This window comes from Pleurodeles waltl, chromosome 12, assembly GCF_031143425.1.
Source record: "Pleurodeles waltl isolate 20211129_DDA chromosome 12, aPleWal1.hap1.20221129, whole genome shotgun sequence".
NCBI classification, from domain to species: Eukaryota; Metazoa; Chordata; class Amphibia; order Caudata; family Salamandridae; genus Pleurodeles; species Pleurodeles waltl.
The window spans coordinates 472,799,547-473,376,262 of record NC_090451.1 but is presented as its reverse complement, the minus strand read 5'-3'; the positions used below and the strand labels follow the sequence as shown (position 1 = coordinate 473,376,262).

The 576,716-nt window shown below is 42.2% G+C and overlaps 1 protein-coding gene across 6 annotated transcripts; it reads left to right on the top strand.

Annotated features, from left to right (window-relative positions):
• Positions 1-104,635: 104,635 nt before the first annotated feature.
• CDH11 (cadherin 11) lies at positions 104,636-350,891 on the top strand. Of its 6 annotated transcripts, XM_069217108.1 has the most exons (14): positions 104,944-105,081; positions 181,569-181,785; positions 271,774-271,850; positions 296,721-297,111; positions 301,463-301,757; positions 303,611-303,730; positions 303,928-304,095; positions 311,442-311,629; positions 322,457-322,710; positions 326,792-326,928; positions 330,975-331,096; positions 339,957-340,074; positions 348,723-348,974; positions 349,603-350,891. In XM_069217108.1, the coding sequence occupies exons 4-14, from the start codon at positions 296,872-296,874 to the stop codon at positions 350,100-350,102; spliced, it is 2,394 nt and encodes a 797-aa protein (XP_069073209.1). In that variant the 5' UTR covers positions 104,944-105,081; positions 181,569-181,785; positions 271,774-271,850; positions 296,721-296,871; the 3' UTR covers positions 350,103-350,891. The 6 variants fall into 6 exon arrangements, with proteins under 6 accessions (XP_069073207.1, XP_069073208.1, XP_069073209.1 ...); XM_069217106.1 differs by lacking the exon at positions 181,569-181,785 and having other exon boundaries at positions 104,636-105,081; XM_069217107.1 differs by lacking the exon at positions 181,569-181,785 and having other exon boundaries at positions 104,639-105,455.
• Positions 350,892-576,716: the final 225,825 nt, after the last annotated feature.

Genomic DNA, 576,716 nt, shown 5'->3' with positions numbered 1-576,716 from the left:
TTAAAGGGTTACTTAATTGGATGGCACAATCAATGCCGCAGGCCCACTATTAGAATTTAATTTACAGGCCCTGGGCATATCTACTGCATTTTATTAGGGATTTATAAGTAATTTAAATATGCCAATTGTGGATAAACCAATGGTAACATGTTTTAGGGAACGATCACTTGCACTTTAGCACTGCTCAGCAGTGGTAGAGGGCCCAAAGTCCTAAAGCCGACAAAAACAAATTCAGCAAAAAGTGGAGGGAAAAGGCAAAAAGTTTGGGGATGACCCTTCGGAAAGTGCCAGGTCCAACAGTACTAATATTACATAATTGACCGCGGAAATAACACCCTTTAAAAAGTGTAGCATACAATTGATATTGCTTTCCTGAGGACATCCAAAACAACATGTCTGTGATACATCATTTTAGATTTGCATTGTTAGCAATTGTAATAACAAATGCAAAAACATCTCATTCAGGGCTCAGTGCAGTACTGACTTGGGTGTTGCACCATTGATTAGCCCTGAATTTTCCAAAAAAGATGTGTTGTCTTTATCAAAGCAAGCTAAATCAGTGCAAGTGCTTGAATAAATTGATTTACATTGTTGAAGAAAGCTTTAGCACTGGGGGCTGAAAAAAGCCCAACAATAAAGGAGATTCAATATTTCCTCCCCCCGTAATATCCAATTCCTGTGCCACTGCACACCAACAAAGCAGCTCACCCTTCCCTATCCCTCTCTGACCCATACTATATGTAATTCTTGTGAAATATTCAGGGGCATATTTATGAGCCCCTTGAGCCACCAGAGCATTACTTTTCTATGCTGTGTGCCCTACTTACAAGGTGGCGTAAAGCCACTTTTTGTGGCTTAACAGCGCCTTGTAAATACGTCCCCTTCACACCAGCACTTTGCATGGAAGGGGCATGCAATGGGTGTTGCTGTGGGCATGCCACAGCAACACCCATTACATTTTGACGCTGCTCCAGATTTATGGTGGTCATTACGACCGCCAGGGGTAATGTAGCGTCCGTACCGCCAACAGGCTGGCGGTACGGAGGCCCTCATTACGACCGCGGCGATAGCGCCGCGGTCGCACCGCCGGGGCCGGCGGTTTCCCGCCATTTTAGCCCCGGCAGTGATAATCCGCCAGGGCAGCACTGCAAGCAGCGCTGCCCTGGGGATTATGACATCCCTACCGCCAGCCTGTTTCTGGCGGTTTGCACCGCCAGGAAGAGGCTGGCGGTAAGGGGTGTCCTGGGGCACCCTAACAGGGCCCTGGCCTGCTTTTCACTGTCTGCATAGCAGACAGTGAAAAGCGCGACGGGTGCAACTGCACCCGTCGCACGCCGCAACACCGCCGGCTCCATTAGGAGCCGGCTCCTATGTTGCGGCCTCATCCCCGCTGGGCCGGCGGGCACAAACTTGGTCGGGAATGTCATAATGGGGGCCGCGCGAGTGCAGCCGCCCGCCAAGGTCGTAATGACCACCTATGTGTTTTCGTAAACCTGAGGCAGCACCAAAATCTAACACCACCCCAGGGGACGCGTTAGCAAGGCGCAATGAGGAGGAATACTTTTATTCTTCCTAATTTTTTGCTTTTTCTATGTGTGCTGCAGACGTGCAGGAAAAGTTATAGGTTTGTGGAGATGCTCCCATGAAAGAAATTATTGACATAGTAAAGAGAACAGAATTGTCGAAGCATTGCACCAAAGCTGTGTCGAGTAATGGGAAAGAAGTCAAATTGCTATGTAAAGTTATGAACGAGGAGAAGAAATTCATCTATACAAGGAGTGTTGCACACAAATCTGGACTGAGGAAAAATGGGCAGGAGAAAGGTGTTGCATGTTACAGATGTGGGAACAAATGACATTTTGCGAGAGACAAGTTTTGCCCTGCAATTAAATCTAAATGTATCTATTGTGGTATGATGGGGCATTTTGCGAACGTGTTTAGGAAAAAGTTAATAATTCAATGGTTAAGTGTGTTGCGGATAGGCAAGAATGTCCTCATGAGGGTTCTGAATCAGAGGGTGAGGATTGTATTTTAAGTATTGAAAACACTGTGTTGGGAATTAATGGGATGAAAAAGAAGCCCTTGTGTGATATGAGAATTGGAGATGTGCAGATACTTATGGTAGCTGATTCCGTATCCCCTTATACTATCATTTGTAAAGACGTCTGGCAGGAAAAATTTGCAAAATTACTTGGAAGTGAATTATCACCTTCTAGTGTTCACCCAGTTGCATTTACTGGTGAGAAGATTCCTATGGTATGATGTAAGAGTTTAACTTTTTAATTTAAAAGCAGGGAGGCACAAAGCACTCTGTTTGTGGCAGAATAAGGACCTTCGATCTTAGGGTGGATAGATCAGGGAGCATTAGGAGTCATAATAAATCCTAGTAGTGATACACAAGTGTTATCTCTAGAGGAACCTGGTAAACTATTAGAAGAGGAGTTATTAAAGAAATTCCCCCAGGTATTTTGAGGTAGTGTGGGAAAACTATCCACATTTAAATTTAAAGAAAAAAAATGTAGTTAGGGAAGGAGTTATCCCTGTGTGCCACAAAGTAAGGATCATTCCCTTGAGGGTGAAGGAAGCCGTGAGGCATGAATTAGACGGATAACAGAATAGTGGCATGATAGAACCCATTGAAAGTGCTGAATGGTTAGCACCGTTGTAGTAGCCTGTAAATCTAATGGGTAAATTAGGCTCTGTGTTGATTTAAGAGAGCTGAACAAGAACATAGTGGTGATTAAATTCCCACTTTCCACGATAGACAAGTTATTGACTAAATCTATAGGTAGTCAGTGGTTTTCTACAATTGATCTAGTAAGAAATTGGCATCCTTTAAAACACCTTTTGGGTGTTACAGATTTGTTTGTATACCATTTGGACTTGCTTCTGCTGCTGCTGTTTTTCAATGGTTAATGTACAAATTATTGGGGGACGTTGAAGGGGTTAATTATTCCCAGATGATATACTTATTATGGGGAAAGACAAGGAGGAACATGGTGCAAGATTAATCCTAGTTATGGAAAGGCTTGCTACTAATAGGTTGGCTACTGAACTCAAAAAATTCAAATTTGCAAGGAAATCTGTTACGTATTTGGGGCATGAAGTTGGTAGGCATGGCATCCTTCCAAAGGAAAGCATTTTGTCTGCTATCAGGGATACTCCAGCTCCTGTATCTAAGGATGAAGTGAGCTCCTTTTTAGGGCTAGTAAAGTTTTATGCAAAATTTGTAAAACACTTTTCTACTAAAACGTATAAATTAAGGCAACTGCTTAAGGAGAAACAAGAGTTTAAGTGGAACGCAGAATTGAATGAAGAATTTGAACAGATTAAACAGGAAATTTGCACTGCTATTGTTTTACAAGGTTTTCACAGCCTGGAACATAGCATCCTAACTGTTGATGCTAGTGGCAAATGTCTAGGTGTTGTCCTGACACAAATGAGGGAATAGGACGAACAATAACGTTTGCTTCACGTCCCTTGTCTCCCACGGAAGATACATTTTCTGTCATTGAAAAGGAGATGCTAGCAGCAGTTTGGGAAATGGAAAAATGTAGACATTACCTATGGGGTTCTAAGTTTGTGTTGCAGACTGACCATAAGCCTTTGGTTAAGGTTTTAACATCTCAGAGTGCGGTGAAGGCTACTTCCCGCATTGCTAGGATGTCATTAGGATTATTGGACTACATCAATGAGGTTGTGTATCTGTCAGGTCTTAGAAATAAGGTGGCGGATTATTTAAGCCGATCACCATTACCTATAAAGGAGTGTAGTACAGGTGAGTGGGATGAATATAGTGTAGCCATGGCAGATGTTGTGGAAGTAAACCCTACTGATTCAGAGAACAATGTTACAAGTAAGGAGGAGTGGTTAACAGCTTATAAAAATGATGAAGTTTTACGTGCAGTAATTGAATATGTTAGGTTATGCTGGCCAAGCAAAAACAAATTATCCAAGGAATATCTTAAGTGGTGGGAATTTAAAATGAGTTGACTATAAATGACTGTGATTTCCTCATGAAAGGTGAAAAGATTGTCCCTCCTAGAGTACACAGGTATAACATTTTTAATGTGAGACATGAAGGCCATCTTTGCATTGTAACATGGAAAAAAGAGTGAAAGTGTCGTATTGGTGGCCTGGGTTGGATGGTGACATTGAAAGAACTGTGTGTGTTTGTTAGTTTTGTGCCAATGCAGACAATTCCTTAAAAGTTTTTAAACCTGCTTTAGTTGAAGGTATTTGTCCTGAAGGTTCTTGGGAAGAGTTAGTTATTGATATTTTGGGTCCAGTATTAACTTTGTAGGTGACTCCAAGTATGTAACTGTCCTGTTGGATTGTTATTCAAAGTGGCCTGAATATAAAGTGTGTGAGAAAATTGACACGTCGGTGATAATTTCATTTGTCTCTGCTGTGTTTTTAAGGAAATGCATTTCAAGATCGATCCTGAGGGATAATGGACCTCAATTTGTTTCGGAGAAGTGGAAGAACTTCATGTTAAGGAAAGAAAAACATACCCCAGTATACCATCCTGCAGGTAACAGTGCTGTGGAACGGTTCACCCGAGTCATTATGGGTTCCATACAGGCACCCATTAGCACAAGTGTTGATTGGGAAAAGGAGTTAGCTAGTATGGTGTGGGCCTATAGAATAACCCCTACTCTTACTGGATATAGTCCTTTGAAAATGCTAAGAGGAATAGAACCGTTTACCAAAGATAATAAAGCTTGGATGAATTTAAGGATTCAGAGTAAGTGGTCCCCTGCAATGGTCAAAAGCAATATTTTAAAGGCGCAAAAAGTTTATAAGGAACATTATGATGAAGGCCACAGTGTGAGAGATGTTAAGTTGTCGCCTGGTGATTGGGTCAAGGTAAAGTTGGGTTTTAAAACACAAAAAGGGTTCAGCAAGTATTTCGATCTTCTTCAAGTTGGAAAAGTTTTTAGTAGTTCGGCTTTGTTGAGTGATGGGAAAATGTGGCACTTGTGCAGATTGGCTAAATGCAATAAAATTTTAAAGCGAAAATCTGAGAAGGAAGTGCATGGAGAGTTGGAAACTGGTTTTGATTGGTTATGGCCAGACGTTGTGGGTAATGAAGGGGTACGCAATGAAGGTGAAAATAACCAAGTTGTGTTAGAAGAGGTGGGTCGCCTTAATAAACATCTTGAATCTCCATCGGTGGCTACTCATGTTGGCATACAAAATGAGCTCCCACCGGTGGCTACTCGAAGCAGTAGACTTATTGCACAACCAAAGAAATATCAAGATTTTGTATTGAATAATTAGAGTCTATTTTGTACCTTCCTAATCGCTTGTGTAGGCTTATGTATATTTGCTTTGAAAGGAGTATTAATGTTAAGTAACCTGTAAACATGTTTAAGGATGGTTGAATTCATTAGCCATTATTGGTAAGTTGTAATTGTAACACTGTTAAAGGAGTTGGATGTGTGGTATCGGATTAGAGCGTGGTGTGCAGCCCGTGGTGCGGTGATGACAAGGGTGATTCTGTTATGGAACGAGTGGGGAGAGAATGGCTGTTTGGTGGTGGATGTAATGATCTGTGTACCACCTGCTCTCCAATAAAGTATTGTACAACCTACCTTGGATTACGGATCTTTCTTCCACAGTCTTCAACCACCTAATGCTACTTTAACCCACTAGCAGACACTCCCCCCCCCTTTATCTCACTCTTTCAGCTCCCTGCTTTCTCTCTTTGTGACGGTTTGCCAGTCCTCTTCCTTCGACTTTCCAATTTATGTTTGTTTCCACTCTTGCTCGAACAATAAGTGCCAGTTCCCAAAAATAAGTGCTGGAGGTACCCAGCAGCAACTACCAGCTCAAACTTGGCACTGGAACTGGGTGACGAGATTCGTGTCGGGAGTTGTCTCAACATCCTGTGATTCTGAGCAAATCACTAAGGGCCAGATGTAGCAAGATCAGAATTTGCGATTCTGAAATTGCCAGTCGGTGCGACCCACAATTTCAGAATCGCAAATCCTGATGCAGAACGGTGTCTCAGACACCGTCTGCAACTCGCTATGGGGTCGCAAAGACCCACCTCATAAATAATAATGAGATGGGTTGCATTTGGCGACCCCATAGCGAGTCCCTGCACTCACAGGGATGGTGGCCTGCTGAAGTCAGCAGACCTCCATGTCTGTGACTGCTTTTTCAATAAAGCATTTTTTTTTTTTTTGCAGCCCGTTGTCCTTAAAGGAAAACGAGTTGCAAAATAAAAAAAATAACGAAACCATTTGGTTTTGTTTTTTCAGTGTAGGCATGGTCCTCTGAAAAAACCTTTTTGGCAACATTCACAAAGGGGAAGGGTTCCCATGGGGACCCCTTCTCTTTTGCGAATGAGTTACCACCAGTGTGACACTGGTGGTAACTGCGAATTGCTTTGCGACCGCATTCGCGGTCACAAAGCAATTCTGCATTGCGTTGCGAGTCACAAATAGGAAGGGAACACCCCTTCCTATTTGCAAGTCGCATTCACAATTTGCGAGTCGGTACCGACTCGCAAATTGTGAATGTGCATCGCAGAAGGCTGTTTGCATTGCTCAAACTGCGATTTTCGCAGTTTGCACCATGCACACGGCTTCCTACATCTGTCCCTAAATCTCCTTGTGCCTAGCAAAAAAAATAATGTTATGTTGTGTATCATAAGCTTGTGCTCATGTAAAGGGTTCCAATGCTCTTGGGGTTCTTGCTATATAAAACTGCAAAAAAAGCTAATGATGCAGAGAAATTGAGGACTGGAGAAGGAAACGTTTGTTTACCATCAATCACGTCATGGATTGCTACAAGAAGTTTCAGAACATATGTAGACTAAATTAGAAATACGTATGAGTGTGCCATGATACCAACAGTAGCTTATGTCCTTCCTTCAGCCCTGATGCAAGATGTACAGTCTGCTGAAAATGTCCACTATTAGAATTATTCTATATTTTGCAGGTTCGTACTTTAAAGTGCTCTTGGCACCCTGAAATGTCAAGAATGCAGGCCAAGTGTAGCGAAGGGGAGCACACTCTCCTATTTGGGGCTTTTATGAAGTGAATACGGAAGAGGACTTGGCGAAATGAAGGGTGAGCCAGTGGCCAGCACATCAGCATATCATGACTTAGATGTGCATGTTGAAGGGAGCTCTCATTCCATTGTGATGAATGTATATGGCCCACAACCGTCCCTGTGGGCAGGATAGTCTGGAGACTGGTAGGTCTTACAAAGTTATAGTAGGGAGGGCCAAACATAAATGGAATGATATGCCCAGAGGAGACAGGTAAGTCCCTAAAATTAAAGTTCAGTTGTAAAACAATAGTTGGTGAAGTTAGAGGAAATAAAGTAGGAAGGGGTCATTGTTATCACTGAGGGAGAGCAGTGCTTAATGTGTGCTTGTTGTTTCCGGTGCTGAGCACCGGCACTTATTTTTGAGGGCTATGGTTTATTCTTCTGCCTCAATCATTTGCTGCTAGCAAAAGACACATATGGCAAAGACGGAGGAAGGGAAAAACGAAAAAGCGTTACAAAGGGAGAAATTTGAAAGCTGCAAGAGTGAGCTGAAGGGGCAAGGAGTGGTTTCATGTGGATTGAAGAGGCCCGAGATGGTTTCAGGATTAGGCCTCCTCAGTATTCCGTGTTCACCAATTTAATTGTAGCAGCCACGTGTTTAAGAGGAGGGCTTTGGACACCTACACTTTTTTATTTACACATTAAGCACTGGGGGAGAGTTAATTGTTTAGAGAATGGGAGAAAGGTTTAAGTTAAAATATGTTAGTAAACCGAAAGGGTTTGTACAATGTGCAGCTTTTGACGAGGCAGTTTGTTGTGGTACTGGCCGTCTTCAAATTAACCCATCTTTTACAAATGCAAAACTATTCTGTTATGTGTTCAACTCCGGAAGTAGGCTGAACTATGATTAATGACAAAAATAAAGAGTACGATTTTTTTTGTTTAAAGTGTTCTTCCTTTTTGAGGATGTTTTCACGATATACTGAATTTATTTGCTACTGTAAAATCTCTACTCTTTCAGAACTTGTAAAACAAACAAAAACTAAGTAACACTTCACATCGCTGTCTTCTTTCACAGTGGAAATATCATATTAGTTCGTTCTCAATCAGACCATAATTTACCAAACCCTGATGATATTTTTCTGCATTTCTTTTGTTGGTAGAATCCACATTAGATATGGTTGTATGATGGATTCGGAGGGAAGCATATTCCAAAATATTAGCACAATCACGACCTTAACAATTATTCTAGAAAGATGCAGAGGCAGAGAAACTCACCTTGTCAGAGAATGTTCTCAGGAGAGGTAATTAATGCAAGCATCACTTGGTTCTAAGGAATTTCACATGCTTGTCAGTGTCGCGTTCTTTCAGTGTCGCGCTCTCCCCCAGTGGTTTATTCACTGCTTTTGGGACACATATATTTCAGTTTTAAGAGTAAGCTCACAATCGCATTTGTTTCCGTGCTTTTGTTATTATTTATTTTGAATAAAAAGAAGAAAAAAATCTGTAGATTTAAACAAAACTAGTAATTATTGTTCGCTGACATCCCAGTATTTTCAATATCATTGACAAACGCAATGCGCTTATTATTTTTCAATGTATATGTAGTTGCCGACCGTGTGGGTCGAGGGCCGAAATGAGAACCCAAGGCACCCCTGGCAATTTTGTGGGACCAGCCCCCTGACTTCCAGCCTCCCGGGAAAATGCCTGATGCACGCTACCGCCAGTCCGGCCCTATGTGGGTCTCTTTGTCTTAACTGAACAACATGTATTTCCTCAAAAAGATCTCTATTTATGACCCAGACAGGATTTTATTTTTGTAGAGTTTTATTTCATCTTTTAGGTTCTTGAGAAATATGGAAAAAAATCCATAACTGTTTTTCTTGGTGTTGTTTATGAGCAAATGTTAGTATAAAAACGGTGCTGTATGCTGTACATGCTCTACTTGCAGGATGCATAAAAGATAAAATAAAGAAGTTTTACATTTACTTCGAAAGATCCACTAACGTTTGGAGCAAGCTGGGAACGTTTAAACAGTTTTCAAAAAATGCCTGGAACACTTAACGAAAGAGTGGTATGTGTACTTTTCCACTAGAGTTAATTTGCATATAATTTACATGTGTTCCTTTAACTGGGTATACAATGATGCCTGGAGAAATCTGACACAATGGGTCATTTATACAAGCCCTTAGCGCCACCTTGCACTGCTCTAGTGTAATGGCCTTTCTCCTGCACCACATTTACAAAGTCATGCAATGCTTGCATAACACCACTTTGTAAACCTTTTGCCAGATTATGCCTGCACCAGGCATAATGTATGCAAGGGGCATTCCGACACGGAGAAGCCAAAAAAAATGGCACAGTGAAATTTACAACATTTCACTGCACCATTTTTCTGTCACCTTTAACGCCTTTTCAGAGCAGGCATTAAAATGACTCACCCATTTTAATCCATGGGCCTCCCTGTGCTTTGCTGCACTAGCATCGAAATCTTTTACGGTAGTGCAGCAAAGTGCCACAATAGTGTCAATGTTTTGATGCTATTTTCCTAACAACTGCCAAGGTGCGCCGTATGGTGAATACGGCACAACCATGATGTCTTTAAGTGGGGCAGAGGCGATGCAAGAAAAGTGGTGCATCGGGACTGATGCACCGCTTTCTTCTCAATATGCCCCAAAGTGTATTTGCCCCTTAACTTTTTTCTCCATTGGAAAAACAGTTTCCCCTTTGAGAAACCACTTCCTTTACACTACCATTAATGTTGTAGTTGTTTGTCCCCCATTCCTAAGCAAGCAACACTCTTAGGGCCTGACTCAGCAAGAGTTGGTCACAAAGTACTGACTTCAATTTTCAGCCAGTATTTTGAGAACAGTGTGGTAACTTTGTGTGGTTCAATCTAGGTAATTATGTCTGTTTGCACATTAACAATTCCTAGAGTTTCACAACTCAACCTACCTCATGAATATTAATGAGGTAGGCCACAAATTCCACCCCACTAGAAATGACAGCCATCTCAGGGATGTTGGCCAGCAGACCACAATGTCTGTGATTGCTTTTAAAGAAATACTTTTTTTCTTAAATGCAACCAGTTTTCCTTAAAGGAGAACAGGATGTGTTTAAAAACATGAAGAGTAAGTTAAATTTTTTTAAGAGTAGGCAGTGTTCCCTATATTGGCAACACAGAACGCAGCAAGCTCAGAGAAAACACACTAAATCCCCAAGAATACCCTGTTAGTTACAATACATCATAGAAGAGTATTTTGTCACAAGATCAAATAGCGTGCAAAAAACACCAAGGCCCCTGCTGCATACCGAGCCTGTGAGGCAAAAGGCCCCAAAACAAAGAAACCACAATGGTGATGCACCGCTAGGAAAACAATTGTTCAGAAAAGGTAAGTAAAGAGTCCAATACTCCAGTGATGAAGAGAATGCAAATCTTCCATTTAATACTGTTCAATCCTTGGTATTCATGCAGAAGACTGTGTTACATCACAATGTGTACAGGTTAGACAGCCAACGCGTTTCGCCCATCAACAAAGGGCTTCTTCAGGGCAAAGTGATGTCTAGCCAGTCATAGTAATTAATGAAGTAGTCATGAATAAAAGTACCAGGAAAAGTAATTCCCAACATGAAGTAGCCAATCCACTGTCACGGGATCCGAGTGACCGGTAGTGCCATTCACTTCGGGACCGGCATCTTCACTTTACCGGCCCCGCAATGGCACTACCAGTATTTTAGGTACCTTTGATTATGGAATAAAAGTGCAAGATAATCAACAACTACTGAATTTTAATGAGGGGACATTGGAAATATATGTTTGCCACAGATAAACAAAGAGAGGACACGGGGACAAGTCCAATTACATTATTTATGCCTGAAACACATAGCACTTTTGAATGGAGAAATTACATGTCCTTGGCGCTAAGTTTAGAATGTGCGTGGTGCAATCACCTTTTGCTGCCATTTTATAAAAGTCGTTTTCTAGAGGTGGCATTTTGTGACAGGAATGTTTTGCATATTTGTTGTGGGACATTGTGTTGTGGTGGTGATGTGTTCTATTTTTTTTTTTTTACCGAGATCTTAATATGATGTTGCATCATACTGTGGTTGTTGAGTTGGGTTCTGTTTTGACTGTTTTGTGGTAATGTGCCCTGTTATGTTTTAATTGTGTAGCTGTGTTCCTTTGTTGTATTATGTTTGTTTTACTTTTGATATGTAACCAAGGTACTTTTTTAGAGCCGCATTTGTGCCGCTTTTTATGCAAAAGTGGCGCAAACTTACAAAATACAATTGTATTTTGTAAATTTGCACTGCTTTAGCATAAAAAAATGACGCAAATGCAGCGCTAAAAAAGAATAAATATGGGCCCAAGTGCTGCTACATTTCCAGCCAAAAGCAAACACATGTTTTAAATGTTCCAGTGACAAATAACTTTTTACCATTGTTTAAGGTGACAAAATAATACTTCCCAGCTCTTCAGCTGTCAATGCAAGAGTCTACCAAAACTGCCATGAATTAGCATGTGCAGAGTTCATCATAACTGACTCAGACCACTGTGTTCCTCTAGCTATAAACTTCCCCAACATGTCTGTCCCCATGAGATCCTTTTCATGTCCCACTCCACCAACTTTCAGTGGTGCTGAAATAATTTTCAGAGAGGGGGCAATGCCATCATGGGATGGTAGAAAACTGTAATTTTCAGTCAGTTTTTTTCCCATTGAAATGGGAAATATGCTGCTTTTGCACACACATGTAGTTGTACTGATAAAACTATATAGCACACAAAAGATATGTGTCAGCTGTGTTTCAGTTAATATTTATCATTTTCATTTCATCAAGTAATTAATTTGTTTTGATCATATTAAAAGATGTGTTTCCATTGCATTTCAGAATAACAATAAAATGGGTTTTGTTTGTACTTTTGAAACTGCTGATATATTTTGAAATATGTGTACAGTTCATTTGCTGATATTGACATCCAACAGCCTATTCTTTCACACTCCTTCCACCCCAGCAAATTTGGTACATAGTTCAGTTTAAAAAAGCTTCTCATTTAGCAGTCAGATAAATAAAAGTAAGCAACCAATCTCTATTTCAAAATAAGCAGCAAAATGTCAGAATACATAGCCGACATTTGAACTCTATCTTTGAGCATTCAACCCTCAGTGGATGTAATGTTCTGATAGCCTTATAGCCCTTTGGCTACACAGTTGTTAAAGGCCCTCACCTGAAGCTGTGGCCTGTAACTCAGGTTCAGGGTTTTAACAATTGGTGTAACCCTATGCAGTGAGCTGTAAAGCTGTAATATAGCCCTGTAGTTTGATGGCTATGCTAGTTGTTAAAGGAAGCATCAGGTGAGGCCCTAGAATAATGGTGTGGGCCTTTAACAACCGAAATAGCCCAAGGTAGAAGGGCTGAGACTGATAGAACATTCCGTCCACTGACGATAGAATGTGCTAAAGTAAACAGGACAAAGAAAGGCACAAATTGCAATGTTGCATCAGAAAGCTTATACCAGCAAATTTTGGCTCTGAGATACTCCTTGTTTAGGTTTTGCCTGCATGGGCGCGTGTGAGCTGTTCTTGCAAAATCTTTTGCTGATAAAAAAAAATCTTAAAAGGGGCTTAGAACCCTGCCACTTACTTACCTGAGCTTAACATTGGATTAGTCCTATATCGCTCCAAGTTACGTGCTTCTGATTGGCCAGCACAGCTCCTGCTTTCACTTCCTACTCTCTGCTGTTTTCCTGTCCTGCTGTCCATGCCATTGGGTGAATTCTAGACCAAGTACTCATACGGTCACTGCCACTGGCTACAGGTCAGTGTCCTTCCACTTCACAGCTACTTCTCCTCCATGTGTTTTTTCAGCCTCTTCCCGGTTCACAGCTCGCTGCTCTCCCACTTGTGCTCCTTCACCATCCCCCTCCTTCAATCCAGCATCACACTCTGCATTCCAGTTTGTGGTTTGCCACAGCTACTCATCATTTCTTTTCCCAACCCCTCCTCCTGTTCTCTGGTATTTCTTTACCTTCCGCTATCTGCCATTTTGTAAAAAAGCCCAGGGGCTGCCAATGAAGGCAGGCCACTACAAGCAGCAGCATGGGAAGACCATGGAGAACCAGATAGTCTACTGCAAGATCGTGGTGGTGGGAGACAATCAGTGCGAGAAAACAGCCTTGCTGCATGTCTTTGCCAGGCACTGCTACCCCGGGGTCAGTGCCAGGATGGTGGTGGCCGGCCTATATCTTGTTGTGGGAGTTTATACAGTGCGCACTGCAAACAGAGTCACTTATAGGCACTGGCCCCTGCCGGGGCACTAGAATCTTGAAACTCAGCAGGGTGCAAAATGTGGGAGAGCAGTCAACGCCCTTCCCACCTGAACATGCACACAGGTGCCATGAGATCTGATGTAGTGCCTAACTTCCCCAGTGTGAAACCACAAGAAGTTCATCCCATTCCCAGATCACCCACTTATTTAAAATTGTATATTCCTGGGCAGTTTTAAGCACCGGCCTGCACATCATAAATAATTAATACCAATAGCAAAAGCGCATGCCACAGTCATTGGGCACTCTCTGGAAGCTGTGCAGTCATCAGTTGTAATAATTGACACACTCATGGCCACTTCGGACATGCGGGGAAGACAAAAATCCAACCGCTAGAAACAGACTGTCCTGGAGGTAACTGGTAGCTGTCTTTCTTTGACATTTTGTACATGCAGCTAGCAGCTGTTTCCGAGCCCGGTGGGCGAAACATTAGAAAAATAGATCCTGTATAGTCTGCATTGAAGGTCTGTATTCACTAAAATATAAATGCTTACATCAGTGACTAGCTATCTTAAAAAGTTGCATGCCTTTTTTCTGCATGCGCGTACACCAGAGGACAAGTCAAACATTTCTCCCTATCACCACACCTGAAGATGGACACAGGATTTATTGGGCCCACACAGATGGCGCAGCGTCGTAACTTTCCTTTCAGACTGTAATGTGTCAACGACAGCCCTCTCTCTTTGTGTGGTCTATTGATGTCTAGGGTTACATCCGAACGTTGCATAACAATGCGGACAAAGCAACAAAGCATTGCTCTAACATGAGCCTGGTGCCCTAGTTTAGTAGGTTAATTAACCTGCTGCCGTGACTGTGCGGAACATGTAGTTCACAGTCTCGAATCCAGCTTGGTGTTTACAGTACTCTTTATCCTTCTGAGGTTGATAACCCAAGTACCACAAAAGTGGGATTATAATGGCACTTGGATAATCTGAGTGCCGCTAACGTTGGATTTAAACGACCCTTGGATAAACAGAGTGCCGATAAAATGGGATTTTAATGGTACTTGGATAAACGGAGTGCTGCAAAAGTGGGCTTACATTGGCAATTATTATTCATAGCGCTTCAAAGTTGCACGCCTGCCACGGTAAACGCTATGATTTGAAAAAAAGAGAAAAGTAAATCCGCCTATTTGATTGGAAACATCTCAGATATTAATTCTTTGGTACCTAATGTTAATACTACCCCTGTGTTGCCGGATTTCCCAAACTTGGGATCAGCCATCATCCTCGTCCAACCATCATGCATCTGCTGGTGTAATACCTTACAACAAGCACTGGCAATGCCAATCGGTCACACCCATGCAAGCTATTGTGTTTTAGTGCTTGTTTGTTAAAATGCGGGCAGAAGACATCTACAGACTCGGTGTTGCATTCCCTCTGTCCTTCTGAAATTGCTCCCCGCCAGCACTTTTAAACCTTTTGAAAAGTTTCAGCCATGCTGCACAGCAGTCACGCTGTTGTGCAACATGGCTAAAACAATGAAAATGGCAATAGCTAGTCATAAGCGAAACCTATTGGCTTTGCAGGTACTTGTTTTCCAAGTAGTTCTCGACATTCTAAAGATCTTATGCAGTATTAAATACACTGGCAATTGACTTATATGGCACGCTTTGAATTGTCTCATTGGCTCAAAAAATGTATTCGTTTATAAGTGCTGAACACGTGGCATACCTGTGCGTCTGAAAACAGTGTTGTGGTTATCAGGAAGATTTTTAATAGCAGGGTCGTGCACTGCATTGGGTGAGACTGTCAATGCAAACCCGCAGATGAAGGGGTGTGTTGCTATCAAGAGTGACAAGAAGGGCTATGGTGCTATAAATATAAATGCAGGCAGGAGCGAGTGCTGGACTGTGGAAGCAGAGACAGGGAACAATGGTAGAACTTCTGCTAGAAAAGAAATCCACAATGAACTTCGTATTGTGGAAGGCCTCAACCATTGTGATGTAGGCATTGTGAAGGGGCTTGCAGGGCAATGGAAGAGACAGTAAGGTGAAGATCAAAAGATGTGCAGCATTCATGATTGGGTCTAGTCTATTGACCATACCACACAAAATTGATACCAATTGACATAGAACACCATATTGAGATTTACATTTTCAAACAAAAGGAAAATAAACAAAAATGTGTACAAAAATGAAATAAAAATATTTTTTCATTCAGTTTGTGATTTTATGAAATTTACTTTATTAAACAAAATAGATTTAATATTCACTGTAGCTAAAACCATACCTAAAACCATTATAAATCAGGGAACTGAAAGTATGTTGTAAAAATATATTATACCATTTAACACAGTGTTCAAACTCAATGCTCCAGGCTACCCTTTTGGACGTCTTAATATCAGCACACACCTTAAGAGGTTTCATCTTAAAATATAAAAAAACTTTCAGTTCATAGGGAGAGTGTAATGTTAATGTTTCACACCCACATTCTGTTTACAAATGCTCTCAGGGTTTTTTTTTACTCTTACTTGCTATGATTTAGAGTGTGATCATGTTGCATTTCTCACAAAATCACTAAAAAAGCACTGTAGTAATTTAAGATTTAAATTTTTTACCTTTAACCCCTTCGCTGCCAGGCCTTTTTCCCTCAGGTGCCAGGCCTTTTTTTGGCTGTTTGGGGCAGTTCGTGCTTCGGCCCTCATAACGTTTTGTCCACATAAGCTACCGAGGCCAAATTTGCGTCCTTTTTTCCCAACATCCTAGGGATTCTAGAACTACCCAGACTTTGTGGGTTCCCCTGAAGGAGACCAAAAAATTAGCGAAAATACAGTGAAAACTTTGTTATTTAAAAAAAAAAAACTGGGAACAAAAGCGCTGCAGAAGGAGGCTTGTGATTTTTCCCCTGAAAATGGCATCAACAAAGGGTTTGTGGTGCTAAACTCACCATCTTCCCAGCTTTCAGGAACAGGCAGACTTGAATCAGAAAATCCAATTTTTCAACACAATTTTGGCATTTTACTGGGACATACTCCATTTTTACTATTTTTGTGCTTTCAGCCTCCTTCCAGTTAGTGACAGAAATTGGTGTAAAACCAATGCTGGATCCCAGAAAGCTAAACATTTTTGAAAAGTAGACAAAATTCTAAATTCAGCAAGGGGTGATTTCTGTAGATCCTGCAGGGTTTTCCTAAAACAGTAACACCTGACATAAAAAAATATTGAAATTAAGATGATAAAAACAGCCATTTTCCTTAACGTTTTATTCTGTAACATTTTCCTGCAATGTCAGATTTTTTTAATCAATATATCGTTATGTCTGCTGGACTCTTCTGGTTGCGGGGATTTATAGGGCTTGTAGGTTCATCAGGAACCCTAGGTACCCAGAGACAATAAATGAGCTGCACCTTGCAATAAGTTTTCATTCGATACCGTGTATACAGCAATTCATTTGCTGAAATATAGAGTAAAAAATAGGTATCAAGAAAACCTTTCTATTTCCAAAATGGGCACAAGAAAAGGTGTTGAGAAGCAGTGGTTATTTGCACATCTCTGAATTCCGGGCTGCCCATACTAGCATGTGAATTACAGGGTATTTCTCAAATAGACTTCTTTTTTACACAATGTCTTACATTTGGAAGGAAAACATGTAGAGAAAGGCAAGGGGCAATAACACTTGATTTGGTATTCTGTGTTCCCCCAAGTCTCCCAATAAAAATGGTACCTCACTTGCATGGGTAGGCCTAATGCTCGCGACAGAAAACACAACATGGACACATCATATTTTTACATTGAAATCTGACGTGTTTTTTGCAAAGTGCATAGCTGTAGATTTTAGCCTGTAGCTCAGCCAGCAACTAAGGAAACCTATCACACCTGGCATTTTTGAAAACTACACACCTAGGGGAATCCAAGATGGGGTGACTTGTGGGGCTCTCACTAGGTTCTGTTACCCAGAATCCTTTGTAAACCTCAAAATGTGGCCAAAAAAAACACTTTTTCCTCAAATTTTGGTGACAGAAAGTTCTGGAATCTGAGAGGAGCCACAAATTTCTTTCCCCCCAGCATTACACCAAGTCTCCTGATAAAAATAACACCTCACTTCTGTGGGTAGGCCTAGTGCCCGCGACAGGAAATGCCCCAAAACACAACATGGACACATCACATTTTCCCCAAAAAAACAGAATTGTTTTTTGGAAAGTGCCTAGCTGTGGATTTTGGCCTCTATCTTAGCCGGCACCAAAGGAAACCTACCAAACCTGTGTATTTTTTAAAACTAGACACCTAGGGGAATCCAAGATGGGGTGATTTGTAGGGCTCTGACCAGGTTCTGTTACCCAGAAACCGTTGCAAACCTCAAAATGTGTGGCACTTTCTCCTCATATTTCGGTGACAGAAAGTTCTGGAATCTGAGAGGAGCCACAAATTTCCTTCCACCCAGCAGTCCCCCAAGTCCCCCAATAAAAAATTGTACCTCACTTATGAGGGTAGGCCTGGTGCCCGCAAAAGGAAATGCCCCAAAACACTATCTGGACACATCAAAATTATCAAATACAGAACTACCTGTTTTTGAGCGGGGCACCTATGTTTTTGGTTCTGTGGTTCCGGGTTCAGCAACCATCTAGGGAAACCTACCAAATCCTGACATTTCTGATGACTAGACACCCGAGAGAGTCCAGGCAGGTGTGACTTGCTTGGATCCCCCAATGTTTTCTTACCCATAATCCTCAACAAATGTTTTCCAAATTTCAGTGTGCGATCACCACACCGGGACAAAGTTCCTACCAGCCAACGTTCCCCTTAGTCTCCCAGTAAAAATGATACCTCACTTGTGTAGGTGGGCCAAGTGCCACTGACAGGGAAGAGCCAAAAACATGTCTAAATTAAGGGGGGAACCAAAGCGGGTCCAAAAGGACAGTTTGGAAAAAATCATTTTTAGGCTGACAAGTGCAGCAGAATTTGTATCGGTATAGATGAGACAATGCTGGGTGGTAGGAATTTTCTGGATTCCTGCAGATTCCAGAAGGTTCCATCACAAAAATGTGGAAAAAATGTGTGATTTCCAGCAAATTTGGAGGTTTGCAGGGCATTGTGGATAAGAAAATGGTGCGGGGTGCATGTGAAGCACACTACCCTGGACTCACCCAGATGTTTAGTTTTCAGATGTGTCTAGGTCTTGTGGATTTTTTTACATGCCAGCGTCCCAAAGTCCAAAAGGTGCAGCCCTCACCATTCCATGTGGGACTATATTGAGAGTTAGCCACGCTCTCATGGCCCAAATTTGAAACCAAAACCCCAAATAATCAAATGCCCTCTTACTTGCTGTAGGATAAGATGTTATAGTGTGTGGGAGGAGAGCTGAAAGACTGTTACACCCTTCAGTTGGGGTGGGGGCATAACCAGGCCCATACTGGTTGGTAGCCACCACCCCACTATTTTTTTTTAAATTCCCTGGCATCTAGTATGCTTTATGCCCCCCTGGGTAGTGGATCCGGGGTAATTGTTCCATCTGCCCACCAGTGGGCAGAACAACTTTGGCCCCATTTATTTGGGGTGGTGGTATGGCCATACCCCCACCCTCTTATTTTGGAGAAAAAAAAACATCTTCCCTGGTCTCTGGTGGGCTTTCCAAGGGGGGCAGATGGGCCTTCCAAAAATAGGCTGATCTGCCCACAGGGGGGGAGAAATATGGCCAACAGTAATGTGCCCCCCATGGGGAGTGACCCTTGCCCAAGGGGCTGCCGCCCCAAACAAAACACTCACATACGCACACAGCAATCCCTGGTGCCTAAGTGGTTTATGATCCCCCAGGAGCAGATCGGCCTAATAGAAATAGGCCGACCTGCCTCCAAGGGGAGCAGAAATGGCGATTGCGCACTGACGTCATCAGACACCAAGAGGGGTTCAGGAGGGGCAGGGGTGGAAGGGGAAGCGATTCACTGCTGGCCGATGAAAGCCCCAAATCCTTAAAATCCAGTTTAAAAGAAGGGTAGCTGCTCTTAAGCTTGGCACTATCTGTCTCTCTCCACATTATCATCCACGTAAATCCTAAAATATTGCATGGCATATGCAGGATTTTGTTCCATGCAGTGGTGGGTGGTAATCTTACAAGGTAGGGGAAGGGGCACACATGCACATACACACCTCACTCACATCCATTCATTCACACACGCATGCACACGCATTCACAATACTCACTAACAAATACACATACATTCATACAGGCACACACAAATCAAACATGAAAAAACACATAAATCTTACCTCAACAGCAGCTCTCTGACAGCGAAGCCCCAGAGGTCCCAGGAGAATTGGGACTGCTGCCTTCCCCCCTTGGCTGACCTTCGAAGGTAGCAGTGCCTCAAACACCACAGAATGGGATGGGGACTGCTGACCCCACCCTCCTCTGTGACAAGGTGTCACTGATTGACACTTGACCCTGGACACTTCAGGGCCTGAAACTGAATTGCCCAGGTCTTGGACAATCAGTGATGCTTCCTTTCATCACAAAGAGGATAGTTTTGCCAGGCTGAGGAGGTCATGTTCCCAGGGCTGTGAAATCTTCAGTCTGGCAAAATTCAGCTCAGGTAGCCAGTAGCCTGTGCATTTAGCGCATGTCTAGCTTCTGGCTGTCTGACCTGAACCAGAAGAGTGCCTGTTAGGCTGACCTTTGTTCAGTCAGACAGTCACTTTTCTTGCCTGGAAAAAAAGGTGGTGGGTGTTGCCACCTAGCTTGCACGGGTGGGTAGCTGCTGATTCCATGCCACCAGAAAGAACATACACAGCCAAAAATAAAATTCTACTGTTTTGAAATTACTACCAGGGACCTAAAAAGTTTCATTTCACAAGCTTTGACCTGTTCTCAATATCAACCCTCTAAGATAGTTATTCAGAGGTTGAGGCCAATATCGTATCTGAGATATGGATATCGTCCTATTCCACATGCATCAATGGCACAAGGGATGTACAGAGGCTAATCTATTGCCATATAAGTATTCACTAATTAATAGGCAAATATAAACGGTGCCTAGGAATGTTAAATCTTAAATCATCTTGGAGGTCCTCATTGTGAACTAACCAGCACTAACCTACTCTTCACATTCTCATCTCTTGCTCCTATGAACATTTCTCCCCAAGTAGAGTGATGTGACATATTTATTCATGTAGATCTGTACTTCATGCCCCACATCAAAATGTTCATGGACTCTTAATTGGTGAACAAATACATAAAAACAAATTCAAACGCTTGTGTCCAGTGACAGTTGCTCAGTCCACCAAAACTGCATACATCTGCCTGCTAAACTAGTATAACAAAACAGGGTGGTTGATGGTGCAAATCTCTCGGTTAAGGGCTAAGAAGTGGAATGTACACTTTCAGTGGTAAGAGGGTCAAGGCAAACAATCTGCAGTGCTATTTGTTCACAGAGGATGGGAGTCCTAGTGTTGCAGTTAAAATGAAGCATTGTGAGGTGAGAGAAGTTACATAGCTTCTAGTACACCATAATATGACAGTTTGAAATTCAAGGGCCTTCAGCAAGAGGTAGTGCTTCTCTCTGCCATTTTCAGTATTTAACATAGGATAATAGGACAAACCCAATAGACTCTTGGGGTTACAATCCAGAAAGCAACCACAAAACACAGAACTTGGGCATTCATGGCTGAGGGAACATTCCTGATTGGTCAAACTCCTTGAGATCAGCAGAGATTATAAAAGGTGCAAACAAAGCACCAAGATGCTTTTTAGAATGATAAACGAGGAGCACATTTGGGCAAGCTAAATTAGTTAACAGTGAAACACTGGATAAGGGAGCTTGGCGTAGCTCATTAAGCCAAGAAATATATTACAATATCTTATTTATGTACTCATGTTGTGGTTTGGAGCAATCAAGCACTAAGAAGAACCTTTCATCACTTTGAGCATTAATGCAGTGAACATAGTTATCCAACTGTATTCTCCCTATACAATACTTTTGTTATTCATATTCCATGAAGCAAGGTCTTAAAAGTGTGTGGAGTAAGACTGATGCCTATAATACTAGTTGCTGTATCTGGGGTCCCAGGGCCTAATCAATAGACAGTCTGAAAGGTTAATTTTTACAGTTCCCATAGATTGTGTAGATTTGTACTACCTTTGTGCAGAGATCTTACATGCCTGTACGTCCTGAGATTTGCACCATGCATTAATCTTTCCAGTCATATCTAACCCATTTCTTGTTCAACACCTGGACACTATTTTCCCTGTTGGTGGTTTTGAATGTGGGTCAGGTGGATCTTTTTCCATTAGTTAAAAAAGTTGCTTTAGTGTTATTTTAAATAATTGGGTGTTGATAGCTAGTGGGGGCTGAGGGCATTTTAAAGTGAATTGGTCTTTAGAAATATTTCGTATTTACTTACTTTTTGTGTGCCTTTTTGCAGTATGCGATTGCTATATTTTTTCAGTAGACTAATAGTTTCTCAATGGTGTAGTAATTTATCAGTATTGTCTACAGTTTAGGTGATAAAAGAAGTAGAGTGTTTTGCTGTTTATTAGTTTACATTATTTAATTTATAGGTTATCTTATCCTGTTGTGTGCGGAGGGCAGCTTTGAGCCGTGCTCCACCAGAGTACTCGTGTGTCAAGCACAGCTTCAAGTTATTCTGACACACAAGGCAGGAAATCTCTCTGCTGTTTAAAGCTGAGGGATTTCCTTTTTTTAGCCTCAGGAGCTAGGGAAGAGCTTCCCCAGCAGCCCAAGGCATTTTTTTTTATATAATGATGACCGATGTGTATGACGAGCTGACATAATTACATTGAAAATAAAAAATGAAATGGGCTGATTGGCTCATTTTATTTTCACTGGTTCAGAACTTGGGGGCATAACTCAGCCCCCTGAACACCAAAGCACACGGGAGAGGTATCATTGGAAAGGAGAGAATCCCACCTTTTCAATAGTACCTTTCCTTGCTGGATCCCTGCTGGAGGATCACCATTGGAGGGTGATCCCCAAGCAGGAATCCACTCCACTGGACAGCAGGGAGTTTTCTTCAGTTGCGGAGAGTGGCCCCTATAGCAAGGGTCGCTCCCCATTATTGGAGGACTGCTTAGACAGATTTCTGCACCCTGGGGGCAGATCAGCCATATATTTCGGCCAATCTGTCCCCAAGAGGGTCAGAAAACCACTAGCCACCAGGGGATTTTTTTTTAGTTGCCAGGGAGGAGCCCCTTGAGCAAAGGTCACTCCCATTATTGGGGCAACATTTTGGATCTTTTGCCCCTCCCCTCCCAGGGCAGATTGGCCACATTTGTAGGTCAGTCTGTCCCAACAAACTAATTGCAACCAGGGATTTTTATTTTAGATGTTAGGGAGCGGTCCCTTGGGCAAGGGTCACTCTTCATTATTAGGGGGCAGTATTTTGCCTGTTTAGTGCCACCGTGGAGGCAGAATGGTCATATTTTTAGACGAATCTGCCTCCAAGAGGGCAGAAAACCACTAGCTACTAGGGATTTGTATTTTAGATGTCTGGGTGCATCCCCCTGAGTCAAAGGTCGCTCCCCATTATTCGGGGCAGTATTTTGGCCATTTTCTGACCCCCATCAGCAGATCAGCCATATTTATAGGACAATCTGCCCCGAGAGGGGTAGAAAACAACTTGCCACTGGGGATAATTATTGTAGATTTTAGGAACCAGCTTCTTGGGCAGGGGTTGCTCGACATTAGTGGGGTAGTATTTTGGCTGTTTTCTCTACCCCGGGGGCAGATTAGCCATATATTTAGGGGCAGAAAACCGCTAAACACCAGAGAATATGTTTCTGTGGTGTGAACTGGAGTTTGTCTGACATTCAGCGTGTACTGACATTTGGCTGCTGGTGTGTGTAGGCGGGCACTTAGCCGGTGGGCAATCAATCAGTCAGTGGATTTGTTGGAAGCATTTATCACCCATAAGGATATCCACGCACCATGTCAGCTGACGGGTTCAGCATGAGGACTTAGTTGGATAAGCAGGTCTTGAGCTGTCTTCTGAATTCCAGGATGAAGTGGGAGGGCCACAGGTGAAGCAGGAGCTTGTTCCATTCTTTAGCTGCCAGGTGAGAGAAGGCATGTCCTCTCTGGTTGCTCCTGGGGGTGTGTGGTGTATGGGTGAGGTAGAGGGTGGCTGATCGGAGCTGTCTAGTGGAGTGGTGAAAGTTCAGGCAGTGGTTGAGGTAGGCAGGTACCAGGTTGTGCAGGGAGTTGTAGGCGAAGGTCAGGAGCTTAAACTGGCATTGTTTATGTGTGTAGACTGGCGCTTAGCTGGTAAGTGTGGACTGGTGTTTAGCTGGTGATGTGTGTGGACTGGCGCTTCGCTGGTAGTGTGTGTAGACTGGTGCTTGACTGGTGGTGTATGTAGACTGGTGTTGTGCTGATGGTGTGTATAGATTGGTGCTTGGCTGGTGTGTGCGGACTAGTGTTTGGCTGGTGATGTGTGTGTATGTTGTGACTATCAGCAAGTCACTACACACACATACCACTACAGAAACTCCAGCCCACACATTCCATCAGTATCCAGGTGGTGTGATTCTTGTGTCTGAACTGGAACCTGGCTGGTGATGTATGTGTGTGGGCTGGAGGTGTGTTACTGGTTGGTAGCCAGTATTTATATTGACTTGCTTGAGTTGTGTAAGTAAGTTGTCTGAAGTTTGGGTGTTTGATAATGTGATTTGTGTGTGTTAGTCCTGTTGGATTATCAGGGTGATGGGCTCTTAAATAGTACTGTTTGTGAATATAAGTTGTGTATTGTGTTGGGCCCACATATGACAGTGTGAATGGTTTTCTGTGCCTGACGCATGAAAGGCTGGTACCTTCATGTGGCGTTACAGCTCATGAGCTGTAAGTCAGTGGTTCTCTATTCTGATGTTAAACATATTAACAATGACTTTTGTGGATTTTATTTCATAAAGTCATTGGTAAATAAAGATTTTTTATGAACCATTTACTCACCCTCATGCCAAACCCAACTAGTATGCCCATGAGTGACTAGTGGATGGGTGTGTAGTAATGTTTTGGTGTTTTGTTTTTTTTGCTTTTTACTGTCAGTGCATACTCTCTCTGTAGTGGACACCTTCTGCCTTCACATCTTTTTGGAAACTGGTCACTACGGGAATAATATGTGGTATGTTATATGTGGATCTCACAAGGCTTACTTACCCAAAAGTCTTTGTAAATTTGATTCATTGACAAAAAACATTTTCTTCAAATTTCTGTTTGGAATGTGAACAATGGGCTATCTCCTAGTAAGATGCCAACATTATGTTAAACAAATCTGTTTTCTGAATCAATTCTGTTTGTTCCTGAAAGCTGGGAAGATGGTGATTCTAGAACTACAAACCTTTCTTTGGTGTCATTTACAGGAAAAAAACACACTTTCTTCTGCAGCACTTTTTTTTCTCATTTTTCACAAAACACAATATAGCTATAATGGAGCTAATTTATTGGTCCCATCCAGGGGAATCCAGGGACTCTGGGCGCCTTTAGAATTTCCAGGCTATTAGGAAAGATGGATGCAAATTTGGTGTGGCTAGCTTTTGTGAACAGAAATTTATGGAGACCTAAGCACAACTACCCCAAATAGCCAAAAAAAGGCTTAGCACAGGGGTGGCGGCAAGGCCTTGCAGCGAAAGGGTTATAAAAATGGTTTCCTTACTTTGAAAGGTAGTTATACGCATTATTCCATTTCTGTTTTCAGTTTATCCTCAGCAAATCCAGCTGGGTATCGTTGCCTTGCAGTTTTCTTAATTTTTTGATGTAGTAAATAATGACATTTTATGTGCCTTCGTTATTGCTAGTTCAATTGGCAATATAATGTTATTGCATGCTTTGTTTTACAATTTGTTTTTATTGGATAGTGTTCATTTAGTTAATTTTTTTTTCAATTATTGCTTTTTATGGTGAATGCTAATTAGTGTTCATTTTATAATGTTGAATACATGTTTTGCATTTTTTTCTGAGTACAATATTTAAGCATATATTTAAAATATTTTTTGTTAAATATCGATATGTTAGTACTTGCAAATATTTTCACATTTATAAGTTCTCTTTATTTTTTGATTAACATAAAATGCTGTTATTTTGGTTAGTAATTCAATATTGATATAATTAGTGATATTGATGCAGTTGATACAGTGTGTTGCTAAACTTGTGATCATTTATATGTTTATTTAAAGGTTACAATATTTTTGTTCTGGTATTTTTTTTTACCAATATCAGTAAAAATAGTTATTTTAAACTGTGATATTTTGGTTATCAATATTTTTGTTTTAATTAGTTAAGTATAGGAAGACAATATTTTTGTGAATGATATATTTTGTTCCACTCTTTTTGGGAATTGATATAGTTTCTATTGATTTTATGCCATTTACCCAGAAAAGACTAGTCTGTACTATGTTGGGCATTGTGGGGCATCGGAGATATTTTGCAGTGGAAGCATCTTTCATCTTGCTAATGTTTTAAACATATTTAATTAGATTTTTGACATTTATCAAATTACATTTATCAAATCGACTTTTGATCCCTACCAAATACAACAAATTCCGTACTCAGAACTATTCCACTTGTGTCAAGAGCAGGTGTTAAAAGGGGGCTTCCATTCTTTAGAATGGGGCCCTATGTGCTCTGCCTGAGTAGCGCCAATATGTTGTGACATGAGAAATTACGCTATTGCCCCTACCTTGCGCCATGGTGCACCACATTTTAAATATGGCGCACACATGGTGACGGTAGAGGGTGCTAAGGGGTGCAGGGAAAGTGGTGCTGCACTCTGTGCAGCACCACTTTCCATAAATCTACCCCTAAGGGCTTAATTTAGAGCTTGGTGAATGGGGTTGCTCCGTCACAAAAGTGACTGATATCGTGTTTGCTGTATTACTGTCCCATTATATCCTATGGGAATCATAATATGGTGGATGGGATATTCATCACCTTTGTGATGGAGTAACCCATCCACCAAACTCTAAATCAGGCCCTTAGAATTCGATGGCCTCTGATACTTCAATGAACAGTTAGTTATATTTGAAGGTGTTTCCATGAGCGAATCTCTTTCTTCACAATCCATTTGAATGAGAAGACCTGATTGTTCCTTATTATTACTGTAACTTACCACCCTTACATGCTTCATGAACGCACCATCAGGTCAATTAGACATAACAAGAGATCATCCACAAATAGCGAAAGCCTGATAATGCTGTTTTTACACTGACACATATATGTGCATCTACTGAGTTAACTAAATGAGTTATACCTGTCCAGATGGGTTCTCTGTCTCTCACTGACATATTGTGAGCCCATCATTATGTGAACGATTCTTTTTCTGCATAACAATTTGAGTTAGGTTGTTTAATTTCACATTAGGCAATTTATTTTCTTATTTATGCCCCTGACATCAGTGTTGCCACTAGCACCTTTGTGTCAATGTGTTGTGATACTGAAGCTATTAAAGAAGACAACCCTATAAGTTAACATGCCATATATGTCAGTTCCTGTGGGGTATTGCATATTATATATAGATAGTTTTTCAGCTTTTCATTACATTCGTGTGCCCCCCAATGCTTGTCAGAATTTGCCATTTCTGAACATGCAAATGATTACTTTTATGCATTGCAGATTTCATACATTTGAGAATTGGGCCTTTAGTAGTAATAAATGTACAAAACGTCAGTTTTATCACTGGCCGTATGAGGGATAAGGAGAATGCATTCTAGAGAATGCAATAATGCTTAGTCAAATAACAGTTTCCCTTGTTTTCTTTCACTGCTCACGTTCCATACAGTAAGGATGCATGTGTGTTATCAATAGATTGCAAGAACCGCAGACAGATATGGAGTTAGGCTGGACAGATATTTTTGGTAAATTATATTCTTGTTTTTGAGCAGTCCTATACAAGTGTCACCAGGAAGGTCACTAATCATTTAATGTTGCTATAATACACTTAGGCCAGGTGACAGAGTTTTTGTGGTTTGAAACTGAACTTATTGCAACTCTATTGTATTGTCTTATATTGCTTAAACTTTAGTACAGTCCATCACTCTGCTTTCTTTCTTGCTCCTCTTTCCGGCTGCTCTCGGGTCCTCCAAGCGTCTCCGCACTCGGGTATATTGGAACAAGAAAAGAGAGGACCAACCTCAGGTAAGTGTACTGTTTGCTATTTCTTTTTTTTCTTTCTTTAAATACATGCAAAAGGTAAGGTGTGAATCCCAGGTGAAGAAGCGTGGTAGCAGTGCACAGGGAGCGGGGTGGAGAAAATGGTGATTGCACACCCTTGCTGTACATTTTTTATAAACCACGCCAGCCAGCATGCATCCCCAACGTTACTTGGGAATCTAGCGTTGGCCCTGTGACTTCACCTTGTTTCCGTCTCGAGTGTGTGTGTTTTTTCTTTCTCTTTGTGATTCCTCCCCTCCTCCAGAATGGTTATACCGGTCTCCACAATCAGGCACATATCTGGGAAAGCCTCATCCCTCCAGGTACGTGGTGGACTTATGGGTCTTGTCTCCACAAATCTCTTCGCTTCTCCGATTCTCCGATTCTGCTCGTCTGCTTCCTTGCCTCTCCATTTTCCTCTGTCTCCTCGCCTCTCTGTTTTACTCCATCTGTCTCCTTGCCTCTCCGCTTTCCTCCATCTGCTACTCCGCTTCTCCGCTTTCCTCCACCTGCCTCCTCGTCTCTCCATTGTCCTCAGCCTGTCTCCTCACCTCTTCGTTGTCCTCCGTCTGCTTCCTCGCCTCTCCGTCTTCCTCCATCTGCTTTCCACTTTCTTCTGTCTTCCTTCTCGCTTGCTCATCTCTCTTTCATCATCCTTTCTTCTTCGTCGGCACGCCTTTTTAGGTGTGCCGACGCCTCTATATTTCCAGTCCCCCTGGGGTACTGCTCTGACGGCACAGGGTCTTCCCCTTCTTCTACGATGGGTGCCCTGTTACAAATCCACAAATTGATTTTGAGATTCTCAGCTGCACTGGATGCATAATTGCAAGCATTTTGCAGGCACAACACAGGTCTCCCCACACTATGATCTACTGATAGTCCTGTTGTCAGAACTAAATGGTGCTAATGAAATTTCCTGGGAACAGGGCTTGCTAAGATGAGCCATGTGAGAAAGAAGTTGCAAGTTATTTTCCAACTAATAATTGATATGGATGAATGTCCCTGTGCAGTACCTATGTACACTCATTCAGATTGAATGCCATTGTGGTAGACAAACGTGTACTGTAGCGTATGTACTTGTGTTTATTTCATGCTGACAATCAAAAATGCTACTGACTTTGAAATATGGGCAAGCTGATGTTCATTACAATGAATTCCCTGAAGGCACTCAAGGTAGCACGTTAATGAAAGGCAATCCAGTGTTAAACCACCATTAATTGTATACCAGGAATTAGATCATTCTTACACATAGCATGCTAAAATGGGTTATCCATTGATGTAAACTCTTGTATAAGGATTGCTTGTCCCTTTGTAGGGGAATTCCACTTCAGTCAATACATGAGAAATGGTGTCCTACTGGAACTGAGAAATTATTGTTTGGTTGGTTCACTACATTGTGAGGAAATTATATTTACTAAAAAAAACTGTTGAATATTATACCTGACTAGGCAAAGAATAATAACTTATCCCCCTAAATTGGGCTTATTTAAAGAAAAAACTGCCTCTCATTGATAATTTGCTAGCCATTGCTGTGATGCCAATTAATGTACAACAGTAAAGGCTACTCTTGGTTTCATGACTTTTATGTTGACTATTTGGAGGTGTTGAACAGTATGAGAAGGAGCTTGCTGTGAATAAGCTGGCTAAATGGGTTTAGATTTCCTACTGGCTACATCACCAAACAAATTTATACTAATGCCTTGGTCTTAAAAAAGATTGGAGTTTTCACCTCTCTTTCTGCAAGGATATCTACCCCCAACACACGGAAACTGAGTAGATTTTGACACCTCTGCTTTTTTGGAAAAATCTGTAAAACTTGCCATTTTAATGTGTCCAAAGATATGGAAACATTAGCTGGTGTTGAGCTTCCTCTCAGGCACAAATGAGATCTTAGATCATCTTTAGGTTTAAAGAGTGTATGCGCTTGCTGAGCAAAATCTGATTTTATTTTAGTTTTTTTTTTTTTTATCAGAAAGTCCTTGGATGACAGGCTGAGTAATTTAATGTGCTAAAAGGTTGTGGAGAAATGACAGTAGATATCAGGATTGACTAACACATGTATTAAATAAGTACAATGTAATGCAAATGTTGACTCATTCTTTAGGAGCGTAGTAGTTTTTCAAATATTATATAGTAAGTACCCTGGGAGATGTATAGTAAGTAATTCAAGACCATCAATAACACATCAACTCATGGGTTATATTCTTGTGCCGGAAGGGGAGGCATCTTGGTAAGCACTGCCGCAGATTGATAAGACTACAAGCAGTCCTACATTTGTTCATGTGGTTGTAGGTGCTGGGCACTGGTACTCATTTGTGAGGACTAAGGCTGATTTTTCACCATCAGGTCTTGACCAAGAGCGAAAGAAATAAACAGAAAAACATTCAAGAGGGAGAAAATAAATATAGTAAAACCTTGACAAGAGAAGAAAGAAGGAATTCAAATTGAATTATAGGAGTGACATAAAAAATGTTTCATGGTGAAAAGTGAAAGAGACATGAGGTGGAACCAAGACTGTGGAGCTTCCATCCTTGTGAATCTCAGCAGCCAACAGTGCCTGCTGATCCTGAAAAAAGCTTTGAGTCCCTGCACTTATTTTTTTATTCATTCATGCGTTTAAAAGAAATAAGCATTTACCTGCAGATTTTATTGGGTAATGGAAATATTTTACACACCTTATTGTTTTTCCTGACCCCGGTAGTATGTGAAATACTTGCATGAGTAGGTGCTCATATGTACAAGGCAAGAAAAACAGTGGAAATCCTTAATTTATGGTTTGGGAATTATAGTAACAGATTATTTGCACAAAGAATAGCATTTTTAAGAATAACTTGGACTTTATTAATCCAAGGAAATGTCTTGGTAGTATAGGTGGGCAAGTCAAGCAGGACTCTAGCCTGGCTTGAGTCTAATGTCTAGCTCAGCCCTTCCCCTACCAAGCTAAATTAGAACCAAGCACAACTTCTGAGCAACTGCCCTTTCCGTCCTTTAAACTGCTACTAAATGTGGGACAGCTGAGCGCATAAAACCTAAAATGGTACTGCTTTCAGCTGTGTGTGTCTGCAGCTGAGCTGAGCGTAGCTGTAATTTGCATGTGTACCACTGAGTTCCTGTAAAAGAAGTCAGTTTACTGACATGGTTGAGGTGTTAGCCCTGTCCCTCTTTGCAGTATGTTGAGTCAGAAAAAGTTAGCAGTATCAAAATGGATTCTTCCATTCATGATTTTTTTTTTTAAAGGCATTTTTACATTTTATATCACTTTAAATATATGTATGTTATGACTGATTACATTAACATATCATAACTATATATGTATGGAACATAGTGTACTTAATTAGGTCATGAAATAATTGCAACAAAACTTTAGGCTCTGTCAATTGTTGGTATAAGTGAGCAGGAAGGAGATATTTAACCAGTTCTGAATAGCTCAATTTGTAACAAGGAAACCATGATCCAAATCCTAGTTACATTACTGATCAAATTGTGTGCCTATGCACATCACTTTAATTCATTGTGCCTCATTTTAACTGAGGGTCACAGCCGAGGCAAATTGAAGGAATTATCTCTGTGAGGTACATAAAAACTGTTCTATGGGTAGTTTAATACAAAACAATGTCGCTCCTCTTAAAATTATAATAGTGTGCAAAAATGATGGCGGTGTATGTACAGAGTACATGACAAACTAACATTGTTAATTCACTGAGTACATGACAAACTAACATTGTTCCTTAGGAAAATTGTAGTGGGGAAAGGTTCATTTTTTAAAACTATTACTTTTAACAAAATTCTAGAAAGTCATACAGTCCATTGCACCGCCGGGAAACAAAAGCTTTCAAACTAAAATCTATTTTTAAAAAGAGTATTTTAAAATCTATTTTAAAAAAAATGAAAAAATGAGTTTTTATATTTTTCATATTTTTTACATTACAATTACTGTGTTTTGTTTATGTGGCAAAACGTTTTATGACTCGTCTCATGGGCTGATTTTTGGAGCCAAGTGAGGCTCCTGGTAGAGATTTGCTGACTTACCTTCCTCTGGCTGGGCGAAGAATGTTTGCAAAACTATAGAGATTCAGGGAGTGGGTAAAAACAATGATCATTTTAATTATCATTGCATGACTGACCTATTTCCTTTTTTATATATTGAATGCATGGATGCCATTAACGGGTCACCAGGGGTCGCACCTGCAACCTCTGGCATGCCCCTTGTGACCTCTGGCACTGCCTTTGCAACCCGTGGCCTCAGAGGTGGCAAAATCAGTGCCAGGAACACATAGGCAGCTCTTGCTAAGAATGGAGTTCAGTTAGCTGGAATATAATCATCCCTGGCAGCTCAGCAGCGGCGGCCACCACAAATAAGGGGAGGGGTGTGGGGAAATGAAATCAAATTTTTTTTTTAAAACCTTACCTGTGCTACTGCCACGCTGCCGGCCACCTTGCTCCTCTTCCCTCTTAATGGTGTTCCAGCAGTTCTGGGGCACCAGCACAGGCTTCTCACGCAATCCTGGTGATGCTCTCATGCTATGCCCAGCAGGAGAGCAGTGCCAGGACTGGTCCAAGCAGCTTGGTCTGCTGCTTTGACAGTGCATTGGCATCTGTGCAGTTTCTCCAACCCAGTTGGCAAACTGACATGCATACTTAAGTGCACTCCACCCTCCCACGGCCCAGCCCGCCCCTCCGTGCACATGCTGGCTGAGCCAGCAGCAGTAAAATACAACAATAGTAAAATATTGTTTTATTTTTCAGCTTCTGGCTCTTAACTGGTGGCGCGATGCTCCTTCACCATTGCAGAGGAGCCGCCCCTGCAGCTGAGGTGAGTAAAAAATGCTTTTAAAAGTATGTTGTGTGCATGCTTGTGGGTAAAGGTGTGTTTAAATGAGCAACTGTGTTTATTTTTGGACGTGTGTGTATATGTAAGCGTGAGTGAAAGTAAAGGTCAAATGGCAGGTAATGTCACTTTTGCAACCCCTGGCATTTCGGTGCATTGACGTTCATATTTAAATGGCCAGTTTATGAAGTGTGGATTTACTTAGAATGTGTTAGATTAAGTGTCAATTGGAAGTTGCATAGCTACATAGAGCGTGGAAGATGTTTATTTTCATACTGTATATATAAATGTTTACAAGCGAAACGAGAGAAAACAAATAGACAAACTGACATTAAAATATTTGTAATTTATCTAAATGTTACTGACAATAATTGAGTGTTCATGTGTGCTATGTAAATATTTTTAATAATTGTTAATACTTTAATCAAATGTGTTTAAACGTTGGTTTGCTTTTTTCACATTCAAGGGGATCCTGTTACCCAAAAAAGCATCTTGACACTTGAGATCAGAAAAGAGTGAGTGGTCAGTGTGGGGGATGCCTAGCACCATCCCTTTTTAGTTCAAATTTTCAGAAAGCTATGACATTGTTACATTTTCCGGAATGCTTATGTAAGTCAAACATAAAAGGATTTCTCGTGCAACGTTGAATAAAATTGCGTATCAAAAACTGCAAGAAGCGTTGCTGTGGGTTATCAAATTGTACAAACGAAATATAGCCACATAATGTATTGTTAGCAGTATGGATATATAGGCCTGTATGACGATCGCCATATTGAATTTCATTTGTGAATCTCAATAGGGATTCAGATGCAAATGTGAGTAAAACCGAGTTTTCCCAAGAATTCCCAGACAATCACTTGTAGGGGAATCTTGCATGTTAATCACAAGTTAACATTCGATGGATTCTAAAGAAGTGTAGTTTTTGAAACTCATTATTATATTGCTTTATTGCACTTTGAAGCCCGACTACTCAAATTGTGCAGACATACCATTTGAAAAATAAGAGTAAAAATCAATGGCATTTCGTAGGCATTTTTTTTTTATGAAGGGAGTGTTTTAGGGGAATAAGAACTAGTTCAGTATTTGCAACGAAGCGTGGCATTCTGTAGCTTTTCATGGACCCCTTCCCTTTTGCGAATGAGTTACCACAAGTGTGACACTGGTGGTAACTGCGAGTTGCTTTGCGACCGCATTCGCGGTCACAAAGCAATTCTGAATTGCGATGTGAGTCGCAAATAGGAAGGGAACACCCCTTCCTATTTGCGAGTCGCATTCACAAATTGCGAGTCAGCACCGACTCGCAATTTGTGAATGTGCATCGCGGGAGGCCGTTTGCATGGCGCAAACTGCGATTTTCGCAGTTTGCGACATGCAAACGGCTTGCTACATCTGGCCCTAACTTCTATGTGTATTTAGTTGAATGTTTTGTAAAGTTCTGTGTGTTGCATTGTGATTTCATGAGACCACTGATTTGAATTTACCTATATAACGTAGAAATAAGGATGCTCACAAAGAAAATGAATATCCAACTACAGAGGCACATGAATGGCACAGTCTTTATATTTATTAACCCAAGTTTCACACACTCTGACAAGCCCAATAAAAGACCTACGGACAACCAGTAGTAGTTGAAGAGGAGGTATAACATAAAGTATGAAGATGTCACACGCTGCTGTGACTGACTAACAGGGTAGTACTACAGAGGAAACCACTAATCACAACATATTCAATAGCTATAAGTTACAGTCATCTAATCTTGGGATTCCTGGTAGAACTAGCAGGGTGCACAGATGTAGATTCCCAATGCCACACAGTTTACAAAACTCAGTGTTTCAATGAGGTTCTGTTCTTTTCTTTTGGCAATGTGCAGGGGCATGTGGACATCCAGAAGGCCACATGCAGACACATTTGTGTTCATGTTTATGGTGCCCTTTCTGGATATCAAATACTGCCAGATGAGACTGGCAGCCAAGAGGAATCTAGTACTAAGATGGATGTAGATTTCAGCATCTGGGATTGTTCCCCTAACTTAAGTGACATGCCAGAATGGTAAAAAGTGATAGCTCTAAAACTGTGAGGGAGCACATGCGAGGTTTTGCAAGAATTCACCAAAATGAAAAAACTGAGTGCAGGCACATGGGGATAAATGACGTGTTTCTTATAACACCCAGGGGAGGAAGCAACATGGTTTGTGTTTAGTGAGAAAGACATATCCAAATTAGTCTAGAAAGAAATGGCAGTTTAACCAAAGTGGGACCTTTTTAGACAAAAAGGGATTTCAGGACACCATACAATGTAGTACATTACCTTGACAGCAGTTGAAGAGTTTATGTTGAAGGAAGAGTAGTTAATTGCATTAGATGGCTTAAAATGTGATCCATATCTCTTTGAAAATGACGTCATGATGAAGGCAAGCAGTGTAAACTTTGGAGGCTAATTAGAAGTCGTTCTGTGTATGAAGATTGAATAGTTGTTTAGGGTTGCTTTCTGGATCCCTGTAGACTATAAGCGTGGGTTAAATGTACATGATTCTGTCAGGAAAGCACTATGGTAATGGTGGCCTGTACTCTTGGAGGAAACATAGGCTTAAACAGATTTAGCACAGTATTGTATGATGAAGGAATGTTCCACTGGCAACTTGGCTTACTTGGACCATAAGACACAGTTTGATTTTCACAAGTACTCCCAATTATTAACTTGGGTTGGGAGGATTGGCGGTGGCCCACATCATTGTTAACAGATGATAGAGTGGTGATTGTTGGCCCATTTCCCAAGGCATGTAACTTAGTTTTCAACAGTTTTAGCACAATGTAGCTATATCGCATCAAGTGATCAAACATGTGGAAGTTTGATGATCACAAAAAGTTAAAATCTTAGGGGGTTATTCTAACTTTGGAGGAGGTGTTAATCCGTCCCAAAAGTGACGGAAAAGTGACGGATTTACCACCAGCCGTATTACGAGTCCATTATATCCTATGGAACTCGTAATACGGCTGGTGGTATATCCGTCACTTTACCGTCACTTTTGGGACGGATTAACACTCCTCCAAAGTTAGAATAACCCCCTTAGTCTACAAATTGTAGAATGATTTGGGGATGGTCAGCATAGATTTTGCAATTTTAGTTTGAAGGACTATTTAATGAAAGAGGGAACACTCAGGGACACTTCAAAGCAGATTGGAGTAATGGTGAGTCTTTTAGGCCCACTGAACTTGGAGTGGCACAGCATTCATAAGAATGAAGAGAGTGACATAATGGAAGATGCATCACAGAGATATAAGGCAATGCAGTGCCACATTGCATCAGGTGTATGGTGATTGTTAGTAGCTAACTTTTGCTTTGCTGCCTTTTTTTTTTTGGAACAGTTTCGATATACAAAGTCTTGAATTCATTCAGTAACAAGCCAGACACTACAGTGTGGTTTATTATAGTTTTAGCATCGATGTTCTTGACTATTTTTGCTAGATATGGACCTTCTGATGACTTAGGTTGTTTGCATATGTGAAAAGTCATATCTGAATCTGCCTTGATTTATTTATCATTATAAATTTCACTTTAAGTTATTTTTCCACTGCTTCAGATTTAGAGATGAAGGTCCAGATTTACTAAATTCTCACACAATCCAGCACAGCAGCAAAAATGCGGCACTGCATTGCTTGAGAATGAGGGAGCAAGAGAGAGCCATATCTGTAGAAATATGGCTTTTTCCTTCCCTCTCCCTAGTGCCAGCCCAGAATTTTGCTGGCAAGCACCACATACCTTTGTGCTGCAGTGCAAGGGTATTTGCGTAAGTCTAGCATTGGTTTTGTACTAGAAGGGATCCCTTCCAGTGCAAAATGCTATGCCTGGACAACTTCACAAACATTTACTACTTGAAGAGCCGAGATCACCGGGAGAACATGGCGGGCGGCAGTGCGGTCGCCCACTGAAACGCCTACCTGAGTTTCCTGGGCGAGATTTTTGTGTTTGTTTTTCTTTTTCCCCCCTTCTGGATCCCGTATAGTGGCTCTGGGGAAGAGTATGAGCGCAGGGAGCTGCTCTTTGTTGGAAGAGGAGTCTGGGGCGGCAAATTGGATTCGTGCCGCACTGGAGCTCCGAAGGAGCCATCGCGCAGAATCACACGTTCCCCTTTGGGGGAATGTTGGTAGAGGCAGCACTGGCAGCCCTGTAACTATACAAGCAGGAGGTGTGTCCCAGGGGCTTCCAACTTTACAGAAGCCGGTGCGAGGGGTAAGGAAGCCAGTTTTGGAGGCTGTAACAGTTGCCTCGACACCCCCAGCGGTAAGAATCTCCTTTACTATTACGGCTAGACCCAATGGAGGTTCTAAAAAGGGTAAAGCATTATGTATGGACCAAGACAGTGGAGGGGGGAGCAGAGAAACTGGTGGATAAACGACGAAGTCTTCAGAGAAAGGGAGAGGATTCTAACATTAAAAAGACAAAATTGAAACAGAGATCTGGTATGACTACTACTAAGATCACCCCATCTCTACGGGCATATTTTAGAGCTCTTCCAATAGTAGTATCTAGTTCTCCCGGCTTACCGATGAGTCAAGATAGGACTGAGGGCCTTTTGTCTATATCTGGTTTGGAGGACGAGAAGGGGGCATACATGCCTATTTCTATAGCATAATTACCCCCTAAATTACCTTCTGATTTGCCTCCTACGCTCCAAGAGGAAAGTGGGGGCAGGGGGAATGCTTTTATGGCACAGAAAATTTGGGACCACCTGGCAGAGGCAGAAATTGTAGAGCCTTTACACTTGTCTGATAACCAAGCTCAGACTATGGCACCAGAGCCTAGTGCGTTGGAAAATATGCTTCTTTCACTTACAGATAGTATAAAAAAGGGCTTTTCAATCGTGGAGGCAAATCAAGCTGAAATAAGGTTAGCCTGTGAATCATTGGAGAATTTTTTTTATCTCTTGGCACTTAGAACCCAGGCCCTTGAGGAGTCTGTGGAGAATATGAGAGATGATTTGAGAAAGAACAAGGAATAGATCCAATTGTTAAAAGGGACCGAACGGGATTTGCAGGAGAAATTGGAACACTTAGAAAACAACTCCAGGAGGAATAACTTAAGAATTTTAAACGTCCCAGAAGGAGCGGAATGGACAGACTTAAAAAAGTATATAGTTTCTCTTTTTAAAAAGACAATCCCTTTGGATGAAACTGAGGCTGAGATTATCAATGATATTCAGAGCATTCACCGAGATCCTTTTAGGAGGAATCCAAATATTAAGAAACCGCTGAGGATTTTGGTGAACTTTCAAACTTACTTTCTGAAAGAGAAAATTCTCGCAAAGGCTTTGGCTGTGGGATCTCTTGACAATGGTGAAATTAAATTTGAGATTAGATCCGACCTCTCTAGATTAACACTGAATAGGCAATGGGAGCTAGGAAAACGTTTGGAGGAATTTAAAAACCTGGGTGCGGTAGCTCGACTTAAATTTCCAGCAAATCTGCGCGTGATGTTTAATAACAAAATATATAACATCAGGGATCCAGCTGCAGCGGATGATCTTATAGAAACCATAAAGAAGGGGAACATTGTTTGAGGAAGCGGGGGAGCTCATGAAATTCTAAATTGGGCCAATGGGTCTATCAATAGTGGTGGGGGTTATCCCAGGGAGGGTGGGGAGGGGGTTAGGGTTTAGGAGGGGCACTGTAGGGGGTTCTTGGGGTGCACTAAGTGGGAGGCATGTGGGAAGAAAAGCGAAAATAACCTCACACACCTCAGCTTCATTTTTAGCTTGATAATGACCAGGGGCCCCAGGGAGACAGGAAAGGATTAGTACAATTGATGTCTTGGAATGTTAATGGGTTGCGTGTAAGAGCTAGTGAGAGAAGAGTCTTGCAGTTTCTTAGGGATTCCCCAGCCCACATTATAGTTTTACAGGAAACGCACTTAACTAAAGAAGAAAGTGTAACTTTGTTTAGAACTCAACAATGTGAGAGAGTGTAGTTTAAATATTACATATTAGATGTGAAATGCTTATACCTAACAATGCTGCATACAAAAACGATCACAAAATATTATTCGCTTGGATGTATTCTTAATGCAATTATAAATGTGAAGCTGATATTGTATACATATACTAATATCAACTATAAGAAATAATTGCTTGCATTATGATTAATTAAATATGTTAACACCTACGAAGATTACGTTTATTAGAAGCCATAAGTCTTAAGTTAGCGTGAGTTGAAAAACTTAGTTGTGTAGCTCTCATATTAAAGCTTATTTTTCTGTTTCTTCAGTGTGCTGACTTGCAAAAGGCCATGACCCAGTATGTGTTCTTTTCTTTGTTTTATGTTGCAAGTAATGCTCCGTTCCCATCCGCATGCTAGCTGTTTTAGTATAAGTTTTATACGCTTTGCAACAAATATGGAAACTTCCAAGGACAATCGACCATGGAAAAGAGAACTTTTGACCTGAAGAACGTGCCAGAGAATGAAGTAACCCCGGATGTGCCACCTACGAAAAATGTCAATTATGAAGACCAATCAAAGTGTTATAAATTATCGTGAGATGACAATTGTATTACCTAATGTATAATTTGATAGGCTAAAGATAGTGGGGTACAGCGATTATCCAAAAGAATTTTGGGGGAAGGTATTGCGAAAAAGGGATAAAAACCCATGACACAGAAGACTCACAAAAAACCAGGTAGGGAATGATATCGATTGCATCCAGAAACTCTGTCACTCTGTTTGGTGATTTGAGACTTAGACAAAACCATCCTCATCCATAGACTGCCCCATTACACTTTCCCTCTTTATGAGGGAAGTGTCCCCTGTCCTTAGATGAAATAGACTGTCGGCGCTCTAACTGATGTCCTGAAGACGAAGACTGATCCTGTATGCTGACTCATTCCGAGGAGGGTAATTATGACAATTGCTATTGTAATTTGTCTATCTGCTTTTCCTTTCTAGGTACCAACTGCTGTATTTTTGGATAGAGACCTTAGCTAGATGTTTTTCCAAATTGGTGTTCAAAATTATTTTGCATGAAGCCCAACATGCTGATGCTAATTAGTGGTTAGGTTAGGTAATCACTTTGACTGGTGGAAATAGATGTGACTGACATTGTACCATGCTGAACTAAGACACATATGATGTTCTATGCACTCTGATCTGTGTATATCTCACAGTGGTGTTTTTATGTTTATGATCTTTGCATTATCAAAATCTCGTCACAGTTGCCATATCGTGACTATGCTCATTTGCTTCTTGGTTTTGAGATTGATATTCTTATTATTAGATTGTAATCAATAGGGAATAAAATTCACAAAACTTCAAATAAAGGTGTGGTTATTCATGACTGAAAGGTCATGATTGCGTCGACAGTTTAATCAATGTCTAAAGCAAAGTATATTGTGGTGATATATGTTGATAACATCATTGGCATATTGCTTGACATATTGATCAGTTATCTCGTTCTAAGGTGTCTCACCACTGGGTCAAAAGATTCATCGGCCTAAAACGAGTCCTGATGTGTGTAAAATTGACATAAAGGGACCCGTTAACAAATGGATAGGGGACTTTGTCACCACTGAGCATAATTTTAACACGAAGGGAGTGGCAATCTTAGTTAAGCGTCAGTGGAACGTAATTTTATCTAAGGTGATAACAGATAAATTAGGGAGATGGATTATACTTAGATTGCAGCTCGGCGGTAGGGCATTCACAGTGGTAGGATATTACGGTCCTAATCGTGATGATTTAGAACCTCTTAGAGTGTTTTTTTCTCATCTTTTGAATTTTTAAGATCCAGTTATTATGGTGGGTGATTTTAATGTGATTCTAGATAATAGGCTCGATAGGTCAGCGAAATCTAGGTCAATCGGCACTCCAAAGTCCCAGCAATATTTAAAGTTAATGATGAACGACTTTAGGTTATGTGATTTGTGGAGGCAGAGAGTAGGGGAAAGGCAGGAATTCTCATTTCATAATCGAAAGTATGACCATGCATCTCGGATTGAATATTTTTTACTTGATTATACTATTTGTGATTTGGTGGAGACTATTGCTTACTCACCTGCCCATTTATCAGATCATGCAGCAGTGATGTTAAGACTGAGTTGTCCCCATGAGGTACGCGGGGTGAGATGGACCTTGGATCGGACCCTTTTAATGGAGGATGAGGTCATTTGTATTCTCCGTAAGGAGACTGAGGTTTTGTTTAGAGTAAACCAAGGATCTGCATCAAAAACTGTATTTTGGGACACTTTTAAGGCAGTAATAAGGGGTAAAATCATAAGCCCTGTGAGCTATAGGAATAAGAAGTATAGGGAGGAAGTGAAACATTCAGAGCAGCAAATTTTGTTATGTAATACTTATTATGATCAGGGTGGAGATGAGGTGTATTTGAGTAATAGGATTTCCCAGCTAAAATTACAGATGGAATCTATATTACAAGCTAGGATTGCGAAGCGGTGGGAGGCAAGAGAGCAAATTCACTTTGAATATGGAGAAAGCATGGAAAATGATTAGCTTGGAAGAGCAAAAAAGATCAGGCATGCAATAGGGTCAAGGAATTGGTGGATATTCAGTCAGGGGCGAGTGTTACGTCCCCTGATGCTATAGGAGAGGCTTTCTATAAGTTCTTTTCGGAACTTAATATGGAGGAGAGGGAAGTAAGCGAGGGGATGATTGGTGAAAGGTTGGATAAGGATATGCTTCCCCGCTTGTTGCAGAGTAAACAGAATCATTTGTCTAGGCCTATTACTGAGGGGGAAATAAGAGCAGTTTTAAGAGAAAGCAAAAATGGTAAGGCCCCAGGGCCGGATGGAATTCCGGTTGAGCTTTACAAGGCTTTGGGTGATTAGTTCCATTATTTTTGCAATTGTTTTCAGAGATATTTGAGGCTGGAGTCTCTTTGCCGGCTTCCTGGCAGGATGCTACTATCTCGCTGATTTTAAAACCTAGGAAATCCCCATTGAAGTGTGAGTCTTATAGACCAATTACCTTGTTAAATTACAATTATAAGCTGTTTTCTAAGATACTGGCGAATAGGTTAAGTATTGTGGTGAACGATTTGGTTCACCCTGACCAGAGAGGATTCATTCAGAATCGATTTTTATATGAGAAGACATTTAACTTAATTGGGGCTATTGATTTAGCTACTACATACCAAGACCCCTTGGCTGTTATAGCTGTAGATGTGATGAAAGCCTTCAATAGAGTGAATTGGAAATATCTGTATATGGTTCTCAATCGTAGTAATTTGGGTCAGAAATGTTGTCGTGTTATTCGATCCATTTAGAGGGGCATCCGCGGCTAGGTTGTTGGTAAATGGTAGGCTAACTGACTCGTTTAAGATTACTAGGGGTACCAGACAGGGTTGTCCTCTCTCTCCTCTGTTGTTCAATCTGTACATAGAACCTTTGGCCAGGAGAATTAGGCAGGATTTGAGAATTCTTCCCTTTAGTAGTAAGGGTTGGGTGAAGAAAGTAGCCTTGTTTGCTGATGACCTTTTGGTCAATACCTCTGACTTATTGAGGACGATTCCTATCCTGTCAGATATTACAGAGAAGTTTGGGAAGGTTTCAGGTTATTATATTAACCCTGACAAGATGGAAATAATGGTCTGGAAATTTCAAGAGTACAAATTGGCATACTACGAGTTGTATGAGGTACTTAGGATTATCAATCGTTCATGATTTGAAACAAATACCCATGGTAAATATTAGGTCTGTCATAACAGAGTGCAGTAAGTTAATGTTAGGCTGGTTACATTTGCCGCTCATAGTTATCGGGAGGGTTAATTTGGTTAAAATGATAATATTGCCTAAGTTGAATTTTCTTTGTAATTCTATTCCTTTATATATGGATAAAAAAGTATTGGTTATGTTTCAACAGAAAATAAATTCCTTTATTTGGACGCACAAGGCTCCTAGGATAGCTTGGAAGAAATTGCATAGAAGAAGAGAGAAAGGTGGTCTGAGCTCCCCGATATTCAATATTATGATTCGGCGTTTCATCTCAAGAATATTAGAATGCTGTTTTCCTCTCCAGATCTGTCGGCAGTAGGCACAATGTTAAATTCTATGGTAGCCACTGAAAAAGGTGCAACAAAATATTTCTTATATAAGTTTGGTGATCCCAAGTTTAAGAAGGTGAAATTGAAAATATTACAGGATGCTGCTAAGGTGTGGTTTGAGTTGCGCTGAGCCGCAAAAATAGAATATTATAGTTTGAGGGCTCCGGTGTGGGATTCTCCAGGTACCCCTGAATGTTTAACAGATGTACTGGTGTCAGCCTCCTAAGAGGGCAGGAATTGAAGTTTGGGGGGATCTGATTAGTGGAGGGACCTTGCTATCCTGGGACGAGCTTATGGAAATAACAGAGGGATCCCTCTGAAGATTAAAGTATATTCAGCTAAGGAATTGGACATATGAGCCTATAATTACTTTTGGGTCTGTAAATCAGTTAGTGGACAATCTGATTAGGAATCATGCACAATTACAGAAAGTTTCAAAATGGTATTGGGGGATGTTGGATGTCCTAGATGGTGATTTCAGATTGCCGGTTGCCCTTTGGGGGGAAGAGATCCCTTTAGGGCAGGTGCAGATATGGTGGGAACTATCAATGTGAAGGGTGTTCAAGATAGTAAAACCTGTTTCATTGAGGAGGAATCACCTTTATACTTTGCATAGGGCTTTCTTCTCCCCTGAGAGGCTTTCCAAGATGAGAGGAGAAGAGGAAGTGATTTGTGCAAAATGTGGCTTGTCAGGGGCCTCCGACAGCCATATGTTTTTAGACTGCCCAAGGGTGCTCTGCTTCTGACAAAAAGTATGTAAATCTCTTCCGGGTATTATTTGGCAACATATTCATCCAACCCTTTCTTTAGTTATCTTTATGGTACTGGAAGAGGACGAAATAACTAGCAGAGAAATGAGAACAATACTCCTCTATGCAATACTTTTGGCTAGGAGAGAAATCTGTAGGAAATGGATGTCTGCCTCTTCCCCTTCTTATACAGACTGTCTTAATGCCTTGATGGCAACTTCAAAATTGGATGTGGGAGCGAGTAAATTGAATAAGGAAAAGAAAATTAAAATATGGTCACGTCTATGGGAATGGAAGGGCTCTTTAGTATAATTTACTATTTAGGTGTGTTAATTATCCTTGTCCTATGATTACAAACTTAGTTACTCTTGTGCTATCGAGAATGACTATGGTCGAAGCCTTTATGAGAGAGCTCTGTTTTCCCTGGCGTCAGTTATCTCCATGCAGGGTAAGCACTACTTGGGCAATATGGAGTGGATTGAAGGTCAGAGATGTATGAGGGCAAAAAAAAAAAATCCTACTTTGTATGTGTGCTGTACAGTGCAGGAAAAAAGGAGAAAACAACACATTTCTCCTTTTAAAACCTGCTTTTAAAAGGCAATAATTTTTTATGCAAAACCCCATCTAAATGTTTTGGTAGATATGGTTTTGCCTCAAAAATAATGGGTGGTTGCATGGGAATGCCTATGTAACATCCATGTAAGCTCCCATGATGCTTAGTACCGCAAGCAGCACTTTACACTGCTTTGTGTTACTTTTAGGCACCTTTCCAGTGCAAAGAAGTTCTGCACTGGAAAGTAAATAACAAACAAAAAAACATGTTGTGCTGGTTTAAGTCACTTTTGTGATACAAACACAGTGTGAAATGTTTGTAAGTCTGGCAGGTAGTGTTTAGGCAGTGATTCACATATTTTTGAGAATGAGTAACTCCAAAGGCAGTGCATTCTGATTTATGGAATTAAGTGAAAATGTTGTAAAGTTTCTTAGTTGAGCAGATAGCTTCTATCATTTGGCAGGAGAAACTGAGGGCCTCATTATGAATTTGGCGGTCGGACCGCCATAACGCCATGTTGGCGGTCCTGAAAAGACCGCCATGTTGGCGGTCCTCAAAAGACCGCCATGTAGGCAGTCTTTCAGACCACCCTATTACGAGTTGCACAGGAAGGACTGCTGACTGCCAGTGAAATTGGCAGACCATCAGTGGCGGGCAGCCTGGAATAGGCAATGCGACCTCTAGCAACGACAGCACCGTGACCAACCACTGAGCATATTGCAAGCACACAGTCGTTGTGGCGCTGTGGCAGTCTCTTCATGGTGGTCACCCAATGGTGATCCGAACAATGGTGGTTCATTGTCAGCAAACAAATACACAACTGCACATTGGATGAATTTGAAAACAAGACAGCTGACACACATTGCTACAGTGGACACACCTGCAAAGGACACTATAAAACACGCCTCTTCACAGACACAGGGGCATATTTATACTCCGTTTGCGCCGGAATTGCGCAGTTTTTTTTGACGCAATTCCGACGCAAAACTAACTCCATATTTATACTTTGGCGTTAGACGCGTCTAGCGCCAAAGTCCATGGAGTTTGCGTCATTTTTAAGTGTGGACACCTACTTTGCGTTAATGATATGCAAGGTAGGCGTTCCCATCTAAAAAATTGACTCCGAGGCATGTGCGCCGTATTTACACTCCTGGGCAAAATTCACGCCCGGGAGTGGGCGGGTCAAAAAAAATGACGTACGCCCGCTTTTGCGCCGTTTTTTAGCGCCTGGAAAAGGCAGGCGTTAAGGGACCTGTGGGCTCTGAAGGAGCCCAGAGGTGCCCTCCCATGCCCCCAGGGACACCCCCTGTCACCCTTGCCCACCCCAGGAGGACACCCAAGGCTGGAGGGACCCATCCCAGGGACATTAAGGTAAGTTCCGGTAAGTATTATTATTATTTTTTTGTGGCATAGGGGGGCCTGATGTGTGCCCCCCTACATGCCACTATGCCCAATGACCATGCCCAGGGGACAGAAGTCCCCTGGGCATGGCCATTGGGCAAGGGGGCATGACTCCTGTCTTTGCTAAGACAGGAGTCATTTCTATGGGGGTTGTGAGTCGGAAAAAATGGCGCAAATTGGGTTGAGGCGAAAAATTTGCCTCAGCCTGACTTGCCCCATTTTTTTACGCCCAAGCTCCATATCCCCCTACGCCGGCACTGCCTGGTGTACGTCGTTTTTTTCCACGCACACCAGGCAGCGCCGGCGGCTAACGCCGGCTAACGTCATTGATTAAATACGGCACCCGCATGGCGCTTCAGAATGGCGTTAGCCGGCGCTAATTTTTTGATGCAAAACTTCGTTAGCGCAGTTTTGCATCAAAAAGTATAAATATGGCCCACAATCCTTTGCATTTCCAAAGCAAAACACAGAGGCCAGAGTGCCCTTTTTTTCCACAGATCACATATATTAGGCACCCCTTTTTTCATCATCCCATTTAATACCCTGCACACACTTTTGTCCATTCACACCCTTTTGCACTTCCACTGTTTAGTAAGTCACTGTCACCTGTTTTCTTTTTGTTCCAACCTGTCACGTTCTAAAAATCCCTATTTTTCAGAAGATGAGTTAAGAGTCAAGGTAAATGAAGTCATAAGAGTAGAGACACAATTGCTTGGGGCATAAGTCCAGCATACACCTCTCAGTAGGAAAATGGTAATAGGGGACAGGATTCCAACAGAATGACTGCTGTAGGCCCTGCGCACAAAGGAGGACATTAGGAAGAGGTGGAATGAACTCAGGGGAAAGGCCCGTTCCCTGGTCTCCAGGCACCAGCTGCAGGCCAAGAAGACTGGTGTTGGCCCTCCCAGTGCCCCATTATATCTCTTTCCTTTTGGAGGAGAAGGTCTTGGCCATTTTGCACCCGGAGGGCTTGACTGGAATAAGAGGGGGAGTGGAGTCTGGTAAGTTGCAACACTAAAACTGTCACCAAAATGCAATGTCATGCATGCTCATAGCTCACCTTTTGCCACTGTCTTGTTCATGTACCCCACCAACATTCAAAACCCATAGTATCTGAGTGTAAACATTGTCAATCAGTCTTGTTGGAACCAACATCACATCTACTAAGGTCCATCATATTCCACTGGTCCAAATGGGGCCTGTAAGTCTTTCAATATACAGTAATAATCCCAGGACTTCTGGTATGTGTCATTGGGTAAATGTATGGCCAAACCTAAATGCAATCTGCATACAGATAGGTAATATCTAACATTTGTATAATGTGTGTATTATACAGAGTCATCTGACTGCAACTCCCAGGAGGGCCTGTTGCTCTAACTCCAATCACTAGCACAATGGCCATTTGCCCAAATACCCTTATTTGTCCAGCTCTCAAATGAAGTATAATCACCTAGGAGTGATCAAGCACAGATCATGCCCCACTCAGAAATGCATTTGTCAACATAGCTCCATCTTGACTTGCTAACCCAAGAGGAAATATTTGAGGACATGAATGACACCTTACCCAGTGTGTATAATAAGAATTAATAAGGCCTCAAGATGCCTCACCATATTGGTATTGCTGGCAGAAACATTCACACCGCACTGTGCACATGATGACTCAGATCACATATACAACAAAGTCCTGGGTTTTCTTGCATCACACTCAACTAGACCACCAAATGGCCAAAGCCATATCTTGCCTTACCACTGTGTTGCCTGCACTGGTGGCAAGATGTCATTTTCAGGCCATCCTCCCAAGTGCTAATGATATGCACATTTCAGCAGCGGCTTGAGTCAAAATAAATTGGAATGCTTCACACATGTCATGGCAATACACTCTATACCATGGTTACTTGCCACAATAGGATTAACTGCTATTTAACTTTGTACAAGGTCTCTTCTTACTGTAACTCTAAACCATTGGAGGTAGATGTCACAATACAACCAGTAACATTGTATGTTTTACATCAACAGGTCGAGCTGCCACTGGCACACAGAGGCCACAGAACAGACTGGCACTACTTCATGGATGAAGCCCTCAATGAAGGACACACTCCTGGACTTCTGAATGTAGAGGATGGTTCAGACCCACATGGACAACCTGGTCAGATGGCAACAGTTAGTCTCATTATGGTCACATCAACACCTCCTAGCCCAGTTGCCTCAAGAACACAGGCAATCATTTGCCCCCCAACCCGAGTACCGAGCACAGTGTCTACCATCTCGTACCCCCAATCCTGGATCCTGAGTTGCAGCGCAATATTTAGGACAATGAAGGTCCATGAACAAGTTGGAGAGGGCACTCTGTGACAAGGGCACAGGCCGATGGGGGCAGGGAGCATGGAAGGGATGCTGTGGGCCAGCGGAGTGAGGCCACTGGGGCTACTGTTGGCCAGGACACCATAAGCCACGTCTTGGAGGTCTGTCAGGAGTACCAAGGAATGATGGGAGAAGTGTTGATCGAACTTCAAGAAATCAAGCAGCTACAGAGAGACATGCACAGAGATATGCTGGAACAGATGGAGGCCCACAATAACAACATGGTCTCCCTAACAGGGGTGCTGAGGAACATTCAGACCACCCTGAGCAGGACTTTTCAACAACAGTCTACCCCTTCCTTTGTCTCATCAACATCAGTGCCAGCCACTGGAAGGAAGGCCCAGCCAGAGGAATAACCATCCCCAGACACTCTTGCCTCTGTAGCAGCACCCCCCCCCACGCAAGCAGGGACATCCAGCAAAGAATCCAGGAGGTACAGATGGCAAGACACCCACCACTGCCAGTAAGTGACCACTTCTTAAAGGAACTCCTTTGTGTGCCACACATTCGCTTTCTTGACTGATCCTCAACCACCTACCAGTTCCAATGGAAGGACGACTAAGGGCTTTGGACTCCCAATAGTGTGGCATCTACTCCAATAATATAATCCACGAGAAGACACTCCTTCAACCTCCAAATCCCCAATCTTTTCTGATAACTGTCCCTGTGCTCCAAAGGACAGTTTCCTTTTTGAACTTGCCCTTCCCCTGTCCCAAACCCTAGAGGCCCCGATCCACATCCCATCCGATCCCTTTCATATCCAAGTCCTCCTCTGTCACACCTGCCCCCCAAGCAAGCACCCATACCCCTCTCCCTAAGAAGAAGCTTACCCCTACTAAGAAAGAGTCCCACCCCTCCCAAACCCAAATCAAAACCCACCTCTCCCAAATCTCCCCCCCGCCCAAGGTGATCCCTGAGGTGCCTACCTTCCCACTTGATGCTCCTTCCTCTGTAGGTTCCCTGGCAGTATTAGGAGTAAAGTGTGGGCATAGTACTGTGCAATGACTTTATGATGGACTGGTCAATTGCATTTGCTCATAATCATTTAAAAAAAAAAAAGAAAAAAAAAAAAGTTGTTTTGGGGGGTTCACATTGGCTCTGCAATCAATGTTCTACCTTTATATTGTTCAAGAGTAATTTGTGTTGTCTGCCTACAGTAGTATGCATTTCAGCCTGATTTCTGATCCATTTGCTGTTGTTATGAAAATCTGATTTTGTGGGCAGTGCTGGTGTCACCCAGGACAAAAGAAGATGTTGACTGTATGGATCTGTGTTTGTTAATGCAATTGGTGTGTCATTGCATTGGGTTCTGTTTGGTATGGTAAGTACTTCATCTTGTGTGGTCCAATATCAGCATGTATGGTGTTAGACTTGTTCTCCTGATGTGGATTGTAGATTTGTTTCATGTGTGGTAACTTGAGCTTTCTTTGTGCAGAAATGGAGGGTGTTCAATTGTGCTACCCTTGTTTGCATCTGACTGTGCATTTGTTCATTTTGCTGTGTGTAGCTTGTAGTTACTTTATCTAGATGTATGTCCCGTGCAATTGCGGATGTATTTGCTTTCTTGACTTGCATTTCCACATTCTGCAGATAGGCATGTCACTTGGCTCTCGTTTGTTTGTTGTCCCTGAGACACATGTAGGGCCAGTTCCTGTGCAAATGTTGTTTCAGGGGTATGTGCAAAGTGATATGTGTCAGAGTGCAGCATCCTTCCCTGAGATCTCCTGATGCCTCATCCCTATTGTTCAGGTATTGTTTGCATAGTGAGCGCTGGGTATTTGTCTCTCTGACTATTGTGCATCCTTTTGTCCTTCCATTGTATTGAAATATGGATTATGTGTGGGTCCACATCAGGGATGTGTAATGGGAGTGGTGTTTGTGTTCCATGACATATCCATACATATGTGTGTTGAAGCTGATGACTGTCCATAGCATGTGTGTAATGTGAGAGTGTTAGTTTGATTTGTAGATGTGATGTGGCTGTGTTGTTGGTGTTGTGTGACACAATGTTGTTTACACTTCACTGTCCCTCTGCCTAAGATGTGAAGAAGTGTGTTTTTCTGTAGTGTTACAGTGCAGTGTGAGTGACCTGTTTAAAGTTTACTTGCTTTGAATGTGTCCTTCTGTGTGAATGACTCCAACTATATACACAATAACAAGTGTACTTGGTGCTCATAGTGTGATCCCCTACATCATGTGGATGATGAGGCGATGAGGCGATGAACTGTTGTTGAGTGTAATGACACAGGTAGGTGTGTGTACTTACCATCGGTTGCATCCACGTTGCATAAATTTTGTGCACCTTCGATGAGCAACAACAGCGACAGGACATGTGTGATGGACTCCATGGCGGTACAGGATGTGTAAATTTGTCTGCAGGAGAGTTGCTCCCTTTATACTCTCCGTTTCCGCTTGCCGGGACATGTTGGTTGTACTGCCACCATCACATTGGTGGTGTGCAATCTCATAATGTGTCAGGTGGAAAAACTGTCTCTGCTGCTCTGTTTGTGCTGCCTCGTCACAGTGGAGGTCTGCGCTGCCTGGCAGTGATGGCGGGTCCACTGCGGTCTTTGTTCCATCGGTCTGCCTGACTCGTAATACAGTGGTCCAATCGACAAGACGATGGTGGTTGGACCACCACTGCTTCCAAGGCAGTGCACGACCACAAAACTCACAATGAGGCCCTGAGTCTTTTTGCTTTTTAATTTTATACTTTAGAAATGTAGTCAAAATGTTGTTATGGTTGTAAGTTTTATTCCAAAGTCGTTTCAACAGGCTGCTGTTGTTTCTTATGACTTTAATTTCAGTGTCAAAAGCATCTTTAAGATAAAGGAGCAGTTCATTGGGAGAAAAGTGTTAAGGGTGAGTGGCCATCTAAATTGGAATTACAGGAGTTTTATCACTGGATTCATTGGTAGGGGAGTGGTAAATTGGGATTAAAAGCTGGGTAGGTCACATTTCCTCTATGGATTAACACATATCATGGAGTTTGTGTAAGCTACATCCCTGATGGAAGTTTTAGGTTAAGTGAATAATGTAATGGTCAGTGCACCTTTTCTTACATTCCTCTACAGTTATGCATGTTGGTGCTACAACATTGACTTTGTCAAGGATTCCTGCCCAGTAAGCAGGTGACAAACACATGTTTCTTACATTGCTCCACAGTCCTGAATGTTGGTGCTACAACATTGACTTGATCAGGAACTCCACTCCAGAAAGCAGGTGACAAACAGGTATTTTTGTTGCCCTGTATCCTCACTAATCAAATGTCACCTGCTTCCTTGGCAATCTTACGTTTTTTTCTCTAGTATTCTCTTGAGTTTTCCATTCCATTTGCTGTGTGACCTCCTGGCTACTCCCATCGTCCTTTTTGGAAGAATCCAGAAATCTCACACTGCTAGTTACACCACTTTTTAAAGTGCGGCACAACCCAATGCCACTTTGTGCCACACAATGACGACTTGTGTCATTCAAGAATGATATGTACCATGTAACGTTGTGCCACGATGTATGAGTAAATTTGACACTGCCCACACAGAAAAGAAAGTAGAGCAATACGCACTGCGTAGATTTTGAACAATATAGGTCTTTATGTTACTGCTGCTCTACTTCACCAAGTCAATATATACAAGTCAGTGTGGGCGACAACAGGGAATGCCCAGAGGTGTATTTTGCAAAAGGTGTTCCATTCCACACTATTGTCACTACACCATATGGAAATAACTAAACAATGCTTTAGTGTCCTAATGGAGGCATGTACATGAAAGTGCAACTTCTATCTGCATGTGGTAGCTCATTAAAGCAATTCTTGTGGGACGTGTGCAATTGCATTTTTGTTAGAGCAATCTCAGTCTACCTATTCAATGTCTGTTGAAAAGAGTTGAAGGTCTGCATTTAAAAAAAAATCTATGTGTTTAGTGGTGTTGGTTTTCTAACATATATTTTATCATGGTGGCTGCAAAATGAAGTATAGTGATGAGTAGGGATACACTGGAATCTGAAACCAGAGGCAGCACCAAGGAACCTGTTTCCTCCCATCCTGGACAGCTAAAGCACTGGCAAGCACTTGTCACATCTGGTACGTGGTGAGACCGGGAGAGAGAAGCCAGAGGCACTTCTCCCTGTGCCGCTGCTTTTTGCCTTGTGTGCATTCTAATGAGAGATAATTGGGAATACTTTTTGTGTGTGAAGCACTTCACTTGCTGACTGCTGCAACTGCGCTGTATGCAGCATCTTTCCCAGCCCAGACTCAGGATGTGGTGTTGACGGCAGTAAAGGATTAAGAGATTGCATGCAAACATTGGGCCAGATTTAAGAAGCCCCTCGCGCCACGTTGCGCCACATTTGCATCAATGTTTTTATGCAAATGTGATGTAAAGGTGGCATTTCCCCCATGCCATATTTACAAAAGTGGCCCAGTGCATGCATTGCAACACTTTGTAACCCTTTGCACCACATTATGCCTGTGCCTGGCATAATGTATGGAAGGGGAGCATTCTGGCACCACGAGCCCCGAAAAAATGGTGCAGTGAAATTTAACAGATTTCACTGCGCCATTTTTTCTGTAATTTTTAATGCCTGCTCAGAGGAGGCTTTAAAATGACGCACCTATAATCAACGGGCCTGCTTGCACTTTGCTGCACTAGAATCAACATTTTTTATGCTAATGTAACAAAGATCCACAATAGCATAAAAAATGTTGACACCATAGTTCTAACTACTGCCATGGTGCTCTGTATGTTAAATCATTGTGTCGTTAGGTGCCGGTATGGGGGTGCAGAAAAAGTGGCCCATCACAGTTGATGCGCCACTTTTTCATAAATCTTGGCCACAGTCTCTACCAGGAAGGAGCCAGTGGCCATGACGTCTTCGTCTATGCTCTGACATAGCACACAACATTTATAAAGATTGCATACCCTAGAGACATATTCATGGCAATAGTAGAATCATCATCGCTTCTACTTCATTTGCGTCTCAGACACTGTTTCACATCAATTAAGCATGTTTTCACTGGAATCGATTGAAAGGTGATGCTCACATGCAATCATTTTCTTCTATTGAAGCAACATGCACACGTAAAACATTTTTAGACATTCAAATTTACTAAACCTATACAATTAAGGCAACATGTTGAAACGATGATGATGATACTGGTGTTTGCAGACAATACACATTTATTGAAAATGTTATTACGTTACATACACAAAAAGAAACGATTTCACGAGGAGTAGACTATTTGCATTGACCACATTGACCATTGCTCAGCAGATGGAGACTAGGGGTGCTTCCTAGAGTGCAGCAGTCAGCCCCTTTGTCAGAGGTATCCAGTCTCTTCCTCCATGCCCTGGTTCGACGCCAGTCAGCTCACCTATGACATATCGATCAGTTGCACCCAGGCTTGAAAGTGGCCATCAAGCATGTGACAGTGATCAGTGGGGGTCTAATGGGCACAGGCTTCGTACAGGGGGCACTGGGGAAGGTAGTGCTCTGCAACAGAGGTCAGGATTCACTTGCTTATGGCTGCTTTGGAAAACACTGTGCAGGTGCAGCCTCACCACCATATGGTAAGCTGTATAAGGTGGACGCTCATCGGGAATATATATAGCCAGAGCTACCTACTGGAATATGCTTTCTTTCTCAACAGAACTCAATGGAGGATAAGCTGGGACATAGAATGAAGGGGCCAACATTTTCTGATGTGATTCGTTTAATAGTTTCGGCCAAGCTCTCGGCAAGAATGTCCAATGCAAAGTACTCCACTGATGCAATCTTGCCTGATGTAATATTGCCCTAGTGGGATGTGTAACCTGGTGCAGCTTCAGCTCTCTTGTAATGCATCACGTGCACACAGTCTGAGCTCTTTATGGGTGAATGGGCCTGGCTCAGCCTTTACCCTTATATACTGTACTCTAAAGCTTTGGCATTTGTATAGCTTGAAATGAAGGGCGCTAGATCCACCTGAGCTCTATCTGGAAATGGACCTGGGTCAGTCTTCAATTTTCAGATGAATTGTGCAGGTTCAGCATGAGCTTTCTTGAGATGAATGGAGCTGCTTCGGCCTGGGTTCTCTTCGTGTTATTGGATGGCTCTTTAGGGATGAATGGAACTAGTTCAGCCTGAGCTGTGTTGCAAGACTGCAAACCTAATTTGGGATGAATGGAGCTAGTTTAGTCTGAGAACAGTTTCTACCTTTTGTCAACAATTCACTGGGATGGGCTTAAGGACTGAACCCTTCAGACACTGGCATATGGTCCTCTACTCCCTGCAGACATTGCTTGTAAAAGTGACCTTCACATTTTGGACCAGCCCGCAGCATTTTGCAGACTTACATTTTTCTTTTACTGGTGATTGACACTGTAAAGAAGTCTGTTTCTAAATGGCTCTTCATAACTATTTCTTTCATGCCCCTCTTCTTGCATGTGAGTAGATGCCACTCCTATCTTTCCGGTCCTGCTCAGTTTCCACCTCCACATATTGGACTCTGTTATCACCTCATCTATCTTGCCTTATGGCAGAGCTGGCTGTTCTGCAAAGAGAGAGAGAGGCACTGGGAAAAAATGTATCATTCATCAATGGAAAGGACCAGCCAGCAAACTGGGTTAGACTAATAGAAAATGCTTATATCTCATGCTAACTCGAATAAACGGTGACAAAGTCTGGAAAGAGGAAGCCTGGCAAAGGAGTGAAACAATCCCTAGCAAAACGAATAGGGCTCTGCAGTTAAAAGGCGAGCTATTGACTTTGCCACTGCTTGTTTGCATTGACTTTAGCTCAGTGAGTCATGATACATGCACACACATGCAGATACATGTGCGTCCATCCAAGAAAGGGTCTGTATTGAAGAAAACTGATTCCAAAATTGACACCAATGCCTATGCATTTGTGAGCTCACATTGTTTAGCAGCAGCCGGCAGTTTGTCATTTTAGCATACCATTTCAACATGGCTGATGGCATATTTAAAGCAATAAATTAAAAGGAAACAGAAAAGTGTGCAGGAGAGTGAGAAGAATAGCAAGACACCTGAAATGTCTTTAAAGCTGCAAGCAAAAATAAAGGAACATTTAAGGCTGGAAGGGGAGCCAGGAGAAGCTTGGAGCAACGAATGAATGGAAGAGGGATGAAAATAAAGAGTGCTCTGTGAATCTGAATAATAAAACCAGGAGCGAGGCAGCACCACGCATGTAGGGGTTTAAAAGTGCAGAGTGGGGAGTCAGAATGCATAAGGGTAAACATTTAGCATTTCCATGTAGTGAAGAAAAGAAAAGAAAAGAAAAAAATAACCCCCTCAAGTCATCAGAGGAAGGAGACAGCGCATCCAATCAAAACAGTATGAGTCTAAATTCTCATGGAAAAGGACAAACACAAGAATAAAGAGGAAAGTTACTGAATGAGGAGCAAAGACCAGAGATTGACACAAAATCCAATCATTAGCAAGCTGCTGGCTCAAACCCCACTCTCATTAAATTCACTGTTTTGGAAATAAAAGATCTCTCTAACCGAGGCCTAAAAATGATCAAACGGAGAATCACTGTCAACTTAGTGGAAAATAAAAGTGCAGAAGAAGTGGTGTGCACAAGCATTTGGAATCACAAGAAAGATGTGTCTTCCTGAGGCCAAAAGTCTGAATATAGTCTCCAGGTCACAGTTACTATATTGTTACTGGTGGTGCCCTGATAGTGTGCCAGATGCTTTAATAAAGTTGGGCTGCACACTCTCTCTGGTGACAGGCAGCCATTTCAGTCTCTATATTCACTCTTCCCAAGACCACACAAGACTGTACCCAACACCGGCAGAAATCGGCTGCTACTGCGCAGTGCCACTTAGAGGAGCGTCTGCACCTCTGTTATAATGCTGTACCATACACAGTTTTGCATTTGTTTAAATATAATGGCCACCTTCTTCGACTCCTACTCAACAAGCCATCCACTCTCGTGAACATACCTATTCATTTGAACATGTTGTCACTCATTCATCCATCCAAACATTCATTTATGCAGAATTCTATTTACTCTTTTACCCTTGCAGCTCACTGTCCAAGCACTGATCTGTTTTCTCGTGCATGCATTCATGCATTCATGTTGTCAATTAATCCCCCCCTTTCATTCATGCGCTCACAAATCCATCTATTTATCCAAATATTGACTCATTGACTTGCAGACTCATGTACACAAACAGACACAAACTCGCCCACAGATCAAGAAGCCAGTCACTTATAAACAACTAGACAAATGGCTGTCTCTATGCCTTCATGTATGTGCTGTGAGAGTGCACTTAGGTTCTTTCGTTATTTTTATACACTGTTTTACTCAGACTACCCAGTGCTTTCCTGAACTCACATGTTATTATACAGATTTGTTAACACGCCATTCGAAAAGAATTAATGAGCACATTTATTAAATATCAATATTTGCCAGTATCAGGGGTATTAAGGAAAAGCTTCAAAATTACTTCCATTATACTGGAATTGCTTTTACACGGTGGTCAATAAAATAACCATCCCCCGAAGGCCACACATGAAACCAGAACATAAGGAGTGCTCCCACATATTACACCAAACTAAAAATATAATTTGCTATAAAATAATATCCTGAGAGCACGTCACTCAATATGTTGGTTACTTTCCTCAGAGTCACAGCAGACCATATAACTATCCTCCCAGTCAATTGATATGGATTAAACAGTAAAAAATAAAATAAGCCTTTCTCTTTATCTGTTTTTTTTGTATTACACAGAAGTGTACTCAAAGACTCACGTTAACATTTTCTGAAAAATAATCTAGGTAATTAAAACAAATTTAGGGGGAAAAAATCACGAGATTCCAGAGTGTTCAGGCTTCTGTTGATTATGTAATAAAATCCATAAGGCGTTATATCACTGTGCGTGTGATTTGTTAATGTATTCTGCTGACCCGAGGTGCTCGTCCAACTGGTATAGCAATACAGACAAACTTGGAACCAGACACACAATCCACTTCTTATTCAAATTAATTGAATGTAGGGGAGGGGTCAACCTTTGCGGCACAACCTCTACGCAAAATCCTTTTTGGCATTCACTAAACCACGCAAAACCACTTTGCAAGTCTCATCTAACAATTCTTTAACTTCACTTATTTGCTTATCACGTTATTTGACAGTACTCTTACTGATATGTTGATATTAGCATTGATTTGGAGGAGAAAACTAGCACGATCTGCATTGACTAGATATTTTGTAATTGAATTCTTCCCCAGAGGAAATAGGTATTGTTTAGAATGTTTCTAAATTGATTTTATACCGAAAGATAAAGTCCCTCAAGTCCAAGTTTAAGAAACAAGAAAAAGAAATTGCAGCAAAGCCTGAGGCATTAGAGAATAAAAATGAAAAAGCAGTTCTAAGAACATACTTTATCTCATTTTGAAGCTTAAGCTAGTCAGTGCTAAAACTAATATGCAATGAAGGTAAATTTGTACAACTTGGAAAATGTCATGAAGAAGGAAGGAGCCCACAATGAAAGTTGAAAAACAACCAAAGAGACTTCTAGATTTTTTTTTGAGTAGATTAAAGTTTCATCTTGATTTGTGATTTTTTTGTGTGATAGGATTTTTTAGACTACACAGGTGCAACTACAGCCAGGGGTTGAAAAATGTGCATAACGGATTGAGGAAGAGTATTGGATTATATCTTGAGATTAATGGTGAAGATTTCGTTGAGGATACAAATACTGAGAACAAATGCATTTTAGTTGATTATTTCAGACTCTCAGTCCATGTTTATATTGTATATCCGAAGATCGAATTTGGCCTTGAACAAACTGTGACCATCTCCTGAAAACCAATAAAAAGCATTACAGAAATATAAATATGCCTATTCATTCTGGATCTCTGTTGATGAAAGGCATATCATTTTGAATAATGTGGAGTCTAAAAAAAGATCACATAGTGAGTCACATAGTGAGTTCTATGTCATGTTCAGTGACTCTCAATAGTTAAAATGTGCTTCCTCTATGGAAAAAGAAGCCCATGCAAAATTTAAATTATGCTGGTGTAATTTCCACAAATTCCTTAATTATGCACTATGCTTGTTATGCAAAAGTCAACCAATTGTGTCTTTACCCCACTCATGTAATTACGTGCCTGTCATGTCCACATTTTACAGCGAGCAAATAACGTGAACAACCAGAATGTGAATGGCTGTTATTCATGTCTCTTGTATATTTTCACACATTTTGTTTACTGCAAAATGGGTTATTGTGTGATAAATTGATGTGACAATGCATTTCACAATAGAATATAATGCTAAATGACGTCTTTTCATTACATGTCATTAGTCATATTTTTCATATTATTTGTCAGAAAATCTAATGTAATGATGGAAAAGCAAGTTAAAAAATGGTGATCTGAAGCTACTGTGGGAAACCTATAAGTGGGTAGATGCATCAAAAGCCTTACATGGTGTTAAGAGCACAACTCATTGTTTGTTTTACTTGGGAGATCATAGAAATATTGGAGGCAATAATTATTCTGAGGTTACTTTGTTCAGTTGATGGTGGTGAGCCATTTTCTTTGGCTAGGTGGACTTAGGCTTGTAGTTATTCCTGTTTTGGATTTTGGAAGAGTTAGGGTTAAGCTGTTACTCAGCACCCACTGCTTGACAGTATAGTTACAGCAGTCTATCCTGAGGGTTCAAGGTCATTTCAGTTTTCTAGATTTTGGATGATCTAAGGGTTCTCCCCATAGCTGTGGAAAGTTAGAATGAAGGGCTTGATTAAGTTCATTTGTGGGCTGTGCTAGGTGTTAAAGAGATGAGGGGCAAGGATTGCATTATACCAGTTCTGGTACTGAAAAGAGGTGATGGAAATGGTGGAAGTAAGATGATGCTAAAACTGTCACAGGGTGGGAGGATATTCAGTCACTGATGGTTTTTGATGCCATTCTCCTCTAGTGTCAGGAAGAGGCAGTAGTGGTGGACTGTGTCGAAGGTGGCTGACCGGTCCGACAACAGAATTGTAGCAAGTCCATTTTGTTCCAGTGTACTTTTTCTGTTATCCCGGTAGAGTTTTGGTGTTCCTTCTGGATTCAAACCTAGTTTGTTTGTCTGCAAGTAAGTTACTCACTTCCAGGAAGTTTCTGATGGGTAAAAGCTTCTTGTTCGATCAGCGCTCCTAACAACAGTGATTGCAAATTGGTCTACAGCTGATGCTGACTAGTTCTACTGAATTCAGAAGCTTCCTCTTCTTGAGTGGCGTCATGTTGAAGAGTTGAATGCTTGATGTTAAAATTTTGTTGATGAGGGTAAAACAGTTCTAATCCCAATGACATTTATGTTGGTTGTAAATGTTGTTTGGACTATGGTGTGCTTGAAGCTTTTAATGGGATAGAGGCCTCTTGTTGAGGAGGGTGGGCTGCTTGTGACAAATGCCCTTACCTTCATATCCAGATCCAGCAACAGTGATGCATATTTGTCCTCAACTGCAGGATGCAACAGTCTCAGGAGATGATACTGGTGTTGAACAGTATCACAGGGGAACATGTTAAAAGAAGAAAGAGAACACACTTGGGCATTGGGACAAGCCATCTGCTTTGCATACTCAACATTGTTGTCTTCTTTCTTACAATCTGGATAACCTCACTGAAGACTAATCTCACTTATGTTCTTTTTTCACTTCTGAATTATTTTTCAGAGAATTGCACATATTTCCTTGTGAACACAATGACAGGGTTATTTGATCTGATTAAAGTTAGTGTTCACTTTCTTTCTTTTTAGGATTCTCTTTCATAACAGACCCCTACAATTCTAATGCGTTTTCACATTCTTTTATCAAAACAAGTTCAATGGTTGACTGATTTTTTTCCTGTTTTATGAAATTGTATTACTAATCTTTTTCAGCTGTTACTAACCTCTTGATTTGTCGGAGGAACTTCTTAGCATTCACCATGAAAAAAGCTAGGACCCAGCTGAAAAGTTGATTCAGGAAAGCACATGATGGATTTGGTGCAGACTTAAGTAAATGCTGATTGGAATGCAGTCCTTTCACCACAATCAGTCATAATTGTCTAGCAAGGCAATGAATAAAGGACACGTTTAAATAACATGCCATCATAATATTCGCTGAGGCTGCAGTACTTTCATAAAATTTGAGAATATCCTGATTCCCTCAAGACCAATGAATCTTGCACCCAATGCAATGTCACAGATCTTCCTGTACAAATGACCACAGTTTCTCACCAAGCACACACCCTAGGATTTAGGGACGTACCCTGTTTATCTGGTAATGTGTAAAACACATGTGAGGTAGTCATGCAAGTGTTTGAGGTAACCCGCTGGGAGCACACATAGCACAACTGGTTAGAGCATGTCGAGGGCTTGAAGTCCAAGGCCATGACAGCTTTCCATGATCAGTTGATTTGTGAGAGATTTGACAAAAGGAATTGCATGGTTGCAATTGGGTGAAGTTCTCTTCATATCAGCATATTTGCTATTGAAACAGATTTTGTTTGTTTTTTTGTTAAAGAAAACTTAGTAGTGGTGGGGATAACTTATCTGTTAATGGCATGATGGGTGGCAGATTTCTGTGAGGATCACATCACAGTTCTTGGTAAGGAATTTGGCATTGGAGATCCATTGGGAATGATGGTATCCTTTTGCCTGATGAATTTATGATACTTTGAGTCATTTTGTTATGTTGGTATTTAAATATCTTCCTCTGGGGTAGGAGAACAGTAATACATTTTTTGTTTATTGAGGCACAGTGTCCTGAGCCAATGTGGACATCATGTAGGGCATGAGTATATTGATGCCTTCAAAAAGCAGCTCTAGAGATACTCCTTTGTTGTCATTTGATGAGAATGTGAAACTTCAGATGCTTTTTAGTAGAGGGATGAGGTCTTGTGTTTGATCCACTGAGGGTGATTGACTTTTGTCACTGATCCTTAAGTGAGTTTTCAAGATGTGGGGGATTGCGGAGATTGACAATAAATGAGATCAATTGGTGGTTGTAAAAGATGATGGGTATGTTTCCTGTTACCATGGTGCATCCAGGCACAGGGAAAATAGCATTCAGGTTGTGACCAGCTGTATGTGTAGGACCAGAGATGAGTTGGGGTAAGTTGAGAGCTTCTACATTTCCAGTGAAAAATGATCAGAGGTGGAGAGCAGCTTTGTCAAAGCAGAAAATCAGACTACTAGGTGGCATCCGTTGTTGCGGTTTAGGGCGATTTTCTAGATGGCATCTACGAAAGTAATTGCAATGCCTTGTTATGGTATGCAATAAAATGCATGTGAGTGTGACCAGGGTCTATGGAGAACCCATAGTTCTTGATGAAATTTTGAAACATTTATTTATGTAAGAAGTCTTTAACTATGACTCCTCCTATGGTCTTTGGTAGATGTTTTCGTTTTGAATCCAGGGTGTATTGCATCATGCAGGTGCTCAAATCAGATTGTAAATGTTTATTTGGTTCTTGTTCAACGATCCTACTTTGTTACTGAAAAAAACATGAACACAGTGTGGCACAGCCACCTTAGTTTTGTAGATAGGTAAAGAGGGATGTGTTTTTTATGCTGAACTGCTCAGAAAGAAGTGTGAGAGAGGCTATAGCGGCTTAGATCAAAGGGAATAAAAGGTGATTGAAAAATGAGAATAGGGTGGTATAGTGTTTCCCCTTCACCAAGGCGGATTGCAATATAGCACTAGAGTTGCAACTCCTATAGTGTGGTAAGAAAGAGGATGGATTTAGGTTTGGGAGGGTACTAATATAGGAGAGACTTTAGAGGAGGGAAAGAGGCTACGGGATCCAATAAAGGAAAGGGAAGTTACTTTATGTCAGAAGATAGTGTCAAAAATTAGGAAGGGTCAAGGGGGGAAGGGTGATTAACGGAAACATATAGCTGAGTGAAGAGAAGTGATGGGGAACTCTAAATGTAAAAAAAAGTTTCAGGTAGAGAGGTTACTAGAGAGGATGCTTCAGGGTAGATTGGGGCTGAGCAATTGAAGGACCAAACAGAAAGGGCAAGGGTGAGAATGAGACTAGAGTAAAGTGTATGCTTATGTAAGGAGTAGAGGGGAAAAGGTGGAGTACAGAAAAACATGATAAGTGACGCAAGTGCGGTGCTAAAAAAGTATAAATATGGGCCCAAGTATTTAAGAGTTTTTGTAGTCCATCTATAAGTATCATAAAAGCAACTCACTGTTAGACACATCTTCTAAGAAAACACTTAGGCCCTCATTACAAGTTTGCCGGGGGCGGAGGTCACCCACCAAACTCATACTGCCACCTGACCGCCAGTGCTGCCAGAACACTGCTGGCCCTATACAAGTTCACAGCAGGGCCGGCGGGCGGGAACAGGGCATTAACATTAACGGTTACAAGCCGGTGGCAATATGGCGAAGAACGACAGGGCTGTTCGTAGGGGCCCCTGCACTGCCCATGCCAATTGCATGAGCAGGGCTGGGGCCCCATGGGGCCCCCCAGCATGCCCTTTCCACCAGCCTTTGCATGTCTGGGCTACAGTAATGCAAAGGCTGGTGGAAAGGGGGCTCGTAATCCCCAGGGCAGTACTGCAAGCAGCGCTGCCCTCGCGGTTTGAGACTGCCAGGCTGTTGGCTGGTGGCAACCTGGTGATGTCAGTGGTCTGACTGTAAAGGCTTCGCCACAGTCATAATGTGGCGGTCATACCACTACGACCGCATCGGTCGGACTGCCACTGCTAATCTAGCGGTCTTAAGACCACCAAATTCGTAATGAAGGCCTTAGTGATGAAGAGTCTAGAAGATCACCTAGATGTTGTGGCGTGGCAAAACCCGAGATAATTTAGAGTTTCTGGTATTTCAGCAAAGGGTGGTATATGTACAACCCACTGGAAGATGCAGCTTTTAAAACCACAAAATAACCTTGCTATTTGGGTTCCGACTAGAGGCATTATAAGTGTCAGACCTGTCAGCCTTTGGGTGGTTGTCCCCCCAACTTTTGTTCTCCCGTATCCACATGTTCTGTCATTTTTGTTGCTGGTATTAGGACTCTGCACAATTTACCACTGCTAACCAGTGCTAAAGTGCAAAGAATCTTTTACTGGGCAACAATTGAAGGATTTCTGCAAAGAATTTTAAGTGTTTACAAAGGGATTCATAAGGAAGGTAGAACTACAGAAGGCTTTGTGGGCCTAGGCAGAGGCCCAGGTTGCAGGGGAAGACATCCCAGGGGAGAAGCAGGATATTCTTGAGAGGAGGATGCCCTGATTCTGGATTTTCATGAGGAAGGGGAACCAATTGCGGAAAGGGCCAATAGTTTTCCAGAAGCAAGACTGGTTTCTAGACCAGAGAGAAGTGTCTCTTCCAGGAACTTGTCACCAGAGGAGATGGCAGACAGAAGGGAGGAAGGAAAACTCAGGCTGGAGCTTGCTAGATTGGAGCATACTCACAAAGAGAGAAAATTTGCTCTTTAGGAGAAGAAATTGGCCACTGAGCTCAGTTTGTGAGAACTGGACATAACAGCCCTGGAAGTAGGGTCCAGCAATCGAAATGGCAGCAGCATACCTGCAGTGTCTTTAAGTGAGTCTAAAATACACATCCCAAAAGATGTGGTACCCAGTTACAGTGTGGGAGATGACATTGGTAAGTGGTTGGCAGCCTATGAAGTGGCTTTAAGAGTGCACAAGGTCCCAGAGGAGTTCTTAGGATGGAGTCCTTGGTGGTACATGCCCCAGGTAGAAGGACCACCTTTCTTACTTTAGAAGTAGAGGATCAGACCAACTACCCTGCTGTGAAAGCAGAAAAAAGTATAGGCAAAAGTTCAGGGCCAGTCACAAACTAAACACACAAACATGGATAGATTTCCTGGATTGTTCTGGGAAGAAATGGAGGTGCTGGGTGAAGGGCAGTAATGTTAATGGAAGGAAGGGAAAAAAGAAGCATGCGGAGGAGGTGGACATCTGGGTCAATACCTGAGTGTCCACAAAGGTATCTGTGGAGGATGGAGGGTGGGTCTCCCAAAACATTGGTCAGGGTTACCACTAAAAGAAAGAGAGAGGAGATCAAAAGAAGGAGTTTTTAAAGGCTCCCAAAGAAGCTCACAAGAGAAAGGATCTGGTTCACATTCGCAAACTGGCCAATAGAAGCAAGACTACCCTGACAAGACTCAGCAACCCAGAAAGTCCAACTGCTGTTTGTGTGGTGATAATGGACACTATGAGGGAAACCCCAAGTTTTCAAAAAGAGCACACCCTCCCACTGGAGGTAAGATCCCAGGGGTGGCTAGCATAATTCTGGTGGAGGAGTTTGTCCCAGTTAATGGGGCACAGTTTAGTGAGGTTACTCTAGTGTCCCTGGGTGACTGTGAGATGGTTCCTAAGATCCATGTGCCCTCAAATACTACCAAGTATAGACAATGGTTCTCCATCAATGGCCAAGGTGTTGAGGCTCTGAGGGACACAGGTGCCAGTATGACTATGGTAATAAGTCGACTGGTGATTCCCAATGTATTCCACCAAGTTGTAGTGACTGATAACAAAGAGGGTCACTTTCCAGTGGCCCTTGTTCCATTTGAGTGGGGGTTCAGGACTTCTGGAAATTGTTGTAAGCCCTGCCATACCTGTAAATTGTTTGTTAGGTAATGATCTAGAGTCTTCTGCCCAGAAGGGGGTGGATCTCAAGGGTCATGTGGAGATATTGGGATTACTTGATTGGATCTGTCCTACCACAAGATCTTTGGGTGCCCAGGAGGGGAGGGGAATCAAGAGGGACTGGAACCTGGAACAGTGGCCCAGCTAGCCACTAAAAAGGGGAAAGGCAGAGTGTGTGGAAAGCCAGCCCCTGAGTGTTCACCTGATGAGATGGATAGAGCCCCTGCAATGACATCATTAGGCCTATGGATCTCCAGATTACTTCTGGACACAGGTTCATCCTGGTTGTGGTAGATTAAGCTACATGGTACCCAGAGGCATTACCTCTGAGGGCCACCATTTCACTTGTAGTGGCAACAGCCCTATTGGGATTTTTACCTGGGGGGGTTTCCCCAAGTAAGTGGTGTCTGACAGGGGCACCAACTTCATGTATGCTTATATGCAGACCTTGCGGAAAGAGTGTGGATTAATTTACAAGTTCTCCACACCTTACCAACCCAAACCAACTGACTTGTTGAACGGTTCAACAAGACCCTGAAGGGCATGATCAGAATTCTGCCTGAGAGACTGAGGAAAAAGTTGGATATCCTCTTGCCATGCCTGTTGTTTGCTTACAGGGAGGTACCGCAGAGTGGAGTAAGCTTCAGCCCCCTTGAGCTTCTGTATGGGCACCCTGTCATGGGAGCTCTTGGTTTGGTGAAGGAGCAGTGGGAGCAAGCTCTGAAGAAAGTCCCCCAGGATGTAGTAAGCTATATGCTGGCCTTCTGTAGCTAAATGGCTAAGTTGTGGAAGCAAGATTCTGACAACGTAAAAGCCAGCCAAGCTGTAATGAAGTAGTGGTGCGACCAAAGATTTACCACTGTGGAATTCCAGCCTAGGCAAAAAAAGAGGTTGATAGTTTCCCTGGGACCCTCCAGGATACCTGGGTGGGGCCCTAAGAAGTGATTGAGAAAAAGGGTAAGGTCACCTATGTAGTGGATCTTAAGACCCCCAGGCAACCCCACAGGGTGCTTCATATCAATGGCTTCAAACCCCACTTTGAGAGGTCTAAGGTCACCATGTTGTTGGTGACTGATGGAGCTGATGAGGAGGAGAGTAAAACTCTGCCTGACCTTTTAGCCTCCAAATAGAAAGATGGGTCTGTGGAAGGAGTGGTCCTTTCTCCAGTCTGTTTCCTGAACAGCAGAGGGACTGTCACCAAGTCTTGTAACAGTTCTTGTCCCCTTTCTCCCTTACTTCTGAGATTATACCCATGATGTAGAAAAAGGGACAACCTCCCTGTCAGGAACAAGTCGATAGGTTGTCGGATAATGTGAGGGTCTGTCACAATTTGCTTTTCCCTTACCGCCGCTGTCGGATGTAGGTGGAATACAGCATCAGATCTTGTATGTCCTGGTCTGGCCATCATAAGGAGGACCTCAGTGCTTTTGGCAAGATGAAAGCCCAAGCAGTCTGTGCCCTTCAGAAGGAGCTCCAGTAGAAAAACCACCAGGGAAAAAACCTCCAGAAAGGAGCTCCAGAAAATCAGAAAAGGCACAGTAGAACTCAGGACTCCAAGAATTGGAACACCAGGAAGCTGCAAGGAAAACCTAGCAGAAAACAATCCACAGCAGGAACAAACAGGAGCGAGGACCACCAAACCAGAGTGTTGCAACACAAAGAAGATAGAAACTCAAGCCCCTTATATACCATTAAAACAGGAAGTGAACAAACAGGAAAAGGAAAAATGCCATATTAAGTTGGCAAAGTATCATAGGACAAAATAGGAGAAACACCATCTTGGAAAGGTACTAGTAAAAGGAAAGAGCAGTGCATGCTAGAATAGACAAGCATTCTGGGACCAAGAAAGCATGGCCCCTGTGACCAAAAGGGTGGACAGCAAAAAGCCAAGAAAACAGATAAGTATTATATATGCATTGCGGGGGTCACCTGCGACGCAAAGGCAGAGCACCCTGCGACCACGGCAAGATCAGCTGCCCGACCCCAAGCCATTCGACCCCGCTGCCATGCAAACACTGGACACTGCGGGCAAACAAACATGCCGCCACTGGCCCAATGCACCAAAAAGTGGACCGCATGCGCCGTGGGTGGATTGCCAACCTGTGGCATAACATGGTCAGCCTTAGGAGCGAGGTTGCTAAAATGCTGGATTTGTGGGTGATAGAACCCTCCAATAGCCCATGACACAGGCACACCTGAACTGAGATTCTGTGTGGATTACAGGCGGCTCAATTCTGTAACCAAAACTAATGCTCAGCTCATCCCCCGGTGCAGATAAACAGGTTAGGGGCTGCCAAGTACTTACGTATCTTTGATATTACATCAGGGTACTGGCAGATCACCCAAACCAAAGGAGCCAAGGAGAGGTGAGCCTTCTCCACTTCACAGGGCCACTACCAATGCAGAGTGATGCCCTTTGGTTTAAAAAATGCTCCTGCCACCTTTCAGAGGGTGGTAAACCAGGTACTCGGAGGGTTGGAGGCCTCCTCTGCTGCCTACTTGAATGACATAGCTATCTTCAGTAGCAGCTGAGAGGACCACCTCTACCCCCTCAAGGAAGTGCTCTAGGCCCTGCAACAGGCAGACCTGACTATCAAGGCCAGTAAGTGCCAGATAGGATAGGGGTCAGTAGTGTACTTGGGACACCTGGTGGTCGGGGGTAAGATGCAGCCCCTCCAGCTCAAGATTAAAACTATCATGGCCTGTAAGGTCCCTAAATCACAGATGAAGATCAGAGGATTCTTGGGTGTTATTGGGGACTATAGGAGGTTTGTCAAGGGATATTCACCTTTGTTGCGCCTTTGACTGAGATGACTTCTGTTAGAAATGGGGTTTTTGGTTGACAGTCACGTTACCCCCTGTCCAAGCAAAAGCCCTCACTCTAGTCAGGGTAAGTCACACACAATCCAAGATTATCCTGTGCCCACCCTCTGGTAGCTTGGCATGAGCAGTCAGGCTTAACTTAGAAGTCAATGTGTAAAGTATTTGTGCAATAATTCATACAATACCACCATATAGCACCACAAAAATACACCACACAGTGTTTAGAAAAATATATAATATTTATCAGGATAATTGTAGGTCAAAAAGAATAAGGTTGCAATGGAAAATTGTAGAAATATCACGGAAAAGTGATATAAAGTGTCTTAAGTCTTTAGAATATAAACAAAGTCTCTTTCAAGCACAAGTACCTGGTTGGGAGTGGAAAAATCTCCTCAGAGGGCCACAAGAGAAGAGGTGCGTGGAAAAAGGGTGTGTGCGTCGATTTCTCCCCAGCACACACGGACTTGCGTAGTTATTTTCCACGCGGGGAAGTCGGCGTCGTTTTCCGGCGCGCGGACAGTCTCTTTCTGTGGATCGTGGGGATTACTAGATGTCCCGGGTCTGTGCGTGGATTTTCCTGCTTGTTCTCCGGCTGCGCGTCGGTCTGCGGGGCTGCGCGTCGAAATTACGATCTCACGGCAGGCGTCGCGTCGATTTCTCCTCTAGACTTCGATCTGCGGGGCTGCGCGTTGAAATTACGATCTCACAGCAGGCGTCGTGTCGATTTCTCCTCTAGAGGTCGGGCGGCGGTGTCCTTGCGAGGCCATGAGTCGGATCTTCGATCGTCCCAAGAGCGTCGCGTCGATCAGCGTCGGAGTGCAGCGTTTTTCTCACCGCGAAACAAGCTGTGCGTCGAAATTTTCGGCGCACGGAGCGTCCAAGTAAAAGAGGGAAGTCTTTTTGGTCCTGAGACTTCAAGGAACAGGAGGCAAGCTCTATCCAAACCCTTGGAGAGCACTTTCACAGCCAGACAAGAGTTCAGCAAGGCAGCAGGGCAACAGCAAGGCAGCAGTCCTTTGTAGAAAGCAGACAGGTGAGTCCTTTGAGCAGTCAGGCAGTTCTTCTTGGCAGGATGTAGTTTCTGGTTCAGGTTTCTTCTCCAGCAAGTGTCTGATGAGGTAGGGCAGAGGCCCTGTTTTATACCCAAATGTGCCTTTGAAGTGGGGGAGACTTCAAAGAGTGGCTAAGAAGTGCACCAGGTCCCCTTTCAGATCAATCCTGTCTGCCAGGGTCCCAGTAGGGGGTGTGGCAGTCCTTTGTGTGAGAGCAGGCCCTCCACCCTCCCAGCCCAGGAAGACCCATTCAAAATGCAGATGTATGCAAGTGAGGCTGAGTACCCTGTGTTTGGGGTGTGTCTGAGTGAATGCACAAGGAGCTGTCAACCAAGCCCAGCCAGACGTGGATTGTAAGGCACAGAAAGATTTAAGTGCAAAGAAATGCTCACTTTCTAAAAGTGGCATTTCGAGAATAGTAATATTAAATCCGACTTCACCAGTCAGCAGGATTTTGTATTACCATTCTGGCCATACTAAATATGACCTTCCTGCTCCTTTCTGATCAGCAGCTGCCACTTCAACAGTGTATGAGGGTAGCCCCAATGTTAGCCTATGAAGGGAGCAGGCCTCACAGTAGTGTAAAAACGAATTTAGGAGTTTTACACTACCAGGACATATAACTACACAAGTACATGTCCTGCCTTTTACCTACACAGCACCCTGCCCTAGGGGTTACCTAGGGCCCACATTAAGGGCGACCTATATGTAGAAAAAGGGGAGTTCTAGGCTTGGCAAGTACTTTTAAATGCCAAGTCGAGGTGGCAGTGAAACTGCACACACAGGCCTTGCAATGGCAAGCCTGAGACAAGGTTAAGGGGGCTACTTAAGTGGGTGGCACAACCAGTGCTGCAGGTCCACTAGTAGCATTTAATCTACAGGCCCTAGGCACATGTAGTGCACATTACTAGGGATTTATAAGTAGATTAAATAGTCCAATCAGGTATGAGCCAGAGTTACCATGTTTAAAAAGGAAGAGCGCATATGCACTTTAACACTGGTTAGCAGTGGTAAAGTGCGCAGAGTCTAAAAGCCAGCAAAACAGGGTCCAAAAAGTGGAGGGAGGCAGGCAAAAAGTTAGGGGTGACCACCCTAAGGCATGTTAGGTCTAACAACTTCTAAGAAGAAGCCCAGAAATGTGATCTGGAACGAGGCATGCCGAAAATCATTTGACTCCCTAAAGCAAGCCATGAGCACAGCTCCTGTGCTAAACGCCCCTGACTTCTCCAAATAGTTAATTGTACAAACTGATGCCTCAGAGCATGGCGTAGGGGCAGTACTGTCACAGTCAATGAAGCAGTCCTGGATCAACCTAAATCCTTCATCTCTAGGCAGTTACTTCACCCGGGAACAGAGGTGGAGTTCTATAGAAAGGAAGCTTTTGCTGTGGTTTGGGCCCTGAAGAAGTTAAGGCCATACCTGTTTGGCACTCACTTCCTGATTCAGACTGACCATAGGACCCTCAAGTGGCTAATGCAAATGAGGTGCAAGAATCCAAAACTGTTGAGGTGGTCCATTCTCCTACAGGGGATGGACTTCAGGGTGGAACACAGACTTAGGGTAGACCACGCCAATGCGGACAGTCAATCTAGGTTTTTCCACCTTAGTGATGAGAAGTCCCTGGAGGTTGGGTAGTTCTCCGCACTTTCAGCTGGGGAGGACACGTGTTAGATCTGGCATTCTAGTGGTGGTCTTATTCCTGACTTTTTGGCTTTACTGCCTGCTTTGTTAATTGTCCTCAGTGCTCTGAGCACTTTACCATTGCTAACCAGTGCTAAAGTGCATGTGCTCCTCCTCTAAAACATGGTAATATTGGTGCATCCACAATTTCCATATTTAATTTCCATGTAAGGCCCTTGTAAAATTGGTATACCACACGCCAAGCCTTGTAATTTAAATGTTATGAGTGAGCCTGTAGCACTGATTGTGACTCCCGATTCAAGTAGACCAGTAAATATGTCTCAGGCCTGCCCTGCAGAGCCTGTGTGTGCAGTCTCACTGCCACTCCGACTTGGCATTTAAACCTCATGTTAACCCTTAAACTCCCCTTATCTTACATATGTCACCCCTAGAGTAGGCTCTTGGTAGCCCATAGGGCAGGGTGCCTTGTAAGTTAAAGGCAGGACATGTACTTCTAAGTTTTTCATATCCTGATAAAGAAAAACTTCCAGTCATGTTTCATTACTGTGAGGCCCGCCCCTCTCATAGGCAAGCATTTAGAATTTCTTGTAATACTTTAAAGATGTAATTCCTGATCTGAGAGGAGTAGCGTTTAGTACTATTGGAATGGTAATAATAAATCATCTTTATAAGTGAAGTCAGATTTATCATTACTATTTTAGAAATGACACTTTTAGTGGGCATTTCTCTGCAGTCACTGTTCAGTATCTCCACAGCCTATCTCCAGTACACATCTAGCTTGGGCTAGGTGACAGCTACACTTGTGCATCCCTTTGAGACACCCACAGCACAAGATACTCAGCTGCATCCACTTTCATCTGCATACTGATAGGACTTCCTGGGGAGGAGGTTGGGAAGGGCTCCCACTTACATCTCAAAGGGCAGCAGCCAGATCCTTCACGAAGGGGCTGATTACCCCCCTCTGATAATCTGGAGCTAGGGCTGAGCTGAAAGGGTGACCTGTGCACTTCACAGAAATCTTTTGAAGTCATCCCCCACATCAAAGACACTTTTTGGTAAAAGTATTGGGTCTCTGACCCCATCAAAAACAGATCACTCCTGGACCTGGAAGAACCTCTGCTGGAGTAAAGGCTGAAAGGAATTGCTCCACTGCTGTGACTGACTTCTCCTAGGAACTGCTGCCCTGCTTTGCTGCACTGCTGACCTCTGTCCTGCGAAGTGGGACTACTGACTGTACCCAGAGTGACTCAAAGGCCATTCTAGCTAGCACCCAGTTCTCCCCCGAAGGTCTCTTGGACATAAAAGACCATGTAAAAGAATCCGTGGAACTACCACACCATTTGCAACAATCCCGGGAGTGGCTTCATCTGGAGCTGCTGCCACCGTTCAACCACAACTCCGAGAGCAGTTTTGTTCCTCCCTGCTGCCTCGATCAATAAAGATCCAAGATGCAGCTTCACCTTAACCTGCTGCACTGCTTTTCAAAAACTCTGCAAGTGGCCCCCACTGACACTCACCTTATCAGCCAGGACCACCTCTTGATCGAAGGAAAAGCTTCATTTGCTCCCAGCCGGAGCACGTCTGACTTTCGCACCCCACACCGAGGATTTCTCCAAGCGTGTGGTGCCCTTATTTCTCTCTCTGGCATTGCGATCCGTGGTGCCTCGACTGGTTGTCTAAGCAACAGGGATGCACTGTATGTGTTGGCAACCCTCACTTCTGCATCACTCTGCTCCCTGCTGCATGCTGGGCCCAGGTATTCTCTTGTTCATGACCCACAGCTGCAGCAGTGTAGTTACAGACCGATTAGACCAAATAATTTTGACTGAATTACAAGCACAATTGTACTTTTTCTTATTTCCAGGCTAGATCCGAACATTGCCGACCAACCTTCACAGTGCTTCTCACAAGAGAACTGCATGGTTCTAAAAGTACTGTAAATAGCCTAAAATGAGCACTGTACAAGTGCTTTTGTTTTGACCAACTCTAAACTCAAATTGCTGTTGGTTTTTATAGAATTTGTATTCATTTTGATTTTGCTCTACACAGATAAATGACCTCTATTTTTCATAAATCTGTGTGGAGTCTTTTTGTGGTGTTTTTATTGGTATTGCTGTTTGTGGGTGTGTTGCACAATTTACACATTGTCTTCCAAGTTAAGCCTGTCTGCTCTGTGGCAACCTACCAGAGGATGAGCACAGGTTGATTTAAGTTTATGTACTTGCCTTGCCCGGTCAAGGATTGTGGTCCCTAATTGGACAGGGTGCATACCTCTGCCAGCTAGAGACCCAATTTCTATCACTCCCTAAACCCTCCCCCCATTTAGTTATTGATATTTTCTATTTCCCCTCCATTCCCCATAGTCACGTTTGCTACTAAGTAGTACACCTGCATGTGCAGAGATTTACCCTTAGAAAATATAGGCGAGGTGGAGGCAGAGATTTCCACCTGAAGGTTTGCTATATAATCTCAAGGAAAGGATTGTCTCGGCAGGATTATTCTAAATTAAGATGACTATGGCAGTGTGTAACCATAGTACGGAGTTTATTTGCAGCCAACAGTCATCTTCCTCCCCAGTCGGGATGTGGATGCGTAAGCATCAGACGGTGTTTTAGGACTGTTGTTAAACCATGGACTCAGAGATCCATTTATTGAAACTCATCACGCCAAACCATGAGAATGGTGTTCCATTCTGGAAATACATTTTTGAACATCTGAGGCCGGACAGGCATACATTTTTTAAGGGATCAGTGTGTGTTATGGGTTCTGAGGAGGCCAAACTGTCATCTGTTTGTACCAGTTAGCATGTCCAAGATGTCTAGATTCATGCCTGGGTCTATGACCAGCAATCTCCCCTGGATTCAAAAGCTGACTGTTCTCTGCAGTTTGCGCTAGGGTGTACAAAAGTACTGCAGAACACACTCTGAATTTCATATAACAATGACATTGCTCATTAGGACTCTCTCCCTACGTCCTGCATAGCAAATGGAGCAAGGCATGGTGCCCACTAACCCCTACTGTCACTGACTTTCTCTGCATGTAATACAGACCTGTAGCAGTATTCCAGAATACCTATCAGAATATCGACAGACATAAACATAATTTGCTAAATACCATTTACTCCGAACACAGTTAAAAATAAGAGCTCTACATCGAATATTCCGATATTTTGTAACACTATATAGGACGCAATATTTATGTCAGAGGATATTCGTGATAACAGTATTGTGACATACTATAGCTTCGGCGTACACTTCCATACTAAATGATTGCCCACCCTGCACATAATAAAGATCACCATCTCTGTGTACACTAGGCCCAATATGCACTCCTCGTCTCCCTCTGGTACACACTTTTCGTTGTGAACTAGGCAACTGTGTTTATATACCTCAATCTGAAGGTGCATTTACCAACATTGCACACCAACATCGCATGCACAGTGTTTCTGCATGACACATAGCCTGTGGATTCCAGGTAACACACAGGACCTGCTAGTATCTGTGGTGGCGTCCGTTGCTTTCCATGTAGTGCAAAGCGCATCATAGTACTGGATGCATGACTCTGCATCACTTGTAGCATCAAGGGCTGGTAAAGCAAAGCTGATAGGTTTGCCTTTAATATGTTAAAGCATGCACACAGAATTTGTTCATACCTGTATTTAGTACGCCAATCTTTGCAAATGCAAGTGTGCACAAAACATTATCTACCGTCTACCAGAATGCCTGATTTCATCTGTACCACTTTAGCAATTGTTTCTGAGTCATGTTGACTGCAAGTCTAACATATGGGTTTCTGTTTTTGTAGAGAAATCTTCTTGGGGCTCACCTGGCCATGAACTGCTATTTTTGATTCGCACACTCTCAGAAATCCAGTAACCCTGCAGAGGCTGCCTTGCTTAAAAGCAGGTAAAATTATAGTTCCGAGATTGACGCGTGGATGGATTTTAGCGACAGTCTTTTTGTCACCTGCTAATAACACATGCCAGCAAAGAAACCTTTCATTTTTATGTACTGAGAGGTGCAACATAACCTGTAACTTCCACTTCATCGGAAGTCAATCTACACCGCCATCCACATTTCTGTGCTACCATTCAAAGCAGCGCCCCAAGTATTTGACCTCGTTTGCCTTTTTAGGGGTCCGTGACACACTCTGTGACAGTAAAATCAGCAGACATGGATTTATAAAGAACTTTTTAGAAGTGCTTTCAAATCTAGCTTCCAAGTTAGAGTTCAATGATAATAGCAGAGAGTCTGTTTACCATCGAAAATATAAATAACTTTGTAAAGTCGTCATATGTTAACAAGCCGAAACAATAACTAAATAACGAATTAAATTAATACAAGTAAATACTTGCAAAAGGAGTATGCTAGATTGACAGAGTGGATTGAAAAGCATCAAGCGACGTAATTAAAATAGACCTTAACCATGTAATAGCTTTATTTATTTATAAAGTACATTTCGATTGGATATTGACACCTTATAGTAATACATTCTTCACACCATACCCACTGCACCAGCGTGAGAGAGAGTAAATAATGGACATCGATCATCAAGTCATCCATTTATAACAGGGAGTGGGGGTGAGAGAGAGGCCATCATGAAAGGTCTTTCGAGCCATAAGGAGAGCCTAGAAGCAAGTGGAAGGTAGTTGTAATACTCCACCCATTTCCCTCCATCTTGCCATAAGTGAATCATGTGGGTGGTACAGGCCACGCAATCCCCTAAAATCAAAACAGTGCCAATAGTGACAATGTAAGTGGTCCTTGTTCACCTTTCTATCCAGTAAGAGATCAATCCGTTTCATTAGGTCATTGTGTGACCTGGTTTTAGGCTCTGTTTAAAAGGGGGTGGGCATTGTGCATAGGCAGAGGGGCTCAAACGAATAATAAGAGGCAGAAGTAAGGGTGTTTTCTCTCCGAATTGTGTACTGAAAGTAACCTTTGGGGTGAAGTCTTTGGAGGTTAGTAAAAGCGTTAGTGCTGTTTGCAGTTATTTGAAACTTCTGTATATTCACGTACATTCATACCAAGATTTGTCGATATGAAAGTGCAAATTAGTTTGAAAGTTGCTACTTAATGAGTGGCTTCTTTGGTCTTGATTAGCAAAGGCAAATATAGATGTGTACATTTACTCATATTGATATCTACCCTCACAACTAGGTGTAATTTCACTTCTTTTGCTACCTGTTCTCATGTCCCTCCCAAATAACTCCACAAATTTCCCTAAATTCCTCTTATTTATTTACAATGAATCCCTATTTTCCCACAACTCTCTGATTCCCTTCCATAAATACAAATAATGTATATACTTATGTGCATGTCGATCTATAGCTCTGCAACGTGGCTGAGATTTTTGCACAGAAATGATACGATAGGCAAAGACAGAGGTCTTTGGTCATAGGTTTGTGAATTGCATTTTGTAGTACGTGAGTAATACCACTATAGTGGGACTTTATGTACTGCAAAATGCAGTTTGTAAAAGAGGCCTTTTGTATCAGTCATAGTAATGAATTAGGAGAATAATTATGTGTTTTGTACATACCGTTTATCCCACAGGTTTGTGAACTTGGTGAGCTGTAAATATCAGCATTTGGCATCCAGCTACCTCAATGTTTGCTGTTTTCTTATTGACCCTCTGTAGTTAGAGCATAAAGAGTACAGGTTGCCCACATATCCCTGCGGAGAAAATCTTAACCAAGTGAGGTATTTTATTGGGGTCACATACAACAGAAGTGTCTCTTTTGGAATAAGAACCGTATTACTTCTTTGCTCATATTTAATGAAATTAGGTATGATAATTTCAATTGGTTGCTCACTTGCTCTTTCTTATAACTTCTGAATTTTTAAAAAGGAATTCTTTAAGTCTCAGGTAGGATTTCTTTGGCCCATATGCACTCTGGGTGGTTAGTCATGCCAAACCCTAAGTGGCAATAAATCATTTTCTGTCTGTATGTTAAAATTTGTAACAGAAGATAACTATTATGGGCAAGCAATAGAGAGAGAAGGCAATGTAGGCTGATCAGGGGATACTACCGGTGTGTATTTCAATACTAAACATGCATTATAGAAAGGAAACCTGAAAATATAATGAAAACAAATATAGTGAACGAAAAATATACATAAACTCGTCCATGTCGGTCGATAGTGGGATGCGCAATACTTCTGATTTCAGGACAAAGTGGATGTCAGATGCCATTCAGAGAGTCACACATCAGGCAGCCTACGGAGCCTCAATAATGGAGGTTTGTTCATTTGCGTATGTTGTCTTGGTGTCCATTCTACTTTGGCTCTGCAAAGTTGGCCAAGTACACCGCTCCCGCACTTAGCATTAGGGTAGTGATGGTAAGGAGTCTACTAAGGGAGTTAGTGTAGGGGGCAGAGACTCAGAACTCAAAAATCAACTGACATAATAAATCACTGTGCAGTCCACTGCCAGCCTTTATAAACATAGAAGTAATTTAATACCATAGCATGATGGACTGCTACGCAGGTTAATGGAAATTCAGCTATGGAGTTCTACAATCCCACCTGCGGGGTCTTGCTAAGAGTCACACAATATATATGATGCACTCTACTACTTTCTATAATCCTGCTAGTATCTACAGTTTCTAGCACAGATTAATGGTCTTAGGCAATCAAGCACAGGTTTGAGCTTACTAGGCAACCATCGCATCCTAACCTTACTAATGACTGGCTTATCTTTATGAGCTTACGATACAGTCTCTCAGTCTCTTTGTTCTCAGGTCTCTTCTTGTGTATTCACAGGTAATCTGCTGTTTAGAGCTGTCATTGAGTTTGCATCATCGGTGTCAATGGTGAGGGATGTGGGGAGTAGCCTTGCAGCTCATTTTTTCAAGTGGGGTAAACAACACTGCATGCTTGACCAGAGGGTGTTTGTCATTGTCAGTTGAGAGACAGGTCTTCCACTTCGGCAACATTAAAGGTTCTCACAGCATATGCTACACATCTGACAGCGGTGACACAAATCCATGTGATCACTGTGTAGGGCTGCTGGTATTTCTCGCTTGCACTGTCTTAATGTAGTTCCCTGCAAGAACTGTGTGACGGTGATTCATCATGACTGGAGTGGTCATCTGCTTTATTCCTGATATCAGAAAGCTCTTTTAAGTGAACACAGCTGGATCTTCCTTCTGTACAATCTCGAATTCTGTATGAGGAGACACTCTCCTTTCCTCTCAGAGCATTAAGACATGCTGGCTTTTAGGTGTTGGGCAGATCCATAGCTTCTCCAGCAATCTATGCACACTTCAGGTGATACCTTTTCTCCTCTGGGATACTGGCTGTCATGCCGGTACCAGCTATGTTCTAACACCAGCACTTGTAGTACTGTAGCACTACCTTCTTTGGGCGAGAAGAGCTTGGAACTGGAACAAAGTAGAATGGTTTTGATACCACCTTTAAACCCAGTTTCTCAACAAGAAATGCTAATCTACAGTTTAAAGTCCAGGAAACAGTTTGTTTTTTATTCCCTTTCAAATGTAAATTTCAGACTCTTATGCAAGCACAGTCTTTGTGCAAGATGATGGCATGCAAAGAAGACAGTGATGATGCTGCCTAGTAGCAAGGGTTTCCAAGACATGGCAAAAATGAAGTGAAAAGAGTCTGTCCCTGGATGTCATCAGCCTTCTTGAAGTACTAATCAGGCAAAGTCAAAATGACAAGCCAAGCCTTTAAACTTTCTTAGCTTTAACAACAGAATCTGCTGACTCCCCCCTCCCCACCCACAAGATGGCTGTGCGAGGGTAGGACTAAGTGGCAATACCTTGCTTAAATATTCTCATGGAATTACAAAGGGTACCCCTGTCTTCAACATCCCTCTTCAGTGTTGGCTCTTCGCTGTGCAGTTCTAGGAATGTAGGCAATACACTTTCACTTGCTACCATACATACACCATGCACATGTGCACTTGTCATACACACTAAGGGCCTCATTTATACTTTTAGCGCTGCATTTGCATCATTTTGTGACGTAAAAATGATGCAAACTTACAAAATGCAATTATATATTGTAAGTTTGCACCGCTTTTGTGTCAAAAAATTACGCAAATGCGGCACTAAAAAAGTGTAAATCAGGCCCTGAATGTCTATAAACAGACCTTTACAAGAGTGTGGCCAGAAGGCCTCACTGATCCTCAAACAGAAAACAGAAAAAGGTCTACTCAGGACTATTAATCCACAAAAATCGATACACTACCACCACTGTTTTATGTTAACAACCTAAAACATGGATATTAGTCCCATGTCAAGTGAACAAGGCACACTTGGGGGCATATTTATACTCTGTTTGCACCGAATTAGAGCCATTTTTTTTTTTACTCTAATTAAGTGCAAAATAACTCCATATTTATACTTTGGTGCTAGACCCGTCTAGTACCAAATTTATGGAGTTAAAGTCATTTTTTGGAAGTGGAAACCTACCTTTCCTTAATGAGATGCAAGGTAGGTGTTCCCATGCAAAAAATTACTCTATGGCCTTAACGCCATATTTATACTCCCGTGCAAAAATGGTGCACAGGAGGGAGGAGGGGTCAAAAAATGGTGCAAAGATTGCTTTGCCCCATTTTTGAACTCCTGGGTCAGGGCAGGCGTTAGGTGACCTGTGGGCATATTTCCATGGTAGAACACCATGGAATACGCAGCAGGTGTCCTCCCCAGGGGCACCCCTACCCACACAAGAGGAACTGCGGAGGATGGGGGACCTCATCCCAGGTAAGTACAGGTAAGTACAGGTAAGTATTGCATTTTATTTTTTAAAGTGCCATGGGGGCCCTGGAATGGGCCCCCATACATGGCACTGGGTGCAATGGTCATGCCCAGGGGACCCTTGTCCTCTGTGCTGGCTATTGGGGCGGTAGGCATGACTCCTGCCTTTTTTAAGGCAGGAGTCATGTGGCATGGTAGGTTTAGCACCATAAAATGACGCTAATCTGAATAGGGTAATTTTTTTTTTTACTGGAACCGGACTAAGGTCATTTTTTGGTGCTAAACCCCCTTCTTTTATACCGCCAGCCCCACCCGACTAAAGTAATTTTTTTTTACTCTAGCCTACCCTTTGCACCGGCTTGCACCATTCCATAAATATGGTGCCCGGCTGGTGCACAGAAATTGTGCAAGCCGCGCTTAACTTTTTGGTGCAAAACTGCTTTAATGCAGTATTGCACCAAAAAGTATAAATAAGGACCCTGGTGTGCTCCTCCTAGTCACAGAACAGGTTCTAGATCTAGGCTTTACCTTGAACAGATAAGACTTCAACACTCACTATATTAACTTATCAGTTTGACCAACAGAAAGCCTAGATACCAGATTGACGAGCATTCCTATCATTCAGGGCTGGGTACACAGCCATGATTCATGCAGTGGACATTCAAATTCCAACAATGGTGGGAAATATCTATTATGTAATATGTGTGATGTCACACTTTTGGGCATGTGAGATAATTTAGGGACAATATTTCACCAAAGTATGTTTTCAAAAATATCGTGAGACACAAATATCATGTCAAAAATATAGTGATGTCAAAAATATTGTGGGACAGAATGTAGAAGGTAAGAATATATTTTTAAGTCTTTCATATTATCTTTGAAATGGTTTTGTACACATTGTTTTCACTATTTTATTGAGTGGTATTCGTTTTTGTGTTTTGCGTTATATGATTATTTTAAGGTTAAGTATGTTTAAATCATTTTAGTGTGGTTTTGCTTTTTTCATTTCCAAATAAGTTTTGCTTTTTGTTTTCTTGTGTCAATTATTTTCGGTTGTTGTTGGGTTTGTAAGGGATTAGGGTTGGAGGCTTTTTTTTTTTTTTTTTAAATTAATTATAACTTTTCTATAAATTGTAATTGTTAAATGGATAATTAATAATGGCAATCCTTTTTAAGCTATTTAATAGAAAGTCTTAACTACATGTTAATATGTTTTTATGTGTTAATTGCATAGTTAGATGATTGTGTCATTCTTTGTTTTTAAAAATGTGGATAATTATTAATTACATTACGTTTAAGTGTTATCCTTCAACATTTAATTTAATAGTCTTCATTTTATTTATAAATACTGCCTATTGGTATTTACTTTGGGTTAATCGTTTGATTTGATTTTTGTTGTTGTTGGAATTTTAGAGTAGTAGGTTGGGAAGTATTTAGTTTTAAAACTATACTCAAGTAGATTTTTTTCTTGCTGTAACAGTATTGGTCAATATGACAGTCTGTGATAAAAATGCCCTAAAGGAATTAATGTGGGCAAAGGTTAGTGAGGGTAAACTTTCAGTTGTTTTTAGATTGTATAAATACATATATCTTTGAATAATAAAATGCCTTATGACACTTCTTGTTACATAGACACAGGAGGAGTAGGAGGACTACACTGTAAGAGCCTACATTGATTTTACAAGATAGGCAGTCAACGTCTCTCCCAACGGTACAGATATTGGGATTGTTTTCCTAACTAGAACGTCACCTACCTCCACACAACAGCCTCTCCATGGACTGATGAAGGACATTATACCTGTCTTTTATTGAATAGGGTAAAGATTGGGTGCCCATAGTGCAGCAGAGGCTTCTACTCTTCTGATGACACAACAACAAAACATGGATGATCTTTACCAATGTTGAGTCCACTGGAGGGAGAGATACACTCTGCATCAGCCATTCGGTTGAGCAGCATGGTATGGGGCAGAGTTGTCCAGACATTGTGAAGATTTTCAGCAATAAAGATACCAACATGTAAGCATTTGAAGAGGTTTATTCAGGATATAATCGTGTAAATCTTTTTAGACGAGCAATGTAAGCTTTCGTCAACTAAATCTGGTGAGTAGGGATTAGATGTATTGCAGAAGCTGATAATTATTTCTTACTCTGCTGGACTGCCCAGCACTGCAGTTTTCTGTCCTCCATCAAACACAACAGAGATGTTTTTTGCTGAGGATGTGTCATGTCTGAAGTGTAAAATTACATTGGGGGACAGGGTGGGGCTGGGGCAGGGTCTGGGCTGCGGCGGAGCTAGATGTTAATGTATAGGGGTTTGGCTTAGTCGATGCACATGTACCTTTTTGGGGAGGGTGGTATTGTAGCAGGCGGCAGTGACTGGGCATTGAGGGTATGAAATGGAATGGGTGGATGAGTGTGGCCTCTGAATTGGAACTGCCACTGAGCAGCAGTTAACTCATGGCCACTCCTGGCCCATCTTGGAAGAAAGAGCGATATCCCACTGAATGAAGGTACTGCTTGGGCCGCCATTGTTCTTTCCTTCAACTTATTCAGAACTTATTTGCAAGTTTTCAATCTGACATACTTCACAACGTTGCACCTCTTTTGTCCTGGCTCATGACTGTCATATTAAGAACATTAACAGCATTCCCACAAACGTACAATTAGTACTTTGGACTCTCCCCGCATTCGGCTAAATCATCTCGTGAAGGCGAAATTAAATTTCATCGTTCAACCTGTCACTTTCCAGGAAGAAGAAATCCCACGTTGCAAGCAAAAAATGTATTTTGGTTTTGCTGGAGTGGATGTCATCAAGATAGTGCTGCCGCCTAATTCCCTTGAGTGGGTTCATAATCTTAGAAGGACTCCTGTACCCTTTCTCTCATCAAAACTTGACCTTTGTAAAGCAGGCTGCCATGCAGCATCAATATATCAAAGAGCTGTAAACATGATAGCGATTGCCCCCGCCCTGTGTTCCTGTGATGTTCTTGTCTTTGTAACAGCCTCATTTAGAAACCATGGTTCCTGGCTCCTTCAACACCTCCCAATTAGTTCCCTTTGAAATACAATCCTTATGACAATTTATCATGCTTTTTCCGTTTTTTCTTGCATTGACAGTTTCCCCAGCTCCTCAGGGGAAGGAATAAGGCCGCCTTCCCCATGCTCCGCTCTGACTGACTAGAGTCTCCTGGGCCCAGCTTAAAGTTATTGTGACTATTCATGAGACACACCGCTCTGAATGAAAGATGAGAACCAGCTTTTGCTGGCGTATGCCTGATGCTGCCCTCCTTAACATCGGCATGTATTTTAAATAAAGACAAGGCTTTCGGTTCAGCTTAAACAATTCTGCAAAAGACACTTATGACATTTATTTAGAAAAAAAATACAGTATTCTAGACCGTTTACAGGAAAATGCATTCCTGTTGCAGATTATTCTAAAAGAATGTCATTTGAATTAACCAAATGGAGCAGAACAATGAAACTTTTTTTAAAGTAAATAGTCTCAACCTTTCAGCACTACATTCTCTCAAAACACCGAAGTTCATTCATATTTTTTATTGCATCACAGAAACCGTGAACTTGGCTAAATAAGGCTTGAATACCGTGAAATGGGATTTTAGTACCGTTAATTACAAGTATGTTAGTGAAGAAGTGGGAGTAAGCGTTGCTTGTAGTTCTCTTTGAAGGAAAGAAAACTTTTAATTCACTCTAAGTAAAAATGCATGCTTGAAGGGAATCTTTCTATGGGAAGCTGATGTTGGAGATTATGGGCCAGGTTCACAAAGGTACCTTTACACTTTTGTGTAAATTTTGTATTTTTGGTTATTCATAAATTACCAGTTTACTTGTACTAATATGAACTTTATGACTGTGGAGACTTCACACTCTTGGCAGAGACTCTGCATATGAAAAGATAGACCTGTACTATATATTTATGTGAAGAGTTCCCTGCTCTGACGTTGTGAATCAGGCCCTATGATAGCCAAATACAACTTATCGGGTCAAAGCCAAATCATACATAGCTAGTAAATGGCACATAAGTGTAGGGCTGATTTCAGTATGGCTCACTGTGCCTCAAGCGGCACTCTTGCCTTTATTATTTCCTTTTACCCATAGAATGGTCACCTGAGGCTGGTTCTCCTCCTCAGAAGTGTTGATATAAAGAAAAACTTAGCTATTCATCTGTTCACTTCACTCTTTACGACAGGAGGCAGGCAGTTTGCCAATATGGGATGAAAAATGTGAGAGGGGCTTACATTAAAAAAAGCCAATTCTTAGTGCCATGGATGCCATGAGCATGAGCGCAAGAGGTATAGGTTCAACGCATGAATGTCTAGATGAAAGGCAACCCAAAACCAGAGGAGGGGCCATCACACGCTGTAACAGGAGGAAGCACGACATAGTGTGATGGCTAACAAAAATGTTCACTTAGTGAAATCGCCTGGGTGGGAACTCAGCACACAAGGGAGGGACATTTCACAAAATGCACCAATAAAAGTGAAGCATTTAAAACAAGTACACCAAAGAATGAATAGCAAGAGTGGACATGATTAAAAGCCCACAGAGAGATTACGACAGGCCAGAGCGCTTGTGCTCTCAACCCTAAAAATTAGGAGCATGCACTAAGATCTGTAACTAAGGAGGTATGGCTCATTTAAGCAGAGAGACGGGATAACGAATATGTGCAGAAAAAACGTTTTTGACACATTTTTAGCATAAACTTTACTTCAAAAAGAAACCAATAAGGAGCCAGTAATTATTGAGCACTGGGTATATCACACATTTGTAAGTATAAAACATTTGATAAGGTTTTATTGTTATGTCATGTCATGCTATGTGTTGTGTTTTGAGGTATAGTTTGTGAGGTGTTTTTTTTTAATATGTTGCGCACTTCTGTGCAGGGGCCTGGGTTTCACTGCTGCATCAGATGCAGTGGAACCGGATCCAAGAGGCCTAAGGAGCCCACTGAACCCTGATTATAGCTGTAATTTGATATTTCAAACCGGAGCTGAGGGCACACTTTCTCCATGCACTACAGTCCATGACATACTGTCAACACTACCGATGTTGTGTTGTCTTTTGTTATTTTTCACAATGTAGTTTTCACACAGCTTAAGGCCCGCCATTTCCAATTATCGCTGGAGCTATTGGAATGTTAGTAGTATTTAGATAATTTGGCCTCAACCCAAGTAGTTAAACATAAGTGAAAATTGGAATGTGACCAGTATTTCAATGGGACTGTGAACGCTGAATTTACCACAAATGATTTACATGTATTTTGGACTTTGAACTTACATAGAATTTGACTATCTTAGAAAATAATGTGCGACTTGGAAAATGTGCCCACTTAAGTGGCTGCCATTAAATACGAAGTGTTTTTATAAAATGCTTATTAATATTAATTGAAGTACCTGCATTAAGAAAATGTTGCACTGGAATATAATAATGATTACATGCTATGTATTGCTTTAAGCTGCACTGTTTAGTAAAATCGTGGAAATGTATGTCTAGGGAAAATCAATCCAGGTATTGTTTTCACTGTGTTGACCAAATTTTAGCAGATGTCTTTAACTTTCTCATGAGAACTGCTTGCTAGAAAATCTTGTAGTAGAAACTTATTTTGGAAAAAATTTGATGCGTGAGACAGCGATGTTCCCAGGAGGTAACAATGGATGGACTGACTGGAGTATGGATGGATTCAAAAATTTTACCTGACGATGGGAAGAGGAGAAGAGGAGCTAATTATCGAAATGTGAAAGACAGTTTAGTTATATCGTGGATTTGAGCTTTCATTTCTAATGGACTAATTGTAAACGTATGATCCTTTGACCAATGGTAATGTGGGAAGTTCTTTAAGCGATTGTGACTTAGTCTGACTGCACAGAGGAGAGGTGTGCTCATTCTTTTCTGCCTGAGGAGCTGAACAGTTCCTGACGATTTGTTCCTATCTTTAATTTATTGCTTAAACCTTAATACAAAATGCGGATTCCTTAGACATTGCTTCTTAAATGGTTCAGAGTTTGCTTAGAGGCCCCTAGGTCTGAACAATCCCCCTTTCACTGCCCGTTGTTGATGCTGACAGAACCGATGTCCAACTGACGAAGATAATCGCAGCTTGCTTACCCATATGAGGAGAGGCATAACAAAATGCTATTGTGCTTGTTATAGATTATGCCTTTCATTTATAGGTACCAACCGCTATTTTGAAGGAGCCATAGTTAGATGTATTTCCAAATTTATGTTGACTAAATTGTTTTGCATGAAGTCCAAACCCTGACGTGTTAACAGGTTGCTTTTACCAGATGATTGATGTTGCTCAGTTGCTGAACCTAGATGTATGCTATTTCTATTGCACAGTTATTCTTGCTATTGATTAGTACTGTAACTCGCAAATGTTTAGTGATCAATGCGCTAGTTAAATTGAGATTCCTTAGAAGATTTGGTCAACCAATGTTGGTCTTAAATGTTTATCAGTTGGTTTTGAGATTAATTTACATGATATTAGCATTGTTAATATAGGGAAATAGACATTCTAACTTTTATATAAAGGTGTGATTATACGTGGCCAATTGGGTAATGGTGTGTAAGGATTATTGACTCCGAAGGTATATGTCGACGTATATTGATTATGTTGAAGTAATTGCAATGCATTTGAGACTTATGGTAGAATCACTCTAAGCGTAGTCAAAAGGTCCATCGAACCGCTAACGCGTCCTCTTATAAATTAAACCTCAAAAGACCAAAAAAGGACAGACGCACTCACAGGACCATTACTACAGATTCAACGTGTGTGGCTAAACATAGATTTTGCAAAATGGGTGTGTCTGCAGTGTGCCATTCCTAAGTAGTCACATCTAAACAGGACATGAAGGATGTTCCACAAAGGAGTTATGTCCTCATCTCGAGGACAAATACCAAATATACCCTTAACTTTGGATTAAAAGACAACCCATACATGTCACAGGAAAATGACTGGACATAGTGATGTGAAGCGGCTGGTATAATCAGCTGGTATATTATTCCATTAAGACAATGTTCTGTCTTAAACATGGGGAAATGTGATCTAAAGTAGATAAAGCAGCAACAATAAACATCTTGTTTGCAATTCCCTTTGACTTTTTAAAAAAATTAAAAAAGCTCTTATCGGCAAGTGATATATTTATAAACGAGTAGTGGTTGATTCATATAAGTTATAGCTTTGCTAGAAAATTTCATTCCATGACTTTAAATAGTATGCACGTATTAATTAAAAACGTAAATAATGCTGGGACACGTTAGTAAGAAAGTTCCAAACGTGGAGGGGTTAATGAAGCTGGAATGGCCATGGAATGTAAAGCAAAGAACAGGCTTTATTTTCTGCATTCAGTCCGTGGCAGCGATAGTTTTGCCCCTGCGTGAGGGCAAGGAATGATAACGCTGTGTATTTCAAGAAATAGAATACCGGATCCTTTCAACTTTCAGCTGTCCAGGCTGGACTGCTCAGCCCTGCGGCCTTTATTTTTAGTGTGTCTTTGATACCATTTCCAGAGTACCGCAGCCAGACCATGAACAGATTTTACAATGAAGTACCACTGCAGCAGGGATGCGATGAGTGTGGACGGGTCAGCACAGTGCAGTATTTCATATGAACTTCAGGGCGACATTTCAGTTGTCTGTGTCGTGCACCAATGTCTGTCTCTCGTTCCCCATTTCCTCCTAATCTTGAGAATGATTGGGGCCATATTCCATAAAGTGAGCACTGCGAGCGCTAAATTAAGAACCAGTCTCACATTTTTGGGCTGACTGGGAGTGCTGACTAGTGTCTGAAGTAGATGAAGAGCTGGAGTGGTTCTATTGTAACACCCTAGACAGTGGTAAATGGTCACTAAGCTCAGAAACTACCAATGCAAGTGACACTTTTGGCTGGAAAAATAGTAACTTTTATTGACGTAAACAACAGAACAACTAAGGGTAGGAATAACTTGCGTAATTCCATGTAGCGCAATCATGTGGCATTACCTAAGAATTCGGTGAGATTACACAGAATTATGTGAGAGCAATAATTCTGTGTTTAGCGCAATTTCTTAGTATAAAGCAATATAACAATACAATTAAAATATAACACTGTATATCACAACAAAATAGTCAAAACGTAACTCAAAACAACACTAACAATAATGTAGCCCAAAACAAGAACACTATTTAGTTCTAATCCCCACTCAACACAAAAAGAGGTGGGACATGGTTTTAGGGGGAGGGTGGACATTCACAAACTCTGCATTCTGGTTTGTAGTATCAAGCACGTCCAAGAGAAAGGGGGATTGGGAGGGATAAAGGTCCAGTGTATATCCTCCAATGTAAGCTAAATAATAACGTGATACACTGTTCCTAAGAAAGGCCAGGGGACTATAGGATGAGAGCTCTAGAGTCCCATAACTCAGGAGCACGAGTCCTCACACACCCAAATGGGTGTCATGCTTCATCATCGGACAAGCTCCTCGTCAGACTGGCGCTGCAATGTCTGACGGGCACCACCCAGTGGGGGGCTCTTTGCCGGAGATCTTCTTGATGATGCCGCTCTCGCCCTCAGATAGATAAAGGGGGAAGACACCGCGGAGGGTTAGAAAAAGAAAGAATCTAAAATTGGCTCTGAACCCTGACTCGTTTTGACTTTATTCTATTAATGTCGGGTAGAGGCCAAGATTAAAAAACTCAACAAAAGAGTGAAACAGAGGTAATGCTCAACCACTCTCTAACTGTATATGTCATGGTGGTGGGTCAAGAAACTACAGGACCCCATCTCTGTATTGGGTCGACATGTTTCGCGTCTTAGTGGTCCATATGGATCCAGTGACGCTTCCTCAGGACCTAGTATGAATCAAACTCCTCCAACTATAAGCTGAATTGGCTAATTATAAATCAGAACTGACAGTCAAGACAGTAGATAACGTCAGTCACTTACAATCATTCATTGTGGCCATAGGTTCAGTTCCTATTCGTCGCCCTGGAAAATATCAATATATTAATTGAAGTGTTCATGAGAGCTGAGTGAGTGCTAAACTGTGTGGCAAACGGTGATAGTGTGGTGATAACATATTCATGCCAGAAAGAAGTGAGACAATGTATATATGCTTACCCTCCCATTTAGAGTAGGGGCATCCTGGGATCACGCGGACCTACAACCAGATGTATATACCAAACTACTCGTTGCAAAGGAAACAAAAAAACATATGGGTGAATCACATTGATTATAATAAGAACAATGTACATACCCCTATAGCAGTAATGAGCAAGTCACAACATAATATCCCATATAGATATTCCAGTGAATATCAAGTTAAACATTCAGGATTACAAATTGCTTGAAAATGGCATTATAATCGGGATAGTACCTCTTGATGTCCCGTTATCAATCTCTATTCATCAATCAAGAGCCGCAACAGTGTATAAAAATGCTTATGGTTATAAAGGTAAAAGATGGAACAGTGCATGATTTAAAGCACCACTGTGTTAGGCAAGGTTGTCACATTATGCAACACAAAGTTAGGGAGCCAGCGTACTCTAATAATAGAGAGCCCGGACAGATAGAAAACAAGTTGGCTATCGAGCGTACTACTTCTGACACTCGAGAAGGGTTAATAAACAACACACACACACGTAGCGTGGGCTGCAGTTACTCGAAGGTACCTATTTGTGAGTGGACACACCTACCCTCGTCGCGCTCCCGGAGATGACTGGGAGACGCGACGAGGGCATGAGACACTCGAGAATGGTTAATAAACATCACACACACACGTAGCGTCGGCTACACTTACTTGAAGGTGTCTAGTTGTGGGTGGACAGACCTACCCTCGTCGCGCTCCCGAAGATGACTGGGAGACGCGGTGGGGGCCGAATATGAGCCCGTGCTCAATTGAAAAATTGGAAGCCGGTGCGCGCGTTGCTGGGAGACGCAGACGTGTCCCCGGTGGCGCGACCGGTCGTAAAAATGAAAGAGGGACTAAGATTAGTCCTGCAATTTGAAGCCGAAAATGGCGGCCATTATTGAAGGGAGGATAACCCAGACGATAATATATGGGTGGTTGGTAGTTCAAGGCACATAGCTTACATCACACAATTTTATTAAGGGGAGAAATATTAATGAAGTCTAGGTTCACGTGTGTGAACTACTACTCATCTAAATATTAACACAATATGTGTGTGGATCTAGAAAAGGTAGTCAATCGATATATTAATCAAGGGTGTGTAATGGACTAAGTATCTCTCTAGTGTGCGGAGATAACACATCCTAAGGTAATAGGTGTAGACTAATCCTAGTCTTGTCAGAGAAATTATTTATATTCTTCCTGTCACATGGTCATAAGAGGTATCATATCTCTCATGTGCCCCTAGTAATAAATGAAGTCAGGAAATCAGCGAGAGAAGTTCGTCCAAGGGATATCGTCATTTAATCCCTTCCGATGCGTCCCCAATTTATACACCCAGCGCTGTTCTAGTTCAAAAAGGGATTCGTGCTTTTTTTGGGGCATGTTTGTAATACATCCCACCACATGTCATCTGGGCTGTGTTGTACATCGATGAAATGGATACTAAGTTTCGTCGAAGTTCGTCCACAGCGGATGTTGCTGTGGACGGGTCAGCACAGTGCAGTATTTCATATGAACTTCAGGGCGACATTTCAGTTGTCTGTGTCTTGCTCCAATGTCTGTCTCTCGTTCCCCATTTCCTCCTAATCTTGAGAATGATTGGGGCCATATTCCATAAAGTGAGCACTGCGAGCGCTAAATTAAGAACCAGTCTCACATTTTTGGGCTGACTGGGAGTGCTGACTAGTGTCTGAAGTAGATGAAGAGCTGGAGTGGTTCTATTGTAACACCCTAGACAGTGGTAAATGGTCACTAAGCTCAGAAACTACCAATGCAAGTGACACTTTTGGCTGGAAAAATAGTAACTTTTATTGACGTAAACAACAGAACAACTAAGGGTAGGAATAACTTGCGTAATTCCATGTAGCGCAATCATGTGGCATTACCTAAGAATTCGGTGAGATTACACAGAATTATGGGAGAGCAATAATTCTGTGTTTAGCGCAATTTCTTAGTATAAAGCAATATAACAATACAATTAAAATATAACACTGTATATCACAACAAAATAGTCAAAACGTAACTCAAAACAACACTAACAATAATGTAGCCCAAAACAAGAACACTATTTAGTTCTAATCCCCACTCAACACAAAAAGAGGTGGGGCATGGTTTTAGGGGGAGGGTGGACATTCACAAACTCTGCATTCTGGTTTGTAGTATCAAGCAGACACAGCTCATAGGGGAACACCCATTGGGCCTAGGGCCATTGGTATTTAGATTTTTTGTTTTCCTCCTTGTTTCAGAATAAAGACTTGTTAACAAGAAAGGTTCAGGAACTTGATTGAACCAACTTTTATCAGTATGTCTGACTACCCTATTTTCCTGGTTAACCAAATTTAGTCAAGGATGAGACTCATTTGACCCACCACTGAAATCCACCCAACTTGAGCAATATCACCTGAGTGCCTACTGCCTCCAGATCCTGGAGCCCTATATTTTATCAGGATGTGGGAATTAGCAAGTGGGATGGCTCTAGCATCAACGGTCATAAGAACATTGACTGTATACCTCTGGGAGAACTGGACCTTCAAGTTATCATGATCTTCCCCAGAGCTAGACAGCCTTTCAGCGCTCACAATATCACTCCTGATGATGGAATGGCAGTGGCGGACTTTACTGATGAGTGATTCTCGATCATCAAGTCTTCCCTCCGGTAACGTTGGGATAGGGTAAGATAAATTGTGTCCCACTGATACCCTAACTACCTAGGTATATAACACTATTTCTCACCATCCCGCTAGATTGAACCATATGGGGACTCTTTGGAGGGGGGCCACACAACCTCAAGACTCTCGGTCTCAATCCTGGCCTCACTCTTCCTTAGGGGTTCCAACCCAGGGGAGCGTGACGGGTCCCACATGAAGGAGGCTGGCACTAGGGTGGGGGAGTAGGGAAGGAGCATTGAGGGAAGGTTGGACAATGGTTCTCCTTGGTGGTTGATGAATGGTGTCAGTGTGCAACAATGAATAAGAATCCCCATTACTCGCGTTCTCATGAGTTTCCGGCATTTCTTGGCCAACCAATGTAGTACAAATGAAGGTTTCTTTCCTATTATCCATCTCTTCAAAACTCTCTACTGCCCTCTTCAGGTTTGCTCCCTGGTCCCTCAAGTCCCCTATTACACCCCTCAGTCAACAGCACATTAAAGAACACTCCTGGCTGTGGGCACTTGATAGATCAGTACGGAGCCACTCATTAGGATCAACATTGGGGCAAAGAAACTAAAACTGATTCCAGCACACAATTGCATCTTAATTACATACTGCCAGAGACTTCACAGTGCCACAAAACACAGAAGACTCAGCATGATTACCCAATGATCAGAACCCCGAACATCTGGGGTATACGCTTAGTAGCCACTCCAGGGACATTGTCGTTATCATTTCTGCTATGTGGTCGAATTGCTTTTGCAATTTCCACACATTCAGAAATAAGATTGTTAATTTGGTCCTATACACAATTTCCAGCTGCTGAAGGTAGAGACTTCTTTTTGGCTTTTGAGGACAGCAGGCCCCTTTTCCTGCCTTCCAATTGCCAATTTTAGGATCCAAGAAAATAAAGTATCAACGTTTCACTGTCACCCCACAAGGATGTCCTCAACATAAAGTGGTTCAGCCCAAATTCTCCTCATACAAGGTCACAAAATTGCATTCTGCAGCACACATAGAAAGAGGGAAATGTCTCTTGTGACTGTTTTTGTGCAGGAAGGCGTCCATTACCGCTCAAAAAACAATCATCCCTGCAATGCAGACTTCCTTGCACCATGGTGCAAGGTTGCCTGCATTGGGGCATGGCAGCCCATTGTGCATCAGCACAGGGGAAAAGGACAGGAATACACTGTATCTTGAATATAGTGCACAGTCCTTCCCTTTTTTGTTATGCAGGGCCGTGCAGCAAGAAGGCTTGTGGCGCTCTCTGTGCCAAAAAGTAGTAAAAATGTCCCTCAATTTTTAACTTTGATTTTTATCACTGAATTTCATTTTTTTTTTTTTTTTAGATTAACTTAATTTTCATCCACCAATGTGCACAGTCAAAGGAGTTTGGACATATGGCCTGGCCAGCGCCAGGACCTGTGCCCAACCTGCTGTAGGTGTCTAACACCCCTGTGTGCAGCCTTCATTCTTGTGCTGTAGGGACTGGGCACGTAACATGCTCTGTGTTTCCCAACCAGCAGCAGGTGCTGGCAGTGGGGGTTGTGCATAAGGTCTTCCCGTCCACCGAACCAGGCGCCCTACCGCTTTCCTTTCAAGTCAAGTCAGACACTCATGTTAGCATTTGTCTTCGCCTGTGGAACAAGAGGTTTCAGCACTACACTGTATATTGTTGTAATTTGATGGCCGGTTTATCTCCTAAAACAGCATGCATGATGTGCGTTTTTTTCCCTTAGCACATAAGTTATGTGATATGTGTACAGTGACATAGTTCTACGGAGTGTTCTGATCACATACGTGGTGCACAAATGATTCTGCTACACCACTGGGTGTTAGGCACAAAAAAACATGTTTCGTACTCAGAAGAAAATATATTTACTCGTATCTTTCTTCTACGGAAGAATGATGTTCTAGATGCAGTGCCAGATATAAAACTGTTGATTTATTTATAACTTCAGCATTTAGCAGGCATATTTTTCACATATTTTCATATGTACCAATTGCCTTCATTTTTAAAAGGTTTCTCAAAGTGTATGTTCACAGCTCACATGACTGATGCTAACTAGTATTGTAGTGTATAAGGGTACTTGTGTGTAGGGAGTTCAGTGCATCTAAGCGGACGCGTTATTTAGACCTTTAAAGTCCTCAATCTGCATTTCCCTGTGATATCCATGTTGCCGGTAGCAGGAGGAATTCTGAGATCCATGGTGTCGGTCGCAGGAAGTACCGGTCCCATTGGAATTCTGGTGCATGACATGACTCTTTCGAGTAAAATGAGGAATTACCAGGGAATAAGGTGTGAAATTCCCAGTCTCAGTAGTTCTCCAGTACTCAGGGGACCCCCACAGATAAACTCATGATAAACTCTCGATCCTATGGCATTCTCTCACTCATAGTAATTACTCACTCAGAGTTACTCCATAGGGAGAATTACCTCAGTACTCATTACCCAATCACCCAAAAGTAAGTCTTAAGAATGACTTCTGGAGATAATCTATATCCTTTTGCTAGGAACACTACAGTATAAGGTACGTTTGCTTGTCATTTATATCAGAGTGTTTGATGGTTACCACATACCTGCAGGATGCAGCCTTGAATTCTGATAGGGCTACCACAGAGTATCTTTAGTCTGAGGGTCAATATTGTAAGTGTCATTGAATTGGGCAATAGAACTATCAATTAATAAATGCCAAGTCACATCACTGTGTGAGGTGGTTGTGATGTGAACGTATGGTCAATGTTACAAAAAATGTAATTAAATAAATTCAAAGCATACTTTTTTCTAAAACAATAAATCTCCAAGGTGTGCAGTACTGGTATTCATTTATTTATTTGTGTATATATGTTTTCGTGCATTCGTTTGTAAATTATAACTATCACCCCGGAGCATCTTGGCACTAAGACCATACAAAACAGAAGACACAAGAATAACAGAAGCAGATGGGCAAAGAGCCAATGGTCAAGGACTTCACAAGCCCCGTGCCCTTGGCTTGGGGTGTTAATATTGCAATTCTGGTGGACGGGGTAACGGGAACGTAACAGAGCAGATATGTTTTTAGAGTGTATTACAGAGGATACCTTGCTAAATGCTGTATTACAGAAGAAAAACCTGCTGATGGATAAACAGATGAAGCCCCTGCATTAGAGCTATGTTTGTAACCTGTAACATCACTAGTTTGAATAAACGTTGGGCTAACTATGTCTTTAATCATTCTGTGGTTGGTGAAAGGAGAAACTTTCACTAAAGTAATGCTATCACTTATTGTTTAAGCACTGACAGACAATTCAATATGCGATATGGTACTTTTCTAAATAACCTATATGCTATCAATCGCCATAGCCATACAATAAATAGTATCAATTCTACTACACACATGTCCTAGAGAAACTCATTGCCATAACATAAGTGACACAACATGACCAATAACCTCTACTGATGATGTCTGTACGCGAATGAAATAGAATATAATCTAAGTACAGCGTTACGTTTATACTATAATGCAATCCCCTGGTCGTCATTCCATATCAAATGCTAGTCCCTAATTGGGTGCATGCTATAGTTTGCACCTGAGTTGAAATTGCAATGATTTGCACCTGACAACCACTCATGGAAATTGTGGGGGCAAACAATGCAAAATTTGAGCTTACAGACTATGGGATGGTCACTAAGTGCATTTTCCACTATTCTGGGGTATAAACCCGTGCAGAAATTCTGCACCCGTTAAACTTTGTACCATACATTTCATGTGTTCAGTTTCTGCATCAAACATAAAGAGTATAGAATGTGTGCCTGAGTAGACATTGTACACTCTTATAAGAAGCTAAATACTGCACTGTAAATCCATCATGAGTAAAAGTTAGTGTCAGACACTCAACACTGATGGCAACCCAGTACACTGGTTTAAATATCAACCAGTTAAAGACGGATCTCATTTTAAGACCCAAGCATCTTTCCAAGGTCATGGTAGAACAAACAAATATGTAACACAACTCTTCCAGCCCTAGCACTTTGTAGGCATATGAGATCATTAACAGCAACTCTTCTGATCTGACTAATAATCCACTTGAGTTAAACTGGTTTGGTGATAGGCTTTGTCCATGGATCTTACCTTTGAAATGCCATTCCAGGCTCCCCTAGAGAGGGACTGACTTCCTATCTTGCAGCCGTTCACTGAAAGCCAAACCATGCAGCCACTAACTCAAAAATGCTGATTCTACTTATTTAGGCAGGGTCTATATAAACCCTGTTCGTATGGTACACAATTAAGAGAATTCTACTCTTGTTGGTGGTAAGCATTGAATTGCTATAGGTTTTCCTGCTTTACAATCACAGAGATGTTTCCATCGTCAGGGCCATGTAAATGACCAAAGAAACCGATTAATGTCTCCCGACACTTCTTCCTCCTATTATAAAGCCCTATGAAGTCACAACTTGTAGTTTGTGATCTTTATAGAAGCTACAAATGAATTACCTACCAGCGGAAAAGGGAAAACATTGACACAATTTCCAACGCTTCTTTCATTTGTTCTCTCAATTGACACCCACTATTTCTGAAATCAATTGTCAGAAAAGTACCATTCTCAACTGCTGTCTACTCTCCTTAGCAGAGTTTAAACATAACTGATTTTCCCATCATGTTATATAATTGATGAAGTAGGAGAGAGCATGCATTGCAAGGATTCTTGTCCGTACTGCTGTACCCCATGTCGTTGTATAGTTAGTAGTGCACTTCTTAACCAGGGCCAGACCCATGGAATTATTTGACGAATGAGTATGGGATTAGATTGTAAAGTGGAAAAGTATTTTGGTGTCTTCTCATTCACTTATCTCTCTTCAGTCTCTAATATATAATGCTGAAGCAGGCAGTGTAGACCAAAAAACTGCAAAACATTTGCAACTTTGCAATCATTTTAGTAAAGTCTAAAGCGATGAACCCAACGTTTCCTTTCAGATGTTTCCCAACTACTGCCTTACCTGCCATTTTACGGATACACAGGTCAATGCACAACGCACAGGCGATTACATGAAACTTTAGTGGCAATCTCTGGGGCAATATAATCCCAGTGCTCACATCAAACTTTAGCTCCCCGCCTGATAAGAAATATATGAAACTAGAATTTCAAGGCATGTACATAGAATATTGTCATATCATTGTAGCCTAACCCTAACAGTGCAAAACCCCTTTTGGCAGGTAAAAACCTATGTTTTAAATATTAATGTCACCTATATTTAGGCCTTGTAGCCCACAAGGCAGAGTGAATGGTTTTTAATGGAGCGGCATGTAGAAATTTAAAATTAACATGACCTCACAGTGACTGGGCTTCAAAAACTATTTTCACCATTGGAAGGTTGTGTGGCCCATAGGGAAATGCTGGGAAGGAACATCAAAATACCAAGACTATCTCGGGAAAGGGGACAGCTAGGAAAATATTTAAACAACAAATTTAATAGTTAATAAAAATCCAATTCCATGGTGAAGTTAGATTTTTAATAAATATTAAGGAAAAGTAATGTTTACAAATTTACCTTTTACCTGCCTGAACTGTCATATGTTTAATTCGCATAATTCTCTGCCAGCTTTCAGCCTGTGCTCAGCCTTGAATGAGGGTGAAAAAGCTGTGAAATGCCTCCCAGGTGCAAACAATCAGCTTGCCTGAATTAGCAGAGATGACTCCTCTAAACTCCACAGAATGTACAGAGTGGGCATTGATGACCTCCTTTTGAAAGCACAGGGACAAATCCTGCCTGACAGGTTTGACGAGCCACATGTAACACTTGTAGCAGACTTGAAAGGGAGAGATTTGTTGTGGGTACTGTGCTTGTCCAAAACAGGATTTTAGTGTTAGATGTGGAAAGATATTAGGATTACCATAATACACTGATCAGACCCACAACCAGACTCTGAAGCCTAAGTTTAGTATGGGCGAACACTTTTGCCATCTTCAAAAAGCCTGGGCACATGGCATTTTAGGTCTCTTTTCAGTAAAGCAAACATCAAGAACTGGAAAAGTGGGTAGGGTTGTCCCCCCAAACCTTTACCTCATTTGTTAGGGCATGCCAAGGTGTCACTCCAAACCCAGTTGGTTCCAGGCATAAATGTGGCACCTCCAGACACCCACTTCAGAACACTTTCTGGATCCGTGGAAGATCAGAAGACAACTGGAGCTGCTGTCTTTGTCTTTGGTATTCAGAGATCCTCTGCTCTCTGGCAGGGTGGGCACAGGACATTGGATGCCAGGTTTAGTCTTTGGAGGCCATGGATGTAATCATAATCTCTTGCTTTCGCCTCATCCTTAATTGGTACAACACACCAGTTATCACTTTTGCAATAACTCAGAAGCAGAAGTCCCACTCCAGCACTGACGTCATCCCACCACTGCTCCTGCTACTTCATCTTGGGTGCAAGGGGCCAATAGTGATTCAAAAGCTATTGGGGAGACAGGGAGACTCACTCTAGTACTTGGGTCTGCTCCTGCAACCTTTTCAGACCGTGAGAAATCTGAAACTAAATGGGCAAGTGACAGTCCTACTTTTATAGCGATGGTACAGGAGAGAAATGTTGATACCACTGTCAGGGTCATGTAACGAGTCCAAAGTGAGTCTATCTTTTTGTGAATCTCTCCTCTGCAGAGCAGAGTCTTTGTTTCAGGAGATGATTTCCACAGCAGGTAGTGATAAAGAGTGTCTCAAACTGGAACACTCAAAACATGAGCACAAACATGCAGAAAAACCTTGAACCTGGTTGCCATTGGCCCTTGAGATTTGAACCTCTTGGAGGGTCAAAGGGACAGGCCTTGGCTGGGTGGTTACCTCCATACAACAAAGGAGACCACTGTATCCACCTCTCCACTCACATTAGACAAATGATGGTGCTCAGTAAGTGATTCTCAGTAAGCCTTTGCTAAAATGGTCACTGAAGCTTAACTAAAGCAGCCCTTTCTCCATCTTCAAACAGCGTATTTTTTTAGATTGAACCCGAAGCTCAGGAATGTTGGCAATACCCTCTGCCAGTTTGGAGAGGCAGTGTCTCAACTTCCATTTTGTGTCTTGGTTTACCAGAGACGATCTAAAATGGATCCCACTGACCTAACATGAACTAGCATTCAGGATGGAGTGACACTACCATTCACCTTAGCCATGTTGTGCAGTAGTGAGGCTGCTGTGCAGCACCACACCTTCATAAAAAAGTGATATAACTACATAGACAGGCAAACAGATGAGAGACAGCGACTGGAGAGACAAAGATCAGAGACTGCAGCGACTGTTAAGAGACGGGAACGTGATGAAAAGGATCAGAGACATGTAGTGATATGACTAAAAGGCATAAATATTGCCTATCGAGACTGGAAACAGAGGCAAAAATCAGTGATATGGTATAAGAGAGAGACAGAGGACATCAGACACTGATACAAAGATGAAAGCCAGGTGAGTGTAGACACGAAATTCAGAGGTGACAGACTGCAAGCCGGGAGACAGGACACAGCAGACACATTGAAAGGAAAGAGAAAAGACTGCAGAGATATATGACAGCTGGGACGTGGATCAAGGACGGGACATCAGAGAAACAGCAGATATAATAAACATGCTTAAGACTACAGGCCACGGGTAAAGAGATATGTAAGAGACCGCTCTCAAAGGCAGGACTCTGCAGAGAAGAGAAGCTGGGATAGACACAGCACAGTAGAAACAAGAGAGGGGCAACAATACACAGCTAAGAAGAAACATTTGTAGGTCAGCAGACTGTCAAAGGAAATAAAAGGCACAGTGTGAATCTGTGAGAGAGCCTTACCTGTAGCTTTTAAGCGCTGAAGCACTGTGAGGTTAGCTGGCTGAGGAAGTGCCATCACACCAGGGTAAGGGGCGATCTGGGCAGACGTGGGAGTGGGCGGGAAACTCACCTACACGCCACAGATGTGTTTTATCATCTTCCACACATGACGCACATTCTTGTAAAAAATAAGAACGTATACACTCATTATGCTGAAGTCCATCTAGTTTACAGGGCAGCAACGAATTGTAACCAAATGAACAATAATCAGATGCAAAGGTCCTAAGAAAACAACCCTGACTCTTGACATTCGACCGCACTTCCGGCGGGTCTGGGCCACCCCCTGGGAAGTCTCAAATACGAAGTTAGCTCGGAGGGTTGAGCAGTCACTGCAGAGATCGGTGTGTAGCCTCAAATCACTTGTTCCTTTCTTTTCTAATGGGGATTATGGTTCATCTTTTGAACTGTTTCTCCATTTGCCACGCAGCATGCGTGCAATTGTTTTATTTACAGGGGACACGCAAGAGACAGCACATGCGACGTCTCGGGCTTGTTTTCTATGAAGGAACACGTTATACACCCCTCCAGGACACAGAGGCCCATATTTATATTTTTTAGCGCAGCCTTTTGACGCAAAACGGCGCAAGCTTACAAAATACAATTGTATTTTGCAAATTTGCGCCGCTTTTGCGTCAAAAGATAATGCACATGCGGCGCTTAAAAAAGTATAAATATGGGAAAGAGCCTCTCCCTGGGTTTCAGTACCCTTAACACAGCCTAGCCCGCAATATGTGTGCCTGATTGTCATACACCCTGTACACAAAAACTTTTGGATATCAGTAACAACTACAACTGAGTTACTCAGAGCAGATCTGCAGCCTGTACAGCCATGGGAGGCACAGTTCTGCCCATACAATAACTCTTCATATGTATTTATCACATATTGATTCGCAGTTATGCCGTTTTTTGTCTCTCTCTCCCTGCTTTCTGACCTGTTTTTGGTCGCCAATATTCAGTGATTCACTCATATAATTCGTTAATATAAATAAACCGTACTGTCGACATTCCTTTAGTCATTGTGTATATTTGCACACCTGGTTCCGAGTAGGTAATAAGATTTATACCTTTCCATGAAAATAAAAAAATATATCCCATGTATTGTAGAATGTCGCCATGTTATTATAGTACCATGTTATTTAACTACATTCTGCAGCTGTAGAGGTCGGATTGATATCGGGAAAGCAACAAGTTCTAAACATGAAACAGACAGGCTTGCTCTGATGTTCAATCGCCGTAAAAACAGAGGGACGCCCAATTTCCCAATTTCCAGCATTTATTTTGGGAATTATTCTGTCTTCGGCTGGATAATTAGCTCGAGATTTATCTTCGATGGTACAAAAAAAAGTTTCCGTGCTCCTAGCCGTTTCTGGGCTAAAACCCTTCAAAATGATATCACTGAACTTATTTACTCTGGGAATAGAGATAACTGTATTTCCTGTTGACTGCAATAATTGGTGTCAGTTACAAAACACAAAACATTTATTTTATGGTCTCTGGAAGAGCTGGCCTTTGCTCAGAGGGCGCCCTGGGCAAAACTAAATAAAGCACCCTCTCCCACTCGCTCTCTTTAATTGTATATGTGTGAAAATTTGGGAGGAGTAGGAGGATGATGCGGGGTTAAGATTAAGGCGTGCCCTGAAAAGAAAACCACAAAAGACAGAGAAGGGCGCCAGCAGCCTTCAGGAAAAGTGTTCAAACACACTTTTCCTTGGATCTGAGTTGTAGGGAGACTACTACGCCCTGGTGGTGGGCCCAGCTTGCACATGCTCTGATGCCTGGAAGGACAGGTTTGCGAACAGGTCTCTGTGCTGTTATTAATCATTGCCTAAAATGCATTAAAACATTGAACTCAGCAATGGCTGGACCGCACCGCAGAGAGAATGGGTATTTCTGGATTATGACGTGTGAGATTCACTAGTACCTCACAGTCACAGCTCTCAATTATGAGTGCAAATAATTAGTATTATAATTCCAACATACCGATTAGCATGACATGATGGCGATCGTCATCGTCCTTGCTTTATTCACAATGCATCAGATGCTCCTGACGATGGGTACTCTCAAACATTTTCCAGAGGGCCAAAAAGTTTGATGTGTGGTGTGATTGAGGGCCGCATAGATGTCAGCAGGGTGCCAGGTGCTTTCCATTCATAATATAGCAAATCAGGCCACTCAGACGGTGAACATAGCAACTGACTTGTCCCTTAGTTCACTGTTTGCATTGTTGCCAGGTTTGGGGAAAGCATGAATGTCTCTAAATTCATGTTTGCAAACTATCACTAAGATTCAACGTTTCTACATGTTAAGTAAATCCACTTTTTTGATTTTTGTAGAAACTCACATTTCTTCACGTTTGTTGTAAGATTCTTTAAAAAAGACTGTGTTTCTAAAGTTAAGTGGTGCAGGACACCTTTATTTCATTTTTTCTGATTTAATTTAATAAGTTAGTTCAGTTGCAAATAATGGCTTCCTCTTTTAGTTAACATAGTTTGGAATACTAGTGCTCCCTCGAGGAAACAGCACCCCAGTGTTGCTGTTTACCAGGGTCTGCATTTGAAGGCCTGGAAGGCCGCATCGGATCCCGGGCCATACTTTAAGATCACTGCTCTTGACCAATCTGCAGAAAGGGCCAGACTAGACACTGTGCCATTCTGGTATTTTCCCAGTGGACTGCGTTCTTGTGGGGTGCTTTTAGAGCAGGGTGGGATACAATGGCTTAACCATGCCCTCATGGCCCTATCCTAGTCACAGACTCCAGCAGTGTGAGGCAGATTTGAATCTTTTTTTCAGGGTTGATTTCAGTCTCCAGTCAGGCCCTCTCAGCAGATAAAAACAGTTGTTCTGTTGAACAGCCAGGCCCCTGTGCAGTCTTAGGTGTGCACATTGCAGCCCATTTCAGTAGAGCCTAGTTGTTGCATGCTGCAGTTGTGCCTTCTGCACAGATGTGTAATGAAACTGGAAGGGACCTGCTGCACAGGACATGGAGAGGGGCCCCCCTCCGGACTCAATCAGCCTAGGTGCTGTGCTGAGGGGGGCCCTGGAGCTCGTAGGCCCCGCACCATGGGGGCTGCTGGGGCCTTTGTTATACCCATGCATCTGCATGGCCTCAATTTACATCAACAAATAGAGGTAGGAGATGAGAAAGGACCAATTCCACAAGTGTAGCTATTAAACCAGCCAATGCTGGATGAGGCCATACCCGCCCTTCACAACAGTCAATCAATCAATCAGGGTGCTTGTCGAGCATGGCTAATCACCATTCGGGTCTCAAGACGCTGGGGGGGTGGGGACGTTCTGCGGCTTAGTCGAAACGCTGGATGGCCAGTTCAGTACAACAGCCAGGTCTTGAGGCCCTTTCTGAATTGAGACATAGACACCGTCATGGAGTGTGCACAGGTCTCTTCCGGCAGTATGGTGGCATATGCAACATTCACCGGCAGAATTCACCTTGGCGTCAGAGGTGTTTCATGGCATGAGCTAAATGGACAGGGGCCTAGGGCCCTACCGTCTAAAGGTCCCTGGCAAAGTGAAATGTATCTCTCTTTCTTGCGTGTCTATTTCTCCATCTCAACCTTTAACATATTATTCAACATTATTTGGTTTCACAGGTGTTGAACTAAAGGAGATGGGTAATATAAATCAAAGTTGATTCAAACAGGGCACCCTAAAACGTCTTGCCCAAGACCCCCAAAATCTTTAAGATGATATTGCTTAAGGTGATTGGCCCCTTCACGTGATTACCTTCCCACTGTGCTGTCTGGCATCCACTGGTTGCTACGCTGCACACAAAATGTTGTAAACAGGAAACAAAGATGAAGTAAAAAAATAAAAAATGGATAAAGCCCATAGACTAAAGTGACTAAGGATTGACAAACAGGAATGTAGAATGTACCTTCAGCCCTCCTAACCTGCTCTGCTGCTATTTTGTCAACATAGAAAAGAGAAAAGCATATCTATCCTCAGTGAATGCAGTTGCCTTTCACGCAGAGGTGCACTTTTATTTGTGAATCTCTTGTAGAAATGGTTCATCTGCCTTCCTACTGTCTGGGATGCTGCTGGACTTCCTCATTGCTAGTATTTCTGCAGCAATTATTGGATACAGAACTGCTGGCGGGGCTATCTTGACTGTCTGTGATGAGTTGTGTGTCGTAGCTTTCGGACCCTTGGAGGGAACATTGTATTGCCTGTTCCTGATGATAATCTGCGATCTGCCCGAGATACCAACATGCTTCACTGTGAAGGCTGAAAGAAGAAGAAAGAGGGTACGGGGTAAAGGGCTGGGAAGAACCAACTGTGTATCAGACTAGTAGGCCTGAAGTAGTACCATGGGACTGCTCTTCAATGGCCTGCATGTGGCTGGTTTTGCACCAATCTCACTAACCTGGGATGCAACCGCACCTGTCCCTTCCCTACATGCCTGCCATGCGACCACTTCTGCCAACTACTTACTGCCTTGGCATTCATTTGGCTCTGACCCAGACTCACAGACCTACTAGCTGAATAGTCTACATCAGCCATACTAGCCTACCATACGACTGCTTCTCCGAACGCAAAAATTGTGTCGCCACCCTCTAGAATGTAATGAGGCGCCCCTGAGTGTCTCATAATATACAGATATTCCTTGGACTTGGGTTGAATGGGCCCCTTGAAGAGTTGAAGGCCCCCTGGAGGGCTGCCCACCCCGCGCCACAAGGTCTGCACGAGCCTTTATTACACCCTTGTGTCTCACTGACCTGTCTTTAATCAGGGTATTTTCCCCTTTCCTACCCTGCTGTTCTGATTTTGAAATGTTTGTTCCCAAGTTCAGAAGACTTGATACGTTACTGTTTCATCTCCCACAATAATGCCCTGCCAATTGCTCTCCTTGGTGACAGAATGTGGTATTATGGCCGGAGCTACTGGCTTTAGTTTGAATCCCAGAGTCGGTCCATAATCCTATGATTTTGGACAAATCACTTAGTCTCCCTGTGCCTAAAGGAAAAAAAATGAATCTGACCATGTGTAATATAACAGGTGCTCATGTAAAGTGCTTCATTGTCCTTCAGCCAAGTTTGCGCTATATAAAAATCTGCCAAAAGCCTTACTGAACTGCTACGTGCCATATTCTTCCTCGACCCCTTCAGCCTGCCTCGTGACTGTGCATGCATACACATCAATGATAAATGGTGTGGCTCCGCCTGCCTTCCTTCTGAGTGACTCTCTCTCTCTACCATCCCGACTGACTTGTGATTAGCTCTTCCTTGGTCACCTTCAGTGAGAGTAATCAACACCAGTCCCCTGAGCTTGGCATTTTACTGGACTACACATACATTGTGTTTTGTCCTAGTCTTACTAGCTTTCCTAGTGACTTTCCCTGACAAGCCCAGTAGGCCCGACTAGAGATGGTCTGTGCCACAGACCCAATAACCTGGAATACTGCTTCTTTTACTCAAGGCCCATTAATTCTCGAAGCAAATTATTAGGCCTTAGTCCAACTGGTCGAACTATTGGACTGATTCTGCTCCTTACTACTGTCATGAGATGCAACTGGCAGTCCCCCAGGTCTACATCCACTAGCCTCTCATGCCACTTGTTCTTCCCCAGCCATACTGTCTTATCACGTGCCGGGCTCTACTCAGATGTACTGCCCAGTCTGCAATGTGACTCTCTCTCCCACTGTCCAGCAGACCTGGCATGTCACAGGCTCGACACATGGTCTACCGGCTCGCTGCGCGTCTGGCTCTAACCAGCCCTATTTGTCTGCCCTGAAAACAGAATTACCCAAGTCCTCTCTTATTCGGCTTGTGACTGACTCTGGCTGAGCTCTGCCAGTCTGCATGCTACTGTCTCTGTCCCAGCCCAACTGGCATGCCATGCATTTGTCTTAACTTAGCCACCACTGACCTGGGATGGGACTGGGTCTACTAATACCACCTCATGTGACTGGCTTGACCCCCATCCATACCAGCCTGCTACAAGACTGCCTCTTGCCCCTGCATTCTTCCTGCCACGAGACTGACTCTCCCCCTCGCCCCACTGATCAATTAGCTAACGGGAATCTTCCCAGCCCTGAGTGCTGCCATCCACCTCGCTCTGACCCCAGCCTTACTATCCTGCTCTGCCTCACCCCTGTCACCTGGAGTGTGACCACTAGCTCTGCCAGTGCTCGCTGGCCTCACCCCACTGACGGCCCTCCCAGCCTGCCAGTTAACCGGCTGCCCCACCCCGACTGTTCTGCTAAGCGACCGGTTCTCCCTGTCCCCAGTGACCAGGCATGAGACTGGATCTGTCAATGCTCGCTGACCTGGCGTACAACTGGCTCTATCCCAGCCTCTGCTGTCTTTCACGTGTTTGTATCTGCCTCAGCCCTGCTGTCCCCATTAACAACTTGATGACTCTACGACATTGCATCTGTGGCCATTCAATGCCATAAACCCATCCTGCTGGTAACTTGACCTGGCCCGTTTTGACCTGCTAGGGAACCTTTTGTCAAAAAAATGCTCCAAAAACATGGTTTCCTCTGCTTGGCAGCAATTATAAAATTAAAAAATCGTGTTTAAATAAATATTCAGAGTTGTCAACTGAACTAAAAAGTTAGTGCGAAATTTCCAAATCTCCTGAAAAATGATGGTTCTGTTAACGATGGTTAGGCTGTTGTTCGGACGGTTTTAAATGTACCCTGTTTGCAAATTAAGAAAGTAAGTATTAGACAACAATTTGAAAAATTAAAAAAGTCAATCGAATGTGCGCACGAGACAGGATTTCTTTGTTTATTAAATAATGCGAGGCGTTAATGTAAGAAATAATGCAACCAGGCCAATTCGTATCTGTGAGTAAATCACCAAGTGAGAAGCATTGTCCTGGAATCCAGGGAGCAGGCGGAGGTTAGGGCGCTGGCATCCTATCTCGCGCAGCTACAAAATAACTGCGTAGCTATCTCTGAGAAGAGAGCCTGAGGAGACACCTGAAATGTCCCCTTCCCCTCTTTAGTCTCATATTAATTCTTATCCCAGCGTCCTCACCTTGCTGCCTCGCTCTCCTCCTCGGTCTGGCACTCCTCCCCCCCTCTGCTCACATGCATGCAGACACACTTACAGACGCTCTCTCCTCCCGCCCTCCCTCGCTCTCTCCCCCTTTCTGCGCTTCCCACTCCTGCCACAGCTCCCAGCCTCACTGAGCCCTCCTCTGCTGACTGGAGTGTACCGGGCGGAGATGCTGGCGTGTCTGTTCAACGTCTACTTCTGAATGGGACTCGCATCTTTTCTCTCTGAGGTGGCAGGAGCCGGGATGGTCAAGTGAGGTAAGGGCTCCACATTCTGTCCTCTCAGCCCGTGTCTGTAGCCCCCCTCGCCCGCCGGAGTTGTGTTTTGTCCGTGTTTATCTTTCTGTACTCTGGTGTGGATGAAGAGAGGGCACTTGTGGGCTTTTTTGTCTTGTTGATGCGACGGCACCGGGAGGCAGGAGCTGAGAGATCGCTCTCCCGAGGCGAGAAGAGCTCGAGGAGGCTGCTTCTCTCCAGGAATCCTCGCTAGGACCTTGACAGCGGAACGCGGGCTGGAGGAGCTTCATTCTAGGCGCTGTTAGTTTGTCTCCCGCATCGGGCGCTGTGTGACCTCTGCATAGGAGCAGGAGAGGCGGAAGGGGATATAGTCCGGCTTTGAGGCGCATCACCGTGTAAGTCTCAATTCATCGTTTTTTCTCAGTTTGTCTTCTCAGTTTGACATCACAGGGTCTCTCTGGTTTTAAACCTGTGCCCGTTTTGGTACTGCGGGTTGCACTTTGTGTTCAGCTAGATTTGCAGAGACTGGTGTGTATGTGGGGGGGAGGTGGTCTTCTTACTTTTGGCTGTAATTGCGGGTTCCCAGCGAGCAGAAAAGACGACATCGAACCTTTGAGCACCAGCGGCGTGGCAAAGCTGGCAATGAAACCTAGTACAAACAAGGAAAATGCCATCCAGCCTCTGTCTGTGAGGTAAAGAGAATTATAACTGACTGCAGTTGACCCCTCAAACATCGGGCGCCCGGTGACGCTGCACCCGCTGGACGGTTCGCAGCTACGCCCCTCCTTTGAGAACAAAAGCACTGAAAAGATGTAATCTCCGATGCCCCTGCCAACCCCCGTCTGCTTTTGTTCTCTCCCTCACAGCCCCTGGCAGTGCTAGCGTGGCAGAGGTGGTTGGCACTACAGCATCTAGCAGTGGTTTCTAAAAAAAAAAAAAAAATGGAAATGGACCTAAATATTTTCTTATGAGTTTTTTTTTCTTTATAGGGTGAAGCCATTTGTTATTCGAAATAGATGAGTGCACTGAAACATCTTTAACTTTTAGACCGAAGGGCTTACGGGGGCCAAACCTCGAGCAGCGGATATTGCAGCCTGACGCTGTTATATAAACAGTTTTGCTTTTTGCGGGTATGGTCATTTGTTATCCGGGGAGTCAAATGTTTATAGTCCGAGTGCAGAGTAGAAATGATCCGGTTTGAACACTGGGCTGCTCGGGGCACCGCTGCTAAATAAGGCTCTGTTGTGAGGGGAGAGCGCGCCTTACATGCTAAGTATCTGCAGATTTGAGGTCCATTTCCCGGCTACCCCCTAAGGAAAAGCTGCAGTCACCAATTTCTTTCTTTTATATTTATTGTTCGCATTTCACGCGAGTCTCTGGCTGCTGATCGCTCCTGACAATGCAATAGGAATTTCACGGACCATTGAACGGCTATTAAGAAATTGATTTTTTTAATCATATTTTAATGGAACAGTTGAACTAAGGGGGGGGGGTAAACATTGCTCTGGGCAGATCTATGTCTTGGAAGAAAAGTGAGCACCTGGTCAAGAAGTGGGTGAAAAAAACGGTGTGTGTTCGCGTTTTCCAAGTGCGTCGGGCCTTTTTAGTTTGCATCCAAGAGTTGTTTTTTGTGCCGGGTAATAAATCGTGTTTACTTGTAATTGCCTAGACTTCGGGGAGGCGAGGCTGACTGAAGTAAAATAATTAATAAGGGTCGAGCCCGGAGCAGGGCTTTTCAGCAGGGTTTGCCGCCCCAGTAGTATCTGCGTCTCAGGAGCTGCAGAAAACCAGATGCCTCCTTATAAACAGCACGCATCGCTCAATTAGCGAAAGGTCTGTTGTTTATAGGAAAGCGCTGGCAGCCCAGGCGAGCAAGTGAGGGGGTGCATGTGCAGTTGTTTTTCAATGCACTGCCTGCTCGGAGTTGGGGGTGACAGGAAAGAAGGAAACAGTGGCGTAACTTGACCTCCCCCCCCCCCCCAGATTGTGATGAGGGGCCCTGAGTGTCCCATATCTCTCAGATCTTTATTGGTCTCGGGCGGAATGTGGGACCGTAAAGTCTCGGGGCGTCGCATGGCGGTAGGGACCTGCGCTATGCCCCTGTAAGGAAAATTACTGGTGCCATTTTGCTTGCTTGTGCTTATATCTAACGTGAAATTGATCGAGGCGCAAGGCCTATGACGTCATGTCGAGTGTGAGTGGGCAGAAGGTAGACTCACAGACACAGACCTATACGTGCCCTCTTACCAACTGGCTAAAATTTATTTTGACCCGTGAAATAAAAAAAGAAACGATTCTTGGTGTGTTATTCACAAGTTTTCGATTTTTCTTGTCATTTTTTGTTTTTTTCGTTACTAATGCATTGTAAATAACTGTGCATGATCTGCGTCCTAGATTGATCAATTACAAACAGTTATATGTCTTGCTTTCAGTTTGCTGGCTCTGATGTCCATCCATTCATCCACATAACACAGAATGATGCCGCTTCTGTAATAATCGGCGAGTGTCCCCTAGCATCCATTTGAGCTGGCTGCCTAACACGTATGCACAGTCCTTGGGCCAAGCAGGGGCTCCTGAGGTGTCGCCACACCTATTTCTTCCGAAGATGCTGGGGCAAAAGTTAAGCAAACTGGTGCTTTTCTGTCGGCCTGTTCGTCGGTCTGTCTAGGCCCAAATTTATTAATGGGGTCTGACATTAATTATAAGAATTGATTACCATCCTTTCTCTTTCCCTTTCTCTTTCCATTCCCTTCCCGCCTCCCTCCACCCACTAACCCTTCTACATGTCTGCATATATATTACTCTGCGTACCCACCGCCCTATACGTCCGCTCTCTGTACGCGTCTACCTGTTTGTTCGCTCCTCGTGTACGGCACACAGTATATACTCTTTAAAGTAGAGATGTGTATTGGAAAGTTAGCTGTTCTTCTGACCAAAACCCAAAACTGAGCCTGTACAATAGTCCTCCAATGTTTGTCTGGTTCCTAAATATAACATGCAAAGTAAAAGAGAGCAACATATTTCAATTGATCACGTCGGTAGTAGAGACTTATTAAGGGAGCCGATAAATAAGCTACCATCGTCGGCAAAATATGTCTTTCCCCAGTAAACAGTGTTTTTTCTTCCCTTAACACCGATTATTGGACGAAAAACTCAGGAGAAGCTGTAGTATTACTGTCTGATCTGATGGACTCGACTCCCCGGGTGCTTTGTTTGCGCTGATGTGTTCAATATGTGGGCCTCGGTGACTAGTTCATCTGGAAACAGCCGGCCTGCATTCCTGCAAGGCGCATTGTAGACTCGTGGCAGAGTCAAATATGCTGGCAGTCGCAGTTACAGCTCGGCCTGCATTTGTTTTTAGTTTCTGTAATCCCAAACGCAGTGCAACATCTGGAAGTGATTTACCGTCCAAGTCGTGTTTTTCTTTCATTTGCCAGTTTAACCTTTCGCTTTATTTGGATAACTCCGCTGGGGATAGAGTTACTTGTGATAATTACAGAGTAAGCATTCTGCTATGTGTTGTGGGTAACATTTTTTGTAAGTATGAGTATTGAAGGCTGGAGATTGACCTGTGTGTGACACCGAAATCTTATTTACTTGATGGCCTTAGATTCAGATACATATATTAAATTATGGCCCATATTTATACTTTTTTAGCGCGAAAGCGCTACAATTGTAAACAACAATTGTATTTTATAAATTTGCGCCGCTTTTGCGTCAAAAAGTGACGCAAATGCGGTGCTAAAAAGTATAAATATACGCCTATGTTCGTAGAAATCTGCAAGAGTTGGGGTTCTTTTGAGAAGGACCGTTTCCATTAAAAAAAAAGGCATTATGGTGAGTAGGCAAAAGGCTTTACAGTAATGCAGCCATACATTTAGACAAAAATGAACGTAAAATGACATGGTTGTGTTTTTTTTTATTAGTTAGTTTTGGTGTGATTTCTTGGTACAGATCGTATTCATAAACACCGAATAATTAACGCAACCTTCACAAGTATTTTTTCCTTACAACTTTCAAACAGGAACATTACTACACATGAACCTATAATTTAGTATACATTCAGGCGCCGTTGCTGGCGAGTAAATATTAGATTCAGGGTATCGGTGACTACCCCCATAAGTTAATACCACAAATTGACTTTGTTTATGTTAAGAAAAACAGTACAAAATGAGCTTTGCAGTTTTAACTCCCCATGAATCTACGCGATAAGAGCATTTTAAGCAATGCATTGTAAACGGTAGCATGCGATTTTAGGAAAATATGGAATGTGGTCACTAGGGGGCGCTCGCGCTCTTTCATAAATGTATACCGGCGGACCTTCCGCTGTGCGGGACACTACGAAAAGACTCGCTGCTACCACCAGCATTGCTGGACGTCTCAGGGGAGACAGAATTCAATCTAGCTGCGGTTCAGCGTAATGCTCAGGCTGTTTGTCAGGATTAACATCTTTCTAGTCACTGGTTCGCGTTACCTTCAGCATCGTGTTACCACCTTGAGCTCTCTCCCAAGTTTGGAAATGGCGTAACTTTAGACTGGCTGAGAAGTAGTCCATCTGGAGGAGAGGTGTAAAATAAACAGTATCAGGTCTCAAGGCAGCAGCGATAATTAAAGACAGCGTCGTGTCCTCCGAGTTTCAAGTGGAGCATCCGTTTGGAGAGACGGGGGGCGGGGCTTCAGAAAGAAAGGAAAAACAAGTAGACACACTTAATAAATCATGCTCAGCTTGGAAAGCAAGACATCCGGTGCCAAGTGGCAAATCACATCGAAAACCAACGGAAAAAAAAGCTTGAGGTTTTTTTTCTCCCTCCACTTTGACGTGAACAGCAAACTGAAGTATACCGCGACGCGCAATATTTCGAGATTTAGCGGTGTTTTGAATCGTAACGGGCATGTTTCTATGTCTCCAATTTTTTTTAAAAAAATTCGGTTTATATTATGTCTCACTGCGACAGTAATACATTTTTCCCAGTGCACTGGCTACTGTACAAACCTGGCTCAATGATGTAAACCACGATGGCGTCGAGCTATATTTTCATAAAAGTTAAGTAACTTGCCCTCAATGAATATGGTGCCCAAAAAACCCCAAAAAACAAAGATGACTTGACATCACATCATTCTGCCAAAGAAAGCCAAACCATTTCTACTAGAAGGAAGCTTCAGAGCATCTGTTCAAACCCTCGTACTCTCTCATCTATATGTGGTAATGCTCTACTGCATGACCTGCCGGTCTCACAACAGCGCCCCCTAGGAGCATCCCACACATATCATTCAGGGCCTGAAGAAATATGATCACAGCCCCCTATCGCGATGGAACTCTATTGGCTCCCTTTGCTGGCCTGCACCATATTGAAAACCTGCTGCATTATTTCAAAGCTATCGCGATCCATCAGGGCCCGCCCAACTGTGGTCCAGTGTAGGAAACAGTCAAGGACTCACCTCCTTAAAGGACATTACATAACGGTCATTAGCCCAGCTTCCTCTCCTCTGACTTGTTGCTTCTGTTAAACCAATAAGCCCTCAACTACCTTTTGGCTAGATTTGTGGTATAGAAATATATACATGCATATATACATAAATAGTTACATACATACATACATACATTCATTTTGTAGTACATGTTTATTTTTTGCAGTTAAGATGGAAAATTTCGCTTTTTTCGGGAGAGAAATAATTATAGAGCAGTAAGTGAACTACTGGGTCTATTGTTAAGGTGTTTGCAGTAAAACAAAGAAGGGAAGCACCATTAATTTCAAGGTGAGAGTTGGGTTCTAGAAAAATATGTATTTTGATTTACTGAAAGACACATTCTGTCAGTTCAGGTCAGATACTTTTTAAAGCTTCTGTATGCAAGTTAAGAATGGGTCTCCCTGTAAGTAGAATCTTTATGTTTTTCTTAGCCTTTAGGTAAAGTGCTATTAAAACAAATGGTCATAGTAAAAAGCTCTGCTGAAGGTTTTGTTTCTGCCTTTATATGAATTCACTCTCATGCTAGAAACCCACTAATGGAAGCAAGGAAATCAGACAAGGACTAGGCCACCCATTAGATGACAATAATATTTCACAGAAATGATGTCCCATCCGAGAGATAATATCTTTCCCTGTCAAATACAAAATTTACAGACCTTGAATCCACTCTATTTGTGCAATAAAAATCAATCTATCTATCTATCTATCTATCTATCTATCTATCTATCTATACATATACCTTTAAAAACATACATACACACACCGCACACAAAGACACACACACGCACACGTTTATATTATATATACACGTGTATATGAATACTTATATCTACATACAAACACACAGTCACACAGACACACATATATATATATACACACACGTATACTTACACCTACATACAAACACGCACATGGCAGAGGGTTATTTACAGCTTCTAATGTTTCCAACAGAACTCATTCAAGTTTGTGTTCGCAGCCTATTCCGTGCTCATGTCTGCGTTGCTGTTCTCAGCTTCTTTCCTGAAAACACACTGCTCTGCGTCAGCAGAAGAGTTCATCAGAGTTGTTAATTGTATTGGAACGAATACCGAGTTGAAGTAGGGCAAAAATCAATGCAAATGGATTAGAGAAGCCAGTGTCGAGTAAATGAATAGTCTGGCCTGTCACAGATACAGTATGCCAGTTCTCTCCACACAGCCCTCATTTTGCCATAATTGTATTCAAGGCATCTTCAGAAACAGAGGCAGCGCTCTACAAGGAATGGTGGCAGAACAAAGCAGTAATCTGCAGATCAAGAGACGAATGCTCGCTCCGAGCAGCACTAATGCTGCAAAAATCAAAGACAATAAAGAAGAAAGGAAGAATGCTAGGTAGCATTAAAGGAGACAACACACAAGGAATAATTATAATTAATTGGGAATAGAGGAAGCAAAAAAAGCAGAAAGTTGGAGAAATTGTGAATTCTTGGAATATGCCATCACTAATCCTCTCCATGGCAACAGTGAAAGATAAAAGGTGTTATGACTTGCGTCTGTTACCTTGTCAAGTGTGTGGCGTGCATCCATCACGTTCAATGGGTCGTACATTTAATGATTAAAAAACACGCAGAACTCTAGCGTGCACAGAGAAAGTGTCAGTCTTAAAGCAACATTTTGTAGCCAATTGGTGCAAAATAGGAAATGCCACTAATCAAGGGCGGTAGGCACACTGACAGGCCACTGAACTAATGCATTTCGATTGGCAGAGTGAGTTTCATGAGGGTTGCAGCATTCGAAATATGCAAATTTAATATCCTTAGGATAATGTATTTTAAAGATTAGCACTCAACCTACATAGACATCCTACGCACACCTCTGGAGGATGTGCGGTACAGAGTAGGCCCAGGTGACTTTTTCATACAGGTAACATTTTCATATTGTGCTTTTCTTGACATTTTACTGGCCCAGAATTTAATTTTATTTTTTCCCACGAAAGATTACAATGTCTTGCAGCTGAAAAACATTTCTCTTCAAAGCAGTCTCCCCTTGGTATCTCGTGTGACTTCTGAATGCACATTTTTCCACGTCTTCAATTTCCAAGCCAGATACTGCTAATTACACTTCTCTGAGTTTATGAAAAGTTGCCAAAAATATGATTTCACTCTCCCACAGCACAAGAAGCCCACGCACAGGCACCTTCTACTGAGTTCACCAAACTCTATCTATTGATATGATCATCGACACACCTTGGTTATTAAAGATTATTTCATGGTACACAATGTATGACCATGGCTGAACTCTCTTTTTGACTGTTCATTTGAAAGGGGTGAAGACAATCAGAAACATATCCTCCTTTAGACTGAGCCCCTATATCCAAATACTGGCTGCAGAACAGAGCTACGCTTATTAAAATTGGAAGGGTTCAAGGGGGCGCCCTTAGAGGCGGCAATTCTATTGGAACCTAGGAGTGCGTTTTGATGGCGGTCTCATCATATCATGTGATGCCACTGGCTTGACAAGTGGCAGGATAACAGATACAAATACATCCATTGCTGCTTTTAGCATTATTTCCACGATCATCATTTCAGACATCCTAAGCGTATGAGTTGTTTCAGAAGCGCTTTAGCTATGGTTATCATTTCCAGATATTAGGAAAGAGTTAAGTGTCTGTAGATGGATCCCAGTGGCATAGTGGCAAACTCTCTTGTTTTACTGTTATGTTCATTGTTAACAAAGGGACAGATAAAGCTGCCTCGACTTTGCCTGGGGCTTGTTTGAGAAGCTCACGCATAAGGATATTCCCTAAGAAAGGAAATTTTGGAGTAAAATAATCTCCGGCTTTCTGCCATCAGCTTGTATTTCTCCTCAGCACTAGCTCTGAGCAAGAGGCACATGGCTGTCTGTTGGATTCTTACAGTGTGTGCGTGTGAGGTCATTTGGACAAGCAGAGGCAGCTATTTAATTCTGTCATTGAAGCCATTATGATCATGTTTGAAAGATGTATAATTTTGTAAATTGGGGCCTTTGAGCCTTTTGTGTCAGCCTTATGCTTTTGTGCTTCATGGTGTTCAGACTAACTATGGGCTCCTTAGAACCCCATTCTTCATGGCCTGTATTCAGCCTTTGTAACTCTCTGCTTTTTTGCCTTTAGACTATCTAGGTGATTGTTACATAGATCTCTCTTATAACTTTGGATGATGTGTGACAGCCTTAAAATTCTGCGCTTCCGAGTCTTTATGCCTTCTTCGTGATCCTTATATTTTTCATCTTGGTGTCCTTTGTAGATCTGTTGAAGTTTTATAATTCTTTCTTTTACGTTAGACCATCTATGGGATCATTATCTATCTCTTATTCATGGCCTTTCTGTGGGCCGTGGCTATCTTAGAATTCTATGCTTCGTATTTGTTAGACATTCATGGGATCATTCTACATCTCTTATTAGAACATTGGAATGTTGAGCATTCCATTGGAGACAATGGAGTAGCTCCGGGCTTCTAATGGCTCATAGGAGACTGGAGCTCCAACATTGCAATGTGTGTCTTTCACAGCGTTTGGTATGAACAATGGCCTCATGGAGCCCAAGGGGATTTTATTGTCTTCGGGCTTTGTGAGGTCATTGTTTTACTAATTAGAACATTCTGCTCTAATAGCCTTATAGCCCACTGTTCTAATAGCCTTATAGCCCGGTGTAACTTGGCAATACCAGCCATTAAAGACCTTCCCCCTTGTTAAAGCACCTCACCTTCAGCACGGGCCTTTAACGCTGGAGTAGGCCTTTAATGATCAATATAGCTTGTATGGCGGGCTATGAGGTTATAGTAACATTGGCTTGTAAAAATGTGGCATAGCAATTCACCTCTTATCAACACATTGTTGTGTGTCCTAAGCACCCAGTTGTGATACAAACCTTTTGTTAGAGGTGTTCATTAGGGAGCAGACAACTGTAATAGATGTCTTTGGGTGTTATACACATTGCTAACTCCCCCAAACTGCACATTTATTGATCTCTTTGATAGGAATTGCAAACTATGATGAGATGCATGGCTGCTGTCTGTTCGACCTAGAATAAATTGGACATAGCAGAGTAGATTACTTCTTCAGTGTGTGACTGATGTATATATAACATGCCTTAGAGACATGCATATATGACATGTATCTTAGAGAAAATGGATTTGATCTGTAAGATGGCCTCTCCGAAGGTATCAGTTTCACATACACAGTATCTAATGGGCATGTTGCCACGAGTGGGAATATACATATACCTAGCCTGAAGTTTTGAGCTGAAGGATCAGTTTCTGAGAATAGAACAGCTATGATGTGGACAAAAGTATTTTGGTAGAGCAAGACTCAATGGTGAAATGAAATATTTTAACAATGATACCAGTATTTAAAAAAAAGAGTAAGGTTTTGTATTTCTGATACTATTGTTCCAATATGGAAAGATTATATGGACTTGGTGTTTCTAAACAATGTTTCATAACCAAAACAAAAGTGATAACAATATTAATTAATAAAAATATGTCTACTACTATTTTCTTTTATTATTATTATTATTATTATTATTATTACTATTATTGTCGCTGTTGTTGCTGTTGATATTATTATTATTAGGCACATTTCAAGGTTGGGTGTATTTGAAGCATAAGGCCAGGCCTCTAACTTGGAAAATAATATTTTAAAGTATCAAAAACACTCAAGGTTTAGCAAATTTCTAAATCTAAAAGGCCAATGTTTTTCATCGGAATGCCATTAGAATAAGTAATTCTCTATGAAACAAAAATACTTGCTATTGTGCAGTTGAGTGAGCCCCAGTTCAAGGATCATTGAAGCCCAAGGTAAAATTACTTTTGCATTTTTGACAACCGTTTACCTTAGCAACAGGGCCATAGTTGAAGATTATAGATGCATTCTATTGCCCCCTGTATGTGGCACCAGATGCCTAAACTCACCTTAATGTAGTATCAAATCTGAAGAGGCTTAAATCTGGTGAAGAGCCACCAATGGCTATGTTTACAAAAGATAATCTTGATCTACTCTGAGTTACCTGGTTGTGAGGCCTTTTCGGTCCAATATTGGAAAATCTCACGATGGGAATATCACAAAGATGAAAGTCAAAAGGCAGAATAATAAAGTATGAAATAAAATCCAGGATTACCCACTCCCAGGCGCATATTTATCAATATTTCACACAACACAACAAAGCAAGCCACATTCCTGCACTGTGCTGCATGAAAGGGAGAGGGGAAGAATGCACCATATTTAACATGATACAGTGAATTCCTGCTCTCTGCCTGCATTGGTGCACAAACTGCTGCCTAGGCCAATGCAGGGACCCTTGTACCAGGGTGCAGAATGCATGGGTGAATGTGTGGGAACACCAACACTCTGCCAATGGTATACCTCCCTGCTTCAGGATAAGGTAAGGCAACGATTTGTGATGTTTGACATCACTCTAGATTTATCAAGCCATGCAGGGTGCCCTTGTGTGGGATGATGAATCACATTTAGATTTTATGTCAACCTTGCAGAGCAAGGGCAATGCAAAACCTTGAACAATATGGCCCCTAGTGCTTAAGAACCGAACACTAGTCTCACTCTCTTCTCTAGAGATAAACGGTTTAACATAAGGGTGCTATGCTAATTGGTTATTGAAAATCCTTTCCTTACTGCTTGATTCAGTATTGTTCTTTGAAGACCATTCCAAGTTTATAAAAAAGCATGACACAAGACTTATACTAATTGCCTTATCATCTGTATTCTTTAAGGACAAATGACTGAATGCATTTTTCCGACAAATTTTCCAATTTTCTATGGTCTTTTTACTTTATTATTATATGAACTCATCTTTCACCAGGGTATGGAAATACCACACCAAAGAGGGATTTAGATACTGATCAAAAATCCATGCTTAAATGCTCTTCAAACCACTGACTCCTCATGGCAGAACTTTGCAAAGACTTTGAATTCCCTTCAAGTGCACTAAACATCTCCAGAATTCCTCACAACTTACAATATAAATGTAATCTCCGATCCAGTCATTAATGCCTTCTTCTGAAAATGCCACTTTTGAAATGTCAGTATTATGTTTGGCTTTCTGTATCTGACTACAGGTTATGAGAAAATGATATTCCAAAAATATTAGGCATTGTGGTTGCAGTATGTGTGGTGGCCGACTTAAATTATGATCAGAAGGATTGATTGCCTGAAAGGGTTTGGAAGACCAGATAAATCTGACCATAGTCAAATGTGAGTTTGTATCTCTCTATGAGACATAATAAACTGGTATAACAAATGGGCAGAACCAGTTCTTTACTTACAATTTACTCAAAGCACCAGTCACAAGCGTTTCAACTCTATTTAATCAGCATCTTCGCTCAATGCGTACAGGTATGTGGTGGGCATAGGTGCTCATTTTTTGGGCAAGACTTGTTTTTCCTCATCAGATTTTGACCCAAAGCAACAAAAAGAAAAACAGAAAAAAGGCAAAAGGGTAAAAATAGTAGGAAAAAGCTGAAAAATAGTAAGAAAGGGAGGCAGTGGGGATTAAAGTACCATGTGGTGGATTCAAGATGAGGCAGGATATACTACCATAATATCAAGTCCGGAATATTGTGCTGAAATACTGCAGCAAGCATATCAACAAAAATATTGTGGCAGTAATTAAAAATATGTAAGCATAGGTGTTCTATACTTAATGTATTCAACAACTCAGGCATTTGGCACAACCGGCTGCAGGCGCCTAAGAAGAAACTCTGGGCCCCTCCACCTATTTCTTTGCAAATTAGGCACTGATCAGCATCCATTCTACAGGCATACCTTCTGTGTTATTTGCACACTCACATACAAATATATCCTACTTTGAGTACACCTTGCTGGAGGATGTTGTAAATGGATGAGATCATAAAAGTGGAGAGAAGATGAAGATAGATATGTAGGCTGGCAAGGTGGCCTCTGATGCTTGGAGGGGGAAGGGAAAAGGTGAAAGATATTGGACTCGATACATAAATGTTTCCTATGTAAATGTTGTCAGTGAAACTCAAGCTAGCTCATTGAAAAGCCAAAGATTTGATAATGGACAAGATCCTTCAGGTTTTGAAATCTGAAGTTTCATGTGTTGCTTACCATGTAAACGCTGATCATTAAATTGTCTTAGCTCCGTGAATGGGGTCAAAATATTTGCATATTTATGAAACATGTCTAAGAATGTACTAACTTTTAAGCAATTTTAAATATGTCATGTCTAATTATTACAAGTTACGTGTATGTTTTTATTAAGCATTAAGTGAGGAAACAAGGGCCAGGGTATATAAGTAAAATAGTATTTTGTATTAATAATGTTTTTAGTTTTATTTTGGTTGTATCTTTTAAAGCATGCACTTGACTCAAATGGGCTTCAGAACACTGTGCAAAAAATATGCAGCAAACCATGAACGTGCAACATGCAACATACATGTAAACAAACTATGTGGATTCTATGTGGATACAACAAACTTTATCTATGAAGGAAGAGACAATGTTCATAAAAGGGTTTAAATAAACATAGGAATTGGGAAAAATATGCATATGATAAATTAACATAGCAGTGATTGGTTTTAGAGGATGGGAATTAACATATTATGACAAAGATTATTCATGCTGGAGAAAGGGGGTGTGTGTTACATGAAGCAGGTAGATGTGAAAAGTTTGGGGAAGAATATGTAGAGCAGGAGGATGTAGCATAAGCACACAATACCAGTTTGAAGCTAATCATGATACACTTGGGTGCAAGCAATGGACAGCGGGGCTGATTGGGGTATACAAAGGCGGAAAGTAATGTACATATGGAAGACAAAAAACAGAATACATAATGAATGCATAGGGTCCAAGTAAAATACAGTACAAGTGGCTATGCATTCTAATTTAAGTTTTGGACCGCTTGGTTACAATACAGTTTTCAATTTCTCAAGTGTGAGATTAGCTAGATAAGGTGCGCTAAACTTTCGGTCCAGGTATTAATTTGGATCACTGAATGTTTTCAAGGGGAAGTTCTTTAGGGATTGTTTTTGAAACAGTGAACAAATGAGCATTTCTGATGTGTGCAGGTAGGATGACCCAGATCTTTGGTGCACTGCCAGGATATGGTCTAGCAAATTTTGAAGAGAGGATGTGAAGTGACAGCTTGTTTTTTGATCTGGGGTTTCGGGAACCTCCTGCACTTCTGCATTTTTGCATTTTTGTGCCAGGAATACTAATAGTTTTTAGCTTTAGGGATTTGTTGGTGGTGCATGTAGTTTTGGGCAAGGAACACATTGGCATTTGTTTGACGAAAGGAAGGGTAGAGTAGTATGGCCACATTTTCTGTTCACTTTAGAGACTGTGCTGTTGCTGGTGGGACAGTTTGTAGAGGAGCAGGATGGTATTTAGGAACATTAGTCAAGATATCACTTTTATAGTCAATATGGAGAACTGTGGGCGCTCAACAGCAGTTTTAAGGTCTTGGTTGAATAAAAAATGTATCAGATTTGTGATATTTATGTAGGTGCATTGTGTTTCACACAACTGTAGTAGGCATATGGGCCCACATTTATACTTTTTTAGCGCCGCATTTGCGTCATTTTTTGACGCAAAATCGGTGAAAACTTGCAAAATACAATTGTATTTTATAATTTAGCACCGTTTTTGCATCAAAACGTGGCACAAATGAGGCGCAAAAAAGTATAAATATGGGCCATGGTCTTTATTAATGCTATGAAAATGTTTTCAAGGTCAACACTGCAGAGTCTGTGATTTTCTGTATCTGGCTTCTAGTGTTAAACCAATAGGCAAAGGTAGTGTTAAAATGGGGGTAGTTAGAAACCGGAAGTTAGGAGGATCTTCTACAGTTAATGTAAGATCAGAAGGCAGCAATCAAAAAGGACTCATAACTGGGCATTTCTAATTTTCTAGGCTAACAATTGCCAACTAAGCTAAATGGGTCAGTGGATTTAACAATTGCTGGTCCCATTCAGTGTGAACCTCAGGGCACACTGAAATTGTTGCAAGGCCAAACTCATCTTTTGTAACACAAGGTTGATAAATGAGGTAATAGTAAAGTCTGTTATTTATGGGAAATAAAACAGCAGGCGTGTGGTGATGTCAAGAACTGTAAGAAAACAAGTCACTATTTGATGTGATGTGCTGAAACCTCTAATGTTTAGATCGCCACCAGTGCTTGGGACCAGAACTGGAAGACCTGCCAGTGGCACAAAGCAGGTCTATATCTTAGACATCACAGTGCTGTAGGACCAGAACTGGAAGACCTGCCAGTGGCACAAAGCAGGTCTATATCTTAGACATCACAGTGCTGTAGGACCAGAACTGGAAGACCTGCCAGTGGCACAAAGCAGGTCTATATCTTAGACATCACAGTGCTGTAGGACCAGAACTGGAAGACCTGCCAGTGGCACGAAGCAGGTCTATATCTTAGACATCACAGTGCTTGGGACCAGAACTGGAAGACCTGCCAGTGGCACGAAGCAGGTCTATATCTTAGACATCACAGTGCTGTAGGACCAGAACTGGAAGACCTGCCAGTGGCACAAAGCAGGTCTATATCTTAGACATCACAGTGCTTGGGACCAGAACTGGAAGACCTGCCAGTGGCACGAAGCAGGTCTATATCTTAGACATCACAGTGCTGTAGGACCAGAACTGGAAGACCTGCCAGTGGCACGAAGCAGGTCTATATCTTAGACATCACAGTGCTGTAGGATTGTACAGCAGAATATTAAGCATTGGAATATTGTGGTATCATCTTATTGTGGCCAGGGTATCGGCATGGTAAATACACGCTCATTTAGGTATAGACAATCTCTACTATTGACCAGACTACAAGCATAAGTGCTTTTTACTGCAACTTGTAAATAACAATTGTACATGACAATACCACGCGGTCTTTTTTTATCTGGTGCTAAAAACAGCCCCTATTGCGAGTTTCTGGGGAATAACGTGGATTTTAGTGTTTAGGCACCAAAATCTACACGACAGGGTAATTACTTCATCGTTTTCCCTTGTTAAATTTCAGCAGGTTTGACGGGCCGAAATGTAACAAAATTTAAACACGAGTTTATATAGGGTCGGAACTCACCGAGCCACTCGTATTCGAGCCCTTAGCTACCTTTCAATATTTTTCTCTCGTTATTTTGGTCTCAAAGTTTCGTGTCAACGAGATTCCCATTTCGATATTCCGGGAGCACGCTGTGCTGTAGATTTAATTGTTTTAAACATGCCTTAGTTGCACTTGGGTGGAAAGACGAGGCTTACTGAGCAGGTAAGCAGGTGGTCCGGTTTATATCCAGATCACGCAGAGTTGTTGTCTTGGCAAAGGCTCACGCTACCCCTGTCGTTATATGCATTTATGAGAAAGGAAGATTGGAACAGGTATTTTTTCGACATAATTACTTTCCAGAAGAGAGTCACAGCACAGGAAAAAGATGGTACAATGTGCAGAAAAGTAAACTTTAGAAACCTCTGCTATCCACGACATCTGTTTAAGAATATACACAAACAAAATGATTACATGTAATTAAATAGGCACCATGGTGTTTACAAATAATGCATTGAGGTCAAATGTAATGCACGTGCAAAAGGGACATGTTGTCAACTTTCACTTAAAATAAGAGCTGTAAATATATCCATTCAAGCACCTGCTTGAGGTGCCCGAGCCCCCTCTGTTGTGAAACAGCCTAAATCTGTGAGGAGAAAAGCAGCTTCTTAACTCTGCCTTAAGTGGGGTAACATAATTAGTCCATCTCAATGGCACCTGTGCCTGGTCACTCAGCGGTGATTGGTCGTTCAAGCAACCCTCCTGTGTCTGGCAGAACCTCCCCTTTGTGCATAAACACTGGGATCCCTGCACGAGTGATAATGTGCCTGGCATCTGTTCATGGCAAGTCATTAGAGTCACAGAGTGAGTCCCCATCTTCTGCCTGAACCGTGACAATGTCATTACTGTAGAAAAACGTGCAGACCAAACCAGCAGTGACACTGCCCGGCCCTCTCTGCAGTACCACGTGCCCTTCATGCAAATGCACCCTCTTCCTACACAATGAAAAAAAACAGCTTCTGTCAATAAGATGGAAACTACTTATCTTGCGAAATTATTGAATAAACATCACAAATATTATTTCAATCATTGGGTGTCTGCACTAGGAAGAAAGAAATCCATGTCATTGAAAATACCGTGTCAGACGAGGTTGCTTTGGACCACTATTTAAGCAAGATTTAGGTCCTGATTTATATCTTTTTTGTGACGCATTAACGACATTTTTTGACGCAAAAGCGGCGCAAAACTACAAAATAAAGGCCCATATTTATACTTTTATAGTGCCAAATTTCCTCCACTTTTTAACGCAAAAGCAGCACAAACTTACAAAATACAGTTGTATTTTGTAAGGTTGCACCGCTTTTGTGTCAAAAAATGACGCAAATGCGGCGCTAATTTTTTTTAAAATATGGGCAAAAGTTGTATTTAGTAAGTTTTCGCCACTTTTGCGTCAAAAAATTACGCTAATTGGGCGCAAAAAAAGTATAAATCAGGGTATTAGTGCCAACATGCATTGGACAGGAAAGGTTTCTGAGAGAAATATTAAGGATTCCACATGTATGTTCGATGTACGTTCTTAGAGAGCACTTTTAGACTGTATCTCTTCACCGCGCCATGAAGCCTGTCTACTCTATTTTAGGTGTTATTAATGGATGCAAGCGTCCAGGTTTTCATCTTCATTATGATATTTATATGTATACAGTAGAATATTATTCAGTACTTTAAATATCACTGATGCTTCCCTCACTCTATATCTTTTTCTTTTCTCTAACTATCTCACAATCTCTCCCTTTTCCTTTTCCTCTTTCTTTCTGCCCCCTCCCTTTTTCTCTGGGTCCAGTGAATCATTCATTTGCACATCCATCCGTAAAAACTATCCATTCATTTATCTAGTCATCCAAGCATGTTTTGGTCCATTTATCGGTATGTTCATCAATCTGTCTGCCCATTAAAATTTCAGTCTGCCCGTCCGTCTATTTGCCCATCCATCCATCTACCCATCCATCCATCCGAGTATATGCATCAAAAATGTCCAGGGATTCCAACATACCTTAAATAGTTTAAAAATAACAGGGGATATAACAAGGGGAGAGTTGAGGTACAGAAATGATTGTCTTCTCAAAACTTTGTTCTTCTTAAGTTTACCAACAGTTTAAAGAATAGGTATCAATGCTTGATATAGCAGGATAGCTTTGAAAATGAATCTAAATCCGTTCGTTAGCTTACAAATTACAACCAAAATCATGTTGAAATTTCATTGTCGAAAATGTGATACACAGCCAGCCACATGTTAAGAAACAGATCTGAAACATATCACTACCCTTTCCTGAATTAAGGATCCATTTCCCGCACTGGAAAATGAAGGTCTCTGCACCAAAATACCTTTCATTTTCAAATCAAATTGAACAAAGAATGAGTTCTGGTGAAGTTATCAGGCCTATAGTGGAAATGCCAGCTGTAATAAAGCGAGATGAGACCCTCTGGTTTTGCCCTGATCTCTCGTGTGTTCGAAGTTTCAATAGAGGTCACAGAGGGCCCTGGATGCAATTCCACTAGCCATATCGTTCTGTTAGCAATGCTTTATGTCAGAGATGTGAAACTAGCTATCCCCATACAATTCGTCAATGCATATCCTGCAATCAATCTATACTTTCTTCGCATAGGCACTTGATAGCTTCATACTGATAGAGCTTGCAAAGGTACGATGATTGAACGAACACCCTGAATGTTAAAACAGCTCATACATAGCCTGATAAATTTTAATTTTAGATTTTCTAATTTTAAGATGGCAGATATATTTGAAAGCTGCAAAGTGGCAGGGTGAGGTTTGTCGATGGTAGAGAATTGGGCAGTAGGTTCAAATTAAATGTTTTCTCTAAAAGGACAAAGGTAAACATTCTTACATTTATTTAGGATTAAAAAAAAAACACTATCGTCACAGACTTCATCACCTTCAGAAAATAATTCTAAGTTTATACAACAAAGAACAAAGTCCATACACTGAAAAAAAAAAAAATAATGTAAATAAATAAATCCTCAAAGCAAACAGAAGTGTGCCAAAATTGATTAGTGTGAATTCTAATAAAATTTCTGATGAAAATTATTTGCGGAATTCTTTGTGGAATCGCCATGTTTAGATAACAGAAAATTTGTGGTTCAAAGTGCAATATGGAGACATTTAGGATTATGCGATGCAAATTCCAGTCAGTTTTCTAAAGAATATAAAGCTTGGCGACTATCTTATTATCATAAAAATTTGTTTCGATACACCAAAATCCTACATTTATGAAGCAGTTTTAATTTCTTTCTAGAAGCTTTAATGCCAACTTAATAAACGTTGCTGTTTTGTGCTATATGCCGAGGTCATGTGAGCACAATATGTTCCTAAGAGCCTTCTAACAGGTCTTGCAGCCCACATTTTCTCTAGACTGAAATTAGAAATGTATTGTGTCCTCTGCAGTACCAAGGACATGCAATCATAAAATGAACGAAATCCACCTCTGCTAAAAGGCAAAGCAAGCCCTTAAATAGGATGTACTAAGTCTTTACTATGTCATGTTACTTGCATGGCTCTAAGTGGTTTAGTAAAATCGAGGTAACACAAGGCAGCAAATTCTGCTGCCTTGTGTTACCTTGCAGCAAGGAGGAATTTCATAGGTGGAGGGTGGGTGTTCCTACACATGCACCCATGAGTATTAGCACATTCCCAGATTTACAAACAGTTGCACACCTGGGAATGCTATAAAATGGTATGCCTCCCCTATCCAAGAATAGCGAGAAGAAATACCTTAATTTCTCCTTGTTACTTTCTTTATCTATGTGTAGAAAAAGAAAAACATGCATTTAAGGATTGTTTTTGTGCGGGAAGGAGTCCATTCCAGCACAAAAACAATACTGCCTGAAATGCAGGCACCCTTGCACCGTAGCGGCCTAGGCAGCCATTAGTGCACCAGTACTAGGAGACAGAAGAAATGCACCATATCTTAGTAGATATGCACTAAGTTCTGCAACCCATTCTTGTGAAAAAGGTGGGAAGCAACCCCTTCTCAGGATTCCACAAGGTGTCCTTCTACAGAGGCTTCAAGCCCCTGCTAAAATAAAGCTGGCAGAAGAATTGCACTTATTTTTCTGCACTATGTTAGAACATTGTTACACATTTCACTGACCAAGTATATTGGTATATAAGGGGAACTATGATTTTATGTGTGGAACAGTGATGTAGACAGACTGATGAAGAAATACATTATTCTGTAAGCACTGATAGTCTATTTCTCAGTTCCTGAAAAAAGTTAATATCTCTTATTAATCCACTGAAGCCATAATTGATGCAGCACTCAAACATGTATGAACATAATCATCCACAAGAGTTGCAGATAAAGACAATCGTATGCATGGCCGTTATCAATATTATGATATATTGAACTTTTTCCTGTATATTGTATCATTGTTAGCGTTAAAGTATTGCACGCTATTGTATTTCATTTTGATTCCTAATAACGGAACTGGGAACATAGATAAGAGAAATTTAGAGTTTTTATAAAAACTTGTAATCGCTAAAGGGCTTTTTTTAAACAGCTTTATGTAGAAATATTTTTATATGTAATTACTGGAACTCAACTTTTGTGCTAATGTAATTCACCATAGAATGATTTCTTCATTCAGGGGTTGTATATTGATTTGCCCACGGTGGAAAGTTTGCTTCACATCACTTTAGAGAATGTCTTATATGTCCAGTGGTAAGGGGTGTAAGAGACCAACCTGTCCTATTCCTCACTCACTTCCACCTAATATTTACTTTAATAAAAGACCGGTCTGAACAGTATAGTGATTAAAGAGTTTCTTGTAGTAGAGGTAGTTAGGTTGCACCGGAAAGATTAGTTTCATTGAATTCTACAGCTTTGTGTCCACTCACCATCTCATTATTTTACGTCTTGGGAAGATTTATTTAAATTTAGCAAGATATAAATGGCAGGATGTTCCTGTGGGGCTATAAGAAGGGCAAATGTTTGCATGTGTACCAGACTTTTTTCCAGTATACTGTTATGTGCAATACAGCCCATTTTGTATTTAATTATTTGTTTCTCCAACAACCAGTGCATTGATTTCAAAGCTGGTTTTACGTGATTGCTTTTCCAGAGATTCGAGCACAGTGCAGATGCATAATCCAGCAACTGGTGCGTTCTTTCAGTGAAAAAGAATATTCATTTGGGTGTCATCAACAGACATTTAAATTGTGCCCCACATTGTCCATGGCCTGGCCAAGGGGGAAATGTATAGGTACAAAAGTAGTGGCGAGGGTGCTGATCCTTGTGGTTCTACATAGGACACTTTCTGGTTATATGATGTGGACATATTTTATACCTTCTGTCTCTGATTGAGGTTGAGGGGGCGGATCTGGTATAGTAGTATTCTGTGTTTGCTGCTCTCTCCCGGTGTTAGCTCACTAACGTTGCATTATCTATTTTAACATAAGCAGGCAAGTCCTAGCAAAACAGATTGCTGATCTTCATCAATTTAGGTAAAGATTTCCTCTCTGACACTGACCAGTTTAGTTGTGGTGTTTCTTGTGAGCCTGGACCCTAATTTGTCAAGGACAAGCTAGTTTTGTAGAATTATAAGCTGAAAAAACCCCATACTAACACCTGAATTTGGAGATCAGAAACAGATCTTAGCATGGCACTCGTGTCTTACTCAGCTATTCTGATGCAGCACTATGTGCTTGTTTGTTTGCAAATTATGTATAATATTATCGGTCTATCAGTGAATAATAGAATGCTCTTCAAAACGAAATAATCGTGTGTGTTGTGAAATTCTTTTAGATACATGACATCATTCCGCTTCCTGTCTCTCATTATAAAATAGTGCGACCTCCCAGATCTCCCTTGTAGAAGCATGGGTCGCCCTATTGAGCAGTATCCTCAGCACAGGCACTCTAGCCATGAATGGGGCTTCCGACTTCCGTTCCAAGCATGACCCTTTAAAAAACAACAAATGAGAACACATTGGATGCAGAGAGTGGCAGCAACAGGTGACTGCCCCTGTTAATTGTGTAAGTGTTTTGCCCAAGGCAGTAGCAGTTTATGTCTCCTCAATACAAATTTAAGAGTTTTCTGATAGGTTTCTAGTAGCGGTTGAAATGCTGAACCTCTCACACTATCGGACTAGGCATGAAGAGCGCTACTCTACAGTCCATTTACACATCAGATGCCAATAAGGAAGAGCTTGACTATTCCTACACTAAAAGTGTCAACTTATGACTAACTATTATTACTGAAAATATTTAATTTGTTACCTGAAGCATGAATTTCCTGTGAAGTATTAGATTTATTCACCCATTGCTATGTCTTCTATGCCCTTTTATCAGTCATTTGCTGTGATTCAGACTGCCTTCTACACATTCTGAACATATCCAAACCTGAGCCTCCGAATGCTCCGCTTGTCAGCTTCTGAACCCTGTCCTCCTTGAAAAGCTGTCCCACTGTGGCGTCTCCTTCAGCCTTTGCAACTTACGATGCCCATTTCTGGTGGTAGTATGCGTCACAATCAGAAAACGAGGGCCGTGTGATGCTGTTCAGGGGAGGTAGTGGTGTTGAAACCATCAGGGTGTTGGGTTTTAAGATCACCTTACTTTGTCTGAGCTTGACTTTTTGTGCACCGCTGACTGCGGGAAAGTGTGGCATTGGTTATGTTTATTTTGCTAAGTAGTCTCATCAATTGACTGAAACACTGATCAGAAACACAACCACACAGACTTAGGGCATTCAGAGTATGGCAACTGTCTGTCAGTCCGCAGGTAAATCGACCACCATATTTAAGGATCTCAGCTATTCAGGTGACACTCTCTGTGCCTTCACAGAGCTGGCATAATTCTAGCTGTGTTAAAGGCACTGGAAGTTAGGTGAGCAGCTGCCATTTTTGAAGCAGCTGTTCAGAGAGGGAGTTTCTATCATCATGGGCAGTCATTTCTTTGGGTTCCGACTTAGGTCTGCAAGGCTTAAAGAGGCCTGGTGGTCGTAGATACGTTGGCTGACTGCCACCTGTCAGGTAAGTAGATTCAGCCAAGATAGGCAATGCCTCTGGAAACATGGCAATTGCACTGACTCTAAACTCAGCAGGAAATTGATTTGATTGAGTATCCTGTCCACCAAACTAAATGGCGGCCCTAAGTCTTAGACACTCGTGCCACTTGATGCCTACACTGCAGTTTATAAAATCATCAAGTGGAATAAACTAGTCAAGACAGAGTTATGGATTGAATGTCTGTTGCTGAGAACCACAGTGGGTCAACAAGTTACAGGTTCTAAACTCACCAGAGATTAATCCCCTATTATCTTATTGATGCCAAAACAACTTTAATGATGGTGATTAATTAAAATTAGCAAGCACCAATAGAAAATCCAGTTTGTGACATGTTGCGATTTGTTATAAGCACGTGGGCACTAAAATTAGAGTTACTTTATGAAATGTGCATGCTACATACGATAAAATGACCTTTCTAGCATATATGTCTGGTCTTGGCTCATTTATGCACATATACCTGGGTTCTGAGCATAATGCTAGAATTTATTTTTGCAGGCTAAAGTGGTAGCTATTATTTTTAATTTACACCTAGCCACTCACCTAAAAAAAGAAAGGAAATCTGTACTTGATTACTAGTGAGGGCAAATCTTTATCTTGGCTAAATTAAAATCATGATCAATTTTAAGGGTGAACCACAGAATTAAATATATTTAGCATTTGTGTGTTTCTTTTGCAACGTGTTCCAATTTTTGCCCTTTTCATTAAATGCCAAGATGCCTATATAAATAATACGTACGAATTAAACAGATTTACATAACATTTAATATACATTTCTATGTTTTCAGGCTTGGCCTCCAGAAACATACATGTTAGAAGAGCACACAGAATAACTCGGTAACATGGACTTGCTTCTCCACTCTTCTAATATGTGCATGTTTAAAATGACATGCCAGATTTGATGAGCAGCGACATGTCAAAGGGTTCCAGGCCAACTAATTTATGCCTTGTGATAAATAAAAGAGTCAGTGTAAAATTTACTTTACATATAAAAGGGAACGGTTAAAGATTTTACTGTTTGAAGTGAGGGATGCGTAGTATGTGCCTTAATGGGATGCTGCATGATGTAATGTATGGATATGATAATACGAGCTTGAAACACATTTAGAAACGAATTAATTTATAAGTCATGGAGGTGACAGTTGGGGAAAGCGTGTGCTTTGATGATTTATACCAAATCGATGAAAGATCAGTTCACAATGAATACAATATGTATTATCATTATCATCATCATTATTATTGTTACTATGAATAATAGTGCGATTACTATTATTAGTGGTGGTTTTGTTAGTAATACCAGTAGTGGTATTGTTAGTATGAGATATTATTATTATTACATTTTATTTCATGGTGCATTTCTGTGAAAGATGCATTTTATGTTGAACTATTTGCACAGCTGCTGTGACATCTATCACATGACACTGTAGGCTGAATGGGCAACTACTGAATTGTAAAGAGGTGGGCAAATGCGATGCAGCCTTTGGTGGTGATGGGAAATACACCTTGTGCTGCACACATGCTCCTGCCTAGAAACAAGGTTTTGATCATACCAAAGTTCAGAGGCATTTAAAAACACTCACAACAAGACTTCATATGTCGTGAATTCTACATGCCCGGAACCTACCTGAGGTGTGTAATTTAATCAAAATCCTGGAGAAAGAGCAAACCCCTGAATGCTACAGAAGATTAAAAAAAAAAAAAAACGGAATATTGGTCAAACTATGGCATTGCGAGTGAAGAGTTTCACGTGTATCTTACGTCTGTAATGCATTATTGTAACTCACCGCTCTCAAGAAATCAAATTCCACCACTGATTTAAGAATTAGTAACTGTATATATTGCTATAATCTTTAGGTTATTTTTTATCAAACATCTGGACATCGACATTTATTAAAGAGGTAGGTGCTACGTTTTCACTTTAAGTAGGGTAATGTCTGTGTTTTGAGATCACAGGTAATTACATCCAATGTGACCCCCATGACACGCCTTGCCTTTCTGCCTCTTGGGGACCCATGTGTTCCTCTGTATTCCTATAGAATTTGATGAGGACGCCATCAGCAGCACTCTTAATATATGATGTCGGGGAGAGCTTATTAGTGTAACTAACGTGTGGGTGTGCTGTAGACTGAGAGGTTAACTGCAGTCTAGTCTCCTTACCCTCAAAATAACCCCACATGCTTTCTAGGCTAAGAGTTGAGACCTTCATTATCATGCGCAGCCCAAAAATAGAGTGTAGAACCTGCTCTTCAGCCCCCCCACCCTCCAGTATTAAAGGGGACCAGAAGGAAGCAGCTGATGCATGCAATGGCTCTTGCAGTCCCAGCCTTTTTAGGTTGGTGTAAGAAATGTCCATAACCCTATTGTAAATTCTCATATGATGGCACTGGGTGCACAGCAAGGTTTCAATTTACCCAGGTACGCACTTCGGAATCTTCATTTCTTTCAAATTGAGAAGGAGTCCTGCCATTTCTGATAGTAGTGGTCAGGCGATCCACCCTATTCTTCATTACTGGTTTTCAAAAGGGGCCTCAATGTTTTATTTTTTCACGTGTATGGTGGGTGCAGGTGACTCTAATTATATTTTGTGGGAAGGGGTGAAATACAGGAAATATGAATTTTTGATTTAAGGGTCTACAAGCATGGGTGTTCTGCCAAATGTTTTGTTCGATGTTGCTGGCAATGCAGAAATATGTAATCACAAGAATTGTTGTGATTACTTTGACTACAAGTTTACTGGGGGGAAGTGGTATGTCTTTCTCACTGTCATGGAGTGCTCTTTCTAGCATTAGATTGTTCGAAATGGAGCTTTGTGAAGTCTGGGGTGTTCATTAGGTGTCTTGCAGTTGTAAGGCCAGGGCTGCTTGGCCGCAATGCAGGCCACTTGAGCCTAATGGCGCAGAGTGGCCCATCCTTTCAGGGGCCCCCAGTGCATCAGGAGGCCCACATTCAGGCCTAGGTCAAGACACATGTGCAATATGGGAGACTCACACATTCTGCAGTGGGGCTCCATCATTGCATGGGTGATTGATTTGTTGGGGGTAAGGTTGGAGCCTAGCACGGGGGAGTAACTAAAGAAAATCCTTTAGTGATGTATTCTGGAATTTACATTAAATTACTAATGACTAGAAGCATATTTTGGTAGGTGAGAAATCTTTATTTCATCAGGAAATACGGGTAAGCATGAAGAAAAAGGACCGAGAATTAGGTATTGTATGTTTCGAGGACGTTAAGAGTATCTGTGAGATAAACAATAGCTTGGTGAGTTACATCAGTGGGGTAAGGAGCTCTATTGAAGGCCGCCCTTGCGTATATGAGTGCATTGTGTGCAAGATGAGTATTGGATAAGGAGGAGGTTAGTGGTATAGTGGAGTGAGAGCCTGGCTATACAGAGTGTTTTCAGTGGGTATGTACTCAACACGGGCCTGTTCTGAAATACAGATATGATTCTGTTGCTGTAACTCCTTTAAATAGCATACACCACCTCCCATAAATAGTCATTCGGAACAGATGAGGACATATATTTATAACATGTTTATAGTTAGTTGAGTGCCCATTTAAGTGTAATAGTTAACTGTTCCTCATTATTTTGGCAAACAAAATGGTTTGCTAATTACCTCCAAGCGATTTAATGAAATATCTTTTGTTGAAAACCAAGCTAGCATTCTAGACTCAAGATGCACAGAAAGTGTCTAGTTTTCAACAAATAGCCTATAGCCATGGTCACAGGAATTATGTGATTCTGCTGCCCCAACGTATTTTGCATGATTATGGGTTTGAACATAACCCATTATCTGCCTGCTGCATAATCTGCAGAATGTAACAAAAAAACTGTTCTAGTTCAAACAGATCAAAAGTTACTCAAAAAGCAGCAACATGTGTTTTTGTGCAGTGGAAGGACTTTAGCAAATGTTGACCTATCATCCTTCTTTTGATTTTTCCCAGTTATTTAGTTGTAAAACTGACACCAATGAGGTAAAATCTTTGCCCTGACAGTATTTACAATGTGCCAAAATGACAAAATAATAAACTAGCACTATAAAAAAGTGCTGCATTTTGCCACCTAATTTGGCCTTTCTTGCTGCATAATTTAGTCAAACCTGCGCATAATTTGGTCCTCCCATATGCATAGTTCCTGAAACGTGATTCCAGTAGCCCTGCCTATATCTGTATTATTGAATAGATATTTTGAACTCATATGATATTGGACTGATCACAGCTAATGTATTGTAGACATTTCCATGCCACTTAAATGGAGACTAAGGGCCTGATAACGACCGTGGCAGATGGGATACTCAGTCACAAATGTGACGGATATACCGCCAAATGTATTATAAGTTCCAATATATCCTATGGAACTTGTAAAAAGTCGGGCGGCTAGCCATCACGTTTGTGACAGAGTATCCCATCCACCAAGGTCGTAATCAGGCCCTAAGTCAAGTCATCTGTCTTTTGATTGACATGCTGTAGTTTCTCCAAACTTGGTAGCATAAACGCTGTTTTAAAATACCACAGTTTCCTTGCTTTGTAGAAAAATGTACTGCACCTGAAGCTGTGATTGTGTGGGTGCTACTCGTATATAAGGTTTCACTTAGAATTGAAATGTAAGCAAATGTGTGCAACTGACAAAGGTCTGTCTATGAACACAGGAAAACAGTGTTTTAGATTCACTCAGAACTAAATGTTTTAGTGTTACCATTAATAAACGTTACCCTGTTATAATACCTGTAATTGTGGTGTTGAGGGGAAGGGGTAATTAGGATGAGAGAGGTTAACATTCATTGTTTTGACTGTTGCTGCTGATCCACTTGGTTAATCAGCATTCATGGCTGCAAAGTACTCAATTCTGCCACATACAGTGAATTCCAGAGACGTTTAAGAGCATTTCAGTTTTGTTCAGTGCCTTGGGCCTTCTGATCCCCCACTTGACTCAATGGCAATTTAGTAGCAATGGCCGAGTCCTCAAGCCACCTCATCATTTTAAGCCATTTTGAAGTCAGCCAATCACTTCGGGTTGTTCCCTTGAAAGCAATCATGTCCAAAGCTCCATTCTGAATGGCTAGATAATCTCCTGGAGCCTCAGAGTTATATGTTGTGTCTGTTACACCAAAGGCCATCGATAAAAAGTGTTCGCCCTCCCAGCGAAAGCTTAAGTTTGGGAGCCAACAACATTATTCAGCAGTTTGGAGTAATCTATCTGAAGAGCTACACACATCTGGAGTCGAAATCAGATTCCTTAACTGAGTCTGAAGGAGTATTTAGAGGATTTCTCTACCCCGGCAAGCACATTTGTCTGGAATACAGAAAGATGGAGAGTGACCGAATGACTTGACACACCACAAGTATCCAGTAGAATATGTTGTTGCCTATATCTGATGCCAGCAGCAGCTCTGTCTAATTAAACACAAGTGGCCTTCACACAAGGACATGCCGTCAGTAATGCATGTACACCTCAGTATCTACAAAACCAACTGGCACATTCCTCAATCAGCACTTGCGCTCGGTGAGGACCGAATCTGATTTTGAGGCTTTTTTACCATTAATTTCCACCTGTCTCACTTAATTATTTATTTATTTATTTATTTATTTTTTGTTCAGTTAATTTTTTGATTGGTTTGGCTTTCTTCCATACAATAATGAATAAGACTATCAATGAAATACACACACTCACATAAAACAACAATCTCCTATCAATCAAGTGCAAACAGTAGCGCCAATATGACTAGCAGCTACCGGTTGACATCCCCACAAAGTGCAAGAGCATCAACAATAATAAGGAGCATAAGCACCATGATGTCTACAGCACACCTGTCTCACCAAATTAATTAAGATACGTAAGAGGCATATTCTGCAAATGACTAGCATGCAATCTCTCAGCAACTGAAAGCTGCTGGGCCCAGGATACATACATACACGGCCCACTGACTATGTTTCTGCTCCTGTGCACCTTTAACTGGGTGTGCACATTGCAGACAAAGACAGTGCACCTCATTATGCTGAATGCAGTGCAGACTTGCACCTGCCCTGGCAGCAGTGCATTATTTAAAGGCGGACCGGCTGTTTGGCGCCAGTGCTCCAGCTTTCACTGTGGAGGCAAAAATCTAGCTTGCATTCCAAAGCTAGTCACCTGCAGGAGGGAGCAGCGAGTGATTGTCCCTGCTTGTGCGAGGATTCCTAGGTGGTGCCTGTAACCGCCTTTCCCCACTTTCAATGGGTATCAATCAATCAAAAAAAATTGTAGAGCGCGCTACTCATCCGTGAGGGTCTCAAGGCGCTGGGGGTGGGGGGGAAATCAAGGCGGGGCAGGGAGGGTCACTGATAAAACAACCATGTCTTGAGGTTCTTTCTGAAGACCAGGAGGTCTTTGGTTTTGCGAAGGTCGGTGGGGAGGAAGTTCCAGGTTTTGGGGGCGAGGTAGGAGAAGGACCTGCCTCCTGTGGTGGTGCGTTGGACGTGGGGGACTGTGGCTAGGGCGAGGTCGGCTGATCGGAGGTTGCGTGTGGGAGTGTGGACTTTTCTGTGGTATCTTCTCTTCCTTTGTGCCCAGATTTGTAACATGGTGGGGGCACAAAGGCAAAGAGTTTCCTCATTTACATGGGACACATCCCAGTTCAAATGAGGGAAGCCCCCTCATGATCATGCTGGTCCACAATGTGCACCAATGCAATCCATATTAAAGAAAGGCCAAGGATCTGTGGCTTTTTCTCTAATACCAAAGTGCACCTGGGGAGCAAGAAATGGGCACGTCTTCCCATTGCACCTCTAGGGCACTTACCAGAATGTAGCAGCAGATGACACTAGTACAAAGGTGGCCTCAAAGGGCATCTTCCAGTGCTCTTAATGATAGAGAATGATGGTTAAAAATGACCTCAGTATGGAGTCACTTGGTGTTCTTGTGGGAATAAGTAACAATTTGTGGCTAGCACTTAATGATGCAAAACCAACAAAAAATGAATGTCTAGCATTTTGATTGGATCGATAATTGGAAAGCCATGTGGCAGTTACTAATGATAAGATAAAAAAGTGCTCATTTTAATAGAGTTTTGGCATTTACATAGAAAGGTAACCACTGTTGCATTATGAGTGTCTAGTAAACAGTTTTAACCTATTGTTGTCTTCTTTAGTTTCCTCTGACAGCAACACAGGGGGTCTGGTGGCTCAGTGGATTAATGCATTCACTCCAAGGATCTGTGTTTACCTGTCTGGTCACATGTTTGAATGCTGTCAGCTTCACTCAGCCTTTCACCCTTCAGATGTTGATGAAATCAGTTCAAATGAATAGAGCAAGAATAATTACGCGGAAATAATGAAAAATAGACCTTTTGGGGGTGATGTCTGGACTCCTCACAGACACTTGTTGTTTACACAGATGCAGCATTGCCAATCATGTTTGAAATATTAGTGTGGGCCAACTGATTACCAGGGAAGTTGCCTGAGAATATTGGTCAAATGCCATAATACTTAGCAGAGTAGTGCCTCGGTTCTGATGTAGAGTGACAGATCTATATCACTGACAGAATTCAGATGGGGCCCTAAGTCAGTGTCTACCTCGTTCAAGTTGCCCATCATTTGGAATTGTAGAATGCACAAGGAATCGGCGATCAGGGCATTGCAGTGAAAAAATCCAGTTGATGAGATCACACTTTACAAGTTAAGGAGTTGGTGTGAGAATCATATCCTTATTTATTTTTCACATTACAAAAGTAAAGACGCATACGGATGGTTGTCATTAAAAGATATGCATTCATCCCACTTGACAAATGGCTGACATTTTAGGGTTTGTGCAATAAACTTCAATCAGACCGATTTGGGGTTTACTCAACGAAATAAGGATTTAAAAAAAGATTAGTTTTTAATGGAGCCACTGCTAATATTTCAGCCAGGAGCCATATACGAGGTCTAGGTGGTTCCTAGTTTGTGCTGTGGTTGCTGGTGCTAGTATCCGGCACTCATTTATGGGGCAGGGACTTAATTTTCATTATCTGATTTTGACAAAGAGGGAGGGAGTCAAAATGCGAGAAAGAAGGAGGAAGAGAAAAACAGGAACATAGTGACACAGAGAGACAAGACGGACGAGAAAGAACGTGAAAGAGTGAGATGAAGGCAGGAACAGTAGGATGTTGGGTTGAAGAAGGGGATGAGGTGGAATTAAGAATAGGCCATCTTGGTATTTGAAAACCTGGGCATTCCGCAGCAGTGGAAGGGGCTCCTAAGAAAAACTTTTGGTCCTTGCCTGCACTTATGTTTTCACAAAGTAAGCACTGGCTTCCAACTAGCTTGATCTACAATTAAAAATCATATTCTTTGTAGTGTGTTTGACATGTAGTACCCGGATAGAACAAAGCACACTGTAAAAGACAGGCACTTGGATTAAAAGGAAACCATACATTTTTATATTTAGACTGATATAAGTAACTAGAAAATGTTCTTGCTCAAACATTAAAACATATATCTATATCTATAATAAAAACACATATTTATCTCTCTCTCTCTCTCGTAATATGTACATATATATATATATGTATATATATATATATATATATATATATATATATATCCAGCACAAGGTAGCTCCTACCGGGACCAGTGACCCGAAAGGGATGGTGTGTCAGGCGGCAGAGTGACCCAGTCCAAATATTCACCAAAGTCACATGATCAAGACTGCTTGTCAGTCAAAACGTGCTGTGAGATTTGGCAATAAACTACACTTCTGCACCGGAGACTATGTCCTGAGTATGCCTTGACTTTGGGGAATATATATTGTATGTGTGTCTATCTATCTATCTATCTATCTATCTATCTATCTATCTATCTATCTATCTATCTACCTACCTACATATACACACACATACAAATGTGTGCCTTTGTGCTGCTTATACTGCTTATGAATAAAACCAACATTTTAATACATTTTACAAATTTTGAAAAACAACTAAATCGAAAGAATTATTTCAGAGTACTAAAGAGTCTTTTCTCAGGATAACAGTCATATTGCCAATTAGGCCTTATAAATCAGTCCTTCCCGGGCTTGCTGAATCAAATTGCATTCCCTCTATTCGAGAGTGATTAATCTTTCACTCATGTTTAATTTTTCAAGTTCTCTTAGAAGTCTATTTCTAATAAATCAAATGTCCCCTTTATGTCTTCAGAGCGGGCATACAGCACTTTTCATTTAATAGTTTCATATATTTTGATAAGTCATTCCAGATTAATGTGAAACATTGATTCATTGTGATGTGGTTCAGTCGTGTGGAGTGTGGAAAGCACAGCCATCTCCTCTGAACAATCTATTGCAATCAAGGACACAGATGGGATTCGGCTTCGCTGCCGCATCTATTAGTCTGTCAGCTGATAAGATGCAGAATTGCTTTTTTTTCAAAATTAGAAGTACAATGTTTTCCTGCCAAGATAACAGGGTGTGATCTCTTCAAATGTCCTCCTGAGAGTGCTTTGCAGTGCAGAGATCTGCTCCCCTGCACTTAGAAAGCTCCTTTGCCATCGAAATCCCCGCTTGTATCCTGTTACTAAATAGGTTGTCCTTGCACTGTTAAGAGCTTGGGGCCATCCGGTTCCCTCCATGTTAATGAGACACATGTATTGCTTTACTGCAAATAAAGTGTGCATTGTGCTGATACTGGCATTGGGAAAGTAAGAAAGTGACTTTAGGAAACACTCTCAGCAAGGTTTGTCGGAACAGATGTGTCTGTTGGTAAAAGTAGGTAGGACTAGCCATACAAACAGAGTAACAGTGCACAATAAGGCTCAGATTTAGGGGGGGCCCAGAGCCATCTAACAACACATTACCATATTTTTTTTATGCGAATGTTTTGTTAGATGGCCAAAACGCTGAGCCAGATTTACAAAGTGGGGCAATGCACGCATTGTGCCACTTTGTAACCCTTTGCACCACATTATGCCTGCGCCAGGCATAATGTATGCAAGGGAGGAGTTCCCCAATTAGGGGGGGCTGAAAAAATGGTGCAAAGAAATCTGAAAGAGTGCTTTGCATCATTTTCATCAGCATTTGTAAAACCTGCTCGGAGCAGGCGTTGAAGGGACCACTCCATTATTCATAATGGGCCTCTATGTACTGTTCAGGGTTAGCACCAAAGTTTTGGCACTAACCCTGAACAGTTCATCAATAGAGTCCGAAATTCTGATGCTATTTCCCCCTACCCTGCGCCATGGTGCGCTGTATTTTAAATACGTACACATGGTGGCAGTATTGGAGCGATAAGGGGTGCAAGGAAAGTGGTGCTGGGTGACACTGGGTGTAGCGCCACTTTTCTTAAATCTGCCCCTAAATCTTTATGTTCATGGCGTTATAAGAACTTAATGGTTGAAAAGAAGTTCTTAAAGTTATGCCTGGAACTTAGACGATGGGTGCTCAAAGATGTATCATTTTGAGTGCTAATATGTTATATGTTTTGTCTACGGTCCAATATTATAGCTGCTGTCACTAGTACTACAAGAACAATAATAGCAACAATAATATTAATAATAGTAACAGTAATAATAATAATAATGATAATAACAATTATATAATAACAATTGTTGTTGTTATTATTGGTGTTAGTTGTTGTAGTAGTAGTAGAGTAGAGTAACAGTTCCTGTAGTTCTTGTAGTATATAGTCGGCTGGTATTTTTCATTTAATTTTGAACATCATTTCATCTTAAAATCATGAACATGAAATTCAGCCTTTAATTCCAATAGACCTGGCCATAACCTAACTTTCAGTGCAGGGCATAATGTATGATCTGAAGATTTATTTCATATCGTATATTCGTCAGTATTTTGTCAGATCAGTCTGTAATGTCAGGGGTTCGTAAAGAATCTGCGGGATTTGAAGCATAAACTCATTCTCTCAGTGTTCTGCACAACTTCTTAAACGTAGGAGATCTCTTCTGAAAGGTTCTTATAATCCATATTTCTGAGTGAGGTTTGTGACTAACATCAGTTAGGTGAACAAATAAACCCTGTCTTCACATGGCCCGAACCGGGCATTTATCAATATTGCTCTTTGCATGAATGCAGAGACGGTTCATACTGTTCTTAAACGTTATAATTTGGACCTGTGATTTGTCTGGACTCAACATGAACTTTGGAAAGCATCATCAAGGTAACCGTGAAAACACAATCCAAAATAGCATAAAAACACGTCCATTATGGGCCACCATGAGATTGTTTCTTTTCAATAAAATGAAGTAATGGAGAGGTCTTATGCTGGAAGAAACAGATTCTAATACTCTGATAGCATTTGAAAATGTGAATTCTATATTTTCTATAGCGTCTTTTACAGAAGTGATTTTTTTAGCTCAAACAGTCCTTTATCCGTTTCTATAGAAAGCAGCCAGAAACTACTTCTGCAATTGTTTTCAACTGCCTTGCTCAGCTTTGAGTTTACATGCCCCGGATTGCAAGCTATGGAAAGTGATTTATGCTGTTGATATGTGTTCAGTGCCATTGCTCACTGAGCCCTCGAGGGCCCCCCTCCTCATCCTGTAATGGCTGCTGCGAAGGCAGTAATAGGTAAACCCATGAGACCTCGGTGATGTGGCTTAGGAGACGGAGCTACCGGAGGGACTGTGAGTGATCTTCCTGTAAAAAAGTCTGTATAACTAGTTGTTGACTGTAGGTAATGTGTGGGGAAATTCAATGAGGCAATACTTCTGCTTCAAAGGTGTCTTATGCAAAAAAAGGTGCAGCAAAATGGCGGCACCCTGCAGTATTTTGAACGTTACTGGATGGTCTGAGCTTTTGCGGGCTCTTTACATTGTTTATGGGAATAAAGTTGCATGCAGCATTAGCATATAGACAGGGGAAGTCTGGCCATTATGCAACCAAAAGCTTGTATTGACTTGCTTTCTACCGAATCCATTTGTCACTACTCTCTGGGCGCTGCAAATGCATTATTTAACTTTGGGAAGGCCGCACACGACTACTAAACTTTTCTAGCTGAATTGTTAAGTTGTCATTTCAGTATACAGTTCGCAATATTCTGGAAAATACATAGTAAAGTTGGGGGGGATATGTGAAGCTTATACTAGGCTCTTCCTTTCACTTTTTTGCTTACATTTGTTTTATTGCTCGGACTGCGCCAGAATTTCCAGAATTCATAGAATTAACACCTTTATAATGAAACAGTGTCAAGGAGTATCGGGTAACCATGCCATATGTTCAAGTTACCCTTATCCTATGTGAATACGTTTTTTGAAATTCATTTTGAATGAATTTATTTGCATGATTATCCTGCGAATGTGGCATGGACACATCCTCCTATACCAAGGTTGGACACTTCTGCTGTAAGGAAACTTGACAACATTCATGGAATTAGGCTTTTTGTTGGCGATCCCTCACACAGTAAAATTTAGGCTGGGTTCTAGGTTATCCATAATGAACACTATGAGAACTATTTACATATAATTAATTTTTTTGTGCTGATTATGTGCAATTGTATTGGTTTTTCTGAAAGCCCTGCTGGAGTTTGCCATTTGGTGACTAGCACTGTTTGAAATACCCCATCAATAAATCTACACTCATTTCAAAGGGGGTTACATTGAAACAGTAGCAAGAACCAAACTTCACAAACCCATTGACGAAATGTAATCGGACAAGAATATTACATCCTATTTATTAATTACTACATTATTGTCAGACATGGTGTAGATTTACTATTAATAACTCTAAAGGCACAATATTTTTGTAAATGATATTTAAAACTCTATGGCCCGAATTTAAGAAAAGTGGTGCTGCACCCAGTGCAGCGTCAATTTTTCTTGCAACCCTTAGCACCCCCCTACCTCCACCATGTTTGCACCATATTTAATATATGGCGCACCATAGCGCAGGGTAAGGACAATAGTGTAAACATTTTTTACTCTATTGATGTACTGTGCAGGATTAGTGCCAAAAATGTGGCGTTAATCCTGCAGAGTACATTGGGGCCCATTAAAAACAATGATATGCCCCCTCTTAACACCTGCTCTGTGCAGGCATTAAAAATAGCCGCTAGAAATGGCACAGTAGATTCCACTGCACAAATTTTACGGTCCAACTAACTGGGGAACGCCCCACCCCTAGCACACATTATGCCTGGCACAGGCACAAGGGGTTACAAAGTGGCACAATGCATCCATTGCCCCACTTTGTAAATAAGGCGCAGCAAATCTGGCCTTGTTGGGCCACATTAGTGCCATAAAAAATAACGCTAATGCGGGGCAAGGAGGCGCTACGCCTTCTTAAATCTGGGCCTATTTTTGACAGCTGTTATCATACCCCACAGATTATGGGGAATGCAGGCGAGTGCAAACCATAAATTGAAACTACACTTGAAGAAACAATATTCCATTGGCATTTCATTGGACAAATATATAATTTATTAACCGTGTTTTTTTTTTTTGTAGGAGTCTGAGTGACATCATAGACAACTTGCGGCTCGTTTTCATTTTCTGTTACTATGTTTGGGGGCAAACTGTTTAGCATTCACGTGACCCTGACATCAACAAACCAAGTCCAATGCCACACACAATTAGTGACAAGCAGATTTTGAATTAGAATAAGAAAGTCTCGAGTTAAAATTACATCAATATAATTTGGTTCATTTTCCACTTTTTCATAACTTGTTGTTGTTAGCACGATCATTTCCACCCCCTTATAAAGAAATGCTAATAATGAACAACTGGATAGATCTGCAAGAAAAACGTGTGCATCAGTAATATATCTGACGATACAGTAGCTACATTGCTGTGTGGGGTAAGTGGGCACACTTTAACTGTAAGGTAATCTTTGTCTATCAGTCTGTATTCATATCTGTGTTCTTTTATGCAAACACTGTTATTCAAACCTACAGCACTCAGAAAACCTACCTAAAATGGAATGTAAAATATGAAGCTAAATAATGGTGCTACAAGAATTCTTCAGCCCTCTCCTAAACATTCCAGTAGAATTGAGCCTTTTACACTGTGTCTCTAGTCTTTTACACTGTGTCTCTATCTATCACTCAATTCTACTGGAATGTTTAGGGAGCAGAGGGGTGCAAAGTCTAGCACAACAATGATTGCAATATTTTCTGTTTGACAGACCTCAGGCTGTCCAGCTTCCTTCCTTTATTTCAGCTTTTAATTCTCTGAGGCAAGATGAACTGCAAGGCTTGGCTCTGAGTTCTAACCTATTTACTGTTAATCTTCTGAGACAAAGTGAACCGCAGAGATTGGCTCTGAGCTCTAACCTGTTTAACATATATATGGCACTCTTGGTTAAGATTGTCAAGCACTTGGGCCTCAAAGTAGTGTTGGATCCGGGTGATACCCAATTGAATCTCTCCTTCCTTCAGATCAATGGAAGAATAATAGAGATGTTCAAAGAGTCCTTAGACTATATGTAAATGAGCTGCCTAAACCTCAGTTCAGTTAAATCTGAAATATTGTTCTTTGGCAATAACCCATCCCCTCGGGCACACAGCTGGTGGCCAGCAGAACTGGGTGAGCCTGCTGCCCCATCCACCTACGTCAGAAATGTAGGGATCAAATTCAACAAGAATCTTTTCTTCTGCTCTTAAATTCAAACACCTGGACCTGCTTTGCCTTACTGAGAAGACAATTGCAAAGCTGGTCCAGGATCAAACCCAGAAAATGATAGTGCATTCACAAATCTCTTCCAGATTGGACTGTGTCAACACTGTATATTTGGGTCTGCCTGCTGCCCTGATTCGAAAGTTGCAGCTGGTTCAAAATGTAGCAGCAAGATTAATTCTGAATACTGCTGATGGCAATCCATCTCTCCCAACCTGACAAAATTGCATTGGTTGCCAGTGAAAAAGCATATTCATTTAATGTCCTTGGTGATTAGTCACAGAGCCTTCTATAAAAAGGGCCCATTTATCTCAGAGGCAGGTTTATTTCCTTTCAACCAACCAGTACCCTCTGCTCCGCAATTCTTGCTTTAATGGAGATTCCAAAGGTATGTGAAGAAAGAAGTGGTGGTTGCTTCTTTTCGTTTCTGGCTGCCAAGCTCAGGAATAGGTTGCCCATTGAGTTAAGAAAAATGTTTTCCAAACTGAATTTGAAAAAAAAAAATTAAACGTTTTTTATTAGAATAGTTTACCAGCTGTTAAAGTCTGTTGATCATACAACAGAATGGAGACATCTGTCCGGAGGCAGCAATTTCATTTAATTTAATTAATTTATTTATTCACTCACTCATTCAGGCTTTCATATACAGCCAAAAAGGCTTACAGTAACTCCTAGCAATTTTTTTCCACGTTATTCCTGTTTTCCTCATGAACCTAAATTAATAGGGAATACTTATTAGTTCACATAGGAGAAACGGGAATGAAGTGGAATAAAGATTAAGGACTCTTGCTGTGGGGTAACCCTGGCATGAGGTATCACGAGCAATGGGCTCCTAAGAAAAAGGTTTGGCTCCTGAACATCTATATTTTACAAACTCGGGGGCATATTTATGAGGCCCATTACATCACTTTAGCACCACACAACACAAAAGGGGTGAAAGGCCCAAGTCAGGTTTATGAAACGACGCAAGGTCACTTTGTGTGGCCCGGCCAGAATTCTGGAGTAACACAACAAAGCACAAATCGCTGTGTTGTGTTACTTCCTTGAGAAGGCATTCCATGGGCATTGTGTGGGTGTTTCTGTGCAGCTCCCATGGCTTTTGATGCAGTCCCAGATTTATCAAACCTGGTAAACATGGGAATGAGGCAAAATCCTACTCTGCAGCACACATAGGACCAGGAAAAGGTCTCAAAGGATAGTTTTTATGCAGGAAGGTGCCCCTTCCTGCACACAAAACAACCCTGCATGCAACGCAGGCACCCTTGCACCATGGTGCATGGGTGCCTGCATTGGCTCTAAGCAGCCCATCATTGGCATGTAAATACAGTGCCTTCCTGCCCTTTCTCCGTGACGCAGGGCAGTCCTTGATGCGCTGTCCTGTCCCACATTTCTCACAAATCAGCCCAAAAGCACTCCCAATATATCACTCATGTCTGCTCGAGAGATTGCCCAAAAAATCAAGGACACTAGATACCTTGATTTAAATAAATAAAGAAACTATCAATCTGTAAGAAATAATCATATGTGAACGTATAAGGTCAAGGCTAATGAACATTACATGCCTCATACATTGATTAAGAATGTCCTTCGAGTTAGAGAAGGAAAGAACGCAAGTTGCATTTTTATTTAGAAGCCTATGATGCGAGCAATTGCCTAGCTACACGACAGCCTGATGAGCCACTTCGGAGAGGTGGAAACAAATTAGCTTTCAGACTTTCCCAGCAGATACTTTCCCCTCAGACCCGAATGCCGGGAAGGTTAAATGTGTCCAAGCAGCGCCGCTGATGACTCCTCGCAACAGAAAGGGGTCAGCAGAAAAATAAAAGCTTTTACAGTGGCTACTACAACAGATTACGTTTTCTTAATATATTCCTTGTAAATATATAAATACATTTTTATGAAAGAAGATTGCATTTTATTTACGTGGGAAAGAATTACAGCTTTATGGGAAATGTGTAAATGTCAAGCTGCCCTAGAGGCAGTATAAACAATAGCTTCCTGTCTTATATCTTTATTATTATACGTTTATTTTTTCACTATACAATTTACACCACGCACATTGTAAAACTGTTTAGTAAGGTCAGCTATTGGTTTCACTACTTGTGAATATTCCAGGACAATCATTACAACACTAATTTAAAACATTGTTTTATTGTTGTAGAATGATGTTAAGATACCTATGGACATATATGTGAGTCCTTGGCTTTATGCTCCTGTGTTTTCTGTTACCCTGGGTCACTCGTATCTAGCATCGGTGTGCCTCTCTAGGGTAATTGTGCCCTTTGCAGATCAAACACCAACAAAACCAGATTGTCGGTAGTCAGTGGCCACTAACACCGTGGTCAATGTTGGGCTCCAGCAGCCCTTGTAGCCAATACATTCCCTTCTGAACCAATTAAGCGGAAAAGACCATGGATGCCAATGGTGGTGAGTGCAAAGAAATAGTGTATTTAATGAACAAGCTTCACTAATGCGTTTGAGCTTTAACCTTCATCGCGGTCAGCAGTCGAAGTGTATTGCAACAATTCAACTGTTATTGTGTGAAAACATCAAAAAAGGACCCAAACGGAAACAGAAAACAAACTGGTATAAACATTTAGGTTATCCATATCTGCCCGAGTCAATCGCCATACTTTAGATTGTTAAAGTGTCTGGAAACATTAGTAAAGTGTTATATAACACAAAAAACGTTTCTTTTGTAAAATCTAGCATAGACAATATGAAGATGTCAGTCAAGTTGGAAAAATAAAAAGGAAACGAATTGGAAAAAAATGGTCAAATGGCAATACATAGGTTTTTTTCCTCAAAAAGTGGGCACTTCTGGGTTATTTCAACAAATGGCAAGTCGAACAGGAGAAGTCATAGGCCTGTATATACAGTATAGAAAGGCAATCTTGCCCACGTGAGCATGCTTTAACACTTATATCTCATTTGAGAAGATTGCACATATCAAAGTATATTAAATTCATAGGTGACATGCATAAGAAATCATAAGAGATTATATATCCTATATAAGCAAGCAATCCTTCCCATTTGGTCATTATTTTTTACACTTATATCCCACTCTAAATCTAGGATATCAAACAGCATCAGACTATATAACATTAACGAATTACATGCATGAGAGTTGTCATAAATAGTCCCCCATATAAAGTTTCCAATTCCAATCTTCACTGCAGGATAGATTCAACATTCAATATATTTCATTCCTAGTTATAACCATCCCTATAAAAAAAAGTAATATCAACAAGCCATACTTAATTTGTGCTGAACTATCTCAAAGTTGTCACTCAACTATCTCAGATGGTGATATAAGAAGGAATGGTCCCTGAGAGAAAAATAAATAAAGTAAAATTAAAACTAGAGCTTCAAACTCTAAACACATTTCCATTACGTACTCTTATACAGAAGCAAGAAAAGCAAGACAGGAAAATATATAATGGTGATTTTCACTTAGAGATTAACTCAAATGTACTGATAATTCTTCAATTGAATTGAGACCCAAGTGATCAGTGTCAAATTCAATGATATATCTTGATTCCAAAATACAAAGTTTGTGTTCACTGTACCCACCTCTAATATCTGAATTTATGGCATCCATCACCACAAATCTTAGAAGTTTGGCATTGCGCTGAATGTCTAGCTCCTGGGTACTGGGTGTTTTTGTATTTGATTATCCTCATGTGTTTAAGGATTCTCTTTTTCGCCTTGTGTATAGTACTCCCCACGTATGTTTTTTCACATGGGCATATTAGGCTGTAAATGCAATATTCAGTGTTGCATGTGTACATCTTGGAGATATAATGATGTTTTTGTCTAGTGGAGCTCCATAGTTTGTTGCAACTCATAATATATATGCAGGCTTTTCAATTCATACAACAAAATTATTCTACTGAGGATTTTTCCTTAGCTATTGTAGTCTGTGTTGTAATTTTATTGTTGCTAAGAGTGTCCCATAAAGATGAACTCTTACAATACGTAATTTGTGGTGTGGTATAGAGAAATCTACTGATTGTGTCGTCAGTTTTGAAGCACATCCCAGTATTTATTAAGTATTCTGCATATCTGAGGTGACTGTTGGGAAAATGTAGTAATGGATCTGATTGTAGATTGTTCTTCTACGGACCTCACTTTGGGGTGTGAGTTGAGTTTTATCAATGCTTTCAACAAATTCTATTGCCTGGTCAATGACTTTGTCAGTGTATGCTCTTTGCTTAAGTCTCTGACACATAACCAGTTTTTTTCTTGTACGAAATCTGTGGGACTACCTCAGAATCTTTTAGCTCACAGTAACTCCACATGTGGTATACTGCAGAATAGGTGGAGGGGATAGGCACTTGTGAAAAATAATAGGCTAATGCCTGTAGTTTGTTTGTGATGTAGCTTGGTAATTTAAAGTGTTATTTACTACAAATACCTCAACATCTATAAATTCTATCTTTTCATTACTGTTGTGACCTGTGAACCTCAAGTTAATTTGATTTGAATTAAGGTCTCTGATAAAAGTTACAGCTGAATTGACATCTCCCTTCCAAATGATGAAAATATCATCATGTCCACAGTATGGTTTTAAAAAAAGGCAGGTAGGGTGCTGGATACGTGTTCCTCCAACCAGCCCACAAAAGGATTTGGGTAACTGGAGGCCAAACAGGTGCCCATCGCAGTTCATTGTACCTGCCTACATAAGGTGTCATCAAAGACAAAATAATTATTGGTAAGGCAGAAGTAAACCATACAAATGAGCATCTCTGAGTGTAGGAGAAGCAAAAGAGATCTGACTCTGGGGAGGTATCTGATGGCTTTAATGCCTTCATCATGTTGTATGCTGGTGTAAAAACTAGCCATGTCAAGCATAATCAATAACAAGTCTTTCTTCCAATGGATACCAATGATTATAGTAAGGACGTGTGTAGTGTCTTTTAAGTATGTGGGCAAAGGTCTAAGGTAGTGATCTGTAAATTTGAAGGTGTTTTCAGTCAAAGAGCCTGTGGAAGAGGTTATACCTTGCCCGGGAAGGTCATTAGGATCTTTGTGCAATTTAGGTAGCAGATACATTGCAGGCATTCTTGGGTGGTCGCATTTCAAAAACAAATACTCCTCCCATTCTAAAATACCTTAGTATTTTCATTCCAAGAGCATTTCCCCATATCGGTTGTATGATACAACCATGCATGCCAGAACCACGCATGCCTTAACAACGAGGTTGAAACCACAACTGCATCTTTTCCACTCATGCTTTTACCACATATACCTTTACAATGAATTTCATGGTAAAAGCATGGTTAGTAGGGGCATATGTGGAAACGGCATAGGCAGTTGTGCCATACAACCCCCCTCTCAACCTAAAAAACGACCCCAACCCTCCAACCTGCCCTGAGGTCCAAAACTACCACCACCCCTAATAAGTAAACTACCCATGCACCCCTCACAGTCCTAAAACATGATCCACCCCTAATAACTCAAGTACCCCGATCCCCATCCCCCCTAAGCCCTTAAAAAGAACCTCCCCATATCTGCCCCTAAAAACTAAAGTATACTGACAACACCCACCCGCCCTGAGCTCTAAAAACCTTTCTCCACCCTTAATAACTAAACTACCCTGACCCCCTCACCCACCCTAAGCTCTTAAAAAAACCTGACCCCAATGTCCAACCCTTGCCCCTAAAAAATAAATTACCCCAACACCCCTTCCTGCCCTGAGCTCTAAAACCTTCCCCCAACCCTAATAAGTAAACTACCCCAACCCATAGCCCTAAATAATAAGCTACCCCAATCCCTCACCCACCCTAAGCCCTAAATACACTCCACTGCTAAAACCTACCCAAACCTTGCCACAGCACCACTTACCTTACCACATCCTCTCCCAATCCTTCCTCCTTTCCTCTCCTCACTTCTCCCCTTTCTTAAACCTTCCACGGCCATAAAAAATAAACTACCCCTCCCCATCCCTGCTACTACAAAATAAACTACCCAAACTTCCCACCCAAAGCCCTACAAAATAAACTTTCCCAACCCCCTCACCTCTGCCCCTAAAAACAAAACTACAACCCTAAGACCTTAATCCACTCCCACACCTAAAAACTATCTCCAACACTGTGCAAGCCCCACTTACCTCACTGCCTCCTCTCTGGATCCACAAGAATACTCTCTGCCCTTTTCTCTGCCTTAATCACACATATGCATGGTTTGGAACATGCGTGGTTAAGGCAGAGAAAAGGGTAGTCATTGTTCAGGCAATCATTGTTTTGCATGCATGCTAACGGCCTGTGTGGTTCTGGCTATGTTGTAAAGGCTGTTTTCCCACCCATATCTTTTGTTTGCACATCTTATGTCTGAAAATAAGACACCTCATAGCAGATTGGGTCACTAAGCTGTTTTAGACCTTCTGCTAAATATTTGTCCTTAGCTCACACAACTACATTACCGTTCTTGTCCGATTCTTTGATAACAATATTAGGATCTGCTTTCAGATTCACTAACGCATTGCGTTGTTCCAGTGTAAAATTTTGGGTGCCTCTGATATAATTCCTTCATCTCAACTTTTTGATTTAATTCAATACACCTTTTTCGAAGACCTCAAAAGCATCAGAATGTATTTGAGGCATGAAAATGGATTAAGGTTTGATGTGGTTGGCAAAATTAACACCCACATCAATTCCACAATCCACTTGGTTTATCAATGGATCTTAAAGACCAATATCATTTTCATCCAGCATGTACAAAAAGTGTGATGTTTCTATGTCTCTAATGCACAATGTGCTAAGGGTTTGGATAGTAATAGTCCTATTGGTAGTTTAGGTCTGCGTAGAGAACCGTTTTTTAGTTTCAATGTTCTCATGAACAAGAATAAGTCTATTCTGGTCTGTGCATAGGACATAGTGGTAATACGGCAAATGGTAGGCCCAATGATAACACTTCTATTTCCTTTTTAGAAAGTGATTGTCCTAAAAGATTTGCCTCATTCATTATATTAGTTGTTTGCCTCTTGATCTTGTTCCCACAGACGAGTTTACAGTTTTTTCCCCTTGGCTTGGCTTACTTGTTCCTCTAGCTCCTGCTCATGCGCCTCTGCATTGATATAATTCTGCATGTTTCTCTTTCCTTCCCTATTCAAAAACTGGTATTGCTTTAAAAAAATCATTCTTAGATTTATTTTCATTTTGGTTTTCTGTGTTAGGGAATTTTTGGAAGCATCACTTTCTCCTTGTATTGAAATTGAAGTTACTTCCTTGTTGTTTGGAGTCTGGCTATTCGCTGTTTTCCATACAGATGATCGTATTTTCATTGAAAAGTTTAAATTCTACCAGATTCATTATCTTTGCAGTCCCTCATAAAGTTTCTTATTTTTTGTGTGTAATTTAACCCTCAGTTTTAGCCAAGCGGCCCTGCATGCCTCCAAGTCTTCCTTAGATATCAATTTTGCTATATCATGTGTCACTTTCTCTATTTCCTGAAGTAATCTAGCTCAATCCTTAATTACATACTTCACAAGGATACGCATCATGGTCACTAAACAATTTTTTTGAATTGTCAGCACATTCTTGTAACATGTCCTGTTTCTCTTGGCACCCTTTCAGGCTCAATATATTAGTGCAAAAATTCATCCTCCCACCGTTTCACCATTTCTTTTTATGCAATTTCTCCAATTTATCCATTAGGGCAGGTAGGTGTGTTGATTCATCAAGTCTCCATGATGGGCCCTGATTTTTATTACAATTGCTGAAAAACTCTTTCCTTGCGGTTTCTTTTCTTTTTGCTTCCATACCCGAAGCCATCATTAATGATTTAAACTGTCCATTTTGATCAATTTAGCACTCCACACCATGATTGCATAAAATGAAATGCCTTCTTTAATATTTAGAATATTAATCCAATTCCACTTGCCTCCACAACCAGACCTGTTGGTACGCTGCTGCCTAGATAAAGATGGATACCTCACTGAGAACAACCCTTGCATGTGTTTAACAGTGAGGCTTCGATATACAATTGTGCTCTTTCCGTAGAAGGTGGATCCGATCTAAAGACACTGTAGTGCTGTGTAATCACCCAGGTAGTCAATTAATCTCTGGGCGGTGTGTTTCTACATGTCTCCCTCTGTTTGTCAACTGCTAAGGAAAGTTCCACCGATACAAAGGATTGCAGTTTATCAGAGATGGTAAGTTTGAACAAATAGCATGGCAGCACCTGTATCCAGATCCCAGATGGTGCATAACCTAGTGTTATACTGAGCAACAAAGTATATCAGTCTTCTCACCAAAATGGATACAATGTTTCCGTAACTAGTATACAATGCTAATACCACAGCTTTCAATAGTGCAGGCCTGGTTATGAAATAGACCTACCAAGTCAGAGCAAATACTACTCCGCTCCCAGCAATCGAGAGCTGTCAAACAGCTCCTACTTGTTGGGAGCAGAGGTTCCCTCTGTTTCCCTGTGTGTAGACAGGCAGGCAGGGAAACAGAGGAAACAGTTGCTCTCGTAGATAGGGAACTGCATGTTTAGAAGCTCCCTGTCTGTGACTGCAGTGCCAGCTCCCTCAGGAGGCAGGGAGCATGCTGGTACCAAGGGGCCTGGAGGCTGACACTGGGTCAAGAGAGATGTCTGGGCCCATGGGGATGGGGTGCCAGGGGTCATAATCAGCCCGGGGAGAGGGGCCATTCGGTTCCCCTCCTCTCCCAATAAAGAAATATTATAAGGCTGGACTCTAGGAGATGGTGTCACCAGGGCCAAATTGGCCATGGGGCAGGGGGCTGAGGTAGGCCTAAGGAGGCAGCCGCCCACCCCCCCAAAAAAGTATATGTTGAAACTGAGCCCCGTGGAATTGGGGCCCCAGGGCCAAAACTAGGCAGGGAAGGGAGCACGTGGCCCTGCTCCCCCCAAAAAAAATATTTTATAAGGCTGAGCCTCAGGAGATGAGGTCCCTGGAGATGCAATCAGCCGAGAAAGGAGTCGTGTGACCCCCCTCCATTTACTGAAGGCCATGCTCCAGGGGATAGGGTCCCGGGTGTCAAGATCGGCCTGAAAGGCGGGGGCCTGCGGCCCCCCCACACTGGACAGTCACCCAACATGGTAGCACTTACTAATTAATCAGTAGTAAGTGCTCCAGTTGGATAGACATTTTGTTCAAAACTTTGGACTTGTGTTAGACAAACAAGCAGGTGAGCTTCCGTTCTGGTCAAAATGCTCAACAGGAAGCACTTACAAATATAAATGTAGCAGGTGCGCGAGTTGAAGCTCCACTTCTGGAAAGGACAAATTATTCTAACTCCTGAGCTTGGCAAAGGCCAAGAAAGTGTGATTACTCCTCAATTCCATATTGAAAAACTATCTTAAATCCTTCTTGGAGGTGAGTGCATCCTTCATCTAAAGGAGCAAAATCAAATACTCTCACACCCACTCTCAGACACTCTCACACCCACTCTTACACCCAGACAGACTCTCTCATAGCCACTCCCACACCCAGATACACCCTCTTACACCAATTCTCACACCCAAAGAGACCGGAACTGCTGCCAACTCCTGCTGACCATGGCCAAAGGCTGTGTACTACATGCGGCTGGGTGGTTGGGAGGGGGTTGGCTGCAGGGTCTGGCCACAGGATGAAGTCCATGCACAATGGTGGTTGGATTAACTTATAGTAATGAAAAGTACTTTACGTTAAACAAACATAGAAATTCTCTGAAACAAATAAAGGTTACAGGTACGTTACAGTTAGGAAACAGAATTAAAAAACCCTTAGAAATTCACTTAAAAAAACAAGGGTTACAGGGATGTTATAGTTAGGTTCTGAATTTACTCGCACAAAACCAGAGAAATTCAGCAGTTATTGTTAAGAGTTATTTCAAATGACTATAGCTTGCAGCCTAAGGTAACTATAACTCGCACTGTTGCTGTTGTAGAATGTTCAACAATTCTTCTAAAGCACAGTGGTACCCATACCACTTTAGGAGCCTTTGATATGTTCTTTACCATGTCACAATAGTTGCCATCTATATAGCACATGTATTTAAAACTCAGTATTGAATATATTGATTATTTGTTTATGGGTGCATGTTAGTGGTGTATATCTAATCTGTTGGTATATCGTCAGTATTGCTTTCAAAAGATATATGTTAAAATATCATTGTCCAAATTTGCTTGTGAAATTCATTTCACAACAGGAGTTGGGTGTCTGCAGTAAATACTGATAAGGCAGGCAAGTGCATTGGTGGCTATATGTAGAGGCATTTTGAGTGTTGCTACATCTAATTGCTAAAGATTTAAGAAGTTTAAAAGAAAACAGATTACCCTGAAACCTGGTGAAACATGCATTTATAATGCAGGGCTATGCTTTCACATAAAATGTTGCAATAATGAGGATATTTAAGAACATATACAACATTATTTTTGTGTTAATAGTCAAGGTAAAATGTGACCTCTGCATTATAAACTGTACAACCCTAGCATACCAATACTAACTGTTCAACATTAGAGTGCTGTAAAAATAGAACATTGAAAACATGTGCCAAATAAGTGAATGGAATGCTTTATACAACATAACAGTAATGCTGGTGATATATATTTGGTGTGGCTTCACATGCTTGATAAGTAAACTCTTACTGAAAAACAGTCACTTCATTTGGGCAGTATACAGATGTTCTGGCTTCCCTACACATAGCACGCAAACTCATTTTGCATGAACAGGTAAGATTACTTGTTCAGTTATGCTCTCTGCGTGATAAACGACTAGATGATAATCACATTTTAATTTTCATTTGAAATATTACTTTATTACTTTATGAAGACTGAATCCCAAGAAAGGCAATGTTCTCAGTAATATGCATCCCTCCAATTTAAAGACATCATCAACACTTCTAATATATAGATTTTAGAAGTGGTGATGACGTCTTTAATTTGGAGGGATTCACATGCTTTAAATATATATATTCAGACTAAACTTCCTTGAGGTGTAATGGGGATATGCATTTGTTTTCCTAGGGTGGCATGACATCTTCTATCAATTAATCATGGTCTTGCACTTGTAACTCTTCACAAAATGGATTATAATTCATAAAAAGAATCTTGGCAAGGATTGTTGTTAATTTTAGACATGTGGAAAAGTATCCAAGTAAGACCAAACATAAAGATACATCAATAAGATGTTCCTTAGTTTTCTATTCTTTTGTCCTTCCTTACTATTTTAAAATGCCATGCTGTTGGACGACTTGAATAAAGAATGTGAGCAATGATCAATCAACAAATAGAAAAAAGCTGACATGTCTAGAATCAGCTATGGTATCAACATCCACTGTCATTGGCTATCATAACCTCCACAATACAATGGGTGTCCACACAAGAAAGGTTAATCTGTTGACAAATGGGGCCATACATATTGAGGAATGTGATGTAAGGGAGCGTGGTCAAGAATAGGCATGGCTAGCAAAGGCTTTGGCCATTAAGGGCAGAGGCTGAGCCCAAAATGTGTTGGATTGAGCAACTCTGAACTACTGCTGGCTAAGTAAAGATATGCTAGTGCCTCTAGCACAGCGACTGACAAAGAAGAGCTATAATAAAGCGGGCCCCAAAAGCATTCTATCTTGGAACATATCTGGTTTGATTAGTAAATTGCAGCAGCAATATGAATGGCTACAGTCTTAACAAAAGTGTTCATCATCAAATCTTTGAAGACAGAATTCTATTTGGTGTTTGAAATTAAATGTATTTTTTTTGCTGAGTCTTTGACAACTGTAATTCTACGACAAGATTTATTTTGAATAGTCATAGACAAAGGGCAAAATGCCAAGCTTAATAGTGTTGCCTTAAAATGGTTACAGTCCTTTTTATTGGGCTAAGCACAATCTGTTAGATTAGATCCTGGTAAGGCCTACACCGTACATGTTACTGCTGGTATATGTACCTTTTCAATATCAATGTCATTCCTTTAGCTAAGGCTCTGGTGGCAAATGATATATGGTTCTTTAGGTATGCAGATGATTCTCAATTTTTGGTGTACTTACACAATAACCTCTCTTTGTAGTCTCCTTTCCAGCAAGGTATGAGGTTTACATAAGAGCAAACGGACAGCAATAATTTGAAAATGATAAAACAATTCAATGCTGATAAAACAGAGATATATATTTATAACATTACTGTACACATGATGGCTGGTCGAAATGGGCCCACCAACCTCTCCCTGCTGTGTAGTTAAGTGCATCAGAGTAACGATTGACTGTTTTTGGCAGCTCAGCTTTCACCAGGAGTGTCCTTGTGAACCTTTCCCCTCAACGTCTTATGGAGGATCCATCCCTTGTTGTCCTCCGACTGTCAATATATAATAGTGGGAGCTTTTGTATTGCCTAGCTTTGATTAAGCTAAGTCATTATATTTGGATTTACCTCAACAGCTGTTACAAAAGCTGCTGGGCATTCATAACAACACAGCTTCTCTAATGTTTTGTGCCAGGTTACTGCTCCAGAAACTTCATTGGCTCCTGATAAAGTAGGGTTCTCAGCATTAGCCAGAAGAGTTTGTGGCATGAGACATTGGCATTAATCAACAGCTCCTTGGCGAGGTTTATGCCATGAAGGACTCTACATTTAACTAGTTCTAATCTGCAGATATTCCCCAGATATGATAGACAAAGAAGTCGAGGCAAATGTTTTTCTTTTTACTCTCTACCATCGCCTCACGATACAAAGTGTGTCATGTAGCATCCAAACAAAATAAATCTAATATTCAGATATTTGCATAGGCCACCCTTTTATTTATAATACAGAAGGCTTTCTTTAATATGCATTTTTGGTGTAATCAGGATGTTAAGAGTGTTAGCACGCCTGGTCCTTAGTAAGTAAACTTACAAGGGGACGCGTATAGGTCGATGAACCTTTTGAATCGCATGGAGTATCCTAGTCATGCAGTGACTACTGAGATCAACAACCAACATCAATATTTAAGGAAACACTCTATGAAACCATAATACTAAACTATATTAATCAAAAATAACCACTACTCAAGAAAGGGTTAAAAGTTTTATTCCCCATTGCTTACAATTCTAATTCATATGTTTATTCAAACTTTATTCAGATCAACTCTTTATTAATTAATTAGTTAAACAACGTTATCTCTTAAAGAAAACATATGTAACAATGCAACACCAAAGCTATGAACATCAGCATTAATAATGTAATTCAGCAATTAAGATTGTCAGTGATTTGTCACCATCAATGTCACCCCCAACAGCCTACCTAACCAAGATTAGCATTAGCATGTGGTTCTTCATGCGAAAACAATTTCCAGAAAAGATTAATTCAGAAAATTCTACCTAGGAGGGAATTTCTATAAAAGCAGTGCATTTGGTACCTAGAAGTAAAGGCACAAAATGAGTCAGTCACATTTTCATAGCTACCTATCCAGGATGGATCAGCAACAATTTAGTCTTCGTCCCCAGGTCATCAGTGGTCAGTCTACGGATCAGGCTCACAAAGTATAAGCCCAATTATCAGCACTTCAAACAGTGTCTCCTAACGCCATCAACTTTCTCTTCACAGCTCTGATTCCACTCCCCTTGTCATGACTTTTTATTAGGGTCTCCCAGTCCATCCCACTAATTGCTAATTGGTCCGTCTCGTTGGAAGTTATGACTCTAACATATAGTATTTATTTACCAAATCTCTATTTCTGCATGGGTTTCATGCCCCCTAAATTTGATTTGTCCTTCTTGTGATGAGAACATCATCCGGCTCTTCAGGTAACGGAAATGTTGCATACATAGGGCCTGATTACAACTTTGGAGGAGGTGTTAATCCGTCCCAAATGGGACGGATATACCACCAGCCGTTTTATGAGTTCCATAGGATATAATGGAATCGTAATACGGCTGGTGGTATATCCGTCACATTTGGGACGGATTAACACCTTCCTCCAAAGTTGTAATCAGGCCCATAGTCTTTAGTCAGTGCTTCTATTGTTCAAGTCCTGGGAAAGTACATTTAGCCTACACTACACATAATTGTATCAATTTGATTTCATAATCTCCTGTCTGCTGGTACATTGCAGAATGTCTAACAGAGTCTTCTGAACTCTGCACAGTCCTAGGTCCTTTCTCCTGTTACCAGTCCTCTCAAACCTTATTGAGTCTTCATGTTGTAAGCAGGCAAGGCCCAGTGAAACCAGGCCTTTAGTCCAGCTAAGTTAAGAATGTGAATTAACACAAAACATAGGTTATACATCCAGTTATGATACATTAATACATTTTACATAGATTTTTCTCATTAATTAGTATCTGTTAATACAAGAGGTGACCACTCACCGTGGGCACATTTTTGATTACACACGTTATTTTCTAATATTAATTTCTCTACACGTTTTTCTCACTGATAATCACACATTAATCATTAGTAAATGTCCTTAATTAACATATACGCTCCTTCAAGGGTATAGGCAGAGTTGTCACGATTGGCATCTCAGGAACATTTTGCATGCTGGATTGGCTCCTGCTAGAACACTTCCTCTCCGGCTGTCTACACTCCTACAATAGTGAGGGAATGTGTTTCTGTAAATATTTTGCTTCTTTTCTCAAATTTCACTTGTTAAAGGTGTGCATAGTACAGGGTAATTCTTAACACATGTGTTTGTTAAATGGGTCATAAATAAATGAGAACATACATAATAGCCGAAGTGATAACATTTTGCATTACCTGATATGTGTGTTGCCTAAAGATGCACTAAACCAAATAAGTTAGTTGTACTTAACTGCATGATTGTCAGAGTCTAAATCAAATTTGAAAGACAAAATCTGAGTTCAGGCAAATGGTAACAGCCTATACCAAATAGATGTATACAATTGTGACTGTATTAGCAATCATACCACTATCAGAGACTGGAGCCCAGTCCTACGTCAACCGGCCAACTTTCACTGAACTCAGTTAAATCATGAAGGCGATGAATTGTCCTTACTAAATTTTATAATTTTATTAATCTCCCTAAACAAGGTATTGCCATAAAATACTTACTATAAGTATAAGATATTACATGTCAGCATTCAGGGGAGGCTCAAAGGCGACATATCAGCACTATAAAAAGCTCTACAAATAAAAGTAAATAATTTACACAGTTTGTGTGAAATAGAGAGATTTAGTTTCAGTATTCATTGATGCTACTAAGATTAGCTGACTTCACAATTATTTCCATGGATTGAGGATAGCGTTTATGCACTTATTGATATTTTATCTCTTCTCTATCCTTTGCAAACCCTGCAAATGCCTTTAATATTTAATACGTTTTGGATGTTCTTGTTTTTTAAATCGGAAAGGGGTCAGAGGCATGACATTGCTGTTCCCACCTGAGGAAAAATGATTAATGCCACACACTGCAGCTGAAAGAAACCCAATGAATCTCTTCTAAACTCCACGTGCATCATACTGTAAATTAGTTATTCCTTCCTGTGTGTGCAATTTGCAATTTCAACTCATTCAATTTTAAGAATCGTAGTTTCTTCGTTATTAATACATGCATTTCTCACTAAGTTACAAAGAATCTAAAAGTTCATTCACCTTTTTTGTTAATAAACGATATCACCTAAATGTCACTGTATCTGCTTTAATTTATTTTTACCTAGGACGACTGTACATAAACCAATAAAACAATCCTAGTCTAATAACATTTGATTAATTATCACTCTCACATCTAATGCATTAAATATTTTAAAACATCTTCCCAGAAGTGTTTCCAACTAACAGCAGTTGTCATTCTGTAGAAAGTGCTTCATAATTCACTACAACGTAAATCATTCCTTTGCTTTTACTTACCCACAACATTTTAGAACATGAAAATGAAGGTTCTAAATCATAGGGAAATATATTGATGTGTACCTTACAAATTAACTACAAAACAAGACATAAATTATATTTGGATGTCTTTCTATAGGCAGAGATTTATTGTAGCATACGGGTCAGAAGTCCATAGACAGGGTGGACATCAGAGAGAGTTACACCAGTTTTTCTCCTTCATAGGGTAATTAAAGGAAAACCTTTATTTGAAAAGGACCAACTCAGGTTATATACAGGAGTTCAAAGGTCTGTGGTAAGAAGAGCAATGTCAACAATATTACCGTCATCTTCTGAAGCAGTGACAGATGAAGGCAAGCACATTTTTTTAAAACACTTGGCTGAACAGATGAAGCTCATATTTGAAACAAAAGTTCTGCATCTCGAGTAAAAGAAGGGTAAATTGCAGTGCATAGGACTAGGGTATATCAATGTTGTATATAAACATAAAATTGGTACCATTGGTATGTTTCATGAGTGCATTAGTTATGACACAATCACGAGTCACATTTTAATTGACAAGTTTCAACTTCAAGATCACTGCTATGGCTATTATCCACCATAAGCTAAAAACACAATTTGAAGGTGTTGGAGAATTTTGGAATGCTAACATATTGTAGGTGATTTGGAGGAGGACACGGCACAGAATATAGAAGGAACCACATGTATTTCAAGGAATAGCGAGTGATACCTGCATATGCCGATACATATAGAGTAGCTACTCACTCAACTGTCAAGAAAGTACTATACAATACCAGTAAAACACAAAACAATAATAGATGTTTGTAAGCATATTGACGCAATGTCGACAATGAAAATGGTTATGACTGGCCATGATTTTAGCCCCCCACCTTGCACTTTTGTTTGAACATTTCTCCACATATTTAGCATCTGTCTGCGTAGTTGACATAAGTTATCTTCTTTATAGAGCTACCTGCTTATAATCCAACTTCAATGGAGGAGACTACATTGGGACATATGTACATTATAGTCAACCAATACAATAAATAAGCTTTCTATTGTTAATTTGACTGAATTTGTAGCTTGGCAAGTTCTTTTCCTGGTCCAGCATTCTGAAGATTCAAGAATGAGTTCAGATCTCACCAATGTCCTTCACAGACAGAATGCCTTTGACTGAAAAATTATATCAATATCATAAACAGATGCTGCCATTAGCATTTGCCTATTTAAAAGATAAGCTATAGGGATGAGCCTTCCGCCCTGTGATGGAGAATTGTGGGAAGCATTCATATCTGCTACCCTATTACACACAGTTTACAGATCAATATTAAATATACTTTTCACTCAAAAACATCAAGAGCTTGGGGTGATCTAATGATTTGAAATACATTAGCATTTTCTTAAACAAAGCTTTAGCTGCCTGTTTCAACTGCTCATATGATCCATGGCAAGGCCACAAAATGTTGTGGATATATACTGTGTGAAGTACACTGTGTTATTACCTTTCCATTAAGGCTTTGGTGGTTCTTAAAGTAGATCCTTAAACACACACAGCCCCTGTCGATTTGTCAGCAAGTAAAGCCACTACCATCATTACCACAATTGAAGGTTTTCCTTTCGACCCTGCTTGTGATATTTTAGAGTCTATGGTCCTTGAATGCCTTTACACAAATATCCCCAAAACAAAAACATTATTGTTGCTGCATGATCTGCTTGAAAGCAGGAGTCCTCCACATCAAGTTCCACCTCCTTCCATAGTTGATTGTGCAGCGCTTGCCTCATGCAAAAATGACTTCTTTTTTGATGGAGAGTTTTATGGACAACTGAAAATGAGTTGTGATGGTGGCTTTTTTTACACCTACCATAGCAAACATTTATGTGGCTGATTTTGAAAGTAAATGTATTTGTTCTTCAACAAATCCTTTTTTATCAAACATTATGGGCCTGATTACGACTTCGGTGGAGGGGATTACTCCGTCCCAAATGTGACGGATATCCCACCCGCCGTATTACAAGTTCCATAGGATATAATGGACTCGTAATTTGGCAGGTGGGATATCCGTCACATTTGGGATGAACTAATCCCCTCCGCTGAAGTCGTCATCAGGCCCTATGTCTTCTTGATTTGGCTTGGTGAAATTCCACATTAATAATATCTCATTGCTGGGTAAAGCCTTTGAACCTGCAACCTTAAGATTACCCATGAATGTAATGCTACCAGTTTGAATTTGTTATCCATAACAATCAAAATTGAGAATAACAAATTATACACTACACTCTATAACAAACCAACTGCTAGAAATACCTTGTTGAAATGTTGAAATCTGACAGTCACCATCCTCAAGCAAAACACTTTGGCCCGTATTTATACTCCGTTTGCGCCGAATTTGCGTCGTTTTTTTCGACGCAAATTCGGCGCAAAACTAACGCCATATTTATACTTTGGCGTTAGACGCGTCTAGCGCCAAAGTATGGGCAAATAGCGTCATTTTTTGGCGTGAACGCCTTCCTTGCGTTAATGAGATGCAAGGAAGGCGTTCCCGTCTAAAAACAGACCCACATAGCGGTGCGTGGTATTTATGCTCCAGGGCAAAAATCACTCCCGCGCGGCAGGCGGCGCAAAAAAATGGCGCAAAGCATGAATAGCGTGAAATTTTAACGCCTGGGTCAGGGCAGGCGTTAAAATGGGGCAAACACACCTGTACTTAATCAGAACACACAGAACAAACAACAGAGCAGCAGAGCAGCAACAGGGAGACATGGAGGTGCTTTTTCTTCAACGTGCACGTAGACGCAGAGCCCTGCAGCAACAACAGCAGCCACAACAACAACAGCAGGGACCCCAAAGACAGCGCAGAAGGCAGGAGAGGATATTCCGCCCAAGAACAACCCTGCATGGCCTCAGGGAACGAGACATCATCCAGAGGTACCGGTTGAACTGGCAGGCCATTCAGCAGCTGCTGACAAATATTGAACAGCAATTGGCCCCCACTTTAGTGACTCCACGCACTATCCCAACAGAAACAAAGCTGCTTGCCGTACTTCACCTGCTGGCAAGTGGCTCCTTTCAGACAACTGGTGCCCTGGTTGGTGGAATCTCACAACCATCTTTCTCCGCATTCCTGCCTAAAGTACTGGATGCCATCATTGGACTGACACCCCGCCACATCTGCTTCCCTAACACACTGCAGAAGCAGCAGGAAACAAAACAGGGGTTCTACGCCATCAGTGGCTTTCCTCACGTCCTTGGTGCAATCGACTGCACACACGTACGCCTTGTGCCACCTGCTGCGAGTGAACACCTCTACCGCAACAGGAAGCACACACATTCCATCAACGTGCAGGCCATAGTCGATCACCAAGGACTGATCAGCAACATCGTGGCTAAATATCCTGGGAGTGTACATGATGCATTCATCTTCCGTCACTGCACCATCAACCAACACTTCCAGGATGGACGGTATGGCAATGGACTACTTGTTGGTAAGGACAAAAATCTACTTATATACTCACTGCACAGAAACCCTCTAGGATAAACAACACATACACCACAATAGCAACACCTAGACAGGAACACACTGAGGTACTCACATCACTAGCCATGTGTCACAAGTCACCATTGAACCTCTCACACATTTGAATTTACTCCACAGCTTAGTGTGAAGACATTCATGACTGTGGTTGCCTAAATGTCACCTTGCAAATTGGAAGTCTCACAATAACCTGTACACTAATACAATGCATAACTTTTAAGGGATGGGATGGCCTGGCTATGTTCATATGGACGTTTCTAATACCCTTTCATGTTTCAACTCTGCATGGAACTATCATCACACCCCCAGTGAGGACACACGGACACCTGTGTCACAAGTCACAATGCAAGGGAGGGCACACTGTACTTGAGAAACCAATACATCCTGCTGACAAACAGTTAGACAACAAACACTTGCTCAGCCAAGGAAAAAAAACAATGCCAAAGTTTCCACCAACAACCATAGGTTGTCACATTAGTACACAAAATAGTCACAGACAACACAACACAACTACTGCCATCAAAGATACGTACAACAGTGCCTCCTACATCTAATTGATACCATTCTGTGTTTCTCTTTCAGCTGATCAGGGGTATGGCATCCAGCCTTGGATAATGACACCATATGGGAACCCAAATACTGCTGCTGAGCGGGCATACAATGACGCCCACAAGAGGACACGCAGCATTGTGGAGAGGACCTTTGGGATCCTAAAGTCAAGGTTCCGCTGCCTTGACATCACTGGCGGAAGCCTACTATACTCCCCAGAGATGGTATGCAAAATTATACTCACTTGTGCCATATTACACAATATTTGTGTACAAAGGAACATTCCCCTCCTTGAACCGGACCCAGACATGCCTGAGGATGATGATGAGGAGGATGCTGGCCTGCAACAGGAGGGGGAACAACCTAACACCGCAGCAGGAGTGCGTAGGCGCCAACAGCTTGTGAACAATTTTTTTACTTAAGTCATTATAATCACTTGTATTCCACACTTGTAAATAAACACAGATCACAAACACCACATCATGCTTTGGCCTATTCATTTCTGACCACCTTTAGTTTGAAATAGCTGAAGATGAATGTCGTCTCATTGATCAAGAATGCCATTAAAAATCATCACACCAAAAATAAACATCACAACTGTATGCACAGAGGGTAGGATGTGACATGTTACATTACCATACACAGAGCCCAACAAGAGTACAAATGTGACAATTAGACATGCCGGATCCAAACAACTGAAACAGTCTCTCATCCAGCCCAAAATTGGAGATCATTTGAAAGTCACATCACACGGGTTCAGAGACAGGGTGGGACCATCCATGTGTACGTGAACATGTCATCAATGGCTTCTCTCAAGTGTATGATGTGAGCAATACACAATTGCAACAACATCAGCTGCCACTAACTCAGGAGGAGACCTTGAAGTTACAGTGACAACATACACACAGACAGGTCATACTGGATCCACATTCCCACACACATGTACACATATGTCATACAACCAACCTAATATTTGAAAGTAGACCATCACAGTTGTGTCCCAGTTTGAACCTAGCAGGAAGATTGTAACATGACACTAAACCAGTTTATGCAGAAAGGGACACAGACAAGCAAAACAATCTTCGCATTATCACATCGTGAACGCTGAGAGTCTTGCAAACTTAGGGGGTCATTCTGACCCTGGCGGTAATTACCGCCCTGGCGGAGGTCGGCGGTAGCACCGCCAACAGGCTGGCGGTGCACCGATGGGCATTCTGACCGCGGCGGTTCAGCTGCGGCCAGAAACGGACTTCCCGCTGCCCTTGAGAATCCACCATGGCGGCGGAGCGCGCTCCGCCGCCATGGGGATTCTGACACCCCCTACCGCCATCCTGTTCCTGGCCATTTTCTCTTTGGTCCTACGTTTACAGTCATGCCAGCGTTTCTTACACTCAGTGACTGTCCGGCGTTCTTCAGCCACACTGTTTATCTTGTCCACAATTTCTTTCCAGATGGCCTCTCTCCTACTGAGTGGCAATTTTGAGGATATGAAAAGTTGGTGCTGGTGTTCCGTCACCTCTTTCACCAGGATTTCCTGCTCCTCTGCACTGAAGCGACACTTTCTTTTTTTCTTTAACATGTCCTGGTTCCTGTATGCTTCCTCCTGGCTGGGTCCTGGTCTGCTCTCATCCTCCTGGGGTCTGTTGGGGCATCTGGGATCCATTTTGGGTCTCCTCTCCTGTAAGTGCAGTTTTCGCGCTAAAATGTCACGCAATAGCGTGAAAAAAAACGGCGTATTCACGATTGCGCTGTCGTAAATCGACCCACAGTGATTTGCGTCACTTTTACATTGGTTTCCCTTACGACAGACCGACGCTGTTTGCGTCACGAAATAATGACTCCCACCTGTTGGTTGCGCCGCCGTACGTCAAAGTATAAATTTGACGCCCGAATGGCGCATCCAAATGGCGTTAGACGGCGCAAATTTTTTTGACGCAAAACTGCGATAGCGCAGTTTTGCGTCAAAAAGTATAAATATGGGCCTTTATGTCATAATTGCACTAAAAAGTGGACTACTTTTTAGAGGCCAAGAAATTACTGATAAAAAACTCAAAGCCTATAGTTAGTTTGGTGCATGTGTCCACCTTTTGGACACTGTTAAATAAATTGATTTTTCGGCAGAGGTAAGGCTTTTGATCCAGCTTTGTTGTCTAATTTGTCCTTTACGCGTTTTTCTAGTTTTATCTTGTTTAATATTGCTTATTGTTTATGTTTTAATGGCAGTATCACTGAGTTTCCAAGTAATTTTTCATATAACAAGGCCTTAACATTCATTTTGTTGAGGTAAAATAACATGATCATTCCTTATATATCCAGGATGATTTTGACTACTTTCCCAAATTGTATTTACTTATGCTTTCAGTCTATTTCTAAACTCATGATTTAAGTTGGCTTATAACCACTACATATAAGTGCACATTCTGGATTTGTATCAGCCTATGTTTCGATTAATATAATGTTTTACTGTGTTTCTGAAAGTTGTTATGTTATTTTTGATCACTTATTCGCTAGCACAAGTGGCACACCTCACTGTTTGGTTTACAGAATAGCATGTGTGTATCTTGCTTTAATACACAGGCACCTACAAATAAGACAGTCATAGCTTTAGGCATACTTTTAGTAACAATAATTTTCTCTTATAAATATTTTAAATAGCATTTTATTGCATTGGGTCATTGTAGAATACAATTTATATCTATGGTCCTGAGAATGGACCCGCATACTTACAGCTTATGAGACCGAACAAAATATCAACGCTGTTCCACCTCTTACTTGTTTCAGATTGGACACTTCAACTTTTTGATTAAACCTGAGGACTGTTCTCAGTTATCAGGAGGGTGAACATCACATGCACTAGTCTATGAACTTTGAACAAGAACTATTTTGCTTTGAGTAACATTATTAATGTAGGTAGGGTTATGCTTGTACTTTTAAATGCCCTTGATATCATTTCTTTGAATACTCCCCAAATGTATGACTTGCTCATAGGATCTTCTGTACGCCTGCTTTCCTGTCTTTTCGTGTTTTTTCTTTAATTGACCTTATGAATTTTTGCTTACGTCCTCTTGATAACCTTGGGTTTCAACATCCTTTTTAAGTAATCCCCTTTTCTTAGCGTTGTTTCCTCATATATTTCAGATACCCAAACTTCAAAAGGGTTATTGGGTTGCCCATCTTTTCTTAAATGGCGCTATCAAACACCAGCATGGAATTTGGTTCCGTAAATGTATTATCTGCATTCCATGCCAAATGACTGCTAAACTATTTATGAGGGCTTTTGATTTTTTATATATTTGCTTTATTGAGAGGGACTTTTCCCTTCAAAATATTCCTCAGATTTATAAACAAAGTTTCAAATACGGATATTGTATCTTTTTCTTTGTGAAAAGTTCAGCATAAAGTACACATTTCATGTCACTTCTCTCTTTCCTGTCATTCCGTGTGGTCCACATGCCTATGTATCTGGCCCACGGCAGGGTGGTCCACAATAAGATGAAGACGAGGCCAGACAGGCCAATGAGAGACTAGTTTCTCAAGAGGCTCCTTGCAGCAAGATGCTGTGCGTTTCACTGAGAGCAGCATTAGCCTTTGTGTACTAGAGTACTCAGTGGGACTCTTTACCATGCAGCATCATCGTTAATATGGCATAAATCAACTGCATTCCTCATAATGCACACATGTGGAGAGGCGTGCATGGGCCTTCTGTCCAATTTCTCAATATGCTGGCATAAGAACCCCTGAATTTAACAGGGGGGTGTGGTGTGATGTGATGCCCAAAGTAACTGGCAGATTCTACTTTTCAAATGGTTCAGTGACATAGATGCTCAATAATTGTTATATCTATTCCTGAAGCTGTAATGTAAGTTAAGAGTGTGTTAAGGACTCTTCTTTCGGAGGCAGCTGTTGTGACACTGACATGCACCCCTTCTGCTCCTTTGGAATCTGAAGGGAGACTTGGACTATATTGCATAAATTAAGATGCAAGCACCTATTTGCTGATCCTTATCACCATTACTCTACTCCGCGCAGGGTATTTCATACTGAAAAGCTGCAGATTCTGCCCTCACCGTGGCCTTTTTAAGACGCCTAAGGTATTGCAGCCGCTGAGCAACCTAGAGATGTATGATCCTCTTAAAGGCACACTACATCTGAATGTGTTCATCTTCTAATCCCTAGCTGCTGGGTATCGTATTTTGCAAGCCCATATCATCAATGACTAACAGCTGCCGCACTGCAGATTATGAGCTCAGCCAAGCACCCCATTCCACAGCCTGGGGTATTTCAGCTGCTGGGAAAGTGACACAAGTAAACCCTCTGCTGGGGGAGACACACATCAATGATCTTGCTCACTAAAATAATTTTCCATGGCACAGATTTTGCCTATTCTGCAAACAATGAATTTGGCAAAAGTATATTTAAAAAATTAGATGTAGTTTAGCAATTATTAATGCAGTGACACAAAATACACTGCAGAGAGCTATTAAGTAAACTTGTGATTCCCTGTGACAGTTTATACAACAGCGATTAGTTTTAAATGCATATTTCTGATGTGAAATTTTGCAGTCCTACATTATGCCAAAGCAACTTACAGATGAAGAATGTTTACATCGTTTTGTCTACTTGCAGCATCATAAAATGTCAGACAAACCGGGCTGTACATGGGTATACCTTGAAGACTAGTAGTAAATGTCGGCCCTATCAGCTAGAGCCATCTATGTTCAAACTAACTTTTCGGTAGTGAATGTATCATTTCAATGTGATGTTCTTTTCTTTGAGTCTGTGATTCTGTATGAAAGAACGTGGTTATTTAAACAGTACTGCTGACTGCAATGATATTTTAATTATCTTAATTAACATATGTCATCCAAACATGGCATTGAATGATACAAAATAAGTCAAGGGTCATCTCATCATATGTGCTAAGGCACAAACTTATTCTATACAAATATTTAATTTAAATTGTATAATAATGGAACAAAGAATTACCATGTGATGTAAAATGTGGAGAGAAGAACTAATGTTTTTTCACTTACAAAATGATCTTAGTAATAATTATTTTCTTCTTTTCTTCGAGTACCTTTTCCCCAGCTATCATGTCAAAATATGACTTCTCCTCAAAATGTCCCCCTGGCTGAAGTATTACGTCTTGGTAGTATGCGTAAAAGAGAAACAAATCCAGTAGTTGTGTGTTTTTGTAAAAATAACCTATAGAAAACTCTTTCAGGGACGTAGGGATATCATCGGGAGGCTAAAATTTGCTTTTCATTACTGAGGGCCTCAGACAAACATTAAGCAGAATGTAGTCTTCATAAATTCACGAGAATCCTTCAACCATCCTGTTACCCACTTGCAATACCTTTAAAGTGCTGAATTACATATGTAATTTTACCTGAAATTGTGTTTTTTGCATAAATAGATTGAAGAAAAATGAATGTGTATACATGTTTGTGGGGAAATAAGAAAACTAGGCATCACTAACTGTAGCACTTCTCTGCATCAATAAAAGTTTTGGTTCTGATACAATAAATGTGAATCTGCATTAGTTCTGTGATATTGGTCACTCAGACTCACTGGATATGAATGGTCCTACATGTGTACAAGTGTAACACAATTATCCTATTCCAACTATTAAAGGTGCATTTCTGTGTGATTAAGGTAGACAATGAAGCATACTTAACACAGAAGGGTTGCATTTTGACGCATCCCACCGTGGTTGTTATTTGATGGTTCCAATGTACGTCATATATAACTTTGAGTGAGATCCCTGATCTTTAGGCCACATTTAACATTATTTCAATAATAATTAGAAAAACCGACCTTTTTTTGATGTCTAAATATTTTTAGACAATGAGGTCCAAATTATAGATTAGTCACTTAAGAGTGTCATTAATTTACCATGTTAGGAATAATCATACCGCTAATGAATTAGTAGTGTCTGAATTGTATGTAAAATACCGGTAGCGTTACTGATATTGTCGCAATTGTTATTAGTACTACTACAACCACAGATAGGACAGGTGCCATCAAACCTCAAAGGAAAATATATCATGATTGGCTCATTCCACATGCTCCATTGATGCATCTGGTTTCCAAATCCAGAGGGTCAACAGATTAAAGGCAAACCCCAGTTCTTCCTACATCAGGAATGTATAAAATTATTGAATATTTATAGTGGTATTAACATCTAACAATAACGCTGCTGGTCTAATGTTAATCATGTGTGAACTAACTCTGTAGAGTGGGAACCATCTATGTTCCTGTTTATTCCAAGTGTATATGGATTTGTACTTCCACATTGGTGTTGCAGCTTCTAAGGGTATGCTGTTCCTTTTATAGAAAAGATGAAGAATAAAAGAATAGGTACGGCTCATGTCTGAGGTACCAGGAAAGCCTGGTCCCTCAGGAGCAAGAGCCCTCACACATCCAGAAGGGTGTCATGCTTCATCATAGGACATGTTCCTCATTGGGTGAGCACTGCACTGCCCAATGGGCACCCACAAGGGGGGTCTTTGCCAGAGACCTTTTTGTAAAAGACCATTTGTGAAGTGTTGGTGCTGGGCTAATAGTGTAGATTGGAATAAAAATTGTGAGTGCGATGCAATCTGTAGGATAAAATTGTCTAAGTGCTCCTCCATTTCTTTGTATTGGAATTGTCTGAACATCCTTGCCCTTCCTCGTTTTCCTTGAGGGACTGCCTTCTTTGAGACATTAGGTTTTGTTCAACCTTTCCAGTAATACGATATGGTGATTATTGAGCACCCCCTGCCCTTGTTTAAAATCTTTTTCGGGCTGCCATGTACTTCCAACATGGCACCCCTGATTTCTTGAGCCTCTATTTACAGACACACTCTAGCCTGCAGCATTAGGCGGCTGCAGCAGGTGCAGTCAATTGGCTGTGCTCAGCCCTACACTTAAACATCAGCCTGCCTACCTGCTCCTTCACTTCTGAGGAAGCAGAGCTGGGATAGGCTGACCGCTGGAGGCCACTCCATGTTTTTTGTGAGTATTGCTGTTTTCAGGACTGGTTTGGCTGTTCCCACTGTGAGGAGCCCCCATTTTCATTATTAATGGCCAATTATTTGTCTTTCATAGCACACTAAGTAGCATTTGGTCTGCCTTCATTCCAGGGGACACTATTGATACCCAAGTGGGGTGAATTAACCCTGCTTGACACAGTGTGTGCAATCTGTGAAATATGGTTTTCCGTTGTTATGTCAGGTGTGCATTATATGGTGGGTTTTACTATACTTTTAAGGATTCACATTGTTTTATGGAAGTACACCTACAGTACATGTGAGTAAAAAACTAGGGATGTTATACCCCTTGTCAGAGGAATAACTCTGAGTTGTGATATATGCAAGCAGCGTGATTGATGGTGTTTTTGCTCTACTTTAAGTAGGTTCCATAATAATAATAAGGTACTAACCTTTCACCAAGTGTTGGTGATTTGTGATGGGTAATCGTTGGAAATGCATAAGGTTAGATGTAAACCACTTTGTAGATTAGAAAACTTGGTCCCTGAAGAATTGCCATAAGATCGGTGTTGACTTAGGAATGGCATGAAATATGTTGACCCACTGAGCTATCAAAAATCATTGCCTCTCCAAATAGTGACCATCCTTTTAATTAGGCAGATGGACTCACTTATAAAAGTTTCTCTGAGGACCACTTTGTCTATTTTATCCTGCACATTCCTTCATACTCACAATTTGTATTCCAATCTACACTATTAGACCCACACTTCACATACAACGGTTTACATAAAAGATCTCTGGCAAAGAGCCCCCTTGTGGGTGCACCTAGGGCATTGGAGCACTGGCACAACAAGGAGCATGCCACATGATGAAGCATGACACCCTTCTTGGTGTGTGGGAACTCTACCTCCTGAGGGACCAGACCCTTCCTGGAACCTCAAACTTGAACCATACCTATTCTTTCATTCTTAATCTTTTCTATAAAGGGAATGGCATACCCTTGTTGCGATATTTAGCCTAGTTTAGTATATTAGTAGAGGATCGTGTGTGCTCCTGTTCTCTTCTCTTTGCAGACCATTTCAGCTTTTAAGACATGTTGAGAAACCTAATTTATTAAAGGGAGAAAATTGTTTAACAGTTATAAATTAAAATGTATTTAGGAATGCTTTTAGTATGCATGAGGGGCTTTAAAGCTGGAATGTTTAAATTGCAAGTGTTTTGCATAACAGAACAAGAAGATACCTTAATTATGTACTGGTGTAACGTGGTATGATACCAAAATTTCCTAAAGTTTTGGCACATTGTGGCAATATTTCAAATTTGAATGAAACATGCTCACTCATGTTGGACAATAGCAAATGTCTACAACATCATTTGTCTTGATTAAGTATTACTAGATTGCCATCATAGAATCTAGTATAAACCACATTCTTTATAAATTATGCGGTGCGGCCTTGGAAGGCAGGCAGGGGACAAGTGGTTTATAAAATGTATAAGCAAGGATATTTTAAATGTGACAATCAAAAATGGTCACAGATATCTATAAGATGGTGTGCAATCAACAATATATGTTTGCTGAGCAGTTTATTGAGCTTCTTATGTAGTCTCCTGAACTGGACTGTAAGCAATCTTAAATTGCGCCTCCAAAATTACCTAAGCATATGTATGTGATATATTATTGGATGTATCTTATTCACCACCTATCATGGTTCCTCATCACTTTCATTGTATAAACCCACTCTGATTTTGTCCTTGTTTAAAGGATTTACTGATTTGTAGAATGTGTATTATGCAATTAGGAAGTAAGTGAGTAATAAAGACTTCAGTACTTCAGTATTATCCAAGTAGAAAGAAATCACTGTTATGTGAAATAGAAGTTTCACTTTTTGTTTGTTAATCTATGCACCACCCATCCCCACTGCTTATGCTCATGCTAATTAACATCTATCTTTTTACTTCAGTTAGAAAACAAAAACCACTAAGTAATGTTGAAATCTAGAGATGACCTCTCTTGACACAAACACCACACATACGTGCACACAGACACATAGACACACACACACTCACTCCCACACACACATTTATGAGGGCTGGCCATTGACTGTAATGGAGCGTGTAGTTACTATTCAAATTCAAAGCGTGCTGTATTACTGGGTCAGGTCATAAAGTAGGCTAAAGCAAACATAACAGCGCTTTTAGGCCCAGATTTGTACTTTTTGAGGCTAAACTGCTTAAACGCAGTTTAGCCTCAAAAAGTATACCGCCGGCTAACGCCATTCCAAGACGCCGGCCGGGCATCATATTTATGGAATGGCACAATCTGATGCAAAGGGAGGGCTTACGTCATGGAAAATGACATTAGCCAGCTAGACATGTCTAGCGCCAAAATATAAATATGGAGTTAAGTTTTCACTGAATTAGCATAATAAATTGATGTTAATTCAGCGCAGAGTATACATATGCCCCTTTGTGTTTTGATACTCTCACTCTAAAGTAACTGAGCACACTACAGGGACCAATCCTCATAGGGTGCTGGTCTTCATAGAGATTACATTTATCTGATTTTGTCAGGTTTACCAACAACACCCTTGTAGTGTGGGTTAAATATACTGTCAAGCACACATGCCCGCGCTCACACACATGTTCAGGTTTTTAAGGTTTGCCATTCTGTATTATTTCCATATCTGCACACAACAGCATTAATAAAAAAAAAAAAACGGCTGAATAGGTGCAAGAAAGATTTTGCTTGCCTTGAAAGGTAATCAATGGAATGTGAGTTTTATCTTTAGAATACTTGCCTTGCAGGGGCTTTGAGTGAGACACATCACACTTTTTCTTTCTTTCTTGAAGATATTTGGAGAGACGAAATGGCTTTTACCTCTGTTTATAGCTCGGGCAATCCATAATGTGCATCAAAGCGTGATTTATTTGCTGCCCGGTGATGAACTGCAATTCAATGACTATGTTACAATGAATATAAAACATATATTCTAGTTTCAAGCTTAGACATATTGATTTTTTTCTCTTTTTTCGTTCAATAGTAGCAACTAAATTGGGATTTGCCTGTGATATAAAAGACTTTCATTATGCTTCAGTACCACAATATATTGTAATGCGTTTATCTTACCATAAACCTGAAAACAATAATATAGTGTATCATAGTTAAAGCTAAAAAAAATGCATTGGACTATCAGAATACATATTTGGTAAAACCATTCTGTTTGTTTACTACCTGATTAATGTATTGGTAAATATATGTGTTAGAGGAGCGCAGCATTTTAAAACTCTCAGGACAGATTTTTTTGTTTATATGGGATTCATGGATTTTATCATGTGGAACTGACTTGATGGGAGGTTGAAGCTGACGTGAGGGTGGAATAAAAGATGTGGGGTTGTGGCATGAATGGGGTGGAATAGAGTTAGGCAAAGGTTAAGGTAAGCGCACGTTGAGGTGGTGTATGGTTGTAGTGATGTTAAACTGACGTTGATGTTGGAGTGATATCTCAGCCAGCATGGGGGATCTCAAAATATGCTGGGCTGTCATCTGCCAGAGAGAAGGAGTCCAGAGCCTCCACTTCCTCACAGGCTTGCTGGCAACACATTAAGGTCCAAATGAGACCCTAGCTCCCTTTTAGAGTTCTACTTCACTATAACTGTAGTTCTTTTACTCACACGTTTTCAGATGGGAATATACTGAGATAGGTGGTTATTGAAGGAAGTCATCATGGTGCAATGTTGAACCTCAAATGTACCTTTACGTGTATGAAATTTAAGATAGAACAGTATTTTGTAATTGATATATTTATATTTACTTTATGACACCTCATCTTATTTCCAAAACAATATTCACAATCCTTTGCTGGTTTTAATCTGGGAAAGCAAATTATTTAATAGAAATGTGCAAAAGGCTAACTGTTCAGCAAAGCAAAAGTGAGGAAAAGGAGACTATGAAAGTGGGGGTAGCTCCTTCATATCAACTGTGAATATCTTATCTGGTCTTCGTTTTTTTTTTTTTTTAAATGTTCATCTGGTGCTTGAGGTTCAGCATTTGCTGTTAAATGTACTGACTTCAAGTTCCATCATGCACAGTAAGGATGAACAAAATAAGGTTTTCACACCCAAAATAATGCAATTTGTCATATGGGGTGGTATCTAACAGTCACGCTAATCTGATCATACTTTTTCCAGCCATGCAAATTTTAGTGAACTCTGAAACGTCACACATTGACAATAATATGTAAAATGTATGCATGTACCATGGCGGTTTTTAGGCCAATTGCGTCAACATTTGCAGGCATTAAAAATTAGGGAAAAAAGGTGCAGTGAAATCCCTTAAATTTCACTGCACCATTTTTGCGGGCCTTCTAACAGGGGAATGCCCCTCTTGCATACATTATGCCTGGAGCTGGCATAATGTGGCGCAAGGGGTTACCAAGTGGCGCAATGAATGCATTGCGCCACTTTGTAAATATGCTGTGGGGAAAAGGCCACCTTATCATCAAAAAATGGTGCTAATGTGGCAAGTGGCTTGTTAATATGCCCCTTAGTTTGACTGAAAGCCACATCCATGTCTTGCTGCTACAGTTACTGTTTCCTCTACTGTTACATTTAGCAATGACGATACTAATTACAGAAACATTGAAAAAGTGTATTGAATTTTAGCAGCATTTATGTAGTGCTTTCCTACCACTTGTTGCGGCTCCAAGGGGTATTCCATATGGTCAGGTGAATAGTTACTACACCTATAGTGCATCAATGAAAGCCGGGGCTGGTTGGAGCGGCTTATAGTAATAGTGAGTTTTTGTGCCCTGCAGAAGGCCCAGAGAGTTTGCTCCAGACATGGCACAGCAACATGTATAGGATTCTTACATGTGGGGCAGTAAGTCAAAAGAGTGTGAGAATATGATTGTGAATATGACTATACCACTACCTGTGTAATAAAGCATATGTAAACTAGACATTGCATCTGGACTCTAAATGCCAAAAATCCACTTGCATAACAGTTATCTCTATGCCCTTCTCTCTGTAAGGTGTAAGTGGACAAGATGCAGTGATGCAAGCATTATTTAGTCCTTCCTCTAGGAAGGCAGACATGCGCACAGACATCAGGCTTCCTTGTACAGTTGTAAAACCGTTCATTATTTTGTTAAAAGTGCCTAATACAGAAAACAACTGGTCATTCAAAAAATGTCCCAATCTTCCATCTCAGCCACGTGCCTCAGAGTGGTGATCCCAAGGGTCTGATGAAGGCCCCATCCCTTGCCATTAGCAGAAGCATAGCTGACAATTTGCTTTTAAATATTTATGAACCTGCCATGCTGCCAATTCTTTTATTTTAATCAGCGAGGACCTTTAAGTATGTGTGACCAGACCTCACCTTCTTCCACCGCTAGTTAGTGAAAAGCAGAACTGTACATACATTGGTGACTACCCGTATTTAGAGATTCCGAAATATTTATTTTTGTTAGGAACTCTAACTATTACCTTCCGAGCCACGTCCTCAGTGGCTCATTATGGGGCATATTTATACTCTGTTTGCACCAAATTAGTGTCATTTTTTTTTACTCTAATTCGGTGCAAAACTAACTCCATATTTATACTTTGGTGCTAGACCCCTCTAGCACCAAATTTATGGAGTTAAAGTCATATTTTGAAAGTGGAGACCTACTTTGCCTTAATGAGATGCAAGGTAGGCGTTCCCGTGCAAAAAATGACTCTATGGCCTTAACGCCATATTTAGGGGCATATTTATACTCTGCAGCATATTTATACTCTGTTTGCACTGAATTAGTGTCTTTTTTTTTAACTCTAATTCGGTGCAAAACTAACTCCATATTTATACTTTGGTGCTAGACCCATCTAGCACCAAGGCCCTGATTTAAACTTTTTTTGCACCTCATTAACGTCATTTTATGACGCAAAAGTGGGGCAAACTTACAAAATATTGGCCCTTATTTATACTTTTTGCTGCAAAACTGCACCGGCTTGCACCATTTCTGTGCACCAGCCGGGCACCATATTTATGGAATGGTGCAAGCCGGTGCAAAGGGTAGGCTAGAGTTTTAAAAAATGACTTTAGTCGGGTGGGGCTAGCAGTATAGAAGAAGAGGGTTTAGCACCCAAAAATGGCTTTAGGCAGGTTAGAGTAAAAAAAAATGACTCTAACCAGATTAGCGTCATTTTATGGTGCTAAACCTACCATGCCACATTACTCCTGCCTTAGAAAAGGCAGGAGTCATGCCCACCACCCCAGTGGCCAGCACAGAGGACAGGGGTCCCCTGGACATGGCCATTGCACCATGTGCCATGTATGGGGGCCCATTTCAGGGCCCCCTATGGCACTTTCAAAAATAAAATGCACTTACCTGTACTTACCTGGGATGGGGTCCCCCATCCTCGCAGTCCCTCTAGTGTGGGTGGTGGTGCCCCTAGGGCCTAGGGAGGGCACCTCTGGGCTTATTCCATGGTGTTCCACCATGGAAATAGGGCCACAGGTCCCCTAACACCTGCCCTGACCCTGGTCTTAAAAAATGGGGCAAAGCAAGCTTTGCCCCATTTTTTGACCCCTCCTCCCTCCCGGTGCAAAACCTTTTGGGGCAAAACTGCCTTAGTGCAGTTTTGCACCAAAAAGTATAAATAAGGCCCTATGTCTTCAAAAGCTGATTCAGCATATAGCCCAGTACATTAACTTAGGCCTTTTGGGACAGTTTCCCAATTATCCCTCAAATCTATCATTCCAGGAATAGCAGCCAGACTTTAGCTTAGTAATGGAATTCCCTTCCTATAGTTTTATCGCTGACCACTTAAAAAATCTTACTCTGTAATAAGCTGGAATCCTGGCTTTTTAGTTCTGTTTAAATATTGACCATTCTTGAAGCCTGTTGTTTCAATGCTTGCACACCCATTTTTGGGCACCTGTTGTTTTCTATATATCACATTTGTCAATCAGTTATTTGGAAGTGTCTCAAATGCCATCATCAAGTCTAATCTATCCCTAGCAGGCATCAGCACGCAGATGTCCTTTTGGCAATCCCTCGAGCATGCCCCTGTTGGTAAAATCGCTCTCTTTTTTATGGTCAAACCTGCGAGTGCATGTGCTAGTGCATGTGTCTAACATGAGAGACACTGTTGTGTTCAGTAAAGGGCTTGAAGCCCGCTTGTCGCTCACCATTTATATTTGTGCGTGGAACTCTTCTTTATAGCCTCGTAATTCGTCAAGGCATGTCTGGCATCATTTCCGTTCCTCTGTGTGGAGAAGGGATCAAGCACTAATTGATCTCAACTTAATTAGTGCCTATCCACTGCTCCCAATGTGATTGAGGTACTATTTTGTTCTAACTTACAGTGCCCCGCAAACAAAAGGCTTGTGACTGGCAAAACATGTCCAGCAGGACAAACCAAATTGCAAAGTTTTATTTTTTAATGCTAACTTTATTTTATTTTGTTAAGTCAACTTTTCTCAGTTTCCACTCATCTTTTTTTTTTTGCTCATGGGCACTGTTGTCGACGGTGACAATTAACTTGCTCGAAATATGTGAGACCCATTGCATTGCAAATGCTTGTTTTAATTTTAATGTTTTTGAAGCACACAAGAGAATACATAAAGAAACTAAAAATATCATTACAATATTCCATGCTTATATTCTTTTCAATCAATCTTTTCAATTATTGCTTCATTCCTAACCATTTACTTACCATCTAAATTCCCTGCTATGTAATTTATCTGTAATTGATTAATAATACTCCCTCCCAAAAATCATAGTCTAAACAGCATTACCTAACTCTTCAACCATTTCAAAATTGGAGCCCAGATTTTCTCTGCCCTTTTTTGGCAGCCCTGCCCTAACAGGCATACAAATTAATCTCCATTGAGATTATTCGAGCCAACCATTGATGATACGTTGGGAGATTGGGTTTTAACCAATCAGCCGCAATGAAACTCCCACCACTGTCATGGCAAGAAATACAAAGTATTGATGTTGGCCAATATCCTCACAGTCATCAATTCCCAATAATACAGGTTGGGGTGTTAAACATATTTTCTGCGCCAAAATGGCTTCCAGAAAATGAATGATTTCTTTTTTAAGCTCATCAATTTTAAAACAGCCCCAAGTCTGCATTTGAACTATTACATGGAAGGCAGGTGATACCAACATTACGTCCCCATTTGGCAATTTTGGCAGGGGTTTAATATAAATTAAATAGCATCTTATAATGCTGTGCCTGGGGTCCAGCAGATAGCAGTACCAGCTGGCCCAATTCTAAACATTCTAAAAACATAGCTTCATTCAAACCCAACCATTGGCTCCAATTCTCTGCTTGTTTCCCCAGATCGTCCTTCATATATTCCATAAGCAACTGATAAATGTTGCTGATACCGCAGTCCTTTGAGCCCCCAAGCAGCTCCATCACTGGGACTTTCTCCCCACAAGAGCACTCCCTACAGGCTTTCATTAAAAAATCTCTAAACTGAAGAAACTTAAAGAAATCCCCTTTATCAAGACAAAAAATATCTTTCAATTCTTCAAAAGATTTCATTTGCTTGTCTGTAAAAAAATCCCTCATCTTCTGACTTCCCCTTGGTGCCCATTTGCTACAATATTGCTACAATATTGATCTAAAATTATATCTGGAAGGATTGAAGCATTCCATAGTGGTATGTAGTAATGATAGCTCCCAATTCATATTTTCTGCTTCACTTGCATCCATAGCTTAAATGCAGCACTGATTGTTTTAAATGTAACTTTTTTTAAAGTAACTTGGTTTGACTATTTACATTTCCTCAAATCAAGCTGTAAATTGGTGGGAGTACTTCCCCTAGTACTTATCCAGAATTATCTGTTATCATTAGCGTTCCAATGAATTGTAGGATGGCAGCCCAATAATAGTGTTTAAAATTAGGCACAGCCCGCCCACTCCTCTCTCTAGGCAGCACTATATACTTAAAAGCCCTTCGAGCCATAGCAAATGACCATATAAAGCTACTGGCTATCTCTTCCATAAGTTTAAACCAAATATGCTCAAATTCCAATGGAATAGTCCTAAAGAGGTCCAGTACTCTAGGAAGGAAGAGCATTTTCTTAACATTTTAATAAAATTGCATCACCCTACTATTGAAAGTTGTAGATTGTTTGTGTGTTGCAGTTCTCCCTTAGTGTTATCTAACAACAGAGTTTCTTTTAACTATATAGTCCACATTACTTGTTAGCTTAACTCCTAGATATTTCACTTCATCAGTCCTCAGTTCGTCCTCAATGTATATCATTTCATTGGCCAATATCTGACATTTATTCCTATTTAGAAGATATCCCAACACATTACCAAATCCCTTAGCTTCCTTCTCAACTTCTATTAGGGCAGTCTCAGATTTTGGTGTTACTAAGGCAATATTGTTCACATAGCCTAGTATTTTAGTGCTAAACCGATATGTTTCTATCAGCACAATCAGTTTATTATTTAATAACATTCATATTAGTGGAACTATATATAAGGCAAAGAGCAGGGGCTAACAAGGGCACCCTTGTCTTGTGACACTTAAAATTGAAAAAGCTTCTGATTCTAGACACGCTATTTGAAGTCTTGCAGTAGGATTGTTATATAAAGCATGAATAGCTCCAATAAAGCCCGGTCTATATTGCTCCACCTCAACACAGCCCATCGGTAGTCCCATGTCACCTGATCGAAGGCTTTTTCACATGGGACCCCTAGAAACCGCCATCCTATCAAATAAAATTATTACACTTCTAACATGGTCAGGAGTCCCCTCTTCCTGGGATGAATCTTTTCTGCCAAGGGGAAACCAGTTTGCTGATCACCATGTTTAGTCAGAAAGCAAGAACCTTTACACAAAGCTTAGCATCCCCAATGATTAGAGAGGTAGGCCTGTATGACCCTAGTTCAGTTTGATCATTCTCTTTTTTCATAAAAACAATAATATTCGCAGGTAACAAGGATGCTGGGTCTTGAGTCCATCCTGAATGCCTTTAAATAAATCAAAAGGATTATCCCTTAATTCCTGAAAAAACACCTTATGCTGCTTATCCAGTCCAGCAGCCTTCCCAGAGGCCAATGAACCTAAAGCTACTTCAATTACCTCTAAAGTTTTTGGGGCCACAAACCTCTCCCTTTCATCATTGTCCAACCGTCCTCCTGCGACATAGCCCAAATATTGGCTTATCCCATTATCGATAGAGTTATCCTCCTGGTGATACAGATTCTTGTAAAAGTCACTGATCACCCCAAGTATAGCTATTGTTCCTTTTACTAATTGCCCATGTACATCCCTTATTTCTTTAATATTACTTTAAGCCATCTTCTGCCTTGTTTTCGGAGCCAGTAATTGATCAACCTTTTTGCTAAATTCATTACTCGCCTAGCAAAGTGCCTGGAACTTACCGCACCCTTCTCCAAATAAAATCGCGCTCATTAAAAATATCTTATTATTCAGACTGTTGCATTATTTTTAAAAAGTCTGCTCATTCCCTAATACCCCTTCTTGAAAGAGCTGCATGTGCTCCTCTGTTCACTAATTTGGGGTGCAAAACACCACTGCATAGCCTTTAGGACACTGCAACTCCAGGTGGAGCAGGTGTGCTGGGAGCTCTGTCCTTTGAGGTGTACTTCTTAGCTGCCCAGTTGCAGTGGCTGTCACGTTGGACAGTGGGTCAATATATAAGTGAGGCTAGTGACTCAGGTGGAACTTTTACACCCACAATATTGCATACCATGCTCTCCCCCAGGATGCTGCCCTCCTCCCTTTGGCCTCTACAAGTGGCAACAGCACGGACATGTGTGCTTCACATACATTGACTTTCCCACAACAAACCGTTCTGTGCTCCAAAGATTCCTCGCTTTCTAGGCTTCTTCACCACAAAACTATGGTGAGTTGAACACCATGCTCCCACAGTGGGTGATCAATACACCGAGGGTCATCTTCTTCCTTTTGCCCAATTATTTACATATTGTGCGCTGCTGGCTGGGTGATTCCTTACCTAACGGCAATTGTGAAATAGGGCTCAAACACTGTAAAATGCTGCAGACATTGAACCGCCTACACATCCAGTTTTACACACAATACTTACAATAGGCACAGGTCATCTCATTACCTGGCTCTATAGGGCCATCCACAAACTCTTTGACACCACTTTTAATACCGTCCGCCAACAGTGGGAAGAAGACATAAGGAGGGCAAAAAATGACAACAAAAGGGATGTGGCACTTATACACCCACAAGTCTCCAGAAATTTTCAGTTTATGAACATTCAGTTTTACATCCTATACAGTATAGAGTGTATCTCACCCCATCCGAACTGAATCGCTGCTACCCACAAGCGCTAATCACTTGCCCACATTCCCCCCATCTGGGTGTGGTTTTCTGACACATATTATGCTCCTGCCCCTCGTTACAGCATTTTTGGTGCCCAGTACAAACAACACTCCGCAAGGTTACAGATCTGAACACATGGGAGGCCAGTGCATTAGGTATTTTAAGGTGAAGAAAAAGTAACAAAGTCCACGACTGCTTTATGGCCTTGGCATTCCTTTTAGCCATCTGCTCTTTCACACTACATTAGCATTCAGCATCTCCGCCACCACTGGAGAATTGGTGAGGGGCCCTGAGTGGATGGGGCATGGTCGAGGAAGAGGCACTCTGCGATGAAAAGGTGTAAGGCCTCCTTAGACGTCCCATTTCCAATCATTGGGCTACAATACTCTGGTACTTCCACCAACGCACATGAGATGACACCATGCGCCTCTGATTGGCTAATATTTTCTTGTGACATAACTTTTTTTACCCAATTTGCTATTTACTAATATGCTGCTACAGAGCACCATCTTTGCCCTGATTTCGGGGTGTCTCATACCGTTTCACACCCTTCCTTCACCCCTAGAGCCCATCACCCTCATTGCCGCCACCCTACAAGTTTCAACTTGATATCATATGACAACAACACCCACTACCCGCTACCTTTTATGTCCAGTTACAAGCTCGCACCCTGCAACCGCTACCGATCAAATGCAAGACACTAGCAAAACTCTCCCTCCTCCCTTTGATTTTTCCTATCCCTGTTTTCCGTGGTGAATATTAATCATAGGCAGAATGAATACCTAATTAGCATCTCTTTTATATACATACTTCTCTCTTTTCAAATTTAAAAATGGTTTGATACATGAGAGGAAATGACTGTTTATTTTATCTGTTATATATATTGCCACATGCTCAGTGATACCGTTTTGTATGTTAACTGCTGCCTTGATTGCACTGTATGCACTGACTTTACCAATAAACATAGATTTTAAAAAATCACACTCATCTATATTCTGTTAGCAGCTATCACACTTTGACTCAATGGTCACTTTAAAAAAACTTGCAGACTGTAATGGGTCTTTTGTGTTGCAATTCCTTTTGTTCTATGATAGCAATTCTAAACATCTAAACATTTTAACCTCGGCAATTGCATTGAATTTGAAGCAGAAGAATCAAATTGTGTAACTTCAGTCTCTCAGAAAAGCTTTTTCAAATCTCGAGCTAGGGCAGGACGCTGGCAGCACTCCATGGGCCACACAGAACCAAAGCGAGCAGAAAGTGAGCATGCTGCAATTAACAGAAACATCGACTGGACCCACCATCCTTCCATTGCCGAGAAGCCATTTTTACACTCTGCAAGGAAGACACATCTGTTATAAAAGTGACAACACCTAAGATCAACCAGGAACACCTTCCTGATAATGATGCGAATATTTGCCTGGGTAAGCGAATGTAGCAGAGAGGAAGAAAATGAATTAAAGCTATTTTGAGGCCATGGCGATTTCAGTGTAACCAAGTTTATGGTGAGAGAACAATGTGCAGGAAATGTAAACTGAAATCAGAAGTGGATTGTTTACATTAGAGAAAATTACTTGTATATGTATAATGTAAAATATAGCAACACTGGCTGTTACTGAGTGCTTCAGAACATAATTGTTTAACATGCACAATGGGACAGGCAAGAGGTTAAATTGTGACAAAACTGCTGCAGTTTGCTTTCTGTGTCTCCCATGTAGAAGGTGGCAGAGGACCTTGCACCAGTATTTGCAGAGACTGTCCAGGCGTCCACTCTGGGGGTACTGAAGAGGACTACCATCTACTCATGGTGCACCTGCCCTGGCTGTTACAATGTACCACTCCGCTCCTCTTCAGTGCGCAATGAGCATGAATGACAAAATATTTTCAATATATCAAATTTGCGTTGTCATTTAAGAAGAAGAATGTTCAGCTAGTACAAATGGCATGAAATAAACATGTGTATAAATGTTCATTATATATTAAATTATCAAAATACATTTGGTTGTCCTCATCACTAGAGATTTGTGGTCAGGCTGCAATGAGTTTGCTCCCAATTTTCCATGCTTTCCCTCAGGGCTGCCCTTAGCCATGACTGGAAGTTGAGAACTATTGCAGTATCCTCCATACACTGCCCTGCGGAAGTCCTCCGCGGTAGGAGGTACTGCAGGCAAGAAATGATGCCCTATCTTCTTCGTAGCACAGCCTAAAAAGGTGAACACTAGCATGGGATTCTATGGAGGGCTAGTGGCGCAGAACACAAGGGGCTCACGTTCTGTCTATACCACAGGGTTCCTTTGCATTGCCATGTTTTGTTCTTAAACCTCACCAGCTCAACATTTCATAATACAGGTAATTTTGTTTTTGAAAACTCAACATGAAGTTACAAAGCATCGATATTTGCGACCTTAAAACACACTTACTATTCACAAAAATAGGGTGTGAAATGTGTCCTAATAATCAGATAGGGACACAAGACTAGAATCGAGTGTTGAAGACTGACAACCAGGTTAAATGCAGAGCATTGTGTTGAATGAATGAGTCATTCACTCAATAATCTCAGCAGATGTTTGTGGAGTTCAAATTGACAGACCAAATAAGATTGGTTTAAATCCAACTTTATTCATCTAAAAGATGGTTGGAAAAAACTCATATATAAAGTGGAATAGACAATGTTTACCAGGGATGAGGTGTTAACTGTATGTGGCAGTTACTTCCTAACCCAAGCTACCACAAAAAGAATGAGGTACAGCTGAAAATGGTATTAATCATCAAAAAAATCATGTTTTGCCTTTTGTTGTGCATTTGATCCCAATATAGTTTGCCAGGGTTTTCCTGGTGAAATATGTCAGGAACAAACAGAAGAAGTCTGTTAATTAATGCACAAGTGCTGTTTATGCAGAGATCATATTCACCCACTAGTTATAATCAGGCCTGTTGTGTCCTTATTTCACAATAGCAATCTAACAACTTAAGAACAAGGTGAGGAAAGGAATGCATGAGTTAATCTCATTCACTAATGATCTCCACATTCTAGTACATTGCTTTCACATTGAGCACCATAAAAGTGTTTATGCACTAACACCAACAGTATGGCATGGTGATCCCACTGAATACCTTCCACCTCACACCGACAGTTCTCAAACATAACATGCAGTACTATACATGAGTAACAGTGAATTATGGGTATGTTTTTCATAGAGGGATTCTGAGTGACGTCTAATAGAAAATGAGAGTGAAGCTGGTGTTGCCTATGATGTCACTCAGAACCCTGAGGTAATTCAATTTATACTCATCTACATTTGTATGTTATTTACAGCCCCAAAATCACATGTCCCTACCATCAAATACTGCACAGGGGCAAGGGATAATGAGAGAGCTATATGTAACATATTCTCTCCTCCCTGATGCAAATGTGAAAAATAAATATCTTACCTGCTATACTTAATCAAACCTACTACCACTCCTGCCGTTCTTCCCACTGCTGCAGCTGTGCTTTCTGCTTTCAGTCAATGCAGACAAGCAGAGCTGCTCTGATAGGCTCTCAGAGAGACCTGTCACCTGGCCTGGAAGGCCTTCATAACATCACATCAGAACAGTTGATAACCAATTTTGTTATCGCCTGTTGTGATATCATAGTAAGGAGTTACGACTTTTAGAAACTAAAATAAATGATAGAGGCTCTCTATGAAAGTCATTTATGAGTATGAGAAGTAGCATTACAGTTCTCTTCTATTTCTCTTTACTTGCCTTATGAATCAGACTCCAAACTTCCAGTTCCCTAATGGCAAAATAGCAAAGAGGATACAGTCCTTCATGTTTGTACTAAACGATTATTCATATTTTATTTCTATTTTAGTTGTTTAAGGATTATTCACAAAGGAGTACTAATTTACATGCACCTAAAAGTGTTTGTTAATAGTACAACCAGGTCTCTATGTATTCTGTCTTGTATGGATAACTTATCATTCACTTTTTACTGTCCTCGTCCTCACAATGTATTGATTTTACAATTTTCCAATTCATAACTTACTGGCCTAGCCTTCTACAGAAAAAAGCTTTCAGAGCATTAGCACTTTGATGTTTGAATGCTTTTATGATAGCAGTAGGCTCTTGGGGGCACTACTACTTATATGGGCTGCTCTTGCTGCTGTAATGGCAACTCCTCCTCCTCTGCTAGAGAAACATTGATCTACTTGGCATCCCCAGATGTCTTGTCAATTACCCATACATCATTTCTATCATCTGTGTGCGAGCGTATTGATATGGGCCTTCTTCAACATATTAATTAACTGAAATTAAAAATGGCGCCTTCACAGGAGTTGTATTTTTAAAGGATTAAACTCTTTGTGTGGCTCGAATCTGAGAAACAAGCATAAATGACAATGTTGTCTACACTAGTTTTCTTAAGAGCAAGAGACTTCCTCTCGAACACTGTTTCAGGGCATGAGTATGCAATTCAATTTGATAGTAGTGCTAAAGTGCAAAGTGTGCCAAATCTTAAAAAATCACGAACAGATTTTTGGGTGTAAAATACTAAAAGCTCATAACTTGATATCGCCCTGCTCCGGTAATGCAGAAGAAAAAGGCTTCCAGTTCAAATATTCAAAGCAAGCGTGAATGATAACAAAATAATAATAATAAAAAAAGATTTATGTGAACGTAGAGTGATTTCAATGGATCTCGGTTCAGGTAGCTATTTCTGAGCTTGATCAAGGATCCTGCCAGCCAAGTAAAGTATGCTGAATATGTCCTGGTGTCAATTTCTCACACTGGGGCATAACTTAGAAGCCTCAACATGCAGGCTCAGAGGGAGTTTCTTTTTTGAACATCCAGCTGGGTCCACACCAAACACCTGATTTAAAGGCCTTCAGCCCTTCTTTTGCTTAAATATCATCCGATTTGGGAGCTACTTGGAGCATAACACTTAGACACCAATGCACTTTGTAATCCCATATGCTCAATATGACTGTGCCAGGCATAATGTATGCAAGGGGAGCGATCACCTGCATGGAGACCCGTAAAAATGGTGCAGTGAAATTTACATCATTTCGCAGTGCCATTTTTAACGTCATTCTTAATGCCTGATCAGAGCAGGCATTAAAATGATGCGCCCATTACCTTGAATGGACCTCCCTTTACTTTGCAGGATTATCACCACAATTTATGGCTCTAATCCTGCAAAGTCCCACAATAGCCTCATAAATTCTGATGCTATTGTCCTACTGTGCGTCATAGTGTTCCGTATTATAAAGACGGCACACACATGGTGTTGTTAGGGGGGCGCATGAAAAGTGGTGCATCACAGCTGATGCGCCACTTTCATGTAAATCTGGCCCTACATTTTAAGAGTTAATGGTCAAGAGAAACACAAACTCAGGATATTAAACACAGGGCAGTGGTTGCCTGTACTAACAAGACTTTATTACTTCTATAAAGAACCCTTGCTTGCAATCTTAGAATTTCAACAGATTGAGAAACAAAAATAAGGATCAATTCTAAATCCATGATTTACAGTTTGCATGCAGCTCATGGATGCCAGTAAATAGATCACTGTATTACATTAGAAGGTTTGCAGCTCGTTTGCCTACTTTTCTGTCTAAATTAAATTCAAATCTGTCATCTGCATGTTACATGATGTGCTTTGCAGAAGGCTCATTAGCCCTCAATACAACTTTAAGAGTCACAAATGTGACTGGACAAAACACAGAAGACTCTCAAAACTATGTTAACCACTAGAGTTATCTTACCACTATTACCACTATTGTAATTCCCCCAAAGTTGTTGTGCACACAACGATATCTGCAGCAGGTGTTCAACCTTTTAAAGTATTTAAAAAATCAACCACTTTACAATCAATTAGGCACATAAAACAGATCTAAAACAGATTTACTGTCACCTTTGTCCTTGTTTCCAATTTGTTTGCAATAGATTTCTTTTTAAAAATAAATGTTTGAGTTGACTATAAAAAACGGTTATTCACGCTCTGCCCTTATGACGCCACCCTCTTTCCTTTGCCCCAACTTGAACATAAATGTATGGGTTCCCGTAGTATTTTTTTTCCAATTCCAGAACTGTCTCAAAATGTGCTTATTGCAAAACATTCACCTTCCCTGGGTGGTTAAAAACAAATTATCAATAATAGCAAAATTGCTTATTAATATCTGAAAGCTGTTTGGATAATGCATAAAATTATTTTTAACTCCTCCCTGCTTACTGTTGCCTTGGAAAGGTCATCCTTGATGCACAAATGTGAGGAAAGCTACTTTGATGCCCTGAGTTTATCAGCTTCCCTATCGTTTTGGTTTTCACTCACATCATTGCTTTGGAAATATGTTGTTTAGACAGAGCTAATGTTTTGTAACTATCAGCTCCCTGTCTACACTGTTGGTTTTAGTGATAGGGCACCGTTTTACGCGTTGATCGTTTAAAAATAAATGCTTATCCTGCTTTCGACAAGATAGGAGATATGATTTATGCTACTTCTTAACTATCACATGTTTAATAGTGAAGTTTGCTAAGTACATTCAGTGGTCTGATTAATTTATTGATTAAATAACATGTATGTAGTATAGTACGACAAAATAGTAGAATTAAAAAAACTGAACATTACAGTAAATTTTAAAAAAACTTAAAAAACAGCGACTAAACAGTGATAGCATTTGTGAGAGATAGGGACAGAATCAGACGGGCATGGCTTCAGTAATGGTAATAATATTTCGTTTTAAGAATATATTAACAATAGCTTCCTATTCTTGACCAAAACAGATGGATTCATCATAATTTATATCCCGCAGTTAATTAAATTATACCAGAATATTTCCTCTACAATATTCAAACTCTATTAAGTTAAACCTAAGGTTGTCACCTCCACTGCTAAATCCACCTTTGGCACAGCAAACCCAAGACTTCTGTCTTCCCCACTTAACTTGAAGAGGAGCCCTGTATAGTCCAAAAGATCAATACAGTTTCAAGCCTCCGGTGCACTGGATCCTTCATCTGTGACTTAGGGTGTGTCTGAGGGTTGTCTGGTATTTGAGAGGGAGGTTTGGGCGGGGGGGGTATCAGAATTTATGAGGCTATTGTGGGACTTTGCAGGATTAGCAGCATAAATTGTGGTGCTAACCCTGCAAAGTAAAGGGAGGCCCATGGAAGGTAATGGGTGCATCATTTTAACACTGGCTCTGATCAGGCATTAAGAATGATGCTAAAAATAGCGCTGCGAAATACTGTCATTTCACTGCACCATTTGTACGGTCCTCCCTGCAGTTGAATGCCCTCCTTGCATACATTATGCTTGGTGCAGGCATATTGAGCATAACGGATTACAAAGTGCATTGGTGTCTAAGTGTTTTTACATGCTGGCCAGGTCATAGTGTTTTTGTTTCTGAAAGCTAAGTTGCACAGCAGCTCAACACTTACTAAAACATTGACAACGTCAATATTTTTTGCATAGGCGAAAACTACTGGCTTTGCCAATGTTTGGTTATTACTTTCTACGACCTATCAATAGAAGAGAGGCACCAAATTCTGAATGATAGGTCCTCCTTGAAACAAAGGCCATCTGAAGCAGTAGTCACTGCCATTGGAACCTCCAAAGGATCTTCTGAAGGCTGCACTGCCCCAGAAAACACACTCAAGCAAACTTAATGGCATTAGTTGGTTATAATTTTATGGTATTGTATTGTGTACCTCACCCCATCAACATTCAAGGATTGGTTGCTGCTCAGAGAAGGTTAATAAAAAAACCTACGTTATCATATCATGTTAACACTTTCCAGTATTCTGTTTTCAATTTCACAAATATTGAATGAATACACATAACTGTTGTTAGTTACTTTAATTTAAAAAAAAAAGCCAATAATGTAGCAGCTAACTTTATTGTGCATTTCACAAATCTTCAAATGTAAAAGAAGTATTCGTCAGATTACTGCAGCACAATTGACATTGTTAAAGACCTCCCTTGACATATTCTTCCATGTTGCTGCACTTTTGCTTAAACTGTGGGACTAGCCACCGATAAACTATTCTGAAAAGAGTTTTGTTATACACAGTTAAAGTTTTTTTTTTTTTTTTTCATTCAAGCTGCTTGGTAGTCTCTCAATCAAAACATTTATGACACTGCCCCGAGTGTGCCATCACAGTGATCTCGAAGACAAAAGCATGATGAGAACAAAGGCATATATATGCAAATCCTTATTTTCAATGGTCAGAAAGGTCTCTCAAGCCATCGTCTCTTCTTCTCACACCTCAGGTAAATTACCTTACCATCACATGCCATAGGTCTTACAGCTCTGGATACCCCATCCCACTCACACAAACACAACTGACCCACACTCAGTAGGCATAAACCTTCAAACTCAGCAACTTCGAAAACATCTCATTGATCCTCACCCACCGAGCAAACACTTCACCTCATGCTCCTCAGGGCAAATTCTTCAGTGAATCATACGTAAACATGGCTGAAACAATCACTACATCAAGGAAAAAGCTATCTTTATTACTTAGCTCTATTTCCAACCCTGACAGTAATCCACTGGAACAACTAGTTGAGAGCATAACAATAGAAACGACCCTTTCGTCATCCGATATAACCAAGTAGACAACCTTTACAATGCACTCAGTCAAATACATTGCCACCAACCTGACTGCCATCAGGACTAATCATACTGATAGACCTGCACTTAGTGTACTCCAGAGGCCTATATTCATTAAAAGGCATTAGCAATTTGCACAACATGCATCCTGAGAAAATTAACCATTTCAGGAGGACTTCACAACATAAGATGATATTGCTAGATATTAAATCATGACAGATATGAAATCAAGAAAAGCATAGCAAACAAAGTTATAAAAATCAGTCTTTCACAGCTACACCCTTAAAATGTGGTACAGCACACCTCTCCGTAATTGTCCCTTTATGCATGCCTTTTAGAAAGAAACATATATTTTCTATTAACACCTGTTTCTTAAAGGATTCTAGTAGCTGTTCTTCGATCTAGATCAAACACATGTACCTTTTCTTTCCTCCCCACTTCTCATTGTGTATACAACCATGTATCGATTTTGATCCCCTGATATGCCCAGCTCTGCTTTTCTCTTTAGGTATGTGTCCGCTGTGTAAGTAGCAGCGTTATGTGTACAAAAACACTATTCACTCTGCTTTAATTCGTTTTTACTTATTTGCCCTTCAAAGTGTCATTTTTATGAGTCCACGTTTCAGGTCTGATGCTTTTAACAATATATATGAAGTTTGCTTTAAAATCACGCTTAAAATAATAATCATATGATACATATTATTTTGAGCAGAGGGAAAGGATTGCAAACATTAAACTTCGTTCTCGGCACCTTTGTGTTTCTGAAAGTGTCATGAAAATAACTTCAACAATATTCTAGATGTGACTCACCACTATGTGTTTAAAGATTGCAGTTGTAGGCACCTTTCTGCAGTTTGATCTAGCGTATATTTCATTAACATATCTGTCTTGAATGAATAATGACTTCGGAGAGGCTGAGTTCACTAAAGAAATTAAGCAATCTTCTTGAACTCATTCTTTTTGCTTGGTAATAAGAACAGTAAATTGTATTCCATTTCCCTGGACACCTTGAAAGTGGGTCTTTATGTCTCCCAGGGTTACCCCGGTGTGAAGAAATATCTAAATAAAATAAATATATAAACGAAAATAGAAATTCTACTTAGCCACAAAATGTATCCCTACATGAAGTGCATAGCTCCAAAAAAGCAAGAAGGAATCTATCAAGGGCAACTTAATCTGATACCTCTATTCTTGATTAGTTATGCATATTTCACACAAGACTAATGACTTTCCCTCCCACTGAGAGAAAATAACACTGTGCAAACACACCGATCCTCTAGTTATTCAACAAGAATCTCTGCTGAAACCTACTTTCTTCTGAGCAGCAAAGATAAATGCTGATGCAGCATTGACCTTAATTTTTAGGTGAGATCGACTGTCATTGTAAATGGTGTACAAAATTACAAAACTAGAAAACATAATAACACACACACAAATAACTGAAAAAAACAAAGGTTAAAGTGAGATTAAAGTTAGGTTAAAATTTCAGTGACAACATGGTGTTTTAAAGTAAAAATAAACACTGAAATTCACCAGTTAAAGTTATCTCCAGTAACTGTAGCTCCTGGCCTAAGGTAACTACAACTCACGCCTCTGCCATGTACAGTGTTATCATGAATAGTGTTATTCCAAATGTTGCTGTGATGTTATCAATGATCGTATATAACGTTATAAGTGATTTAATATGTGGGATAATTAGCTGTGCATGGCAAGGGCACAAGTTATAGTAATCTTTGGGCTTGAGATTCGTAAAACAGCACCAAATTTATTAGCAAAACAAACAAGATTTACAATGCATTAGGTCTCACATTTACATGAGTTAGAGCTATTGGTGTTGTAATTTGATAACTGGACTTTTCTTGCTTTATAATTTGGTCTTTTCCTGCCACATAATTCCAGTGGCAATGCATATAACTAAAGGGCTTCCATTTACCTTCGAAGCGGGCTCCGCAAGAGCCTCAGAGGTAGCAGCTGCCGTTTTGCAGGCAAACCAGCTGTAATTAAATCATAAAAAAAGCACGGCGCTCCTGAAACAGACGAGCATTTAGTGAAATGAAGGTGAGGAAAAGAGCCATGTGAGGTTTTTTTTGGGAGGGAAGGGCAAGGATTGGGATGCTTGTGTGGCCGTCTAGGAGATCTCAAGCTGTCCCACATGGGACGTACAGTCTTGGTATGAACTCTGCATTCTGGGGTACTTGTAGTCTTGTTGAGTAACTCTTCTAAGTGTGCTGAAATCCATACAGGCACACAGTGTCAGAGATCTGAGCATCACAGATCCGGTGTGAGCAGGAAATCCCAACTGTGTCCTTCGTCTCCTGATAATCGTAGTCATGTGGATGTTTGAATTAAGTGAGGAAGGGTCATTCTGGAATACTTAGTCCCTGAGATCTCACCAGTGTAAAAAAGTATTTAGTTTCCCTACATTGTGTTAATTATGCCCCAGTAGGGCTATCTGTGTTTAGGAAAGCAGTGTTTTTCTCTGTGAATTGTAATATCAGAGTCCATAAGCATTGCCAGGCAAGTGAGTAGGTTACCCAGACCTTATTTGATTTTGCATTCAGGTACAAGTAGTCCTACATTGGAGGAAATGACAGGCTGCAAAAAGTTGACCGTAGAATAAAATGCTGTATAACATTCATGCCCTGCTTTTAGGTCTTGTGCTTCATTTTCCACCATACATAAACCTCCTGAGACTACTTATCGCAATGTGTTTTGTGAAATGCTCAATAGTTTATTGTGCCCCTTCGGGTCTTGAGAGGCAGCCTCTACAAAGCATGCAAAGCTGAGATGGCCTCTGAGGTCGCAATGTCAGTGGGTGCTTTTTAAAGTAATGAGCCAGAAGCGGTAAAGCTGGAGGCCTGAATTTTAAGGCCAGAGAGTTCTAACATATGACTGTGAGAGATACGTCATTAAAAAACACAAGGGGTTCTGTTTTAAACACAGAGACACACACAGACTGCAAACAAAGCAAGTTCAGGTTCTATGAAACTTCAAAGAGCCATGGCCGCCATGGAGCACGAAGGAGAGACAAAAAAACAATGTGTTAACTGGTAGTCATGCAAAGCGCTCCAATACCGCTGATTGATTTCTCGCTGTATGATACTTCAAAGCACCATGGCTATCATGAGGGTGAAGGAGAGAGACAAAAGAAAAAAGTAGTTCACTCACAGTGAAACCTATCTGCAATAATCTATGTAACAGGATCAGTCTGCAAGGCAGTAACAAAACTGCCCCACTGCAGGATAAACTTTAAACAATTACCAATGACATTGAGGGATTTCTTTAAGGCAGGCCCACGAATCGGTGAAAGTGATAGGCATGAGATGGGTGTGGTTAAAAGCCCTCAGAATACTTACAACAGGTCAAAAAGCATTAGGGTGCTTGACCTAAAAAGGAATTTTCTATTGAAACACTGACCTAACTATAACAAACTAGTGGGGACCAACCCAGGGTGATTCATATATTCTAGTCTGTAATTTTGTGCATAGGTGACAAAGAACTGCAGGGGAATTGGGGAAGAAGCTCATGGGTGAGAGGGGGACATGGAGTGCGGCAGAAAGAGAAAGAGAAGAACATGAGGGGCACAGTGGGAAAATATAAACTTTCTTCTAGAGTGCTTAAACAAAAAGAAAAATTAAGTCAAATGACATCATATCAATATATTTCTAATTTGAGGTATGAGTCGATAATGTGATTTGGCCAGAATAGTTTTGATTTGTGGGTAAGTACTGAAATCAAAATGTATGTCACTAGGATGTAAGGTAAATAAGGCCATGTGTAATACAGACTAATGTTAGTGTATTGCCATAGCCACTGGCCCACACAAGTTAAGCTTTTGCATTGAAGATGTAACAAATACCAGTATACAAACATCACTTCTGTACATGATAAGAATAATCCCAAATCTGTGGCACAGACCTTTTTAAAATAGAATATCTTATCCTTAGCTGACCATAAGGGAATCCTGACCAATATGCATAGTACATATAGAGAAGTGAAATATTGAAAAAGAGTATATTAAAACAATGCAATTCATAGGAAGACCTTTATCAGAGCAAATTATTCCATAATGTTGCAAAATGTCGGTATCAATAATAGTTGTTATTGTCAACATATTTGGACCTGTTGACAGATAATTAGGCAATTTTTTATTTGTTGAGAAATACTCATTAACTTTTCATCACTTTAGAGAACACACAATAGTCATCTTAAATTAAGATAGCTTTTTCTGCCAGAATCTCCTGCAGACTCTGACAACAATTTCAGATTTGCTTTAGAAGGTCCCTTAACATGTGAATATTAATGTTGTATCCCCATAAAGGCAAGATTAGTAATTATGTGCTGTAGCTAGGGGGCATTCCACTAATGTGTTTTTTTATGGTTGAAATATATTGCAGCATGGCAGACAGGGACTAAAGTGGAGAACACCTAATCTCAGAAGTCCATAAATGGCAGTTTCATCCCTTCATTGTAGCCAATAATGTGATTTTGTTCTAAATATGACAATTGTATAGCTATTAAATGAATTTTAGGTTTCCATGTGTATTGAGACACTGTTGACATTTGTTTTTTGTCCATAGACTCGGGTAATGTAGTAGGGGATGTAGAAGATGATTGTATAGATAGTCATATTCTCCACACATGATAAAATGAAACAGGTGCTCACGAGCAATGTGTCAAGAGAAGGTTGTGTACTGACAGCAAACAGCAAGAAGGAGCCTAGAGAAGGTACAAGGCTGCAGGTCTTTCTTAAAATGGCACAGTCCTTTGAGTCCTCCTTAGGAAGGCACAGGACTTCAGGTTCTCCTTAAAAAAGGCATAGACCTTCAGATCTTCTTGAAAAAGACACATAACTTCATGTCTTGGGTCCTCTTCCCCTTTGTGAATGTTATAAGGTTTCTTCTGGATTAGGCAGTGATCTATGATCTCTCTGTAAACTCTAAAACAAACAAAAAAGTAAACACTTCTTTTTAAATGCAGCCTGGTTCCTTTTAAGGAAAAATGGGCTGCAACGTTTAGAAAGTTCTCTTTATTACAATGGTTCCATAGACATGGTGGCCTGCTTAATCCAGTAGTCACAGTTTCTGTGATGGGATCTAGGTATAGTGAATCACAATTTGCGACCTACCTCACTGATATTCATGAGTTAACTCTGATTCTGTCCCACTATGATTCGGATTTTTAAGAAATTGACTATTTGTACATAGGTCAGTTCTTTTACAGGTCGCAAAAATACTGGTTGTAGTTTGGGACCAGTATTTTCTTACCAGATATTCATACATCTGGCCCCTAGACATTAAATTAGATTTCTGCTCCTCTCATTAGCAATGTCCAAAGAGTTTATTGTGATTATACCTGCGAAGATACCAGGCAAATTAGATTGCAGGGACGGCTCCTCTGCAAAGGCGGAGGAGCTGCACCCCCAAGGCTAAGAGCCAGCAGCTGTAAAATAAAACAATATTTCATTATCATTTTATTTTATAGCTGCTGGCTCAGCCAGCAGCATGTGCAAGGAGGGGCAGGGCTGAGCCACAGGCGGGGCGAGAGTGGAGTATGTGCACTAAGTGTGCATGAGTGTTTAGCTAACCATCTTATGCTGCCCAAACACACATGCGGACTTAGGTTTCTCTAACCCGGCTGTGTTACACAGCCGGGTTGGAAAAACTGCACAGGCTCCAGTGCGCTGTCTTAGTAGCAGCCCAAGCAGCCCAGACCAATCCTGATGATACTCTCATGCTAAGTTTAGCAGTAGAGCAGTGCCAGGATTGCTGGCGAGCCTGTGCTGGTGTCCCAGGTAATGCTGAGACACCAGAAGAGAAGAGGAGCGAGGAGGCGTCAGGAAGGTAAGTCTTTTTTTATTATTGATTTCCCCCATCCACATCGTCCCCCCTCTTGATATTTGCAGCAGTTGCCACTGTTGGATTGTAAGAAGATGCTGGTCTTCTGAGTGCTAACAAGATGTAAAGCCACAATAGAACACTAACGTGCACACATCTCACATGTTTGGTCATTTTGACACTACTTTTCTCAGGAAAAATATTGATGATGTGGAACCCTTAAGGGGATTTCTGGCAGCCTCACATTTGGTCATAATGCACGCTATAGCTCACTATGTTCTGACCTTAATAAAATGCTACGTGTTGACAGGCATTTTCTTTGAAACATAGTCTTGTATAGGCCCCTGCTCTTTCCTAAGCTTCTCCCCTAGACTTCCTAGCCTGATTTTTGTCCTTCGTGAACTCTTGAGAATCAGTTTTGATACCTAGCCCATTCTCCCTGAATTATTGTAATTTATGTCTATAACTCCTCCCCCCCCCCCACTAGCACAATTAAAACCATTGGTGGGCTTAGAGGCAGACTTGTCTACATAACGTAATGTTGCCCTTGCCTCCTAAGAACAGATCCAGGCAGTTTATCTAGTGCGTTTTGGACATGTGCTAGACAAAGGCTTATGGCATTTTGGGCTTTAAATGATCCTACGCTTGATGAGCATCTGTATCAAGGTGTTATAAAATACCTCTTTTTGCATCTTCACACCCACGTTTGGTTTGATGCTCTAAGAGTGCACTAAGGCCTGCTAATTTGACCTCAGTGCCAGTGCTCTGACCCTATACAAATTGCATCTTGAATTGGCTAAACCCAATAGGCAAGGGCTGTCTTACTTATAGGTCCCTAGTTTTAGTACCAAGGTCATGGAAAACAGTCAGGGCTGCAGCACTGTTTGTGCCACCCTGTGTGTGACAAAGAACAAAATGATTCCCAGTCTGCCACTGCATACTAGACGGGCAGTGTCTACACTGCCAGCTTGACTTTGCCATTCAAATCTATTGCAAAGCCACCCTTTCCCTTAACAATATATGTATGTCTTCCGGAGGAAGGCCTATTTCAGGGATCTATGTATTGTTAAGTAGGACATATAAGTTTCATATGTCTTAGCCCTATTGCAAGGACCTGTGTATTGTTAAGTAGGATATATAACTTTCATATGTCCTACCAGCAACACTTATAAATTGTTTTTTTGTTGTGGATATGTTAGTAGTTCCATTGGCTAACACAAGGTTACCGGTTGGCACCCCAGCCTGGCTAACTTCTGAATGGCACTAACTAACTGGGTCATATAAGCTATAAAATTAATTGTGGCATTAAATCCGACCAAATGCCCAGGCCGGATTTCATACCACAATCAAAGTTTTGCAACTTTTAGAAAGTTGCCCCTCTGTACTCCAGCTACCCCGGTGGCTTCACGAAGGCCTTGTCACACAGACAACTTACTGCCCCCCCCCCCCCTCCCGGTAAGACATATGAATGGCTCCCTGGCCCAGGAACAAAGATGGTTGCTGCAGAATGAAGTGTCAGCTCCTCTCCCAGGATGGCCACTCAGGGTGTTAGCCCAATTGGTGAGCTTCAAATGTGAAGCTGCGTTAGTGAAAAACGTAGTGCAACAACCCTGACAAGTATGTCTTTTATTCCTGCAGACAAAGTGGAGACAAGGTCAAGAAGGGAAAACTCACCCCCAAAATAGTTCTACCATGGGAATGTAGCCCTCTGGTAGCCACACCTTTTGCGTGGGCTACTAAGCTCTTGATGGCCAAGGAAGGGTTGTGCCATCTTGTAAGGGGCACAAATATGGCGCTCTGGGATAGCCAGACTTAACAGATCACAGGAAATTTGTCACTAGGTAGGAGGCGGCCTGGTAGTCTATTGGCTAGTGACCGTGTGGTCTCCTCTGGGTTCTTTCCTGAGATAAATATACCACCCCTGGCACCCTGCCCCTCAGATCATGTTGGATGTGGTGAGAGGACTGAAAAAAGACTGCCAAGCTGCCCTTGGAATTGCACAAAGAGAGGCTTTACCAGTGAAAGGACTGCACCTGCTGCACTTTGGGATAGAGAACACTGAACTGCGCCTGCGGTTCCTGGCTCAGGAAAAAGTTGATGCCTGGCCACCAATCAAAGCAATGACTACAAGGATCAGAGAGCTGAACTCCTGGAACCAGCTACAGGGTCACAATAACTGAAGAATCCCAAACCGATAAGTTTGTAACCACCCCTGACGTTTTGCCCCTACCAGCTGCCAGGCACCCAAAAGAACAAATCTGAGATAGTCAAATGTTGCACCCAAGTCCGCCTGACACAAAACTGCTATCCAAGTCTGGATTTGTTGTACTCAAGTGACACTAGCCCCACCGAAGGATTTATTCCTAACCGCAGTGCAAAGAGACCAGTAGTCCAGCATCAGCTGGCCTGGAATTGCAATGTAAAGGACTTTGAGAGACCCCGATCTCCGTGACCAGAGTCACCTCACTTCGCCAGTGGACTGAGGAGCAACCACAAAGACACCTCCATCAACTGCACCCCAATCAGAGTGTCCTTAGACCATCTTTTTGCCTGCATCCTCAGCATCAGGACCACTCCATTGATGTCTATGGCCGTTGTCCTGTAAAGTTTGAAACTTGCTTTAAAAATGCTCTCTTGTGGACCGGGTAACTGTCCACACTGTCCACTATGGCTTCCTAGACCTCTGTCCAGTCAGAGATGGTTGTTCAACCCAGGCTGGAATAATCAAACAAACTTTTCCAAACTTTTCAACAGTTTACAAGATTTTGTTGACTTGTGCTTGTTTACAATTGCATTTAAAAGTGACAATATCTTCTAAAATCTGTATCTCTGGAGCCCTCTGGTGAATTTTGTTTTTCAAGGTCTCTAAAAATTCGCAAACATATAATCTTGTTTTATAAATTTATGTCAGATTTCTTTAGTTAATTGCTTTACACTGTGTTCCTTTGCCAAGCCTTACTGCTCACAGCCACAGTTACCCAGGGTTGTTCTTAAGGTTTAGTTTAGTAAACAAGCTTGACTGGACCTAAGACAGTATTTGGGAGTGTACTGCATGATAAAGCCCCACAGCCATATCATATAGTACACCTAAATCCTAACAAAAGGGCACACACCACATGAAAGACAATGGGACAAATTTACTTACAAAAGTTAAGCAAACTGGAGCAAATTTTTTGAATTTGCTTTCCAGCTGGAAAGTTGCTTAAAAGTAACTCAAAGCAGTGCCGTGGTACATGAATGTTTCATGCTACCCCCCATGGGTTTTGACGCTTACCCCCATGGGTTTTAACGCTAAGTCTACAGGGCACATCCAAAGCGTGAAAAGTTTTTGGAAATTTGTGTAGGCCTTGTATTTTTTGATCTAGAATGGTACCCTTCCAAATCAAAACCTATGCTAGACATCTCAGACACACCCTTCTACTATGGGTAAAAGTGTGTGTTTCTAGACAACCTGTATGTGCTCAAACCCTCAGGGTGAGCTAGACAGTTTCTATTATCTTAGTAGATATGGATCTTTCCTGCTCTCTCTTTCTCTCATCTAACCCAGCAAAGCAACTTTGGTACCTGGGCTGCAAGGGTGTTTAGTAAAGATAGTCTATGATGTGCAGTAGGGCTTTGTCTGTTAATTGTTGTGTGATGTAAGAAGATAAAGTTTCTGGGGGCTCACACCTCAAATTACAAAACTCAGTGTAACGTTTGAAAGAAATACACAGTTAAGTGCTAAAATTAGTCTCTGTTAATTATTCAGAAACGCTATGTTGTCAATGGTAAAACCTATGGACTCTGAAAAAATGGCTTTTGACATATGGAAGCACAGCAAATTCAATAATGCCCTTGATCAAATTAAATCAGTAGTCAGCAACAAAACTGTACACTGTGCTTGTGATAAAATCTTCTAAAATAATAATTTTCAAAGATATATATTTTGTATCATACCCAGAACAGGAATCGGGTTGCGATCATTGTACAAGTAATTCAAGACGCGGTTTATTTTACGAAGATGAAATGTAGTCAAAATAGTTATCTACTTACATCTTCTGTTTCTAATAGTACTTCACTGCTCAAATATATGTGTGCACACCCATCTCCCAATGCCCCAAATATTTATTTCTGTTTGTGTCCTTTTGTAAAAGACACCGTGAGGGATTGTGGCATGGGTTCATTGAATGTATTGTTCATTACCTTTGCGACTCATATGGTGAGGTAGAGAGAGCCAAGATTGTCGCAGGATAGGGTATGTGGCCATGGGGTTCAATTCACCAAAATTCCAGAGGTAGCAGAAGTGACATAACGTGCTCTTTGACCTCCACTTTCACTCACAGACACGTACTTACACAAACACACAAATTCACACTTACAAACTCCCTCTCTCACATAAACACACCCTCACCTGCAAACACACACACAACATGCATTTAAAAGCATTTTTACTTACCGCAGCTGCTATAGAAGGGCATACTCACATTTGTATTTTACTAACAGTAAATAACATTGTATTATTCACAATTAGTGTAATAAAACTTGACTATATACAAAGAGAGTGGAGCCCTAACTGACCTTCATAAGGACCAGCTTTCACTGTGTTCCTGGCACTGAATTTGCCACCTCTGAAGCCAGGGGTGAAATGGCAGTCCAAGGGGTCACAAAGGGCAAGCCAGGGGTGCAGCTGCAACCCCTGGCGACCCCTAAATTATGTCCATGGGGCACTAAAAGCACACGTGCAGGATATTTGCACACCCACCTCTTTTTCCATGGGAGAAAAATATTTTGATCAATTAATCTCCACTGTGGGAGCAATGAAGTCAATGTTTCAACATGACAAATACCCATAATCCAAGCGGGTAACGCATTGTTTCAAATCCCGCTGGCATGTTTGCTGCAGACTTCTCAAAAGCACCTTTGCTTTTATAATTTTATCACGGAAAAAACATTGTAACTATGCAAATATCCTGCTCACGCCCAAGTTCACAAATATCACACAGAGAATTCCATTCCTAGACTGTAATAAGTTTGAAATGTGCTTTTCCAATAAACGTTGAAAACAATCTGGAATAAAGATTTTACATACCATGCACATGTTCCGAAACTTGAGCCCAGATTCTGGTAGGTGACAGGCAACGCAGTACAGCAGCCAAAGTTGGTGCGTTGCATGACTGGGAGGGAGCAGGAGAGCGCCATATTCGCATAGAAATGGCACTCCTCTCCCCTCTCCCTAGTGCCGGCGCTGATTTCAGCTGCTGTGCACCAGACACACACACCTTAGTGCTAGGGTGTGCATGAGTCTAGCATAGGTTTTGTACAGGAAGGATATTCTTCCTGAAATAAAACACTATGCCTAGACAAGTGAAAATGTTTTTCTAATTTGTATGTGTGCTGTACAGTGTAGCACTCATGCAAATCCAGAAAAGCACGGAGAAATGAAAACATTCCTCATTTAACGCCTGCTTTTCAGTGGTGTTAATTTTTGATGCTAACCCCTTTCTACTGATGTTTAAGAATAAGGTTTAGCATCAAAAAGCATGGGGGGTGCACAGGTACGCCCATGTACCACACATGTAACACCCCCCCCCTTGACGCAAAGTAATGCAAAGAAGCATTTTGCTTTCCTTTGCACTTTTTTGCCACACAAACCAATGTAAATACCAATTTGCTTTGGTTTGTGAATCTCAATTTTTTTTTAGCATCGGTTTAGCATTCTTGTATCACTAAAACCACTAAAACGACAAAACCTCTAAGAATCAGGGCCTTGTTTTTTTTTTTTTTTTTTCTTACAATTTTATATAAAGAGAACTCAGGCCAAAACATTAAAGCGCTTTTGATGAGGCCCTCTTCACATTACACAGGGTCGGATCCATTTTTTAAACAAGTTGTAGATTAAGGGCCAGATGTAGGAACCGTTTTGCATGGCGCAAACTGCGAAAATCGCAGTGTGCGCCATGCAAAACGGCCATCGCGATGCTCATTCACATTTTGCAAGTCGGTACCGACTCGCAAAATGTGAATGCGACTCGCAAATAGGAAGGGGTGTTCCCTTCCTATTTGCGACTCGCACCGCGATGCAGAATTGCTTTGTGACCGCAAAAGTGGTCGCAAAGCAATTCGCAGTGAACACCCACTTGAAGTGGGTGGTAACTCATTTGCAAAAGGGAAGGGGTCCCCATGGGACCCCTTCCCCTTTGTGAATGTCGCTTAGAATATTTTTTCAGAGCAGGCAGTGGTCCAATGGACCACTGCCTACTCTGAAAAAATGAAACCAAATGGTTTCATTATTTTTTTTATTTTGCAACTCGTTTTCCTTTAAGGAAAATGGGCTGCAAAATAAATAAATAAAACTGCTTTATTTAAAAAAGCAGTCACAGACATGGAGGTCTGCTGTCTTCAGCAGGCCACCATCCCTGTGAGTGCAGGGATTCGCTGTGGGGTCGCAAAATGCAACCCACCTCATGAATATTGATGAGGTGGGTCTTTGCGACCCCATAGCGAGTCGCAGACGATGTCTGAGACAACGTTCTGCATCCGAGATTGCGACTCGGAAATTGCGAGTCACACCGATTCGCAATCTCGGACCTTGCTACATCTGGCCCTGAGTTGCTCAGAATCACAGGACGATGAGCCAACATCGGGACTTCTCAGTTACATAGCTCAATTTTGGCGCCAACATCCTCCTCCTTGTTTGAAATGCTCTTGTCGACCTACTGCTTAGACATTTAAAGGACGTTGATAATATCCCTAAAACAAATTCATTTTTTTTTTTAATTATCATGCACTGTGAGGCATTCATGTTGCTAGGAGCTTCTTGAGAGGGTCCATGCGAGAAAGCGCCCCACTCACTCTTGTAGCAACCAGGCTGCTGACGAGGCAGCAGGCCTGGGGTTTCTTGTACTCTACCTCTCCCCTTACACTGCCTGCTTGACCCTGCCACTGCAAGCTGCTCCAGCATCAACCTGCCCTTGACCTCCCCGTAGGGTGCCTGATTGGTCCATAAATACAAGAACAGCCTTTTAAGGATCATACTTTCCAGTGCAATGTCCCAAGAGCTACCAGAAGGAGTGGATTTACCACCTCTTACTAACAAACTGCTATCACCAGCCCTCGGTGAGTATTTTCTTTCATTCACTCTTTCTTCCTCTGTATCCCTCTCACACACATGTATTACTAAAATGTAAAAGTCAAATTATATGTTATTACCACAGTACAGAAAAACTGGCATTACAGTGACTTTACAGAGGAAAACACATGCGTTAACATCATGAGTTGGATTAATGTGATATCTCACTGCTGTAATTTAACAATTCGCATCCGTATTTTGTTTAAATACAATTTTTGTATAATTAATTAAATGAAATCTTCATGGAATAATCCAGCATGCATATCTATCTATCTATCTATCTATCTATCTATCTATCTATCTATCTATCTATCTATCTATCTATCTATCTGTCTATTTATCAAGTTTTCGAAAACTGTCAAGAATGACACTCCGGCGTATAATTCGTTCTGTTATCTTACATGATAATTAAATTTGTCATGTTTTCATGTCACCAAACATAGCAGAAAAACTGAGGCTGTTTATTTAGACCTGCTGACAATAGTTTTTCTAACAGGGAATTATTTTCGCACAATGACAGACATTTGTAAATGAAGCCGATAAGCCTTTTGGCACACAAGAACTGTTTTGTTCAACACAAAAATTCCATTGTGCGCTGCCTAAATTGTCAAGTGCCTGCGGAGCCCCGATTTGTGGAGCTGGCACAATGGCTCTTTCAAGGAGACGTCTAAGAAGCTGTGAGATTCCATCCCTCTGCTTTTCAGGCCCTGTAATCTTTTTAGCATGCAGGGACAATGCAGGCTTCAGCTGCTTCTTGGTCAGCGGGACTGTCCTTTTAATATGAGATATTGTGAAGTAATCACCATGGCGACAGCATGATTTTACATCTCAGTAGCAACACTTAAGAAACGGCTTAGGATGTCGCTTCAGATCTGAAATCCTCAAGTCATGGCTTACTTTAAGCATAAAACCGAACTTCTTTGGAGTTCAGTTTAATGTGTTCCTGTTGTGTAGATGCCAAGCACTTTCAAAAACATTCTTCAAGCTTGTTGATTGGTTCTTTGTTAAAATCACAAAACTTTAGTCCCCACAGTCTCGTAAACATCACACAGAGCAATGCAGGAGGAATACAACCCACTTGAGTGAAAGTTCTTTTTGTCTGCCGGTAGTAGTGAAACAGGACAAATAGTGTGTTTGCAACTCTTGTTCGTTTAGTGAGGCCTTGTTTACTGTAGGGCAACACTGTTGTGAATATTTCTTGCTAACTGAAAAGGCAGCAAGTTATTCTTTCCCCTTTGAAAAATTTATTGGTTGCTGCTTCTAGCATATAGCGAGGATGCAATGTGCTGTTCTAATGCAGGCCTTTCTCCTAAATTGGACCAGTGCGATGTTGTTTTTTTTCGCAGTTATATAAAGCAGAAAATTGACAAAAGACATTAGAGTGCTTTACAGGAGAACCGGACTAGTTACACTATTGTAATAAAACCTATGGATATATTTGCAGAGAGGGCACAAGTGATGCTAAGTAGTCATCATTTTGCGTGCCAATTGACGTCAAGTGCAATTGTGTATCTTGTATTGGTCACGTCTGTAAACTAGAGAATTACACAACGTTTTCTGGTGTAATAGCTGCCGTGGTTTCTGGTAATATATGGTATATTGCTTAGTTATTGGGGCAGACCACTGAAGGTTTTCGCCTTCAACCTTTGTAGTTTAACAGTGTATATGTGTAAAATAACCTAAAGTATTACCTGTAGGAAGGTGCATCATTTATTCGCACAGAGATGTGATTTTGGGGATAAAATGCGACTCACCTCTCCTATAAAAACAAGAAGAAAGCTAGTGAAGGGTATTGCGGGGATAGGCTAATGCCAAAAGTAGATCACTGATAGGTTGCACTAGTGATACAGATACATCCTAAATAAACAAAACAAAAAAAAACGACAAGGCCCCATTAAAGCAAACATCATTAAAATCCTAAAAAATCACGAAAGGCACAAGGTGATCTACATCACGAAAATGGGCTGCTTTACCAATCATTCCTTGCGGATCACAGCCTCCCTCACTCTAACATCCATTTTCTCTGTTTAAGTCAGGAAAGAAAGACTGGTAACCTGAGACATATAATAAAGACATCAGGAGCGGCTTGCGGTGCTTTGAGGGGGCGGAGCGGTGCATGGGGGGTGTAGGTGGGATGGACGTGTGAGAAATAAACATTAAAATAAATGTAAAAAAATAAAACACTTACCTCTTTCCTTGCCCCACCCGCGCTACTCCTCTCCTGTCTTGCTGCTGCAGGCACAGGCTCCCAGCCTGCCCTGCGGCTAATCCTGACGCTACTCAAATCAGCGTCGGGTTTGGCTGGGAGCACCCAGTCTGGGCGCTCCCAGGAAGACAGGGAGCCTGTGCAGGCTCTCTTCAGCCTGGCAACTATGTTGCCGGGCTGAAGACAGCCTTCTGCGCATGTATGTTTGGCCAGACAAACATACATGTGCTGTGAGGGGGAGTGCTGAGTACTCACCCTAGCTGCTAGTCACCCCTGTGGCCCCACACCTTCAAAAGAAAAGGCAGGGCAACGCTCCTCCACCCTAAAGGAGGAGCCGCTCCTGAAAGACATGCAAGGAGTGCGGGACAGAAACTAAAGAACTTCCATGATAGGTGTTTTTAACTTTCAGCCATGCAACAGAGCATCTGTGCTGCTATGCAACATGGCTAAACCATTGACAAAGCCAATGGGTTGTGTAGGGAAGACCTATTGCCTTTTCCATTTTTTCTTTTATCTGGTGGGACATTAGGGTGGGATGTAGAAGTAATGATTAGAGCGGTGGAAGGAAAATAGGAGGCGGAGTAGTGGAAGCAACACTGGGACAGAGTAAGCAATGAAAGGAGGGTGCAAGCAATGATGGGAGGGCACGAGCATTGATGGAAGAGTGGAAGGGAAATGCAACACAACCTGGACAAGCAGAAATGTGGTGTGGGAGGGCAAGCAACCACAAAAGCAGCAACAGGGGCAAGCATCACAACTTGTGATGGAAGGGTGCAAGTAACAATGCAGTGGGCAAGTGGCAAGTGGCGGAGGAAATGGCCTGCAAACACCTGCACTCTTATGGAGTGTTGCAACTACTAGAAAAGGGTAGCTCTAAAAGTTCAGGAGTGGAAGGACTCTGAGCAAGCAAACAGTATTGGGCCATGTTCCAGGGGAGGGACAAACACACAAAGAAGCAGTAAAGCTGGAATCCACTGCTCAAAGAGAAGCAAGGAAATTTAAGTGACCATCAAGCTAACCAATGATAAGCAATAGGTGGGCTCTAAGTACTCTGTAAGTAAACAAAATGTCTTGAAAGCAACAGTGCATGCCTCGCCTCAGGAGAGACCCGGGAGCATATGATTCACTGAGCCATTGCGCTGGTCTTATTTGTCATTTCCCCTCTGCAGCCTAATGTAATTGACAAACAGTAATAGAGCTGCCAAAATTAGAGTTTACGATATATACATACATTGAAAGAGATATGAGGAAGAGAGGCGGGGGGGATCAGACACTCACATAATATCTCATTTCCGTCGGAATTATGTGATGCAATTTCAGGACCATATGTCACGCGCTGATTACTTAGGGAGACAGATGTCAGTTAAGTGAACTGCGGATAAAATACTTAATAGAATTCATAACTCTCTTTTCAGGCTGTGGAGCTGAAGTAATCTCAAAACTGATATCTTCAAGATTAGGTAATGCACACACATTTATTTTAGAAGAGGATATGAAAAGCTGGGAGAGATAGATGAAAGATAATATAGCAGTTCTATTTTTACTGTTTTCAGATGAACAATTCTGCTCCAAAGAGCAGAAGCAGACACTGCAATTTAGAAAGGATTACATGAGGCTTAATTTCCATGTAGTCAGGAAAGAGAGTGTTTTTAGTAGAAGGGGCTGGCCAAAACCTACTGTTCCGGGAAATAAAAGCTATAAATAGAGCCAACATAATGATAGAAATTGAAAACATTAGTTTACTCTGCTGAAAAGACAACACAACATTATGAATTCTTGAATAATACTGATAGCTACACTTATAGAGGACTAGGGTGGGCTATTTACTGCACCTTTTATATACCGATATCGTGAAGTGCAGTACAGAGGATGGATATCAAATACCTCACCTATGAATGAGGCAGAACATGCACATTTTCTGTTTACTGCACTGAAATCTGAAAACTTTGCCCTTTATCTGAAGTATACAAAAAAGTAATAGATGGAATGCTTGAATTAATCTCAGCCACTGGTAAATACTCAGGATGAATCCTAGTCTATTGTTATTTTGCACACCATGCCACCTCAGCTTGAACCCACCCATATGCAAACCAGTCTTAAACCTGCTCCAATGGGAACAGTCCAGCCTGAACTGTAAGGCTATGTCCTCACTGAACTGTAACACCTGCAACCTTTTAACTGGGCATTTTCTTCACATAAACTTCGCCATATTTTATCTGGTGACCTATTTCAAGAAAAAATAAAAGGAGGAACAATCATGACCCCAAATGTGGAAATCTAATCCCCGCACAAACCTCAATTTGAGCAGTTATCAAACTTTAACCCACAAATGGGAATCAGGGCCCTCAATGGCTGGCCCCTTTGCCTTCCCCCGCCATTTATAGGGACACAGTGCCCTATGGGCAACATTTAAGAAAATGCTCAGCCTCCTATTGCCCGGCCTTTTGCTCCACTTTTTGTTTTGGTACCTCACTGGCTTTCCCCACCTCCCCTTCCAGAACCAAGGTGGTTTGGGGGGAGTGCGCCCCTTCCACCCCAGCCATTTTGTCCCTCTGACCCGCGGGACACCGTTGCTGGGCCTTGGCCACATTTACAGCGCTGGCCCCTTAAGCCCCCTCCGGGTGTGGGCCTCTGCAATGAATTTTGCACTCAAAATGCAATGCACAGTCTACACTTACAGTATTACTTGTGGAAGTTATTGACTGCAGCTTATATTTCAGTTATTACAATTCCATTCTTTCTCTGTGCCCAATTGAAGGCATACCGTACTGACATAGGTCATAAATCATGCTAAAGGCCATAAATCAAGTTGCAACATTGACACATGTTCATAAATCATACCATAAATAATTCCCACATGTCATTTAAGCATTTAAGCAACTGGCTATAAATTTTTATGATGATTAATAGTCAACTTAGCGCCTGTATCAGTCCGGTGTTTTATTGGTGACGATTGGGTCCTCGGGGTGGAGCTTCACTGTTTGTACCATGAGGAGGGGTAGTGAATTAACTCATTACTTTAGGTTCAACTCGCTAACTTTTATTATCTGTCATGCTCTGTCGACCGGCGGGCCAGGCTGCGGGTGCCGTGTCATGCCCCTTTTTTTCTCTCTTATCGCCTTACCCTGCCGTGAGGCATTCCAAGGTAAATGCCCAGTCTGCCATCCTGGCCTTTCACAACTCCCCAGGCTCGCTTAACTTTCTTGCAATTAGCAGATGAGCAATAGCACACATAGTAATAATACCATTAATATGGATAACAGCATTAACAATACAAACGTAGTGAGGGTTTCACCCAACAGGCATGTTATTAGAACATATATTGTATGCTAGAACATATATGTCATATGTGTTCCATGAAGTGTTTCTGCTGTGGGTGATAATCATATTGTAACTGCTTAACAAACTTTAAGAAATTGGTTTCAGTCCATTTCCTAGTGGGCATATATGTGCTGCTCCCACCTCTTTTAAGAGTCAAAAACTACGTTTGTTCAGGGTGTACTTTTGAGTGTCATTGGAAACTACAGGGTGAGCCTCACAGAAGCACTACATTAAAGTATACAATTGTATATACAATAATGTAACCTCAACACTATTTCATAAGGAATATAGCAAGTCACTGAGGAGTTCCATGACCGAAGAGACACATGAGATGCAAGGCTCAATTCCCTTTAAAGAGCTCAGATCTCTGAGATGCCTTGTAATATCCTTCATCATTGGCAGATCAGTATATGTATTTCCAATTTAGCTAGTTTTAGAAAGCATCTTAAAACTTGGTTGTTTTGTAACTCTATTTAAGGCTGGCTAGTTCACTGCTATCTACCTGTCCTTGATGTCAGTGCCAAGGCGCCTCGGGTCATTTGTTGCGCTTTATAAAATTATATCAATATTTAAATGGGCCCTAAAAGAAAAAATCAACTGTGATTTCACTTCTTTGCATACCTAATGTGTCAATGAAGAAGCAAAAAGTGTTGTTTCCGATCCCATACCCCTGGACATTAAGCTTACCTCTGACCATATGACCTGCTTGTTCTCTCTCCTGTCATCGAGGGAGACAGTGGAGGCAGCCTGCTGCAAAATGCTTGTGGGTCCCAAGCCTAAAGCTCTCCAGATATCATTTTGGCCTCTCTTATAAATACTTACAGGACATTGTCAGCAGTGACGTGCCCTGCCTTCAGCTTGAATCACTCGCAGGCACTGGCCCAACTGGGGCTCACAGGCGACAAACTAATAACATGTTTTTTCTACTGCAATCCTACCCCACTTTTGCCATGTGCAAGATATTTAAATAGAGTGCTATTGTTCCTCAAATCATTGTGCTCATTTTAGAGGCCTCAGATGGTTGTACCACTGAGTCAGCCGTATCAAGGCTTGAACTTATGTCCTTCAGCTCATCTCATAGTTCAGATACAAACATTATCCTCACTGATCCATCTTACTGGCAAACATCTATAGACAGAGGTCTACCACAACTGACCACACTCCCTGCCTGCACTCTCCATGGCTCAAGAGGTGAAGCTGGAAATCCTAAGCACAGGCTGTTAGCTTTGTGAAGAGATGGAAGACAGTGTGAGGTAGAACGGCTGAGGGCCTACTATGCACAGTCATCACACTGAAGAAAATGTGGCTTCTGTGCGTGAAATGACTGAGATCAGCAATCCCTTGCCCTCCTGCATTACACTGCCTCTCCTAACTCTTCATGTACTGCGCACTGATACACGGCAGCCCCTCCTCAAACTGCATTTCCACGTGGATTTGGTTAAGTTGAAGATTGGTATAGAAGCGAGAGCCCTGGTGTAACTACTCGCTTGTTTTAAGTTGTTGCAAGTGAGCACTGGTATAATTTTCATAATAAAGGAACAGTGTGACATCAGAATAGGCTTTGAATAGAAACAAATTAAGAAATGACATTTACAAAGCCATAAGCTCCTCCACTTACAAAATGAGTTTGTGCATTAAAAATAGCATGTTATTTCAAAGTTCTTCTTTTCCTTTCTCCCTCACGCTCTCTCGTTCTCTATCGCTCTTTCTTGCTCTCTAACTCTCTTGTTTCACTGTTAATATCTCGTTCTGCCTCTACCATTATTACTTCTTTCAAGTTACTATTCTCTTAAAACTATTTTACATGCTTTTCAACAGCAACTCATTTTGGATTTAGTTGCTTACTGTTTCATTGTCTTATTATCTTCTTCATGTTTCTAGTTCTTGCACTATTCTGTCCCATGTTTAATCTTGGCACACATTGGCATGCACAGCCCAGCAGCGGGATACTGCAAGCATAGGAAGGGTGTTATGGTTCCCATACTTGTACATCAGACATCTTATTCATTGCTTATCCGAAAAGTCCATGGGACCTACAAGTAAATTACCTCAAAACAAGTGAAATAAAAGCAATAAGCAAAGCAAGCGGAGCATCACTACCGCAAACACCCCAGACTGGAAACTGTAGTACCCTCAAAAATACATGTCCTGTTGATGCGCCTTTAGGTGCCATTACAAAACCGTTATTCAATAAGAACGGATATGAGGGTCTCAGTGACACAAGCCAAAACAACGACACTGTAATTGTCCCACATGGGGATTTATGCATGTTGTTTGTCTTCATCCATTTAAGGTGGGAAGGCCACCCACCTAGATTGTGGTACATTGTTTCTCGATTTTTTGCAGTCTACGCTTTCGCCACCAAGGCATTCATGAAGTAATAGAAACAGGACTAGTTTCACCAAATAGGCGTGATTAGAAGCTTCAAGGACCGTATAGTTTCTGCATAGTCACTGACAGGAAGTGTGACTAGACACAATGAATTGCTTCGTCTGGTGGCATGCAAGTGTCTCTAAAAAAGAATCTCCTCAAACAACCCTTCATTTCCTACCTTGAAAAGCCTTCTCAGCCAGGCCATCATGATGAATAGGCAACCACAGATTTTAACTGGAATGTAAACGTGGACGACCACATGGCTTGTAAAGAGCTTCTTCGCTTTATAACTTTGTCCAGAGTGTAGAACATTTGTCAAAGAAAGAAGACATACTGAAATATTTTGGCCGGCTTTGGCAGCTTAATTGCACGCTCTAAATCGTCCTTGGCATTTAAAGTGTAAACATGACGAGAAGAAAAATATGTCGCTGACGAGGGAGCTAGACGTGTTAGCCTGGATTGGCGGCCTTTTTTGGCATGGTTGGATATTATAGCCACTAAAATATTTCTTACTGCTTCAGCAAGAGAAATGAAAGCTTATAACACCTGCCAACGCAAGGGTAGAAGAGTGTGCATACGAAAACTGAAAATGAAAACTGAAAATGCACGTGTCTTCTAGGCGCTAACACTGGCCCACGAACAAAATTCCTGTCAAAGGTCGCAGAGCGAAGAGATCTGTCATTCATTCCGTGTTCAGAGACACTTAGATAATAGAGCTAAAAGTTTAGGTAAATAAACTGCCTTGGCCACCCTGAAAGCCCTGCGTTTCGTTCCCAATATGGCTAAATAGGGGAACATAAAGCATCTGCTCGTTAAAGCAAGAAATGGTCCCACAGAGCAGACATTCCACGTGATAGTTTTTAAATCGCTCAGCCTTTGCGGCACTTATTGTCTGCAACTTTTCACTTCAGCATTAAACCAAGAAATACGTACTCTGCGTTGTCGTTTTTTTCAGATCTAAAAATGGGGCAGGGATAATTTAAGTTTCATTAACAATAATAACGAGTTTGGTGGGTAATTTATTTTTATCTAAACGATCTCAGTATTGTAGTGCACATGTCAGATTATGTAAATTGTACGTACGAGGTGCATTTTATTTAAATCTTGTACACAATTTCACAGCAGTGCAGAGTAAATTTGCGCCGGAACAAAGGACCAGGGCAAGAATTACTCGACTGGTCCAAGCAGCAGTCAAAAATTAAATGGTGTCACTGATGTAGTAGTTTGGACCATAGAGTAGTAAAAATCCATTTACTAGGATTATGTGTAACACAACCTTCCGGTCCTCGTTCCTTCCCAAGACCTCAAATCACATAAATATAAAACATGGTTGTCGGTTATTACAGGATTGAATAAAATGATAACTTAATTTGCAAATAATTACTCATTCACATAAAAAGTGATGTTGGTAATAACTATGTTAATGTTGAATTAAAAAAAAAAAAACAGTAAAAGCAACAACATGAAAAAGAAGCAAACACACTTTTTTTGAGTTCTGTATATTGGTGGAAATCTTGCAGCAAATCAGCAGTAAAAAAATCAGAAAAAGGATTCACCTGTCCAAATATAGGGTAAGAGACAAGGTGGGATGAAGCGTACTGAATGCAAACAATTAGGAAGATGTTGCCACAGAAACAGAATGTACCTGTCAACGAACCCTGCTGGGCATATCTAGTATGGCACCTCGTCTGTGTCTACACTAAAACATAGGGAAAGGATTGCCACCTTGCTAGATATTATTACGGACCTTGTGCCCACTTCTAGGGTTTTGTGTGATGGTCTATTTCATTCTGGGCATTGCAGTCTTGGTTTGCTTCCATTGAACTCATGAAACCAACAATCTAATGTCATTTATTTCTAGGTTAAATATCAAGGTCTGGAAGCAGTGTCCAGGATGACATGGAGTGAGGTGGTCACCCTCGAATGAATGTCAAATGGTCTTATTGCCAGAGGTGGCGTAAGTGAGATCAAACCAAATTTGATCCTGTGTTATTAATTTCGTGACCAGTAGCCTTTCACTGGCCTAATATTCGTGGCTGATGGGTCAGGACAAGGTCGAGGACTGGACAAGACGTAAAATAATCATGGCCTGTAATGTCCTACTCTCCGTTTCTGATATTGCCTGCATAGTTCCTGAGGTCTGAGCTACAAAGGCAGTGCAGGGGTGTCAAAAGATAAGCCTGGATGAGCAGCTGCTACCTGTGACTGCCCCTAAGTGATGGTCATGCACTAAGTCCACAAACACAATGTATTTCTAGTCTTGTGCTTTATTTGTAGTTCTTAATCTTACCTGTTGGTTGTGGTGTCTGACCGGCTGATCTTTTAATTACCCATTTGATTGCTGGTCCACTTCAAGCATCAGCAAGTGGTGTAATTTGGCAAGGTTTGTGGGCTCTTGTCTGACTCGCATCTATACAGTTATGTAACCTGTTAGTGTTCTATAAAACACATTACACTTGTATTGAGCATAATGTCTATCACTCTCTCTCAATTGGGCTTCTGTGAACATCATAACTTAACCAAAAACCATCCTCTAATGGAATGTTCAGTGTGTGATATACAAAAGCAACCGCTGATGAACTAATGTACAGATGCTTCCCACTTCTTGAAAAGGAGGGGTCCCAGCTCACGCCAGGAGGTGCAAAATGCTGATCCCACACAACACCAGTATTAGTGGCACCAGAGCCCATGATGGAGAATCCCCCCCTTCGTAGACACAATTAACCTTGTAGAAGATCGTTATAAGCCCAGCAAGCACGAGGTCGCCTGAGCAAGTCAGGTGAACTTGAATCAATAGAGTAAAAGGAAAAACAAAGATATGAAGGAGAACTCAGCAGCAAAAAGGAGAGACATCAGTCAAACGAGAAATTGGGTTGTAATGAAGAACCGAACAATATTAAAAAGACAAATGAATTAACATACTAAGGAGCCAGCAGATACGTTGCAGGAATAATGTTATCAAAACATCATAAGGTTCTAATATAGGTCTTGAAGAGTTCAGTATGTTTTCCTTAGGTCCTTTTATAGGTTCACTTCCTTAAACTATCAACTGCTGAGGTGCGGCAGTGTATATCCTTTATGTTACATGTTCTAATCCCAAAGAGAAAACTCCTTGAGCTAATGTGTCTACTGCAGAGATAAGTGTATGCAATATTATCCATGATATCCAAATACATTCTCTATGCAACATTGTGCAATGAAAGTGCAATAACTATCTTTGATCAGTGTGCTGGCAGTATAAGCTTAACAAAGAATCCATTTGATAGTCCTGGTTATGAAGCCCTCTGCCACTGGTACTCTAACACTGCTACATAAGTGGAGCAGTACTAGTACTATTTAGACATAGTTGATACATTACTCTGCCCTGCCATTCTGCTTTCTGGGTGGATGGAAGCCCAATGTTCAGCCAGGATCTAGAGAGCTGGCTTTAAAGGCCATGTGTCCGGGTTGGAAGCCTGCACTGGCCGTTTCAACTCAAACAGGAGACTGGATTAGGCATCTGTGGCCCTAGGGTAGGATGCACTGCATTTTTCAGGCCTCGGGAGAGGATGTAATGGCCCTTTGATTGCAGGGGGAGGGTACCTTTGGCAATTGAGGTCATAAGGCAGGCTGGTCCCAGCATTTGGAGTTCTAGGGAAAGATTCCATGTGGATTAGAAGCCACAAGTGTGGCTGCACTGGAAACATGAGGCCTCACCAGAGACTGCACTGTTAACTTGGCCATAAGGGAGGTTGCACTGTGCACTGATCATATGAGGCATACAATGCCACAGGGAACTTTGTACTCATCATTTGATGTCATAGGGAATCTGCAGTGGGAATTTGAGGTCATACTTGTCTGCGTGTAGAGTGCACTGGGCGTTTGAGCCTACATATGTGTACAGATAGGCTGAACTGGGCAGGTTGCGCTTAACATGCAGATGAACAAAAGTTGTGTACCCTTTTTTTGTTTTTTGTTTTCTGTTCATATGATTTACGCTGCACTGGTCACTTGCGATTGTGCCTGCACATGATGATGCCACACATTGCATTTTGGGCTAAACTTAGGCACAAGGACTCTGCACTGTGCATTAAAGGTTGGGAACTTTAGGCCCTACTTATCAAGTGGGAGAATTCTCTGAGAAGATAATACTAAACATCAACTTTAGAAGGCTACACTGGGTGATTAATTTCAAATCTTCTCACATGGAACCCACATAGGGCATTCGTACTTAAAAGTAGGCATAAGAAGGAAGTAATGTTGATTGAGTCTAAACCCCTAAACTGAGAAGCTTGAGGATTACGAGGATGGGCCTTTGCTTATGATGGATGATGGGTGTGACTTGACATTTGACAGTCTGCATTGATATGTAATTGCTGTAGCTTGATATTTCAGGATGTGTATAGACACCTGAGACTGTACTTAGGAATTTTATGTCTTTGTCTAGTATATTCTAGCATCAACTACGCAGGTGATGGCTGTGGGACTGACAGATCATGGTAACACCCTAATTGATTCATGATTGGATACTAAAATAGAATTTCATCAGCTTTAATAACGTTGTTGTTATGCTATTCTTGCACATACATTAGGCTTTATTTATCTTCATCAATGCTGCCTGTCTAAACCATATAGGAGGAAAAAAGGTATTGTGATGGCATTTCCTATGATGTCATAGGTGTCAAAGATGGTGTGATGTCACTTCCTGTGAGTCAAGTAATGTCAAAATTGAGTCAATTCAATTTATGTCCTCCCCCCTGTCACATTGTTACTGGTAAAAAGGTGAACAAATGTTGTGGTTAAATTGGGCTTAAGGTTGCAAGAGCTGTAGAGTTATGACATGCATACAAATTGAGCGGAGTCACTCACAAAATATTTCAGGTCATCTTACTCAGGCGGGCAGGACCTTCTACCACAAATCCATTGTAATACTGAATGCGTGGTTTGCAATTCATATTGTTATCGGCTCCTATTGTCTCTCAGATTCCATAGCACAGTATTTTGTAGATCCCATATACCTGCCATGTTCTTCTCCACTAAGTAAAAGAAGAGATGGTGAGCCAGAAAATAAACTTTTTGGAAGCAAAGAACATAGTGGGAAGAGGTAGGTTACCACATTAGCGGTGCAAGTTTAAACTCTATGGCCCACTTTACGATTCAGGAAGAGTGGAATTATCTAATGGAATTCCACTCTGCCTTCCTCCTGGTGGAACAGCTTTCACACATCTGTTTTATGGTGTGAGAAATCAAGGTGCAGTTATACCGTGTGGCAATTATGCTTGGTAAAATCACATAATACTCTGGATGCAGTAGAAGCCAAATCTCCCACCCCACTTGTTTTCTGAATATAATGCTCCTCCTTGCCACAAATAACCTTCCTCTTCCCTCCCCTACCTCCTCCACCCCCTTCCGTCACTATTGACCACATCCAGGGGCCCCTGCATTCATTTACTGCCTTCTCAGAGCAGGTGATAAACACATGCATTAGACCCATAGAATCGGGCATTCAGTGTGATGCTATTGGCTGGACAAATTGGTTCTACATGGTAATTCACCTTTCTATGTGGTTTAACTTGTAAATGGGATGATACTATGTCTGTAACATGAATTGTTCATGCAAATTTACTGAGATGTAAATTCTCCCCAGTACCATCCAAATCGTATTTAAAGCCTATGCGGGCAAGTAGAGGGAATGACTGCAATCAGACGCTAATGTTCAGATTTGTGTTCAATAACATGGCAAACTAAACAATGTGAAAAAATATTGGTTACATTAGCATCATGCTATAGGAATTCCACTAACAAAAGAAAAGTGATTACCTCAAAATGTACAGATTCAGAAGATGCAAATTGCCACGAATTGTATAAAAGTTTGTATTCTGGTTAAGGTCATAATCATGAGAAAAGGACTTGTATCTACAAGTCGATAGATCCCGTGTTTATAGATAGTTCCCAAAAATGAACTAGATTTTTGAGGGACAGCAAGTGACTTGTTTTCTAAAGCTATTACAACGGTGATTGATGGAAGGAAGCCATTTCCTTTAAAAACATTATTATATCCCGGGTTAGCCTTTTCCAACCCACCTTTTTTGAAAAATGCAAGGTCTTGTTGTCATAGTAATATGTTGCCTATTACACGTTAGTGTATTGTGAGGGCAGCTTTTCAAATGATGCTTTATATATTTTTGCTATTATGAAATATTAGGTTTTCTGTTGATATTCTTTGTCAAAACATACACTAAATATTTAAACGGCTTTGCTTTCCAATATGCTTAGAGAACCCGGCATTTTGCTAACTCACTGGACTTTAGCAGGCTTGAGTGATGTTATTAGTTACAGAGCTATCAGGATAATCCCATAAATTGTTTTCAATCGGTAAACAAGCTGGACACCTAGATTTTTAGTAAGAGCTAGAGGTGTATAGAATTCGCTGTGTCAAAATTTAATTGATTTCTGTGCTACATTAATCTAAATCAAACGGAGCATGGTGAAATAAATGAAAAAAGTTATGCATGCATATCTGTGACTTTGAATCCATCAGAAGCAATGAAAGGAAAAGGGCTGATAAGGGGTGTGTGTGTGGGTTGTGTGCGCATGTGTGTGTGTGTGTCTGTACCTTTTTTTCCTTAAAATATGGCTGGGAGGAAAGAAAATCAGAGACGAAGAGAGGGGACATGATGGTAGAAGTAATGGAGGAGAGGAGATGAGGGGAAAGGAGAGTGGGATGGGGGAAAGCAGAAAGAAGGAAGTTGTAGGGGAGGAGGAAGGGAAAGAGAAGGGGAGATGGAATATGCAAACGAAGAAGGGAAGAAGTGGAGTCAAGAAGAGGGGATGGGAGGGTAGAAGGCGGGGTAGGAGAAAGTAAAGCGGAAGAGAGAAGGGGAAGAGAAGGGAAGGTGGAATATGCGAAGGGAGGGGGAGGGAAATGGAAGGTAAGGGAACAATAATCCTCTAATGATGCAGGTAAAGGAAGGTGATGGCAGGTGTCCATTTGCAAGGCTTCTGAATTAAAAGACTTTCGAGTTCATAACATGCACATTATGAATTTATGCGGCTCACTGAAAGAGACACGGGAAAAGGTGTGCAAAGATGAAATATCCTTTCTACAGAAAGAAGGTTTCCAGGAATGTCTCCCTATTGCGAACAGCACCTATATTCATAAATAATAATATTTTACATAAATCTCTGGGTCTTCATATAGTTTCCATTTTCAGTTCTTTTCTAAATCCTAACCTTTTATTAATACCATTCCATATTTTTGGAAAGAAATGCCCACGTTGTAGACTGGCCGAGTCACGGTATTTAAACACGGTCTTTGACTTTGCCATTTTTCAAGCCGCAGTCATTTGGTGGAAAATTCAGTTTGCTCCAAGCAATTTCCTTCTCAGAAGATATTGGAATGGAGCCCAAGGTTACAGCTATATCATGTATAGTGTAAAGCCAAAATTAAGGGCTTTTGAGAAACAGCAAGTGCTCGAAGCCTATCTTATTTTAGAAATGCAATGTAGCCCTAGCTGCAGACGACACATATGAATATTATGTCAAGTTTCTTGGTTCATGAAGAGTTTTTAGAACATAGGGGTACGTATTTATTTATTTACGGAGTATCATATATCACCAGATGCTCCTATAAAGTGGTGTTGATTGTTTTAAGTCACTCCTGTTATATTTTCTGTGGTGGAGAGAGGGGGTGGGGTAAAGTATAGGTGTTAAAAGTTTCCTTATTTTCTACTGACTGCTGCATATTTTACTAAGAAACTACGAAAAGTTGTTAACAGATTACGCTTCGGAAGTGGGTTTTAGGAGAATATCAGCAGTTCCTAGCAAGCTTTTAATGTTACATATTCACCCTATAGACCAATTATTTTTCCAGTGTAATTTAGCATACCATTAAATCGCGAGCATTAAGGTGCTTTCAAGGAAGTGCTACACAATGCACACACTCACATGCAAAACACTTGTATGGTGCCAGAACACAACTCTTATCCATGAGGCTCAACAGACTTCGAAACAAAGATATCATTTCACCCTAAAATGAATACACAGAAATTGTTCAAAGCGGTGCTTGTACTAGACTTGTGAGAGGAGGAGCTTTCCTCTTATGAGGAGGTGAAGTAAGAGTCTTCATTACTTCTTGTCGGGGCTCTAGACCCACCAAGGAAGCCATGTGGATGTTTGGTTGCATACAACTAGAGCTGCAGCCTCAGATATCTCTCTATGGTCCTCATTACAAGTAGCCCAGGAAATGGACCAGTGTTTCCCCACCACTCTATGTGTTACTGATACCAGGTATGTTGTTAACTTTGGAGGCAAGAGCAACCTGGCCTGTTAAAAGTTAGACCCCTATGGTCCACTTAAAAATGAGGGATTAGTGGGTGAATCAGGATTTCTTGGTCAAATCACTTTGGTAATTCCTCATTCTGCCTCAGACTTTTACCCTTTCAACACTCAAAATCTCTGGATCAAAGGTAATAGTTTTTCAGTATTCTCGTGGCCCTAATAATTCAGGGCAGTAAATGTTGTTACCGGCCACTTCCGAATTAAGTGAACACTTGGAAAGAAGGACTGCGTATAGGCACTGGGCATCCAATGGGTATCATGTCATTGGGTTGGTATGTTGCTGACTACATCCAGGGAGGTCTTCACAGAACTTTTCTGGGGGGTCAAAAGTCACTGAAGCTTGGATTTTAATCACAACTGCCACATGGGTCCGTATTATGTATCAGGTGCACTGTTCATGATTGCGCCATGCTCTGATGCATTAAAGGGATTGCATTCTCTTAATAGCGCTACCACCAGGAGCGGCTCACAGGGCTTTGTTGGGGTGGGGCAGCGCAGTGTGGGGGAGGGGGGAAGAGGGATGTGTGAGGGGCACCCAAATTCATTTTCAAAACAACAAAAAATAAATCACTTACCTGCTTCTCTACCGCCACAGCCACCACGCCGCTCCCGTCCTGCACTGCAGGTAGAGGATCCCAGTCTGCCCTGCAGCCAAACCTGATGCTGCTCAAAGTAGCATCAGGATTGAGTGGGAGGGCCCAGCCAGGGCGCACTCAGGCTGACCATAAGCCTATGCAGACTCTCTCCAGCCCGGCATCTGTGTTGCTGGGCTGGAGAGAGCCTACTGTGCATGTATGTTTGGCCGGCCAGAGACGGCCGGCCAAAAACATACATGTGCACTGAGGGGAGTGTTCTGTGCCCTACCTCCCCTGAGTGCTCGTCACCCCTAATGCCCCACCCCTTTTACTGCAAAACGATAATAAACCAAGCTTATTATCGTTTTCTAGTAAATGTTTGCATCTGCTGTTGCTGGCCGGGGAGCCGCGCCTGACTACCACTACACATGCGCCAGCGATATCAGTGTTACAGAAGTGGCTGCACAAGCATCTGCAGCACCTTTTGTAATATCAAAGTGCACTGTGGCATACAACGTGGGTACACACACCTGCTGCGCCCCCAGGGTAGTTTGTGTAATACAGCCCCTGGTGTTCCCATATTTGTTTCATATTGCATCCTGTATATGGGTGCTCTTGTGCTCCTGGTGCCTCACTATATTCAGAATTACGAGAGCTTTAATGACTATGCACATGGATGATGCATAGCACTTGTGCAAAACCGTCAAAAAAGCAAGATTCACGCTGTTTTGTGCCCAAAATTTCAGTGGTGTGTTGGATAAATTAGATCTTTTGCTAAAAATATACATTTTCATGACACGTTGATCACTCAAAACAGAAAAGGAAAACAGAATATCTACGTCGATGGCAGGAAATCCAATTCTAGTTCATGACCTACCTTTTGTGCCTAGTAACCTTAAATATGTAATTAAAAAAAATCGGTGAATACTATTTAGTGTGCCCGCGTTTTATGCTTGACACATCTGTTTCTGACCCGAACGACTTGGCATCGATTCACATTATCTTGCACCATTTCCACATTGGGACATTTTGGAGCATCTGAGAACGTCTTTGTTGCAGACGAGCACGCATTACAAGGCATTTCACTGAACTATGCGTTAGTAAGCATCCGCTGCCCAAATGCATTGAATCGCAGCGAGTCTCAGTTGGGTACGCGCGTGAGGAATGTTCCACTGTGAATTGTCTAAGCGGCGCTGCCGCTGAGTCTCAGCAACTGGTGTCGTTTCACACTCTTTTGAGACAGGTCAAGCGTACACATTTGGTATTTTCACGCTGACTAAAAAAGAAAATCAATGTTTATGCTCAACAGATGGAAGTAGTTTTACCCAAGGTCACTGTGAATAGTGAAGCTGTTTTATGTCTTTGACCTTCTCGAGAATGTTAAAAAACACTGATGTGCACGAGCAAGGCCTTGTAACTAGAATGATGCTCCGCATTTGGACTGGGAAGGATAGTGCACGCAAAACAACGAGGAGTATTGTTCCTCAAAAGAGGCCTTCAATCAGTCTAAGAGAGAAGACCGTTGTGGAGAAATCCAAAATGGCTCTGGAACAGAAAGGATATTTGATAGATGCCGCATGTGAGGCAATGTTCTTTGCCAAATCAAACAAGTTTACCGTTTTTACAGTTTTAAGCAAATATCATAAACCTGAAAAGGTTCATGGACAATAGTGTGATTTGTTAGGCACTCTGTTTCTTTTATTTTGTTTTAAATATATTTCTCTGCATCTTAAAGATCAATATTCTTGGTCGATATAATAAATCAAAGAGCTCTGACATTTGTCTCTGTGGTCATATTGCCAACACTGAACTGTAAAAATCACCGAAAATGTGTGCACTGGAATTTTCCAATATATTGTTTGAAATGCGTCGGACATTGATAAAGCATGTAGAGATCATTGAGAGGGTTTGTGACGAAATGTGCAGTGACGGGATGGTTTTATACTGTAGTATTTATTATGAGGTAAACAGGAACAGTAGAAATAAAGATAGTTTCAGCTTCTATTTTCCTTTGGTTATGTTTTAAAATGTAATCACCCTTTATCCAGCGCATCTCCACGTAAAATGCTCTGTATCTTTAATAAATATTATCCCTCACAGAATCTTACATCAGAGTTCCGTAAATTGTTGAAGTCCTTACCTATTGGATGCAGTGGTCTTGCTATGATGTTAGGTGGTACAAGGACTGTCTCTCCCCTTAATAATTATTTCATTGCCTGCTTCGGTTTATGTTCGGATGAGTGCCAAGAAGTCAACATGGTGATATAAGGCTCCTCTGTATACATTAACATAACAGAAGATATAACATTGCTTAGCAAAGCTTAACATGACAGAGCACAGCATAACATACTATAGCATTACTTAATGCAAAATAATGTGTAGACTAAAATGATAGGATCTTATTCTCAAAGGTAAATTTACACGTGAAGATTTACTCATTAGTAAATCTACTCTTGCACTTAGATATAAATGTACACTTTTTGCTATTCGCCGTTATCAAGTGTAGGTTTTAAAAGCAGGCTGACATATCTCCACCATCTCAATTCAGGATTGGAGACATCTAAGAATGATTTTACAAGTGTAAAGTCACTACTAGAACTTTTGCTAGTGGAGATCTGTGCAACTTAGTCAGAGATCTCTCCACAGAAAGGATAGAGATAAATAATAAACTTCATTAATTCTTTAAAAAGTATAAAGTAAACATTTAATACAAATGTTAATTAAAATTAAATAATCACTAATCATCTCTATCAAATAAAAGAATGTTTCAGCATATTAACTTATCAAATTAAATGCTCTTTTAAACTTAGTAATCAAAATGTATTAATTTTTATTTATAAATATTGTTTTTAAACACTATTTAAATAAAATACCATCCTCACTACCATTTGCATATTTAATTATTATTCAGTACATTTAAATAAAAGCTGTTTTTAATTCTTTGAAAGCAACTTGGAAATTTTGTTAGTTAAAATAAGTGATTTTTACATTATAAAATATGTCAATGTAAATGCAATATAACTTATTAACTCTAATACTTGATAAATAAAGTCTATTTCCACATTTTAAGAACTGCCCCTTTTCCTTGCTTAGCCTGTCTCTGTGGGTGCAATAATAGATGTGTCTGGGTTTGAGAATGGCTGTGAGAGTATCTCTCTGGGTGTGAGAGTGTCTAATTGCGCTCCAATAGATGAAAGACCTATTCGCCTCCCCAAAGGATTACAGATCATTTTTTAATATAGAATCTCAGAGTAAACACACTTGCTTTGCCTTCGTCAAGCCCAGGAGTAAGGATCATTTGTCCGTTCCAGAAATGGAGCTCTAACTAGGGCACCTCCTACGTTTATATTTGTAAGTGCTTCCTGTTTATGTTCCATTTTTGTGAAATCGGCATCATTGCCAGAATGCCCCAGTCTCATTTTTATTTTGTTGGTAGCGGGGGCCAGGATGCCCCCTTTCATGGCCATTTTTGCTCCCAGGGACCAATCCTCTGGCCTTTTAATATTCTTTTTCTTTTTTTAGTATGGGCTGTGCGGCCTCTATGCCAGCTGACTTTGGCCCTGGGGACCCCATCCCCTAGGGCCCAGCCTAACCAATTACCTTTTTTTAGGGGGGTGCCAAGCGGCTCCCCTCCCATTGCCAAATTTGGCCCCAGTGATCCCATCCCCTATGCCCAGCCATCAATCATGGGTGCCACGAAGGGCACCCATTGTGTGTTGGGGACTGCAGGGGATGCCTTAAGGACCCCATGGTCTCAACTAGCACCCGCCTCCTGCGGGAGGCGGCATTACTTTTGCACATAGGGAGCTGGAAAAGATGTAGCTCTCTGTCATCAAAACAATTGTTTCCTCTGTTTCCCTGATCCTGGGAATGGAAACAGACTGAACCTCCGCTCCCAACAAGTGAGAGCTGTTTGACAGCTCTCACTTGCCGTGAGCAGAGTGTTTGCTGTGACTTGGCAGAAACTGTCAAAGTTCCTGACAAGTCAGAGCAAACAGCAGTGCCACCCGGTGGGCACCCCAGGACATAGCAGGAGCTGGCCCTGGGATGTGGGAGTCTCCATGGTCCTTAATGGCTCCTTGAGGGGGACCGCAACCCCCCCCCCAGCATGTAAATAGTAGTGGTCCCGAGTGCTGAAGGTGGGCTGGATGTCCCACCACATAATTTAGGTAAATTGCCCTTGGGAGGTCCCTGTAAACTTTTTTTTTCAAGTGAATTTCTATGTTTTGAAAAAAAAAATTCTATTTCCCAACTATAACGTCCCTGTACCCTTTGTTTTTTTCAGTGAATTTCTATGGTTAATTTAACGTAAAGTAATTTTCATTGCAATACATTAATCCAATCATGGCCATGTGGTTCTGTGAGTGGATGCATGAGTGCCTGAGTGGGTCTGTGAGTGAGTGCATCAGTGTCTGAGTGAGTCTGAGTGTGTGTGTCGGTGTCTCAGTGGGTCTGTGAGTGAGTGCATGAGGGTCTGAGTGGGTCTATGAGTGGTTGTGTGAGTATCTGAGTAGATCTATGAGTGGGTACATGAGGGTCTGAGTGGGTTTGTGAGTGGGTGGATCAGTGTCTGGATGGGTCTGTGAGTGGGTGCCTGAATGTCTGAGTGGGTCTGTGAGTGGGTCCATGAGAGTCTGAGTGGGTGGGTGAGTGGGTGCATGAGGGTCTGAGTGGGTCTATGAGTGGGTGCATGAGGGTCTGAGTGGGTCTGTGAGTGGGTGCATCAGTGTCCGAGTGGGTCTGTGAGATGGTGTGTAGTGTCTGAGTTGGTCTGTGAGTGGGTGCATGAGAGTCTGAGTAGGTTTGAAAGTGGGTGTGGGAGAGATTATGAGTGGGTCTGAGTCGGTGCTCAAGTATGTGAGTAGGTGTGTGAGTGGGCGCATGAGTCTCAAAATGCATGTATAAGTTAAGTAATTAGTGTATGAATGAGACTGTGATTAATCTCAATTATTTCCAAATATTGTGCGTGCTGAAGAAAAATCATTTCAAACCCATAATTTAACCCTCAGCCACCCCATATCACACTCCTGGGGTCAGGGTATACCCACCCTGACCACTAATGCTACTTTTCATTTTGTTTTTCAGCCCCGGGGACCATGTCTCAGGACCTTAAAATGGCAGCTGCAACTTTCTGTTCAGGTTGTGGCCAGCATTTACAGTGCTTCTATTCACATGCTCATTCAAAAAAATTCTCCAATATTTGTAACCTCAAATATACAAATTTGTATTTTCTTTAATTTCTCATAAACTACTGAACAGATTTACACCAAATATGCCAAAGTGTAATCTGCATACAGAAACCTACATTTCTGCCAAATTTTGTGCCATTTGGTTCAGCAGTTCGGGCTGTTGCCGTATCTAAAGGTCCTATGGGAATTAACATGGTGAACACAACTTTTTCGACCCCCCTTTTTCTTGGCCCCCGCTACAGAGCCCCAAAACGTCCCATGCGCAACAAGAATTACAGCACACCTTTTTGGGAATATTTCATGAGGATTCATCAAAGGGTGCCAAAGATACAGGCAAGTCAAGTCAAAACACTTTTTCTTTGGAATCATGGTCCTCACTATAACTACCAACTGGCAAGGCTGCCAGTAGTTATATATATATATATATATATTCATATGTGGTGTTATTTTAAGTCACAATATTTTTTATGGGAGCATTTTACAGTATCTGTAAGTGACCACATGTGGTCCTAAACTTACTCAACGAGTGTGCTAGAGTACATTCATGGCTGTTTTGTTGCCGTTGGGCTGCAGTAAATTTAGAAATGTAGTTTCTGAGTAGGAATGTACTTACTCTTTTGTGGGTGAATGTTTGGAATTGCATGTCCATCCCTAAGCCGCTTCTTACCCCTCCCTAACCCCTTCCATTTTATAATAAGTATTCCACATTTTGCAGCCATTTCCCTGGTTCCTTCAATGTTTACTTCAAAATGTATGTTTACATGTGCAGAGATCTCTGCCACTTTAGGGAGATCTCAATGCTGAAACGGTAGGAGAGCCGGAGGCTGTATGTAGTACTATGCCACATAATATACAATGCAGTTTGAAAATAGGCCTCATAGTGCAAAATAACATGATTTAATGTAACATGGTATTGTATGACATGAGATAAATATTGTCATTATTTTGGAACAGAAAACTTCTTTATATCAAATTAATTGCTTTCATGAACGAGTGAATAGTTTTAGGTCCATCAGTCAACATGGAGGACAACTCTCCTTGCTGTTCACTTGAAAATGAATTCAGCTACATCACCTATAACCTTATATTTTTCAAGGATCTCATATTACTATACATTTTTATGGGTTTTACTAAAGTCCCAGATTCTCAGTTGTCAACTAACAGCTCCGAAAAGTGGTTTTACAGCAGTGCATTTAATGTCAACATCTGTATTCCATACATTCAGAGAAATATTGTAAATATGTCCTTGCCAAAGTTTTCTTCCAGGTATCATTTTGATTTACTCTGTATTTAGGTCTAAACTACGGATAGCTTTAGCTGTCTTTTGCTTAAGAACTATTGTTACTAATGTGTTAATATATATATATATATATATATATATATATATATATATATATATATATATATATATATATATATATATATGAGCTTTCGATCAGCCCCAACCTCTGGATTATGTTTTCTTTTTCTGTGTCCTGATTGGATGATGTGTCCTTCCACTACTTTCTGAAAACTGTTTTTCATTTTCTTTCAATTTTGTATGGATTTGCGTTTTGTTTACTTGCTCTTCCCCATGTGTGCCACCCTCTCCTCAAATCACTACCCCAGTACATGCTCTGTGACGGTCTCTCCTCCACAGCACATCTATTGCTCTGTCCCTTTCTGCCTGGCTTTTTAGGTCACAGTCTAACAGACAGTGCAGCTGTCTTGTTTTTGAAAGACATCTTGAGAACATTCAGAAAGTTTACCTAGAAATGCATTCTCACCTTTGCTTGCTACTGGGTTTGTAACACACATTTTCTTGCTTTCCATTTGCATGCTTTATTTGTTCTAGGCTATCCAGCCTGAGCTCGTACCTTCCCTTGCCCAAATCTTACTTACAGTGTACTTCTGAGTGCTCCCTTTCTGTAAACAAGCCTGTAAATCTTGCTCTTATCTCATCATATTTGCTGTGCATTCAATACCGAGGTCAAATGTCAGGTGGTGTCTTCCCGAAGTCACTAGTTTACTTTTCTTTCTCTGACTTCAATGTGTGAGGATTTACGTGACAATCTTGCAAGATACTGGGGGTAGGAAAGGTTTTTTTTCTAGAACATGACAACATGAAAATATTTCAGAATATATCAGAAGAGGGAACACAAATGAAGCACATTTTTTGTTATTTCTGAAGTGTATTGGAAACAAATACTTTAAAACGATATTTATGTCAGTGTATAGTTTTATTAGAAAAACTGTATGTCTGTGCAAATTTAATGTCCTTTTTAATTGCAAATGTGTTGTCTGTAATGGCAGTGTGCTACCACACCATGAATATTCCACTCTCTGTCACTCCACTCTACTCTGTACCATTCAACACCACTGCACCACTCCACTCTATGCCACTGCACTCCACGAAACTTTATGGTGTGCCTCTCTGCTCTACCCTGTACCACTCTACTCTATGCCACTGCACTCTACACCATTCCAGTCTAGACCACACCAATCTACTCTGCACAACTTCACTCTATGCCACTCTGCAACACTACACTCTATGTCACTGCACTCTATGCCAGTACACTCTAAGCAAGAGGTCTTCAAACTGGGGGGCGGGCCCCCCTAGCGGGGCCTCAAGTGATCCCAGGGGGGGCGCCAGACTCTTGCTAAAAGAAGCATTATACAGATAACAGGCCTTTTTTTTAAGCAGAAGCATATTATTGCATATTTAAAAAGGTAACAGTACTTAACTGCAATGTTTAAATAGGTCTAGACATATTTAAACATTGCCATCTTTATGAAATAATTGTGAAAAATTCTGAGGGGGGCCCAATGATTTTTACTTTTCAACTGGGGGGCGCGGCATTAAAACGTTTGGAGACCACTGCTAAACCAATGCACTTTACTCTGTAACACTCAACTCTATGCCCCTGAACTTTATGCCAGTCCACTATTCGCCACTCCAATCTACTCTGCAGCACTTCACTCTACACCACTTTACTTTACACCATTAAATTCTATGCCTTTCTTCGCAACTGCACTCTACCTTGCACCACTCCACTCTTCTCTGAAACAATATACTCTATGGGATTGCACTGTACTCCACTCTACTCCTCTGTGTGCCACGCCATTGTTTGCCACTGAACTCTCTGCCACTCTGATCTTAAAAAATGCATTCTACACAATTGCACTTTATGTCACTGCATTCTACACCACTGCACTCAACCCTGCATCACTGTACTCTACGCCACTGGTCTCTATGCTGCTGTACTGCATTCTATACCACTGCAATCTGACACTCTACACTGCAACACTGCACTCTCCACCACTGAACTCTCTGCCACTCCACTCTTCCACTCTACACCACTGCACCCTTTGTCACTGCATTCTTTGACACTGTACTCTACTCTACACCACTCTGTGCTACTGTGCTCTGCTATGCCACTGCACTCTATACCGCTCTACACCACTACACTCTATGCCACTCGACTCTACTCTGTGCCGCTGCCCCCTGCATCACTCAACTCTACGCCACTCTACTCTGCACCATCTATGCCACTCTACTCTACACCACTCTGTTCTGCACCACTCTACTGTACGCCACTGCTTTTGTAGTCAAAATCTTCTTTCAAACAAAATACCTGTTGAATTCAAGAGAATACAGTTACTTCTGGGTTTTGAAGGTCAAATCATGTACCTAAATATTTTAGAAATAATTTTAAACTAAAGCAGCCAATGGATTGTGACTGCAGATTTTTTTTTAGAGGAAGCCATGATATTCAGGGGCAGCTTCTCCGTTATGACGAGGGAGCATTGCCTCACTGCTGAAAGGCAGCAGAAAAATAAAATGAAAATAAAACTATTTTATTATCATTTTATTTTTTGCTTACTCAGCCACTCTGTGGAGTCTAGGGTGGGGTGGGGCCATCCTCTGCATCAGCAGCAGCCAGGGAGGAGTGGTAGGAGAACTGTAAGTGTGCATACCGGTTTGTCCGGCCATCTTAGGACAGCCAAACTGACATGCACACTTGGAACTCACCACCTGAGATGTGTTGTGCAACCAGGTGGAGAACTAGCGCAGGCTCGCAGTCCCCCAACTGAGTGGCATTCCAGTCTGCTCAAATCAATCCCAGCGCTTCTCTCATGCTGGGTAACAGTATGTGAGCAGCGTCTGGATTTGGCAGGGAGTGGACAACAGAAGCACCTAGGTGGCTGGAGCACAGGAGCACTGAGACGGCATCCGGCAGCGGCAGGTACGTCGTTTTATTTTTCTTATTACGACCCCCCGTGCTGCACCACCAAGTGTTATTGGCAGCAGTCACCACTGATATTTGCTCTGCAAAAGAAGTATGATTGTGAAAAAATGGTATGGCCGTAAATGAGCAATAGCAATTGCAAACGTCAATTTAAGAGCTGTCCAGAAATACGCGGTGAAAGTATAATATATTCAGCACTGTTTGTTCAATGTATTCATAAATGCCTGTCAACTTGCCACTAAGAAATCACTGCTTCCACAAATAAAAAAAAAAACTCTTTGTAGAGGCTCTGATGATTTAATAAACCTCACACGAATTGAGTAAGGTGTAAATTATATTTATCATTTGTCAAATAATAACGATGCATGCTGTAGATATCATGTGTAATTCCCTGTTTAAGAACCTCCTACATAGAGTGTCATACCCGCAAATCATGAATCTCCTGCCAAAATGTGAAATATTTCACATCTCACTTATGTTTTTTCTTTCCCTGTGATAGTTGCTGCTAAGTTATTCAAACACGACAGGAATCACAGTATAGTGACTTTTGAATCTGTGGGCGGTGTTGCTTTAATTGGCGTGCAACGCTGGTTAGCGAAGGCACCTTTGTAGCACACCAACGTCCAGTGGCACTAGGTGCTTCAATTCAGAAAGAAAGAACCACCATGTCTGTTTGTGCACCTGTGTGGGAGAGTGTGCAGCCCTCAGTAACAGAGAGAAGACTCACATGATACTCCAGCTGTGTGCATTTTGCTTCTCCCTGAGTCTTCAGTGAGCACCAGCAGGCCAACAGATCAATCTGTTCTGTTCCCGACAGCATTGATTTCAGGGGCATAACACCTGGCCATCAGGGGCCCCCTCGACCCTTCAGGGGGCCCACACTCAGAGCACGGTCAATGAATATCCATGAGGTATTGGAGACTCAAGGGACTTTCCTTAGATTCTGCAGGGAGAGTCCCATCATTTTGCATTACACTACTGATTGATTTCTGTGGTGGCTCTCTCTACCCCCTCAAAGAATGAGGTGCAGGCACCTAAGGGAAACTATATCAGTTCAATCTGGATAAATAACCTTCACCTGCGTACCACTGGTCACAGTGTTGTACTTTCGCAGAGGTTGAAGTCCCTTTCTATCTGTGCATTCTCTCAGGAGGGAACTGGAGGGTTATTTGTCCCCTTAATGCCAAGTCGAAAAGACCCTTCAATAGGGAGCATTAAAGGTGTGCCACCTTGTTTACCCATGTGCACACCTCTTTAATGAGAACATCCGAATGGGAAAAGATAGTGCTATCAGTTACAAAGACTAGAGAACCAATATAAGAGGAGAGACACACAGTAGAATGTGTGATTCAGTATGGTAAATACATAGAAAAAGATACACCATTGTCTTTAAAAACTGTGAGTTAATATCACTATGAAATTCATTATGTTTGCAAAATTGTATGCTCAGCATGGTTTGTTGCTCTAATTTCTCAGATTTAGACTTGCCTGAAATGTAAATGCCAAATGGGGGAAGAGCTGACTCCTTACAGATGATAAAACAAAAAGGTTTTATGAAGACTCCTTGAATTAATCAGGACCATTTGTAATTATTTGGGCTGTAAAACAATCAATCAATTTTGCCCACTTTTCTGTTCAAGAGAGAGACCAGCAATATGGAATCCTGCAGAGCCCAACTGCCAAGCCAGACTTTAAACACTTACCACTCCCTGATAGTGCCATTTTCACCAATTTCTTAGCTTCAGACTTTTTTCAGATGTACATGCTGCCTGTGTTAAAAGTTCATCCCCTGCCAGTGAGAAAAACAAACAAGCATCGACCAATGTAAATAGGTGTGATTTTAAAGGGGAAACACATTCAAACATATTTTGTTCTTGTCTTTATTAGCTTCTGTTAGTTTATTAAAGGCCTAGTAAGTTTGGTGGCAATGTGGTTGTGGTCGTGGGAGTAACATAATAGTGCTGCTGAGAGTAATATTTGTAGTAACGGTGGTAACAAGACTAAGGGTGCTAATGATGAACATGGTAATAGTGGCTGTTGTAATGGTGACAATAATGTTAGTAATGTTGTACTGAGGTAAAAGTGGTTGTGGTATTAGTTGTAATGATGTCACTGGCCATTGCGGTGTGAATCCTGGCATTAATGGTGACAGTAATGTTGGTGGTGGTAATGGCCATAGTAACAATGGTGGTAGTAGTAATGATGGTTCTTGTAGTGGTGGCAGTGGTGCTGCTGGCCATGATAACAGTGGTTTTAGCACTGGTGGTGTTCGTAATGTGCTTATGGTGGTAACGGTGTCAATTGTGATGATTGTGGAAATGGTAATTTTAATGTTGATTGTCATACTGGTGTTGCGAATCGTGGTCATAATGGGATTTGTGGTGGTAATGAAGGTGGTAGCAATGGGAATGTTGGTAAACATGATGTTAATAGTTTTGGAGATGGTAATGTGGAGGTAGTGGTAAAGATGGTGTTGATAAAGGTGGTAGCATTTGTTGTGGTACTGGGAGCCACGTTGGTGGTGGTGGTAATAATAGTACTGCTGGTGCTGGTAATGGGGTGGTGGTAGTGGTAGTAATGCTGCTGGTGCAGGTGTATTTGTTCTGCCCCACTCCTCTTGCTTCAAAAGTTTTCCAAAAGTGACAGTTACACAATTGCTCCCACCTGAAAGTTAACGCATGCACTGTCGTTCTCTAATATTCTGCTGGTAAGACCGGTCTTCTCTCAAAGTGTGCTGAGTGCTTTTTAGCACAGATTCATACACAAATATTGTATATATTCTCCATCATCGTATGTGTCTGCTTCAAATACAGATGCATTTCATTGGTACCCGCCCAGACTCCCTCGGGTATATTTTTATAGTGTTATAGCATTCTCCTTCCAAATGTATCTTTCGCAATCAGACAAATGACAATTAAAATGTGTATTAAGGTATCTCAATGCTAAGAAACTGTTAACATTTTATATTTTAGAGAATGCAATTATTTTATTTTGTTTCATAAATTCTATGATATTCGACTGCCATGGCAATTTGTTGTTGTCAGAAGTACCACAGGCTCGTCTATATTACAGTGCCATCGACATTCCCGAAGCTAAAGTAGACCAGACAGATCATTATAGGGAAGAATTAATAGCACAAGGCTGCAGAAAAACAGTAATGGATTACCACTGGCCTGTGGCCGCTCACTACATTGACACAGGAGAATTGAAATTGACACCGTTGTCTCCTGAAATAAAATGTGTTCCAAGGTTTTAGGCGAAGTCATTTCAGCACTGCCCCAAGACATTATTTGTGTATTACCTAGTTCATCTTTCAAGGTTCTTCTTTATTTTGGTGCTTACTGTTTGGCTGGCAGCAGGACAACAAATATATGTGTCACTTTGTCATAGGACATGATATTAATAACGCAAAATGTCAACAGGTAACGGCAGATTTTGTGCTTTTTTATTATTGAAAAAAAAAGACCAATCTAATATTATGCTGAAGGAATGAATAAATATGTTGTGAAATCTGATTTCAAAGGTGCAATATCACCTTAATGATAACTGGTAAAACGGACTGCTCTTCTGTGCAGACTTTCCACCCGCTGAAAGCAGGTGTAAAATGTGCCTGTAAGGGCCCCTAAATCAGGATGGTAAAAGACCCTGTTAATTTCAGGACCTGCATGTTGTTCCCCATTCCTGGCCCAAACACTCATGATAGGGGGTGGTTATGCTGTTCGGAATGGGTAAATCTGTGCCAGGTATTGACTCTTACAGTTACGAGCTAACTTGTGGGTGTGCGTGGGGGGAGTGGGGGTTTGAGAGGGGTTTTGGGGAGGTGGGGTTCTGTAATTTGAGATACAGCCAACTTCTGTGTTTACAAAATCTTTCATTGAAGATACAAATAGAAGATGATTTGTTTGCTAATAGTGGTACGGCTGACCGTGGCCGATGAAAAAATGAAGTATGTTAAGAGATAGGAATGCTACAGTATGTGTTTTATTCCCTGTACCACTTTCATAGCCTTTGATCCCATATAACAGTCATTCAGGGTGGGACTGACATATAGAGTAATCTGGCAGTGCCCCATTGGCTGGTCTGAAATATCAGTTTGCGGGCCTGTTTTATGACAAGGTGGACTGGTTTTCACTGCCTATTCACCTGATGTTACCACAAATGCATGCAGTCTCACATATCTTGCAAAATACCCCAAAACACGTGGCTTTAGAGTTTCAAAATTGAAATGATTTGCAAATATGGGCCACTTTTTTAACTCTCTGGTTCGCTAATGGGGGCCACTTTTATTTTGGTTCCTGGGCTATTTTTCCTCCCAGTCTGACCCTGCAGGCATTCTCTGTCTTATATGGTCCCAAGCACACTTGATCACAGCAATATTGAATTGTGAACCGGAAATGGCTTCTGTTGCTAAAATGGTCAGCTTTTTTCACCCCAAAACATGCCGAGCTCGATTTAAATTTTAGTTCACGAACGAAAACTAAGAAGGAACATTTGAAAATGAGTGTTTCAAAGAATGTGCAAAAAAGACAATTTATAAAATACCTGCAACACTGGGACTGGAGCAACACAACTGAGAACACAAGGGTATCGCAGGAGGAAGTCATGTAGGTCTTTATGTCCAGAATAATCAACTAACATTTAAAGCAGGGCCTTGGTGGGGTCAATCGTCCTGTAAATTCAACATCTAGTACGCCATAGGGAAATATTAGTGTATTATATTATGCTATATTCTGCTAATGTACATTCTGTTATGTTACATCATTGTATGCTAGTTTCTGATATGTTACAACGCACCACAACCAAGAATCAATGGTGTAATACACAATGATGAGGGCTACAGCAGAAAGTGGTGAGTGGCCCTGTGAACTCCCACATTTCACAGAAATTCATAATCTTTAGGATGAATGAGACCTCCATGGATGTTAAGGGCCCCACTATGGTGCAGGGGCTGGAGGGGCCTGCACTGTGTCCCAGCCAGTACAGCATAGCAGGAGGTACACAACAACATTTTAATTTATAGTAAAAGTGCACCCACATCACATCAAGGGTGTTCTCTGAGTAGGAAGAGGTTCTATTTAGTATTTTGTAATTTATTTGTTACATTAAAGCCTGCACATCTCCTCCCAAAGGTATCTTGGTGCTAAAACCTAATAAACAAAATACAACAATCAGACATCCTGAATGAAACAAAGTCAGGCAAAGATTACCACTTATTTTTGTAAAGAGACAGTTTTTCGGTAATTCTAGAAAACTGATGCATCTTAATTCTTGATTCCTACCTAAAGCAGTTTCCTTCTATTCCAATAGTGTAACATAAAAATTGAAAGTATTTAATTGAACTTTCATTTTTATGACTCGGTTGAATGATTGGATTCTCTCTATATGATTTATATTTCAAGCCAGTTTGGCAGGTTAGCCCAGCTCTTGTCATTAGTAAGTGGGCTGACTGGGACTAATATTCATTCTGAATTCAGTCAAATTATGCATAAATCTTACTTGATTATTCTTCAAACATAATGTCTCCTAGTATAATTATAATTAATCTTGGTAATACTGACTGATTGCCGTGCCATGATTTAACTATTAAATTACCCCAGGAGAAAATCGTTTATATTGCAATATGTCACTTGAAAATGGTCTACGGATTATTAATCTGAGCTGGGTGGCATCATGTAATTATTGTTAACAGAAGTAGCATAGACACAATTTATATGAAAGAGTATACAAATATGTGCACATGTTTGGCATGCAACAAACACTGCCAAAAGAGTAATAATGTAGATGTAGAAATAATTTGTGCTTGGAATTAATGTGAAAAGCACATCGAAGGCAGATATTTTTGTGTCTGAGAAGTTATGTGTGAGAGCATTTAAAAGAGCACTTTATCATATACATTTGGAGACGAGGTGTAAAAATACATGTACGTAATATATGTTTCCTTTAGTTCATAAAGGTAGGTAGGAATAAAGTACAATGTACACAGAATATCATATTCTTTTTATGATTTGAAGAAATGTGCATGAAAGATAAATCTGTTTTCCGATTTGCGATAGAGCAACGATGTGCTCACGTTCAAAGTTTGACCATGGAAATCAAAATGTACGTGGATCAATTATACGGTACTGACCGAAATTCCGGCATGCCGACACAACCAGTGAGCACAAAAGTTGGCAGAGTTTGAGCACATCGGAGTATTTATTAGGAGAAGAACAGGGTGGCTGCTACAGTCCCTGCAGAGCTAACATCTGAAGATGAGAACTTGATTACACGTTGCCCTGTTGTTAAGCCATTCTGGAGTTGTAGCTGGCTTCTTGTCATGGCTGGGTTGGTAAGGAAAGACGTGTGTTGTCTAATGTAGTCTTTGATTTCTTTCATGTATTTATGCGTTATGTCTAATATGATATTCCCTTTTCAAAATATGCTTGTTGTATTGTGGTGAGTGCTGTCTGGACGTAGCATAAGCATGCATCTCGTGTTATGTGTTTTTGTGAGAGTTAGTGCAGTTATGTGACATGGAGCCAGGCAACATGCAATTTCTGTGGTATGTTGCACAAATGTGAGATATTGCATACTTTAGTCACAAGCGTGAGAGCTATGTGTCATGACAGTATAGTTCTGAATGTATACAAAACTTTCAATCCTGTGTGTTCTGTGGGATGTCTTTCTAGCTTAGCCTTGTATCATGTAATATTGTGAGCAATGAGTTAAACATCTTTAGGCATGTTTGTGCAGTGTTTAATGTCAGTGAAGAACTGTGTATAATGTGTTATGTGGAATGACTCGGTAAAGTGTATTTTGGTGGGATGAACTGCTGAGAACACTGTCCTAGCAAAATACAGTATATCTCTATTGGGCTGCATATGTTAGCAGTGACCTGTCCAATGTGTTCTGTTTGGTGTGCTTGTGTTTATGTGGTGCATGTTACTGACGAGTGCTGTCGGAGGGCTTGGAAAGCGACTATGAGGAAGATTGATATTGCGATGGATGTGTGACATGGGTTGATGCTTCTAGGTAACGATGCCTGGTTAGTAGAGTTGGGTGGGATGGCTGACTTTTAGTCATGCTGGTGTTGTTTTGAATGTCTGAGTTTTGTTGTGCCTTGGGTGGTCTTTTTGATGTGTTACTCTACCCTGGGCCCAATGCAAGCAATACAAATGTGACATTCCTTAAATGAGACAGCTATTATTTTGCTTTTATAAGAATGGAGAATGAAGCTGTCGCACATCTGTTTGCCAAATATATTTGCTTTGGTGCCATACTACCTGTGTGAGGGTATGAGATGTTTAAACCTGCATGATTCTGATTCTGGGCTAAATGAGTTTGATAAATGGAATTGGATTGCTGTATTATGTGAATGGCAATACAACAGACTACATGATATGTAGATTTTGATGTAGGTGAGAGTTTCTGTCCAATGCGATTTATCTGTGATCATTTTGATGTAGCTGAGGTTTTTGCTACAAAGCTTTCTGTTGAGTATGTGACTGCTCTGCACATGTAATGTGCCTTTAACAATACTTAGGTGGAACAGCACTTATTTAGTTAAAACAAGCAAAGGACGAAACCAGGTAATGCATTCCAAGCATCTTCACATGCTAAAACAGAAGATAAAGCAGCGACTGAGACCCTGGCGCTTGAACGTTCACTGTACTGAAGCAGGCATAGATTTCTGGGTGTCAGGCTTTCGGTGGTGTTGCATATGCACTTATTTGGCAATGCTGCCTTGGGCTGTGATTAGGCAGGCGCGATACTCAAATTTTGCACACACAAAACAATTCATCAACGCGCACGAAATTAAGCAAATAAATTGGTATTTATGTCGAAGCCTGTGTGCTGTGTCTAATGCACTTATGTTAAGTGCACACACACAAAGACGTGATCAGTATACAAATACAGACGATGTAAACTTGCATCAAGGACACTAATGCATGTTTAACATTGTAAACACATATTAAAGTGTGGTAGATATGGGACTCACTAGTAGGAATTGTTTGAGCCTCCCTGCGAGGATTTGGAGGAATAAGTATTGTCTACAAAATCAATTGAGAATGTTATATTCACCCTGCTGCGGTATACTGTTGAGGTACACTAAAATATACAGAGGAATTGAACAGATATTCAGAAATGAAATCCCTTCTGTCCTTCAACCAGGCGAAGGACGCATGTGGAGAATCTTAGGATGACTCGAAACACAATCTTCCTTGAGGTCCTACTCAATGAGGTATTCTCATGAGCCTCACCTGTAAGGAATAAAAACTAATACTGTGGTAGATGAAAGTTCCGCACACACCTCTTGCGTGATGCACCCAAGTCAGGAGTACAGAGATATGAAACAGAAGCTTTGAAAAGCTAAAAAAACACCCTTCTTTGGAACACAGGTATATCTAGAAACTCCAAATTCACACATTGAAGCTGTCCACCTCAATAGCAATATCCATTATACCTTCCCATATTAAGCATCACCTGCATATTCAGAGGTAACTCTTTAGGGTCTATCCAGAAAATAAATGCAGGGATATTGAATGGAAGCTGAAAAGCGACAGAACTGAGAAGAGAAAAAAATCATTGTTTTAGTTTTTTCTATGGTCACGATTAAGTCACTGCAGTTGCAATATTTAGCAAATTCAGAAATTTGTCACAGAAGTCCCACCATAGTCAGATCTAGGAGCCCTGTGTCGTCCAGGTAAAAACGTTCAGTAAATACAAGATCTGTGCGAAAAAGGATTTTTACATTGAAATACCCTTAAAAAATCAATGTTTTTTCTTTCCTTAAAATTTTAGGTAGTTAGGCCCATATTTATACTTTTTAGCGTCGCATTTACGTCATTTTCTGACGCAAAAACGGCGCAAACTGTCAAAATATAATTGTATTTTGTAAGTTTGCGCCGCTTTTGAGTAAAAAAACGACGCAAATGCGGCGCTTAAACAGTATAAATATGTGCCTTAATCCAGTGTAAACTAGTTACCTAATATAGAGAGAATATTGTTATTGTAGTAGGAAATATTAAAACGGGAGGTACTGTACACACAATAATGTTATGTATGGGAATCTAGCTGAGACCAGATTACAGAACCTGGATATAAAAGAGAGCTAACATACAGGGTGATATTACCGCGTGATTTCCCTAGCATTTCTTATTAATTGTGGGTGTTCACTATTTGAGTCACAAGGAGATTAAACTATTTTAACAGAATCACACGTTTAAGGTCATGTCACAACCAGGCACTAAAGACATTAACTTTGACAGCAGACCACCTTTTGTAATTCTGAAGCGTTTCTTCAAGAGCAGATATATTGTGCCACACAGTTGTACTTGTATGGAATATACTAAAATCACATTGGGCCATATGTAAGAACACTTTTTCCCATAGACACAGAATGGGTAAAAACCTTTTCTACATCTGGCCCATTGTCATTGAGTTCCTTCAACCACGTGTTGTATAATGTCCAGTGATGAAGACGAACATGGGATTTTGGCGCTGGATATGTGGCAACCATATTTTTAATGTACTCTATTTTAATGTACGATTTGCTATGGGCTATTAGCATCTGAGACACATAAAATATGCTCGGAGTGCATTTTGATGCTGACCATTAACAAACAGCAAGACAAGAATTCCATCTAGTGAAAGACATATAGTTCAATGATCCCCCGGAAGCCTTCGTTAGGAAACAGTTGAAAGCTAATGGATTCTCGAATCTTCTGTCACTTTTATATGGATGATTGATCACTCGTGGGTTGTTCAAATAGTGAAGTAAGAGCAGAACATTAAAATAGGCAGAGATTTAGAGTAGCTATTTAGCCTTTCCTGAAAGTATCAGGTGTCGAAATATACTCGTTAAAGTTTGTCTTGTAAAGTGTGATTCAAATGAGCTACACGGTATGCATGATATTTTTTTCGCAGTTTTTATGAAGCGCCAGCTCGGCCCAAGGGCATTAGGACGCTTTAGAGGAGCACTTCGTTAAATTAAACAAGGTCAGATTATTTTTTCTATATTTTCAGGCATTGGGAGATGACTTGATTTTCTTCCAACCATAGAACACTGAGCAAACGCCGTTACTCGAACCTGGTTTCCCAGTTTTAAAACGGGCAGCTCTTTGACAGTTCGGCCACATTTCCCAGGTTGTAAGTTGAAACAACAGATTTCTTTCCAGGTCCGTTCTTTCTATTGAACTGTCAAAACCTGTTTGTGTGTTGATACGCAGCAGAAGAATTCACTCCAGTGATATTCTTTCTGTTTCATCTTGGCTTCCTCAATCCATTATTTATAAAAGGGATGCTCCATAACGCTGCGCATAAAGCACCTTTCTTAATTAATGTGAATTAAATGGTATGCTTAGTGCCATGAAATGAATGAACTACAGAGGGCCTCCTCCTTAGCCTAATGCCTTTAAAAGCTATCATTATACTTCCCTCTTGGATAGAGTCAAAGAAACCTTTGTATCAGTGCTTAATTTGTAAAAGAATGAGTGCAGGTGCCCAATGGAGGTTCTTCTGAGAAGTACAGGCGCAGCATAGTCTCCCCACAGGATTCTTCATGGTGATATGCATGGAAAGACAGGATAGGGGGGTTCTGGGTGAGGTGTATGTTAGCGCGTCTGACCTTAATAAGTAAATTTACAAGGGGACGCGAATAGGTCGATGAATCTTTTGAGTCACATTTAAGATGTTTCCACCATAAGTCCAGTACATGTGAATCAATAATCAATAATCAATCAAGAACGATAATAATCAATGATAATCAATAGCACTAGTAATCAATTGGAGTCAGTAATTGTCAGACACCATGACCTCTCAGTCATGAATAACCACACCTTTTAGTAAAAGTTAGAATATTTATTTCCCTATATTAACAACGCTAATGTCACGTAAAATAATCTAAAAATCAAATGATAAACATACAGAAACATCACTGGCTGTCCAAAGCGACGAAAGAAACGTAACCTAATCAAAGCTTGAACCACTACATACTCTAGAGTTACAGTGCAAATTAATAACAAGAACAATTGTCCAAACAATATCACATACATTTAGATTCAGCAAAGAAAAGACATCAAACGTTATTCCCTATTGCAGACTTTCATCAGTAAGGAATCCTTAACTAACACCAGATTTGAATTGGCACGTTGGGCTTCATGTAAAACAATTTAGTAAACACACAAATATGGAAAACATCCAACTATGGCTCTATCAAATAGTGCGGTTGGTACCTAAAAAGAAAAAGAAAAGTCTTAAGAAACACTTCAGTAATAATATACCTCTCCTCAAATGGATCGGCGAGATAAGATAGTCTTCGTCATCAGGACATCAGTTCGGTCAGCAAGGCATCAGGATTCAGTATCAAAGTTCAGAAAACCAAAGGCCCATATTTATACTTTTCAAAGCGATGCATGTGCATCATTTTTTACAATTGTACTTTGTAAGTTAGAGCCGTCTTTGTAAGTTAGAGCCGTCAAAAAGCGGCACAAATGCAGTGTTAGAAAGGTATAAATATGGGCCAGGGTCTTTAAGCAGTAAAGTTAAGCACATCTCTTGTCAAGACGCTCAGTAAAGTAATGACCTTTCGGCGAGAAAGAAAATGGGCAAATGGCTTGTCTTGCCTCGGTGCAGTCCGGCTAAGTTAGATTCCCTAAAACTAATTGCCAAGTCCCTATTGGTCAAGGGATCACATGTTCATACCTTGTCCAATAAAACTAAAACATCAAATCTATACTTTCTACTAGTACTCGGTTCACATGTCGCTGATTGGCTTCCCTTGTAATGTCCTCATCATCCGGCTCGTCAGGTAACAATATTGTTGCAGCTTATACTCCAGTCAGTGACTCCATTGTTCTCCTCCTGAGAAAGTCAGTCTTACACACATTACATTTATATTGTCACATTTAGCAAGAACAGCATCTTCTAGCAAGCGGTCTCATGAGAAAAGACTTATAGCTACAACCACATGGGAAATACAGTGGAAAATCACAATTTAATTCTCTAAGCAAACATTTTATTAATTGGTTTAAAAATACAGCTTGACATGAGGCCGTGCAACTAGGCGAAGACCTCCGCTAAATTAAGGCCTACAATTAATATAGCTAATACATAATGCATAACGCTCAATATGATGTATTACTACCTTAATCAAACAAAAGCTCCATATTTCACATTAATAAGCCATTAATAAGTGCACTTTGTGAACATTAGCGGCCACCCACGTGGACACATTTTCAAATGCGTTTATTATTTTTGTCTATATTATTACTACATTTTCTACGCAAATCCATTACCCTGACACCCGTGTAAATTCAAACATATGTGTTCCAAGTATGAAGGGTGCTACACAGTGCTTCACTCTGGCAAGTCCATCAGAGCAATGAAGGGTGACCAAGGGGGTGGGGATCTCAAGGGGCCTCTGGCCAAAATGGCTCCTACGCCTATTAGGTTGGACAGAATATTGCCATGGCTAAAACTACATCCTGACAGAGAAATGGTTTTGAGGCTGGAATGGTGTTTCAAGTTTGGTTACCAAGGGCCAAGTGGAAGGTGATGGGCTGACAATTTGCCAAGGAGGCACCATGTGTGGTGGCTGACAAGTTGCGGAAGACGATTGATAAGAGGAGGATAGTAGGCCCCTTTCATAATTAACCACTGTCTGACCTAATGATTTGTCCTTTAGGTATTGTCCCCAAAAAGAGAGAGGGTGAGTTTTGTCTGATCCATCATTTGTCTTGCCAAGTAGGGGCTACAGTGATTGACTTCATTGCATCAGAGGACACAAAAATGGTATATGTTTTGGTGTAAGATGCCAGTCGGTTGATCGATGTGTGCGGTCAAGGTGAGGAATTGGCAAAGTGTTGCATCAAATCGGCTTTTCAGCTGTTGCCTAATCACTCCTGTGATTTCCCTTTACTAGGCATGCAGCTTGATGGTGTGATTTATGTGGACAGGGTGCTGCCTATGGGACATGCCATTTTTTGTGCCTTGTTTGAAGCGTTCAGGACCTTTCTGCAGTGGGTTTTTATGAAGTTGACTGGGCATCAAGCAGTGTCTCACTATTTGGATGACTTCCTTTTTATGTCAGTATGGTGAGGTCAGGTGAATGCACCAGGTCTCACAAGCATTTTGAAGCCATGGAGAAGAGGTTTGGGGTTCTGTTGGCCGCAGGGTAAACAGAGGGTCCAAGCACACTTTTTACTTTTTTGGGGATTGAACGTGACACACATAAGCGCTTGGCACGGCTACCAAGGGACAAGTTCAAGAAATCCACTTTTTTTGGATGAAGTTGTGGTGAGACGAACTCAAGGCAGTGCAGCCATTGCTTGGTTTTCTAAACGTTGCATGCAGTGTGGTTCGGTGGGGCAGGACCTTTTGCAGGAGGTTGGGAATGACCTTGTCTGGTCCTGTGTTGCCTCATCACAGGATTCAGGGCTCTATGGGTGTGAGAGCCAACCTCAGAGTTTGGAAGATATTCCTGGAGGATTTCAAAGGGATTTCTACGGCTTTTCAAGAGGATGACACAGTATGACAGGTTCAGATATTCTCTGACACAGAGGTGGCACTGGGATTTAGTCTCTTCTTGTGCGGAAAGTGGTGTGTTGGGGACAGGCCTCAGTTAGACTTTTTGAGAAGCCATTAGCAGAGTCCACAAACAGGAGCTATAGACTGGCATTGACTGAATTTGAGTCCTTTGAGGGACGTTATGGGGGGTTGAGACAGGATCAAGTTGACTTGGAGAATAAGGTGATACATTTTGTTACTTTCTTACTTGACTAAGGGTTGTCACCTGCAACCATACAATACAATACAATAGCTTTATTGTTTGATTAATAAAAATCATTAGAATATATATGAACAGAACAGTTGCGGACACATTTACATTAAAGAAATACAATTTCTAAAATATTGTTCACTGTTCAAATATCAGAAAAAATCAAAAAACAACATTTATTGTCAGAGCTATAACATGATGTGAAGTACAAACATTTGTTCCTATAATAAAAATGTCACTGTAAAGTCAAAGCTCGAGTCAGAAGATGTTAATGCTAAGGTGACTAATTCTCAATATATTCAGATTCCTGACAACCTTTACTCTCATAATCATCATAAAAAGCTTGAATTTATATTCCTATCATGATCGTCAAAGTGCATAGAGTTCACAGCCTACTCCCTATGGCCACTAGGAAGAACGTAAAGACGAATTGGAGACTCCTGAATGTATTTGAGTAATATCAATAAACTCCTAATGGTCTATTCACTACTCAGATTTGATGTACATGTTGCATTAATGCAAAATATTTGCAAAATAACACTGTTAATAAGTGAACTACTTAGATGATCCCCTTCTATGCTTTTTTTCTGTAGATATACCTTTGTTACATAATTGATAAAATCAATGCAGCCAGAAATATACATAAATGATGCAATTAGTAGGCCATACATCTTGCAGGATCTCTAAATTACAGTGAGTAAAAACAACGGTCCCTCGCCTAGTTGTGGGGTGTCTACTTACAAGGATGCTTGTTTCATCAGAGGTGATGATCGCCCTCTGTGCTGTCCATAAACTTCTGCGTCTGGGCTGAGCGAGAGAGTAATTAAAGGATGATTATTTAGTCATGGGCTGAATATCTTCCTCAGCTTTCAGCGATTGTTAGTGCTTGTTTTAGCAGGAATTCTGCTTTTAATATGAATTTTGCTACACATGCCATGTGCTGAGGTGTTAGTCCTTTGAGGCAAAAAAGGATGGATTGTCGGCATGATTGAATGCTGTTTGCGCTGAACATGTTTTTAAGGTACAGTTTGCGCCAGGATGCCAGTGCGGGCCATATGCATAGAAGGTGCAGACAATCTTCCTGATGATATGCACATAATCTGCATTTCCCTTTTGTGAGGGGTTGAGCCATTTTGGGACCATGTCCAGTGAGGGGAAGATACCCAGCCTGGTGTGCAGCACCTTTACTTTTAGGAATTGGTTGAGTGTTTCTCCCATGTATGCCTGTGCTGTTGGTGCCTTATATGTGTTTATAGTCATCCATAGTGGGAACTTGACCTGAATTTGCCTTTGTCTTTGCTCCACGATAGTTGTTTGATTTGATTATTTATTAGCTTCTTAAAGGTATAATGCGGTAAGGACTTTTGCCACAGCTCTTCTGCCTGAAGTTGCTTGATTGCTAAGGTGATTTTGTCAGACCAAGAATTTGAGTCTACCTGCAAGTTCAGGCCTGATTCCTCCCTGATTAGTTCTTTCAATGTGTTTGGTGGCACTTGTCTTAATCGGGAGACATATTTAAGGATGGCTCCGTTCTGTGCCAGGGCTTGGTCTTTTAGCCCGAATTCTAGTTGATTTGCACTGGTGAGGAGCTGTGTAGTAGGCAGAAGAGAAGTCGGAAAGCTTTACTCTGAGCGATGTTCAGGAAGTCATTAAACTTGCCAGCATAACTTTTGAAGCAGTATATCAGGGAAGGCAGGAACTTTGTTCTAATCACATTGAGGAGCGGCCTCAAGGTAGGACTTTGCAGATTTGAGGATAGTTTTTGAAGGGTTGCTAGTTGTGCTGCCACTCTGGCTTTCAAGGTGTTTAAATGCAACCAGACTCCCAAATACTTGTAACTATTACTTCTTTCCAAAAGCTGGTTTCCACATAGCCACAGCTTTTTCTTTACTATGCACTTGCCGAAGATGACGACCTTGGTTTTCTCTGGGTTAACCAGCAACATGTTGGATTTGCAATACTAATCCAGGCTGCTTAGCAGTTTTTGCAGTCCCATGTCTGATAGGTTCCCGAAGGACAATGTTGTCTGCATAGCGGGTAAATTGGCAGGTTGTTCCTTTTTTTGGGAAGTTGTATTGGGGTTTTGACCCGGCTCCGGATGACAAACTGGGGAAGATTTTGAAAGGGTGGGGAAAAGAAAGGGTGAGGCAGGGTAGAGACTTCTGGGAGGTCATTATCTTTGAGCTGTTATTGGAAATATTGAGTGTTTTGCTTCAGTATTCTAGTGATGGTTTTGAGGTTGCTATTTTCCGGTTTGTATCATTTGGATGTTTTTTGGGGCATTCAGTGTGTCTGAGCTTGTGCGGTCATGCCGTGAGGTGGGGTGTTTCCTGGGAAAATGCAGATGGATAAAAGTCAGTGGGGAATATGGCTCTGAAAATCCAAGACATATCAGCTGGGAAGTGTGAAATAAATATGGTTGCAACAAGGTAGAAATGAGGGTGCATGTCCTGTGAAAGAATGGTGCAATTTTATGGAATGGCCAGTGTGTAGTTCAGAGGAAATTTCTTGTCATGCCAGTGGGGACAAGGTTACCGATTTTTAGCTGTTGTCTGTATTACACATACCTTTAAAGAAACTGAGCCATAATGCAGCTAAATTTGGGACTCATTCTTTCAGGACTGGGGCGTCAACTGTGGCTGCTCAGTTAGATTGGAACTGGGATCAGATATGAAGAATTGGCAGGAGGAAGTCACGCTGTTGTGAGAAATATGTGCACAAATGAACCATGGGCTGGGGTGTCACAGGAGACATGTGGGAGACTAGATATAGCATAACTGTTTTTCTTTACTTGTAGGGTGTGTGAGTGGCCCTGAGTGGTGTAAGATGGTCAAGTGGCTAGTGGGACAGTCATTCATCCACTGGGAAGCCAAATGCGTGCTTTGCCAGATCTATCGGCATAACCTGGGTTTGCAAACCAGTTGGCATCAGGCTTTCTGATGGGGGAAGAGTGGGATAAGATGGGGGAATTCAGTGCCTTTCTTAGCTACATTGATATCAAAATGGAGTTGTCCAGATAAGTTGGACCTTCATCTGGATTAGAACAATCTGGTGTACTTATCGGGGCTCACCCTACTGCAAAACATGCAGCAGGATTTATTGCTCATTCAACAAAACTTAGCTGGCACAACTGTCATATCAACTGAGTTTGTGCCCTGTAGGCAATGTGGGGGGGGGGAGCAATGGATCATGGGGTGATTGACGGAGACAGGAGGAAGCTAAATCGGGTGACACAGGCTTTCTATGGCGCTCATAACATAAAAGTCTTGCCGAATAAGGGTCATAAAGCAGAGAGCATGGGTCTGTTTTGCTCAGAAGGAGTAAAGTTATCAGATATGGGCAATGCTTATTACATGCTGGAGTTGAGGGATATGTTAGAGTCACTGTGGGATGAGAAGGTCTGGTGCAGAAGTACGGATTGAGGCTGTGTTGCAGTGGGTTCACTAGTGGGGCAGTAAAATGCCCTCTAAGGATTTTACTGGGTGGCATTAGTTGTGGAGCGAAGAGTCAGATACAGGTCACCCACCCTTCAGGGGTGTGGGGAAGGAAAGAAGGAAGCAAAGTTAGAGCGCTGGATTGTAAACACAATTATAGGGTTGGAATGTAAATATTAAGTCAATTGCATTCCTGTCCTAATAAATGGCCTTTTACACTCTACTGGACTATGTTTGTATCGCAATGGAGGGTTCGAGGGGAAGCACATGCGCAGTCTAGTCTTCCCAAATGATTCTTAGTTGAGAAGTGCGTAGAAGGAAAGGATAAGTGGGGACTGGGTGGAGGTGGGGTGTTTTAGGAAGTAAGAGGAAGCCACAGGGAAGGTTGTCCTCTTCCTGGGCTTGTACCTCGCACTAGCCGAGTCTAGGAATTTTCAGCCACCCACCTACCCCACAAATATTTAAGATGTGTTTTTTTTTCTCTTTCCCTGTTTTGGGTGAGGGCTGTTTATTCCTTGTTGGCAGTTTAGGGCAGGTTGGAATGTAAACATAAAGTCATAGTGTTGGAATGTAAATGTTAATTCAATTGTGATCCTGTCCTAATAAACAGCCTTTTGCGCTCTACTGGACTGGACTGCTGTGTACATTTTGCATCACAAAGCTCTTCTTAGAAGCTGCGGACAGTGCAATTAAATGTTCATGTGACAAATACTTAACCTATACTATCCTAAATGCATCTCAAGCCTCTTTAATTCACTTCCAGGCACTTCCTGCCCCTTTGTCTCCCTCTGGCAGGTTCCTGCATGCTCTCTTATGCTAATTTTTCTGTTTTTTTTCTCCCTTTGTCTTTTCATTTTATACAGGTTTGCCTCTCTTGCACTTGGTTTATGTCTAATGCAAAAAATAAATGCGGGTCCCCAAAAATAAGTGCTGGTTGCCCCCACTGGCAACCACTACCTCAAATTAAGCACTGTTTTGTACACAAACAGCATGTTTTATACTGACAACTCAAGTGCAAAGTGGATTTTATTGCAGAGAAAATGGTTCACAAAAGATAAACTCAGATAGAAAGAAAATCACTACCTATCCACTAGCCTAGGCAGCTTTAAACAAGTGAACTATTTTAAGCTGCAGTTAGTTGAATTCTGTAATGAAAATATAGCAATTTAACTTGATAAAGCAGATATATGCTATGGATTCCTAGGTCCTTACTCTCCCGGGGTGGAAAATACTGAATCATATTCATCTTCTGGAATAACCAATTACGTGAATGCAGAAATACCAAAGATTCCAAGGCGACTCTGAGCGGCTTATGAGAAATGGAGAATTACAACAGATGTCAGTGTTAACATGCACAATTCCAGCTGTTAGTCCCCATTTACGGCTGGATCCCTACTCAAGAATTTTACCAGCTTTCAGCTGGTGAAATGTTTGGGTCTGAAACATCATGGCCCTTATTGTGAGTGGCCAGTTCTTCTCCAATCCCTTTGCAAATTACTGTTTGCAAAGGGCATACGTTTTTTGGAAGTTACACATACCTCACAATTTCTCCAACTAATTTCACCAGATGAAACCCATAACATTTTATCAGGGGAAACGCATAGTAAATACTGGTACATATGAAGTTTGGTGCACATAGCACCAACAACAGATATTATGCAACATTTTTAAGGGCACAACATCTAATAGGTGATAGTCATCTCATAAAGGTATAAAAAGTGTGATAATAATCAATATCCCAGTCGAGGCACTTGTAATGAGGGCTCATAAGGGTATTATTCCCACAACTCTTGCAATTCTCACTTCTCCTGTTAATACCATTGTGTTCTCCCAGCTTTTTTTAATTCACCACATTATAAGCAGTGTCTGAGTGCTGGGAGGTCACAGATGGTTAGCTTGGCGTATTTTCTGAGTAGGTTTCCTCCGAGAAGATGTTAAATATTTATTTCCTTTGATTACCTCATTGAATTGATATATCTAGCACAGTACAACCACTTCACTGGTCTCTGATAATCTTTAATGGATCTCTGGCATCCGTTTTTTATATGTGTCTTTTTAGAAACATAGCCATATTACTTTCAAGTTCTTTCTCATCACCTTTATGTTGGCAGGCTCATCTCTTTTCATTTGATAGAGTACTAGCACATTTGTTTTGTGGTTTAAATTATTTTTGAGCGAGGCAACATTGCCTGATCTCCTAGATATATTTCTAAATGAAACTACCCGACAGTCCTCAGTGTCATTTTTGTCTTGCTTCCTTTTGGAGGTAGTTTTGTACATTATCTCGAATTAGAACCTGTGTACTCTAATCGGTTGTCTGATTCCAGTAAGTGGGATAGTAAATTGCTGCATGTGCTTGAGTTATGAGACATATTAAAAAAAAAGTAATGTGTTAGTGGATTGGCTATATTGGTGATTTGATGGCCTTTTTCGATCTGATGTGTGAAAATGAAGTCCATGTCCATGTTAAGCCTTGTCATTTCACAGCATCACCTAACACACTGGTTGAATACCATGGATTTCTAGTAATCCACAAGGTCAAATCCATAGGTTTCAACCTCTCTTCAGTATCATGTACCTAACTAGTGTCTTCATTTGTAGCATCAGCTGATCCATTTTGCCAAGAATGGACTTGTTATAGCCTGTTGAACTGGAATGAAGCAAATATATTTCTTATCCACGATCAATCCTGTGGCTTCACACTTGGTAGATTGTTTTGATATTATCCAGATCTTATCATACTGCAGTTTCTTGCTAAAATCTACACCCACCTTCCCCCTTTTCTTGTTTGTGTCCCTGATTTCAATTGTGTTTTTTCATAATCAGAAAAATCAACTCACCCTTAATGGTGTCTTGGTTGTCATCATTCACACTTGCCTTGGAATCTATGATAAGGCTTATGCCCAACTGATTAAATTGTGGGCATCAAATGGATGTGAATGTGCCCAGTGCTATTCATCATAAAGGTCAGACTGGTTTTAAATGTGATGGGGTAAACTGTGACCTGACCTCATTCGGCAGTTGCCCAACTCCCTTTCACTATTTGTGAGGTCTGTCAATTGACGTTCCCTCCTCTGATGTTTACTTCTTAGCTTCTTCGTAAACTATATTAAGATGCTCTTTGCTTAAAAATTGAATTTCATGCAACATGAATTGTCACTTCCAATCATAACGGCTGAGAAAATATCACAAACACATTCCAAATCACAAACAGTCTCAGGAGAATTTTTAAATACAGTAAAATGCCAGGGCTGCAAAAATGCCCCAAACTCTAGGAATAGATGACTCGGGACCTGCAGCTCCAGTGTTCAAGAGATGAAGATAAACACGCATTCATAGAAGTGCATAGCGCAAATGAATTTTATGAAGATAGTTGCATTTCACAGGGCGGATACCACTGAAATATTCATATTCTGTTCACTTGGACATATTTTGAGTACATTTCAGAGACACTGTAAGGGCTTAGAAACTTTGTCTTAAGGAAAAATGAACACCACAAAATAATTCTAGATGATAATTAAATGTATATTAACATAATAATGAAATGTCGGCCAAAAAGATAAATACAAGTTTTCGCAACTGTAGTTCGCATAAGCCCACATACATTTTACTAACAGTGGCAGCAGGGTAATTGCATTAGTCAAAGATTGCCCTGTGAATTGCTCATCAATTCAATTGAAATGACATTGGTGTGTTGGCAAGCAGATCTGTCGGAGAATAAAATCAGCTTGATAGAGCATTGATGACTGGGAGGCAGAACAGAAGAGGCATGCAATGTAGGAAAAGGCGCACACACACATCAGGCCCATACTGACCATACAGGCATCTGGCATTTTCCTGGGAGGCTGGAAGGGTGGGGCCGATTTTGCAGCAATGAGGGGCAGTTTTTCTGCGAAGCGGGCTGGTTTTATTATTGGAGGCTGGTTTTGCAGGGGTGCTTCAATCAAGAGCCGCAGTACTAAAACGGGGCGGGGAGGTGCTTGTGGAGGGGTGGGGAATTATTTTTAAAAAAATTACCTGTGCCGCCATTACCACTGCATGTCTCCTCTCCTCTGCAGACAGGCTGCAGGCACAGGTTGCCAGCCTGCCTTGCGGCCAATCAGAGCAGCTTTAGGATTGTCTGTGAGCCAGCCACGGCGCTCCCAGCAGACTGGTAGCCTGTGAAAGCTTTCTCCAGCCCAGCATCTGTGTTGCTGGGCCGGAGAGAGCCCTGTGCGCATGTGTGTTTGGCCAGCCCGAGACAGCCGGCCAACCATGCATGCGCACTGAGGGGCAGTGCTGAGCACTCCCCCTCAGTGCTCATCATAGCCTGTGGCCCCGCCCCTTTTACCAAAAACCGATAATAAACTTAGTTTATTATCATTTTTTGGTAAAAGGTTTACAGCTGCAGCTGCTGCTGCTGGTGGGGGGGGGGGCACAGGGGGCGACGCTCCTCCACCCTAGTAGAGGAGCTGCGCCTGGCTGCAATATCTCCCTCCAGTCACAAAACCAGTGCTTCACTCTAGAGCAACCCCTCTCCGAGCTGGTCTGACAAAACTGCCTGGGTTGCTTTGAGTTCCCAGTCCAGCCTGACAGACACACACATAGGCACAGACACACATACACATGTGTGCTTGTATATAGTAGCAGTTTCATTATTAAGAGAACATCTAAAAAAATATTAAAATGGCTTGTTGGGGGCTTGGTAGAAACTTCTCCCAACACTGCAAAAATCCTGATGAGTTATTTCTGAATATAGAGAGCTTTGTTTACTACTTCTTCAATATCTGAAAGATGCATTTGTCTAACTAGTTACTGCTAAGTTTTGGGAAAAATATTACACTTTCTCAATATTATGTGGCCAGCCAAAGTTTATTCCCTACCTACATATGTTGTATGTTTAAGATGTTCCTTGATTTTATATCATATGCAAATCTTTAGTCAGAGTTGTAAATGTAATGTAGTGTTTTAATCCTTACTTCTTTTGGCAACACTTCTTTTTGTCCTCTTCTGCCTAATTTGCATACGATAAGGGTGATTTAGAGAGAGCTGGAAGCCACTGTGTGGGATTACTACAGCAAACGCTGAGTGCTGTCTCGCAGTTATTGCATCTACATCACTGATCAATTAAAATGCAGAGAACAATATATTTCAGAGAGTAGGAAATTGATGAGATAAGGCAATGTAAACTTTAAGGATTTCACACTGACCAAAGGTATGTTTGCAAAATGTATGTTATGTTGCTGGATTTTGCACAGTGTGTTACTACTATTAGTATAATCTTGCAACACTCCTTCTTTGCTGCTTGCTTGGAGCCAGAGTCTGCATGCTTTGACTGAATGAATTGTACACGGAGGATCTGTATCAAATCTCTGGGGGCCATTCTATTATTTAATGAGGTTAAGTGATAATCTTCAGTCTAGACTTCGAAATACAATACCAGACAGCAAAGCAAGAACAAATAGATCACTGGCCACTACAAATCACAGTAGTAATGCTTCTCTCATTGTGATTTCCACTTTCTGCCTTGAGTAACCTTATTAAATCTTTTATCAATAGGTTACTTCATTTTCCCTTTCTCACAAAGACATCACTTAATTAAAACCATTTTCGCTCATTGCCTCGTTTATAACTTAGAGTATTTGAAGTGGATTAACATTCTGTAGTAAAGATTGAGTGGATTGCTTTAGTCACATTCTTTTCCAGCTATTACACTGAATACCAAGGTGGCCCAAGTCTACAACAACTTATAAGTGAAGGCGGATGTTGGCATGCAATACTAGATACACTCACGTTATTATGTAGTGGTCTTTTTAAAATCTCTATTTTACTGAGGGAGATTGAATTAATTATCTTTATTGTAAGAACACTGAATACATATCTCCTTTGAATCAGCCACATACAGTAGCTATTTACTAGTTAATTGTTCATGCCAATCACAGTAGTCAATGCATAAAACATACACATTTTGTAAGCATCAAGGATGGTCCACTCTTACATTTTCAGCTAAATCGAATGCCAAGACAGTCATTAAAGTAATATATTTGTTTGCATCTATACAAACACACTTAAAGGTATGGGTGGATGGACGTAGCTTGAAACATTAACTATCTCAGAATGGTCTTACTGACAAACTTTGACATACATATTAGGTCCAGATTGTGCATAGAAAATCTTGCATGTATCTCAATTGACTAAATGTCCATATTTTGCATAGTTTTCGCTATTTTCACTTTTTCATACAATTTCCACAAGAGAATAGTGGTTTGATCAGAACATTTCTTGCTAGAATTGTTAAATGAACTCATGTTAGGGCCACAATTCATTTTCTGTACAAAGAGTCTACAACTGGAATGTCATGCCATTTTTAAATGTAAGCTAGGTCTTCCCATAGAAATTTCAAAAAACGAATTTTATGAAATGCACTAACTTTTGTAAACAAATGTGTGTATTACATAAGTAAAAATGTTTTCAGTTTTCCTTACCCCAATGCATTTTTTTTTTCTGAAACAAAAAATTGATTGTGAATACAGAAGGCAAATACTTTTGAAGCTTATGTTCTGCAGTGAGAACGGTGCTGACCCCACCTGAACTATTTAAAGGATAGAGCTACAAACATGTAAAACAATATGAGGTTTAAACAATGTTTACACAGAATATCTGCATAAAAAATATTGTGAGACTAAAAATTAAGGACAAAAATATTGTGAAGGTACGTTTCTATAGGTAAGTAAAGTTTTGCTACCTATAGCTCCACTTATATGTACCTTGACGATACATTTATCTGAAAATCTACATAGATGTGGAGTTCAGAATAATAAATCTATACAGTTGTCAAAGCTCCCCCGAAGCACAAGCGAACAGCTGTTACCCACAGGTTGGTACCCCAGGACATAGGAGGAGCCAGCCCTGGGGGTGGAAGTTCCCAGGGCCATCAGTGGCTCCACAAGGGGGGCCGTGTGGCCCATCTTCAATATACATAGCCCTGGGTAGGTACTGGCCCCCGGGGCCTTGGGGGTCTGAAATGGACACCCTTAACTCTTTTGGTATAGCCCCAGGAAGGTGATGGTCACCAGGGCTGCGGGGTGGCTGGGTGGCCCCGTGTTAAATTACTTTTCTGCCCCAGGGAGGTGGCAGTCCCCAGAGCTTTGGTGGGCTGGGTGTACTCCCACACCAAATTACTCTTGTGCCCCGGGGATTTGAAAGTCCCCAGGGCTGTGGGGGGGGCTATTCAGCCCCCATGCACACAATGTGCTAAATGCCCGGGGGAGGTGGTGCACAATGGAGTTGTAAGGGGTGCATGGCCCCTGCATTGTTTTTCTTCAGTGATCCGGGTAGGTGGTGGTCCCCAGGGCAGCGGGGGACATGTATTACCACTGCATGATATTAGTTATAAGTCCCGGGAAGGTGGTGGTCTCTGGGACTGTGGGGGGGGGCAAGAGGCCCTCCCACATAACACATATCAATGCCCCTGGAATATGGCTTAGTTATTAAGCAGTGCGGGAGCCTGTGCTCTGTTTTTCTTTTTTTAAAGTTGCCATGGGTTCGTGACCCTGTCACAATTCCATGGAAATCTTTTGTTAAAAAAGTGCTTTTTAGCCCTGAAGGTTATGTCTAGGACCCCAGCACCAGCACTAAGGGATCAGGGTGTCCCTACCCTGGCCCCTTTTGTTTTTTATAAAGTTTTTTTTCTGAGACTTAGTTGAGTCCCAACATGACTGCCAACACTTCCTTGTTGAAGTGTTGGCAGCCAATCAGATCCGGACAAAGAGCTACCTTTCTGCCAAATTTGGTGTAATTCTGTCTAGTGGTTTCGATGCTATCACTGTTCAAAATCTCTATTGAAAAATTTATGGGGAAAACATGTTTTGGAACACCTCCTTTTTCTCAGCCCCACTTGATGGATTACCTCAAAACTTTCCAGACAGCAGCTGATGTGACAGGCAATTTTTTGGGGAACATTTTCTGAAAATTCGCCAACCAGCACCAAAGATATAGGCATGACAAAAACCACCTTTTCTATAGAAGCTTGGTCCTAAGTTTAACTACCTAGTTTGCGACCGCCACTATGTAATATACATATAAATATATATATATATATATATATATATATATATATACAGCATTTACACCATGAGGATTGACATTTATCAGAGAATAAAATTATTGACAATTATGTGAAATATAAGCATTGAATATGCACAAACTATTTAAGGAATTATAGGTTTCTCCCCAGAACTAGTCATTTTTTTAAATATTGCATCACATTGTTTTAACATGTTTTGTTTATTTAAGACTAGTACTTTCATAAAAAAAAAAAAACTACAACTCCCATGCTAACAGGAAGTAACATGAGGGATTGATTAAAAGCAAATAAAATAGAAGAAGGGCTGTGGAATTTCTATCCCATGAGCAAGGTCCCTGGAGAAATTAAATGTGTCGGGCATTGTCCAAGACATTTGTGACATTTTGAATAAATTCAGTTTGTGACTACTCATGATTATGCTGGAAACAGTGTAACAAAGGATATATATATAAATAAATAAATAACGAGTGCATCAGGACATGAGGAAATATTGTGTTTCCAGCATGATGAACAGGAGGACAAACAAGATCAAGTTTTTTAAGGCTTACCCCTCCACCAAACTTTAAAATCAGTCGCTAAGTAACAAAGAAATGGGCCATGTTTTGTACATAAAGTACTGTTTATGAGTTTGTTCTGTTCCGGGAATCCATCATCTATTTCAAAACAAACATTATTCCTGTTAAGCAACAGGATTTCCGATCAGTATTTAGCGTTTTTTGTTTCGTTGTATATTCAGTACTTGCGAGCATATTTTTCTGAAAACCTTGAAGTCTCCAGTTAGCATAATTAAATGACATATTTTGTAAAGGTTAGAAATGTGATCTGATCTTCTCCAGCTGATAGCAAGAAACAGCGCAGATCATAAATTAATCAGTCGTTTCAAGATGTTTTCCACATGGTTCTGAAGTGATGCTCTTCCATCTGAATGCACCCCCACAGAGAAGTGCTTCAATTGTCCTCGGGGGATGTACTTGCAATGTCAAAGCAATCCTTATATATACAAGGCAACACGGAACACAATGAAAGGAAAGGGCTTCCATGCTTGAAAAAGTTTTGTGTATGAACAGAAGCCAGATTATGTTTTGCTCTCTTCAATAAAAATGTCATCCTTTTATGTGTGATTATAACAGGTCAATATGGGTACTGTCAGATGAAAGGGCTACAGCTGAATTCAGCAGGAGATTGCTAGGAAGCATGATTATTATTACTAGACAGCATCAAAGCTGTACAAATGTGTCAGAGGCATATCTTTTATTCAAGGAACTTCGATGGGTTTCAGTTCATTTAATAAAACAGGCTTGGAGTCACACGTCAACTTTTTTCCTTTAGCCTCCCTTTCCCTTCATTCATATAAAACCTTTGTGTGCTGTGCTTATTTAAAATTAAATAAATATATTTTTTAAATGTTTGCAGCAAAAAAACGTTAACCTGTGTAATTCCTACTCGTCAATTCACAGAATAGTAGCCTATTGCTAATGTCCCTCGGTTCTGCCAAAATTAATAAAAGAGAATTTTCAGCTTGAACTTCTAAGAATAGAACATTCCATTACAAGTCTTTTCTGAAGAGCTGAACAGTGCTGACAAATGTGCTAGTTTCTAGAGGCTTGTCTTATGCTGCAAGATTCTGATTAACAAAATTTGAGCTTCGGCAAAAATATTACTCATTACTGAGACTCCGCTCAGCACTATGGTACAAGCAGTCCCCATTTTAGATTGCACATTTTAGCTTGGCATCATTTCTGATGGTAACTTTTTACATGGTTTTACACTTCAGCCATAATGGACAGAGAAGGCACTGTACATGCAGCCTATTTCTTGTAATTGTTGCTTTTATGCAGTCTGTACAGTCTGTCCAAGACTAGGCACAAAGAACATGATGCCCTTGTATCATGATTGTTCATTGGAGACAGATGCAAAGTTACAGACAAATTATTGCATCAGCTCCGCACCTCTGACACTGTGAGATATGAACAGTACTTTCACTATATAAACTGCTGCTGTGCTACATTCATCAGAAGAGCACTTCTACTGGGATTATCCTGAACGCAGGTCACTGTGGCCGAGATGCAGTCCTGCTGACTTTGACATCCATCCTGTTAAGGATGATAGCCTGCACTACACCAGACTGGCTTCCCGCTACATATTAACAAAGTATGGAGGGGGGGGGTTAGGCTATCCCAATTGATTTGGCAGAGGGTACTACTACTATACTCTTAATAGTACAGTATAAGAAGTAACAGATAGGTGCATAACCATGCAGTAACATTATCATGTTTGAATTTTTTATCTTTCCCATTCTCATAGTGATGGTTACCATGCTTTGTTTGATCTGCCTAATAAGGATAGATTGTGCTTTCTATACAGAAATAAGATTGTGTCAATCAAAGTGTGAAAAGCCATTTTTGTATTTTTCTTGTTTCTTATCTTGGGTGAGCTAAGTACCAATGAAAGGGTATATCTGGTTCCATGACTTCCTTCGGAGGCAGAGTGGTCATGTTCGAGACAGCCAATACCATTTGGTACTCTGGTAAGATTAGGGGTTTAGATGGGGCACAGTGAGCTAGCTAGGCATTGTGTCCACATTTCCAGATGGTATAGGTGGGCTGAGTCCGTATATTCTGAAGTTTATATTGACCCGATACACACTCCTACTTAATTCATCAAAACCATATAACAGGTTGCTTCCTAGATCGAGATCAGGGACAGATTATTTCCACCTGAGAATGGGTGAACTCATCCAAAGTCCAAGGAGGGATTTGGATGATTGGTGATTGATTAATAGAGGCTGCAATGTATGTGCACACATGTGTGAAAGGGAGAGAGACCAAGAGAGCAACTTTTAGAATTTTAATGATGAAAGAAAAGGAAAATCAATTCTCATGATTAGAACTAGGGAAAGTAAGGAAACAGCAACTGATAGGATCTAAAACAGGAATCAATTTGCATAGATCTCAAGTCATGTCACCGAGCTTTTTGGAAAATGAAAACAAACATCTGTTGTAGTAGGATTGCTACTAATGTGTTCTTTTTGTCCCCCTGGGAAAGGATGTATGCATTGTGGAATTTTCTAACATTAAGAAGCAGACCACATCCAGACCACTAGAGAGGCATCTCATAAGGGGAAGCTATCATTTTGGGAGAGATATCAAACAAAGAAAGACGTGGCTGTGTGTAGAAGGTGCGCACTTCCAAAGGCTTTTTGTTGTTAGAAATACAAAGTTCATAACAGCAAAGTCTCTTCTTGGAGAAAAGGAGTGCTCAAGTGGTTAAACACCCAGCCACAGGGTGTATAAAGCTGTTGCCCAAGAGGGGTCCCAGTCCATGTAAATGATGAGAAAACCACGGCACATCACAGGATCATAGTATAAAACATTTTCTATTTAATAGTGTTTCAGGAAAAACAGATATCCTGATTCAATAGAATACATTCATAAGGTTGCTTGTAGATTGGTTTCATAGTGGTAAGAAAACAGCCGACACGTGTTTCGTCATCCTTGACTTTTTCAAGGCTCATTCAAATTTGGAAGAGTTGAGTAATTGGTAGGAGTATATATTCTAAACAGGTTTGCAAATTAAATCAGTCTGGCAGAATGATAGAAGGAGTCACAAGACCATGGTAAGTCTGCAGCCGATCTGTGGATTGTTTAGGCCGGGTGCCGTGTTGTAACAGTTACAACACGGCACCCGGCCTAAACAATCCACAGATCGACTGCAGACTTACCATGGTCTTGTGACTCCTTCTAACATTCTGCCAGACTGATTTAATAGAAAATGTTTTATACTATGATCCTGTGATGTGCCGTTGTTTTCTCATCATTTTGGGAGAGATGTTAAAGTGGTCTCTGCCATCATTACATCATTTTTAGAATTCACATCACATAGGACAAATCAAAGTGTCTCCATAAAAAAAATACTGACCGGCAGGTGAGGGGGCCCAAGCCACATGTGTGAGCCCACAGTATAAGGAGATGCCATGTGGTCCAGAAGAAGCCCATTACAACCACATGCAGCGGGGCTAGGTGAAGAGGGCTTTGTGGCTGAAGATATCTCAGACTGCAGAGAGCTCTTCCCAGTAAATTGGCTAAACGAGTTCCTCAGTGATCTAGAAATAAGTGTATCAGATTGTAAAAGCAACAATAGAGTTGAAGGTATGTCAGAGACACATTTAGGGCCAGATGTAGGTAGGTAACATTTTGCGACTTGCAATTTGCGGGTCATACCGTCTCGCAAATTGCAACTCGCAAAAGTGCATGCAGAAAGGTGTCTCAGACACCTTCTGCGACTCGCTATGGGGTCGCAAAGACCCACCTCATGAATATTTTGCGAATGAGTTACCACCCACTTCAAGAGGGTGGTAACTGCGAGTTGGTTGCTGCAATTTGCGACCGCATCGCCATGCTGAGTTGCTTTGAGACCGCGAATGCGGTCGCAAATAGGAAGGGAACACCCCTTCCTATTTGCGAGTTGCAGCCTCAAATTGCGAGTCGGTACCGACTCGCAATTTGAGGTTGTGCATCGCGTTAGGTGCATCGCGTTAGGCCTTTGGCACGTCGCAAACTGCGTTTTTCGCAGTTTGTGACGTGCAAAAGGCTTTCTACATCTGGCCCTAAGTCCTTTCTTGTTCAAATTGATGGATTTCAGTGTGCATGTTAATTGGGGAACCAACTGTATTTCCCTGCATACTTGTACTTTGTCTGCAGGGGCTCTTATTGAAGGGCAGCATTCACAGTTCACCATATCATTGCCGATGGGTATTGTTTTACCATAGACACAACCACTGCACTTGTAGTCAGGTTTGGCAGGCCCACTTAAGAACCCTAATTTATTCTCCCAGAGTAATGCATCTGGCACAGGAGTATCATGATCATTATCAGTGACACCGACCCGTTTCATAAATGGCAGGGTGGAGGACACAAAATGTAAGCATAACATTAATATGAAAACGTTTTTATAGTTTTAATAGTGGTTTTAAATTAAAGCTCTTATAACAGCTTATACTATTTCAAATCCTACTTGCTTATTTTGTTTTTAATACTTAGAAGGTTATGGACAGTTTTTCAGTTTGTTTAATTTTAAACCATTAAAAAAAAAGAGAATAAAGGTGCTACATGATGGTTATCATATATCTCTATTCTGAACTGTAAAAAAACCTTTTTTCCTTTGGTAAAGCACTTCATGAGAGTGTATGAGTATTCCAGCTGTCTTTATAATGCTGTTCTATCCCCATGAGCTCCATGCACTTGCTGCCCATGTTCTTCACCCTGCCCCCTCTGCATTGTTCTCTCTCTCTTCTCCTCCCACATTACTTTCTCACCCATATGCTTCTCCCCTACCTCCTTTATGTTGCTTTCTTACCCATTACTTTTCCTCACCACTTGTGGTTTCGGTGCTATTTCTGTCCCCCAGCCCTCTGCATTGCTTCCCCAACCAGCACGCTCCTTTGCTATCACCCACTGCTTACCTCTCCGCCATTCCATTGCTTTTTTTTACATTTCCTTTCCAACTCGGCTCTTCAAATAAAAAGAAAAATGTGACTGGGACATTTTGTACGGCTCTCGGATATGTGGTGTGGGAATGCTGTAGAGCATGACTAAACACACTTAAAAAGTTAATAGGTCTTAAAGTCAGACTTATTGGCTTTGCTGGCATGAAGGCACAATGAGTCAGGGCTCTCAGTTTGCATCCCTACTTGCAAGCTCTGGTCTCCGCATCCTGAACAGAAGGTTCATAGAGGACAAGCCTCAATCCTGGACACACATTTAGCAAAAGTCAACACCCATAATAGACTACTCAGCCACCTCCTTACCTCTTTTGAAATTTATTGGTGGCTTCCATATAGGGGGACATGAAGATAGCGACCATACCACCCATATAATAACTCTAAATCTCTGCCCATGTCTACACCCATCCACCAACACCTTTATTGCTAATACTACCACAGATAATCTGAAGAGAGTAAGGAGGCACAGGAAGGTCCAGGAACAAGTTGGGCAAGTCTGTATAGGGCTATTAGAAGAGCAGAAGATTACAACACACAAGGTGATCAGTAAGTGGGAACGATACTGCAAAAATGCTGTTAAGACAGTACTGTAAGAATGAGATCTTATTGCACGAGGTAACTATCAAAAGGAAAAACTGCCCCTGGATAACTAAGCAGCTGATCTTAGCAAAGAAATCATTAAAAAAAAAATATTGCAAATTGAACAAGCATTGACAAAGCCAAAAGGTTTTGCCTGCGCCAGACCTATTGGCTTTGTCAATGCAAGGTGCAGTGCAACATGACTTAAAGTAAAACATGGTGCTGTGCCACATGTGTCAAAAATAAACCAAATGAAAAACTATTAATAAAAGAAAACAACAAATTTGGAAAGGAAAACAGTGCAACTTTGAGGTGCCCCGAAGGCAGTTTCATGTAGCTCTAACATTATCTGATGGTATGGTATCTCTTTACTTGAGCTCCAGTTACATTATGTAAGGACACAATCATTTTAAGTTTCTTTTTAAGGCAAAGAGTAATTAAGTGATTTGCCCAAAATCACAGAATATTGAGCCGATACCAAGACTCAAACCCAGTTTTCCAGTTCCAAATTCGGCCGCTCCAGGCATTGTAGGAAAAACCTAAAAAAAGGAAGGGAAACGTCTGAAATAAATCACAAAAAGGAACGTTTCTGCAAGGCTATGTTGCAATACATTGAGACATAGACCTCTGAAGAGATGTACTCAGTGAGCTATTACATTAAAATGCCATTATTTGCTCCTAATTCTTTCTGTCCCTGACATGAACTAACAACCTGCGCAATAAACTCACAAATGTTGAAAAAAGACTTCAAAAGACTTCAAGTGCAGGCGTGTAAAACAGAGGGTTCCTTTGACAATGAACTTCGGGCCAGATGTACGTAGTTGGGTTAGTGATTTCCTAACAGCAAATCTTTGCAATTCGCTATTAGGAAATCGCAAACAGGAAATGTACAACACTGTGTTTTACACTGTTTGAGATTCCCAATAGGTCACAATTGACCTACCTCATTAAAGTTCATGAGGTAGGTCACAATTAATCACCATTTTGGAATCACTAAAAATACAGGGATGGTGAGCTGCTGGGGTCAGCAGACCACCATGTCTGTGTTTGCTTTCAAATAAAGCAACTTTTTTTTAAAAGCAGCACATTTTTCTTAAAGGAAAACGGGATGTGTACCAAAAACAAACATAAAAAGTTTTATTTTTATTTTTTAAGAGTAGGCAGTGGTCCATGGACCACTGTTTGCTCTTAAAAAACGTTTTTACGACCATTCATAAAGGGGAAGGGTTCATTTGGGGACCCTTTCCCATCTGTGAATGGGTTACCATGAAATTGTATTTGGTGGTAAAAAGTGAATGTTTTGCGACCACATTTCCATTGCAAAACATTCAGACATACCACTGTGGGTTACTATTAGGAAGGGAAGCCCTTAATACGTCTCTTCTTAATAACAAATTGCAAATCCATTTTGCGATTGGCTAATAGGTTACCCAATGGCAAAGTAGGGTTTGGTACATAGGAAATGTTTTTTTCTGGTCGCAAATGCCTCAGTTCTGTGAGTAGGGCCATTTGTGAGCTGAAAAGAGCTGTGTACATCTGCCCATTCACTCGGGACACACACACATGTACATGGTTTTGACTCACAAACAGACAAGGTTTATGGTGTCAAAAGCTGAGCAAAACGATAACCATGATGATAAAACCACTGTAAATAAGTGGTAAAATGCAAACAAGAAGGAAACGCAACAAAATAACTTTAAAGTTCACTTCTGTTCTGATCTGAAACCATGTATACTGTTCTGACTTTCTGACCCATGTCAAGCACAACTGTTCACTCAAACCTCGAACAGGGCATTTATATGCAAACCTTTAAGACCTAGGGGCCTCCTTGCACCACATTAGTGTCATTTTTTGTACGTTAATCTGGCCCAATGAGGCCCCAATCTCTGTGCCAAATTTACAAAGTGGCACAATGCATGTGCCAGGCATAATATATGCAAAGGGGGCGCTTCCCTGTTAGGGGGGAACAAAAATGGCGCAAGAAAATAGAATACATTTCTTTGTGCCATTTGTTTCGACACTTTCAGTGCCTGCTCAGAACAGGCATTAATAAGAGGCACACCATTGTTTAAAATGGGTCTCATTGGCCTTTGCAGGATTAGCGTAAAAAATGTTGATGCTAATCCTTCAAAGCTCTGAACTATAATCAAAAATGTTGCTGCTAGTTCCCTAATTGTACGCCGCTTTTTTAGATACAGCACACACATGGTGGTGTTAAAGGGGCGCTAAGGGATGAAAGAAAATTGGCGCTGCACTGGGCCAGCCCCATTTTTAAAAAAATCAGGCCTCAAGTATTTCTGTGTTTCAATTTCAGCTTTTGTCTTATATCCATACCGTGAAGTGGATGGGAATGGGTTTTCCTTGACCATGTTTTTTTATACTTAGAGTCATCTTTTTAGTTTTCAATATATGAATAGCCTGTTAGTTTCTTGTAAAGAGACCACCGAATATAGATCACTCGAATACACATGTAAAATAAACGCAGTCCCTTATTATTTATATGCAATGCAGAATGAGCTGCTGAGTAAGCAATACAGCATGGACCAAACCAAAAAGTAGCTCGTCTACCAAAAACAATGGAAAATAATTCACGTTCAGTAAAAGAATATGCACGAATATTTACATCTCCCAGTGAAAAACAAGGTAAAAATAATCCCTATGGATACAGTCGCTTTAATTGCTGCACACATCCGTTGCACTAAAATCAACAGTAGCGTATATGCATCAGGATTTTGGCAGCTCGCAAAAATGTTGCACCGTCCCATTCTGGCTCCCTTACAAAAAGTTATTGCAGCTAAATTCTTACTCATCATAGCTTATGGAAAATTGCAGCAGGCTAGATGGTAAAACTCTTAGGGCATCCTGGGACCGGTTTTAGGGTATCACCATTAATCAGCCAGGCTGGCTTGAATCCAGTGGTGCAGTGAGCAGGGAACCCATGTCTGGGCATACCCTTCCCACTTAGGGCGACAAAAGCAAAAAGGACAGATGATGGGTGGAATGCTGAACAATGCAAACATTCACCCCCTGTCACAAAGACCTGGGTTTAATCCATTGTTTTTTTGCCCACCGTGCTACCCCAGTTTGGACCCAGTCATATGTATCTGTTGGTTTTGCATTTGTTGCCCTAGGTGCGAAGGGTATGCCCAGACGTGGGTCCCGTGCACACTGCACCACTGGATTCAAGCTAGCCTTGCTGATAAAGAGTGATACCCTCAAACCAGTCCCACGATGCTTGTTTTCTGTCCAAGGAGGTCCTGGCTCGGCAGTTCTGGCTCGGCTGTTTCCATGGGGAACAGGCTCAAGACTGATTTGCATATGGCTGGGTCCAAACTGGGTGGTGTACTGGGCAAAAAAATAATGCCACTGTTGCCTGGGCCATGCAGCCATTATCCAGTGGTGTAAGGTCAAGGGCAAGTATTCATCTGCTTTGGGCCGCACAGTGCTACATTATGGCCTCAAAGCCCAGAGACTGAAACCCCCTCCTCTGGGACTTACAGTTCATGGAGAAGCTTAATATATTAGACCGTCATTGTTGAGATGTCAATCAGTTTTTTACCCTGTAAAGGATGTCAATCAAATCAAATAAGCACAACTATTGACCTGTAAGGGGCTCAGGGTGCTAAGGGGGTTTGTCCTCTGAGCTTCAGTTGAAGAGCCAGGTTTTAAGGTCATTCCTGAATTGAGGTAGTGATGGTGACTGCCTGAGGTGCAAGGACAGGGTGTTGCAGCTCTTTGCCATGAGGTAGGTGAAGGATCTTTCACCAGCCGAGGCCTTCAGTATACTGGGTATGGTGGCTAGTGCTGGTTGAGCTGAGCGGAGAGGTCTGGTGGGGAGTGGAATTGATGCAGTGGTTGAGGTATGCGGGTCCTAGGTCGTGGAGGGCCTTGTAAGGGTGGACGTGGAACTTGAAGTTAATTATTTTCTCAATGGGAAGCCGTTGGAGGTCTCTTAGGGGATTGGACATATGTGTGCCGTGGGGAATGTCCAGGATGAGTGTGGCAGAGGCATTTTTGATGTGCTGTAATTTCTTCAGGTTTTTCTGGGTGGTACCGGCATAGAGGGCGTTACCATAGTCGAGTCTGCTGGTAACCAGTGCATGAGTTACGGTTTTGCCGCAGTCCTTTGGGATCCATTTATAGATCTTCAATACAGAACCAATCCAAATTACTGCAGAGTTTGAGACCCAGAAAACCTGCCTCACTGAAAGTCATATTCATGGGTTTATGCTGCCCACCATGCTTTAGCTCAGCTTTGCCTTTTAATGAATGTTTTCCCTACCCTGGGCTTCGAGTCTACCGCATAATGCTATGAGCCCCAGGAGAGGGGCCACCTGGCCTAGGCCACACAGTACTGGATCATGAGCTTTGTAGCACTGCATTATGCAGCAAGTTCCAGGGCAGGTAAATGTATTCATTAAAAGGCAGGACTTTGAAAGGAGTCTATGGTGTGCTCTATTATGCCTGGCACAGTCATAATGTAGCGCAATGGGTTACAAAGTGGCACAATGTATGCATTGCATCTCTGTAAATTTGGCATGGTGATTTTGGCCTCGTTGGGCCACATAAGTGTAAAAAATGGCGCTAATGTGGTGCAAGGAGGTGCTTAAAGCAGCCCCTTAGTTTTTTCCTGGATTTTCTTTTTATGTAATTGTGCACGCAATATATCAACCTATTATTCTGCATACTGAGTATTGACTTGCCTGTAGTTGTTTGTATGACTTCAGTTTGTAAGTGGGAGAGTAAACTGGGCCATAATTGAGAGCGCTGGAGTTGAGTCTAAAATTAGTGAGAGGTTCTCACAGTGGCTGTCAGTGGGTCGCAAATGAGTGTAGAATACCTGCTCAACCAATCTTGCTTGGGCCCTCAGTGGAGGGCAGAGAGCAATGGTGCCATGTGCTAATTCCACTTGTAATTATGTGCAGAAGCGTGTGAAGGCGGTACAAAGCTCCTGCTGAAATATAGACAAGGCATATGGAAATACTATGTTCATAGGTGAATGGTTGTGTTGTGAATTGTGGAAAATGGTAAATTGAAGCAGATAGAAGAAAATATGTGCAGGAGGACACAGCGTAAAGAGGGTTCGGATAGGAAATAAATGAGGTCTGAAAGGTGTGGATTTCAGAAAGACATGGGTAGAAAAGATTGAATGTGTCTCACAGAGAGGCAACTGAGGAAAGTGGTGTGCAGAGGCCAATGGGAATTATTACGGAACTCACAAATACCACTACCCTTTCACAGGCTTCATTGATGTTTAGCTCAGACTCATATTTTCTAAATTGAAATTATTTAATTTCTAATTATTCAAAACAATGTCAATCTTCTAACCCATTTGTCTGGTACTGTTAACAAGCACTAGAGGGACTCACTTTATTTGGGTATTTAGCTTTTTAATTATGTTACTGATATCAACACTAGGTCATTTCAGCAATGCCAAAGAAGAATAATAGTCGAGTGATGTCACTTTCTGTGATGTCATATCGCATGCAATTTAGAGGGGCCTCACATCTTCCCTTTCCCCAGGGCCTCAAAAGTCCTAGGACCAGCCCTGGTCCAGCGTTACTCCTGAAAAGAAAGAAAAATACAGAGGGTCCCCACTTATTTCAGCGGGAATCAGAACCTGCAAACAAGGACTGATCCAAAGCCACAATTCAGTAAACAGTCGTTTGAACACACGGATTGTCAAATCTGTATAGCAATTTGAGGTGGAAGTAAAGCTCTACAATGGGGAGGGCAACTCAGAAAATGATGCATGAAATGAACTAGCCTGACTATTTAAGTTTAGTGATTTTTGTTATACATGCAGGAATGGGACACTGCAGTAATCTGCGACCTGGTGTAAAAAACGTTTAGCTCAACGTTAACCAACTATGTATTTTATAAATAAAACTTGAATCTATTAACGCTGCCGATGCTTTTTTTGTTATAGCCAAACAGACCAAAGTTCTGCCTTGGCCATTGCTTGCTTCTAATAGCACAATGAAGCTATAACTGGTGCAGATTTATGTACGCTCCAGTGGTGTTCAGTGGAGGAAGTTTAGTAGGTGGATCAGGAGTGATTTGCAGTTAAGCCAAACAACACTCATGCATTCCGTTCTCTGCTCGAAAGCAACACACGGGCATCTTTTCACCTCTGTGTGTGCATCGACACACACAGGTCGCCTTCGTGGCTTCACTTCCTGTGAATTTAATAAATTTCTCAACTTGCATAAGGCCAAACTAAAATTGAGCGTTCTGCTACTTACTAACATCTACTCATGTGAGTGGGGTCTCATGGGTGTACGGAGGCAGACATATTCTTTCCTAAACCCTGCATAATTCCAAGCATTCTTTCCACTAAAAGACATGTACAAAAGTGGGATATTGACAACTAACACTTCTAAAATCAGTATTTTGTGATAAATCACCCATCGTTTGAAAAAAATGGCAATGTTGATAAAGCTAACTATCTGAATATATCATGTTGTTTTTTTAGCGCTGTTGTATTATTGTAAAATCTCTAATGGCTATATATATTTACTACAGTGTATCATTTTTATGTTACATTGAGCTCACATTCATTCCTCATAAACCTAAACTAAATCACATACAGCTTAACAATAATAAAAAGGCAAATGGTGGCGTAATGTTTTTATGGGAATATTTCCATATCTCAAGAAAACTAACAGTTCATCTCCACTTAATGAATTATTCGAAGATATTTTATGAAGCCCTAGGCCTTTGCTCCTGCAATTGACAAAAATAACGTTAATATGTCTAACCGGTGGCTGTGAAGCACCAAATCATTCTGTTAGGATAGGCATACTAAAAAAATCATTGTATCTGCAGTTTTGAGTGTGCCATGCTTTTGGCAGGTATTGCTCCTTGGCTCCTTATTCCATTGGTACCTTCTTTAAATATACTAATTTCCTTTTGAGACACAGCACTTCATGGGACCTTAGAACTGGTAGTGAGATGAAGGATGATATCAGTAATTTAATGCACGTGATGAGGGCCCCCTGAGACTCCCGTACCTTACTCATTTATTAGGCCTCAGGCAGATTGGTGTTACCATGAAGGGAGGGGCCTCTTGGGCTACTGGGGCTGCAGGGTCCTATACACATCCCTGAGTGCTATATCAGGATAGTGAGCAAAACAGAGGTCACTATTCAAAACATAATCGAATACAGCCTTTAAAGAGGCACCAATCTATTGTTCTTTCGGTCAAATATACATATTGGTTTGTGTAAAATACAGCGTTTTTAATAATGGAGAGAAGCAAATATGCATTTTTAAGAATATATTGGCGTTTTGCAAAGACTCAAAATATATAACTAAATATGTTTCCTTTAACCTGTTAAGCGTAGAGTCAATGTTAAAACAATATGTAAGCTGGTGCAAATGTATTAATTAATAGCTTTTTATAACGCATTTTTTACGACAAAAGGCCACAGTTATATTTCCTGACACAATAGAAAATGTAAGAAATATTTTGTAGGTGCAAAAAGCGCACAAACTTAGGGCATGATTTAGATTTCGGCAGACGGGTTACTCTAGCACAACGGTTACGGACACCCCGTCTGCTGAAATATAAATCCCTTAGGAAATAGTAAGATGTATATTTCGGTGGATGGGATATCTGTCACCGTTATGATGGAGTAACCCGTCCCCCAACCTCTAAATCAGGCCCTTAGTTTTTGAGCTGTTTAAAGCCCCACTTTTATGGGTATCATGAAGTATGGTGCAACCCTCCTTCTATGATAGTAAAGATACAGGTATAATTGCTTCACTTCCATATTCATGCCATTATGTTTCAACATTTACATTAGTAGGGCTGTGCAAGGTTTAAAGCTCAGATATGTTGACTTATCTCAACTGTTCAACCAGCAGTCATTGCTTCAAAAGTGGTGGTGGAAACCTTTCCCACAAGTATTCGATTTTGCAGTAATTTGTTTCCTGAAAAATCAGACGTTTTGGAGTATTTTTATACATTTTCATTTTAACTTTCTTAGTTTTGTGAAGATTACAACTTTAACAGTGTTTTTAACAAAACTTTCCAACGTGTGTGGAAGTAAAGCTGGCCAGTGTAAATAAAGGTTCTGACTCAGATTTCTGAAACCTTCAAGGTAACATACAGACCAGGTTTAGCTTCAGTCTTCCCCTGTGTGGCAAAATTGTCAGGAAAGGAGAAGTTGTTTCTCTGGTTGTCCATTTTCTGTTTGTGTTCTGAGAGGTATGGTTTGACTTAGCAGAGAAGTGAGAACTGGTATGTTCCTGGCTCTGTCTTTTTAGTAGTGAATCTGTTGTCAATATGCAACCTGAAGGGTTTGCCTTTGTCAGCAAGATGGGAGTGAATCAGTCAAAGTTTGTTGTAGTGAATTTGTTGTCACTTTAAAACTAATTTTTGGTGGGAAAGGTGGAATCCTATGGAAGTAGGCCTTCAATATCTAAACATGGATGACAGACAGGCAATTCTTTAGGTGGGTGATGTTACTTCCACATGGAATCTTTAAGAAGATATGTCTTATAATTGTAAAGGGGTGAATTTCGATCAGTGGCCTATCAAGAGTGCTATGGGCCTCAGTGCAAGTTAGGAAAATGCCTCCCATCATCAGGTTTGACAAGTGATAAAACACTAGACGCTATCGGCGTACAGTGTCGCCTCACCCCATGTTCTCTGGTGCCCCGGCATCTCTTGCATTATTTATAAATTTGTTGCTGATTCAATGACCTTGCCAGTCACATGTATACCCCAAATCCCCATCCAGAGATTGGAGATCGTATGCTATAGGATAAACCCTTGTGCCTCACTTTAGCTCAATAGGATGTTTGTTAGATAGGAAAAGAAGCATGTGAGGACTTTGCCACTGAAATCCGTATGTGAAGTCAGAGTATCAAACAGGACTGGGTGGTTAATATATTGAATTTGACAAGGAGTGCTGGACAATGAGATGACAGTCTACACCACAGTTGGTGATGAGGTGGTAGATTCACCTTTGTGCCTTGGAGTCATCAGTGTACTAGAATGCTTCAACAGTGATGGATTTCACTTCTTAGGATAGAATGATTTCATCTTCATAGGATGCAACCTTGAAAGCATTGAGAAGATCAGTCCGTTTGTGCCGGATGTATATTGGAGGGTAAAGGAGGTGGGGAGACATGTGATACCTAGGTATCTTCAACTAGCTTCCATAAATGTGTGTAATTACTACTTGAAGAAGAGGTTGCTTTCATTGCTCTTATCTGTAGACTGCTGGGTCACAAGATGGGAGTTGGAATGATGCAATGCTTGATGGCCTTGAAGATGTACAGATTGTATGTATTTCTTATCCGCTATTGTAGTGTACAAGGTTTCCTTGGCGGTGGTAAAGATTTTTTAGCTAAGTGATTTCAGGACATTGATACCCCCGCAGAGCTGCATTCTTCTACACTTCTGCTTTCAGATAGTGTGTTTGATGTTCATGATCTGTTTGCTTATTGGGGTGGTAACTGCTTGGGAATTGATAGGACTGGTCTCCACAGCAACATATCCAGCTAGGTAGATTCTGATGCATGTTGCTGAGGCTGATGAGCTGGGGCTTAACCTTTGTTGGACTTCTGAGGGGGGCTGAAGCTGTGTCTCACATAGTAATTATTGGGTGAGATCATGATGAAGAGTGTCAGTGGGTGACCTACGAAGTAAGTGAACTGTGTGAAGCTAGCTATAATGTACTGGTCTCAGGTGTGTGAAGTTCAGGGAGAAGGTAAGATGGCATAAGCAAAATGCTTTGTGCTCGCTAAAGAGGGCCACAGCAAATAGCACGTGTTATAGATTATTTCCTTTGATGATGGTTAGGAGTGACGTATGTTTTCTGTTGTTCGCTGCCTGAAGCATACTGAGAAATTATTTTCCTGCTTTTAGTGGCTGTGTCCCAAAGGGAACTGAAGGTCCCATGTTATATGCTTTTGGGGTTGCTCACAGATGCCCAGATAATGGGATCAGAGATTTCAATTTTAAAGGTAGATCTAGTTGATGCAGGTTTGTAAGCGAGATTGAATTTATCTGTCTTGGACTGCAGATAATGGGATGTGGTATTAATGGAGTCACAATACTTTTTAGAAAATGTCCTTAGAGAGTTATTGTTAGATTAGATACAGCATTCTGATGGATCAATAACAACAATTATGGGCCTGTTAGGGTATGAAACAGATTTTCGTGATTATGAAAGGAACCAGTATACGTGTTCATATACTGTCTGCACTACCAAGTGCAAACAACTGCAAAGTATCTGTTGATTATCATGAAATACAATGTGTTTTCTGTTCCTTAGTTATGAGATTTTGGGACGGTTACATGAAGAAAGATTGATGGAATTCTCTGAGCAAGTATTCTGGGTGCAGGAAGATGTTTATGTGATAATCATGTGGGTATATGTGGGAGACGGCAAATGGCACTATCTTAACTCTTGTGTGAGGTACATGAGTTGTAGTCATTGGTCATTTCCAGGCCCTAACAAAACTAAGGACGAAAAACCATTGTCTTATCTACCCTTATCTACAGACGCTTGTGCAACTACTCCCTTGGAAGTTCCCTAACAAATGGGAAACTGTGAACGTCCTTAGGATATTCGTGATTGGTTGCTTCTAGTGAGGTGTTCTGGTCTGGGATTGGCTCATTGTTGTCCTTCCTGAACTGATGTTTCTAGTACTGAGCAATATTAAACTATATCTATTTCATTTGCTGGAAATGCTCCTTTTCTGAAATTAGGTTCATTATGATGAGGTATATACTGAGCAAGCAAAAATAAAACCAATTTTCCAGTTGAAGAGATTATCAGATTTGGCAAAAATTAAGAAGCAGTTTAGCAAAAACGTTCTACAATTTGAAAGAAAAATCGAAGGTAAATCCTGTCACACTTTACAGATCAAAACTATGAGCCTCGCAAAATTTGGATTAGCACATCTGCTACTGCGTAAATTCCTCAAAACCCCAAAGTCCTTCCAAATCTCTCTATTGAAATTCTGGCCAACACAGAAGAGTTTCATCTTGGATTTAGGAGTGAAACATTTTTAGGACATTTCTATTCTGAATGAATTGGGGATTATGGTCAAAGCAGAGTTAAGGGATTTTCAGTTCAGGGTTAAAATTCCTCAGTTATCCCTCAGTCCATCAATGTTATGTAGTTTTTAAGGACAAATTGCTCGGTGGTACACTGATTATTGTACAACTGAAGGCAATGCCCAGCTTCAAACCGCACCACCGAGGTTTCAAATTTCACATATTTTACAGTTATTTATTCAAGTGGGAGGATAACTGGTTGGCAAAATAATGACATTTATATCTCTGAAACCTGTAGCTCTCGGTGTGTAATTTCACAAGCATCGTCTCGAACCTTAGATAAAGTGCATTTGTTTATTTAAATTGAAAGATAGCTCAGGAATATAATCTAGTCTCGTATCAATTTCTGTAATCGTGTCTCTGGTAATATTGAAATCTGAAGTCCCATCCCTTAGAAAAAAAGCAGTTGTTTCTTTAACTGAATGATATTTCATAGTACAATGTTGTTTCTGGTATCGATGGCATATACAGTTAATGGTTTTCAATCCTACCAGCGATGCCTCAATCTTTTCATGCTCTGTAGTCTTTTCTTTAATCGCCAACGTAGCTCAGAAGTATAATCTCATTTTGTATCAGTAAAACCAACAGTTCATGTGTTCGATTCCCACAAGAGGTGCCTCAGTTCCGAGATATTGTGGAGTGGTTTACTTAAGTGTAAGGGAAGTGAAGGTATAGTCCTGTCTCTTGCATCATTGAAACCATTTACAGGTTCCAGTCTCACCTGCAGAGCCTCAATACTTTGTGCAGCTTTCTCATTATGAAACTATAGATCAATAATATAAGGTAGTACTGCTGAAAACTACTATCAGGGTTTGATAGCATTTGACCTAAATTCATCTAATTTAAGGTAATTTATTTTTCATATATTGTATGTAATCGTCTAGCTAAACTAATCTCTTACCATTTTGAAAATAACAACTTTTACAACATATTTCTCAAAGTCCAGTCCTCATTTCTAGTATATCAAAGAGAAAATGTTTGCCATTGCCAGTGCTTCTTTAACTCCTGGTGTAAATTGCTTCTCTTCTGGCCCATCATCTACAACCACATAAACAGGGGAATGTATTTACATATTTTGAAAGCATTATTTTAAGTTATTGCTGTCTATAAAGATATTTCATACACTCTGCAAGCGCGACAATGGCTATTTACTGTATAATCCTCTTGAGCCTTGCTTGTAGTCTTCAAATAACAGTTTCGGTGGTCATGCATTTTAATGTCTGAATATTCGCATTTTGTTTGGTTTTCAGCGCAACTCATATTTAGAAACAAGACATTCTGTGCCATATGCTTCTAAAGTGGATCTCCCCTGGGGCAAGACAGAAATGTAAGTCTGCACTCACAGGCATTTTTCATTTCCTAAGCCTTCTTAATGCCAGTCTCTGAAGCCTGCTGTCTGTGTCTTCAAGTACCTAATGTTGTGTTTTATCTCATTATGCTCCTTGTCTTAGTGTAGGATGTGGCAGGCAATAAATGTGTTCTTGAATAATACAAATACAAAATGAATGTGGCATAAAAGGTCCTTTGTGTGGGGGAGCAGTGAAATGACATGCTATTGTTTTTCAGCTATGGTGCTTGTCCCTTCTCATATATGTTTAATTCAGGAAAGAACTATACTTTCATAAAAGCTGCTGCCAGGTTTCTTTCTACAAGTTTGCTTCTTGTACTCAAGGGTGCGTTGTGCCTTCGGAGGATGCTTGCTGCTGGCACTTGCTCTCACCGCTACAAGAACTGTACACAAATCCAAATGGGAGTGCAGTGTAATATTTATGTTGTACTGGCCAAAATCCAGATCTGAAAGTAATAAATCGGTATGTCTTTATTCTTAGATAGTCTACAATATATTATTGCCCTATAGCCCACTACTGAGAGCTGTACTGGCTGTTAAAAGTCTGGAGTCTTAGTTAAAAGCTCAAGCTGCAAGAGAGGGCCTAAAACGATGGAGAGGGTCCTTAAAGACCAGTATAGACTGAGGCAGAACCACTATAAGGCTATTAGAACATTCCACCAATGAAAGTAGATTTTTTTTTTTATTAAAACAAGTGGAACAGAAAGACAATTATTGAAATGCTATACCTGCCATTATTAGCTGTGAGCCACTCCACTGTCTTCAGAGGAGCTCTCAACTTTGCAAAGTTCTAGTATATAAATACTTTGCGATTAATCTAGATCTAACACTATTCTTTTGTGAGTATCAACCCACAACTGAACTATTTTTTCCCTATCATTATATTTCCCTTCTTAATATCTGCATTTAACTCACTGTAGCTCGGTAGGTGTGCCAGTCTGGACATCTCCTTTTCAAACTCTGTCATGAACATTTTTAAAGTTGTACTGGGATTTCACCAGGAATGTCCTGGTTCCTCTGTAAGACATATTTAGCCCACTTCAAAGAGGCAAGTTGTCTGGTAGAAGCGTTGTTATGCTATTATTCATGTCCTTGCAAACTCTTCAGCATCCTATGGTATATCTATGATGGAGCTGTTAATGTCTACAGACTGCTATCAGACCCAGAAGTGGAGCTTGTCAAACCACAGAAAATTATTCACTTTCACCCATCTATCATCATTTGCAAATCTATATTCTTTGATTAATTGCTCCACAATGGATGCCCAAAAATATTATTTCCAAGCTAGGTGTTCAAAAATGTTGTTTGCCACTCCTTTGGTGGCTATCCTACAAAGATCCTCATTTTGAGTGGCCCAGTTTATTGCACTATGTGTGATAACTGCTATTACCTCATATGTCATAATTAGGAGTTTTGTGGTAAATATCAGCAGAACAAACCCACTGATATTCATAGAGGGAAAAAACAGGGTAGTTACTGGAACATGCAGATTTTCGAGCATTAAGTAATAACCCTCACATGTTTCCCGAAATTGGGTGGTATCTATTGCACCCGATAAATTCCAACTCAGCAGAGTTAGTTTTTATCAAGTGTGACAAATATTGCACCAATTAATGGTTGATTTAACCATACTGGTATAAATTGATAAAAACTGGTATGACCAGTTTCCAGCACACTGGAGCCATGCTTCACCATCGGAAATGAAAAAAGGAGTAATGAGGTCAGTTTCTGCTCCACATAGTGCTGATATTTGATATTACAAAGATCCTTAGGGCTTGCCGACCATCCTAATTATTCCACTTCCAAAAACTGCAAAAATTAACTTAGTCACAAAAAAGTGGAACATGAATGTCACCTCGGAAGAAGGGACACGCTATTCACAGAAGATGCAAGAGCTTGGTACTCACCAGATGCTACCGGGCCATCTTCATGGAAGCCAGCCATGTTTAGCAATTAAGGCCACTCCTGTGCTTGAGCAACTCAAGTCAACCACAACACAGTAGAGAACCTGCACTGGGCATGTCCCATTACTGAAAGCAGTGATGAATCCATAACGACTGGTGATTAACCCGTGCAGTGTTCCCGAACCATGCATGTGCTGGCAGGGTGAACAACAAATATGTGTTAAAAATTCACCTTATCCACTAAAGGCCTTCAAAATTAAATGATCTCTACCCAGTTATGAAAGTCAATCTAACCAATTTTTCGTTGTGCAGGGCTCCCCAAAAATTTAAAGTTTCACAAAAAAAAAAAAAAAAAAGAATAAACCCGTAGTGAGATCCCCCACAAAATTAAAAAAAAATAAGCTGAGACAACTGCGGTTGTACTACTACGTCAATATCATAAAACATACCTTCTTTGAGGTGGGAATAACAATATGTTTTATCTATTTCAAAAATTTCAAGCAAGGGACTTTTTTCTGATCCGCTCCTTCCCTTAGGTGACATTTAAAATCAGCTAGAAAGATGTGTGTAACCTGAGCAGCAAAAGCACACTCAATCACCAAGCACTATGATATTCAATAACCGAAAGGGACAGTTTATTTTCCCCACAGTCACTGTGCTACCACACCCGTTCATAGACACATGAGCAGATGTTTGCCAGGTCTTGGCACCCCAACTTATTTTAGAGCACCAGAATTTAAATTGGGTGCTTTCATTCATGACTGCACTGACACTAATTCATGAGTGCAAGCACTTGCTCATTTTACCTGAAATACCTGCTGCTCCTGCAAAAGCATTATTAATTGCGAGTAAACAGAGGGAGTAAGGTGCCACAGTCACACAAGACCTCTGCTGTGCCACGTCACACCACTGAAGAGGGAGAGTCATTAGCTTGCCTCAGGATTGGCTGATTTGTGCTGGGACAGGCTAACCAGCCCTCTCCTTCCTCTGCATCTAACATTGAGTATCTCAGTGAATGTGATTGCATCTGACTGATCTGACATTTTCAAGACTATATTTAGAGTTAAATTTAAAGAACCAACCAAACGAAATAGGAGCTTTCCCGATGATCATAAGCAGGAAGGCAAACTGTTCAGTCGTGTTTTTTCATTGAAGTTTGGGATACTGATGGCTTAAACTATTCCATTATTAATTCAGGACCACAAGTACCATAATTCGAAGGAAGAAAAGCAGCTGGAGAGCTACGTGGAAAGGCTCTGGGTTCATCAGTTTCTTTGTAGAAGTGGAACACCTTTTGGAAACAAACGGCAAAATTCAGTGCATGCGCGGTTGCTTCCATATTGCTTTGTAAACCTAGTTGGGGAGCGCTGAAGTAATATACTCTGCAGAATGCTGACATAGTGGCTATGTCAGGGAAAGGAAGGAAAAATTAGCAGTGGCACCAGAAGTGGGCAACATCCACAGAAGGTGGCACAATTGATGACCTATTAATGAAATCTTCAGGCCCCAGCACCTGTTTCTTGCAAACGTAACACTGGTCCCATTGAAGACTGTCTGTAAAGTGATACATGCGGTGTCTAACAGAAGGCCATATACTTAAAGAGGAAATTATATGTAAATCATGCCATATTGAAAGTCAATAAACCAATACATATTTGTTATCAGTCTCTACAGCTCTTCGGGTTCACACAAATAATATGGCCTGTAGAGACCAATAGAGCTGAATTATTTCAAATCCTAATATTTTCAGATCCATAATTTGTCTTTGGCTGTTCCTTGTATCACACCCATGGTAACATTTAAAGAGCACATCAGAGATGGTATATACACTTGCTTGAAGCAATATTAAATAATGACAATATTCACAAGGACTAGAATGAAAGTTACCTCCTGCTTTATATTCAAAGATAACTATATGAATAATGTTATACATGAATTATATTGTGTATTATGATCATGTGTAAAATGTGCTTGTCATCAGAAGTGATCCCCTATGAAATAAGCAGCACTTAATTACTTACAGGTACCTCAGTGACCACTTATATATAAATTGTTGGACCTGGCCCTTTTTGCAGGGTCATCCCCAAACGTTTTCCCTTCCTTCCTCCTATTTTGGCTTTAGGACTCTGGGCCCTTTACCACTGCTAACCAGTGCTAAAGTGCAGAGGACAAATGCTACCAGTGGGCCTACAGCAGTCATTGTGCCACCCACATGAGTAGCCCTGCAAACATGTCTCAAACCTGTCAGTGCAGTGTCTGTGTGTGCAGTTTTAAACTGCCAGTTTGGCTAGGCAAGTGTACCCACTTGCCATGCCCAAACCTTCCCTTTTACTACATGTAAATCACCCCTAATGTAGGCCCTAGGTTGCCCCATGGGTAGGGTGCAGTCTATTTAAAAGGTAGGACATGTACTGTTGTGTTTTACATGTCTCGATAATGAAATACTGCCAAATTTGTTTTTCACTATTGCAAGGCCTATCTCTCCCATAGGTTAACATAGGATTGCCTTTAAATAAGTTTTAAGTGCAGTTTCCAATTGCAAGCATATAGAGATGTGGTGTTTGGGGTCTCTGAACTCACAGTGTAAAAATACATATTTTGGTAAAGTTGTTTTTTAGATTGTCTGTTTCAAAATGCCACTTTTAGAAAGTAGGCATTTTCTTGCTTATCTATTCTGTGCCTCTGCATGGCTGCAGAATACACACCTGGATCAGACTGACAGTTGGGCTGTTTTGTGAATTCAACCTAGAAAGTGACACAAAGGGAGCTGTGGTGTATCCTGCATGTCCTGATGAGTTTTCCTGGGCTCGAGAGGGAGGGAGTAGCTGACAGCTGCACTTAAAAGGGCTGTGCCTGCCCTCACACAGTACAGACTCCGACCCTCTGGTGTGTGTCTGGGTCAAGGAAGAGGCAGGGTCTTGGTCACTACAAAGACTTTCCTTTGACGTTTGCCTACTTCAAAGGCAGAAATTAGTATAAGTTATTGTTGTTCGCCCGTTATTGTCGACGATTACCAAGAACATCACGTTGAGGAAGTTGACTGGGTACAGTGTGTCCGTATGTGGCTGATCAGTCTGATGCAGGCTTGGAAAGCTATGCCACAAGTCAGGCACAAGTGGTCTGCTGGGTTGGTTGGCAAAGAGTTGGCAATGGAATTGCGCAGCTCATGCTTCTTCTGTACCTCTGGAGTCCTGCTCTGCTCGTAGGAGTTAGCGCCTTTGCTGATGCAGCTTCGTCAGGTGGGTCAGTCTTGCACTAGTGTTTCCCAGGAGTCCGGGTCAATGCCAAAGCTCTACAGAGAGAGTTTCAGCGTGTCCTTGAAGTGCATTTTCTGCCCACTTTGTGTGTGTTTGCCTTCCGACAGTTCACAGTAGAACAGTCTCTTGGGGAGGCGTATGTCTGGCACATGTACAAAGTGGCCTGCTCACCTAACTTGGGCTCTCCTTAGCAGGGTGTAGATACAGCTTTTTGGGATAGCGCTCATACACAGTTGATGTCTCACAGGCATACAGTAGCGTGGGAAGTACCACTCCTTTATACATCTTCAGCTTCGTGGACAGATTGATACCTCTCCTCTCCCACAATGACTCCCGCAGCTGTCCACATGCAGAGCTTGTCTTGGTGATGAGTGTGTCTACCTCATCGTCAATGTTCACAGATCTGGAGAGTGTGCTGATTATAAGTTTTGGACTGCTGACACCCACAACTTCAGATTACTTCTGGATCAAGAGGAACCACTGCCAAAAAGAAGAGCTTGATGCTTGAGAAGGACCTGCCACTTTGCCTGTTGTTTTGCTGTGCTGGCCTTCTGCTGCTGCTTCTGCCATAAGAGGGAAACATTGGACTGAAATCCTGCTTGTGACGTTTCTCCAAGGGCTTGGAATGAGTGTACCTCCTGTTAAGGAATCTCAAGGACATCAAAGACTTCACCAGCCAGCACTTGGGCCCTTGGAAGTGAGTTCTGGTTAGAAACAAGGACTCCCAGGCACACCAGCTCCCGACGACGCCAGAACCGGTGCCACTGCACAACTCCGTACCACTACCATGGTTCCCTCTGGAGTGCGATGACCCTGACAACCGCAGCTGCAACCCCGCTGAAGTCTTGCAACTTTGTGAGTCCCGAGTGCCGTGTCATTGACGTTTGTGACACCGACACCACCACAGCGCCTAGAGCCCTGTGGAATGACTGCAACCCTGAGAGGTCGTCCATCTCATCTTGACCCTCCGAATCCATCAACCCTTCTGGATTATCAGGAACCTAGGAAAAAGAAACAAGCATTTGCAATGCAATAGGTCTCGCGTTTGCTCGAGGTAGACCTATTAGAGTTGTAAATTCCTAACTAGACTTTTCTTGCCACACAAACTGAAAATAAAAAGTAAAGCAGTTGGCATAAGCGAGTCGATTCAAAGCGCCGCAATGAGCGCGAAGAGAGACAAAAAGAAAAAGAAGTTTGCACACAGTCAAAGTTAATGAAAATAGTGCAATTATCGATGTGACAGGGTCGATGGGCAAGGCGGTAACAAAGCCGCCCTAAGGAGGGACAAACGTAGTGCAGTTACCAACGAAAACAAAGGATTTTTGAAAGGCAAGCCCATGAATGAGTGATAGTGATGGGCGTGCAGAGGGCATGGTTAAAAGTCCAGCTACATACCAACACATCAGAAAATCAGCGCTTGCGAGCTGCTTTGCTCGACCCAAAAAGGGGATTTACCCTAGTGACCCTACTATACCTGGGTAAAACTAGAACATTTATAGAAAATATGGTACAATAGTAGGGAATAATCTCATCATCTGTACACCAGTGAAACCCTAAATCAGTCACTGTAAGAACAATCAATTTCTACAATTCATTTATCATATTTGATCAAACGATATAATAGCCTAGGTTAAAGAAAATTGAACATATCAAAGACACTTCCAGACAAAACTATATACCATAAAAAACATGTAAGACAAAAATATATGCATAAACAAGCACACAAACTTATTATTGAACCATTTCATTTCATCAAAGATGTACTCCAATCATCCTTTTGTATTCAAATAATTGTGGTTATGATCTCTAATTTATATACCAATCCGTAAAGGAGATGGCTGCAACATGGTCACATCAAACAAGTGCTATTGTCCATTTATTTTTTTAGAGAATGTGTTCCAAGGCCACTCTTTGTAGGTATTGTTTAATAATTCTGACAACCTCTCATACGAAGAAAAAGTTTATGCATATCGGCCCCTTATAATTACGAGCCTCTTCAAGACTGTGGGAGAAAGAAGTACCTAATAAACAAACAAAGATTAATTATAAAGTGAAGCATGATCTTAAATGGTTCAAAAAGCTTAAAAAACATTTTTGTGTTGCAGCGAACACAACCTCATAGTCCCCCATATATAACTCATGCTGAAAAACATAGGAGTCACTGAGCCTGAAATACCAGTCGATGATCAAGAAAGTTAAACCCAAAATGTGGACAGCTTATTGGTCTAGCAGGGTGCGTCCAGAACAGGAAAAAGACCAAAGAACCAAAGCGCGAGTCTGTAGACAATCATTACCTATTAAAGCCGGGATGTTCCATAAATACCACATGTCGGAATGTATAGTATTCAATTAGATACGTTCTAAAGTCCTATAACCAAAATTCCAAATATATTTACACCAATTAGACCAGACCCAAAAATAAATATAAAAAAGGCCAACAAAATCGGTCTGTCACTTACTTTGCTCTGGTGCCTTAATTCAGTCAAGGAATAGAATGTCCTTCCAAATATAATCCTGTCACAACTCATAGAGTCACTCAAAACCTTCTCAAATGTTCTGCTTGGGAAGTCAAAATTCATAGAACCATACTATAGCAAAAACGAGCGCCACTCATTTATGTATCTGGCTGTGCTCAATATCAAGGGCTCTCGTCAGTTACCACCAGCGTCAAAGAAGCCAATCCGGGACTTGCCGTCAACAGAGGAAGGACAAACCTAATAAAATGTCCTCCTCATGTTCAATGAAAAAGAACCTACAGAAAGGGAGCGTGAGTGGCGGCCTTCTTGAATGGAGCTGTGCTTGATGGGCTCGCCTCGAAATCAGCTACCCATAGCAACATTCGCACTTGCTGCGGCCAAGTCATCAGACAAGGGGAAAGGGTAGATATTGAGAAAGCGTTCTTCACGTGCGCAAGTGCTCAGCAAAAAAAGGAGAGAGAAAAAAATGGGAAAAACAGGGAAAAACAGAGAAAAAACGGGAAAGGGAAAGGGAAAAACACTCATAAAAGTGGTGCCCATCTTAAGATATAACTAAATTTAATAACGATGCCTCACACCGACGTTGCATCTCCTCCCCTGCTCTGCAGTAAGGAACAGACGCCGCACAGGATCCAGCGATGCCTCACCTCCTGGACTCCATGCACCGGCTTGTTTTCTTTGTTATCAAAGGTACTCTACCTGGTGACTGGCTTCACCCTTACCGTGAGTGGCGTCAGACTGTTGGGAAAGACTCCGTCAACAACGTTGTGATAGCCCCAGTTGGAGCTATTGTGTCTTTAAGGGTTTTTATTGGGATTTAACTTTCAAAAATTCATATCTTTACTGGTGTATGTTGAAGTTTTGTCATTTTGGTCTTGTTTAGTTTAGATAAATATTGGCTATTTTTCTAAACTGGTGTGGAGTTTTTTTGTGGCACCTTCACTGTGTTACTGTGTGTGTTTTTACAAATACTTTATGCATTGCCTCTGAGTTAAGCTTGACTGTGTGGAGAAGTGTGGCTCAATGGTTAGAGCGGCAGACCCTGAAGCAGAGATCTGGCTCAAGAACAGGGTTCAAGTCCCGCTTCAGCAGGTCTTGGGCTCAATTCTCCTTGACCAGATAATTCTCGCCTCAGTGCCTTACTCTAATTCATGGGTCCCACTCTGCAACTCTGGGCAATAGCTTGCTTAATCTCCACAACGGCCCCAACAGCGCTTGGATGCCTGGCTTCACCCTGGGGGTGCCCAGGAGTGGGTACCTCACAGGGAGAAGCCAGGAGGGGTTCCATAGTGGTATGAGTACAGCGCCTTGAGACCCTAACTGGTGAGTAGTGTGCTATACAAGTGCAAATTTACAATTTACTGCTCGTGCCAAGATACCAAGGAGGTGAGCAGGGTTTTTTCTGAGATGTGTATCTCCCTTGAGGGTCCCTCTACTTGGACAGGATGCAAACTGACTGACAAGCAGAGACCCCATTCCTAACAATAATCTTTTACCAGTTTGGAGTCATCATATTACTCATGACTTTACTTACCTTGCCCCCAACAGGTGAAAATGGCAAACAGCATGCATTTAAATGACAAAATACCAGTCAATTGAAACATTTTGATGGATTCAAAGTTTTGACAAAAGAGAACCTAAAAACCACAGGCACAAAAAATTGCAATATGTTTATGCCTTGACCTCTATGGAGCTTGCATTATTAATGGGAAACAAATGCTATTGTAACTTCTTCAAGAGGCTTTGGATCAGCATCCTTCGACCAGTTGCTGCTTTTGTTGCAGGCCTTTTAGCTACTGGCTCCAAACATTGCCTATCAGATACTGGATCGGTTGGAGCTGCCCAAGAAGCATTTTAGTCTCATTATTCTAATATTGACTGTTTGAGTGTCTTTCCGCCTCCATTAGAGCACATGAAAGATTATTTTGCATCTGAAATTGCCAACGAACAGCCCGGTAGCATTGAGGAGTTAGTACTAACGATAGCATTCGAAACATGGGTGCTAAGAAAATAAAGGAATCTTTTTTTTCTCTCTAGCATTTCTGAGATGCTGGTTTCAGTGCTTGCTTCATTTAACTGCCGGGAAAATAAGAAATGGCAATGTTAATTTGTTTGACGTTTGTACGGAGTGAGGATGCCCAGTCTGCACACCATACAAGTGGCAAATGTTTTACTTTGCCAAATGTTATTATATGTTCTGCTCTGACCCCCTTTATAGGCTACTCATCTTTTACAAAGTAATGTGCCACATACATATGTATTATCATTTTTAGTGAGTTTCTGTAGAGGACTGAAATGTAATGTAATAATACTTAAATACCCAGGTAAGCACCTGGGGTGGGGAAAAATATTTTTAGGATAAAGAATCCTGCATCCCTGAGTCTTAACTGCATTTACACACAAGTACCCTACAATCTCTTAGTCCGAGGCAATAACCTGGACGAACTCAAGCCCTCAAAAAAAGAAACCCAAAGGGTTTTTTGAGGATCCTCACACATCCAATTGGTGTCATAATGGTCCCCATAAACCAGGATGGCCCTCACCATGTTCCAGGGAGCATTTTGGAAATTTCTTCCAGTGGGGTTTAAAAGTGTAGATAACAGTACCTAAAGTTTCCTTTTATTGTGGGTGGTTCGGTACTGCTAAAATTTGGAAGACGGGTGTTTAAGGAGTCTGCGACCCCGATTTTTTCAACTTCTTTCAGTTCTTCTTGTTAGGCCACATCAGGTCCCAGGCTTTCATCAGGACTAAGGGCCCAATTTATATTTAGTAGGCAGAGTAATTGTCACTGGCCGGGGAGCAGGACTTAATGACCATCAGGCTGAGACAACTCTGTGCATGAATTTTAGAGATGACCGCCACAACTGTGGTTATTTCTAAAGCAATGGCAGGAGCTGCCATCATGGCTGTTCCTATCAATGCTATTTACAGATTGGTGCAGGGCTCTATCAACATGATGGAGCCCTGCACCAAATGTTTTTCTTTTTTACTTTCAAAAAGAAAATCCCAAAGCGGGAAAAGAAAAAAGAAAATGTTTTCCTAACCATGGGAGTCCTCTCCCATGGACAGGGGAGCATGTAGCATTTTATAACGCCCTTTACCAGTAGGGTTTTCCTGGTGGTGACAGGCAGTGAAACTGACCTCTATTCCACCTATCTAAATTAAGTGGGTGGAATTAGAGATCTGCCTCTGATGGCCCTTACTCCTCAGTGCCACCAGAGTGGTTTATTCAAGGCAGAGACAGAGTAGTCCCTGCCATGATTCAACCAATGGTCTGCCTCTGAATCAGACTCGTGGGCCATTATCTTGGCTATATGTATTCTATACCCTCTGTTGTGTCCAAGTATAAATACTGTCAAGCTATAAATTAGGCCCTAAATTTGCAGTGCCCTGCTCTCAAATTTTGGTGTGTTATTCTGGTTGTTGTTCTAACTTTGCACTTCAAGGTCTTATTCACACTGTGGACAACACATAACATGCAATGCAATAATTCTAGAAATAAGCTTACATGCTTGCTTCCTGGTTGGAGGTCATATATTCATGCCTTTTATCATCACATTCATTGAGGATACAAAAAACAAGGGAGATGAGTTCATTATTTGATGCATTTTCAGTACAGGTTTTAGTCACATGAATAGTGGAGACACTGCATGCATAGGAACACACTTTCAAGCTTAGAAATAGCATAGTGATTCTTGTAGTGAAGCTTAGTACAGATATCACATTCTTGTGAATATATTGAGAAATGTTCTACAAACTCCATAAAATAACTGCACTTGTGAGAGGTGAGAAAGCACATTAGTATGAGCACACTATTTCTCAATTTCCTTACCCTCAGCAGTTCTATTTACTCATCATACAGACAGGAAGGGGCGTGTCTCTGTAATAAAAAAAATTCACATCAAGTATACTATGCTGCTGGTTATACCTAGTTTTCTGCTGCATTGCCCGTGCTGGTGCTTTCTATTCATTGTTCTCTTTATTCTAAAGCATTTCTCCTGCTATGTATCTCCTGTCAAGTGTTGTTGGAGACAAGGCTGCACTCTCCAGCATGTGTCACTTTGTGCATCACACTTGGTGGTCAGGTGGTTGGGAGGGATCATGGGAGTTGTGGTTTTGTTTCCTCCCATCCCAGTGTCTCATTCTCCCACTTTTGATGGGCTGATTGTGTTCATTGTTGAGGTTGTATCTCTTGGAGGGGTGCCCAATCTGCTTTTTGATGTGGTTTCTGAGTATTCCATTAATTTCCCATGCATTATTATCTTACCTTATCAATCCCCTACAAACAGTTTGGATGGGGCACATTGTTTATACTGCTTATTACTGGTGTGTTTATTGAGACATTACACCTTCATCCTTATACTACCTCCCCCCCTTTCTCATTCAAATGTTTTTCTTTCACTCTCACCCTTCCATCTTATACTTTGTCTTTCTTATCCACTCCCTTTTTCTCACTCTCACAACTTGATAAATCCTACCTGCACCCACGGTAAATGTTCTTGTCCTATTATCCCTACCATTCCCAATCTGTCCCATTTGTGTCAGTTTCCATTTGCACATAAACATTCATGCATTTCCTTCTGTCTGCCCCCTCTTTTTATCTCTAACCCTTTCACAGATTCTCTGACCCCAGACCTCATTCTCCTTCTTTTTATTCCACTCCTCCTTTCTGACCTATATCTGAAATCTTACATCTCTCTTCCCCAATCCAAACACTTGCTTTTCTCTCTCTCTCTCTCACTCTCTCACTGGCTTGCTCACTAATCCCTTCCTATCAGTAATTCATCTTACCCTATGCCCATCATCTCCCTTCTTTTATTTCCTCTTTCTCCTTTTTTTCCCATTTCCATCATGTTCTTTTCCTACCCCCATTTATTACTCTCTGACTCTTTCCTTCACCCATTGTATATGTTATTCTCACCTATTTTTCCCATTGGTTAGTTCCCTCCATTTTAACTCATATAATCATTTTGCCTTCCCACCCTAAAACCAATTCCACCGCCCTCTCTAATAATTGAAAATAAAGAGGCAGACAATTCACCTGTAATAAAATATGAATGTAATGTACAATATTGCTGACTATTCCTTTGTATATCATTTTTACTTTTTCTACTTGACCTTAAGTAACAAATAATTGTAGCCCTTTTTATTTGACCTGTTGATACTCTTGATCCTATTCAATCTAGTGTTTATTAAAGATTTAAACAAAATAAAACATTTGTGATTTAACTTTCAAACCTAATAATATCCTGGATTCTTCGTTTCCTGCAGTTGTTCTCCAGAAATATCACGCATCGTGGCTTTTAGTCGTAGATCATAGATGTGGAAAGTTCAGTATATTGCTTTGAAGAGTCCAGCAAGGAAGTGATTGCAGCTCAAGGCTCAATGAGCAGATGAAACTGGTCTTATTGTGACATTTTGTATCCATTCAGAATTTGAAGAACGAAAGAGTCCCAATTACAGGTGACTTTCAGACAGCCTCCCAGATATCAACCACCAAGTTTTCTATGTATGTCCATATATGGCAAGAGTTTCCTCATGTGTGTTGGGCCAAAAAATTCTAGACACCAGATCACCTACAGCTGGGATAACTCAGGGCAGGGGTGCAAACTAGGCCTGGGTGAAGTTTTAAGTATGCCGGAGAAATCAGATTTATTTTGGAAATTTCAGATTAGTTATGTGAAGTGAAATTACCGAAAATTAAGCAATTACACCCCTCTGCATAATTTGGTGCAAAAATGCCTTCCGAAGAGCACAAGAATAGAGTGCTAGTGGCTGCTGATGTTATTGTTGCGTTGCATGTACTGTTATTTTCTTAGCTCAAAATATCGTATACAAGGGTGCGTCTTGCATAATTTTGCATAATTTTACGACAGCAAATTATGTGAGCTATGAACACCCGTGGTGAAAAAATGTAATACCATTCATGGGACATTTCCATCCACACACCAGCACATGCAAGTGAGAGTTAATGTGGTGCCAGTAACAAAAAGGAATGGACAATAGTAGGATGGGCGCTATGGCTCTCAGTCATAACAGATAGGTGCTATTTATTATAGACCCTGACTGGTTCTGGCCCATTCCACTTCGTTCTCTGTAACATAAAATCTGCACACCTCTTTAAACAAAGAAGATCCTATAATGCCTATTCATGTCTTTTATAAAGTAGAAAGTCAATCATAATTGTAACATAAAATGTTGCACTGTCATCTAAGATCGATTACACTTTGAAAAACCTAAAAACCTTAAAACCTTGCTGCCCCCCATCAAAGGGAAAGAGTAGTGTGCTGGATTTAGGCAATAAGGTGCATTCCTGTCCTTTCCCACTGCACTGTCGCCACTTTGGCAGCTTAGCATTGTAGCTAAGATTGTTTTTGTGCAGGAAGGGGCAACTTCTCGCACAAAAACAATTCTGGGAGGCTTTTTCCTCTTTCGATGTTTGCTGAAAAATACATCACACATAGAAAGAGGAGAAAACAAGGAGAAATAGAGATATTACTCCTCGTTGCCCCTCTCCTGGGAAGGCATAAGATTTTGGCACATTCCCAGGCTTACAAGCTCTTGTAAATCTGGGAATGCTTCAAAGTCCATGGGGGTTGTGTGGATACACCCACAGCAAGGCCCGCAGATTGCCACCTTTGCACAGGGTAAGGCAATGCTGCGATTTGCACTGCCTTGCCTTACTCCATATCTCTGAGGCCATTCAAAGCCACGCAAAGTGGCTTTGGGTGGCCTCATAGATATGAGTTCAAGCTTTGCGCCGCTGTTGCATCACAAAAAGTGATGCAACGTCAACGCAAGGGGCTCATAAATATGCCTCTCAGAGTCCTCTTGTGGGGAGCTTTCTCAAACTTGAATTACTAACCACAAAAACAGAAGAACTGTGCTGTGATCTTTATTAAAACAATGTCATGGGAACAGTGTTCTCTTCTCTGCAGTATTGTAGTCGAGTACATTATGCACAAATGTAACAACCCACATAGCTTATGATTAGTTTGATATAATAAGAAGACATCCCATCTACCCAGCAGTCATGGAATATAGAAACCAATTAATGTAGTCAGATGGCACATGTGGTGTGATATAATCACTGTGTTGAAAACATGTGTTGGATTCTATTTGATTGCTCTGATTTTTTCTGAAGTTCTGAATATGATGTTGTGACTACAAATTTGACTGATTATCTTGTTGTAAGTTTGAAACGTTTTTCCATTAATCACCAGTAGTTTTACTTTTGTATACAAAAGTATTCTAAAAGTGATTTTAGTCAATGGCTTATTCCAATCAACCATCACTAAGTAACAGGTGATTTTTTTTTTAGTACAGTGAGCTGTAAATGTTCTCAAGTAAAATTATACTCCTGTCAGTTATACAAATCTGTGTTTTTTCAATCGGTGTGATTCGAGTCTTGTGAAGCTCCAAAACGAAAGCCGGCCATCTTAGAAATGTTGTTTTACAAACCTCAGTGCATGACTATCCCTTACAGTGAGTCCATCACTTTTCTTGCTTCACCCCCAAGCTAAAAAAAAGGTATGCTCTTTCTTTCACACCTGTATTTACAAATATCCATTGCTACTTAATGTGATTCTCAAAAGTCAAACATATTTCTGTCTTGCCCTTTGCTGCCTCTGTAATGCGCTGTTACTCCTGGTGTCAAGGGTCATGAAGGAATAGCAGGAGAAGAAGGGTGTCCCCCCTAAATATCGATTCAATAATGCCTGTGAACAGAATTTTTAAAATAAAATATTGTAGGTACACAGATGTGGAGTTAGGAATAGTACAACTATACTTCCCTATATGCGCTCAGAATTTTATATTTTCTCCCTTGATAGTCTGTCCTTGATATTATTATCCCACAATCTTGTTGACGTCAATACTCAATAGAATAATCGAGCAGAAGTAAACAGGGCTCTAAGAGCTTAGTAAACGTGTAGTTTCACTCCTGTCCCATTTCCAAGCCCTCCAACAGCAATTAGGGAGTTGGTAGGGCTCTGGGAACAAGATGCCAACCCCATAATGCCCTTGATGAGCAAAAGGTGAAAGACGTCGCTCCTGCCACCTACAGCACATTGGAGAATCAGTGTCCTGGATATTGCACATTATAAACTCGTTTTGTTGCACTCAGGTGACAGCTAGAACAAGAGCAAGAGAATTAAGTAGCTTCATTCCAAAACCATGCAGCCATGCCACCTAGAGTATACTTTATTCTTTTTTGCCTCAGGGGACTAGGCAGGGCAGCACCTGGTGACACGCAGATGGTATTACCTACCTAACGCTGTGCATATGAATATTCATGTTCTTCATTTTTTAAGGGTGCTGTCAGCAGATTGATGAGATATTGCAACTACTAACAACAAAATTGCTCTACAGTTTAATTGCTAAATGTTCTCTGGGGGTACAGGATGGATTTAAGCAGGCACAAGAATGCATCCTTCCAATCTATTTGGTATCTCGTCACTCTAGTTGTGAATAGCCAAGGGGAAAATTAGCCTCTTAGTACAATTTTCCAATGAATGCATGTTCCTCTTCAGTTGATCACTTAAGCAGAGAATCTCTGAAGGTACGTTTATAAAGGTGAACATGTAAAAGATCAAAATAAGACAATTGTCTCAATTAAGGAACAGAGATGATAGAACAAATCTGTTTTGATGTGTTTTCCTCAATGGCTCAAATGTGGGAGTTGCATAATAGATGGTCTGAATATGAATGTGTTGGACACACGATTAAGTATCCCAGTTGAATGACGCCTACAAAACTTCCACAGAGTTCTGCAATTGCTGGACATTCCTAAATTATTTCTCTATTATTGTCTTGGTTTTAACTTTTTTGATTGTTACACTAAATACACATACTCACTGACCATTTCTTGTTGTCAGTTTGCCTTTTTAGGACTCGCCTACAAACCTCTTCAGGTGTCTGTTGACAAGACTAATTGTTTCCAATATCCATAGACTGGGCTATGGATCAGCCCATTGTTTGTGATTGTATGTTCATGAGTTTGCCCTGCCCAAGAACATTTTGGTCTCACAGTGTGTGAAAGGGCAAAGATGAGTCTGTTCTCTATTCTCCCATTGTGAGTGCAGAGTCGATGGTTCTAAAGTTTAATTATTTCAGAAAATTCATTAATGCCAAATCACCTACAAGACCTATTCTTTTTCTGCCACCATGTTTATGGCTTAAGGGAACTATAAAAACAGGAATTGCCACAGCCAGTAAGTTTGGTGTTAGCTGTCAGCCATTTGGCTTTGGCAATGCTTGCTTTCTTTAATCATGATTGTAGTAAAGATGTATTGATGGAGGATCTGGTCAGCCCATAAAAGAAAATTGACTGCATGCAAAAAATATTTTCTGGTCTAAAAAAAAATGCATGGCCATAATAGTCATCAGCACTAAACGTAACTAGTTTTTATGCAGAAACGGACCTTGTGGAAGGGCAGAATGCCATTATAATGAAGCTAGTAAATGGCCGAAGTAGACTGATCCATTGCCCTGTATGCTGTAGTGGGTAGAAGAAACTTATGAATGACACAACATATCAGTGGATGAAGATGGCTAAGGAATCCCATGTAAGCATATTGTAATTATAAATGTTATGTTATATTAAAAATTGGTAAAGTGTGCAAATGCCCCATAGGGCATTCTTGTGCTAATATGGAGAGGGAGAAGGAACTGAAGCAGTGGGGAATTGGGAATTAAGAGGGCAGCATGAAAATCTAGGTTTGAGGTTTTTTTCCTGAAAATGTATACTTCAGTTATGCTTTTCAGTGGGACTGGAAGCCAATTCCCGGGAGACAGCACTATGTAAGGGAAAGTTTGAGTCCTGGCCAAGCTTTTTTGATGAGAGGAACAGTCAATTTTTAATCGCCCTTGATTTAAGTGGAGGGGAGAACAGAATGTGAAAAGGCACAGTGAAGTTGTCCATCCACATAATAGTAAAATGAGGGGCAAAAGTGATGGATGGGTGATTAAAGAAGACGAGATCAGAAGGTGGTCTGCTTTGTGAGTGAGTAGAGAGGAAAATAGGGCCAGTCCTGATGCAATGGCAGAGTCATAAAAGGTAGAAGCATCTGCTTTTTCTTCTTATCAAAGCAAATATTTAGATCTGCTGGCAATGTAAAATGAGAATATTTTAGGGTTAAGAGAAGCTATGAAGTTTAGAGGATGAGTAGAGAAACTGTTCTTAGGGGCTGGAGGACAGCATATTAAGGCCCTGTATATTAGGTGTTGTGGGGAAAAATCAAAATTGAATAACAGCAACTCGCAATTGTACAGTCAAAAGTTCTTGCTAACACCAGACCTAAAAATTATTGGCCAAGTCGACGGGTTTGAGAACCAAGACCGGTATGTGGTTACGTCAAGAGAATTAGGTCATACCTCCATGAGATCTTCAACAAATTTGGCATCAGAATATGTACGGCTGCTTCCAAAAGTTGAAGCCTTTGAGGATGAAGATAGAGGAGAAACAACAGGCACCAATAAGTTTGGACCTTCCTTGGTCCTGTCCTCACTGTGATGGAACTTCCAATGAGACAGAATGCAATCATTAAGCCCTGGGAGCTGTTTATCGTAAATTAATGGGTCATGACAGGCATCACTCAGTGTCAAACACAACAGATATTATCAACATTGGATACTGTTGACGTCAGTCAGTCCAGGTACTGCTTCACAGCAAATAAAAAGAGCAGAAGAAAGTAGGATGGATTCAAACAAACTGGCAGCCTCAAATGCAGCTGAGCATGTAGTGACCATCATAGCTACAGAACAGGGGCTGACCGCATCTCTTAGGCCCCCCCCCCCACCCTAGTAGCTAGCCGATAGGTAGGGGAGGAAGGAAGGCTACAGAGGATTGGAAGACATAGCACGCTTGACCAAGCTAGTTAGATTTCTGACTAATATCCTGGGATCTGGATATATCTGACTCTCGACCATTCCGCTACTCTCTAGCACTGCTCCTTGTGGGACTTTGCATTTAATTGTACGGTGGCGCCTTGCCCCCAGACGTCTCCCCACCATTGCCCTGGACATGTCAAAGACGCCAGTTCGGAGTCAGTGGCAGCTGAGAAGCCATTGTGCAGCAGTTAATACGGCCTCAGACTTTATTAAATGATCACTTAGTGCACTACACAGAGCAATAATCTTTTTGGATGCTTTCCTGTAATTTGGTTTGTTGGCGTCCTACCTTTAAATATCAGCCACCTTATACAATCTCACTTTCAGTGTCCTACCTTTACATAACAGATACCTTATACAATCTCACTTTCAGTGTCCTACCTTTACATAACAGACACCTTATACAATCTCACTTTCAGTGTTTACATTCAGTCGGTCTTTGCGGTAACACAATGTTCGCTGCGTTTCTGTTTCAGTTGTGACTGACTGTTGTGCCTCTACCATGAAGCAGTCAAACAAACCTTGTCATTCCAAATTACCATCTGAATTCGAGTACAATCTTAGCCTGATAGAACCATATATAGAGTTTCTCTCTATGAACTGAATTTCATGATGATATGTTATCTATTGACCTCTCTCGAGAGAAGCAAATCCCTGTAAACACAAGATATGTTCAAGATATGTTCAACAATAGGGGAAGAGAAGGGATAAACGTTAAATAAAACAGTAAAGGGACGCACCCTGAGCTAGGCGGCCGTTTCCAATGTTTTTTTTTGCACAGACAGCAGAAAGAGAGTTACAGGAAATGCTTGTGGCTATAATGATGAACAGTTTAGTTACGGAGTGTACTCTCGAACGTGCTTTACGATAAAGCGCCGTCTGAGAATGCAGATTCAACGCCTTGATGTGGCATGTGAAACACGCGATTTGTGAAATAAATGGCATCTGAGAAACGAGCTTTGGGATTCTGTTTCCTCGCGCAAACAGCCCCTATTGATATCTGCTGTTTTACAACCTTTTTGTGTTCTCGCACCCCGAATGTTTTACTGGAGTCTTTCAGGTTCCATTGTATTGACGTATGCAAAAAGAGATTGGAATACAAAAAGAAACAAAGGACTGCTTCTCAACGCAGGTGGTCCTTCAACACGGAACATCGGAGAAAAGCAAGTAACGTGTCAGAGTGACAACGTGCGTGCCGGGGGTGGAGGGCAACAGATACCCAGAAAGGGCGCTCTGTCGCAAATGTATTTGTCTGAGATGTTGTCAGACACCCGACACGTCCAGTCCTCTTGCGACCATTTACTATTCAGACGTGTTTTTTACTTTCCACCCCAAACACTAACACAGCTGTGGCCACAAGACCGTTCAGGGATTTAACTCTGTGGTGCATATTCATTCACTTTGAGGGAATACTTAATTGTCCTTCACTAGTGGTGATAAATACTGGAGCAGTGAACAATAGTGCACTAAAGAGCATGGCAAAAAATAGACGGACTATGCATATTTTATTCTTGTGGCTCGTGGCATGGGCCACAACCTTTCTAGTTCTGGAATTTTCTTTTATAAAACATTGTTTTGGGGGCAAAAGAGATTGTGGGGTCATTTGAACTCAAAGAAGACTATATGCCCCGGAATGCAATGGGCTAATATTAGCAAGCGTAGGACTTTAAAGATTGTAGCCCTGAAATTATCTCATTCTTGGGTACAAATGTTCTCATTATGAAATTCACATCTTTATTATAGTGAGGATGTGTCTTTTAAAATTCACTAAAGGGGTCTGTTTGCAAGGTGAAAACGACAGGTTTAATTACTCACAGACCAAATCACCATTTCATTTCCCTTAAACGAATTGATCTATCTCTGTTTAATTATTTACACAGGTGTTGATTAATATGGCCTTGGTTGCATTCCACATGCCAGTCAAATCATCAATATTGATATGCCAGGCAGCCTTTCCTGTGGAGCAACTATCTATCTTTGGAGACCAGTCATGGAGCAGACTGTCCTGGTGTCTCTTCTCCACAAGCTTCTAAATGAAGTATGTACAGATTGATCCTTCTAGCAACAGTTGAACAAAGCATAGGATCTTTTTATTTTGCTCGGAGTGCTTATGCCATAAATATGTTGAGGGAACCACACATAGGACAGCCGACCCTGTAGCATAGCTGTCTTGAATCAATCAGGAAATAGTCCACCACCTTCCCTGACCGTGAATGGGTTGCACTTTTAATGTGTGATCAGCAAAACAATTTTAGGAAATAGTTGTCAAATCCTTGATATTTAAAATCAACAGGTCAAGATCAACTTCAGCTTGTGACATGAAAAGGTTTTCTAGGTGGCCTTTATTTTTGTTACACAGCTGAGTGGCCTTCAAGCATTGGTATTTAATGAACTGATTCACAAATCCAACCACATTATGTAGTTCTGCGATTGCAAATACAGCCTATCTTAATTGTTCTAACCCTTTATCTTTCATGAGATTACAAGTGGTGTTCCCAAATATACGAATTATATGTCCATGGCAAACAAAAAGTGACATTATTAAGTAAACTTGCCCAAAATTACATATGAAAATCATAGAAAAATCAAAGGGGAATTGACTGTCCTAAAGGAACCTCTTATTGGGCTTGGAATCCCTTATAAGAGACCCCCAGACTTCCCTGTTGTCATGTTTCATCATCGGGTCGGCACTGAGGCACTTACTGTGGCTGAGTGGCCCCAACCTCCTCACAGTGGGTGCACTTCTTAACAAGGTAGTAAGTGGTATCTGTGAAATTTGTTAAAAGTACCTCAAACATCCCAATCAGGTTTTATTGTGTATTTGGGAATCATGGTAAATTTTAAAAAACAGAGATGTAATTAGAAGTGGTGATAATCCATGAAATCATCCATGTGATCATTGTCTACATGGACTGGGTCTCGTTGCTTTCCTCAGGACCTTACTGTGACAGATCCCTACATTTTGATAAATCTGAGGACACTATCCTATGTTGGGTGTTCACCGAGTTACACAGTCTCTGGGTATACTGGCCTGGTACCTTCTAACAGGGCCAATTAGGACCCCATAAGTCAACTTAGATGCAAACAGATCCTATTGTCACACATTGTTCAAGTGTGTAGGCCTGGCCCAAGTATCTATTGACTTCTCTATGTCTTCCATTGATAATTAGATTCACTCTGCACACTAACACTTAATAATGAATATTCATTGAGCACCCAATATAGGATAGTTATCCTATTTTTCTGTTTACGAGTGAAAGTCGAGCGGATATATCCTTAGTGCTTCTAACGCCCCCATTTTTGACTCATTATATGAAAATAATAGCCTTTTTGAGTCATAGTAATGTGATTGTACAGTTATCTTTTATTAAGGGGAATTGGATACCTTTCCAAAATGATTTTTCAATAATTTGTATTTGACTATGCCAGTAATTGAAGGATTACTCCAAAGGGGCTTTGACTGTCTTTGTAATATGTAACTATGTCGCCTTAGAATATCATGCATGTTCAGTATTTTATTTTAATTGTTAACATATAAATATTTATAATAGGAAGAAAACAGCTGTTGTGAATTCTAGCCTTATTAAATCATTCACAAATTAGTTAAACAAGAACCAGCTAAGAAATAAATAGTTAAAAGTCCATGATTGGCAGGCAGGGTAAAATATAAACATAATTATTTGAAAATATATAATACTCTAGCAAATATGTAACTCTCTTTCAACAACCTATGGCCTTCTGTCTGCACCATATCAGCATACAAAACAGCTAACTGTGAATGGTAAGTCATAAGAGTTTTGCTACCCAATCTGCTTCCATGCATAGCTATCAATTCAAAACCTGCTATGGGCCCCTCTGGTCACCAAAAGTTTAAATGTTGCCCTTTCCACTAAAATTCCCAATTCGTGGAAATCAGCAACCATTGTTCCAGTATTTAAGAAGGGGAACAGAGAGGACCCTTGGTGTTAGAGGCCGTTTTCTTTATTAAATTATGTAGTTCAAATCATGGGCCATATTATCCTCTCTAGAATTGAGGACTGGATCCAGCTTAACAATATCCTTTGTCCATTGCAATATGGCTTAAGGGAAGGCATTGGAACACAGGAGCAGTGTTTGAGACTTAATCTTATTATAGGAAAATATGTAGCAGCAAGGAAAGGGGACATCTATTTAGCATTTATAGATCTGAGTAGCGCCTTTGACCAGGTCAACAGATTTAAGTTGTGGTACATTTTAACCAATACTTGTTTACCTCAGCCTCTGATTGGCTTTTTACAGGATTTACAGTCAGGGATCAATGACTCTGTCAGATATGGTATAGGGGGGAATGTGCAGACTCTTTTTGCCTCCCCTGTGTGTTAGGCAAGATTGTGTTCTGGCCCCTATTCTGTTTTTGTTATATGTAATGGCTTGAACTCATTCCTAATTAAAAATGGGAAAGATATGCCTAAAGTGAAATCTGCACCTATTCCTGCCCTTTTATATGTTGATGATGCAGTGCTACTCTTCTGCACCCCCACTGGTCTCAGGGACCTTATTGACTCATTTGTAGAATTCATGGATGAGTTAGATCTGGATGCAAATATAGTTAAGACACCACACATGGCATGTGGAAGGCAGTCCTCCTAAATTAAGCTGGTATCCATCAAGGGGAACATCATCTGCAGAGTTAGCGAGCTTTCTTACTTGGGGGTCACCTTCGATTCACAGAATAATTGGCTACCCTCTCTTGCTAATCACTGCCTACACTATAATGAGGCCTGTGGGGTCTTTATTCATATTTGCTACAAGTGTTGGCAGCAAACCCTTCTTACAATTACTGGAAGTGTATAGAATGAAGTGTTTTCCTATTGTGACCCATGGTGCTGCCATTTGGGGCTTAGGGAGCTGCTCGAAGATCCTACAGGAGGAGAACCCCTTCTGCAGGAGGTTGCTGGGTCTAGTTTTTTTGCTCATGAAGAGCTGAACCTAGGCATTGTGGAGGACTACATTAAACATGCTCTGCTTTTCTTGTGGATGTCGGTGTGGAGTAGCTAGCACACCACCTTCAATTGTGATCTAATTTGGAGATTGCCTTGACTGCAAGCTTGGCTTTAAAATCCTTCAGTTAGAATATGTTAGGAGTGTTGCGGTAATCCTGAGTAGGTCAGACCTGTTTTATTCTTACCAAAGAGACAGTAAAAGTGACTGTGTACATGTTAAAGAGTTATGCTCAAAGCATGCCTTGGAAGCAAGAGGGAGGGTGGTCTTGGGGAAGCCAACTTTGAGAGATTATGTGATTATTAAAACCTGCCCTGGACCCAAACCCTACCTCTCTTGGATTAGAAACCCATGGGAAATATCTCTCTTAACAATGTTTCGACTGGGCTCGGTTTGGTCTCATCTTTGCTTCCCACTGGTCCAATTCAACTCTAGCACCATTTTGGTCTGCCCTTATGATGAATTCTCTATAGTCTTTGGAGTATTTTCTTCTTTTCTGCCAGTATTATGACCCCTTTCATTGCAGGTATTTGCCGCCAATTCTTGAAAATCGGGGTTTGCACCAACATGTATGTGCTTTTTAATTTCTCCAAATGTTATTGGAGACAGCTTTCTGTTTTGCTGTCAGGGTCTTTTTAAAAAGTGCCTTATCTTGGCACAAATCAACACATTTTTTATATATTTTAGGCTTTTACTTATTTGGATTAAATTGTTGCTGTGAACAATGTCATTATTTTATATTTTTTGATAGTACCCATGTGGGATGATGTACGAGGTCCTCTTCTCTTATAGCTATGTCCGTTTTATATATTTGCTTTGTAGGCAGGATATTCCAGCCTTACTTGATATGTATGCCATATCTTTTTAGCCTTTTTATCACCACAAAGAAATTGTACATGATTAATTTTATCTTCCTATGTAGCAATGCATGTTTTCTGTGCTTTCTCTGATGGTGGTTATTTATTTTTTATTTGTATTGCTTATTGTTATTTTATTGCTTTGCTCTTTTATGATTACTTTAAAAATCAAATAAAGATCATTCATCATCGTCTTAATAGAACATTCCTTTTAGATTGAAATGTATTACCATCCCCTTTTTTAAAATGTCTTGCCAAGATATAAAATGTAGATTTTAGATTGAAATATACTAGTGGAATGCTTTTTATATTATCTTTCATTTTTGTATATTTTTTAAATGTATGATTTTATGGAATATTGAATCATAGATTTTGATGAGTCTGAAAATGTGATAGAAATTATCAATCTCTGTCTATTAATAAACAGAATTTTTTTAGAATTTTGACACAATGACTTTTAAGGTCCTCTTTTTTTTGCTTTCAGGTGCTGGCCTTCGAATCAACCACAGCTGAAGAGATGAATTTAATAGTCTTCAACATTTCACATGAAATAATTTATCTTTGAATACGTTCAACATTTTAGAGATCCCTGGGCTGCTCAAAGGAGTGTTAACTGAAACACGTCCGTGCCTAAAATGTACCAAAAAATGAAGAAAAATTATTGTTTACATGTCATTCTCCTCTGCCTGGGCATAGTTTACTGTAGTCACGCAATATCGCCGGAAAAATTTAATCATTTACGAAGGTCAACGCATTCACGTCATGAAAGAGGAAAAGAAGGTCAAGTTCTTCATCGTTCAAAGAGAGGCTGGGTTTGGAACCAGTTCTTCGTCATTGAAGAATACACAGGGCCAGACCCGGTTCTTGTTGGAAGGGTAAGACGTCATGAAATATTATTTCAATTGTGTACATAGTTCTATGAAGGCAGGCTTAATTGTTTGTGGTGGACACTGGCAATCCTGACCAGGATTTGTTTTTCATCATCAGATTTAACCCAGAGCCAAAAGGAGAAAGTTATAAAAGGAAAAAAAAATGAGCAATTGAAAGCCAGAAAAACAGTGACAAGGGGAGAAAATGAGGATAAGAATGAATTAGAAAGCACTAGTTAAAGGGACTGGAAGTGAAGGGTGTTGGAAGAAAGAGGCATGAGATGGAATCAAGACTAGACATCCTTAGAATGTGGCATCCCTTGCATTTTGCAATGATGGTGGCCGGCTCATAAGAAAATAATTGGGTCCCTGCATTGATTTCTTGTGAAAAATAGGCACAGACTTGGCATACAACCGAGACATAGCCCCTGCATTTTTAGTGCGTGTTCTAGTAAGTGTGCCAAATTACAGGTAAGCTCAATTTGCACTGACCCTTAGCACCGAGCTCTGAAAGAGGACACAAAACATTTCAAATGAAGGCATGATATGTGTAAAATAGGTACAAGTACTCAATGTACATTATTTCCTTTATTAAACTATAGTCGATAAATCCGAACCAAAAGCATTGGTTCCAATTCAGAAGCGGTGTGCTATGTGACTTGCTCTTGGAGAATTTATAATCGCGCTAAACCATGAGCACCACAGGAGTAAGACACTCGTTCAGCAAAACCTTTTTAAATCGTGCCTGCTGTTTGCACCTGGCCCTCCTCTGATTTGTTACATGTTGCTTTTTTCGCCTATCATAATATCAGTCCAGTCTAAATGAATATATTGATTAGCAGTTTGGCAGTTTGTAAATGCGTTAACGGTGCCAGGTCACTCTACAAAGGAGACAATGTTGGAAAACCTTTCTTACATATATAATACTTAAAAAGGAAAACACAGTCATGAGAGGAGATAAGAATAATGCACCAAAGTGACTAAATGAAAACATACCTGTATGTTCACAGTTACAGTGGCACTATATTATATAAATATTCAATATAAAAATCACATTTTCAGGGAAGTGTTCCGATGGCAAAGTAGGGAGTAGATGCAACACCTAACAAATAATTTCTAGTACAGAGGGTGGATAAGAGGCATTTCAGGTCATTTTTTTCAACAGACCATATGAAGGGCTCTTCCACACGCCAAGATAATGCAAGAATTAAAACAGATCTCAGCAATATGAATTGGCAGTCACCAACAGAAAACGGACGCCTAACAGAATGGTAATAAATATTTTGTGTCACTCACAATGGAGAAGTGCACACCGCCATAGTTTGTTCTAGTGGTTTCTTGTGCCTAAGAGGAAAGACTGTGACAACAACAGTGCTGTGGCCCCCTGAGATACTCGCCGTTGATTGGCAGGACACCAAAGTTCATTCACAGTCATTAAATGAGCGCGTAGGGAAACTTCACTTTCTCTTTAATCGAGGATGTACAAGCACAGTTATGGGATCATCTATTTTGCTTTCCAAAAATTGGGTTCCAAGTGCCTATAGAGACCCACTGGTGCAGTTTACCAATGACCAAAGACATCAGTCCCCTAACCAAAGACCAGTGGCGGCCATCGCATAACTCAGGGGAAGTGGTTTCAGGGGGATGGAGACGAGGTGAAAATAATAAAATAAAATAAAACACACTTACCTTGCCCCCATCCCTACCGCCCCACTCGTCACTCCTCTTGTGGGGTCCCAGCATTCACTGCTGGGACACCAGCTCAGGCTCCCGAGCAATGCTGGTGCTGCTTTCATGCTAGACTTAGCATGAAAACAGCGCCAGGATTGGTGTGAGTGGCTCGGACTGCTGCTAAGACACAGCCCTGGGATCTGTGCAGTTTCTCTAGCCTGGTTGTTAAACACAGCCGTGCTGGAGAAACCGAAGTGCGCATGTGTGTTTGGCCGGCCTAAGCCTGTCGGCCAAATGCACATGCGCACTTAGGTGCACTCTCTCCTTCTCTTCCCTCCTGTGGCCTAGCCATGCCCCTCACTGCACTGCTAGCTGAACCATAAAAATAAAACAATAGTAAACTTTCGTTGTATTTTTCTGCTTCTGGCTCAACCAGTGGGGTATCACTCCTTTGCCATAGTAAAGGAGCCACCCCTTGTACAGACATGTTTTAAATCATGAGCAAAATGGGAAATTGCCCAGGGTCCCCTTCTCCAAGATCCCTCCATACAGTAAGAAGGATTTTGCCCCTCTTTCTCTAACCCAACCCATCTCTATCTTTCTGACTACCTCTACCTCTGACTATCTCTCTGCATTTACATCTGTGTCTCATTCTCCATTTAAACAGGTTTCTTGCTATTGTCTCTTTCTCTCCTGCCTTGCTTACTAGTCTTTAACTTTATCTCTATTTCTACGTCCATCTAACAGACTTTTACTCCTGTGTGTCTACATTGCCTCTCTTTCCATCTCTCACTTCTTAATCCAGAGACTGACCCACCTCCTTGCATTTTTCTCACTTCAATGGGGTAAGGACACCCTGCTACGTGCTAGCCGTTCAATGTTGATTAGTCCCTGTATTCAATGTACTTCCTATTTTGTTTTAGTCAATGAAGAAGAAGATATTCATGACACAAGGGATCATCTCCCCTGCATGCAAGGCAGAGCCAACAAATACTAATTAGAGAGAAGAGCCTAAAAAGTGCCTCCAGCCAAATAATAAAACATGAACACATGATTCAGCAGTTTTGTCTACTGTTGACCTTATTCTTTGGGATCATGAAGGGTAGAATTAGCTGAAAATTGGTAATAGATTTAACACTGTTCCAAAGAGGAGAGCCCTAACTTGTTCATGCACAGGTCCCCAAAATCGTTAAGCAGGCACTGCCTCAGCCTTGTCCAACCCACATGCAAACACAGACCAATTGTATGATGTGTGTCAATGTTAATATTTACATTTGGCATGGAAGAAGAGGAAGAAACTCCCTTTTGCAAAATCATTGACTGGACGACGTTTACAAAATGGTTCCTAAAGCATTTTTAATTCGCTACTTCTTTATAATAGGGCCCAAAGTGCAGAATTCCAACCACACCCGATTCTTTGTTGTAAATGTTATTTGAAACTCTTTGAAAGAGGCACATCCGCCCATAAGGCTATTTGGCTGTAGAAAGACATACTATACAATCAAATTTGAGTCTACTATTCAATACAGCCTCATTCATGAATAGTTGCTTTTCTAGCAATTTCCCGAAAAGAACCAGATCAGTTTAACACTCCAAAGTTTATGCAGTAGTGTTAAAAATGAGCTACTATTAGGTTACGTTTGATAAGACTTGGACATCTCTGTCAGATGGCTTCTGGTGAATGCAATGTTCTTTGTAAACTGTTATAAATAATGTTCTGAGGGTGAAAAAGAGGGTTGCACCTCTCACAGTCTTGTTTCATCATACATATATTTTGTAACACTTCTGCTGGTGAATAGGGTGTCGCCACATTGATCCACGTTCAGAGTTGTTAGTATCCCAAATCTTCAGCAAATCAATGACTGCTGCATTTTGAAAGCTCTAAAAGTATCTCCATCAATACCGGGAAGCATTAGAGAAACCTCCACCTATGTGCTGATTCGAGGTAGCAGCACATAGGTGGAGGTTTCTCCAATGCTCCTTCATGGTGTCCTTCATTGACAATGCTTAGGATGTAGTGTGAACGCACCACTGCTTCAGCAGAGTGAGCAAGTAACAATCCCCTAGACATCTGAGTGCTCGAGCTGAGGTATCTTGTAGGTGAAGGTGCAGCCTGTTATAAAATCCTCGGATATCGACTCTCAAACCTCCTCCTACAAGAGCCACAGGGTAAACCAACCAAGACACATAGAAAGGCTGCCTTCATTATTTTACAAAGTGTTTGCAGCAAAGAAGTATTGAGCTGTCTTTAATAGCTGACCTCCATCACCCCCCCCCACCCCACCCCCCCATCTTCAGGCACCATACCTGGTCTGGCAGCACCGTGTTTGGTGAACTACATGGATAGGCTGTTGGAACTGCTTTCAAGACATCCAGTGTGTATCGGCTCTGGAGGCAATGATATGAAAAGTGATTCTTTGGAGTGGGTCTCTACCATTAGCTCTTGGTCTGCAGTTTACTATTTGCTTCTCAATAATGTGGTTGTTGATGACCTGCTCCATCACATTTGGTGTACCGAACAAGCAATGCAGTCTTGTACTATAACTCCACTGTGTAATGTGTATACTCGAGTCATAGTATATGAGAATTTAGTCTGATCTCTGTAAAAACACTTGTTTCAACTTAACACCATTGTGTAGAAATAAGAGAAAAAATATTTACAGAAATACATCTCTATTTTTGATAGCTTCATTCAGATGTGGATTCTGGAGATGGAAAAATTAAATACATTCTCTCAGGTGAAGGTGCAGGAACCATTTTTGTTATCGATGACAAATCAGGGAACATCCATGCAACCAAGACACTGGATCGTGAGGAGAGAGCCCAATACACGCTAATGGCTCAAGCAGTGGAAAGGGAGTCAAACATACCTCTGGAGCCACCTTCAGAGTTCATCGTGAAAGTGCAAGACATCAATGACAATCCCCCGGAGTTCTTGCATGAAACCTACCACGCCAATGTGCCAGAGATGTCAAGTGTGGGTAAGTGAATCTTCCAAGAAACTATTCAGATTGCAAGCATGTCATAAAATTACATTTTTTAAATATTTATCTGTTTTTAAAAATAAATCGCAAATGACTGCTTGTGTATGTAAAGAAAGACAACGTAACTCAGATTAAAAAACACACATCCAATAAAGGAAGTTTGAAAACCACCAGCATCTGGAAACCCATAAAATTTAAAACTAGCTGAGCACAGATTTGGGAAGATCACCCTGCCTGATCAGGTTAATTAAAATCAGTCGGCAGTAAATGTATTTAAAGAGGTGGCTGATTCTTTACAAATCTGTCTGCTGCAGCCTGGGAGGTGGAAAGCTTTGGGCTGTGCATTTTGACAGAGCATACTTCTAGTAATCCGCTTGCACATTTGGCATACCTGTGTTTGCCCTTTCTCAAACCGTTCAGGTGACCTAATCCTTTTTAGGTACTTTAACTTCGAGTAGTGTCCATTTCTGTGCTCTTTATCTTTTTTCAGCCTTTTTTATTTCATGTTGCGCTCCATAGATACCAAAATTCGTGGGACGGATCAGGCGCCTGATGCATTATTCAGTAAGCGTTCACGTCCATTCTGCGATTCTCTTCACGACGTATCTAAAAAAAAGCTCACTGACTGAAATTGAAATATTTAAGTGTCGCTTGCCTTTAACCAATAGATTCTTGATAAAACAATGAACATTAGCAGGGTCAGTAGAATTATGTCATTATGCGGCTGAGCCGTCTGCCACATAATCATGGATCTACTGCACTCGCCTCAAAATGTGCCGTTTAAATGAATCCAAATGTGTTTTGGAAAAACATGTATTTGACCAAAACTTAGATGCAAGGGATTAAATGATGAAGTGATGTAAAATTGCATTGAACAAGCTTATTAACTGTTTCTCTGCACAGTTATTGCAACTTGCGGTGCGTCCAGCACCAAAGTGTTTTTCTCGTGTCAGTTTCACGGTAATGAGGTAGTAACATGGATTCGTACCTTTTTACAGCACAAATAAATCAATGTTCACTCACACACGCACTCTCTCTCTCTCTCTCACACACACACCAGAGAGTGAGAGCGAGATGGGGAGAAATCGGCTTTAATAAGCGGATTACATTTCAGTTAAAATTGTGCCTAATTAAGTAATACAACGTCCTGTACACCCCATCTGAGTATTCTGCAGATGTGGAGTCGCGGCATAAATTATGGGAAAAAAAGAAACTTCTCGCTATGTTGCATCAAATTTTGTCTGCTGGAAAACCACTAACATGCAGAACCTGAGCAGGAGGGTTTAGAGCTGCCCACTCTTAATATCTAATTACACACACGTGTCTGCGGGCTACTGCAAAATAGGCCTGGTGAAGTGAGATGGTGCACAGGGCAGGAAAGGCTTAGCAGGGCATAATCGCGAAGTGTTCCTGCTGACGTGCAGTGCAAGTGGATTGGATGGCGAGACTTTTTTTTACCACATATTGTAAAAACACAGCGTTCTCGGAAGCAGATCCTATATGCTATGCTTCCTGAGGCTGACTAAACCTTTATAAGTAGCTCAGTGAGTAGAAATAGTTTTCATTTGAAGATATTCTAATGTATAAGATTTGCTTCTGGGAGTTTTGTATATGAGGACCCTTGTTTAGCCTTGTTACTGATACTCAGGTTAATAAGGAGCATTGTGGGTAACTCACAAGGAAAAACACATTTAAACAGAACAGGCTTTATTTCCTGTTTACAGCATGCTCTGCCCGTGAAAAGAGCGCCCTCAACTTGCTTTCCTGTACTATATCTTATCATATTTGGAACTCAGCTCCCCTGGCTTGTCCAGCAGTGCACCTTTACACATGGTTACCTTTTGTTGTAGGTACATCGGTCATACAAGTCACAGCTTCGGATGCTGACGATCCAACCTACGGAAACAGCGCCAAGTTAGTGTACAGTATTCTCGAGGGTCAACCTTACTTTTCAGTGGAAGCACAAACCGGTAAGCCAGAGACTTTCAATTTCTTTTTTGCGGCAGTCACTTTTTTTTAAAATGTTGATATATTGATGTCCATTCATTTGATGTCTAAGGTGCACAGCATTTCATGATTGACAAAGGACTGGCATTTAAATGTTGTGTGCTTTGAGTGTTGGTGAACTTCTAAAATATTTGATGTTTTTTCTTCTTTATACTCAAAGGTATTATCAGAACAGCTCTTCCAAGCATGGACCGTGAAGCCAGGGAGGAATATCATGTTGTCATACAAGCAAAGGACATGGGAGGACACATGGGAGGACTCTCAGGGACAACCAAAGTTACAATAACGCTTACTGACGTCAACGACAACCCACCAAAGTTTCCACAAAGTAAGCAGAAAGTTTTAAAATTAAATTAGGAATATGGGAGTATTGTGTACAAACACTCTAAGTTTTGATGCTTTTAGTGTACTAACTGAAAATAGGATTTAAGAATGATGCAATGTCGTTGATTTTACATTTTTGAGACTGCAGTGAAATACAGTGGCCTAAATATTATCTGACAAAAAGAATGTTATTTACAAAAATGTTACAATGTTGGAGTTTATAATAGAAAATCTGTACCAAGTGGAACAATATTTGTGTGACCCATATTTAGCCCAAAATATTTATGTGTCGTGATATGTTTGTTATCACTACTCTGACATACAACTTGAATAATGGTTATCATACCTGGTAGGAGTTCATTTGAGTCAGTGTTTGCAGGTGGTGGTTACCACCACTCATGTTTTGGGTACTGGGGCTGAATTATTATCTTCAGAATTTGACACAGAGTAAGAGAGAGAAATACACAAAAGGGAGAAAGAACGAAACGTACACGAAGAAACCAGGGAGGAAAAAAACTTGCAAGAGTGATATGAGGAGAAAGCAAGCGTAGGGTGGTGAAGAAAGAAGCACCCATTGAGGTCAAAACTAGACAGCCCTGGTATTCAGCAAAGTATTCCGCATTAGGCGTCTCTGCCACCTAGCAACACCGGTGGCGGGCTCCTAATTAAAACTTTGGGTTTCTACGTTTTATTATTTGTTTTTAATTTAATTACTCCCTTGCGGGTAGTTCTGTTCATTGCATGACTGTCATCCGAAGAATGGGTCTCAGGACGTTAATTGATAATTACTTTATATGACGCAACATTTTCTGGTAACCGGATGAAAAAATAATAATCCAAGAGTTTTTGGATGTTTTTAGACTAAGCATTAAAACATTTTTGCAGAGTTTCCAGCAAGGGTGGAATATAATTGTTATGTTTTATGTGCTCAGCATCTGAAGAGAGAAAGAAAGGCCTCCCAGAACCCTGAGAGAAAATGTTTAGTTTGACTTTTCCTTGCTTCCATCACCCCACCGCCCAGGGGTCTGGCTTTAATCGGAACAGAATGCTCCTTTTCCAACCCGTACCATATTCAAACAAACCTTTATGGAAAAGAGGAACGCCCTGCCTCTAAAGCTGTATAATGAGGAGCAGGCCCCATACTTGTGGCTGGGGCCTGCGCAGTGACTTGGCCACAAGAATGCGCCTGTTCTGGCTCGTAATTGGACGCAGCTGTGCTGGTCTGATCTGAGGGGCCGCGCAATGGTCGGCAACAGATGTCATTTTCTGTCATCATGCTTTTCAATGTACATCACACAATGTAAATTGAAATCACATGTATAAACAGTTGAAGGGAACGTTGCCTTGCCTCTCCTGAACGAACCAACGCACATTAACTGCTTTAGAAAGGGGACTTTGGAGTCCTGGATGCGTTGTTTCCTTCCTGGTGCATGCGCTATGTATCTCTCATAAAATTATAATGCAATGTAAATAGTTTATGATAGTCATTTGCCAGAATTTTCGCATTGCAGGGAAGTACCTTAAATTCACGAGGTTGAAATATTATGTCACTGCATCTGAATCTTTTTATTGACTTAGATAGCTATTGTTTTGTTTGTTTATTTTTAAGAAGTATTTTATGATGACCACCAGAAGGAAGTTTATATGTCCACCTAGAGATTATACCTTTACCTATCTTGCTATAGGGCATGCTCACCTTAATGCCACAATGTAGTTATAGATTATTTTTAGCTGGCTGTTGGAAATTTGCCATTTTTTGCAAGAGTACATTTTCTCTTTTTATGGAGTCCTGTTTATCTTGGCCACATAACTGTGCACTTTACCTTTGCTAACCAGTTGCAAAGTTTCTTTGCTCTCCTTTTCAAACCTATTGACATTACACATAATTGGCACATTTAATTTGCTTGTAAGTCCCTTGTATACAGTATGGTACAAACCAATATTCAGAGCCTGCAAATTAAATGCTGCTGGTGAGGTGTGGCACTGATTGTTCCACCAACTAAAGCAGCCCTGTAAAACATGTCTCCAGGCCTACTCTGCAGTCTGGATGTATAGTTTTAAACTGCAATTTTCGCACTAGCAAAATAAACCCTTTGCCAGGCCTAAACGTGCCTTTTATAATATCTATAAGCCACCTCTAAGGGAGGCCCTAAATGCCAGGTCAGGGTACATGGTACTTAAAAGATAGGACATGTATAGGTAATGTTTTAAATGTCCTAATAAAACCTCCAAAGTTATTTCTTGCTGTAGTAAGTCTGGCTCTGAATAAGTTAACACTGGTTTACACTATCACCTAAATTCAGTTTGAGAATAGCTAAAAAAATCAATAGACTCATTTCAATAGTAAATAAAAGTCCAACATAACGGGCATGTTGGATTCTATATTACTATTTTAAAAACTATGCTTTTAGAAAGTCGTCATTTTCCTGCCTAAACCCAAAAACAAAAAGAACAAATGATGGATGGAATGCTGAACAAATGAAACATTCACCCCAGATCTGCGTTAAAACCATTGTGTTTTTGCTCACCATACCATTCCAGTTTGGACCCAGTCATTTGCAAATCAGTCTTGTACCTGCTCCCCATGGGAAAAGCCCAATCCATACTGCTGGGCCAGGTCCTCTCTGGATCAGAAACAAGCTCCCTTGGACTGGTTTCAGGGTATCACCCCTTATCAGCCAGGCTAGCTTGAATCCGGTGGCATAGCAAGCACAGGACCCACTTCCGGGCATACCCTTCCCACTTAGGGCGACAATTGGAAAAAGAACAGTTGATTGATAATAATTCAGGCATTCAATCCAACAACTTGCTGTTTTTGCAAGACCTGATTGAGCTACTTTTTCTCTTTCCTTGTTGATGCTTTGCCTGTTTTTGGTTTGCTTCTTCTCCCCCGCACCACTTGTTGCCTGTTATTCTGAGCTGCTTCCAACCCTGCAAGTCTGTAATATAGCTACAGGCAATACGCCATTTAGGTTTTCTGCATGTCAGAGGCAGGCAGGGAAACTATATCAGAAATGTGCTTGGCAACCAACCTTCCATTCACAGATTGATAAATAGATGATGATGTTTAAGGCTGCAATTTAAAAGAAAAAGAGATGGCTTAAAATCATGTGCAACACGGCAGCCAGTCACCACTCTGAACCACTTTCCAGCTACTGATGCCCTTTAGCACCACAAGGTCATTTTACAGTCTGCATACATGCCCTTCATTGATAGCTGTGATAGGGGCACACCTTCAGCTGCTCACATTTGGTGCCATACTCTACCTTCTCATATTCTGAGCTCTTCACTAACACTCAGTCATTGACTTTCTTCTCATTCCCCTTTCGGTGGTAACAGCATTGTTCATGCTGCTGTCAACTCCACACCACTGTGTACATGTTCAGATGTAATTTTATTTTTGCAGTTTCATATAGTGCTAATTCAACCCAAAGGTGTTAGAGTGCTTTATAAGAGAACCAGTTACATCACACAAGATCACATTTATTTTTTAGATACTTTGAGATTACGTTGTTTGCATAGAATTGCATGATCTTAAGTTGACACTGAGGGCCTCATTACAAGTCTGGCGTTCGGACAAGCCGACCTCCAGACTCACGGTAAAGAGACTGCAGTGGAGCTGCCAGTATCCCGACATCCCCATTACAAGGTTTGCACTGGCCAGCCCAGTGGGAACTGTGCAGAAGCAATGGTCTTGGCTCCACATGGAGCCAAGGCCAATGCCATCGCACAGGGAGGCCCCCTAGCACCCTCAGAATTTGCAAAGTAGACAATGTGCATTCCGATGGTGCCGGGCAGGGGAGGGCCCAGGCATGGGCAGTGCAAGGGCCCCCTGTGGCTCCCAGCACTGGCTTACCACAAGCCTTTCCATGGCTGTCAGACCACCATGGAAAGGCTGGCAGTAAGTAGAGCTGTAATCAGCCAGGCAGCCCTGAGTTCAGTGCTGCCCTGACTGAGTACAACTCAGACTGCCATCAGACCATCGAGAACCATGTTCCAGGTGGGTATGACGATCCCCTGGCACTCCAACTGTGGTGTTCTGATATTTACCGCAAGGCTTGCAGTCCTTCGATCGCCCGCCTCGAAAAGAGGCCCTACAACTCAAACCTGTTTCCCCAGTTCCATAGTCAGCAGCTGTGCCTGTAACACCACATCCTCTCCCTTAATACTTTCAACCTGTCACTCAATATTACTTTATTCTACTGTATTCTAGGACATGTAATTTTGTTTCCACTTTTAAAGTGAGCCTGCATGCATGTGCATTTGCTTAAAAAGTCATGACTGATTAATGTTTTTACAAATACATACAGCAATACAACGTTTCTGGAGATAGCTTTAATGCTCCATATGAAGTACTAGTGGAAGCTGCATGGCCCATGAGTGCACCCCACTGCAGCACGGCAATCAACACATGACAGGGTTGAAAAGAGTCCCATTGCAAAATGGATGGCTTTTTTATTGCCTTTCAGCTATGTGTGAGCCATGCTCTATACAACATGGGTTGCCAAAGCTTGATTTAGTGGACTTTAAGAATGTCATCCCCTCAGCACTAACTGAGAGCCAGATGTGCATATTGCTTTTTGTACACCTGCATCCTTCAGTGCCTCTGATCCAGATGACAAGACTCACATCACACGATGTGGGATCTGCATGCAAGCACTTGTAGGAATGTAGCCACGTTGATTTGTTTTCAGTCATAAAAGGATTGTAATTTGGCTGACGGGCTTCAGGTGATCATGCCATACCATACAATACCATAGCACACCATACCATACCGTACCATACCATACCATACCATACCATAACAGGCCACACAATACAACATAACTAAAAATACATTGGCAATGCCTTAGCTCTTTCATAGATGAGATCTGCTGGCTTTGCCAATGCTTGTAATTTTTTTGCTACTGACAGTGAATCCCTATGCTGCCTTGTCCAGTGAACCCACATTGAAATATCAGATCAACATGATCCATAATATAAACTATGCCCTTTACACAATAACCCCGCCTACCCTTCAGTATTTCAGTTCCTTACATGCTCTTCTTTTAATCCAATAAATGCAAAATATTATGATTTCTTGGTTAATTACCTGAGGCACTTTGGGCCTGATTAATACTTTGGTGGAGGGGATTACTCCGTCACAAACGTGACGGATATCCCATCTGCCGTATTACAAGCACCATAAGATATAATGGAACTTGTAATATGGTAAGCAGGTTATCCTTCACGTTTGGGATGGAGTAATCCCCTCCACTAATCCGGCTCTTTGTGTTATTTCAGGTTCGAGCGCACAAGCGCTCGTCCCTGTTGTAATCTCTCTTTGGGCTTGTAACTACGCCCATGATACGTCTGTCACTTTCATTTGTTTGTGGGCTTGCCTTTTGCCTTTTAAAATCTGCTTGCTTTTGTTAGTGAAAGGCATGCATATGTCATGCCTTTTCCAGTGTTAAGCCCTCCTCGAGGGCACCGGCCAACTACTGAAAACTTACGAGGCTCGATGTTTCAACCTAGTTTCTGCACTACTTTATCTTTTTATTTTCCACGCAGCCCTGCATTGTGCATAGCGCGATCACACTCATTTTTTTCTTTCAATCAGTGTGACAAGAAAAGTCCAGTTAGGAGTTAACGACACTAATAGCTCTAACTCGAGCAAATGCAAGACCCGTTGCATTACAAATGCTTGTTTCTCTATCTTGTCCATATCTTTGTTCAAACAAGTCTTCAATTATTCTATCTAACCTCCTCCTGTCAAGTTTCTCCTGAATGTCAACCAGTTTATTATATTAGAAGGATGTAGTTAATCTATGCAAACTAATTATTCAGTCGAGGAAACTGGACCATAAGAGGAGAAAATTATTTAGCCACTTTTAAAGGACGAAACATACTGTTCTCCTTTCTTAAACATGGAACAGAATCCACAAAAACACATTGTGCCTCATGCTAATTGCATAACTCTTTTATATAAAGATGGCTAAGAATGGGTGTAATTAAAGGGGTACCCTGAAGTAATTTGTAAAAGTCACTGTTATTACCCGAAATGTAAATATAGATGGATGAAAATACTCATTGGAACTGGTACATTTCTCTATTCATGTAAATAACAATAGAATTGATGGTTAAATCTTTTCAATGTTTTTCGAAGCACAGTGGTAACTTGTTGAATAAGTTATATATAAAAAGACTGCTAAAAGAAAAAAATATCGATTAAGGAACCCAGGGCTTAGAGACGAAAGTGGCGTGGAATCTGGTGATTTGCAACCATGGAGAGTGAAGTCACAAGTTTTGAATTCTCTGACGGGTCAATGGCTGGAGATATGTATGTACTGGGAGTGCAAGTGCACTGAAACGTGTATGCCCTTGTAGATGTATAAGGCATGCTCTTATACTTCCACATAGACTAATGCCCTTCTCCTAGGTGGATACAGAGATCGGTCCTCTAGGTCCAGAGGAATGATCTCTGCATGATTTACACAGTTTCTTTATCCTGGTTCGCATCGTTCTAAACAGGCGCAGTCCGAAGTGAGCACTTCTGCATGCATATCATTAAAACATGGATTTCTCAAAAACATGTGTTACATATCTAATAACCCACTTCTAACTAGGAAAACGTGTAAGACCAATAAATGAGGCTCTAATACGTTTACGGTGTAAATTGCACATAAATAATCTCTTTCATGAATCAGGGTACATAAATGTGCCCAATTACATGTGCAAAATGTACACAAGGGTTGTTAAGATGCTTTATGAGTGTAGCCTAGTATGTGTGGCATCCTGGTTTAGAAGAAATAGTGAGTAATTGAGACCTCGTATAGATGATTTGAACTTGAAAATTTGTTTTAAGCTCCACATCGATGCTTAATTTGTCCAGGTAGTTGAGGATGGTGTGTCCGACTTTTGTTTTTGGTGACCAACACTTATTTTTCATCATAAGTTTTTTACCGAGAGCAAGCAAGAGAAAGGCTGCGATATAAGAAATGAGGATGAAAACGAAAATCTGTGAGAAAAGGAAGAAAGCATGGACAAAAAAGAATCTGCAAGAGTAAGTTAAAGAGATAGTGACAGTTTTGGGCACTGACAATCCTAACTATGGGAACAAACAGCAGACTACAATACTGACAGTAGATTCCTAAGAAAGACGTTGGACCTCTAAGTTTTTATTTTTTTAATAAGGACTACTCCACATGCATAGAGTTCAATATTGTTTCTCATCAATAGAGAATGTTGTTGAAATCGAAAGCTCTGTGTTCGCGTGTCATTGAAGAAATTATTATTTCCATAGCATTCGGATAAAATGTTGTGATATATTTTTTGTACATTAGCATTAACCTGCAACTCTTTTTTGTCCAGGTGCATATCCCATGTCTGTTTCAGAAGCGGCAGTACCAGGGGAAGAAGTGGGAAGGTTGAAGGCAAGAGATCTTGACATTGGAGAAAATGGTCTGATAAGCTATCGTGTTATAGATGGGGATGGAGCAGAAATGTTTGAAATCACAACTGATTATGAGACTCAGGAAGGCGTGGTAAAGCTCAAAAAGGTATGGTAAAATGACAAAATATACATGAAATATATATTACCTATTGGCGGTCACCAGCAGGTAGTTATAGTTGGGACCTAGTTTCCATTTAAAAGCTTTTTTTAACTTGCCTACATCTTTGGCACCGCTTGACGAATCTTCACAAAATGTTCCAAAGAAGGTGCTCCGTAGCATCTTGAGGTGCATGTAAGTTTCAGGTTGATCCATTAAGTTCGGGCAGTGAAAAAGTGGAGGGGTTAAAAAACAGGAGTTTCCATTGTTAATTTCAATAGACTCTTTAGACACACCTGCAGACTGAACCACTAGACGGAATTACACCAAGTTTAACAGAAAGGTAGCTTTTGGCATGCAGGTGAGCCTTTGTCTTATTTTGTGTAAATCCATTCAGTAGTTTAGGAGACATTAAAGGAAATCCAAATTTGGATATCGAGGGTCGCAACAGACTGACAATCTTCTGCAGACATCTTATTTGCCACCAATAGTTCAACCAGGAAGTGTTGGTAGCCATTGTGAGACTAGGCTTTAGTTGAGTCTCAAAAATAAAAGTAAAATAAAGAAAAGGGGGCAGGGTAACTTTACTATACCCCAATAGCCTTGGTGCAGGGGTCTCCCAGGGACATCCCCCAGTGCTAAAAAGCATAAAAAATAAAAAGTGCAGTAAAAAGCACAACTATTCTCAAATTTCACTGCATTTTTTTTTAAAGCAAAGGCTTTTATTTTTCCCCTGGGTGTACCAAGTCATGGGGAATATTATTTTAAGGGGGGGCACACAGGGTCCCTTTCCTAGGGCTTACTGAAGACCCATGGACTGCTAGCTCCTGGGGGCTTTGCCTATAAATTATGTGTTGTGGGGGGCACACGGCCCTCGTGTCCCTGGTCCCGCCACCTACCAATGCAAAGTTCTGAAGAAATATAGAACTGGGGACTGCCACCTCCCTGGGCTTTAAATATACTGGGGGTCATTATGACTTTGGCAGACGGAAAACCCTGTCCACCCAAGTCCTGATGGGTAGGTTGCCGTCAGTATAGCTACCTCCCCGCCGGCCCCATTGCGAGTTTCCCACAGGTCAGCAGGTCAAAACAGTTTCCACCTGCTGGCCCAGCGGGAAACGGCCTACAGCATTGTCGCTAGCTTGTAATAGAGCTGGTGGCAATGCTATACAGTGTAGGGTGCACCAGCTCAAGTCGCAAAGTTCACTGTCTGCAAAGCAGACAGTGAACTTTGAGATGGGGCTGGCCAGGGGAGCCCCTGCACTGCCCATGCCAAGTGCATGGGCAGTGCAGGGGCCCCCGTGGGGCACCCTGCACCCCATCTCTGCCAGCCTTTACATGGAAGGGTTGCTGCCATGTACCCACTGGTGGAGAGGGGGGTCGTAATCCCTAGGGCAGCGCTGCTTGCAGCACTGCCCTGGCAGATTAGGAATGCCAGCACCGCCAGACCCTCCTGTAGAAGAAAACTGGCAGTGCTAGTGGTCGGACTGTGGTGCTACCACAGCAGTCATAATGTGGTAATCAGACTACCACATTTGCGGCGGTCCAACTGCCACCGCGACCCTGCGTCTCCTGCTACCTGCCAAAGGGCCCACCTATGGGAGGTAGCTGTTGCAGGGTGGGAGTCAAACAGCCCCGCTTGCAGAATGCAGAGTTTTCATCTGTTTCCCTTAATGCATATATGCATGAAGGGAAACAGATGAAAACATTGCTCTCTCAAGTAGGGAGCTGTTATTTTAAACAGCTCCCTGCTTTCATGCTTGCTAGAGCAATGCAGACTTCTGTAGGAGTCAGGAGCCAGCTGGGACCACAGGGGCCTTAAGGTTCCCCCAACAGTCCCCCCAAAAGTTTCAAAAAGGAAAAAAAAAATTGAAGTGCAGATCTGCAGTTTCACCTTGAAAATGATCTAATATAGAGGCTTGAGGAGAAATCAAATTGACAAAGTTACAAACACACAAGGACAATTGAGACATTTCCTTGCCATCCTTTACGCAGTTGTAGTGTAGGAGATGCACTATACATTTACCCAAGGAGGTAGCACTCACTAAATAGCCAGTAAAAAGTATTCCAGCTGGGTAAACATTTTGAACTAAACAGTGGCCTCTTCTTGGATAAATATGCATAGCACAATGCTGATTTTACCGAAATTAAACCTCAGCTGCAAGCACTTACACATAAAAGGCAAGCAGGTGCCCACATTGAAGCTCCCCTTCTGTGAAGCTCCCCTTCTGTCATGTCGCGTAGGTTCTCATTATTCTAATGAGACTACTGGATGTTGAGCAGCAAGATCGTCCACGGTCTGGGAGACTGAGTCTGACCCACTGTGGGTGACACCTGTCACTCTAAATCCAGGTTTTGTTCCGGCTAAATAGCAGTGCCTCATCTCTCCCGAAAGGTAGAGATGATTGGGCAGCCGAGTGCATGACATATCATACTTCTCAGGGAAGTCGTGGTCACTTAGGTCGCATCTGGTTTTCTCATTCACAATTCGGTCTCATATATCAATGACAATGAAAGCAGTATAGGTTTTAAAGACTGGTTTAATAAAACTACTGCATTTTAGATAGCAAAGTGTGAGCTGCAATAACCACAATGACACACCATGACAATATTAAAATGGTGATGATGAGAGTGAAGCATAAGAATAACGCTATCATATTGCCACTAGAATCGATGGACTATTTTCTATCTGAATCATAATTTGAGCACAGCATGTTAAGCTCTAATCCTGCCTTTCAGGTTCCCCCGGGAGGACATCGACCCTCATACCTGAGCAAAGGCCTGTAGTCTGTGTTAGCATCTGCAGCAAAGCATTCACAAATCAGCATACAGTCGTGGTTCCCTGGCTGGAATCTCCCTCTTGACGTGTAATGGGACCAGGAGGTGTTTTTATAATAACACAGCTAATGTTCTAAGAAAATGTCCCTACCTAAGGATGTGTAGTTTCTATGAATGTTGGAGACTAAACCTCTACCATGTTCACTGGCAATGTACCAAACTTGTAGCCTTGAATGAAGCACAAAGTGATCAAGAATGTCTTGTTTGAGAACACAGTGCTGGGTTAAGCAAAACAGTTAGATAAAAGAAATTAAAACAAGACCGTAAAACTGGTTATTGTAAAAATAACACTGCAAAGCTGAGTAAAATATATCTAGATCAAAGTGCACAGCGGCCTAGTGTATTAAACTAACTTGCATGGAGCTATAACTAAAATGGCTACACAGCACCCTTCCCTTGTCGGTTGACAGTGGTTCAAGCCACAACAAAAATTTCTCAAACTAAGATATATATAAAACCCTAGTCAATTTTGACAAATTAAAAGAACACACAAGCACACTACTTGGCAATTTAAAACATGAGCATGTGGCTTATAACCGAATTCAATGATAATGTCAATTTAGAAAAGTTCCAAATTAAGTATGAGTCATGGAAAGTAGGAGATCTTCCACTTCAGCAGGTGACAGAACAGGAAAGTCCACGCCAAAAGTGATCAAGGAGAAAGTGTGTTCCATAGCCCCAAGGTCAACCAAGGCGACATCCCGTGGAGTGCCCAGTGATGATTGGTGGCCACTTCCTCCAGGAAGGGTAGCTCATAATTAGCTTCACGTAGCAAACGCAGCCTCAGTGTGCATGTCTGCTATGAACTCTCAGCGAGAACATCAACAGATCAGCATCTATTGCTGGGGGGCGCTGCTGTGAAAGACAAACTTCCAGTGCATGTTCGAAAGAGCACCAGAGGCACCGGAACACGGGCTGCACACAATACAAAACCGGTCTTAATGACAAAGACCAGTCACACTCCAAATGCTCCAGGAGTGGTGCTCCAAAATGCTGCATCATACATTCACGACACAGGTGCGCTGATGGGAGCACCGTCATTTGTCCTCATTGCGGCGGGGCAGCCACTGCGCATAAACAACAGCAACAACAGGATGCCAGCTAATAAAGCCAAACCCCCCCAAAATGCTACAGAAAAGGAGTGGATAGCTGAAGGTATCAAACCGAATATGGAGGAAAAGGTGTGAACAAAACCATATATATATATATATATATATATATATATATATATATATATATATATTTATTAATATATGTATATATATATATTTTTCTTCAAACAAAACGTGCTCAGAGACGGGCTCCAAACGGCCATTAAGGGGTGGTGCGGTGGCAACTGGCAGAGCACTCCGGTTAAACTTCATTAACAAAAAAAAACTTCTGCAGAAACCGCACACTCAGGAAATCAAAAGCAAAAAGGTATTTATTTCACACACAACGCGTTTCGGCTGGCAAGCAGCCTTGATCACATGTAAATACCTTTTTGCTTTTGAATTCCTGAGTGTGCGGTTTCTGTGGTAGTTTTTGTTGTATATATATATATATATATATATATATATATATATATATATATATATATATATAAAATAAAATCCTGCAACAGCTGACTACAACCACCAAGGGGGCCGGTGCCAGGCTCCGGATGCAGGCTCCGTAATTATATCCAGTTTTTTCCTTCAGTTTATAATCTTGAAAGAGAACGCCGGCACTCTGTACTGCTGCACAATAATTGATTTATTTCACACCGAAAACGCGATCACATCAATCCAAAGGTTCTGGGCTAACGCGTTTCAACCAAAACGGTCTTTGTCAAAGCCCACCTTATTACAACTAAACATATACAAGCTGCACCGTCTCTCCCCCCCTCATTATATCCTGTTTCCCATTAGACATAGAAAAAATCCTATAATTCAAATTGACAATCCTCAACACCAAAAATTCTAAATAAACCACTATAATTTTTAAAGTATTTTCTCCATCATTAATTCATTATCTCAATCTCATGACTATAATTAATTTCCAAATAACATCACTTTTCTTTCTCTTTTTCTCTTTTTCCTCTTTTTTTCTTTTTTTCTCATTATCATATATTTTCAAGACTTTTTACTCACTATGGTATCTACTTTCCCATTATCATCAAAAATTATATATTGCATATTAATAACAAAGAAACATTCAAATTATTTCCTAAACGAGGGTATTGGTGCCAGCTTACATAAACAGCGCCTAGTTCTGCTATATTACCCATTAACCCACATGTACATACAGTTCTTCATCCTGGTTCAGCCCCCACGGGGCTCTACTATTGAGTCTGATGATATATTCCGATTCCATTTTCCTCAACATCCGTTCCCTGTCTCCTCCTCGCGGGGATAACACCACCCTGTCAATCCCAAAAAATAACATACCATCAACTTTCCCCTCATGAAATTGTCTACAATGTCGAGCTATGGGATAATTGGAATCATTGTTTTTAATTGCCCGCCAATGTTCCAATATCCGTTTCTTCACCGGAAAAATTGTGCTGCCTACATAACAGAGGTTACATGGACATTTAATAACATACACCGTATAATCCGAATTACAATTTTATAAATCTATTAATTTCCTTCTCCTCCCCTGTGGGCAGCATATATGTCTTACAATTTTTACTATGTTTGCATGCCTTACACCTCATACATTTGTAAAAACCTTTATCTTTCAAAAATCCCATACTTTCACTCTTACTTTTATTCTCATAGCTGTGTACTAATATATCCCGTAGAGATCGACTCTTCCTATATGTTATCCTCGGACAGGGACCCACTAACGGACCTATCGCCCTGTCCGTTCTAATCAAATGCCAATACTGCTTTAAAATATTTACCATTGCTTTGGAACCGGCATTGTAGGTTGTAATACATCTTATCACCTTCTCAGCACTTTCTCGTTTTTTTGGAAATAGGATACTCTCCCGATTAATATTTGCTACCTTGCTGCAAGCATCCCTAATAACGCTACCAGGATAACTCCTGGATCTGAACCTTGCAATCATGTTACTCTGTTCTTTCTCAAATCTAGTCTTTGTACTACAATTCCTTCTTGCTCTTAAGAGTTCCCCATAGGGTATACTCCATTTGAGTTTAGCAGGGTGGGCACTCCTAGCATGTAAAATACTATTTCCTGCAGTACTTTTTCTATACAACCTTGTCTGGACCTTGTCACCCTCTATTTCAACTAAAACATCCAAAAACTCCATCATATGTCTATCCATTGTATATGTGAATTTCAAATTAAAGGCATTCCTCTGTAAGCCCTCCATAAATTCCAGTAGGACATCCCCCGGGCCATCCCAAATCATGAAAATATCATCAATGAATCTTGTCCAAAAAATCACATGCTTTATCCATCTATCATTTTCTTCTGTCATTACATATCGGGTCTCCCACCAACCCATAAAAAGACATGCAAAACTTGGAGCGAAACAGCTCCCCATCGCAGTCCCTGTAATCTGCCTGAACCAGATTGACAGGGTGGTGTTATCCCCGCGAGGAGGAGACAGGGAACGGATGTTGAGGAAAATGGAATCGGAATATATCATCAGACTCAATAGTAGAGCCCCGTGGGGGCTGAACCAGGATGAAGAACTGTATGTACATGTGGGTTAATGGGTAATATAGCAGAACTAGGCGCTGTTTATGTAAGCTGGCACCAATACCCTCGTTTAGGAAATTAATTTGAATGTTTCTTTGTTATTAATATGCAATATATAATTTTTGATGATAATGGGAAAGTAGATACCATAGTGAGTAAAAAGTCTTGAAAATATATGATAATGAGAAAAAAAGAAAAAAAGAGGAAAAAGAGAAAAAGAGAAAGAAAAGTGATGTTATTTGGAAATTAATTATAGTCATGAGATTGAGATAATGAATTAATGATGGAGAAAATACTTTAAAAATTATAGTGGTTTATTTAGAATTTTTGGTGTTGAGGATTGTCAATTTGAATTATAGGATTTTTTCTATGTCTAATGGGAAACAGGATATAATGAGGGGGGGAGAGACGGTGCAGCTTGTATATGTTTAGTTGTAATAAGGTGGGCTTTGACAAAGACCGTTTTGGTTGAAACGCGTTAGCCCAGAACCTTTGGATTGATGTGATCGCGTTTTCGGTGTGAAATAAATCAATTATTGTGCAGCAGTACAGAGTGCCGGCGTTCTCTTTCAAGATTATAAACTGAAGGAAAAAACTGGATATATATATATATATATATATATTCCCCTTAAAAACAAAGATTACAGGGATATTATAGTTAGGTTCACCTTTTAAACATACAAAACCACAACAATTCACCTGTTATAGTTACAGATACTTCAAGTTCCAATATTTCATGCACTAAGGTAACTATAACTCGCACCCCGACCGTGCACAGTTTTTTATGTAAAATTTTGCGGAAAATATTATATTGATATCATTAATGATGTTTTCAAAATGTCATGAGTGCTGCAATTTGTGGGGTAATTAGCAGTGCATGGCAAAGGCACAAGTTATAGTTACTTAAAATAACCTATAACTATAACAGATTAATTTATATGATTTTGTACATTTAAAGTGTAAGCCTAACTATAACGTCCCTGTAACCTTTGTTTTTTAAGTGAAACTCAACATTTCTTTAAAATTCTATTTTCTAACACCCCTGTAACCTTTGGTTTTGTCAGTGAATTTCAATGTTATTTTTAAAGTAAAGTAACTTGAATTATAATACATTAATTCAACCACTGCTGTGCATAGCCTTTGGCCGTGCGTGGTGGAGTTTGTCACAGGGCCTTGCCACCCCCATAATCACCTAACCCCGTATTGCGCACGAGGCAGGGTTGGTCACAGGACCAGACCTGTGGTCAATGTCTGTGGCCAATCCCCTATTACCAAACAACCCCGTGTCAAGCATGGCCTTTGGCCATACACAGTAGGTTTGGGTCTCAGCAACAGTTGACAAGAGGAAACCCACTCATCAGAGTCACTACATGAGATATTGCGCCTCACAAAGGGAAGGATGCAACCACCTCGATCAAGAATTATACATAACTTTTGAAGCTGGAAATGCAGCGAAAACACCCTTGATTTGCATTGGCCATGCATAAAAAGTTAGGCTGATTAGTACTTCACATAAGGGGAGCTTCAATGTGGCACCGGCAACGTTTGGTCAGGCTCTAACTTTCGGGTCCTCCGGAGTTTCTCTGTCTCATTATATATAATGACACCTCAATGCCTTATGCGGAGACTTCTGTGGTACTGAGGATTTCCACCATAGCTGTGTAGGTAATCCTACTACAACTGGCGGTTGTTCAAGCTTAAACTTTAAAAGGAAACCCCATTTTGGTGTGCCTTCTCTGAACTAATAGTGTTACTATCATGACGAATCCCCAACATGTACAAATAGCTGTTAACATGAGGCAACCTCTTACAGCACACTTACTAGCAAATGGCCGAACAGCCCTGGGAGTTCCAGTCACATTTGTGGTGGACACCCATGCAGCTTATAGAACAGAACTTTTTTACTCTTGCATCACATTTCCAGCAGTTGATGGGAACACTAATACATTTCATCAATATACACCTGCGAACGCGCCTGGACAATACAGAGCATACGCATATTTAGAGATACCTCTATCTTATCAACAACATAATAATTGGCTTGATGGCGCCCTACCCCATACAATATTACCAGTAAAGTAAGGTCCAATAAGCAATGACGGTCCTACCTGGTCTTTATTGGCCATCTATTCACCACATCCTGCGGCTGGAAATTTAGCAGTAGCTGAGGTTTGGCGCTTACACATTGAATTAACAGCAATATATAGACAATTAGTACAATTTGTGATGCCAACATTAAATACAAACCCAGCACGCGCTGCTCCAGCACATCCACAAGCAGCAACGCCAGGTATAAATCTTGCAACTGTACATTCGATTTGGTTAGCACAGAAAATTAATACGCTGGAGGCAGTATTTCCCCATACAGGATTTAAGGATAAACATAGAATATTAACAATGTGCTTGCCTTTTGGGATGGTCCCTAAAGTAGAAAACTGTAATACCTGGGGTACGGTATTTGCCGGGCTCTATACGACCGCACACGGTACACCGACACTTGTTAATTTACCGGAAGTGCTGAAACAAATTCAGGATGAATATGGGGCTGCCCCAGCCCTAGTTTTGGGGATGCAATTGATGGGCAATTTTGCCACAATTTCCTCAATCATTTTAAGTAACCTTAAAGGGGAAGCAGTCACACTTGAAATAACTCTATAACTGCTGAATTTCTATGGTTTTGTATGAGTAAATTCAGAACCTAGCTATAATGTCCCTGTGACGTTTGTTTTTTAAGTGAATTTCTAAGGTTTTTATAATTATATTTCCTAACAATAACATCCATGGAACCTTTGGTTTTTCAGTGAATTTCTATGTTTTGTTTAACATAAAATAACTTTTATTACTATACATTAACCCAACCACTGCTGTGCATGGCCTTTGGCTCTGCACTGCAAGGGTTGCACAGCCTTGCTCAAGGCCAGGCCCTGTGGCCAACTCCCTATTACCACCAACCCAATGCTGTGCATGGCCTTTGGCCATGCGCAGTTGGAGTTGCCCACAGGGCCTTTCTCTCTGGGTGTGAGAATAAGTGTGAGAGGGTGTCTCTGGGTGTGAGAATGGCTGTGGGAGTGTCTGTTTAGGTATGAGAGTGGGTGTCAGAAGGACTATGTGGGTATGAGAGTGGGTGTGAGACTGTCTGATTGCACTCCAATAGATGAAAGATAAATTCATTTTGCCTTTCCAGAATTGGAGCTTCAACTAGGGCACCTGTTACGTCTATATTTTTAAGTTCTTTCTACTGAGGTTTAATAGCAGTAAAATGTGAATCATGGCTAAAACAAAAGTCTACCTATTCCTTTATCCAGCAAGAGTCCAGTTTGCACAAAATGTCTAGCGAAGTGGAGCACTTTCTACTAGTTAGTTAGTAAGTGCTACCTTTTTGGGTAAATTGATTACAAGCACATTTTTATTGTTCTGGTTTCTTGCTTGCCAAAATGCTAAAGTGGGAGTGTTTACCACACCAAGTAATTAAAGGTTCCCTATGGTGGGATATTTCCAAGTACTGGGAATACCTATGTTACAGTTTTCCAGCGGAAAGTAGGGATTACATGTGGAAAAGGGAGCATACCACACCTGTCTTTGCATGTGTCTCGTTTTCATTCATATATTTCTGAATGGTTGACCTGTCAAAATTTGCTTTTGAGAAATTGTGAGTTTTCAAAGTTTACTCCAAAACTCGGAATTCAGTTTCCTGCACTAATTCAGGGATTAGAATTCACCACCCCATTTCTATTAGGGACCATTGTTGGTTTATGTTACATACAAGGTTCTGAAAATAGTAGATACTATTGTTTGAAATAATTTTGCCTTCAGTTAGTCAAAACTCTTCACAGAATATCAGACTAAGATGTGAATGATATGTCACACTTATGTATGTGAATTTGTTTACAATACAATGCTTGCTGTTACCTAAAATGTATGGTGATCATTGCACTATTCTAGGAAGAATTAATGGCTGAATCTACCCCGCAGAAATTAGACCCTGTTTCCTGCATTCTGTACAGAAATATCAGCATGAATTCTTACCATACTACACAATTAATTTCACAAATTACATACCATATTATGGGGAGTAGTGGAGATTGTTTGTGAGCCTTGATTGCAGCATAACACCTCAGTGTCTTTCTTACTGCAGCAGGACAACCATTATGCACAAATAATAACATCAGTGACTATATTTGGTACCTCCAATATTCCACAAGTAGGGTTTGCAAAAAAACAAAACATAATTTGTATGTTAGAGATGTAAAGCCTGTCAAGTATCTTTGATTTGTGTTCATAAAATTCTACATTTATGCCTATTTTGAAATTCTTCTGTACAAATATGCTTCTTTCTTACTGATTCTTTGTTCCTTGTTCAATCAGATCCTTGATTTTGAAACAAAAAAGGCATACAGTATGAAGGTGGAAGCCTCCAATGTTCACCTTGATCCTCGGTTCATCAGCAGAGGACCCTTCAAAGACACTGCCACTGTCAAGGTGGCAGTAGAAGACTTTGATGAAGCTCCCATGTTCTTAGAACCTAGTTACACTCTGGAGGTTGATGAAAATGCAGCAGAAGGTACCTACGTTGGTCGTGTCCATGCTAAAGACCCAGATGCTGCCAATAGTCCTATAAGGTAAGATGTGCTATCACATGACACTTTGTTTTAAGGTAAATGGAGCACTATACATCAATATTGAGCAAAGAAATAATAGCAATTCCCAGTCTAAGTGTAAAAACAGATCCGGTCAATGAAACATATTCAACCATGAGTCTGTTTTTAAACAGAGATTTAGAATAACAATTCCAGAATGCTTCTCTTTGAACATACAAAGACATTTAATTCTGTGAGAGAGAAAAATATTACTGAACAAGTCCAAGAATCATCTCTCGATAAATTAAACATTGAAATTCTCCTTAAAATGTAACCCTCACACTTCTTTGGGATACAAAGGTCATGAGTCAGAGGAAGAAAGATATGTAAATAATTTATTGTGCAAGATAAGTAAAACCCAGGACAATAATAGTGAAATCAATCACATAAAATCGCACATATATTAACAGTGCATCATAGATACATTAACATCTTTTTCCATTCCTTAATTGTCTATAGTTTTCGTGGTCATTTTTAGGTTGCTTATGTTGACCTGGTCCCATCTATTCTTGTTCTGCTTAGAAGAATCTGCTGTAGCTGGGCATTTTTTTGTATGATCAATGATTTTATTTGAGGGACACCTTGAACACAGAAGCATGGCGTCTTTACCTGTCCATCTTTTAAATACTTTCTACTTATATTTATCAAACGTGGACTGAGGCATACAATGTGTTCAGTTGTTTCCATAAAGGCATGACTCAGGTGAAATGTCTTACCAATATTTGAAGAAGGTGTGCAAGATTCTTCAAATTGTAGTAATGGAATATAGAATAATCTAAATCTAAAAAGATGCTTGTTTCAGTGAGTCCGAGTTCAAACCCAAATAGACTTGCTGTCACTTTTTGTATGAGTTTTCGATGTAACCTGAATTTTTATACTTACCTTTAGACTCAAAGTCAATATGAGAGGAAGTTGACAGATTTTTCTCGATTAAGGATTTCTTGGCATGCTTTGTCACTATTGGAAGAGCAGATAATAATGGAAGGTTACTATTTCTAGTGCATTTTTTGACTTGTCTGATACCATGATTCTTTTTCCTGATGTAAAGTTTAGATCCTCATTCATAATTTCTTTCAGGACATTTCTAACAGCTTTATGGCAGTCGCAGATATAATTATTTAGTGTGATAAAGGTTACAGCTTGTAGGTGAAAAATGCACACTTCTAATCTTATTGACAGGTGAGGAGTTGACAGTCTCAAGTTGAAATACTGTGGCAGAATTTGGGAAAATAGCAAGTTTAAGGCATCTACAGTTTGTTTTTTGAAGCTAAGCGATCCATATTGAAGCACAGGAAGAACTTAGATTTTTAAAACAGTAAGTGTAGGACCAACTGCCCCTTATATATTTTTAATGAAGTGTATGACGGCTTGGGATGTTGCAGTTCATCAATCTTTTACTTGCTCTTTGTAAATGGACCAGTTTAGTTTTTAATCAAATTTTAGCTCACGATACGTGTATTGTGGCATTACTTTTTGTTTTCCAACCTCCATGCATAACTCAGTTTGGATATTCCAAATAGCATTTTTTTGTTTTATTAAGTTTATTAAAAGGCCATTTATTATGTTTATTTTTGTAAGTGATGTAATTGTTTTTGTGAATAATTTTGGGTAGTGGATATTAGAATGAGGTCACCTGCAGATGCTAGGTGAGAAATATTTCATCTCTTTCCCTGATGCATGTTTGCAGGCATGGAAAGAGATGAAACCTCCACTTCCAGTGGGTGAGAACTCTTTGACAGCTCTTGCCTCCTGGAAGCAGAGTGTTTGCTCTCACTTGGCAGGAGCTATCAAAGTTCCCTCCAAGTCAGGGCAAACAGCTATGCCCCAGGTGTGGCACCCCTGACCATAGCAGGAGGTGGCCCTGGGGGGTGGTGTTCCACAGGGCCATGTATGGCTCCACAAATGGGGGCTGCTTATCTCCCTTCCAACATTTGACTAGCCCCGAAGAGGTGGTGGCCCCTGGGGGCAGGGGTCCACAACAGGTCTCCTTCATCATGCTATTTCAGCCCTGGGGAGGTGGCGGTCCCCAGGGCTGCAGAGGCCATGTGGCTCCCCTTAATTGAAATAAATTGCCCTGGGTAGTGGCAGTCCCTGGGACCGCAGATGTGACACATGACCCCTGCATAAACTTCATATTTAGCCCCAGGGTGCTGGCGGTCCCCGGGGCTGTGGGGAGGCTGTACAAGCCTCCCCATTAGAAGCTACTCTTTTGCTCTGGGGAGGTGGTGGCCCCCAGGGCTGCAGGGGGGCCATATGGGCCCTGCATCAATTTAATTGTTAGGCCCAGAGAGGTGGCAGTCCCCATGTGGGCCTCCTCAATTAGAAAATATTGTTTGACCCCAGGGAGGTGGTGGTACCCCGGGCATGGGGGGTCATGTGCCCCCCACATACCCTAATATTATCATCCCAGGGAGGTGGTGGTCCCGGGGGCTAATACAAGCCCAGGGAAGAGGGAGGCCTCCTTTTTTAAGCCCCCAGTGTCCCTGGAACCTGGCTCACCCAAGGGCAAAAGAAAAGAATGGGTGAGAGACTAACCTTTTTTAAAAACAAATCTCAGAAAATTCAGCAGATCCAGATCCATTAATTTCTCTAGCATTTAAAAAAACTAAATGTTTTTTAGCACTGAAGTGGTCCATGAGGGACCCCTAGATCAAGGCCAGGGGCTCAGGGTGACCCTACCCAGACCTCTTTTTTTTTTTTTTTTAAACTTTTTTTGTGGGACACAAAATGGCTGCCAACACTTCCTTGTTGAAGTGTTGGCAGCCAATCAGATATCAGAGACAGTTGAATCCACAGAGAATCTGAGTGCCTAGATATCTGTATTTGTTAACGCTAGTATCCCAAAATCTACAGAAAAGATTTACACCATAGCACAAAAAGCAGGCTTCTTGGACCGAGAGCTAGCTTTCTGGCCAATTTAATATAGTTCCATCTGGTGGGATGGGCTGTAGTTGTGTTCAAAATCCCTATTGGAAAATGAATGGAATGGGGAAATCATGTTTTAGGTTTTCTCTTTTTTTCTCATCCCTCACTTTGATGACTTATCCCCCAAACTTTCAAGACAGCAGCTGAACCCACTGAAGTATACGTTTTGACAATTTCGTGAAGCTTCATCAAGCTGTGCCACAAATTATTTGCAAAAAAAAACTGTTCTTCCAATGGAAAACCAGGTCCTAGCTATACCTACCTGTTGGTGAAATTAACAATATATTAAATATATTTCTATTCTTAAAAATAACATACATTTATTTAATTTAACATTAGTTCTTGTGGGCTTTTATTTTAAGTCACTGCCTGTATACGTTTTCAAGAGAGAAGTTACAGTACAAATTGTTGGCCATGTTTGTTCCTAGAATAATTCCAGGTCTCAGCTGGAGAACAATTACAGTTTGGGTGTTTTGGGCTGGGAATAAATATACAAATGCAATTTGTGAATAGGAAGGATCCTACTCCCTAAAGCCATTCTTTTCCCTCGCATATCATCTCCTTCAACTCCTTCCATTTATTCATAAATATTCCCCTTTTCAGCCATTTGTGTGCCCCTGCTGCATTTATTTCTAATACATATATCTATGTGTTTTGAGATCTCCGTAGTTAAGGTAGAAATCCTTAACAACAGGAGACAGAAATAAACCTCTGCAAATAGGTTTGTAAAGAGCATTTTCTAGCACAATTGTAGTAATCCTATAGTACTACTAAACATACTACAAAATGCACTTTGTGAATATTCACCATATGTTTTGGCTAAAATATAAGCTATTTTCAAATTAATGTTTCCTTTATCTGAAAACAAATTTGAAAAAAACCAAAACATTATTTAAATAAAATGAATTATAACTGTAAGCATTTTATGATAGTGACATAATTCCCCCTACGGGGAAGCATACACTGCTGCATAAAAACATACTTACCTTTTTTCTGTCTATGTCAATGACAAGTTTGTGGCCTCTGTAAGCTATGGTGTCAGGATATGATTTTTTGTTTCATCTGATGTATCTTATATATGAACATTGTGTTGTTCATTATTCTTAATGTGATATTACACTGTGATGATTTTTTTTAGGTATTCCATTGATCGGCACACTGACCTTGACAGGTTTTTCAGTATCAGTGCAGAGGAAGGTATCATTAAGACCACAAAACCCTTGGATAGAGAGGAGATTGCTTATCACAACATTTCAATCATTGCATTTGAACTCAGTAAGTATTCCTTAATAATTTATTAGAAATAATCAAATTATTTTTTTGATAAAAAGTATAGCCATAATTGATGATATATGTTTCTCATCTAAAACGTATTTTTTAAATCAATGATGCTTTGTTCAGGCACTCAATGCTTTTGTAATCATTGCCTATAATTTAGCATCCTAGAGAGGTAGTAAGACTTGTATGCTCATGGCACCATGAAATTCTAACTGCTTATTTGTGAGCCCTAGTTTCTGGGTATGATGGAAACTGGCAGAGGCAACTGCAAGTTTCTGTTTGAAGGTTAAAGAAGTCAGGTTGAGGAGAGATTGAGGGGGAGTTTGTGCGGCAGGCAGACCAGGCAGTTGCTGCCCAGGAGAGGGGAATCCCTGTTGCTATATTGTAGAGGTGTATGTTTATCCATCTGTAATACACAGAGAAGACTTCTAGGCATTGAAAAATGTTGGGAAGTTTCAGGGAGTTACCTGAGTTACTAACTTAAAATTCTTAACACCATTCATCAAGAAGATTTTAAACATAATAAAGCAAAATAAAATAAGCAGACAGTGTGTAAAGTAAACATCTACCAAGGCAGATTGGTTGTAAACACAATTCTATAACAAAAATAAAATAAGAGTAATATGAATATTTTTTCTAAAGTCATTATTGTAAGAAAATAAGTTGAACTCAATATTAATATTTTTTTATTTGAAAGAGTTATTTTTGGATTGCTTTAAATTATTATGTATTTTGATATGACATCTGAAGCAGTTCATATGTTTAGTAGGGCTTTTAAACTGAAGATTTGTTTCAATATTACAGCAGAAACATACCATTAAAAGTTTGAAGTAGTGTTGGAAAATGGGTTATTGGTAAGGGCAGGTAGGTACCTACACCTAGCAACAAGCCACTAACCTCCAATTAGGTACAGTTAGGTCTCAGTAAATTAATCCCAGCTCAACCCTTGGTAGCTTGGCAACGAGCGTCAAGGCTTAACTTAGGAGACAAAGTGTAAAGCATTCAAATATCACAAAACAGTAATTAAATAAAACACAGGAAACAGTTTAAAAATCCAAAACCAATTTATAAAAATAGTTTATATTTTTATCTTTAAAATGACACAAAAACGAATAAAATCGGTTCAGGGGAACCGGAGATATGAATTTTTAAAGTATTATTATTTTCTAGCGCTTAGAAACAAAAAGCGCCAATCGGGTCATCTGGTTGCACCAGGACCGGGGCAAAGTCAAAGTTTCAGGCCGACCGCGATGGAGCCCTGCTCGGCTACAGGTCGCGGGAGGCCTCGGTCAAAAAGTTACCTTCTGACTTAGTCTTTATTTTGAAGATTTTCTTCAGCGGGACGAACCTGCCAGTCGGATCCGACCTCCTGGAACTCTCCTCCGGATACGCGATGCTGGTTTCCTCGGTGGTGATTTTTACCTTCGGACTTAGTCGTTTTTTCGAGATGAAAATCCTTCGACCGGGGCAAACCTGGATCTTGATCCGACGTCTATGGAGCCCTTCTCGGATACGATGGCTGGGAGGTCCCGGTCAACTTTTTACCTTCGGACTTAGTCTCTTTTTCAGAAGTTTTTCTTTACCGGGACGAACCACAAAATCAGGCCGGGTCGCGGTTGAGGCAAGCCGGCCAGAATTTCCGTGGCGAGTCGGTCCCTCTCTGGAGCTTTTTTTCAAAAATTCTCAAATTTTCTCCAAACTTCTGGGGCTTCACCCAGATGCATTTTTAAGGTTCTTTTGGGGTCCAAAGCTCACCCCAAGGGTCCAGAAGTTCTGTGATGGTCCTTGGGGGTGCGGACTCCAACTCCCAGAATGCACCTGGCGCAAACTCCTTTTTGGCCACTAGGCAGTGGTCAGCTCGTCGCTTTTTTCAGGAGTTGGTGCAGGGGACTCTGGTTTAGCAATTTTTCACCTGTAGCAAACAGGGAGTCCCTCCTTGAACCAGTTGAAGCCAGGCAAAGTCCTTCTTGTGGTGAAGCCCAAGTGTGCAGCTGGTGCAGTCCTTCTGAGTGCAGGTTCCAGGTGCAGGCCAGTTCCTTTCTTGTTGAAATCTGGTAGGGATCTGAGGTGTGGGTGCTGGTCTGCCAGTTTTATCCTTGCTCCTGGGTGAAAAGCAGGGGGGTCCTGGTTCTCCAATCAGGTACAGGGTCGTCCCCCTGTGATGACCACTTCCTGGGAAGTGTGGCAAAAATCCATCCCAGAAGGCAACAGTCTCTAAAAATCCAACATGGATGAATCTGATTTTTGGAGGTTAGATCTGGCTGAGCCCACCCACTGGTGTGGCTAAAAATCATAAACACACCCCTCTCCTGCCCTCTCCTAATCTGATTAAGGGGGCACCTAATTGTCTGGGGTTGCAGGATGTGGGGGTGTTGTTGGGTGCTCCAAATGTCCTTCCCTGCCTTTGAAGACCAGTTTGGCAGCCCTCCCCCTTCCTGCTTCCACATCTGCTGAGGGGAGATTCTCTCCCCCAAGCACATTCCTTTGTGTGAAGTCAGGCCACTTCACACCTCATCAAGGTAGCCTGGCAGAAGCTGCTGCAGGCTGGCTAATCAGAGCACAGCAGCAAAAACAATGCAGAGCTGAAATTGGCAACTTTTTAGGTAAAGTCTAAACTTTTTACCTGAACAAGTTATATTAAATCCAACAACTGGAAGTTGTGGGATTTAATACAACAATTAATTTGATACCAAATTCTTGGTATGTAACATTTAAGGAGACTTTAAAATTTAAAATAAAGTCTGCCCATTCTAGCCTATGAAGGCCATTTACTTCAATGAGGGAAAAACGAATTTGGCTGTTTTTACCTCACCAGGGCTTATAAATCTATTTTTATAAAGTCCCTGCTTATAGTTACATGGCACCCAGCCCTAGGGGCACATAGGGCACACCTTAGGGGTGACTTATATGTAAAAATAAGGTAGTTTAAGACTTTGGAAGTACCTTTAATTCCAAAGTCGAATTTGCATATAACTTTAATTTAAAAGCAGCCAGCAAAGCAGGCTTGCTTTTAAAATGACACTGGGCACCTCAGCAGTGCACCTAGGTGTGCACCACCTATGCTGTGGTCCCTAAACCTACATGCCCTACCATATACTAGGGACTTATAGGTAGGTTAACTTAGCCAATTATAATTAGCCTAATTTGCATATCCATTTTACACAGAGCACAGGCCCTGGGACTGGTTAGCAGTACCCAGGGCACCATCAGAGTCAGGAAAACACCAGCATAAAGTGGAAAATGGGGGCAAAAAGTTAGGGGGCCTCTGCAATCAGCCCTGTTTTCTCACAAGTAGAGACTTAAAAGGTCTGCTTCTCCTCCAGACTTTCTAAAGTCTCTAGAGCTGGGATAAGTGAAGATGAAATTTGAAATCCTGAAGAGGAAAACTGCCTTGAGAGCTTTTCAGTCCATGTTGATGCATAGGTACATACTCCAGTGTTAGGGATTCAATGTAATCCAGTTCCCTACATTCACCCTCGTGATTGTCAATATTGGTGAATTCTCTCCTCAGAATTGCAAGCTGGTGTTATTCTACATGTATCAGCTTTTTAAATTTTCTAAAATCGGGTTAGTAACCTCTAGGAAAAGCTGAAAATAATGGTTATGACAAGGCAAGCATGACATGTAGAGACATTCCTTATGAGAAATTACATTAAGCCAAGCCAAATCTAATTTACTGTTCATTTTAAGACATAAAAACCTTTCTTACAAAATTACATTTTTGATACCTGTGTATTCCCTGAAAAAAGTGTTCCCATGTCAGATATAAATTGTGGTAGAATAAATATATTGTAAGTGTGGATCTCAAGCAAAATCATTGAGGAACAAAATGTGACTATCTCTAAGAATGACTCTTAAACTGGGGAATTTTGCAGTATGTTTAGAGCACTTACCCAGACTGTACTGTGTTTCCGGTTGTTGATTTTGTGCAGCTGCAGATTAACTTTTGTCCTATGGAGATGGCAGTGCAGGAGACAAGGCATGTGGACTAGCCAGCAAAAGAACATCATAATTTATTTTTGTAATGTCAACTCTTCTTATAGATAATCGCTTACATGAAGCTAAAGTTCCGGTAACAATCAAAGTCACTGATGTTAATGACAATGCACCAGAGTTTGCAAAAACCTATGAGCCAGTTATCTGTGAAAAGGCCCAAAAGAACCAGGTAGTTTTCTTTTAATTAAACCTTGTACAAATAAAATGCATAATGTATGATTTCCAAATTGATTCAATGCTATTGTAGATCTTTTAGTTCATTACTAATTGAAATCAGTGATTTATACATTAGTACACCCAGCTTGTAATCTCTTCACCATGTTTCATCCAGACAGGGTTAACCCCAATTAAGACAAAACAAATCTCATTATAAAGAACACTAATGAGCAAGCTTCTAATCATCGGGTACACGATGTGCAGTGAAAATCAAATTGTGCCCCAGTGTTAAGAGGCATGCTCAAGCTTTAACCTCAGTGACAGATATTTACATGCTTCTGCTTGGTTGACTTGTATTTCAAAGATCATTCACCTATGGTACCTTATTAGGTGAGAAAAATCTCCAAACACATTCATATTACACCATGGGCACTTACCTCAGGATCCAGAATGGTCTTGATTGGCATTTCTGCCCAGTTACTCTCACTTCGGGCAGCTTGACTTGAGTCATAAAATATCACATTTATTCACAAGATCCGAGAATAAGTCTTAGAAGGAGGAATTTGAACATGCTTTTTTGGGTGACCATTTATCTAGGTAAAGTACGTCACGAACAGGTTGAGGACATGTTCTGTCTGGTCCACATCACTATTCTAATTATGCAACTATATCATACAATTTTATTGTACTGATCTTATGTTTGTGAGCATAGAGTGAGTGTAATCACTGCTAAAATTGTGTAGGCCTAATCATTCAACCCAATTCTAGGGAGATGGCAATAGCTTTTTCGCCATCTCCATTTTTCATTAGTAGACACATTATTCAATGTCAGCTATCAAAGGTATGACTGATAACACAACGTATTTGAAAACCTTTAGTGAAAAAAAAATGTACATGGATTTAGGTTTCCAAAAATATTAAGTTGCAATCATGACAGCCGGTTGAAATAGTGCAATGTGAACCCCTTCTCTTACTGATTTCAGATAAAGACATCATCTGGCCATCTGGTATGACATTACATAATGTTAAGAGTATACAGAACATGTAAATAATTGGCCAGTTCCTGAGGGTGACTGATCTTAATTTAAGGCTTGTACAGCAAAGTGATCAAGTGTCTCAGAAAGCAGGGCTATAACACATGCCCCTGTGGTTCATTGGGCCCTTCAAGCCCCCAGTTCTTCAGGGGTCCACGATTCAGCCAAAACCAATGAATCTTTGTCAGGTATGGGAGACTCAGGGGGCTCGCATCACATTTTATCAGGGACACATCCCATTTTGCTGGGGATAAGGCATCATCTGCATGATGTCACTGTAAGGAAGAGTAGGTGGGCTATAATTTTTATATTGATTGCTTTTCTGATATACAAAAGGCAAAACTGCTGTAAATTCAGTTCATGACACATTACGATATCCACATTTTGTACATGGCTATAAGCCATCTTTGCCTACATCCCTAAGAAACACTATGGGGGTTATTACAACTTTGGAGGCGGTGTTAATCCATCCCAAAAGTGACGGTAAAGTGACGGATATACCACCAGCCGTAATACGAGTCCATTATATCCTATGGAGATTGTAATACGGTTGGTGGTATATCCGTCACTTTACCGTGACTTTTGGGATGGATTAACACCTCCTCCAAAGTTGTAATAACCCCCTATATGTATTGATCTATTGGCATACACACACACACATTCAGCTAGTTTTTAATTAGGAACAGAGGTCTAATAAGCACATTTTGCGAACTCTTAGTTAGATCCGTATTATGAACACATCCTTTCAGTTTTAAAATGAATCAAAGACTCACTTTGATACTCATACTCACTCAGCTTTTAATAAAACTCAGCCTTAAAATAATAGTGTTTGCTTTCATTTGACATTTATTCTAGTACCTGTTGTTGACTGCTCATTTTTTAAGGCCTTACTCTGCTCTTGATTAAACAAAAAAACACTTTAAATAATACAAAGAGTGGGCAGATCACAACATTTGTGGGACTCCTGCTATATCTCTTCTATAGTAAATAGAACAGTTTGGGCTACAAAACGTTCAACCACCGTGTCATGAAAAGGAGTTTGTGGATGCAGTGTCTGTGCCTGTTTAGGCAGATGGACACCACTAGCTGTACGGAACTAATACAGGAAAACAAAATCCATCAAGAAAACAAAATAAAACAACACTATAACATAATCTTAATGCAACACAACTTGAGTGCATAGACACACTAGACATCACAATCTCACTTCAGTGCAACATAAAAATGAAACATGTGAATACCAAGTATCCAAAATGTGACCAAAAGCACAATATGGGACCAAATCAACAACACAAGATAGCACAGTAAAAGAATGCACTAAAACTACAATATGTCGATCATACACAAAAACTAAAACAGAATAACACATCAACAAAACAAAATATCTCAAAACAGCAACACCAAAACACATCAATATACCTAAATAGCAAATTGACATTAAACAACATTAACTGTCATGTTAGTTCCAGTAATGTTGCATTTTATTGTATTATAATTTCATTATGTTATAATGTGTAAGGATATACGTTTCCTTTTTGAGGTTTGTGGTTGTGTTGTTATATAATGTAGTACTGAGTTTGTGATGCATTACTATGCTTTTGTGCTGTGTGGCAGATGTATATTTGTTGTTATGTGTTGTGTTTTTGAGTTTCCTTGTGCTCTGTTTAGTTTTTCTTGTGCATTATATTTTTGTACTGTCATTTTGTTGTGCTGCACTGCTCTTGTGTCCTTTGTTGCTGTTTTTTTCTGTTATTTAAGACTTCAAAATCTGCTGAAACTTGTCCAGCACAGACCAATACACTCTATTAAAACTCTTGTGGAAAAAATTACCACTTCCAGTGCTTGCATCCTAGTTGTACAAACTTGCATAATGCTAATCAGCATTAAACAGGGATGTTCAATATAGATCAAGTGGGCTGGATCTATTCAAGGCATCACAATAAGTATGCAACATACACTTACAATGAATGTAAAAGTAACTAATTTACATAATCAGTGGTTACCCTTCTAATATGGATCAGGATCTTGTGGACGTTTGTTAGAAACCCCTGGACTAAGTCAAAATCTTGTCTTAAAACTGTACATCTGTGATCCAGCGACTATGTGATTAAAAATGTCAGAGATAAATATCACTGTCAAAATGATTTTTGATAATGATATAACTATTGCAAATACATTAATTGTGTCCTAGCAAATGCACAACATGATTTCTTTAAATATACACAGTACTTTAGTTTTAGAGAAGAAGGATGAACAGAACAAACAGAAAATTCAGAACATAGATAGTACAGTTTTACACAGCAGTTTTCATTTAAGTCAATGCAAAATCTGGTTTTGCATTGACCTGCTAATTCATCACTCCTATCTTTTGGGTCTTCTTCAAATGTACTAACTCCATCTCCTTACTTCTCCTATTTTTAATTATGGGCTGCTCTTTTTGTCACTAGTATTACAATTTTTCTGTCTTATGGAAGGTCACAGCAGGAAAGGAAGAAATAACCAAGACTTTCTGTGTTGCATAGGCAAGTAGTGCTTTCCTACCTGCTGATGTTTCATATTTCTTCCACTGCTTAAGTTTATTTTGGCTCTTGAGGAACAGGCAAACTGACCATCAAAAAGAGATTTTGGGGTCAACGTAAACCATTTATCACCTCACTGATTATGCTTATTCTAGTCCCACAGTTGTGAGCTCGCTGATTAATGCTTGTTCTAGTCTTATATCAGAAGGGGGTTGCAAGCTGACAAATTCTTATTCTGATCTCAGAGTACCAAGTGTTTTCGAGCTAATAAATGTTTATTCTGTTCGCAGAGGATCAAGAGGTTGTGAACTGATTAATGCTTATTATGTTCCCAGAGTAGAAAGCGGTTTTGCGTTGATTAGTACTTATTTCGGTCCCAGATTATCAAAGGATTGTGAGTTGATCACTGATTGTTCTGGCCCCTGAGTTCTGAACTGATTAATCCTTATTATGGTCCCACAGTATCAAGTGGTTGTGAGATCATTAATTTTTATTACTGTCCCAGAGTTGTGAGCTGACTGATACTATTCTGGTCCCAGTGTACCAAGGGGTAGTGAGCTGATTAATGTTTATTATGGTTTCAGAGTTGTGAAATGATTGACATTTATTCTGGCCCCACACTATTAAGGTATTGTGAGCTGATCACTGCTAATTCTGGTTCCAGAGTTAAAATCTGATTGATAATGTTATGGTCCCAGTGTATTAAGGGGTTGTGTACTGATTAATGCTTATTGTGGTCCCAGAGTTGTAGGCTGATTGATACTTTTTCTGGTCCCAGGAATATCAAGGGATTAGTGCATATTCTGGTCACAGAGTTACAAACTGATTGATAGTTATTGTGGTCTCTGTATATCAAGGGGCTGTGAGCTGTTCACTGCTTATTCTGGTCCCAGAGTTGTGAGCTGATTAATAATTATTCTGGTCCCAGAGTATCAAGGGGTTGTGAGTTGATTAATGATTATTATGGCCCAAGAGTCGCAAGTCTATTGATTCTTATTCTGGTCCTAGAGCATCAAAGGGTGTAAGCTGATTAGTGCTTCCTTTGGTCCCAGAGTCAGCAGCTGGTTGATACTATTCTGGTGCCAGAGTATCAAGGGGTCGTGAGCTGATAACTACGTATTCTGGTTCCAGAGGTGCAAGCAGATTGATACTATTCTGCTCCCAGAATATCAAGGCCATGTGAGTTGATTAATGCGTTTTCTGATTCAAGAATATCAAGGGCTTATAAACTGATTAATGCTTATTCTGGTGCCACAGTAAGAAGGGTTTGCAAGCTGTGGTGCTTTAGCCTTATTAGTCCCTGACTACAATTGGGCTGTTAAATGGAGATCCCTGCAGATGGACCATAATTCTGAGACTTTTGTTTATTACTTATCCAATTCATAGACCACACTACATTCCTCAATAATCCAAGGACAAATGGTTCAACATGATACAACATGTCCATTGATCCAAAAGACTAATTATATAAAAAACAAGGTATGTACTAATGTGTCTAATTTCACTCTCCGGAACACCTACCAAGTGCAGTGATATACATTACACCATATTTGATAGATGTTTTCACATCACATCACCCAATACCTCCCATGAAGTGCAAACTACATGCAGCATCCTTTGAACTTTAGACTCTCAAAGGTCAACCAGGAGCCATTTGCAAATCAAAGCTCTTTCTTCCCTTGTGAGGAGTATGAACAATTTTATAAGTTCTAGAATACTGTACAATACAATGTACTCTGTTCACTTACAAAACAGGGTATAAGAAGGGCACAACAAGAGGTAAACGTTTGGGTCATGAAGTATTACGGTATCTATATTTTACACTTGGGTGTTTCGGGATGGATGCATATACGAAATGCTTCATATATATAAATGGATGTGGAAAAGTCAGTTACATGCTATTTGGAATGTTTTTAAGGTTAAGCCTATCTGCACATGCCAGTGTACATTTGGAAAGCTTATAATTTAACACATTTGCAAACCTAGGTGTATACTTTAACTCTACCACACTTCAGCAATGTCCTCAACACATATCTGTTTTTTCCCATTCAGTCCCCTTTCTCTGAATAAAATTGGCCATCACAGTTTATATATATTTTACTTTAGCACACTACAAGACTTCAAGCCAAAATCAATCAGTAATGACTGGGTAGGACTATTGGTAGATAGTGTCAATATTAGAGCCACATTTCCCGATGCATTTCATAGTGATTAGTAATTTGGGGCCAGATTTATGATCCAGAGTTTTGGAACTTGCAATTTGTGACTCATTTGCGAATCGCAAATTGCGAACCACAAAACCATATTTACAACAGTGTACATCACACTGCAATTCCCGTTGGGGGTCGCAAATGGCCCACCTCATTCATATTCATGAGGTAGGTTGTAATTTGCAACCCCTTTGGGAATGGCTGCAGTCACAGGGATGGTGGCCTGCTGGAGACATGGACCCATGTCTGTGACTGCTTTTAAATAAAGTAGTTTTTTTTTAAACGCAGTCCATTTTCTTTAAAGGAAAACAGGATGCATTTCAAGAACAAAAATGAAAAGTTTTCTTTTCATTTTTTCAGAACAGGCAGTGGACCATGTGACCGCTGCCTGCTCTGAAAAAGTATTTTCACTACCAATTTGAAACTGGTGCTAACTGCGGTTGTTTTGTGACCGCATTCTCATTCACAAAACAATCCTACATCGCACTGCAACTCGCAATTAGGAAGGGAACACCCCTTCCTAAATGTGACTCGCAAACCATGGTTGCGATTCTGTAAATAGATAACTGAATCGCAAAAAATGGTCTGAACATCGCAAAATGCTTTTTTCTCATCTCAAACGGGCCACTTCTGTGAATGGGGCCATTTGAGACGGGGAAAAAGCTTTGTACATGTGGCCCTTGGCCACTTAAAGGATTATTCAAATAGACAACAGGAGTTAAAAAGTACCAGTGCTTAGCCCAGCGAACCGAGGCCCTGATAACCAAACTTATTTCACCTTTTGAATTTGACTTATATATCAAAATAAGCATTTGTAGAGGTGCAAAAAATGTTTTTGCTGTTCTCAAAAGTTGGTTTTACACATGTAAAAGGATTTCACCAAAAGTTTTTTGTGTGAGTAAATATATGAGCACCAGTGATGGCTTGACATGAAGTGGGTAAACAGTACTGGAAAATGCTCTAAGATTGTGAATACCCATAAAAATGAATAGTTTATGGATACACACAAACTCCTTTCTCACCCCTCCCAACATTGGAATTGGTCTGAAAGGTTACTCATGTCAGAACCAGTTGGGAAGTGGGTGTCCCTCAAATTATGATGAGCTACAAGAAAATGTGATACAAATATATTTTCTTGACTCAAATATTAGATATGTATGGATGTTTTGCCTAGGATATTCATAGAGAAACAAACAAATCTAGACTGTGAGTTCCACAAATAGATTTAGGTAAAGTGCCCTTAGAGGCCAATGTTTGTATGATACATCTACCTCCAAATGCTTCAAAATTTAAAAATATGTATATTCAGGCACTATAACCTGTCTTACAGAACAAACAGTGACATACATTTTCTTTCTACTCTTTCAGTGGTTATCACCTCTATATTTATACTAAAGCACAGTAAGCTGCTATACAGCGGAACTAAACCTAAGTCATTATGGGAGCATACGTGCCATTTAAATAGTGTGCCTTATTCCCCTACAGCATGACATGTACTCATTAAGCATTACAGCAGCAGGGGAGTATGGGTAAATAAAATTTCTTCCTTGCTTCCTAACATCACTTCAGCTCCATAGACATTTCAATGATAACTGGTTTATCATGTCCTGCAGTGTTTTTGAAAAAATTTGCTTTCTGAAAACAATTATCAAAACTTGTGAATATAAACATTCCTATGCTGGTTTAAACATACCTTCTATCTTGCTTCATGACAATGTTCTCACACCATAAGATAACAATTTGAAATAGTGCAAAATGTGTCATGATGATCATAGATATAGGAAAGTGGCTAGTCAACTCAGTTTGGTTCTGAAGTTGATTACTCTGCTAACTGATCTGGGTAACAATTATCCCACCTCACATATTGCTTATAGGCTCGTAAATGTCAGACTTGACCAGTCCAGCAAAATAGAAAACAAGAATGTTTAAGCCATATTCGAGGTCTGTGCACTTCATTACGTCAAGTAATTTCACTGACCATAGTATTATCAAATATCCAAGTTAAAAGATACACTATTTCACATTGTTGTTATACATAGCACCAGTTTTGCAAAGTATTACACCTTTTGTTTTTTTCATGGGTCATTACTGGGGTGGATGAGTCTGTGATCAGCTGGGACAGAGTGGGTAAGAGATTCAAAGTGTGTCCAACCCCATTTGTGTGAAGCACATATCCATTCAGTGGAAGGAGGCTTATCCACAGCCATACACTTTTAAATCAATTGCAATGGCTGTCACTTCTATGATCACACAACTGGACAGGCTTGATTGTTTTAGGTAACAGTTCCTATGGACTCTGGGAGGTCCGGGGCAGCTGCAGTTGCAGATTACAATGATGTACTGTTAATTTCTTTGGTACTGAGTGGAATTCAAGATGGCATGTAAACATGCCTGGCATATTCGGGGGGGTTAGACAACACTGATAAGAACTGACCGTAGCCATCAGTTCATCACTTGTAGTGCTGAATATGTCATGTATTGTTTCAGACCATCCTGAAATCAAGTCCTGACTGCATCCAGCCTTCCATTACCCTTGTGATAATGTTTGTATTGGTGCATTGCATAAAGGCAAGTCTCATGTAGCTCCTTCATGGAAAGAAGTGCACATTCAAGGAGGATACAATTCTTGGCAGCCATCAATGGTGACAGGAACAGGGATCTTTACATTGTCGTGATTAGAAGCCACAGTTCCTCTGTGCTAGAATAGAGTAGGAAAAACCTCCTTGCCGAAAGAGGCAGACATTATGCATGTAAAAAGCTGTTATGCCATTATACAAACGTTTGTAAATGAATAATAAAGGGCAGTTGAACTGTTTATGAACATTACTAAGAATGCACTGCAGACTTGCTGATCTGAAGAATTTGTTCTTGGTTCTTTTGTGGGATGATGCACAACCATCTTTGTTTGAGCCACTTCCTTATTGTTTGAATGATTATAGCACAACATTTAAAATTTCTCTGATTTGAATTCATCTGGGGTACAGAGAAAATAGTGCTAACACTGATTTCAATATACATATTAAGATGCAGGTGATTTATGGGACTACGTCGATAAATTCATAACTAATGTGCAACATTTCAAAGTCTTATAAGAAATCTTTCTTTTTCAGCAAATCCTTACAATTAGTGCAATAGACAAGGACGATTCAGCAAATGGACCAAGATTTCTCTTCAGCCTACCCCACGAAATTGTCCATAATCCAAATTTTACACTCAGAGACAACAGAGGTTTGTAATACTTATTCAAAAGTTTACATGTGGAAAACCAACATCTATAGGCCCATTTTCCAAATTCAAATACAATGTTATCAATGGAAACCATGTATATTTTCATATAAGCTAATAATCTATTATTGTCCATTTGCATATGTAATTACATTAAATGCACTGTAGAAATCATATGAGCCCAGTGTATGGAAATCTTCCTGGCAGTGATCACTGTAGTAGCACTGGTGCTTAGGGCTGAGCGGGCAGAGACATGAATTAATTTGCATCAATACTAACGGCTGCATCTTTCTGGATAGTCCATGGGTGTGCATCTATTCTCTGCAGCTCACCTATATGGAATTCACTGCCACCTCTCAGAAAATATAATGTCAAAAAATGTCTTTGATATATATATTTTTATTAGTTTTTTTGTGGCCACGGCAACAGGAAGGTGAGAGGCCTGTCACCAGGGCAATAGCATTATGCATGATGTTGACAACCTCTGTGAAGAATGCATTTTGCCTCAATGTCAGAATAAGAATTGTTAATCCGAATAATTCGACATATAACTTTGTAGTGCATGTTTCATTGGACTCTGACACATTTTATGCTTTTGGATTTATACTGCTGGATTCCTAGTGCCCGGGCTTTGATCTCTTCTTCATTTGACATCATATTTGCATTTAAATATTTCCTCCATATATAGAATTTTTAAGTTTGAAGAATGTGTACACTAATTAAAACTTCTAAGTTTTATAGTTTTTGCATTTATGTTTTCTTTTAAAGCACATCATATGCAGGTTCTCCTCCTGCTGCAATTAATTATCAAATCAACTTACTTTTGAGCTCTATACATTTGAACTTAAACATCTGTGGATTTACCAGTCATGGCCTACCTTGTACATCATTAGTTGTTATACTTCAAGTGAAGAAATAGCAATGGTATGAGTGCTCTGGATGGCAGAACTCTTTGAGAAGTTTTCTAGTACTTTATGGAGTTTAAACTGGATTGCTTTTTAATAAATGTATTTATATGGCCACAGTGCCACATCTACAACCTAGAATTTATATTTTGTATGGCTATGGCTTGTAACTGCCAACGAGCACAACTCCTCTTCTTGTGCCCACATTCCTTTTACATTGACTCTTAAGCAACTGGCTTGTGCCATCTATTAATCAACATTAATTTGTTTCATCAGTCAGCAAGGATGTGTTAAGAAAATATCAATCTTTTCTGATGATAATCTTGTGTGGCATCAGTATCATCCCTTAGATAGCAAAATTGAGATGTATGGAATGTTCAAATTAATCTCAGTCATAAATGCTTGAATTCATCTCACTCGAGGGTAGTTACTAAAAACTGTATTCCAGACCATCAATTTTTAGCTCGCTTGTGCCACTACAGAGTGGGACCAACCACAAACAAATCAGACTTCACATACACAAAAAATGAGCTTTCATAAATGCTTAGCCACTCCTCCTCTGGAAGTACTTCACTAAAAATAATGTGGTTTGGTAATACTCTATTTCTTTGCATTTTAAATTGTAAACTATACATGGTTTGAAACTTTAGTGTGCTGTCAGGTGCTGGCCAAGTTCCATGTTTCCATCCCTTCACAGTATAATATCTGACAATTATTAAATCTGTGTTCAACCAGGCAATAGACACATTACAGTTTTGGGTAAAGCACCACGTGATTGAGCTGACACTGCTATCATTACAATGATCTGTGTAAAACAGGTTCTTGATTCTAGCCTCTCACTATTTCATATGCCTAAAATCAAATAAATAACAAAACTAAATAAATTCTAATCATAAAGACAATATAATTCATATTGATCAAAAGTATGTTATGAAAATACGGTAGTACAATTCTACAATTAAATACTATTTTTAACCCTATCTAATATCATTACCACATACATTTTTAATGTCAAATGTATTTGCCTTTTCTCCCCCCATTCAAACAAGTCAGACTTCCTTTCTCATCCTATTCACTCCTCAAATTGTTCCTTCATTTGTGTTGCTGAACTATTCTCCATTAAATCCGAGGCACCTTCTTTTTCACCATATTAGGCAGATTTATGACATTGTTTTGCCACCAACACAATGGCCTTGCCTTTTAAAATTGTTTTAAATTCCCCCTTAAAACTTCCCAACTGTTTACCGAATCATTTTCGGGGTTAAAAAGTGTGCAATATGTGTGTACACTGGGTTAATAACTGCTTGATTGTATTTAGATCCTAGGTTTAATGTCACCTCTTTCCTCTATCTCTATTTACTCATGGCAGGAAAATCAGGGAATGCTCCAATTTCTGCCAGAGTAAGGGATTTGTCTGAACCACTATAAATTGTTCAGTCTCTTGAAGGAACTTATAAACCAGTCCCAAACATGAAAATGATGGGATATGGTAAAATGAATATACCATCTCCATTTCCTTCCAGATATTACTCACCCCTCGGGCTACAAGTTAGTGAGTGCTGAGCACTGGGGTGTCAGGTATTTTATTTGAATGACTGACTCTGATACACTGAAGTAAAATGAAATTCAAGAATTTGAGCATTCTCTAACCCATGTTTTTTTTTCTATTTTCATCAGAAATGTATTCTGTGTGTTCAGATTATTGAATACTATATTAGAGTCACCATTCACCTCACCTTTGCGAAGCCTTTTGTGAGTAATCTTTCCTATGAGATTAGGTTCTCAAATTCAGATGTGCATTTCTTGATAACACCAACTGGCATTCTCTTCAAAGTGGGGATTATAGCAAACTTGCAGTTAAGGCTTTTAAACTAAGGCCATTTAATTTGTTAGTCATGTGGCTGATTCTATTGGTTTGTTGTGCACTTTCTTTCTTTAGTTCAAAGCAATGGTTTTACAGATTAATCCACTAAGAAAAATTAAATGTTACATGTCTATCTTGAGGCAACATTTGTTCTTGTAATACAATCTTCCTCATGCCTCCTTGTGAGCTGATCGTTTCAGTCCTACTGTCTGTGCAAGGTGAGCATTGGTTCTCTGCTATGATGCATATTTTTTAATATTTCACAATCTGAGCTACCAGTCTCTTGTTGAAGATCTATGAATATTAACTGTGTTTGATGGCTACCAGTGCTGTGCTTTGGGTGTCTCTTTCCTGTAGCTGATAACATAGTTATTTTCTCACATTTTGTCATCTCTACCTCCCGCTCCCAATATGCCGGGACCATTTTTTGAATGCATGCATTGACATTTTTCACAATCAGTTGATTCTAGTCGCCAATTGTGAGTATGAGAGTGAGCTCATTTTTTATTGTGTAAGGTGGCCTAAAAAGGACCACATTGGAATGAAGATAAGCATTGTTGCGCAAACCTTGTTACATTTTGTGGAAGCCTCTGCACAAGCTTATTTTGTGGACTAACCACCACATTGGGACAGCTGGACAGTTATTGCCCCACAGCTCTTTCGAGAGTTAATTCAGTAATCTTCTCACTTTGCTGTTCTCATTTGATTATTAAATACTTTAATGGATTTCACATCAAATTAAACACACACACTTTGTGAGGAATTCACTTCATTTTACTCAAGAATTCCTTAAGGCAAACATTATTTAATCTTTGCAATACAGCACTCTACAATGTAAGCATGTTTTTTCACCAGAGGCATTGCAATGGCTTATTGTCCCCTGTGTGGTGCTAGCAGTGTATAGGTTCTTCTCAATGACTGGGGTCTATTGCAGGATGACTCAAGACATTTCAATCAAAGGACTACAACTGTATTGTTTGCCTCCAAGCTTTGTATATGCCTAAGAAATATGACCTATTTCTTGGTTGACTTTGCCTTTTTTATGTTTGACCTCTCATGAACTATAGGATTTATATTAGCATTAGTTAGGAGGGGCTTGCAGGTTTAAGAATGTGCATGTTTATCCTTGGTTATATGATTGGACTGTGATAAATGACAAATGAATAATGACTTCTAGCTTTTGATGTTGAAATCAATCAATCAGTCAATCAAAGAGATTTATAAAGCGCGCTACTCACCCGTTAGGGTCTCAAGGTGCTGGGGGGGGGGGGAGGGGAGGGTAGATCACTGTTCGAAAAGCCAGGTTTTAAGGTTTTTTCTGAAGAGTAGGAGGTCTTGGGTTTTGCGAAGGTGGGTGGGGAGGGAGTTCCAGGCTTTGGGGGCCAGATAGGAGAAGGATCTGCCCCCCATGGTGGTGTGTTTGATGCGGGGGACTTAGGCGAGGGAGAGGTCGGCGGAGCGGAGGTGGCGTGTGGGAGTGTGGAATTTAAATCACTTTAATTTGGGTTTTTTAATACTTTTGATACTTAAGTAGTGCCCCTTCATGTTCTGTTTCTCATGGGGCAAAATACACAACTGTTCCCATTTAGGATTGTTAGTGTACACCCTATCTATCCATAAATTATGTGATGTACATGGTGAACCTTTTAATCTTACTACAAGGATATTTCTGATGATGGCAATGGTACTCTTCTGAATGCTGTTTCCCTTCTGATTTCCACTGCACAATGTATAAATTATTTTACTACTTTGTGAAGTCGGATCTTCCTTTGTTTAGGAATATTTGTTTTCAATAGGAGAAAAGGTAGCTCAAATGATTATTCAATGAACAATTTATTACACATGACAAAAGAAATGTACATAGTAGATGGTACTTTTCTATATCAGGAACAAATCAAGATCTTACTAAATGTATAACAACTATAGTTTCTGAATGTATATGACCATTATTTACATTTGAGTTAAGTAATTTTATTTACAAATTCTGGACAAGATGGTACATATTGAGAATTCTGATGCTACTAACTTAGCCACAAATAAATATACTTTTCGTAGTCTATCTATGTAGGGTAAATGTTGAGAAGACCCCAGTAAAATAATTTTGGGATACAAATAAAATTGTTGAATGATCTTTAAGCTAGTAGAATGTGATATATCATTCCTTAAAGTTATGCATTTGAAATGGGAGTCCATATTATGCTACCAGTTGTCAGTAGTACCATTTGAGCATCTAAAACATTTCGATTAAATGTTAGAATGATGCTTATTCAAAATACAGGTGCTTATTAAAACATCTATCTTGCAAATAAGGTCTTTTGTCAAAACTCCATCCCTCTAAATAATTTATATGAAAATTGTTAGATTTCTTGCCAGACAAAGGGCCTGATTTAGAACTTGCGAATAAGCTACTCCGTCCCAAACAGTTCGGATATCCTGTTCACCGTATTATGATCTCCATAGACTATTATGGGATTGTAATACGGCAGGTGGGATAGCGGTACATTTGTGACCCCACCAAACTCTTAATCAGGCCCATGGTTATTTATTGTAATGTTGGACTCTTTTCCCATTTAAGAAATGTGGGCTGAACAGACTGCTGTCTCCGCCAGTATCCAGGATCCCAATGGGGTGATGACGGTCCTAGTTGTAATGAGCTGAACTCAACGCACCCTTGCTGATTACAACCTTGTTCCCTGCCAGCCGTTTTATGGGAATTTCCCCACCTTGAAAAGGCTGGTGGAGAACAAGTGCCTGGGGCCACAGAGGGACCCGTGCACTGCCCATGGCATAGGCAGAGCACGTGCCCCCCTGCCTAGCACCCTCAGAATATGCACTGTCTGCTTTGCTGATCGGCCCCCTCTGTGCTATTTGATAGCACTTGGATCCTTTAGGGAGCCAAGTGCTATTCCCACCTGCCTGACCAGTGGGAACACTCTTTTTCAAGGTTTCTGACAGTCAGCCAGGTCAGGCAAGCGGAAACCTAGTAATGGGATGGAGGGTGCCACCGGCATAGCAGTGGCATCCTCCCTGTGAGTTTGGCCGTACTGCATTGGGACCATCAGACTTGTAATGAGCCCAATTGTCTTTAATTTTCTGATAAGAGAGATAATACCATGATTGATTCTCTGTGACAAAAAATGGACTTCATCTCAGGTATGGTATCTATTATCCTCTTGGAAAAATTCAAAAGCAACATAAATGCCATGTTTTCCCCACCTATAAATGCCAGATGATTCATTCCCTAGAACAAGATTTCTATTATCACAGACCAACCCTTCTATTAGGCAGAGTTTCACTTTGACCAGGCACTTTTACTATACTGACAAAATATTTGCAATGTTGCATCTTTTTTTAAATGGAGGAGACAAAGGGCCTCATTTGAAATTTGCCAGAGGGGATTACTCCGGCACAACCGTGACGGTTATCCCATCCGCCTTATTACAAGTTACATGGGATATAATGGAACTTGTAATACGGCGGGCGGAATAGCTGCCACGTTTGTGACAGAGTAATCCCCTCCAACCAACTTATAATGAGGCCCAAAGCATTTCCTTTTTGTGCATTTAGGTATTCTGTTCTGGAAATATAAAATGAAGCCTTAAATTAAGTACAAGGAAAAACAATAAATTAAGTATGATTTCTAAATTAATTAGGGCAGGCTTGCCTTATATGTGGCTTTCCACAGGCTTGGAAGATGGATTGGTATATTCCAGATTTTCAAGCTATCCGCGTGAAATACATTTTCAGATAGTGAAAATAAATATTCACATAGTCTGTTGTTAGCAAAAAAATAAATCTTGCATAGATTGACTGCCATGGGTCTTTGATTAAAATCCTGCTTTAGAATAAGTGACATAACTATAGTGCAATACAAAATATATTGGTCAGATTTTTAAATTTAATTGGGTGTGGCACAAACCCAAACAAATTTTAATTTTCATCCAAATATATGTTCCTGAAAAAATAATACAGTTCTTGACTATTTATGCAATCTCAATACATGCAATTGTGCCTCTTCCATGTTTCACTCTCCACTAGGTGAATGTTTCCATACATCGTAACTGTTGCTCTGCTTTGGTGATGAAGAACCACTACATTTGCATGCTTATTTTCGAGGTGCACTATAAGGAGCATATGGAAATGTGATAACATATGAAAATGGTGGTTCTTCGCTCACAATAAGAACTTTGGTGAATTTTAATCCACTTTCACAACCAAAAATATTTAGCCCTAATCCTGGGATTTCATGAACTATCTATAGCATAAATGATGTTTCATGTTTTAATAATTTTCACATAGAAATTATGGTAAAATGCTATTATCGGACAGATTGCATGAGTTAAAGAAATAGTTTAGTGCTTTAATGGGTAGAAATGCCCTCTAACATAGTTGTGGTAACAGAAGTTCAATTTTCTTATCTTATTTCCTTTTTCAGTTACTTTATGCTTCATTTTCCAGAGTGTCATGTCCTCAATACAATATTTTATTATAGTTGAAATAAAACAAAATGCTAAAACCTATTTGAAATAACGTAATTTATAAAATGTGTTGCTATGAATAACACATGAATTACTCTTTCAAAATTAAATAACTCTAAAAGATTTTGAAATGAGTGGTATTTTCAGTCAAGCAATGGTTATTTAATCAGGCAGCAAACGCTCTCCTGTATAGTTGCATCACAAATGACTAAGCATACGAGTGAAAAGTTAAAATCCTTCTCCTTTGCATATCACAAATAAAAAAATCTATTAGCTTGTATGCTAAAATAACAAAGATTTTCCTTAGTGTTGCTATTTTTGTAGTGTCATGTAGCTGTTTAGATGCTCCTTGTAACATTTTTCGTTTAGCTCATGCTATGTTATCGTGTTGTGCTTCACAGTACAATATTGACTTCATATACAAAGACCACTGCAGAATCAATACATGTTTGTTCTCTAGCTGCTAAAGTCTGAAGCTGTTCTGGTTTTAAAATATTTCAAATCTGTAGTTACACATTTAGATACTGTAATATCCCCATTTTAAAGTGCATTAAGTCAATCAAAAGGCTATTTATAGGAAGAATAACTAATCACTTTCATAAGATGACACCCTCTTGCCAGATGTACTTATTATAAGATTGCACCTCCTATTTTAAAACACAACATACACTATCATGAAATACACAGTTTAGGCCTAATAGCAGTGACCCAATTTAAATACATGAGAAAACCCAGGAAAAAAATACCGAAAATATTCTGTAACTTCTTCTTCTTACAAAGAAACTAAAACAGCAGTGATGTGAGACATATTCATGTCCATTTCCAGACCTAAAAAAAAAAAATAATGTGAAGAATTCCATTGCTCTCTTTTGCTCCACTGCACAGAAGCTGACACATTCTATGAGCTAGGTTAGCACGCTAGTTCTTTGTTAGAGCCATTATGAACAAAAGTGATATGTAGTTTAGTATGAAATTAAGCTTTATGCAAATTCTTGGTTTTAATGTTGTGGGTAGATATCAACCTGAAAGTAGCCAATCAAATTGCACCATTTGGTAATTTGCAGTTGTCTTATTTAAAATAGCACATCAATGAGATTTCTCAATGTGATGAACCTTCTCTTCCAAAAAAAAGTTTTCAGTTAGTCTCTTTATCACCATCAAAATGGCACATTATTGAATGACTTACATTTTTACATATGTTGGAACTTCTATTTCACAATTGTTTTTTACATTTATTTCACTTAGATCATAGCCTTTAATAAACTGTTAATTTTTGTTTTGCTCTTCCTTCTTGGGTTTCTGTCATTTGATTAAATGTAATGTGGCCACTTGCACAAATAATACAAAATATTCAATTGTAAGAAAAAACTAAAAGAAACTGATGATTTTTTTGTTTTCGTATAGATAATACTGCAAGTATTTATGTTGGACGTGGAGGCTTTAGTCGACAGAAACAAGATGTTTACCTTCTTCCAGTTGTGATAAGTGATGGGGGAATACCACCAATGAGCAGCACCAGTACACTTACGATTCGTGTTTGTAGTTGCAACAATGATGGCATGCCACTGTATTGTGATGTAGAACCGCAGCCACTAAATGCTGGACTAAGTACTGGAGCTTTGATTGCAATACTTGCTTGCATTGTTATTTTATTAGGTAAGTTTGATGAAGATGAATATGCTTGCAATATTTACAGTCTTGCTCTTTCACTCTATCATATATAAACATATAAAAACTTTAACATTGAAATACATATTTTGTCTCCATCTACCTTTTACTTGGAGAGTCATCAATGTAAATTTAGAAAGTAGATGAATGGTGGTTTATTTCTTTTCTTTTTTTATTTTCGCTGTGAAGTAGGAATGTCTGCCAGAGTAAACCACCCTGGATTGATGTGCTTTTTATGTTTAATATTGTATCTAAGAGGAAGAGTATTAATTTGTGCAATCTGTGAAAGTATTAAGTTGAGTCACCTGAAAGTAGTCTGAACTGCAATAAGAACTGTTGGCTTTCACTCATAAAAATGTTCAAACAGTTCCCTAATATGTTGTTATTGCAAGCCTCTGGATACTGACTTGTTCATTAAGATGGGCTTTGAACAAGTGCATATGTAGAAAACAATTTAGTTGGTTTGTTATTATCGAGTAAAAATACTGTTTCAATCATCAAATAATTTGAAAGACATTATTCAATACCTTATAAGGGGTCTCATCTCAGAAATGAGATCTGTGATGACTCCACAGTATACATGCTAACTCTTTATGATTCCTCCTTCTTCCTGTAGTCATCGTTGTTGTGTTTGTGACACTGAGAAGAGAGAAGAAAGAACCATTAATTGTTTTTGAGGAAGAAGATATCCGAGAAAATATTATAACTTATGATGACGAAGGAGGAGGAGAAGAAGACACAGAAGCTTTTGACATTGCCACTTTACAAAACCCTGATGGTGTAAATGGGTTTTTGCCTCGTAAAGATATAAAACCAGAATTCCATTATCCACCAAGAGACCTTGGAGTAAGACCAGCCCCAAATAGTGTTGATGTTGATGATTTCATTAACACAAGAATACACGACGCAGATAATGACCCAACTGCTCCTCCCTATGACTCAATTCAGATCTACGGCTATGAAGGGAGAGGGTCTGTGGCTGGGTCACTTAGTTCCCTAGAATCAGCGACAACGGATTCTGATTTAGACTATGACTATCTGCAAAACTGGGGACCTCGGTTTAAGAAACTAGCAGACTTGTATGGCTCCAAAGACACGTGTGATGCTGATTCTTAACAATGAAGTGATACATTTGGCCTTAAGAACTGTGTTGAATATTCTGAAGAATCTGGAAGAATAGTAAGCAGGTATTTTTTTAAATCAAGAAATGGCTCATGTAGCCAGTAACGAATTTCAGAATGGATTCTTTAAATAAAAAGAATACTGAAGTGGTAAATTACTGTGAATGACCTATTTGTCACAAGTTGATCATCAGCTTCAACAATTTAAAACCACTTGCAAGATCAACTTATGTAAGCAAAGGAAAACATTAAAAGTTGTCATACAGTGATGGAAATATCTTTACAGTATGTGCTATGAACAACAGAATCTTTTTATGTCAAAGAAGCTTCCACAGACTTGAAAGGATAACAGTCTTGAGCTGTAATTTCGCCTTAAACTTTGGACACTCTATATGTAGTGAATTTTTAAACTTGAACTATATGCTATTCAGCCAGCTTAAACCCATATAATGTATGTACAGTACAATGTACAATTATAATGTCTCTTGAGCATCAAAATTGTTACTGCTGACTCTTGTAAATCCTTTTGCTTATATTCTTGTCTTAAACTAATACGTGCCAGATATAACTCTGTCCTGTGGCAGTGAGAGACAACCTATTTCTATGTCATTTTTAATGTATCTATTTGTACAATTTAAAAGTTCTTATTTTTAGTATACATGCAAAAATATCAGTATTCCGACATGTTACGGCATCACACTTATATTTTATGAACATTGTACTGTTGCTTTAATATGTGCTTCTATGTAAGAAGCAGACTTTGAAATAAAAAGATTTTTTTTAATTATTTGATTTTATTACTAAGCTCTGAAGGATATGACACAGTTTATGCTGATTCGGCTTGCAACAATTTAGCAATACGTGAATTTTAAAAAGCCATTTTTAGTTTCGTTTTGTAACTTGATGTATATTGATTCTCAAAATCATTGCAAGGAGATGTATATCGTCTAGTGTGATTTTGTCTTAAAAACACTGTTTTACACAATACATTGAACAAGTGCCTTTAGATTAAATACTGACACCTCATTGTATTTTCCCTTTTCATTTATATATAGAGTGATCGTACAATTGCCTTGTTATCTGACTGTGGCATCCTGGGAGCCTTTTATTCTAATTACTTCAGGATTTTTGCTGAAGCTGTTGACTGCTTCACAACAGCTAGCTCTAAATTAGAATTTCCGCAGTCCCTGAGTGAGAGATTCATATGACAAGTGTTTGATTGCTTTGAGTTACTGTAAATTGGCAATTTCAGGAAAAAAATATGGGGAGTCACAAATTGCCCAGGTCTGAGAGATGAAAGGCATAATGGCCTAACAATGGTAATCGCTTAATGATTTTACTTAAGATGTAGACTCAAGTATGCTATGAGTAAAGTTGAGACAGACTAGTTTATTAAAACATAGATATGTCACAAATTAACTCAAAAACAATTCAGGAAGATGATTGTGATTATAGTATTGTTGGAGGCATAAATAATATTATTGCTAGTAGTAGTAGTATTGTATTTTTATCATCATTGCTGTCTATTATTATTATTGTCATTATTATATAATTTAGTAATTGAGGATTATTAATCACTCAAACTGCGGATTACATTTCAATAGATTGTATTAAGTGTGTGTGTTCCAAACAAATGAGGCAAATTGTCAAATTCTAGTCCTTAAACATTCAAAATGTACTTAATTGTAGAATGTCTGGTACAATGCTGCAAACAAAAACAACTAATTGCCTTAGATATCCTGCGGCATCAATTTGTATACTTGTTAAAAGTGACAGGTTCATTACCAAATAGACATAATTAGCTTTTCCTTCTTCCATGGTTGAACAAAGCAATCCTTTTGAGAGTGCAATGGGTTTCCATTAGTGCCATATATTTGTAGCCTGTGCTGTCAAAATTATGGAAGTTACTAAATCAATATGTCATTCTTTCACAATATCAAACAAAATAATGTGTTTTTTATTTTTAGTTTTGTATGATGTTTTACATTCTTCTACAGTTCATATTTTCCAAACATACTGCACATTTAGAGAATACAAAGCATAAGCAACATGTTGTGCAGTTCTGGTGAATTCTGTATACCTTTTACATGAGACCCAATTTACCTGCTGAACAACTCAAAACAGAATTTTGTACTTGCTTTAGGAATACTGTAGATCACGCAAGAAATAGTTTTTTCCGTTTCCATACCACCCACTGATATTAAACAACACAAACAACTGTATGCCATATGTGACTTGGGTATTGCATCATTGGTGTTATCCACACCCTATTCATCCCACCTCTTTGCATTAGGCCTGGATATTGACAGCTTAAAACATGAGTCAGGCTCTCACTTTGTTGGGAGGATCAGCAACCTGATCTTCTTTCAAAGAATACACAGCTCGTGTTACAACATGACTAAATACTAGGACCACTATTGTTGATGGTGCCTATTATATACTATCAACCTGTTGACCCATTTAAACATGTTTAACCCCTTGGCCGCTATAGATGTACCTCCGTTTCCATAGCTCTCACAGCCTGGTACTATGGACACAGAAGTCACATCCACAAATCTGGCCCTGGAGTAACCTTTGCGGTGCCCCACATCACTCCTGCCCCCAGATCATAGTAGGAAACGCTCTTGCTCTGGCTAGGGAGTTTGTGAAGTCCTGCAAATTATGTGATTTCGTCAGTGACAGGTTTACATAATATGCAGGACCTGCTCCCCGAAATAGCTTCCCAGTTTCCCTAGGAGCGCAGAGGAAACTGAAACCAGCCCCATTCACTGTGCTCACAGGAAACAATGAGAAAAGGGTGGGATCACTGGGAAGCTGAGAAACTCAGCTTTCCAGCAATTCCTCTCTTATCTTGCAAAACACCTACAGTCACAGTGGGATGCAATCTCCTGGCACTTCTGCTAGATAGCGGGGATTCTTTTATAGAGAAATATCTCCTTTGGCAGGGGTATGTGCTCCCTCCCATCTATGTTCAGTCAGATGGGATCATTTACCTTCAATCTACTCCTCTGTGGTGGATGAAAGTACTCGAAACACAAGAGAAAATCTTTTAAAAAGGCAAAGGTGTTAAGGTGACTCACCACAGCATAGGGCCATACCCCCAAACCTAAAACAAGGATTATGGTCTTTCGACCCCCATGAGGCAGATTGGGGTTTTCCCCAATCCGGCCCCCCTGGTGGGGTGGAAAGCACACCAGAAGACAGGATCAGGGATTGTTATTACTAAAAAATAAACAAAGGGTTGGGGCCACACACATAGGTATAGGGCTATGCCTCCACCCCAAAAGGGGGCAATACAATCTTTCAACCCCCAGGGGTCAGACTGAGGAGTGTGTCCCAAAGTGCCCCACAAAGGGTTGAGGAAAGTCCACTAGACAATAGGAAAATTCCTACATCGAGAGACTGTAAAAATGCTGGGTGGTAGAGAATTTGAGAATCCCCGCAGTTGCTGCAACGTTTCCTTACAAACTTATGAGAACAATATGAGTTAACAGCCAAAGTCGTCTGAGATTTGGAAGGACTTCTAGAATGAAAGCGGTCTGAGATAAATTGAAGTCACACCACCCCAGAGTGCCCTGATTGCTTAATTTTCAGAAATACAGGTTGGCAGCAAAGCCCAGGTCCAAAATTCATAGCTTCCCACATTAAAAATGGTTGATATTGAGTGAAAATGTTGACTATTTATCAGGGAAAGTGTGGGAATGCTGACTCATAGGTAATTTGTAGGTCCATTTAGTTTCCAGAGCAGTTACTTCAGAAATGTCAGTAAAAAGTGTGTTTTAGCCAACAATCAACATTTTCAGTTGCTTCTGAGTAAAATATATTACAGGATCTACACTAGTCACACCATCATAATCCCCCCTGGCATCCTAGTTTTCAGAAATGTCTGAACTACATTGTCAAAAATTGTGGGGTAAAAGGTGATATTTCTAGGTTGTGTTTTTGGTGTATTTTGTGTTGGATCCAGGAGGACCAACCACACAAGTGTGGTACTATTTGTATTGGAATACATGTTGGTGAACAGAATAGTGGACATTAGTTATTAACAATTAGATTTTAGTGCACTTTTATCTTCTAACTGTATGCCAGTATGCAAGAGAGAAAACATTCTGATGGATACTTCTAACAATTTCTCCTCACCTTGTGTGTTACCCAGATTGGATTCAGAAAACTCAAAAGAGGGGCTCCTGTGCATCAGTAGGTGGCCCTGTGTGAATTTGTGCCAATATGGTTTCACTCATGAAGTACCAAGTGGAGCAGCATTTAAGTGCCAACCATGCACACTGATATCAGTTCAGTTATTTTGCTGCCTTCAGATGAGGACCTGAAGCTTTACTTCTGTTTCTTAATGTGTGAAGACAATTTTCTTTTCTGCCTCAATAATTTAATGGAGTCTCTTAATCAAGATTTGAAATTCTGCCCTTTATATTTAGTTGAATTTCTCTGCAGTTCTCTATCTAACTTCTGGACGGTCTTTTGGTTTTCCTCAAATGCAGTGCCCTATCCCGATGTGAGACCAACAAAGTTTATTCACTTATGTTACTAGAACTTCTCCTCATCTTGCTTTAAGCACTCTATCTCTTGTAAATCTGCACTTCTTCACTTAACTGTAGGGGAAAATAAGAACTCTCAAACTCCATACTAATACTGTACCCTCCTCAAATACATGCAGCATTATTCCATCAATTTATATACATACTACCATGTCAGATATCTCAGTCTCCACATGAGATAATGTGCCATCTGTCATTCCAAAGATGGGCTCTTCAGTTAAGTCTTTTAATCCTATCCTGGCTACTAAGCATCTGAATATGGTCCTCCTTTGCCCGAGAAGCCCTCTTCTACTATCTCCATGGAGATATTACTTGATGAGGTCCAAGTTTTTCATCCTTATATGGAAGAAATAAAAAGGGAACTGCACATTTTAGATGATAAATGGTCTAAAAAAAGGCCCCAAAAACTCTGACTTAAACTCATTCTTTTCTAATTTCTTCCTAGATTGCTGGATTTGTCCTTCTCTTACAAACTCTGTATTCAAAAAGCACGAAGACTTGCTCTAATAGAGGATCTTTTTCTTTTAAACCAAGAGAAGTACTCCTTTTTTCCTTAAATATCTTGATCTTCTCAAGGTTTTTACTTCTGTAAGATCCAAAAAGAACTTATCTGGAATAAGTTGCAATATATTTCTTATCCTGGATGTTTCAAGGAAGACTGTTTTCAGAAGTAAGGTTGTTCTGACTCTCCGACCCTCTCTTTGTTTGGTGAATGCTGGTGTCGAAGTAAGCCTCAGCAAGGCCTACTAGTGCAAGGGGTTCGCCCTTCTCTGCACAAAGTTCTCAGACCATATAGGAAGAAGTTGGCACAGAAACTGAAATTAAAGACAAAGTTTATTAAACCTCATGAGGTGGTACCACAGTTCAAACAGCACCCTTCGGTAATGTTTGAAGTAGCACACTGAACTAAGAGAGCATGGTCCTTTTATACCCACGCAGGGGCTAAAAGGAGGTGGTACAATTATAGAAGCAAGACTTGTATACAAATAAGGTCATATGGAAATGCACAGTCGACAGGTAGGAGGGGCTAACAGTTTTCAAGGACTAGTAGACACATTACGGTTGGTTACTAATTACTAACAGCTACAGACCTTACTGGGCATGTGCAAAGTGGGAGATGCTAAATATACCTTGTCACTAGACAGATTTTCAAGAGTAGTTAACAGGAAGGTCAAACAGAGCACATGGCGAGCATATGGCAGCATGTGTCAGAGAAAATGGCTGCCATGAATACAAAATGGATTCCGCAAAATGTTCACAATAGTTGCTAAATACAAGATGTCTTCTGGTAATGCTTAATCTAATCGCTACTAAATTACAACACTGGGTACAGTTTTATTCAGCTGTTCTTTTTTAATGTAACCCTTAAATGTATGATGTCAACATGTAAAGATAGGAACAGCTCAAATATGTGTTTATGACAAAAGAGGAGAAAGCGTGGATACCCCCAAACCTCCTTCTTCTTAATGATAATCTTTTAATTTTCTTCTTTGACATTTTGCTTTTGTTACTAAGTTCATATTCTGGTTCACAGTAGTCCATAATGCTGTTTTTTCTCATTGCAGATTTTTGGGTGTTGTCTGTCCAACCCCTTGCTATACTATTTGATGATTTTGTTATAGCACCACTCCTGTAGCCCTGCTGCGGTGTCACCAATGTTATATGTGTTTTCACCCCACCTTTGTTTTCTACTTCATGTACATCTTACAGTCATTGTTCTCATAATATGTACTGTCTAAATACTTACTTCTACCTGCTATTTGTTTTTTCTCTCACATTCTTTCCCTTATATTTTTTTATTATGTATCTCTTACATGTCTCTTTCCTTTCTTTCTATTGTATTATGCTTGTGTTATTTTTCTTACTTGTGTGTCATTTATAGATTGACCTCTCTGCTCAGGTTTCCTGCACTTGTACCATTCAAAATTATCTCTTGGAATATTAAAGGTCTCACCAATCCCATTCAAAGGCAGAGAGTTTTGTCTCTTGTGGCCAGATTTAAGCCAGACCTTCCTCTCCTTCTAGAAACTCATTTATCAGACTTGGAAGCTCACAAAGTAAATAAACCATGGTTTGGAAAAGTTCTGGTTACCCTGTCAGCTACAAAGAAAAATGGAGGATTATACTATGTAATAAATATTTGAATGTCTCTGTTAATTCACATTAGACCGATACAAAGGGATGCTGGATTGCAACCGATTTATTGATTAACAGTATTCCTATTACTGTGTTTAATATTTATAATCTTAACCTAACCTAACCTGATCACACTTTTGGCAGAACATGTTTTGAATTCAAGAACAAACATTTATTATTGTTGAGTGTCTGCAATCAAATTATAGATCTCTTCAAAAACAGGATTTCTAAGGTTCATTTTATTCACAATTAGCATAAACGGTTTAACTCTGCCAGCTGCTTTTAATAGAGTCCTGAAAGCTTAGTAATTCCCTTTTGAGAAACTATTGTTTTTTTCCCCTGCCCATAATATTTATCCCAGATTGGACTATATTATTCTCAGCCCCTCTTTGCTACAACATTTAGGGGGTAATTCTGACCCCCGCGGGCGGCGGGCGGTGGTCGCCGCCCGCCTGGAGGGAGCCGCCATATGGCCGCTCCGCGGTCGAAAGACCGCGGAGGCCATTCTGGCTTTCCCGCTGGGCTGGCGGGCGACCGCCAGAAGGCCACCCGCCAGCCCAGCGGGAAACCCCCCCCCACGAGGAAGCCGGCTCCGAATGGAGCCGGCGGAGTGGGTATGTGCGACGGGTGCAGTGGCACCCGTCGCGTATTTCAGTGTCTGCAAAGCAGACACTGAAATACAAAGTGGGGCCCTCTTACGGGGGCCCCTGCAGTGCCCATGCCATTGGCATGGGCACTGCAGGGGCCCCATATGGGTCGGATGGCGGTATGGGGTGTCAGAATCCCCATGGCGGCGCAGCAAGCTGCGCCGCCATGGAGGATTCTGCAGGACAGCGGAAAACCGGCGGGAGACCGCCGGTTTTCCTGTTCTGACCGCGGCTGAACCGCCGCGGTCAGAATGTCCTGAGGAGCACCGCCAGCCTGTTGGCGGTGCTCCCGCATACCCGGCCCCGGCGGTCCTTGACTGCCGGGGTCGGAATGACCCCCTTAATTCATTCTGAGATTGGATCCATATTGATTTCAGAACACACACATGTGATTACAGATATTGATCTAATCCCTTATCAACATACTTACAATTGTTGGAGATTTAACAGAGCTTTACTGGAGAATTTCCAATTTACTATCTCTTTTACAAAATGTATGAAGGAATGTTTCTCACATTCATGAATCCTTCGATTCTCCTACATGTCTATTGTGGGATACATTTGAAGCATCAGCACAAAGTTGTATGATGTATTTTGACTCCAAACTAAAAAAGAAAATGATTCTCACTTATCTTAATGCAAAACAAAATCATTAGAAAATACATGTTACACATCCAATTCCAAACAGGTATTAGAAGATTTGGTCAAGGCAAAGTTAGCCTTTAACAAGTCTTCTACTAATAATGCCTCTGTTTACTTTCCTAAATCAAGAGCCAGGTATTATAGTGGTCGAAACAGCTTTTGCTTTTGGCAAACTATTTTAAACACAAAAAAATAAAGAATGAAAGTGCAGTCTTTGATAAATATCTCTGGCTCTCCTATTTTTAAAGATGAGGAAACTGTTAGTGAGTTTGTCAAATTCTAGGAACAGCTTTACAATCCAAATCCCTGAGGTTTTAATAAGGTCTATTTAAAAGACGAGAATTGGCGTGGCACCTATAGAGTCGAGATTGAGAATTTTCTGGAACACTTTCTGGAATTTTCTGGAGTCACTGCTTCTATGACTATGATTTGGGATGCCATGAAAGCCTCTCTTCAAGCTTCTCTGATCACCAGTGATATACCTTGGCTGGAATCTTTAAAAGCAGAAAAAGCCTGTCTGTTAGACAGAATTAATAATGAATATGAGATAGATATTTCCTAGGGTAGGGTCTAGAGAAAACAGTAAGACTTTGGATGAGGCAAAATTGGCCCTTGGGAGTATTATGATGCTAAAAATTACGTGCAGAATTCTACCCATCTATAGCAACTTTATGAAGAGAATAATTATGCAGGGAGATTCATGGCATAAACTCAAGGACACTGCAGTAACTATACAATTGATAAACTGGTGGTGCTATTACCTCGGATGGGTAGAATAGGAGGAGTTTTCTCTAGCACTTTAAAATATTTACAGCATTTCTATTGACGGAGACCGAGGGAGTTGGATTATTTTTTAAAGGATGTTTCAATTCAAGTTTTGTCTGAGGATGATCAAGTTTTTATGGATAATTTATCCACCCTCCAAGATTTGGAAGCAATAGTTAAGAGAATGCCTGGGGGTAAAGAAGAGGGAGCAGATGGGTTTCCAACCAAATCTTTCAAGGAGTTTGGGGATCTTTTAAATCCTATGTATTGGAAGTGGCTAACTTTACACTGAAAGGCAGATCACTCCCCTTCTTTTAATCAGAGCATTGTTGTGTGTGTTGAAAAAAGGCAAAGATATTTTGGACCCTAATTCTTATCGGTCAATTACACTGCTTAATGCTGATTACAATAATAAGGTTGAATAAACTGGTTTTTTAGCTGATACTTGTAGACCAGAATGTGTATACTGCAGGGCAGAAGCCTTATACCAACACTAATTATCTAATTGAGACCATTGATGTATGCGCTACAAAACAGGTCCTAACAGCTTTTTTTCTTTTAGATGCTGAAATGACTTTTGATCTTGTGGTCTGGAAAATGCTCTTTCAAATTCTTGAAAGATTTGTTTTTTCTTGGCAGACCACAGGATTCATGAAAAGAATGAATATTAATGCAGACATAAGCCTAATTCTGAATGCACCCAAAGGTGGTTTATGTAAAATCTTACGAGAAACTATGCATGTTTGTCCCCTCTCTCCCATTTTGTTCACCTACTTTATTGTGTCTCTAGCCCAGATATCAGACAAAATTTAGGCATTTAAACACCTTTGCCTCAAATGTCCAAAATCATATTATACTCAGATGATCCAATGTTTTGATTGGCAAGTGAAAGTTCAGTACAGGAGAGGATGTTCAAGATCTTCTCTGCTTTTAACATTGACACAGCCAAGACCCAGATTATTCTTTGTAACTGCCTGATGGAGAAAGTGTTATGCTATTTGGGAATTTTTATTACAGTTGATTTACCTGGAATGCACAACATGAATTTTCTGCATAAAGTGAAAGCATTATTCAACAAGTTGGTGCTATTGCCTTTTACACATTTGGGATAGGTTACTCTTAAGATTGCAGTTCTTCCTTTATTTAACTTTTTATTTGCTGCTGCTCCCTGCAGTTTATACTCACAGTTTTTTAAAACGTTGATTCTATGATTTCATCATTGTTTTGAACTACCAGTAGCCTGAGAATACCGTTTGAACATTTATATAGGAATTTGTGGGTGGGATAGGAAGGGCTCGTCCTTCCTATCTTGAGATCATACTATTTTGCTCTTTTTTATAGAGTTTGTATTTTAGAATTAGAATATATTGTCATTGCTTTACCATCTGCAATGAACATGTGGCTATAATGATGTGAGGGAACTTAATGTTTGACCCCTTGTGCTTGTCTAAAACTAAAAAAGTTAGATACAAGATTCTATAATGGTTTTGTAGAAAGGTAGTGCAATTTTTAAAGAGATAAAATTTCCTGTATAGAGATTGAGAGCCCATTATCAGCTGTATCAATCAACATGGCAGTCACCAAGCACTGGCAATTGCAACTGATGCCCTAACTTGCCTCAGTGCCATAGTGTCAGTCAGACAGAGAGGAACCAGAAAAGGTGTGGCGTGATGCAAGGTGCACATGGTGTGCTGTGAAGCGGAGGAGGAGGGCGGAGGTTTGGGGGAGCACAAGGGCCTTACCAAGTAAAGCGTGGTGAGGCCAAGCACCCACGACTGCTGACACAAGCGCAGTTCACTTGGAGTTCGCCATTCAGAGCCAGGTGGCAGGGATCTATCAGCACAGAGCTAAAGTGCTGCAGCCCTGCCTAATGCATTTTCTGCTTGCCCCTGGAGGTAGGAAACCCATGTTCTCATCCTTACGCACACTACCACATTTAGCCTGTCAATCCACCTGCACTTAGTCTCAACATCTGCAGCTTCTCACTCCAATCGTGCTGTGCATTGCTCCCTCTCCTGGAAGAAGAAAGCAGCTCAGGAGGAGGAGGTGTAGTGTAGGCCATGCTGAGTGTGATGTCCTGGCCTGGCCTAGTTAGAATTGCCAGATTACTGGCTCATTGACAACTTGGTGAACTCATAGTCAGCAAGCTCTCTAGGCTCCCAACTGGCAAAGACACATTTAGGGCCTCTGCATCAGGAGAGGCAGTGGGAATTGCAGAAGTGGCTGTGCTAGGTCACAGTGGGGCTTGCGGCCCCAGAGGCTCCCTGGAAGCTTGCTCTGCTCTCCAAGCCTTGGTATGCTGCAGTCACCCTTAACACCATATTGGCAAGCATCAGGAGGCCAAAAGTGGACACATACAAATACAGAAACTAGCCGCATCATGAGAAGGCATCAAGGCATCCAAGCATGCTTGCTATTCAAACTAATATTGAACGAGCACTAGTGAGCCACCATTGGACTATAACATCAAGCTTCAGACAGCAGCTTGCCACTGCAGCCCATATGACATAGTCTTGTCGAGAGGGGGATCACAGCATATTGCATATTGTAAAGTAATGTAAGCATTTACATCTAACTGCCTCCAGTGGCAACCTTCTCTTTATTAGAGGCACCACCAAGGCTCTATTCAAGCCCAGCAAACAGATTCTACACAGGCCTAATGAGGTCTGGCAAGGTCAGGTGGTCAGTCCCCACAAAAAAATGCACTGGTCAAAACACCCAAGCTGCAAGCTCAACAAGATCACCATCAAGGAAGAGAGTCTTTTGCCCATCATCAACATGGAGCCTACACTCAACACGGTGGAACTACAGCAATTGACAAAGGTGTCTCCATCTCGAAGACAGCAGCTCACAGTTTTGAGCTGAAAATATATACAAAATGTAACTTTTTGAAGGATGCTGGATCTGTCCTTTTTACCAGTAATGAGGGGATCACTGGTCTACCAATGATGTTGCAACCAGAGGTTATCGTCCTTCTCTTGGAGGGGGACTCTCCGTGTTTAGAAGCTTCAGCCATTGCCCAAAAACAAGGATCAGAAGAAGGGTCAGCTGGATCTGGGTAATCTCCCCAAAACACAGAGACCAGCCAACACTAAAGCCCCTCCTGCACAAATGTGGCTGGCAGCAACAAAGGACATACGGAAGAAAACAAGGAAGGAGCCATGGAACAGGACTTTTAGAGTCATCCAAGAATCAGTTCCCCAAACAAGTAAACCTCTCTGAATGAGGTAGTAAGTGCACCGAACAATTCCAATGGCTCCCCAGATGGAGGAGCATCTGAAGGTGAAGTGCCTCTTGGTTATAGAGCCTCCCCCAGGCAATGGTCGCCTCTGACTGGTGAAACACTAACCTCAACTAATAGGGCACAGCAGACGGGGAAAAACACCTATTCAATGGGAAGGAGGCTCACTTTCTGTGACACCAAAGGCCAAAAAGCACACTTCCCGCTCAGTAGCCAAAGTTAGCAGAGATCATTCTGGGCTGCTTTCTCTGAAGAGGCTCAGACAACAAACAACAACATTTCCTATCTTACAGACCCAGAAATGGAAGGAGTTGGTAGCTTTGTACACTGAGAGCTCACCACAAGCAGAACACATTCAAAATGTCAAATTGGAACTTGGGCTGGAAAAAGAACAACAGATGGATACCATCTGGTCAGCTCTTTTAAATACTATATAATCATTAATGAATGCCCTACATTACCAGTCAGACAGAATGGGCATTCAGCTATCACTTCTGAACACTCTAGCAGTATTTGTTTCCAGCATAGATGAAAAACTTGGTGACAAACAACTTGTTTAGGTGAGCCCAGTCTGAGTCTCAAATGACATGAACTAGCTGTGCCTGTACTCCAGCAATGGACAAGTTGTCTTCCCTTCCTATTGTGTTAGGGGACCTCCTAGTAGGCTTAACACAAACCACTAAGCCTGCAAATGGAGCTCAGTCATATTTTCCAGGCTTCACTCCGGATGCTCACGGTTCACAACTAATGGTCACTCTCTCCTCCACAGACATATTCAGCTTGATTCAGGATATACGTTCATTAGGCAAAAGGTCTCAGAACCTACTAAATAGGCAGGTAAAAAGTACAAACAAATTAGAATCCAACTCAGCAAATACTCTGTGCTATGGCAGCCAAAAGCCCACAAGCCGGACGAAATAAGAGAAGGAGAGGCAGGAATAAAAGGAATGACATTACTACTTACTTCAGGGCTTATTCTACACCCTGAACAGTGACAAGGTCTTTTGACGATAACAACTCTGAAATGGCATCTTTTCTGCAAGACATCCTAGGTACTCTAGTAGCAGGTAAGCAGCCAGGAGACAAAGCTGGAAATAGCAGCACTATCAGCAGTGATGCAGCAAATGGCAACACCATGAAGACCCACTGGAAGAATAAGGCAAAGTCAACTAGGAACCAATGTTAGTGGGAAGCAGCATCTTTGACAACAGAAAAGGGCAGTGCTCCGCTATTGAATATTGAAGATCCACAAACAGGTGGGTTAAATACTGGATCTAACCTTGCTATCAAGGTGCAACTCACTACACCACTGGGCACTGACAGAGCAGAAACATTGTTACCAATACCAAGCCACTAGGAGAACTTAAGCCTGAACAGGACTGCACTCAGCTAAACAATCCAAAACTGCAATGCAATGCAAAAATGGAAGGAATTAGGAGAATTCACTGTCATAATTCCAAGACTGAGGTCATAATAGTAAACATATATAATCACCCCAAAAACAGGTCAAAGGCCTCATGACTGCTGATTGATGAAATCATGAGCTATCTGGAAGAAGAACAAACTTCAAACTTCACGGTGTCGCTTAGGATCTGTCAAAGATGAAGACTTTATCAAAACTCAGTCCTCAGAATGGAACATACCGGTACAGGGAGGAAACGTAACTGGCAAGCTAAATCAAATTGGCAAGCAATGTTTGGGGGATCAGAACATTGTTCATTCAAAGAGGCAGGCTGTGCTGACCTGTTTTGCTCCAGGAGAAGTGCAGCTGAATTACCACCTTGTGATGATCCTCAAAAAGGTGGAAGATAAAATGGCAGCTGTGGGCAGTTTGTATTGGTTGGCTAATGTCACAAAACAAACTGTGCACTTTGAAATAAACAGCTATTTACCTGGAAGGGGTCTCTGAAATTTGAACTATAGGCACAGCAACAGTGAGGACAGAGTTAAGAAATCTTCGACTAGCTTTGACTGGGCTGATTTGACTGTTTTAACACACCTTATGAATTGTAGGAAGCCTGCTTGGACAGATACAAAATGAGAGCCATACCCCATGCACATACAAATTGATACTGTAAGAAAATGCCTCCTTGGCATGGTTGCCCCCTGACTTTTTGCCTTTGCTGATGCTATGTTTTGAATTGAAAGTGTGCTGAGGCCTGCTAACCAGGCCCCAGCACCAGTGTTCTTTCCCTAACCTGTACTTTTGTATCCACAATTGGCACACCCTGGCATCCAGGTAAGTCCCTTGTAACTGGTACCCCTGGTACCAAGGGCCCTGATGCCAGGGAAGGTCTCTAAGGGCTGCAGCATAGCTTATGCCACCCTGGGGACCCCTCACTCAGCACAGACACACTGCTTGCCAGCTTGTGTGTGCTGGTGAGAACAAAACGAGTAAGTCGACATGGCACTCCCCTCAGGGTGCCATGCCAACCTCACACTGCCTATGCAGTATAGATAAGTCACCCCTCTAGCAGGCCTTACAGCCCTAAGGCATGGTGCACTATACCATAGGTGAGGGCACCAGTGCATGAGCACTGTGCCCCTACAGTGTCTAAGCAAAACCTTAGACATTGTAAGTGCAGGGTAGCCATAAGAGTATATGGTCTGGGAGTCTGTCAAACACGAACTCCACAGCACCATAATGGCTACACTGAAAACTGGGAAGTTTGGTATCAAACTTCTCAGCACAATAAATGCACACTGATGCCAGTGTACATTTTATTGTAAACTACACCCCAGAGGGCACCTTAGAGGTGCCCCCTGAAACCTTAACCAACTACCTGTGTAGGCTGACTGGTTCTAGCAGTATGCCACACTCGAGACATGTTGCTGGCCCGATGGGGAGAGTGCCTTTGTCACTCTGAGGCCAGTAACAAAGCCTGCACTGGATGGAGATGCTAACACCTCCCCCAGGCAGGAGCTGTAACACCTCGCGGTGAGCCTCAAAGGCTCACCCCCTTTGTTCCAGCACCGCAGGGCACTCCAGCTAGTGGAGTTGCCCGCCCCCTCCGGCCACGGCCCCACTTTTGGCGGCAAGGCCGGAGGAAATAATGAGAATAACAAGGAGGAGTCACTGGCCAGTCAGGACAGCCCCTAAGGTGTCCTGAGCTGAAGTGACTCTAACTTTTAGAAATCCTCCATCTTGCAGATGGAGGATTCCCCCAATAGGGATAGGATTGTGACCCTCCTCTCCTTGGGAGGAGGCACAAAGAGGGTGTACCCACCCTCAGGGTTAGTAGCCATTGGCTACTAACCCCCCAGACCTAAACACACCCTTAAATTTAGTATTTAAAGGGCTCCCCTGAACCTAAGAATTTAGATTCCTGCAACTTACAGAAGAAGAGGACTGCTGAGCTGAAAAACCCCTGCAGAAGAAGAAAGAAGACACCAACTGCTTTGGCCCCAGTCCTACCGGCCTGTCTCCTGCCTTCTAAAGAAACCTGCTCCAGCAACGCTTTCCCCAGGACCAGCGACCTCTGAATCCTCAGAGGACTGCCCTGCTTCAAGAGGAACAAGAAACTCCCGAGGACAGCGGCCCTGTTCCAAAAAGACTGCAACTTTGTTTCAGAGGAGCAGATTTAAAGACCCCTGCAATCCCCGCAAGAAGCGTGAGACTTGCAACACTGCACCCGGCGACCCCGACTCGACTGGTGGAGAACCAACACCTCAGGGAGGACCCTCCGGCGACTCCAAGACCGTGAGTAACCAAAGTTGTCCCCCCTGAACCCCCACAGCGACGCCTGCAGAGGGAATCCCGAGGCTCCCCCTGACCGCGATTGCCTGACTCTAACATCCCGACGGCTGGAAAAGACCCTGCACCCGCAGCCCCCAGCACCTGAAGGATCGGAACTCCAGTGCAGGAGTGACCCCCAGGAGGCCCTCTCCCTTTCCCAGGTGGTGGCTACCCTGAGGAGCCCCCCCCTTGCCTGCCTGCACCGCTGAAGTGACCCCTTGGTCTCCCATTGACTCCCATTGGAAACCCGACGCTTGTTTCTACACTGCACCCGGCCGCCCCCACGCTGCTGAGGGTGTACTTTTTGTGTGAACTTGTGTCCCCCCCGGTGCCCTACAAAACCCCCCTGGTCTGCCCTCCAAAGACGCGGGTACTTACCTGCTGGCAGACCGGAACCGGGGCACCCCCTTCTCTCCATTGAAGCCTATGTGTTTTAGGCACCACTTTGAACTCTGCACCTGACTGGCCCTGAGCTGCTGGAGTGGTGACTTTGGGGTTGCTCTGAACCCCCAACGGTGGGCTACCTTGGACCCCAATCTTAACCCCATAGGTGGTGTACTTACCTGCAAAACCTAACAATACTTTACCTCCCCCAGGAACTGTGAAAATTGCAGTGTCCACTTTTAAAACAGCTAGTTGTGTTTTATGTGAAAAGTATATATGCTACTGTAATTATTCAAAGTTCCTAAAGTACTTACCTGCAATACCTTTCAAATGAGATATTACATGTAGAATGTGAACCTGTGGTTCTTAAAATAAACTAAGAAAACATATTTTTCTATAACAAAACCTATTGGCTGGATTTGTCTCTGAGTGTGTGTTCCTCATTTATTGCCTGTGTGTATGTACAACAAATGCTTAACACTACTCCTTTGATAAGCCTACTGCTCGACCACACTACCACAAAATAGAGCATTAGTATTATCTCTTTTTGCCACTATCTTACCTCTAAGGGGAACCCTTGGACTCTGTGCATACTATTCCTTACTTTGAAATAGTGAATACAGAGCCAACTTCCTACATTGGTGGATCAGCGGTGGGGTACAAGACTTTGCATTTGCTGGACTACTCAGCCAATACCTGATCACACGACAAATTCCAAAAATTGTCATTAGAAATTTATTTTTGCAAATTTGAACTATTTTTCAAAATTCTTAAAAGTCCTGCTAGGGCCTTGTGTTAGTCCCTGTTAGCATTTCTTTTAGTGTTTAAAAAAGTTTTGTGAAAGTTTGAATTAGAACCTAGAACTAGTTTTAGATTCTTAAAAAGTATTCTAACTTTTAGAAGCATAATGTCTAGTACAGATGTGAATGTGGTGGAACTCGACACCACTCCTTACCTCCATCTTAAGATGAGGGAGCTAAGGTCACTCTGTAAAATAAAGAAAATAACAATGGGCCCCAGACCTTCCAAACTACAGCTCCAGGAGCTTTTGGCAGAGTTTGAAAAGGCCAACCCTTCTGAGGATGACAACACAGAGGATGAAGATAGTGACTTGGAGGAAAATTCCCCCCTACCAGTCCTATTTAGGGAGAACAGGGCCTCTCAAGCCCTGACTCCAAACATAATAGTCAGAGATGCTGCTTCCCTCACAGGAGGGACCAACATCTCTGAAATCACTGAGGATAACTCCAGTGAAGAGGACATCCAGTTAGCCAGCATGGCCAAAAGATTGGCTTTGGAAAAATAGATCCTAGCCATAGAAAGGGAAAGACAAGAGATGGGCCTAGGACCCATCAATGGTGGCAGCAATATAACTAGGGTCAGAGATTCTCCTGACATTTTAAAAATCCCTAAAGGGATTGTAACTAAATAAAAAGATGGTGATGACATCACCAAATGGTTCACAGCTTTTGAGAGGGCTTGTGTAACCAGAAAAGTGAACAAATCTCACTGGGGTGCTCTCCTTTGGGAAATGTTCACTGGAAAGTGTAGGGATAGACTCCTCACACTCTCTGGAAAAGATGCAGAATCTTATGACCTCATGAAGGCTACCCTGATTGAGGGCTTTGGAGTCTCCACTGAGGAGTATAGGATTAGATTCAGGGGGGCTCAAAAATCCTCAAGCCAGACCTGGATTGACTTTGTAGACTACTCAGTAAAAACACTAGATGGTTGGATTCAAGGCAGTGGTGTAAGTAATTATGATGGGCTGTACAATTTATTTGTGAAAGAACACCTATTAAGTAATTGTTTCAATGACAAACTGCATCAGCATCTGGTAGACCTAGGACCAATTTCTCCCCAAGAATTGGAAAAGAAGGCGGACCATTGGGTCAAGACTATGGTGTCCAAGACTTCAACAGGGGGTGACCAAAAGAAAGGGGTCACAAAACCTCCCCAGGGGAAGGGTGGTGAGACAGCCAAAATCAAAAATAGTAAAGAGTCTTCTACAGGCCCCCAAAAACCTGCACAGGAGGGTGGGCCCAGAGCCTCTTCACAAAACAATTTTGGGTACAAGGGTAAAAACTTTGATCCCAAGAAGGCCTGGTGTCGTAGCTGTAATCAGCCTGGACACCAAACTGGAGACAAGGCCTGTCCCAAGAAAACAACCACTTCTAACTCCACTCCAGCTAACACTGGAATGGCTAGTCTCCAAGTGGGATCAACAGTGTGCCCAGAGCAAATCAGGTGTCACACGGAAGCTACATTAGTCTCTGAGGGTGGGGTGGATTTAGCCACACCGGCTGCCTGGCCTCCTAACATGCAAAAATACAGGCAGCAGCTCTTAATTAATGGGACAAGTGTAGAAGGCCTGAGGGATACAGGTGCCAGTGTCACCATGGTGACAGAGAAACTGGTTTCCCCTGGTCAATACCTGGCTGGACAAACTTATCCAGTCACCAACGCTGACAATCAGACTAAAGTACATCCCATGGCAATGGTAACTTTAGAGTGGGGAGGGGTCAATGGCCTGAAACAGGTGGTGGTCTCCTCAAATATCCCAGTAGACTGTTTGCTTGGAAATGACCTGGAGTCCTCAGCATGGGCTGAGGTAGAACTGAAAACCCATGCAGACATGCTGGGTATCCCTGAACTGGTGTGTGTCAAGACAAGGGCACAGTGCAAGGCACAGAGTGAAAAAGTAGAGCTGGAGTCTGGAAAAAGGGCCCAGCCTACCAAGAGGAAAGGAAAGTCAGCTGGGAAACCAGCTGTAACACAACAACAAAAAGAGAACCTCTCTTCTCAGGAAGAAGTTCTGCCCTCTGAGGGAACTGAGCCTATGGAGTTGGAACCTTATCAGGTTGAGCTCCTAGGCCCAGGGGGACCCTCAAGGGAGCAGTTGTGTAAGGGGCAAGAAACCTGTCCCTCTCTTGAAGGCCTTAGGCAGCAAGCTGCTGAAGAGTCCAATGGCAAGAAAACTGGAACACATAGGGTCTATTGGGAAGATGGGCTCCTGTACACTGAGGCAAGAGATCCCAAACCTGGTGCCACTAGGAGAGTGGTAGTTCCTCAGGTGTTCAGAGAGTTCATACTGACCTTAGCCCATGATATTCCCCTTGCTGGGCATTTGGGACAAACCAAGACGTGGGAGAGGTTAGTCAAACACTTCTACTGGCCCAACATGTCCCAGAAAGTTAAGGAGTTTTGTGTCTCCTGTACCACCTGTCAAGCCAGTGGTAAGACAGGTGGACATCCAAAGCCCCCCCTCATTCCACTTCCAGTGGTTGGGGTCCCCTTTGAAAGAGTGGGTGTGGACATAGTGGGTCCACTTGAACCTCCCATAGCCTCAGGAAATATGTACATACTAGTAGTAGTGGATCATGCTTCTAGGTATCCTGAAGCTATTCCCCTTAGGTCGACTACTGCCCCTACAGTAGCCAAGGCCCTCATTGGTATCTTTACAAGAATGAGCTTCCCTAAGGAGGTGGTGTCTGACAGAGGTACCAACTTCATGTCAGCATACCTGAAACATATGTGGAATGAGTGTGGAGTGACTTATAAATTCACTACACCCTATCATCCACAAACTAATGGCCTTGTTGAGAGATTCAACAAGACATTAAAGGGCATGATCATGGGGCTCCCAGAAAAACTCAAAAGGAGATGGGATGTCCTCTTGCCATGCCTGCTTTTCGCTTACAGACAGGTGCCTCAGAAGGGAGTAGGGTTCTCACCCTTTGAACTTCTGTTTGGCCACCCTGTAAGGGGACCACTAGCTCTTGTTAAAGAAGGCTGGGAGAGACCTCTTCATGAGCCTAAAAAAGACATAGTGGACTATGTACTTGGCCTTCGCTCAAGGATGGTAGAGTACATGGAAAAGGCAAGTAAAAACCTTGAGGCCAGCCAACAGCTCCAGAAGTTTTGGTATGACCAAAAGGCTGCACTGGTTGAATTTCAACCAGGGCAGAAAGTCTGGGTTTTGAAGCCTGTGGCTCCCAGGGCACTCCAGGACAGATGGAGTGGCCCTTACCCAGTGCTAGAGAAGAAGAGTCAGGTCACCTACCTGGTGGACCTGGGCACTAGCAGGAGCCCCAAGAGGGTAATCCATGTGAACCGCCTTAAGCTCTTCCATGACAGGGCTGATGTGAATCTGTTGATGGTAACAGATGAGGATCAAGAGGCTGAGAGTGAACCTCTCCCTGATCTTCTCTCATCAAACCCTAAAGATGGCTCAGTTGATGGAGTGATCTACTCAGACACCCTCTCTGGCCAACAGCAATCTGATTGAAGGAAGGTCCTGCAACAGTTTGCTGAGCTCCTTTCCCTAACCCCTGGTCAGACACACCTGTGTACCCATGATGTGGACACAGGAGACAGCATGCCTGTCAAAAACAAAATATTCAGACAGTCTGACCAAGTTAAGGAAAGCATCAAGGTGGAAGTCCACAAGATGCTGGAATTGGGAGTAATTGAGCACTCTGACAGCCCCTGGGCTAGCCCAGTGGTCTTAGTCCCCAAACCTCACACCCAAGATGGAAAGAGAGAGATGAGGTTTTGTGTGGACTACAGAGGACTTAATTCTGTCACCAAGACAGATGCCCATCCCATTCCTAGAGCTGATGAGCTGATAGACAAATTAGGTGCTGCCAAATTCTTAAGTACCTTTGACTTAACAGCAGGGTACTGGCAAATAAAAATGGCACCTGGAGCAAAAGAAAAGACAGCATTCTCCACACCTGATGGGCATTATCAGTTTACTGTTATGCCCTTTGCTTTAAAGAATGCCCCTGCCACCTTCCAAAGGTTGGTGAATCAAGTCCTTGCTGGGTTGGAGTCCTTTAGTGCAGCTTATCTTGATGATATTGCTGTCTTTAGCTCCAACTGGCAGGATCACCTGGTCCACCTGAAGAAGGTTTTGAAGGCTCTGCAATCAGCAGGCCTCTCTATCAAGGCATCCAAATGCCAGATAGGGCAGGGAACTGTGGTTTACTTGGGACACCTTGTAGGTGGAGGCCAAGTTCAGCCACTCCAGCCTAAGATCCAGACTATTCTGGACTGGGCAGCTCCAAAAACCCAGACTCAAGTCAGGGCATTCCTTGGCTTGACTGGGTACTATAGGAGGTTTGTGAAGGGATATGGATCCATTGTGACAGCCCTCACAGAACTCACCTCCAAGAAAATGCCCAAAAAGGTAAACTGGACTATAGAATGCCAACAGGCCTTTGACACCCTTAAACAAGCAATGTGCACAGCACCAGTTCTAAAAGCTCCAGATTACTCCAAGCAGTTCATTGTGCAGACAGATGCCTCTGAACATGGGATAGGGGCAGTTTTGTCCCAAACAAATGATGATGGCCTTGACCAGCCTGTTGCTTTCATTAGCAGGAGGTTACTCCCCAGGGAGCAGCATTGGAGTGCCATTGAGAGGGAGGCCTTTGCTGTGGTTTGGTCCCTGAAGAAGCTGAGACCATACCTCTTTGGTACTCACTTCCTAGTTCATACTGACCACAGACCTCTCAGATGGCTGATGCAAATGAAAGGTGAAAATCCAAAACTGTTGAGGTGGTCCATCTCCCTACAGGGAATGGACTTTATAGTGGAACACAGACCTGGGACTGCCCATGCCAATGCAGATGGCCTTTCCAGGTTCTTCCACTTAGAAAATGAAGACTCTCTTGGGAAAGGTTAGTCTCATCCTCTTTCGTTTGGGGGGGGGTTGTGTAAGGAAATGCCTCCTTGGCATGGTTGCCCCCTGACTTTTTGCCTTTGCTGATGCTCTGTTTTGAATTGAAAGTGTGCTAAGGCCTGCTAACCAGGCCCCAGCACCAGTGTTCTTTCCCTAACCTGTACTTTTGTATCCACAATTGGCACACCCTAGCATCCAGGTAAGTCCCTTGTAACTGGTACCCCTAGTACCAAGGGCCATGATGCCAGGGAAGGTCTCTAAGGGCTGCAGCATAGCTTATGCCACCCTGGGGACCCCTCACTAAGCACAGACACACTGCTTGACAGCTTGTGTGTGCTGGTGAGAACAAAACTAAGTCGACATGGCACTCCCCTCAGGGTGCCATGCCAACCTCACACTGCCTATGCAGTATAGATAAGTCACCCCTCTAGCAGGCCTTACAGCCCTAAGGCAGGGTGCACTATACCATAGGTGAGGGCACCAGTGTATGAGCACTGTGCCCCTACAGTGTCTAAGCAAAACCTTAGACATTGTAAGTGCAGGGTAGCCATAAGAGTATATGGTCTGGGAGTCTGTCAAACACGAACTCCACAGCACCATAATGGCTACACTGAAAACTGGGAAGTTTGGTATCAAACTTCTCAGCACAATAAATACACACTGATGCCAGTGTACATTTTATTGTAAACTACACCCCAGAGGGCACCTTAGAGGTGTTCCCTGAAACCTTAACCAACTACCTGTGTAGGCTGACTGGCCCCATGGGGAGAGTGCCTTTGTCACTCTGAGGCCAGTAACAAATCCTGCACTGGGTGGAGATGCTAACAACTCCCCCAGGCAGGAGCTGTAACACCTGGCGGTGAGCCTCAAAGGCTCACCCCCTTTGTTCCAGCACCGCAGGGCACTCCAGCTAGTGGAGTTGCCCGCCCCCTCCGGCCACGGCCCCACTTTTGGTGGCAAGGCCGGAGGAAATAATAAGAATAACAAGGAGGAGTCACTGGCTAGTCAGGACAGCCCCTAAGGTGTCCTGAGCTGAAGTGACTCTAACTTTTAGAAATCCTCCATCTTGCATATGGAGGATTCCCCAATAGGGATAGGATTGTGACCCCCTCCCCTTGGGAGGAGGCACAAAGAGGGTGTACCCACCCTCAGGGCTAGTAGCCATTGGCTACTAACCCCCCAGACCTAAACACGCCCTTAAATTTAGTATTTAAAGGGCTCCCCTGAACCTAAGAATTTAGATTCCTGCAACTTACAGAAGAAGAGGACTGCTGAGCTGAAAAACCCCTGCAGAAGAAGAAAGAAGACACCAACTGCTTTGGCCCAAGTCCTACCGGCCTGTCTCCTGCCTTCTAAAGAAACCTGCTCCAGCGACGCTTTCCCCAGGACCAGCGACCTCTGAATCCTCAGAGGACTGCCCTGCTTCAAGAGGAACAAGAAACTCCAGAGGACAGCGGCCCTGTTCCAAAAAGACTGCAACTTTGTTTCAGAGGAGCAGATTTAAAGACCCCTGCAATCCCCGCAAGAAGCGTGAGACTTGCAACACTGCACCCGGCGACCCCGACTCGACTGGTGGAGAACCAACACCTCAGGGAGGACCCTCCGGCGACTCCAAGACTGTGAGTAACCAAAGTTGTCCCCCCTGAGCCCCCACAGCGACGCCTGCAGAGGGAATCCCGAGGCTCCCCCTGACCGCGACTGCCTGACTCTAACATTCCGACGGCTGGAAAAGACCCTGCACCCGCAGCCCCCAGCACCTGAAGGATCGGAACTCCAGTGCAGGAGTGACCCCCAGGAGGCCCTCTCCCTTGCCCATGTGGTGGCTACCCCGAGGAGCCCCCCCCTTGCCTGCCTGCACCGCTGAAGACACCCCTTGGTCTCCCATTGACTCCCATTGGAAACCCGACGCTTGTTTCTACACTGCACCCGGCCGCCCCCGCGCTGCTGAGGGTGTACTTTTTGTGTGGACTTGTGTCAGAAACCCACTACGTCCATGTCAGCATCTTTTGGATCTTACTCTTATTGTTGTTGGCAAACACACAATAGGCCTACAATAGTTTTGTTATTGACTCTCGTTTAAATAACTTTCATGTTTAAATCTGTAAATTTCCACTATGTTCACATGTTAGCATCTTTTTAATCTTATAACAATTGTTGTTGGCAAATATGACATACATTGTTTTTCTTATTAAGTGCCTCATTACAAGTTTGGTGGTCGGACAGCCAGACCACCATGCTGGTGGTCCCAAGAAGATCGCCATGCTGGCAGTCTCCCAGAGCGCTCTATCATGAGTTACACAGGCAGGACCGCCAACCAAAAGAGGCAGACTGCCAGCAGCGCTGAGGCCCAGAAATAGGCAGATCAAACTCCAGCATCGACAGCCCCACGACCAACAGCTGACTGCATTACAAGGGCAAATTTGCAGTGGTGGGGAACTAATGGCAGTCTGAACCACGGCGTTCCGCGGTCACCAAAGTAATACACAACAGCACATTGGAAGGATTTGAAAACAACACAACTGACACACATTGACACACTCGACACACCTGCAAAACACACTATAAAATACATCCCTTCACACACCACAATCCTGTGCATTTTCACAGCAAGATGCAGCAGAACAGAGCAACTTTTCCCACACTGCATAGATACAAGGCATCATTTTCTACTTTTCAGCATCCCATACAATGCCCTGAACACACTTTGTCCAATCACACCCTTTGTCACAACCCCACTTTAGTAAGTCACTGTCACCATAATATATAGTTTATGATTTTTACCACCTTGGCATATGCTAATAATCCCCTTTTCACTGAAGAAGAGATAAGAGTCAGTGGATGAAATCATAGAGGAGTAGAACCACAATTATTTGTAGCCGAAGTCCAGCACACTACTTTCAGTAGGAAAATGGAAATGTGGGACAGGATCGTCAACAGAATGAATGCTGTAGGTATCACCCTGCACACAAAAGAGGATATCAGGATGAGGTGGAACAACCTCAGGGGCAATGTCCATTCCCTGGTCCCCAGGCACCAGCTGCATGCCAAGAAAACTGGCGGTGGCCCTCCCACTCCCTCATTACATCCCTGGGAGAAGGTCTTAGCCATCCTGAATCATGAGGGTTTGACAAGAAAACCTGGGGGAGTGAAGTCTCATAAGTCACAACACTAAAAATGTACACAAAATGATATGTCATGCATGCTCACTGCTCACCTTGTGCCACCTTCACCAGCCCATTGTCTTCTGCTCCAAATACTCTTGTTTGGCAACTCCCAATTGAAGTGGACTCACTTGGGAGGATAACATTTGCATGATCTGTCTAGTACAGGGACTGACTTGACTACAACTCACTGAAAGCACTGTTACTGTCACTACACTCAGCCAGCCCAGTTTGACTGATAAGGCCATGAGGCTCTGTTACTGTTACTTCACTCAGCCAGCCCAGTGTCCTCTTCTCCAAATGCCCTTGTTTGTCAACTCCAAATTGAAGTGGACTCAGCTGGGAGGATCGCATTTGTATAATCTGTGTAGTACAGGCACTGACATGACTACAACTCCTGCATGCACTGTTTCCCTACCTCCAAACACCAAAACAGTACTCACTTGCTCATATACATCTGTTACTGAACTCTCAAGAGGAGTGTGCTCCCTAGTGGGACAACATTGATCAAGAGTGTGTACTAGAGTGAGTGACATGACTGAAACTTACACCATGGCCTGCATCTGTAACTACATACACAAGCACAGTGTTCTCTTCTCCAAAGACCACTGTTTGTCAATTCCCAATTGAAGCTTACTAACCAGGGGGGATAACATTTGCCAAGTAGTAGTGAGAGTGACAGGACTGCAGTTCACAGCAGGCACTGTTCCCCCAACTCCAAACACCAGGCCAGTTTTCTCCCCTCAAAAGACCAGTTGGACTTTTTGCCTTACGCAGGGTCATCCCCAGTCTTTTTGCCTCCTTGCTCCTGGTTTTTCTGACCTCTTGCTGTTGGCTCTAGGACTCTGAGCACTTCATCAATGCTGACCAGTGCTAAAGTGCAGGTGCTCTCCCATCTAAAGTTGGTATGATTGGCTTATACCGAATTGGCATATTTAATTTACCTTTAAGTCCCTTGTACAGTGGTATCTCTATACCCAGGGCCTGTCAATTAAATACTACTAGTGGGCCTGCAGCGCTGCTTGCACCACCCACTGAAGTAGAAATTTAAACCTGTCTCAGGCCTGCTAGCGTAGGGCCATTGTGCGCAGTTTTCTGCCACAGGGACCTGGCATCTAAACTTACTTGCCAGGCCCAGGACTCCCCTTTTACTACATGTAAGTCACCCCTAAGGTACGCCCTAGCTAGCCTTATGGGCAGGGTGCCATGTATGCAGAAAGGCAGGACATGTGCCATATTGCATGGCCTGTACTGGTAGTGACAAACAGCCTAACTTGGTGTCTCACTGCTGTGAGTGCTGCCTTCTCATAGGATTGCATTAGAAATGTCCTGCCTTATGTGTAAGGGGTATTGTCTGATTTATGAGGGGTAGCGTAGGCGTGTTTGGTATGGTTGTGATAATAAATGCAGCTTACTGGTGTGGGTGGGGCACACCTGCATTTGTAAAGACAGTGCCCTGGCCTCACACAATAGGGTCGTTAACCCCCCACTGATGTTTGGAGCCTGTGCTGAAAGGAGAGAGGGGGCACTCCCAGAACCAGTTGTAACTGACTGGAACCTCCTCTCCCTACCATTGTAAAACACTGTAAGAACTGACTATAAGTACAGGGGAATTTTCCCCGCAATTTGGAGACTCTTGGAATCATCTTGGAACTGGACACCAAAGGCTGAAAGGACTCACCAGGAACCGCCATGGAGTGCTGCTGCTGTGCTGACCTGTGACCTACCTGGTCACTGTGAAGGACTTGCTACTTGCTGCATTTCCCTTGTGATGGCCTGTAGCTGGGCCCTCCACCTGAGGACCTTGTCTTAAGATTCTGCTCCCCAGGGGCAGGGTGCTGTGGCCCCTGACCCCTGCATCCATTTCTTCACAAGGGGTGCTTCTCCGTGGTTGCGGCTGCCATAGCGCTGATTGCACTGTGCTTATGGAGCCTTGGGAGCTCATAGGCTCCTTGCTGCATTGTGCCCCTTTAAATAAGATCACCGCAGCGGCCCGGGAAGCTGGAAGAACACTCGCACACCGCATCGGGTGCAGGCGAGTGTCTGCTCGGGCCCCAGGAGGGGTCCGATCTTCTTGTGGCTTCACGGCAGGACCAGGGGAAGGCGCGGGGAGTGCCCCCTTCCCCCTGGCCTCTGCGTTAGGAGCAGGATACTCCTTTTCTGCTGTTAGGTAAAACAGGCATTATTGTGGGACCCCCCCTTGGTGGAAGGGCCAGTGGAGGCCCATGGGGCCCCCCAGAGATCACGGGTTCTGGGCGGGGCCTGTCATTAAACCGGAGGGGGTGCGTGGTGCCCCCCTCCTGCCCTAAGTTGTTTTTGCTGGCTTTGGCCACCCTCGTGAGGGCCGGTTGAGGCCCTGGGGGGGCCCCAGTAATCACGGTCCCCGGAGGGGCCTGTCTATAAAAGAGAGGAGGTGCATGTCACCCTCCTCTGACCCCAGAGTATAAGGGAGGCCCCCATTTTGGGCATAGGAGCGCAGGGGGCCCCATTGTTCACCTTCTAGGCACTGGAGGTGCCTTCATCCAACCAGGTACTGTTTAAATGACCAATATAGTTGCACTCCAAAGTTCTTTCTAAAGACTTTTGTTTGATTCATATATTGCCTACCTGCGTTTGATGTTTTTACATATGTGTATGCAAATGTTCCTTTTATGGACATGCTTGCTAATATGTTTTTCTAACTTGACATATGTTCCTACTATGGGCATTTTATGATATTCTTATGACAAGTGCTGTGATGTAATAACGTGTTTTCCTGACTACTGCTTATGTTGCAGAATACTGAGTAACCTGTGTGTTATGTGTGACTACTGCTAGGTTGCAGAGTAACTAATGTGTAACGTTCTGACAACTGCTAAGGTAGCAGGATAGTACTGATATGTGATGTTTGGTCTGATAATTACGTTGTGTACAATACAGTATATTTTCATATAATTTGGTGTTGTGTTTCCTTTGTGGTGGGGATATTGCATCACATGTGTGTGTGTGTTGTGCAAACGGTTTACACATTGCCTCCGGGTTAAGCCTGACTGCTCGTGCCAAGCTACCAAGGGGGTGAGCAGAGGTTATCTTGGACGTGTAACTCCCTTGCCCTGACTAGAGTGGGTAAGTTCTGCCTGGCTGAGGTGCATACCCTAGCTAACCTGAAACCCCATTTCTAACAAGACCCCTATCTCTCAACTCTCAATTGAAGTGTAATCACCTGGAAGGATACCATTTGTACAGTGTGTGTAGTAGAAGGAGTTACATGACTGCCAATGCCAGGTGGAACTGTTTCTAGAAAACCAGACAGCAACACAGTCTTCTCTTGCCCAAGGACACCTGTGTCTGAACACTCAATTGAAGTGTGTAGGATACCATTTGTACAGGGAATTACATGACTGCAACTCATAGGAGTCTCACTTAATGTCACTCCAAACACTCCAAAAACCAGTCCTCTCCAAAGACTCTTGTTTGGGAAATCACAAAAGAAGTGTACTCACCTCATTTCTCATTTCTCAAGTGACTGTTAAGGCCAGGAGACTCTGGTGGTCATTACAACCCTGGCGGTCGGTGTTAAAGCGGCAGTAAGACCGCCAACAGGCCGCAGTGAAAAATTTTGAATCACGACTGTGGCGGAAACCGCCAACAAAGACAGCCACTTTAACACCCTGACCGCCACAGCGGTACAAACAAACAGCGCGGCGGTCACCGCCAACAGACAGACGGGAGACAATGTACCGCCCACACTATTATGACAGGCCAATCCGCCAACTTTTCCGTGGTGGATTCACCGCGGATAAAAACACAGCGGAAACAGGAATCCCGAAGGAAAAACGCTCACCTCTACACACTCCACGAGGAACGAGGACGCCATGGAACCAGAGCTTCACATTTTTCCAGCCCTCATCTTCTTGCTCCTCTACCAGGAGCACGAACGCCAGCGGCGAAGACCACGGTGAGTACTGCACCTACGACACAGGGGAGGGGGAGGCAAAAAACAGGGACACACACACGCAACACCCCCACCCACACCCTCACCCACTACAACACACACACTAATGCGTATCAATACATCACAGTTACACCCCCCAGTCCCCCTGGAAGAATGCAAAGACAATAGAAAATGAGTGTAACCATTGTAATATAATAAATGCAAGTAGTCAGAAATAGATATATACACCATGTACATAATATATACCAAGCATAGTAGTCCAGGTAGTGTTCTAAGAAAGTCCGTGGAACACCGGGACCACACGGTATGGGCGAGGCCCACACAAGATCCCCGACCATGACGGAGAGAACACTGCAGGGGCATCGACAGCAACTAAACAGGTACCTCAGGGGGAGGGAAAGGGGGACACCTCAGCCGCTTGAGTACACGACGACAAATCCACGAGGGGGCCACTTGCCCACTGTTAAATCCTGGGGAGTGCAAAGCCACAGTCTTTCAAGTCTCACAAGTGGGTGGTTTGCCCACTGTTCAATCCTGGGGAGTGCAAAGCCACAGTCTCTCAAATCTCCCAAGTGGGTGGTTTGCCCACTGTTCAATCCTGGGGAGTGCAAAGCCACAGTCTCTCAAATCTCACAAGTCGGTGGTTTGCCCACTGTTCAATCCTGGGGAGTGCAAAGCCACAGTCTCTCAAGTCTATACAGTGGGTGGGCTGCCCACTGTTCCATCCTGGGGAGTGCAAAGCCACAGTCTCTCAAGTCTCTACAGTGGGTGGTTTGCCCTCTGTTCAATCCTGGGGAGTGCAAAGCCACAGTCTCTTAAGTCTAAACAGTGGGTGGGCTGCCCACTGTTCCATCCTGGGGAGTGCAAAGCAACAGTCCCTCAAGTCTCTACAGTGGGTGCTTTGCCCACTGTTCAATCCTGGGAGTGTAAAGCCACAGTCTCTCAAGTCTATACAGTGGGTGGGCTGTCCACTGTTCCATCCTGGGGAGTGCAAAGCAACAGTCTCTCAAGTCTATACAGTGGGTGGGCTGCCCACTGTTCCATCCTGGGGAGTGCAAAGCAACAGTCCCTCAAGTCTCTACAGTGGGTGCTTTGCCCACTGTTCAATCCTGGCAGTGCAAAGCCACAGTCTCTCAAGTCTATACCGTGGGTGGGCTGTCCACTGTTCCATCCTGGGGAGTGCAAAGCCACAGTCTCTCAAGTCTCTACAGTGGGTGGTTTGCCCTCTGTTCAATCCTGGGGAGTGCAAAGCCACAGTCTCTCAAGTCTATACAGTGGGTGGGCTGCCCACTGTTCCATCCTCCATCCTGGGGAGTGCAAAGCAACAGTCCCTCAAGTCTCTACAGTGGGTGCTTTGCCCACTGTTCAATCCTGGGAGTGTAAAGCCACAGTCTCTCAAGTCTATACCGTGGGTGGGCTGTCCACTGTTCCATCCTGGTGAGTGCAAAGCAACAGTCTCTCAAGTCTCTACAGTGGGTGGTTTGCCCACTGTTCAATCCTGGGGAGTGCAAAGCCACAGTCTCTCAAGTCTCTACAGTGAGTGGGTTGCCCACTGTTCAATCCTGTGGAGTGCAAAGCCACAGTCTCTCAAGTGGATGCCTTCTCCACTGGTTCTGGAGGGGGCATGGTGTCAAGAGTGCTTCATCCTGCTAAGGACAGAGGGAGTGGATGTATCTCTCCACTGGTTCTGGAGGGGGCATGGTGCCCAGAGTGCATCATTCACCCCGTGACGGACTCAGTTGCGTCAGTGCCCTTGCCGCTCATGGGCCAGCGGTGCTTGAGACGGCGGTGCCCTGTTCAGCGGTGCTTGAGACAGAAGGGTCTCAGCTGCTGGTGGTCCCTCATGGCCCAACAGGGCTTTTGCTGGCTGTCCTTCATGGCCCAACGGGGCTGGTGCTGGCGGTGGCCTCCTTGGCAGATGGCTGGTGCTGGCAGTGGCCTCCTGGGCAGCTGGGCTGGTGCTGGCAGTGGCCTCCTGGGCAGCAGGGCTGGTGCTGGCGGTGGCCTCCTGGGCAGCAGGGCTGGTGCTGGCGGTGGCCTCCTGGGCAGCTGGGCTGGTGCTGGCAGTGGCCTCCTGGGCAGCTCGGCTGGTGCTGGCGGTGGCTTCCTGGGCAGCAGGGCTGGTGCTGGTGGTGGCCTCCTGGGCAGCAGGGCTGGTGCTGGCGGTGGCCTCCTGGACAGCAGGGATGATGGCGGTCTTCTCTGCTGTGCTGCTATTCCCAGACTTACCAGGTTTCTTGTGGCCCTTCCCCACCTTGGAATGTGTCACAGCTGACTCCACACTCCCACCGGGACCCCTGGGAGTGGCTTTGGTGGCTGGAGTCTTCCCCCTCTCCCACCGGGCACTGGCCAACTTATGATGCTTCACAGGTGGGGGACCGTCTGTGCTGTGGCTCCGGTGCACTCCAGATTCCGTTGACTACAGGCACCACTGGTCCCGGAGATGTTGTGGCTGAGGTGCTAGTTCTGGACCTATGAGATCAAGGGTGGACAGGAAAAGTTTTTTAGACACTCTGGGCCGGGTAGCTGGAGGGGGTTTGGGAGTGGAGCAAGAGGTGGTGGTAGTAGGAGATGTACGTTTGGTGACTTTGGGTGAAGGTTCATTCACTGGAGGCCGTTGTGAGGTGGATGGCTGATGGGTGGGTGTGTGCCTGCGTTTGTGTATCTTGGGAAGGGGCGTCACAGACACACTGGGAGAGGACACAGAGGACGTGTAAATGGTAGTGGGGGGTGACTACATGTGAGCGTGGTGTGGTGGTGGGTGTGCTGGAGAGGGAAGTAGTGGCTGTAGAGGTATTGCATGCAGGTGTGAGTGTAGACGTCACTGGGAGGGAGGAGGGAGACGAGCAGGAGGGGGACCCATTGGAGGCAGTGGATGTTGGTGTGTCTGCATGTGTGTGATGCTTGTGTGAATGCCTGTGGGATGTGTGGTGCTGATGTTTGCCTGAACTACCCTTGGGTGTTGACGTGTAAGCATGTTGGTCTGTAGGTGTGCTTGGGATGGGCTGATGTAGAGGGGATTGGGTCTGGGTGGAGGAAGTTGGAGGGGGGAGGCTAGAGACGGAGACGGGGACAATGGCTGCCATCAGTGCTGAGGCTAGAGTCTGAAAAGCTCGGTGAAGGGCCCCCTGACGAGAATGAATGCCCTCCAGGAATGCATTAGTTTGTTGCAACTGCCTCTCTACACCCTGGATGGCATTCAAAATGGTAGACTGCCCAACAGTGAGGGACCTGAGGAGGTCAATGGCCTCCTCACTGAGGGCAGCAGGGGTGACTGTGGCAGGTCCTGAGGTGCCTGGGGCGAAGGTGATGCCCACCTTCCTTGGTGAGCGGGCACGGTGCAAAGCCTGAGGGGCTGCTGGGAGGGCGGTGCTGGTAGGGGGGGTGGCAGCTGTACCTGTAGATGTGGGGGCACAGATGTTGCCGCCACCACAAGGGAGCTCCCATCAGAGGACGAGTCCATGTCGCTGGTCTCAGCTCCTGTCCCTGCCGTGGAGCTCCCCTCGCCCTCCGTCCCAGTGGTGAATTCAAACTCCATAGTGTCGCCCTCCAGGTCCATGTGGGATGCAGCTCCCTCCTGCTCCGTTGCCACTGCTCCTCCGCCTGATGATGCTAATGCACACAAAAACAGGGAGACCACAAAAAGGGGGGGAAGACAGAAGAGAGACATGTTGAGTGCATGCATTACGGCTACCATTGGCGGACACGACAGACACAGAAGCCCCCTGCACTACGCCGCGCTCTTGGGCTCCACTGTTCAATTCCTGGGAAATGGCCTACAAGGCTATGGACAACATCTGCACATATAGATGACACAGCGGCATGACTAGGTGTACTTGGCACTCTACAGAGCTTGGCTGGGTTGCCACATGGCCTGTCTTACGGAGGGGCCTTGCCCACGGAACTCACCCTGGCCTAGGGAAACCCACAGCCCACCTCCCCCACCAAGACACCTCCACTGCATGCAAAGTCAGCAGAATGAGAGTGTACTCACCCCCTTGTGTCTACTGTGATGCCCTCAAGCGGCCATCCAACTCCGGGTACGCCACCGCCAGGATCCGAAACATCAGGGGGGTCATGGTGCGACGGGCTCCCACGTTGGGCCTCCGCCGTCTTCTTGCTCCAGCGGCGAATGTCCTCCCATCTTTTCCGGCAGTGGGTGCTCCGTCTGTGGTAGACCCCCAGGGTCCGTACGTCCTTGGCGATGGCACGACAAATATCTTTTTTCTGGTGGGCGCTGACCTACATGAAATGTACAGGGGAAAAAGAGTAGTTATTACCAACTGTACCGTCAAAGTGATTGGCCCCCATCCCTACCCTTGCCATGATGCACATGCACTCAACGTTGTTTCATGCACGCCTCAATTTCCCCCCCACTCCACACAGTCATAGCCCATACAGCATGCTCACAGTGTATTTACCTGTTTGTCTGGAGGACCGTAGAGTAGCGTGTACTGGGGGAGGACCCCATCCACGAGCTTCTCCAACTCCTCCGATGTGAAGGCAGGGGCCATTTCCCCAGACACTCGAGCCATTGTCTCTTCCAGACCGAGGTCACAGCAGCACTTTCAGTGTAGGTCCTCTCCTGTCGAAGATCAGGTATCGAGTGATTGAACAGATAGAAAATGGCGGTCACATCCGCGGCAGTGCGTACTGTCACCGCCGGCGCACATCGTCATTGGCTCCTGGGACCCATAGGAGCCAATGTTAACCAATGCAGCATTGCGCCGCGGTCTTCGACCGCCTACCTCGACGGTGTACAGTGTCAGCGCAGTTACCTCACATCCCATTGTCCCACTTTAGAGGTCAGGCAGCCGCCATTTCAGGCCCACATGGCTTCATTTCCAACTGCATCACACATACCTAGGCCTAGACTCAACACACATACAGGCCACCTTTTGTGTATGATTGGTGTTCTGTGTAAACTGTGGGTACATTACTCTGAGTTGTTTGACTCTGTGCTCGCTGTTGTTCTTCATAGGCACCGTCCGCTGGGACATGTGAGGAGATGGCGGCATCCTCCGGTGTACCGACCGTTGGTGGACCTTTTGACAATGGAGGAGCGACATGTCATAATCACATACAGGCTTGACCGTGCCAAAATCCAGGAATTGTGTACCCAGTTGGAGCCAGACCTGATGTCAGCAATCCACCATCCCACAGGAATCCCCCTTCAAGTGTAGATGCTGTCAGTGCTCCATTTCCTAGCAAGTGGGTCATGTCAAATAACAGTGGCCATAGCATCAGGGATGTCCCAGTCTATGTTTTCCAACATATTGTCCAGAATGTTGTCTGCCCTTCTGAAACACATGCAGAGCTACATCGTGTTCCCTCAGGTGGAGGATTTGCCTACAGAGAAAGGTGATTTCTATGCCCTGGGACATATCCCTAACATTATTGGTGCCATTGATGGGACCCATGTGGCTTTGGTCCCCCCCCACAGGAGTGAACAGGTGTACAGAAACAGGAAGAGTTATCATTCTATGAATGTACAGATGGTATGTTTGGCAGACCAGTACATCTCCCATGTGACTGCCCAGTTGCCTGGCTCAGTGCATGACGCCTACATCCTGCGGAATAGCACCATCCCTTATGTGATGGGGCAACTCCAGAGGCACCGTGTGTGGCTATTAGGTGAGCACCTGGAAGCAAGACAGTGGGAATGGTTGTCTGGGTCTGGGGTTATCATACAGATTAGTGTGTGTCTAATACTTGTCCCTCGCCATTTGCAGGGACTCTGGTTACCCCAACCTGTCATGGCTACTGACCCCAGTGAGGAATCCCAGGACAAGGGCAGAGGAACGCTACAATGAAGCCCAGGGGTGAACTAGGAGGGTGATTGAGCGGACCTTCGGTCTCCTGAAGGCCAGGTGCTGGTGCCTCCATATGACAGGTGGATCCCTATTCTACTCACCAAAGAAGGTGTGCCAGATCATCGTGGCCTGCTGTATGCTTCATAACTTGGCATTGCAACAACAGGTGCCTTTTCTGCAGGAGGATGGTCCAGATGGCGGTGTTGTTGCAGCTGTGGAGGCTGTGGATAGTGAAGACAAGGAAGCAGAGGAAGAAGACATAAACACCAGGGACTCAGTGATCCAGCAATATTTCCAGTGAGACACAGGTAAGAGTACAGACCTACCTACTACATGTACTTAAACACTACTGCCTCTCTACTGTCTGTCGTTTTCACCAAGTGTATGGTCACTGAGTTGTCACTTTCCCTTACGATTTCACAGATGTGGGTCCCACTGTGTGACATCTGCTTTGATTCCTCATGGACTTGAGCTGTGTGACATAGGTATGTTGACATTACAATTGAAAGAGCATTTTGTCACTGTAATTGCTAGTACACTATTTCGAAATAACAGACAGACTGCAGATTGTTTTGTGTTTTAATTGTATTTATTTAAGTGCTCAATATTGGAGGGGGTAGTGAAATGGTGAGTGGTGATGGCGGGGGAATGTCCATGGCAGAGTCCAGTCTATTAGTCTCAGAGGTGCATTGCCCAAATGGGCATAGGAAGTGGAGCTGGGGCAGTTTAAGTATGGGCAGGGTGACAAAGTGGGAAAGGAAGATGACAATCAGGGTGGTCTCATTTCTTGGCGGGGGTCTTGGCATCGTGCTCTGTCTTTGTCCTGGATCTCAGGGACCGTTTGCAGTGTGGCTCTCCCTCTGCAGGGGGTGCTGGTGTGGTGATCCTGTGGCAGGGCGTCCTGTCCACTAGCGCCGGTGGAGGTGGTGGCCAGTTCAACGTCCATGCTAGTGTCAGGGGCCCCTTGTAGTGCCACAGTGTCCCTTCTAGTGTTCACGAGTTCCTTCAGCACCCCTACGATGGTGCCCAGGGTGGAGCTGATGGTTCTGTGTTTCTCCCTGAAGGCCATATACTGTTCCTCCTGCAGGCGCTGGGTCTCCTGAAACTTGGCCAGTACCGTTGCCATCGTTTCCTGGGAGTGGTGGTAGGCTTCCATGATGGAGGAGAGTGCCTCGTGGAGAGTGGGTTCCATTGGCCTACCCTCCCCCTGTCGCACAGCAGCCCTCCCAGTTCCCCTGTGTTCCTGGACCTCCGTCCCCTGGACCGTGTGCCCACTACCACTGCCCCCAGGTCCCTGTTGTTGTTGGGGTGGTGGGTTAGCCTGGGTTCCCTGTAGTAGTGGACACACAGCTGATTGACGTGTCCTGGGGACGGAGGTATGGGTCCGCTGGGTGGGTGCTGTGCTGGTGTTTTCAGAGGGGGGAAGGTCTGTGATGGCCTCTGCCTGTGTGAGGGGAATCGACTGTCCAGAGGTCCCCGACGGGCCGGGCTGGTCATCTAGATCCAGTTGGACAGAGGTGCTGTCATCACTGTGGGCCTCTTCTGTTGGTGGTGTGGACATGTGTGGACCCTCCTGTCTGGTGACATTGGGGAGGGGTCCTGCAGGGATATTAAAGGATGGCTATTACATCTGTATGTGTCATGGCGTGCAATGGGTGGATGAGCATGTACCCCAGTGCTTGCATTCCTGTGTGGGAGCTTGTGTGATGGTGGTTTAGGGGGTTGTATGGGTATGTGCAGTGGGCATGCTTTAGTGATGGGTGTCCATGCTCTGTTGTTGCATGCAAGGCTTGGTGTTGGGATGGGTGGTTTGTGATGTTGGGACATATGTGAGGAGTTGGGGTGCTGGGGGTAAGGGTGGGGGTATGTGATAGTATGCAGGTAGGGTGGGGGATGTAATAGTTAAGATTTGACTTACCAGAGTCCATTCCTCCGCCTACTCCTGTGAGGCCCTCAGGATGCAGAATCCCCAAGACCTGCACCTCCCATGTTGTTAGTTGTGGGTGAGGAGGTGGGGGTCCACCACCTTTCCACTGAACCGCCTGGCGGTGTCTTGAGACCACAGAACGCACCTTCCCCTGTATGTCCTTCCACCTCTTCCTGATGTCCTCCCGATTTTTTGGGTGCTGTCCCACTGCATTGACCCTGTCCACTATTCTGCGCCATAGCTCCATCTTCCTCACAATGAAGGTGTGCTGCACCTGTGATCCGAATAGCTGTGGCTTTACCCGGACGATTTCCTCTACCATGACCCTGAGCTCCTCCTCCGAGAACCTGGGGTGTCTTTGCCGTGCCATGGGGTGGTGTAGGTGATGTGTGGGGTGGATTGTGTGGTGATAAGTGTGCTGATATGTAGTCGTGTGTTGTGTGAGGTGCGTGGAAGTTCTGTGGGTGATGGTATTGTGTGCCTGTGGATGCTGTTGTTCTTGCTGGTGGTGTCTCTCTCAGGCCTTCTTTCAAGATTTTTTGTCATAGGAGTTTGTGGGTGATGTGGATGTGTGTTTTATATTGTAATGGGTGTGTGGGAGTGGTGTGTGTGTATCAGGTGTGTGTATTTTGAATTGTCCAATGTGGCTGTGTTTTGTAAAGGTGTGTGTATTTTGAGCGCGGCGGTGTGTACCGCCAATGGAATACCGCGGTTGGAAGACCACCACGTGGATTCGTGTGTCGTGATAGTGTGGGCGTATTTCTGTTGGCGTGACGGTGTCGGTTTTGTTTTTGGCAGTTTATCACTGACCTTTGGTGTGGCGGACTTGTGTGGGTGTCTGAATTTTGGCGGATTCTGAAATGTGGGTATAATAGCTGTGGCGGTTTTCTGCGGCCGCGGCGGTGTGTTGGCGGTCTTCTGCACGGCGGTAAGCGGCTTTTACCGCCAATGTTGTAATGACCCCCTTTGTCTCTCCAACTCAAAACACAAGCCCAGTGTACACATGTCCAAATACCTCTGTTCGTTAACTCATGCTGGAAGTGTACTTACCTTGGAGAATCACATTTTTCTAGTGAGCCCTGTTGTGCTAACTCCAATTACCAGCCCAGTGTACACTTGCCCCAGTGCATCTGTTAGTGAGCTCTCAAAGGAAGTTTACACACCTAGGAGAATCACATTTGTCTAGTGTCAGGATCTAGGAGAATGACCTGAATGCAACTTCCAAGAGGGGGGAAATAGCAGAACAGTTGTCATTTGTCCAAAAGTCCTAGCCTGATCACTCGCAAATCATATTAACTTACCTTGGTGGGACAAAGATACAGATCATGCTTAACTCAGAGATGTGGCTGCACACCTAGTTCTATCTTGAATTGCTAAGCCAAGATAAAACTACTGAGGACACAAATGACAGCTCTCACAGTGTGCAACATAAATGATCAAGAAGGTCTCAAGATGCATCACCAGAATGGTATTGGCTGCAGGCACATTCGAAATGCACTGACCACATGATGACTCTAAGCACATTTAAAACAAACTCCTGGGTATGCCTGCATACCATTGAACTAGGCCTCAAAATGGCCAACGCCACATTCTGACCAGCCACTGTTTTGCCTGCATTGCTGGTAAGAGGTAAAGTTCTACCCATTACCCCTAGTGCACATTACCTGCTACATTCAGCAGCTGCTGGACTATAATGGAATCGGTGTGCTTCACAAATGTCAGCTCAATACAACCAACACATGGGTACCTGTCACAATAGGACCACTGTCAAATCAACTATGTACATTGGCTTTGCAAAATATCACTGTAAACTTTGGGAGGAAGAAGTCACAATAAAACCAATCACATTGTTTCTTTCACATCAACAGGTTCAGCTGCCACTGACTACACAAAGACTGAAGATGAGACTGCCACTAACATCATGAATGAATCCTTCGATGGTGATGACACTCCTGGATGTCTAGATGTGGAAGATGTTTCTGACCCATCTGGACAACCTAGTCAGACCCCAGAAGTGAGTCTCTCTGTGCCCACATCAAGACCTCCCAGCCTGGTTGCCTCAACCTCACCAGACATTGCACACACACAAACAGGACAGATGTGACTTACCAACCAGCCCTCTCTGGGTACATTTGTGACATCAGCAGGTGGATTGTGCTGTTCTGCAGAATGAAGGCATCATGGACTGAACCCAGAAAATGAACACAGACATGTGAAAAGTATAGGTCTGCCAAACATACAACTTGGAAGCTGATGGAATGGAAGTTCTTTCTTTTGTGGTATACTTGTTCATTGGCATGCGGTGGGACCAAGCCAACATGTGTGCCATTAATAGTCCCCACCATGTGAGGGATGCATCCTAAAGCATAAAAGACAACCTTCACATGGGCTAAATCCCCACCTCAGGGAAACTGGATGTAGCTGTACAGGTGTTTCAGCATTGCAGAGAGGAAATACCTCAACAACAGACTGAACATAGGTTGTGACATACCACCCGTTTGGGCCACTGTATGTTGGAAGGACCCTGTGACTAGGAAGTGCAACACTGACATGACTTGTACAATGGGTGATATGCTGTTTGGATGACTAATAGCTGGCATCAGATCTGCCTCCAACTGATGACAAAGATCTGCTATTTTTTGCCGATTCAGATGATACAGGAGGATGATATGTCTTTCTTACATGGCCTGAAGGTCTGGCAGTGGATGGTAGACCAGTGATTGTCACATCTTCCCTCTCCCTTGGTACCTATATGTGACAGGAAAGGAGTTCTGACATTAGTCATAGTGTCCACAGCAACATACATGATCCATGCCAAAGCTGACATGTGACAAGACTATTTAGAAGAGATGGAAATGGCAAGCAGTACACATCACAGCTGCTAATGACACAAGGGTCACATATTACTCCCTTGGTTTCCCACACATATGTACATATCATTAACCTGGACCTAAATCCAAAATGTACATCACAAATGTCACTCGGAATGTGACGGTATGTTCCATGCACAAAAATAACCTTTGACAGGGGTAGATTGTGTCCCACTGGAAATTGCCACCTGTGTCCTGCAACATACATCAATGGTGTTTGAGTAGTAGGACCTATATGACAAGATGAGCTGAATTTTGTGCAAAATACAACATTTTCTGAGGTCTGGCACAGTGTTAATAACCCAAACCCACTTTATCCCACTAAAATGTCAGCTGCCTCACCTACTCCACTGGGCATTAGGAACCACGCATGGCCACCGGCAGAAGTTGTCATAGCAGTATGCGGTTGCAACCATAGTGGACACAGCCATAGGCTAAAGTAGTTGCAAGTAGCAGAGGCAGGGCAATGGCTGTGTCTGCTGGCAGTAAAGACTGCATACATGACAGACATGACTGCCATGTTCTGCAAAATCCCTCACTTGACTCCTGACACTGCTGCCAGTAACACCTCCACTAGCGAGTTGCTGTGCACTGCCTCTGGAAGCAATCATGCCACATCCAGCAGGAGATAGGGCCCTGCCTTCCTACCAGAGGAGTTGGAGAGGTTAGTGATTGAGGCCCTACCCCTGTATGGCGCACCAGAGAAGCCGGTAAGTGCCTTCTCCGCACAGTTTTCTCTGTAGTTCTTCATCCTTTCCCTCATCACAGGATAGAATGTGTCCTTGTATGTCAGATCAAATATTCTTGTGACTGTAAGAATGGTATGTGTGGCATCAATGGGAGAGTCAATGTGCATGTATTGTTATCCATTGCCACATGTTGAGTTCATTCACATTGTGGTGAGTGTGTTCATTCTGTTTCCTGATCCACCTTACGCTGGATGCACATAACTAGGTGAGGTAACATTACAGCCATCCTCTGACATCACCTTCCTCATGAATGTAGTATATGTGAGACAACATGTATGGGCTTGACAGCATGAGCTGTGTATACATCTTGTATGTATCAATTGTGAGTAGTGTGAGCTCTATGTATGTTGCCACAGAGATTTGCATTAGGAGTGAGGAACATGACAGGTAGGCATGGAGTTTATAGCCGCATTGTGCATGTTTATGAGCTTGATATGGCATCAGGTGGACAAATGCCCTGCACATGTGTAAAGTATGTGCCCTGACTGTTGACATGCATCATGGAGTGACATGCAGTTATGTTTCAGACACGTGTTTGGGTACAGGCTTTCATCCAAAGAGAGACAACTGGTTTTGGATGAGCATGATGGGGACAGTGATATAGCTTCCCATTGGACAACATTTTGTGGGCCTTCTACAAGTCCTTCCAACTTCTGTGTCTTTCCAACATGCAAAGGACAAATGGCTTTCTCTGATGCACTCAGAGTATGATATTGAAAGGGGTGTCATCCATTAGTGACGAATAGCCTGGAGCTTGCTAATTCATTGCATGGTGTATTTTGGGGACATCTCACCCTGACATATTGAACATGATGTCTACAGTGGTCATTTCCATGCCACATGTGTGGCCTATCTATACGACACTGATACTACCTCTTTGACTCTATTGGGACAATTATCACTTGTTGACATGTAAATTGTTGATATGTTTCCAGTGTGACATAGGTATTTCTACATCACCTTCTCCAGGCTATTGTACTTTTGTCATTAACATGGCTGAATTTTGGGTATCAATTCTTAATGGTGGGTGATTATGTATGTCACAAAATCTATGTGTGCATGCCATTGTGTGGGATATGTGCGAATGGACTTTGCATTGGCCTACAATTGTATGACAAAAAGGTAACTGAGGTCTGCTCCATGGGGCAAAGCTCTGTAGGTGATGAGGTCTCCTGCTTGTTGACTGGTTATTGTGATTGCGAACTTCAGCCATACAATTGCATTTGTCTGAAATCATGATTTTCCTGTGGGCAGTTGTTGACAGTTCAGATGGTGTGCATGTATATGGTAAGGCACATGTATGGGTCACTTAGGTGGGATTTGTTGCTGGGCCCTACTTGACATCATGAGGATGTTTGATAATCAGAGCTGTTCTTCAAGTGTGTTCATGAACATGTGATAGCCCTATTTCTCTTTGTGTTTGCAACATCAACACGGGCAAACGAAGGGGACTGGGCACAGCCGAGTGGGGAAGCATCTGGCCACAGGACCATGTGACCTCGGGACGAGATACAACTGATACAGAGGGACCTAGTGGCCTCCTAGTGGCCTGGAGGGCAAAGGGAGTGCCACGGGGGAGACTGGAACATCCTCATCATCATCATCGGATGCCTCCTTCAGTGGACTCTCCTTACTGGTGGTGGATCGCTCGGGGAATCTCCCAGTACCATCCTTGCCCACCACCCCCAGTTATAACACTGCCATCCCTGTTGTTCCTCACCCAATTGGCCGTGCCCACTCACCCAAGAGGGTGGGCGTTTCCTTTGACACAGGAACCTCCGCCCCAGCCCCAGTCATGCCTGCAATGGGTCAGTCAGCTATTGTGATTACCATTAAGGGATTGACGACACAACTCCAACTAAACCAATACATTCCTTGAAGACATTTATGGGGCAATGTCTGGCCTAGAGAGGTATTTTCAGGCACTGGCCTCCTCGATGACAGCAGCCAGTCATTCCTCACCTTCCTTCGCCCCTCTACCTTCCTTTTCCCACTCCGAATCCCCCTTCCCCTACCTACCCAAAGCACACATACCAATCCACAGACATTCACCTCAACAGCCAAGAAGAGCACACACAAACAGAAGCAGCACAAAACACACCAGCATGCACACAAATAACATCCACCCACAGACATAGCAACAGTCCCAACTTCCCATTACACCCCCACCCTCCCGCATCACACACTACATCCAGCATACCCACGGGTACCACACCAACAGTCAGTGACACACCCACCACACCCATCAACCTCACAGACACCACCACAGCAGACCCCTAGACATCCTGCAGACACCACAACTATAGACACACAGACACCACCACATCCACCATACCTGCAGTCACCACCCCATCCATCACACACCCACCCACCACTGTATCCCCAGCACCTCTACCTCCCTACACCAAAGGCACATAAGTGCTCACACTCACCCACCTAGCAGACAGCCACCACACACAAGCATACCTTCCATAAGCACGAACCCACAACATCCATACCTACACAGTATACAAACCCTCAACCTCCAAATCCCGACCGATTCTGATGACCGTCCTGTGTCTCTAAACAAACTGTTTTTGTTAGACCTTGACCTTATCCCTGTTCACCCCTCCACCTGCACCCACCCAGCTCCCAGGCCATTCCTTCCACCTCCAAGGCCCACCTACCCCACCTGCAAGCACCCATACCTCTTCCTCCTAAGAAGACACCCGCCCTTCCCAAGAATAAGACCAACCCTCCCAAAGCAAAGCCCAAACCTCCTGGAAAATAAAACCAAACAGTTGCTTTTTTGGGTATACATTTGTCCTACAGTTCCTTTTTTACCTTAATTTTGTTCCTGATTGACTTGTGTTTTGTGTCTACAGTTGTGTGTGTTTCAGCCTACTTGCTGCTTCATTTGCTGTTGGTTGTAGTATGTGACACTGTGGGCAGTGCTGGTGTCCCCCAAGAGAATGATATATGTTGAGTGTATGCATATGTATGTGTAAATGCAATGGCAGTCTCATGGCATTGTGTGGTGTTTGTTATGTTGAGTATTTCATCTTGTGTTGTGCAATCTCAGCATAGATGGTGTTATACTTGTCCCCTGATATGGCTTATGTATTAATCTGATATTGGTCAGCTTGAGTTTTGTTAGTACATACATTGCGTGAGTTCAGTTGTTCTAGCTTTGCTTGCAATTGACTGGGCATTTGTCCATTTAGGTGTATGTCCCTTGTAGCTTGTTCCTGTAGAGGTATGTCCCATGCAATCGGAGTTGTATGTACTTAGTTGCCTTGCACTTCCACATTGTTCAAATGGGCATGACCTTTGTGTCTAGTAGTGTTCGATTCTGAGACATGTAGGGCCATTTCATGTACACATGTTGTTTTATGGGCAGTTGCAAGGTGATATGTGTACCAGAGGAGCCTCCTTCCCTGAGTGTTCCTGGTGCCCCATCCCAATTGCGCAAGTATTGGGTGCATAGTGCCGTTTGTCTAGATGTCTCTCTGTGTATTGTGCATGCCATTGTCAATCCATTGTGCTGTGATGTGTGTGATATGTGTGTCCATTGCAGCGCTGTTTAATGGTGATGTTGTTTGTATCCATTGATACATATGTGTGTTGTATGTGACAATAGTCCCTGGCCTGTGAGGAATGTGAGTATGTGAATTGTATTTGTATGTGTGATGTTTGTGTGTTGTTGTGTTGTTTGTGTTGTGTAGCCTTCACTGTCCCTGTGCCTGAGATGAGTAGATGTGTGTTTTTGTGTAGTGTTTTGGTGCAGTGTGAGTCAGATGCCCAGAGGGGGTATGGTGTGTGTCTCACTGTGTCCATCTTGATATATGTTTTGGACTATGCATACGATGCAACTTGTACTTGATGCTCATGGTGCACCCACCATATGATGTGGACGACAGCTGTACGATCTGAGTGTCCATTTTCACCTTCTTAGCCATGGTGGTTGGACTGCCATAGTCACATTGGCAGTCTGCAACCTCATAATATGTCAGGTGGAAATACAGGCTCTGACGGCCTGATTGTGCAGCCTCGTGACTGTGAGGGTCTGTGCTGCCTGGCGGTGCCAGTGGGACCACAGCGGTCTTTGTTCAATAGGTCCGCTGGACTCATAATATGGTGGTTCGACGGCCAAACAACGGGTGGTCAGACCATGGTCGTGGGATCACAAAAACTCCTAATGAGGCCCTAAATCTTTTGGTTAAACAACTTTAAAGTTTATAGATTGAATCTTGCAATTTATGCATGTTTCTAGTTCCATTCATATGTTTTATTCAGGTTTTTTTAATTATGCTTTTAATGTTGCAATGGTTTTAATTAACCAAGCAAAATTAATAAACTTGCAACTTGAATATCAAATGGTTGATTGGGACAATAATGGATGTAGCCACTTCTAAAGTTGGCAAACCAAGGCATTTTTTTAAACTATATGATTTCCTAGTTTGTGATAAATGGAAAACTTGGGAGGAAATAGAAGCATCCATTTCGAGCGATAAAATATGTCTCCAGTGGTCATATAGGGTCATTCATGGCCATTTGCAACATATGTAGGCAAAAATCTTGGCTAAGAAGAGGGAGTTAGCAGAAAAATTAATTAATATTTGTTGGAAAATGGGTTATTGGTAGGGCAGGTAGGTACCTACACCTAGCAACAAGCCACTAACCTCCACATAGGTACAGTTAGGTCTCAGTAAATTAATCCCAGCTCAACCCTTGGTAGCTTGGCAACGAGCGTCAAGGCTTAACTTAGGAGACAAAGTGTAAAGCATTCAAATATCACAAAACAGTAATTAAATAAAACACAGGAAACAGTTTAAAAATCCAAAACCAATTTATAAAAATAGTTTATATTTTTATCTTTAAAAGGACACAAAAACGATTAAAATCGGTTCAGGGGAACCGGAGATATGAATTTTTAAAGAATTATTACTTTTCTAGTGCTTAGAAACAAAAAGCGCCAATCGGGTCATCTGGTTGCACCTCGACCGGGGCAAAGTCAAACTTTCAGGCCGACCGCGATGGAGCCCTGCTCGGCTACAGGTCGCGGGAGGCCTCGGTTAAAAAGTTACCTTCTGACTTAGTCTTTATTTTGAAGTTTTTCTTCACCGGGACGAACCTGCCAGTTGAATCCGACCTCCTGGAGCCCTTGTCCGGATACGCAATGTGGGTTTCCTCGGTGGAGACTTTTACCTTCGGACTTAGTCGTTTTTTCGAGATGAAAATCCTTCGACCGGGGTAAACCTGGATCTTGATCCGACGTCCATGGAGCCCTTCTCGGATACGATGGCTGGGAGGTCCCGGTCAACTTTTTACCTTCGGACTTAGTCTCTTTTTTGGATGTTTTTCTTTACCGGGACGAACCACGAAGTCAGGCCGGGTCGCGGTTGAGGCAAGCCGGCTAGAATTTCCGCGGCGGGTCGGTCCCTCTCTAGAGCTTTTTTCCAAAAATTCTCAAATCTTTTCCAAACTTCTGGGGCTTCACCCAGATGTTCTTTTAAGGTTCTTTTGGGGTCCACAGCTCACCCCAAGGGTCCAGAAGTTCTGTGATGGTCCTTGGGGGATGCGGACTTCAACTCCCAGAATGCACCTGGCGCAAACTCCTTTTTGGCCACTGGACAGTGGTCAGCTGGTCGCTTTCTTCAGGAGTTGGTGCAGGGGACTCTGGTTAGCAATTTTTCACCTGTAGCAAACAGGGAGTCCCTCCTTGAACCAGTTGAAGCCAGGCAAAGTCCTTCTTGTGGTGAAGCCCAAGTGTGCAGCTGGTGCAGTCCTTCTGAGTGCAGGGTCCAGGTGCAGGCCAGGGGTCCAGCAGGGCAGTCCTTCTTCTTCTTTAGTTCCTTTCTTGTTGAATTCTGGAGGGGATCTGAGGCGTGGGTGCAGGTCTGCCAGTTTTATCCTTGCTCCTGGGTGAAAAGCAGGGGGGCCCTGGTTCTCCAATCAGGGACAGGGTCGTCCCCCTGTGATGACCACTTCCTGGGAAGTGTGGCAAAAATCCATCCCAGAAGGCAACAGTCTCTAAAAATCCAACATGGATGAATCTGATTTTTGGAGGTTACATCTGGCTGAGCCCACCCACTGGTGTGGCTAAAAATCTTAAACACACCCCTCTCCTGCCCTCTCCTAATCTAATCAAGGGGGCACCTAGCTGTCTGGGGTTGCAGGATGTGGGGGTGTTGCTGGGTGCTGCAAATGTCCTTCTCTGCCTTTGAAGACCAGTTTGGCAGCCCTCCCCCTTCCTGCCTCACCATCTGCTGAGGGGAGATTCTCTCCCCCAAGCACATTCCTTTGTGTGAAGCCTGGCCACTTCACACCTCATCAAGGCAGCCTGGCAGAAGCTGCTGCAGGCTGGCCAATCAGAGCACAGCAGCAAAAACAATGCAGAGCTGAAATTGGCAACTTTTTAGGTAAAGTCTAAACTTTTTACCTGAACTAGTTATATTAAATCCAACAACTGGAAGTTGTAGGATTTATTACAACAATTAATTTGATACCAAATTCTTGGTATGCAACATTTAAGGAGACTTTAAAATTTAAAATAAAGTCTGCCCATTCTAGCCTATGAAGGCCATTTACTTCAATGAGGGAAAAACGAATTTGGCTGTTTTTACCTCACCAGGGCTTATAAATCTATTTTTATAAAGTCCCTGCTTATAGTTACATGGCACCCAGCCCTAGGGGCACATAGGGCACACCTTAGGGGTGACTTATATGTAAAAATAAGGTAGTTTAAGACTTTGGAAGTACCTTTAATTCCAAAGTCGAATTTGCATATAACTTTAATTTAAAAGCAGCCATCAAGGCAGGCTTGCTTTTAAAATGACACTGGGCACCTCAGCAATGCACCTAGGTGTGCACCACCTATGCTGTGGTCCCTAAACCTACATGCCCTACCATATACTAGGGACTTATAGGTAGGTTAACTTAGCCACTTATAATTAGCCTAATTTGCATATCCATTTTACACAGAGCACAGGCCCTGGGACTGGTTAGCAGTACCCAGGGCACCTTTAAAGTCAGGAAAACACCAGCAAAAAGTGGAAAATGAGGGCAAAAAGTTATGGGGCCTCTGCAATCAGCCCTGTTTTCTCACAATATTCATCAGAAGCAGAAGAAGGTTGGGGTCTGGTATAGATATCAGCTATCGTGTGATAAGATGGATAGTTGTTGCCAGATATCTGCTGAATGACCTTAGGAGGAAGATATTACATTGACTCAAACTATTTCACATGTAATAAATGAACTGAATTTCAAAACATTGAGGGGCGCAAGCTATCATAAAATGCTGTTTTTTTTCTAAATGGCTTATCTACAGCACTCCCCAATTTTTAAATAAAGTATATAAAGATCATTTGAACTAATGTTTTAGTTGTGATACAACAGATAAAAGAAATCGGTTTCATACAATCGGGCACTGTTCTAAACTAGGCAATTCTTGAAGTAGCATAGTTAGATTTTTGGAAGATGAACTGCAGCTCGAGATTCCTCAGAACCCCTTACCCAGTCTTTTGGGCTATTGTCACATGCCATTGGTATTGAAGAAGGATCAAAAAGTAATATTTATCTCAATGCTAGTGGCCTGGTACTTTTACAAAACTGGAGGTGTAAAATTGTCCCATCCTTTGCAAACCAATTTGGGAAAATGAAGAGTGCCAGTGGTAGAGAGATAATGTATGCAGAGAAGGTAGAGTGATCAAAATAATTCTATTAGCTATGGTGTTGTTTTATGGTCATTGATGGGAACAGTAGCATCACAGTATTCAATCAGTAGGTGAAAGTTATTTTTTCCTTTAAGAGATATGGTGGATGCCCTTTTTATGCCTTCATAATGGAATTTTAGTATGCATTATCTATTCCAGCATCATTTATGAATGCGTTGTTTAGAACTATTCATTTGGTATGTATTGTACTACACTCTGCTTTAAAAAAAAAAAAAAAAAGGGAAAGGAACAGTTGGGCTTAATTAAAGGTAGGTGGTTGTCTGAAAACGCATTTGCTCCTTAATATTTTAATTAAACAAATACCTCAAACAAGCCGATAGTGGCCATTATTATTGATGCTTAAATAGCTTTAAATAGGCGTGATTGGAATTGCAATTTTAATTTAATTTCTATGGTTTCCGTATTATGTACATATACTAGAGACTGCATTCATATTAATGGACAGAGTTCACCTTATTTCACGTTTCATAGAGGAGGTTGTCTAGGCTGACGTTTGTCCCCTTGCTGTTTATCCTCTCATTAGAGCCCTCCCTGTCAAGAGTCAGAAATAATACTCAAATTTGTGGTTTTAAATATGGAACTAACCAGTTAAGATTTGCTGCATGCACAAATGGCATTATTTTATTTACCTCAGATCTGGAATCCTGCTTATGTATCCTTTCAAGAGAAATTCATCAACTCTCTCTGGAGCCTGGATATAAAAGTGATTCTGATAAAACAGAAGTGCTATCACTAAATACACATTACACCAAATATATCGTTTAATTTCTCTTAATTTTGCTGAGCTCCCTATAAGGTTAAATATTTAGGCCTATGGTTTGAAAATCAATTAAAGAAACTGTTAGCATCAATTTTAAAGAATTGGAATCTCTTACTACCACCTGGCCCCCCTGTTCTCCTAGTGGAGTAGGCTTGACTCTATTACAAAAGTATGCTTACATCTTTAATTTGGTACCTTAACTCTATGCTGCTAGTTAATATTCCTACCTTTTATTTATTTTTAAAGTGCCCATATTCTCTTAAACCTTTTATTGAATAATAAAAAACACAGGTTTGCTTCATCAAAACTTAAGAGAGGCCATTCTCTAGGTGGAATAGTTTCCCGGATTTCCCTCTATATCATGAAGCCTTTACTATAAAACAAGATACCTTTCGGCTAGAACATCTTTTTTCTCCTTGTGGGGCAAAATTGAAAAATGCTTTATTCACCATTTTACTATTAAAGCATTTTTAACTTTTTCAGCCGGGCTGTCTTATATTTAAATTCTTATTTTTACTTTTACATGCAAACGTCTTGACCTATATTTGAGGTTTGGCAAATCACCAAAATAGGTCTTCCTTCGTTCCCCTTCCCCACCCCCAGTAAATCAAACGTACTAAACTCAGTCATAAATTATTTCTCTGTCATTCCTCGAGAGATAGAGAAGTGTTGTGCATTCAGCAGTTGTTTCTGAACTCTACTATCATGCCTTTTTTGACTCATCAAATATTCAACTAACCTAATAGTTTCCACTCCCTTTATAAATCCATTGCAACTGAACTGAAATCAACTAAACTAAAATACTTAATGATTCCCTGTTGTTAGAGAGCACAACTTCATGTAATTGTCCGGAGAAAAATATTTTACCAGTAATATTATCTAATCCTAAAGCCTCAATTATTGACAAAAGTGTCTTGAAAATATATTTTATTAGACCTAAATCTGGCATAGAACTAGGCTGGAAAAGTCTTCTCAGTTTCTCTCTTTCTGTTTCCTTGAGGGGTAAAATTTTACCCAGATTATAAAAATCTCCCAGGGCTGCATATACTACTCAAACATTGTATTTCATATATATAATAATTTATTTATTACTCCAAAATGTATTGCAAGAATGTATATAACAAATGCATCCAATTGCTTGTCATGGATTACTGTTGATTCTGACCTCATGCATATGTTATATTTCTGTCCAAATATTTTTTTACATTTGAAGCACGTCTGGTCTCAAATCACCAGCATCTATCATGCCAATTCCCCCTTTAATATTGTTCATGTATGTCCTGAATATGGTTACACTCTCCCATTAATATTAAGATAACTGACTTTATAACTGCTAACTGGAAAATTCTTCTGATGTTTCTTTCAGAGCTTGGGGGTATTTAGTGTGTTATAATCATAGATTATACTTAATTTATATTTTTTATTTCACATACAAATAGAAAGTTACTTTGGTTATCTATTGCATACGTTTTTGATATTTCTAATAATTCAACAATCAGTTGGCTAAATATGATTATAAGTCCTCCCTAATTACATACATTCCGTTAGAAATTGGGTGCCTGGTTGGAAGGGGTATGCAACCTGTCCAAGTTGGGACAAAAATCCCAGTCAGGGCAAGTCAGCTACACACCATAAATCAACCTGTGCTCACCCTCTGGTAGCTTGGCACAGAGCAGGCAGGCTTAACTTAAGAGGCAATGTGTAAAGCATTTGTGCACCATTAAAACAGTAAGTCAATGAAAACACCACACACAAATGATCCACATCAAGTTAGAAAGATAGAGCTCAATTTGATGAACAAATCAAGACCAAAATAACAAAAATCCAATTGGTGTAAATTGAGATATGCACTTTAAAAAAATATCTGCAATTGTAGTGCTTAAAAACTTAGGCCCATATTTATACGTTAGCACCGCATTTGCATAATTTTTTGATGCAAATGCGGTGCAAACTTACAAAATACAATTGTATCTGGTACGTTTGCGCTGCTTTTGTGTCAAAAAGCAGCGCAAATTTGGCGTTAAAAAAGTAGAAATATGGTCCTTAAAGCACCAACTGGGTCTATCTGGTCATGGTTGACTGCTGTAAATCCAAAGCTTAAGCCGACCTCGAAGGAACACAGGTTGGCTACAGGGACTAACCTAGTTCCATTGAGTACTACCTTGTGTGGAGGTTTGCATCGTCATTGCAGATCTGATGCGAAGAGCAGAGGAGATGATGCAAAGGTGATGCATCAATTCTGATCTGAGTAGTCAGGAATGCATTGTCATTGAGCTATTCAGTTACTGATGCAAGGCATTTGAGGTGCGGCATCAAACCCTTTGCGATGAAGGTGATGCGTTGTCATTGAACCACGCAATGGGCAATGTGAAGGCAATAAATCAGGACTGAGGGCGATGCACTAGTTTCAAGTCACACAGTTGGTGCTACAATGTCTTTGTCCTCAGCTGAAGAGGTAACGGGTCAGAATTGAGGAGAGGTGCAGCAGTTCTGATCAGCACAGTGATGGCGATGCATGGATTTCTGTAGAAAATAGCTGCAGAACCCAATTCTGAGGGCCCAGGACTGGTTTGGCACCATTTGGCAGGGTATGACTCACAGTTGGCAGAGTCCAGCAGCTGTAGCAGAGTGGAGTGAAGTCTTTGATGTCCCTGAGACTTCAGGACAGGAGGAAAGCCAGTAAGACTTTGAAGTAACTTTGGTTCTGGGGATATAGAGATGAAAGTCTAGTCCTTCTCGCTCCCAGGCAAGCAGGGCAGCAGTGCAGGCACAGGAAAGCAGGAGTACAGCAATGTCCACAAGAGTTCCAACAGAGTGACTGTCCCTTCAGCAGCACATCAGTCCTTTTTCCTGGCACAGTGCCCTCAGCTCCAGACCAGAAGTGTACTGATTTGGTAAGGTAAGCAGCCCAGTTCTTATGCCCAGTAGTGCCCTTGAAGTGAGGAAGATGTGACAGAAAGGTCTTTGAAGTGCAAAAAGTCCCTGTCCTTCCTTACTGGCTCCAGACACATTACAGGAGGTTATGCAGCCCTTTGTGAAGGCCCAGGACCCAGCCCATTCAGGTGTAAGTGTCAGCTCCTCCTTCCTCATCCTGCCCAGGATGGGCCATCAACATGCAGATGGTCACTCAATCACACCTAAGCTCCCTTTGTGTGTGGTTGTCTGGAGGGAATGCACAAGGACCCAACTGTCACCCACCCAGATGTGTTTTCAGAGACAAGCAGAAGGCACTAGATGATTTAAAGCAAGAAAATGCCAACTTTCTAAAAAGGCATTTTCAGAATTACAATTTATAATTAGACTTCTCCGTAAGTTTTTATTTTAAATTGTGGTTTCAGAAACAACAAACGTATTGGTCCCATCTCTTCCCACTTCGAAATGGCACATACAATGTAATGAGGCAATCCCAATGTTAACCTATGGGAGAGCTAGGACTTGTAGTAGTGAAAAACTAATTTAAGAGTTTTTCACTACTAATGTCCTACTTTTCAATACATTGCACCGTGCCCTTGGGGCTGTCCAGACTACTTTAGCTGTGACCTATATGTATTGAAAATGAAGATCTGGGCCTAGTAAGAGAGTTAACTTGCCAGGTTAACATGGCAGTTTAAAATTGCACACAGGCTCTGCAATGACAGGCCTGAGTCATGTTTAAAGAGCTAATTAAATGGATGGTACAATCTGTGTTGCAGATCCAGTAGTACCAGTTAATTTACAGGCCTGGGGCACATATACCCATTACAAGGCGGAATGACCCTGCAGAAAGGGGCAGGTCCAACGCAGTCTCTGTATCTTTTTTACCTTATTCTATATTTCTCACAACCTTTTCCATCTTTATTCTTCTTTATATCATTTAAGGTCTATTGTCTTATTTTACTTTTAGTTTTTTTCCACTTTGACTTACTTTTCATTTCTTTTCCCCCTTCTATTTCTCTTTTCTTTTTCAATTCTTCTTTTTCTTTACTTTCTTCCCTTACAGGCTTATGCAGCTATATGCTTTCATTTCATCGACTTCCATTTTCATCTTCATTGGATTGCTCTTACTCTCTTTTGTTAGGTTCACTTATTACTGCTTATCATGAATGTTTGTAGTTGTACTATTCTTGTATTCTTATGCCTTCTATGCTGTACTATAAATGCTTAATAAAGCCCTTTAAGCTAAAAGAAGTTGAGAGTGTCAACCTGTTCCCAGTCCTGCTCTCGCTCCCAATGTTGTTCCAAAGGTTGATCTTCCTTGCAATCGAAGTTTCCAGGTAAGTTAATGAAAAATCAAAAGAAGAACAAGAATGACTTCACCCCTTCCTGCCACTCTTCTGAGAAGGCACAAAGGTGTTTCTGTGCCTCTCGGTTTCACTCTCATTCCACTGAAGAGCTGATTCTATCTCTAGTACTAATCCTCCATAAGTTCCTGGCACATTGGCAATTTCGCAAGTCAACCACTTTTCTAAGCTTAGACTTTGCATACTGTGATGCAAGCAACTGGTACATGGAATTACAGGAGGCCAGTTGACTGTACTTATCACCTGCCAATAGGTTGGTTTTGCCCCTGGGCCAGTGACAGAGGAGAGTACTTTTGATGCACAGTAATGAGAAGGGCGTCTGAGTCACTTGACCATCACCACATGACTATTGGGGTTAATGAGCGTCCTTTCAAAGGTCCCAGGCACATACTGAATCTCTTTTACCATTTAATGAAGCTTTTGCTGACACATTGTAGGTACTTGGATTGGTTGAGCCTTGCTCTGGTCCCCTGTCAACCAACAAGTCATCCGTTGCTTTAGGCCTGCTCCATGTGATCCAGGTTTTTGGACCCAGATATCCAACGTTGGAGAGCTGGGTGCACAGGTGCCCACCAATAAAGAAAACCCTAACACTTTTCTAACTAGTACCCTTGACAGAAAGTTAAATGTGTGAACACTTTTGGCAAGCATTCTTGCCCTGAGGTTATTTAAGGTGAGCTGCCTCCAGGGCCATTACACCCTAACTGCATTAACTACAATCCTGGCGCAGCTTTAAAAGGTTTGCTTTCCCGTCGATTGGTGACAGAGGTGAACTTAGTTCAATTCACCAGTGCTGAATGCAAAAGTCAGGTTAGTCAGGTCATTTTTGTCCCACAGTACCCCACCCAATAAACAAATGAAATGAAGTAATTGCTTTTGGGTTACTAAAAATCCCTTGAAAGGGATTTGGGACACAGTGACAACAGTAAATCTATTCCTCTTTTCACAGTATCTCAAACACAGCACTTAGAAGAAAAGGCATTTTGAAGGAAAAGTATTTATTAAAAGAGGGATATTTTTTGCAGTACATCTAAAATACTCACACAGGATATCACAAAAACAGCTAGACTGCACATTGTAAACAATGAGAAGAAAATAAACAATTCTAACATGGTTAAAATATCATCTAAAATCTTAACAGCCTAAAACCTACTTCTATGCTGTATCCTGGTAGAGGATGTAGTAGAGGATCTTGCAGTCTAGAGTTTCTTAGGGAGAAATGGTGCACTGCATGCCTATTTGACAGCTCAGGCTGTTGTTATCAGAGAAGCCGTAGAAGATGCCTTCTCTGTGAAAGGCAAATGTGCTGTGTTAGTAGCCTCTTTCAGGTACTCAGATCTGATCAGCATGAGGAAAGGTGTATCATCTTCTCTGAGGGCTGGCAATAGCCAAAATCCTCTCTTACAGTATACTGAAGTATAATTGGAGGTGAAAGACCTCTCTACCCAAGGGGCTGAGTGGTGGTCCTTAAATACTAAATATTATTAGGGATGAAAAACGTTGACACAATTTCAGGAATACACAGCTTATGGACTCCAGAGAAAAGGTCCTAGACATATCTTTAAGAAAATGGGATACGAAGGGATATCAATTGGGACCACACCTCTGAAGAATTATCTAAAGATGTTCCTAAATGGCCCTGACACATTGATAAGGGAACACTTTCTCCAGACTGTGGGGGTCAGTATGACCCCGGCGGTCGGCGATAATTCTGGCGGTATTCACTGCCACATTATGACATTTGCGGGTTGACTGAAACCAACCCGGAAATGTACCACTCTGACTGCCGTGGTGGTAACAGCCGCCAGGCTGGAGATATACATCTCCAGTCCGGCGGCTGCCATTCTGCCCTCTGCGGGATTATGACCCCACCTACCGCCATGGTTTTCATCACTTTACGAACACCACGAAAACCATGGTGTTTGTAAAGGGATGATAACCATGGCGGTAGGCCCTATCACGAATTCCCTGTCAATGATAGGTGGCCGCCACCCCACTACCTTTCCAAAGACCCCCGACTCCCCTGACCGCTGACCTCACCAAAAACTACCCCTCCTACATCCAAGCACACCTTCATACACACGCAGACACACACTCATTCACACATACATACACGCATGCATACATCCAATCACACACATATCTGCACACACTTCAAAACATACACTCAGACACGTATCACGATTACTATACATACACGCACTCACAGTTCCATACATTCATGGACACAGTCAACATTCAACACACTCCCGCAATCATGCACACACATACACACATACACACAACACCCCCCTCCCCTGTCAGTTACTCGACTTACCTGGATCCAGGGGGACTTCCGGCAGAAGAAGGGACTGGGCACTGCTACTGCCAGCAGCACCAGCCGGCAGAACACTGCCAGACAGTGTTATTTCTCATATTGTTGCTGGTGGCGGTCTACTAGCGTGGCGCTGATGGTGGTAGCAGTGCCACCTTCCACCATCCGCCAGTATGGCCACAGCCGGATTTCCATCCTTCTTGTGGCGGAAATCCGGCTGTGGTCATATTATGGCAGACGGCCGGTAGCCATGGCAACGGTCTTTTGGTGGCCGTCCCCGCGGCGGAATGCGGTTTTTAACGCCAATGTAATAATGAGGGCCTAAGTGTCACATCAGGTGTTATACCTAGGCAATCAGAATGACTTGACACTCTCTCAGTTCTACAAATGATAAGGGCAGATGGTATTCATAAAATTATTGCTCATAATAGAGATAAACAATAGATTTGATAGTGAGCTGGCAAAATTTGAAGTCTTGTTTAAATTGGAGAGGGTAGCCTGGCTAGAATGGTACTGACCTTAAGGACGTTACATCAACTCAAGCAATTTGGGATATGGTGGGTCAAATCTTAACCACAGTCCCAAAAGGCATACATCCTTCTCTAACCCAAAACATTTAATATGGTTGGTAAGTGGCCAAATTCATCATTCATTCTTGCCTAGTTAGCAAAGATAGTCTGGAAAGGGTTATGGAAACTTTCTTGACGATTTGGCGTACAGATGGAAGAGGTCTACATACTTCTTCGAGAGTGTCCAGGTGTGCTTAGTGGACATAACTTTTGACTGCTCCTGTCTGTTTGGCTACTCAGCCCTGGAACCTCTTCGATAGAGATGAGTCACAGAGCTTTTCCTGGGCCTCTCAGCTCATGTCCAGCAATTATCACAGTGGCTTTGTTCTAATAGGTGACATTCCAGGGCCTGGCGTATAGACAGTGACAACTGCAACCACCCACATAGCAGATTTCCCAGCCCTTTTGAGACCGGGCCTCGGGTCTAGTACACAGTGGTCTGGTCATCATGGACAGTGTTCCTTCCTATCTTCTGGTCATCAGCAACAACTGCAAATCCTCATTAGTACACCCTTAGTGGCACACAGACATCCGATGGGAGGCAGGGTATGCCACTTCCTGCAGGGTTGGCAAAATATTGCATTCAACAGATGGGCCCTATAGAGTGGCCAATGGAGCTATGCCTTGTCATTCCACTTCAACCCACCACACATGCTACCTACAGCTGAACACCTGTCGGAAGACCACCTGTCTGTCTTAAGCGACACTGTGCAGGCTCCCTTGGCCAAAAGAGCCATAGAGAGGGTACCAACCTTGCAAGTGGGGACTGCATGTTACTTCAGCTACTATTTTGTGCCAAAAAAGGACAGAGGGGGTGATTCTGACCGCGGCGGACGGCGGTCGCCGCCCGCCACGCGGTTCCCGCCAAAAGACCGCTCCGCGGTCAAAAGACCGCGGCGGTCATTCTGGCTTTCCCACTGGGCTGGCGGGCGACCGCCGAAAGTCCGCCCGCCAGCCCAGCGGGAAACACCCTTCCCACGAGGACGCCGGCTCAGTTGCACCCGTCGCGAATTTCAGTGTCTGCTAATTCTGAAAATCTTTTTGGTGCCCTCTTACGGGGCAAGGGCACTGCAGGGGCCCCGCGGCACCCCCTACCGCCATCCTGTTCCCAGCGGGAGAACCGCCAGGAACTGGATGGCGGTAGGGGGTGTCAGAATCCCCATGGCGGCGGAGCACGCTCCGCCGCCATGGAGGATTCTCAAGAGCAGCGGAAAGTCGGCGGGACACCGCCGACTTTCCGTTTCTGGCCACGGCTGAACCGCTGCGGTCAGAATGCCCAGCGGTGCACCGCCAGCCTGTTGGCGGTGCTACCGCCGACCTCCGCCATGGCGGTAATTACCGCCAGGGTCAGAATGACCCCCAGAGGCCTCAATCCTGTCCTTGATCTTCATCCTCTCAACAACGTTGTGCACAAGGAAAAATTCAAGATGCTCACTCTTTCCCAGGTTCTTGCTACTCTTGGTCCCACACACTGGTTGAAGCTGCAGGACTCATATTTTCACATTCCCATCCTGCAGTCTCACAGGTGCTATTTGCGTTTCAATGTGGGCTACAAGTACCTTTAGTTTTCCGTGTTCCCTTTGAGCCTCAAAAGTGCCCCTGGGGTGTTTTCAAAGGTGATGGCAGTGGTTGCCGTCCTTTTCAGGACATTGGGGGAAACAGTCTTCTTCTACCTAAGCGACTGGCTGTTGAATGCGATCTTGCATAGACCACCTCTTAATGACAGCAAACTCATGACATTATTGGAGTTTTGGATCAACATGCCAAAGTCACACCTGACTCTTTTGCAGAGCCTCCTTTTCACAATATCCATATTGGATACAGTGTGTTTTTTAACCATTACTCTAGACTAATGAGTTGAACACATTTGAGTAATGATTCTGATGTTTTAGTCTCTGTCCTGGGTCTCAGTGAGAATGACACTAAGGGTTCTTGGTCCTACTAGTCTCCTGCATTCTGCTTGCCGAACATACCAGATGGCACATGCAAGCTTTGCAGTGGGACTTGAAATCTTAATGGGCCCAGCATCAGGGGTACCTGTCAGATTCCATCCTGGTTTTCCCCTTTCCCTGCCCCATCCAAAAGTGATGGCGGTGATGGATGCATCACTTCTGGTTTGGGGGCTCATCTGGGAGAGGTAGAGATCAGGAGGCTTTGGTCTCCGGAAGGAACCTACCTCCAGATGCCTGACTCCACATCAACCTGCTGGAGTTGTGGGAAATTCACTTGGTGTTAAAGGCCTTCTTGACAACCATCAAGGTGAAGCTGGTGCAGGTTCTCACAGACATCCCCACCACCATGGGGTACTGCAACAAGCAAAGCAGGATGGGGTCTAAAGTCTTGTGCCAAGATGCTCTACACCTCTGGAGGAAGCTGTAGCATCAGTGGATTTCTCTTTTGATTCAGCATCTGGTAGGATCTTTAAATGCCAGGGCAGAGAAACTGTGATGGTGACAGATCCTGGCTAGATCTGTTTACCACCATGGAGAAATTGCAATATTAATATTTTTGCACACAGAGGGCTAGATTAAGAAGTGGCACAGTGTGGTGATGCACCAAAATTTCCAGCACTGCGCTGCATCACTTTAGAAATGCAAGGATGCACCACATTTACTCAAATACGGCACACCCCATGTTTCCCTCTGCACCAGTGCTAAATTTAGCTGCAAGTGCCAATGCAGGCACCCTTGCACCATAGTGCAAAGGTGTCTGCATTGAGGGGATTAATTGTTTATGTGCAGGAAGGTGCCCCTTCCTGCACATAAACAATCTACAATGGTGATTTGGAACTTCTACGTGTGCTGCAGAATGCAGCACACATAGAAGTAGCAAATCATAATTTTTTAATGATTGTTTATGTGCAGGCAGAAACACCTTCCTGCACCTAAACATTCATTCATGGCCTTTTGCTCTTTCCATGAATGCTGCAGAATGCAGCACACACAGAAAAATAAAAAATGAGGAGGAATAACATTATTCCTCCTGATTGTGCCAGCCTAATGCCACCCCAGGGGTGGCATTAGTTTTTGGCACTGTCACAGATTTACACCTTCTAGTAAATCTGGGGCAGTTTCAAAAGCAATGAGTGTTTTGGTGGAAAGCCCACAGCAACACCCATTACACGCCCCTCTAATGGAGAAAACTACATAGGAGGGGCCCATATTTAGAAGGTGGCTTTAACCCACAAAATGTGCCTTAGCGCCGCCTTGTAAATGTGGTGCAATGCACAGTGCCACTGGAGTGTCACAAAAAGTGATGCGTCGGTGGCTCAAGGGCCTTGTAAATCTGGCCCAGAGTTGCCGAATAGGCTTTGCTTCTGAGATAGATTCCACCTCGAGTGGAGAATGGGATTTCTGTATGCTTTTCCCCCTTCTACCTCTCCTGCCTGAATTCTGAAGATCATAGGGAACGACATGGCCCAATCCATTCTAGTGGCTCCTGATAGGTGAAGTAGTATATGTTGGCCAGATCTCCTGGTTCTCAGCATCTGCCCTCTGATCAAGCTTCCGTTATAACAGGTTTTCCTGTTGCAGCGGCAGTCAGGGCCATGAAACCTAGCCTGTGCAATCTGCACCTCCACAGTAGAGATTGAACAGTGGCAGCTGAATTCAACTGAGCTCCATCTAAGTCTTTGATGTCCTGGTGATGGCCAGGTGCCCTTCCATTAAATCTATATATGCAGAGTGCTGAAACAATTCTGTGGCATGGTGTGTTCCCCGGCAGTTAGACCCATTTCACACAAAACTGTGGGATGTTTTACTGTTTAGTTTGTTTTTGGCCCAGGAAGACCTCACTGTGGACATAGTTGAAAGTTTTCTGTCGGCTCTTTCAGCATTTTTAAGTTTGCCAGACAAACTGTCCTTCATCAAATAACCAGTTTTGATGCACGTGCTGAAAGGTTTGCAACATATTTGTTTTGCCTGCACCCTTTTTTATTCCGCAGTAGGACTTAAACTTAGTACTCGCCTTGTTGAAATGCACCTCTTTCGGACCAATGCAGAGCTGTTTGTCTTCAGTGTGATGCACTAAGGGTAAGAGGTAGGCCCACACCTGAGTCCTGTGCTCACTGTGCCACTAGAATCAAGCTGCACCAGATTGACAAGCCCCAATCAGGGCAAAACCAATCTTGGATTGTGACTTCTCTAGTTCAGTGAATACTTGGGATGCCAGTTCAGACTGACTGCTTTGGCTTTTTTCCAACTCATTTTCATTCATTTTTTTATTTCAATCAAATCAAATCAAAGAAAATCAGGGTTTATCGAGTGCAACTACTCACCTTTAAGGGTCTCAAGGAGCTAAGGGGGTTTGTCCTTTGAGCTTTGGTTGAAGAGCCAGGTTTTAAGGTCCTTCTTGAAATGGGGTAGAGATGGTGATTAGTTTATTTTAGAAAGCCTTGTGGAATCAACACAAATTACCCCATGCTGATGCATAGCTTTCTGGATCCACTCAGGAGTTTCACACCAGCTTCCGCCACAAACTGCAAGTAGGCTGAAACCACAAAAATTAGGGAATATGGGCTACCTGTTGGATAAATGCAAAGCAGTGGTTAAAAAATGGCTTTTTTGCTCAAATTGCTGCTTGCTCTTGGAAGCTGGGAAGATGGTGACATTATCACTGCAAACCTATAATTGGTTCCATTTTGATGAACAAAACATAATAACTCTTGCACATCACTTCCTATTCCCAAAAGAAGAAAAATGTAGCTATATTTTTACTATTTTTTGACTTACCCTTAGGGGGATACAAATCCTTTAGAAACCCAAGGATGTTGAACAAAAATGATACAAAACTGGTTTGAATACTTCTTATGACAAAAACGTATGTATGAGCATTTGCAAACTACCCCAAAATCCAGGAAAGTGCTTAGCACTGTGAGGGGGACAGCAGATTGGTGAGATGGGGAAAGGCGTACCAGCCAGGAGGTTAACATACAGTTTGGAACTTTTTTGTGCCTCTACTCTGCCACAAGTGTCAAAGGTAGGAATGCACAGAGTAATTCCTAACCACCCTTCTATTCATTGCAGTTCAGTGGTAGACAATGTCTATCCTGGTTCCTAACTGTACACTATTGCATTTTATTTAACTGAACTTCATTTTTATCCATAGGTTCTTCTGCTCAATGTTACTTTACAGGTGATTTCATTCATATGGATGCATCCTTTGATCCTACACACTCTATAATAAGGATACCTCAGAATATATGCTTAATCGCTATTCAACATCATGTTTATGAAATATTTTAAATGCTTAGCACCAACTGAAACCTGTGTTATTGTTTAATTCTTTTTCTTTTTACATTTCTCACAGCAGTGATTCCCTGCACTGTTTCTGAAATGGACAAAAGTTATGGATAAACATTTTGAATTAATATCAACTACTAGCAAGTAGTTGGACAGCATTCCAGGCTATCATTATTTTTCACACAATACTACCTCAGGCTGGAAACACATGCAAATCAGTCTTAGCCCCTGCTCCAATTGGGCAGTCCAATTCAAAATGCCAGACCGGGTCCTTCCTGAACCAGAAAACAACAACCCATAAAACAGTTTTACCACTGATTGGGGCACTTCAGTCTGGCGAAGTGTGGTTCCGGCATACTGTGAGCAAAGAACTCTCTGCTGGGAATACCCATCCCCCTTAGGACATCACGGTGAAGTTTACTAAAATTAATGAATGGAAGTCTTGAACTAATCTCAGCTGCTGGTCATTATTTGGGCATGCATCCCAGTCCACCAGTATTTTGCTCACCGAGGTATATGAAAATCAGTCTTGACCTGTCTCCAGATGGAATAGCCAAATTCAGAGGTGTACAAATAACCTTTGTTCCTAAACTCAGTACTTTTAGAAGATTTCAGAAATGCATAGTTTTCTCTCATCTGCATTTTTCATTAATTATATTTTACCTTATTAATTGCTACATTGTCTGTACCGAATCAAAATTCATTCAAAGCTTCCACTCAGTTGTTGGCTCTGTATACCATGCATTTTGGGAGAACCTAAAACTCTTACACAAACCCCCTACCAAAACGGTCTACTGGACGTAACAGTACATTGCATTTGTAAAGTAGTGATTGTGAGAGAAAAATGCAAATGAAAACGTTGTCACCAATGGCTATTTTGTTCCCACTTGTTTTCTTTCTTTTTTTAATGCAACAACTAATTTCTTTTGGATATACATAAATGACTCCATGCTGGATTTTGTCCATTCTTCAGAAATGTATAGCTGGCTGGGACCACCCTTGAAGTTCACACCTGATTCCCCCCAAACTGCAAGTAGATCAAACCCACAAAAATACAAAAATGTACTATCTCTTGGAAAAATGCAAAAACAGTTGTAAAACCTGTTTTTTGTACAATTCTGCTTGTTCCTGGAAGCTGGGAGGATGGTGAAACTACCACAGTAAACGTTTCATTGGTGCTATCTTTAGGGAAAGGCAATGAGGGCGGGAGAGCTTAGCAGGGAAGAGGTTACCATACAGTTCATAACTTTCAATTGACTCTTTAGTGCCTCCACTCTGCTATATGTGTCTTAGGTAGGAATGAGCAGAGCAATTCCTCACCAGCCTTCTATACAGTTGAGTTCAGTTGTAGACAATGTCTACTCTGGTCACTAAATGTCCACTTGCCATTTTTAACTGAAACTCAACTTTTATATATAGGACATTTTCCTCAATGTTACTTTAAGAGCAGCATCATTCATAAGGATGTACCATCTACTGCCTACTCACTCTCTCATAAGGAGACCTGGAAGAATATGCTTGATCACTGTACAACATCATGTTTATAAAATTATTTATGTGCTTAGTTCCAACCAAAACCTGTGTTTAATTATTTTCTGTTCAATTTTCTTCCAACAGTGCTCCTTTGCACTGTGTCTGAGGTATACAAAATGTGATGGATGGAATTATTTAATTAATTACAACCACCAGCAATTACTCAGGGCAGCAACACAGGCCATAGGACCTTATTTAGATCTCAGCAGGGGGAAATACGCTGTCACAAATGTGACAGATCTCCCGTCCACCATTTTACATTCCCATTATATCCTATGGTGAATGCAATACGGTAGAAGGAATCTCAGTCACCTTTGTGATGGAGTATTCCATCCACCAGGATGTAAATCAAGCCCATAGGCATTTTTTGCACTGCATGCCACCTTAGTTTGCACCCAGCCATATACAAAACAGTCTTTACCCTTCCTCAGTTAGAATAATCTAGCCTAAACCAGAAGGCAAGCACACCAAGAATGGTTTTGTCCTGATGAGGATTCTTCAGTTGGGTGGTGTGTCATTTAGCAAGTTCCAGTGGGACTGTGAGCACATAGTCCACATCTGGGCATACCTTTTGCACTTAAGGAATTGCACTGAAGTATACTAAAAAGGGATGGATGGAATTATTGAATCAATTACTCCAGGCTGCATTCCAGTCCAATGTTATTTTGCACATCATGCTACATTTGGAGTCAAAGGTATGGAGATTGTGAGTCAGCCATATGCAAATCAGTTTTGACCCTTCTGCAATCACAGTAGTCCAGCTCTAACTTCCAGGACAGGTCTTTCCTGAACTAGAACACAATCAACCCAAAGTCAATTTCACACTGATTGGGGCTCGTCAGGCAGGTTTTAGCATGGTTCAAATGAACAGTGAGCACACAACTCTATATCTGGTCATATCAGTTGCACTTAGGACATTGCACTGAAGTATGCAAAAAGTTAAGGATTGAATGCCTGAATTAATCTCAGCCAAGATAATTACTAGGTGCCACATACCAGCCCTTTGTTATTTTACACAAATTGTCACCTAACTTTGGACACAGCCATATGCAAATCAACCTTTTTAACATTGTTTTTATTGCATTTTGAAAACAGCTAGCACTGTACATTGTGAGATGTTTACAGGGGGTTTATGTGTGGTCATGCCTCTACATCGATCAGATCTAATCCTATCTACTTACAAGTCCATCACCCACTGTACTTCTCAAAGACAATTGTTGTAAACTGCCTGCGGATACAGGCAAGCTTGTATACATACAAGCCCAAATTTATCAAGGTTTTGTGTTGTCTTTGAGCTATATAAGAGGACGCAAGGGTAAGAACAAGGAGAAATATCTTTATTTCTTCTCATTCTTTACTGTTTCTAAGTGTGCGGCATCTGCAGCACACTTAGAAAGAGGCAAATCAGCTGTAGGATTGTTTTTATGCAGGAAAGTGCCCCTTCATGCACACAAACAATCCTGTCTAAAATGCAGGCATGCAGTGCCTTGGTGCTAGGCAACAGTTTGCCTGCCAGCGGTGGCAGAGAGTATGAATGTTAAATTCAGTTCATTCCTTCCTTCTCTCTTTCACAAAGTGCAGTGCAGCAAGGTGCTTGCTGTGTTGTGTGAAATGTTATTAAATATGTACCACAGTGTATATAGGCATTGCTTTGTGAAAAGGTGCAACAAACAAAAAAAAAGTTTAACAAATAAAAAATAAACTAGAACTGTAACAATATCCCGCACCTAGTCCATTTCCACTTATATGATTTACAGTCTTACAATATGTGCATAAGTGCATTGGATGTCTCCCCTCCATTTAACAAGAGTGTGTGTGCTGCCTGCTTCCCCTTAGGGTCAGTAAGTACCCATTCCACTTGTCATCATAAAGGGAGTAATACTTTCCCTCACCAACATATAAGTGCGTTCGGAGTTTCAGTAAACAGGGTTACTGGATTTTCCCATGATTCTACAATAGGGTGTCAATGCTGTCCCAGTCATTCCTTTGCATGCAGGGCAAAGCCCTTCACTGTTGCTCATTTTTTGACTACTTCCCTCCATGTACAGCTACCACGATCTTCTGGTAATCTCCAGTGAACATCTATAGCTTATTTCACAAACACTATGGGTAGGGCAGGTAACTTGGCTCTCACTTTTCCAGGCTTCAGTTGAACGTACAACCCCAAGAGGCGTAGCTCCAGCTTGTAAATTCACTCCCTGCCTACCACTTTTCCCAGCCTCGAAGTGACCTCCTACCAGAAGGAGAAATACACTGACCATGTCATATGGAGGATGTTTGCATTGCTCAGCTTACAACTGGGGCAGCGTTTGTCGTCAGTGACAGCGATGACATTTAGCCTTTGTAGTGTGAGGTATGTGGTGTGTAGGTAATTAAACTGGGTGTATTTAAACCTGCTGTATCGGGACCCCAGCCAGGGGGTTTTCAGTATCAATGCCCAGTTTTTATCCCTCAAAGTGCTTTCTACTTCACCCTCTGAGAAGGTTCCTAGCTTTGTCAAAAGTGGTACAAACATATTTAGCAAAGACCTATACACCCAGAAAACAAGCATGCAGCCTCCCCACCAAACATGATTATTATTTGCAGAGTTTCATGCTGTAGTAGTTCAGTATGGCACTCTTCCCTTCGAGCTCCCAGGGAGTGCAGTAGGGCAGCATGTACTGAGAACTGCAATTCAAGTAGTCCATCCTCTTGAGCCATGCCTCCAAATCTCATAATTTCCATCCTGAAAGCAGTAGCCCACTGTCTGAATGCCAGCCTCCCAGTCAAGAAGTATCCCTCCTGGGGTGGGGATACACACCAGTGGAAGCACCAGCATAGTGATGTGCCATTTTGCAGAGGACCCTCCTCCAGCAGTGCAACACTATTTTGAGCAGCCTTAGCTATCTAGTCTGCATATCATTGACACCTAGCAGCCATGCCACCAGTGCCCTTTCCAGATCCCTCCCTCAATGTTGCCTAGTTCAGCCAGTTTCTGACTATCTAGCTGTCCAGCTACTCATTGGAGTAAAGGCAAATCAGTCTTAATCATGCTCCTATCATAACAATCCTGGCCTAACTGCAAGAACAAATCCTCCATGAACTACAACACAAGCAACCCAAAACCAGTTCTTCACTGATTGGGCCTACTTAGTCTGGTGTAGCTTGGTCCCAGGGGCACAGTGACCACAGAACCAACATTTGGGTATACATAATTATCTTAGATGCAATATGCAGAAAATAATTAATGGATTTACAGCTTGAATTAATCTCTGCCACTGGTAATTACTTAGGGCAGAATCCTAGTCCATCATAATTGTGCATACAACACAACCTTAGGTTGTATCCAGCCACATGGAAATCAGTCTTATACCTGATCCAGTCAGAAAAGTCAAGCCCAAACTAACAGGCTAGGTCCTTTTTTAACTGTATCACAAGAAACCTATGACCTGTTCTTCAATCCAGTGTAGCTTTATTCCAGTGGCACAGTGAGCATAGAACTACTGTCTGAAACACTGAAAAAGTGATGGATGGAATGCTTAAATTATTCTCAACCACTGGTAATTGTTTGGCCACATCTCAGTCCATTGTTATTTTACACACCGTGACAACACCATTTGGACCCTTCCATTGGCAAAACAGTCATGACCCCGGTCCAATTGAGACAGCCCAGTTCAAACTGTTAGGTCAGGTCCTCCCTGAACCATAACACAAACAACACAAGACTGATTTCCATGCACTGTTTCTGCACAAACAATGTATTTATGTTCCTTCACATACTGGCTCCTGAGTCTTTAATCCTCAGGGACCAGAGAACACTTTTCATGTGCAAGCAGCATTATAGAATGGTACTGTAAAGTTTGCAATATGGAATATAGGGTATGGAATATCGTGATACCTTAATATCATAGCTAACATATTGAGGCCAAAAATATCTAAAGGTATGTGCATCTAAATAAGTGTAGAATTATTATTCTTAATGTATCTCTGTATATATATATATATATATATATATATATATATATATATATATATTATATATATATATATTGCTAGAGCGTTGCATATAGAGTAAGGAATAGCCCACACTTCTGGACATGTGGTCCATGACATTTATTTAAAGTGTCTGACGCATTTCGCCCAACAGGTCTTTGTCAAAGCTGCAACATTAAAAGCAATGCCCAACTTCCCTCTAAAATATCCCCAAGATATACGTAGAGGTCGTAAAAAGACGAACATACTTGCATATAAATTGAAATTGAAATCACAAGACATGTCTATTGAGTGTGCAAAATAAAGAAAATAAATATACATTTCATAATTATTAATACATGATATGCCAACTTTTAAAAATGCTACACATACTAATTACATACTAATTAGTGCAGACACACACTGTATTATTAAGATGGGGACCCTGTAAGTATACAAGAAAGCTGTAAGGCAATAATATATACTCCCCAACAATAAGGGGAAGTAATAGTAACAGTAGTTGTAAGCCAATAGCCTAAATGACCCACATTGCGAATGCAACTGTAGTTGCTTGATACAAAATGCGCAAAAATGAATAGACCACGTCCAGTGTATATAGCCAAGTGGGTAACAATACAAGCAACAATATCTCTCTTGGAGCTTGAAAAAAAGAAAAAAACAGAAAGAGGGAGGAAAAAGTATAAAAAAGCATACAACATGTATTGTCATCTGTATTGCTGATAATATACTGTAAATGATCAAGACAACAGAAGAGGGCAATAAAACAAGAAGACACCAATTATCAAAGATAGCTTAGTCTTATTAACAAAATCTTGGCAAAGGCCCAAATTTAGATGTCACGAAGTGAGGAGAAAATTATCTAATTAGACTTTTGTTATATAAGAGCCATAAAAATCCAAATCAATATAAAAAAATCAACCCATGTGTACATGGAGTTTCTCATCCTGATTCCGTTCTCCAGAGAATTCACTGTTCATTTTGATGATGTATTCCACTTCCAATCTTTTCAAGATGAGCTCCCTGTTTTCCCCTCTTGGCCTCACCCTGCCAATCCAAAAGAAAAACATCTCATGCAAGTCCACCTTATGCACTTGATTTTAATGTTTTGCCACCGGGTAACTCAAATCATTGTTCTTAATTGTGCAAAATGTTCAAGCATCTTTTTCTGGACTGGAAACACAGTACTCCTCACATATTGTATTGTAGGCCACAGGGGCAAACCAAAATATACATCACAAAGTTTGTTTTGTGAGCACACGATTTACATTTCCTACATGTGAAAACCCCCTGTGGTTCCTTGAGCCAAAATCCTCATGCTTGGTGGAGCAGCTTTGCACCAACATACCCCTCAATGTAATCAGGTGACAATAATTTTTCATTATCTTTTTTATTGCAGCAGGTTCACTGTTGTAAGTGGTGATAAGTCTCACTTCCTTACTCTCTTTGGTCTTCACCTTACATATGAGGACACTGTCCCTGGTGACTCTTAAGGCCTTCTCACACGCTATACCTTGCTGTATTGAAAAGACATGTTGGGTACTGCTTTTCATGTTTACCCTGAGCAATTCCCCATATGGGATGCTCCACTTAAGATTAGGTGGGTGGTGGCTCCGGGTATGCAATTCCTATTCCCAGCTATACTCTTCAGATGGAGGCTAGTGCATATGACGCCCCTCCATTGTGACAAGAACATCAAATACCTCCATCATTGTCTTGTGTGCCTTATGTGTGAACTTCAGTTTCAAATTATTTTCATTTATCCATACCAAAAAAGCAATCAAGGTAGCCTGTGATCCATCCCGAATTAAAAAGAAGTCATCAATGTACCTTGCCCAAAAGGCAAATGGTGTGTTCACCCCTCATTTTCATCCGTCCAGACTAACTGTGACTCCCACCACCCCATTAAGATGCCAGCATATCTGAGAGCAAAACAACTTCTGACCCAGTCTTTTGTCTTTACCAGTGATCTTCAAATCAGAAAAAGTTATGTTTGAGACATAATCATGCCATCTTGAGGAACATCATAGAATGATCATATAGGGATAAAGGTTTCTCATGAAAAAAATGTTTTCAAGCCTGTACAACAAACCTGTGATAAATGCATGTGTATAGGGATACTACATCAACCATAGCCATGATGTATCTAGGTTTCCAAGGAATGCCTTGAATTTTGGGAATAAAATGCATTATATCTACAGTATGCTGGTAAACTTAAATCGTAGATGGAAAGGATATGATCCAAATAGAAAGAAGCATTTTCCAGTAGACCATTAATTGCTGATATAATTGGTCTTCCTGGGGCATCAGTGTTATGTTTGTGAATCTTAGGCAACATTTGAAAACATGGCGCCGTAGGTTTCATAGCCAGTAAAAACTGTCAGGAAACTCCGCTCATGCTCGTCAGATAGCATTGCATAATATTGTCTAATAGTCTGTTTATTTGCTCCTTGTGAGGACCTCTCATAGCTATCTGACCAAATTAACTGCCTTTTGGCCTCCTGACAATATTTATTTACATCCCATAAAACAACATTTCCACCTTTGTGAGCAGATTTGATGACAAAGGAAGTAGAATTAGTAGGCCTGACCAAAGCCAAACGTTGCCCTTCTGTGAGGTTTTTTGCAAAGTCCCTATGACAGTTTCACCAAAGTTTCATGAGTTACGATGACACAACATTGTGAAACGTGTCAATATTATTATGAGTGGTGTTTGGATTACATCTTGACTTCGGCCTCAAGTCATTCTTGCTTGATTTATCAATTTCAAGGCCCAAATTGCATAACAGATCTATTTCCGCCTTCCAGTCCTTACCCCAATGCTCCAATCCTCTTAAAGCTGCCAAACATTCCATATCACCAGTACTCAGATTCTCAGCAATGGTAGTATGATCTTCAACATCAATAACAGTCTCCCTCCTAGTCATCAATTTAAACTTCTTCTGCTGCTGAGTATGAACCTTCAACAATTTCAAATTTCTAATAAACAAAAAAAGGTCTACTTGAGTTCTACAATAATCAAAGTAGACAGTAGGACAAAATGATAAACCTAGTGCCAATAAAGATTTTTCATCAGCAGTCAAATCATGGTGGATGCATTAACAACTGTTAAACTATTCTTGCACATTATTTGTTCCTTTTGCTCTGCTGAGTATCCTTCCCATGTGGCAAGTTAACTCTTTTTGTTATTTATGCCCCCTCTTCTGATCTTGCACCTACATTAGTGGCGTCTCCTCTTACTTTTGGGCATTTTCTTTTGGGGTTTTGGTTTTGCTGTAAGAAAACATATTCCTCAAAGGTTGTAAAAGGTTGACTCCTAGAGCAAGCTTGACCCTGGACATCCTCCAAATTGGAGTAATTGTCTGAACTGGATTCAGAAGTCTCCAAAGTTTCCAATTCCTGCTGCCTCAGGGAAGACAATTGCCGGAATTCTTGTCTAGCTGTATCAACTTTACATTCAAATGTGAGAATAAAACCATTGGTATAATCAATCTTATTTCTCAGAAACATCTGTTTATTTCTTTGTCTTAATTTCCTCTTCCTATTTGCCCAATTTCACTTCCATTTACTCTAAAAAGGCCTGAAACTTTTCTTGTGCAGGATGTTGATCCAGAGTGGCTTTCAGCTGCATATTGAATCACATATAGAAAGAGGAAAATGTCTCTTTGGATTGTTTTTGTGTAGGAAGGTACCCCTTCCTACAAAAAAAATCATACCAGTAATGCAAGCTCCAATGCAGCAAGGCACAATGGTGCCCAAGTTGGTGCCAGGCAGCCACCAGTTCGTCAGCAGTAGGAGAGGGCTGAAGTGCACCATATCTTGTCAAAAATGGTGTTCTTTAACTCTCTCCCATTCATGCACACAGCGTAGCAAACTTGCCTTGCTGTACTGCATTACATGATTTGTTAGTAAAGCTTTTCCTGAATTTAATTTCTAGTGAGATTGTAATAAATCTGGCAAAAGCCATTTTAGTAACACAGCTCTTATTTTGAGTGTACAGTGTTGACTTCATTTGTGTGTGTGACCATTTTTAACTATTGTAACCAACTATTTAAAATAGGAAAGCAAGATATGTCATTTAAGCCAAATCAGACTTTGGACAGATGCCCTATTTTACACTTTTGAACACAAGGATCCTTACTTTAGGAAAATACCCATTCTTTCTACAAAAATATCGGTTATTGTTCATTTTTGTGAATCAATGACAATTTTGAATGCTGTTTGGTGCTGGACAAAAATGTTGCACTACACTCTAAACATTGATTATCCCACATACCCCATATAGATATGGTATTAGTACATCTACCAATATTCAAAGAAACTTCTAGGGGAGCCTAAAAGAACTGAAGTTGCTGAGTTGCTGAAACCATATTCTGAGATTCATTGCCATCCTTCCTTCTATGACATTCATCCTGGGATTCAGGAAAAGGTCAGCAAGGTTAGATACAGGAACTTTATGTTAAATTGTCTTTCCCTGTTTGGGCCTCTCTAAACCCACTAGTAGGGCTTTCTGTCACTCCTGGATGGACTGCATGCTATACCTATCCTTGGTGGCTTAACACTGATTTCAAAGAACTTGTCCACTCTCACTACTCAGTGGACTCCATATAGTACACCATTGTTGGCAAAAAAGTGCCTCCAATGAGAAGGTAATCTTTTCTGTTTCACCACTCGGTATACTTCAAACAATATTCCCCTTGTTGGCGTAACTGGCCTTAAATGTACTGGTCTTCTTTAACTCCTGAGAGGACTCAATATAGTACTCCTATGTTGACTTAACAAAGAGTACAATCCATTCCATGAGCTGGTCCTCTGTTTCTTCTTTCTGAACTCCATACAGTACCCCCATGGGGGCTTAACTGTGTCTCCAAGGGGTAGATCATCTGTCAGTCCCGGGTTGGTTCCATACAATATGCTTAACATTGCCTCCAAAGAGCTGACCATAGACTCCATTTGTTCGGTTAACTGTGCCTCCAAGAGCCTAGACTCCTGTTGACCCTGAAGTGAATTCATATAGTACTCCCTTGATGGAAAGCACCTACATGCACTCCAGTATCTATTTTAACTCTCTTTGCTGCAACCCATGCTTATGCTCAGCGACGTTGGCACATCCTCTTTCACCATATCATTCAAACATTCTAGGCACTCATGGCCATATTTAGAAGGCCTGTGGTGCCAGGTGGCGCATCAAGTGCCTTGCTGCACTGTCCTGTGCCACCAGGAAAGGGCAGAAATGTGCTATATCTACAAGATATGGCACATTCCTGTTCTCTTCCTCTGCGCTGGTGCAGAAATTGCTGCTATGCGCCAGTGTAAGCACCATTGCACAATGGTGCAAGGGTGCCTGCATTGTGGGGATGATTGTTTTTGTGCAGGAAGGGACACTTCGCTGCACAAAAACAATCAATGGAGGTGTTTTCCTCCTTCTCTGTGTGCCACAGAATGCAGCACACATTGAAAGAGTAAAAAAGGGGAGAGATAAAGATATTTCTCCCTGTTGCATCACTATCATGCCCCCCTGTAGTGGCACACCTTGTAAATCTGGGAATGTGTCAAAATCCGTGGATGTTGCATGGGAACACCTATGTAACACCCATTGAATTGCCTCTTTGGTGCAAAGTAAGGCAATGCAGCGATTTGCTCTGCATTGCTTCACTCCATATCTACAAGGCCATGAAAAGCCACACAAAGTGGCTTTGCGTGACCTTGTAGAGATGGGGCAGCAGTCTGCATCACTGGTGCATCACAAAAAGTGATGCATTAGCAGTGCAGGCCGCTTGTAAAAATGGGCCACTGCATGTTCCCGTATAGTCCAAAGTATATTCAAAATAATTTCAATCATGCACTTCAAAGGGCACCCATGAACCATAAAGAGATCTGAGATCTTCACAACCTCCAGGGTATTAAGTGCTAGAAAACAAATGTGAGGGTGCTACCCAGAAAGGACTTTAGTAATTGCCACTGGATGTAAATGACATTCCATGAATACCAATACATTACAATGTGTGTTTGTCTTTTTTAGGTTGAAGCCTACCAGACAGTGCGGCTGTCTAGCTGCAAAGACATACAGGGACATGCTGAAAGCTTACCTAGGAATGCATTCATCCCATTGGTTGCCATTGGCTTTGTGTTTTGTAACTCACTGTTACTTGCTTTATATTCACAGGTCTGTATTTATTTTAGGTTTTTTTCTTTTGATGAGGCACTCCGTGATAATGTATGCGTTTTCAGCTGCCTCATTTGCATGTTAGTTTAGGAAGCAGTAAAAGTGGTATATTTGTTTGGAAATGTGTTTGCCTCCCACCTTTCTGCATGACTGTTTCTAGTTATCTCTGGCACTACCAGTTCATCAATCATGCATGCCTGTGAGGAACATTGTCCTGTCTACGAGCTTGATTTTTTTGGTCATTGCTTTTTACCAATAGCATCAATAAAACAATCCTGTTCGTCAATTTCACATGCTATAAATGCTGGAAATAGGGAAGCGGGGGAGGAGTGTAGCATCTGCAAAGTAACTATGCTGGAGTTTGGAAGTCAATGAGCAATAAAGAGGTCTTTTAATTTTGTTTTTGTCCTGTCACATGTGCTGTGTGTTCAAAGACATAGGTCAAATGTCAGGCTTTGTCTACTGACAAATAGCTGTTTTTTTCTTTTAAAAAGGGAGCTTGTGTTCACTTGTCTTTCTGTGACTGCAAAGTGAGAGTATTTATGTGACAATCTGGCTTTGTAAAGCAAGAGTGATCGTAAAGGCTGTTGGCAAAATGTATCAGGAGTTAGAAAAGTACAAATAACACCCTTTTTTTGCTATCCTGAAGTGCTGTAAAAACAAAGATTTGAATACAATCATAACAAATCAATGAACTTGGTGATGCTTATTTTCACACAGTGTTTTTAAAAGCTGTATAGTTTTATCAGTGAGACTGTATGTCTGTGAAAGTGTACTGGTCATTTCAATGGAAATGTGTTGTGTGTAAATGACAGTGCACCACCACATGCTTTAGTGATATATTTGCCACAGTGTGCTCCAAAACATACCACCAGCTAAATACTACACCCTTAACACTCTCCTGCTGAATACATTCACTACACTTGTTCTCTATGTGACACATGGATTTTTCACAATCTCTAGGACATCAATGATGTAGCATTAATGGCAGCACCGCAAGTCTTGAAATTCTTCCTGTACCGTTTGCGCATGCCACTTGTGTTTCTACACATGTTCTGAAGGGAGTAGCCTACTGTTAGATGTGTCAGCCTTGGGGTGGTTTTTCCCCAACTGTTTTGGCTACTGATCTCCATTTTTGCAGCTGTATTTAGTTTTGTTGGCCTTACGGCTATGTGTAGTTTACCACTGGTAACCAGTGCTAAAGTACTTGTGCTCGCTCTCCTAAACATCATTTAGTTGTCTTACACCTGATTGGCATATTTAATTTACTTAGACATCCCTTGTAGTGTGGTAGATCATATATCCCAGGCCTGTAAAATAAATGGTGTTAATTGGCCTACAGCACATATTGTTCCACCCAGTTAAGTAGCACCTTAAGACATGTCCCAGGCCTGCCATTGCAGCCTGAATGCAGTTGTGAACTACCAATTTGACTTGGTAATATAACCCCCTTGCTAAGCCTTAAACTCTCTTTTTATTGCTTATAGGTCAACCCTCAGGTAGGCCCTAGGAAAACCACAGGGCAGGGTGCATTGCAATTGAAAGGTTGGGCATGTACTTTTAAGTTTTGCATGTCCAATTAGTAAAAAGAAAAGGCCTACATTTCTTTTTCACTACTGTGAGGCCTACCTTTTCCATAATATAACACTGGGTAACCTTATTACATTTAATAAGTGCTAAATTTTGATCAGGACAAGGTAGTCAGTTCATGCTTAGTATCTATGAAATAGTAATGAAAAATCCTCTTTAATGGTAAAGTTGGATTTTATGTTACAGTTTTGAAAATGCTACTTTTAGAAAGCTGTCACTTTCCTGCTCTTAGCTCTTTTGTGTCAGCGGCCTGTCTTGGGTCACATGACTGGATGTAACTGACAGACCTCTCCCTGGCAGTCACACTATAGGGGGATTATCTGTGCTGGAATGGGCCATCTGGTGACAGAATTGGGGGACGGAGCTGAGCACAGCCCCACTTGCAACTGAATAGACTATACTCTGCCTTCACAAAAAGGACTTATCACCTCCATATTGTCATTGCAGCTATATGGATCCAGTAAGAGGCAGGGGAGCCAGGAAATTCCATGCACTTAAAAGTGATTTTCTAGAAGCTTCTTCTGCCTTCCATAGGAAAGACACCTGGTAAACAATTAAGACCCCCTGCCCCACTCTTCAGTTCACTCCTGGATCTGTGTGAGGACTCTCAGACTACTGCCTGCTGCTGTGACCTGCTGTGCACTCTGCACAACTAATTTGCTGACACTGGAAGGACTACGTTGCTGCCTGGCACCTGCCATGAACCATCAAAGGCCAGCCCTTGTGTTTGAGCATCTTTATTTGCCCCCAGGACTACCAGAGTGACTCCAAGGGCTAGTTTACTGGCCTCTTGTTCAGAGCTACAGGAACACAAAAAGCTCCCACCATCTTCAACCCGCACTTGGACCCAGCCTGAGTGTCTCCTGAACCCCCAGTGGTGCCCCACCAGTCCGGACCTTTGCCTGCAGTTCTAAAGGTGCCCAGATAGTCAAAATCCCAAAAGGAGGACTTGTAAATTTTTTTGACAAAAACTGCTCTGAGAACCAGGAGGCAACAGGGACCAACCTGCTCATCTATCTGTATAATGTCCCTCAACCAGTATCCTGAGTTCCTGTCTGCGCTGGCTACATTCTTCTCTGCGGTAGCAAATCCTGTTCACCAAAGGGATATTTGAGTCCCTGGACCTCTCTTCGGCCATAGTCTTCTGCCTGATCCTGCTGGAGAGTTTCAACTTAAAAAATGACACCAAGTCTGAACATAGAAACCTTCACTGAGGCTTCGAACCAAGGCTCACTAATAACAGTGCTCCCTCCTCGGATACCACCTGATGGCCCAGCTGAACTTTATCTTCTCAGAACATTTTTCTTGAACATTCTTTTAAGTGTGACGCTAAGAGCTTACTCAGCCCAATCAACTTTTTGTGTCTAAGCCATGCTTTATCATGGTGGGCTATGTATTTGGACTTTCTCGCCTGCCCAGATGTCCATGGTTGGTACTTTGAAAATCTTTTGACCTAACTTTACAAAAAAAAAAAATTCATAACTCTGGTTTTACTGATTGGAGTTTCATCATTTTGGTGTCAAATTCTTAAATAGGTACTCTATTTTTCTACATTGGTATGGCATTTTTCTTTTGTTGGATGTGTTGGTTTTCACTTTATTACTGTTATGTGCTGCACAAATACTTTACACATTGCCTCTAAGTTAAGCCTGGCTGCTTTTTGAAACAAGCTACAGGTTAAGCACAGGTTACTTTAGTGATTTTTTGTGGTCCACTGTGGAAGGGATTGTGGCTGTTGCTTGACGGGGGTTTGCACCCCAGTCAACCAACAACCCACCTCCTCACATGTTCTATAATTTAAATATAATTTGCTCGAATAGTTGGCTTACACATCTCAACTTTTACTTCAGCATTAAGTGTTAACACACAATTACTGAAAAAGACTAATCTTCATCAGTGAACAATATATTCAGATTACTGTAATCTGTAGTGTACATCTCAACAAAACATCATAACAGATTTTAATAGGGTTTGCTGAAAACAGTGCTGGGACACATTCAGAGGGCTTTTCATGAGAATCTAAAACTACACAGGCATTTAACCCAAAGCAATGAAGGAAGTGTGTGCACAGACATTACAAATATACTCCTTTTACCAACAACACTTAAGATGCAAGCATAGACAAAACAGGGTGTTTTATTGCACTTTATAGCACTTGCTAACCTAACTGAGGCTATATCAAAGCATTCCAAATGTTTTTATAGATAAACGACGGCCGAAATAAGGAGATTGTGAGGCCTAAGAATCTATTTTATTCCAATCCAATGACCTAGGACCACATGTACAAAGCATTTTCTTAGTCGCAAATGGGCTGATTTACAGAATCTGCCTATTTGCGAATAGAAAAATGCTTTTTTAGATGTACAAAGCCCAAATTGCAGTTTGGGAACTTGTTACCGAATCGCATTTGGGTTTTGTGATTTGGTATTAGGAAAGAGTGTGTTCAGTGTGTCCCTTCCTAATACCGAATCAGAAAAGTACGTAGACTATTTTGCAACCAAAATTGGGTCATAAAACATTTGCAGATTACCACCAATTTCAAAGTGGTTCATAAGCCATTCACAAAGTGGAAGCGGTCCCCGTGGGACCTTTTCCCCTTTGTGAATACATGCAAAAATATTTTTTCAGAAAATAGTTTTTCAGAGCAGGCAGTGGTCCTACGGACCATTGCCTACTCTGAAAAAAATGAAAAGAAAACTCTTTGTTTTTCTTTTGAAATGCATCCTATTTTCATTTTAGGAAAACGGGCTGCATTTAAAAAAACAGCAACTGCTTTATTGAAAACAGTCACCTGTGAGGTCTGGCCACTCCCAATGGGATCGTAAATTGCAACCTACTTCATGAATATTGATGAGGTAAGTAATTTGCGACCCCATTGGGAATCGCAAACAGTGTGCTGAACACTGTTGTACATTTTGTTTTGCGACTCGCAATTTACGATTCCCAAATGGAACGCAAATTGTGAGTCGCAAAACAAAAGGTCGTGCATCTGGCCGCTAGTTATTTATTTTGCACATTTGACCCATTGAAGGTAGTTGTAGCAAGCAGAGCAGCTTAGCACAGTATTGTCACATCCGTGTCTTTTTAAGAGATTAAGGGCACAATTTAGAGAGCAGTAAGGAATGGAGCCCTCAAAACAACTCCATGACTCACAGTCAACATCATGTACACATAGTCCATAAATTTTGACTCCTGGGAAAATGTTTGTAAGTACCCATGGTGCAGAGTATCTCTAAAAAGCATTAACAAAGCTAGCAGTCCCAAAGACAAGACCTATTGACTTTGCCAACACTAGTTCCTTTTTTAATACTGCTAGTTATTTTAACATCTAAAAACATGAACTCAGCAAAAGGATAACACAGCAGTTTTACCGCCGCAGGAATAACGTGTTAAGTTGGTACCTTTAGTATTCCATTTTCCAAAATATGAAGTGGGAAACGTGAGTGGAATGTTGGTCTATTACAGAAGGTCGTACTGGGAAGGAACAGTTAATGACAGGCTTTATTTATTACGTTATTTGCAGACCTCTGAAAATAAACGGCTTCTTTCATGTGGCTAAAGACAACGCTTCATGACAGATTCCAATGTGAGAACTTTATCATATTATTCGAAATTCTTTGCGAACTTACTTTCAGTAAGGAGTATGTTGAGTTATAAACAGCGTGAGTGTATTTACACTCTGTTCATGGCATAGGTTAATTGTATGAGTTACCATTTTCAGCTTTGTGCCTTACTGCACAACCACACTGAAGAGACTTTTGGTATGCCATATTTATCAGTCTCTTTCAATGAGCTCGGACAAAGACATAAAAGACACACTTGTGACTAGTTACTAAATGTCATCCTTTTTAATTTTAGCTTGGAGTGTCTCCTGATGCGCTCAGTCCTCTGTAAACCCTATATAAGATGATGAAATTGATAGAAATGCTAATTAACTTTACATTTTACAAACATTATGAACCCAGAGCACATCACAGGCAGTTAAAAAGAATATATTGCTCAGCCTGGCATGCACAACCTTTAGGTTGCGAAGAACAGAAGCCCAAACTAAAAGTTTAGGGATTCATCAAGTACATCCTAGGCAGTACAATATTTTTCATGTGGTGCAAAAGTCTTCTGTGAAGAGTTTCCGAATGTTTTGTAAATAGAAAATCTGCATAACTGAAACAATGATATTTGACTAATCGCTTTTTTCAATAAAAAGAAGTTGAAGAATTGTTCAACACCTGGCTGTGAAGTGCAAGGTGTTGTAGCGCTATATCATGGTCAAAATATCGACTTACAAAAACAAGAAATGTTCTATAATAACCCCCGATGTGTTAAACATGACCATAGAGGCTTTAGCAAAAATGTTCGTTTTTTACAGCATTGCAGAGTGTTTCATGTGAGCTAGATTTTACATTTATATCATTGCAGAGTTAATGGTGCTACATTTCTGACACTAAATATTTTAAAGCGCCAAACATGGTCCTTAGGAGCCTGATGTCAACGTTTTCGAATGCTAGGCTTGCCGAGTACTAAGACTGACTGAACTTGACTCCAACTCATCCATTTTTCTTCTGCTAACTCCTGCTTCCTGCCTGTTTATCCTACACTTACAGGTCCATTTACATCCCTTCTTTGTTCCTTTGTCACTCTTGCTTCCTTTTCTTTCTGATGATGAAAAATGAGTCCTGGTCCCAAAAAAGGATGGTGGTGCCGTCCACTTTCAACCATAGGCACACATTAGATGCTACATGCCACATCACTCTGGCGAGGAGTAGCCGTAAATTAATTAGACAAATACTTTTTTTGCTTGAATAACAAAGTTAAATGTGGTTTACAGAGTATGATTTACATTTGCCTAGATGGTGCAGGTTGCCAAATTTAGTTGAGATAATATTTTAGGATTCATTAGTGCTATGTTATACTGATGTTTACATCATGCTGTGGTACACATTGTCATGTTTTTCAATCTTTCTTTTGATTGTGAAAGTACAGTGCATATATTTAGTCATATTTACCGCTCAAGTTAACATAAGGGTAGGACACAGTCATCGGATACATTTCTGGTTTTTCCTTGCAAGAGGTGCCATCATAGTAAGGTGTGCCATCTGACAAACTCCTTATGGAACAACTCAATATCCTATTATTTTGCAAAGCTGGACACTGAGGCATGGTACCTATTCTGGTATACTTAGCTTGAGTCCACATTCAATAGAAATACTAGGAATGGAAAAGCTGATGGACAGGACTGACAAGGGAGAGATAGCGTCCAAGGTAGAGTATGAAAAGTAATAACATTCCTGAGAAAGGAGTGGAAGGATATTAATTATTCCAGTGTCTTGATGGTCCTAAAGATTATTACTGTGTAGCTAATGTTACAGAGCCGAGAGCAGCAAAGGCAGGAGATGTTTATGAGGACTGATGGAACAGAAGCTGAAGACTGTGTGAGAGCTTATATTCAGACATAAGTAATTATCTTTTATGTAATCATACTGATGTACTAGTATGAGAAATGCTTTAAATGAAAAAATAGATGAACATGAAAATTGTGCCTTACTTAGTGGCTGCCATAGAATGCAAGGCCTGCACATGTTTTATAATAATATATTAACATTGTGATGAGAAAATATTCTGTTTCGTTAAGAACATGTTCTCTGCAAAAATAAATGCTGAAATAATACAAGTATTTCTTGGGTTTCTGCTTGTCTCTAGCAGAGCAAGGCCTCAGCTAATTTTGAACGTCTGCCAAAGCACTAAAAACTGCAACGTTAGTAGAATGATTTCATGTCCGCTGTCTATAACACATTCTTTGTTTGGATCTCAAACTTGTTTAAAACTTTTATTAATTAAATGTATTTCTTTTGATTTGAGTATTTCTTGTTCTCTGGTGGGCCTGAAGCTGAGCAAGGCCACAGCGTGTAGTTATCTGTCTGCCAAGCTGAGCTAAAGTATCAACTGCATCAGATCATCTCCATAGAATTACAAGCTTCTTTTGTTTGAATCATGAGTTTATTCTGTGTTTGTACTAATGGAATCTGTTTCTCTCAAGGGAAAGAACTGATTTGAAAATGTTTCTACTTCTTTGTAACTATCGTCCGGCAGCAGTGTATTTTGGAGTGGCTGAACAAAGGCCTCTACTGAACCGTTCAGAAGTGTGCTTCAGACGCAAAAATTAATATCGTTTGGGCTTACGCAAAAGTAATAAGCAGCAAAGCCAAAGCTTTTAAACCAATATTATGACACTGTACATGTAATTCTGATAAGTTGATGTTTTATAATTGGATGATCTCTTTCCACATGAAGCTTTTAGTCAAGGGAAACATTTCATCAAGTTGAATTTAATGTTTGAGAAACAGACATTTGGGGTGCATTGCTTCCTGGTGTCCAGAGACTTCACTTCTCATTCTTGTGACCTGTCACTTTGACAGTTCATGGTTTGCCAGTCATTCGAGTGACATTCTGGTACTTTATTATTTTGAGCTGTATCCCATTCTCCATGCAATGATGTTGGTCCTTACATTAGTGCTCAATGCTTAGAGCCTGTAGCACTTCTCTGCCTGCCGTAGATAATTAATTTGATGGCTCAGAGAACTTAGAGTCCAAATTCTGAACTGTCACCCCTTTTCCCTGGCCCTATCTTGATGCTGATGCAGCTGACCCACTGATGAAGCTATGCTGTTTTGCTGATTTCTTTAGGATTGGTAATTATACTGCTCTGTGCAATGTGATTTGTCTTTTGTTTCACAGGTACCAGCTGCTACTGTTTTGATACTGCTGCTGTTTTGATAGTGCCATAGCTAGGTGTTTTCTAACTTTATGTTACTAAAACGTTTGCATGAAGCCCAACATGCTAATGCTAATCTCAGGTTAGTGAGGTGTTTCCTCATGCCAATAAATCAATGTTAATCTGCTGTTGAATAAATGTATTATAGATCTGTTTCTCAAATATTGCTGCTATTATTTAATGCTTTTGCTGTTGAGATTATTGTTCTCATTGCTTTGTTTAAACTAAGATTCTTTAGGAGACATGGACAGCCTGTGATACTTCTACCATTTGGTGTTGAGACTAATTTTCGTGACCTTAGCATTACCCCTCATTGCTGGTCACCCCTGTGTCCTCGCCCCTTTTCCCAAAAAACAATAATAAACAAAGTTTATTATTGCTTTTGTTGAAAAGGTTTGCAGCTGCCGCTGCTGGTGGGGTGCTGCCCCTGGTAGAGGTTCAGACAGAGTTGGTAGGGTAGTTATGTGAATGGGTTGGAATCTGGCAGTTGGGGACAGAGGGGCTAATTCTGCATTTTGGGCCCTTCTTTTAGGACGTAAGTTGGGATGCTTGTAACAATGTGGAATGCTGGCAATAGTAAAATGTAGTGAAAAATCACAATAAAAAGATTTAAACTTGTGGCGCAGCTTGGCGCTGATTCAAGATGACCACACCTCGGTGAGCTCCGGTGCGGTGGCAGGTGAAAATCGGCTGTTTTTCCTATCAGAAGGGACAAAAACATATTTGGAATGTAAGGGAAACCACTAATAACTTTTCTGCAACCTGCAGGTTGGTTTTCTTCTACAAATATGTCCTTCTCTATATTTATTTAATGGAGTGAATACTCTGAAGCGAATACTGCCGCCACCATTTTGTATTCAAACAATTCTTCATTTTCTTCATAGACAATGCTGCTTTTGCTTTAATATCCTTCATGTTTTCAACAAAACTGTTTTACTATCTCTTCCAGTATTTCTGGCTCCATGACTTTCATATTTTAACGCATATATTTTTCCGCTGTTAGATTCAGTCAGAAGTTCTTGCAATATCTTCTATATGTGAAAATATTATTTTCTCAACCTTCCCAACAAATAATTGTAATTATACACAAACGTATTATATGGAAAGAAAAAAGGCACGGTCTTCTGACCCCGCTACAACTGCCAATGATTTTTCAGATAATTCTTTATCAATTCTTGCAACAAATATGGATAGCAATATTTTGGAAAATGTGGCATCCTCTTCTCCCAATGGGACTCTAACACAAAATAATAATTCAACTTCCAAACAAAATGTGGGCATGACTTCAACAACTAAACGTGTTAGAAAGGATCCTCCATCACCCATCAAATCTCCTATTGCTATTTCAATGAAGCTACTGTTAGATGAAATCCATGCCTTAAGACCCTTCATGGAAGAAACTAATAATATGTACAGACTTTAACAGATCATTGGTCTGTTATGGAAAATGGAGTTACTGGAACAATGAGTCAGTGATGTTGAAGATACAGTCCAAAGTTTGCAATTGCTTAAATCTGAAGTACTTCACCTCAGGAAGCATGCTGAAGACTTAGAAAATCAGAGTAGAAGAAATAATCTATGAATCTGTGGCTTATCAGAAGGAATAGAAGGTTCAGATCCTATTAAATCTTTTCAATCTTTTCTTCCTAAACTTTTAGACCTTCCATCTATGTCTTTACTGAATATACAATGGACCATTCATCTCACCAAGCATCTTTGTCACGAAAGCCGAGAGGTCTTATTATATGCTTTCTAAAATATGTTGAACTCCTTCACAAACTTAGAGTCGGTAAATCGAAAGGAAATATTTCATGGTCGGTTTCACATTTGTTCTTTGCACAGGACTATGCTAAACCTACGGCAGACAGAAGAAAACTATTCTTTGACATGATACCCGCTCTTTGTACTTTAAACGCAAGATGTGGGCTTTTTCATCAATGCTCTTATAAAAATAAAATGACAGTATATGAAGACCCCAAGGTTTTGCAACGCTTCATCGACTCATGTAGAGGAGAAAACATGGACATTTCAAACCAACCTGCAACTTGAATTTCATTCAATCCTCTTTCACTTCTAGATAGTGTCCTTTGTTTTCATGTTTTGTTATTTGTTATTATTAATATAAGTAATATTTTACGTTGTTTTCCTCACATCTCATATCTCTTACTGACCTTTTGTCTCTTTTATCAGGTATTGGCTGTTGATATTATTATGATTACATCATCATCTCTGTATTTGGTCTGATTCCTCTGCTGTTGACCTCGTTGAAGTTCCAGTTGTGCCACCTTCCCTCTGTAGTGTCACAACCCTCAATTCCTTATGTGTTATATAGGTATGTTCATTTTGTTCGTGCATACCTAAGGTCTTCTATTTTCTCAATATTACAACTTTTCCTGTTTTTTTTCCTCCTTTCTTGTCTCTTTTCTTCATTCCCTTATTTAAATTCCTTTATCATAGCTCTATCTGTATGTTTTGTCACCTTTTTCTATTTTTAAAGATATTGCTTTCCTTAATTTTTCAATCTTTTTTCAATTGTTATATATTACTAATTCTTTTCAATTATATTTAACTATTACCTTGTAGCTACCTTGTTTCAATGGTCAATGAATATATGCCTTTATGTTTACAAGTTCTTTGTTTTTATTCTATGGGAACTCTTCTAGATATTACTATATTTGCTTATGTGTCTGTCAATCATAGATATACTGTTACTTTTGTAGAGTTTCTTAACTTTAATATAAATGATTTCTAATGTCTCTTCGAATAATTCCATGGAACATTAAAGGGTTAGGTTCACCTATTAAGAGACAAAGAGTTCTCACATATCTAGCCAAATTGAACACAGACATAGCATTGTTACAAGAAACATATGTTATTGATACAGAAGTTAGTAAACTTAAACGTAATTGGGTAGGTTATGCTTTTACATCTCCTGGTTCAGGTAATCATAATGATGTTGTTGTTCTATGTAAAAATAATTTACATGTTAAATTAGTATCACAAGAAAATGACTCAGAAGGCTGTTGGCTATTTTAAAAACTTATTATCAATAACACACCAATAACAATTTTTAATGTATGTGCACTCACTCATCTAGATAAAACGTTTTGGCCAAATATTGCCAATAAGTTGATGTCTATTACAGATGGTTACTTAATTTTTGGAGATGATTGTAACCTTGTATTTGATCCTTTTTTAGACCGCTTCTTCTAAAACTAATTTTATTTCCATATCCATGCACAAACAATTTACTTCAGCTATTGCACAGAGAGCTCTTATTCATTCATGGAGACTTAGTAATCTCATGTTATGAGAATACACTTTTTTTTCTCTGGTACACCTTTCCCAATCCAAGATCGAGTATCTATTTACATCTAACTCATTATCTCAACATATCCTAGGTTCAGCGATTGGTACTATTCTAATTTCAGATTATGCCCAGTTACATTAGATCTAGAATTACCTCCTGTTACTCCCCAAATTAATTGTTGGTGCCTTAATACCTCTCTTTTAACAGACACTACTTTTATAAAAAATGTTAAAGACCTTGTACATGAATATTTTTTATTGAATGATACACCTGAACTCTCTTTTCAGACAATAGGGGATGATTTTATTTTGACATATGTCTCTACCAAAAAGAAATCTACTAATAAAAAATAAGTTTACATTATTAAACATATTAAATCCCTTGAACATATTTATTATACATCTAAAACAAAAAAAATGTCTAAATGAATTAGTCAAAGCTAAATTACAATTCAATAAATTCTCAACAGATAATGCTGCCTCATTTCTTCTTAAATCAAATATTATGGAAGACAGAACAAAGTGGGCAAGCTTCTAGCAAACTACTTAAAAATTAAAAAAGATAGAACCAAAATTGAAATGATTCTATGTGATGAGCATGCCCCAACCACTAATGATAGAGATATCTTGCATGAATTTTCTGACTACTATAACAAACGCTATACACCAGATAATTTTCCATCTAATATGAACATCATTACATACTTAAATATTCTATGAAACAAGAGTTTGCCTCAAATATTGATTTTTGTCTTCTAGATGCTGATATTTCTTTCAAGGGCATTCAGGGAACAATTACTTCTATTAAAACTAATAAAGCCCCGGACCAGATAGATTTCCTGTAAAGTTCTATTTATCTTTCTCAAAATTGTTAATTCCCAAATAACACAAACTCTTCACCTTTTCTGCAACATCTAACAAAGAGGCTAGCACTTTGCAAGATGCTTTGATTTTCCTTATTCCCAAAAAAGGTAAAGATGTTAAATTATATAAAAATTATCGACCAATATCCCTAGTTAATACTGATTACAAAATCTTCGCTAAAATGCTTGCAATTAGACTAGAATATTTCCTTCCCATTTAAATTGGCAAGGAACAGTCGGGTTTTATTAAAGGTTGATATCTTTCAGATAATACTAGACTTTTCTTTGATATTTTAAATAAATCTAAGACTTATTCGCAAACACTAGCTGCTATATCATGAGATGCCGAAAAAGCATTTGGTCGCATTCATTGGGATTATCTTTTTGCTACCCTTTCTTGGTTCTGTTTTGGCCAGAAATGTATCAATCTGGTGTCCATTTTATATAGCTCCCCTGAAGCGTCAGTTTCTGTAAACGGTATAACCTCTTCATCCTGTTCTCTTCAGAGAGGAGTCAGACAAGGATGTCCCTTGTCTCCTTTGTTTTTTATCTTGGCGCTTGAACCCTTTTTCTCTTCTAATCGCCACAATACTAATATACAAGGATTTAAATATAGAAACATGCATATCAAATGTTCAGTGTATGCTCATGGTATCCTATTAAATTTATCTTCCCCTGAACTTTCCTTAAAACCCCGTTTTAGATATAGTCTCAAATTTTGCAACAAATTCAGGTTATAAACTTATCACTGATAAATGTGAGAATCTTCCTCTTAATAAAAGGTGCTTTAAATATGAATTTGTATTCTCAAACTTTCTTTGGAACCCTGTAAAAATAAAATATCTAGGTAGCTGGTTTACAAATTCTTTGAAAGATACTGTTTCTATTAATTTTGATGCTCTGTTGTCTACCCTTAAAAATCTAACAAGATGGAATTCTTTGTTTCTATCGTGGTGGGGTAGACTAGATTCTATTAAAATGATGCTTGTTCCTGTAATAATTTTATGTCTCTCCAATATTCCCATTAATATTTCCTCTTCCTTCTTTAAGAAAATCAATTCTGTTCTAATCTCCCTATATGGAATAATAGGAACCCTCAAATGTCTTTTACTAAACTGTAATAATCTAAGGATGATGGGGAGTTAAATTTGCCAAATTTTCAATTTTATCATACTGCTTTTTTTCTCAAACATTCAATCCATTTGCATCATGAAGATACTTTACACCAAAAACCTTCATGGGTTAGAATTACCCTTTATAAATCCGTTTTCGTTTATGGAATTTATTTCTCGCATCCAGCGTCCAGCCAATATGTCATTACTTTCCGTTACACAGGCCAAACAATTATTACATTTTCCTAATTTTTTTCAAAACAAATATCACCTCTTAACCACAGCTATTTTACAATTGTATTACTCTCTATAGTCTGTAACTTCCCAAGATCCTACACCTTCCCCTGTATTACAAATTTCACCAACGTTTCCCTCAGCCTCAAAAATTGACTCTCATCTCAACTATGTAGCTCAACCGAGGAGGAAACATTAGTGGAATTACATTGGGAAAATGACTTACAAACATATTTTCCTATTCCTTTATGGAATAAGATATGGACTAAAATTTGCAAAACATCTTGTGTGGTTAACACTACTCAAACATTATTTTTTCCATAGATTACTATCTACGCCACATATTTTAAATAAAACAAATCTCTAATTCAACTCTAAAACATGTTATTTGAATTTCCACATACACACCAATTTTGCTTCACGTATGGACTCAAATTAATCAATTTTTTCATATCTCCATACCCTTTTCTTTTACAAATGTCTTTTTGAGTAGCCTTTCTGATATTTCGATAAATTGTGAAATTAATGTACAAATTGTGGATGTATTAATTGCTGTAGCTTTCTAGCAAATAACAAACATGGAAAAATGTTCTTAATATATCTTTCCTGGCATGGTGGTATGGTGTTTGCTATAATCATAGATTAAATACCAATTTTGTTACTTCATTGTCTGTAGCTATTAAAAGACAAATTTGTTAGTTACCTATAACTAATTTGCTAAATTGTTCTGCATTATTAACTAATTTGCATCAACCCATTTCTGAAGAAGTGTTAAAACACCCTTGAATCTCCCTTATTAACCATCTCAATGCTAATTGTTGAATTGGTTATAATACTTAAGTTACTGTTTAATGTATAAAGCTAATATCGTTTTATATTACAAGGAATGCTTATTCATAGTTTATTTGTATTTTTATAATATTTGTAACAACTTATTTGTTTGATCCTATATTTTACTAAACTGTTTAATATCAATATTCTTATTGATTTAAACAGAATATTTGAATATGTTTAATACAATTCTTGAATCTTAAAATAAATAATTAAACCTAACATATCTTGCTGTTTTGTACTTTGGGTGAGCCACTCCATTGTTCCAGGTGTATAACCATATTCTTCTGCTGGATGCTAGGATAAAATTAAGGTTTCTAACAAATGCACCTTTTGCCATAGGTTGGGATGTGAATTGTAGTATTTGGTGTGCTGAATGCAGAGGCTTTCATAAAATTAATCACCAAATTGAGGCATAACACTTTTGGACTGTGATGTCACAAATAAAGCTCATCTTCGTTGTCATCAGTTGAGCACCCTCTGCTTCTCAACAGGAATGAACTGGAAAAATAAAACAACATTATTTCCAGCACATTTCTTGAAGGTAAAAGTGCCGGAATGGCCATCAGCACTGTTAGTATTGTGCTAAGAATCTGTCAAGTTTGTCTTTGTAACTACAGTGGAGAAGCTCTTTCGTGCTCGCTTCAGAGGACATCTCCCATCACGCACCTAACTTGAACCACTGAAAAAGATCTGCACTGCTTTTTATAAGAATGTGATCAGTGCACCATGCTCTGTGAAACTAGAATCTGCAGGAGTTGATAGGCTCTGGTTATATTCAGTAACTGGGGTATTTTTGGCCACAATTCAGCAGCCTGAGCTCCAAGTTCGATGGGAAAGGGACTATAAGAAAGAGAAGAACATACCCTTACTTTTTCTCAGTGAATTGTTGCTTAAGGATGACTGCTGAAGGATCTGTCCAGAGCAGATTTTACACAGTAGTTCATCAGATAAATTTTTACCGGGGTGCCCCCAAAACACAGGCTCTGCTATCAACCAATGACATTATTCTCCTATCTAGCCCCTGGGAAAATATGTAGGGTTTACCTTTAATCTGTCCATCCTTGGAGCACAGAATACGCTCTAGTCTTTAAAGATATGTATACACAAATGAATGGAATTGAGGGACATGCTGTCATGGAATCAGGCCACAACTCAAAATTCCACGGCAGAGACAAGCTTTCTGCCTCTCTGAGGGGTTTCAGCCTCAATGCTTCCATCCTAGGGAATCACAGAGAACCACTAGACTTGAACCCAGGAAGATATCTATCTATCTATCTATCTATCTATCTATCTATCTATCTATCTATCTATCTATCTATCTATCTATCTATTAAATAGGGTAGGGGTCCATTTGCTCTGACACGAGACCAACTGGACCAACTTTGCCACTCCAAAGGTCTACACAGTATTTCTGCCTACTGGTGGGTGGTGGGATTACAGGGTTCACTGCCAGTCTTTTCACTCCAGGGGCGCAGAGGGACCCATCAGACATCAGAGACCTACATATTTCCAAATAATTGTGGTCAGAGCAGGAACACTGGGGCACAAAGCTCTACACTCCAGGAATTTGAAATTAAAAGAACACTTAATGAACGGGGTGGCAGGCAAATCTTCTAGGTATCTGCCTCCCCCTATCCCACCCTATGTCACAAGAGTACACTTTCCCTGTAGTAGCCAGCTGTATAGTCATGTGAAAGTGGATTCAGCTATTTCAGGAAGCTCCCATAACTCAGGCCCAAAAAAACTTGTGATACCAGTGGTCCAGAGGAAGAAGAAGAGTTGTTGTACTAATCGTTCTTGACAGCATGACCAGCCCTTTAAGTTCCTTGAGTAGGTTAGGTGGCTGGCCCTTGGCATCTGCCTGCATGCCAGCTACTACCAGGGTTCAAGGCAGACTTTATATATCCCTGCTTTCCAATTGTTAGAAAGCACACTAGATGTATGGGATATATATATAAATGAATAGGGAAGGGGCAGCCCATCCTAAAACCGGGCCACACCATCTACCCCAAAGCCCAGACAATCTTTCTACCACTACCCACTGTAAAGGGTATATCATAGGGCCCATTCTGGAGTCTTTTGGGTGTGTAGTTTTAAAAAATTAGTGGAATAGGATTTCTTGGGTACTGGGTGACCTGGGTCCATATACAGCAGCACTCAAGCCCTTTTCTTTTGGACATTTTACTGTTCAAGGTGGTATCCCTGAACAAACATGTGGGGCACCATTTAATTGGGAGAAGTGTGACATTGCTATTTGGAGAAGTGAGAGAAGGTATTTTGCATCGCTTAGATTTTTCATAAGTTTCCATTAAACACACGTGAGGAAATTCAGTTTTGTTTGACCAGTTTGACTCCTTGCATGGCATTTTGGCTAAACAACTTAGTGGCATCCGGGCAAGCCATGCTTCACTATATGCAAAAATGTGTGGAGTTGGTAGTTAAAAGTCTGTGTTATCAAAATATAATTTTTCTAAGATACGCTTTTGGAACAGGACGTTAAAAATCTTTTCCTACTCGCCTTTTCTATTGTGGGTGACATTCCCCCCAAACACTTGGGTGTACCATTCCATCACCAGAGTGATGTGAATGATGTGCAGATAGGCATTTTTTGTCTCCTGCAGATGCCAGACTTTCTATTAAAAATGTGAGAAATTCAGTTTCGCCATTTAATTTTTTGTTGCAGCATGTCATTCTGGATAAAAAAAAATAAAGTTAAAGGACTCACATAACCAACAACACCCTGGATATTCCCAGAGCTCTAGTTTTCATGAAAGGACAACATAGCAGGCTACAAATATGCTAGTTTCAAATACAATTTACGACCTTCACATGGTTGTGTTCTTGTGCCTTTCTGTGTCATTCGATCAACCTACCCACATATGTGGGGCACCATTTTTTGGGTGCAGTCTAAGAATGTAGAACATTATCACATGTTTAATTATCTGTTTTATTTCTCTATATTTTCATTTAATTCTCTCCAGAAAAAAAATATTTTCAAAACATGCTCCCTGAATAATCTGTCATTATTGGTAATCTAAGATTCTGAGTGTTATGAATAATCCCTATCCTTAAATTCTGAAATTGCGTTCACTTCAAATATAGATAGCTTTTCCTTGTGCCTTAATTAGATTAATTAGAATTTTAATTAACTAGTGATACATGATCAATAGTTAATGAAATATTAGCCACCTCTCGATTGTTGGCTGAGAGTATCACATATTTTGAGAGAACCTGCAAAGGCTATTGGGCTTATTTGCAAGTGACCTGTGCCCCCGATATGTCTCTTTCTGTGACCCATTGACTGTGCAGGCTGCTGACCCATATCTACAAGGCCACGCACAGTCACTTTGCATGGCTTATCATGGCCTTGAAGATATGGAGTAAGGCAATGCAGCGCAAGTCACTACATTCCCTTACTTTGCGTCAGGGAGGAATTCCCATGGGTGCTGCATTGGTGTTACAAAGCAACATCAATTAATTTTGACACATTCCCGTTTACAAAGTTTTGTAAACCTGGTAATGTGTCAAAACCCTACAACACCCCAGGAGTGGCTTAAGGGTGACACATAGAGAGAAATATCTTTATTTCTGCGTGTTTTTCCTTTTTATATGTGTGCTGCATTTTGCAGCACACAAAGAAAGAGGAAAATGCCTCTTGTGATTATTTTTGTGCAGGAAGGTGTCCCTTCCTGCACAAAAATAATCATCTCCGCAACGCAGGCAGCCTAGCACCAGGGTGCAAAGGCACCTTCATTGGTGCATGGCAGCAATTTTGCACCAGCACAGGGGAAAAGGACAGGAATGCACTGTTTTGACTCAGCTCCGTGACCTGTTGTGTTGTTTGCTAGACACAGATTTTAGTGAGCATCAAATGCTGTCTTTCACTTCAATCATTACTTCTGGGTATTGGAATGAACATTTGACTGTACCTCCATTTAAAAAAAGACTGCATGATTTTCTTTTAGCACTAAATCTCAAACCTGTTTGCCAATATGCATGCCAGAGTTTAGTTGAGCTGGTGTTATGTGAGGGCAACAAATAGGGACCATAGAGAGTTCTGAGAAATGATTAGGACAGTAAAGCGATGTCTGTTGTGGTGTCTGAAAAGAAGTGAATATGTTCAACTGCTCACTACTTTGCATTTCTAGATACCTAGTAGGTGTTTCATTAAATTGGGAGAACTGACCAATGCAAATGCCATCTCGATACTTGATTAGACAATAACTGGAGGGGGAAATTGGCTCCCCCTATTCACCCAATGTTTTTGTAGTTTCTTATGCTGTGATAAACTGTTGACCATGTCATCCAGTCCTGCAGAGGAAGACAAGAGTACTGACCCCGTACTTTAATCAACAGAATTATAGACCATCCTTGGAAAGCAGTGTGAGGGATAAGGATTGCCTTGTAATTTAGTGCCTTTTGACCCACACTGTGCCAACCAAAAGCTGGTTATAAAGACAACCAAATTTAAAATAATGCAACAACCAGATGGACATAAATAGGATTTTTATTTCACACTAGCAGGCTGATTCACATTTTTCTAGAGGTTTATTGCTTCTTGGTCGTGTGTGGAGTGTGTGCACGAAAATATTCAAACTAATTGCTATTCAGCTGCATAATCTTAATGTAGAAATCTTGTGATTCTGTTGATATTGCATATTTAGGAATCTTTTTCAACTCTCAAGTTCTGATACTTCAGGAAGATTATGAATTAAATCATAGCAAAAATTAAAAACCCAGTACATTGTGCTCTGTGACATAAGCTTCCCTGTAGATGATAGGCCATTTGACAACATAACTGCTAGGACTTCATACCTTATCTCTCAGCAAAGCATTCTACAGTGCTCCTTAAAATAAGCATTAGTTTGGCAATTGCCAGGTTCCTAAAAAAGCGGTGGTGTAGGTGTGGAATATACAACTAATGTGTGGAAATGGGGCTGTGGGTACTAAATATCACTGTCTCATGATTTAAAACTAAGTAGAATGCTTGGATTTTGCTTGAAAGTGTATTATTAGTTGGGGTGGATATTAGTCAACTACAAGTAATATTTGCACTATTCTTGTTAAGTCCAGTAAAGGTTACAGCAATTTAAACCGGAGCTCAACCCCTGGTACCTATGGCACAGAACAGACAGGCTTAACATAAGAAAATGTGTGAAGTATTTGAAAGTACTAAAACAATTACAGATATGAAAACACAACGTAATAAAAATCCCACTCTAATTGATAAAAATAGAGATCACTTTAATGATTTTAATACCACCAAAATGATAAAAATCAAGAAAGGGGAACTGGAAACATGAATTTCTATATTTTTTTATAAAAATAGTGACAAAAAGCACAAAGCGCCAACCGTGGGCAAGTGGTCGCACTAGACAGGCACATGGTTAAGGTTTGAGGTTAACTGCGATGGTGTTCATCCGGATACAAGGATCAGGTTGGTCCCAGTCAGAAAGTTGCCTTCTCACTTGGAACAATTCCAAGAAGGGGGCAAGGCTTCAGGCTGGATCCAAATGCGCGCTCATCGACTCCAAGGTGACAAAAGATGAGGTCTCTTGAAGCCATTCCATTCACGAAGGTATGAAAAGTTTTGAGTGGCAAAAGTCCAGAGTGTGTATCCAGGTAGTTGTCAATGTTGATCAGATGCTGGACCTTTGGAATCCACTTCTTTGTCTTGGGTACCAGTGGGATCAGGACCAGCCCTTAGGGTCCACTGACAGGTTTCAACAGCAGGTGCAGTCCTTCTGTCTTCCACAGGTCTAGTAGTGATCGAAAGAGAGTGGACAGGGGTGCCACATTCATACTTGACACTGGCCTGTGGATGTTGGTGCTCCTGGCCCCTCCCTGACCAATATGAAATATTTTCCCAGGGGTAACCTTATCCACATTTGCTGCATTCCAGTATGCCCGACTGCAAACAATCCCACAGTGCACCCTCTATCTAAATCTTTCTTCCCTTGTTCATAGCTTCTGTGTCCACCACAGAGGTGTGGCCAGGTAAATGAGTACCCCCCTTCTCTGTCATCTCTCAAAGCCTGTCCTGGGGTAGCTCCTCTTCTACTGGAGTAGAGCCAGGCTGACTAGAAAGACAAATAAGAAGCAGGTCCATGTGTGAGCAGCATCTGACATTGGCAAGGTAAGCATCTTTTGAAGTAATGCAAGGCAGTGGTCACAGCCTCCAAGCCATTCAGTCAAGGGATAGACAACCTCTCCCCACACCCAAGGCCTTTGTCTCAGCTCTGAGAGTCAGTTCACACCTTGTTAAGGAGCTTTGGAGCTCCAAGGTGACAGGTGAAGTCCTCAGCCAAATGGGTATTTATAGGCTTCAGGCAAGTTAAATGTGACTGTTTTTTAAAAAGTACCTTTTGTAAAATATATGTTACTAATTTGACTTTACCAATAAATTGGATTGGATTTGCAATTAGTATTTCAATATGTACACAAATTAACTTTATAACTGGTTCCTAGACAGAGGAAACATTGTTTAGTATTCACATCTCTGGCCTACTTAGGGGTGATTTATTAATATTTAACAGGAGGGTTTAGGCCTGTCAAAAATGTTTTTAACAGGTCAAATGTGCAGTTTAAACCTGGATGGCAGGTTACTGGTGGCAGGCCTGCAGTATTATTTTGCATTGTTGCTTTAGTGGTGACATAATACATCTGCAATACATTTATCTTTCAGGTCCTGGGTATATGTTGTACCACATAATAAGAATGTATATGTATGTTAAGTGAGACAATTAGGAATATAGACAATTTGTACATGATTTATTGATCCAAATACATGCACTGGGGCCTATTTAGCTGAGTCCCAGTGCACAGAGTAAAAAAGAAAAAAACAGCAACATCAGTTTAAGAAAATGGGGTTGATCATGCAAAAAGAGGCATTTTCCTACAGGAATCATCAGGTTGAATCCTGTTTTAAAAGCCAAGGGAAGAAAGGCAGCCACAAATGTCCCTAAGTGCTCCCATTAGTTGGTACACAAGACTATAACGTTTTTATCCCCACACAGTTTCATTATTCAGAATTGATCATGATCACCCTATTTCTAAACTGTCTAGAATCCAAGAACCTTTCTTCCATTGACTACAGTCTTATAACTAATGCTTTTACTGTTCAACAACTTTATAAATATGCATGTGTGAATGTGTGCATCTCATAAAGACAATAAATTGAAACTATAGTATCCCTGACAGTTTGTTTCTGATTGGTATTTCATGATTATTCTGATGCTTTTATATTGACAACGAAACAATATTCATAACTACTGCTGCTTATACTGCATTGATTGTGTTTGAGACCCATAATTAAGACTACATATTGAATGTTGTCATAAAATATTGTCATATTCTTCAAGAGAAAATTGTATCCATATAAAACTCCTGGAATGCTTACGGAGTTTTTAAAGTGTGTAAATTGACCATTTCTGTCATGCTTTAAAGTCTACTTTTAAAATTGACTAAATCATCTCTGGAACTGCTTTGGAGCCTAGCGTGCCTTAGATCCTGCTCGGTGCCTTGGATGCCTAGATGCATGATGTGTAGAAGTAAGATATGGTAAGTAGGTAGTTTGTAACATCGCTACATAACAGAATTATAAAATTCTACTTACTTCACCTGCTAAAACAGCATTGCCATTTGCTAATACCTTATTTTACGTAGAAAATAGCTGAATGCTTATTTTAACCTAGAAAGCTACTAGATACATTGATGAAGCCTCAAAAATTCATTTTTGAACATAGATGTTTGAGAAATGCCATAAAGATGTTTTTTTTTTTAGAAATGTTGTTAAACTGCCTGAGTAATACCAGGATCACAAACTGGTGCTTCAAGGCTTTCCACTGTTGCAGTGATTGTAATTAGATTTTGCTGGTTAAGAGCTGTCCGTGAACATGTGTGAATGATCCTCACTGAGGCTTTGATGAAAAACAAGGAGCCTTTTGCAACAAATGCCTACCTTGAGGATTCCTGACAGGAAGACATGGAGAGTTGCTTAAAGAAACGTAAGTCTTCACATATCAAAGTATTATGAGGGAAAGGGATGGACATGGATACCAAATGACAAAATAATGAACAGGTACAAACAAGAGCAGCTTTAGTAAGGCTTTTACTGGTGGGTAGAGACAAGCAAATGTTTTAATGTACAAACCCATGGGCTGTTATGGCAGCTCCAGCTGCTGAGATAGTCTATTACCATCTTGAAAAAACTTAAAATAAAGCTTTCTGGGGATGTTTTAGCTATATGAAGAATTGCTAAAATTAAAACAAGGCATAGTGTTGAAAAATGTGGGGATAGTTTATAGCTGGGTCTAGTGGCTTAGTGGACTAAGACACCCACTCAAATCCAGAAACTTATGTTTGGCCCCATTGACACAGGTTCAACTTTCAGAAAGCCCATTTATCCTTTTGTCCTTCTGAGGTCAATGAAAATGACTACTATTGAACTGGGCATCAATAAACACCTTTAATGTAGATGTCTCAATGGGTGAACATGCATGTTGCAAATGTTCTGCATATGTACATATAGCTGCTGAAATAACCTTTTGCCAATTTGTAAAAATTGTGTAATGTTTCAGCCATGCAAATAATTGCTGAAATGCATAGCAAAGCCGATCTCAGGAAATATTTGGGCCTATTTAGTGCTCTCCACCAACCAAAGTAAGTTACACTTCTATTTTGGCAATCCCAAGAAAAGAGGTCTGCTTGTTACCTGAGACGATATCTACTTGTTACCTGAGGATGGACAGAGTGTTGGAAGCCTGCATGATCTTAAAGTTATTTTCAGTTTATTATGGAAGCTAACCGTCCCTAGCCCACAGGGAAATTAATGGTTAGTGGGCATATTGGAAGAAGGAATTATTTAGAAATGTAGCAAGCACAGTTAACTGCTGTTCTAAAGAAGAAGGGGTATTGGGGTCTGTCTCTATCTCTTGGATGGGTGGCTTGGACCAAGCGCTCATGGATGTTTGGAAGCATGAGGACCATTCTAGAAGATGTCTAACTTTTTGAAAAAAATGGGCAATGGGACCTTATTTAGACCTTGACAGATGGTTGTATGGCCCAGCAAGTGTGCAGAGTCCATGGTCTCTGCCATCCTGGTGGAAGACTGACCTCCCTACTGAAAGAACTCCACCTGCCCGGCAGAAATATCAATATTGTGGAGTGACTGTTGTAGCACCATTCACTAAACTGAAAGTTTGCAGAGTATGGGGGTTATTACAACTTTGGAGGAGGTGTTAATCAGTCCCAAAAGTGATGGTAAAGTGACGGGTATACCACAAGCCGTATTACGAGTCCATTATATCCTATGGAACTCGTAATACGGCTGGTGGTATATCCGTCACTTTACCGTAACTTTTGGGACGGATTAACACCTCCTCCAAATTTGTAATAACCCCCTATGTGCCACGTTTCAACTGCCCTCTCAGCAAAACATTTGCTCAGAGTATTCAAACTCTAGAGCGGAATTTATTTTCTCTGAACAAACAATAATGGCCCTGATGGAAGGAGAATTTTAGTCCTGAGTGTAACGACCATTCAGCATTTCTCCTGTCTGTGTCAGCCATGCTGTATAAGGGAGGTCTGAGCAAGGAAAATGAGCAACTGTTATACCATGCTTTCAATAAGGTAGGATGTATATCACTGTGATCTAGTGCCCCCTTGGTGGGCAGATCACATGGTCACAGATTTAAAACACTGGACCCAGCGGAAGCTCTTCTAGTGTAAACCTTGCATTTCCTCCCACTTTAAATAGAGAAGGGAAAACTTGAGTTAGGCGGAGGAGGAGCACTGGCAATTGATGGTGGTGGTACTACACCACCAAATGCTAAATGAGGCACCTATACTTCTGTGAGGATGGGACTAACCCATAAAGGCTATCTAACAAAACCAGAACCTTGGTGAACAATAGCTACCATTACTCTCTGCTCTCAGCTTGATGCAGTGAAGATTTTTACTATATGGCAACCTCAGAAATCCAGTTTCTGAGCTAATCTAATGAATGCCCATTTAGCTGTGACTCTTATCCTAATGCAGGAGGATTGCAAGTACCAGAAAAGTGATTATGTCTGAACTTACAGCTCAAGAGCTGAAAAGACAGCAGTGTGCCCCCCCCCCCCAGCAAAAGGGCTTTGGTGCCTATAGTTTTCAAGTTTGTCCTGTCCTGTGCTTGTGCGCTAGGCACCAAAGTTCAGGGCTTCAAAGAAACCCCTTATATGATATATGCCTCCTGAAGACCATGGAGGCCAGAGAATACTGTTTTGCTCCACCAGGTAATATTTGACCTTCATAAAACCAACTAATTCAGAAAGTAAAATGGTTTACTGACCCAACCCACTAGGTTTTCCCACTCTAATGCAGTTAGCCTAAAAGTGTGCTTAGAATTCAGTAACCATTGCTCCATAGAATAACATTCAGAGTAAACTACTTTATTATTTTCTTCTTCCTTTGTATGAAAGAATTGCTCACTCCAGATGCATTTAGGCAGTTTGTATCACATTGATGTTGCTTTAGTCATTATATGTGTTTTAATTTTTGCTAAATTGCCATTTTTGGTACAGGTAATACACTTTATATGTGTTTTTTCCCAGAGAAGCCAATTACTTTGAGCCACAGTTACCAGGGGTAAGGTGTAGGCTCATCAGTGAAACTTTCTTTTTACTTATTTGGTACTGAGTTACTTTGTTCTGTGGGAGTACACTCGCTGCTCTCCAGCAGTTAATAATCAGTTTTTTCACACACATGCATCATCACGGGCATTGGATACTTTTGGCCTGATTTAAATCCTGGTGGATGGCCAGTCGGTCTGCCAGAGCAAGAGAGTAAATTTCTCTGTTGCCCTAGTGGAAGGACCACCCACCAGATTTATAAATCACCACCAGGCAGGTGGTCATTTGTAAAAGCATTGCCAGTAACTGCCATGACACCTCTTCCTGTCAATTCATTGTACTCTCTGCCACTGGGCTGAATCAGTAGGATGTAGCCCTGTAGCACACAATATTTCATTTTTCTTTTAAAAAAGAAAATTCTGCAACGGGATTTTCTTTTTTAAAAGAAAAATTGCAATGCTCGCCTTGCTATGGGAGTCTTCTTTTCATGGAAGAGATAACTTTATAACAATTTTACTGTTACTCAGTGCCGGATTTTATCTGGTAGTAAGAAACTGTAAAAAAAAGCACTACATGTCCCTCATCTAAGTTGGGCAGGCTGACATTTAGCCACTTCTGCTATGTCTCCTACTTCCTGAGACCATCGGAGATGAGCCATGGCAGAGGCACAGTAGTCTGCACCTTGCCAAACTTTAGGTCTGGTAATATATATATATATATATATATATATATATATATATATATATATATATATATCAAGCCATTTGTCATTAAAACCAATACTGTACAATTGCAGTAACAGTTTTTGTGAGTGCATAACCTGCAGGCAGGCAAAAAGTCCACCTACTGGGTGGATTGACAGCTGAGAGAAAAAAAATGGTACCTCACCTGTGGAAGGGTGGAAGGAAATCTGTGTCTCCTCTCAGATTCCAGAACTTTCTATCACCTAAATGGGAAGAAAAAGTGTTTTTTTGCCAAATATTGAGGTTTGCAAAAGATTCTGGGTAACAGAAACTTGTGAGAGTGCCACAAGTTATGCCATCCTGGGTTCCATTATGTGAGTAGTTTAAAAAAAATTCACAGGTTTGGTAGGTTTTCCTAGGTACCGGCTGAGCTAGAACCAAAAAACACAGATAGGCACTTTCTAAAAAACATGGCAGTTTTCAATGTAAAAATTTGATGTGTCCATGTTGCGTTTTGGGGCATTGCTTGTCGCGGGCATTATGCCTACCAACACAAGTGAGGTACCATTTTTAATGGGAGGCTGGGATGAATGTTTGGTGGAAGGAAGTTTGTGCCTCCTCTCAGATTCCAGAACTTTGCAGCACCGAAATACGAGGGATAAGTGTTTTATTTTGCCAAATTTTGAGGTTTGCAAATGGATTCTAGGTAACAGAACCTGGTGAGAGCCCCACAAATTACCCCATCCTGGATTCCCCTAGGTGTCTAATTTTAGAAAATGCACACGTTTGATAGGTTTCCCTAGGTACCCGCTGAGCCAGAGGCCAAAGACCACAGCTAAGCACTTTCCAAAAAACACGTCAGATTTCAATGTAAAAATGTGATGTGTCCATGTTGCGTTTCCTGTCGCGGGCAATAGGCCTACCCACACAAGCGAGGTACCATTTTTATCAGGAGGCTTGGAGGAACACAGAATAGCACAACAAGTGTTATTGTGCCTTGTCTTTCTCAACATTTGTTCACACCAAATGTAAGACAGTGTGTAAAAAGCACATCTATTTGGGAAAAGCCCTGTAATTCACATGCTATTATGGGGACCCTAGAATTCAGAGATGTGCAAATACCCACTGCTTCTTAATACTTTATCTTGTGCCCATTTTGGAAATACAAAGGTTTCCTTGACACCTATTTTTCAGTCTTTATATTTCACCAAATTAATTGCCTTATACCCGACATACAATGAAAACCCATATCAAGGTGCAGCTCATTTATTTGCTCTGGGTACCTAGGGTTCTTGATGAACCTACAAGCCCTATATATCCCCACAACCAGAAGAGTCCAGAAGACGTAACAGTATATTGCTTTTGAAAATTTGACATCACAGGAAAAAGTTACAGAGTAAAACATGGAGAGAAATGGCTGGTTTTTTTAGCCCAATTTCAATGTATTTTTATTTTAGTTTTTACTTTCTGAAGGAAAACCGTGAAGGATCTACAAAAATGACCCCCTGCTGATTTCAGAAATGTTTAGCTGTCCAGGATCCAGTTTTGGTTTCACACCCATTTCTGTCACTAACTGGAAGGAAGCTGAAAGCACAAAAAAAGTAAAAATGGGGTATGTCCCAGTAAAATGCCAAAATTGTGTTGAATGTGGTTTTCGGATTAAAGTCTGTCTGTTCCTGAAAGCTGGTAGGATGGTGATTTTAGCACCACAAACCCTTTGTTGATGCCATTTTCTTCTGCACCCCTGTTTTCCTATTTTTCAGAAATGTTTTCATTTTTGCAGTTTTTTTGGCTAATTTCTTTGTCTACTCCAGGGAACCCACAAACTCTGGGTACCTTTAGAATCCCTAGGATGTCGGAAAAAAAGGACGCAAATTGGGGTGGATAGCTTATGTGGACAAAAAGTTATGAAGGTTTAAGTGCAAACTACCCCAAATAGCCAAAAAAGGGCTCAGCACTGGTGGGGGGAAAGGCCCAGCAGCTAAGGGGTTAAATGTCCTTCTATAATCAAAAGGTCTCCATATTTTCGGCATTTAACATTACGGTTCAGATTTATAAAATGTTTGCTTCAGTGAAAAGTGATGCAAGGGGACCCAAAGAGGCACAAACTCTTCTTACAAGAGTATTTACATTTCAGAACATAGGGCCAGATTCACTAATACTCATTAAGTGCCGAATAGTGTAGTGCTGCTAAGAAATCAGACGGCTGTGTTGCATTGTTTTTTGCCTCATAATTGCACAGAATCTACTACGCAACGCTCCCTGATGTAAGAACGACGCAGCTACAATGCAGCACGAAGAAAAGTTGTAGTTGTGCACATTGCAAAATCTCTCAATGCTGTATTGCATGTCGTAGAGCCGACATGCGTCATATAATTTTACCTCCGTGCCTCAAATTTCTTTTGCCTCAGGCAGCAGCTAATTTTAAAACAGTATATTCTGCTGCACTGTTTTTGTGTTTTTGATCACCAAGAAAATGGACATTATGGAAGAGAATTCTAGCCAGGAGGATCCAAAAAGCCCAGGAGGTTCTGCCACTGAAGACTCTCAAAAGGAAAGTCAACTTCAATAAAGAGGAAAACTAAATTTTAAATTCAAAGGTGACTCACAATGAGAAACCTCTTTCCATCATCTCTGAAATGTCATTAAAAAAGATAATTTATAGCAATTCATATTGTACAAAGTAAATGCTATTGGCCCCACAAAAAGGATTGTAGTCGAAATAAAGAAAAGATGGCATGATCAGAAGCACAGGGCTAAAATAAACCTGTGCAGGTGTGAAGGCTATGATGACCTATGGAGGAGGACCGAAGGTCTAGAAGGAGTTGAATCTCTTCTTACCATTGAGATAGTTGCCGGAATTAAGGGTTTAGGCACACTTCAGTCTTTGCCATGAGCTCAGTGTGAAATGTTACAATGTATTTTAATATATCTCTATTAGTGTTTTGTATTTAATTTAATTTACAGGTGTGTTTTTTCTTTATCCTACAATTGTACTTTTATTTTTTCTATGTAGTATATACGATATGTTTTACTTTCTATGTATTTTTCCGTGCTATTTCGTATTATGTGTTTTTTTTTTTTGGCCTTATTACAATTCACTACATTGTTTGGTTTCAGTTAATGTGATCAATAGTAATTTTTTAATGTTCTCTGTTTGCCTCCTACATTTGTGGAACACAACACAACAAGCCAACGTGATCTGCTGCTTTCCATTAAGAGGACTGTGCTTTAATGTCCAGCTACTTATTGTCTATAACTGTTAGTCGGGGCATGCAGTTTTGTTTTGATTGATAATGGAATATCTGTCATGAATTTTATTATTTACGAGATTTAGGGCCTGACTATGACCTTGGCGGATGGGATACTCAGTCACAACCATGATGGATATCCCACCCGCCATATTACTAGTTCTATTATATCCTATCTGCCAAGGTCGTAAGCAGGCCCATAGTTTCTTTTGTGGGGCCCCTTGTGTTTTTTTAAAATTTTTGGAGATGCAAATTCCTCTGCCTTTTCGTCATATTGCATCCTTTTAAACACTGTGTTCATCTTAATTTAGTTTTGTGAATGTTCTATTTGTATGTTTTTTAAATATATATTTAAAAAAATAGATTTTTTACTTTAGGTGTTTTGAATAATGCTCCAAGTTGAAAATTGTTAAAATATTCGATCTCATCATTTTATTGTTTTGGACATATCTTTAATAAGTTATAAAAACAATCAAAGGTAAGCTGTACAGTGCTAAACAAAAGCAAATATGCGAAATGGAAAAAAGGAGAAAAAGAGAACAGAAGCTAAATGAAAAGCGGGAGCCATCACTTACAGCACATACAATATAGAACCAGAAGCAAAGTATTAAGCAAAATGGAAGGGAACAAGGCACCATTCCATCACCAATATATTTGAATACTGTCTTGTGTATATCACTACTGCTAAATGATCCTACCACACTTGTATCTACTCAGCAATACACCACCTTCGATCATACACAAATACCATTACCTTGACTGTGTACGAATAGTACATCCCCTGTGGCTTTACCCCATCCCCCTTCTGCATCCATCTCTTCTGTGTACAAACAGTGCCAATAGCTTCTCCCTCTGTTGACAAGAATGCCCTGTAATTGAAGAAGATAAGATTCCTGAAGATATTAGAATGGGCCCCAGATGGTATCAAAGACATGCAATATGTCTTCAACTTTATGGACGCACTATTCATCAGTGGCCAAGCGACGTAGCTCAGTGAGCTATTGCTAATGTGTTGTACCTGCATATCTTGGCCCCTCTAATGACTGTTGACAGCCATCAGTACCAATGGGAGGATTTGTCATCTATGTCAGTAAGACAATTTAGGCACTAAGGCTAAATTGTCAGTCTCTAAAGGGTCAATGACTAGTGGCATGTAGTGACCCCCAAAGCAATCGTCAATAGGGCACCAAACTAGAGCAGGGTCACAGTATATGAAAGAGATCGCAACCCAGCTCTGGACAGTACCAGCAGGCATCATTCAGAGTCAGAAGTGCTCTGTACAAATTGCAAAGGGGACCAGTACCAGTTATGCAAGATATTGAAATAAGAATATGTCAGTTGTGCTGCTCAGGGTGAGCAGTCATGACCCTCCAGGACTTCCTTCCAGTTGGTCTCAGAGTATGCTATACCCAGTCGGTCCTCCCATTAAGTTTGGGATGCCATGCTGGTGTTGTGGGAGGTGTTGTGGGAGTGGAGGTAATTGATAAGTATTTGATATTTATTTGGGATGCCTTCCCTAGGCAGTCTCCACTTCCTGAGGAAGTCAAAAATGGCTGAGTCTTGGAGATGGATTGGGTCTCACCCCAGTTTACCTTGAAGGAAAAGTCATATTTGCCAAAACTTCCAAAACTAGGAATGGAGCAATGTCAACTCCAATTTGAGTGCCATGAAGGAACAGAAGGAGCCCCCATTTATAAGGTCTCCAATCATTCTTATCTGTCAATATTTCCAAATGACCCATTTGATTGAGAGCCAACCTATTGAATGTCCAATTGGACCAGAGTGGAACCTCTTTGTGAACAGTACTATCAGTGGGAGATTTTCCAAGTCGTCCACATGGCCTATAGAATGGGTGGGCAATGAGCACCTTTTGAGGCTTGAGTGTCATACAGAATATCAAGACCTGCTGGCATCTTTTTTACTACCCTTTCCCAGGGCACCTAAAGTGGCTGATCATGTACAGGTGCCAGCATGTAGGCCAATGGCAAAAGATGGTGGGCCAAATAGTATATGCGCCTGTTGTGAGGGTTTGAGACAGTGCTTCTAGCTTGCGTAGGCAAACATCTTGATGTGATTATCAATAGTATGAAGCATGTATACAGGAACCACAAGCTGCAGCATGTCAAAGACATAGTTAAACCTGGGGGCCATCGCCATTTTAACTATCTGTACCCTGGCCCAAAAAGAAACTTCTAAAGGTGGCCATTGCACACAGTTCTGTTTCATTCTGTTCAGGAGAGGTTGTATATTAACAGCCACCATGTTTTCCAGCCCTGTTAATATGCAGGCCCAAGTATGTTAGGGCCAAGATGTTCCACATAAAGCTAAAGGTATCATGCTTTGATCGCCGACCACAGTTCATCAGTGGTAGCACCGCACTCTTTGACCAATTTACGTTGTACCCCGAAAAAACAAGAATTTGTCTGTTACTGAGATGAGGAGTTAAATAGATGTTTCTGAGTAACTCATTGTCAGTAAGATACCGTTCGCATAAAACAAGATTTAGCAATTGCTCATCAATGAATTGATGCCCTGTTTTAGAAATGGGGTCTTTGGTTGGCAGTCAGGTTACCCCCTGTCCAAGCAAGGACCCTCACTCTAGTCAGGGTAAAGGAGAATCACCTTCAGCTAACCCCCACTCATCCCCTTGGTAGCTTGGCACAAGCAGGCAGGCTTAACTTCAGAGTTCTAGGTGTAAAGTATTTGTACCAACACACACAGTAACTCAGTGAAGACACTACAGAACGACACAACACATGTTTAGAAAAATAGAACATATTTACCTAAACATTAATTAATTAATTAATTTTAAAAGCAAAAGAGTCTTATGTCCTTGAGAAAATAGTAAAAACACTGTTAGCGTTAAAAAGTAACTGGGTAGCGTCAAAATAACACGCACAGGCGAGTGTGTGTCGAAAAAGGTAAGCGGTGCATCGATTTCTCACTTGCAAGCGAGACTGTGCATCGTTTCTCCTTCTCTGGTCGGCGTGCGTCATTTTTTCTCCCATAGGGGAGTGATGCATTGATCTGGGCAACACTCGGGACCGGGTAGGCTTTGCATTGTTTTTCCGTGCCCTGCAAGGTTTGTGACGAAAAGCCTGCCGCACAGTATCAGCAAAACCTAGCAATGTGGGTTGCAACATTATTAGCCTCTGTCAGTGGGTGTTGCATGTCCTTCTTCCAGCTACGTGCGTCGATTATCCAGCCGTGATGCAGGTGGAGCATCGATTTCTGCTGTGAAGCCAGCGGCGCATCGTTTTTTTGCCACGTCTCAGAAGGTGCATCTATATTTTCCCCGCACTGCAGTCTTTGCGTGTATTTTCAGTCTTGGTCTGCCAGCTTCACCTTCCAAGGTCACAGGAACTGGACAGGGCACCACCTTACAGGGCAGGAGCCTCAGCAGAGAGTCCATGTGCTGGCAGGAGATTTTGTCACAAACAGGAAGGCACACAAAGTCCAGTCTTTGTCCCCTGGCACAGGCAGAAGCAGCAACTGCAGGATAGCTCCACAAAGCACAGCCTCAGGCAGTGCAGCACTTCTACTCAGCTCTTCCGCTCTTCTCCAGGCAGAGGTTCCTCTTGATGTCCAGAAGTGATCTAACGTCTGTGGTTTTGGGTGCCCTTATTATATCCATTTTGGCCTTTGAAGTAGGCTTACTTCAAAGGAAAGTCTCTCTTGTTTGTGAAATCCTGCCTTGCCCAGGCGAGGCCCCAGACACACACCAGGGGGTTGGAGACTGCATTGTGTGAGGGCAGGCACAGCCCTTTCAGGTGTGAGTGACCACTCCTCCCTCCTAGCACAGATGGCTCATCAGGATATGCATGCTACACCCTAGCTCCCTTTGTGTCACTGTCTAGAGAGAGGTGCAAACAGCCCAACTGTCAAACCGACCCAGACAGGGAATCCACAAACAGGCAGAGTCACAGAATGGTTTAAGCAAGAAAATGCTCAATTTCTAAAAGTGGCATTTTCAAACACACAATCTTAAAATCAACTTTACTAAAAGATGTATTTTTAAATTGTGAGCTCAGAGACCCCAAACTCCACATATCCATCTGCTCCCAAAGGGAATCTATGCGTTAATCATATTTAAAGGCATATTTAAAGGCAGCCCCCATGTTAACCTATATGAGGGATAGGCCTTGCAACAGTGAAAAACAAATGTAGCAGTATTTCACTGTTAGGACATATAAAACACATTAGTATATGTACTGCCTTAAGCATACACTGCACCCTGCCCATGGGACTACCTAGGGTATACCTTAGGGGTGTCTTACATGTAAGAAAAGGGCAGGTTTAGGCCTGACAAGTGGGTACACTTGCAAAGTCGAATTGGCAGTTAAAATCTGCACACAGACGTTGCAGTGGCTGGTATCAGCCATGTTTACAGGGCTACTATTGTGGGTGGCACAACCAGTTCTGCAGGCCCACTAGTAGCATTTGATTTACAGGCCCTGGGCACCTTTAGTGCACTGTACTAGGGACTTACCAGTAAATCAAATATGCCAATCATGGAAATCCAATTACACATACATTTTACATAGGAGAACTTGCAATTTAGCAGTGGATGGCAATGGTAAAGTGCCCAGAGTAACAAAAACAGCAAAAACAGAGTTCAGCACACATCAATAACATGGGAAATAGAGGCAAAAAGTTAGGGGAAAGCACGCCAAGGATGAAAAGTCTAACACCTTGTATGTATTCTTAAAATTGGAAATGTTCCTGAATTATTTCCTTCACGATCATTGTGCCCTGGAGGGATGGTATAGAGCTACTGGACTTTCACCAGGAAATTGGCGCCTATCCCAGCTCTACATAAGGAATAAGTACCCCACTCTGTCAGGTCAAAAGCCTTCTTGGCATGCAATAAGAGCAGAAGCTTATCATCTAGAAGCACATGCTATATATTGTTGGACAAGAGGTGCATATGATTACGGGAGGAATAAAAGGGCAAAAAACCTACTTGGGAGTCATGGATGAAGCTCAGGATATTATCCCCAAGGTAAGTCACTGGGATCTTCATTAATATATACATATCTGCATTTATAAGTGAAATTGGGTGATAGCTTGCACAACTGGTGGTGTCCTTGTCTGATTTCAAGATAAGGCTTATAAGTGGTTTATTAAAAGGTTTATAAAGGAGGGGGGGCATTACCTCCATGTTTATCTTACTGAAGTCAACCATGAAGCAAATGTTGTTCGGCTTGTCCTTAAGAGCCTCCTGTATATCTTTCTCTGTAATCTCTACCTTTAGAAGCTGCTTACCAGACTCAAACATAGTGGGTAGGCATAGGTCCCAAAAGAAGTGTCTGTCCAAAATATTCCACAATAGACTGCCTCTGGTAAAGCAGCCATTACATGGAGTATTGGATAAATCTTACCAGTGCGAACACCAGAATAGAGTCCAAGGGGAAGGGGATGGTCCCCAGGGACATGAAAACACTTAAGATGTAATGGGTGAGCATGAATTATCTTGGCCTCTTGAAGCAGAGTCTGCTCCATGTCGAGGTGACTTCCCCTCCCAACATATAAGCACAGTATCCAGTCTCTGGCATTCAGAGGATGCTGCATTCAAGTGTTTTTATTGGGATGTTGATGGCGACGCGTAAGACATAGAACATGTCATGAGTGATGTCATATGTGAGGTCACAAGCAGATCATGGTGGGGCGCAAGTAATAGCCAGTGCTGGTAACTATAACTGATTAATTTCTGTGTTTTGTTTTAAGTTCAAAACATTAAAGTTGTCAAGCTGAGAAATTCATCTACTATAATGTTAATTTAACCTTAGTTATTTTCCAGTGAATTTCTATTTTCTTTAAACTTTAAAGAAAATGTATTATTTAGGTGTGTGTATGTATGGTAGAATCATTTTGTAACATTTGTTGTGCTTAGATTTTCCAAAAATTATGTTTTTCCTTCTTGTAACTGTGGGAAAACTGTGCTAATTGCAGAAGCCCCCTCACTTTCTGTCCCCATTTGTCACTCATACTGATGCTTTTCTGACTCTGATGGTTCTGTGGACAATGCTAAACAGTCCCAGGGCCAGTGCTCTGATTAAAATGGTATTTGCAAATTAGGTTAATAATAATTGGCTGTACCAACCTACCTGTAAGTCCTTAGTATAAGGTAGGGCATGTAGGCTTAGGTGCCCCAGGATAGACAGTACAGCCATAGGTGACCTGCTGTGGTGCCCAGTGTCATTTTAAAAGCAGACCTGCCTTGCTGTCTACCTTTAAGTTAAAGTTAACTCCAAATTCAACTTTGGAATTGGAAGTATTCTACAGTCCAAAGCTAATTAATTTTTATATATACATCACCCCTAGGGTATGCCCTATGTGACCCCAGGGTTGGGTGCAGTGTAACAATAAGCAGGGACTTTATAAAACATGTTTTATAAGCCTGGTGCGGCAAAAGTAGCCACATTTGTTGTTCCTTTTGTAGTGAATAGGCTTTATAAGCTTAAATGGGGAGAATATTTTCCATAGGAAGAAGCTGAATATAGCAAGTTTGGTTTCAAATTAAAATGTATAATAACACCAACAACTTGCCACTGTTGAATTCAATAGAACTTGAACAGGGAAACACTTTTAGAACTCTTGGTAGAAGTTAACAACTTCAGCCCTGTAGTATCCTTCTCTGATTGGTCAGCCTTTGACAGCCTGAGCCAGACTCCCTTGATTACGTGTGAAGTGGCATGGGCTGAAACAAAGGAAGCATCTGGTGGGATGAGATCTGCCTTAGGAGATCTGGGAGAGCAGCCAAACTGGACTTCAAAGGAGGGAAGGACATTTGGGACAACAACTGGACCCCCCCCATTTCCTGCATTCCCAGATAACCAGGTGCCCTGTGATTAGATTAAGAGAGGGTTGGAAAGGCATGTGTAAAGGAAACTTAGTTACTCAAGTTAGTGGACTCAGCCAGAACTGAACTCTAAGACTGAAATTTTGCATCTTGGATTTTGGAGAAATGTTTTTTCCTGGGATTGATTTTTGCCACACTTCCCAGGAAGTGGTCACTCAAGAGGGTGGTGGCCTGTATGTGATTGGACAGGAGAACCCCCCTGCTTTTCCCTCCAGGAGCAAGGATAAAATTGGCTGAGATTCCCCATACTTCAGATCCCTGCTGAAAAAAATGACAAGAAGAAGGGCTGCCCTGCTGGACCCCTGGCCTGCACCTGGACCCAGCACTCAGAAGGACTGCATCAGCTGCACATTTTGGGCTTTATCAAGAAAATGACTTTGCCTTACTTCTACAACTCCAAGCAGGGACTCCATGTAAGCTACACACAGAAAGGAGATTACCAGAGCCCCCTGCATTAAGTCCTGGAAAAAAGCCCAGCTGACCAGTGGCCATTTAGGGATTTGGACCAGGTGCATTCTGGAATTGAAGTACTGACCCCCAGGGAGCAACTCAAGGCTTCTGGAACCTTGGGGTGAGTTGCGGACACTTGGAAGACCTTGGAAGTACTTGTGGCAAACGATCCGGAAGCTTGGAGAAGTTTGGAGCAACTTTGAAATAAAGCTCTATAAGATGACCAACCTGACAGTGATAATCAAGCCAGCCAACGTTGACCGCGACCCGGCCTGACTTGCAGATTAATCCCGCTGAAAAGCTCCAGAGCCCCAGACTTGCAGGATTTGGCTGGGGGCTCGTGGAAAGGCTTCCTGATGAGGGTAGTCTGACGTCGGTGAAGAAAAGCTCCCAAAAAGTTTCTAAGTCTCAAGGTAAAAGTGTGACTGAGGGCTCCTGCGCAGTGTATCCAAGGAGGGCTCCATTGTGGTCAGCCTCAACTTTTGACTTGGTCCCGGTTGGAGGAAATCTTCTTGAAAAATTGACTAAGTCCCAACGTAGAAACTTGAACAAGGCCTTGCGCAGTGTATTCAAAGCGAACTCCAGTGAGATCGACCTCAACTTGGGACTTTTTCACATTCGGAGAATGATCTTCAAGATCATGGTCGGCCTCAAATTTTGACTTTACCCCAGTCAAGAGCGACCAGATGTCTAGATTGGCACTTTTGATTCCTAGGTGCTAGAAAACATTTAGGGGCTGATTATGAGTTTGGCAGATGGAAGCATCCGCTAGCCAAACTCCCAATGGGGAGGTCCCCGCGATGCTTGCAACCTCCCTGCCGGCCCCATTATGACTTTCTCACTGGGCTGACAGACGGAAACAGTCCAGTGGGAAAGGTGCGCAGCATTGTCACTAGCTCATAATAGAGCCAGCAACAATGCTGCCACATGCAAGGGGTACCAGCACCCTCAAAATGCACACTGTCTGCACAGTAGCCCCCTTCACTTGTTCTCCACCAGCCTTTTCATGGCAGTCAGACTGGCATGAAAGGGCTGGTGGAGAACAAGGTTGTAATCAGCAGGACAGCGTTGAGTTCAGGTCGTCCTGGCTGATTACAATCAGTATCTCGGTCAGCCCCTCAGGATCAGTGATCCTGCCAGAGACAGCAGTAGGTTGGTGGTCTGCCCGCTGACCTTGCAATGTGGCAGTCGAACTGTCACAGCCCCGGCGGTCCAAGCACCACTGTGATGCTGACAGTCTTTAAATCGCCAGCCTCGTAATAAGTCCCTTAATCTTTAAAAAAAAAATCATATGCTGGTTACTAATACAGAATTTTTGTCATTTTAACATTAAAAATATTGTATATTTTTATAAATTGTTGTTCGATTTTTATTGTGTTTTGTGTTTTACTTATTTGCTGTCTTGTTGATATTAAATGCTTTACACACCTGTCTCCTGAGTTAAGCCTAACTGGCCAAGCTATCAAGAGTTGAACAAGGATTAATTTACTGAGACCTTGCCTGGACCTAGTGGGGGTTTGTGGCCTTTTGCTAAGTGTAGGTAGCTACTTGCCCTTATCAATAATCTACTTTCCAACAGTAACAAAACAGGGTAGTAAACAGATAAATATTCCATATTTCAGTAGTGAATGCTTATTTGTTCAGTTCTTGTAACTCTCATATGGATACACAGTGCCAGCAATCCATCTTTAAGCTGTCAATACTCTCACAAGAGCCTCTAAACTGGTAACTAAAACAGCTCTTTAGAGCTACCATCTAGTTATATTATTTATTTTATTTTGCACTGTTTCCCTTTTTTTGTTTTAGTTCTTAAATTCACTCAGGAGACTCTTGTGAGACCCATAGAAGCCCTTCATAACCTGTGTCTCTTTTGATCCTTTCTTAAGAGTTCACGAGAGACAGGGAGACAATCTCTTGCATGCTGTTTGAAGGGGGGTATTGCATCCTGGTTTGCTTTCGCTAGCCTCTCGAAAGATCATACTATTTATAACAGATTTTGCATTTACACTGAATATATTCTGATATAGTATTTGTAATGTATATGCAGCAGAAAAGTAACATTGTGTTTAGTTTAGTGAAATGCAATCTGTTATATAATTGTGGGGAAAAATGAATCACATACATTTATGAAAAAAATGCAACAGAACTCTCTCTCAGATGATGGGTGTGCATATTAGAGTGTGTATATGGCCTGGGCTCTCCTTTCAGACTTCCCTCTCAGATGTTGGGTGTGCATAGTAGGCTGTGTGTAGAGACACAGGCTTCTCCACTGAAAACTCTCTCTTGGATGACAGCTGTGCATTGTATGGTCTATTGAAGGGACTGTCCTCCCTGCTTATACCTCTTTCTCTGATAATGGGTGTGCATACTAGGATATGAGAAGAGACTGTACTCTACTCACAACTCTTACCAAGCCAATGGGCATAAATTGTGGATAAACACCATCTTCAGTAACACTCCTTCCCACAGTAGCAAGTGTGCAGACTGCAGTATTTTCAAAGATCACCTACTGCTCTTTACTTTTCATGATTCCGCAAGAGTTTTGTGAGATCCTAACTTTTTTGGAAAATCAGAATTAAAAATCTAGGGCCAGATGTAGGTAGCAAAAAATTTGCGAGTCAGAAATTGCGAGTCGTTGCAACTCGCAATTTCCGACTCGCAAAATAGTATCCAACAAGAAAAAGCTACTTCATTTTGCGACTCGCAAATGAAGTCGCAACGCAGATTGCGAGTCCGCTGTTAGCGAGGTCGCTTTTTGCGACCGCGCTAAAAACGAACACGCAAATTGCGACTGGGTGTCGCAAATTGCGACTGTGCCGCAAATTGAATGCAGGTGCAGCAGAACACTCTGGAAAACACTTCCTGGCTCTTGATGATGACATCACAGCCAGGAAGTTTACTAATACACCTGGGAGGAGGGAGGACCACACCCATTTTAAACTGCTGAACAGCCAACAGGAGGAACAGCAGCTACAATGGCAGAAACACCCAGGAAGAGAAAGCTCAAATTTGCAGAGAAAGAACTGGAGGTGCTGATGGAGGAATGCTGCCAGCACCACGAACAACTCTTTGGGAGAGCAGCCCTCAGTGTGCCAGAGCAGGAAAAAAGGCAGATTTGGAGTGAAATCCAGGACAAAGTCAACTCAATGGGGGTGAGCCACAGGAGTATTGAGGAACTAAAGAAAAGGTCGTATGACCTGCGCTCCCGGACCAAGGAGAGGGTGGCAGAGCGGCTCCGGGAGATGAGGGGCACTGGAGGGGGACCATCTACCATACCACCACCCACACCCTTGGAGGAAAGAGTGGAGGAGACCCTGGAGCCAGAGGCAGTGTCCGGGATAGGAGAGCTGGACACGTCAGCGCCAGGACCATCAACCAGTGAGTACCATGAGACATGCATGTACACCCATATCTGCCATACCCCCACCCACCTAGTACACAGCAGCATGCACAACCAAAATAGCTCCATTTCAGAGTAGCAATCACCTGCATGGTGCATTATGGGCAATGCAGTCAAGTAGGCAGTTGATAGGCAACAGTTTATTAGGAAGCAGATAAGAGATGGTAGATACTGAAAGTGTGTTCCCTATGACCCACAGGTCTCCCACACGACACCACCTCCAGCCACAGCATCCAGGGGCCACAGGTCAGCTAGCCACAGGACCCAGGAGCAGCCACCACAGGGACCTGCACCACCCAACCACAGTCCCCTCCAGATGCACCAGTGGCCATACTGGAGAGTGAGTCAGCACCCGGTCCCAGCCACAGTGCCAGTGTACAGGACACGGAACCACCACCGCGTCACAGGCGACGTCTCAATGTCCCTCCAGTGCCACAGGGTGAAGTAGGGGACGCTTCCATGTTCGCCGCCAAGGCTGCACTCCTCCATGGTCAGCGCCTGCAGACAAGGGAAATAAGAATTATTTCAGGGGCCATGCGGCGCATGGAACGCAACCAGACCACAGGGCTGCAACAGGTCCACACTGAGCTGCAACATCTCAACAGCACTGTTGGTGACCTTGCGCTCTCAGTAAGACAACTAGTGGCTGAACTTGTCACCGAGAGAGAGGGTGCAATGCGCCGTGACTGGCAGCTCATCCACCGCCTGGACCGCATGGCTGCCTCCATCGTCCGGCTGGCTGTAAACACCACTGGGCTGTCACGGCGCACAGTCAGCCTCCAGGTTGACATGGGCCACTTTGCCAGTGATGTGGCACGTGGGCTGGGACGCATTAGCCATGCAGTCGACCTGATGGAGGCACGACAGGTGGATAGGGGCGCGGCAGACACGCCGCAGGACAGTGAGGATGGCTCTACCATAAGTAGTGCTTCAGCCACAGACACCAGGGTGTTGCGCAGTGGTAGCGCACGGCAGGGCACTGCAGACGCTCCAGGAAACAGCCATGCTGGGCGAGCACAGCGTAGGGTGTGAGCTACGCACTGTCATAGACTGGAGGCACGTGAGGTTAATGTGTCCTCATAGCAGGTGGACTTTTACAGCCCCTGATCTGTAGTTTCTGTAAATAGTTTATTGGTGCACATCATTAAAGTTCTTGTTTGTTCCACTTCACACCTGGACTCTTTGTGTGTGACATTCATGTGTGTGGTGACAGTTAGCACGTACCTTCCAAAGTATTGGTTTGCAATGTGGTCCCGTCTCTGTCTGCCTTGATTTGCAATGCTTCTATCCCCATGATGGCGATGTGGTATCTCTTGCTCTTCATCTTCCGAATCTGGGTCTTCTGGGGTGAGAGGTAACCCACGTCTGGTGGCAATGTTGTGCAGTATAGCGCATGCGCCAACGATCATGAATGCTCTTATTGGGGCATACTGGAGGGCACCTCCACTTCTGTGAAGTCATCTGAATCTTGCCTTCAACAGTCCAAAGGTCCTCTCTATAATATTTCGGGTCCTACTATGTGCACTGTTGTATCGCCTCTCTGTCTCATTGCTGGGTGTTAAGTACGGGGTAAGTATCCATGGTCGTGGTGCATATGCACAGTCACCTGTTTGGCACAAAATGTACAATGTTAGCTGGGCATAGATGGGTTCCACATTGACCTGTGTGTATGTCTGCAAGGTGTATTCAGCTATACCTAGGAGGTATGCATCTCCAAACTCCCCACGTTCTAGGCGTTGGTGTATCCCACTGTGCCTGAAAATGTAGGAGTCATGTGTACTCCCTGGAAACTTGGCAACCATGTCAGTGATAACATAATGGGTTTCACATACCACCTGGATGTTCAGTGAGTGGGTAAACTTCTGGTTGCGGAACAGATATTCCAGATTTGCAGGAGGGAATATTTGTATATGCGTCCCATCTACACACCCTATTACATGCGGGAAGTTGGCAATCCTGTAGAATTCCAACTTGGTGCTGTTGATTTCTGCCTCATTCCTGGGTAGGTATATGTATCTGGACATGTGTGTGAGTATGGCATCTAGGAATGCTCTGAAGAACCGTGAGAGTGCACTTTGGGATACCCCACCTGCCACGGCAATGACCCCCTGATAGCTACCCGAGGCCAAGAGGTGCAGTGAGCATAGCACTTGCACATGTGTGGGGATGGCACTGCCGCGCAGAGTCTGGCGTTGAAGCTGCGGATTGAGTAGATCTATTAAATCTAGTATTGCTGCACTGCTAAGTCTGTATTTATCATATATCTCCTCCTCAGTTTGTTGGAATAGTGTCTGTCTGGTTCTGTATATCTTCTCCTGTCTCTGGCTCCTCCTTCTCATCTGCTGTGCGGCGTGGGCTCTCCTCCTCCTTGCTATCACATATATCTCCACCCTCTTGAGTTGCCCAGGTGCCTTCTGGGTCCCCTTTTATACTTTGGTTATGGTTACCACCTGCTCTGAGTTAGTGGTAAATTGGAAGTGCAAAATGGGCTTTTTGCGACTAGTCGCAATTTGCGAGTGGCTATTGCATATGGTTTGCGACTCGCAAATTGCGACTTCCTATTTGCGGGTCGCAAAATGGGGTCGCTATTTTTGCGAGTCGGTAATGGCTTGCGTCGCATTTTGCGATTCGGAAATGGGATTTTTGCATCCCATTTCCGATTTTGCGGGGTCGCAAATTGCGATTCGGGCCATTTGCGACTCGCAAAAGTTTGCTACATCGGGCCCCTACTCTTCATAGTGCTTATCTCTTACATACTAGCTCTCAAAAACAAGGACAACAATGTGCATTTCTACTAATGGAGTGTATTCGGAACTCATCTACCTCTTTTACTATTTGTGATCCTTTGTAAGTCCAGCAAGATCATAAAAAGCAGTTAAAACAATATAAATGTATTTCCTTCATGGTAATTATCCCTTAAATGCTTTCTCTCTAAACTTAGGGGGGCCAGCATGCCTTTCTGCTGCCTCCTTACATTGTTTTTTTATTTCATTTCCAGAATACCTCCAATTTTTTACAGAAAACAGTAGTGGTTGCCACTTCATTTTTAGAATTTCAACAGCCAGCCAATCAGAGCACTCTCTTTCATGAGACTCGTCGGAGACTTTTACTCTTTTGAAAGAATGACGAATCACTGGGAAAATGGGCCTCTTGACTGTTCACATTGCTCCATTTGTGTATTTGCGCTGTCAAGGTGAGGCCTGCAGGTCTATTGAGAGCCCAACTGTTCAAATATACAATTATATTTGAACCTTCATTTTGCAAAAACTACTGAATGGATTTACACCAAATCACAAAAAACACTACCTGGGGAAAATGATCTAGCTTCCTGCCGAATATGATGTGGTTCCATTCTAAAGAAGTCTATGTAAAGTGCATGGGAATAATATGTTTTGCGACCCCCCTTTTTTCTCAGATTCCGCTTGGCAGATCACCCCAAAACTTTCCGGGAAGGAGCCCATGTGGATGAACATTTTTTGGAAGGTTTTGTAAAGATTCATCAAACAAGACCAAAGTTATAAGCAAACCAAAGAAAACACTCCTTGAATGGAAAAGCAGATCTAAGTATAACTACCTACTAGTGACCGCAAGTAGGTTACATATATATTTTTAAAAAACTAAATGTTACACGGAAGTTATAGTTCGGATAGAGATTTTACACACACAAAGCCATAGAAATTCAGCCCAGCAGTAGAAATTCAGCAGTTATGGTTATAGCTGTCTCAAGAAACTATAATTTGTGCCCTAAGGTAAATATAACTTGCACCCTCGCCATGCACAATTTTCTTATCAATCATTTTATTGCAAATGTTGCAGTGATATTATTAATCATAGAAGATGTTATGTCTGATGTAATAAGTGGGGTAATCAGCGGTGTTTGCTTTTGTGGAATTTGAACCTAATAGTAAAATGTAATTATCCTATGTTAATCCAAGTGCTGCTGTGCACAGCCTTTGGCCATGTATGTCAGAAGCTTAGCTGGAGGGCCTGGCCTGCAGCCAGACCCAAGGACAACTTCCCACATGCAGCCAATCCCACATTGTGGGTCTGTGAGTGGGTGTGGGAGTGGCTGTATGGGTGTGTGACTGGGCGTGTGTGGTTGTGTAGGTGTGTAAGTGTGAGTGTGTGTGTGTGCATACCTGTGTGGATCTGTGAGTGAGTGTGTGAGTGGTTTTGTGGGTCTGTGCGTTGGTGTGTGAACGGCTGTATGGATGTGTGAGTTATTGTATGGGTGTTTAAGTGTGTGTTAGTGTGAGTGTATGAGTGGGTATTGAATGGCTTTGTGGGTCCATGAGTAGGTGTGCAAGTGATTTTGTGGGTTTGTGAGTGGGTGGTTGTGTGAGTGGCTGTATGGGTGTGTGAGCGGGGGTGTGGGCATGTAAGTGGGTTTGTGCATGTGTGGGTTGTGTGTGAGTGGCTGTGTGGGTCTGTGAGTGGTTGTATGGGTGTGTGGGTGGGAGTATGAGTGGTTGTGTCTGTGTGGGTATACATTTTTTTAATTGAGGATCCATGGATCCGCTGCAGATTCACATGGTGCTACACTGAGTACTGCGGTGGATCCACAGATTCTTGTGTGTCCCAAAAAGAACATGTTTGGGCATTTTCTTGCCCTTAAGGGGACCCTCAATGATCCCTACGTCAGTCCCATAGGGCAGGGTACCTCTACCCTGACCCTTCTATTACTTTTAAGTTTTATTGTTCCTGCCTGAGAACCGGGTCCCAGTACACAAAATGTCAGCCACAACTTTTCTCACAGGTTGTGGCCAAACAATCACAACATTGCTATTGGCGTGTGGATTCATGGTGGATCCATTTCTCTAGATATATATAAAACCTCTTTCTTTCATAACTCCAAAATTACAGAACAGAGTCACACCGAATTACAAAAAGCACCAAATTTGGTGTAATTCCATTCAACAGTTCAGCTGTAGTGTCTAAACTCCTTATGGGAAATTTCATGCTGAAAACCCATTTTGGGGCCCTCTCTTTTTCTCAGCCTCCCCTTGATGAATCACCCCGGAACTTTCCAAACAGCAGCTGAAGTGAGTTTTAAAAAATAAAAAAAGGGCAACTGTGCCAAGGTTATTAGTAAAACAAAACATGGTTTTAATATGGAAACTAGGTCCTAATCTGAACTACGTACTGGTGACTGAATTTTTTCTAAACATAACTCAGCACAATTTTATTCTGTTGTTTTCAGGACTGGGTAGTAATGTTTAGAGAGTATTAATCATTGTGTGTGCGAAAATAACCATACTAAATCAAGAACACTGACGAGGATCCAGTGACATCAGCTTCTTTATGTCCACAGAGCAGTGGGCTTTGTGAGAAGATTGAGTGTGTCTGGCCTAATCAAGGTCCTACAAAGAGGCTCACATAAGTACATTGAGCAATTTGTGGCCATCATCAACTTCACTGTTTGTTTTGCTTTACACTAATGACCGAGTTGAAACACTCATGCACTGACAAAGATGTCTGGAATCTGCTTCTTAGTCAAAGAAGACATTTATTATTTCACTACGCAATCTGTTTTTCTCAAGGTTCTTTTTGTTTCACATTTTGCTATGTGCAGAGTATCTCAAGAAGGAACACTGAGGAGCCTACAGTGGTAAGAAATATACAATCCTCTATGCACGAACCCTTAAAGCACTCATGTAGAGGACACTTTAAAGAACTTGCAATTTAACACCATTTGGAATAGAGGCCTACCACCGTTACAAACTAAATAAAAAATGTTTAACACTACTACTACTGCTGCCCATTATGCCAGCTGGCATGTAGGGTAGCAACTAAGGACCTCCAATTCTCTTGAGACAGTTTCTGAGGATGCCCTAGCTGTGATTCAGGGTCCTCAGTTCTGGTTCCACTGTTAACCTTTAGGTGTCCTTTGGTCTGCCTGTTTTTTGTTTACCTTCTGGTGTCTAGTGGAGGGCTGTTCTTGTGATGAAGTCTTGTTCTCTCCTGATGGTGTGTCCTATCCATCTGTAACTTCTTATCATAATGATGGTGCCCCTAATCTCTGGCTTGCATTTGGTGAGTAGTTCCTGATTGGAGAGGATTTGCATCCAGAAAATGCTCAAGATTCTTCTTACGCTACTGATGGAAGGCTGCACCATCAGTCTGGTGATTTTGATTTTCGTTATCCACCAGCATTCTGATCCATGGACAGAATGGAGCTCTGGTAAAGCCTTAGTTTGGGGTTGGTGCTGTACTAAAATGACCTCCACACATTGTTCAGCATCCTGAATGCTTTCCTTGCCTTGTTCAATCTGCACGTGATGTAGCTGCCCTCTCCTCCTGATAGTACTACTCTTTTCATTCTTATGATTGTTCTGTTTGCTTTTATGTATTGTTGCTTGCACTTCTACTTCAGCCTCAGAGATATGGCCTTCATTAGTTTTGTTTTTGCTGCCATCCTGACTTCACTAGCTTGACATGTTATCCATTCTTTCTTCTTTCTTGACTGGCCCCTAGGCATGCATCACTGCTGTTCACATATGCTGAAGAGATATGTTTCCATTCCTTGCTGAATATGTCTGCAGCTAGACTTATCTTCCATGTCTGCTATAAATTAAACTCTGCTTTTGATTTGTGAGACAAAAGTCTTCTTGGTCTTGAGGTCCTGTAATTTTGCCACATCAAATTGCTGTCATTCTGATATTTAGCAATCTGTTTTTCTGTACTTCAGCTTTATAAAAATGGTAACTAGATTGTGATCACTGTCTTCTAGTGCTGCTTATCAAAAGGTGATCAACCTTGTTTCTGTCTTTGCCATTGGGTGAGCACCAAGTTGGTTTGTGAATATCATGTGGAGAACGAGAGTCCCTCCCCTCACCAGATCATTTGTGGCACAAAATTCCAACAGTTTTCTCTATTGTTGTCCATTGTTGCACAACCTTCCATTCTCATGGCTGTCTACTAGTCTGTGTTGTCATTTCCTAGTTTATCATTCAAATACCCCATTACAAACTTCAGACAGAGGTATGACATGGCTTACAGCTCAGCTTGCATCTGTTATGACTATGTCCTTGATTATCTCCTCTGCATTGTTTGTTGGAGCATAGCCTTGGATAATGGAGTTGTTGAGGTGTCTGTCTTTTAACAGCCTATAAAGAAAAACTTTACGAGAAAGAGTTTAACCCACTAGAAATAGTCTTTCCCGGTGGCAACACTCAGTAACTTCTCTTACCAGTCTGCTGTTGTTTGGCTTCCAATCAATTAAGCATTTATCTGTCCCCTTTCTCAAGATGAAAGCTACATCCATGTGATGTTGGTCATTGTCCCTTCGTACATACAGTATTTGCTCTCCTGCTGTAATTTGTATTCCTTCAGATCTGGGCCACCTATTTTCGCTGACCTGCAAGATGTGTAGGCATCTTCTCAGATGTTACTTATGCCAGCTTTCCTGTGTCATACATAATCCATATGTTCCAGAATGTTATTCTGATCTTGCACTTGTCACTTAGAACTTCCATCATCTTGTCAGCAGTTTCCCTGCAACCTTGTCCTCAGTCAATGATGCACATCTCATGCAGAGAAGCCTGAAATCTTTCATGCTCAAATGTTTTTTTTTTATGGAACAAGGTTGTCAACTCCCACCTGAAGGACCAGTGGTTAGTCTACCTCTTGACCTAGCTAGCAATTTCCCCTTGCAAAATTATAATAAATGTAAGCATTCCAGTCAACTTAATGGTTAGACAAAGACTCATCTCCTTTTAGATGTCAAAACAGTGATACTTCACTATTGAAGGTTGTGGGAAAGTGCCTCATTTTGCATGTTCAAACCCATTTTTTGCATACTTACGCTGCAGTTTTTTAAAAATCTGTGCAGTAGAATTCTCCTACCTCGCCCCAGATCATGTGCTCTGACACCCAAAACATGTCAAAATGGAATATACAATTCATTGGCATATTTAACTTACTTGTAAGTCCCTGGTACATGGTACAAAGTGTACACAGGGCCTGTAAGGTAACTGTCTATAGAGGACTGGAGCAAGTATTGTTCCATTCACTAGAAAAACAGTAACCATGGCTTTATGCCTATAATTGTACCTTGACTGTGGCAGTTAAAAACTGCAATTGAACCTGTAAAATGAACCATTTTGTCAGGCCTAAACCTTCCTCTTAACCCCTTGCCGACCATGGACGTAATGGTTACGTCCATGGGTGCGCCTCTCAGGTGCCAGAGATGTAACCATTATGTCCGGTTACCAGCCCTCGGGGCAAGTGCTTACACTCTTCCCCGAGGGCCGCCACCCCCAGGTCAGGGCTGGAAGAAGAATTGCTTCCCCTTCCACCCCGATCACCCCCGAGCCCCGCCAGTGACGTCTGATGACATCAGCATGCATTGGCGTGCTGACCTCATCCGAGGTCAACTCCCATCACGCTGGAAGCATGCTTCTAGCGCGATGCGGAAGAGAAATGCAAAAGCATTTCTCTTCCGCTCGGGAGGAGGGGGCTGGCAGAGGCATGAAAGGAAAGGAAAGGCCTTTCCTTTCCTTTCATGTCTCTGCAAGCATTTCGGATGCCTTATCGCAATGCGATCGGGCAGCAGAAATGCCCACTAGACACCTAGGAATATATATATATTTTTTTAAAATGGACATGAGGGGAGCGTCCTCTTGGGCAAGAGCCACTCCCCAGGAGGACACATTATTTTTATGCCATCTCTGCCCCCCCGGGGGCAGATTGGCCTAATATAATTAGGCTGATCTGCCGCCAGCAGGGGCCGAAATCCCCTAGAGACCAGGGATAAATAAAATTTTTGTTAATTTTTTTCTTTTATGGGTGGGGAGCAACCCCTTAGGCAAGGGTCGCTCTCCGGGGGGCCAAATTATTTTGAGGCCATTTCTGCCACCCTGGGGGCAGATCGGCCTAATATAATTAGGCAAAACCACTAGACACCAGGGATTTTTTTTTTCATACTTACGCATAAGGGAAGAGGCCCTTTGGGCAAGGGCCACTCCCCAGGGGGCCACATTATTTTTAGGCCATTTCTACCCCCCGGGGGCAGAAAACCCCTAGACACCAGGGATACATTTTTTTTGTTTTATTTTTTTTATATGTGGGAAGCGAACCCTTAGGCAAGGGTCGCTCCCCGGGGGGGGGGCAAATTATTTTTCGGCATTTCTGCCCCCCCCCCAGGCAGATTGGCCTAATATAATTAGGCCGCCCTTCCCTCGGGGGGAGGGGCAGAAACCACTGGAAACCAGGGATTTTTTTTTTTTCATACTCACGCATTAGGGGAGCGGCCCCTTGGGCAAGGGCCACTCCCCTGGTGGGGCAACATACTTTTAGGCCCTTTTTGCCCCCGCAACTAGACACCAGGGAATTTTTTTGTTTTATACTTACGCATAAGGGTAGTGGACCCTTGGGCAAAGGCTGCTCCCGGGGAGGGGCATAATATTTTTAGGCCATTTCTGCCCCCCCGGGGGCAGATCAGCCTAATATAATTAGACACCAGGGATACATATTTTTTTGGTTCATTTTTTTTATGTGTGGGAAGCGATCCCTTATGCAAGGGTTGCTCCCCGGGGGTCCAAGTTATTTTTAGGACATTTCTGCCTAATATAATTAGGCCGATCTTCCCCCGGGGGGCAGAAACCACTAGACACTAGGATTTTTTTTATTTTTTTTATTCTTACTCATAAGGGGAGCGGCCCCTTGGGCGAGTGTCGCTTCTCATGTGGGCACATTGCTGATATCGGCCTATCTTTAGAAAGGTCCATCTGTCCCCAAGAGGGGCAGAAAGCCCACCAGCGACCAGGGGAGATTTTTTTTCTTCAAAATAAGAGGGTGGGAGTATGGCCATACACCACCCCAAATAAATGGGGCCAAAGTTGTTCTGCCCACTAGTGGGCAGATTGGGCAATTACCCCCGATCCACACCCGGGGGGGTAGACAGTCTACTAGATGCCAGGGAATTAAAAAAAAAAAAAAAAATTGTGGGGTGGTGGCTACCAACCAGTATGAGCCTGGTTATGTCCCCACCCCAACTGAAAATGGAAACAGTCTTTTAGCTCTCCCCCGCACACTGAAACATCTTATCCCACAGCAAGCAAGAGGTCATTTGATTATTTTGGGTTTTGTTTTTACATTTGGGCAATGAGAGCTTGGTAACTCTCAAAATCGTCCCAATTGGAATGGTGGGGGCTGCACTTTTTGGACTTTGAGACGCTGCCATGTAGAAAAATCCACAAGACCTAGACACATCTTAAAACTAAACATCTGGTTGATTCCAGGGTTATGCGCTTCACAGGTACACCGCACCATTTTCTTACCCACTATGCCCTGCAAGCCTCCAACATTCCTGGAAATCACCCATTTTTCCCATTTTTTTATAATAGAAATTTACGGAATCTGCAGGAATCCACAACATTTTTACCACCCAACATTGTCTCATCTATACCAATAAAAATTCTGCTGCACTTGTCAGCCGAAAAATAATTTTTTCAAACTGCCCTTTTGGACCCACTTTGGTTCCGGCTCTTCCCTGTCACAGGTACTTGGCCCACCTACACAAGTGAGGTATCATTTTTACCTGGAGACTGAGGGGAATGTTGGGTGGTAGGAAATGTGTCCCAGGGTGTTGATCCCACACAGAAATGTGGGGAAAATGTGACTTTTTAGCTAAATCTGAGGTTTGCTGAGGATTCTGGGTACAAAAACATTGGTGGATCCACGCAAGTCGCACCTCTCTGGACTCCCTGGACTCCCTCAGGTGTCTAGAGTTCATAAATGTCTGGGTTTGGTAGGTTTCCCTCATGGCTGAGCCAGGACCAAAAACGCAGATGCCCCCCGCAAAAACAGGCAGTTTTGTAATTGATAATTTTGATGTGTCCAACTAGTGTTTTGGGGCATTTCCTGTCGTGGGCGCTAGGCCTACCCACACAAGTGAGGTACCATTTTTATCAGGAGACTTGGAGGAAAGCTAGGTGGAAGGACATTTGTGGCTCCTCTCAGATTCCAGAACTTTCTGTCACCGAAATATGAGGAAAAAGTGTTTTTTTGGCCAAATTTTGAGGTTTGCAAAGGATTCTGAGTAACAGAACCTGGTAAAAGCCCCATCTTGGATTCCCCTAGGTGTCTAGTTTGCGCAGGTTTGGTAGGTTTCCCTAGGTTCTGGCTGAGCTAGAGGCCAAAATCTACAGCTAGGCACTTTGCAAAGAACACGTCAGATTTCAATGTAAAAATGTGATGTGTCCATGTTGCGATTCCTATCGCGAGCATTTTGCCTACCCACGCAAGTGAGGTACCATTTGTATCGGGAGACCTGGGGGAATACAGAATAGCAAAACAAGTGTTATTGCCCCTTGTCTTTCTCTACATTTTTTCCTTCCAAATGTAAAGCAGTATGTAAAAAATACATCTATTTGAGAAATGCCCTGGAATTCACATGCTAGTATGGGCACCCCGGAATTCAGAGATGTGCAAATAACCACTGCTTTTCAACACCTTATCTTCTGCCCATTTTGGAAATACAAAGGTTTTCTTGATACCTATTTTTCACTATTTATATTTCAGCAAATTAATTTCTGTATACCTGGTATAGAATGAAAACCCACTGCAAGGTGCAGCTCATTTATTGGCTTTGGGTACCTAGGGTTCTTGATGAACCTACAAGCCCTCTATATCCCCGTAACCAGAAGAATCCATGAGATGTAACGGTATATTGCTTTAAATAATCTGACATCACCAAAAAAAGTTACAGAGTAGAACACGGAGAAAAATGGCTGTTTTTTTCACCTGAATTTCATTTTTGTTTTATTTCAGCTGTTATTTTCTGTAGGAAACCCTTTTAGGATCTACACAAATTACCCCTTGCTGAATTAAAAATTATGTCTACTTTTCAGAAATGTTTATCTTTCTGGGATTCAGCACTGTTTTCACACCTATTTCTGTCACTAACTGGAAGGAGGCTGAAAGCACAAAAAATAGTAAAAATGGGGTATGTCCCAGTAAAATGCCAAAGTTGTGTTGAAAAATGTGGGTTTCTGATTTAACTCTACCTGTTCCTAAAAACTGGAAAGATGGTGATTTTATCACCGCAAACCCTTTGTTGATGACATTTTAATGGAAAAAAACACAAGACTTTTTCTGCAGCCCTTTTTCCCCTGTATTTTGGCTAATGTCTTGGTCTCCTTCAGGGGAACCAACAAAGTCTGGGTACCTATAGAATCTCTATGATGTTGGAAAAAAAGGACGCAAATTTGTTGTGGATAGCTTATGTGGCCAAAAAGTTATGAGGACCTAAGCACGAACTGCCCTAAACAGCCAAAAAAAGGCATGGCACCTGAGGGGGAAAGGCCTGACAGCGAAGGGGTTAAATATTAATCATAACTAGGCCTTAGAGACAACAAGCCAGGGTGCATGATATTTAAAAATAAGGACATGTAGAAAGTCAATATTAACCATGTCATTAAAATGACTAGCACCTAAAAGCTATTTGAACTGTAGTAAGGCTACCTGTTTCATAGAGGAATAATGAGATGCACTATTACTTTTAATAATGCTGGCTTCATCTAGGAAATAATTACAAATTCATTATTGGACACTGTAATATTTACTTAAAGCCTAATTCTCTGGTGAAATAGAATGTTTAACAAGTATTAAGGAGAAAGGTACTTTTAGAAAGTCACCATTACCTTGATAGTGTTCAAGGCCTGAATGGGGAGTGAAAATGGCTCCCAGAACAGGAACAAGGGTCTGGGTATGGGGATGCATTACAGTTCCTCTGGCTGAGTGATCGTTTGGGTATTGCCCAGCAACTCAATTGAATTTGAATTGACCTCCCAGTCACAGGTAATGATTAGCTGAATTAGCTGATTTCTGGACTAGGCCACCTTTTTGTTTTCCCAGCACTCAGGCACAATTCCCAGTAGGGAAGGAGCCGCACCTAGAACTGATTTGAAATAACCACAGAGGAGGGCTTGTTCCTTTCCCTAGCTGGACCTCTGGGGTGTGCGCATAGGCACTGCACAAGAGAAGAAGGGTATCTCCATCTATGAGTTAGGCAGAGAGTGACATTGTGAGATTGTTTCTCTTGAGGCAGACAGGAACTGCTGCAAGAGTAAGGAGGGTATCTCTGGGAACCTTTGCCCAGTTGATTTGGGAGGAGTCATGAGTCACCCCCACCCACAGACATTAATAGGGCATCTGATGGCATCCTCTGCAGAATGCTTTCTGGACCTGAGAAAGTCCAGAACAATGCTAGATCAGCTGTCTATCTCCCGGGAAGAGCCCTGGAGGATTGGACCTTTCCCTCTTGTGCCAAGGACAAAGATTTGGACTCCAAGGGTCACAAGAATGACCTGATGTTCAATCTACACTGAAACAACAATCCACAAGAGGTCTTCCCTGCAACTGCCCAGCTGACCAGTTCCAACTGGGCCTAACTGGATGCTGCTGTTAGCCCCTGCTGGAATAAGTCATGACCCCCAAGAGCCGTTCATGAGGTCCTGGAACTCTTGGATGAGTCTAGCTGGACTTTACTTACCTCCTCTGAAAACCTCAGACTTAAAAACCTTTTTGGCTCCAAAGGTCTCTGGAGGACCAGTATAAACCTGCAAATCTGATACAACCAAGGTGCATTGCCTCTGAGTTGAAGATTGAGGATTCACCTGCTCCGACTTCTCTTTTTGTCAGACGATGCTCCAACCACTCCATGGACAAGGTTAAGTGATGACTTTACCACTTTATCAGGAAACCAACATGCACTGCTGTTGTTGTTGACTTTAGCAAATAGTAAGAGGTATAACAGTTGCTCATAACTTTTTCACAACAGCAAATCAGCTGCAGTGGGATGCTGCAAAGACAGTATGAGCTCTGGTGTTACCCTCTTCAGCTACAGACTGCAGTATTGCCCCAATGAAGGAATCTGAGTTCCATAACAGTGACTAAGGCACATATTTTAACTTTTTTAGTGCTGCATTTGCGCTGTTTTTTTATGCAAAAACGGCACAAACTTACAAAATACAATTGTATTTTGCAAGTTTGCACTGCTTTTGCATCTAAAAATGGTGCAAATGGGGCTCTAAAAAAAGTATAAATATGGGCCTAAGTGCAAACAAATAAATCCTGACTGTGCAACGGTGCTAAAACTAACCGGCTGGTGAAGGACCTTTGCTAGGCACGAAATTCAAATATCTCTCACTTGAATCTTTCAAGCCTCACTGGGACTGCGTCCAATGGCTAGCAACTTTGTGAAGCTTTCCTCAATTACAGCTGCTGCCTAGGCCCTTTGAAGATTTAGCACTTCCATTTTTGAGTCTATATTCTTAGCTAAAACCTCCAACTGGGTCGAACCTGATTTCTTTATCCAACCCCTGCTCCATCATGGTCATTCTCAATTAATGCCTAGGTCCTGGTCTGCAGTGAACGGTTGATCACAGTTAGCATTTAATGCTTTTTTGTGCTAGTTTTAGTTAAAGCTTTAAAAAAACATTTTTGTTATTTTGGTGCCATTTATTTATGAAAATGAACTTTATTTTTCTAATTCAGTATAGTGAAATTGTAAAATGCACAGTCACAAAGCGCAGACCAGACACTATAGTCCAAGAAAACAGGTTGCTCAGACCAGTAATGTTAATGAGGAAATACATTGAATTTCAGAATCTTATGGAACTACTTCATTGCTGAATTAATGAATGTAAACTGGGATTGAGTTGCTTGAGGTACTGCCCAGAAATGAAAGAGAGCAGGATGCATTGCAATTAAACCTGTACTGGACGTAGCAGGGATCAGACAAGTAAAATGCACAATGCACCAAAACACATTTTCCCACCAACAGCCAGTTGTCTGCCATAAGATGAGAAGAGATAGATGTGAGTCAATCAAGGCTCCAAAGAAAATGAGCCACCACATTATATCCTATTTGTAGTCTATTAATCAGATATTGTTGAAGGCCTAACAAGAGTGAATTGCCATTATTCAAGTGAGCCAATGTGTTTACTTCAATGACCATGCACCCATCTTCCCTGTGAAGTCTTAAGAGAAGGAAACCGTTTGAAGCAACTGAAATAACGTGCTAGCAAAAGCAATACAGTCTCAAAAAGAATTTCAATATTACTTGATAACAGGTATAGGTAACAAGTGAAGATCAATAAGGCACCGAGCGGATTCTCAATTCTATCCATGTTTAAGTGAGTTATTAGACAATCACTCCTCATCTTGGATAAGACAAGACCAGGAATGAAAAGTTGCAATTTGTGTATTTATAATCAATCCCTACCAACAAATGGATGCCATCTAAGTCAGCATAAACTGAAAACCTGTAGTAGTGGATCAGAGCTTCAAAAGTAGTAATATCAATATTAAACACAATTAAGAGCCCAGTGGAACGCCACACTTCAAAGTTTTGGGAGATCAGCGATAAGGTGGCAGAGCAATAGCCTGAGATTATCTTCCAAGAACTGGAAAGTAATTCTCAAAATCATTAGGGCTGGCATTCAGGTTGAGAAAGGAAATGGCAATGGCTTTCTTGAGACAAGGTGGGATTGACTATAGTCACAAAAGAGAGATTTAGATTGGAACAAATATTTGGGAATTCGGAGTCTGGAATCATGTTCAATTTCTTAAGTTAGTCAGAGGCCAGGGGTCTTTTGGAGAACAAGATTTTATAATAGGAAGGTGTTTAATATCAGTGCATGTCAACAGAGAAATATGGCCCAGATTTGGACCCTACCGAATAATAGGAGTGCTTGCTTGGGGTATAGCAGGAAAAGCTACCTTAAATGTCGCAATCTAGTAAAAAAAAATGTTTTGCTTAAGCTTCCGCACTAGGGTTATATTTATGTGGAGCTGAGTATCATCAGAATAGAAAGGAATGAGATTTTAGATTTATTGAGTAATGAATTCAGCTATAAGTATTGGTGATAACATAAAGCCACGGGGAGTGAGTGGGTGCTCCTTTAAGAGCATTGAAGTGTTGGAAGAAGAGTTTTACATTTTTTTTCCGTGTTCTCTGTTTTCCTGGTATGAAGTGAACCAATTAAGGACAATGCCCTTTCCTACCCATTTTTTTCTAGCATAATATTTTGGAGAGTGGGCTGGTTTACTAGTACTAGCATGTGAAGAGCACTCCAAACTATTTGAAAAATGCCAAAATCTAAACTGCAACTTTCCTTGAAGCCTGATTGCCCCTCATGCCCTAAATTGTTATGTGCGATAAATAGTTTGGGCTGAGTTGCTCCACACTGAAATTTGAGAAGGAAGTGTTAGATTTTTTAACTATTTTAGTTAGATATATCAATGGGCTGTTTTGTGAGAGAATGCTATTTTTATTTTTTTTCTTCAAAGAATATATTTTGCAGCACTTACTGAGATTTGCAAATAAGATTTAGTGGAAAGGGTTAGTATGCTTTTTTCTGTCTCAAATAGCTTCCTTGTCAGTATTTGGCTTGATTTCTTTCCTTCCTAACAAACGTTGATATAGCCATGAAGATAAACTTTTTTTGTATTTTTTCTTTGCATTTTATATTTTCTAAATTTATGATGAGATAATATTATACCACTCTCATTCTACACCTCTCAGCCTTATTCTTTCCTCATTAAGGGCCTCATTAAGAGTTTGCAGGCGGCGGAGGCTGTCCGCCAAACTTGTTTCTCCATCAGGCCACCTGTGCGGCCTGAACACCGCTGGCCCTATTAAGAGTTCACTGCAGTGCCGGCGGGTAGAAACAGCATTGAACAGGGCCTTAACATTGACGCCAGCTTCTAATGGAGCCGGAACCAATGTGGCGGTGCGGCGGTGCAGAAGCACCCATCGCACATTCCACTTCCTGTAATTTGGGCAGTGGAATGCGTGATGGGGCTGTGCATGGGGGCCCCTGCACTGCCCATGCCAAGCGCATGAGCAGTGCAGGGGCCCCCTGGGGCCCCCGACACACCCATTTCGCCTGCCTTTCCATGGCGGTGTTACTGCCAAGAAAAGGCTGGCGGTATGGGGACTCGTAACCCCCACGGCAGCGCTGCTTGCAGCACTGCCCTGGTGGATTACAACGATTGGACCGTGGTGGCTCTGCCACGGTTACAATGTGGTTGTCGGACTGCCATGACCGCAGCGGTCTGACCGCCACCTTGGGGCAGACTCATAATGAGGCCCTACGTTCTATTGAAAACGTTTGTTCTGACATTTTAGTTTTCATGTTTTTTAGATTTTGAGGTTCTATACTCAGGCCCACATTATGAGTGTAGCAGTCTTAAGACCGCCACAACTGCGGGTACTGTCAGACCACTGCCAAAGTGGCAGTTCGACCTCCACATTAAGACCGTGGCAAAAGCACCACGATCGGACCATCGGCACTACCACTTTTAGGCCAGCTGACAGCCTGGCAGTGCCAGCGTTCTTAATCCGCCAGGTGGGCACTGCAAGCAGTGCTGGCCTGGGAATTATGACCCTTGTGTCCACCAGATTTTGCATGGCGGTTCCACCGCCATTCAACGGCTGGCGGAGACGGGGTGCCGGGGGCCCCATGGAGGACCCTGCACTGCCCATGCACTTGGCATGGACAGTGCAGGTGCCCCCATGGACAACCCCTTCACGGTTTTCACTGCCTGATTTACAGTCAGTGAAAAGCATGACAGGTGCTGTCGCACCTGATGCACTGCAACATTTCCTGCGGCTTGAATACGAGCCAGAGTCAATGTTGTAGTGAGTTTCACAATGGGCGAGCAGGTGGAAACGCTGTTTCCACCCACAGGTCCAGTGGAAACTCATAATAGGGCCAGCAGGCGGAAACCAGAGTGGTGTTTTTCTGGCCCAAAGAGTTTGGCACCATCCGGTGTGATTCCGTAATCTAGAATGAAGCCTTTCAAGTACGTGGCAGAAAGACAAACTTGAATGAGCTAATTATTGTTTAGGTGTGAAGATAGATGAGAAAGAGCATTTCCCAGCTGTAACTTAAAGTCATCCAAAACTGTGTTTTGGTCATAGAAAATGATTGTTTCCATGGTGAGATGTTGGACAAAAGGAACATTGTGGACTTTAAGAGTAAGGTAAAGTTACCCAAGAATGTCTTCTGGTCAAACGGATATGTTCTATCCTTCTTCCTATTCTAGTCAGTCAGGTAACAAAGAATTTTCTTTCTTAAAATTTTTTTAACACTAAATAATGTCAACATAATGAAAATGTCCTGAGAGAGATAGGCTGTTGTTGTAGTACATGTTACCCTAAAGTTCACAAATATACACTGTTGCACCTTTTTGCAGGGTTATCCCCTGTCTTTTTTACCAGTTTTTGTTGGCTTAAGGATTCTGGGCACTTTCCCACTGCTAAAACAGTGCTAAAGTGCATATGCTCTCTGTGTAAATTGTACTGTTTAATGGTTTATCCATGATTGGAATGTTTGATTTACTGGTAAGTCTCCAGTAAAGAGCACTAGAGGTGCCCAGGGCCTGTAAATCATATGCTACTAGTGGGTCTGAAACACTGGTTGTGCCACCCACATTAGTAGCCCGGTAAACATGGCTCAGACCTTCCACTGCAGTCTCTGTGTGTGCAGTTTTAAACTGCCAATTCGACTTGGCAAGTGTACCCACTTGCCAGACCTAAACCTTCCCTTTTACAACATGTCAGGCACCCCTAAGGTAGGCTGTAGGTAGCCCCAGGGCAAGGGTGCAGTGTATGTTTAAGGTAGGACATATACTAGTGTGTTTTATATGTCCTAACAGTAAAAAAACCTGCCAAATTCGGTTTTAATTTTGCAAGGCCTATCCCTCTCATAGGCATCGGGCTGCCTTTAAATATCCTTAAAGCTCAGATTCTCTGTGAAAGCAGATAAACATGTGGAGTTTAGGGTCCTTGAACTCATAATTTAAAAATACATCTTTCAGTGAAGTTGTTTTAAAATTGTCTGTTTAAAAATGGCACTTTTAGAAAGCAGGCAGTTTCTTGCTTAAACTATTCTGTGACTCTGCCTGTTTGTGGATTGTCTGTCTGGGTCAGTTTGACAGTTGGGCTGTTTTGCACCTCTCTAGACAGTGACACAAAGGGGCGGGCTACAGCCTGCATATCCTGATGAGCCATCTGAGCTAGAGGGGAGGGAGAGTGGTCGTTCACACCTGAAACGACTGTGCCTGCCCTCACACAATGCAGTCTCCACCCCCTGGTGTGTGTCTGGGGCCTGGCCTGGACAAGGAAGGATCTCACAAACCCTTGAGGTTTTGCTTTGAAGTTTGCCAACTTCAAAGGCAGAATGGGGTATAAGAAGAAGACCCAAAACCCCAGACTTTTAGAATCTTTCTGTAATCAAGAGGAACCTCTGCCAAGGAGAAGAGCTGGAGGAGGAGTCCTGTCCCTTTGCTGTGTTGCTTTACTGGACTGGCCTGCTGTTGCTGCTTCCACCTGAAAAGAGTGCAAAGGGCAAACTTTGCTGTGTGTCCTGCCGGAGAAAGTTCTCCAAGGGCTTGGAGTAGAGCTTGACTCCTGTTGGAAGTCTCAGGGACACCAAAGACTTCAGTTTCCTCGACCTGAAGCTCTGGCAACTGTGTGTTTTGTGCTGTTCAAGAGGAGAAACCACTGTAACCCCGCCAACGCCACCGCTGGCCTTCACCATGACCTACTGATGCCGCATGGAGCCGCATTGTCCCGCTTCACATGATGACCCTGGTCTCACTGACGCCATCATCGGGTGACTTCACCGAGCCGCTGCTCACACCGCGAGCTGTTGGCCCCGCACTCCAGCATCACCTGCTCAAACCGCAGCGTGGGCATCCCCGACAACACCACTCCTGCTGACAGCAGTGACGCTGCCTTCACTGTGGCCTGTTTACATTGCTAGAGAGGTACACGAAGCACCGTCCCATCCCACACCGCAACCCCGGTCCATCAAAGCCGGCACCATCGACTCCAGTGTCGTCACCAGGCATACTGCCCACTCCGTTGCCTGTGGACACCGCTCGTGAGGGTGACGAAGCACCATCCCATCCCGCACTGCTGGCTTGGGCCTACCGACTAAAGCACTTCAGCAACGACGACGCTGCCTGCACGTGACCTGGTGATACCGCACGTCGCACTTCTCTGCTTCACACCGCAGCCCTGGTCTCACTGACGCCGCTGGATGTCATCACCAAGCTGCTGCCTGCACCATGACCTGTGGGCACAGCACATTGCATCGTCCCACTTCGCACCTCAGGCCCGACGTCATCCATGCAGTGTTCCTGACTTCATCAGCCCAGAGTTCGATCTGCAATGCGTGTGAGTTCAAGGGCTGGATGACCCCCGCTGGGAACCGACAATGTGACATCAGCGACGCTGCTCTCTGGAGCTCACCGCGAGGATCACGAAGCTCTGCAATTCCAAAGATACTGTTTTGCAGGTCTTCCCGAAACCGTGGCTGGCCCGCAACGCCGCAGCTGGCCAGAACTCTCGGTTTTGTTGATCACAACGCTGTGTTAGCCCCAGTTGGAGCTAACGACTTCAAGGAACTGTATTTTGGCGTAAATCTTGCAAAATTCATATCTTTAATACTGTGTGTTGGATTTTTATTGTTTTGGTCTTATTTTACACAGATAAATATTGGCTATATCTCTAAAACTTGTTTAGTGTCCTTTTGTAGTGTGTTCACTTATTACTGTGTGTTATGTGCAAATGCTTTACACATTGCTTCTGAGATAAGCCTGACTGCTTGTGCTAAGCTACCAAGGGGGTGAGCAGGGGTTATCTGAGTGGGTATCTCCCTTATCCTGACTATAGTGAAGATCCATACTTGGACAGGGTGCAAACCGACTGCCAACTAGAGATCTAATTTCTAACATACACTTTTTATTCATGATTTGTTTTTCCATTTTATAAACAGCAACATAGGCATTTAAATGCATATAGGCAGTACTCACTATTGCATTTCATAAAATGTTTTAAGTTAATTTAATTATTTATACTCAGGATGACAACACAGTGAATGTAAAAAATGCACAGTGTGTGAGAGGGAGAAACATGGGTGCTTCTAAGACAGTTGAAAATAAAGCATTCCTTCCAAAGTTCAGAGAGGTACTATAACTTTGCTCAACAGAAAAAGGTAAGTAGGAAACTCAAAATAATCAAAAGATATTTCAACTAAAATTAGGAAGGTCCAATTTGAAGATGACAGCGTCTATTAAGAATTACCATAATACAACAAATTTGGACTCAATAAGTAGGGATGACCATGAGCCTGATCATTCACCTTGCACTTTCCAGATACCTGAGTGCTGACTCTCTGTGGTGTCTCATTTGGGGTGCTAGATAATCCAAAAAATGACAACAGGCTACCTGGCAGATTTTTCTGCAGCCTTGCCCTAAAACCTATATAGGAAGGGCCTGAGAAAGTACAGGTGCTTTAACACTGGGAGACTGGCACATTTTTCTGTGCGTCTTCTTCAGATGTTCCAAATGTGCTAGCACTCCTGTGAGCTACAGTGATATGATGACCTTCACTCCAGACACCTGCTATGGCTGTAGTTCAAACCTAGACTTTAACCTGCTTCTGCACTGCCAAGATTTTAACAAAAATAGGTAATTCACTGTAAGTTGTTGCCACTTTTCATGTCTGTGGTGGCTTACTATTTGATGTGGCACCTGCTGCCACTGATCACATCATTACTGGGGGTAAGGGCTTCCAAGAGATATGGTTTAGGATGACTTCCCTTGATTGAAGGCTACCTATTAGACCGATAGGGGACACTTCACTGCTGACCTGAGGTCTGTAGTTTTTGAAGGAACTTAAATATACCTTCCTTAATGTGGTCACTGTCCATTTCTGCAATCAATATTACCTTGTCTTATGTAATCAAAACATCTTTCAGTCTCTTTATTGGCATAAGGCCACCACGCTGTGTTTGATGATGAGAAAGCTAAAATATACTGACAGTTTGTGACCTTGGAGTGGAGGTTTGTTATCATTCTGGATCTCTTTTGGGAGACCATGGGTGGCATGCATTTTCTTCATATTGAGTATAATTTCTCTACCGGATGCCAACATCAACTGTTATACTTCTGACTGTTTGCTAAAGTCAACAACAACCAGCAGTGCATGTTGGTTTCCCGATAAAGTGGTAAAGTCATCTCTTGACTTTGTCCATGGAGCATCATCCGACAAAAAGAGAAGTCAGATCATATGGTTGCCCTACTGCCTGATATGATAGACAGCTAGCCACTGGTCTCTTCACAGGTGAATAGAAGTAAGGAAATCATACTTTCTATCAAAGTCTCATTTTTGTTTTAACTTTTCCTTGAAATGTTTCATGTGTAGCTGTATCAAAAGAGATATCAACTAGCAAGAGACCACTTGTCAAGTCCCATTTAAAAATTGGCCATCTAGGGCCGCCGATAACTCTTGACAGACATTGTACAGTGCCAGAATTTAGGTGCAAGCTTCAGACGTTCTGTGACATTGTTGTTTTAGCACTGGCCACAAGCTTTAGTCTTCAATATTTTTTTTTGATGAGTTAGAAACACTTGTCTTCTCGAGAGGCTTGATGTACTTCTTCAATTGTAAGTAACTTTGGTTGAGAACTAGCACCTTAAACTTACGAATACATATATAAATTCACTTACAATTACTATTACTATTATAATACAAGCATGCTCTTCCGCATCTTTTGCTTCGTCTCTTTCTGATTTAGTAGTGTCTCCTTAGAGACGATGAGACGATGGGGTGCTTGTAATTAGTACATACTCAAAACATGTTGCAATACAGATATAGATGAAAATGTTTTCAGCCACTCAGCAAGGCAATGGCCACAGGTCCTATTTGCAAACACCTTTGAATTGCAGAAACTAAAATATCAGCACTTATGTTGAGCACTCCATGCAGATCAGACAGCTTTTCATGAATATAGTTCTGAATGGCTTCAGCAGCAGTAGCAATACCAAAATTAGGGGCATTCTTAAGGAAAGTGGTGCTGGTATTTAAAATACAGTGCACCCTGGTGCAAGGTAGGGAACAATAGCATAATATTCTTTATGTTATTGATGTACTCTTCAGGAGTAGTGCCAAAATGTTGGTGCTACTCCTGCAGAGTACATAGGGGCCCATTACAAATAATGGTATGCCCACTTTTTATGTCTGCTCTGAGCAGGCATTAAAAGTGGCCAAAGAAATGGAGCAAAGAAATCTTCTAGATTTCCTTGCACCCTTTCTTTCAGCCCCCTATAATGGTGGAACGTCCCTTTGTGTACATTATGCCTGATGCAGGAATAATGTGGCATAAGAGTTTACAAAGTGCCGCAATCCATGCATTGTGCCACTTTGTAAATATAGCATGGGGATATGCCACTTTAGCACCACCTTAGCGTAAAAGAAAATGATGCTATACCAGTGCTAAGGTGGCGCTAGGGGCTCTTAAATATGCTGTTTTATTCTTTAGTAATGCCACAGCCCACCATACATTGATAAGTTTGTTATATATATCGAATGTTTGTGCAAGGATATCTAGTGGTAGCTAGATTTTAGATCGATCTTCGAGACCCACTTGGTGCCATTTATATCAGTGATAATGTTATTGATGGTGGGCATCAAATGTTGTTCTCTAACTATGGTCTTGTTACAGCACCCTCAAGTCTACACATATGTGGATGGCGCCAGGCAGCTTGGTCACTTTAAAACTACCATAGTTGAGACCCACAGAGTAGGCCTGTCTATATTCTTGATTATTTCAGAAGGTTCTAATTTCTCAAGCTCATGCTCTACTTTGGTTTTTACATATAGCAAAATCCTTCTCTGCTGAAGTGCCTTAAGCTGGATGGTAGGATTCATGTGAAATTTCATAGATTTGCATTTTAAACACTCAATACCTTTGAATACTTTTCTTCCAGCATTGCGCCGACTCCTTGTTGCTGTAATGCAAAGGTAACTTTATACTTGGCCACAAAGAAACATTCAGTAATAGATTTGTTTTGGTGTTTGACTTTGGTCCGAAGCACACCGGGGTTAGGTCAGTGGGGGTGGAGCTGCCATACATATATATGTTAGTGGATATTTTCTGTGTTCTCTGAGCTGGATGCAGTTTATTTTAGTCAGTTCTGGGCATAACACACACAAGGGCACAAGTGTCCATGGGATTAGCCATAGGGTGCCCATTGTGTGTTCCTGAATGTACTACTGCCACTTTGGCTGAGATCATCTTTTAGTTGTTGAAATGGGATGGATTTGAACTAAATCTGACAATACGCCCTTAGCCTAATCTTCTGGCATTTTTGAGCCGCCTCCTTTAGAAGATAGGTGTACTTTAAGCTTTGGTTTCACAGCAGGTCTTTCAGTGGTGGGCACTGCTGAAGCTCCAGACCTGCAGACTCTCACAAAAATGTTTAGTTTCCCACACACAGAGCATATCTTCCCGTTGGCTTGGCACTGTGGACCACCTTGCTATTGGTTTTCATAGTCCCTACTTAGTTTGTTCTGCTTTTTAGCAGATGTTCTCTGTGTGACCACATGAACTTCCTCATTTGTTTCAATTGGTTCTGATTAGATGACATTTGTTATTTACAATGATTCTATATCGGCTGCTCATGCAGTTCATGAGCACACCTGTGAACCACCATGATGGCCATTGGCATCTTGGTGGTCCAAACAATTTATCTACATATCTCAGATGACCTGCACCCCTGGAACATCTGGACACACAGCTCCTCATCACCCTTCCCAAATACACAGTTGCTTGCTAACCCTCAAAGGTGAGCACAGAAAGCATCAATAGCCTCAGTTGATCCATACTTGGCCAGCCTCGGTATGAACTTCAGATAGTCAGGACTGCCCTGTGTGCTAAACTGCAATTTCAAAGGGTGCACCTCTGCTGTATAGTCACTTTCATGGCCTATGCAAGAGAGTGAGAAACATTTGGTGTACTTCTTCACCTATAAGGTGTAACAAAATTGACATTGTTGTAGTAGGGTGGCTTCTTTCTTAGCAGATAGATAGTTTTCTAAACACGTGATCCTTGCCTTCAATCTGACCACTATGGAAGGCAAAGTGGACAACAAATCGAACAGTAGAATAGCATTAACAGCATTTTGCATCATGATGAGATTTCTGATTATTGTTATTTTAATTTATATTTTATTTATGTGCACCCTTATTCTTGCTACTTAGTTTCTTTAGTAACATGTGTGGTGCTGATTTATAATGTTCAATGTTTTTCTCTTTATTAATTATATTTTCTTTCATCCTTATTGCCAGAGTTGACTGCATGTGTTCTGCCTCCTTGTGTCTCTGGGAACCAACCTCTACATTCTCCCTATGTGATAAATGAAATATTGTCATGTCATGTGGTAGTAACACAGCTTTTGGGTCTTGAGGTAGTATGTAGCAGTACCCCACATTTTCTGCAGCATCAGTACAACATTTCCTTTTGTTCTTTCTCTGTGCAGTGGATCGATGTGAATCAGCTTCAGTGTGAAACTCACTATAGCAATGGCATGGTATCCCTGCACAAAGCAGACACATGTCTGCACCAATAGAGCAGGTGGTACATGCAGAATTGACAAAATCTAATAACCGATGGGAACAACCTCCAATGACAGTTACAGGAGACATGCAACAAGTTTATTCAACTCCTTGTTGCCACATTGCAGTGCCCATCCTAGGGCCTCACTCAGTCCACGTCTCATAAATGAATAGACATGTTATTATCTTTTATACACTGGGAATGCCACTGCTCCTCACAAGTGGGCACTGTTTATTTATACACAGGAAAAGCACATGTGTGGGATGTGGAAATACGCAGGACACTTTGAAAATAGTTGAAAACCCTAACACTAGTTGTGATGATGCATATTTGGGAAGAAAACCCTCTCAATACATGTTTACATTTTACTTGAGCACAAAAAATAATTTATTTGAATTGTCTTACAATTTTCCAGAGATTGCCTAGTGCATTCTGTAGGAGGCTGGACTGGCTTGTAGTGAGTACCAAGGGGTACTTGCACCTTGCACCAGGCCCAGTTATCCCTTATTAGTGTATAGGGTGTCTAGCAGCTTAGGCTGATAGATAATGGTAGCTTAGCAGAGCAGCTTAGGCTGAACTAGGAGACGTGTGAAGCTACTACAGTACCACTTAGTGTCATATGCACAATATCATAAGAAAACACAATACACAGTTATACTAAAAATAAAGGTACTTTATTTTTATGACAATATGCCAAAGTATCTTAGAGTGTACCCTCAGTGAGAGGATAGGAAATATACACAAGATATATATACACAATAGCAAAAATATGCAGTATAGTCTTATAAAACAGTGCAAACAATGTATAGTTACAATAGGATGCAATGGGGAAACATAGGGATAGGGGCAACACAAACCATATACTCCAAAAGTGGAATGCGAACCACGAATGGACCCCAAACCTATGTGACCTTGTAGAGGGTCGCTGGGACTATTAGAAAATAGTGAGAGTTAGAAAAATAACCCTCCCCAAGACCCTGAAAAGTGAGTGCAAAGTGCACTAAAGTTCCCCTAAGGACAAAAGAGTCGTGTTAGAGGAATAATGCAGGAAAGACACAAACCAGCAATGCAACAACTGTGGATTTCCAATCTAGGGTACCTGTGGAACAAGGGGACCAAGTCCAAAAGTCACAAGTAAGTCGGAGATGGGCAGATGCCCAGGAAATGCCAGCTGCGGGTGCAAAGAAGCTTCGACTGGACAGAAGAAGCTGAGGTTTCTGCAGGAACGAAAAGGGCTAGAGACTTCCCCTTTGGTGGACGGATCCCTCTTGCCTTGGAGAGTCGTGCAGAAGTGTTTTCCCGCCAGAAGGACACCAACAAGCCTTGCTAGACGCAAATCGTGCGTTTGGCGTTTTTGGACGCTGCTGGGGCCCAGGAGGGACCAGAAGGTCGCAAATTGGACCTGAAGAGAGAAGGGACGTCGAGCAAGACAAAGAGCCCTCACGGAAGCAGGTAGCACCTAAAGAAGTGCCAGAAACAGGCACTACGAGGATGCGTGAAACGGTGCTCGCCGAAGTTGCACAAAGGAGTCCCACGTCGCCGGAGACCAACTTAGAAAGTCGTGCAATGCAGGTTAGAGTGCTGTGGACCCAGGCTTGGCTGTGCACAAAGGATTTCCGCCGGAAGTGCACAGGGGCCGGAGTAGCTGCAAAGTCGCGGCTCCCAGCAATGCAGCCCAGCGAGGTGAGGCAAGGACTTACCTCCACCAAACTTGGGCTGAAGAGTCACTGGACTGTGGGGGTCACTTGGACAGAGTCGCTGGATTCGAGGGACCTCGCTCGTTGTGCTAAGAGGAGACCCAAGGGACCAGTGATGCAGCTTTTTGGTGCCTGCGGTTGCAGGGGGAAGATTCCGTCGACCCACGGGAGATTTCTTCGGAGCTTCTGGTGCAGAGAGGAGGCAGGCTACCCCCACAGCATGCACAAGCAGGAAAACAGTCGAGAAGGCGGCAGGATCAGCATTACAGAGTTGCAGTAGTCGTCTTTGCTACTATGTTGCAGGTTTGCAGGCTTCCAGCGCGGTCAGCGGTCGTTTCCTTACCAGAAGGTGAAGAGAGAGATGCAGAGGAACTCGGCTGAGCTCATGCATTCGTTATCTGAAGTTTCCCCAGAGACAGAGACCCTAAATAGCCAGAAAAGAGGGTTTGGCTACCTAGGAGAGAGGATAGGCTACTAACACCTGAAGGAGCCTATCAGCAGGAGTCTCTGACGTCACCTGGTGGCACTGGCCACTCAGAGCAGTCCAGTGTGCCAGCAGCACCTCTGTTTCCAAGATGGCAGAGGTCTGGAGCACACTGGAGGAGCTCTGGACACCTCCCAGGGGAGGTGCAGGTCAGGGGAGTGGTCACTCCCCTTTCCTTTGTCCAGTTTCGCGCCAGAGCAGGGGCTAAGGGGTCCCTGAACCAGTGTAGACTGGCTTATGCAGAATTGGGCACATCTGTGCCCAAGAAAGCATTTCCAGAGGCTGGGGGAGGCTACTCCTCCCCTGCCTTCACACCATTTTCCAAAGGGAGAGGGTGTCACACCCTCTCTCAGAGGAAGTTCTTTGTTCTGCCATCCTGGGCCAGGCCTGGCTGGACCCCAGGAGGGCAGATGCCTGTCTGAGGGGTTGGCAGCAGCAGCAGCTGCAGTGAAACCCCAGGAAAGGCAGTTTGGCAGTACCAGGGTCTGTGCTACAGACCACTGGGATCATGGGATTGTGCCAACTATGCCAGGATGGCATAGAGGGGGCAATTCCATGATCATAGACATGTTACATGGCCATTTTCGGAGTTACCATTGTGAAGCTACATATAGGTAGTGACCTATATGTAGTGCACGCGTGTAATGGTGTCCCCGCACTCACAAAGTTCAGTGAATTGGCTCTGAACAATGTGGGGGCACCTTGGCTAGTGCCAGGGTGCCCACACACTAAGTAACTTTGCACCTAACCTTTACCAGGTAAAGGTTAGACATATAGGTGACTTATAAGTTACTTAAGTGCAGTGTAAAATGGCTGTGAAATAACGTGGACGTTATTTCACTCAGGCTGCAGTGGCAGGCCTGTGTAAGAATTGTCAGAGCTCCCTATGGGTGGCAAAAGAAATGCTGCAGCCCATAGGGATCTCCTGGAACCCCAATACCCTGGGTACCTCAATACCATATACTAGGGAATTATAAGGGTGTTCCAGTAAGCCAATGTAAATTGGTAAAAATGGTCACTAGCCTGTTAGTGACAATTTGGAAATAATGAGAGAGCATAACCACTGAGGTTCTGGTTAGCAGAGCCTCAGTGAGACAGTTAGGCACCACACAGGGAACATATACATGCACACCTATGAGCACTGGGGCCCTGTGTGACAGGGTCCCAGTGACACATACATATAGGCCACAAACCTATGAGCACTGGGGTCCTGACCAGCAGGATCCCAGTGACACATAACAAACATACTGAAAACATAGTGTTTTCACTATGAGCACTGAGGCCTGGCTATCAGGATCCCAGTGAGACAGTGAAAACAGTGACAAACACCCTGACATACACTCACAAACAGGCCAAAAGTGGGGGTAACAAGGCTAGAAAGAGGCTACTTTCTCACACAACCCCCCCCAAACGAAGGACAATAAGGCTAACCTTGGCCAGTTGAGACTTTATTGTCTAAGTGGTGATAAGTAGAGAGTAGCTCTGCAATAGACTGGTTACTCCCTTTATCATCCACTATATGGTTACTTCCCTGTGGGGATGTAAACCACCATGTTTGAAGTTTTTTAGCTAAGCAACAATGTGAAGATGTATTTTCAGAGTTTCTATCAGTAAGTTTTAGTTTAGAGCAGTGGGAATTGTCCACTGAACCTATTTGTAGTGATGGAAATGCCAGACAGGGATGCTGTCTCAGAAAAGCCATAGCTGGGCAAAAACTTTGTCCATATGGCTGGAAGAGAGAACAGGGATGCTGTTTCTCTTGGGTTGGAGCAGGGCAGGGATGCTGTCCTATCAGCTCCACACTAGGGCAGGGATGCTGTCCTAAGTGTTGTGAGGCAGTGCAGAGTTTCTGCACTAAAGTTTCTCTGGGAGGGTTGGAGGGATGCTCCATGTTAACTAAAATGGTGCTCTTTTTCTCACCAATGTTAGTTATCCCACAGAGAGGTACTTCCACCTCAGGGAGTACAGTTTTGCCAACTGATGATTCCCTTGGAACAGGTGCCACCCCAGGAGAGGTTTCTCCCACCACAGGAATGGTATCCTGAATGGTAGGGTGGTTAGGGGATACTGTGATACCCTTTTTACCTGTTGATGGAGAGGGTTCCTGAGTTTTCAGGCCTTCTCTCCTTTGCTTTTTCATTTCAGTAGAAATGAGAGGGAACAATTCCTCAGGGATGCCCAGCATGGCTGCATGGGCATAAAACTCTACATCAGCCCAACCTGAGGCCTCTAGGTCATTACCTAAGAGACAGTCTACAGGTAAGCTAGGTGATACCACCACCTGCTTAGGGCCAGTAACTCCACCCCAACTAAACTGAATTATAGCTAAGGGAAGAAACTTAGTGGAGTTATGGACATCAATAATCTTATACTGTTGTCCAATGATGTGTTGATCAGGGTGCACTAGGTTTTCAGTCACCAAAGTGAAACTGGCACCTGTGTCCCTGTAGGCCAAGGCCTCAACACCATTTATTGAAACTGTCTGCCTGTATTTATCCATTGTAAGGGGACAAGCAGCCAGTGTGGCAAGGCCAATGCCACTAGGTGTGACAGAAACTGTCTTGGGAGTGACTACCCCAGTTTCTACTATGGACCCAAAAGTGAACCCAACTACACCCTTTGCTTGACTGTTGCCAGCAGTCCCACCACTAGTACCACTACTGCTAGGGGCACTAGAGCTTGATGTATTAGTGGTGGTAGGCTCAGGGGGTTTACCTGGACAGGACTTATCCCCTGGCCTATGGCCTCTATTTTTACACACAAAGCACCAAGGCTTTTTAATGTGTGCAGGTTGGGAAGAAGAGGAAGAATTAGTTTTATCCCCACCCTCTGAAGAGTGTTTAAGATTTGAAGTGGGATCTTTGGTTTTACCCTTATCCCCATGCTTATCTTGAGATTTTTCACCATCTTTCTTCTTATTGCCATCTTTGTCACCCCCTGTATGAACTTTTCTGTTCACCCTTGTTCTGACCCATTTGTCTGCCTTCTTTCCCAATTCTTGGGGAGAGGTCAGATCAGAGTCTACCAGGTACTGGTGCAACAAATCAGACACACAATTATTAAGTATATGCTCTCTCAGGATTGTGTTATACAGGCTTTCATAATCAGTAACTTTACTGCCATGTAACCACCCCTCTAAGGCCTTCACTGAATGGTCAATGAAATCAACCCAGTCTTGTGAAGACTCCTTTTTGGTCTCTCTGAACTTTATCCTGTACTGTTCAGTGGTTAAGCCATAACCATCCAGGAATGCATTCTTAAGAACTTGGAAATTATTAGCATCATTTTCTTTCACAGTAAGGAGCCTATCCCTACCTTTTCCACTAAATGATAGCCATAGGATAGCAGCCCACTGCCTTTGAGGGACATCCTGTACAACACAGGCCCTCTCAAGTGCAGCAAACCACTTGTTAATGTCATCCCCCTCCTTATAAGGGGGAACTATCTTGTGCAGATTCCTGGAATCATGCTCTTTTGCAGGATGACTATGGGGAATACTGCTGCTGCCACCATGGGTATCTAAACCCAACTTCTGTCTTTCCTTCTCTAATTCAAAAGACTGTCTATCCAAATCCAGCTGTTGCTTTTTAAGCTTCAGTCTGGTTTGTTCCACCCTCAACTTATTGAGTTCCCTCTCTAACATTCTGTCATCAGGGTTGGTGGGAGGGACATTTCTAGAAACAGAGCTATGATGGGAATGAACAGAAGGAGACCTGTCCCTTACAGAAGCCACCCTAACAGCTTGGTTTACAGAAACATTACTACCAGTATGGTGAGAATAAATGCTTTTGCTATGATGTGAGACAACACTATTTATATGGTGTGGCTCATCATCATTACCATCTATGCTAGACTGTCTAGTAATGGGCAGGCTAGGAAGTTTCTTTCCTGAATCTTTTCCTGGGGGAGTCCCTGAATCAGATTGGGAACTATTAGGTACTTTTTCAACAGATGGGGCACCTATGGCCTTATCCTGTTCTCTAAGCATGTTAAGTAACAGTTCCAAGGAAGGATTCTTCCCTACACTCAAACCTCTCTCTATACAGAGACTCCTTGCTCTTTTCCAGCTAAGGTTGTCATATGCAAGTTTGGACAGATCAACACTTTGGCCTGTGCCAGACATTTTTTAGAGAGAGTTAAAGTGATAGAAAAAGAGAAAAAAGTTTTCAGAACTTTTTGGAAAGACAGAAAAAAACTTTTTAAACTTTTCAGAACTTTTTGAAAGTTTAGAAGTACTTTTCAGCACTTAGAAAAGAGTGAAAAGAGGAAATGCAAAACTTTTTGGCTATGTGTATATACACTGACCTTGTTTTGTATATTTTTCTCTTATGAAAAGTACAATGACAAGAGTGGTAAGTAGTCTCAAGCACTTATCCCACCACTGCACAACCAATGTAGGAGGCTGGACTGGCTTGTAGTGAGTACCAAGGGGTACTTGCACCTTGCACCAGGCCCAGTTATCCCTTATTAGTGTATAGGGTGTCTAGCAGCTTAGGCTGATAGATAATGGTAGCTTAGCAGAGCAGCTTAGGCTGAACTAGGAGACGTGTGAAGCTACTAAAGTACCACTTAGTGTCATGCACAATATCATAAGAAAACACAATACACAGTTATACTAAAAATAAAGGTACTTTATTTTTATGACAATATGCCAAAGTATCTTAGAGTGTACCCTCAGTGAGAGGATAGGAAATATACACAAGATATATATACACAATAGCAAAAATATGCAGTATAGTCTTATAAAACAGTGCAAACAATGTATAGTTACAATAGGATGCAATGGGGAAACATAGGGATAGGGGCAACACAAACCATATACTCCAAAAGTGGAATGCGAACCACGAATGGACCCCAAACCTATGTGACCTTGTAGAGGGTCGCTGGGACTATTAGAAAATAGTGAGAGTTAGAAAAATAACCCTCCCCAAGACCCTGAAAAGTGAGTGCAAAGTGCACTAAAGTTCCCCTAAGGACAAAAGAGTCGTGTTAGAGGAATAATGCAGGAAAGACACAAACCAGCAATGCAACAACTGTGGATTTCCAATCTAGGGTACCTGTGGAACAAGGGGACCAAGTCCAAAAGTCACAAGTAAGTCGGAGATGGGCAGATGCCCAGGAAATGCCAGCTGCGGGTGCAAAGAAGCTTCGACTGGACAGAAGAAGCTGAGGTTTCTGCAGGAACGAAAAGGGCTAGAGACTTCCCCTTTAGTGGACCGATCCCACTCGCCTTGGAGAGTCGTGCAGAAGTGTTTTCCCGCCGGAAGGACACCAACAAGCCTTGCTAGACGCAAATCGTGCGTTTGGCGTTTTTGGACGCTACTGGGGCCCAGGAGGGATCAGGAGGTCGCAAATTGGACCTGAAGAGAGAGGGGACGTCGAGCAAGACAAAGAGCCCTCACTGAAGCAGGTAGCACCCGGAGAAGTGCCAGAAACAGGCACTACGAGGATGCGTGAAATGGTGCTTGCCGAAGTTGCACAAAGGAGTCCCACGTCGCCGGAGACCAACTTAGAAAGTCGTGCAATGCAGGTTAGAGTGCCGTGGACCCAGGCTTGGCTGTGCACAAAGGATTTCCCCCGGAAGTGCACAGGGGCCGGAGTAGCTGCAAAGTCACGGTTCCCAGCAATGCAGCCCAGCGAGGTGAGGCAAGGACTTACCTCCACCAAACTTGGGCTGAAGAGTCACTGGACTGTGGGGGTCACTTGGACAGAGTCGCTGGATTCAAGGGACCTCGCTCGTCGTGCTGAGAGGAGACCCAAGGGACCGGTGATGCAGCTTTTTGGTGCCTGCGGTTGCAGGGGGAAGATTCCGTCGACCCACGGGAGATTTCTTCGGAGCTTCTGGTGCAGAGAGGAGGCAGGCTATCCCCACAGCATGCACAAGCAGGAAAACAGTCGACAAGGCGGCAGGATCAGCGTTACAGAGTTGCAGTAGTCGTCTTTGCTACTATGTTGCAGGTTTGCAGGCTTCCAGCGCGGTCAGCGGTCGTTTCCTTATCAGAAGGTGAAGAGAGAGATGCAGAGGAACTCGGCTGAGCTCATGCATTCGTTATCTGAAGTTTCCCCAGAGACAGAGACCCTAAATAGCCAGAAAAGAGGGTTTGGCTACCTAGGAGAGAGGATAGGCTACTAACACCTGAAGGAGCCTATCAGCAGGAGTCTCTGACGTCACCTGGTGGCACTGGCCACTCAGAGCAGTCCAGTGTGCCAGCAGCACCTCTGTTTCCAAGATGGCAGAGGTCTGGAGCACACTGGAGGAGCTCTGGACACCTCCCAGGGGAGGTGCAGGTCAGGGGAGTGGTCACTCCCCTTTCCTTTGTCCAGTTTCGCGCCAGAGCAGGGGCTAAGGGGTCCCTGAACCGGTGTAGACTGGCTTATGCAGAATTGGGCACATCTGTGCCCAAGAAAGCATTTCCAGAGGCTGGGGGAGGCTACTCCTCCCCTGCCTTCACACCATTTTCCAAAGGGAGAGGGTGTCACACCCTCTCTCAGAGGAAGTTCTTTGTTCTGCCATCCTGGGCCAGGCCTGGCTGGACCCCAGGAGGGCAGATGCCTGTCTGAGGGGTTGGCAGCAGCAGCAGCTGCAGTGAAACCCCAGGAAAGGCAGTTTGGCAGTACCAGGGTCTGTGCTACAGACCACTGGGATCATGGGATTGTGCCAACTATGCCAGGATGGCATAGAGGGGGCAATTCCATGATCATAGACATGTTACATGGCCATTTTCGGAGTTACCATTGTGAAGCTACATATAGGTAGTGACCTATATGTAGTGCACGCGTGTAATGGTGTCCCCGCACTCACAAAGTTCAGTGAATTGGCTCTGAACAATGTGGGGGCACCTTGGCTAGTGCCAGGGTGCCCACACACTAAGTAACTTTGCACCTAACCTTTACCAGGTAAAGGTTAGACATATAGGTGACTTATAAGTTACTTAAGTGCAGTGTAAAATGGCTGTGAAATAACGTGGACGTTATTTCACTCAGGCTGCAGTGGCAGGCCTGTGTAAGAATTGTCAGAGCTCCCTATGGGTGGCAAAAGAAATGCTGCAGCCCATAGGGATCTCCTGGAACCCCAATATCCTGGGTACCTCAATACCATATACTAGGGAATTATAAGGGTGTTCCAGTAAGCCAATGTAAATTGGTAAAAATGGTCACTAGCCTGTTAGTGACAATTTGGAAATAATGAGAGAGCATAACCACTGAGGTTCTGGTTAGCAGAGCCTCAGTGAGACAGTTAGGCATCACACAGGGAACATATACATGCACACCTATGAGCACTGGGGCCCTGTGTGACAGGGTCCCAGTGACACATACATATAGGCCACAAACCTATGAGCACTGGGGTCCTGACCAGCAGGATCCCAGTGACACATAACAAACATACTGAAAACATAGTGTTTTCACTATGAGCACTGAGGCCTGGCTATCAGGATCCCAGTGAGACAGTGAAAACAGTGACAAACACCCTGACATACACTCACAAACAGGCCAAAAGTGGGGGTAACAAGGCTAGAAAGAGGCTACTTTCTCACACATTCTTTTAAGAAATCTCAGGCATAATGTTTCTCTATGATGTTTTTCACTTTCCTCAATAAATAATGAATCATCCAAAGTACGGTGTCTCATTCTGAACACATATGAGAAAGATCATTTTTCAAATGCTGGTTAGTGGAAACTTGCTTAAGATAATGTTAGAAATTGGGTCACTGGTTAGCAGAGGTATGCACCGTGTCCAAGTAGGGACCACAAACCTAGTCATGGTAACTCACAACACAACACAAATTATCCTGTGCTCACCCTCTGGTAGCTTGGCACAGAGCAGGCAGGCAAGCATTTGTGCTTTAACTCAGACAGTAACACAGTGAAAACACAACACAAATACACCACCCAGGTTTAGAAAAATAGATAATCTCAATCTGAATAAAATGAGATCAAAACAACTTAAATCCAATATGCACAAGTCAAGATATCACTTTTTAATGGTTTAAATGAGTCTCAATCCTTAAGACTTCTTGGTTGTATCCTAGTAACACGCAGTACCTAGGATGCATAAAAAATAATGATGCACGGGGCCAAAGAGGAGGAGATGTGCTGTAAAATGAGGTGCTGTATTGGATTTACTGGTACAGCACAGACGATCTGTGGTTTCTCTCCATGCTCCAAGGTGATGCGTTGATTTCCAGGAGTGCAGCCTTGGTTCTTCACTGCACTGCTGGGGTATTTTGAATCCCAGGAATGATGTGGTGAAAATCGTTGATGGGCTAGTAGAAGGGGCAGGCACTGCATAGATCTGCTAGGCAATGCAGCGAAATTTCTGCCACGAGCCAGGGGTTGTGTCGATTTCTTTAGCTGTTGCATCGATTTTCTGTCGCAAAGGGGTTTTCTTCTTGTTATTGAAGTCTTTGTGGCCCTGAGACTCCAAAACAGCAGGCAAGCTCAATACAAGCCCTTGGAGACCACTTGTGGTGAAGGCAGAGTCCTTCCAGCAAAGTCAGATGCCAGCAGGCAGCAGGGCGACAAGCGGGATAGCAGTCCTTCTCAGCAAAGCAGTCCAGATGAGTCCTTAGGGCAGCAAGGCAGTCCCTCTGACAGAGTCCAGGTGAAGATCCAAAAGTGTCTGATTTGGTGGGGTCAGAAACCCAGTATATAAACCCAAAATGCCTTTGAAGTGCGGGAAACTTCAAAGAGTAGTTTTGAAGTGTACCATTTCCCCTTTCTTTCACCCAGACTCTCTGCCAGGATCCCTGTGAGGGTTATCAGTCCTTTGCGTGAGGGAATGACACTGGCCTTTGAATTGTAAGAGAGAGCCCCTCCACCGTTCCTGCCCAGGGAGGCTGATTCAGTAACCAGATGAAGGCAGATGTGACTGAGGGTCCTGTGTTTATGGTTTTCTGGGAGGAATGCACAAGGGGAGCTCTCAACCAGCACAGACCAGACATGGCTTGGAGACAGGGCTGTAAGGCACAGATGGCAGTAAGTGCAGAGAAATGCCCACGTTTATTTCTAAAATAGTAATATTAAATCCAACTTCACCGGTAAGCATGATTTTCTATTACCATTCTGGCAATACTAAACATTCAGGGCTACTCATTCCAGATCAGAATCTACCACTCAAAAGTACATATGGACAGTTCTAATGCTAGTCTATGGGAGAAGCAGGCCTCACAGTGGTAGAAAACAAATTGGTGAGTTTTTCACTACCAGGACATGTAAACACATAATTACATCTCCTGCCTTTTACTTACATAGCAACCTGCCCTATGGGTTACCTAGGGCCTACCTTAGGGGTGACTTATATGTAGAAAAAGGGGAGCGTAATGCTTGGCAAGTAGTTTTAAATGCCAAGTAAAAGTGGCAGGGAAACTGCACACAAAGGCGTTGCAATGGCAGGCCTGAGACATGGTTAAGGGGCTACTTATGTGGGTGGCACAATCAGTGGTGCAGAACCACTAGTAGCATTTAATTTACAGGCCCTACTCACATGCAGTGCACTTTACTAGGGACTTACAAGTAAATTAAATATGCTAATTTGGCAGGAACCAATGTTACCATGGTTAGGGGAGAGAGCATATGCACTTTAACATTGGTTAGTGGTGGGCATGGCCACAGGGCATGGAGGCATGACTCCTGTCTTTGATAAGAGAGGAGTCATTTCAATGGGGGTTGTGTGTCAAAAAATGGCACAAGTCCGGTTTGAGCCATGATTTTTTCCTCAAACCTGACTTGCACCATTTTTTGAAGCACAACCCCCATTTTCCCCTATGCCGGCGCTGCCTGGTTTGAGTCATTTTTTTGTACTCTGACCAGTCCGCAGAGCCGGCTAACGTCATTCCTTAAATAAGGCGCCCGCATGGCGCATAGGACTGGCGTTTGCCGGCTGCAAAATGTTTGCATCAAAAAGTATAAATATGGGCCTTAGAGTCCAGGGCCCACTCCAGCAGAGACAGTCAGAACAGTACAGTCAGGGACTGACTGGTAGGTCGCTTCCCCACTGCTGCAGCTCCGCCTGCCCAGGCCCCTGCCAGGTAGATTCCTGTTTTTCCTCCTTTCTCGTTCCTTTCTTGTTTCTTTTTCTTCCTTTTTATCCTTCTTGTTCTTTTTCTTCCATTTTCTCCTTTCTTGTTTCTTTTTCTTCCATTTTCACCTTTCTTGTTTCTTTTTCTTCTTTCTTGTTTCTTTTTCTTCCATTTCCTCCATTCTCCTCCTGTCCTAGCGCTTTGCTCGTTTCCCGCCGCTGCCACCCTTGCAGCCCCGCCCTCCTGCTCCCATTGCGATCCTTCCCTCCCGCCTCCCAGCTGACCCCTCCTCCCCCCTTCCTTCTTATGACTGCCGCTGCGCGGCAGAGACAGCGACCCTTGACCCTCGGGTAGGTCGCTTCCCCGCCGCTGCAGCTCCGCCTGCCCAGGCCCCTGCCAGGTAGATTCCTGTTTTTCCTCCTTTGTCGTTCCTTTCTTGTTTCTTTTTCTTCCATTTTCTCCTTCTTGTTTCTTTTTCTTCCGTTTTCTTCTTTCTTGTTTCTTTTTCTTCCATTTCCTCCATTCTCCATTCTCCTCTTGTCCTAGCACTTTGCTCGTTTCCCGCCGCTGCCACCCTTGCGGCCCGCCCCCCCTGCTCCCATTGGCTCTCCTTCCCTCCCACATCCCGCCTCCCAGCTGACCCCTCCTCCCCCTCTTCCTTCTTATGATGGGCGCACCAAAGGCAAGCCCGTCTGCGCCCGGCCGCGCCTGGACCATTACCAGCGCCAGAACCCCTGGCCCCCACCGCACTCAAAACACCCGACTAATATACAACGCCGCCTCCCTCTACGCCCTCAACACCTGCTACCAAGCCAGCCCTAAATGAACCCATGGACCCTTCACCTGCCAAGCCTGCAAGCACACATTCCACCGAACTTGCAGATCACCCACCGGCCCTCGCAACAACAACCACCTCAATTGCATCCTCCTCAACACACGCTCCGTCCACAAGCACGCCATCGAACTATGGGACCTCCTGGACACAACAGCACCAGACGTCGCCTTCATCACAGAAACCTGGATGAACGCCTCCTCGGCTCCGGACATCGCCATAGCCATCCCCGACGGCTACAAGATCGCCCGGAAGGACCGCATCAACCAAACCGGAGGAGGAATCGCCATCATCTACAGGAACACCATCAACATCACGATCACCACCGAAGACACCCCCCTCGCAGCCGAACACGTACACTTCCAGATCCACATGGAACACTCGTCCACATGGAACACTCGTCCACAGACCCCCGGGCCCACGCGCACAATTCAGCGAAACCATCACAGATTTCATCAGCCCGCACGCACTAGCCTCACCAGACTGCATCCTCCTCGGGGACCTGAACTTCCACCTGGAGAAAAACAACGACAACAACACTGCCACCCTGCTCGACAACCTCGCCAACCTCGGACTCAAGCAACTGGTGAACACCCCCACCCACACCGCTGGCCACACACTCAACCCCATCTTCTCTGCCAGTAAGCACATCTCCTTCAGCCACTCCTCCGAGCTACACTGGACCGACCACAGATGCGTCCACTTCACCTTCAAACGGGAAACTCACCACCATTGCACACAACAAATCCCTGGCAGATGCTGGAGCAAGATCTCCACAGAGCAGCTCCTCTCAACACTGAGCCAAAACCCAACAGCCAACATCACTGACGCCAACAACGCAGCCCACAGCCTCACACTGTGGATCACCAACTGTGCCAAAAACCTCACTCCACTTAAAAGCCCCCCCAAGCTGGACCAGCATCAGGAAACCCCCATGGTTCACGGACGCCCTCAAGGAATCCAAAAAATCCTGCTGAACCCTCGAAAAAACCTGGCGCAGGGAACGAACCACAGAAAACATGACAGCCCTCAAGATCGCCACCCGTAAACACCACCAGCTGATCCGCTCCACCAAAAGGACTTCATTCAAAGAGCGACTAGACAGCAACACGCACAAGAGCAAGGAACTCTTCAACATCGTCAACGAGCTCTCCAACACCAGCTCCAGCTCCAACGACATCACACCCTCACAAGAACTCTGCAACTCCCTCGCTACGTTCTTCCACCGAAAGATCGCAGATCTACACGACAGCTTCGGACCACAGACCCCACCCCCTACCACCGAACCAGCAGCCCCCACCACTACACTCAGCTACTGGACCCCTATCAGTTCAGAAGAGACCAGAAGCATCATGAAAACCATCCACTCCGGCTCCCCCTCTGACCCTTTCCCCCATCCCATCTTCAACAAAGCCGACTCCGTCATCGCCCCCCATCTCCGGAACATCATCAACAGATCGTTCGCATCAGCCACCTTCCCCGAGAGCTGGAAACACACGGAAGTCAACGCCCTCCTGAAAAAACCCACGGCTGATCCCAAAGACCTGAAGAACTTCCGCCCCATCTCTCTTCCCCCCTTCCCGGCCAAGGTCATCGAGAAGACTGTGAATAAACAGCTGACCACCTTTCTCGAGGCTAACAACTCGCTCGACCCTTCTCAATCTGGATTTCGAGCCAACCACAGCACAGAAACTGCCCTCATCGCAGTCACCGACGACATCAGGACTCTGATGGACAACGGAGAAACAACCGCCCTCATCCTCCTGGACCTCTCGGCTGCCTTCGACACCGTGTGCCATCGCACCCTAATAACCCGCCTCCGCACCACGGGAATCCCAGGACAGGCCCTAGACTGGATCATCTCGTTCCTCTCCGACAGAACCCAGAGAGTCCACCTCCCTCCCTTCCGCTCAGAACCCACCGAGATCATCTGCGGCGTACCCCAAGGATCCTCGCTCAGCCCAACCCTCTTCAATATCTACATGAGCCCCCTCGCCACCATCACACGCAAACACAACATCATCTCCTACGCCGACGACACCCAGCTGATACTCTCCCTCACCAAAGACCCAACCACCACCAAAACCAACCTACAGGTAGGAATGAAAGACGTCGCGGATTGGATGAAGCTCAGCCGCCTAAAACTGAACTCAGACAAGACGGAGGTCCTCATCCTCGGACAATCCCCATCCGCCTGGGACGACTCCTGGTGGCCCATGGCTCTGGGCCCCGCACCAACCCCCTCGGAGCACGCACGCAACCTCAGATTCATCCTGGACCCCCTCCTCACTATGACCAAGCAAGTCAATGCCGTCTCGTCATCATGCTTCAACACCCTACGCATGCTCCGAAAAATCTTCGGATGGATCCCTGCCGAAACCAGAAAGACAGTTACCCACGCCCTCGTCACAAGCCGTCTCGACTACGGAAACACCCTATACGCAGGTACCACCGCAAAGCTTCAGAAACATCTACAACGCATACAGAACTCCTCCGCATGCCTCATCCTCGACATCCCTCGCCACAGCCACATATCAGCCCACCTGAGACACCTTCACTGGCTCCCCGTCAACAAGAGGATCACCTTCAGGCTCCTCACCCACGCACACAAAGCACTCCACAACATGGGCCCGAATACCTCAACAGCCGCCTCTCGTTCTACGTGCCCACCCGTCAGCTCTGCTCAGCCAGCTTCGTCCTCGCCACCATCCCACGGATCCGCAGAACCACCGCCGGAGGAAGATAATTTACCTACCTGGCAGCCAAAGCATGGAACTCCCTCCCTGCACACCTAAGAACTACCCAGGACCATCTCACCTTCAGGAAACTCCTCAAGACATGGCTTTTCGAGCAGCAGTAACTCCCCCCCCCCCTCCAGCGCCTTGAGACCCTCTCGGGTGAGTAGCGCGCTCTATAAATGCATTGATTGATTGATTGAAGGGACCATTTGCCACTGATCAGCAGATCAGTCCAGGAAAAAACCTTCTGCAGCTTTTTCTGTCCCGATAGCACGGTGTATACATGATGATAGCATATCTCTTCATTTATTAAATGGGGCCTGTGTCAGGCCTAAAGATGGACCTTTCAATGTGGCAATGAGGAGTTGAACACACAGGTTGCTCGCCTCCGGTACCTGGCATTGGTTGTTCTCTAGATCCGGTTATGAGATTTCATCAGTTCTGCATGTACCACCCGTTTTATGAGTGCAGGCATGTGGCTGCTTTGTGCAGAGGTCATTGCTCCCAGATGGTGAAAGAGTAGCACCATGCTATCACTGAAACAAGTCCCTCACTGAAGCTGATACACACTGATTACCTGCAGAGAGAGAGACCAACAGCAGATCTAGTGCTGGTGCTACATCCACTGTGAAGTACTGCAACATAGTACCTCAATTCCGCAACTTGTGTCAGGTCCAATTCTTCAGGTCCATATAGGTCACAGACACCGGACTAGTCATCTTCTGTTCTTAAACATGTTCAGATGTCTTCTGAGAAACAGGATGGATTGTTGCTACTTTGTTCAATTCACCAGCTAGCTGTTGATGGTGACTTTTGCACACACCCTACCTAATGGGTAAAATGATCGCAAGGGCAAACCTCTCTTTTGTAGAACATCCTCTTTACCTTACCACAAACACCAGTACACCACTAAGTAAAATCCAACATGGCAGACACCTTATGTCCCTGGAGGGGCTTTTGACACACCTAGGCACTATCTAGCGTAATGAGCAGTCCTCTCCCGAATAACCACTCCAAACTGATACTAGGGCCAGCTCCCTTCTCCACTCAGACTAAAGACACGAGGGATAAAGTGTACCTTGGGATCAAAAGGCCTCTATTCTCAAGACTTCCCTTCTCACTAAACAATAAAAATACACTTCTAGCCCAGGTCTCTTTAACGTTAGTAAAGTTGCTAGGCCCTCCATAAGTGCCCTTTTTGGTTAATCTGTGCCACATATCTTACTCAAGCCACCCTGCCAGGTCCATGCCATTGTCTCTGCTCTGACAACAGTATCTCACTCCTCATCAGAATCAGCACTAACAGGCTAGCTGCAGACAGGCTAATGCTAATTAGCTTGCTGGCACTTTAGGCTGGGAAAGTATGACTTTCTAACAGTCCCCTTTCATGCATCTTTACCAAAAATGCAATGTAATCACTGAAATTGAATTTTAATAAAGACCAAAGTTACAGAATTCGCATCAGAACTGCACTTTAGCTTGTCTTACAGAAAAGCCCTAGTACCTATGAAGTGGAAATAGCTTTTGGGGGCAAATCACTGCAGAAAAATGCCAACCTTACATTTCCACTTTCAAATACTAAATACCTAGCCTTGTGAACTGCAATGCATACTAAGGGTGACTTGCTAAATATTTAGTAGATTGTGCACCAGTCAAAAGGGGGCTAACATAGTTCGACAGGCATATCAGTAGATTTAAAGCTGCAACAGTCAAGCTGCACATGTAGGGCTGAAGCCATGTTTTTCTTTTCATCCCAGTGGATAGTACAATATGAGCTGTAGTCGACAGGTAGCATTTAACCTCCATGTCCTAAGAATATTTTCCACCATATACTAAAACCCTAGAGGAAATTAGAGCCAGGAACCAGTGCACCAGTGCACAGGTTTAAAGAACCAGCATTAGTAGTCAACAAAAAATGGGGGTGACCACTTAAAAAGAGGCACTTTCTAACAATATTCATTGCAGTCTACTACATTTGGAATTAGTCAGTTCTATCATGTTTTTGAGGTCAGAGCACATAAACTAGAGCCTGAACAGCAGTGCCTAGGGGCACACTTTGCATAAACCAGCATTAGCAGTCAGCAAAAAATGGAGGTGAATATGTAAAAAGAGCAATTTTTTTAACCTCTTAAGTGCGGGCGTCGGCCACTAGCCGACGCCCACACACCCTCCCTGGTGCGGGTCACGACCAGTGGCCGACACCAGGAAGGGCATTAATAAATCCTCAGGTGCGTCGCACCCGAGGCTTTTTTTTTTTTTTTTTTACTCCCCCCGGGAGACACGGAAGCTACCGTGTCTCCCCCTGCCCCCCACCCGCCCCTTTGGGACGTCAGCGCGCCGCGAGGCGTGCTGACGTTGCAAAGGTGTTTTCCCCATGAAAGCAGGAAGCAGCCTTGCGGCCGCTTCCTGCTTTCATGGGAAAAACGGCCTTTTACACGTTCGGGAAGGCCTCGTAAGAAAGGGGAGACACTCCCCTTTCTTACGAGGCCTTCCTGAAAGTGTAAAAGGCCGTTTTCCCCATGAAAGCAGGAAGCGGCCGCAAGGCTGCTTCCTGCTTTCATGGGGAAAACACCTTTGCAACGTCCTGCCAAAGAAATTTGAGGAACATGTGTTTTTTTAGCCAAATTTTCAGGTTTGCAAAGGATTCTGGGTAACAGTCACCCCTCCTTGGATTCCCCTAGGTCTCTAGTTTTCAGAAATGCACAGGTTTGGTAGGTTTCCCTAGGTCCCGGCTGAGCTAGAGGCCAAAATCTACAGGTAGGCACTTCGCAAAAAACACCTCTGTTTGCTTTAAAAAATTTGGATGTGTCCACGTTGCGCTTTGGGGCGTTTCCTGTCGCGGGCGCTAGGCCTACCCACACAAGTGAGGTATCATTTTTATCGGGAGACTTGGGGGAACATAGATTAGCAAAACAAGTGTTATTGCCCCTTGTCTTTCTCTACATTTTTTCCTTCCAAATATAGGAGAGTGTGTAAAAAAGACATCTTTTTGAGAAATGCCCTGTAATTCACATGCTAGTATGGTCACCCCGGAATTCAGAGATGTGCAAATAACCACTGCTCCTCAACACCTTATCTTGTGCTCTTTTTGGAAATACAAAGGTTTTCTTGATAGCAATTTTTTACTCCTTATATTTCAGCAAATGAATTGCTGTATACCCGGTATAGAATGAAAACGCACTGCAGGGTGCAGCTCATTTATTGGCTCTGGGTTCCTTGGGTTCTTGATGAACCTACAAGCCCTATATATCCCCGCAACCAGAGGAGTCCAGCAGACGTAACGGTATATGGCTTTCGATAATCTGACATTGCAGGGAAAAGTTACAGAGTAAAACGTAGAGAAACATTTATGTTTTTTTCACCTCAATTTCAATATTTGTCTTTTTCAGTTGTTATTTTCTGTAGGAAACCCTTGTAGGATCTACACAAATGACCCCTTGCTGAATTCAGAATTTTGTCTACTTTTTAGAAATGTTTAGGTTTCTGGGATCCAGCTTTGGTTTCATGCCCATTTCTGTCACTGACTGGAAGGAGGCTGAAAGCACAAAAAATTGCACAAATTGGGTATGTCCCAGTAAAATGCCAAAATTGTGTTGTAAAATTGAGTTTTCTGATTCAAGTCTGCCTGTTCCTGAAAGCTGGGAAGCTGCTGAGTTTAGCACCGCAAACCCTTTGTTGATGCCATTTTCAGGGGAAAAACCACAAGCCTTCTTCTGCAGCCACTTTTTCCAATTGTTTTGAAAAAAACGAAATTTTCCCTGTATTTTGTCCAATTTCTTGGCCTCCTTCAGGGGAACCCACAAAGTCTGGGTACCTCTAGAATCCCTAGGATGTTGGAAAAAAAGGACGCAAATTTGGCTTGGTTAGCTTATGTGGACAAAAAGTTATGAGGGCCTAAGCACGAACTGCCCCAAATAGGCAAAAAAAGGCCTGGCAAAGGAGGGGGAAAAGGCCTGGCAGGGAAGGGGTTAACAGACATGGTATGTCTGAAACCCATTTGCAATCGGGGAATAGCGAAGTGAATGCTTTGCGTTTCCCTAAATATTGTGACCAAATATTGAGACTCACTATTATGAAATACCAAATAGTGAATCTCGAATTGTATGTTAAATGCATTCGCAATTTGCGAATGGGGAGTCAGTCACAATATAGCATGTGCAAAAATAGGCTGTAACTGCCTTCAACCCATAAAAAGGCCAAACATGCATCTGGGTCCTGCCAAAATGGTGATTTTGTATGTGACAGTAAGGAGAATGAGGATTTTGGCTCAGCTGAGGAGGAGACAAGAGAGGATATATAAAGTTAGAGTGACCATCTTCAACCGGACAGAGGAAGTAATACAAGCTGAGTATTGCTGTAATATTAGATCTGAGTGCACTCCTGAAACAACATCTTGAAAGCAGCACACTGCACAGTAATGTAATTCCCACACATGTGAAGGTGCTGTGCTCACTACATCTGTTAGCATCTGGTAGTTAGCAGGGAATCATTGCTGTTGCTGGTTGTGTGTGTCAGAGTGCATTAGTACATTGTTATGCGCTTTCCTCAATGTCATGTTAACAAATAACAAACAATACATTTATCTACCCAGAATTGCCACTGAAATCCAAGACAGGATATTGGATTTCTATAGGATTGCCAATTTTACACGTGTGGTAGGGTGTGCGGTTGGCACACATGTGGCCATATGCCCACCATTGCACCTGGAAAACATATTCCGAATCCCCCAAAACACACATCCACTTAACATGCAAGCTGTGTGTAATGCACACAATATATTCATTGACATTGTATCCCAGTAGCACCCATGATTCCTTCATGTTCAAGCACAGTGGCATCTCCTGATGACTACAACATGAGGAGTTTGGCAATGTATTTCAGTTAGGTAATGGAGCGTACTACAATGTTTGAAGAGAACCATTGTGACTCAAATGCATATGCCAACAATTATTTTGGAAGGTAAGTTGAAAGTTAACATTCATTTGATCATGTGGACAAAAACAGAGAGTTAATGATGCTTTAAATCTTATTACTTTAATGACTGGTATGTATGTTAACTGCACCATTAACAAACAAAACAATAGCAAAGTAGGCAATTCTGGTTAATTCATAATAAATGTCCATTTCCACATATGGGTAACATACAGATTTATCGTAATCAGTGCTTTCTCCCCCTGCAGACTGATGGTGTACTCTGCGCATATGTGTCAGCATGTGTGGCTGCTGCGTTTTTGGGTTGTGGTAACAGTGGTGGTTGCACTACTAATGCTTGGGTGGTCCTCACACCCCTGACTGTCAACAGCTGAGCCACCTGCATTGCGCTCTGTTGCGGTGCCTCAATTGCTGTTGTTAAAAGCTGCAATCCCTTTGCCACATCACAACTGAAGGAGGCCATTTCTACCTGGACATTAACAGTCCTCCTGCATAGTGTATTCATGGCATGTGCCATTCGGCCAATTGAGTGGCTTTGTGTTCATTTGGGTAGCAAGGTGCCTCTCTTTTTGCTTCTGGTTTGTGTCACTGGTAGCAAGTTGGACACACACCTGTTCAATTGCAGCTGTTATGTTGTTCATCCTCGTGTCTATATGATTCTGATTTTCTGCCAACTGTTTGGGCACATTAGCCAGCCCGAATGACATTATTTGTTGCAGGGTCTGCAACCTTCTGTTCATAATTTGAATCTGTTTTTGTTGTAGGCGTTGAACCGGCAACATCAAGTTCTCTATGCCTTTAAACACTTGGTCATTGTTAACAGTTTGTGGACTGGAGGGGATTGCCTCTGCAACAGGTCTTGGCCTCCGTCGTGGCCTACCATGTCCCAGAAGGCACTGCTGGTGTGGTCTCACCTTCGCGCCAGGTTGATGCTTGGTTGTGCTTTAGCAGTGAACCCTTCTTCAGATGCATACTGTGGTGAACAGACTGGTGTGTCCTTGTGGTGGTGGGGATCAACAGTATGTGTGCTGTTGATTGTTCTCCTCATCCATATGAGTGACATTGCCATCATCTGTGTACTGTGCAGCACTGTCTGTGGTGTAGAAGACGCTTGCAATTACTGGTTGATTTGTGTCTGCAAAAAATGTATTTGTTGTTACTACACATTAAAATTATATGCATGTTACACTATGTCAAATGTACTTCATGCCCCATAATGCACTTGTTTGACTGTAGTGAAGGCTAACTATACAGGTGTTTGTCTACATATTACATTTTTAGGAGAACAGTGGACATGCTTCACTTACCTGTGTTAGGTGCTGATGTTGAGGTGTTTATATGCCTAAATCTGCCAACTGCTTCTGGCTCATTGGTTCTTTCCACTGGGGTCTCCATGGCTGTGGGTGGTGGTACTGTAGAAGGCTATCCTCCTGTGGCCTTTTCCTTTGCCCTTGATCTGAGGACATACCACCATTTGCGGATGTCATCCACTCTCTGCTCTGTCAATCCTGCGTTGATTTTAGTCTGCATTTTCACCCAGATTTTTCTATTTTGAGCTTCAGGGACCGTCATTGAAGCTGTGCCAAAGGGCTGCTCATGATGGTCACAGCATTCCTCAGTGAGGATTTCTAAATCTTTTTCTGTAAATTGAGATTTCTCTTTTTCCCCAGGCCTCTTATCTGCATCCTCGCTTGCCATTTGTTGTGTGGGTGGTGCCCTCCTTACTTCAACGTCCCACTCCTAACAGTAGCAGGCTGCTCCACCGTCTCTCTGTAGGTTGCACAGTATGGAAATGATGATAACTTCCTGGTTTGGGACTCAGGCACCTGACCATGGATTAACTTTCTTGTGCTTGAGGAAGCATGTGGAAATTGCAATTTCATTCGCTATTAGAGAATCCCAATCTGTGATTCCATTTGCTAAATTGGTAATTGCAAATTGCGACCCTTATATTTGTAACTCACATGAATAGCGAGTCACAAATTGGGGTGCATTGATGTACGGTCATTCTATTTTGCGATTACCTATTAGTGAATCTCATTTTCTCACTATTAGGTATTTGCAAAACGGAGTATTTGTACATCTGGCCCACAGTGCTATGTTTCTGGATGAATACTTTTGATAATAAATTTTGCTCTTGGAAAAATGGCAAAATCCATGAATGAAGATCCACAGAGCATAATATGGTGTTCACTACCAATTATTTAGTCGAGGGCATAATAACTCACTTGAGGCTACGTTTTCCTGATACATGGCCCCACTCAGAACACTCAGCAATGCAATAAATAGCATATTATATTGCGCACATGGTCATACACACTACACAAACTGAGAAATGTTACTGATCCTAATAGTTTTACCCTATCAACAATGCATTTAGTAGGAGTATGTGAGAACATATAGGCATCCATACCTTTAGAGTGAATTTATGTTGTGCAAAGAGGGCATAACGTGAGGTTTCGATGCTTTTTCAAAGAATAAAGAGTAGAAAAATCAATCCGTGCATTTACTTCAATGTGGTAAGGAAGCAAGCCCGGCTGCTTGTGAATTAGAGCATGTATTTAAATATTCAATATACCTTGACATATGTTAAGCTTTACTCGCCCTGGAATCCCACTGTTGTTCCTTTTCTCACCTTTTAACATCTTTTGGCATGCCTCTTGTTTTGTGTGAGTATTACAAAGTGATCTTTCACTCTCTTACTAACCCTCGCAGACCATTATCCTGCCCCAGAGGAAGCTCTGCATCTAATGCTCATCTCTGGGACTACGCAAGACTTCTAACCTTTGCCTTGATTCTATCAAGCAATGCATTCTGGCAGACTGGAGCTGTCTCTTAGCTCTCTGATCTATACCGAGATGTCAGAATGTCCCAGGGAGTCATTAATCAACAGCCCTATCTGACATCAGCTTCATAAAAGCCGCCTATGCACCTGGTGTGTATTTTGAGCCTTGCAACACAAAGTACAAGACATCTGTTATCAAAGGGATGTCTTTCGCATACAGAAGCCTCTGCCCTGATTGAGGAGCAGACGGGGAATTAAAGATTCAGCTGCAGAAAACTAGAATATACTGTTCTTGAAATATGTTCTTTAAATAGTCCGCACATCATAATTTCAAATCGAATTATATGACTTGATTTCAAAGAACTTTAGATAAAAATTTATGCATATAAAGAAAGCACAAAAATTGACCCAGTTTCATAATACACATCTTAATGTGTAATTTATAAATGCAACACACCTCTCAAAGATACTAAATAAAACTGGGGAATTTGAGGATGTTCCTATTTATAAGCAATGCACTCAAATAGCCCTAAGTTTTATATCTCTCTGTTTATCATTTATAATCTGAGGGCACAGGTGTTGTGCACTGAGGTACATGGAAAAGTCGTCCAGAACAATGGGACAGACAATAACGTTCAGAGTGCCCCAGGGGGTATTTACCTGTATATGGTTTCCTAACCTAACTGTGTATGTGCCACAACAGCCATGTGGGATGTAAAAAGGCAACACCAAACAATTACATAAAAATCTCTCTATTAGTAATAAGCAAGATCAATGGTACATCAGACTCCAGCTAGCTGGGAGGAAAAGTGAAGACACCATTGACTTACAATGTCCGGAAAACAAAATGTTATGTTATAACAGTCAGTGATGAATCAACACTACAACCAAGCACAAGGAATCCATTCGATTAAAGCGCCCATTGTGCGGCACATTGGTATTACAGAAGGAGCTGCAGACACCTGCTGGGGGAGTGCAAAATGCCTGCTCGTGTTCCCATGGACGTTCAGACTGCAAGGTAATTTTAGAGATGGGATTTGCACTGGCGAGACAGGGGCCGCAAAGACAATATTTGGGTTGGCACAACTCCAAACAGTTCAACTCTGGTAGCCCCTGCCACTCACCTGCTTATTCTCTTGGCTTTCTTGCAGAATAACCAGGTTTGTTGACAACTTTTAGGCAATCATCTCCTCTTTCACCTAATTCCCTGTGAGCAAGTCTGAGAAGGCAAGAATTTTACTGCAGTCCTCTTTATCATCTCACCTGAGATCCCTCCTCTGAATGATGGTACTCACCTCACCTGAGATCTCTCATCTGAATGAAAATGCTCACTGTACTGCCCCGAGGCCTCCTTTCATCTCACAAGTTACTATACAGTCCTGACCACACGTATGACAGTAGGCTGTTGCTTTCCATGCTTGAACTCAATATGTGGCCTTGGCAGATGTGACTGAAAGTAGCTGGCACATCCTTTCCCTACCATGGGTCACCATGGATCAGGAATCATCGAAAACACTGAACTCATTCTGGCAATAGTGAAAAGCATCTGTTCCCTTTAATGACTAATTCTCCCTTGTAATTGCCCACTGGGTCCCTCATAACTGGGATCCCTTGCCAATTCTCATGAATGGATTTTATGTGTGCTGTTTGAGTGTGTGTGCTTCACTATTAGCCATGAATAATGGGTGTCCTTAAGGACAATGTGCTCACAGCTGTAGAATGCCCTTTTTCCAAATTAGACCCAACAGCCACTATGTCTCAGGAACACTCCCCAAAACTGGAGTTCAATGGGTAAATTTGATTGGTTCTCCTTTTAATCAGTTGATGAATGTAGAGTTCCCTGTTCAGTGGAACTTACTTTTCTCCCTCTGAGTCTGAGTTCTTGAGTGTCATCTAGGAACATGAGTGTAGGAAGCTGGCCTGGTGTGTGGTGGACACCCATGGTGTTGGCACCTTGTACAGGTCCAGGCGACCCCTATTAGTGAATATAGACAGTGTCTAGGAAGCCAGGACTCTCTAGAGATAGCTGTGGATGAACAGCCAAGACTTATCTAGAAGACATGCAAAGCTTATGCAATACCACGATAGTCACACAGTAACTTATCACACATGAAAGGAACCACACAGAATTACAAAAATAAAGGTACCTTATTATAGTAATACAACACTAGATCACTTATAGGCAGTCCTCCAACTAAAGGTAAGTACACACTACACATATACACTGTAATCATTAGGAAATGGCACAAGAAACAACTAGCATTGGTAAGAATTAGTGAAAAATAACTAGGGCCCTAGGGGAGGAGCAAACCATATACTAAAATAGTGGAATGCAAAGTGAAGTCCCCCACCCAAGGATATGGAGTAGTTAGAAGCTGGAAAAACTAGAAGCCCCAAAAGGTGAATACCTAAGTGATCCCCAAGCAACCAGGAGAGCAGAGGTAAGTACCTGGTGACCCCAAGGATTAACAAGAGGAATTAGAAAATAAATTGTGCAAAAACAGGACCAGACTAGCAGAAACCAAAGGTGGACTATAGCAGAAGAAGGAGACAGAGTCCAGACCATGATGGAGTGTTCAGTGGAGGCAGGGGCCACTAACCGCCCTTCTGTGGATGAAAATCCAGGTTGACGGGGAAGAAGACCAGCTGTGGAGCCCAGGAGCTGAGTCCTTGGAGCCATGCAGATGGTGTTCCACATCGGTTGTCAAGTCACAGATGGTCAGTGGTTTAGGAGAACCACCAACAAGCCTTGGCACATGCAAGAAGAAGCAAAGGAAGAGTTGCAGGGCTGAAGAAGACCAACAAACTCTAGGGGGCTCGACCCTTGGAGGGGAGTCCAGACAATTTTCAGCAGTTGGAAGAGCTAGCAGACACATTCACAGCCCCCACAGGCAAGCCTATGGCAGCAGGCACAGTAAGGTGCAGTGAGGCCGAATCAGCACACCAGGAGAGGAGTCCCACGTCGCTGGAGCAGCAGAGGTGAGACTGTTCTTGGCAGGATGAAGTGCTGGAAGCCAGGGCTACTTGGAGGCTGAAGATCCCTTGGAGCAGGAGAAAACAAGCCCTGGTTGCTGCAAAAGTGGTGTGTTCAAGAGTTGTGTCCTGTAAGGAGAGGCAAGGGCTCACCATTTCTCAAGTTGGACAGTGGGCACAGAGAACCAAGTGGACTACTCCAGACCACCACCTGTGATGCAGGATCCATGCAGTTCCAGAGGAGAGCAGATCCTTGCAGCTAGACGTCGTTGCTGTAGGTGCCTGCAGATGCAGGGGAGTGATTCCTTCACTCTAAGGTAGAGTCCTTTTTGCTTCCTGGTGCAGGCTGAAGTCTCACTGACCCCAGAGGATGCACAGCAAAGGAAATGTTGCAATTGCTGCAAGGAGCCAGAGAAACAATGTTGCAAGGTGAGGTCTTCTCAGGAGTTGCAATCTTGTCAGTTCCTGAAGAGTCCAGTTGGAGTTCCAGTGGCCAGAAGAAGAAGTAAACAATGCAGAGGAGTCCTGGTAGAGTCTTGCATGTCGAATCTGGGGACCCACCCTCAAGGGGGTCCCTAAATAGCCCTAAAAAGGGGCTTGATCACCTTGCATGGTGGACACCTATAAGGAGGGGTCTCTGACATCACTTGCCTTACCTGGCCCCTCACATGCTCCCAGGGGTCTCTGAGCATCTTGGTGTCAAAATGGCAGAATTGAGTGGCCACCTGGAGAAGTGCTGGGCACCACCCATGGGTTGGTGATTGACAGTGGAGTGATCACTCTCCTTTCCTTTGTCCAGTTTTGTGCCAGAGCATGGACTGGGGGTCCCTCAACAGGCCAAAACCAGTTTATGCACAGAGAGCACCAAATGTGCTCTTCAAGGCAAACCTGTGGTTTGGGGAGGCTACCCTCCCAAGCCTTGTAACACCTATTTCCAAGGGAGAGGGTGTTGCCTTCCTCTCCCACAGGAAATCCTTTGTTCTGCCTTCCCCTGCTTGAGCTGATCAAGCAGCAGGAGGGCAGAAACCTGTCTGAGGGGTTCTAGAGAACCCTAGAAGACTGGTAGGAGCAATAAAGGTGGGTCCTATAAGGAGCCCCCAGAGTGCATGGAATCATACAGCAAATACTGGCAACAGTATTTGGATATGATTCCGACATGTTTGATTCAAATCATGCCCAGGCTTGGAGTTACCATTATGTAGCTGGGCATATGTGTCCACTACACGGGTAAAATGGCATCCCTGCACTTATGAAGTTCAGTACAATGGAACTGGAGTTAGTAGGGGCACCTCTGGTCATGCAGGGGTGCCCTCACACACTGGGACCTGCACCCTGCCCTCTGGGCTAGGAGGGCCTACTATAGGGGTGACTTACAGGGACCACGTGCAGTGATCTGTGTTGAAAGGGTGCATGCACCTTCTCACGCAGGCTGCAATGGCAGACTTGCAGGACACATTTTGCATGTCTCCCAAGGGTTGCAAAATCCATGCAGCAGCCCATGGGGGACCCCAGGTGTCCCAATGCCCTGGGTACCTAGTACTACATACTAGGGACTTATAAGGAGACACCAGTATACCAATTGTGGAGTGCACAAATGTCCTAGACAACCAAATATAGAGGGTGAGAGCAGTAAAAACAGTCTAAGTACACTGTTAGCAGTCAAAAAGTGGGTGTACCCATGCCAAAAAGAGGGTTCTTTCCTATAAAGAGCTGCACCAGTTAGACTCAAACATTCATCTTTTCCCTGCACAGTTCTGTCTTGTCTTACTTGTGACTAGCTATAAATACAACCCTGCAAAATGTAGACAAGGACCAAGATGCACAGGAAGATTCGATGTTGTAAGCAAAGCTTAAATTCGGTTGGTTCATTCTACTTGCCTATGATCAAAAGTTGGATAAATATTTACAATCCCTCTCTGGACAGGTGTCTATCATTTGGATTTTAGGTTGTGTTTCCAGTCAAATGCATGCCAGAAGTAGAGCTTACTCAGGGTTTACCTTTCTCATGCTGGGCTAGTCTGTAGGGGAAAGAGGCAGAAATCTCTACGAAGAGAGAGCCTGTCCCCTTGCTCTGTAAAGGAGCTGCACAAGAAGAAGATGGTCAACAAATAAGCATGAAACTTTCACAAGTGGCAGACTGCCCTGGAGCCAAGAGATCCCTACAGCTCAAGTGGCATGATCAAAGACAAAGTCAAAATTCAAAGCTTGGACTACATTAGGGTCACAAATCTGGGGTGATTCTATCCTGCTTCTTTGGTGAGCCTAAATACTCCCATCACAGATTAACTGATATGGTGAGTTTATGTATTAACTGTGTTTGTCAAAATTATTGTTAAGTTAACCAATTCAGAGCTATACTGACGATGCCATGAAAAATGTCATGTATCCTCCCCAGGTTGACAAGTTCAAAGGCCACCAACAGACCAAGCTGCATGGCATGAAGAAACATGGTTTAATGCCTTTAGTAATTGATAGGACGCTTCCTGCTACACCAATGGTAACCATTTCTGTAGTGCAGCTGATCTATTACCCATGTTGGTTAAGGTGGGCGGAAAAGGTTCTAGTGTTAATAGTAGTTGTGGTTAAGCAGTTCAGATGCTGCCTTCACTAGAATATTCACAAGAAAGGACTGGCGAATGAGGTGCATCATGTATTCAGTTGATCTGGGTGAAGGTTTGTTTTTACAAGATGAGTTCATTTGAAAAGTATTCAAGGAAGAGGAAATGCAGTGCGGACAAGATAGGTGTTGATGATTGCCATGACGCTTGCTATAGTTTCAAGAAGAAGAGTTGTAAGGGCACACAAAGAAAGAAGATTGTCATTATAGAAAGTTGCCTTTGAAAAGTTTAGGATTGTTGATGGCTTTTTGGTCACCTCTTAGTCTGTCCAGGGTTTGAAGCAGTGCCAGGAAAGGGTATACTATTTAAAATTTGGTTCAAACATGTTCGGCATAACCTATCATCAACATTAGCATGAAACTGAAAATAAGCACAATACAACAAAGAAGTCAACAAGGAGAAGTATTTGTGAAAACCATGGTAAGATAAAGTAAACCAAGCTAACAAATATAGATATTAGTTAATTTTGCCCTAGTGTGAGATATGAGGAATATTTTAGGGATAACGAGACAGGTGTGTTTCTCAAATCTTAAATCTATTCCAAGTCCTACACTCTGACATCCATCTTGTTTTTTTGCACAATTCTAGAAAATATTGTAGCATACATATTTTGCTTTGCGTTATGATATGTAATATTAAAAGGGGCACTAAACTGTGCTGGTCTGTATAGAAGGTAGTGAAAATGGATCTGATTTTGTTAAAGCAAAAAATCATTCATTTTCCAAAACATGCTTTTCTACACTTATGGGTGAAAGGATATAACATATTTCCAATAGAAACTGGAGCTTACTGTTTATTTTTTAAATGCCCCTCTGTATATCAGGCCTTGATAGCCCATAGTACTACCTTCGTGCAGGAGTGAAATTGTATCAAAGTGTGACTATCAAGATCATCCATTGATCTTCTCTCTGATAGACTGATTCACAAAAACCTAGTCTGGCATTTAAGCTTGTGGTCCTATGGTTAGAGTATATTGAAAACTATTAAAGGATCCATTAAGGATTACAAGACTCCTTGAAACAATCTGACAGACACGGTTTCCAGAAGTAGTTTCATGATACTCTGTGAACTCCAAGTTGTTCACATGTATTATCATTTTGAGTGTATAAATGTAGCAAGTGAATATTTGTCCATGAGTAAATGTACTACACATGTGCTTTAGCTTTAACTTCTGTCTCTTTATTGGCAAAATATGTTTATGTTATGGAGAGTCTCCTATTTCACTCCCACACATTTAGGATTTTTCATCCACCTTTCCTCTCTGTAAACAGATTTACTGTTGCCATTGACATGAGTAAATCTGAAACAGTTTTCCAGAAAAAAAAAATATTTTGTGACTGCTCAGCACCTTTTGCTTCTCATGTCACAGAAGAAACCCTCACAACACACCCCTATAAGAATGCTTACTTACACTTATGTCACAACATTCATTCAAATATGCAAATTTACAATTTATGGCTCACAACCTATTTCTTCAGCTAATGCAGATATAGCTAAACAAAACATTGTGATTCTGGCTTTCAAAGGAGCAATTCGCCAAACTGTCATTATGACGGAGGCACTGTTTCAGCTACATCTACTAGGTGAAGTCAACTCTTTGTAAAATATTTATCGCAGCTTCTATACCTCTGTTCTGCAGACTCCTCAAGAGACATGTAGTCAGTGTCTTCCCTTATGACCAGCTTAGACCCAGCTTAAACCATCACTCCACCAGACCACTTGATTCTGATAAATGGACCTCCATATAGTGACCTAGGAAAGATTCTATTTGCCTCAAGGCAAGAAAGAAAAATGGGTATCTTGCCATCAATTGAATGTTAAAAGTTAGCTTTTACATGGTTTGGTAGCATATCACTCTCCTGGGCCCCAGTATGTTGCATCTGCTGCACCATTGACAGCTATGCCCATGAATGCATAGTTGTTCAACATGCACCTGCTGTAAGGAAATGCCTCCTTGGCATGGTTACCCCCTGACTTTTTTGCCTTTGCTGATGACAAGTTATGATTTGAATGTGTGCTGAGGCCTGCTAACCAGGCCCCAGCACCAGTGTTCTTTCCCTAACCTGTACCTTTGTCTCCACAATTGGCACACCCTGGCATGCAGGTAAGTCCCTTGTAACTGGTACCCCTGGTACCAAGGGCCCTGATGCCAGGGAAGGTCTCTAAGGGCTGCAGCATGTCTTATGCCACCCTGGGGACCCCTCACTCAGCACAGACACACTGCTTTCCAGCTTGTGTGTGCTGGTGGGGAGAAAATGACTAAGTTGACATGGCACTCCCCTCAGGGTGCCATGCCAACCTCACACTGCCCTTGGCATAGATAAGTAACCCCTCTAGCAGGCCTTACAGCCCTATGGCAGGGTGCACTATACCATAGGTGAGGGCATAGGTGCATGAGCACTATGCCCCTATAGTGTCTAAGCAAACCCTTAGACATTGTAAGTGCAGGGTAGCCATAAGAGTATATGGTCTGGGGGTCTGTCATACACAAACTCCACAGCACCATAATGGCTACACTGAAAACTGGGAAGTTTGGTATCAAACTTCTCAGCACAATAAATGCACACTGATGCCAGTGTACATTTTATTGTGAAATACACCCCAGAGGGCATCTTAGAGATGCCCCCTGAAACCATACCCGACTTCCAGTGTGGGCTGACTAGTTTTACCAGCCTGCCACACACCAGACATGTTGCTGGCCACATGGGGAGAGTGCCTTTGTCACTCTGTGGCTAGTAACAAAGCCTGTACTGGGTGGAGGTGCTTCTCACCTCCCCCTGTAAGAACTGTAACACCTGGCGGTGAGCCTCAAAGGCTCACCCCCTTTGTTACAGTGCCCCAGGGCACTCCAGCTAGTGGAGATGCCTGCCCCCTCCGGCCACGGCTCCACTTTTGGCGGCAAGGCCGGAGGAGATAATGAGAAAAACAAGGAGGAGTCACTGGCCAGTCAGGACAACCCCTAAGGCAGAGGTCTTCAAACTGGGGGGCAGGCCCCCCTAGGGGGGCCTCAAGTGATCCCAAGGGGGTCGCCAAACTCTGGCCCAAAAAAATATTATACAGCTAACATGCCTTGTTTTAAGCAGAAGCATGTTATTGCAGTTTTAAAAAGGTAACAGTACTTAACTGCAATGTTTAAATAGGTTTAGACATATTTAAACATTGCCATCTTTCTAAAATAATTGTGAAAAATTCTGAGGGGGGCCCAATGGTTTTTATTTTTTAACTGGGGGGGTGTGGCATTTAAAAAGTTTGAAGACCCCTGCCCTAAGGTGTCCTGAGCTGAGGTGACTCTTTCTTTTAGAAATCCTACATCTTGCAGATGGAGGATTCCCCAAATAGGATTAGGGATGTGCCCCCTCTCCTCAGGGAGGAGGCACAAAGAGGGTGTAGCCACCCTCAGGGCTAGTAGCCATTGGCTACTTACCCCCCAGACCTAAACACACCCCTCAATCAAGTATTTAGGGGCTCCCAGAACCTAGCAAGATAGCTTCCTGCAACCTCAGACGAAGAAGGACTGCTGACCTGAAGCCCTGCAGAGAAGACGGAGACACCAACTGCTTTGGCCCCAGCCCTCCTGGCCTGTCGCCCCACTTCAAGAGAAACTGCAACAGCGACGCTCTCCCCAGGGTCCAGCGACCTCTGAAGCCTCAGAGGACTACCCTGCATCTAAAAGGACCAAGAACTCCCAAGGACAGCGGCTCTGCTCCAAAGAAGAAACAACTTTGCAACAAAGAAACAACTTTTAAAGGACTGCACGTTTCCCGCCGGAAGCGTGAGACTTTCCACTCTGCACCCGACGCCCCCGGCTCGACCTGCAGAGAAACAACACTACAGGGAGGACTCCCTGGCGACTGTGACCCTGTGAGTAGCCAGAGTTGACCCCCCTGAGCCCCCCCAGCGACGCCTGCAGAGGGAATCCAGAGGCTCCCCCTGACCGCGTCTGCCTGCTTCTAAGAACCCGACGCCTGGTAAAGACACTGCAGCCCCCAGGACCTGAAGGATCCGACTTCCAGTGCAGGAGCGACCCCCAGGTGGCCCTCTCCCTTGCCCAAGTGGTGGATACCCTGAGGAGCCCCCCCCCCTTGCCTGCCTGCTTCGTTGAAGAGACCCCTGGGTCTCCCATTGAACTCCATTGCAAACCCGACGCCTGTTTGCACTCTGCACCCGGCCGCCCCCGTGCCGCTGAGGGTGTACTTTTTGTGCTGACTTGTGTCCCCCCCGGTGCCCTACAAAACCCCCCTGGTCTGCCCTCTAAGTGCTAATACTAAGTGGATAACACTTAAAAGCTCTAAAACTTTCTACAGAGTATTAAATCAGTTAATACATCAGGTAATATCTAATAAATTCCGTAATGAGTAACTTCTGTAATTGTTCTTCTATTTTCATCTCAGAGCTCAGGAGACATTTACAAATGTCAATTTAAATGTTGCCAGAATCTCTTGATGGCAATATGGTCCCATGTTACATGTCTGTAATAGGAGAAGGGTGATTGGGGATCAGATATTTCTGAAGAACAAAAACAAAATAGAGTACATCCCCGTAACCCCAATCTAAATAAGATCAGGGCTGTAACTACAGAGCTTTGAGACAGTAAAGCAATGGATGACTCACGTATAAGAGCTTTAGATTAAAGGAAGTTGGTGAAGGATAAGTACCAATCTCAGGACCAAATCAGATACCTCTATCCATTTTATACAAATCCATGCCTACATGAACTCATTCAGGTCACTCCTTGGGTTCCTTTACTCAGCTGTCTCAGGTCCTCATTTACAATGACAACTGCTACCCCAGGTCACTCTAAATTCGGTTTGTTTGAGCCAGCTGCTGTTAATTCAGACCCGGGCCTTCATTATACATTGATGATGTTTCATTACAGATTTACTGAGATGCTCATCCAATGAGATGACATACTAGGCATTGCCTGCACACATTCACATATATAAACCAAGACACCAAAATAAAATGAGCGTAAAATGAATGTTACGTAGAGTGAACCACATCTAAGAACCTTGTGTTATTGCGCATATCTGAAGTGAAAGGAGAAATAGACACAGGATGAACAGAATCGGTAATAAAATTAAGTGAACGTCATGGAACCTAAGCTGGTCAGCATAATATGGATGACTGCAGCAAACAATATGTGAAAGATTTTCAACAATGGAGGGCTGGCACCACTGACAGGAGATCATAGATATGCATTTACCAAAGTATTTAGCTGGGCTTATTTAATGATTTAATTGTGTGTGAAACCAACTTGAAAGCTGACCAGGTCTTGGTCAATTCTAAAGGATTATTTTTGTGTATTGCTATGGATAGAGTTAGATGTGAAAAGGGAATAGGTGTGGAACTGGAGGGTTCAGTTGTGCCTAGCCAAATTCTTCCAAAAGGGGAGATACAGCTTACGTTTGTACTGAGAAGGCCCGATTTCCGAAGAAAGTGGCTGATTTATACAAAAATCTACAGAAATGACTAACTTAAGCATTGGTTTTCTAAGCATGCATTCTGAATGGATCCTTAGGAAAAGCATTTCTTACCCAATGTAGTGCAAAACAGAAAAAGGTCCTCATCGAGCTCAAAATGACAGGAACATTCTGAAGCCTGCCTCTTTTCGAGGTCACGTGGAAGGAAGAAGGTTATCTTTACAGACTCCCTTATCATAGATATTTTAATGTCAAACAGATGTCAACCATTAATCACAAACTACTTGCAAGTGGCCAGCAGTCACACTAATAGCAAGATGACAGGACAACGTATTATTTATTTTGAAGGTTTCCATTTGTCTGTTGCTTTCCTTCAAAAATGTATTTGCAAAAGTACAAGTTATGTGATTTGCACACCTGACTTTCGTGCTTCTTAAGAATACATCTACAGTCATTTTATGTAAGTGGGTTTTATTGCACGCACCACTTGTGGTCTATAGTGTCAATAGCATTATTCAGAGCTGTAAGTGCAGACGAGAACCAGGGAGCTAGTTTAAAAATGTTGTTTAGGTTCAGGTTTAAGAGCCTCTACTGCATGACCTCATTTCAACATGGCCCATTCTAAAAACTCTGATTAGGACACTGAAAAGTTACTGTTCCTGACCAACTGCAGTCTACGACCCAGCTTCACTCATGAGCATCATTTAGTAGTCTCTCATCTCTAGAGTTGTCCTCTATAATTTTGCCCTTTGTGATCCTGGGCACTGGTTTGGAAAAGAGAAACCTGTTTCTGGGTTACACCTTCTTCTATATATAAAAAAAATGTAGCATGAGGGTGAGCTCACAAGAGATCCATAAACTGTTGGACTTTAACAATGTTATAATTTCTCTGTTCAACCAACAACCCTCCAAGCTCAACTAAGCTTTCTTGCAGCTTTGGTTATTGTGTGCACCTCTAAACACATTGTGTGAAGTTCAGTGCAATGTGTTGGTAAACAGAGATATTTATGGCCTTGCAATGGTTAAATGTTTTTAGAAAGAAGTGGCCTTGGTAGGGGAAACAACCTACCCTTTTTATTTTTTTTAACTGCACATTAAAAAAAAAAATAGCTGCATGATAATAATTAATCGTAATCATTCATGTTCACAATTCTGAACTGTGAACTGAAACTAGCTTTTAGCACCAGTGCGGAGCTCTGAAATAGACTAAATACTACCACATGAATATCCCTGTCTGTTTCGGTTTTGAGTGGACACTAGGGTGTAGCTATCAATAGTGTAACCTTGACCAAGAACTGTAGGGGTCCCTCTGCACTCTTATTACAGATATTTTAATGATAAAACAGGGAGCCAGTTGGGCCCATTTCACAAGCTGGCATTAGGGCGGATGGTATACTTGCAACACCAATGAGTGAACAGTGTGATATTTAACATGTAGGTAGCAACAGAAATTAATGTTTATCTGTTTGATTAGTAGTTTTGAGATTTTGTAATAATACTGCACTTATTAGTAATTCACTTCAATTATGTCTTCTCCTGTGATGTCACTAGAGTCAAAGGTCACATGGTTTCTTGTGAGGTCATCAGGGTCAAAGGTCATGTAAAGTTATTTCTTGCATTGTTATAGGGAAAATATATTATTTTCGCTACTCCTGGCATTTTGGTGAATTGACATCTGTGCCATTGCTTTACCATACCTAGGCAACGTACTCCCATATGTGGTTAGGAATTTAGATAGTATTAATAGAGTTAGTTTCCTTAGCAGGCATCTGAATCTCACAAAAGTGCCCGAGGGACTATGAAAGTGATTCAGTAAAAAAAGTATTTATTTGGTAATGTGAGGAGAGGCTAACACAAGATCTACATCTAAGATAAGCCAACAGTCATAGTAAAGTGTCAATCATGTTTGAAATTCAAGGACAATATTTAGTATCAAAAGGAACACATCCTTATAGACAAAATAAATGAATTCATTTGAAACACATCAGTGTGATTCAGCAGCTTATTGGCAGGCTTAAAGCAAGTGTAAAGTGTTTATGCAGTACTAACACAGTAATTAAGTCAAAATGCAAAACAATAAAATCTATTACAAAAATGGAGTAAAATGTAATACACAAGTAGACACCAAAATTACAAAAATCTAATAAATGGAACCAGAGATATCAGTTTTTTAAAGTTTTTAAAAGAAAACGTGCCAAGAAGCAGAAAGTGCCAATGATAGTCAGGGTAAAACACAACCTAGGTGCTATCCAGATTTTTGTAAGAAAAGATTTTACCTTATGACTTTAGTCCTTTAAAACCCAATATACCACCGGAGTACACTTCTAAAACCCTCAGGACCTCAGGGGAGGCACTTATAGGCTGACACAGTGGCCACCAGAGGTCAACAGAAGGCTTCAATCCAAGTCTAATTGCCACTGGGCTGCTGGACAGATGCATGGAAAGGCATCTTGTAGGTTGTTGTATCTCTGTAGCTTTAGCAGGAGGTCAGTCTTACGACACTTGGAGTACACTTGTTTGTGTTAGGCAAAAAAAAAAAAAAACCTGATGGATTAAACCCAGATCAGTGACTGGGGGTGAATGTTTGATTTGGTCTACATTCCGTCCATCAACTGTTCTTTTTGCATTTGTCGCTCCCAGTGGGAAGGGTATGCCCAGACGTGGGTCCCGTGCTCACTATGCCACCATATTCAAGCTAGCCTGTCTGAAGAGGGGTGATACCCCGAAACCGGTCCCAGGATGCTTGTATCTGGTCCAGGGAGGACCTGGCCTGGCAGTTCAGGCTGGACTGTTTCCTTGGGTAACAGGGTCAAGACTGATTTGCATATGGCTGGGTCCAAACTGGAATGGCATGGTGGGCCAAAAAAACGTATGGATTAAACCCAGATTAGTGACTGGGGGTGAATGTTTGATTTGGTCTACATTCCATCCATCAACTGTTCTTTTTGCACAGGAGGTAGAGCAGATTCAGTCTTCCAGACTCTTCTCAGGTCTCAGACAACAGATTTAGGTGGTCATTACAACCCTGGCGGTCGGTATTAAAGCGGCGGTAAAACCACCAACAGGCCGGCGGTCAAACAATTGGAATTATGACCGTGGCGGAAACCGCCAACAAAGACAGCCACTTTAACACTCCGACCGCCACAGCGGTACAGACAAACAGCGCGGCGTTCACCGCCAACAGACAGGCGGAGGACAATGTACCGCCCACAGTATCACAACCTACCAATCTGCCACCTTTTCCGGGGCGGATTCACTGCGGATAAAAACACGGCGGAAACAGCCATTTCAAAGGGAAAACGCTCACCTCTACACACTCCACGAGGAACGCCGACACCATGGAGCCGGAACTCCATATTCTGCCAGCGATAGTCTTCCTGCTCCTATACGAGGATCATCAACGCCGGCGGCGAAGACCACGGTGAGTACTGCACCTACGACATAGGGGAGGGGGAGGGAAAATCACAGGGACACACACAACCAACATCCCAACCCCCACCCCGACCCTCACCCACTACAACAAACACACCAATGCATATCCAAACATTACAGTAACAACCCCCAACCCCCCGGAAGAATGCAAAGACAAAAGGAAATGAGTGTAACCATTGTAATATATCAAAATACAGTAACCAAATATATACATATATATATGTACACATTAAACAAAATATACACCATGATTAGTAGTGCAGGTAATGCACCATTCATTGTCCGTGGACCACTGGGCCCAAAATGCATGGGCGAGGCCCACACTAAATACCTGATCAAAACGGAGAGAACACTGCAGGGGCATCAGATAGAAATACAACAGGCACCTCAGGGGGAAGGGAAGGGGGGCACCTCAGCCAGATGAGTGCACCACGCCAGATCCACGAGGGGGCTCCATGCCCATTGATGTATCCTGGGGAGTGCTAAGCCACAGTCTCTCAAGTCTCTACAGTGGGTGGGTTGCCCACTGTACCATCCTGGGGAGTGCAAAGCCACAGTCTCTCAACTCACTACAGTGGGTGGGTTGCCCACTGTACCATCCTGGGGAGTGCAAAGCCACAGTCTCTCAAGTCTCTACACTGGGTGGTTTGCCCACTGATCAATCCTGGGGAGTGCAAAGCTACAGTCTCTCAAGTTTCTACAATGGGTGGGTTGCCTACTGTTCAATCCTGGGGAGCGCAAAGCCACAGTCTCTCAAGTCTCTACAGTGGGTGGTTTTCCCACTGTTCAATCCTGGGGAGCGCAAAGCCACAGTCTCTCAAGTCTCTACAGTGGGTGGGCTGCCCACTGTACCATCCTGGGGAGTGCAAAGCCACAGTCTCTCAAGTGGATGCATGTCTCCACTGGTTCTGGAGGGGGACTGGTGCCCAGAGTGCTTCATCCTGTGCAGGACAGACGGAGTGGATGCATGTCTCCAATGGTTCTGGAGGGGGACTGGTGCCCAGAATGCTTCATCCTGTGCAGGACAGACGGAGTGGATGCATGTCTTCACTGGTTCTGGAGGGGGAGGCTTCATCCTGTGCAGGACAGACGGAGTGGATGCATGTCTCCACTGGTTCTGGAGGGGGACTGGTGCCCAGAGTGTTTCATCCTCTGCAGGACAGACGGAGTGCATGCATGTCTCCACTGGTTCTGGAGGGGGACTGGTGCCCAGAGTGCTGCACTCACCCTGTGACGGTCCCAGTTGCGTCACTGCCCCTGCCGCTGATGGGCTAGCGGTGCTCGCCTTTGCGGTCTTTGCCCTGTTCGGCGGTCCTTGCCCTGTACAGCGGTGCTTGCCATGGTGGTCTTTGCCCTGTTCAGCGGTGCTTGCCATGGCGGTCGTTGCCCTGTTCAGCGGTGCTTGAGTTGGCAGTTTCTGACCTGTTCAGTGGTGCTTGCCCTGTTCAGCGGTGCTTGCCATGGCAGTCGTTGCCCTGTTCAGCGGTGCTTGAGTTGGCAGTTTCTGACCTGTTCAGCGGTGCATGCCCTGTACAGCGGTGCTTGCCATGGCGGTCTTTGCCCTGTTCAGCGGTGCTTGAGTTGGCAGTTTCTGACCTGTTCAGCGGTGCTTGCCCTGTTCAGCGGTGCTTGCCGTGGCGGTTTTTGCCCTGTTCAGCGGTGCTTGAGTTGGCAGTGTCTGACCTGTGCAGAGGTGCTTGCCCTGTTCAGTGGTGCATCACATGGCAGTCTTTGCCTTGTTCAGCGGTCCCTGGCGTGTTCAGCGGTGCTTGCCAAGGCGGTCCTTTATTGCCCAGCAGGCCTGTGGCTGGCGGTCCTTCATGGGTCAGCTGGGCTGTGGCTTGCGGGCCCTCCTGGCCAGTGACTCTGGGGCTGGCGGTGGCCTTCTGGCCAGTGACAATGGGGCTGGCCTCCTGGGCAGTGACTCTGGCCAGTGACGATTGGGCTGGCCTCCTGGGCAGTGACTCTGGCGGTGGCCTCCTGGCCAGTGACGATTGGGCTGGCCTCCTGGGCAGTAACTCTGGCGGTGGCCTCCTGGCCAGTGACGATTGGGCTGGCCTCCTGGGCAGTGACTCTGGCGATGGCCTCCTGGCCAGTGACGATTGGGCTGGCGGTGGCCTCCTGGGCAGCGGTGATGATGGCGGTCTTGTCCGCCGTGCTGCTCCTCCCAGACTTTGGAGATTTCTTCTGCCCCTTCCCCACCTTGGGAGGAGTCACAGCTGAGTTGACACTCCCCCTGGGACCCTTGTGAGCAGCTTTGCTGGCTGGAGTCTTCCCCCTCTCCCGCCGGGCACTGTCCAACTTCTGGTGCTTCACAGGGGGGAACTGGCTGTGCTGTGGCTCCGTGCCACACTGGCTGTCCTGGTGGCCGGTGCATTCCACATACCTGTAACAGGCACCACTGGTCCCGGAGATTTTTTGGCTGCGGTGCTAGTACGGGACCTATGAGTTGGAGGGGGGGTGGGAAAGAGGTCAAGGTTGGCCAGGAAAAGTTTCTTAGGAACACTGGGACGATTAGCTGGAGGGGTTTGGGAGTGGAGGAAGAGGTAGTGGTTGTAGGAGGTGTACGTTTGGTGACTTTGGGTGAAGGTGCATGGGCTGGAGGCTGTCGTGAGGTGGATGGCTGTTGGGTGGGTGTGTGCCTGCGTTTGTGTATCTTCGGAGAGGGCATCACAGACACACTGGGAGAGGACACAGGGGACGTGTAAATGGGAGTGGGGGTGGTGAGTGCACGTGAGCGGGGTGTGGTGGTGGGTGTGCTGGTGCGGGACGTAGTGGCTGTAGTGGTAGTGCATGTAGGTGAGAGTGTAGACGAGACTGGGAGGGAGGAGGGAGACGAGGAGGAGGGGGACACAGTGGAGGCAGTGGATGTTGGTGTGTCTGTATGTGTGTGATGCTTGCGTGAGTGCCTGTGGGATGTGTGGTGCTTATGTTTGCCTGAGCTTCCCTTGTGTGGTGAGGTGTGTGCAGGCTGGTCTGATGGTGTGCTTGGGTTAGGCTGGGGTACAGGGGATTGGGTCTGGGTGGAGGAAGTTGGAGGGGGGAGGCTAGAGACAGGGACAATGGCTGCCATCAGTGCTGAGGCCAGAGTTTGCAGAGTTCGATGAAGGGCAGCCTGACCAGAATGAATGCCTTCCAGGAATGCATTTGTGTGTTGCAATTCCCTTTCTACACCCTGGATGGCATTCAAAATGGTAGACTGCCCAACAGTGAGGGACCTGAGGAGGTCAATGGCCTCCTCACTGAGGACAGCAGAGGTGACAGGGGCAGGGGCTGAGGTGCCTGGGGCGAAGGTGATGCCCACCCTCCTGGGTGAGCGGGCACGGGCGAAGGCTGAGGGGCTGCTGGGAGGGCGGTGCTGGTGGGGGGGTGGCGGCTGTACTTGTAGAAGTGGGGGGCACAGATGTTGCCGCCACCACAAGGGAGCTCCCATCGGAGGACGAGTCCGTGTCGCTGGTTGCAGATCCTGTGACAGCCGTGGTGCTCCCCTCGCCCTCCGTCCCACTGGTGTATTCTGAGTCCGTGGTGTGGCCCTCCGAGGCCATGTGGGATCAGCTCCCTCGTGCTCCGGTGCAACTGTACCTCCGCCTGATGATGCTGATGCACACAAGAACAGGGAGACCACAAAAAGGGGGGGGACGACAGAAGAAAGACAGGTTGAGTGCATGGCTTACCGCTACCATTGGCGGACAGTACAGACACAGCAGCCCCCTGCACTACGTCGCGCTGTTGGGCTCTACAGGTGCAATTCCTGGGATATGTCCTACTTGGCTATGGTCGACATCTGCACACATAGGTGACACAGGGGCATGTATACCTGTACTTGGCACTCTATAGAGGTGGGGTGGGGTGCCACATGGCCTGCATTACGGAGGGGCCTAGCCTACGGAACTCGCCCTGGCCTAGGGAAACCCACAGCCCTCCTCCCCCACCCAGACACCTTCACTGCGCGCAAAGTCTGTTGAATGATGTTGTACTCACCCCCTTGTGTCTGCTGTGATGCCCTCAAGCGCCCATCCAACTCAGGGTAGGCCACCGCCAGGATCCGGAACATCAGGGGGGGGGCATAGTTCGACGGGCACCCCTCCCACGTTGGGAGGCCATCCCCAGCTGAGCTTCTGCCGTCTTCTTGCTCCAGCGGCAAATGTCCTCCCATCTTTTCTGGCAGTGGGTGCTCCGTCTGTGGTGGACCCTCAGGGTCCGGACGTCCTCAGCGATGGCACGCCAAATATCCTTCTTCTGGTGGGCGCTGACCTACATGAAATGTACAGGGGAAGAAGAGAAGTCATTACCAACTGCACTGTCGAAGTGAGTGGCCCACATCCCTACCCTTGCCATGTGGCAGATGCATTCACAGTCCTTCATGCACACAGAACTGTGCCCCCTTCCTTCTTACAACCAGCCCTCTCCACACAGGTAGAGCCCATACAACGTGCTCCCTGTTTACTTACCTGTTGGTCTGGAGGACCGTAGAGTAGCGTGTACTGGGGGAGGACCCCGTCCACGAGCTTCTCCAACTCCTCTGCAGTGAAGGCAGGGGCCCTTTCCTCAGACGCACGAGCCATTGTCTCTTCCAGACCGAGGACACAGCAGCACTTGCAGTGTAGGTCCTCTCCTGTCGAAGATCAGGTATCGAGTGATTGAACAGCTAGAAAATGGCGGTCACATCCGCGGCGGTCACGTCCGCAGCGGTGCGTACCATCACCGCCGGCGTACATCGTCATTGGCTCCTGGGACCCATAGGGTCCAATGTTAACCAATTCAAGATTGCAGATTTTGTGTGTGAATGGTGTTCTGTGTAGACTGTGGGTACATACCTCTGAGTTGTTTGACTCTGTGGTCGCTGTTGTCATTCCTAGGCACCGTCCGCTGGGACATGTGAGGAGAATCCTCTGGTGTACCGACTGCGGGTGGACCTGTCGACAATAGAGGAAAGACATTTGATCATCACCTACAGGTTAGACTGTGCCACAATCCAGGAACTGTGTGCCCAGTTAGAGCCAGACCTGATGTCAGCAATCCGCCATCCCACAGGGATCCCCCCTCAAGTGCAGGTGCTATCAGTGCTCCATTTCCTTGCAAGTGGGTCATTTCAAACAACAGTAGCCATGGCATCAGGGATGTCCCAGCCTATGTTTTCCAACGTGTTGTCCAGAGTGTTGTCTGCCCTGCTGAAACACATGCGGAGCTATATCGTTTTCCCTCAGGTGGAGGATTTGCCTACAGTTAAAGGTGACTTCTATGCCCTTGGACGTATCCCCAACATCATAGGTGCCATTGATGGGACCCATGTAGCTCTGGTCCCACCCCACAGGAGTGAACAGGTGTACAGGAGCTGGAAGAGTTATCATTCGATGAATTTACAGATGGTATGTTTGGCAGACCAGGTAAATGCTATGTTCCCTGGCTCTGTGCATGATGCCTACATCCTGCGGAATAGCAGCATCCCTTATGTGATGGGTCAACTCCAGAGGCACCGGGTGTGGCTATTAGGGGACTCTGGTTACCCCAACCTGTCATGGCTACTGACCCCAGTGAGGAATCCCAGGACCAGGGCAGAGGAATGCTACAATGAGGCCCATGGGCGGACTAGGAGGGTGATCAAACGCACCTCCGGCCTCCTGAAGGCCAGGTTCAGGTGCCTCCATATGACAGGAGGTTCCCTATTCTACTCACCAAGGAAGGTGTGCCAGATCATCGTGGCCTGCTGTATGCTTCACAACTTGGCTTTGTGACGACAGGTGCCTTTTCTGCAGGAGGATGGTCCAGATGACGGTGTTGTGGCAGCTGTGGAGCCTGTGGACAGTGATGAGGAGGAAGCAGAGGAATAAGACATTGACAACAGGGACTCAGTTGTCCAGCAATATTTCCAGTGACACACAGGTGAGAACACATTCCTGCCTACTACAAGTACTTTCACACTTCTACCTCTATCCTGTCTGTCGATTTCAACCAGTATATTGTAACTGAGTTGTACATTTCCCTTACGGTTTCACAGGTGTGGTTTCCAACGTGTGTCATCTGCTTAGATTCCTCATGGACTTGAGATGTGTGACATAGGTATGTTGACATTACATTTGAAAACGCATTTTGTCACTGTCATTGCTAATACACATTTTCGAAATCACAGACTGACTCCAGATTATTTTTTGTGCTTGAAGGGTGTTTATTGAAGTGCTCAATATTGGAGGGGGGTTGTAAAATGGTGAGGGGTGATGGTGGAGGAATGTCCATGGCAGAGTCCAGTCTATTAGTCTCACAGGTGCATTGCCCATATGGGCATAGGAAGTGGAGCTGGGGCAGTTCCAATATGGACAGGGTTACAAAGTGGGACAGTAGGATGACAATCAGGGTGGTCTCATTTCTTGGCGGGGGTCTTGGCATCGTGCTCTGTCTAGTTCCTGGATCTCAGGGACCCTTTGCGGGGTGGTTCTCCGTCTGCAGGGGGTGGGGTGCTGGTGTGGTGGTCCTGTGGTGGGGCGTCCTGTCCACTAGTGCCGGTGGAAGTGGTGGGCTGTTCATCGTCCATGTTAGTGTCAGGGGCCCCTTGGAGTGCCACAGTGTCCCTCCTGGTGTTAAGTATCTCCTTCAGCACCCCTACGATGATTCCCAGGGCGGAGCTGATGTTTCTGAGTTCCTCCCTGAACCCCAAATACTGTTCCTCCTGCAGCCATTGGGTCTCCTGAAACTTGGCCAGGAACGTTGCCATTGTCTCCTGGGAGTGGTGGTATGCTCCCATGATGGAGGAGAGGGCCTCGTGGAGAATGGGTTCCCTAGGCCTGTCTGCCCCCTGTCGCACAGCAGCCCTCCCAGTTCCCCTGTGTTCCTGGGCCTCCGTCCCCTGGACGTGTGCCCACTACCACTTCCCCTAGGTCCCTGTTGTTGTTGGGGTGGTGGGTTATCCTGGGTTCCCTGTAGTGGTGGACACACAGCTGATTGACGTGTCCTGGGGACGGGGGTATGGGCCCGCTGGGTGGGTGCTGTGCTGGTGTTACCAGAGGGTGGAAGGTCTGTGGTGGCCTGTGACTGGGTGTGGGGAACCGACTGTCCCGAGGCCCACGATTGTCCGGGCTGGTCATCTAGATCCAGTTGGACAGAGCTGCTGTCATCACTGTGGGCCTCTTCTGTGGGTGGGGTGGAGATGCCTGGACCCTCCTGTCTGATGACGTTGGGTAGTGGTCCTGCAGGGGTGTAAAAGAATGATTATTGCATCTGTGTGTGTCATGGTGTGCAATGGGTGGGTGACCGTGGACCCCAGTGCTAGCATTCCTGTGTGGGGGCTTGTGTGATGATGGTTGAGGGAGGTGTTATGGGTATGTGCAGTGGGCATGCTTTAGTGATGGGTGTCCATGCTTGGTTGTGTCATGCAGGGCTTGGTGTTGGGATGGGTGGTTTGTGTTATTAGTACATTTGTGAGGAGTTGGAGTGATAGGGGAGGGGGCGAGGGTGGGGGTCTGTGATAGCATGCAGGTAGGGTGGGGGATATGATAGTTAAGATTTGACTTACCTGAGTCCATTCCTCCACCGACTCCTGCGAGGCCCTCAGGATGCAGAATAGTCAAGACCTGCTCCTCCCATGTTGTTAGTTGTGGGGGAGGAGGTGGGGGTCTCCCGCCAGTCCGCTGTACTGCGATGTGGTGTCTTGAGACCACGGAACGCACCTTCCCCCGTAGTTCGTTCCACCTCTTCCTGATGTCGTCCCGATTTCTTGGGTGCTGTCCCACTGCGTTGACCCTGTCGACTATTCTTCGCCATAGCTCCATCTTCCTAGCTATGGAGGTGTGCTGCACCTGTGATCCAAATAGCTGTGGCTCTACCCGGACGATTTCCTCCACCATGACCCTGAGCTCCTCCTCCGAGAACCTGGGGTGTCTTTGCCGTGCCATGGGGTGGTGTAGGTGATGTGTGTGGTGGTGTATGTGGTGATAAGTGTGGTGATATGTAGTGGTGTGTGGTGTTTTGTGCATGGAAGTAGTGTGGGTGATGGTGTTGAGTGCCTGTGGCTGCGAGTTGGTGGATGGTGGTGTCTCTCTCTGTCCTTCTTTCTGAATTTTTGGTCGTAGGGGTTTGCGGGTGATGTGGGTGTGTGTTTTATATTGTATTGGGTATGTGGGAGTGGTGTGTGTATGTGTATGTGTAGCAGGTGTGTGTATTTCGAATTGTCCAATGTGGCTGTGTTTTGTAAGAGTGTGTGTATTTTGAGCGCAGCGGTGTGCGCCGCCAATGGAATACCGCGGTTCAAAGACCGCCGTGTGGATTCGTGTGTCGTGATAGCATGGGCGTATTTCTGTTGGAGGTTTTGTTTTCGCCAGTTTATCACTGACCTTTGGTGTGGCGGACTTGTGTGGGTGTCTGAAATTTGTCGGATTTCGGGATGTGGGTCGTAATAGCTGTGGCGGAATTCCGCGGCCGCGTCGGTGTGTTGGCGGTCTTCTGCACGGCGGTAAGCGGCTTTTACCGCCAATGTTGTAATGACCTCTTTGGATTTTTCACAGGTTCAGGAGTTTTCTGAAGCGGGTTTCTCAAGATGTCATTCTTATCCCTGGTGTGGGAAAACTGGGCTGATTGCAGAAGCCCCCTAAATTGTTTCCCTCATGTTTCACTTATGCTGGTGTTTTTCTTACACTGATTGTGCCCTGGGCACTGCTATACAGTCCCAGGGCCTGCACTCTAATTAAAATGGCATATGCAAATGAGGCTAATTATAATTGGCTGCATCAACCTACCTATAAGTCCCTAGTATATGGTAGGGCACATATGTTTAGGGACCCCAGCATAGGTAGTACACCCATAGGTGCACTGCTGTGGTGCCCAGTGTCATTTTAAAGGCAGGCCAGCCTTGCTGGCTGCTCTTAAGTTAAAGTTAGCCCAAATTTGACTTTGGAATTAAAAGTATTTACAAAGTCCTAAGCTACCTTATTATTACATATAGGTCACCCCTAAGGTGTGCTGTAGATGCCCCCAGGGTTAGGTACAGTGTAACTTTAAGTAGGCACATTTAAAAGATGTTTTATAAGCCCTGGTAAGGGACAAATAGGTAAATTTATTTCCCCTATTGTAGTGAATGGGCTCCAAAGGCTAACCTGGAGAGACTTATTTTCCATAGGAAGGAGCTAAATATTGCATGTTTAGTATCAATTTAAAAGTTATAATAAATCCAACATCTTGCCACTGTTGAATCTATATATATAACTTGTACCTAGAAAGAGTTTGAGAGTTTTTACTAAAGGTTACCAGCTTCACCCCTGTAGTGCCCTTCTCTGATGAGTATCCTCTGGCAGCTTGAGCCAGGCTGCCTTAATGAGGTATGAAGTGGCCTGGGCTAAAACCAAGTAAGCAGCTAGTGGGACGTGATCTGCCTCAGCAGATGGCAGAACAGGATGGGGGAGAGCAGCCAAACTGGACTTGAAGGGAGAGAAGGACATTTGGGACAGCAACGGTACCTGCCCCATTTTCTGCAGCCCCAGATACCAGGTGCCCCCTGATTAGTTTAAGGAAGGGGTATGCTAAGGTAAACATAGCCACAACAGTGGGAGGGCTCAAATCTAAGCTCTAAGTTTGAATTTTTGCCATCTTGGATTTTGGAGGAATGTTGCACCTTGGGATTGATTTTTGCCACACTTCCAGGAAGTGGTCACTCAAGAGGGTGGTGGCATGCACGTGATTGGACAGAGCCCCCCCGCTATCCACCCCAGGAGCAAGGATAAATTTGGCAGAGCTGCAGCCCACCTCAGATGTCTTCAGGAATAAGATAAGAAGAAGGACTGCCTTGCTGGACCCCTGGCCTACACCAGGACACTGCACTCAGAAGAACTGCACCAGCTGCATATTTTGTTCTTCACAATGAAAAGGACTTTGTCTGTTTTCTACTGCTTCAAGAAAGGACTCTCTGAATGCTACAGGTAGAAAATAGCTCACCAGAGTCCTCTGCATCAAGCCCTGAAGCAAGTGACGAGCTGACCAGTGACCAGTGATCATTTCTGGATTTGAACCAGGTGCTTTCTGGGAGTTGGAGTCCTAACCCTCAAGGAGCAACTCAGGGCTTCTGGAACCTTGGGGTGAGCTGTAGACTCCTAAAGGACCTTCAAAGACCTTCTGGACGAAGATCCAGAAGTTTGGAGAAGTTTGGAGCAACTTTGGAAAAAAGCTCCATAAGTGGACCCACCTGACATTGTGAGTCAAGTCGGCTTACGTCACCCGTGACGCGGCCTGACTTTCCTGCTGAAAAGCTCAGCAGCCCCAGACTTCCAGGATTTCACCATGGGTTCATGGAAAGGCAATCTGATAACATTGAATCAAAACCGGCTTGCTGTGGAGGGTCGTCCGACGTCAGACAGAAAAAAATGAAGTCGGAACATAAAAAGTTGACTGAGGCTTCTCGCGCAGTGGATCCGAGAGGGCAGGGCTGCAGGAAGGTCGGCTACAATTTCAACTTGGCCCCAGACGAAGATTTCCATCATGAAAAAACTTCTTTAAGTCCGACCTTGGAATCCTTGACTGAGGCCTTCTGCGATGCGTATCTGAAGAGGGTTTCAAGAAGGTCACCTTCAACAGCTGACTGCAAACCGGTCCAGAAAATCTTCTAGATACAGACTAAGTGGAGGATTTAAGAGTCCCTAGTGCTTCCTTGCACCACATTAGCATTATTTTTTTTTACACTAATGTGGCAAACGAGATCAAAATAGCCTCGCCAAATTCATAAAGAGGCACTATGCATGCATTGCATCACTTTGTAACCCTTTGCACTACATTATGCCTGCACCAGGCATAATGTATGCAAAGGGAGCGTTCCCCTATTAGTAGGGCCAAAAAAATTACGCAAATAAATCTAAGAGATCTCTTTGCGTCATTATTTCAGCACTTTTAATGCCTGCTCAGAGCAGGCGTTAAAAGGAGGCACACCATTGTTCACAAAGAACCTCAAGGGGCTTTGCAGGATTAGTGTCAACATTTCTGATGCTAGTTCCCTAACTACCGCCATGGTGCGCCGTATTTTAGACACAGAGCAGACATGGCGGCGAAAGGGGGGTGCTAAGGGGCACTATAAAAGTGGCATTGCAATAAGTGCAGCTGCACTTTGCATAAATCTTCCCCTTGATGTTTTAATGCACATTGTTTGAGTTATTAAGACCAGAATCCCTGTCTCAAAGTCAGTGGATTTTTGTAATAGACCATCGTTGCTGATCCGAAAGGACAACCCCACACTTTTCTAGGGAAACCAGTTTATTCATTTATATTTCTAATCATTGTATAAATATGTAGAAAGGTTTCAAATAAATAACAAATCTCCCTACAGTTCAAGGGAGATAAATAAGGTTTAGATATTCCGGCCCATATTTATACTTTTTTAGCACCGCATTTGCGCCGCATTTTTATGCAAAAGCGGTGTAAACTTTTGCGTCAAAAGTATAAATATGGGTACCCATTTTTCAAGTTTGAATAAAACTAGAAAAACATTTTCTTCACGAAATTGAGATTGTCTTCGTTTAAAAGTGTTTGCTCGAAGAACTCACAAGTGACCTCTTCTGGGCAACATGGCCCACTGAAGAGATGACAAGCCTGCCAATTAAATGTGGTTTGTCACAGCTTTTTAACCTGACAGCTTGCAAACGTTTGCTATGTGAAACACATTACCATACTGATAAAGTAAAGTTGTTGATTCTATAAATAGAAGTGATTAATAATACATTCAAGAAGTGCTTCTGTGGCAACTTCAACCTATGAAAACTTTGGGATTTTGCCCAAAGCACATTACGGTTACAGCTGTGTGCAATGTGTTTCCCTGAGTCAGAATGTACTAATTTGGATATGAAATAAATGCATTAAAGAGCCTTTGTCAATTGATTTTTAGTATCCATCACCGTGCTCCATTCCTCCAGATTGATTAGGGTGCCTTTTGTAAGATGACAGGCACTCACTGTTACACTTTATTGGCAGTCAAGGAGTAGCTCTCCAAGTGTAGGGAAGGTATTTATTACATCCTAGCTGATTGTTACGCCCCCTTGCTCATGTGGGCATGACATCATTCACATAGATCCTTGATTGTCTATTCCCAGTAAGTACAACACGCATTTGCAATGCAATGGGTCTTGCGTATACTCGAGTTAAAGCTCTTAGCTTTGTAACCTCCTAACCAGACTCTTCGGCAAAAGTGCAATTATTCATGTGCCAGGCAAAAGTGCAATTATCCATGTAACAGGGTCGATGTCATGCAAAGTGCTCTACTACTGCCTAGGGAGATCACACTACCTACAAAATAAATAGAAAAAAATAGTGCAGAAACCATACTGAAAACATGGAGCCTTGTATGTTTTCAGTAGTTTACAGGTGTGCGTAAGGCAGCCTAAACACCAGAAAAGGCATGACGTAAGCATGCCTTTCACTAATTAAATCAAGCTAATTTTAAAAGGCAAGCCCACAAACCAACCAAACTGATGGGCTTGACATGGGCATGGATACAAGCCCACAGAGAGATTACACCAGGGATGGATCGCTTTGCGCTGGACCCTAAAAATGCTCCCCAGTCAATTCATATCCCATGCATATTATTAATGTGATTTGGTTTTAGTGTTGTTTCTAGAATAGAGGTAATTGATTCTGTAACACTGAATTCAGGGATTCCACATTTCTGGGTGTTGAATGATGGACATTACTACTTTCCCTCTCTATAGGAGCATCATATTGTGTAAGCACTAACTGAAAAAGAAATATAAAGTGCTCTAGAGCAATGTGTGCTAATAAGTAGTTAGAATTATAAAGATCGTAATGCTTAATTAATATTTATGTGTTTTGAGACATCAGAAGTACAGATTTAAGTTATTTTTGGTTCATGATTCAAATACTTGAATTGTACTATGCGTTTAATGAAATGCTACATGTTTTTGTAATTGAAATTAATTCTGGAATTCGATCTGTAAAATATGAAACTCAAAATTAGAGTTATTTTGGATAGGGTTTAATATCCATTACAGGTCCCAATATGCAGAATTGAAGTCAGATATCCACTAAACAGAGACTTTGTAAATTACTTGAAATAGAAGGATTTGCATTTACATTTATCTATGGTCCTGAAAGTCTGTAAAGAATATGAATTCCTGGACCAGCATTGTGAAAATTGTTTAAATTAATCTAAATGCTCATATTATACGTTCCGACTTGGGCATTTGCATTGGGGCTTGGGTCTGTTTCCAGTCAATCCTCTTTCTAGTGACACTGTTTTCTGTCCAAAAGAACCTGATGATAGGTTCCCATATTGGATGGATGGTGCTGATATGTCAGGTATCAGTATTGCATCTTCTCACAACCTCCCATAATATTTTCTTCAAGTTGCGACTAGATCCTGTTAGTGTCTTTTCCATGTTACATATGAGTGTGGCTGTGTACCCTTTCCCTTATCTTCTTAATTACAACTTATAATGCCATTCTGTTTCTTAATTCAAAGTAAAGCTTTGCTCCATTTTTCGCTACTTTCACTTACTTTGCATCAAGTAGCGTCCCACGGGTGCTGCTTTGACATTCCCATACTATCACCCATAGTTTTTGACACAAAGCCATTTTTACTAACATTTGTAGATACAGCTTTGTACCACAAATATATGCATCCTTGAGTCAGGCACAATATAGGAGAAATGCTTTATTTTCTTCAACCTTTTTCCAATTTGCATGTGTGCCGCCCGGTACAGCACATACAAGGTGGGAAAAGATTTCAGCCCATATTTATACTTTTTGACACAAACCAGCGCTGGTGTTGGATTGCGTCAAAAAATGTACCGCCGGCTAACGCCATTTCTACGTGCCATGTGGTCGCCATATTTAAGAATTGACGTTAGCCGGCGCTGCAGGCTGGTCAGAGTAAAAGAAAATTACTCTAACCAGGCAGCGCCGGCGTATGGGAAAATGGGGGTTGTGCGTCAAAAAATGGTGCAAGTCAGGTTTGAGTCAAAAATCATGGCTCAAACCTGACTTGCGCCGTTTTTTGGTGCACAACCCCAATTGAAATGACTCCTGCCTTAGCAAAGACAGGAGTCATGCCCCCTTGCCCAATGGCCATGACCAGGGGACTTCTGTCCCCTGGGCATGGCCATTGGGCACAGTGGCACGTAGGGGGTCCCAAATTAGGCCCCCTATGCCACTTTAAAAAAAAAGAATAATAATACTTACCTGAACTTACCTGTACTTACCTGGGATGGGTCCCCCCATCCATGGGTGTCCTCCAGGGGTGGGCAAGGGTGGCAGGGGGTGTCCCTGGGGGCAGGGAAGGGCACCTCTTGACTGCCTCCGTGGTCAAAGACCATGGAAGTGAGCCCACAGGTCCCTTAATGCCTGCCCTCATCCAGGCGTTAAAAAATGGCGCTCATCAGGCTGGGTGCCATTTTTAAGGCCCGCCTCCTCCTGTGCGTCAAAGTGACGTGGGAGTATAAATAAGGTGCACAGGCCTTAAAGAAATTTTTTGGGCGGGAACGAATGAAATGCATGTCATTAACGCAAGGCAGTTTCCCGCATCCAAATAAATTACGCACACAGAGGAATTTTGATGTCCGCGGGGTCGGGCGGCATAGTATAAATATGGTGCACGTTTTGCGTGAATGTGCGTAAAAATTTTTGACGCACATTCGGCGCAAACAGAGTATAAATATGCCCCTTAATGGTAATCTCTGCATTGTGTTTTGTATTCAAAGTTTATTAATGCTGTAAAAAACCTATGCTAGGCTAATGCATACAACGTCCCACTTGGAAAGAGAGCAGCAGCACAATTTATTTTAGATAAGATGCTGTCCTCATTTCTTCCTTTATGCAATGCAGCACAGTAGTTTTGCTTGCTACCATGCATAGTGCCAAAAAAAAATGCCCCTTTCTGAGAGTTTTTTGGCTATGCGTATTATCTTTCTTATGAGACAATAGTATTGATTGATAAAAGATTTAGTGGCATATTTATTATCTGTTTGCACTGAAATAGCGTCATTTTTTTAACTCTAATTAGGTGCAAAACTAACTCCATATTTATACTTTGGTGCTAGACCCATCTAGCGCCAAATTTATGTAGTTAAAGTCATTTTTTGGAAGTGGAGACCTACCTTGCCTTAATGAGATGCAAGGTAGGTGTTCCCGTGCAAAAAATGACTCTTTGGCCTTAACACCATATTTAGGGGCATATTTATACTCTGGGGCATATCTTTGCACCAAATTAGCATCATTTGTTTTATTCAAATTCGGTGGAAAACTAACTCCATATTTATACTTTGGTGCTAGACCCGTCTAGTACCAAGGCCCTGGTTTATACTTTTTTTCGCCGCAGTAATGTCATGTTTTGACCAAAAGTGGCACAAACTTACAAAATATTGGCTCTTATTTATACTTTTTGCTGCAAAACTGCACTAACTCAGTTTTGCACCAAAAAGTTTAGCACCGGCTTGCATCATTTCTGTGCACCAGCCGGGCACCATATCTATGGAATGGTGCAAGCCGGTGCAAAGGGTAGGCTAGAGTAAAAAGAAAAAATTACTTTAGTTGGGTGGGACTGGCGGTACAGAAGAAAAGAGTTTAGCACCAAAAAATGACTTTAGGCAGGTTAGAGTAAAAACAAATGACTCTAACCAGATTAGCTTCATTTTATGGTGCTAACCCTACCATACCTCATGATTCCTGCCTTAGAAAAGGCAGGAGTCATGCCCACCACCCCCATGGCCAGCACAGAGGACAAGGGTCCCCTGGTCATGGCCATTGCACCCTGTGCCATGTATGGGAGCCCATTTCAGGGCCCCCTATGGCACTTTAAAAAATAAAATGCAATTTTACCTGTTCTTACCTGGGATCGGGTCCCCATCCTCCGCAGTCCCTCTGGTGTGGGTGGGAGTGCCCCTGGGGCCTGGGGAGGGCACCTGTGGGCTTATTCCATGGTGTTCTACCATGGAAATAGACCCACAGGTCCCCTAACACCTGCCCTGACCCAGGCTTTAAAAAATGGTGCAAAGCAAGCTTTGCACCATTTTTTGACCCCTCCCTTGCACCATTTTTGCATGGGAGTATAAATATGGTGTTAAGGCCATAGAGTCATTTTTTGCACAGGAACGCCTACCTTGCATCTCATTAAGGCAAGGTAGGTTTCCACTTCCAAAAAATGACTTTAATTCCATAAATTTGGCGCAAGACCTGTCTAGTACCAAAGTATAAATATGGAGTTAGTTTTGCACCAAATTAGTGTTAAAAAAAATGACGGTAATTCAGTGAAAACACAGTATAAATATTCCCCTTAGCGTCAAAAAATGACTCTAATCTGGTTAGAGTAATTTATTTTGACTCTAACCTGCCTAACGTCATTTTTTTACGCTAGCCTACCCTTTGCACCGGCTTGCACCATTCCATAAATATGGTGCCCAGCTGGTGCTAAAAAATGGTGCAAGCCGGTGCCAAACGTTTTGGTGCCAAACGTTTTGGTGCAAAACTGCATTAGTGCAGTTTTGCACCAAAAAGTATAAATAAGGCCCTTAGTACCTGTGGACTAACTGGAAGGTTTGATAGCTTTGTTATGGAGATAGTGAATCCACAATTGCTCATTACATTTGTAATGTAGATAGCAAGCTACCAGGCCAATTGGACTCAGTGTATGCCCACATCCAGTCCATGGTTGTTACAGCAGAAGGGTATGCCTTGCAAGTATGAGTTGTAAACTTTGGCTACTCCCTAGCCTGATACTGCTTCCTACACTGTTATTGTGAAATAAACTAAGAATGACAATAGTGGATCGAAATCTGCTTCCACTTATTTCCACAAGTACCAGCAGCAACTGAAGGAATTATGTGGTGTTTCCAAATGGAGATAGGCGTGGCTTGAGAACTCTCCCCCATGATTGCAGAGCACAATCTTCACCAATGACCAGCAAAAAAGAGTGTCTGCTATCCTTATTCTGCACCCAGTGCCTGTTGGGTACAGTCTGTGACTGTACCAAGCAAGCAAGGGCATGCAATATCTGTAAAACCTTTCCTGCCTTCCATGCATGGGATGGGCAAAAACCTCTAGGGTATGGTGTTTGGTCAATTCCTGTGCCTGTTACTATCGACTGCAGTCTCTAAGGGCCTGGTCATTGGACAGCATTCATTGGGTCAGGAACTACTTAAAGGCTTTAGACTGACCTACTACTATTCCAATAGTGTCCACAGTTCACAGCAGGCACATTATGTATTCTTTGTCATGCCCAGGGCTGCTACCGCTAATTTGTCATGTAATTTCACCATTGATGTCAACACCAACATCATTTCTCACACCATGTTTATCTCCACATGTCACATATCCATTAGACTCATTGATGACATCCCCAAAGTCTTAAGGATTCATCTTTTCTATGTCTTTTTGGAGATATTGGTAATACAGCCTTGTTTTTAAAGAAGATGTGAGAATTTGTTGTTCTTAGTGTCTGAAAACACTGTGTTCTTTTTAAAATGTCACCAGATTCGTGAAGGGAAATACTTTTCTTTTAAAAAAAAAGAGAAAATAAGGACATTCAGTTAGTAAAAATGTTCCTGTTTCTGTTAAGAGCCACCCATGTGCCTCTCAGTAGCTATGGCTTACCAGTTCCCAATAGACTACTCCTCATTTGCCCAATACCAGAGGACAAGGTTAAGATATTTCTTTTCTATCTCTCTGAGATGGTAGCACTGAATAAGAGTGTTGCAACAAGTCTCTGAAGCTGGATGTCTTGTGGGACTTTTGGCTGCAGGGAATAGGAACTAATGAAAAGAAGCTTTGACTTGGAGAAAGTCTGAACTTTTTTACACCTCCGCTTTAGGTAGTGGTGAGTGAAGATCAATAGTGTTTTTTCCTCATGTATCACAACTAATTCCTGAAAAAAGCCCTTTGCACATGCTACACAAGAGGGGCCAGTGTGTGAAAATGGTACATTGATGAACTTTTTTGGATGCAAGTTTTGCATTATAACCACTTCTTTACCAGAATACATTTTCTCATGAACCTTTCCCCTGCACTGTCTACAGTCTTGAAACTTTCTGCTTAAACCATCTCAGTCATGAGGGAAAGCTACACAGTTTGTTACTAATTGTAATTGCATTTATATAGCCCTCACTACCCCTGATGAGGCACTGAAGTGGTGGATTAGTATAGGGAAATTTAAGTTGTTAATTTGAGTGGTTGGCACATAAGTCTGTTAGTTGAACTGAATAGGATAAAGAAGGGATAGAGGAAGGAAGTGTCTAGAAAGTGTTATTTGGGAATTCATAGTAGCACAATGAGTTTTGGGATGAGTCAAAGGAGAGATAAAAGAGTGAAGAGCCTAGAAAGAGTGATTAGGGAGAGCATAGTCAAAGAATGAGGTGGGATAAGTCAGAGACTAGAGGCAGAGTATATATCTTGAAAGAGGTATAGGATGAGACATAGAGCAGTGAATGGGGGGTTTGAAGGATTTTTTTAATGTATTTTCTACAGTAGAAGTAAAGTGATAAATATATAGATACATAACTACATAGAAATGTATACCTGTACATGGAAAATAAAGAAGCGGTATAAAGTTTTGTTATATAAAGTCCCATATGTACATATATGGATAAATAGTTGGAAACTCTGACTTTCAAGCATTGCTGTACATAAAACTAATTTATTTGTGTGTGTGTTTTTAACTACAGTAATTATGTACAAGCAAGAAATTACAGCAGTTACTAGGACCTTGCTGAAATTATGCTTGCATAGTAAAAATGTTGGAGGGCTCTACATAAACGTTTTCATCTGATTACTTGGGAAAAGTTTTTCATTTTCACACCACTAGTTTTTATATCTTATGACTTTTGCATTTGTATCACACAACCCGTCAAAAATAAAACGAGGGGCTGTGTGCATGGATTAAGTGGACAAAATAGTGACTGCATGGCACTGTAAACTTCCCATCAGCAACTAAATTGCAACAATAGGTTTTTTAGACATGTTTCTTTACAATGGAAATGCAGCCTTGCTCCTATATCTTTCTATTGCATTGACACCTATATATTAAAAGAGTTAGGGAAATGTCTCACTACAATTAAAGTCTATAATAATATGTGTTGGTAGTGAGCATATGTGCAGTAGCATACATACAACAACCAGTTTTCTCTGTATAGACAGATGACATCATGAGTGACATCATTATTGTTCAGCAGTGATGTCATTGATGCTGTAAATTGTGATGCCATCTGTGACATCATGTGCGAACATGTGATGGCGTAGTTATTGTGCAGCTTACTGGAATAACAAATAACAGTTCTTTAGATTCTTGACATAATGCTGATTGAAATTATGAAACATTATAAAATTGAGTGTTTGTATTTTTATATGTTTGTATTTTTTATAACAGTATTCATTCAAATATCTTAGTGCTGAATAATAATGTGCATTACTTTGTCCAGTTATTTCGGGAGATTTTATATTATGCTGGAACAAAACATCTGTAATTTGTGAGAAATGTCACCAGAGCTCATTCAACACAGACTTCCACCAAGACAAGTGTTTTCCTTATTCACGTTGTGTACTTTGGTCATTGACTGCACCAACTAGCCTACCTCAGAGTCCAAAGGCATTTCCTTAGAATGTGACCAGCAGGATTTAAGCAGGGGGACCTTGTGTTGTGCCAAGTCCTTCCATGCTGCAAGATTTGGTGTTATTTTGTCCAGTACATTGCCATGAACTTGAACAAAAAAAGCACTATTGAAGGCTGAAATACTAGTTCCACCCCTACCCCATTCCTGCGTTCACCACTTACTCATTGCCAAGAAATGTCCTATACCACTGTTACAAAACTGTTTTCCTCCATATTTGCTCTGCATTTCACTAATATTCACTGTAAAAATGTTTGCTAAATGACTTTGCTATCTGGCATTAGTTAATAATAATTTTAACACAAATACCATAAACATTCCCTGTTAAAATGTGAGTGGAATGAGCACCAGGGTGTCCAAAGCTTAAATCTACAGGTATTTCTAAGTATGGTTAATTCTGTGACTCTCATCGCCGCCTCCAATGCACTATGTATATTCCAGAGAGCTGCCAAACAGTCTAAATCGGTCCCTCATCCACAAACACAAGACTATGATGTAGCATCATTAAAGATATCTGTTGTAGAATTTATCAGCCTAGTCATGGTCTCTCCGTGCACAATTAGTGTTGTTGCTGCTGCACTGTGATGTAAAACATATATTGAAAACAGCAGAAAACATAGAAGGGAATATGAATAAATTATAGAAATGATACTGGATGAATTAACATCAGCTAACATATTCTAGGTTATAAAAGGCAGAAAGGACGGCGTGACAAATGTTCATTTGCGTCTTCATTCTATTACTTAAATTTTCAGCAGCAACCAACAGGTTAAGTTCTGCATTTAAATAACGCGCATATTTCGATTGTCCGTACAGTGGCATTTTTATCTCATCTGAAAAATCAGTTACTTTATATTAGTCCCTAAATGTATCTACATTTAGGATAATATGACCTTTAGCACAAATGGCTACACAGAGAGGAACAAAGCAAACTGCAGACAATAAAACACCTGCTTTTTCCACACAGTGCCAAATGTTACATTAATGACTGAATCCTCAGGCTTTTAGAATGCTTTCAGAAATTAAAAACCTTTAGGTAGATGACTCTAAGACTACATAGAATTTAGAATTCTCAGTACCTTATACTGATCTTAAAGAGTGCATTTTTTAACTCTCATAGAAAGGAGGGTAGATTAAGGGGCATATTTATACTCCGTTTGCGCCGGAATTGCGTCGTTTTTTTTAACGCAATTTAGACGCAAAACTAATTCCATATTTATACTTTGGCGTTAGACGCGTCTAGCGCCAAAGTCCATGGAGTTAGCGTAATTTTTTTGCGTGGACACCTACTTTGCGTTAATTATATGCAAGGTAGGTGTTCCCGTCTAAAAAATCGACGCCGAGGCATGTGCGTCGGATTTATACTCCCGGGCAAAAATCACGCCCGGGAGTGGGCGGGTCAAAAAAAATGACGTACGGCCACTTTTACGCCGTTTTTTAGCACCTGCAAAAGGCAGGCGTTAAGGGACCTGTGGGCTCTGAAGGAGCCCAGAGGTGCCCTCCCATGCCCCCAGGGACACGCCCTGTCACCCTTGCCCACCCCAGGAGGACACCCAAGGCTGGAGGGACCCATCCCAGGGACATTAAGGTAAGTTCAGGTAAGTATTTTTTTTTAAAGTTTTTGTGGCATAGGGGGGCCTAATTTGTGCCCCCCTACATGCCACTATGCCCAATGACCATGCCCAGGGGACATAAGTCCCCTGGGCATGGCCATTGGGCAAGGGGGCATGACTCCTGTCTTTGCTAAGACAGGAGTCATTTCTATGGGGGTTGGGAGTCGTAAAAAATGGTGCAAATCGGGTTGAGGCGAAAAAATTGCCTCAACCTGACTTGCCCCATTTCTTGACGGCCAAGCTCCATTTTCCCCTACGCCGGCGCTGCCTGGTGTACGTCGTTTTTTTTAACGCACACCAGACGGCGCCGGCGGCTAACGCCGGCTAACGTCATTCAATAAATACGGCACCCGCATGGTGCTTCAGAATGGCGTTAGCCGGCGCTAATTTTTTTGACGCAAAACTGCGTTGGCGCAGTTTTGCGTCAAAAAGTATAAATATGGGCCTAAATAACTAAATGAATATGCTAACTTTCATGTGAACCCCTGCGAAGAAGCCAACACGAGGCATAGAAGATATTTGAGTGGTTACCTTTGGGAAAAATTGCAATATACCCCAGGAATTATGCAAACATACATGTCCTTAAATGAAATGATGGCTTTCACATTTTCCGTTATTTCTTAGCGTAATAATCATCACGTCACCCGTTTTGGGCATGTGGATTCATTTATTGCTAAAAAATTGTGAAAACTCGTGCGTGACACAAGACCTTTGGTGATAGGATTTTAAACAAAAACTAAGTTTCAATTACACAACATGATGTATATGTGTAATCTCAAGCATTTTATATTTCTCTCAAAGTGTAATGCAAGCAGTCAGCGTGTTGCTGGATTATTGTTTTCTACCGTTAACTGTTCTGATTTGATACCACTCCATCATCATCCTAGCTACTACTGCTGACTTCTGTTATTATTCTTACTGCTATGTCATATCTTAAATGGTACCAACTGGTACAAAAACACATATGATAAATTATGTTATGAGCGTGCTAACTACAAAACGACCATATTATTCTTCTTCACTTATGCATCTAGGCGATAAAGGGATAATCTAAGGGATAAATCATATTCTATTGCACTTTATAAGGATAGTGCAAAGCAATGACCATTTTGATGACAATACTGAGGTATAAGGCCAAAAGTAGAGTTCCTTTATAAGGACCAGGATTCGCAGGTGACATGCCATATCGTTTAACATGCGGAATATAGTAGTTTTCCATTATGATACATTATCAAATCATTGCCATTTCCCCAAAAGACCTGTCATTTCATATGAAAGAGATAATATGGTTACAGATATGTAGAATAATGCTGAATTTATGTGATTTATAGTGTGGAATTAAACATGCTAATATACAGCAATTATTTTTCTACAAGGACATATTCTATGCAATTTACTGTAAAGAACATAAAAAAATAACAGTAGTTCACAAACTGTGCTAGCTCCTTCCATGTAAAGAAGTTTAGCCAGGGAAAAAAATAGGAACATACTGTCCTAAATTGCTCCTTTCTGTTAATGATTGTTAATCACAAAGAAACATAGTTTGGAAGAGCTGAAATTCTCGCTGTCCATTTCATCACAGCAGTTCTAATTCGGCTCCTGCCTTTCATATTGTCTGATGGCTGTGGAGCAGGTATTGTGATGTAATAACACCACAGTAGTAACTTCTTACAGTACAACAACTACACCATTTTTCTTATTACACATAACTAGAAATGTCACAACTGGGCAGTAATAAGAAAACTATAGTTATGCCCATATGCATATGCTTCCATGCATTATGCATCTGAGTGAAGTCAGAAATCCACTATGAATGACAACTGTTGCATTACTGGACCCTGACCATCGTTCTTGGCTAAATATATGAATGTTATACCTACAGATGTCCGTTTAACAATTTACAGAGTATGACTAATGGAAAAACAAACAGTTTTCTCATTTTTGCCAACGTTTTACAAATCTCACTAAATAGAGGTGGCAGGAATGAGATCCCGAAAAGGCGTGCAATGCATTTTAGTGTACTACTTTGTAATGTACAAATTAAGAAGAATGAAAATTAGATTGTGCAAGGGCCTGCCAGCACGTTCAAGAGTTGTAAAATGAAGATCATCCAAGGCAGAAGATGATCATAGCTATGAAAACTAATGATTAATGAAATGTAAATTGTTGTTTAATGGGCAATTGTGCATTAATAGCAATTTTATACACGCGAAAACACATCTTGTCAAACAAAAATTAATAATTAAGAAGTATAAACAAACTATTTCAGTACTAGTAACATGTTACGCTGTTTCTATGAAGCAGACAGGCTTTTAAGATGAAAATTTGCATTAAATCCTATCTTTAATAAAATAAAAAAGATCCTTGATATTCTCAGTTGTTGGAACGGTATTTTCAATGTGATTTTTTTTTTTTAAATGTTGATGTAACTGAGGAAAAAGTTTGTTATTCAATTATTCATTATCCAAACAACCGCAGTAAAACATTTGTCAACAGTTGACATTAGCTGAAATACAAGGGGGGGTCATCTTTACATACTGCTAGAGGTGGCTGTGCTTCACTGCACTGGCAAAGTGGATTTTCTCTCATAAAAAGGTCCCAAGTCCCTACAGTGGATTTCTAAAAGACCCAGTAACGGCTAGGGGAGTGCTGCAGCGAATTTAGGGGCATATTGTACTTGTTTTGCACCGAATTTGTGTAATTTTTTAAGCAAATTCTGTGCAAAACTAACTCCATATTTATAATTTGGCGCTATACCAATCTAGCGCCAAGGTTATGGAGTTAAAGTAATTTTTGGACATGGAAAGCTACCTTGCATCAATGAGATGCAAGGTAGGCGTTCCCGTGCAAAAAATGACTCTATGGCCTTAGCGCCATATTTATCCCTCTGTGCTAAAATCATGTAAGGGTGGGACGAGGGGTCAAATAATGGTGCAAAGCTTCCTTTGCACCATTATTTAACACCTGGGTCAGGGCAGGCGTCATGGGACCTGTGGGCCCATTTCCATGATGGAACACCATGGAATAAGCCAACAGGTGCCCTCTCCAGGCCCCAGGGACACACCCACCCACACCAGAGGGACAGCGGAGGATGAGGGACCCCATCCCAGGTAAGTATAAGTAAGTACAGGTAAGTAGTGAAATAGGCCCCCTACAAGGCACTGGGTGCAATGGCCATGCCCTGGCCCCCTGTGCTGGCCATTGGGACTGTGGGCATGACTCCTGTCTTTTCTAAGACAGGAGTCATGTGGTATGGATGGTTTTGTGTCAGAAAATGACGATAGGCTGGTTAGAGTCATTTTTTTTACTTCAGCCTGCCTAGTGTCATTTTTTGGTGCAAAACCCCCTTCACCCATCCCGCCACCCCAGCCGGCTAACGTCATTTTATTTTTTACGCAAGCCTACCCTTTGCGCCGGCTTGCACCATTCCATAAATATGGTGCCAAGCTGGCACTAAAAAATGATGCAAGCTGGTGCAAAACATTTTGGTTCAAAACTCTGTTAGTGCAGTTTTGCACCAAAAAGTATGAATGTGCCCCTTAGTCGCGGACAAAATGCTTTAGCAAAATAATGTGCAAAGGTTATGTTAAAAATAAAGAATGCCACCTGCTATATTTTTTTTAGGAGGTAACCATATTTAAATGTTATAGCCTGTAAAATGGAAAATAGATAATGTCTGAAGCTAAGCACAACTGACTTACTGAAGGAGAAAATGCATTTATACTGAAAGGCCCATTTTTCCCACTGAATAGTTCTTGTGCAAGATGTTTTTCTTTTCTTTGCTGCAGATGTTGACTTCTCTGAAGCTACTGTTAGCTAGTAAATAGACACTTGTTTTATGTAGGAAGATTTCATGGTAGCGTTCTCATAGCATAGAGATGAAGATGACAGGAAGAATGATTCATGCAAAGACGTTTTTGGACCACTAGTGGGATGTGCTAAATCATTCAAGGACTCATGTCTGAAAGGCAATTGTACTCTTGTGAGAAGATGGGGAGTAAACCAGCTCCCAGGAGCCTGCAGAAATCCTATTGGTCATGATGGAGCAGAAAGTAAATAATGTTGCAAATAGAATTTGTGTATATATATATATATTAATGTTCATTCCTGCAATAGGCCCAGATCCAATTCCTTCTTTCTTGCTGAAAGACAGAGCTCGAATTTAGCAAATTCTTTTCCTTGACTCTGTTAGATGAGGCTCTTCATTGAGTTTCTTAGACTTCTCCACATGAGAGGTTTTAGCTTTGTTCTTGGTCCGGTGTTATCCCAAGATGAAAATACTTTCCAGCTTATCATGCTAAAGCTTCATACTTATGCTTTGATTTTTCTCGTTACAACTCTTTATCGGTCATGAGGCTTAGAAAATGCTACTTCAATAACAGATAAATAACTAAAGATTTGAAAATAAAACCCTTTAACTCACACTAACTCTCTTTTTTGACTCATATCAAAATACTTTATTCGGCTGCATTCCAGCCATAAAAGTCACAAACATCCATATATTTGTTTAATTTAAAAGGAAAAAAACACGTATAAAAATTACAATGCTAAAATTAGTGCAAAACACAACTTCTGAAAATATCAAGAAGCACCATGCATCCCAGTGTCAAAACCCATACAACATAATAGGTGCTCTGAAAGAAAAAGCAAAAGTTAAAAGACAGTCCTCAATATCTGGATTTTACTTCCATAGCACTCAATAAGAAGTTTAAAACAGCATGGATAACCCTTTGGTTACCCAGCTGAAGCAGAAATGCAAATGCAACTGCATGAAACTCTGGACCTGATTACAACTTTGGAGGAGGGTGTTAATCTGTCCCAAATGTGACGGATATACCACCCGCTGTATTACGAGTCCATTATATCCTATGGAACTCGTAATACGGTGGGCACGTAAAAAGTACAAAGCTTCACAAAGTGCAGCATGCTTTGTTCTGCTAGCAACTGATAGTAGCAACGAAAAAGAGCAGAAAACCAGGGAAATTTACTAGGAAAAACCACTAAACAGTGCACTGTCTTTAAATGGAACCATGTCAATAAAAAGGTATGTTTTCCATCAATAATAATTTGCAAGTAATACAAAGTAATGGAGACGACTACCAGGTGAGTTCTCTGTCCCAAGAGGACAGACACTGGTGCCACACATCTTAGAACAGTCTTTAATCTGTCTAGAAGATATATGGGCTAAACTCTTTGGGTTATCATAAAAAACTGGAGACCCCAGCCTTTCACAGGTTGTCTGAATGTATTTTAACCAGGGAATATCTAGGCACTTATCAAGGGCTATAAATCCTTTATTATAATCTAGCAGAGCTGTGCCTCAGGGTTCGTCCAGATCCTATGCCATAGCATTAGAGGCTGCAGTGCAATATAATCTCCCAGCATAGTGAGCTCAACCTCTTCATGGCAAGAGTCAGCAGGAGTGGACTGTGTAACCACCAACAACCTTCTCAAAACCGTATTTTCAGTAACCTGGATGTTTCTTTTATCTACATAGCCCCAGATTCCCGCACCATAGGTTGCCATCGGAACACAGTAACTCTTAAAGTTGCAAATAATTTCTCTTATTGGCTTCTGACCCAACTACTAGGTCTGAGTCAAAAGGCATCCCTAGATAGGTAAAATGGAGCGTATTTCCAAATTTCCTCATTTTCAAGTACAACCTACTTAGTCTTTGTGGATTTAGGGCCACATTTCAATATATAGGATTTACATTGGTTAACCCTAAGGCCTAGAGACTCCATAAAATCGTTAACAGCATCTAAGAGGCGTTGGAGAACGTTGGCTGTTCGAGCAATAAGAATAGCATCATCCACATAGAGCAGAACGGGGACTTCTCTTGAATCCATTTTTGGGATATCTGTTCTCTGCCTAATCAGATGATCTCCCAAAGAGTTTATGAGAATTACAAAAAGGTGGCCAAATCTCAGTCCTGCCTAACCCCCATTACTGAGGGAAACTCATCAGTAAGATCCCCAACCACACTCTAAGGGACTCTTGCTGTTATCTGGTCATGAAGTATACTAAGAAGAGAGACAACAGCATAATCAATTTCAAAATTGAACTTGATCGTCCATAGCTTGGCATGATCAACCATGTCGGAGTCACTTGTTAGGTCCATAAATGCTAGGTGAATGGAGCCTTTTTTGGACTTACTATACTTTTGGATAACCAGAGACAGGTTAAGAAACTGTCCCCCTGTCCCCAGACCAGAGCAGATGCCAAACTGTAGGAAAGCCCTTGCCTTTCCACAGATCAGTTACAGTTTGGACAGGACCACTCTACCCTATATTTTCCTTGTGCTATCTGAAAGAGAAATAGGGCAATAGCAATGAGCTGAGCTTTTGTTACCATTTTAAAATATAGACACAATAATTGCCTCCCATCAGGATTTAATATGGGAACCTACTAATGTACTTCTAAAACTATAGGGGAACCCAGAAATCCGGAAAAGATTTGAAAACGTCCACCTGGACTCTATCAGGGTTAGAGGCCTTACCTGTGAGGCTATTCTCAATTGCTGAAGTGACTTCTAAGGCTGGAAGTATATGACATAATGCCTGACTACTGACTGAGTCATAAAGGATCACCTTCTCAAAGGCTGAAGTGGGAAGTTGTTCATTGGGGTCAAAAACATTAGAAAAATAAGCCACCCAATCTTTACTGCTTTTAATGCAATCCAGCTTCGGGAGGGCTTCTGCCATGGGATTATATGTGTACACAACCTTCAAAAAGCTTCAGGCATCTTTCTGTCACTCAATAGTATTAACTCCTCCCATTACTTTACTTTTAGCTCTTCCTTCCACTTATGAATGTCCTCTTTATAATATTTGCTTGCCTGGGCTATTGCCGCCTCAACCTGCGGGGCTTTTGAAAGGCGAGCATCAGGAGTTTATGAGCTCTAGAACAGGACCTCTCGAACCATCTAGGATCACCCCCTCCCTTCCGAGCCTTCTTAGTCAATTTAACAGCCATATAAATTGGTAGCCTTGTAAAAGACTCAATAACTTCTGAGGGGCTAGAAGCTTCACAGAGAATAGTATCAATATCTAATTGGTTGTACTGCAGGAGGTCTCAGTGGAAAGCTTCCTTATCAACCCTTTCCCACTTAATGCTAAGGCCTTTGTTAATACTAAAATCCAACTGTGGATGAACAATATTTGAGGACAGCTTGGAACGTAAACCTGCCACATTTCATGACATGATGCCCAGAGAACCTACAGACTCCAACAATACACTAGGAGGAAGCAGCGCAGAAGAACAACACCCACTCTATTAGTCACAGGGTTCCGCTGGGGTTGTCAGTCATTTTGTGCCAGAAAAGAAAAAAACATCAAATCTATTTAATAAAGGTACAGAACAGGTGTGTTGTAAATTCTGAGAATAAACATAATGACTTAAATCTTCCACCTGGAATACATTTCCCTGCGTGATTGGAGGTCTCCTGGCCTGAGGCGAATAAAAAAAATACCTTCCTTCCTATGAAATTGAAGATCAAGTGAACACAAAAGAACCTGAACAACACTAGGGTTTCTAAAAATTCATAATCAGACAGTCTTCCTCCATATTTGTAGGTGCCGGACTAGTCCAGTCTTTGTGGAGACAATATCTCTAGATAAATTAAAGGGCCAGTGCACATGCAAACCTAGCCAAATTCAATACTTTGTTCCTCAGTGTGTCATGATGTTCTAATATCTTTGAATTTACTTTAGGGATGTTAGCTAATACAATTATGTATGATACACATGCAGGTGGAATGTGTGGGTGGGGGGAGCAATCACATCACTCAACCTCTCAATGGCAAGTCCCAGCTCCCTTCAGAGTTCTTCTACTCAGAGTCCAAAAACCTATTTGAAGACAAGGAGCTTATCATCTGGCTGTCTAATGAAAAACTTGTAGCAGAAGCCAACGGGGCTTGAAGGGAGCTTTGTCAAGAGAGAGTTAGTAGGATTTGCCTCTTTAACAGTAGTAGCCCGCTGGGTCGCTTGTTGTCCACATTCTAATGGGCGACAGGGAGGTATAGTTTGAGTAAACCCTTCTACCTCCCTTACATCCAATGGGTCCATGGTACACGGGCACAGGGAAGGTACAGCAGTATACTTCCCCTCATGCACACATTTCCTTATATCCAAAGGAAGGGATTATTAAGGGACTGCTCAATGCCATTCAATCGATCCCAAATTGGGCCTAACCTAGAGTCTAGGGGAGGTTAAAATAACATCAACAAAAGTATTCAAAGCATCGTTCTGGGGTTGCAGGCCCTGGCTCAACAAGGCACTCTCTCTCCCATCCTTCGGCAGACGCACCCTGGCCCATTTTGATTTAGTTGTATAAGCCTTCCTCTTTCTTTTTCCTCTAATGGTTCAACCAGGGGATTAACCACCACCGCTTCTGGTTTAAGGGGGTTGATGGGCAAGAAAGAAGACCCAGGGCAGTCATTGTTCTCCACGTTAACCATATCCAAGCCTGTTACCTCCTGTGAAACATTTAATTTGATAGTAGGGCCACTACCAGGGCCATCTGTTGAACCCGGTGGGATTTTAGGATGGAGAGAATCTGTGGCAGATGGTGAGGATAAAGAGAGGTGGCATTCAGCCAGGGCAATCTCCTTAGCAATGATGCCTACAGCGCAAGTTAAAAAAGCGTCCATGGTTGTGGAGGCAGGGGGTGGTGCAGAAGCTGAGGGACATGCTTGTTCCTTACATTTACCCAGCTCAGAAGTTTTAAAAGAAACAAAAGAGCTCACCATTAAAGTGTCAGGAGTCCGACTCCTTACAACTTACTTTCACCCAGGACCAAAAGAGAGGGCTCAGTCTGGCCTCGTTAAGACACAGCTGCTGTTCGGCGTGCCTGATTTAAAGCGCCCTCAGGCACGCAAACAAGTCAAGCCTCCACTGTGGGTGTTGGAGTCCCTCTCCACACCCCCTAAGGTGAGTCCTGCAACACGGTTCAACCCGTCAACTAAAATATATTAATTTATATTGTTCTTATGAGAATGACAGCTCCTTATTTCTCAGTTGACATCAAAGATCCAAACACTCTGTAAGCAGGGTTTGATTAATGATTACATTGAGTTTTGGGGGTTAAAAGAAAATCATGCTCCAGCAAAAGTATTAGTAGTAGTTATGGTATAGTAGTACTAACAGTAGAAATAGCAATAGTAATAATAATGCAATAAGGAATGCGGGATATTTGTGGGATTAATGTTCTCATTAGCTACTTGTATCTGGGCGGCCCAGTAGTAGGCCCTTATGTCAGGGAATGCTATCCCACCTTCATAAACAGATTTGTATTGTCTTTTAGTCAATCCTAGTGGTTTCTCCATCCCACAATAAAAGATTTCTCTCCCTCTCTTTCTCTCTCTCTCTCTCTCTCTCTCTCTCGTTCTTTCTCTTGCGCTCTCTCTCTCTCTCTAGCCTTTTAAAGAAGGATTAGGGTACTATAGAATGGGAATTTTGAATTCTGTATAGGATGTTTTGTAAAGTAATAATTTTAAGTAGTGTTCTTCTTCCTAGTGATAGCAGTGGTAGAGTAAGCCACCTGTTCACATCAGCTTGGCACTCCAGAGTAAGGTATTTGTGTTCTTTTAGAGGAATATCATTTTTTTGGAGGGGTTACATTAATTTTCAAGAGTTCAAATCATTGCATAGTTATTTTGAATATTTAGTTCTTCCCGACCGCTATGTTCGCATCATTTAATTTAAATATTGTTAACTTTGTCCAATTTATTTTGCATCATAAGTAATCAATGAATTTCCTAAGCAGGTTTACTATTACTTCTATTGTTGTTTTGATGGGGTTAGCTACATTTAGAAGTATATTATCTGCATACAGTGAACATTTATCTTCCATACTCATTTCAGATGAAAACACACTATGTTGTCTGTGGTTCTAACACAGCATAGCTGTAGTTCCACCCAAAGAGTGAAGATCAACAGGAATAGAGGCTACTCCAGCCTAGTTCCCCTTGCATGGGTAGATTCATATGATAATGTTCTGTAAACCCTGATCCAGGGTGTTGTGGCTTTGCATAGTATAGTCACCCATTTTCTAACGTTCATCCCAAGATCAAAGCCTCTCAATACTCCTGCCAAGTATGCTCAGTCATTTGAATTGAATATCTTTTTATCATTCAGGGGCACAGTGGCCAACAGCTCAATTCCGGTTTTGATTCTATCCAGCCAGTTTTGTAGACATCAAAAGTTTTTCCTAGTGGATTATCCTGGCATGCACCAAGGATGTTTCAATACTTAGGAGCCTCATTGCTATTAAATTTGCTACTATTACGATCTTATTATTCTGCAACAAAAAAGTGTGGGTGGTGAGAAATCATCCCTGATGGCTGTAATTTATTTATGAGTTCTATCATTGAACATAGCTTTAACAGCTCTATCCACACACTACTGTGAATAAATCCTAAACAACATAAAATGCCATAGGGGAAAAGGAACTTGTATTGTATTAATTTAAAATCCATTCCTGTCAGCACCTCCAAATTATTTATTAGAGAATATTAGAATGCTAATAGAATATAACATAATAAGATGTGGGCAGTCACCAGGGATGAAATAAGCACCAATTGTCTGCCATTGCTATTATGGATGCAAACACCTCTGTCCCTGCCTGTCATATCCTATTTATACACCTCATTTATTAACAGTTCTGTGTTACTCTTGACTTTCTTATCTTCTCAGCACATAGCTGTATTTGAGGCTTGGCAAAACTCCTAAAACACAATAGTCAGTATCCCAGAAATTGTTCAAAATGGGAAATAATGAGCGAACACGAAAAGTGTGTACTGCTTTCTGTGTCAGACAAACAAATGGCCCTGACAGAGCAGAACAGCTATTTTTCTAAAAAAAAAACCAGTTGTTTATTAACTGTATGGTTGAGGTATGAATCCCCTGAAGATCTCAATTTGTATCTTGTGTACATAGTCACGTTTGTTCACTTGTTGCACTGCAGGAGCACTTTTCACTTTGCATTAATGGAGCAACCTCCATTATCCAGTTTGTAAATATTCTGAATTTTCAGTTGCTTCAAAACATTCAAGTAATGTAATCCAAATAGCTCTGGTTCTGTATTTTTCCTACATGGTTTATATGTCTCTGTTTGTCGTCCTCGAAAAAAATTTACTTTTCAGATACAATTGACCTTCAGGGGATTCATACCTCAATCCTACCGTTAATAAACAGCTGTTTTTAAAAACAAATAGTGGATCTACTCCAACAGGACCATTTGTTTATTTTTACTAAACACTACCCAGGTCCTGAGGTTTACTGGGTTACTCCACTGAAAGATAAAGGGGACGTTTCTGTTTCAGAGACCACATTCTTCATTTCTTCATTGTGTCTAATGTCTGGTGATGGTTCTGACTGATGATTATCAGCCTAGTGGGTGAGGTGTTTGGACAGCTGTATGCACTGCACCTGTAGGAAGTAAAAATAAAGATATTATATTACTGCACCAATTGCAGTGCTTTGGAGATGAGGCACAGATCCTTGAGACCCAATGAGGACCTGAGAGCCTTAACACAAGTACAGGTGTAACTAAATTCGTAAAATGTATTAGTCAAACCTAAATATGACACTTGACAAAGCTGTAAAATACCATTTACAGTCTGTACTATACATTAGACACAATGAAGTAATAAAGAATGTGGTCTCTGAAACAGAAAAGTCTTTATATTTCAATGGAGTAACCCAGTAAGCCTCGGGACTTGTGTTTAGTACACATAAACAAATGGTCCTGTTGGAGCAACACACTGAAGCCAGAGCAAATTTTAGAAAAAGAAAAACATAGAATAGGCACTCCTACATTTCTCACACGAAACATGCCACAACCTGCACACACTTTTCCAAGTTACATAGTTTTGCACTTCCCCTGTTTAGTAAGAAACTGCCACCTGCTACTGGTTTCATTTTATTTGTTTTGGATTAGCACCAAGTCACCTATGAAAAATCCACATTTCACTGATGATGAGTTAAGAGTGATGGTGGATGAAATCATAAGACTAGAGTCACAATTGTTTGAAGCACTGGTCCAGCACACTTCTCTCACTAGGAACATGGAAATGTGGGAGAGGATAGTCGACAGAGTCAATGCTGTAGGTACCGCCTTGCACACAAGGGAGGACATGAGGAAGAGGTGGAAGAACCTCAGGGGTAAGTTGTGTTCCATGATCTCCATGTACCAGCTGCAGGCCAAGAAGACTGATGGTTGCCCTCCCAGTTCCCCATTACAACTCACTACCGGGGAGGAGAAGGTCTTGGCCATCCTGCATCCTGAGAGCTTGACAGGAATAACTTGGGCAGTGGAATCTATTAAATTATAACACAAAAAAATCACCTAGATGCTATGTCATGCATGCTCACAGCACACATTTGCCTCTTTTACTGTGACTCCACTCACCAGCCCAATGTCCACCAGTCCAAATACCTTTATTTGGCCACTCACATTTCAGTGTATTCACTTGGGGAGATGACATTTGTGTAGTTTTGTGTAGTACAGGGACTGACATGACTACAACTTGCTGCAGGCACTGTTACTGTTACTGAAATCACCAGCACAGTGTTTCCTCCTCCAAATACCCCTATTTGTTTATTTCCAATTGTAGTGAACTCACCCAGGATGAAAACAATGACAGGCAGGACTGCTAAGGCCAGGAGGCCCAAAGAATATAATTCCAAACACCAGCCCAGTGGGCAATTGTCCATATACACCTGTGTGGACATTCCCAATTGCACTTTACCCACCTGGGAGGATAACATTTGTCAAGTGTGTGTAGTACAGGGACTGACAGGACTACAACTCCCATCAGGCACTGTTCCACCAACCTCAACCATCAGACCAGTGTCATCCCCCATTATACACCTGTGTCCCAACTCCCTAGTGAATGTTACTCACCTGGGAGGATACCATATATAAAGTGTATGTAGTACAGAGAGCTATACAACTACAATTCACAGGAGACTCTCTTACTATCATTCCAACCACCATTCAAGTGTCCTCTCCTCCAAACACCCATGGACGGGAAATCACACAAGAAGTGTACTCACCTCGGGGGATGACATTTAGCAAGTGCTTGAAGTAGAGGGAGTAACATGACTGCCAAGTCCACGAGGCTCTGCCTCACCAAATATAAATATATGCCCAGTGTTCTCATGCCCAAATACCCCTGTGTCTTAACTCCCAAATGACTTTCACTCACCTGGGACAACTACTTTTGTGTACTGAGTGTAATACAGGCAGTAACATAACTTCAACCCTCAGGAGGCCATGTGTCTGTAACTCCAAACACCAGCCCGGTGTCCACCTGTCCAAAGACCCCTGCATGGCGTTTCACAATTGTAGTAAACCCACCTGGGAGGATAACATCTGTGTATGATGTGTGTAGTACAGGGAAGGACAGGAATACAACTTCCAGCAGACACTGTCACAATGAGTCCTTACACCAGCACAGTGTTCTCTTCTCAAAGTACGTCAGTTTGTAAACTCACCATTGAAGTGTATACACTTAGGAGGAAAACATTTGTATGGTATGTGTGGTGCAGGGATTGTGATGACGACTAAGGACAGAAGGACTTTTGTAAGTAATTCCAAACACCAGTCTAGTGTACAATTGTCCAAATACCCCTGTTTGGTCAGTCCCAATTGAAGTTTACTCCCCAGGGAAGATAACATTAGTCATGTGTGTGTGTAATACAGGGACTGACAGGACTGCCAAGGCCAGGAGAGCCTTTGCATGTAATTCATAAAGACAGAACAGTGTGTATTTGTTCAGATACATCTGTCAGTCAAATCTCAATTGAAGTCTGCTCACTAGGGGGAGAACATTGGTCAAGTATGTGTACTAGAGTGAGTGGCATAAGTACCAGCATGCACTGTATTTGTAACTACAAACACCTGCACAGTGTTCTCTTCTCCAAAACACCACTGATGCCAATTCCCAAATTAAGTCCATTCACCTGCGGGGATAACATGTGTTCACTGTTGAGAAGTAGATAGAATGACCTAAATGACAAACCCAATGGGACCTGTATTGCTAATTATAATCATCATCCCAGTGCCCACTTGCCCCAATGCTTCTATAAGTGAACTCCCAAAGGAAGTTTATTCACCTGGGAGGACAACATTTGGCTAGTGTTAGGTAGTAGAGGGACTGACCAGACTGCAACTCACTGAAGGCACTGTTCAAGTGACTCCAAATACCCGAACGGAGGTTGTTTGTCCAAAAACACTTTCCTGATCACTCTCAGATGACATGTATTCACCAAGGAGGGACCAAGGTACAGGTCATGATCAACTCAGAGATATGGCCTGCCACCTAGCTCCAACTTGAACTGCTAAGCCAAGATTAAACTATTGAGGACAGGAGGGACACCTTTCTCAGTGTGTAACATAAATGATAAACAAGATCTCAAGATGCATTTCCTGAATGGTATTGGCAGCAGACACATTCACAATGCATTGACCACATGATGTCTTCAATCACTCATACAATAGACCCCTGGGTAGCCTGCATAATAATCAGACAGACCTCAAAATGCGCAAAGCCACATCCTGCCCAGCCACTGTTTTGCCTGCACTGGTGACAAGATGGCATTCTATGCCCAACCTCCCAAGTGACAATACTCTACCAAATTCGGCAGCTGTTTGGAGTCATTGCAATTCACATGCTTCACAAATGTCAGGTCAATACGATCAATACCATGGTTACCTGTCAATATTGGATAACCTGCAAAACAGCTAACTACAAGGTCTTTGTTAAATGTCATTGTAAACTTCTGGAGGTACATATCACAATATGGTTAGTTACATTGTACCTTTCACGTCAACAGGTCAAACTGCCACTGGGCACACAGAGGCCACTGAAGAGACTGCCACTACCCCCATGGATGAAGCCCTCAGTGACACAATACTCCTGTACATGTAGATGTGGAGGACGGTTCTAACCCATCTGGACAACCTGGTCAGACACAAACAGTGGCTCACACTGTGACTACATCAAGGCCTCCCAACGTGTTGCATCAACTTCACACATGGCCATTTGCACCACAACCTGTGTACAGAGCATGGTGGCAAACATCCTGTGACCCCAATCCAGGATCCTGAGTCACAACAAATTGGACAATGATAGTCCTGGAACAAGCAGCAAGGGGCCCACTGTGGCAAGGGCACAGGCCTGTGGGGGTAGGATGCATGGGAGAGATGCTGTGGGGCAATGGGCTGTGGGCACTGGGGATGCCCCTGGCCAGGACACCAACAGCCCGGTCTTGGTGGTCTATCAAGAGTCCCAAGGCGTGATGGGCAAGGTAGTTGCCAAACTCCAGGAGATCAAGCAGCTGCAGCAAGTTATGCATAAGGAAATGCTTCATAAGTGGGAGGCCACCAATAATATCTTGGCCTACCTAACAGGGGTGTTCAGGAAGATTAGCAGTAGCCTGATTAGGGATCATGAGTAACACCATAACCCTTCCTTCGGCCAAGCAACACCAGGCCCTTCATCATCGGTGCTAGCCACTGGAAGGAAGGTGCTGTCGGGGAAGAGCCTGCAACAGAAACCCCTGCCTCTGTAGCAGCAGCTCCCACCCCACGCAACAGGGACATCCAGCTAAGAATACAGGAGGTGCAGATGGCAAGACACCCACCAATGCCAGCAAGTAACCTCTTCCTAAATGAGCTCCTTTGTGTGCCACATGATCACTCTGTTGCCTATCCTTCAACAACCTTCTATTTCACATGGGACGATTATAATGGACTTTGGACTTCAAATGCTGTGGCATTTAATACAATGATTTCATCAACCATGACTGAACCCCTCACTTTTCTGTTCCGTCGTGACCCTTATTTTCATCCTCTGTACTTATGCACAATATATATCACCTCTCACAAAGTTTGTGTCTGCTTGCTTCTGTTACAATAATTGCTATGTAGAGATGTAAGACCATGCAAACCACATGAGGAAGACACAAGATACCAGTGCAAGGAGGGATGTGTAACAGGTACACTCTTGCTCATGGTTACTAGCAACACCCTCAAACACATTGCTACATGTGCCTGGTCACACCAAACATTGGCCCTTATTTATACTTTTTTAGCGACGCATTTGCGTCACTTTTTGACACAAAAGCGGAGCAAACTTACAAAATACAATTGTATTTTGTAAGAGCAAACTTACAAAATACAATTGTATTTTATAAGTTTGCGCCGCTTTTGCGTCAAAAAGCGACGCAAATGCGCCGCTAAAAAAGTATAAATATGGGCCATTGTATTTCAGTTTACAGCACATAGGGTGTTAAAAAGTCTGAATTCTGAAAGCCAAGAATGGCTTACTCATATTTTGTCAAGGTAGATGTACCAAGACCAGACCACAGAAGGAAGGGTCTTGTCAGACATTGTCCTGGAGAATAGGCAAACAGAGAAGTGGTTAATGTTACCATCTTGAGCCTTGTCACATACCACACCAAAATAATTCAGCATCACATGAACCCATGCACAGAGGGCAGTACAATAGTCCCTGATCACAGATTCATCATACTCCAATGACCATGCATCTGGTGTTATTATACAAATCTATGTCAGGAAATACAAAAATAGCGTTTAGCCTATGTGAAGGGTGAATGCCTGCCTTGCAATCAATGACAACGTATTTCAGTCCCACACATTCACACACATGATGCAATTGGCCCAACACAGCACATAAAATCAAGTACATTGTGCCCTTCAGACCATCCACCCAAACACTGACTAGGCTGCCTTGGAACAGGGGCAGGTCTCATACACCCCAAATCTGTTACCTACCTTACCTGGAACAGTCAATGTCCACTTCACATGTCAGAACATCATCATATACCAGCCACTGTCTCAACCCAGAAATACCCACATGAGGATGTCAGGGTGAAGGTACCTGTACAAAGTCAAAACAAGGTGTATATAATTGATAGTATGCCTATAAAACAAATCACATAGCAGGCATCTAGAAATAAGGTTACATTGTAAAGAGACTGACAAAGACAAAGCAGTTACATCAAAATGGGGATATGTCAAGGGCTAACTTTTCAAACACACTTTGGATGAATGTTGGATGCTATTAGCCCCTCATTGTCTTGAAAAATCACTCTGCTCCACACAGTCTGACAACTACAGTTCTTCCTATGGTCACAGTCATTACATTACATGACATACTTACACTCAAAAAAGTAGTTATTGATGAGATCTTCCCACAGGTTACCTCCTTCACCACCGTCATCATCACTTGGCATTTCAGGAGGCTCACTCAAGGGCACTGCAGGATCCCCCTCCTCTTGGATGTATGGGATATTCCTCCGCAGGGCAATGCTGTGGAGCATACAGCAGGGCTCAATCATCTGACACACTTGGTGAGTACAGGAGGGCTCCACCAGTGTTGTCAAGCCATCTAAATCTGGCCTTGAAGCAGACTTCCCCGGCGTAGTTGGATTCCTTAGTGGTGTCAACAACCAAGGATGGTTTGGATATGCATAGTCTCCTGTTAAGGAATGGGACATATGTGCAACTAGCAGATTTGTCGCACCAGACATTGCACACAAACAAACAGGACAGAGGTGACTTACAAACCAGCCAGGACCTCTCTGGATATCAGTCGTGAAATCAGCCAGGGGATTGTACTGTTATGCATAATGAAGGCATCATGGACTGAACCCAGATAATGGGCACAGACCTATGAGGTGTAGAGATCCATGTAACAGACAACTAAGATGTTGATGGAATGCAAGTTCTTTCTGTTGCGGTATACTTGTTCATTGGTATGTGGTGGGAACAAGCCAACAAGTGCGCCATCAATTGCTACAACAACATGTGGGATGCATGTAAAACTCTAAAAGTCAGCCTTTGCATGGGTCAATTGCTCAAAACACAAGTGTCACATGTTAACCCCTTGGTCTACCACACATATGCATATATCATGTATCAGGAAAGAAAGCAACATTGTGCATCACAGATGCCACTTGGAATGTGACAGCATGTCCCAAGCTCAAATAAGACCTTTGATGGAGTTGACTCCAGCCTCATGGAGCCCAGCCTCATTCTAAAATGGTGTCAGATTTTTAGGAACAACATAACTGTACAACATGAAGTAGTTTAAGTGCCCAAAACAGCATTATATGAGGTATGATGCAGTTTATGACTACATTTTTCACTTTATTGCCCTCTAAAATGGTGGGTGCTTGACCTACTCCATGGGACATTAGAAACCGCCTGTGACCGTCGGTGGTAGTCATCATCGCAGTAGACGGTATCAACCACGGCAGACATAGCCATAGGCTAACATTGTTGCCACTGGTGGTCTCGGGGCAATGGCTGTGCCAGCCAGCGGTGACGAATGTGTACATGGCGGATGGACTGCCATGTTCTGTAAAATCTCTCACTTGACTCACAACACTACTCCCAGCAAGACCTTCACTACCGAGCTGCTACGTAACACCTCGGCAATCAATTATGCCATGTCCAGCAGGTGATAGGGCCCCAGCCTTCACACAAGAGGATCTGGAGAGGCTGGTTACAGAGGTCCTACCCTTGTATGAACAGCTCTATGGTGCACCAGAGGAGAAGATAGGTGCCTCATGTGCACAGTTTTCTCTATACTTAACCTTCCTTTCCCTCCTCACAGGCTATAATGTGCCCATACATGCAAGAATGTATGCTTATGTGCCTGATGTTGCAGTCTATCTGGCATCAATGGGAGAGTCAATGTGCAGTTATTGGAGGCCAGTGTCATATGTTAAGCCTAGTCACATTGTACAGGTTCTGTGTACTGTGTTCCCTGAACCAACTTGGGTCGGGTGCACATGAGAAGGAAAGGTTACATCAAACCCATCCACTGACATCTATGTAATCAAGATTGTTTATATGTGAGACAATCTGTATGTGCATGTCAGCATGAGCTGAATATGCATATTGTGTGTGTTAATTGTGAGGAATGAAAGCTAGGTAAATGTTACCACAGGGTTATATCAGACTTCCGCCCTTCCTAGTCTGTTTTTTGGAAGGTATGACATCACTCTCTCTGCCCTTCAGGTTGCCATTAACAGCACTTGCAACATTTCTATTGGCTAGATGATGTACTGTTATGCATGGAAGTGACGGGAATGAAGGGGGATATTTATACTCCGTTTGCGCCGAGTTTGCATCGTTTTTTTCGACGCAAATTCGACGCAAAACTAACTCCATATTTATACTTTGGCGTTAGACGCGTCTAGCACCAAAGTTCATGGAGTTAGCGTCATTTTTGGGCGTGAACACCTTCCTTGCGTTAATGAGATGCAAGGTAGGCGTTCCCGTCTTAAAAAATGACTCCCAGGCATGTGCGTGGTATTTATACTCCCGGGCAAAAATGACGCCCGGGAGTGGGCGGGGCAAAAAACCCCGCATTTGCGCCTCTTTTTAACGCCTGGGTCAGGGCAGGCGTTAAGGTACGTGTGGGCTCAGAGGGCCATATTTATACTAAAAATTTATAAAAAATTAAAAAAGATACTTACCACAACTTACCTTTTCTTCCCTGGGATGGGTCTCGCCAAAAAAACGACGCAAATTCGGTGCAAACGGAGTATAAATATGCCCCAGAATGAGCCCAGAGGTGCCCTCCCCTGCCCCCAAGGACACCCCCTGCCACCCTTGCCCACCCCAGGAGGACACCCAAGGATGGAGGGACCCATCCCAGGGAAGAAAAGGTAAGTTGTGGTAAGTATTTTTTTTTTTTTTTTGTGGCATAGGGGGGCCTGATTTGTGCCCCCCTACATGCCACTATGCCCAATGACCATGCCCAGGGGACATAAGTCACCTGGGCATGGCCATTGGGCAAGGGGGCATGACTCCTGTCTTTGCTAAGACAGGAGTCATGTTAATGGCGTCTGGGCGCCCCAAAAAAATGGCGCAAATCGGGTTAAGACGATTTTTTTGCCTCAGCCTGACTTGCCCCATTTTGGGACGCCCAAACGCCATTTTTCCCTACGCTGGCGCTGCCTGGTGTACGTCGTTTTTTTTCACGCACACCTGGCAGCACTGGTCGGCTAACGCTGGCTAACGCCATTTAATAAATACGGCGCCCGCATGGCGCTTCAGAATGGCGTTAGCCGGCGCTAATTTTTTTGGCGCAAAACTGCGTTAGCGCAGTTTTGCGTCAAAAAGTATAAATATGTCCCGAAGTGTCATGTAGGTTCAGTCTCTTCATCCTGCAGAGACCAGGGCCTGTTACATGCATCTCCCAATATGTGTTACAGTTTAGCTTGGGGTGTAGTCAATATGGCTATACAACTGTGGCACCGTGTGCAATTTCTATACCCCAGCAGATCTTATCTTGTGACCAATATGAGGTTATGTTTTGATATAGGGCCCGGAATGCCTTATTCCTTTGATGAGATTTATAATATGTATGGGGTGGGTTACTGCTCTGTGACAGATGTACTTTTACCATCACTGTCAATGTGTCTCTCTGACTCCTGGCAAATACCTTACCCCTACACCCCTGATGTCAACTTCCCACAGGACATATATGGCCTGTGCAGGCTCATGGCATGACTGACATTTCCACAGTGCAGAAAATGTGTTGATTCCTGGGAGACCTTGATATGTGACTCATTAGCTTGGTCACATAGTAGAAAGTGGACCATGCATGCCTTTGCTTGTAGAATGCCATCTCAGTAGGAGAGACACATATGTCCAAAAGAGTGTTCTGTGGTACAGGTCACCATAGCAGTATTTTGGAGCATCATTTCTTATTGTTGGGTCATTATATATGGGACAAATAGATGTGTGCATGACCTTTCGTGGGATCTGTGGGAATGCACTTGATATTGGCCTACTATGGTATCACAACAGGTAACTGAGGTCTACTCCAATGGACAAAGCTGTGAGGGTGATGAGGCCGCCTTCATGTTGAATGATTACTGTGATTGCACAACTTCAGCCATGCAACTGTAGTTGTCCAATGTTAGACATGGCGTGGTCTCCCCTAACTTTTTGCCTCTGTTTCCCAGGTTGTTAATGTGTGCTGGACTCTGTTTTTGCTGTTTTTGTTACTCTTGACACTTTACCGCTCCTATCCAGTGCTAAAGTGCAAGTGCTCCTATATAAACTGTGTATGTAATTGGAATTCCATGATTGGCATATTTGATTTACTAGTAAGTCCCTAGTACAGTGCACTAGAGGTGCCCAGGGCCTGTAAACCAAACTCTACTAGTGGGCCTGCAGCACTGGTTGTGTCACCCACATTGGTGGCCTTGTAACCATGGCTCAGACCTGCCACTGCAGTGTCTGTGTGTGCAGTTTTAACCTGCCAATTCGACTTGGCAAGAGTTCCCCTTTTCTTATATGGAAGACACCCATAAGGTAGGCCCTAGGTAGCCCCATGGTCAGGGTTCAGTGTATTTTTAAGGTAGGACATATACTAATGTGTTTTATATGTCCTAACAGTGAAATACTGCCAAATTCGTTTTTCACTGTTGCAAGGCCTGTTCCTCTCACAGGTTAACATGGGGGCTGCATTTAAATATGATTAAAGCGTAGATTATCTTTGGGTGGAATAGACATGTGGAGTTTGTGGTCTCTGAGCTCACAATTTAAAAAAACATATTTTAGTAAAGTTGATTTTAAGATTGTGTGTTTGAAAATGCCACTTTTAGAAAGTGGCCATTTTCTTGCTTAAACCATTCTGTGACTCTGGGTCAGTTTGACAGTTGGGCTGTTTGCACCTCTCTCTAGACAGTGACACAAAGGGAGCTGGGGTATACCCTGCATATACTGATGAGCCATTTGTGCTAGGAGGGAGTGGAGGAGTGGTCACTCACACCTGAATGGGCTGTGCCTGTCTTCACACAGTGCAGTCTCCAACCCCCTGGTGTTTGTTTGGGGCCTGGCCTGAGCAAGGCAGGATTTCACAAACAAGAGAGACTTTCCTTTGAAGTAAGCCCACTTCAAAGGCCATAATGGGTATAAAAAGGGCACCCAAGACCACAGACTTTAGATCACTTCTGGACATCAAGAGAAACCTCTGCCTGGAGAAGAGCTGAAGAGCTGAGGAGACGTGCTGCCCTGCCTGTGCTTTGTGGAGCTATCCTGGAGTTGCTGCTTCTGCCTTGTGAAAGAGGACAAAGACTGGACTTTGTTGTGCATTCCTGCTTGTGAATAAATCTCCAAGGGCTTGTCCTGAGCTTGCCTCCTGTTGTTGAAGTCTCAGGGCCATCAAAGACTTCCTCTGTCAGCACCTACACTCTCTGCTGAGACTCCTGCCCTGCCAAGTGGTGCCCTACCTAGTTCCTGGGGCCTTGGCAGGTGAAGCTGGCAGACCAAGATTAAAAATCCACGCACCGACCGCCGTGCGGGGAAACTTCCAATGCAAACCTCTGAGACGCTGCTGAAGAAAAGATGCACTGCCGGCTCCGCAGCTGAAATTGACACACCGCCTGCAGCACAGCTAGAAGATCGATGCACGTGGCTGGAGAAACGATGCGCCAAACCGCTAACGGAGGCTGGTAACATCACAACTGACACAGTGCGGTTTTGCTGATACCGTGCGGCAGGATTTTCAACGTAAACCTTGCTGGGCATGGAAAAATGACACAACGCCTACACGGACCCGAGTGCTTGCCCAGATAGATGCATCACTCTCCAACTGTGTGTGTTGTTACAAATACTCTACACCTAGACTCTGAAGTTAAACCTGCCTGCTCGTGCCAAGCTACCAAGGGGGATGAGCAGGGTGTTAGCTGAGGGTGATTCTCCATTACCCTGACTAGAGTGAGGATCCTTGCTTGGACAGGGGGTAACCTGACTGTCAACCAAAGACCCCATTTCTAACACCTGAGATTCTGACTTTCCCTTGGGCAACTGTTGACCGCTCAAATCGCAAGCATGCATATGATGTGACACATGTATAGGCCAATTAGGTGGAGTTTGTTGCTGGGGCATACTTGACATCATGGTAATGCTGTAGGAAAGTACCATCTTCCTTGGGCATGTTACCCCATTTTTACCTGTATGTCAGTATGTTTTTGCCTGTCTCACTGGGATCCTGCTGGTCAGGACCCCAGTGCTCATAGTTTATGGCCTAATGTGTGTGTCTGTGTAGTGCTTGACTGTGTCGCTGAGGCTCTGCTAACCAGAACCTCAGGGCTTATGTTCTCTCTGCTTTTAAATTTGTCACTGTAGGCCAGTGACTTCATTTACCAATTTCAATTGGCACACTGGAACCCCCTTATAAGTCTCTAGTATACGGCCTAGGTACCCAGGGCATTGGGGTTCCAGGAGATCCACCTGGGCTGCAGCATTTCTTTTGCCACCCATAAGGAGCTCAGACAAACCCTTACACAGGACTTCCATTGAAACCCGCGTGAAATTTGCCACACACTATTTCACAGCCATGTTCACTGCACTTAAGTAACTTATAAGTCACCTATATGTCTAACCTTCACTTGCTGAAGGTTAGGTGCAAAGTTACTTAGTGTGAGGGCACCCTTGCACAAGCAAATGCGCCCCCACATAGTTCAGGGCCATTTCCCGGGGCTTTGTGAGTGTGGGGACGCCATTACACATGTGCACTACCTATAGGTCAATACCTATATGTAGCTTCACAATGGTAACTCTGAATATGGCCATGTAACATGTCTAAGATCATGGAACTGTCCCCCCATTCCAAATCTGATATTGGGGAGCCAATTACATGCATCCTGGAGACTCCACCATGGACCCCAGTACTGCCAAACCAGCTCTCTGAGGCTTGCACTGCAGCTACAGCTGCTGCCACCTCACAGACAGGGTTCTGCCCTCCTGGGGTCTGGGTAACCCAGTCTCAGGAAGGCAGAACAAAGCATTTCCTCTGAGGGCAGGGTTTTACACCCTCCCCCTTTGGAAATAGGTGTTACAGGCTGGGGAAAGGTAGCCTCCCACAGCCTCTGGAAATGCTTTGAAGGGCACAGATGGTGCCCTCCTTGCATAAGCCAGTCTACACTGCTTCAGGGACCCCTTGCCCCCTGCTCTGGCATGAAACTGGACAAAGAAAAGTGGAGTGAACACTCCCCCGTCCATCACCACCCCAGGGGTGGTGCCCAGAGCTCCTCCATTGTGCCCCAGACTTCAACCATCTTGCTTTGCAAGGTGGGGGGCACTATGGAGGGCTCTGAGTGGCCAGTGCCAGCAGGTGACATCAGAGACCCCTCCTGATAGGTCCATACCTGATAAGGTAAACCAATCCCCCTCTCAGGGCTATTTAGGGGCTCTCCTGTGGGTTCTCTTCAGATTCTGCCTGCAAGTTTCCGTCAGGAATCCTCTGCAACTACTTCATCATCCTCTAACCTTGGATCAATCGCAGCCTGCTCTAGGAACCTCTGTAACAGCAACAAAGTAGCCACAAGGGATACTTTTCTTCTGCAACCTCAGCTCCAAGACATCAACTGCAACAGTTTCCATGGTGTGCACGCTCTGGGGACTCCCTGTCTTCATCCTGCACCAGAAGGGCTGAAGAAATCTCCTGTGGAGTGACAGAGTCACTCTCCTGCTCCAGCAGGCCCCTTCCAAGATGACGACCGGTACCCTGGGACTGCTCTCACAGTGACGAACGTGCTCCTAAGGACACAGAGGGTGGACATCATCAACATAGACTGTCCTGAGGTCCTGCTGATGCAATTTGGAGGAGGTAAGACCTTACCTTCCCAGAGAGCGATGGTACCCCTGTGTGCTGCTTCTTCTTCACCTCCTGAAGCCTCTGGGCACTATTTGCAAAATTCCTTCATGGACAGCCTGGCCCAGGACCCTAGCACTCCATCCTGCAATGCTCAGCTCGCTGAGTTGTTCTCTGGCGGTGTGGGACCTTCCTTTGTTGTGCTGCATCAACTGCATTTTGCACCTCATTTGTCCCCATGTTCTGGGACTCCCGGGGGTGATGGATGGCTCTCTAAAGTGCTGACAGCCTCCTCTTCCTCCTCACACAGAGGTGAGGGCCCCCAGGTCCCTCCTGGGTCCCTACACCACCATTTTGATGCAAAACACACTTTTGTTGTAACCAAGGCTTGTTGGCGACATCCAACACAAAATCACGTCATGCAAGTACCTGCTGGCATCTTCCTTGGGTGCATTCCTGTATTCTTTAACTAACCAGGGACTCTTCTTTTGCAACCTCTTCTGGGTTGGCAGGGGCTCCTGTCCTTCCTGGAACTTCTTTTGACTTCTGGACTTGGTCCCCTTCCTTTGCAGGTCTTCAGGTCCAGGAATACAGCAGTTGTTCTTTGCAGACTTGGTTGGTTGCTGCAAAATCCCAATCATGAGGTGTAGTGTGTCCTGAGGAAACTTGCAGTACTTTACTCCTGCTTTTCTTGGCTCTAGGGTGGGGTAATACTTACTTTTACTGTATTCTTACTCTCCCAGCGATTCTGCACGCACTACACTTGTCTAGGGGGGAATTTGTGATTCACATTCCACTTTCTTAGTATATGGTTTGTGTTGCCCCAGACCTATTTTTTCCCATTGCATACTATAGCCTTTCCTATTGTTTGCATTATTCTATGACTATTTACTTGTCTAATTTTGGTGTCTACTGTATATATTGTATATAATACTTACCTCCAGAAGGAGTATTGTCTCTAAGATATTTTTGGTACTGTGTCACCCTAATAAATACCTTTGTTTTTGGCAACACTGAGTAGTGTCTTTACTTGTGTATAAGTACAGTGTAACTATGAGTGGTATTGCATGAGCTTTGCATGTCTCCTAGTTCAGTCTAAGCTGCTCTGCTATACCTACCTCTATCAGCCTAAGCTGCTAGAACACTACTACATTTCACTAATAAGGGATAAATGGACCTGGTAAAAGGTGTAAATACCCAAGGTACCCACTACAAACCAGGCCAGCCTCCTATAAATGTTTGCTAATCAGATCTGTTGTTCAAATGTGATCATGGACATGTGATGACCCTATTTCTCTTTCTATTTGCAGTATCAGAACTGGCAAGCAAAGGAGACAGGGCACACCCAAGTGGGGATGCATCTGTCCATTGGACCTTGGGTCAAGACACCATAGACTCAGAGGGAACCAGGGGCCTAGAGGGCATGGGGAGTGCCATGGGGGAGACCAGGACAGCCTCTTCATCATTGGATTCTTCCTCCAGTGGACACTTTCTATTGGTGGTGGACCCATCAGAACATGCCCCTGCGCAACCTGTTCTATCACTGCCCTGTTGGCTGTGCCTGCTTAATCAAGAGGGTGGGCATCTCCTATGCCCCAGGCACCTCTGTCCCAGGCCCTGTTACCCCTGCTGCCCTCAGTGAGGAGGATACTGACCTCCTGAGAAGTATCTCTGTTGGTCAGACAGCCTTTATGAATGCTATCCAGAGATTGCCAACCCAACTCCAGCAGATGAATGCAGTCCTGGAAGGCATTAATGGTGAAATGTCTGGAATACAGAGATCTTTTTAGGCTCTGGCCTTCACACTGACAGCTGCCTTTCACCCCCTCCCACTTTCCTACCCCACCACCTACCTCTTCCCCATCCAATTTACCTGTCCCGATACCTTTCCCAAGAAGACACATTTGCATGCATCCACCTTAACAACCACTACAAGCAACTACAAATACAAGCACTACAGAACACACCAGCATGCAAGCAGTCATCATCCACACATACACCACCACACCCAACATTCCGCCAAACACCTCCCCAGTGACACAGGCACACACAACCCACAAACCACACAACCGCCTATCTTCTGTCCCCTGTCCACCTCCCTCTTCCCTATCCAAGTCTACCCTTCCTTACCTACCCAAAGCACACAGACCGATCTGCATGCACCCATCTCAACACAAAAGAGAAGTACTCACTGACACAAGTACCATAAAACACACCAGCACCCAAGCAAATAACAGACACCCACACACATAAGAACATCAGGCACCACTTCTCCAGACACACTTACCACCCCCAGCGTACCAAACTTGACATCAAGCATACCCACAGGTACCACCACAACAGTCAGTGACACAACCACCACACTCAGCATGCCCGCGGGCACCACACCAACAGACACAACGACATCCACCACACCCATCATACCGACAGACACCACATCAAAAGATACAGACATGCACTACTGCCAGCATACCCGCAGATACCACTCAAACAGACACATACACATCCACCACTCCATCCCCCAGCACCTCTCCCTCCCAGCCCCAGAAAACACAAAAGCACTAATTCACCCATGTAACAAGCACCACCGAAACACAAGCATACCTCTCACATGCATGCATCTACAACATCCACACTGACACAGCAGACAACCACTCCCTTGACCTCCAAATCCCCGGTCCCTTCTGCTGAGCATCCCTGTGTACCTAAGAAAGTGTTTATGATGGACCTTGACCTTTCCCCTTTTCCCTCCACCTCATCCTAAACCCAAGAGCCCCCGACCTACCTCCCAACCTCTCCCTTCCACTTCCAAGTGCTCCCCGTCACACATGCCCCCTGCAAGAAACCATACCCCTCCCCCCAAGAAGAAGGTCACCCCTCCCAAGAAGCAGTCCACCCCTTTCAAATCTAAGACCAAACTCTGTCCTTCCAAATCCAATCCCCTCAAAGATGATCCCTGAGGTGCCTGCCTGCCCACTTGATGCCCCTTCCTATGGAGGTTCTCTGGCAGTTAGGAGTCAAGTAATGGCACCATGCTGTGCCTGTGCAGAGTTATACGCACTGACCAATGGCCTTGAACTTTCACAAAATTACAGTTAATAAACCCAAATAGTTGCTTCTATGGGGTATAAATTTGTCCTGAAGTTCCTTTTCTACCTCTGTGTTGCTCATGCATGACTTGTGTTGTCTGCCTACAGATGTGTTTGTTTCAGCCTGCTTGCTGATCCATTTGCTGTTGTTTGCAGTGTCTGACTTTGTAGGCAGTGCAGGTGTCCCCCAAGACAAAAGTATATGTTGACTGTATGGATATGTGGGTATAAATGCCATGGTGGTCATTGTGTACGGTTTGGTATGGTAAGTATTTCATCTTGTGTTGTCCAAAGTGAGCATGTATGGTGTTAGACTTCTCCCCCGATATGAACTATGGATTCATCGGATGTGTGGCAGCTTAGTTTTATTTGTACAGACATGGAGTGTGTTCAGTTGTGCTACCTTGTGCTACCTTTGTGTGCATTTGACTGTTCTTGTGTCAATTTAGCTGTGTGCACCTTGAAGCTACTTCATGCAGAGGTATGTCCCATGCAGTTGGAGTTGTATGTGCTTTGCTGACTTGCACTTCCACATTGTACAGATAGGCATTTCATTTGGGTCTAGTATTGTTTGTCCCTGAGATACATGTAGGGCCAAGCCCTGAGCAAATGTTCTTTAAGGACCATCTGCAAAGTGGTATGTATCCCAGGGCAGCCTCCTTTCCTGAGTGTTTCAGATGGCCCTATCCCTATTGTGCAGGTATTGTTTGCATTGTGATCTTAGTATATTTGTCTTACTGTCTACTGTGCATCCCATTGACCTTCCATTGTGTTGCAATGTGGGAGTATTGTGTGTGCTCCATGCAACATCCATACATATGTGTGTTGAATGTGATGACTTTCCATGTCATGTGAGGAATGTGAGTGTGTGAGTGGTATTTGTAGATTAGATGTTGGTGTGTTCTTGGTGTTGTGTGAGACAGTGTTGTGTACACTTCACTGTTGCTGTGCCTGAGATGAGCAGATGTGTATTTTTGTGTAGTGTTGGAGTGCGGCATGAGTGACTTGCCAAAAGGGGGCATTTTGTGAATGTGCATGTTTCCTTCTTTGTGTCTGACTCCGACGCGGGACACAATGACACATGCACTTGGTGCCCGTAGTGAGACCCCCATATGATATGGATGATGGTGTGATAATCTGTTGTGAAGGTTAACGACACAGGTAGGTGTGTATACTTTCAGCTGGATACACCAACACCGGCATGGATTTTGTGCTCCGTCGATGATCATCAGCAGTGGCAGGATGTGTGTGATGGGCTCCATGGTGGCACTGGATGTATGAGCCTGCCTGCAGGTGACTGTCTCCCTTTATAGTTCCCATTTCGCCTGCTGAGATGTGGTCGTTGGACCGCCATGGACACATTGGCTGTGTGCAACCTCTTGATGTGTCTGGAGAAAACACTGTCTCTGCCTGTCTGTTTGTGCAGGCTCATGGCAGTGGCAGTCTGTGCTATCTGGCGGTGCTGGCGGGACCGTGGCGGTCTTTGCTCCATAGGCCACCTTGACTCGTAATATGACGATCCAACTTCCTCACCCATGGTGAGGAGACCACTACAGACCTGGCAGTCTCCCCACC

Excerpts from the sequence above, each read along its gene's own strand:
- CDH11 (XM_069217106.1), top strand. The coding sequence starts at position 296,872 with ATGTACCAAAAAATGAAGAAAAATTATTGTTTACATGTCATTCTCCTC. Across the intron at positions 340,075-348,722 it reads TACACTCAGAGACAACAGAG|ATAATACTGCAAGTATTTAT; the intron begins GTTTGTAATACT and ends GTTTTCGTATAG. Across the intron at positions 348,975-349,602 it reads TTGCATTGTTATTTTATTAG|TCATCGTTGTTGTGTTTGTG; the intron begins GTAAGTTTGATG and ends TTCTTCCTGTAG.